The 449,395-nt window shown below is 42.6% G+C and overlaps 1 protein-coding gene, 1 long non-coding RNA gene and 1 pseudogene across 4 annotated transcripts; 2 read left to right on the forward strand and 1 right to left on the reverse strand.

Annotated features, from left to right (window-relative positions):
• Positions 1–56,293: 56,293 nt before the first annotated feature.
• On the forward strand, positions 56,294–158,361 carry LOC123781404 (uncharacterized). Of its 2 annotated transcripts, none has more exons than XR_006776725.2 (5): positions 56,294–56,375; positions 120,148–120,243; positions 126,046–126,298; positions 141,013–141,502; positions 157,804–158,361. It is a non-coding gene; the product is annotated as an uncharacterized LOC123781404 (long non-coding RNA). The 2 variants fall into 2 exon arrangements; XR_006776724.2 differs by lacking the exon at positions 56,294–56,375 and adding an exon at positions 56,788–57,004.
• FRMD3 (FERM domain containing 3) lies at positions 119,455–406,696 on the reverse strand. 2 transcript variants are annotated; one of them, XM_045780850.2, is made up of 15 exons: positions 406,388–406,691; positions 264,525–264,629; positions 248,570–248,612; positions 226,396–226,474; positions 221,314–221,411; positions 215,642–215,765; positions 201,192–201,279; positions 199,567–199,655; positions 196,226–196,289; positions 194,130–194,218; positions 183,721–183,795; positions 183,345–183,413; positions 175,829–175,953; positions 124,591–125,049; positions 119,455–119,679 (listed from the first exon to the last, which is right to left on the reverse strand). In XM_045780850.2, the coding sequence occupies exons 1-15, from the start codon at positions 406,532–406,534 to the stop codon at positions 119,666–119,668; spliced, it is 1,668 nt and encodes a 555-aa protein (XP_045636806.1). In that variant the 5' UTR covers positions 406,535–406,691; the 3' UTR covers positions 119,455–119,665. The 2 variants fall into 2 exon arrangements, with proteins under 2 accessions (XP_045636806.1, XP_045636805.1); XM_045780849.2 differs by lacking the exon at positions 119,455–119,679 and having other exon boundaries at positions 123,933–125,049; positions 406,388–406,696.
• On the forward strand, positions 229,649–236,209 carry LOC123781408 (vesicle transport protein SFT2A-like; annotated as a pseudogene).
• Positions 406,697–449,395: the final 42,699 nt, after the last annotated feature.

The following is a 449,395-nucleotide window of genomic DNA, read 5'->3' on the forward strand; positions in this document are numbered from 1 at the left end:
AGATCGTATGAGGGGTGACGTTGGAGTTAGAGAAGGCTTCCCCGGGAAGAGACATTTGCACTGATGTGGAAATCCACATGGCAGAGGGGGAAGGGAAGGAGTGTGGCACAGAGAAGGGAAAGGACTGGTGCGACTGGCAGTTACACAGTGGGGGCGTGGGGTGACCCAAGATGAGGTGGCAAGGAGTCACGTCACACCGTGTGCGACCTCGTAGCCTAGGATGAGGATTGGAACCCAGTGATTTTAAGCAAGGATCAGTCCTGAGTTTTAAAAAAGGATCTCTCTGGCCACCTTGTGATAGGTCATTGTTAACACTCCCTTTTCTCTTTAGGGCAAAATGATTGCCAACAATTATTATTTTCTGGAGCTGTTTAGATTTAGTGCAATACCTTTAAAAGTACTGTCATTTTAAAGACATTATCTAAAATCAGCAAATCACTTTGTGTATGAACAAAAAAGCACATATATCGAACTTCTGCTGTTGAAAATTTTAAACATATAAATTCTCTACGTGGTTACGCGGAATAATAGAATCAAAGTAACTCGAGTTCTCTTTATCTTTATAATCACTGTGCTATGATCGTGTAATAGGATCTGCTGTTTAAACGTTTGAATGTGAAGCTCCAGAAGACACAAACCACAACGAAAGTGAGCTCCTCTGATTCTGAATCATCATAAACTTAACTTTCAAAACATGTGGATTGACGAGGCCATGCGTGTCGGGGGCCCACTGTGTTACTGAGCGCTCTGGGATCCACTGACACGTAGAATACAATGTTTATTAAAGGACAAGTATTCAAATGGACTCATTTAAAGCTTGTATATTAATTATTAGAATTCCACAGCAACGGCACCAATTGTATAAAACTTAGATCATCAAAGGTTTTCTTTTCCAGCAATTACTACTTCATTGCTGAAACCATTTAGAATTGCCCACACATGGTGATAGTAAAAGAGCAGACTGTTAGGTTTTCTTATTGCTTTTAAACTCTTTACAGTCAAAGCACCTCCTTCCTAACTGCACCCAGGGCACATGTCCACCCTCCATCCCCAAGCCTTCTGGACACCACTGGTGTGGAGAAAGCATTGAAGGGGAGCAAGGGATTTGGAAGAGGACAGTAGGAGGGAAGCCAATGGCAGAGAAAATGGAGGCTTGCTACGAATTTGTGACTGATTGGACGTTCAGGCGGGGACACAGAATGAGGCCATGTTACCTCCCAGTGTTCTGCTGGGACACTAGGGGGATGGACTCGTTGGTATGTAGATGGGGACTGATGCCACAAGAACTGCCTGGGGAGAGAGGACTGCGCAACAGTTCTAAACCTTGATGAACTCTAACATGGGGAAGGGAGTATGTTGGCAAATACTATTTCCATTTTGTAACTGGAAAATCAAGGCCCTGAGTGATTACATCACTTTTCCAAAGGCAAGTTAGGAGAGATCCCAGGGTTGGTGTTTGGCCTCATCACATGCACCCAGTCACTTGGTCAAACTGTGTTTTAAGAAAGAACCATCTCTTGGAGATGCTGAAAAGAAACACAGGGTGTATCACTCTGCCATGCCAGGAAGAACTGCCTACAGATGTTATCAGTCTCTGGCACAGCTGGAACTTAGACCTTTACGTCTAAGGACATGGTATGAAGGGAACAATGCAGACTTTCTTTTCTCTGGAAATAGATTTGTTTTAAGTGAAACATGGTTTCAGGAAGTCCAAGAAGGCTTCCAGAGACGTAGAAGAAAGCTCACAGAGCATGACATCACCAAAACCAAGAGGAGAGGGCATTTCAAGGAGAAAGACCTCTTCTGATATCCCTGGAGCCTAAGCACAGGGTCTTCACATGAGGTAGGGGCTCAATACTAGCAAGATGGCAGGAAATCAGATAGACTAGAAGTCACACTAGGCTAGGATCAGTTCCCTGGATCTAGGTCCAGCTCTAGGAGAACTAAATGTGCAGCCTTAATAGAATAATTTAACTCATCTCAGATTGGACCACTTCTAGAATAATTAACATGTTGCTCTTCATTCATCAGATTGAATCACAAATTCAAAAAGCAGAGCTGGAAGGGGACTTAAAGACCATCTCCCTTCTTTGAGCCCTTCAATCTAAGGAAGCCCAGGCTAAGAAAGAGCCTACACTGCATCAGGATTCAGTCGCACATCCTCTCCCTCCCAGGTCACTGTTCCACCTTACAGGTCCACTGTCTTTATGTATGGAAGAAAATGAAGAGAGCCACTTGATTCTCTGAATGTGTATACACACACACACACACACACACACGCACACACTGAAAATTGTAACTGAGACCTAACTCAGAAACCCTACATATTTTTTCCCACCAATCTCTCCAACCTCTTGTAGAGTATTGATGGGGCCAGCTGTAACAAAGAGATAAATAAGACTTCAGGCACTGTTGACAAGACTAAGTCTTGCTAACCACATACACCCCTTCCATGGCAGTTGGTGACGTTGTGCTCAGAACAAAGTGAGCATACCACTGGAGAATTTGGAAGACCAATGTTTTCTACTCCAGCCTAATGAAATATCTGTGCTTCCTGATTTTGCCATAAAGAATACCTTCAGAAAATTGTTTTTGCAGACAGTTCTGTGTAACATAAAATACAGAGTTGACCCTTGAATAACACAGGTTTGAACTACACGGGTCCCCTTACATGCAGATTTTTCAAATAAATACCATATACACTACTAAATGTGTCTTCCCTTCCTTGTGGTTTTTTAATAACGTTTTTTTCTCTAGCTTACTTTACTGTAAGAATACCGTACATAAAACATATAAAATACAAACGTGTTAACTGTTTATGTTATCAGTAAGGCTCTTTGGTCAATAGTAGGCTACTAGGAGTTTGGGGGAGTCAAGATACACACAGATACTTTACTGCACGAGAGGTCAGCACTCCTCACCCCCACATCGGCCAAGGGTCAATTGTAGTAGAAATTAGAAATAAGTTTGATCTATTGCAACTCAACTGCTATGACTTTAGTGAAGACATAGGTTAGCAGGTCTCATCAATTCTCTTATTACTGCTTATAAGAAATTTGCTGTTCTCTGCACATTCGAGGGAACCCACTATTTACCTTAAATGTTCCGAGGCACTACAAAATCATCCGAGTTTAAAAAGACCATCTCTAATGCTATGGAAACTGCAGAGAAAGTTTATGTCAATTGCAAATCACAAGGGGGTCTTTTGTTTTGTTTCTCCATCATGGGGACCCTGAGCTGCCTTCTGTACTTTCCCCAGAGTGACAGGGGCCTCTCTTCTCCAACCTAGTAATTCAGCTACCTGTCTAAAGCTTTCAAATTCCACCCCATGCCATAGAGTTCTCATACCAGATCCATTGTATGAGGCTGTTTAATGATATTTTATTTTGATCTTATCTTCTAGTCCTTAGTACCAGAGGGGCTTAAGGGAAATAAAAAGATAAAACTTCAAAAGCAACACCTAAAACAAACAAACAAAAAAAACCACAAAAAACAAAAAACCACAGCACCTGACAATATAGTGAGGAATCTGTGGCATACACCCAGGCAGGTATGGTAGATCGAGGTGTGTCGCCCACGGTCATGGAATACCATTTCACTGAGGCTAGGGCCTCACCCTGACACCAGCTTAGTGCCCAGCAGTTGTCAAATAACCTTTCCATGGCTCCTTGGGGAGGCTGCATAGAATAGTGGAGAATGCATGGGATACAGAGTCAGAATGCCTGGATTAAAGTCCTGCTCTACTATTTACTGCTGTGTGACCTTTTAAGAGTCGCTTGGTCTCTCTGGGCTTCAGCAAATATGGACCCTTGGATGGCTTGGTGAATAAGAAGTAGGCAATATAACAGCCCATATCCTAGTCTACATTCTGCCCCTTGCCAGCTCTCAGTCAATATGGCCTCAAATGCCTTAGTTGTAAAACAAGGACAATAATCTCTTCCTTGTTTGCACAGTGTTGCTGTTATGAAGAAAGGAGAGATGGGACATCCAAAGCCCAGTGAACTACAGTCTTCAAAGATGGAGTGAACACCTTCCTTGGGCCTCCTTACCTTATCTATTTGCCGGTAAGATCTCATTTAAAAGTTCAAACCTTTCTAGAACCCCTTCTCCCCAGCACCGAAAGTACGACCCGCAGTCGTATATTCAGGAGTGTGATGTCAGATGGGCCAGGAACTCCAGAACACTGGGTTTCTGCTGCCTTACAGTCACAGTGAGAAAGCTCACAGCTGGACGGAAAGCTGATCTCCTCCCCCTTCCCTGCCCTCACTCCCTGGGTACACAGGATTGCCTTTGAAATACTAAAAAAATCAGGAAGTTTCAAAGCACAAACAGTTGGAGCGTGATTTCTGCGAGTTCTTGATCAAGGTTGGCCGTCCTTCTTTCTATCCCATGGCAACTGCCTTGCTCACGATCTGATTTCTTTTAAAGCCTGCCTTTTCCTTTCTCCACATCAGCATACACCTTCCTTCCTGCTTGTTGGTTTTTAAAAAGAAGCTTTACATTCACAGACTTAATAAAATATTCTACATACGTGAAATTAAAAATATTATATTTTAGGTTCTCAACTATCTAAGGAAGTAATGGCAGAATGCGTTTTTATCCCTGTTTTAGAATTAAAAAAATAAAAAGGGAAGAGTCAGAAAGGCTGGGTGATGTGCTCCAAGGCCACAAAGATAGTATGTGGCCAAGCCTGGCCCCACATGCCAGTCTGCTGACTCAAGGTCAACATTCTAACCATTACCCCTTGCGGGTTCCATAAGAAACACAAGAGGTACAGCCAAGAAGGAACATTCTAGCCACCTATAATAAACAGCCTGAATCCAGAAGTAAACCAGAAAGTTAAAAAAGGAAAAGGTCATTGACTCCAAGAATAACAGGCAACATTCTGGGGTCCTCCAGTCTCCCAGAGTCATGTTCAGAGGGCCAAAAACACACTTCAGGGCTCTTGGGGCTCCTGGATGCCTCTGTGCCTCTTCTTCCCTCTGTGGTGCCTGGATTCCATACATTTTCTGCCAGTGAAAACTACAAACAAATGCCTCCGTTTTCGTTTTAGAACTATGATGGGGTGGGGGTAGAAATATTTAAAAGTACCAATGAGGGGGCGCCTGGGTGGCTCAGTCGTTAAGCGTCTGCCTTCGGCTCAGAGCGTGATCCCAGCATTCTGGGATCGAGCCCCATGTCAGGCTCCTCTGTTATGAGCCTGCTTCTTCCTCTCCCACTCCCCCTGCTTGTGTTCCCTCTCTCACTGGCTGTCTCTCTCTCTGTCAAATAAATAAATAAATTCTTTAAAAAAAAAATTTAAAAAAGTACCAATGAGAATGTTCCGGAAGAAAAAATATATATAATTTTCTCCACTTTTTGCATTCACTTCAACAGACATACAGACAAAGCCAACTTGGTGCTTGGATTTGTCAGTCAGCTTCCAGCAAGGTTTGGTTTCAGAAATTTCAGGACAGCAGTGTGGTGCAGTGAAAAGAATCCCAACTCTGCAGCCAGCAGACTTGAGCTTCTTTCCTGGAATCTGCCACTGAATAGCTATATGACCCTGGGGTGCATTTATCCTGCCTGGAAAATGGGAGTATCTTTTGAAAAGTTATAGCAAGTATCACAAACTTATGACTCATGGGCTTTATTGGGTCCACAGACATAATTTCCTTGGCTCCCAAAATTGTGAAATGTACTTATAAATTCCTTGAGAGGAGGCCGGCATTCTCCTGTTTGGCACACTCTATTCTTCCCTCTGGTCTTATATTGACCTGCATTAGGGTTTGTGTGCTGTGCCTAGGCCCATGGACCTCTTCTTCAGGAGTCCTGTGAGGGTATAAAAGCTCCTAGCATATAGCAAACCCTGAGTGAATATTCTGGGTGCTCTTTGCAACCTGAGAAGTGACATTCTGCAATTTGAGTTTCAACTTCCAGTCTCTGTTGCTGCCTCCTCCACTTCTCCCTCTCCCATGATGGAGTGCCCAGGGCATAGTCCTTGGGCCTCTCCCCTTCCTTATGCTACTTATTCCCATTGGTGACCCCATCCAATCTTATGGCTTCAAATATGATCTACATACTGATAATTCCCAAATGTGTCGATTCCCCAATGTGTTCCAGGACAGACACCTCTCAGGAACCCCAGGCTCATTTATCTAACTGCATGCATGACTCTCCACTTGACTGTCTAATAATGGGGTGATCATATATTTGTTTCTCCAGAACCTTCCTGGTTTGCACAGGACAGTCCTGGATTATGCCTGTGGTCCCAGCAGCATCCCATCTGATCTAGCATTGTCCTGGATTTTTCATTTTTAATGAAATATTATCTTTATCATTTTAATTACAATGAGCCGGGATGAGTTTGTGAGGTCTCCACTTTGTATTTCCAGCTCCTGCCATGGTCTTCTCTAATAATGCATGGGCAGTAAACACAGTTTTCATGTTAACATGAGGTTACATTTTAAATAACCCAGCTCTCTTCTCCCAACCATTTTGAAATGAAACTTAACGCCTCCCTCTCAAATATAGCATTGAGGACACTTCCTGCTTTAAGGAAAGTCTGGAAAGAAGAGATGGCGAACTCAGGGGCACCTGGGTGGCTCAGTCATTTAAGCATCCAACTCTTGATTTCGGCTCAGCTCATGATCTCAGGGTTGAAAGATCGAGCCCCATATCCGGCTCTGTGCTGGGTGTGGAGCCCTCAATCAGTCAATCAAATCAGAGTTGGTTAACTCCTGGTATCAGGTGGTGAGAGGAAAAATATTGGAAGCTCCTGCTACAACCAGCCACTTGGTGCACTAGCCAATTTTGCTCTGGATGCTACCATGGTCTGCAAAACATATGAAGATACAGGCTGTCATTAGTGAGGTCAGGGGTCAGCACAGGAATTACAAGCCAGGTGGACATAAAAAAAATATGCAGGAAATAGAGTGAACACAGGCCTATGAGTAGATTAGTCTTTAGAGTTTAGTGAACCAGAGGCCTTGTCATTTACAGCATGGTCTTAATCTATAACTACCCATTTATTTTATTGTTTGAGAACAATTTTTGAGTTTTTATTTTTGCAATAAATCCTTTCAGCAGCATTGAGCTGAAAAAGAAATGAAAGTGAATGTGTAAAGAAAAATTAAGCAGATAAGTTAAACTGCTTAAAAAAACTTGATAATCAAAGTGTAATTTACAGAAAATGTTGACACTTGCCAGGCTGTGGTGACATCAGTGAGCACGTGAAAACCAGATACACCATCTACAGAAGAAGCTGCAGCACTTAATTTAAAACCGGCTCCATAGCGACTGCGAGAAAGCTGTGCCCAGAGGTGACTCAGCAGATGCAACTGCAAAAGGTACATTTAACTATTGTTCTGGGAAACATGAATTTTCACATCAATTAAATGACCCTCTTCAAAATTAATTTAATTTATTTTTGATTCCAAGTTTTCTTGTACATGTAGGAAAATTGAAGTGACAACAGTTAATGATGTCAGTTTTATCTCAATGTAGCCACATACTAAAAATAAGCAATCATTTAAGCAATTTTTTAAAGATTTTATTTATTTATTTGAGAGAGAGAGAGAGCATGAACAAGGGGAGGGACAGAGGGAGAAGCAGACTCCCCACTGAGCAGGGAGGTCGACTCAACCAATGTGGGGCTCCATCCCAGGACCCTGAGATCATGACCCGAGCAGAAGGCAAAGGCTTAACCAACTGAGCCACCCAGGCGTCACTAAGGTAATTTTAATAAGGGTTGGTTTTTTGGGTTTTTTTACCCAATTAAAGGAATCAAAATAAAGCTTTTGGAAAAGTAATCTGCCTAGAGTGAAACATCTAACATTTTGTGAATGTCATTGTAAATAAATTCAAAAAGTCAACATTGAAGATAAAATTATTTTTGCAGTGATAATGTAAATGCAAATTTTGGTAAAGCATAGTGTCATAGTAAAAAAAAAAAAAAAAAAAAAAACCACCAGCTTTTTACTAAACTAAGAATCTCATGAGGCAGAAATATACTAGGAAATGATTGTATGCACATGTTAGAAATAATCTGTGACATCTTCCAATCAAAATAGACTCTCCAGGGGAGCCTGGGTGGCTCAGAAGGTTAAGCGTCTGCCTTCGGCTTAGGTCATGATCTCAGGGTCCTGGGATCAAGTCCCACATCCGCTGAGTCAGCCTCCCTGCTCAGCCGGGAGTCTGCTTCTCTCTCCCCACTCCTGCTCTCTCTCTCACTCTCACACTCTCTCTCTCAAATAAATAAATAAAATCTTAAAAATAAAAAAAGACTCTCCAGTTGTCAAAACTTACAAATACTATATATATGATATTTTTAAATATTTATAAATAGTTACAAATATTAAATGGAAATTGTTCTAAATATTTACAAATATATCCAATATTTGTAAGTAATATTTGTGAGTTTTATATATATATGTGTATATGTATATATATATGAAAATTATAAAAGTGTGTGAAGCAGATGTTAAAATTTATATACAAGGCAAAAATATGCTTTCTCTCTTCAGCGCATACCCTCAAGCAAATTTTAGAAAAGTCTAAGCTTTTAAAAAGTGCTTTGTAAATTAACCTTAATGTTCTACACTCACATGGAACATTTTATAAATAAGGCCTCTAAATTGTTGGTACCCCTTGTTTGGTATCACTTGAAAGTTTTTAGTAAAATAATGAATGGAGTATCAAAAATTTCAGCTTTTGCAATTTGCTTTTAAAAGCTTGAGTGATAAAAACTAATGCTTAAAGGCAGACATTTACTGAAATATATTCTAAAAAGCAAGGAAGGGAGGAATTGAAAAAATTAAATAATCAGAATTCACATGGGAAACAATATTTAGCTTTGAGAGCCTCTAACTGTGCTTTTGGATATCCTGATGTATCGGGTCTCCTATTTTTAATTGGATAAATTTATATTCTACATTGAAATGAAATAGAATTGAGAAAATACACAGATTTTCACCATTTATATTTGGAAAAACATCGAAAATAATCATAAACCACTTATTTGATGAATTTTATCTTATAAAAATACTTGTCGAATAAACACAAAACTTACAAAAATATTATGGCTGCTATATTTACAAATTTCAATACAGAAAAATTAGAATTCAGACTACCATTCACTCCAGAGGATTTACTGTGGGTGCACTAGGTCTCCAGACAACTATAAAGAGCACCAATTTAAAATCTGATGGCCTACAGATGCAAATCAATTAAAAGTATCAGGAATTTCAAAATCGTAACCATAGAATGCAACCACTTTATCAAACACAAACTAAGGAAGGTTGTCACCAGAAGATGTGCCTTGACAGATATGTTAAAAGAAGTTCTTTAGAGAGAAGGAAAATTGTATAGATCAGAAACTCAGCAGATCTACATAAGGAAAAAAAGAGCGTCAGAGAAAGAATAAGTGAAGGTAAAATAAAACTGCTCTTTGTCTTATTTTTAATTGTTCTAACACATTACAATTTGTTCAAAACATTAAGAGCAACAATGTACTTGATTATGTAGGCATATGTATAAGAAATGAATGGCAGCAAGGATAAATGGGACAGGAAGGAAGAATTAGAATTCCTTTGTTATTATAATGTAATGTACTCACACTACCCTTGAAGCAGGACAGTGTTATTTGAATGTGGACTTGGATTAGTTGTAAATGTATATTGCAAACCCTAAGGCAACCACACACACACACAAAAGTATAACTTACATGCTAAGAAAGGAGAAAAATGAAATCATATAAAATACTCAACAAAAACCACAAAAGGCAGAAAAGAGAGTGGAAGCCAACAATAGGAACACAGAATTAGGACAACAGGGGCACCCGGGTGGCTCAGTCCTCAAGCGTCTGCCTTCGGCTCAGGGCATGACCCCAGGGTCCTGGGATCGAGCCCCACATCGGGCTCCATGCTCCGCTGGGAGCCTGCTTCTTCCCTCCCACTCTCCCTGCTTGTGTTCCCTCTCTCGTTGGCTCTCTCTCTCTCTCTCTCTCTCTCTGTTAAATAAATGAATAAAATCTTAAAAAAAAAAAAAGAATTAGGACAACAAATAGAAAACAATAACAAATGTGGTAAATATTAATCCAACTATATCACTTGCAACAGTGCAACTGTACCAGTTAAAAGACAGAGATTGTCATAATGGATCAAAACACAAGACCCACCTATATGCTGTCTACAAGAAACCCACTCTAAGTATAAAGACACATATAGGTTAAAAGTAAATGAATGGAGAAAGGTATACTATGATAACACTCATCTCAGGGGTAGTTATGCTAATTTCAGAAAGATAGACTTTAGAGAAAGGAACACTGTCAGGGATAAAGCGGGGTAGTACAGAATTATGAAAGGGTCAATTCTCCAAGAAGACCTAATAATGCTTAACACGTATGTGCCTAACAACGGAGCACCAAGCTTATAAGGCAAAAACTGATAGAACTGCAAGGAGAAATAGATGAATCCACTATTCTAGTTGGAGACTTCAACAACTCTCTCTCAGAAATGGACAGATCCAGCAGCCAGAAAATCACTAAAGACACAGTTGAACTCAATACCACCATCAATCAAATGTACCTAATGGACATCCATAGACTATGTCATCCAACAACAGAATACACATTCTTCTCAAGCTCACATGGAATATTAACCAACACAGACCACAGTCTGGGCCGGAAAGTACATCTTAAAAAATAAATTTAAAAGAATAGAAATCATACAATGTCTGTTCTCCTACCATAAGGAAATCAAACTAGAAATTAACAACAGAAAAATAGGTGGAAAATCTCCAAATGTTTGGACATTTAAAAATATACTTCTAAATATCATACCCCGAATAGCCAATATGATATTAAAAGAGAAGAACAAGGCTGGATGACTGATACTACCCAACTTCAAGACTCACTATAAATCTACAGTAATTAAGATAGTGTGTTATTGGTGAAAGAATAGACAAACAGATCATTGGAACAGAATAGAGAGCCCAGCAATAGACCTCCATAAATATAGTCAACTGATCTTTTTTAAAAAGCGACAAAGGCAATACAAAGAGAAGATAGTTTGTTCATAAAATGGTGCTGGAACAATTAGACAGCCACATAAAAACAGAAATGAATGTAGATATAGACTTTACACCATTCACAAAAATTAACACAGAATGGATCACGCACTGAAATGTAACATGCCAAAGTATAAAGCTTCTAGAAGATAACATAGAAAACCTGGATGACCTCGGGTGTGATTTTGCCTTTATAGATACAACACCAAAGATAGAATCCATGAGATACATAATTGATAAGTTGTATTTCATCAAAATTTAAAACTTCGGCTCTGCAAAAGACATATCAAAAGAATTAGAAGACAAGCCACAGACTGGGAGAAAGTATTTGCAAAAGATACATCTGATAGACGTCTGTTATCCAAAGCATACAAAGAACTCTTATAATTCAACAGTAAGAAAACAAACATCACCATTAAAAAATGGGTCAAAGACTTTCACAGGCATCTCACGTCAAAGAAGATATACAGATAACAAATAAGCATATGAAAAAAATGCTCTACACCGTAAGTCATCAGGGAAATGAAAATTAAAACAACAAGGAGATACCACTGCACAGCTATTTAAATGGCTGAAATATGGAGCTCTGACAACACCAAATGCTGACAAAGACGTGGAACAACAGGGACTCTCACTCACTGCTGGTGGAAATGCAAAATTGTACATCTATTTGGAAGACAGCTTGGCATTTTCTTACAGAAGTAAATACCTTCTTACCATACAATTCAGCAACTGAGTTCCTTGGTATCTACCCAAAGGAGTTAAAAACTTACGTCCACACAAAGCCTGCACACAGATGTTTATAGCAGCTCTGTTCATAATTGCCCAAACTCAGAAGCAACCAAAATGTCCTTCACTAGATGAATGGACCAATTGCAGTACAGCCAGACAATGGAATATTATTGAGCATTAAACATTAATGAGCTCTCCAGCCATGAAAACACATGGAGGAAACTTTAAATGCATATTACTAAGTGAAAAAAGCCCATCTGAAAAGACTACATACTGTATAGGACACTCTATGACAATCCAGAAAAGGCAACAAAACTATTGAGATAGTAAAAAGTAGTTTCCAGGGGTTAGGGACGAGGGATGAAAAGCAGAGCAGAGAGGATTTTTAGGGCAGTGAAACACCTCTGTATGTAATACCATAATAGTAGATACATGTCATTATGCATTGGTCCAAATCTATAAAATGTAGACTGAGAGTGAGCCCTAATGTCAACTAAGGACTTTGGGTAATGATGTGTTAATGTAGGTTCATCAGTAGTTAATAAAAATGCCGCTCTGGCCAGGGACGCTGACCATGGGAGGGACTATGCATGTGTGGGAGTAAAGGGTACATGGGAAATCTCTGTACCTTCCTCTCGATTTTGTTGTGACCCTCAAATTGCTCTAAACAGCAAAATCAATTAAAGAATCAATTTGTAGATATTACAAATATGTTCAGTTATGGGACTTTAATTTTTTTTTAGCATCATTTCACTCACAAATATTTCTCATTTTAAACGATAAATTATACGGTTCTCCCATCACTAGCATCACAAAATTAACACGTCAAAAACTGAAGCTCTGTTATTCCCTCCACCATAAATCTACACTCCTTCAGCTGCCCTCCTCTTAGGTCAAGGACATTCCCTCCTTCCCATTCCTCAAGGCTTGAAGTCATCCTAAACTTCTCTTTCTCTCCTCTCTCACGCCCTGTGCTAAATCCCATTGGATCTACCTCCAAAATACACCCACAGTGCAATCACTTCCCATCCATCCACTGCCAATACTTCACCTAAGCCATCATCGCTTTTGTCAACATTTTAAAAAGAAAAGTAAGCGATTCAGCCAGCAAAATCGAGTTTATTTGGGAACAGCAAAGGAATTACAATCTGGAACAAGCAAACTAGAGCAAACCACACACAACTGTGTAGAACAAAGGAGCAGAGGTCCTTTTATTGAGGGAAAACCAGAGCGGTTGTTTGGCACAGAGTTCATTGGAGGAAAATGAAAGTTCCAAATGGGTGGCAGCCTCTCATTGGCTGTACAGGATAGCTGTGGTGGCTTCTTATTGGCCGCAAGTAGGGGCAGCTTGCTGTTGCCTGGCTGAGAGGAAATCTTCCTCCTTCCTGCTGGACTACGCAAGCTGCTTCTAGCCACCTGGTAGAAGGTGAGAGCCTTCCCTTCAGAGCTTCCGCACTCCATTTGGAATTATATTTCCTTAACACGTTTTCACATTTCTCACTTGGATGATTAACTCTCCCCTCATCTGCCCCAAGCTATTCTCAAGCCAGAGTGAAATCTCTTTTTAAAAAATAGTAGAATTTAAATATTACCATTTTGCAATACGTAACGGATTAATAAACGTAAGCATTGACTATCAACAGCTGCTAACATCACACAAAAAAAGCGACAACTAGACCTTGTACTTCCTGATGGAAGAACACAATGCCATCCGAAAAGTTATCTGACAAAAATAAAACCTGAATCTGAGTAGACCTCTAACTAATCATGTACAGGAAATACTGGGTCAGAGAGACATGTTGGAGTGCACCAAAAGATACCATCAGCAAATCCAGAATGTGGAAACCTCCACAACTTCAGCAGCACCAATCTGGATTTTTCCACAAATAAACTAAAGAGTTAAAAAAATAAAATGAGGGGAGGGGGAAGGCCTTATAGATTAAAATAGACTAAAAGATGCATCAACCAGTTGCAATGTGTGTCCCTTATTTGGACCCTGCCTTTTTAAAAAAAGACTAAAATATGACGTTTATGGGAGAAATAGAAGGGTAAGTAGTGGTTGGGTATGTGATGATAGTAACATGTTATTATTAATTGTATGGGGCACAATGGGATTGCAATTATGTTTTTTAAATGTCTGCTCCACGAACTCCTATGCCTTCTCCTCTCCTTCAGAATTAAAAGCTGCAGCTCTTACACTGGCTGTATGATGAAACCTATACAGACAGGCCCTTTTCCCTGTCAGCTCATCTCTTACTGCTCTTGCCCTTAGCTAACAGGTAACTAAGAGCGAGAGAAGGTTCAGTGGGTGGTGGAGGCCGCAAAACGAACAGTAGCAACCAGAAAACAAGAAATGTCACTTAAAACTGAACAGTCCTAATATCCTACCAACATTTCTCAGCTACTCTTCAACTTCTAGTACAGAAGCATTTAAATCCTTTTTCCTAAAATAAAATCACAATTTAGATGTAAGTTGTATTCAAAATAAAGGAGTAAATAGGACATCGAGAGGAAGATACGCCCAGAGTATATTAAAGGGAGGATAAACTGCAGAGACTCCAGATTATAAAGACACTGAGGCTTGTCTCTGGAAGGATGCACGGTCATCATTCCCCCTCCCCGAGGCTACACACTGCCCCCCCACCCCGGAAGAAAGTGCACAGCGCTGATTTAACCACTATGTGAGCAACGTGCATGACAGCTCCCGGTGCAGGTCTTGCAGGCCTGCCCTCCGGGGTCAGCACCAGGAAACTGCATATGCCTCCACTCCAGCCCTAAAGCTGCCTGTTTAACTCTTTGAATGGCTCAACATAATTGTGAAACGAAGCAACTTGGCGTTTGTCCACAAAGCAAATACGAGAGTGACTGGGCCTCCCCCGAGGTGGCCAGGTACAGACACTCAGACACTGCTGGTGACGGCAGCCTGTGTGACCTGGTCGGAACTGTTAATTACGCTTGACACACAGAGTAGCAAATAGGGACGGGAAGTCACAAGGAAAGCACTGTTACACCGGTAAGCCTTCTCTAAACAACCAACCAGAAAGACAGGTCCAGGAACTGGCTGTGGATGCCCATTGACGCAGAACCCTGGGAGCCACGGTGTGGAGTGACACCCAACCCTGTGGCCACGTTAGCAGTAGGACACTGTGGGGAGGGAGGTGTTGCCCTCAGCACAATGCATGTGTGTGTGGGTATGTGTGCACAGTGAGCGTCTTCTCGCATCTCACAGCTCTTGCTCAGGATCCTTCTCTAGTGGTGGTGTGTTTCCGGGCGGTTTTCACAAGCCCGAGGACCCATACAAACTCTGCAGCTCCTCCTCCCCCACCCCCACTCCAGCCGGATCAGCTGACAGACGAAGGATTCCTACAGTTACTGCAAAGCAGGTGCTGCTCCCAGCTGAGCTCTGGGCCTGGAAGTCATCAATTCCCTGATGCCACTCACCTTGGGCTCTAATGTTGGGAACTCAAACCCGCCGACACCCTCAGGTAGAACCCCAGTGTCAGATCTCAGCACAACTACCCAGAGAGACCAGGCTCCCTTCATCTCTTCCTGCAGTTGAGGTTCAAGATGCCAGCATCCAAAGAAGAGAAGCTCCCTGCAGAGTACAGAGGTTCAAGAGCAACAGGGCCTAGCGCCAGACTCCCTGGGTTCGAATCCCAGCTTTGCCACTTCCCAACTGTATGGTCTGGGGAAGTTCATCCCTATGCTTCTATTTCCTGATTGGCAAATGGGGTCAAAGTAGCATGTTCTTCATAAGGTCATAATAAGGATTAATTAGTTAATATACTTGAAGGTCTTAGAACAGTGCCTGGCACAAAGTGAGACTTATCTATGATTCCCTAAATAAGGCAATTGAAGTAAATAAGTAAGGAGTAAGCAGATAACCTTGGGGGAAAACTCATGTAATGGAAATAACACTGGAATTGGCCTCAGGGGTGGGGGCTGGCATCTCCTTGTCCACCACAAACTAGCCAATATCCTAGGTAAATCGCTTAAAGTCCTTAGAGCTTATTTTCTGGCAATACCAATCTCTTTCCGGATAGCTATGGAAGCCCACGAGATGTTCGAGACAGTAACACTCTGTAAATAAGTATTCTACAAATGTTGGGGATATGCCTCTTGCATTTCCTTTCTCTTGCAACAGCTCTACTGACACATAATTCACATACCATACAACTCACCCATTTAAAGTTTGCAATTCAGAGACTTTTTGTATTTTCACAGTTTTGCAACCATCACTATAATCAATTGTAGAACATTTTTAACATCCCCCACAAGAAATCCCATCTGCTTTAGCAGTCACTGCCCTCCCCCCGAGCTAGTTAACCACTAATCTAGTTTCTGTCTATATAAATTTGCCTAGTATGGACATTTCATATAAGTTGAATAATATAATGTATGGTGTTTTGCGATAGGGTTCTTTGACTTGACATAACGTTTTCAAGGTTCATCCAGGTGGTACTACTACTTTCTTCCTTCATATGGCTGAATAATACTCTATTGTACAGATATATCATATATCATTATCCACTTGTCAGTGGATAGCATTTGGGTTGTTTCTATTTTGGGGCTACTATGAGTAATGCTTCTCTGAACATTCATGTACGAATTTTCGTGTGGACCTACATTTTCAGTTCTCCTGGGCATATATTTAAAAGTGTAATTGCTGGGCTTAATGGCTAATTGGATAGTTAACCTTTGAGGAACTGCCAAATGTTTTCCAAAGAGCCTGCTCCAGCAATCCTACCAGTTTCTGCACATCCGTGTCAATACTTGTTACTATGTCTTTTTTTTTTTTTTTAATAAAAAGCCATCCTAGTGGGTATGAAATGGTATCTCAGCATGGTTTTGACTTGCATTTTCCTGATGGCTAATGATGTTGAGCATCTTTTAATGTGCTTATTGGCCATCTGTGTATCTTCTATGGAGAAATGTCTATTCAGATCCTTTGCCCATTTTTAATTCGGTTATTGGTCTTCACATTATAGAGTGGTTGGAGTTCTTCATGTATTCTAGACACAAATCCCTTACTCCAACATTGCTTTACTCCCACCACTTCTTTGTGCTGTTATTGGCAAACATCCACAGTACAATTAAATACACATTGCTTTGTATGATCGCTTTTTAAATCCATTAATACAAGAAAGGAGAAGAAATGTGCATTCATCCTGTCTTTTATAATTACATAATAACCTTTACCAGCGTTCTTTGTTTTGGTGTGTGTGGATTTAAATTACTATCTAAATAGTCTGAAGAACTTCCGTTAGTCTTTCGTGTAAGGTGGGTTGGCTGGCAACAAATTCTTTATCTTTGTTTTTCCAGGAATATCTGTATATCACCTTCATTTTTGAAAGACGGTTTCGATAAATATAAGATTCTTGGTTGACAGGTTTTCTTGTTTGTGCGTTTACTTTCCGAATTTTGACTAGGACGTCTGACTGCCTTCTGGCCTCCATTGTTTCTGGTGAAAACTTTCAGGTGAGATGTTAATCTTACTGCAATTCCTTTGTATGTGATATGTCATTTTTCTTTTGGTGCTTTCAAGATTTTCTCTTTCTCTTTGGCTTTCAATATTTTTACCACGATGTGTCCTTGTGTGGATCACTTTGCATTTATCTACTTGGAGTTTGTTGAGCTTCTTGGATGTACGTTGTTTTCTCATCAGTTTTCTTTCTCTCTTCTCCTTCTGGTACTTTCATTACGTGTGTGTTGGTGTGCTTACTGGTTTTCTTCATTCTTCCCTTTTTCTCTCTGTTGGGTTGCATGCTCTCTATCTTCAAGCTTGTTAATTCATTCTTCTGCAGGTTCAAATCTACTATTGAGCCCCTGTAGTGACTATTTCCAGAAATTTTAAATGGTTGTTTTTAAATATTCCTTACAAGGCGTGGTTGTTGCATTGGGGAGTAAGTCTTCAGAGCTCCTCACGCTGTCATTCCAGAAGTGGAAGTCCCTCCTGCGTTCTTTATTGTTCACCTCCTCAGAGACATTAAATTTGAAAACATTTTTCTCTCTTTTAGCCCACTTTACTATTAAAAAACACCATATCAGGGTGCCTGGGTGGCTCAGTCAGTTAGCCATCTTGGTTTTAGCTCAGGTCCTGATCTCAGGATTGTGGGATTGAGCCCCTCGTCAGGCTCCACACTCAGCGGGGAGTCTGATTGGGATTCTCTCCCTCTCCCTCTGCCCCTCCCCTACTTTCTCTCTCTCAAATAAATAAATAAATCTTTTAAAAAACACCATATCTTCACTGAAGTACCACTCAAGCACCTGCTATTTGACAAGTCTTGTAGGCAGTTCTTGCCTCATCCTTCTGATACCATTATTCACTCCCTCCTGGAGATTTCCTTCTCCCCTGGTTTCACGACTCAGATCACTCCTAAGCATAAAGCTGCTAGGTCTCCTGCAGCAGGTGTCTTCCTTCTATCTACTTTTAGATGCTGGTGCAACATGGAGAGGGTGTTTACACTGTCTCTCTTCCCTTAGTACCTGGATGCCCTGGCAGCCTCATCCACACCATGGCTGACACTCTCGCTCATGTCTTCTAACCACCAGTTCATGTCTCCAGCCAAAACCTTCCCTTAAGCCCTGACACCCAACTGTCTACTGAACATTTCTGTTGCGACCCACAGACACTTCAAATTTAATAAACACAGCTAAGACTGGACTCCCCTTTTCTCCAAAGCTTGCTTCTCTTTTTTCTTATATTTCATTTTCTGATTAATTATATCCAACTGTCTAGTCACTTAAACCAGGAAGCTAGGAGCTTTCCTCAGTCCTCCTCTCTTCTCACATTATATTGTCCTGAGAGCTGGGCTTTTCCCACAAAGTCTCTGCCTTAACTCAAGTCTTCATTGTTTGTCAACCAGCCTAGCATAACCTTCCATCCCTCCCCACTGCCAGTCCATTCTCTACATGGCAACCAAAGTGATCTGTCTAAATCACAAATCTGATCATGTGATTCCTTGCCAAGACCTTTTCATTGCCACCACTATTGTCTACAACCACGTTCCCTAATTTCAGTGATTTGATTACTGCCTTCCCAATTTTGGCCATAACGATTATCATCATCATACACTTATTTGCATCGCATCTTTATCATTATTTGCTTTCCTAGGTTTATTTCATGAGGAAATTTGATCGTTGCATTCAAAAAATCAGTACCAATGGTCATAAGGAAGGGAACTAGAAAAATAAATCCCTAGCTATTAAAACAAAAAAATATTTGTCTAAGTACTATCTAAACCCTCTTGCTTCACAGGAGTAGTACATTTACCACTGAGAAACCCAGTCCTAAAGCAAAATCATTGTCATGATACAGAAAGAAAGTGCTTCCGAACTTTGGATAAGGGTAAGGCATAAGATGGCTTATATCAAGGGGTGAATCTTATTGTGTTTTTTGTTTCTTCAGTATCTATAGTGCCAAGCCAGTCCACTGAGCAAGGGTAACCAACATTAGATCAAGTTGCATCAAAGCAAGGACCATGTCTCTTTCATTTGCCACCTGTCATTCACAGCCTGTCAAACACAGTAGCTAGAGTGTGGTAGGTGCTTACCGACTATTTCCTGAAAAAATGTACCTAAAGAACACACTGTAATTGCAAAGAGATTTCTCTGACAAGTTCATATTTTATCAAAAAAACAAGTAACTTGATATGTTGCTAAATATAAACAAGGAAGGCATAGTGTGAATAATGTTACCATTTGCATCACACACACACACACACACACACACACACACACACACACACGAATGACCACAATGACTACCTGTTAAAAGACAGAGTTGGCTCTGACTAGAAAAACTGAAAAACAGAGAGTGAAAACTTTTTTCACTATATTCCACTTGATAGCACTTGAATTTTATGCTATATGTACATGTATTGCCTTAAGAAAATGTTTTTAAGCCAAGCACAAAATAGAGGAGTCCAAACCAAGAGGAAATTTTTTAAGGTCATACAATGTGTACCTGAATATTAGGATGGTTAAAAATTACACTAACCTGCATCCTGCAATCAAACAAAAAATGAAAAGCAAGCGTGATTAAAGAAGAAATTTCAACCTATGAGAAGGAGGCAGATAGTGAAGTGTAGCCAATGACTTTAAATGCAACCAGGTGTCTAGGTCTGAAAAATCACCTAATTTTACAGAAGTCGGTATCTTTGCCAAGTGTGAATAAGAAAATCAGGAATGGACCAATGGATAAATGTTACTCTTGCTTTCAAAACATAGCAAAAGGGAAACTTTTTGAAATATTTGATCAATAAGTATGACACAAATCACAGAACTTCCAGAACAGATTGATAAATGCATCCAATGCAATCATTAGATCTAAGGAGAAGAACTAGTATTTATTGTGTTGCTGTGTCAGGCACTGTTTGGGGAGGAGTGCATTACCCAATGTTCTTCTCAGTTTAAAATAATTGCTGTAGGAATGGTTAGGGGGAAATGTTGCTCTGATTGGCCAGATCTGGGTCACGTGTGCTCCTTAGAAATCATGATGAACCCCACTGAGGGAAGAATGCTTCCCCAGAGGGAAATTGGGATGCCATTACCAAAGTGGAAATAGAGACTAGAAATGCAAGAGGAATATTCACCTACAACAAAATGTAGCCTTTCGCTGCACTAATAGAAACAAAGCATCCAGATTTCAGGACGTGAAAATGTATGTATAGTTCTGTAGGTCAGAATTTATCTGCTTAGTTTTATAACACGTTTTAAGTGAGACTTTGGTAAGAAGACCATATGTCTTTGTTTTCCCTGGACAGTCCCTATTTACACTTTTTTTTTGTCTCCCTGTAAGTATTAGACACCCCTTTTATTCTCAGATGTGTCCCAATAATGGAGAAGTAAATTACAAGATGATGCTAGATCTTGGCAAATAAGAGAGCATCAGGAGGTGATGTATGTTCAAAATGGTGAAAGCTTGAACTTAAAAAAAAGAAAAAAAAAAAAAGAAAAAGAAAGTACTGGAGAAACCAGGGGTGTTTATCCAAGAGCAAGCTATTATGAGGAATGAGAGCTGTCTACAGATATTTCAAGAACACTCACTTGAAGAGAAGGGCTAGGATAGAATTGTTTTGTGTGATTCCAGAAGACAACCAGTACCATGGGCAGAGCTTCAGGGAGTAGGTTTTATCTTTATATAAGAAAGAAATTTCTGAGTACTGACTGGAGGAAAGAACCAGAATGGGAGACGGCTTCAGATTCCTGCGAAGGGTTTGTGCCCAAGCATCAGAGGATATAATGATGCGATTGCCATCAGACCACAGATCTTCAAGAGCAAAGATGGTCAGACCTAACACAGAATTTAGGATAAAGCAGTGGATGGAGAAGAGATGGGTTTTTGTGTAATTACAAGACCTGGAGGAGGCAGTAATGGTCCCTGTAGTGAAGCATGCTTCCCTGCTGAACCCGGTGATCCAGCCCGTGACTTGGGCATCATGGAAGGATGGGCAGTTAGAGCATTTCCTTGACGAGTTACTACTTCGGGTCTGACAGCAACGTGGTAATCAGTGGTCATTTTTTCGTGCAAGATAATTTCCCAAACACAGTTAATTTCCTGGTCAGAAGAGAGATGGGACCACAAGAACTAGGACAGGCCTCCAAACCCTTTCAGATTAGAGCAACATTATTTGCTGCCCAAACAGCACCAATTAAAAAGCTATTTGATCCAAGTCATGTGGGAAGACCGATGATCACACATCCCTCTCACTGTTTGACTAAATGTAAAACAAGCCAATATTCCTGCCAAATCTTCATCACTATCATATTATAAAACACAGTTAACAAACAAAGGCTTGTTGTTGACTAGAAATTAAACTTCAACTTTAAAATCCTTTTCTTTTGCTTAGACACAGTCTTTTTGTGATGTCGTGGTCTGGGGAATTTGTGCATAGGCAAATGAAGGACTCATATGTCCAGTAAGGTAGCCAGAAGCCACATGAGGCTATTTAAATAAATTAAAATTTTAAAAACTTAAAAGTGTGGTTCCTTAGTCACATTTCAGTGTTTTTGCTTATAGCCATATGTGGCTAGGGGCTACCAGATAGCACAGATATGGAGCATTTCCATGATTATAGAAAGTTTTATTAAACAGCACAGTTCTGTAGTCTATATTGAGTTTCTATATATGTCTTTTTCTCCCTTTTATATAAATGGAATCATTCAATATAAACACTTCCGTGTCTCAGTTCTTCTGGTCAACTTTATGTTTGTGAGTTCCATCTGTGTTTTTGTTTAAGCAATACTTCTTTCATTTCCATTTTCGTAAAGAATTGTGTCAACAGACAATTTATCCATTCTACTCTTGATGGACGTTTAGATTATATCTAGTTTTGACGATTACAAATAAATCTGCTCTGAAAATTCTTTCGATGCACATATGTGTGGGATTTTGTTGAATAGATACCTACTAGCGGAATTGCTCAACCGACTTTTTACCAAAATAGCAAATGAAACAGAGTGGAACTGAGTAGAATGGAATGGAATGAAACAGAAAATAATAAAATAAGGTAGAAATAAGAACACATCACATGAAGTAAGGGTAAGTATTGGGTTTTTTAAAGATTTTATTTATTTGAGAGAGAGAAAGAGAGAGCGAGCACACAAGCAGGCAGAGGGGCAGAGGGAAAGGGAGAGGGAGAAGGAGACTCCCCACTGAGCAGGGAGCCTGAAGGGGGGCTCGATCCCAGGACCCTGGGATCATGACCTGAGCCGAAGGCAGACGCATAACTGACTGAACCACCCAGGCGTCCCAACTATTATTTTTCATAAAACTTTCATTCAGTCATACATGTATGCCGAGAAATGATATGAAATGTATTTCTGTGGACCACAATCAATACAATTTTAAGCACTATGTAGATGATTTCTAACGTTTGTAGTTCTAGACCAAAGTGGCCATACACTAAACAGGGTGGTGGGAGTTTTTTCTTTGGGGAGAAGGGCAGAGAGAGTTAAAATGAGGGAAAAGGGAAGTCTGTGCTTGGTGGTACCTGTGAACACAGTGGCCCAAGGTGAGTATTTCCTACATGGGAGATGGGGGAAGGGCTCCCTTTCCAAAAATGAACTAGACACATGTGGACCATACAGTATACCAAATCTTTCACTGCATAATTCTAGAAAACCTTTAAATTGAATACCCCTGGGAGAAGTAGCACATTGATACATAATAGTACGGTGACAGGTAAGAGAGATTTTCCTGGGGATATTGAGAAGGCAAAAGAGGTAGAGGAAGGTAGAAGGATGTATCTGGCAAACGTGCTCTGCTTCCCAGTCTTGCCAGGACCCTACAGAATGGGACCCGTGGACACTGGGACTTCCATTGCTGGGCTGATGTAAACAACACATACCCGGCTTCACTCCCCAGCACCTGGGCCCGAGCACTTGGGCAGAATTCTGAGATCAGGGAATTCAAACACCCAGGCGTCTCTGTCTTAGTCCTTTGTTACTCAACCTAACTTGGGTCCACCCGGCGGTGGCATATACGCGGAGATAGCGTTCTCCTCATTGACAGCTGGGACTGCCAATGTATTACTTACACTTCTGTGCTCTAGGCTCATCCTGGTCCCTCTGCCTGGAAAGCCTCTCTCCTTCCTCCCGGGCTGCTAACCTTCTAGGCGTTGCTCTGGCCAGCTCAGTGAACCTGCCTTTTACAATTTCAAGCTGAATCTGCTCTCCTTTTCCTGTGTCTATTACTGCTGTTGTACTAGTGAAATTGTATCTTAAAACCTTCCTCTTTCAGTGCCTGTTTGCCCAACTAGCTTTTCCTCGTGGGTGATAAGTGGTGTTATCTTTGTATCTCTTAGCACCAAGCAATACTAGGCACATAAAAGGCACTTAATAAATAACTGATTAACATATACGGATTAGAGACAATGTCTGCGAAATTGGTTGATGGCTGTGTTCATCACATATAAGATGCAATTTATTTATAATACACAGAACCTAAACAGCATCAAGAAGAGTAACATGTGGGGCGCCTGGGTGGCACAGTGGTTAAGCCTCTGCCTTCGGCTCAGGGCGTCTTCCCGGCGTTATGGGATCGAGCCCCACATCAGGCTCCTCCGCTGGGAGCCTGCTTCTTCCTCTCCCACTCCCCCTGCTTGTGTTCCCTCTCTCGCTGGCTGTCTCTCTCTCTGTCGAATAAATAAATAAAATCTTTTAAAAAAAAAAAGAAGAAGAAGAGTAACATGTAACATCACTGCCTAAAAAAAAAAAAAAACCACAGAATTGTCTCTCCTAAGAATTGATTCCTGTGAAAAGCCTCTTCTCTGAGCAACTGGCTTGTTTTTCTTTTCTGAGCGATGAGAATGCTATGATTCATCATGCTCACCTCTTTCGAGGTCCAGGAAAATTGAGTCAATTGTGCAGTGACTTTCTAATTATGAAAGGATAAAAAGGCACCTAATTCTGTGTATTTATTTCCCCTTGCCTTTATTTTTTGATGTGACCCTTATTTTTGTTTTGCCTTGATATCATTGTTCCATAAAATGAAATTTATATTTTTTATTTATATACTTTTTTTCCTAAACACCTCATAAGTCTTTTAGGAGAAAGCAGGGAGTTCATAGGTAAATACTAACATAAGGAAAATGTTTTTAAGTATTTACAAAACTACTTTCTTACATAATTTGGTGAACAAAAATGAAAATCCCATTGGTAACATTGTACACACTTTTTTCTCTATACTTATCTACTCCTGGAAACAAAACAGCACGACTAGCTCAGATCACTCCCCAGAGTAAGTGTCCACTCTTATTCATGGCTAGATGGACTCTATTTCAGATGAAGGAATCTGGTGTGGCTCAAAGATGCCCGCGCGTTGCCCTTGGCCGCCCTCAAAACATTCGGCCTCATTTGCGGGATCCCAGCCTAGGAGTCCTGCTCACTCTAAACAGCAGGCCTGATGTCTAAAACACGGATGCTCTGTGTCTTAGATACAAGAGTCTGCTGCTTCTGGCCATTCAGTCTTGTTAACACTGCCAGTTCACATTAGCCTCAAGTTTTACCGGGAGAATGTCACAGAAGCCAAAATCTCTGACTAGTAGCAGGTGAAAAGCAGACCAATCAACAGACATTGGCACCTCCTCAAACGTATTTGCTTATAGCCTTAAAGCTCCCTTTGACTAGATCATGAAAAGTGGGGGTTTCCTACACATATACCATGACTGTCAATGGACAAGCAAAGATTCATGCCGCACATCAAAGCAAATCTGTGATTCAATTTTTAAAATTCTAATTTAAGTGTAATTCCTTTGAATCATCCTCAATAAGGCTATGTAATTCAAAAGCAATTGTCTAACAAAGAATTACATTATCAGGATTAGCGTAAACACTTAGGCAAATACACTCATATTTTGGTTTCCATTAATCAGTTACATTATCATTAGCATAATGGTCAGATAGACCACATAGAACAGAATATAAAAATCTAGGAAAAAAACAAAAACATGTAAGTAGTTGGGTGACTTACCATTTGAGGAAAAAAAAAAAAAAAAGGTTAGATTCCAAAACTTGCCAAATGCCAGATGGATGAAATGTTTAAATATAGGTGAGGAATTCATAAAAATAGCAGAAGAAAATTTAGACAAATATTTAAACAACCTCCAAAGTATAAATGTGTGTTTTTTTAAAAAGAAGACAAAGTTAGAAACCATTAAAAGATTTCATTATATTAAAATTTCACACTGGCAGAAAATCAAAAGGCAGGTGACAAACTGGGAAAACATTTTGTAAAATACATACGAGGACACTGAAACATTTCTACTTCAGCATCCAACGCAATATGTTCCAATTACCTGGATTCTAAATGTTGATAAAGGGAGTTTGTGAAAACCAATTTTGCAGCCCTTAGCCACTCTACTTCGACAGGATCAAAGGGTTTAAGCTGGAGAGGCTAGAAGCTGGAGTTGAGAGAATTTCTTTGGAAAGCGCTGTTGATGTACTCTGGGTAACAGCCACGAGCGGGGGTAGTAGCACTTGGTCCTTCTCTGAAGCCTCGAGACAGATCGTTTAAGACTTCTCAAGGAACTTGGTGTGCATGTCCTGAAGTGTGCGTTGCGGGATGAACGGGTATCTGACTCATTTCTGAGTTTAAAAAAAATGCCCACAGGTGGGAGGCAGGCTGAAGCAAGTGTGTGAGCAAATGGGAGAAATATGTTTGGGAAATCACAGCAGGTCAAGGTACACAATCTGGGGAACAGATGTGGCACCCACAGTGTGAATATCAATGGGGGGAGGGGGAGTCATTCTTAAAGGGATTAAGGAGGCAACATCAGGACATCTGTTTTGGGTCATTCGAACCAAATCTCCTACTGAAGACGACTGAAAAATCTACGTAAAAGTTATTTTTAAAGTCATCTTGAAAGTACTAAAAAGCTAAATGGTAAGGAACTACCCAGCTGAAAGCCTGGAAAAGCTATAACCCAGTACAGTCAGTCTAGAACCCCCCTTTCCCTAGGGCATGTGCCTCTCTAGCAAAGGCAGCAGAGAGACCAGACAGTTGGTTTTCACAGGCTCTTGGGGATACAGGGAATCAAAAGAAAGAATTCAGTCCCTGCAAGGACAAGGACCCAAGGCAGCCACCCCTGGGTTTGACCTGAACCCTAGGAGCAAAAGTGAAAGAAGACTAAACTAGTCCTGGGACCTGGACTCCTGTAGGGTGTCAAGAAAACCGCAAGCACTAAAATTGGATGAAGCTGATACCATGTTAGTAGTGCCCCCAGGGGCCAAGCAGAATCAAATGCTGGAGGAATATAAAACCATCTTAGGGCTCAAATTTTCCCACAAATAATTTTTCAAAAATAACATTCCATATACAATCAAGGAAAACAAGGCTCATAAGGACATAAGATAACATGAACAAAACCCAGCACATATAAGAAACAACAGAAAGGGACTCAGAGGGCTATAAATTACCAGACATGGGCTTTAAAACAAGTATGGTCACTATATTCCAGAAAATAATATCTTGAATGAATCTGCAAACTTTAAAGAGTAGTAAGTTTAATAAAGAAACAAATTGTAGAACTGAAAGATAAGAAGAAAAAAATTTAAGAACATGACAAGATAACATACCATGATATGCTTGAGTTTAATATTCAAAAGAAGGATTGGTTTAATATTCCAAAATCAATCAATGCAATTCATCATGTTAACAGAATAAAGGAGAAAAAGTGTATCATTTTACTAAATGAATTAAAAACGTGATCAAATGCAATAATCAATTCATGACAAAAGATCTCAGCAAACTAGGAGTAGAAAATTTCCACGATCTGATAAAAGTCATCTGTTTAAAACCAACAACCAACATTAATCTCAATGATGAAATATTAAACTATTTCCCCCTAAGACTGAGAAAAAGGCAGAAATGACTGCCCCATCATTTCTGTTCAACATCGATCCTGCAGGTCCCAACCACTGTATGAAGACCAGAAGACAAAAGGCAAAAATATTGGAAAGGAAGATGTGGAACTGTCTCTATTTCAGGTAACATTATTATTTATATCCTCGTAAATCTAGAAAAAATATTAAGTATAAGAAATGCACTTAGCAAGCTAAGGGGATACAATGCTGAGATACATATAGATACATATAATTTTTTAAAAGATTTTATTTACTTGAGAGAGAGAGAGCATAAGCGGAAGAGGATGGAGAGGGAGAGGAGAAGAGGACTGCCCAACGCCAGCCTCCTCCCGGGGCTTGATCTCAAGACCCCAAGATCAAGACCTGAGAGCCAAACAGATGCTTAACTGACTGAGCCACCCAGGTGCCCCACAATGTTGATATGTAAAAACAATTGCATATTTTATACTAAGGGCAAACAAACAAAAAAAAAACTTATAAGAATAAGTCCACTTACAGTAGCATCAAAAAGCAGAAAATACTTAGGAATAAACTTAATAAAGGATATGCAAACCTCTCCAATAAAATGCCTAAGACAAAGCTAATATTATTTTTATAAGTGAAATAAATGGAGATAGAGACCATGTTTATGGATTGGAAGACAGTATAGTATTAGCATAAGGATAAACACGGATCAATGGAACAGAATAGAGAGTATGAAAAAGACCCACATTTATATAGTCAGTTGAAGTTTTATAAAGATATTGAGGCTATTCAGTAGGGCAAGGATAACCTTGTCAACACACCGTACTAGAAGAATTGGATATCCATACGGGAAAAGAATAAACATCTCTCAAATATTAATTCAAAGTGATAAACAAAATGATAAACCTTAATCTTAAAAGCTAAAACTATAAAAATTCAATAAGGAAATACAGAAAATTTTTGTGACCTAGTGGTAGGCGACAATCTCTTAGGATATAAAAGGCATATACTACAGAAAGAAAGTTGTTAAAATGGACTTTATCAAAACGAACGAAGTTTGCTGCTTGAAAGACACCATTAAGACAATGAAAAGACAAGCCGCAGACTGGGAGAACGTACTTGCAAAAACATACATCTGATAAAGGACTTATATTCCACACATATAAAGACCTTTCACAATTTAAAAAGAAAAACAAATTAAAAAAAAAAAGGCAAGCTATTTGAACAGACACTTGGCAAAAGAAAATATACAAATGGCCAATAAGCCCATAAAAAGGGATATCAGTACCATTAGTCATCAGGGAAACGCAAATTCAATACACAACGAACTATCACTATACACACATCAGAGTGACCAAAAATAAGACTGAGGATACTGACTGTTGGTGAGGACGTAAGTCTTATACACTGATGGTGGAAACTTAAAATTGTACAACTGTTTTGGAAATTGGCATTTTGAAAAAAAAATGTTAACATTTTTACATGTAACATATGACCCAGCCATTTTTCACTAGGCATCTACCCAAGATAAATAAAAACACATGTCCACACAAAGACTTTCACGAATGTTCACTGCAGAATTATCTGTAATCGCCAAAAGCTCAAAATGTCCAAGTGAACAAACGAAATGTGCCACATCCATACTATGAAATCCTACCCAGCAATGAAAAGGAGTGGATTACTGATATATGCAACAGCATGAATAAATCTCAAAATCCTTGTGCTGAGTTCAAGAAGCCAGACGCAAAAAGAATACATCCTGTATGATTCTATTTATATAGAATGTTAATTAATCCATCATAACAAAAAGTTGCCTGAGGCCAGGGGCCAAGGATGGGATAGACTGCAAGGATACACAAGGAAAATCTGCAAGGTAATGGAAATGTTCCATATCTTGACTGTGGTGTTAATTTCATAAGTGTAACTGCCAAAACTTACCCAATTGTATACTTTAAGTGGGTGCAGTTTTACAACATGAATTGTACCTCAATAATGTTAAAAGAGAAAAAAACTAGTAAAAGGAACATCAGATCACTTTTTGATAGAGACTATACACAAATTTGTGTTTGCATGGAAAAAGCATTCTTATAAACTCTGTCTACATGGCCAAGCAGTCACAATTTCACCAGACAATAAGCAATATATTGCAAATCCTTGAACATTTAGCAGAACATTATCTAGCGGTGTTTCCAGATAGGATTCCTCATTATTTTTTCCATTCTTCCAATGAGAAAGAATATATTCTAGACACAGATTAAGCAAGGCATTAGAAGATTTTAGGTATGAATATAGTTTACTTTAAATGGACATGATTTTTTAAAAAATGAATTTAATCAGCAGGGGTTTTCTTCCTACTGTTAGATAGCTTGACTTCTGTTAAATGATTGTTATTATCCAATTTGTTACAGCACTCCAAAGCATTCATTATCTATGGTTGAATTATAACCATTTAAAAAAAGCAGTCAGGGCATTTGTACTACATAATAAAGTCGGTGAAATGTTAAACTTACGGAGAAAACATTCTCATTTTGTTTCGAAAGCAAACTGCTGAGGAAATTAAAACTGTTCATCTTAAAAGAAATGCAAAATCCCGATGCTTACCATGGACTGTTAGTAATTAGAGAGTGGGGACTTCATCCGGGAGGAAACAGCCCTCTGGGAGGGATTCGGGGCCACTTTCGAGTAATTAGCTTTCCTCATGGAGCAGCATTTTTCAGAATCACCTGGTGGGCTTGTGACAGCTCAGATTGCTGGACGCACCTCTAGAGCCTCCCACGCGGGTCTGCGGTGGGCTTGGACTATTTGCATTTCCAAGCCCCCAGGTAAGGGGGTCCACACTTTGAGAACAGGGGTCATCCCAGAGGAAGAGGAGGGAAACTACAATGGACAGACGATGAGCAAAATTTGGACGCAAGTAAATGGCGGAAGGAATGACAGATATCCTTATCAATTCAAGCTATTCGCTAATCACTAAAATTGAGTTTGGGGAGCAATCAGGGACATTTTGAGTCATGGGCGGCATCTGAGCTGTGCCATGAGGGACCGGTAGAGATAGGAGAAAAGGAGATGTTGAGTGAAGGAGATACCGGGGGAAACAGATCCGGAATGGCCTTGGAAAGTATAGAAAGTCCTCCAGGAACAGTGAGGAGAAAGCAGGGAGAGCGTGTTCTCTTCCACGGCCAAGCAAGGCACGCTGCTCTTCAGAGCCAGAGGTTATATGTTCAGCGTCATACAACCAGATATCTTTTCCAACGCTGGCCCATGCTGGGTGGGTCCTCTAAGGACAAGGTTCCCTCTCCCCCATCCTTTACGCCACCACTCAAACCCTATTCTCACGTCAAAGACCAGCTCAAGCTCTATTTCACCCCATGTTCCTTCCTAAAGGCAAAATTCCACCTTGAATTATCCCACCCCTGCTCTACACTTGGCTAGACCTCGCCCTTTTCTCCAATTTATATGTATTCCTCATCTCTGCAGCCAATCAGAAAAAGCCCTCAGGATAAAGACCAGTGTCCCACAATGCCTAGTATGGTGCTAGCTGCATAATAAGAATTAAAAACAGGGGCGCCTGGGTGGCACAGCGGTTAAGCGTCTGCCTTTGGCTCAGGGCGTGATCCCGGCGTTATGGGATCGAGCCCCACATCAGGCTCCTCCGCTGGGAGCCTGCTTCTTCCTCTCCCACTTCCCCCGCTTGTGTTCCCTCTCTCGCTGGCTGTCTCTATCTCTGTCGAATGAATTAATAAAATCTTTAAAAAAATATATACCTGTAAATCATAAAAATTAACTGTAAGTTATCCACTAATTCTAATGGGCCAATGGGCATCTATCTACACCCACAAACACAAAAGAAAAACACCTGTTCGTTGATGAGCTTGCCTTTCATATATGTGATACATCAGGTCTTTGAGGATTCAGGTTTATACTCTCAGCTTTTCATTTTACTTATGATTATGGATTTCACAGCCCTCAATATTTTTGTTCTGTGAATGCTGCACTTTTTATCTTGTGCTTAATGACAGCAACATTGTATATTAGAAGGAAAAAAAAAAAGATGCCTAAATAAGAGAACAGGAACACTTGGAAAAGGCATGGCTCTTGGCCAAGTTTCCTACCCGCATTAAATCCTTTGTTAATACACATAATCACCAACTATCCAATTTAAAGGTATTTTCACTCTAATTGCCATCACTGTGCTACAGCAATGATTGTTGGGAAAAGCCTGAAATCCTCACCATTATTCAGAGACTCATCAGCCTCTCCCACCTACCATGTTCCATTCCCATCTGATCACCAAATGACTTTCCTACTAGAGCAAGGCTTTTCCCATTTGGGGTTTTTCAAAATGAAGTAACAATGAGACTAGCAAGTTGATCATTCATGTAGTGCACGGGCTGGCTACCTCATTTTCCCTCTCCACATCTCAAAGCACAGTCTTACAAAAGAATTTTTCAACAGATCCTAGACGAAGAAGAGAAATTTAGCACATGAGACCCATTGGAGGAAACCACACAGTGACACGGCCCTCTAGTCAATGAGCAAAATCCCCTACAACCCCAAGGAGGCTGTAAGTGACCACACTCAACTCACAGAAAGGAAAGCCAGGCCCAGGATGTTGTGATGAATCTGTGGGTTTTGAACTTTCAATCACCAGGAAAACCAATCTGCTAACAAAGGCTCCAGAAAAGAGGAAGACCTTTCCCCTGACAGAAGACATCTTAGTTTGATTCTATTTTCCTATTACGGAGTGATGAACTGGCAGGCCCCAAATGTAATCCTTGCAGAAACAGCCCCTTTCACTTTACAGCTTCCCCTTTATTACTTCTTGACAGGCTAAGACTAAAAGACCATCAGGTGATGAAAACAGCACGGCCACCAGCTGGATTCACTCATTTCATCTGAACCATTTTCAGCCATCATTTTTTTTAACACTTGGAATCTATGGAAAAGAACCATGTGGTGAGTGATGACATCAGCTCCTCACATGCTATCACTGGAGCGTCCATTTGGAAGCCCACGATGCTGAAAAAACTTAAGTTTGATCATTCTTCCTCTTTGACAAATTACTGACTTCAAAGTATCAAACCTTTATCCGCCTCTTCCTACCCCCCTCCAATCAAAAAAATGTTTTCTTTGAAAATGACTTGGATTAAAATATTATCTAGGGAAAGGTGGATGAATGGGTGAATGGCATATGAGAAGTCTCTGTACTTTGCAACTTTTCTGGAAATATAAAATTATTCCAAAACATAAAGGGTTTTAAAAAGGAATTTGTTAGGGGGCACCTGGGTGGCTCAGTCGGTTGAGTGTCTGACTCTTCATCTCGGCTCAGGTCTTGATCCCAGGGTCCTGAGTTCAAGCCCTGCACTGGGCTCCATGCTGGGCATGTAGCCTACTTAAAATAAATAGTAAAATGAAAGGGAATGGGTTAGATAATGACAACAGTGGTAAACACTGGTGACTACATCCGGAGCAAGTAAAGCCAATTGTACCAGGTTAACTGAAGCAATGGAGTGCAAGTTTATCACCAAGAAAGAGAAAACAGTGACGTCATGCTGAAATGCAGACTGTTTCATTACTATTTCTTTTTTTATTTTTATTTTATTTATTTATTTGTCAGAGAGAGAGCACGAGCAGGGGGAGCAGCAGGCAGGGGGAGAGGCAGGCTCCCCACCGAGCAAGGAGCCAGATGTGGGACTCAATCCCAGGACCCTGGGATCATGACCTGAGCTGAAGGCAGATGCTTGACCGACTGAGCCACCCGGGCGCCCCTCATTCCTCTTCCTTATGTAAATGTCTTAATGTTGAAAACCTATAAGAAACTGCATTGGATAATGTGCCCAGGATTCTAGCAAGAGACGGGTTATAACGTCCAGCAGTTAAATGAACACATCCGTCCTTATGCAAGGCGTTTTTGAGGTTTAGAGTCAGAATACAGAATGTGTTTGTGTGCAGAGATGCTGGTATTCTTTGCTGCTGGAATCCAAATGCAGGAGAAGTAGCAGACCACAGTGCAAAGTGAGATAAAGAGGAACTGCCAAAATCCACGTGCGTGCCCATCAGATGGTGTGCCCACCTCCCAGGGGGCAGCCCTGGTGCCAGGTCCCTGCCCCACCTGCCCCGATGTGCCTTAGCCAGGATCCCACTCCACAGCCAGACCTACACGAAGGCAATACAGAAACCCAGCCCAGTGCTAAACGATGAGAGAGAATCAAGAGTGGGTTTATTCCCGTCTACAATATAACTACCCACAGGTACATAAGATCAGAGAAAATTCAAGTACTGTAGACACTCACTATAGAATATCTTTCCTTCACCCTCACTATGATGAACAGACTTCTACGTACAAAATCAGTATGCCAATAATTCTAAGAATTTCAATGAGCCCTAGACAGAAAATCCATTCTTGAGGTAGGCAGAACTCCAACCCCCTGCATTATTTTGCTTGAATGAAACCGCATCTAACACAGTGCTTGGTACACAGGAAGTATCTGATAAATGCTAATTTCCTCCCCCTAACTGGTCTCATACCTGTGGAATTATATATTAAAATCGAAATAGATATTTCTTTATGGTAGTGAATGGGATAAACGAGACAAGGAGAATCATACATATCTAAAATCAAAATAAAGACAGAGAATGTAAACTAGGCAGTACGTGGCTGAAGAGAAACTAGCAGGGTCTAAGGAATAGCGCGTTTGTATAAGCAGATGAAACAATGATCCTGACGCCTGATGACCTAAAAGGCACTTTATACTGGCCCCTTCAGTCACATCCAATGAAGCCCCTCCAAGCATCAAGGGCGGGGGGCGATCTGCCTATGAGGTTCTAGGCTGGGTCGCTTTTTAGAATAGTTTCAGATGTAAGGAAAAGCCACGAAGGCAATACAGAGAGTTCCTATATACCCCTTACTTTGTTTTGCCTATTAATGTCTTATATTACCATGGAATATTTGTGACTAGTAAGGAACCAACACTGGCAAATTACAATTAAATAAACTCCACACTTGACTGATTCTGAGTTTAATAGTTTTTCCACTAATGTCCTTTTCCATCCCAGGATCCCATCCAAGGCACCACGTTACATTCAGTCATCACGTCTCCTTAGGCTCTTCCCACCTGCGATAGTTGCTCAGACTTTCCTTGTTCATGACCTTGACAGTTCTAAGGAGTACTGGTCAGGTATTTTGTAGAACATTCATTGATTTGGGTTTATCTGATATATTCCTGAGTTAACTTGAGTTTCTGGGCTTTAGGAAGGAGACTACAGAGGTGTAGTGCTCTTTTTTTTTTTTTAAATAAGATTTATTTACTTATTTGGGAGCGGGGGAGGTACAGAGGGAGAGAATCTTCAAGCAGACTCCTGCTAAGCACAGAGCCCAACTCAGGGCTTGATTTCTTGACCCATGAGATCATGACCTGAGCTGAAACCAAGAGCCACCGACTGAACAACCCAGGCACCCCAGTGAAGTGCCCTTCTTATATGCCATGGGCCACCTGCTATCAACATGACTTATCACTGATAATGTTGACCTTGACCACCTGTTCAAGGGAGCGCTTACTAGGTTTCTCTAAGGTTACTTTTTCCCCCCTTTCCATACTCTGAAGTCACTAAATATAACCCAAACTTGAATCGGAGGAGGGGAGCTTAAGCTCCACCTCCATACTACATAAATTATTAATACCTAAATTATTTGGAATCCTTCTGTAAGGAAGATTTAATCTCTTCTCCTCCACTGATTCATTTATTCATTCATTTATATCAGCATGAACTCATGGATATTTTATACTTTCAGTTCTAACTCTAGGTTATTGATTTTCATGCTCAAATTGCTCTAGCTTTGGTCAGTTCTGGCAGGATGGCTCCTGCATTTCTGTAACGTGCCCACCCTTTTGTTTCTCGAACAATTCCTTACCTTCCGGTACAGCAGGATGTTCCTGACTTATCTTGTATATTCCCTTCTACGGCCCAGCCCTAGAAACAGTCATTTCTCCAAGGAGACCTGCTTCCTTATATCAGAGAATGGTATCAGACAGGAAGAGCCATGAGCTGGTGGGGCACTCGGAGACCACACTGCAACTGTCTATGATGGGCATGGCCTCCCCCAGAGGATGTACTTGGTCCACCAGCATCTTCTTATGGAATTATGGTCGTCACATGTCAGGGACTTCACACTTCTGTGTGGTGGGACTTCAGTTTGAGGCATCTTTCTGCCATGAACATGAGTAAGAGCCAAGGTGCGTGGGCTCACCTGGACACTGAACCATTCATTCCACCACTCAGAGGCAGAATGAATTATCTGGTGATTTTGAAAGAGGGAACTAAGTTTCCTCAACCCCTTCAGGGCTCTTTCTTTTCAACATGTCTGACAAAAGAGCAGGGGCGGCAGTCACTGATGCTGTCAGGAGGGTCTGGGGTTGGGACAGTTGGTCTCACTTAGGGTTGGAGGATGAGGAGGCCCCCTGTGGCCGTGCTGCTAGGTCATGTCAATCGTGCATCCATGCATTTGTTTGTTCCTTAGGTAACAAATACGTATTTACCTCATGTACAAGCTGTCCTGGGCACTGGTGATACAGCAGTGGAAAAACAATCACTCAAAAACCAGACTTCCTTCCCTCACGGAGCTAACAAATTTGCAGAGGAATAAAGATCACAAACAGAAACCAATATGTAAAGATCGGAGGGCTAGCAGTGCTAGAAAGACGCAGGGCAAGCTAGCTAGAGAGAGCCAGCAAGGAGGGAAGGAGGTCCAGGAGAGGACAACAGACTCTGAGTGAGAGGGAGCTCATCAGTGGGCTTTGAACAGAGGAATAGTTCCTCTCCTTTCTCTCTTTTTAGGGACCACTCTGACTGTCATGTCTAAAGTTGCCTGTTGATAGGAGTCTTGGGCAGTAGGAAGGTAAAGGGCAAAGCAGGAAGGCCAGCCAGGCGGCTCCTACAGTCACCTAGGCCAGGGATGATGATGGCCTGGGCTGGGGTGGTGGCAGAAGGAGTGGCACACAGAAGACAGAAGGACCCATGGGTTACTCCCAGGTGTTTGGTCTATGCCATTGGCACACAGAGTTGGACTTGACCAAGATGGAGGCGGCTGCAAGATCAGGTTGGGGTGGAGAGGATCAGCAGTTTGATCGGAGACATGATCGATCAGTAATGGCAAGAGCATATGAACGTCAGTGCCATAAAGGGCCACATTGACCTGGCCCCCCCCAGAACTACCTTAGAAACAGCAACTACGATAAATGGGAACACCTTTCCCACTCACGTGACTCTGCACCTGGATTGGAGTGTGAGGCTAGGCCTGCACAATTAGAATGATCTAAGTCATCCATAGGAAGTGGAGCTATCACTGGTGAAACAAAAGGAACAGCAGGGAGGTCGTTAGGAGAAGGAAGGGAAAGATGAAGGGGGAGTGAACAGAGGGGGAAATTAACAACAAGAGACTATGGACTCCAGGAAACAAACTGAGGGTTTCAGAGGGGAGGGGGGTGATGGGTAGTAAGGAGGGCACATATTGCATGGAGCGCTGGGTGTTATGCGCAAACAATGAATCATGGAACACTACATCAAAAACTAAGGATGTACTGTATGGTGACTAACATATCATAACAAGAAAAAAAAAGGAAGTGGAGCTATGACTGCTGCAGGTCCAGGCGAGCCCGCATGCCCCACTCTCCTTGGCGTCCGTGTCAGCCTTAGACAACTCGTGTGGGAGACAGGGCAGAAATGAGGGGTCCCTGGCTTGCTGCTGGCCTCTCAAGAACATGAAAAATCCTGTACCCTCCATTTCGTACCTTTCTGTAAAGCCCCCTACATGTGATAGGAGATTAAAACCTGAGTCTGAGGGGTGCCTGGGTGGCTCAGTCGTTAATCGTCTGCCTTTGGCTCAGGGCGTGATCCCGGCGTTATGGGATCGAGCCCCACATCAGGCTCCTCCGCTATGAGCCTGCTTCTTCCTCTCCCACTCCCCCTGCCTGTGCTCCCTCTCTCGCTGGCCGTCTCTCTCTCTCTGTCGAATAAATAAATAAAATCTTTAAAAAAAACAAAAAACAAAAACCTGAGTCTGAGACCAGCTTGTCCCCATAACCACAGCTGTGCTGCTACACAGTAAAGAGGGTGTTTTAATCTCTGTCTGACTCTTGTCCTCCCATCACTGGGAAGGGAAGCAAGCAGCGTTAATTATTGCCTCCCAGGATCTCTGACATCCCAGTGGGAGCTTCCTCGAGGTGGTGATATGAGCTAATCAGTCTTTATCGTAACTCAGACGGCAAAAAGCTAATGGCAGACCTGGAAGTCTAACCCTGTCACATCAATTAAATCTTCACCAATTCTTGGAATGACGAAAATTCTCCAGTGTAGCTCCTCAGAGGAAGAGTGGACAGCTCCCTAGACAGGAAGAGGTGAGCTGGTGTTCTGCGATGGCTGTCACTGAACACTGAGCAAAACGGCCCCACTCTGCCTCTGGGACAGCACAGTCACTGCTCACCGGAGTTGCTCTCCTCTTCACAAAGCATCTCTTGACACTGCTTACACGCAGTCCCCGGGAGCCACAGAAAGACCAACCTGGAGAGGGGCCTTTGCCACGGTTCTAAGGGGCACACGGAGCAGCTGGATTGAGCCTGTCACTTGTTCCCTCGAGTGGTGGCAAGAGGAAGAGAAATGACAGCACAGTATCAAAAGTGATGCAAGACTGAACGCCAGTTCAGTCGTGATTCTCTAATAAGGAACTTCTGAAGGCAAGTTTTGAAAATTATTTTTGAGACCACAGAGTCAATGAGAGCTTCTCTGAAAGCGATGCTAACATGCTAGCAATTGGAGAGTCATGCATCTAGGTTCCCTCTCTTCACCCCTGCCTATCAGCGCCCCTGGTTTTTCAATTTTAATTGGGTCTGGCACATGCAACTTCTCTCTTTATTTCTGTCTGACAGATTTGACCACTTGGCATATTCGCCACTTGGCCACCTACCAACAGCATGAGCACTGGGATGAGTCCCCGTGGAGATTCTCTCCTCTGCTTCAGCCCAGCTTGGTCTGGAAATGCGTTGAGATCTACGGCAATAAAAGCACAGGGAGACAATTCAGTTGCTTGATGGGGGCACTGCTTTGCTCTCGTGTGTCAGGGAGAACTGTAGTTCGCAAGTTCACGTGTATACATCCTCAACGTCCTCGCAGCCACGCCCACCTCACAAATCTCTCTCTGGCCTAAGAGATGCCCCCGGGACAAAATGACCTCTTGGACCAATTTATTTATTTATGATGAAGTGATCACAGTTCATCATTCCTTTCATATGTGATATTAGGACTCCCCAAATAACATATTCTTTGCTAAATTGCTCAGACGTATAATTTGGAAATAAGGAGCCACCTGGAATCGATGACTACATGACACTTCCCGTTCAAAGCAAACAGACAACCTAATACACAATTTAGGAAAAGACAACGCAACGGACTTCACCCCTTCCTCTCTACTGCCTAAAAAATGCAATGCCAGCAGTTCGGTCCCTTTTATTGTGCACAGGGAAACCGCTTTCCTTATGCAAATCTGGAAGGTTTTAAGTTCCACTCCCTGCATGTTTTTACAGGGGACAGACCCCCGTGCCTGCCGCCCCGCTGGCAGACCCCAGCCCCATTTCATGAACCCCCCTGGACCAGTGAACGTGGCATCACACAGAGATAAGGAGGCCAACTGCTGGAGCTCAGGCTCGTCCCAGCTCCTAGCACCCACCATTCACCTGAGTCCGATGTCTCAGACAGAGTAAGACTGCTCACCGGGCCTGGGAACTAAAGCCGAGTCTCCCTAGTGTACCATTCACTGAGCACACTTTAGTTACGTGTGTTTGGGGCGCTGCAGCTCCTGCGAGGGCAGGGACGGAGAAAACAAAGCCCGAAAGGATGAGAAAAGGCAGAAGGAGCAGCTTTCTAGTCTAGCGCGATTTAAAAACCTACAGATAGGCAGGGGAAAGGGATAAACAGAGAGAAAGCACTTTACCATAGAAATGAACACCTAAAGTACTTAGATAATGAAAGAAGCAAAGAGGAGGGTGCAAACGCCACCTCTGCACACACAGAATTAATCACAAAGTTACAAACATCACAAACAACTGTTCTAAGACCTGGGATGCTTTCATCGCAAACTACTCTGCTTGCTGACTGCCCAGCTATTTCCAAGACCTCTGCAAGAGGAAAAAAGATCCAACCCTCTTGCAAAGTTTGGTAGGATTTGAGGTCAGGAAACAAAACTAGGTTACACTTTTGCAAGTTGGGGGCTGAGAAGTTATCATCCGCCCCCCACCCCTGCCCCATACATTTTGGAGGCACCCGGATGGACCAAACCAAACCAAACAAAAACAGAACCCAAAACAAAACAACAGCACTTGACCTCTGAAAACATATTAAGACAAAGTCAGTTTTATTTTCCTGTTAGAGATCTGCTATAGAGAGTTAAATACTGGGATGCCTGGGTGGCTCAGTCAGGTAAGAGTCTGCCTTCAGCTCAGATCATGGGATCGAGCCCTGCATCGGGCTCCTTGCTCAGAGGGGAGTGTGCTTTTCCCTCTGCCTGCTGCTCCCCTTGCTTGTGCTCTCTCTGACAAACAAACAAAATCTTAAAAAAGAGAGAGAGAGAGTCACGCACTTTTAGCAAAAGCATGCGTGTGTGCGGCTACTGACTTGCTGGCACTGGGGCAGAGCAGGGATTGCTCACCGACAGGGCCAGCCTGCATGTTGAAACAGCATCATCCACTAGAGGCCAGAATGAGACTGTCGTGTTCAGTGCTGCTGAGGCCTGTTGTGACTCCGGGCGAGTACAGACTGAGGGAGAAATGCAGCACAAGGCGTCAGTGAGTGACACCACAACCATCGGTGACAGGACAGCACAGTGCATTTCTGAATCCTCTTACAAAGAGTTTCCTTCCACATCTAAATCAGGGAGCAAAGGAGGCATTGACAGGACAACACCTGTCACAAGAGCTGACACGGTATTGAGGACTCAGAAAGTAGCGTGAAGGTGGACAGATCTTTCCTGAACTGAAGGCCAGAGGAAGAGCAGGTAGGACCCCAGAGCTGGCAAGAGAGCAGCCAAGATACAGCCACATGGCCGGTGCGGGTGGCAGTAAAGGAGAACAGAGAAATGGGCGGAGAAAATGCCTCTCTAGTTCTCAGACCCAGAGGTGGACTGGGAACCAGCCCCAGCCTAGTACATTCACGGGGAACTGGTTAACTACACATAACACACGCGAGAAGGACGTGGAACTCGGTGCAGCCACCAGAGACCGAGCCGCACCTGTCTGTTGGTATGGAAAGACCTCTAAGACAGGCTTCAGTAAGAAAATAGCAGACGGTATGCTCTTTCATGATGGCATTTGTGTACACGTGTTAAGGACGCACACGTACGGACCCACACGGGTGCATGAAAGTCTTCCAGAAAGATTCATGCACACCCAACAAAAAGAAGGTTCCCCGTCAAGGCCTTTGTGCTTGTGGTTGGCCCCATTCAGGGCCTCCTTTCAGTTCTTCAGTCAATCACCATCTCAGTAGGATACCCCTGGCCGCCATATTTAAAATCCCAATCCCTCCAGCACTCTCTAACCCCCTTTGCTGCTCTATTTTCCTCCAAAACACCTATTGGTGGCTGCCACACTTCGTGGCTTACTTATTTGTGTTACTTTTGTCTCACTCCCTAGATAGCACTCTTCACAAGGGGAGGGATGTTCTTGTCTGTTTTGTTCACTGCTGTGTCCCCAGTGCCTGAGGTGGTCTCTTCTCATAACAGGGACTCAGTAAATTTCTTACGTGAATTAGTTAAGACAAGATGTTCCCTTTACTGATGTTCCCTGAAGTATGAAGAGCTAGAAGGTACTTAAGGTTACCAAGGCAGTGAGACGGGGAGGAAGCTGTCTTGGACATGATCTCTAGCTGACTTCATGCTAGAAGTGGGTCCACGAAAGTTGGGACTTTGTCCTTCAAGGCTTTCACCCTCTGGAATATGTTTGAGGCCAACTTCTAACAGGGGAATGTGGCTACTTATAGACTTTTGATGGAAGGATGGCCCTCCTTTTCCTAGAAAGGTCACTGACTTCAGTCAATGACACAGGTTTGGGAGAATCCTGGAGAAGCTGGGGAAGAAAGACACCTGCCTGGTAAGTCGAACCAGCCGACTGTACCCTGGCTTTGATGGGACGGCCAACTGCCCTCATGTCTGTCTGGAACAAGGGTCTTCTCCACCCAGCCTACTTCCTTCAGCCTCAAACTGCACCAAAAAGATGCAGCAGAATGCCAAACAACAGCCCATCCAAGATTCCCAGCAGGGAGGAACGTATCTTCCTAGCATCATATGTTGCTGAAATAATTTGGAATCATCACAGCTTGGGTATTCTCTTTGCAGAGGTCTTGCTAACAGAGACACCTCCAAATACTAATCGGATTGACGGGGGGGTGGGGGATGGAGAAGGATTCTGTAAGCAACCTAGCCCCATTTCACAATTTTTAAAAAATAGAATTGTGAGAGACATTTTTGCAATAAAACGTGTGTTGTCATGTGGGCCAATATACAGCAGTTGGGCTGACTGTAAATATTAATAGGATGTTTTTCTACTTCCTCATTCCTAACTACAAAGTAGTTACCTCCTGAAGATCTAGCTCTACTTAGCATGGAGACAGGGAAAATTACTTGGTGCAATTTCATGCTTGGTTTGTGTTCTCTTCAGTTCTATTTATCAGGTGCTTTGCATTCTATTTTAAATGCTTTAGCTCCTAAATGCATGAATAAATATGGTAATATCGCTCTTCCCAGATTATCAGACCTGGGACTATTTCGAGCATCCAAAAGCCAGCCCAGGTCATAAATGAAGGAAGCCAAAGTAACTCTGCGTCATAGAACCAGGCACTTTGCTCCTTAGGCTTTCGTTCACAGCCTTATTAACTCTTATTTAACATACAAGCGTAACAGGTATGTTAGTTAATTTCTAGATCTAAAGCAGTTTGGAAGGAAAATAAGGCTAGGAAAAAGAAGTAATAGTAAGGCAGCTCAAATGACTCAGGGATGAGAAAGATGATAATAATAAAAGGGCCAACAGAACCATAGGTAATGAATATTCATAATGAAGATCAATTGTCAAGACAATATTTAAGTATAACCAGCATACACTGAAATGGCAGAGAGCTTTCTATGTATTTTAGAAAAATTTTAAACAGACATAGCTTTAAGAGAAAGCAGTGTTTAAAAGAGAAAGATATTCTTATCTGGATTATTTCTTCAAAGGACCCAACTCTCAATTCTTTAAGCTAGCAAAATGGAAATGATTATATATAGAGACCATATAATATTCATGTGTATATATTATACATATAATATATATTAGAGATGATAGATCACAGCAATCCACTAAAAATGAGGATAGCTTTCCATAAAATTTACATTTATTTACTCATTTATTCGATAAATAAATACTGAGCTCTTTTTTTAAATTGTAAGTTTTTAAGTAGGCTCCACATGGAACCCAACACAGAGCTTGAACCCACGACCCTGAGATCAAGACCTGAGCCCAGGTCAAGAGTCAGAGGCTTAAGTGACTAAGCCACCCGGCGCCCCTTGACCTCTTACGAAGTGCTAAGCACAGCACTAATTCCAAGCGAGCTGGACAGACTTGCCCTTGCCCTTGTAGACTCTTTCATTACGTTCTCTTTCATTATATTTTAGGTAAGTTCCTAGAAAGAAGAAAACAGGGTGCCTTGAGAGCAAAGAGACGAACAGACCTGATCTAGTGTGAGGGTGGTGGGGTGGGGAGCTCTCCTAGGGCTTTAAGCTCAGCTCTGGAATGGTCATCGCTTAAGTAGGTAAGTTGCTGGTGGTGGGGAGGCAAGTGCGAGGGCTTGGGGGTGGGAGAGCATGCCGTGGCCGAGAACTGAGGAAGGCCCTGAGGCTGCAGTGAAGACGGCAAGAGGCAGAGGTGCAGCCATCCTGAGCCCAGGGGGTGTGTTAGCGCAGATCATCGTCACTCTAAGGACAATGGCAGTCCACTGCAGAGTGACCTTTTAAGATGTTTGAAAAAGATCACTTTGATGGCAGTATGAGGGACAGATCAGAGTGAGAGTCAGAGTATTCATGGGGAACAAGGTGGGAGGATACTATAGTCCTCCAGGGAGAGCGGAGGGTAAAAGTATGAGCGTGAAGAGGAATAGCTGGAATCAACAATATTCAGGAGGCAAAAACTCGCAGGATTTGGGATGGACCAAAATGGAAAGTAAGGAAGACGGCGGAGCCAGGACCGCCTCCGGGTTCTGACCTGGGCAATTGGGTGTACAGGGTGCCAGCCACTAATGGAAGACACTACAGAGGAGCAGGGGTATTATGGGATGGGCAACAGGGACCCATGGATGTAGTTTTAGACTTGCCTAATACGGAGCTCCGGTGAAACATTCAGATGGCGGTGTCAGTCAGGAGGGTGTATGCTTGTGTCTGGAGTCTGGAGACCAGGTCAGGGTGTAAGATACAACGTTCGAGCCCTGTGCTTCCACTGGATATGGGACATAGGAACTTAGGGAGACAACAGGTTTTATTGCCGAAGTAGCTACTAAGAAAGAACCGAAACTTCCCAGGGGAAAACTTTTGAATGCCTTTGATACATTTGATTTCAGGAATTAAACCACTCTCACTTTCCGAGGACATCGGACAAAGCAAGAAAAATGGATTCCATGTCAGAAAGCTCAAAGAAACCACGTGAACATATAATCTAATAGTGCAGAGCGGCTGTAATTTAGCATAAGGATACAGCAACATGGCACAACACACAGATGCCTTCGTAGCGAACTATATTCAACCCAAAGTTCGCAGTCACATGCTAGGGGTGGCACTCAACTGGAAACCAGAAGAGATTACTGCAGATGCCTTCATACAGGAGTCTAAAGCTGTGGTGGCAGGGCATACACATGAACCGGTTAAGAAATGCGGTGTGAATGACCTACAAGACGATAGAAAATCAGTCTGCCGAGAAAGTAGAGTGGAGGGGTTCCAAGCAAGTGTTCCCAGATGGGGCTGGACACTGGCTCGGCCACTTACTAACCAGGTGACCCTGGACGAGATCCTCACTTCTCTCATCTCAGTGAATTCTTCTGTAAAATGGACTGCTAGAAGGAATAAATGAAACACTGCATGAAACATACTTAGCACATACAAAGTAAGTACTTTATAAACATTCACTGTTTTGAGGAGAAGGAGGAAGAGGAGAAGGACTATGAAGATAGTCACGGGACTATTTTATAAAAGGGATATAAGCAAATACCAAAAAGATCAGGCAGTTCCAGGAGAAGTTGGGATTTATCAAATAGACATACTATTAATATTATTTTTCCTAATCATATCTTACATGTACTCAGCACTTTATAATGTTCAAAGTACTTCCATATACTTCATTCAAGTAACTTTTATAATAATCTTTCAAGTAGGTAGGATAAATATCATACCCATTTTACAGGTGGTGAAACTGACGCTCAGAGAGTTTTAGTAACCCAACCAAAGCCATTCAGTCAACAAATGGCAGGGCCATAATTCATACTCAAGCCTTTGACTTCAACTTCTGTATTCCGGCACTGGTTAAAGGTCACGAAACCAGTGAGGAACTCTTTGGAGAAGTCTACTTTAGGAGACCGCTCTACGAAATTTTGCCCTGTAGCCAAATGTAATAGGAAAGATGGATGAGGGTTTTGCCATCTTGGAAGCAAAGCCAAGAAATGGAAAGAGGTTGAATGCTGATGTCATTGTGTTGAATTGCTAGATGAAACCATAACAAATCCTCAAATAAGCAAACCAATCATTTTTTGTTACCCCACTAGTTTGAACAGTATCTCCATTATTTGCAACCAAAATAATCCTAATATATCCAATGCATTAGAAAATTCACAGCTCTTTCAAAAAAAAAAACAATCCAAGTATCTTACCTCTTTGACTGTACTCATGCTATTTCCACTAACTAGTATTCCTTTTCCTTCCTTTCTCTCTTTCTTTCTCTCTCTCTCTCTTTCTTTAGAGAGGGAGAGTAATAGGGGGGAGGGGCAGAGGGAGCAAGAGAATCTTAAGCAGGCACTGTGCTGGGGATGCAAGGTTCGATCTCACAACTCTGAGATCGTGACCTGAGAGCCAAAATCAAGAGTCAGACACTCAACTGACTAAGCCACCCAGCACCCCTGGTATTCCTTTTCTTACCGTTGAACTCCTATCCATCCTTCAAAGCCTCTCCTCCCATCAACTAAATGAAGCCTTTTCTGATTCCACCAGCATAATAACTTCTCCTTTTGCTCTCCAAGCATTGTATTTGCACTTCTCTTAGAGAACATCATATCCTAGAGTAACCGTCTCTTCTTCCGTTCTGTGTACATTTTAGCACCCCGTATCTTGCCCTGGCAGACCGTCAATACCTAATTGATTTTACCACATTCTATAAACTAGAATATTAACTAATTTCTCAAAAGATTGCCAATACTGATCCTTACTTATTTAAAATGTTAATGTTTTGTGACAGAAGAGAAGTCAAACCTTGGCTTCACATCTCCACGTTTATAAGATGAATATGCAGTCTTAGATATTTCCTGATCTCTCCCTCAGCTGGTCACTCTGGATGTCATTTCAGGGGAAGCAGAACACACCTCCCGAAAAATACAAAATAAAAAGTTACAAACCCATCACATTTCATATTAGGCACATAGATTGCATTTTACCGACGTAGTCTATAATCTGTACCGACATGAGTCATGACGCTCAGCTTCCCAGAGCTTTTAAGAATATTATAAGCATACTTTACTATGTATCTTCCACCATGTCAGCTGTGTCTCAAAATAGCTTTCAAGCGTTCTATTTTACTATCGTTTATAACCAATGGTATAACCTCGTTCCAAAAAAACAACCGAAAAGAAAATGAATTCTAATAAGAATTTTTTTTTGCATAAAGATCTAGCAAGGTGTTGAGAATTCCTAATCTGAGTTTATTCTATAAAATGAAAATGCATTAATCATTTTCTATCTGCACAGCCCTCAAATTGGAGAGGCAGATTCTATTTTCTAATGCTTGGTTATTAAAATGTATTTTACATGAAAGGCATAAAATGCTTATTTCCACACTAACGACTGGATAGCAAAATGAATAGAATCATCCTGCTCATGAAAAGTGCAGGCACCTGAGAGATCTCTTCAGCCAAAAGAATGCTGTAGCTTTGCTCTTTCCAAAGAACTATTTTCTGAGATTATTTTTAATTAGCCAATGGCTTTGGTCGGCCAAAATAAAGCTAATATTTGCATGGTATCTTCACAGCTTATACTTTGATAGTTACCCCTGGTATGGACTGAATGCTTGTGTCCCCCCAAAATTCATATGTTGAGCCCCACCAGCCATGTGATGATATCAGGAAGTGGGCCTTTGAGAGGTTATTAGGGTTACATGAGGTCCTGGGGGTCATTAGGGTTAGATGAGGTCATGGGGGGGTCATGATGGGATTAGCACCCTCCTAGGAGTCATAAGAGAGCTTGCTTCCCCTTTCTGCTTCTGCAATGTTGAGGACATAGCAAGGAGATAGGAGAAAGCCCTCATCAGACACTGGATCTGCCAGCACCTTGATCTTGGACTTCCCAGTCTCCAGAACTGTGAGAGATAAATGTTTGTTGTTTAAACCCCCCAGTCTATGGAATTTTTGTTACAGCAGAGCAGCCCAGGCCAGCAGCCCAGTCCAGCACACACACAGGCGTTCACAGATTCTCTTTAAGCCCCCCAAGTAACTGGTCAGAAGTGGACTTGTCTTCAGTATTTCCAAGACCCTTCTTGAGAAAGGGTTTTCCTGGCCGTCAGTCTCGTGAGTGGCAAGAGACTACAGTCAGGAATGAAGGGGAGGGAAGAGCTGCCGAGTGCGCTCCTGACAGTCTTCAGCAGAAGGTTCTGCTCAACAGAAGTATTCCGGAACAGAAAATAGTCGTATTCAGACCCCCAGGGAGGAGGAGACATTTGCTGAGAGGCCGCATCTCAGCCACACCTCTGAAGGAAGTAAGGTTTTGGAGGAAACCAGACAGAGCTCACCCAGAAATAGTTACTTCTGGACTCCACTGACTGATGGCTCAGAGGAGGAATGTTTGGATGAAGTTGGAGAAAGTAAAGGGACAGGACCACCCTTCCTGCAAGAGCTCCATGGGAACCAGAACATTTTGAAGGGGCTCTTGAGGCTTTAAAAAAATCACTTTTTAAAGAAATTACCAAGGACTATGTGAGGTAGACATCTCTGAATTTCTCACCATCTGCAGGCCTCTCAGTCCAAAGGTTTGATTTTTCTGAGGGATTCACTCTGATGTCTTGGGAAGCTGTCCTCACTGGTTGGCTGCCATTTCTGGAAGCACCACCCTTGATAATCCCAATGTTTTCACAGTAAGCCACATGCTTGGCTCGTAAGTGCTTTAGGTCACAGGTTCGAGGAGGGACCTCTCCTCTCATTCCACGGAGAATGTCCAGTCAGTGTAGGGGGTACTGGGTCCATCTGCAAATAAAAAGACAGAGACAATTCAAAAAATAAAAGAAAACTCATTGATGATTCTTCCATCCAATGTGGTCCTACTGTATTCACTAACATCCCACAACCCAACTAACATTTTTATAAGAAATTGAGGGCAGTTTTGTAACTATAAGAGCAAGGCAACTAATGTATTAAGACAAAGTAAGAAAAATTTCGCCACTAGTATTTGATCATATTCAGTCATGCTACGGGTCTTAGTCCCTGAATGAGAAAGGTAAGTTTTGTCTTTTGAGGGGATATATGCTAATTAAGTGAATATAAAATGGAAGATGATTTTTAAATAAAAGTAGCCTGGTAGATTTCACTGTTTTTCTGCTGCTTAAGTTTTATTTTTACCAAGTATATAAGTTATTTTGATTTGTATACGTAGCATAGGAATTCAAAAAGAAAAGAAAAAAAGTCCAAAAAGGGGAGGAAGGAGGAAGAAGATAAGACAGATAAAGAACATTTATTGAGACCCACTTGATACAACCAGCTCATACCAACTTATCCTTCTTACGTACCTGGCCAACCCAGGCGGGGACAGGGAGACACAGGAGGATGAAGATGGACAGAAAAGCTCCAGATCAAGCAAAAAAACCATCAAGTCACCTCAAGGTCACCTATCAATCAAATACGCTATCACCAAAACTGCACTCTGTCAAGTCCACACTTAAGAGCAAATGAAACCACTGAAGCCCTGTATTCCTAATGTAAGGCAAATTTTGTCAAAGAAAACTTCTCCTTCTTCCTCTCTTCTCTGCCTCCTTTGCCAGTCTCCCCTGAGGCAGCTCCAGCAATCTGAAAATTACGGATATAAAAACAATACTCTTCCAAAAAATACTATGCATAGAGTTCTTCAGCATCTTTGTCACACGTGGTCGGCACCGGGAAACTTCTGAATGAATGGATGAAGTAATGAATGCAAGCATGGCGGACACTAATAACTTAGACATGGAACAGCCTGAATGCATGGCCGCACATTACATGGTCCCTCCTTTGATGTTCACAGTGATCCTGAGAGCGCTTCAGGTGTGGTAAGTGAGGTTCAAGGGTGTCCGTCTAGACGCAGACTCCTGCCTGCCAAGCGAAGACCAGAAGGCACATCTTCTGGTCCCATCCAAGGTGCTCAGTGGTTAAGGACTCCCCACTCTGAGGACAGGACCACCCTTCCCGCAAGAGCTCCATGAGAACCAGAACATTTTGAAGGGGCGCCTGATGCTTAAAAAAAAAAAAAAAAAAATCACTCTTTAAAGAAATTACCAAGGACTATGTGAAGTAGACATCTCTGAATTTCTCACTATCCTTGTTCCCAGGCTGGACAGGACTCTGAATTGAGGAAAGAGGGTCTGTCCCAGACATGATTTGATTTTTTTCCTAGTGCCTCGTCAAAATGGTCCCAATTTCAAAATGTTACTTCAAATATTTGGTACCTACTCCATGCTCTGATCTAGAACGAAGGTTTTAATTCTGCTGACTTTTACTGGGGATCTGCTACCTGGTATGCATGGGAGGAACAATGCACGGAGCTTACATACTTAGAGTCTAGAGAGATGAGCAAACAAATAGCTGATGTATGGCTGTTCCCTTGAACATCCTGGGGATTCTATTTTGGCCCCATGCCAATCAATATACTGAACTTGCCCCCTCCCTTTCTTTTCTATAAAAAAAAAATCTAAGCACCTCAAGTACTCGTAAGTTTGTATTAGCCTTTCTGATTTCCCAGAAGTGAAGGGTTACAGAGGTACAACTTCATAAACCCCTATTCAACGTGATGCATCTCTGAGTCCCAATCAGTAGGGGTTTCTCCTTACCTCTCCACCATTCCCCCTGCAGGACATCATCCCAGCTAATCACAGGAGTTCAGGATGCTGGGGTGCCATTGGAGAGGCATACCAAGGGACTTCCAGAGAGGTAATATCTCAGCTGAGACCTGAAGGCTGTACCAAGTTAGCCCAGCCAAGAGAAGGGAGGGAAGAATGTTCCACACAGACAGAACAGCATGTGGGGAGGTTTCCAGATAAGAGAAAATTTAGCCAGAAGACTCTTGGCCCAAGCAGAAGGCTGCAGAACCCTGGAAGTGGGGTAAGTTACAGTTACTACAAGTAGTTGAAGAATCTTTATGTGAGCATGGCCTGGGTAATAAACAAATAACCCTGGAATTCATAAAATACATATTCACATGAAAACAACTTCTGAGCTCAGAGAAGTATTTTTGCCATTGTGAATTTTCTTAATCTTTATCCTAAAAGTGTAATGACGGTCATGTTGTTTTTGGAGAAAAAAAATTCAGATTGGAACCAGGACCTTATATTCAAAAAGTCATGTTCCATTGACCTAGACTTCACCTCTACCCTCCCCTTCTCCAAACCCGTCACATATCTGCAGGCTGATCTGACTCTCTGCCCAACAGGAAATCAATCTCATAAATAAATCCATTCCTAGGTGTTACTAAATGATGAATTATAGTGTCATACAAATAGTGCTGATACTACACTGTACTAAATAACACTTTCTCTTAAACATGCATTTATGCACTTCAACAAATAATTCCTGAAGATATGATGTCTGTCCCAGAAGTAACAGATAGTTACACATGGAATTTTCTAGGGGAAAGGGACCCAGCTATCTTGGGAGGCAAGGGAACCTCCATACTGTTTTCCATAGTGGCTGCACAAATTTACACTCCCACCAGCAGTGCACAAAGGTTCTCTTTTCTTCACACCTTCCCCATCTTTTGAATTTTAATAATAACCATCTGAACAGGTGTGAGACGATAGCTCCTTGTGGTTTTGATTCGCGTTTCCCTGATGGTGAGTGGTGTTGAGCATCTTTTCATATATTGGCCATTGTGTGTCTTCTTTGAAGACATATCTGTTCAGATCTTCTGCCCATTTTTAAGCAGGTTATTTTTATTTTTTTGCTATTGACTTGTATGAATTCCTTACATATTTTGGATATTAACTTCAATCAGATACATGATCTGCAAATATTTTCTCCCACTCCATAGGTTGCCTTTTCTTTTCTTTCTTTCTTTCTTTCTTTTTGTGTGTGTGTGTGTGTGTGTGTGTGTGTTTCCTCTCAAAAAAATAAAACTAGAAGTACTGGTAGGTTCAATCAAGCCCACTTCTGGGTCTATATCCAAAGGAAATGAAATCATATCTTGAAAAAATATCTGTGTTCTCATGTTCATTGCAGTATTGTTCACAATAGCCAGGATATGGAAACAGCCTAGGTGTTGATGGATAAATGGATAAGAAAATATGATAGATAGATAGATAGATAGATAATTATTCAGCCATAAAAAGAAGGTAATCCTGCCATTTGCAACGTGGAGGAACCTGGAGGACATGGTGTTGAGTGAAATAAGCCAGACACAGAAAGACAAATACCATATGAGATCACTTACGCATGGAATCTAAAAAAGTCAAATTCACAGAAACAAGAGAGTAGTGGTGATTGCCAAGGGCTGGGAGGTGGGAAAACAGAGAGATGTCAGTCAAGGGGTAGAAACTTCCAGTTATAAGATGAATAAGTTCTAGAGATCTAATGTGTAGTTCGGTGACTAGAGTTAATAATACTGAATTGTAGACTTGAAATTTGCTAAGAAAGTAGATCTTAAGTATTCTTAACACACACACACACAAAATAGTAACGATGTGAAGTGAAAAAAAGAGGATGATCATAAATAACTAGGGGATATTTACCTGCCCAGTGCCTGACACTCTGCATTTCACTGAGCTCCAGGGTCGCAGGGAAGATCAGAGTGCAAGGTAGCGGTCCTGGGTGAGGCCAACAGTTTGGCAGGACTGCACCCCCTTTATACACCTCAACTAGAGCAGTTCCATTGCCTCTAAAATAGTAAGACTGCCTTTGTGGAAAGGGTTCGGCTGATGAGGTTGTTGGAAATCCACACTCTGCGACATTCTTATTTTACAGAGGAGGACGCTGAAGGATGGAATTACTAAGTGACGTGCTCACGGTCAGCTGAATGGAGGCCGCAGGGTGCAGGCTCCCCTGCCCACAATGGCAAGTGGGGGGCACCATGAGGAGCTCACAGACCGCAGCACTCCTGCCGGCCCTCCCTGCGTGCCCTCACCCACCCCGGTGGGTCCAGCTTACCGTGATCACTTCTGCCCACTGCACCACTTCCTGTCTGTCTTATTGCTTGGAAATGAATCATGTACTGCTTCTTTAACCATGCTTGTATGGGTCGCCTGAATTATTATTACTTGAATTATTTTGCTTTTTACCAAAACATTTATTTTGAAACTGAAACTTACAGAACAGCTGCTGACCCAGTAAAAACAGCGTGACCAGTCATCCCTGGGGACAGAGATGTTTCCCAAACACAGGACTGTCAATGCCAAAACTGGGACTGTCCCAAGCACACCAGAGTGGTGGTTACTCAAGTTCAAAGACATTCTTCCCCGACAGTAAGCAGCCAACATGATGAATAGTATAGATTTTCTACGAGCAAGAACATTTTCCTTCATAACTTACAACCATCAAAAGCAGGAAAGTAACATTGATACGTTAGCACTCTCTTATTCCCAGATCCCATCCATGTGTAGCAACTGTCCCAGCAATGTCCTTTCTAACAAAGAGATTTGTTTCTGATTCACGCTTTGCATTTAGTTCTCATGTTTCTCTGGTCTCCTTCAATCTGGAACAGTTCCTCAGTCTCTCCTTGGCTTCAGTGAGGTTTTAAGGTAGCCACAGCTGGTCTCTCTGATTAGCTAGGGTTCAAGCTCCTTTGGGACACATGTTGTATGTTATGATAGTGTATAGCACCAAGAACATGTTTATCTTTGAGGACGTTGCCCCATAAGTAACTGGTCAACCAGCAGGAGCTAGCAGGTAAAGGCAGCCATGATTCTACTGGGGTATTGAACTAGTTGTTCTCAGCAACAACTAAAACTCCCCAAGAGCCTGGTGGTCCCACTCTAGCAGAGCCGAAGAATGGAAAGACTCTCTCTCTCTCTCTTCCTCAGTCCCTCACCCGTCTCCCTTCCCTTTAGAAGTCAAGAACATGTTCATTCTAGGCAGGCCCCACAAGCCCAGGCAGCACTGGACTAACCCATCAAGGAGTGAGATACTGGGACTATGGAAATGAGTCAGAAGGACATTTACAGTCTCAACTTTTCACCCATTTCTAATTACATTGCTTATTGCCTTGAATTGACCTTATTTTTGTCATGATGCCGATTAGAGCATCATTAGGGCCACAGTGGGGTAAAGAGGGCTTGGCTCTTGCCTGAGACAATGGTACCCACCACCTGTTAAAGACGGACACTCAGATCTGGAGAGAGTAGAACCACAGCTATGCCCACAGGCAGTAGTGGCCAAGTTTCAAGGGAACTTGTGGATTCTGGAAGCCCAGTGCTCTTTCCACAGGTTTTTGACCGTAAACAATGATGTCACGAAGGCCACTGTCAGGAAGTTATATGCTGGGGCGCCTGGGTGGCGCAGTCGTTAGGCGTCTGCCTTTAGCTCAGGGCGTGATCCCAGCGATCTGGGATCAAGCCCCACATTAGGCTCCTCCACTGGGAGCCTGCTTCTTCCTCTCCCACTCCCCCCGCTTGTGTTCCCTCTCTCGCTGGCTGTCTCTCTGTCAAATAAATAAATAAAATCTTAAAAAAATAAAAAAATAAAAAATTAAAAAAAAAGGAAGTTAGATGCCAATTATATCAGAAATCCAGAAACCAGTAACTTAAATGGAACAACAACCCTTGGGTGTCTGTGATATCTATCTTTGTATCTATATCATGGTCGGTCCAGGGTATCTACGGACAACCGTGTAATCACAATAATTGCTAACACATGGCACTTAATGCTTTGAAAATAGAGGCACAGAGAGTCTAAGGAACTTGCCCAAGGTCACAAAGCTCATTGGTGGGAGGACCAGAGTTCTTGCTCTTAACTCTTGGATTGTACCTACCTTCCACTTAATTATTTAGTTGGCATTGAAATAACCAATGAATAGCCCAAATTGACAGTGGATTAATTCAATTACAAACAGATTGGCCTGTGCATGGAAAAGAAAACATCCGAGGCTAAACAGAAAAAAAACAAAAATGTTTTAAAATCATGGCTGGCAATGACTTCAGGGCATGATGCAGAACTTACAGCGGCAGTCTGGGCAGATAACAGATGTCTAGTTCATCAGTCTGTTTCTCATTCCTTGGTAAACGCCAAGCTTTCTTCCTAGACCTCAGTGCTCCATTGTTTCAATACTGTTTCTTGCAATCCACTGAAATCTTCAAGAATTCAGCCCTACCGCCCTTCCCCTCCACGGACCGCAGTCTGCACGTGCCCCCTACAGGCATAAGAGGATGCTGGTTTTCTCCAAGGCAGCCAACAGGACGGCTTAACTGACTGCCATCCGTAAAGCCCCAGGAGCCAGAGGCAAAGGCAGGGAGGGGACGGTTAGCGCAAAAACTAGCACCATTAAGAGAGCCAGCAGAGGGGAATAAAGGAAATGGCAACCAAATGGGAGAGAAGAAAACAAATGTTAACCGCATTAAATTAACAGCTGGGAAAAGTAGGAAAGTGTATCAGTTACAAACTGGAAACAGCGCTCAGCTTTCACCCCAAGCCAAATCACATGCACCCTGATAAATGATTAGAACTCACAACAGCATCTCCTAAAAAGATAAACCTGGAAACAACACAAACTTGAAAGACACTGTATACGCCCCAGCAAACCTCCCCACAATCTATCTGCTCCCACCTCACCATTGTGGTGCTTCCACAACACCTTCTTAGTTTAAAATAAAACCAATAATCTGCAATTCCATCTCAGGCCAGCCTAGGATGGAAGAAGCTAATAGAGAAAACGCTTCTATTCCCAGCCCCTATTTTCATGTGGAAGTTGCAGGATTCTCAAGGGAAACAACAGTGAAGGAGGGGCTCTCTCCTGGCCGCAGCTACTTTGGGATTACTTACAAGCTTTCTCTCTCTCAGCGTGCATGTGCCTATTGACTGGCTAAGAATATCACAACCACTGTCAAATTTTCACTTTCCAGTTTTCACTTAGAAAAAAAATTCTACCTTCCCCTTGGCCACTCCATCATTCTGGATGTTCCAGCAGGCAGTGCGGCATGTGGGAAAATTGAGGATTTGGGATTCTGGCAAACTATCCAGAGTTTAAATCCTAGCTCCATAAGTGATCAGTGTCTCTTAGTCCTAGTTTCTTCATTCGTAAAAAAAAAAAAAAAAAAGGCAGAAAAACAGTTACCTCCCTATCTCATGGTGCGAAATAAATGGCAATATTTACCCCAGGTGCCTGGCCCAGAAGAGGTAATTACAAAGCTCAGTTATGTTTCCTCTCCTCTTAATTTATACAACAAATGCAAGAACTCTGAAGCACTCGTTCTCGTTCTTTGTCCGTTTGTCAAACTTTCCTGGGCCCCTGCTGTAGGACAGATACAGCACTTTCTCAAATGGACCTGGGTGTCTCTGTCCCCTTGGAGCTACAGTGAAGGGGGTGGGGGCAGCAAGGAAACAGCTCACTGTCAAGCGAGGGGATGAGTTTGCTTAAATTAAGGAGGGGGTGAGGCTTGAATAAAGCTCCATCAGGGCCGAAGAAAATGAACTTAAATTTAGAGTACAGAGCGTGAGCCTCTAAGCCAGATCCCGGAGTGGGTTTAATCTGGACTCCACCACTGGGGAAGTTTCTGAAATTCTCTGTGCCTCCCTTTTGTTGCAAGGTTCTCGTCTCACGGAGTCGAAGAATGAATCTCTTGGACAAAAGGGTGAAGTGGACTGACAATTTACTACGTGAAGGTGAAAACAGAAAGGAAAGGAAAGGCAAGGAAACGAGCTCTCTAGAGTGAGAGGAGTCCCAAATGGGCTGCCCCTGAGGGTTTTTATGGTCTTTTATAGAAAATTGACCAGGGAACTTGGTAAATATCTTGTCTATAACATTAACAGCAAACAAGGTGGATTTGTTATGTTCCCTTCTTTCTGGTTAATAGCTTGTCTGTAACATTTCTCCACATCTGGGATTTCCGTGTTACTGGCCCCCACCATGAGCCTGGTCACGTAGCCTCCTACCCTGTCTCTTCCTACCTAGCCCCCCCGTCCCTTACTCTCATCTTTGCTAAACTGGAGATAATTCCCCACTGAGTTACTGAGAAAAGTAAAAGCAGCACCCCTCCCCAGAGTTCCCCCACTTCTCTGTGCACTCACTCTGCAACTCTACTGGCTTCTTGAGATGCCTAGATTTCCATTTAGCCTCGGTGCATCTTGAACTGCCCCAAAGCAGCATTTCAGAGGTGGTCCAGCGGTCATTATCAATAACCAAAATTAAAAGCTCACACCCAACACCCCAGCCGCAGGGTAGGACAAGACTAGCTGAAACGTGGGGACTGGCTAGCTATCTGTGGCAGCTTTTAAGGGTTTAGCTCAGGCCTAAGGTTTGAAAACAGAAAACCCAGCACTCCTTGAGTCTATGGCCCTCTCCTAAGGGAAGCTGACTGGAATGAGCTGGGGCTCACTGATTACAATTACCAGCTTCGACCCAGATGGATCTGATTTCACAGTTTTCATTCCCACCTTGCCGCCCCTGAGAACCTGACCTGCTCCATCTGGTTCAGCTGAGGCAGCAGCCCTTGAAAAGAGAGGCAGGATCGAAAGGGATAGGCAGTCCAAGGTCCGGGCACCTCCTCCGTGTGGCCGGTTACTGGCACAAATGCCTAAGCCACACGCCTGAGTGTCTCCGCGGAACACAGGAGGACCGTGCAAAGGTAAATCGCTAAGCAAGTAGAAATCACGGATTCTCACGGGGGGAGGGGGCAATCTGTCCCAAGCGTTTAAATTGAAGGTGAAATGTTACATAAAGGTACGGGGAAAGCATTTCCCCCAACAAAAGCAAAAAACTCTTAAAGCTTTATTTTACTTAAGAATGGGCACAAAAATACTCAAATCAATAATAATAGTAATAATAATAAGTTACTTCTTAGCCTGACTGTCCTGGACCAGAATCTCCTTCTCCGTGGGGTGGTGGGCGCTGGGGCAGGGCAGACAGGTGGAACCTGACGCGGTCCTAACTAAGCAGCTCCCTGCTCGCGGCCTGGGTTGCCATGGAAACTTCGGGCGGGGGCGGAGTGAATCCGCGGCAGGTGGGAGGGTCGGGCAGTGGCTGCCGGGAGCCGCAAAGGGAAGATTTAAGTTCCTGACTTCTGGGTTCCCTTGACCCTGAGGAGCTGGGCCTCTTTCCGGACCCGGAAACAGAAAGTTGCTTCCTAACTCAGAATGTCTAAATTCGTGAGATGGTCAGAATCACACTGGTTAGAAACCCAGACCCCGGGTATCCACTCCTGGCCTGCTAAATCAAAATCTCCGCAGCGAGGACCCGGAATCCGGATTTAACCAGGTGCTAAATAGGGTAGGGAGGTTGGGAGACGCTGGGTTTGCCTGTTCTTTTTTCTCAATACCGCCCCCCCCCCCCGCCGCCACACACACACACCACCTCGTAGTGGTCAAAGAATCTGCACCCAATTATTTCCTCACCAGCGGGCTCTCAAGCTGCGGGGAGCCCTTGGAGCTGGAAATGCAGAGCCCATTCAGTTCCTTGAACTGAAGTGTAAGCTGATTGGAAGCGTCGCTGCTCTTTGTGGGTTTCCCACTTGGGGGCAGCCTCGTCCTTTGCTTCTGTTCGTTCTGCAAAACCGGGGCCCACGTGTTTATTCCAGTTTATTTCTGCTGCAGTCTCGTTAATATAAGCTGTTCTAGAAAGCGGAGTTTGGATGTAGAGAGAAATGTCTCCTTCGGAGGAATGGGTCGGTAGGAGAGCCTAGGGCTCTGAATGTATGAAGCTTCAATTGCTGGTTTACATGTCGGGTTCAGAACAATCTACGCTTATAAAAGAATGTTCTCGTTGAAAATAATGATTTCTCAACTCCTTGAGCCCTGTCTTTTATTGGACAATCGAGTGGGACCTCAGGATTGATGCAGACACCCAGCCCTGGGCCTGGACTCTGGAGAACCATGGGCCAAACCTGCCCACTTCCAGGAAGCAGCATGGTGATGAAATGGGAGAAGGGCTCACTTTTGCACTAACGGGGACTAATGGGGATCGGCATAGTATAATCCTCCCTGACTGCAAACAAGGGACCTGTAATATTCACAGAGGTCTGGGGAGGCTCAGCTCAAGAGAGTGGGATAATCTATGGGTCTCTAGTACCCTCTGCATTTTCCATGCCTTGTTATGATAACCTGTTTACAGATCCGACTTCCGTGTTGCATGCATGGCATAAAGGCAGATTGGACTATAGTACCTTAGAATGTACTTTCTGCGGTTCAAACTTCCAAATCAAAACCATTGCTCAATGAGTGCGAGGGGGCAGGAATGATGAAGGCCAACTGGGAAGACCACAATACCTCCCTCGGGATAATAAAAGCCCTCTTACACAAGAAAGGGGCTTTCCTGAGCTAGTGTGCATTGTGATTTCTCAAGATAAGCTACAATAATGCAGCATTTCTTACTTCCCATGGCACCTTTTTTCTAAGAGTGACTTGCAGAGCATTTATGCTTGCAGAACACGTCTTGGGAAACATTTTACTAGAGGGACAGGGTGACCTCCCCACAAAGTTTGTGTAAGGTAGGATGGTACAGAGCTGTTGGACACTCTGGTTTTTCCGCATGGCGATGGCAAAATCGATTAGGACTGCCTTCAGGAGAGGGAGGGGGGCGGTCATTTGAAAGAGAGGGGATGAAGAAATTGCTAGGGGACATGCTAATGGATATGTTTCAGGTGCTTGATAGTTTTTATTCCTTGAGATCTTGGTGTATCCCCATTTTAGAGACAAGCTGACACTCACAAGTTACTCCAAAACCGTATCCAACCTTAAAGAGGCAGGAAGTGACAGGGCTGATACGCGGAGTCGGATCTTCCTTAGTACGTGGCTGAACCCAGGCCTGGCCCCACAGGAGCCAGCAGGACTTGGGGAGAACTTCAGATTTTATGTCCATGCTCAGCTGAGTAATTGTGAAAAGTAGGAGCAGAGAGCAGTCAGCTCTCAATTAGTGAGCCCCCAATGTCAGCTTTTGATGGTGGGCAGGAGGTAATTCTTTAAAATATATATGGTTAGGAAAAATTAGAAAATTTGCAGGAATAGCATCAAAGCAGTGACTTCATGGCTAACAGTTTTCATAGAGTCAGAGTAGAGAGTCAGCTTTGACTTTGAATTTCCTTGTTTCATTGGGCAAAGGTAATGCCGTTAAGCTTAGCAATGGAAGAACCAGGATTTTTTCTAAATTTTTGTTTTGTTTTGCTTTTTCAAAATTTATTTTTAGGGAGGGAGGGTGAGAGGGGGAGATAGAGAATGCGCAGGGGTGGGGAGGGGCAGAGGGAAAGAAGAGAGAGAATCCCAAGCTAACCCCCCCCCCCCAGCCCCAGCCTGACTTGGGCTTGATCTCAGGACCCATGAGTGGAAATCAAGAGTCTGATGCTTAGCTGACTGAGCCACCCAGGTGCCCCTTGTTTTCCTTTTTCAATGTTTTGGTGGAAAGAGAATGACTTAGCCTCTGCTAGAATGAACCCAAACCCAAAGAACCTGTAGGATATTTAGGCGGACCAAACACAGGTGTGAAATTGGATCCTGATTCTGGATTATACTAATTTGGCTCCCAGGTGCTGCTGAAATTATTCGCATGGTAGTATCAGCTGCAGAGAAAATGTTTGGGGGAGTAAAGAGGACAGACATTTTTCAGGAAACTTGAGGAAAGCGAGATTGTGAAGGTGACAGAGATGGGCCTTTGAACTTTTCATCAGTTTCCAGTCTTTTTTGCCATGCTTTACACAGACACAAAACAAAAGCTATTTTATCTGCAAACCAGAGAATCTAAATGGCAGAAATACAGAGGGATTTCTTCATGCGAAGACTCAGTTTCTGGAAAGCATTATGACCTTTTAGAAGCCTAAGAAATTTGTCTCGCTTATGTTTCAGGTTCACAAAGAAAGGCTGAATCCCTGAAGTGAATGAATCAAAAGTTAAAAATAACATAAAAGTCTGTCCGTTGAGCCTGCTCTTATGTTTGCCATCATGGGTACCTGCGGGGCTCCCACCTAAGGCCCATTTGAGCACATCAGAGATGCTTTCTGGAGCTGGGGGGGGCAGGGGGAGTGCTGCCAGGTCAGCTTATGGAATTCCTGCTGGAGGGCTCCTCCTATCCTCAGGCTCGTCCAGAATGTCTTTCAGTCCGCAGAGTTAGACTCAAAGCACACATGTCCGGGGAGAGAGAGCGAGTTAGCCAGCAGTCAGTCCATGGCACTGTGTGAAACCGAGTAAGAAGTACGACTGAAACGTGAGGATCAAAGATTAGGAGCTGGCCAAGGCTCCCACACTCCGCTGGCTGAAAGAAAGGGCCTGGGGCTTGTGGCTTTCATGTGTGCTTATGACGGTTAACTAGCAGGTATCAGAAAAGAACTGTCTGCTCTTAGGCTTCAATAACTCCTTGATAACAGGCAGGACCCCCGTGTTCAAAAAAAGTTTATTCCCAAAGTCCTTTGTATGTCAGTTGTTTGAACCTGAAAATGCTTGATTCTCAGGACGGATCCTCTAAATTCTTTACCCTTGTAGGCATTCATTCATTCTGTGATCCCCAGCGGATATTTAATAAGCTCCTACTGTGTGCCCAGTGGAGTGTGAACCCTATAGCAGCGAACAAGCAGACAAAAATTCTAGCTATTGTGGAGCTTATATTCTAATGGGAGGGGACAGACGATAAATGATAAGAAAAGCATGTTGTAGATGAAATAGTGACCAATACAAAAGAGAAAAGGCAAGCAGGGGTGGGGTGAGAAGTGTTGGGGCATACGGCCTCGTTGAAAAGGGGACCTTCAGGCAGGGACCTCAGCAACTGGAGAAGTTAATTGTGCAGTATGGGGACGATTGGCATCCAGGGCTGAGGGGAAAGGAAGTACAAAGGCCCTGTGGTGGGGGCGTGATGGCCTGTTTGAAGAGCAGGAAGGAGGCAGTGTGGCTGGAGCTAACTGAGCAGGTGAGAGAGTGCTAGGACGTGAGGGCAGAGAAGCAGTAGGGAGCCTGGCTTTACAGAGCCTTGTATTCCTTGGACTCTTTCTCTGAGATATGAGGCTGTTGGAGGGTTTTGAGAAGAAGAATGGTATGATCTGACTTCTTAAAATATTGAGAGATAATTCACATACCATTAAATTCATCCATTCAAAGTATACAGTTCAGTGGTTTTGGTCTATTCAGACTTGTGCAACCCTCAGCACTATATAATTCCAAAACCTTTTCATCCTCCCCAAAACAGCCCTGTACCTATTAGCAGTCAGTCCCCCTCCGCCCCTCCCCCAAGTCCCTGGAAAAGACTTACCTGTTTTCATCTCTGGGAATTTGCCAATTCGGGACATTTCACGAAATTAAATCATACAACGTATGGACTCTTGTGTCTGGCTTATCTCTCACCTGGCATCTTTTCAGGATTCATTCATGTCGTACCGTGCATCAGCACCTTGGTCTGTCTCATGTCGGAATGATGTTACCTTCTACGCTCTACCACAGCCGCTTCTCCATTCCTCAGTTGATGAACGTTTGAGTACTTGCACTTGAGAGCTGTTACAAAGAATACTATCGTAAATACTTATGTGCGGATGTACAGATTTTCGTGTGTGTGAACATCTTTTTAATTCTTGGGTATGGGCCTAGGCGTGCAGTTGCTGGGTTATATGGTAACTGTGTGTTTCACTTTTTGAGGAACTTGCCAAACTTTTTTTTTTTTTTCCAATTTTTATTTATTTAGTCAGAGCACAAGCAGAGGGAGCAGCAGGCAGAAGGAGAAGCAGGCTCCCCGCTGAGCAGGGAGCCCGATGCAGGACTCGATCCCAGGACTCTGGGATCATGACCTGAGCCGAAGGCAGACGCTTAACCTACTGAGCCACCCAGGCGTCCTGGAACTTGTCAACCTTTTTCAGAGCAGTGTACCTCAGCAGTGCATGAGGGTTCCAATTTCTCCATATCCTCGCCCTCTGGTTTTTTGGGTTTTTGTAATAGCCATCCTAGTTGGTACGAGGTGGTATTTCATTGTGGTTTTGATTTGCATTTCCGAAAGACTAATGACGCTGAGTGTCTTTTCATGTGTTTATTAGATATCTGTACATCTTCTTTGGAAAAATATTCATATCTGTCATCTTAAATTTGGCTTGTGTTTTTTATCATTGAGGTGAAACGCTTCTTCATATATTTTAGATACTAGATTCTCATCACTTGGGTGATTTGAAAATATTTTCTCCCATTCTGTGGATTGTCTCTTTTACTTTCTTGATAGTGTCCTTTGAAGCATGAAAGTGTTTAATTTTGATGAGTTCCAGTTTATCCATTTTTTATGTTGTTGGTAATGCATTTAGTGTTACATTTAAAAACCAATGCCTAATTCAAGTTCACTAAGATTTATGCCTATGTTTTCTTTTAAGAGTTTTATGGTTTGGGCTCTTACATCTAGGTCTTTGATCTATTTTGAGTATTATTTTTTTACATGCTGTGAGGAATGGGTCCAGCTTCATTGTTTTGTAAATGGATATCCAGTGGTCCTAGTACCATTTTTCAAAGACCGTTCTTTCCCCCTTTGAATTGTCTGGGTACCCTCTTTGAAAATCTGTTGTCCATAAATATATGGGTTTACCTCTGGAGCCTCGATTATATTCTGTGGATCAATCGGTCCATATGCCAGTGAGCACTGTCTTGATTGGTGTAGCTTTTTGTATTAAGTTTTGAAATCTGGAAATGTGAGAATCCAACTTTGTTCTTTGTTTTGAAGATCGTTTTGGCCATTCTGAGTCACCTGCATTTTCATATGAAATTTTAGGATTGCCTGCCAATTTCTGCAAAACAACAGCTGAGATTTTGATAGAGATTGTCTTGAGTCCAGAAATCAGTTCGGGGGGTATTGCCATCTTAATACTAAATCTTCTAATCCAAGATCACGCGATGTCTTTCCATTTAGGTCTTATTTAACTTCTTTCAATGACATTTTCCTATTTACAGCATACGAGACTTAGGCTTATTTTGTTCGATCTATTACTGGGTACTTTACTCTTGTGTATTGTAAGTAGGACTGTTCTCTTGATTTCGTTTTTGGATTGTTCATCACTAGTATGTAGAAATACAATAAATTTTGTGTATATTGATCCTGTATCCTATAACCTTGTTGAACTCAGTTATTCTAATAGTTTTTTGTGTATTTGGTAGGATTTTCTATATACAAGATCATATCATATGAAAATGGAGATAGTTTTAATTCTTTCTTTCCAGTTTATATGCCTCTTACTTTATTTCTTTGCTCAATTGCCCTGGCTGGCACTTCCAGTACAATGTTGAATAGAGACGGCAAGGGAGAAGACGTTCTTTCAGTTTTTGCTGATTCAGTATGAAATTAACTGTAGGTTTTTCTTAGATGCTCTTGACAAAGCTAAATTTTTTTTTTCCTATTGGTTGTTTTTGTCATCAAAAGATGTTGCATTTTGTCAGATACTTTTTAAAAATGATCACATGAGTTTTTTTGTCCTGTATTTTATTAATATGTTGTATTACATTGATTTTTCATATGTTAAATCAACATTGCATTCCTGGGGTAAATCCTATATGGTCATAGTGTATAACCCTGTGTTGCTGGAGTCAGTTTATTTATATCTTATTGAGGATTTGTGCATCTGTATTCCTAAGCGATATTGATCTATAGTTTTCTTGTGATATCTTTACCTATTTTTATATCAGAGTAATGAGTTGGGAAGTGTGCCTCCCTCAGACATTTGTTTGCAAGAGTTTTAAGGATTGCTGTTAATTCTTTTATGCTGTTTGAAAGAATTCACCAGTGAAACCGCCTGGGCCTGGACTTTTCTTTGTGGGAAGTTTTTGATTGCTAATTCAATCTCTTTGTCATAGGTATATTCACATATTCTATTTCTTCTTGATTCAGTTTTAGCGCTTTGGGTCTTTCTAGAAATTTATACATTTCATCTACATTATCTAATCTGATGGCACATAATTGTTCATAGTATTCCCTTCTAGTCCTTTTTATGTTTTTAAGGTTAGAAGTAGTTAACTTTCATACCTGAGTTTAGTAATTTCACTTTTTCTGTTTTTTTTATGTATGCCTACCTAAAAACATCACTTTTATTTTTGTTACTTTTCTCTATTATCTATCCATCTATTTCTGCTCTAATATTTATTATGTCCTCAATTCTGCCTGTTTTGGGTTTAGTTCTGCTTTTTCTAGTTTAAGGTGAAAGGTTAGGTTATTGATTTCTTTTTTAATATAGGCATTTATAACTCTAAATTTCCCTCTGAGCACTGATTTTGTTGCATCCATAAGCTTTGATGTTTATTTATATTCATCCCAATGTTTTTTCTCATTTTCCAATCCCCCCTTTAATATAATAGAACCATTGCTAGCATGTTTAGAGTTTAATATTAGTTGGTTTCATCTATATATATATATTTTTCCAGAGTTTAAATATTAGTATACATATCTATTATTATGGATCTAATTTTTCCAACTATTTGGAATAATTTAAAGAAGAGAAATGCCTAGCCCTCTTTCCACCTTACTATAGTAATGGCAAGCTGTGTGTTCACCTGCTCATTCTCTAGGTATCCTATGACAGCATTCCTACCAGAATGCAGTTCTGCCAGAGTCTTGATGAAGCCATGGGGAAAAAAATGAATTGGTTTAGGCAATAATCTCATCCTTGACATCCACTGAAAGTGACTTCACTAACAAGATCACAATTTTAAGTAATCTCATCATTTGTTAGCAAACCAAAGAGGAGAGGAAATTGCTGAAATGCCCACCATTTTCTGAATATGGGATGGCATGTGTTTCATAGTCCATTGTTAAGCTAACAGAACCTTGACCTTACTCCCTGAACATGGTGTCCCCTGGGTAATTTGCACTGTTGCTTATTTATCATAGCAGAAGAACTACAATAAGAAATCATGTAAGAAATAATACTTAACGTAGGTCACAAGCAGCTGGCCAAAAATCATGTTTTGTTTTTATGAGCACTCTTTACTAGTAATCTGTTCAGGTTTTCTATTTCTTCATGAATCAATTGTGGTAGGTGGTAGACTTCTAGGAATTTATCTATTTCTTTTAGGTTGGTGTGTAATTGTTCACATGGATCTTTTTTGGTTCTTCCCTATTTGGAAGTCTCTAGGATTCCTGGGTCTGGATGTTTGTTTCCTTCTCCAGCTTAAGAAAGTTTCCGCCATTATTTCTTCAAATAAGTTTCCTGCCCCTTTTATTCTTTTTATTCCCCGCTTCCGCTGGGAGCCCTATAAATGCAAATATTTGTCTGTTTAATGTCCTAGAAATTCCTTAGCCTGCCTTCTCTCTTTTTCATTCTTTTTATGAATTCCACTGCTGCCTGCTGGAGTTTGTGGAATTTTTCTTCTGCTTCATCTCCTCTGCTGTTGAACCCCTCTGTTATATTTTTCAGTTGAGTTATTATATTCTTTCTGTGTAACTGCTCTTCGGTGCTTTCTTACATATCTCTTTGTTGAACTTCTCACTTAGTTTACCCATTCTTCTCCTGAGCTTGGTGAGAATCTCCATGGCCGTTATTTTGAATTGTTTATAGGCAAATCACTTATCTTCATTTCATGAAGATCTTTTTATAAGATTGTCTTTTTCATTTGGGACATATTCCTCTGTTCTTCATTTTCCTTGATGCTCTGTGTTGGTTTCTATGCATTATATAAAATAGCCACCTTTCCAGTCTTGAGGGAATGGCCTTGTGTTGGAGATGAACCTTATCGTTCAACCCTTCCCTAGCTCTTGGTTGTCTCGCAAAACTTTTTGATTGTCAAGCAGCCTACTTTATTCTTAGCGGCTCCTAGTAGTTGGTGTGCCAAGATTTGTCAGTGACCCAGAAGGGAGTATCTCAGTCAGCACCTGTATTCCAGCTGCTTGGAAGCCAGACCCTCAGGCAGAAGCTTTTAAAGTATGCAAATATGCTTCTTTCAGGAGAAGAATGGGAAATGCGTGTTTCTGTGTGCTCCCTCTGCACTGAGCCCTGGGGCAATAGCTGGTTAAGAACAGTTTCTTCCTACTGTCCAGTTGACGCTGTGAACACAAGCCCTGCTGTGTGCCCAGAGCCAGGCAGTCAGAGGGTGCCCCCTGGGTGGCAGCAGACATGTGCACAAGCTTTGTTCTGGGAGATACCAGCAACCTGGAGCGAGGCAAAGGGAGAGCCTGAAGGCAGCACCCACTCTCCCTCAGGCAACAGCTATGCTGATAAACTAATAGGCCTCTTTCACAGAAAGACTTGGGTGGCTCAGTTTGCGGCCCCTCTGCTGTGCTCTGGGGTGTTGCTGGTTAAGAACTCTTTCTCCATTTGTTATAGTCCTGATGGGACCCGTGACTATATGCCCACTGGCTCCATGGCCATGACCAGCAGCTGCAAAAGCCTGTGTGATTTCTTTTTTGAAATTATAAGCACCTTTTGATTTCTTCTTTGACCCACTGGTTATTTAAAAGTATGTGTTGCATTTCCACATAATTGTAATTTTTCTTATTTCCTTCAATAATCGATTTCTAATTGTGATTGAAGAACAAATTTTGTATAAATTTTGTCGTCTTAAATTTATTGAGACTTGTCTTATGGACTAATATATCTATCCTGAAGGATGATCCACATGTGTTTTTTTTGGGGAAAATATATTCTGTCATTGGATGGATATAGGCTTCTTTAAATGCTTTACGGTCTCGTTAGTCGATAGTGGTATTCCCGTATTAATTTCCTTATTGATCTTCTGTTCCTGGTTTAGCCATTATTAAAGGTAGGAATATTGAGGTCCCCAATTACTATCTTTGAATTGTCTATTTCTCTTTCAGATCTGACTGCTTCCTGTGTCTGGGGGCTTTATTGATAAATATGTGCGTGTTTGTAAATGCCGTATCTTCTGCTGGATTGAGTCTCTTATGCTTCTAAAATGTTCTTTGTCTCTATTAACAATTAGTGTAGCCACTAATATTAGACAGAATAGACTAGACAAAAGTTGTTAGTAGAGGCTGCCAGCGGGAGAAGGAACCGTGTGCACATGGAGAACAGAGAAATAGGCCATGACACCAAGGAGCTCACATGAGGGAGACTAATCCCCATGTGTGGCTCTAAATACCAGAGGGGCGCCTGGGTGGCTCAGTCGGTTGGGCGTCTGCCTTTGGCTCAGGTCATGATCCCAGGATCCTGGGATAGTGTCCCCCCCCCCCCCCCCAGCTGAGCAGGGAGCCCACTTCTCCCTCTGCTGCTTGTGCTCTCTCACTCTGTCAAATAAATAAAATCTTTAAAAAAATACATACATACATACATACATACATACATACATACCAGAGGGGCAGAATTCCATGAGTTTGTATAACCAGTGGGACGTGGAACTTGGAGCTTTAAAAGTTGGAAAAGTGACTCAGACCCAACAGCAGAGTGTAAGCAACGCATGGGTAGGTTCTGGTGAATAGGGGACACTGCACCTACTTTGTTGAGGGTTTTTATCGTGAATGAATGTTTGACTTTGTCAAATGCTTTTTCTGCAACCATTGAGAGGATCATATGGTTCTTTTCCTCTCTTTTATTAATGTGCTGTGTCATTTTGATTGATTTGTGAATATTGAACCACCCTTGCAGCCCAGGAATAAATCCCACTTGATCGTGGTGAACGATTCTTTTAATATACTCTTGGATTCAGTTTGCTAGTATTTTATTGAGAATGTTCATATTCATCAGGGACATTGGCCTGTAGTTTTCTTTTTAGTGGAATTTTATCTGGTTTTGGTATCAGAGTAATGCTGGCCTCATAGAATGAATTTGGAAGTTTTCCTTCCTTTTCTATTTTTTGGAATGGTTTGAGAAGAACAGGTATTAACTCTTCTTTAAATGTTTGGTAAAACTTGCCTGTGAAGCCATCTGGCCATGGACTTCTGTTTGTTGGAAGGTTTGGGTTTTTTTATTGTTTTTTTGTTGTTGTTTTATTCAGTTTCTTTGCTAGATATATGTCTGTTCAAGTATTCTATTTCTTCCTTTTTTCAGTTTTGGTAGTTTATAGGTTTCTAGGAATTTACCCATTTCTTCTAGGTTGTCCAATTTGTTGACATACAGTTTTTCATAATATTCTCATAATTACCTGTATTTCTGTGGGGTTGGTTATTATTTTTCCTCTCTCATTTCTGATTTTATTTGTTTCCTTTCTGTTTTCTTTTTGATCCATCTGGCTAGGGGTTTATAAATTTTATTCTTTCAAAGAACTGGCTCCTGGTTTCACTGATGTGTTCTATCGGTTTTTTTAGTTTCTATATGCTTTATTTCTACTGTAATCTTTATTTCCATCCCTCTGCTGACTTTAGACTTCATTTGTTCGTTTTCTAGCTCCTTTAGGTGTAAGATTATTAATCTGTCTTCGATTTATTAAAGTGTAGGGGGCATATAATATTAGTTTTAGTTGTACAACAGGATTCAGTAGTTAAATACATTATGAAGTGATCACCATGATTAATCAAGCTACTTTCTATCATCATACAAAATAGTTACACATTATTAACTATATTCCCTATACTGCACATTTTTTCTCATGTTTTATTTATTCCGTAACCGGAAGTTTGTACGTTTTAATCCCCTTCATCTGTGTTACCCATTGCCCCACCACATTTCCTTATGGCAGCCACTGGGTTGTTCTGTGTATCTATGAGTCTATTTCCCTTTTGTTTGTTTTTTCATTTGTTTTTTAGTTTACACATATAAGTGAAATCATGGTATTTGTCTTTTTCTGTCTGACTTATTTCACGTAGCATAATACTGTGTCTCTGTTTTTGCAAATGGCAAAATTTCATTCTTTTTTATGGATGAGTAATATTCTGGTGTGTGTGGGGGGGGCATCTTCTTCATTCATCTAATGATGGACACTTAGGTTGCTTCTATATGTTGGCTACTGTAAATAATGCTGCAATGTACATAGTAGTGCATATGTCTTCTTAACTTAGTGTTTTTGTTTTGCTCCGATAAATACCCAGAGAAGGAATCGTGGAATCATATGGTAATTCTGATTTTTTTAAAAGATTTTATTTGAGAGAAAGAGAGCACGTGCCAGCAAGGGGAGAAGCCAACTCCACTTGAGCGCAGAGCCTGATGCTGGGCTCAATCTTAGATCCTAAGATCATGACCTGAGCAGAAATCAACAGTCAGACACTTAACTGACTGAACCACCCAGGTGTCCATCCCATGGTAATTCTGTTTTTAATTTTTTGAGGAGCCTCCATACTGTTTTCCATAATGGCTGTACCATTTTGCATTCCTACCTACAATGCATGAGGACTCCCTTTTCTCCACATCCTTACCAACATTTGTTATTTATTGTCTTTTTGGTACTAGCTCTTCTGACTGCTGTGAGGTGATATCTCACTGTGGTTTCGATTTGAATTTCCCTAATGATTAGTGATATTGTGCGTCTTCATATGTTTCTGTTGGCTCTCTGTATGTCGTCTTTGGAGGATATCTGTTCAAGCACTCTGCCCATTTTCTAATTGGACTTATTTTTATATTAAGTTGCGTGAGTTCTTTATTTTGGACATTAAGCCCATATCAGAGCCTTTGCAAATATGTTCTCCAATTCCATACGTTGTCTTTTCCTTTCGTGAATGGTTTTCTTCACTGTGAAAAAGCTTTTTAGTTTGATGTAGTCCTGTTTATTTCCCTTTAGTTGCCCTTGCCTGAAGAGACAGATTCAAAAAAATATTGCTAAGACTGATGTCCAAGAGCTCACTATCTATGTTTTCTTTGAGGACTTTTATGGTTTCCAGTCTTACATTTAAGTCTTTAACACATTTTAAGTTTATTTTTGTGTATGGTGTAAGAAAGTGATCCGGTTTCATTCTTTTGCATGTAGTTGTCCAGTTTTCCCAACACCGATTTGTTGAAAAAAGACTGTCTTTTCCCCATTGTATGTTCCTGCCTCCCTGTTGAAAGTTAACTAACCATATGAGAATGGTTTTATTTCTGGAATCTGTTCTGTTCCGTTGGTCTGTTTATTTTTTTGCCAATATCCTACTCTTTTGATTACTATACCTTTAAGTATAGTTTGAAACCAAGGAGATAGATACCTCAAGCTGAATGTTCTTCTTTCTCAAGATTACTTTGGCTACTTTGTTTTTTTCGTGGTTCTCTACACATTTTAGATTTTTTTTGTTTTGGTTCTGTGAAAAATGACATTGGTGTTTTGATAGGGATTAAATTGAATCTGTAAATTGCTTTGGGTAGTATGGGCATTTTAACAGTATTGATACTTCCAATCCATGAGCACAGTATATCTTCACATTATTTGCATCCTCTCTAATTTCTTTCATCAGTGTTGTGTACTTTTCAAAGTACCGGTCTTTCATCTCCTTAGTCAAATTTATTCCTAGGTATTTTACTTTTTGATAGAGTTGTAATAATTACTATATTAATCCATTATTAATGTATAGACGCAACAGATTTTTATGTGTTAAATTTGTGTCCTACATCTTTACCGAATTCTGTTAGTTCTAATAGTTTTTTTGGTGGCATCTTTAGGGTTTCCTAATATAGTATGTCATCTGAAAATAGTCACATTTAACTTTTCCAGTTTGGATGCTTTCTCTTTTCTTTTTTCTCCTCTTTTTTCTTTCTTTTTTTTTGGGGGGGGGGGGCATCTGATTGCTGTGCTCTGACTTCCAGTACTATGTAAATAAAAGTGGCAAGAAGGGGCCTTGTCTTGTTCCTGGTCTTACAAAAGCTTTGAGCTTTTCACCATTGAGTATGATGTTAGCTGTGGGTTTGTCATTATGGCTTTTATTATGTTGAAGTATGTTCCCTCTCTACCCCATGTTGAGTTGGGGTATTATTTATCATAAATCGATATCAAATTTTATATGATCTTTCTGCATCTATTGAGATGATTATATTAATTTCATCCTTTTGTTGTTGTTGTTAGCATAGTGTATCACCTTGATTTGTGGATATTGTACTCTCCTGCGTCCCTGGAATAAATCCCACTTGGTCATAATGTGTGATCCTTTTAATGTATTGCCGAATTAGGTTTGCTACTATTTTGAATTTTGTATCCGTGTTCATCAGGACTATTTTTCTGTAATATTCATTTTTAGTGGTGTCTGTGTCTATTTTTGGCATCAGGGTAATGCTGGCCTCAAAGAATGAATTTGGAAGCATTCCTGGCTCTTCAATTTCTGGAACAGTTTCAGAAGGATAGTTATTAATTCATCTTTAAATGTTTGGTAGAATTTATCTGTGAAGCCATCTGCTTCTGGGCTCTTATTTGTTGAGAATTTTTGATTACTGGCTCATTTTCATGACTGGCAATTTGTTCAATTTTCTATTTCTTTTTGATTCAGTCCTGGAAGATTGTATGTTTCCAGTAATTTGCCCATTTCCTCTAGGTGGTCCTATTTCTTGGCATATACTTGCTTCGTAGTAGTCTCATGGTCTTTTGTATTTCTGGGTTGTCAGTTGTAACTTCTCATCTTTCATTTCTGATTTTATTTTATGTTTTATTTTTTTAATGAGCCTGTATAAAGGTTTATTATTGTAGCTTTTCCAAGTACCAGCTGTTAGTTTCATTGATTTTTCCCCCCATTGTTATTTAGACTTTATTTCATTTATTTCCACTCGCATGTTTATGATTTCCTTCTTTCTACTAATGTTGGGCTTGATTTGGTCTTTTTTTCTAGTTCCTTTAAGTGTAAATGAAGACATTTTTAAAATTTTTGTTTGTTTCTTGAGGTGGACCTGTATCATCATAAACTTCTTAAACTGCTTTTGTTGCATACATTACATATTGGACTATTTGTTTTTCCTTAAGTTTGTCTCAAGGTATTTTTTCTTTTTTTATTTCCCATGTTTTCATCATTGACTCATTGGTGGTTTCGTGGCATGTTGCTTAGCCTCCTAGTGTTTGTGCTTGTTTTTCTTATAATTGAATTTCAGTGTTATATTGTGGTCAGAAAAGATGCATATTAGGATTCCAGTCTTTCTAAATTTATTGAGACTGGTTTTGTGGCCTAACATGGTATCTAACCTGGGGAACGTTCCATGTGCACTTAAGAAGAATGCGTATTCTGTTGTTTGGATCGAGTGTTCTGTATATATCTATGTTGTCTAACGTTGTTCAAATATACCGTTTCCTTACTGGTTTCTTTTTTCTGGCTGGATCTATCCATTGACGTGTATGGGATATTAAAGTTCCTGACTATTATATTACTGTCCATTTTATCTTTGTGCTTGTTAATATTTGTTTTATGTATTTAAGTGCTCCAATGTTACATGAATAGTTATTTACACTTGTTATATCTTCTTGTTTGATCCCTTTTACCATTCTGTAACCCCTTGTCTTCTGTTAAAATCTTTGCCTTAAAGTCTCTTTTGTCTGATGTAAGTACCATTACCTCAGCTTTTTCCCCCACTTCTATTAGCATGGAGTATCTTTTTCCATCTTTTCACTTTCAGGCTGTATGTATGTGTCTTTACGTCTGAATTGAGTCTCTTGTAGGCAGCATTCAGATGGGTCCTGTTTTGTTTGTTTTTTATTCATTTTATCATCCCGTGTCTTTTGGTTAGAGCATTTACACTATTTACATTTAAAGTAATTATTTTTTTAATTTCTTTTTTTTAATATTTTTTAATTATATTATGTTAGTCACCATACAGTACATCCCTGGTTTTTGATGTAAAGTTCCATGATTCATTAGTTGCGTATAACACCCAGTGCATCATGCAATACGTGCCCTCCTTACTACCCATCACCAGCCTATCCCATTCCCCCACCCCCTCCCCTCGGAAGCCCTCAGTTTGTTTCTCATAGTCCATAGTCTCTCATGTTTCATTCCCCCTTCTGATTACCCCCCTTTCTTTATCCCTTTCTTCTCCTACTGATCTTCCTAGTTCTTATGTTCCATAAATGAGAGAAACCATACGATAATTGTCTTTCTTTGCTTGACTTATTTCACTTAGCATTATCTCCTCCAGTGCCGTCCATGTTGCAGCAAATGTTGAGAACTCGTTCTTTCTGATAGCTGAGTAATATTCCATTGTATATATGGACCACAACTTCTTAATCCAGTCATCTGTTGAAGGGCATCTCGGCTCCTTCCATGATTTAGCTATTGTGGACAATGCTGCTATGAACATTGGGGTGCATATGGCCCTTCTCTTCACTACGTCTGTCTCTTTGGGGTAAATAGCCAGTAGTGCAATGGCTGGATCATAGGGTAGCTCCATTTTTAACTTTTTAAGGGACCTCCACACTGTTTTCCAGAGTGGCTTGTACCAACTTGCATTCCCACCAACAATGTAGGAGGGATCCCCTTTCTCCACATCCTCTCCAACAATTGTTGTTTCTTGCCTTGTCAATTTTTGCCATTCTAACTGGCGTAAGGTGGTATCTCAGTGTGGTTTTGATTTGAATTTCCCTGATTGATTGGTATGTACTTACTGCCATTTTGTTATTTTGGGGGTTTTTGTCATTCTTTTCGGTTCCTTTTTTCTCCTTTTGCTCTTTTTCCTAGTGAATGATGATTTTTTCACTAGTGTTCAGATTATCTTTCCCTTTATTTATCTTGTGTCTATTACAAGTTCTTAGTTTATGGTTACATGAGAATCCTAGACTGCCAGGAATGGCCAGCAATCCCTGTACCAATGGATGAAAGATTACTCCAAACTTTGCTGTGAAAGAGAGGAGAAAGCAAGGGGGTCGATGCTCAGAGACAAAGACCCTTTGCTCTTCTTTGCTCCTGCTTTTATTGGTCCTTCAGGCTAATCACAAATCCTTATCACTGTTTCTCAAGCACATGACGTGTGACAGGGGTCTTACTGGAACTAGGAGGATCTGTTTACCAGAAAGATATGATAAGCTGATCTATGTGTTGGATATGCTAATCTGCGTGGTCTATGAGTTCTGCTAAACATAGCCTAAGGGACAATGCATACACTTCTTAGATCGCAGGTTGGCTGTTTGGGCTAAGAAAGCTTCGGGAAGACAACTCCCCTCAGCATTCCAACAGCAGGGTGGTCACACAGGCCTTGGCATTCCAAAAGCCTACGCCCTTCTCTGAAAACTTCCCTGCCCTCAGCGACTTCCATGTTCCTTTTTTTTTTTCTTTAATTATGTTAAGTCACCATACAGTACATCATTAGTTTTTGATGTAGTGTTCCATGATTCATTGTGAATAACACCCGGTGCTCCATGCAATACATGCCCTCCTTAATACTCATCACCAGGCTAACCTATTCCCCCACCCCCTTCCCCTCTGAAACCTTCAGTTTGTTTCCTGGAGTCCATAGTCTCTCACAGTTTGTCTCCCCCTCTGATTTCCCCCCTTCATTTTTTCCCTTCCTTCTCCTAATGTCCTCCATGTTATTCCTTATGTTCCGCATATAAGTAAAACCATATGATATTTGTCTTTCTCTATTTGACTAATTTCACTTAGCATAATCTCCTCCAGTTCCATCCATGTCGATGCAAATGGTGGGTATTCATCCTGATGGCTGAGTAATATTCCATTGTGTATATGAACCACGTCTTCTTTATCCATTCATCTGTTGAAAGGCATCTCAGTTCCTCCACAGTTTGGCTATTTTGGACATTGCTGCTATGAACATTGGGGTGCATGTGGCCCTTCTTTTCACTACATCCATATCTTTGGGGTAAATATCCAGTAGTGCAATTGCTGGGTCATAGGGCAGCTCTATTTTGAACTTCCTGACAAACCTCCATACTGTTTTCCAGAGTGGCTATATTAGTTTGCATTCCCACCAACAGTGTAAGAGGGATCCCCTTTTTCCACATCCTCTCCAACATTTGTTGTTTCTTGCCTTGTCAATTTTTGCCATTCTAACTGGTGTAAGGTGGTATCTCAATGTGGTTTTGATTTGAATTTCCCTGATGGCTAGTGATGTTGAACATTTTTTCATGTGTCTGTTAGCCATTTGTACGTCGTCTTTGGAGAAGTGTCTGTTCGTGTCTTCTGCCCATTTTTTGACTGAGTTATTAGTTTTTTTGAGTGTTGAGTTTGAGAAATTCTTCATAGACTTTGGATATCAGCCCTTTATCTGTACTGTCCTTTGCAATTCTTTTCTCCCATTCCGTGGGCTGCCTCTTAGTTTTGTTGACTGCTTCCTTTGCTGTGCAGAAGCTTTTTATCTTGATGAAGTCCCAAAAGTTCATTTTTGCTTTTGTTTCACTTCAAGCCTCCCTCAAAAAATTAGAAAAATCCCAAATGCACGTGCTAACCCTACACCTAAAGGAGCTGGAGTGAGAACAGCAAATAAGGCCTAAACCCAGCAAGAGAAGAGAAATAATAAAGATTAGAGCCGAGATCAATGAAATAGAAACCAGACAAACAGTAGAACAGATCAACAAAACTAGAAGCTGGTTCTTTGAAAGAATTAATAAGATCAATAAACCACTGGCCAAACTTATTCAAAAGAAAAGAGAAAGGACCCAAATTAATAAAATCATGAACGAAAGGGGAGAGATCATGAACAACACCAAGGAAATAGAAACAATTATTAGAAATTATTACCAGCAACTATATGCCAACAAATTAAGCAACCTGGAAGATATGGATGCCTTCCTGGAAACTTACAAACTATCAAGACTGAAACAGGAAGAAATAGACAATCTGAATAGACCAATTACCAGTAATGCAATTGAAGCAGTAATAAAAACCTCCCCAAAATCAAAAGTCCAGGGCCAGATGGCTTCCCAGGGGAATTCTACCAAACATTTAAAGAAGAAATAATACCTATTCTACTGAAGCTGTTCCAAAAAATGGAAACAGAAGGAAAACTTCCAAACGCCTCTATGAGGCCAGCATTACCCTGATTCCAAATCCAGGCAAAGACCCCGTCAAAAAGGAGAATTACAGACCAATATCCATGAGGAACATGGATGCCAAAATACTCAACTGGATCCTAGCTAATAGGCTCCATGTTACATTTTAGCAAGCCAGGTATTATGGCTGACTTCATGCTCTACGTTAACCCCAAGAATAGACAACGTTCTTCTTCTTTTTTTTTTTTTTTTTTTTTTTTAAAGATTTTATTTATTTATTTTGACAGAGACAGCCAGTGAGAGAGGGAACACAAGCAGGGGTAGTGGGAGAGGAAGAAGCAGGCTCATAGCGGAGGAGCCTGATGTGGGGCTCGATCCCAGGACTCTGGGATCACGCCCTGAGCCGAAGGCAGACGCTTAATGACTGAGCCACCCAGGCCCCCAATAGACAACATTCTAAATACATAGTAGAGTATAAGTTGATGGCCACTTAAGTTTGAACACATTCTAAGATATTTATTTGTACTTCCCCCTTGCCCCTGCATATTCTATGTATATGTTGTCATATTTTACATCTTTTGTGAGTCCCCTTCACTAATTTTTTTGGGTGTATTTTACTACTTTTGATGTTTAACCTTCATACTAGCTTTATAAGTGTTTGATCTACTTCTGTATGTTTGCTTTTACTCATGAAATTTTTCTTTCATGGTTTTGTCCTAATTACAACCATTTCTTTTCCACTTAAAGAAGTCCCTTTCACGTTCCTTAAGGCCAGTGTAGTGGTGATGAACTCCTTTAATGTTTGTTTGGAAAATGGTTTCTCTGCTCAATTCCAAATGACAAACTTGTTGGATAGAGTATTCTTGGTCGTAGATTTTTTTTTTTTTTTCCTTTCAGCACTTTGTGTATATCCTACCTTTCCCTTGTGGCCTGCCAGGTGTCTGCCAAAAAAATCAGCTGATAGCTTTATGGGGTTTCCCTTGTTTATAACTAGACACTTTTCTTGTTGCTTTCTAAAATTTGGTCTTCATCTTTCATCTTTGACATTTTAATTTGTATGTGTCAGGGTGTTCACCTCCTTGGGTTGATCTTGTTTGGAACTCTGTGTTTTCTGAACTTGGATGTCTGTGTCCTTCCCTATTAGGGGAGTTTTCAGCTATTATTTCTTCAGATACATTTTTTTTGCCCCTTTCTCTCTTCTCTTTCTGGGACCTGGAAATATGATGGTTTGTTCACTTGATGTTGTCCAAGAAGTCCCTTAAACCTATCATTTTTTTAAAAATTCTTTTCTTTTTTGCTGCTCAACTTAAGTGCTTTCTGTTACCTTATCTTCCAGATCACTGATCTGTCCTTCTGCATCGTCTAATTTACTGTTGATTTCCTCTGGTGTATTTTTCATTTCAGTTATTCTTCAACTTTCTTTTTTTCTATTTTCTCCTTAAGTTCTCACTCAGTTGATGCACATGTCCCTCCATTTGAGTGAGCATCTCTCCGGCCATTACTTTGAGCTCTTCATCAGCAGACTGTTTATATTTGTCTTATTTAGTTCTGTTTGTGAGTTTTTGTCTCATTCTTTGTTTGGAGCATATTCCTTTGTCTCCTCACTTTGCGTGACTTTCTGTGTTTGTTTCTATGTATTAGGCAGAACAACTAATTCTCCTAAACTTGAAAGGATGGTCCTGTGGATGGCCATTGTCTGTGTAAATTCTGTGTGCCTGATGACTTTGGCTGGCTGGCTGGAGTTTTGGCTGTTGTGTGCTGGTCTTTCCTTGGCACGTCAGGCTGGATCCATCTTGGTGGATGGTTAGAGTTGAAATGGGCACAACCTGGGGCAACCCCAGACCTTGCTGTGCAGAGGGTGCCCTGGCAGGGCGGCTGAAGCAAAAGCGAGCGTGGCCTAGAGTGGGGCTGTCGTTCTCTATTCTGAAAGTACTGTGGCAGGATAGCTGAAGCCTTCTTGTGTACAACATGGGCAGCCCCAGGGATCTCTGTGCAAAGGGCATCCTGGCAGGATGACCGAAGCTGAAGTAGATGCAAACTGGAGTGTCCCAGGGAGCTCCACATTTGGGCACGCCGTCAGGTCAGCTGGAGCAGAGGCTGGCGTGGACCAGGTGGTTCTGGAGCAGTTTGCACAGGGCATGCTCCTATAGGGCAGCAAGAGCCAAAGTAGAGCCCAGTGCAGTGGTTTGGGGTGCTCTGCACAGGGGTGCCCTCATGAGGTGGCTGGAGCAAGGGCAGGTACAGTCCAGGGCGTTCTGGGACACTCTGCACGGTGGACGCCCTGGCAGTCCATCCTTTGTTTGAATGTCTATTTTGTCTCATGTAAGTATTGCTACTTCAGCTTTCTTTTCATTTCCATTTGCATGGAATATCTTTTCCACCCTTTCCTTTCAGTGTGTATGTCTTTAGATTTGAAATGAGTCTCTTCTAGATAGCATTTGTATGAGTCTTATTTATTTTATCCATTCAGACACCTTATGTCTTTTGATTGGAGCATTTAGTCCATTTATATTTGAAGTAATTATTGATCTGTACTTATCGCCCTTGTGATTTGGTGATTCTCCTCAGTGTTATGTTTGTATCCCTTTCTTTTTTGTGTATCTATTATACGTATTTTGTGATACCATGAAGTTCATATATAATATCCTATGTACACAGCCATCTAGTTCATGTTGATGATTACTTAAGTTCAAGTGTGTCCTAAAAACACACCACTTTTACTCCCTGCCACTCCTTTATAAGTTTTTGACATCATACTTTTTGACATCATATTTCACAATTTATTATTTTGTGTATCCCTTTACTAATTATTTTAGGTCTAGAAGCTTTTTACTACTTTAGTCTTTTAACCTTTATACTGGCTATATAGGTGGTTTATCTACCCAGGTTTTTAAATTTTCTTACTTTTAGTAATGGCCTTTTCTTTTCCATTTAAAGATGTTCCTTTAACATTTCTTATAAGACCGGTTTGGTGTTGATGAACTCTTTTTAGCTTTTGCTTGTCTGGGAGACTCCTCCTCTCTCCTTGAGTTCTGAGTGATAACCTTGCCAATAGAGCATCTTTGGTTTTAAGTTCTTTCCTTTTAGCACTCTGAATATATTGTGCCACTGCCTCTGGCCTGTAAAGATTCTGCTGAAAAATCAGTTGGTAGTCTTATGTTTGTTTCCTTGTATGAAACTAGTTGTTTTTCTCTTGATGCTTTTTTGTCTCCTTATCTTTAGCTGTTAACACTTTGTTTATAATGTGTCTCAGTATGGGTCTCTTGCTTCATCTTATTGGAGACTCCCTGGGTGTTTCCTGGACTTGGATGACTGTTTCCTTTACCAGGTTAGGGAAGATTTCAGCCATTATTCCTTCAGATAGGTTTTCTGTCTCTTTATCTCTCTCTTTTCTTTCTGAAACTCCCATAACGTGAATGTTAGTACACTAGATATTGTCCCGGAGGCCTTTAAACTATCCTCATTTGTTCATTCTTTTTTTAAAAGATTTTATTTACTTGACAGAGATACAGCGAGAGAGGGAACACAAGCAGGGGAAGTGGGAGAGGGAGAAGCAGGCTTCCCGCTGAGCAGGGAGCCTGATGCGGGGCTTGATCCCAGGATCCTGGGATCATGATCTGAATGGAAGGCAGACACTTAATGACTGAGCCACCCAGACGCCCCCATTCTTTCTTCTTTTTGCTGTTGTGATTGGCTAATTTCTACCACCCTGGCTTCCAGATTGCTGATTTGTTCCCTGCATCACCTAATCTGCTGTTCATTCCCTCTAGTGTAGTTTTCATCTCAGTTATTGTATTCTTCGGTGCTAGAAATTCTCTTTTATAATTTGTCTCTTTGTTGAAGTTCTCACTGTGTTCCCCCATTCTTAGCCTAAGTTTGGCAAGCATTTTTATGACCATTACTTTGAACTCATTATTTGTAGGTTGCTTATCTCTGTTTTATTTCTGAGGTTTGTCTTGCTCTTTAGTTTGGAACATATTCTTCAGTTTCCTCATTTTTCATAAGTATCTCTTTGTAGATATTGGGTAGATCAGTTATGTGTCCTTGTCTTGAAGGAGTGGTTTTATGCAGAAGGTGTCCTCTGGGGCCCTATGCATCAAGCCTCCCTCCTCACTAGAGCCAGGGGCTCCAGGGATGATGCCTTTGTGAGCCGCATGGGCAGGGTCACAATTGGTGTGGAGTTGCTGGTGTGCAAGACTGCCTGCCTGTGTGGCTGTGTGTCAGGTTTGGCCACAACTGCTAAGGATGTGCTGGTGAGCAGTGCTTATCCCGTTTGTCCAGCTGTGAGGCCTGGCTGTGACAGCTTTGGGCATGTCAGTGGGTAGGGCAAAACTTAGGTGCAGCTTGCTGCAAAGTCTAGCTACAACTGTTATAGGTGGTCTGGTGTGCCAGGTTGTCCCCCCCCCCCGCCCCGGTGGGGGCAACTGGGAGAGACTTCCACCCTAGCCATGAGCACTTTCTGGGAGTGGCCAAGCAGGGAGTCATTTGGGACCATCTCTGTCTTGGTTGAGGGTACCCACTGAGGGCATCTACCAGGTGTGGCATTGCTGGAAGCCACTTATGAGGAGATCCAGCCAGGTGGACAGGTTGGATGAGGTGAGTCCCCAGGGGAATGCTGGGGCAGGGTGAGAAATAAGAGCATGGTAGATGGAGAGTGTCAGAAATGTTGCCCAACAGTGTGAGGCCACCTAAGTGGGAAAGGCAAGGGAAGGGGAAAAAAGTGAAGGGGAAAAAAAAGTGCCCACTAGTGCTTCCACCCCACGAAACCATTCCAACAGATCCCTATTCCTGTAGCATAAGCCCTAAAATTAGTCAGTGGATCTCCTTTACATGTAACCTAGGGTCTTGTCAAACTGCTGCTTTTGTGCTGGAATTCAGAGCAAATAAAGTAGTGCACACACCTTTTAAGAATGGAGTCTCAATTTCCTACTGCTTTCTGGCTCTCCCATACATAATCCCCTTTGGTTTTCAAAGCCAGAGGTATGGGGCTCACCTTCCTGGTGCAGGCCCCTCTGGCTGTGGGCCCAACATTGGGGTTCAGTACACTTGTTCATCAGGGAGGGCCTCTATAGTTGTGATGGGTCACTACTCCCGAGAGCGTGAGTCCTGACTAAACCATGTTTCTACCCCTTCTGCCCAACTGGATGTGGATTTCTCTTTATATCCTCAGTTGTGTATGATCTCTTCTGCTATCTGTCAGTTCATTCTCAGGGATAGTTTTTGTTTATGTAGTCGTAGATTTTGATATATCTGTGGGAAGAGGTGAGCCCAGGATATTCCTACTCTGCCAGCTTGATCCTCCCCCCCCCCCACTTTTATTAGAGTGTTTTAGTCCACTTACACTTAATATAATTACTGGTAACACTCTTGTCTGCTCTTTTTCTGTTTCTTTTCTATGTCTTCTATAATTTTTGTGTTTCTCTTGCTCCTTTATTGCCATATTTTATCCTGAATATATATTTTCTAGTGTACCATTTTAGTTGCCTTGTAATTTCTTTTCCTGTATACCTTTTGAGTTATTTTCTGAGTGGTGGCCCAGGGTGTGACAATTAACATCTTTGTTATAATAATCTGGTTCACATTAATAGATATGAATAAATAGTATATTCATATTTAATATTTACCTATTTGTGATTATCAGTTTTCTCATGTACATTGGAGTAACCATCTATGTATTTTCATTTCAATATGAAGGACTCCCTTTAATATTTCTTTCAGGGCCATTTTGTTGGTAAGAAATTCTCTGTTTTGGAATGACTTAATTTCTTCATTTTTGAAGGTAGTTTTGCTGCATATAGAATTCTTGGTTGATAGTATTTTTCTTTCAGTACTTTGAATATGTTGTCCTGCTGCATTCTGGCTTCCATGTGTTCTAATGAGTAATCAGCTATTAATCTTCTTAAGAATCCCTAAACCTCATGAGTCACTTCCTCTTGTTGCTTTTAAGACTCTCTTTTTGACTTTGTCTTTCATGCATGGTTTTGATTATGATATATCTAATGTGGATTTCTTTGAGATAATCCTCCTTGGGCTTGGTGGAACTTTTTGGATGATTAATGTTTTTCATCGAATTTAGGATGTTTTCAGTCATTTCTTCAAGCAGTCGTTCTGCCTTTTTTTCCTCTTCTTTCCTTCTGGGACTCCCATTATGTTTATGTTGATATGCCTGATGGTGTCTCACAGATCCTAGACTATGTTCATGATTCTTCATTCTTTTTCTCTTCCTCAGACTGGATAATCTCAGTCTATCTTCAAGTTCACTATTTCTTGTTGCTAGTTCAGATCTGTTGTTGAGCTCTTCTAGTGAATTTGTCATTTCAGTTATTGTACTTTTTGAATCCAAAGTTTCTATTTTTCCCCCCAATTTCTATCTCTCCTGGTATTATTTGATGAGACAACATTCCTGTACTCCTAGTTTTTCAGACATGACTTAGACATTTAAAATAGCTGCAAGTCCAGTATCTGGCTTCCCTCGGGGTCAGGTTGTATTCCTTTTCTCCCTTGTTTATGGGCCATATTTCTTTCTCTGCTCTCAGAATGTTTTGTTGAAAACTGTACATTTCAAATACTGTGGAATCTCTGGAGTTCAGAGTTTCTCCTCCCTTAGGGTTTGTTGTTGCTTTTTGTCGTTTATTTAGTGACTTTTCTGAATTAATTCTGTTCAGTTTGCATTCTTTGTCGTGTGTAGCTACTGAAATCTTTGCTTGCTTAGGTTAGTGCTCAGCTAATGATTGGGCAGAGATTTCTGTAAATACTGGGAACAGTAAGTTTCCCCATTTTTGCCAATGGGTAGGGTGTGTGTGCATGTGTGTATTGGGGCTTGTTGTAAACATTCAGCCAGGCAGTTGAAAACTCTGAATTAATTTTACTTCTTGCTTTCCAAGGGCCTAAAGTGGTCTTTTTAGGTCTTTTTGAAACATTGGCACAGCACAGCCCTGTATGTGTGTGTGGCTTTCTAGATTACTAGCAATTTATCAGAACTTTTTGAAGGCCTTTTGGCCATCTTATTCCCTAGACTCTCCTTTTAAGCTTTTTAATAAGGCTATTTCTTGCCGCAGTAGTTATCCACTGTTTTGGGCAGCCTTGAAGTTAAACAATTGAGTCGAAATGTGTTAGACAAGTGTTCCTGGAAAAGAGGCTTTTCTCACTTAAGGAAAACTCAGAGCGAGGGCAAATCAAAACAGCATTTCAAGTGGAGTCTTCCAGAGAACACCTAGATAGGTCACATAATGACAATTCTTTGAGAATAAGGCTTGGAAGCCGCTCTACCCATGTTCTGCCCTCCTATGGCTTCTAGGCTGCTGGTTTTCATCATAATGTAAAGCTGTTTCAAGGCTGCCATAGAACCAGAAAAAGAAGGATGGGAGTAGGGGTAGTTAAAATGCCACATACCTTCTTATTCTCACCTAAATTCAACTGTTTTTGTTGAATAAATTCTCCCCAAATTGCTGCAAATCTTTGGTTACTTTCCAGAGTTGGAAGAGTTGATTCTGACAGTTTTTGCCAATTTTTTTTGGTTGGTTTTATGGAGGAGAGAATTTTCCACCATTGCCACCTGACCATTTAGAAGTTTCTGTTTAGTTTTTCTTTGACGAATGGACAGCAAGTGGGCAACAGTGCAAGCATGGAGACCATTTAGGTTATTGCAATAATTCAGATTATGTGATGGTTTGGGTTACTGTGGTAGCAGTGCAGATGGTTAGTAATGATTGGACTCAAGACATATTTTAAGGTTGCAGGTTTTGCTGATGATTGAATATGGCATGTGAGAGGTCGACTCTGAGCAGAGTCTGAGCAACTGGAAGGATGGATGGCCAAGTAGGGAAGACTTGAGAAGAGTAGTATCTTCCTTAAGTTGTTGGCGTGTACTGTTAATTATAAAACTTGACAACTGGGCCCAACATTGCATTTTCAGGAAACAATATTTTGAATTTCCACTTTGAAGGCAAGGAGCTCACCTGTCTCGGGGGAAGTAGAACCAAGTTCTCCTTAAGCTCCAGTCTGTCCAAATCTGCCCTCCTGGGGTGAGGGACGGCTCAGATGGGATGTGGAGTTGTGGATGGAAGGGAATGGATGGATTCTCAGGGAGCTGCTCAGGTGAGTCATCCAAAGGAGATCACTAGAACAAAGGTAGAGCCGGGGCTGTAGTCCTTGATGGGGAATCAGGAGCCCAAACAAAGCAACGCACAGACCCCCACAGAAATAAGAGGGCTGGAGCTAGATTGTAAGTGGGTGAGAAACAAGGTTAAGTTTCTTGATGATTGCTTCTTTCATGGTTTTACCCCTGGATATGTGGATTGTAGGTATGTTGCCCGAGTGGTCCCGGGTTAGGAAGAGTACAAGCTACATGATGCCTTCTTCTTCTATAACACTTAACCACAGGATAGTGTCCTTACTACTTTCTTTATATATGTTCTTGAGCAGACAGTGGGATTTTGAGGGGAGACACTGTGCACTAGTCTTCTCTATGTGCCCAGGGCCTGGTAGAATGCCTGGAACATAGTAGGACTGATGTTTGTCAAATAATGGAATGGTGGCTGTCCTGTGTTGTGGAACAGAGGCTAAGGAGAGCATGAAAAACAGGCAGAAATCTGAGGGCCTGGGTGAGGGTTCAGGAGAAGGTCAGGGAAACAAGGACCTTTTGCTGAGGTCTCTTCCCTGAGTGCATTATAGGGGATCAGAATAACCAGAGCTTCATAGCTTTACTCTTCCTACCACTTTCCAAAAAGATACCAAATTTTGGGATTTTCTCAAAGTGCTACTTTTGGAAACCAACAGAAGTTGGTTTGGGGGTCCCCCCCTTTCCCTTTCCTTCTTTTTTTCTGCCTGGGTTCTATTTAGGCCATAGATGCTAATGAAGCATCTTTGTACATATGGCGGTGGCAGGAGCGGGGGAGGAGACACCTCAACTTTCTGAGAAAAATGGAGAGTCAGAATCTTCTGGGTTGGGTCTAGGAGAGAAACATGGAGTGAAGAGCAAAATGGAGCCAGGGCAGTGAGAGGAAGGAGATGGGTGGTATGTGGGAAGCTGCAGGAGCTGGATAGGTCTTCCAGTTACCAACTGAGGGACAGGTGGAGTGTGTGTGTAGAGGGGAAGGAACAGAGCAGTCGTGGGCCAGCCATTTTTTAGATCCATCCCCCGAGTCACAGCTATAGACCTTAACTTGCTTCTGGCCCTAGAACTGAGGAGCAGAGAACAGGTGAAGGGGTAGCAGAGCCATCTGAAGGAGGGGAGGAAGGCCCAAGCTGGGGCAACAGCATAGGGTGAGGACACTACAGTAACCCCCATTCCATTCCACTGTGCTGCTGAGAGTGTGGCCAGGAATTTTCCTGGAAGGCTAATGCTGGTCCCAGAGATTCGATCAATAATGGATCCTAGGAGACACATTGTATGTAGGTCCCTCTGCTTCCAGCAAGGAGCATGGTAAAAGATATTCTTGGGAAGAGGAAACTGCTTTGGGCATAAGGGACTATAGAGAAGCAGGGAATTTAGGGGGATTAAAAACTACGTAGTCAAATTTAGCTTCTGCATCTTGGTTGTGTGAGTTGGTTCCCATAAATTGGAGAAGTTACCTGGAAAATCTTAGGAAGTGTAGCCATTGCTACCTCTAAGTACTTCTTCCTTTAAGCACTTTTAGGAGGGTCCAGCTGGCCCCAAAACTTCCTTTCTTTTCCTTAGGGTAATTTCCTTGGGGTGTGCTAAATCTTCCTGAAGCAGAATGTTCTTCGCTTCCCTGTTTTTGATCTTTATGAAAAGGAAAGTCCAGGCATTTCTATCACTTGTTCTCTAAAGTTCACTTAATTTGGGTCTTGTATCACAAAAGACGTTCTACATTCTTTCCAATTAATATCATTGATTAGGAAGAGAATCCCAACCCATGACAGTAAACTTGAAAAAGTTAAAAAGAACAAAATCAAAATTACCCATATTATTACTCACAAATAACCCTACTACACAGGAATATCCAGTATTAACTTTAGGTTTTTATTTTTTCAGAATTAGAATAATGCTAAATCCTTCAATGTGGGGCAAAGGGACTGAGCAGAAGGTCTTTCAGAGTGTCCTACTTTATGGTTCCTCACAATAAAAATATACCCATCTGCCTTTATTCTAGGCTTTCTGCCTCCTTCATCTGCCTACCCCTACCCTTCCCCATGGCAGCACTAGCCTCTCATTTTGGGATATCCTTTCCCTGACTGCATGACTCCTCTCCCTTCTCTTCTTGCATACCACCTAGTTGGCTCCAAGCGTCCAGTTCTTCTGGTACACAGCTTTGCAGGCAGTCCTGAACCTGACCGACTGCTGGCCAGCCCAGAGGCCCTTTGGCATAGTCCTTTGCTTTGGCCCAACAACATTAAATGTCAGTCTTCTTTTCAACCACATCCATTTTTGGCCTCTCTAAACAGCGTGGCTCTTAGATCTCTGGCTCCAGCCCACAGGTCCTGCCAGAGGATTAAGTTTCCAGAAGTTTGGCCTGTAATATCCAGATCAAATTTAAGTTGGGTGCAAACTGCTCCCTTTGCTGGAGTCCTCATGGGCTGTCCCTGCTCGTCTCCCAAAAGTAGGTCTCTAACCTTGGTTTAATATTTTGCAGACAGGCTGACTCTAGCTTGAAGGAAACAGTCTCTGTCCTTCCAGGGGAGAGTTCCATTAATAGTACCATCATCTGCTCCAAGGATCAGAGGGAGGCACACGTTCGATACTCCTCTCAGACGTTCCTTTCCATATAAGCAGGACTGGGCTTCCTTTGATCTCTGCCTCTTCGCTTGATGAAGGTTTCCCTTTATTTGCAATTCAGGTCCTAGCGAATGAATTTCCCCGTTTTCCCTGACCATGTGTCTTTTGAAGAAGGATCACCTCCTGTCTGTCAAAAGCTGACACTACAGGCTTGCTTCTGTGATTTGGTGGCTGACGGCTCTCTACTCCCACTGTTCACCATTACTCAAGGGACCATAAAAATGAAACCTGTTGTTCTCCCCACCCCCTTGCTGGCTGCCCTGGTGCTGGGTGTGGGCCTGCCATGTACTAAGGATGATCTGGTTCCAAGCCCCAGAGCTTGGATGTGATATTTGAGTAATTCATGTGTATCCGTTTCTTTTGTTCATAACACAAAACAAAATTCCAGAAAGGACAGAGTTGCACAGAAAGAGAAACCCGGAGATCTGTAGAGGGTCCTTTTCTAATACGCAGCAGAGTTCATGATCAACACATGTATGTGAGGAAGCTACTTGGTAACCAAGAAAGGATTCCCCAAAATAATGAGAAGAAATAATGTCTGGCAATCACAGAGAGCAGGGAATCGTGCCTGTTCCCATCAGCAGCGATGAAAAGCTCATAGTTCTTGGGGGTTTCATTAGAATACACAGAAGATTCTTGCCTCAGAAATAGGGAATTATTAGCCCTACAATACATTCTGCTCTCCTCTTTCCTAACAAATCTTAAAAAACAAGACCCAGAGGCTCAAACTGTTTCTAAGAAACCTAGATGTACCTCAGAACAAGCAAAAAAAAAAAAAAAAAAAAAAAAAAATTATACGAAGACAGAAGTATCCAGCACCCAGTAAAGTAAAATTCACAGTGCTACCCAATGAAAGATTACCATTTTAAAAGTTACCATGCATATAGAGAAGCAGTAAAATATGACAATGAGGAGAAGAAGATAAAACCCAGAACTTGCAAAGGTGTTGTAATTAAAAGCTAGGAACATGGGGCGCCTGGGTGGCTCAGTCAGTTAAGCATCTGCCTTTGGCTCAGGTTATGATCCCAGGGTCCTGGGATGGAGCCCTGCATCCTGCTCAGCGGGGAGCCTGCTTCTCCCTCTGCCTGCCGCTCCCGTTGCTTGTGCTCTCTCTCTGTCAAATAAATCTTAAAAAAAAAAGCTAAGAATATTAAATGTGTTCTATGTGTTCAAAGGTTAAGTAGAAACATGAAAGATAAATCTTAAAAAATTTCTAGGGGCACCTGGTTGGCTCAATCAGTTAAGTGAGCTGACTCCTGATTTTCGCTCAGGTCGTGATCTCAGGATGATGGGATTGAGCCCTGCATCAGGCTCCGCACTCAGCAGGAGCCTGCTTGGTATTCTGTCTCTCTCTCTCCCTCTGCCGCTCCCTCCCACTTGTGTGCTCTTTCTCTCTCTCAAATAAATAAATCTTTAAAATAAAAAAATTTCTAGAGATGAAAACTACATTGCGTGAGATAAAAAATAGACCTACCCTTGATAGGACTAATAGCACATCATACGTCATAGAACACAAATTAGTGAATTTGAAGACCTAACACTAGAAACTCTCCACAAGGAAACACAAGAGCATGAGTGGCCTACTATACTTGCAACTGGAGTCTCCAAGAAGAGAAAAGAAGACAGGAAAAGTGGACCTCAGAGGTAGATGTAAAACCCAAAACTATAAAATATCGAAGAAAACACAGGAACAGGTCTTTCTGTCCTTCAGTTGGGTGAAGACCTCTTTGATATAACACCAAAAGTGTGAGCCATGAAAGAAAAAAATCAATAGAATGTGCTTCATCAAAATTTAAAACCTATTCTTCAAAAGGTACTGTTAAGAGAACAAAAAGACAAGCCACGGATGGGGAGAAAATATTTGCAAAGTGTGTATAAGTAATTCTACCTAGACTATATGAAGAACTCTCAAAATTCCATTGTAAGAAAACAGACAACCTAGTTAAAACTGGAAGAAAAAGCTGAATGCACAGTTCACCAGAGAAGATATGTGAATGGCAAGCAAACATATAAAACTATCCTCAACATCATTAATCATTAGGAAAATGAAAAATGAAGGGGCGCCTCAGTGGCTCGGTTGGTTGGGCATCCGGCTCTTGATTTCGGTTCCGGTCATGATCTCAGGGTCATGGGATCAAGCCCTGAGTTGGGGTCCCATTGAGCATGGAGGCTGCTTGGGATCTCGCTCTCCCTCTGCTCCCCGCCCCCCGCTCATGTGCATACTTCTCTCTCTCTCTAAACAACAAAAAATCATTTAAGAAAATGAAAAATGAAATCACTGTAAGCTACCACTGCCCACTGTTAGAATGGCTAAAACTGGAAGCCCTGACTTTACCAGCTGGCATCTAGGCTATTAAGGAATTGGAACTTTTACACGCTGCTATTTCTTTTTTTCTCTTCCCGCTCCCCCTTCCCTTTTTTATGAGCTGAGTTTATTTCTCTTCTGGTTATAAACAAATGAAGTGTATATATACACATCTATCCGAGACATTTTGCACAATGTGGATTTGACAGTAGGTCTCATGCACAAGATTAAACTAAGATCAAAAAGTGGAACTTTTGAAAGAGGGCCCATTAGGGAACTGAGGTCATGAAACCAACCACCACCCTGGAATATGGAGACCAAGGTGAATCCAGGGTCACAGCTAAAATCCGTGTACCAGAGCCATTAACTGGTAGGAATGGCGATTTTGACAAATTGCCAGAGGCTCAGTGTGGACACGGTGAGTGTGAGGAACTCCAGGTTTTGCTCAGGGAGCTCTCATGCTTTTGTGGGCTTTACCTCCAGGAATGCCATCAGGTCCTTATGATGAAGAACCTAGAAAGGTCTCTAGACCTTTGATGAGCGCAAAAGAGTCACCACTGTGAAATACATCAGAAGCCTTCTTTATAGCAAAGGCTTGCTCTAGAGGGAAAGAAATACTTTATCAGAGCCTTTTCCCAGGTGGTGAAAAGCATTCCTCCCACTTCAACCCCCTCTAGCCTTCCTATCTCCTCTAAGGAAGAAAAGAGCTAAGGGAGGTCACAGCTCAGGGACAGAGGCTCACAAAAAACAACTGAGATTTAACCATAATATTATAGAATGCTTCTCCCCTATCTCGTCCCGCAACACGAACAGGAGCCAGTATAAGAATAGTGAATTACAGCAGGAAGAGAGATGCGGTCTCTTTGAAGAGACGTACTTGATGAAACCCGCTATAAACGGGGGAGGTGGAACAAGGACAGTGGAGGAGGTGGAATCTTCCGGCACCGACAGCTACAGCAAACATCAAGTCCAGCCCAACTGTCAGGCAGATTACCATAAAAACTCACGCTAAAAGACCCACCTGCAACAGTTCTTGTTATCGGATATGTTCTATCGGACTTCCAACAAAAAAAATTAAAGCATGATAAAAATGCGGTAAAAAACATACAGGAGTCTAAAGTGTGGTCTAAAGCAGGCATTAAATCAGACTAAGATATACACACATGTTAGAATAATTGGACAGGGAATTTGCCTCATGGGATGGGGCTCCATGGTCAGCAGGGAGTCGGCTTGAGACCCTTTCCCTCTGTCCCTCCCCCCACTCATGCACGTGCTTGCGTTCTTGCTCTCTAGAATAAATAAATAAATTCTGTAGTGCAGACTAGTAGGAGCTAATATCATATAACCCAGAGAGAAAAAGTATAAATTTCTATTGTTTCGTTTCTGCGGATTTTCTGTTTGGCCATTCTGTTACATAGGCTTTAGTTTTTGCTTCCTTTCTTGCCACGTTTCTTTTGTAAAAATGTATTTTGCTTCTCTTTTATTTTTCTTTCTGGTTCATGGAGAATACTGCCTCAAGCCCCTCTGACTTCTCTCTCCACCTTCCGTGAGCTTCTCTACTCCCACCTCCAACTCCATCACCTTCCCCTTTATTGTGCAGGGCAGCTTAGACCTGACCCACTTTCCACCCCAAACTTCGGGCAAACGGAAACTAAGAGTTCGAGCAGCTGGACCGCCTCTTCCTTAGGACAGTGTACATGCCCATTTGTGACTTGACCTTCCATTTTATAATATACTCCTTGTCCCCAGACAACTTATCCAAGCATTTCTTCCTTCTGAATACAGTTTTCTTCTGGAAAGGAATTTTGATGTATTACTTTTTTCTCCATCTTGTACATTAATATTCCACAGGAATCTGTAATCTCGGAGAGTGTCCCGTATTCTTGACATATTCCATACCAAAATGGCAAGAGTACCATGCTTTTGGACCATGTGGCTGTGGACACATTCTTAGCACTTTAATTTTGAGAAGAATTAAAACTATTTGGGATGCATATGCACTTTACAGGTCACAGAATGGTTTATAGGTGAAGATAGAATAAAAAGAGCTGTTTATTTTTAAAAAGCAAATTCCGATTCTTGTTATATCTTTTTCTGAAAATTCCAAATCCAGTTTTGTTATTTTTGTTTCAAAGATGCTATTGCTTTGGTAGAACAGAACATTCTAGATAACTGACAGGTTTACCATGGGTCTGCAATGCCCTGGGGGTGCAGGACGGTACACCCCAACTGCTAACACGTCTAAAGCAGTTACTATGTGTCCAGCAGTCTTCTAAAGGATTTAGAAATAGGAACTCAACTTAAACCTCACAACAGCTCTGAGAGAAGTGCTATAAACCATGTCATTTTAAAGGTGAGGAAATCAAGACAGAAAGATGAAGCCACCTGCCCAAGGTCACGCCTTGAGCAGAAAAGCTGGGATTAGAGCCCAGGCCATTTGTCTCCGAGCCCAAGCTCTTCCTCATCCTACTACACTGGTTTCTTCCCCAGGTGCACCAGATGCTTTTATTACTGCCTTCTAGGGACCATTTTTATACTCCGGCCTTTTGTCATTATTACAAAAGCACCAAACTGTCACCACCATCATTACAATTATTTTTATTAAAAATGCAATATTTTGTTTTACTTCATATATTATTTTTTTAGGTATTTAAATTCCAGTTAACATACAGTGCAATATTAGTTTCAGGTGTACAATACAGTGATGTGACACTTCCATACATCACCCAGTGCTCCTCACAACGTGTCCCCTCCTTAATCCTCCATCCCGCCACCCGCCTCCCCTCTGGTAACCATCAGTTTGTTCTCTATAGTTAAGAGTCTGTTTCTTGGTTTGCCTCCTTCTCTTTTTTCCCCCTTTGCTTGTTTTGTTTCTTAAATTCCACATATGAGTGAAATCCTACCTTATTTGTCTTTCTCTGACTTATTTCATTTAGCATTATGCTAACTCCATGTCCTTGCAAATGGCAAGATTTCATTCTTTTTTATGGCTGAATAATATTCCATTTTGTGTCTGGGGGCACTTGGGCTGTTTCCATAATTTGGCTATTATAGATAATGCTGCTGTGGATATCAGGGTGCATGCAACCCTTTGAATCAGTATTTTTGTATTCTTTAGGTCAATACCTAGTAGTGCAATTGCTGGATCTTAGGGTAGTTCTATTTTTAACTTTTTGGGGAACCTCCGTACTGCTTTCCATAGTGGCTGCACCAGTTTGCATTCCCACCAACAGTGTAGAGAGTTTCTCTACTTCCTTGCCATCGTCTGTTGTTTCTTGCATGGTTGACTTTAGCCATTCTGACAATTATGAGGTGATACCTTCTTGTAGTTCTGATTTGCGTTCCCCTGATGATCAGTGATGTTGAGCATCTTTCCATGTTGGTCATCTGTATGTCTTCCTTGAAAAAAATGTCTATTCGTGTCTTCTTCCCATTTAATTGGATTATTCACATTTTGGGTGTTGAGTTTTATAGGTTCTTTATATGTTTTGCATACTAAGCTTTTATCAAATATGTCATTTGAAAATATCTTCTCCCATTCTGTAGGTTGCCTTTTAGTTTTGTTGATTGTTTCCTTCACTGTGCAGAAGCTTTTTATTTGTATCAAATAGTTTATTTTTGCTTTTGTTTCCCTTTCCTCAGGAGGCATATCTAGTAAATAGTTGTTACAGGCAATGTCAAAGAGGATACAACCTGTGTTCTCCTCTAGGATTTTTATGGTTTCACGTCTACATTTAGGTTTTTATTTATTTATTTGAGAGAGAGAGACAGAGCAGAGTGAGAGAGCATGAGCAGGGGGAAGGGGCAGAGGGAGAAACAGACTCCCCACCAAGCAGGGAGCCTGATGCGGGGCTCGATCCCAGGACTCTGAGATCATGACCTGAGGTGAAGGCAGACGCTTAACCGACTGAGCCACCCAGGTGCCCCTACATTTAGGTTTTTAAACCATTTTGAATTTATTTTTGTGTGTGGTGTAAGAAAGTGGTCCAGTTTCATTCTTTTGCCAGTCTTCCCAACACCATTCGTTGAAGAGACTGTCTTTTCCCCGTTGGATATTCTTTTCTGCTTTGTTGAAGAGTAGTTGACAATACAGTTGTGGGTCCGTTTCTGGGTTTTCTATTCTGTTCTGTGTGTCTATTTTTGTGTCAGTACCATATTGTCTTGATCACTACAGCTTTGTAATATAACTCGAAGTCCAGAATTGTGATGCCTCCAGCTCTGCTTTTCTTTTTCAAGGTTACTTTGGCTATTTGGGGTCTTTTGTGGTTCCATACATATTTTAGGATTATTTTTTCTAGCTCTGTGAAAAATGCTGTTGGTATTTTGATAGGGATTGCATTTAAATGTGTAGACTGCTTTGGGCAGTACAGACATTTTAACAGTATTTGTTCTTCCAACCCATGAGCATCGACTGTTTTTCCATTTCTTTGTGTCCTCTTCAATTTCTTTCATCAGTGTTTTATAGTTTTCAGAGCACACGTCTTTCACCGCTTTGGTTAGGTTTATTCCTAGGTATCTTATATTTTTGGTGCAGATGTAAATGGGATTGATTCCTTGATTTCTCTTTCTACTGCTTCAGTATTAGTGCACAGAAATGCAACAGATCTCCATACATTGATTTTGTATCCTCTGCCTTTACTGAATTCGTTTATCAGTTCTAGCAGTTTTTTGGTAGAGTCTTTCAGATTTTCTATATATCCTATCACGTCATCTGCAAATAGTGAAATTTCAACTTCCTCCTTGCTGATATGGATGCATTTTATTTCCATTTGTTGTCCGATTGCTGTGGCTAGGACTTCCAGTACTGTGTTAAGTAACAGTGGTGAGAGTGGACACTCCTGTCTTGTTCCTGACTGTAGTGAATAAGCTCTTAGTTTTTCCCCATTGAGGATGATATTAGCTGTGGGTTTTTCAAAGATGGCCTTTATTATGTTGAGGTATATTCCCTCTATCCCTACTTTGTTGAGGGTTTTTTATCATGAATTGATGTTGTACTTTGTCAAAGACTTTTTCTACATCTATTGAAATGATCGTGTTGTTCTTATCCTTTCTTTTACTAATATGGTGTATCACATTGATTGATTTGTGAATATTGAACCACCCTTGCAATCCAGGCATAAATCCCACTTGATTGCGGTGGGTGATTTTTTTTAACGTATTATTGGATTTGGTTTGTGAGTATTTTATTGAGAATTTTTGCATCCATGTTCATCAGGAATATACTAAGTAATTATTCAAATAGTTTAATAAAAAGACAAAATTTTATTAGACATTCATCTCTTAATGTTACAAGTGAGATTATTCTTTATTCTTTATCCATGGAGAAATACTATTGCTAAAGCACATCTGGGTTCAGTATCAACCTATTTCTCATTTTGATAGAATTAAGCGCTGAGAAAACTTGCAGACAAGTAGATGGAAATGGAAAGATGTGGTTACAGCAGAGCCAGTCAATTCATGAACCCTTTATAAAATGTTACAAAAATAACATAGGGAACTATAAACAAAAGTAATTTTTATAACCACTTTATTGAGATATAATTCACACACCATTAATCACCAATTTAAAGTGTATGATTCATTGGTTTTCAGTCTATTCACAGTTGTACAACTGTCCCCATCACCACTACATAATTCCAGAACATTTTCATCACCTAAAATCAGTACCTGTTTGCAGTCACTTCCCCTCCTCCCTGCCCCTAGCTCCTGGAGACCAGTAACCTACTTTCTGTCTCTCCAGATTTGCCTGTTCTAGACATTTCATATCAGTGGAATGATACATGTATAATATGCAGCCTTTACTTCTGATGTCTTTCACTTGGCTTAATGTTTGCAAAGTCCATTCATGTGGTACATGTATCAGTACTTCATTCATTTTATGGACAGATCACATTTTATCTAATTTATGAGTCGATGGATATTTGGGTTGTTTCCATCTTGTGCTACCATGAAAAATGCTGCTGTGAACACCTGTGTACCAAGTTTTGTGTGAATATGTGTTTTCTGTTCTTGTGGGCATATGCCTGGGAGACGAATTGCTGGCTCATTTGTTAACTTCATGCTTTTTGTAGAACCAACAAATAGTTTTCCAAGGTAGCTGTACAATTTTATGTTCCCACCAGCAATGTGTGAGGGTTCCAATTTCTCTACATCTTCACCAACACCTGTTATGGTCTGTTTTATTATAGCCATTCTCATGGGTGTAAAGTGTTATCTCACTGTGGTTTTGATTTGCATTTCTTTAATGTCTAACGTTGTTAAGCATGTTTTCATGTATTTGCCATTTGTATCACTTCTTTGGAGAAATGACAGTGTGATGTTTTGCCCATTTAAAAAATTGAGTTGTCTTTTTATTTTATTTATTTTTTTTTTGAGAGAGAGAGAGCACGCACCCGAGTGTGTGGTTGGCGGGGGGTGCAGGGGCAGAGAGAGAGAGAGAGAGAGAATCTTACACAGGCACCACACCCAGGGTGGAGCCCGATGCTGGCCTCAGTCTCACAACCCTGAGATCATGACCTGAGCTGAAATCAGAGTCAGACGCTTAACTGACTGAGCCACTCAGGCACCCTGGGTTGTCTTTTTATTATTGAGTTGTAAGTGTTCATTATGAATATAAAACCCTTACCACATACATGATTTGTAATTTTTTTTCCCATTCATTGGGTTTCTTCCCCCCCCCCCTTTTTTTTTGATGTTGAGTCAATTGAAGCACACAAGTTTTTAACCTATTACTATCCAGTGTATCTGGTCACTAGAACTTTTGCTGCCACATATAAGAAATCATTGCCTAATCAAAGGTCGCAAATATATACTTCCATGTTTCTTCTGAGAGTTTTCTAGTTTTAGCTCTTAGACTTAGGTCTTTGATATTTTGAATTAATTTTTATATGTGGTGTAAGGTTATGGGTCTAAATCATTATTTTGCATGCAGATAGTCAGCTGTTACAAAGATTGTCCTTTCCCCCATTGAATTGTCTTGGCACTCTTGTCAAAACTCAACTGTCCACTAATGTATAACTTTATTTCTGGACTCACAATTCTGTTCCTTGGATCTAACAACTTTATGCCAGTACCACACTCTCTTGATTCACATGGCTTTGTATTAAGTTTGGAAATCAGGAAATACACATCATCCAACTTTGTTGTTCTTTTTCAAGATTATTTTGGCTATTCTGAATCCCGTACATTTCCATATGAAATTTTAGGGTCAGTTTGTCAATTTCTGCAAAAGAGGCAGTGGGGATTTTGATAAGGATTGTCTTTTTTTTTTTTTTTTTTAAAGATTTTATTTATTTATGTGACAGAGAGACAGCCAGCGAGAGAGGGAACACAGCAGGGGAGTGGAAGAGGAAGAAGCAGGCTCATAGCAGGGGAGCCTGATGTGGGACTCGATCCCGGAATGCCAGGATCACGCCCTGAGCTGAAGGCAGACGCTTTAACGACTGCGCTACCCAGGCGCCCCGATAAGGATTGTCTTGAATCTGGAAATCAATTTAGGAAGTATTGCTATCTTAATAATAATAAATCTTCTAGGATTTCTTTTGATTTTTTTTAGGTCTTCTTTAATTTTTTCCCATAATGTTTTATTGTTTACAGTGTCTGAGACTTGTACTTATTTTTTAAAATTTATTGCCAATTATTTTATTCTTATAGTATTGCAAACTGAATTATTTTTTAATTTCATCTTTGGATTATTTATAATAGCATATATATGCAAGAGCATATGAAATATATGCAATAGCATATAAAATGTGATTGGTTTTTGTATATTGATCTTACATCTTATAACTTTAAATTTGTTAGGTTAATAGGGTTTTTGACTTCCTTAAGATCTTCTATATTATAACATCACTTTCCTTCCCATCACCACACTTGCCACAGCAGGGGGAGTGGGAGAGGAAGAAGCAGGCTCCTAGAGGAGGAGCCTAACGTGGGGCTGGATCCCAGAATGCCGGGATCACGCCCTGAGCCGAAGGCAGACGCTTAACGACTGTGCCACCCAGGCGCCCCTGGATGCTTTTTCTTTTTCTTGCCTAATTGTCCTGGCTAGAACTTAGAGTACGGTGTTGAATAGAGTTGATGAGTGAGAGCTTCTTATCTTGCTCTAGTCTTCGGGGAAATCAGGTGTTTTGTTTTGTTTTGTTTTGTTTTGTTTTGTTTTTTACATGCTCGTTGGACAGTAGCACAATCCCAAGAAAAGGATGGTTGAAATAATTCAGTTTTTTACTATTGAGTATGATGTGAGCTGTGGATTTTTTCATAGTCTTTATCAAGTTGGGCATTCTTTTCATTTCCTAGTTTATTGAGTATTTATGATTATGAAAGTGTGTTAAGTTTTTTTCAAATATCCTCTCTATTGAGGTGAATGTGCAGTTTCTATACTTTATTCTACTAATATCGTGTATTACATTTATTGGTTTTCATCTGCTAAACAACTTTGAGTTCTTGGGATAAATCCCACATGGTCATGGTGTATAATTCTTTCTATATGTTTGCTAGATTCAGTTTGCTTGTAATATTTTTTTAGGATATATCATTAAATCATAAGATACATTGGTCTGTTCTTTTCCTGCCTCAAAATGTCTTGTTTTGTCTAGTTTTGAAGTCAGGGTGAATTGGGAAGTGTTATATACCCCTCTGTTTTTTTTGAAAGTTTTTTTTTTTTTTTAAATATTGGTGTTTTTTCTTCTTTAAAACTTTGGCGGAGTTCATCAATATAGCTATCGAGTTCCGATAGCTTTTTATGTGGGAAAATGTCTTATTACTAATTCAGTATTTTGACTTCTACAGATCTATTGAGATTTTCCATTTTTAAAAAAGTTAGTTTGGGTAGTTTGTGTCTTGAAATTTGGCCATTTCATCTATGCTAGTTAAATTGTTGGCATACAGTTTTTCATACTATTCTTTTAAATTCCTTTTTATTTCCAGACATCCTCTACTGTGTTACTGATTTTAGTGATTTGAAGTTTCTTTTTATTTTGGTTGGTCTAACTAAAAGTTTTTCAATTTTGTTGACATTTTGGAAAGAACCAACTTTTGGTTCCATTGATTTTCTCCATTGCTTTTTCCTATTCTCTCTTACATTTATTTCTATTCTGATTTTGATTTTTCCCTTACCTCTCTTTTTTTTTAAATATTTTTTTATTATGTTAGTCACCATACAGTACATCCCTGGTTTTTGATGTAAAGTTTGATGATTCATTAGTTGCGTATAACACCCAGTGCACCACGCAATACGTGCCCTCCTTACTACCCATCACCGGCCTATCCCATTCCCCCACCCCCCTCCTCTCTGAAGCCCTCAGTTTGTTTCTCAGAGTCCATAGTCTCTCATGTTTCATTCCCCCTTCTGATTACCCCCCCTTTCTTTATCCCTTTCTTCTCCTACCGATCTTCCTAGTTCTTATGTTCCATAAATGAGAGAAACCATATAATTGTCTTTCTTTGCTTGACTTATTTCACTTAGCATTATTTCCTCCAGTGCCATGCATGTTGCAGCAAATGTTGAGAAATCGTTCTTTTTGATAGCTGAGTAACATTCCATTGTATATATGGACCACAGCTTCATAATCCAGTCATCTGTTGAAGGGCATCTCGGCTCCTTCCACAATTTAGCTATTGTGGACAATGCTGCTATGAACATTGGAGTGCATATGGCCCTTCTCTTCACTACGTCTGTACCTTTGCAGTAAATAGCCAGTAGTGCAATGGCTGGATCATAGGGTAGCTCCATTTTTAACTTTTTAAGGGACCTCCACACTGTTTTCCAGAGTGGCTGTACCAACTTGCATTCCCACCAACAATGTAGGAGGGATCCCCTTTCTCCACATCCTCTCCAACAATTGTTGTTTCTTGCCTTGTCAATTTTTGCCATTCTAACTGGCGTAAGGTGGTATCTCAGTGTGGTTTTGATTTGAATTTCCCTGATGGCTAATGATTTTGAACATTTTTTCATGTGTCTGTTAGCCATTTGTATGTCTTCATTAGAAAAGTGTCTCTTCATATCTTCTGCCCATTTTATGATTTATTTGTTTCTCGTGTATTGAGTTTGAGAAGTTCTTTGTAGATCTTGGATACCAGTCTTTTATCTGTAGTATCATTTGCAAATATATTCTCCCATTCCATGGGCTGCCTCTTAGTTTTTTTGACTGTTTCCTTGGCTGCGCATAAGCTTTTTATCTTGATGAAGTCCCACAAGTTCATTTTATCTTTTGTTTCTCTTGCCTTTGGACATATGTCGTGAAAAAAGTTGCTTTGACCAATGTCATAGAGGTTGCTGCCTATGCTTTCCTCTAGGATTTTGATGGATTCCTGTCTCACATCAAGGTCTTTCATCCATTTAGAGTTTATCTTTGTGTATGGTGTGAGAGAGTGGTCAAGTTTCATTCTTTTGCATGTAGCTGTCCAATTTTCCCAGCACCATTTATTGAAGAGACTGTCTTTTTTCCACTGGATGTTTTTTCCTGCTTTGTCAAAAATTAGTTGCCCAAAGAGCCGAGGGTCCATTTCTGGGTTCTCTATTCTGTTCCATTGTCCTATGTGTCTGTTTTTGTGCCCGTACCATGCTGTCTTTGTGATCACAGCTTTGTAGTACAGCTCGAAATCTGGCATTGTGATGCCCCCAGTTTTGTTTTTCCTTTTCAACAATTCCTTGGCGATATGGGCCCTTTTCTGGTTCCACACAAATTTAAGGGCTGTTTGTTCCAGTTCTTTGACAAATGTCATTGGTATTTTGATTGGGATAGCTTTGGGATACAAAATCAGTGCTCAGAAATCAGTTGCATTTCTATACACGAATAATGAGACTGAAGAAAGAGAAATTGGGGAATCCATCCCATTTACAATAGCACCAAAAATCATACGTTACCTTGGAATTAACTTAACCAGAGACGTGACGGGTCTATATTCTAGAAACTACAAATCACTCTTGAAAGACATTGAAGAAGACACAAAAAGATGGAAAAATATTCCATGCTCATGGATCGGAAGAATTAACATAGTTAAAATGTCCATGCTACCCAGAGCAATCCCTTTATTTGAAGTTTAGTTTACTCTTCTTTTTCATGGTTTCTTATGGAGGATGGTTATTGATTAGAGATCTTTTTTAATAAGGGCACTTAGAACCATCAATTTCCCCCTCAACTGTTTTAACTGCATGGTAAAGTTTTGGTATGTTGTATTTTCATTTCGCTTCGCTTCAGAATATCTTTTTACTTTTTCTCATGATTTTTTTTCTTTACGCATTGGTTATTTAGGGGTATGTTAATTTCTCCAGGTTTATTGAGGTATAATTGACAAATAAATTTGTAGGACATTTTAAGTGTACAACATGATTTTTTGGCTATATGTATACATTCGAAAGGATGCCCCCCCCATCATGTTAACACATCCATCACCTCACCCTTTTACTTGATTGGGGGGGGGAGGGTTGGTTTTTTTATTTTTGGTGAGAATATTTAAGTTCTACACTCTTAGCAAATTGCAATTATTACAGTACAGTGTTCTTAACTATAAGCAGCATATTGTACTTTAGATCTCAGAACTTAGTCATTATAGTTTGTACCTTCTTAGCAAACTCCCTATTTTCCACCCCCTAGATCATGGCAGTCATTTTCCTACTGTCTGTTTCTGTAAGTTTGACTTTTTTTTTTTTAACGTTTCACATATAAGTAAGTCATACCAGGCAGGCAGTATTTGTCTTTGTCTGGTTTATTTCACTTAACATAGTGCCTTCCATGTTCATCCATGTTGTTGCAGAAGATAGCATTTCATTCTTCAAAAAGACTGAAAAATATTCCATTGTGTAAATATGCTGCATTTCCTTGAGCTCTTTATCCATAGGTGGACGCTTACATTGTTTCCATACATTGCCTACTGTGAGTAATGCTGCAGGTAAGTTGGGAATACAGATATGTCTTAAAGAAAATGGTTTCCCTTAAAGAAATGGGATTTCTCAATCATATGGTGGTTCTACTTTTAATATCTTGGTGACCCTCCATGCTGTTTTGCATAGTGACTGTACAGTGTATATTGCCACCAACAGTGCACAAGTGTTCCCTTTCCTCCACATCCTCACCAGCGCGTGCTATCTCTTCTCTGTTTGGTAGTAGCCATCCTAACAGGTATGAGGTGAGATTTCATTTTGGTTTTGATTTGCATTTCCCTGATAATTAGTGATGTTGAGCATCTTTCCATGTACCCACTGGCAATTTCTTTTTTTTTCCCTCTGTTTTATTGAGATATAGTTGATATATAACTATATATATTGATATATATATAATATATAGCAAACAATGTATTTTTTATTTTTTTTAAATAATAATTGTTTATTATGTTATGTTAGTCACTGTACAGTACTGCTGGAATTTCTATGTCATTTTTGGAAAAAACATCTAGTCCTTTGCCCATGTTTAAATTGGATGATTTGGTTTTCTTGTTTATTTGCTTTTGAGTTCTAAAATTTCCTTTTATGTTTTGGATCTTATGCCTTTACTGAATATGTGGTTTGCAAATATTTTCTCCCATTCTATAGGTTGCCTTTTCATCTTCTTGATGGTTTCCTTTCTTAGGAGAAGCTTCTTAGCTTGGAGTAGTCCCATTTATTTTAGCTTTTGTTGCCTTTGCTTTTGTGTCAAATTCAAAAAATATCATTGTAAAGAGCCTTCCCCCTATGTTTTCTTATAGATGCTTTGCACTTTTAGGTATTCAGTTCAAGTTTTTAATCCACTTTGAGTTGATTTTTGTGTATGATGTAAGGTGCGGGTCCAGTTTCATTTGTTTGCATGTGGCTGTCCCATGTTCCCAACACCATTTATTGAAGAGACTATCCTTTCCCTGTTGTAAATTAATTAATCATAAATGCATGAGTTTATGTCTGGGCCCTATCCTGTTCCTGTTGATCTATTTGTCTGTTTTTATGCCTATAGTACACCATTTTCATTATTATGGTTTTGTAACATAGTTTGAAATTGGACACATGATGCCTGTAGCTTCGTTCTTCTTTCTCAATGGTGCTTGCCTATTTTGGTACCTTTTGTGATTCCATACCAATCTTAGAATTATTTTTTCTGTTTCTATGAAAAATACCATTGGAATTTATTTTTCAGCCAAGGAAATCAACTTCATTTATTTATTTTTTATAATAGTTTTTTATTATGTTATGTTAGTCACCATACAGTACATCCTTAGTTTTTGATGTAGTGTTCCATGATTCATTATTTGCATATAACACCCAGTGCTCCATGCAATACGTGCCCTCCTTAATACCCATCACTGGGCTAACCCATCCCCCCACCCCCTCCCCTCTGAAACCCTCGGTTTGTTTCCCAGAGTCCATAGTCTCTCATGGTTCATCCCCCCTTCTGTTTACCCCCCCCTTCATTCTTCCCTTCCTTCTCCTACCAATCTTCCTGCTATTCCTTATGTTCCACAGATGAGTGAAACCATATGATAATTGTCTTTCTCTGCTTGACTTATTTCACTTAGCATAACCTCTTCCAGTCCCGTCCATGTTGCTGCAAATGTTGTGTAATCGTTCTTTCTGATGGCTGAGTAATATTCCATTGTATATGTAGACCACATCTTCTTAATCCATTAGTCTGTTGAAGGGCATCTCGGCTCCTTCCACAGTTTGGCTATTGTGGACAATGCTGCTATGAACATTGGGGTGCATATGGCCCTTCTCTTCACTACGTCTGTATCTTTGGGGTAAATACCCAGTAGTGCAATTGCTGGGTCATAGAGTAGCTCTACTTTTAACTTTTTGAGGGGCCTCCACACTATTTTCCAGAGTGGCTGTCCAACTTGCATTCCCATCAACAGTGTAAGAGGGTTCCCCTTTCTCCACATTCTCTCCAACATTTGTTGTTTCTTGTCTTGTCAATTTTTGCCATTCTAACTGGCATAAGGTGGTATCTCAATGTGGTTTTGATTTGAATTTCCCTGATGGCTAATGATTTTGAACATTTTTTCATGTGTCTGTTAGCCATTTGTATGTCTTCATTGGAAAAGTGTCTGTTCATATCTTCTGCCCATTTTTTGATTAGATTATGTGTTTCTAGTGTATTGAGTTTGAGAAGTTCTTTGTAGATCTTGGATACCAGTCTTTTATCTGTAGTGTCATTTGCAAATTTCTTCTCCCATTCTGTGGGTTGCCTCTGTTTTGATGACTGTTTCCTTTGCTGTGCAGAAACCTTATCTTGATGAAGTCCCAAAAGTTCACTTTTTCTTTTGTTTCTCTTGCCTCTGGAGACGTGTCATGAAAGAAGTTAATGTGGCCGATGTCGAAGAGGTTACAGCCTATGTTCTCCTCTATGATTTTGATGGATTCCTGTCTCACATCGAGGTCTTTCATCCATTTGGAGTTTATCTTTGTGTATGGTGTGAAGAGCGGTCAAGTTTCATTCTTTTGCATGTAGCTGTCCAATTTTCCCAGCACCATTTATTGATTTCTCCACTGATCCTTTGGATTTTCCATAGCATGTTTCTTAGCCTCCATGTGTTCATGCTTTTTCCAGTTTTTTCTTGTAATCAATTTCTAGTTTCACACCATTGTGGTCAGAAATGATGCTTGATATGATTTCAGTCTTCTTACATTTGTTGAGACTTGTTTTGTGGCCTATATGTAATCTGTCCTGGACAATGTTCCATCTGAACTTGAAAAGAATGTGTATTCTTTTGTTTTGGGATGGAATGTTCTATTCAGTACATTTTAAAAATATATATTGTATTTATTTTAGAAAGAGAGGAATAGAGAGGGAGAGCACAGAGGGAGCGTGAGTGGGAGAAGCAGACTCCCGCTGAGCGGTGAGCCCAAAGTGGGGGCTCGATCCCAGGACCCCAAGATCATGACCCAAGCTGAAGGCAGATGCTTAACCTACTGAGCCACCCAGGCGCCCCTGTTCAGTACATTTGGTCTAATGTGTCATTCAAAGCTACTGTTTCCTTATTGATTTCCTGCCTGAATGATCCATCTATTGATAAAAATGGAGTGTTAAGTCTTCCTCTGACTATTGTATTACTCTCAGTTTCTCCCTTTGTTATTTTTTTCATGTACTTAGATGCTCCAATGTTGGATACATAGTTATTTACAATTGTTTTATCCTTTTGTTGGATTGAGCTCTTTATCATTATGTAATGCCCTTCTTTGTTTCTTGTTACAGTCTTTGTCTTAAAGTCTATTTTATCTGCTTAAGAATTGCTACCCTGTTTTGTTTTGTTTTTTGCTTCCATTTGCCTGGATATTTTCTATTCCTTCACTTTTAGTCCATATGTATCTTTAGGTCTGAAGTGAGTTTCTTGTGGGCAACATATAGATGAGTCTTGCTTTCTTTTTTTTTTTTAATCAAATAATTTATTTTAGAGAGAGTGGGGAGGAGGGGGCAGAGGGAGAAGGAGAAAGATTCTTCAGCAGACTCCACATTGAGTGTAGAGCCCAACGTGGGCCTCAGTCTCACGACCCTGAGATCACAACCTGAACTGAAACCAAGAGTTAGAGGCCTAACCAACTGCACCACCCAGGTGCCTCAGAATCTTTTTTAATCCATTCTGTCACCCTATGTCTTTTGATTGGAGCATTTAGACTGTTTCTACTTAAAATAATTATTGATAGGTATGTACTTATTGCCATTTTGTTAATTTTTTCCAGTTGTTTTTCTTTAAGTTTGTTTTGTTTTTACTGTTTGGTACATGTTTTTATTTTTACTTGTCAGTTTAACATATTTTTCTTTTTTTTAATCTTTTTTTATGTGATGTTAGTCACCGTACAGTACAACCTTAGTTTTTGATGTAGTGTTCCATGATTCACTGTTTATGTATAATAACCCAGTGCTCCATGCAATACATGCCCTCCTTACTACCCATCACTGGGCCTTTTTAAATAATCTCTATACCCAGTGTGAGGCCTGAACCCACAACCCTGAGATCAAGAGCTGTGTGCTCCACTGACTAAGCCAGCCAGGCGCCCCTCAAGTAGTTTTTATAGTTTTTCCTCTGTTCCTTTCTTCTCTTACTCTCTTCCCCTGTGATTGATGACTTTCTTTAGCAGTGTGGTTGTATTCCTTTCCTTTTATTTGTTGTGTATCTGTTACAGGTTTTTTATTTGTATTGTATTTGTTAGCATGAGGTTCATATATAACATTCTCAGTAAGTAGCAGCATGTATTAAATTGATGGTCACTTAAATTTGAACACAATCTAGAAGAACTTCATTTTTAACCCCCTCGTGTTTTACGCATGTGCTGTCATATTTTACGTCTTTTTATTGTTTGAGTCTCCATAACTAACTTTTAAGATACGATTGATTTTACTACTTTTGTCTTTCAACCTTCATCCTCGCTTTACAAGTGACCACTCCACTACCTTTACTGTGTGTGCGCTTTTACTTATGAAATGTTTTTCTTTCACAATTTGCTTCTAATTGTAGCCTTTCTTCCATTTAAAGAAGCCCATTTCACATTTCTTATAAGGCCAGTTTAGTGGTGATGGGCTCTTTTAACCTTTGCTTGTCTGGGAAACTCTCTACCTCTCCTTCAATTGTGAATGATAACCTTGCAGGGTACAGTATTCTTGGTTGTAGGTATTTTCCTTTCAGCGTTCAGCAGGCCAGAAGGGAGAGGAATTATATATTCGAAGTTTCTGCTGAGAAGTCTGCTGATAGACTAATGAGGTTTCCCTTGTATGTAACTAGTTCCTTCTCTCTTGTGGTTCTTAAAATTCTGATTTCGTCTTTCATCTTTGACATTTTAATTGTGTGTTTTGGTGTGGGCCTCCTTGAGTTCCTCTTGTTTGGAACTCTCTGTGTTTCCTGAACCTGGATATGTTTCCTTCCTCAGATTAGGGACGGTTTCAGCTATTATTTCTTCAGATAACATTTCTACCCCTTTTTCTCTCTCTCTACACCTTCCGGGCCCTCATAGTGTGAATGGCTTTTTGCTTGATGTTGTCCAAGAGATCTCTTCCCTATACTCATTATTTTTTTTTTCCTTTTTGCTGTTCAGCTGGGGTGCTTTCCAGTACCCTGTCTTCTAGATTGCCAGTCTGTTTTTCTGCATCCTCTGATCCGTTAATTCCTTCTAATGTATTTTTCATTTCAGTTACTGTATTCTTCAGTTCTGGTTCTTTTTAATATTTTTTATCTTTGTTGAAGTTCTCACAGACTTCATCTACTCTTCAATCCACTGGGCATCTTTATGAACATTACTTTCAACTCTTTTTTTTTTTTTTAAGATTTTATTTATTTATTCGACAGAGATAGAGACAGCCAGCGAGAGAGGGAACACAAGCAGGGGGAGTGGGAGAGGAAGAAGCAGGCTCATAGTGGAGGAGCCTGATGTGGGGCTCAGTCCCATAATGCCAGGATCACGCCCTGAGCCGAAGGCAGACGCTTAACCGCCGTGCCACCCAGGCGCCCCTACTTTCAACTCTTTATCAGGGAGTTCAGTTACCTCCATTGCATTGTGTATTGGGTTTGTTTGTTTGTTTGTTTGTTTTCTGAGATTTTTGTCTTGATATTTTATTTGGAGCATATTCCTGTGTCTCATTTTGTTTGATTTTCTGTGTTTCTCTGCATTAGGTGGAATAGCTATTTCTTCAAACTTGAAGGGATGGTTTTGTGTGTGGTTGTCCCCTGTGTAGATTGTGTGTGCCTGGTAACTTTGGCCAGCTGGGTCAGTCTGTGGCTAGTGTGGGCTCAGGGTCCCTGGGCACTCTGTGCTGGGGCTGCCCAGTGGGGTGGCCTGGGATGAAGTGGGCATTGCCAGGGGGCATTCCTTGGGTTCTCCACATAAAGGGTGCCCTGAAAGGACAGGTAAAGCTAAAGTGGGTGCCTACTGGTGGGCCCCAGGGTTCTTTGTACAGAAATTGTCTTGGCAATGCCACTGAAGTTGAAGTGGGCATGGACGGGGGTGGTCCCATGACTCTTCACCTTGAAGCTGCTCTGGCAGGATGGTGAAGCCGTGAAATGGGTGCATGCTGGGGGTGGGGGTGGGGGTCTCAGGGCTCTCCACACAAAAAGTGACCTAGCAGGACAACTGAAGCTGAAGTGGGTGCAAGCTGGGGTTCCCTGGCAAGTTGTCTGGAGCCGAGGCAGGTAGGGCTGGGATTCCCAGGGCACCCTATGCTGGGAGCACCCTGGCAAGTCACCTAAGAGCCAAAGCCAAAGCATGGAGTGTTCTGGGGTGCTTTGTGCTTGTGTCACCTTGGCGAAACAGAGCTATAGTGAGCACTGACTAGGTGTGTCCCAGTATACATTGTGCCAGGGATAGCTGGGGTGATGTGGGCCAGGGGCCTGGGACTTACTTGGCATGGCCGTAGGCCAGCTAGGGGACCCAGACCCTGCTCCCGTCTGTGCTATCAAGGTAGAGGGGGAAACTAAACTCGTGCTCACCAACCCCTCTGACCTGGGTGAAATTTTCAGCAACTCCCCTGCCATTTGGTGGAATTCTCTGGCTGTATCTTTATATTCTAGTTGCTCTTTTAAACCATGGCCTTTTTGTTAAGCTGCAGGTACCTAGGTCTAGTGTGGGCTAGGTGCCTGGGGCTTACTAAATTGGCAGGGGCTTACTAAATGGCATCTGGACCCTGCTCTTGTCTGCACTATTAAGGTGGAGGGGGAACGTAAAGAGCGGTGCTGGCCAACCCGTCTGACCCAGACAGAGTTCCAGCAGCTCTCCTGATGTTTGGCAGGATTGTAGGGCTGGTGTCTTTATATTTTAGTTGCCCTTTTAAACCATGGGGTTTTTTGGCGTTTTTTTGTTTTTTGTTTTCTGTGCCTCAGGGCAGACAAATCAGCTCATGGTCTTTCGGCACTGAGCGTCCCCACTGCAGTTGGCAGCGTCAGGGATGGGGTTCTCGTTACCATGTCTCCATGCCTCTTGCCGCCCTCCGTGTGGTCTTTTGTTGTATAGAAGCTGCTCGGTGAGCCCTCAGGTCTGCTTCAGGAGCAAAGGCTCCAGATAGGGTGGATGTGGTATGTCTGCGGAGGAGGTGAGTTCAGGGTTTTCCTACATCACCGGCTTGGACTGGAACTGTGTTTTTTCTTTCTCTTCCTGATAGTTCACTATTACATCAAAACAGCTTTTTTCTGAATGTTGACTTTGTAATCTGTAACTTCACTGAATTTGATGAATTCTAATAGTTTGTGGTGGGTTTTTTTGGGTTTTTTTGTGGGGGGTTTTGTGAAGTCTTTGTTTATAAAAAAATGTTTATATACACAGTCCCTGTGTACAGATATGGAATCGTAGCCATACTGTTCTGCAATTGCTTTTTTTAAAGGATTTTTAAAAAGTGTGGTAAAATACACAGAACAAAATGTATCGTCTTAATCACTTTTCAGTGTGCGTTCAGTGGCATTAAGTACATTCATATTGGCGTACAGCCATTGCCACTACCCATCTCCAGAACTTTCTCATCATCCAAAACTGAAACTCCAGGCGATTAAACAATGTTTCCTCATTTCTGGCAGTTATTATTTTTTTTCCACAAAGATAGAAGTGTTTTCTTTTTCTTTTTTTAATTTAAATTCAATTAGCCAACATATAGTACATCATTAGTTTCTGTTGTCGTGTTCAATAATTCATCAGTTGTGTATAACACCCAGTGGTAATGACCATCACTCAGTTACCCCATCCCCTCACCCACCTCCCTTTCCACAACCCTCAGTTTGTTTCCCAGAGTCAAGAGTCTCTCATGGTTTGGCTCCCTCTCTGATTTCTTCCCATTCAGTTTTTCCTCCCTTCCCCTCTATTTCTTATATTCCACCTGTGAGTGAAACCATACGGTAATTGTCTTTCTCTGATTGACTTATTCCACTTAGCATAATACCGTCTAGTTCCATCTATGTCAGTGTAAATGGTAGGTATCATCCTTTCTAATGGCTGAGTAATATTCCATTGTATGTATGAACCACATCTTCTTTATCCATTCATCTGTTGAAGGACATCTTGGCTCCTTCCACATTTTGGCTGTTGTGGACATTGCTGCTTTGAACATTGGGGTGCATGTGGCCCTTCTTTTCACTACATCTGTATCTTTGGGGTAAATACCGAGTAGTGCAATTGCTGGGTCATAGGGTAGCTCTACTTTTAACTTCCTGACAAACCTCCATACTGTTTTCCAGAGTGGCTGTATCAGTTTGCTTTCCTTCCAACAGTGTAAGAGGGTTCCCCTTTCTCCACATCCTCTCCAACATTTGTTGTTCCCTGTCTTGTTAATATTAGCCATTCTGACTGGTGTGAGGTGGTATCTCATTGTGGTTTTGATTTGTATTTCCCTGATGACTAGTGATGTGGGGCATTTTTTCATGTGTCTCAGCCGTTTGTATGTCTGCTTTGGAGAAGTGTCTGTTCATGTCTTCTGTCCATTTCTTGACTGGATTGTTTTTTGGGTGTTGAGTTTGAGAAGTTATTTGCAGATTTTGGATATCAGCCCTTTATCTGATATGTCCTTTGCAAATATCTTCTCCCATTCTGTAGGTTGCCTTTTAGTTCTGTTGACTGTTTTCCTTGCTGTGCAGAAGCTTTTTATCTTGATGAAGTCCCAGTAGTTCATTTTTGCTTTTGTTTCCCTTGCCTTTAGAGACATGTCTTGCAAGAAGTTGCTGCAGCCAAGATCAAAGAGGTGACTGCCTGTGTTCTTCTCTAGGATTTTGATGGATTTCTGTCTCCCATTTAGGTCTTTCATCCATTTTGAGTTTATCTTTGTGTGTAGTGTAAGAGAATGGTCCAGTCTCATTCTTCTGCACATGGATGTCCAATTTTCCCAGCACCATTTAATGAAGAGACTGTCTTTTTTTCCTTTGGATATTCTTTCCTGCTTTGTTGAAGATTAGTTGACCATAGAGCTGGGGTACATTTCTGGGGTCTCTACCCTGTTCCATTGATCTATGTGTCTGTTTTTGTGCCAGTACCATGCTGTCTTGATGATCACAGCTTTGTAATATAGCTTGAAGTCAGGCATTCTGATACCCCAGCTTTTGCGGAGTCTTGAGGATTTTCTATATATCATATCATCTGTAATGACTGTTTTACTTCTTTTGCAGTTTAGGTGTGTTCGTTTCTTTTTCTTGCCTGATTACTCTGGCTAGGACTTCCTATACTATGTTGAACAGGAGTGGTGAGAATAGGCACCCCTGTCTCATTTCTGATCTTAGATAAAAAGCTTTTAAACTTTCACCATTATGTTAGCTGTGGCTTGTTATATGTGTCCTTTATTATGTTAAGGTATGTTCCTTTTATACCCAATTTGTTGAGGGTTTATCATGAAAAATGTATTTTATCAAATGCTTGACGTCTGTTGACATATCATATGGTTTTTTATCTTTCTATTAATGTGCTGTATTGCATTTATTGATTTCCACATGTTGAACCATCCTTGCATCCCAGGGGTCAATCTAGCTTGATCATGATGTATGATCCTCTTAACATGTTGAATTTGGATTGCTCATCATATTACATTGAGAATTTTTACACCTTTATTCATCAATACAGATATTGGTCTGTATTTCTTTTTACCTTGTAGTGTCATTATCTGGTTTTGGTATCAGGATAATTCTGGTCTCATGAAAGGAGTTTGAGAGTGTTTGTCGTCTTCTGTTTTTTGGAAGAGTTTGAGAAAAATTGGCGTTCTTTAAATGTTTCATAGAATTCACAAGTGAGACCATTTGGTGCTTGGCTTGTCTGTGTTGGGAGATTTTTGGTTACTGATTCAGTCTTCCTGCTCATTATTGTTCTGTTCACATTTCTTCATGATTCAGTCTTGGTAACTTGTCTATTTCTAGGAATGTATCCATTTTTTTCTAGATTATCCAATTTTTCGGTATATACTTGTTCATAGTAGTCTCTTATGATCTTTGTATTTTTGTGGCACAGGTTGTAATGTCTCCTTTTCCATTTCTGTTTTTATTTATTTGAGTCTTGTCTTAGTCTAGCAAAAGCTTTGTCAGTTTTCTTTATCTTTTCCAAAAAAAGTAGCTTTTAGTTTTATTTATCTTTTCTGATCTTTTTCTGGTCTCCATTTCATTTATCTCCGCTTTGATCTTTGTTATTACCTTCCTTCTGTAAACTTTGGGTTTAGTTTCTTTTTTTAGTTTCTTAAGGTGTAAAGGTAGGTTATTTGAAATTTTTTTTCTTAATGTAGATGCTTATTTCTATAAACTTCCCTAAAACTGCTTTTGCAACCTCCCGGAAACTTTGGTATGTTGTTTTTTTCCCCCCTATTTCTCTCGATTTCTTCTTCAACCCATTGGCTGTTCTGGAATGCATTTAATTTCTACATGTTTGTAATTTTTCCTTATTTTCTCCCATTATTGATTTCTAGTTTCATACAATTGTGGTTAGAAAAGATACCTGGTATGATGTCAGTCTTCTTAAATTTGCAAAGCCGTGTTTGTGACCTGTTGTATGATCTTTTCTGGAAAATGTTCCATACGCACTTGAGAAGAATACGCTGCTGCTGTTGGGTGAGATACATTCTGTAGGTCTCTTAGGACCATTTCGTTTACAGTACGGTTATTTGTTGATTTTTCTCTCTGGATGGTTTATCATTGTTCAAAGTGGGGTATTGAAGTCCCCTATTGTTGCATTGTTTTTCTAGTTCTCTCTTCAGATCTCCATATTTGTTAATATTTTTAGGTGCTCTGATGTCTGCATATATACTTACAAGTGTTATTTCTTCTTGATGAACTGACCCATTTATCATTATATAATGACCTTCTTTGTCTCTTGATACCATTTTTGGCTAAAATTATATTTTGTCTGACATTTAGTATAGTGAGCCCTGCTTTCTTTTGGTTTTCATTGGCCAGGAGTATTTTTTTTCCCTTCCATTCACTTTATGCCTATGTGTTTCCTTAAAGCTGAAATGAGTCTGTTGTAGGCAGCATATAATTTGGTCAGCTCCTCCTCCTCCTCCGCCTCCATCTCCATCCAAGTGTCTCTTCTTCTGGAATTCCAAATATTCAAATTGGTCCCCTTGATGGTATCCCATAGATCACATAGGTTTTCTTCACCCTTCTCATTCTTTTTTCACTCTCTCTTCTGACTGGATACTTTCAAAACTCCTGTCTTCAATATCACATACTCTTACTTCTGCTTGATCAAATCTGCTACCGGTGTTTTCTGTTGCATTTTTTATGTCATTCATTGTATTCTTCAGCTCCAGAATTTATTTATATTTAAAAATGATTTTATCTCTTTGTTAAAGTTCTGGCACTGTTCATGTATCTTTTTCTGGTTTTGTTGAATTGTCTTTCTGTGTTTTCTTGTAGTTCATTGAGTTCCTTAAAAGACCTATTTTGGATTATTTATTTGGTAAATCCCAAATCTCCACATCTTTGGGTTCAGTCACCAGATTATCGTGACCCTTAATTGTGTCATGTTACTTTGATTGTTCATGTTCTTTGAAGCTTTGCATTACTGTCTTTGCATTTGAATTCGAAGTTTCATCTTCTAGTCTTAAGTTCCTATATTCAGGATACACCTTCTGTTAGCTCTGGTGGAGTTTCTGACACTATCTCAGATCTTCTGCAGCTATATCTGCCCCATGTTTCTTTCCCCCTCTTGGGGCAGAATTCTTAAGCTTGTATGCCTTCTTTGGATCCTAAATACACTAGGCCAACTACTGACAGCCTCCCTTTTCCCCTGCTGCAGTGGCACTAATGCTCGGGTTTGTAGTCTCTCCTTGGCCTGGAGTTTGGCTGACTTTTTGTGCACGCTTACTGGCCATCTGACAAAGCCCACTCACATTGCTATCTGGAGCACATAAAACTGGCCACAGTGTTGGTGGGGGGGGGCACATGGAGTACTGGCGTGCCCCTGGGCCAGTTATGGGATCTACAGGTAAATTGTTCCCTGTGGCTCATGTGCGGACTTCTTAACAGAATCTGGGAAACAGAGAGGATCAGCATCCCTTTAATGTCTTCTGATATCATTGTATCTGCCGCTGTCCCCACTGCCTCTTGTCCTCCAGCTCATGATTCAGTACTCCGGATAAGGTGAGACCGAACTCAGTTCCTTGGCAGTGTCCACCACAGGTGGGGAAGCCAACTGCTCACTTTCACAATCTCTCTTTCCCCTGTAGGATAAATCACAGGTCAAGGAAGATATTTCTTGGCCCTAAGCTGTGCCACCTTGAAGGAGGGGTGATGTAGGGAGGGTCAAATCGTTCTTACCCACTCCAGTGTATCCAAAATCATGGTTTTTCCTCCACCAGAGTGCTGGAAGTTCTTCTCTGTAATTCTGGACTTTCATAAAATCTCTCTTGTCTGTGAATGATTGCCTAAGTCAGTGTTCTGCAGGGGCTGACAAACTATGGCCTAGAGTGTCTGGAACTGACCCATGGGCCGCTGCAGGGTCCATAGACTGGACCAAGCTTTTGTCTGCCTATTACTTGACAAATGGGTAAGACCCTCCCAGATCTTTTGGCATTTGGTGCTGGATCTCACAGCTCCCTCAAAGGCACTCTGTGTCTATTCTATAGATGTGTTCTTTATGGTTACCATTGAAATTACATAAAACGTCTTAAAATTATCACAGTCTACTTAAAATCGATGCTACTTAATTTTAATCACATATAAAAACTCCTTGACACCTGTGTCTCACTCATTTTATGTTGTTTGACACAAATTACTGTTTTATATTGTATGTCCCTTAACATAGATTTATAATTGCTTTTTATGCTTCTTAAAAGCTGTGTGTTAGGTTTTTGTTGTTTTTTTTTTTTTTTTAAGATTTTATTTATTTATTTGACAGAGACAGTGAGAGAGGGAACACGAGCAGGGGGAGTGTGAAAGGGAGAAGCAGGCTTCCCACCAAGCAGGGAGCCCAATGTGGGGCTTGATCCCAGGACCCTGGGATCATGATCTGAGCTGAAGGCAGACACTTAATGGCTGAGCCACCCAGGTGCCCCTGTGTGCTAGGTTTTTAAATTATTAATATAACTACATTATGATACTTCAGGATTCTATACTTGCCTATATATTTCCCTTTACCAGGGATTTTTATATTTTTGTATGGTTTTATGTTGCTTTTTATCATCCTTTCACTTCAACTTAAGGGTCTCCCTTCAGTACTCCTCATAGGGCTGGCCTAGTGGTGATGAACTCCCTCAGCTTTTGTTTATCTAGAAAGTCTTCGTTTCTCCTTTGTTTTTGAAGAACAGTTTTTCAGATTTGGTATCTTTGGTTAATAGCTGTTTTTTTCCCCCAAGCATTTTGAATATATCATCCCACTCTCTTCTAACCTGTAAGTTTTCTGCTTACAAGTTGCTGATAACCTAGTAGGAGCTTTTTGTATGTGGTTAGTCACTTTTCTCTTTCTACTTTCATGATTCCTGTGAATTTTGACAGTTTGATTATTATATGGTTTAGTATCGATCTCTTTAGATTTCCCTAGAGGTCTTTGAGCTTCTTGAATTTGTATGCCTATTTCCATCCTCATGTTTGGCAATTTTTTATCCATTATTTTTCAAATAGACTCTGCCCCTTTTTCCCCTCTCCTCGGCCTCCCATAATGTGTATGTTTTTCTGCTTAATGATGTTCTATAAATCTCTTAGCCTATCTTTACTTTTCTTCATTCTTTTTATCTTGCTCCTGGCCTTGGTAATTTTGAGTGTTCTGTCTTTGAGTTCACAGATGCTTTCTCATGTCTGATCAAGTCTTCTGTTGAGACCCTCATGTGAATTTTTCAATTCAGTTATTCTTTAGTTCCAAAATTCCTTTTTGATTCTTTTTCATAGTTTCTATGTGAATATGTGAATATTTTGAATACTTTGTTTTGTAATTCATGTATCTCTGTTTCCCTAGCATTGGTGTCTGGAGATTGCATCTGTCTTTTGGGCCATATTTCCCTATTTCTTTATATGCCTTTTTATCGTTTTTTTTTTTTTTTTAAGATTTTATTTTTTAAAAAATTTTTTTCTTAATTTTTTTATTTTTTTAAGAATATTTTTTTATGTTAGTCACCATACAGTACATCCCTAGTTTTTGATGTAAAGTTCGATGATTCATTACTTGTGTATAACACCCAGTGCACCATGCAATATGTGCCCTCCTTAATACCATCACCAGCCTATCCCATTCCCCACCGCCGAAGCCCTCAGTTTGTTTCCCAGAGTCCATAGTCTCTCATGGTTCATTCCCCCTTCTGTTTACCCCCCTTTCTTCTTCCCTTTCTTCTCCTACCGATCTTTCTACTTCGTATGTTCCATAAATGAGTGAAACCATATGATAATTGTCTTTCTCTGCTTGACTTATTTCGCTTAGCATTATCTCCTCCAGTCCCGTCCATTTTGCAGCAAATGTTGAGAAATCATTCTTTTTGATGGCTGAGTAATATTCCATTGTATATATGGACCACATCTTCTTAATCCAGTCATCTGTTGAAGGGCATCTCAGCTCCTTCCACGATTTAGCTATTGTGGACAATGCTGCTATGAACATTGGGGTGCATATGGCCCTTCTCTTCACTAAGTCTGTATCTTTGGGGTAAATACCCAGTAGTGCAATTGTTGGATCATAGGGTAGCTCAATTTTTAACCCGGGTGACTGGAAAATGTCCTCCCTGTACAAAATCAAACTGCGAAGAGTGGAAAAGGTGGCAGATTTTATAAATCTGAAACTCAATATAAGATAAAAAGGCTCAATTTTTGATCTTACTAATACTCAGCAGGCTTTCCTTGAATATATCATCTTAGTTATTTGCAAGCCTTTGGCTAGTTTCCAGAGTTCTGGAAAAGTAGATTTTCACAATTTTTGCCAGTGTTCTCATTGCTATTATGGAGGAATGGATTTTCTGAAGGCTACTCCAGCACTCTAGGAGTATTTTTCCATAAAATATAGTTTTAATGACCTATCACTTAACTATTCAACTAGCTGTTCTTTTCACTTTGTGAAAGCAAAGGTTTGGTAATGACCTGATCTGCAAAGGGATGTGTCACCCCCATTAGGATCATTCACTTTCTCAGTTACACAGAATTATACCAGAAAGGCTTTACCAAGTCCTAGATGCTGACCTCAATTTCTATCCATCCTTTCACTTATAAGTACCTTATTTAACCCAATATAATCAGCAGAGTCTGAGAAAATCAAATTATTCACAAAAAGCTCCCTCACTTCTTGTTTTCATTAAAGGGAAATCTTTTCTATAATATAGACTCTTTATCATTATTTAGATGGTTTTAAATTCTTCAAAGAAGAAAAATTAGCCAAATGCATTTGGATTTTACACTCAAACCTTCAATTCTGATCATTAAAAAATTCCCTTCTAGTGAATTCCCACTCTCTATTTTTTTAACCCAGTCAGGGTCAGTGACAATTTGCATGGCCCACTGTAAAATGAAAATGTGGAGCTTTTTGTTCAAAATACAGTTGAAAAGTGCAGGTAAAGGTATAAAAGATTTTTCTTTTAAAAATATTTTATTACTTGTAAAATATATAGTGATACACGGTTAACAACATTTATGTTACAACATGTGATGTTACAAACTACAAAGAACAATATTTTAATCCCATAATTGTGTAAAACACAATAAATAACACGTCAATATGTCAATATATAACCATCTTGATCATAACATTTTTAGGGTTCATTTTTCTGCAAATTCATTTATTAGGCCATCCAAACTTATTAACAACTGCATTTTTCAATTAAAGTAATATTAATCACTCTTGATAAATATAAGATCACAAATAATTCTTGAAAATTTTTAGTTTCAAGAAGGGTCTGCTGATGCAACTGTTACTGGTGCTGTTAAGAATATCTCATAGACCTTAACAGCATTAGGATAAAGTTCTGATACATTATTTTGAAATACAAATTTTAGTGCACCCAGAGCTGGTTATTCTTGAAGAATAATTTTTCTAAAAAGATCTTCTTACAAATCCATTTTTTTTGTAAGTCTGAATTTAGGTTTAAATGTTACTCTACATAATGGCATTTTAATATTTCTTCTGGTCTTTCCTGTAACTTGGAGAGGTTGTACAAGAAGCCGAAAGTTGGTTTTGTGATTTATATATAATTTAAAATGCCTGCTTATGAATTCTAATGCTATATCTTCAATCACAAGGGAAAACTATTTTATAATTGTCTATTTGTTAATAATTGGCCCATGGAAGTTTCTATATGAAAATAGCAGGGGCGGGGGTAGTTTCTGTGGAATGTGAGGCTCTTTACCTTTAATTTCTATTTCTAGGCCTGTGGATATTTGTTTTGCAATATTGCAGTGGTTTTCAAACCAGAAATGCTAAGCTCTTTGAAGAAGTCTACTGACTCTCTGGTATAGTTTATTGTAATACCTATGTGCACACTTTGATGTTGTGATAAGTTACTATCAGAGTTTACTGCCTAAGTGGTGGCGGATACTGTCCCAGGGCTCAGGCCAGAGTTGATATCCATGCAAATGCTTCAGGATGGGTTCCAGGGATTGATGGGCAAGCTGGCCTCCCACCACGGGCTCTGGGGCCACCCGTAGTGGAATACCTCCTTTTTCCAGGGCTGGTTTCTACTGGCAGCTGCCTCTTCACCCTTCCTCTGGGCTCAGGTTCTGGTGCAGGAAGTCCCCTCAGGGACTCCTGGGACCTTAGATCGCCCCCTGTGTGTATGTGTGCGTTCTTGGTATCCAGGCCAACTGCACCAGTGGGCAGTGCCCACTGTTGCCTGACCGATCTTACATTTCATTGTCCCATTGGACAAACTTACAAAACACAACTTCAAAGATAAAATTATGTAGAATTTCAAGATGGTGATTGCGGAGCAGTAAACCAAACCTTTGAGAGCAGGGCCCTATACGAGTTCACAGGTCACATGCCCATGAAATGACTCCTGCACCCAGTAGCTCTCAACCAGGAGTGATTTTGCCTTTGGGGGGGGGGTAGCTACCTTGGGTCCTAATGGGCAATTCCAATTAGCTTCTGAAAGCAAGAGTGACAAGACACATTAGCACCAAAAGTAGGGCCCCGCCCAGATTTGGCGCTCCTAAGTACAGGAGGGCACCTCCTCCCCTCTGTAGAGTGGTTATGGGCAGTCCCTACACCTGCTTTCAGCTGTACTCTCCTCCACTGGGTGAGACAGCCAGCTTGAATCGGAGGAGGAGTGGTAGCAGCAAGAGATTTGGAAGTTGCCCAGTCGGGACTTTGTCGCTCAAGTGCTCCAAGAAGGGTTCGGTTTATGGTGAAGTGGGAGGTGCTCTGTGCTCAGTCATTCAGGCATCCAAGTTGTTGGCAGCTCTAATAACCTCAACTACTGGCCTCAAGGTCGCTGCAGGTGCTAACAGCCAGTGGCAAAAGGGAGGCCTACACCTTGGAAGTGTAGGGCTTGGAAGTGATACAGATCACTTCCTATCCAAATTCCACTGGCCAGAACTCAGGAATACAGCCTACCTAAGTTCACAAGGGCTGGGAAGTGTGGTCTGCGCACAAGATGAAGAGGAAATGGTTTTGGTGTTCAGCTGCCAGTCTCTGGCACAAGAAATTCACAGAATGGGAGACTTGCAGTAAAATGTGTACAAGGTGTCCCCAGGCCATCTAAGGTAGGCATGTGCGCGGGAACGCCTGGTCTGTTGAGGCGGACTGCCTTGAAAGGCCACTTTCCCGCTGTGATTCCTTGTGCCTATAATGTTCGGTTCACATTGCAGCTTATGTTCTGGGAAGAGCGCACATGGAACATTAGTGTCAAACAGGTGCCAAGCTGGCCGACATTTCTCAGTACAAATGATCAAGTTGGCTCGCGTGTACTTGGTGTGAGCAGTCGCTCACGGTTAAACTGATGATCAGTGTTCTGTATGTGCAGCTAGAAATGTCGAATTCAGGGCTGTGGAGGTAAAAGGAGCATTGAGATCATTCTAAGCCACCTGCCTCCCTTTAACAAGAAATTCCACGTTATACATGGTGAATAAGTCAAGTGTGTAGCATTAAATATTCAGTGCAAGCCTCGTTTAAAATGGTTTTCTGTGTAATTTATAGTCTTATACCAAATCACATGATAGGACAAACTTTGGTAAATTTCAATCTGATTTTTTATGGCAAGGAGGAGAATATGAGTATCAGGCAATAATCCTTCCCTATTTTACTTCATCGATATTTTAGAGAAAGAAGTTGGAGCAGTTGTTGGAAGAGGGCACCTGGCCGACTGAGCCAAGCCTTACAGGAAGAGTGTCTGGAGTAGTCCTAGCTCATACCTGGTGTTGTGACATAATCGTTAAAAACACCCCCTTTCACTCTCAGAGGAGTTCTGGTTTGGGCAGTAAATTACACAGGAACCCTGTGACCAGGAAGCAGCGTGTTTATGCGGCCACCATGTTCAAGGTGTGGTTTGCAACTTGGCAGAACCAGCAGGTCAGGGCTGTCAGGACACTTGGGCTGAGCCAGGATGGGAGGAAGCTGATTCTCACCAAGGGAATTACAGGAGATTGATGCTTAAACCAAAACACTGAATTTTTAACTTATTATGATAAGCCTGCCAAGCAAGAGTGGTCTCAGAAAGCCAATTTTCATGGTCATTATTCTTGTGGATGAGGAGTTTTACGGTGACCAGTGTTAGCTGGGGGAGCTGCTGTAATTCGCAAGACATGTTTCAGTACTTGGTACCCACAGAAGGTATAACCTTTGTCCTACGAAGAGTTTTCCTTTACAACCAGAGAAGTGGCCTTGGGTCTCTTTCCAAGGAGATATTTGGGGTAAGCATCAGCCATAGAGGAAGAATAGCGATGTGTGGTTCCAACTCACCCCTTGTTCTTCCCTAATATTAAGTCGCAAGTTCCCGCACCCACTTGCAAGGCCGATCAGGGCCAGTGGCGGTAGTAGACATCCCCTGATGCCTGAGGTTCAGCCAGAGGCAGTCTTCTTCTCCTCTCCTCCTTGCTGGCAACACTGGGGGTTGCAGAGATCCTAAATATTCTGGAGCGTACTTAGTGTGAATCTTGCCCCCGGCCACCACCTCAGTTCCCAGTAGACAATAGACACCAAGGGCCAGGAGAGGATTAAAATCAGTTTTATTAATGGATTAGAGAACACAGCTGGGATCTGAGACCCAAGTGAGAGCTTCTTCTGTCCTCTCTGAAGTGACGACAGCTGAGCCCACTGGGCGGGGCTCGCCAAACTTACCCACCCCGTCACAGACCGAGGCTGGAAGGTGGAGAGCCGAGTCCTGGCTGGGCCCACCACGGGCAGGTCCTGCTGGGTCTGTTTACTGCATGTAGACTGGAAGCCCAAAAGCAGGTCCAAGAGAAAGAGAGAGAGAGAAGAAGCAGGAGGACAAGTAAGCAGGGACCTTTAGTACATTATCTCCACCCAGTAGAGAAAGATGGCCCAAAGAGTCTCAAATTCATCAACCACAACCATCCCAAGGTCAGCCCAGAGGTGAAAGCTTCTCCCCAGTACTTTCCTGCCAGGCTGGGGTGTGGTTAGGAGAGCTCTTCCCTATTTGGCTAAGCAAAGGAATGGAGGAATGAGGAAAAGCGTTCTCCCAAGAGGTGAGGTTGGGGCTGGAGCCTGGACTGCTCAAGGAATAAGTAGTCAAGGGTCACTTGGTGAGAACCTTCCAGTCTGCAGACACTAAGCCAAACAAAGGCGCTAGCTACAGCTGCTGGAGCTGGGACCACGGGTCCCTAAGTCACCTCATGCCTGAGTAATGACCACAGAATTCTTTTCCTTGCCTGCACTCTACAGCCTGGACCTCTGACGGCCGCTGAGTAAGAACCTGACAGACCTCCCTCCGCCACTCCCTACCGCCGAGATGGGGCCATGGATGAAGGTGATGAAAAGGTACAAACTTCCGGTTATAAGTTTTGGCTGGAGATGTAATAGTACAACATGGGGGCTCTAGTTAACAATTCCGTATTGTACTGAAGGTCGCTAAGAAAGTAGGTCTTACAAGTTCTCATCACAAGAAAAAATTTTGTGATCCTCGAGGTGATGGATATTGACTAAACGTCCTGTGCGATCATTTCACAACATATACATATATCTAACCATGTTGTACACCTAAAACGAATACAATTTTATGTCAATTAAAGCTCAGTAAAACAGAGATTGACAGACTCAAGAGGCCACCACAGCTGCGGTGCAATTTGGCTCGACACCCATGGCATTCCCGCCGTACAGACAGCCCCTTTGGCTTCCTTCACAGTAACACCTTCTGAGTTAGCCGTCAGGGATGGAATGGTTAGCTTTGCGACAAACCAAAGCAGCGGGCCTTTCAGGCCATGCTGTTTGGAGGGAAGGGCAAGAGTAGAAGAAAAAGGTTCTACTAGGGTCCATGAACAGGTTGAGGTTTCATGGCAAGCGTGGAGAGTGGAGTCGGAGGGAGCTCTCTCTGGCACAGGAAAGCACCCTTTTCTGCCAGACCTGATGACCTACTAACCTGACATCCTGAAAGCCTTCCTCCTATCTATAATGAAGAACATGTCTCATCTATTTTTTCCCATGCTTTGCTATTTCTCTAGTTATCTTAATGCTATAGCTGTCTTTTATGTTTGGGTCCATTTTCAGAACACTCAATACTCCTGAGTTTAGTCTGAGTGATTTCTGCAAGGGCTTAACCCCATCCATTACCTGTGATTTTTTTTTTTTTTTTTTCATACTATCACCATTCAAGGGTGACCTCATTCACAGTCCTATATGGCACCTTTCTGTAGTTCCAGCAGGCTATTTATGCAACTTTACTTTGAATAAAACTAAATGATTGCAGAAACATTTTTCCCCAGAGTATTTTTATTAGGGATTCCTGCCACCATATTAACATATAAAACAATCTGGATGTTGACATAGAAATGCAGATTTTACTATACAAAGATAAGGCTCCAATCACAGGTAACATGGCCCCCATATCTCTAGTATTTCAGTGAAATCACCTTTTGAATTCTTCCCCGAGTTGTCTTTATAAATATTAGACAAACCACAAAATATATTCCAAATACATTAACATTTTACAGTATGTTCCAAGCACAGACAGAAATACACGATACTTTACCTACATTTTTTTTCATGATCCAACTTGCATTAGCACTAAAGACAAGATTGTGTGTGTATATGTATTTGCCATATATGTGTGTATATAAAACCACAAATGTACACACAGTTGTTTTCATGGAAAATTGAAACCTTTGAGACTGGGTTTTACCCCATGATATCTGAGAGGAAAAAGGAACAATAGCATGTCACAAACTCCTCAATTGCGGAAAAATAAACAGAACTCTGTATGAAGGGCATATCAGTTGTGTGTATGCAAATACACACATATATACAGATTCATATCTAAACACACCTATACCAAGAATATGGAATATACATATACTCACACACTTGCTTTGAATTCTGTATCTCACTATATTATATACTCTCCATCTTTGGAAGCACTTTTCTCATTTGATTCGGGCAGCTGGCGACTCTTAACAGAACTGAAGTGGATATTTCTAAGACGCTGATTCTATTCTGACAAAATGGCATTTCAGGATCCCAGTTTTAGGTTTGGTGGCTATTGCTTAAAATCAGCAGACCCTATTCTGTTAACTCCTTCGCTTAAAATCATTTCTATTCAGTAAGGACATTTTTGCCTAAAAGAGATGTTAGCTGGCAATGTTAAAATATATGGATGACTCCCTGATGTAAATCTGCATGGTTGGCTTCTGTGTGGTGTTTATCCTGTCAGTATTTCAGTATTTTATGATGGGCAATATATTACTTCCATAATTAAAATATTTAATATTACTTTAGAAGGGCAGGGGCTAGGTTCGTTATGGTTAGAACGTCAAAGGCAAAGCTATGAAGCGTGATTACAAGGGGGACTAAGTTTGTGCAGACTACACTGGGGTACCCTTTAGTCAGAAACTATGCCTTGGAAGTCATAACAAAGGGGTAAAACTCCTCAATTTCAAAGCTGGCCATTTGAAAACTTCCAAAATAAACTACAGAAAATATATTCTATGTTGGTATCAAATTTCAGGTATTAAATATTCTTCAATAAAAAGCAAAATAAATCACTGAAAGCACATGGGAGAGACACCTTACAAACTTCATAGCAAATGTGTATTATAGTTTGTGCAACTGAAGCCTTTTAAAGCTAACTTTTTTTTTTAAGATTTTATTTATTTATTCGACAGCGAGAGAGGGAACACAGGCAAGGGGAGTGGGAGAGGAAGAAGCAGGCTCCTAGCGGAGGAGCCTGATGCGGGGCTCGATCCCAGAACGCCGGGATCACGCCCTGAGCTGAAGGCAGATGCTGTGCCACCCAGACGCCCCTTAAAGCGAACTTTTAAAACTTATTTTCAAACTTGAATAGAGCACTCAGAGCTCCATGAATGGCCAATTTAGAAATGATGCTAATGCCAGAGTCGGAGCGTCTATTGCAGTTAGAGAATACGGGCACCCGATCTCTTTGTGAATGAAGGCAATAGAATATTCTCGATCCCTGGAGAAATCCGAATGCACTATGCCCTGAGCTCCATACTCTGTTCTTCCTCAATTATACCACAGCATTGGTAAGTACTCCGCCTGGGGAAGCATCAGAGCCTTTCTTTCTATTTTGGATCTTATGGTATGAAGGAAGGTACTAGAACATTTGTTCCCTCTGCTCTCTGGTTAGGAAGTCCTTTTACTATTTCACCCAAGCTGAAATGCTAGATCCTCTGATGAGTCCCTTCCACTTTCTTAATGGAAGCCCCAATTAGGAACGAGTGACGATCTTAAGGAAAAGAGGATAATGGCCACCACCAAGGAAGATCATTAGCATTTATCAAAAAGCCAACCGCCATTCTTTTCATATCCTCTCTTTCTCTCTCACACTTCTTTTGAAGTTTCTTCCACTGAGTCACAATGAATGGCATGAGGGACCCAAAAAATATGCCTTAAGGTTTCTCCACTTTTATTTAGACCCACTTAAACATATTCAACGCGGACAGCAAGTGCACATTCTTTACACCAGCCGATACCATGCATCACCACCACTTTCATAAAAGATGGTTTGCCTACCACTCCTGGGGTAGCAGCCTCCCCAGAACTGTTTTGCTACTTGCCCAATTCCCATCTGTTTCTACTCTTGGGTTAATGTACAATAATATGCAATTAACTAGCATCACTTTAAACTTTTTTCTTTTGAAGTTTCACCTTCTTTTAAAGACATTCTGCTTCCCCACCCAAAATACGTGGACAGAATGCAAATGAAGGTAATAAGTCATCTTGTCCAAATACTTTGAAAAAATGGACCACCCTGTGTCCACTTGAGTCTTCTCAGTTCCTCCATCCTCCAGTTCCATCATCCATTTCAAGAGCTTACTTACTACAGTGTCTTTCTACCTATTTTCTATCTATCTCATACGCAGGTAACAACAAATTATGCAATTGGTTCAGCCAAAAGTATTGTAAAAAACCACCCAGTGCCAAAACATTAGAAAATTCCTGACATACCCCTTGTGCATTAGTCTTATGATCTGTACACTTAAATAACTCCAGGAGGCTTCTTTTTTTTTTTTTGCTAAAAATTTACCAAAATATTTTGAACACATAAAAATATTTTTAAAAAAAACAGAAAACAAAAGCCCAGCATAAATTTAGTTGTATAGGCATTGGTTAGAGGACATTGTCTTCACTAAGGATTATATTCAAAAATGTTCTCTTGGGTTGTTCCTAAAATTCTGAACCTTATAATGGTGCTAACTATAAAAAAAGGGGAAATCTAATTCAGCTCAATGTATTATAATATAATAGATAAAGAGTATGTCTGTCATATAATAAAAAATAAACACATTTTTGGTTATTTAAAGGCCATCTTCCTGACCTGTAACTAAAATAACTGTATCTGACTTGAACTTAATTGCCGTGAATTACAGAAAGCTAACTTAAAGTTTTCAGTAGTCAGTAAGGAATACCTGTCCATGGCCCTGTGACCATTCAGAACCAGGCATTTGCTGAAAAAAACAAAAACAAAAAGCAAATCACTAGTATTGAATATAGCCCTTAGTCATATGCGATACGAACTTTATGAGCAACCCAGCATGTAGAGAATGAGGTTTACTTTGCCAGCCACCCACTCCTTTAGAGGACAGTAGTAGTCATAGTGAAACTGCTCAAACTCTGGCGTCTGGCGGATTTCACATAAGAAGGAGAGATCAATACCTGACTCCAAAAGGAGGAGGAGCAGGGGGAATACAAAGAGCAGCAGCCCCAGGCCCACCACCAGGAGCCTGGAAAAACTCTTGACCAGTGGGTTCACCCGAATATGGCCGCTCAGAATGTCATAGCTCCACGACAAAGCTTGGCGAGCCTCCTTCAGCTCTTCTTCTTCCGCCATCAAAAAGGCATGTTCATCTGCTTCCAGCTCCTCAAACGAATCTGTGTCTTCTCTTTCCAACTCCAGCCTCGATGGACAGTCAAAGAGCATGTCAATCTCATCGTCATCCACAGGGGTGGGGAGCAGGCTGGCACTTGGGTTGTATGCCAGTTCGGAGATGGTCAGGGGCTCTTCTTTGATTTTCTCTTCCTCTTCACTTGGGGGGTTTTCGTACTCCCGGGCTTCCTTCACTGGTGAGCTAGAGATCAGAGGGGCAGAAATGTCTTCTTTGGGTAATGGAACACCTGTAAAGAGACATTTTTTTCCCTTAATTTTATATTTCAGGTTGGTTCCCTCCCTCCCCCCCACAGAGATCTATAAATGGCAACTAACAAAAAAGAAAAAAAATGGAATTCAAGGAATCTATGAAATTATTTTGCAGAATCCTGACTTTTAACAAGGCCATTTTAGTAAAAGACCCGAAGGTTAGCATGCTAAACCCAAAATAAGCAATCCATCTCAAATAGTTGGCAATATTTACAGTATTTATGTGTATAATTAGGGTCTGCAAACCTCCAACTTTGGTTAGGTCTGCAAGAATAAGAGGACAATAAACCACTATTATAATTTTGAGTGGTGTCTTTTAGAAGTCAACATTTACTATAATATTTCATTAGATGACAAATTATAGAATCTACTATTCAATGATAGAATCTACTATTCAATGATAGTCTAATTTTTATGTATTCTAGTCTTCGTTCCAGGCACAAGTTAGTGGTTTCTAGTTTTATATAACTGCAATCATGTAAGTATAAACATGCACGAGCTCCCTTCATTTAACATTTAAACTTAGACATTCTCCATGTTGAAATGAACTCCCATAGTATTTACAATGGTTGCCAAATTCTCTACTAATCTAACAAGCTGCCTACTGGCAAACATTTAGGTGTTTTTTTTTTTGTTTTTTGTTTTTTTTTTTTTACAACTGCAAACAAAGATGCTAGGAGACATCTTTACATATAAAAGCTTTTTTACCCTCTTTTTGAGTTCATTTGCCACAAAAAGGTATCTGAAAGGAAAATTGCTTGGTCGGAGGGGGTTTTCTCAGCTCTACATGTTAACAGATGGCTAGTGGAGTTGTCTAAGGCCAGCTCTCCTCATTTGGAGTCTTGGGTTCTTAGTGGGAAATAAAGGTCTGGCTGTATCAAAGCCATGTTCCTCAGGGCGGATCTACAATGTGATAAAGTGGTAGCCAGGGGCATTAAGTAACGAAAAACCAGCTTTGTTCTACTACATTTCAGGATTCCTAAGACGTGCAAGAAGTGATATCACCAAGTTGCCAACACAGGCCATACTGGACTTAGCTGTTGTTCTTGTGAGGGGGAGCAAACAACTATTCCTGGACAAGACACCAAGAAGACAATCCCTGAACGTGGGAGTGAGGCTAAAACAGACCACACTACAAGGGAAGGGGCATGGCTACATGCTGCCCATAGTGCCTCTTCCCTGGCCCGTGACTGGCCCCATGCTGGGACGTCTTCTGAGAGCCTGAAGGTGAGATCCAGGATTGTGGGTTGCTTCAAGGGAGCTGGTTTTGCCCCAGAGAGATTACAGGGGAATCTGCGGGGCTCAAAAACTGGGAATATGATTGGGACAGAGAAGCAGGGAGGGGCCTTCCCACAAGCAACACTTGGATCTGGGCAGACCTAGTGCATACCTGCGGTGCCCAAGTAGTAATCCCACGCAGTGGCTCGGTTCATTTGCAGAACCGAGTCAGGGGTACAGTCCGATCCCTGGGACTGCAGCAGGGTTCAGGTATGATTTGGGTCCTCAGATGAGTTTTATCAGCCCTGAAGCCTGGTCTGCCCCATCTCCAGGCAGAAAAACTGGGTCATAACCCCACACTCAGTAGAGCCTGGCTCTTGGCCCCTCTCAACAAGAAAGCCTGATGGGGAAAATTAAAAGTTGCCTGAACGGGGCCCTCCCAGGCAAAAGGGTTGAGTCACAGCTCGAGGCTGTGGAGAGTAGTCCCCAGACCCACGTGACAGGAAGGCCTGGTGAGAACACCTGTAAACTACATAAGACTTGGCAACATTCAGGCTGAGGGGTAGGTGGGGAGAGCTGATTGCCCTCAGAGCAAAGCAAGGCGTCGTCTTCAGCCAGAAAAACTGTTGCATGAGTCAGCTCGGGTAAGGACAACAAAGAGCCTTACTGGCCTCTGACCTGCCTCTCCTGCTGTGTCCAGGCAAGAAAACTAATTCATAGCCCCACTCATTGCTGAAGAGCGCTCAGCCTCTCTGACCAAGGCACCTCACCAGAACGCATCAGAAATTGCATAGCCCATCCAACAGCCCTGCTCACAAAGAGCAAACCCTGTGGCTTTCCTTGTCTGCAGAGCAAAACTGGTAGCCTCACCTGCCCAGGATATCCAGTGCGTACTCTTGCTTCAGGTCCCCAGACAACAAACTATGCAGGCCCTGGGTCCTGTCTTGCTGCCCTGGCAGGGCAGGGAAGATAATTCATAGCCCCACTTTAACTGCTGAGTATAAGACCCAGTTGTGACCATCTAGTAAGAAAGACTACCCAGAGAATCCAGGCAACTTGGTGTCCATCTTACAGCCTTACTTAGGGAACCAAGCCAGCCATCCTACCCAGCTGTTCTCAGTCAGTGGCACACCCACCCACCCATGACCTCAGAGCTTAAACACTTGCCATGCCCCAAAATAGCCCCTAACAGTAGGCCCACCTGCCCCAGGATGTTACCAGTAGACACGTTCAGAAACCCAAACTGAGCTGTTGAAGAATTCTGTCTGTCAAAATGAAGAATTCTGTCTGTCAAAATGAAGAATTCTGTCTGTCAAAATGAACCTGTAAAGTCTGGGAGAGGAGATCACTTACCACTTGCAGATACCAAAGTAGCTAACTGGTGATCAGTCATCACAATAAGTCAGGTAAGTATGACCACACCAAGGCAAACTAATTAAGGCACTAATTACTAACCCTAAGGAAATAGAGATCTGTGAGCTGTCAAAGAACACATAGGTGGCTAAACAAAATTAGGAAAATGAAAATGAGAAGTTCAACAAAGAAACAGAAACCATCAAAAAAAAAAAAATCCTAGAGCTGGAAAATACAATAACTGAACTGAAGAATTCAAAAGCACACTCGACTACGCAGAAGAAAAAATCAAAAACCGTGATGATTGGACAAATTATCCAGTCAGAAAAAATGAAAAAGATGAGATCGCAACCTACAGAACCCAATGAAAGAAACTATCAGCATTATGGAAATTCAAGAAGGAAGAGAGAAAAGGATAAAAGTATACTTAAAGCAACAATGGCTGGGCTTCTGGTCTAAGACAGCAATAAAGGGAGACCCTGAACTTACTTCTCCCACATATACACCAAATCTACAGCTAGTTACAGAGCAGTTCCTCCTGAGGAACTGTGAGCTGAATGAGCAGCTTTTGCACAACATGACAGAGCACAGAAGGGCAAGAGAGGTGGAGACACTGTAATGAAGGAAACCCCTACCCCTCATGCTACAGACTGCATAGGGAAGGGGTAGTACTGAGGGACGATGCATAGATTCATTGCTCTGGAGCACAGAAAACAACCTGTGGTTAAAAGAGCAACTAGACTATAAAAGATTAAGCCCTAGAACTCTGCCAGATGGCAGCAGAACTGCTGGAACTCTCTTTGGGTCAGAAGGACTGGCAAGCGCCATGGTTTACATTCTCCCTCCACCTTGATAGCACTGGAGGGAGCAGGGTCTGGATAAAATAGCGAGCCTGCCACCCCAGTGAGCCCTGGGCACCTAGCCCAGACCAGTCCTGGATGCCCTGGGGCACACAAAAAGAGCTGTGGTTTAAAAGAACAGCAAGGATGTAAGGGATCCAGCCCTAGAAATCTGCCTAATGTCAGGAGAGCTGCTGGAACTCTCTTCAGGTCAGAGGAGCTGGTGACCACCATAGTTTACAATCTCCCTCCATCTTGATAGCATGGATAGGAGCAGGGGCTGGGAGCCCTAGCTTACTGCCTCAGTGAATCCTGGGACCCTAGCCTACACTACCCCCAACTGTCCAACCAAAGTGGCCCCAGCACAGCACACCCCGAGATGTGCCTAATCCGTGCTCACTGTAGCCCCAGCTGTCTCACCAAGGTATCACATACAGTACCCTGGAACACTTCAGGCCTATAACACGTCGGCTCCAGATGACTTGCTAGGGCACCCTGACTCACATCTGCTTCCCAGAACCACCCCCTACCCAGGGCACTCCCTGCACAAAGCACCCTGGGAACACCCAGCTAGTACCTGCCTCGGTTCCAGCCACCCACCAGGGAGCACCCCAGAACTTCAGCTTCAGCTATTCTTTCAAGGTGCCCTCAGCAGAGAGCACCCTGGAACCCCAGCCCACACCAGGCACAGCTTGAGCCAGCCAAAGGAACTAGGAACACACAGTTTACACAGGATGACCATACATGTCCATTCCTTTGCGTTTGGAAGAAGTAGTTGTTCCACCTAATTCATGGAAACAAACACAAAGTCAAAATAAGGAGACACAGGAATAGGCTCCAAATGGAATAAGACAAAAACCACAGAAAAAGAACTCCGTGAAATGGCGATAAGTAATCCACCCGATGAGTTTCAAGTAATGATCATAAAGACGCTCACTGGCCTGGAGAAAAAGAGTCAGCGAATGCAGAACTTACCCAAAGAAACGAAAAATATAAAAAAAGGACCAATCAGAGTTGAAGAATACAATAACCGAAAAGAAAAATACAACAAACTAGTAGATGCAGGAGAATGAACCCATCGGTGATCTGGAAGACAGAGGATTAGAAAGCACCTAACCTGAACAGTGAAAAGAAAAAATTTGTAGAAGTGAAGACAGGTGATGGGATCTTTTGGTCAACATCAAGCAAACATACATTAGCTTTATAAGGGTCCCAGTAAGAAAAGAGAGAAGAGGCAGAAAACTTATTTGAAAAAATAAGAGCTGAAAATGTCCCTAACCTGTGGAGGGAAACCGATATCCAGGTTCAGGAAGCAGAGAACGTTCCAAACAAGATGAACTCCAAGGAGGTCCGTACAAAAACACAAAATAATTAAAACGTCAAAGTTTAATGATAAAGGCAGAATTTTAAAACCCAAGAGAGAAACGACTAGTTACAACTAGTACAAGGGAAACCCCATAAGGCCATCAGCTGATTTTTCAGCAGAAACTCTGATGATATCATGCCACTCCCTCCTGGCCCGCAAAGTGCCAAAAGGAAAAAACTTACAACCAAGAATACTCTACCTGGCAAGGCTATCATTCAGAATTGAAGGAAAAATGTGGGGCATCTGGGTGGTGCAGTCAGTTAAGCAGCTGACTCTTGGTTTCAGCTCAGGTCATGAGCTCAGGGTTGTGGGATCGAGCCCGCATCAGGCTCCACACTCTGTCCCTCCCCTTACTCACTCTTTCTAAAATTAAAAAAACAAAAACAAAAACAAACAGAATCGAAGGAAAAATAAAAAGGTTCTCAGAAACAAAAGTTAAAGGAGGTCATCACCACTAAACTGGCCTTACAAGAAATGTTAAAGGGCTTTAATTGGAATTGAAAGAAAACAATTTTCTAACTAAAAGCAAAAATCCAGTAAAGGAAGTAGAACAAACACTTAAGAACCTTAAAAAAAAAAAAAGTTAAAAGACAGAAGATGTAAAATATCTTAAAAGGGGACTCGCAAAACTATGTAACATATGACAATGTATACATAAAAAGTAGAGAGGGTAGTAAAAAATGTAGTTCTTTTAGACTATGTTCAAACTTAAGCGACCATCAACATAATATAGACTGCTATATACATAGGATGTTTTATATGAGCCTAATGGTAACCACAAATAAAAAACCTGATATAGATACACAAAAAAATAAGAAAGTATCAAAAGAATAAAACTAAAGAAAGTCATCAATAGAGAACAGAGAAAAAAGGGAGAACTACAAAAACCAAAAAGCAACTAACAAAATGTCAATAGGTATATACTGTCAGTAATTACTTTAAATGTAAATGGTCAAAATGCTCCAATCAAAAGACATAGGGTGGTAGGATGGAAGAACAAAAGAAACCCAACCCATTTATATGCTGCCTACAAGAGACACACTTCAGACCTAAAGATACCTACAGACTGAAAGTGAAAGGATGTGGAAAAAAATTCCATGTAAATGGAAGTTAAAAAAAAAAAAAAAGGACCAGGGTAGCAATACTCTTATCAGACAAAGACTGTAATGAGACATAGAAGGACATTACAAATGATAAAGGGATCAATCCACCAAGAGGATATAGCAATTGTAAATATATGTACAACCAATGTTGGAACACCTAATATATAAAACAAAGATGAACAGACAAAAAGGGAGACACTGATAATAATAAAATGATAGTACAGAACTTCGATACCACATTTACACCAATGAATATATCATCCAAGCAGAATATCAAGAAGGAAACTATATCCTTGAACAGCATGTAAGTTAATCTGGTCTAAACAGATACATACAGAACAAATACACATTTCTTTCAAGAACACATGGGATATTATATAAAATAGATCACATGTTAAGCCACCAAACAAGTCTCAATAAATTTAAGAAGATTGAAATCATCATGCATTTTTTTTTCTAACCACAGAGGTATGAAACTAATCACAAGGAAAAAACTGGAAAAAAAAAAAAAACATGTGGAGGCTGATCAACATGCTACTAAACAAATGGGTCTGTGAAGAAATCAGAGGAAATTTAAAAACACGTGGAGACAAATTAAAATGAGAATAAAGGTCAAAACCTTTGGGACACAGCAAAAGCCACTGGAAGAGGGAAGTTTATAGCAATACAGGCCTACCTTAAGGAACAAGAAAAACCTCAAACAAACTAACCTCATTCCTAAAGGAATTAGGAAAAGAACAAATTCCAAAGTTAGTTGAAGGAATGAAATAATAAAGAGCACACATAAGTGAAATAAAGACAAAACAACAACAAACACAATGGAAAAAAAAGTCAAACCAAGAGCTGGTACTTCAAAAAGATAAAATTGATAAACTTTTAGCCAGACTCACTAAGAAAAAAGACAGGAACCAAATAAAACTCAGAAATGAAAGATGAGAAGTAACAACTGACACCACAGTAATACAATGGATTGTAAGACACAACCACAAAGATTATATGCCCACAAATTAGACAATATAGGAGAAATGGATAATTTCCTAGAAACATACAATCTTCCAAATATGAATCAGAAGTAGAAAATCTGAACAGACCAGTTACAAGTAATGAAATGGAATCGATCAAAAAACTCCTGACAAATGAAAGCCCAGGACCATATGGATTCACAAGTGAATTCTACCAAACATTTAAAGAAGAGTTTATATGCATTCCCCTCAAATTATTAAAAAAAAAAAAAGGGAGAGGAAGGAAAGCTTCCAAATACATTCTGCAAGGCCAGCATTATCCTGACACCAAAACCAGACAGACACTACAAAAAACAAAACAAAAACAACAGAACCACAGGCCAATTTCCCTGAAGAATACAGGTCCAAAAATCCTACACAAAATATTAGCAAGCTACATTCAACCATACATCGAAAACATCATTCACCACCATCAAGTGGGATTTATTCACAAATTAATGTGAAATACCACATTAAGAAAATGAAGGATAAAAATCATATCTCAATAGATGCAGAGAAAGTATCTGACAAAATACAACACCATTCATGATAAAAACTCTAGGGTTTGAGGGACCATACCTCAACACAATAAAAGCTATATATGAAAACCCACAGCTAACATTATACTTAGTGGCGAAAAACTGAAAACTTTTACTCTAAGATCAGGAACAGAGAAAGATGTCCACTCTCACCACTCTTATCCAATATAGTACTAGAAGTTCTAGCCACAGCAATCAGACAAGAAAAAGAAATAAAATGCAAGGAAGAAGTAAAACTTTCTCTATTTGCAGATGACATGACACTATCCACAGAAAACCCTAAAGCCTCCCCCCAAAACAGAAGTAATATATGAATTCAGTAAAGTTTCAGGATACAAAATAAATACACACATATTGGTTGTTGCTATTCACTAATAATGAAATAGCAGAAAGAACACAGTCCCATTTACTAAGTGTGCTAAATACCATTTCCAGTTGCACCAAAATAAATAAAATACCTATGAGTAAATTTAACCAAGGAGGTGAAAGATCTGTACTCTGAAAACTATAAAACACTGATACAACAAATTGAACACAACACAAACAAATGGAAAGATATTACATGCTCATGGATTGGAAGAATATCATTAAAATTTCCATACTGTCCAAAGCAATCTACAGATACAATGCCATCTCTATAAAAATACCAACAGTATTTTTCATAGAACTAGACCAAATAACCCTAAAATTTGTATGGAACCACAAAAGACCCCAAATAGCAAAAGCAATCTTAAGAAAGAACAACAAAGCTGGAAGTAACACAATTCCAGATTTCAAGATATACTTTAAAGCTGCAGTAATCAAAACAGCATGGTATGGGCACAAAAAGATGTACCGTGGAAGACAGTATGGAGATTCCTCAGAAAATGAAATAGAGAAATACCATATGATCCAGTAATTCCACTACTATTTCCCCAAAGAAAATGTGAACACTCATTTGCAAAGATACATGCATCCCCAATGTGTATTGCAGCATTATTTACAATAGCCAAGATACAGAAGCAACCCACGTGTCCCGACAGATGAGCATATAAAGAAGATATGGTCTTGCACATAAAAGAAGAATGAGGTCTTGCACAACATAGGTGGACTTAGAGGGTATTATGCTAAGTGAAATAAGTCAGAGGAAGACAAGTACAAGATGATTTTACTTATATGTGGAATATAAAGAACAAAACAAAAAGTAGAAACAGACCCATAAATCCTGAGAACAAACTGATGGCTTCAGAGGCGGGGTGTGCAAGTGAGAGACACAGAGAGAAAAGGTCCATACAGCACAGGGAATATAACTAATAGTGTTGTGATAAATGACAGCGACACTTGTGGTCACCATAGCATCATGTAAAGAGAGGTCAACTGTACACCTGTGACTAATGTCACACTGTGTGTCAACTATACTTCAATTTTTTAAAAAGCAACAATGGTGGAAAACTTCCTCAACCTGAAGAGAGCAATAGACATGCAGACCCAACAGACCCTGAGGACCCCCAAATAGGCTGACCCTGAATAGAGCCACACCCAGTCACATAACTAAATGGTCAGATGTGAAAGGCAACGAATTGTAACAGCAGCAAGAGACAAGAGAGAAGTTATATACAAGGGAAACCCAATGAGACTACTGGCAGATTTTCAACAGCTCCCTTTCAGGCCAGAAGGGAATGGGATGACATATTCAAGCTACTGAAAATAAACAAACCAACCAACCTGTTAAGCAAAAATGCTATAACCAATGAAACTGTCCTTCAGAAATGAAGACAGGATAAACATTTTCCTGAACAAACAAAAGCAGAGGAAATTCATCACCTCTAGACCTGCCTTACAAGAAATGCTATTGGGAGCTGTTTCGTGGAAACAAAAGCATACTAATTAACATGAAAATAAAAAAGGCAGTGTAAAACTCACTGGCAATGGTAAAATATAGTTCAAGTTGGATTGCGTAGTATGGTAAAGGTGGTATGTAATCCACTTACAACTTTAAAGTTAAAAAACAGTAAAAATAATCATCACTAAAATAATTTGTACATTATAACAATCTAAAAGGTGAGGCAGAGAAGAAGTCAAAATGTAAAGCTTAGGAATTCTATTAAAGTTGAGTTGTTATTATCTTCAAATAGGGTGTTATAATTGTACAATATTTTATGTAAGTGTGGCACCTGGGTGGCTCAGTCAGTTAAGCAGCCAACTTGATTTCAGGTTATGATCTTGGGGTTCTGGGATTCACCCCCATATCAAGCTCTGCACTCAGTGGGGAGTCTGCTTCCGGATTCTCTCTTTCACTCTCTAAAATAAATCAATCTTTTAAAAAAAAAAAAAAGGTATTTTAGGTAAGTTTCATGGTAACCGCAAGGGAAAAATCTGTAGTAATCACACAAAAGAACATGATAAAGAAGTCAAAGCCCACTGATAACCGCAAGACACCAAAACAGTAAAAAAAAAAAAAAAAATGCAGGATAAGAAACAAGGAACAACGAACAAAATGGCAACAGTAAGCCCTTACTTAGAATGGCTGAGTGGATTAAAAAATAAAACAACATCCAACAAGATGCTGACTATAGGAGGCTCACTTTAGCATTAAAGACGCACATAGAATGGGAGTGAAAGAATGGAAAAAGATATTTCAAGCAAATGGTAACAAAAAGAAAGCAGGGGTAACTATTCTGACATGAGACAGAATAGGCTCGTATGATCCTATGTATTTCTGTGGTATGAGTTGTAATGTTTCCTTTTAGAAGGCTGACATTACCCTGATAACAAAGCGAGAAAAGGATGTTATCAGGAAACTACAGACAATGTCCCTGATGAATATAGACACAAAAATTCTTGGTAAAATAATAGCAAACCAAATTCAGCAGTACATTAAAAGAATCATTCACCATGATCAAGTGGGAGTTACACATGGGATATGAGGATGGTTCAACCTGGGATGCAAATCAATCAGTGACATATTAATAGAATGAAAACAGAAATCAAATGATCATTTCAATAGCTGCAGAAAAGCATTTGACAAAATCCAACATCCACTTATGATACAACTCTGAACAAATTAGGTATTGAAGGAATGTTCCTCAACATAATAAAGATTATTTACGAAAAGCCCATAGCTAACATCATACTCAGTGATGAAGGGTTGAATGCTTTTCCTCTAAGTTCGGGAACAAGACAAAGGTGCCCACTCTCACCCCTCCTATACAACATAGTACTGGAAGTTCTCGCAAGAGCAGTCAGTCAAGAAAAATAAAAGGCATCAGAATTGTAAAGGAAGAAATAAACCTGTCTCTGTTTATAGATGATGTGACTTTATAAACAGAAAATCCTAAAGACTCAACTAGAAAACTCTTAGATTCACTCAATGAATTCAGTAAAGTTGCAGGATATAAAATTAACACACAAAAATCAGTAGTATTTCTATACACTGAGTTATCTGACAAAGAAATAAAATAATCCCATTTATAACATCATCAAAAACAATAAAATACTGGGGTGCCTGGGTGGCTCAGTCAGTTAAGTGTCTGCCTTCGGCTCAGGTCATGATCCCAGGGTCCTGGGATTGAGCCCTGCATCAGGCTCCCTGCTCAGTGGGGAGCCTGCTTCACCCTCTCCCCTCTGCCTGCTGCTCCCCCTGCTTGTGCTCTCTCTCTCTCTCTGTCAAATAAATAAATAAATAAATAAAATCTTTAAAAAAAAAAAAAAAGAAACATAAAATACTTAGGAATAAACCAGAGGTGAAAGGTCTCTACTCTGAAAACTATAAGACACTGATAAAAGAAATTGAGAGGACATAAATGGAAAGATAACCCATGTTCATGGATCAGAAGAAATAATAGTGTTAAAATGTCAATACTACCAAAAGCTATCTATAGATTCAGTGCAATACCTATCAAAATTCCAATGGCATTTTTTAAAAGATTTTATTTGAGAGGGAGAGAGAGGGAAAGCACAGAGGGAGACCAAGAGGGAGAGGCAAACTCCCCACTGAGCAGAGAGCCTGGTGCAGAGCTTGATCCCAGAACCCTGAGATCATGACCTGAGCCAAAGGCAGACGCTTAACTGACTGAGCCACCCAGGTGCCCCGCTAATGGCATTTTTTTTTATAGAAGTAGAGAAAACAATCCTAAAATGTATATAGAACCACAAAAGACGTCAAAGAGCCAAAACAATCCTGAGAAGAACAAAGCAGGAGGCATCATACTTCCTAATTTCAGTAACCTACAGTAATCAAAACAATATGGTACTGGCATAAAAACAGACAAAAATACCATGGAACACAATTGAGAGCCAAGAAATAAACCCATGCATATCTGGTCAAGTAATATTTGACAATGGAGCCAAGAATACTCAATGGAGAAAAGACAGTGTGTTCAATAAAACGGTGCTGGGAAAATTGGATATTCACATGTAAAAGAAAAAAGCTAGACCCTGTTCTTACACTACTCATAAAAATTAACTCAAAATGGATTAAAGACAAACATAAGACATGAAACCACAAAACTCCTAGAAGAAAACATGGGAAACAAGCTCCTTGATATGGGTCTTGGCAATGATTTTCTAGATTTGACACTTAAGTTATAAGCAACGACATAAAAGGTAAAGAAGAAGGACTATGTCACACTAAAAAGTTCTTCCCAGCAAAAGAAACAATCAACAAACTGAGAAGACAACCTACAGAATGGGAAAAAAAGTATTTGCAAATTGTGTATGTGATAAGGGGTTAATACATAAACATATAAAGAATTCCTACAACTAAATAGCAAAAACAAAAAACAAAAAAAACAAAACAAAAAAAAAACCCAGAAACAAATAATGCAATTATAAATGGACTAAAACCCTGAATAAGCATTTTCCAAGAAGATACACAAATGGCCAACAGGCATATGAAACAATGGTCACTTATATTCTCAGCAATTGAATTAAAAAAAGGAACATAGAAAAAGAAATCAGATTTGTGGTTAGCAAAGGCAGGGGGTGGGGGGAACTGGAGGAAGGGGATTAAAAGGTACAAACTGCAATATTTTGTTGATGGCAACTCCATTCTTCCAGTTGCTCACACCCAAAGCCCTGACTTTCCTCTGCTCACACCCACACTGCACCTGTCAAGCAGCTTCTCTGTCTCTACCTTCAGAACCTATCCAGAAGCAGACTACTACTTACTACCTCCACTGCCACCACTCTGGTCCAAGCTGCCATCCTTTCTCACCGATGTTACCACAACAGCATCTTACCTGGCCCCCCTGCTTCAGCCCATGCCCATGGGAGGGCCACTAGCAACAAGCAGCTGAAGTGATCCTCTGAAAACATGGGGCAGGTGGTGGCACTCGGTTCAACACTCTCCAGTGGCTTTCACCTTACTCAGTACAGGCCCAGTCCTTGCAGGGGTGTCTACGGCCCTACTCAGTGTGCTGCCTCCTTCCCTCCTCACCTCTCTGACCTTGGCCTCCTATGGCTCTCTGCCTTGGTCACTCCATTTCAGCCACGCAGATGCCCCACAGTCCCTCAGATATGTCAGCCATGCTCCCCCCAAAAGGGCCTTTGCACTTGCTGTTCTCTCTGCTTGGGACACTCGTCCTCCAGATTGGTTCACACTCTCTCGCTCTTTGCAGGTCTTTAAACAGATCTCACTTCCTCAGTGAGGCCCTTCCTAGCCACATCATGTAAAATTTTGATCCCTGTTCCCATCACTCCCTATTTCCCCTTCCCAAATTTATTTTTCTTCTCAGAAGTATAAGATCTAAGGAGGAAAAATCGAGCATAAGCAAAAGGTGAAGCCAGTAGGTAGCTTCTGGGGAAGACAGAATTACAGTAACTAATACAGGGTCACAAAGGCCAGTGTCTCCACAGGCCAGGCAGGTACTGAATATTAAGGAGTATGGGACAATACGGAGTGGTAGGGGCTGGGGAAAATTGACCATATTGAACTCCATCTGAAAGCTTTAAAACTCAAATTTTTTAAAAACACCCATACAGCTCACACAAAATGTGCCTGTGGGTCTTTTTAGGCATAACAGGCTGCCAGTCTATAAATACTGTTAGGATAAAATCAGCCACATCGCTGATGTTTCGAAGTCACCCAAGTGTTCTAGTACTTTGATCTCATTAACAGAAGTATTCACTTATTTTCCTAGAAAAGAGGAAGTAGGCAAGGAAATAAGTGCTTTCTTCCCTTTCCTAGTTTTTCTAGCCACTACTGTGAGATGTCTGGAGTTTCATAGTATTTTCCCCTCATTTCTATGCTCCAACTTTAAGTAAAGCAGCTGGGGTAGAGCGGTAAGGAGACCAGACAAAGGTTAGACAGCCCTGGGTTTAAAGCCAGTGCTGTCACTTACTTATAAGACTTTAGTTATTAAGTAACTTCACTTAAAAGTTAATATTCTTGGGATGCCTGGGAGCCACAGTTGGTTAAGGGTCCAACTCTTGGTTTTGGCTTGGGTTGTGGTCTCGGGGTCATGAGATTGGGCCCCACCCACATCAGGCTTCACGCTTGGTATGGAGTCTGCTTGGAGACTCTCCCTTTCCTTCTGCCTCTTCCTGCCATGCTCTCTCTCTCTCTTTTTAAATAAAATAAAAATTGTTTTAAAAAGCTAATATTCTTGAAACTTACGTTGCTTATCTAGAACACAGGACTAATACCTACCTCATAAGGCTAGCATGAGGGTTAAATGAAATTACGGATGCATAAATGTATGCAAAAAAGCTACAGAAACTAGATGTTACAATCTTACCAAAACACATTACGCTAATTTGATCTACTATCAAGCAATATCATTTTATCGACACATGGATCAGTTTTCTAACAAGTCCACTATTGTAGAGTACAAGGATAATTTCATTATAGTTGGTTATCTGCATTTTCTCCGTTTTCTTCATATGATAGATGCTTAAAATATCCCACACACCTTTTCTAGTGAATTCTAACAAGAATATCTAAAGAGACCAGAAATACTAAATTAGTAAGATTCACCAACACTGCTTCATTAAATGTATTTTTACTTCATCTGTATATGAGAAGACGCCTGAATATATATTCACAAAGTTCAATGGCTAACAAAATTTTTCAAAGTGAAATGACTGTCATACAGGAAAAGGAAATAACTTTCAAATTTATATAATTGTACAGCCCTAATTAAAATTGGATAATAGCTGTAAAGTTTCTAACACCTAGGAAACACTTCATAAATGTTAACTATTATAATTATGTATTAGTACAATAACATGTTTTAATGCCATTATTGTCATTATTCAATTTGAAGAAATACTCTATGAAGTGAAAGAGCAAGGATCACAAGATGCTGATGGAAAAGACCAGCCACTGATGACGGACAGGTAATGTGCCTGCCATGTACAGTCAGGCAGGTTGCACACTGCCTATTCCATCTAACGGGATTCACACAACCCCAGTGTGACGGCACTCCCTAAAGATAGGCTGTGCACCACAGAACAGTCTCCTCAGCAGGATTGACAGATGAAGAACATTTTCAGTGACAGCACACAGCAAAATTAGTGGCAGATAATGGAATAAGCATTACACACATGTACATTCAGAAATCAGCCCCTCTATTAACTGAACATATGATGGAATCCAAGCGCTACAGCCAAGTTACCAGAAGCTTGTGTGCGTGCAGAACAGCTAGAGACTGGCTAATGGGCTTTATTTGGTTTGCCTGGGTGTGGTGATGTTTGTGAGTGAAGCAATGCATTATCAGTTGTCACCAGACTAAACCTCTTTAAATGAAGACAACAGTCACCCCTAAGTAACTCATGAGTTTGCAGAAAGGCTCAAAAGTGTGTGGAAAAGAAAAATGTGAGAAAGCACGTCAGGGGCAATGTGGTGGTATCATAATGTAAGGGCTCATCCATCATTTGCCTTTATCTGCACCGACCTCATTGGCCAAGACTTTGGAGTTTGGATTACTTGGGGTAACTTTAAACCCACCTGGCAACAACTTTTCTGTTCAGAATCTGCCAATGCCTTTGCTGTCATTGGCCGAAGCCAAACTGCCTCACTTTGCAGGAGATACTCCCGTAGTCCCGCTCCTTGCTCCCCCTGCCGTTGGCCTCATGACACTCACCCTGCGAGCAACATGCCCTTCTTGGTGCGGGAAGCTTTGGCAAATGGCGCCATTGGGAACCACCATTCTGGTTCCCTGTGAGGCACCCCAAGTCCCCCTGGGCTGGTTCCCAACTACAGAATGCCCCAGAACTACGCAGAGCTGGGATACCCAGAAAGTGGTACTGCCACTTCTCAGGGAGGGGGGTATTCAGAAAATCCTAGAGGCTATTTTTGGCAGCCACAATGATTAGAGGGGCCAGCGTCATTTAGTGGGTGCGGGTCAGGGATGCCAGACACCCTGTGTGCAGGAAGGTCCCACAAAATGAATACTTACTTTGCCTCCCACGTAACTTTCCAAAGTCCTATCAAGTATTACCCATCTAGTAAAAACTTACTTAGAATGATCTGAAACTATAACCCGTCTCTACATTTAAACTTAAGGCATCTGGGTATGATAAACATATTTTGAATTTTTCAGGCATACAACCAATGGGGTAAATTGAAGGAAGATTTTTGCCAAGAGTTGTTTATCTGTTCAGAATATCACCGCCATCCAGGATGCCCACACAGTGGCACACGTTCTTGCATCTGTGACTGGTGCCTTCATGCCCATGACCTACCACTGCATTCACACAGGTACCAGCATCCCGTTCCATTCTGCCTCCCATTGGGTCATACTTCAGAAAAACCTTTGGAAAGACTATTTTATTATAAATTACTTCTAATGTTTCCTAGCATTACAGTGAAAGCATTCATTTGACTTTTAAAGTTACGTGTAAGTAGACTGTGTTTCCTCAGAGTTTCATCTCAGGATCGCAGAGAGAACATTACAGAAATCTTCGTGATTCAGTGGGAACGCTGGATCCGAGAGGGCTGACCACCACTGCTGACGCACACACGAGCTTGCCGGGTCCTTATGGAGGTGGTGGATTTGTTGCCTAATAACCAGAACCATCATCCTTCTGGAGGTGAGCTACCTTCGAATTAATCTACTTATGTTGATGACATAGCCATCCTGGCTCTGGCAGGCGTGCCTTATTTACTCTTAAATTGAGGGCAGGGACAAGAAGAGTGAAGGAAGAGTGGGAGAGGAGAAGGGAACAGGTCGTCACTCCACTTCTGGGAAGTAGGACACAATGGGAAGGACAATGGCCTGGAATTCTGGGGACCTGGATTCAGTTCCCAGCTGAGCCAGGACTCTGTGTGTCCTTAGACGTGTCACTTCAGTTCTCTGTGTCTTGGACTTTTCATCTGCAAAATGGACCAACTTGTTTCCAGTTCCAGTGTTGTGTGGCTCTTAGTCTCTGTCTGTCAATAAAATGTCCCACTGAAAACTATACATATACTTTCCCTAAGAGCACCAATTACCTGCATATAATAAGCAAAGCTATTTCTCCTTTAACTATTGAAACACGTGGGAGAGGGAGGAAAGACAAAAGCACTAAAAGTCTTAATTTTGACAGGGCTGGACATTCTAAGCACATGATCATGTGCCATGCAGAAGAGGAGGTGAGGAAACGGACTCAGAGAGGTTGAGTAACTTGTACGAGGTCAGGAGGCCAGGAAGCAACAGAGGAGGGGTTTGTACCTAAGCCTGTCTGACCCAAAACTTGTTCCAAGCTATGAGAAAAAGGGATCTGAGAGGCCCCAGAGGCCCCCACTTTGTAACTGAAGAAGAGTCTTCTCTGTTATTCGCCCAATTTCCTTTGCTAAAACCAGTGTCGTCATATGTTGGGTGATCATTTGTCCCCATTTGCCCAGAACAGTCCTACGGTATGCTGTTTTCCTAGTAGCAGTTTTTAAAAGATATATACATATATATTTATTTATTTGAGAGAGAGTGAGCAGGGGGAGGAGCAGATGGAGAGGGAGAGAATCTCAGGCAGACTCCACAATGAGTGCAGAGACTGACGTGGGGATCGATCTCATGACCCCGAGGTCATGACCTAAGCCAAAATCAAGAGGCGGACCCTTAACCAACTGAACCACACAGGCACCCCCTAGCAGCATTATTAAGAGTTCCCTTGCACTCTGAAAAGGTTTGCCTAATAAATTTTACAATCACCTAATTATATTTCAGGTCTGTGATTGTATCATGGCCACGATAGGAGCCCCCCCAAAAAAATCACTTGCTGTTGTGAGGATTAACAGTTTGGGTTAGAGATAGAATAAACTTTAAAATTTACTACATTCTGCATGTGCTATCAGTCTCTAAAATGTTTTCTAGCCACAGTAAGCAGCATGCAGCCTTCCAAAATGTGGTAACACAGTATACCACTGACCTCCTATGTGGCTCCTTTATCTTTCCTTTGTTGGGGATAAAGTTTAATCCTTCAAGTAAAGCTCATGTCCCATGGGTTTAAAGAAAAGATCCTAAGAATGACATTTACTTTTTCCGATGAGGGTTTTCACTCTCAGGCATAGACATTGCCAAATATCTTGTACTAGAAATGTACCTGATGCTTCTCAGTACCCTTGGGAGGCTGCCCGTTCATTCTATTTAAAACCCATGAAGAGTCATCCCAGTGACTCAGGAAAGTATAGATGACAAGAAACTTAGACACACACACACAATCCTAATGTTTTTCCCATCTATGCACCTCAATCCCACTTCTTATGGTCATTATCTACCACCCTCCTAGTCATGTCTCTTAGAGTAGCTGAACATTTTAACACTCTTAACTGTACCATCATTTTGGGCAACTTCAATACCTAAAATTCAAGAAGATGATGCACTCAATCCTTGTCCTTACATTGTAGCAGTCAGCTGTCCCTCCCAGACACTGAAATGGCTCTGACCATAATCACCAATGACAACCATATTGCTAAAGATAATGTATGTTCTTTTTTGCCCTCCTACTGACCACTTGTCTCTGAGACTCCACATTCTCTTGGTTTTTATCCAGTGAATCTGAGCTACCTCTGTCTTCTTCAAAATCTCATCTCTTAGTGGTAGCAAGAACCCTCCAGTTTTCTCATTCTGTACTCTCTCTCTTAGAGTCTCAACCATATGCATGGCTCCACTATGCTACTGCATTTCTACTCAACACAGCTCTCTGGGTCACTAGTGTCCCTTAAAGTGCTGCCAGTTGTTCTTTGAAAAGAGTGATCTATGGTCATATTAGTTTGAGAAACTGTGCACACAGTTTTAGATATTACCATCAAGGTTAAGAGTACAATCTCAAATGGTTATCATCCAAACTCAAAGATATGGTAATGAAAGTCATCCAAGCTGAACAGCAAAAAGAAAAAAGAGTTTTAAAAATGAGGATGGGGCACCTGGGTGGCTCAGTTGGTTAAGTGTCCAGCTCTTGATTTCAGCTCAGGTCATGATCTCAGGCTCGTGAGATCAAGCCCTGCATCAGGCTCCACATTGGGCATGAAGCCTGCTTAATATTCTCTCTCTCCCTGTCCTTCTGCCTCTCCCCACCCCCTGCTTGAAGCTCATGTGCTCTCTCTCTCTCTTGCTCTTAAAAAAAAATGAGGACAGATTAAGAGACCTCTGGGACAACATCAAGTATGCTATCATACACATTATAGGGGTCCAAGAAAGAGGAGAAAGGGAGAAGGGGGAAGAAAACTTATTTGAAGAAATACTAGTGGAAAATTCCCCTAACCTGGGGAAGGAATCAGACATTCAAGTCCAGGAAGCACAGAGATCCCCAAGTAAGATGAACCCAAAGAGGTCTACACCAAGACAATTAATAATTAAAATGTCAAAAATTAAAGATAAAGAGAGAACCTTAAAAGCAGCAAGAAAAAAGCAACTAGTTATTTACAAGGGACACCCCATAAAGCTATCTACTGATTTTTCAGCAGAAACTTTACAGGCCAGAAAAGAGTGGCAAGATGTATTCAAAGTGCTGAAAGGAAAAAAAACCTGTAACCAAGAATACCCTACCCAGCAAAGTTATCATTCAGAATTAAAGGAGAGAGAGAGTTTCCCAGACAAAAGTTAAAGAAGTTAACCACCACTAAACTAGCCTCACAAGAAACGTTAAAGGGACTTCTTTAAACAGAAAAGAAAAATCCATAACTAGAAGATAAAAATTAAGAAAGAAAAAAATTCACTTGATAAAAGCAAACATATGGTAAAGCTAGTATGGTTAAAAGACGAGTGGCTTTAAAACCAACTATATACAAACTTTAGTTAAGGGACCCACAAAATAAAAAGAGTAAAATAAGATATCATACACATAAAACATGGAAGGAGTAGAAATGTAGCGCTCTTATAATGTGTTCAAATTTTTTTTAAAGATTTTACTTTTTACTTGAGAGAGAGAGTGTGTGTGTGTGAGAGAGAGAGTGAGATCACGAGCAGGGTAAGGGGTAGAGGGAAAAGCAGACTCCCCACTGAGCAGGGAGCCCGACGCAGGACTCGATCCCAGGACCCCAGGATCGTGACCTGAGCCAAAGGCAGATGCTTAACCAACTAAGCCACCCAGGTGCCCCTAATGTGTTCAAACTTAAGTGACCATCAACTTAAAATAGACTGTTATATACACAGGGCATTATATATGAACCTCATGGTGACCAAAACCCTATAATAGGTACACAAAAAATTAAAAGGAAAAAAAAATACAAACATAACACTAAGTCACTGTTTTACAAGGGAAGAGAGCTAGTGAAAAAGAAAGGAATTAAAAAGAACTACAAAAACAGAAAGCAATTAGAATGGCCATAAGTATAGGGGTGCCTGGGTGGCTCAGTCAGTTGGGTGACTGACTCTTGGTTTTGGCTCCAGTAGTGATCTCAGGGTCATGGGATCCCCATGTTGGGCTCCATACTCTGGATGCAGTCTGCTTGTCCCTCTCCTTCCCCGTCTGCCCACGTGCTCTCTCTCTAAATTAAATAAATTAATTCAAAAACTTAAAAAATGGCAGTAAGTATATACCTATCAATAATTACTTTAAATGTAAATGGTCTAAACGCGCCAATCAAAAGACACAGGGTGATTGAATGGATAACAAAACAAAACCATCTATATGCTGCCCTCAAGAGACTCACATCTGACCTAAAGACACAATCAGACCAAAAGTGAGGGCTGCAAAAAGATATTTCATGCAAATGAAAACAAACAAATGCTAGGATTCTTTAACCCTAAGAGTATCATGTATAGTCAAGTGAACTAAAACATACACCTTCCTATTTTACTACTTTCTCCTCACCTACATAAACCTAGTTCAGCACTGGTCATTAAATAGGCAATTGAGGAAAAAAAAAAAAAAAAGCTTGGGTAGCAATACTTAGACAAAATAGTCTTTAAAAGAAAGACTGTAACAAGAGACAAAGAAGACTATTACATAATGATAAAGTGATCAGTCCAACAAGAGGATATAACAATAATAAATATCTAAGTACCAATATAGGAGCACCTAATAGGTAAAGCAAATATTAACAGACATAAAGAAACTGACAGTAATAGAGTAATAAGGGGGACTCTACTACCCCAGTTGGATCAATTGACAGGTCATCCAGATTGAAAATCAGAAAACAGTGGCTTTGAACAACACATTAGACCAGATGGACATAACAAATACAGAATATTCCATCTCAAAACAGAACACACATTCTTTTCAAGTACACATCAAACATTCTGTAGCATAGATCACAATAAATTTTAAAAGACTGATATCCTATCAAGCATCTTTTTGGACCACAAAGCATGAAACTAGAAAGCAATTACAAGAAAAAAAACTGGAAAAAACACAAATATGGGCAGGCTAAACAACATGCTAATAAACAACCAATGGGTCAATGAAGAAATCAAAGACGAAATAAAAAAATACATGGAGACAAATGAAAATGGAAACACAGTGTTCCAAAATCTCTAGGATGCAGCAAAAACAGTTCTAAGGAGGAAATTTATAGTGATACAGGCCTACCTCAAGAAACAAGAAAATCTCAAACAATCAAATCTTACACCTAAAGGAACTAGAAAAAGAAGAACAAAGCCCAAAGTTAGAAAGAAGGAAATAATAAATGTCAGAGCAGAAAAAAATGAAATAGAGACCCCAAAAACAATTAGAAAGCTCAATGAAACTAAGATCTGGGTCATTTAAAAAAGATAAGCAAAACTGATAAACGTTTAGCTGGACTCATCAAGAAAAAAGAGAGGATTCAAATTAATAAAATCAGAAATGAAAGAGAAATTACAACTGACACCACAAAAATACAAAGAATTCTAAAATACTACTAAAATTATATACCAACATATTGGACAACCTAGAAGAAACTGATAAATGCCTAGAAACATATAATCTTCCAAGACCAAATTAGGAAGAAAGAGAAAATCTGAACAGACTGATTACTAATAACAAAATGAAATCAGTAGTTCAAAAAACAAAACAAAACACCCTGACAAATGTCCAGGACCAGGATTCACAGGTGAATCCTACCAAGCATTTAAAGAAGAATTAATACATATTTTGCTCACACTATTCCAAAAAAACAAGAAGGAAAGCTTCCAAATATATTCTATGAGGCTAGCATTACCCTGATACCAAAACTAGAGACACTACAAACAAGAACAACAAAATTACAGGCCAAGGTCCCTGATGAACATAGATGCAAAAATCCTCAACAAAGTATTAGCAAACCAAATTCAATAATACATTAAAAGGATCATTCACCATGATAAAGTAGGATTTATTCCAAGAATGCAAGGATAGTTTAATATCCACAAATCAATGAGATACATCCCATTAACAAAATGAAGTATAAAAAATCATATGATCATCTCAATAGATGCAGAAAAATCATTTGACAAAATTCAACATCTGTTCATGATAAAAACTCAACAAAGTGAGTATGGAGGGAACATATCTCAACATAATAAAGGCCATATGTGAAAAGCCCACAGTTAAACATCATACTCAATGGTGAAAATCTGAAGGCTTTTCCTCTAAGGTCAGGAACAAGACAAGGGTGCCCACTCTTACTACTTTTATTCAATGCAATACTGGAAGTCCTATCTATAACAGTGAGACAAGGAAAGACATAAAAGGCATCCGAATTGGTAAGGAAGAAGTAAAACTGTCACAATCGGCAGATGACATATCATTTATAGAAAACCCTAAAGACTCCCAACAAAAAAAAATTTGAACTAATAAATTCAGTAAAATTGCAGGATGCAAAATTAATATATGGTAATTAATATATAGTATATCAGAAAGAGAATTATCAGAAAGAGAAATTACTGGGGCACCTGGGTAGCTCAGTCGGTTAAGCATCTGCCTTAGGCTCAGGTCATGATCTCGCGGTCCTGGGATTGAGCCCCATGTCTGGCTCCCAGCTCAGCAGGGAATCTGCTTCTCCCTCTCTGTCTGCCCCTCCCCCTGCTAGTGCTCTCTTGCTCTCTCTCTCTCAAATAAATAAAATCTTTAAAAAAGAGAGAAATTAAGAAAGCAATCCTATATACAACTGCATCAAAAATAATAAAATACCTAGGAATAAATTTAACCAAGGAGGTAAAGACCTGTACTCTGAAAACTATCACACATTGACAAAAGAAATTGAAGGTGACACAACAAATGTAAAGATATACCATGCTCATGACTTGGAAGAATATTGTTAAAATGTCTATACTACTCAAAGCAATCTACAGAGTCAATGCAATGCCTAAAATAATAAGAGCAGTTTTCAGAGAATGAGAAGAAACAATCCTAAAATTTGCATGGAACCACAAAAGACTCCAAATAACTAAAGCGATCTTGAGAAAGAAGAACAAAGCTGGAGTTATCACAACTCTAAATTTCAAATTACAGTGCACTTCTGGCCAAGTGACAAGAGCAGTGCAGAGAGATTAAATGAACTTGGGTTCTCAATCCAGGAATCCTCCCTGACTCTGGACTTCATGATAATAAATCACCTTATTATTTAAACCAGTGTTTGTTAGAGCTCTCTATCACTTGCTGCTAATGGCATCCTCACCGATGGCAGCTGTCGTACCATCTCTTTGGATCTGTCATCACAATCAATCATCGTGCCAAAGTCAAGAACGTGACAAAAAACTCTCACTACTCTTCAGTGTTATTCTGGTAGCCCTCAATAACGCAATGTGATAAAGATGAAAAATACTGCATTGTATTGTAAATATTGGAAAGGAAGCCACAAGACTGTCACTCTTTTCACATGATACCATTATCCACAAGAAAGGGCAAATGCTTCTAAAGAGAAGCTATGGGAATTAATGAGAATTGAGGGAGGTGTTCAAATGAAAGTATATCAAAGCAGGTGGCTTACAGCACACAAGCAAAGACAATACAAAAATATAATGGAAAATCTCATTCAGAATAACTAAAGTGCAAGTTAGAATAGCCATATAATATTCAGAAATATCAGTGAGAAATATAGAACACCTGGATGAGAATAGTAAAGAAAATCTGAAGAAAAAAAGAAACATTGAGTTCTTCTGTTCAGAAATACTATATTTTAAAGATCCATCTTTTCTCATTAAACTAAAATTCATGGCAATTTAAGTATAAATCTCAACACATTTTCATTAAGTGACAAATGGAAAATGTGCACATGAACAGTCAAGAAATTTTGGATGAAAACGATACCAATGAGGGGGAACTTGACCTGATACCGAAACTGTATTATAGAATTAGTAATGGAACAGGAATACTAAAATACCCAATGAGAAAACATAGCTTTGCAAATAATGAAAGTTACGAATAACTTTGAGGAAAATCGCTAACCAACTTGGGTGGGGAAAGGCTCTATCCCTACTCCACGGCGCACACACGTGACAGGCTGAAGAAGTTAACAGGTTGAATAAAAACAAATTTTCAATCAAACGACATGAAATCACCATTTTTGTAGGTCAAAAGCAGTTGAGTATTACAATTTCACAGAGTTCAAGCTTCTGCATTAATCACGAAGAAGAACACACTTTTATTAAGCTCCGAATGAGGAAAACTGACATTTAAAAAAAAAGAAAAAACACTTAAACCATAGAACACTGAAGCAGTCTACACTTGCAGAAGTCCTCTGTACATATGAACAGTGCCTGTGCCTGAAAGTCAGCATTAAAATAAGTTGAAAGCCAAGAAGAAATAGGGAGAAAAACTGAATATCTGTAAAAGGCCAAGGATTAATATGCAGATTACAAAAGAGTTCCTACAATCTATAAGGACAAAAACAAAACAGAAATGTGCAAAGTAAACAAGCCATTCCCAGGAGAAATACAAATGGAACTTAGCATTTGAAAAGATGCTCGCCCTCACTAATAAAAAGGGACATGTAAACCAAAGCAATAAAATCTAATTTTTCTTCCCAACTTCTAGCAAAAGAAACTGGTTACATCAGGATTAGCGGTTATGTGGGGGAGTAGACATTCTCATTACATACCCTGTTAGCAAACGTTAGTTTAAGAACATAATTTGCCCGTTTCCATCAAAATTTAAAACGTGTGTATCCTTCAACCCAACAATTACACTTTCACGAAACTATCATACCGAAATGCCTGTGTGTGCACATTCATTGCAGCATTTTTAATTAAGACCAATAAATAGGAAATACCCCTTTCCAACAATAATTTGGAGATTAATTATGCTTTGTCTACACTACATAATATTCATCAGCCATTTACAAAAGGATATAGATTAATATGTATTGATTTGGAAAGTCTCACATCATGACAAAGTGAAAAAACTGCTTTGTAATGTATTACAGAACAATTCCATTCATGTAAAAAAATAAAATATATATATCCTGTATCACGCATATCAAAGGCACTGATTGGCTACCGGGAGTATTAGGGCCAAGGAAAACATTCTGTATCATTGTACTTCAAAGACTTTTTTTTACGATAAGTACACATCACCTATGTCATTACACAAATTCAAATTCATTTCATTTCAATTCACCTAGAAGTCAGCTCCACATGTCTGTATGAGGCATGGCCAGTTCTAGACATTGCTCAGGATTTGTTTTAATTAATTGGTGAAAACCAAGATAGATATATCTTATTTCCTGCTGATTTAAGCTCTGATTCTGTAAATTCCTCTTTCCCCCAAGGAGCACAAAATAACACACAGGATATACTTTCAATGAGAAGGAAATTGACAGAACAGCTCCCAGTTCTTTAACTGATCTTGTATTTCAGTAACACTCTGCCTTGAAGATAAAGAGAGTTATGCCTCATCCAGGAAGGCACACGGGAAGATTTTTATCCTTTAAACAAGGAAAGGAGTGGGGAGCACGTTGGATCATCCAGTCTGCCTTCCCCGTAATCTTCCATGGTTCCTGAGCAATGTGGGTGGGACACACGGCCACTGCCTCTTCTCTGAGGCTGCCCATCCGGACTGTGATTTATTAGCCTTTATGACTTCATACCATTTTCATGTAACTAGAGTCAGGACCCCCACTGCAGGCCCTCCCATTTCCCTTTGCTCTCGCTTGCTCAGTCTGCTTCCAGTTTGTCTATCTGCTTTTCTCCCTCCCTTGCTGTCTCCCATCCTTATCACCAACCTCTAACACTAAGTCCACCCTTGGCTTCTCCCCCAGCTGCTAGTGGTGAGCAGGCAGCTGGAAGCCCACACCCTTCCCCAGGCACAGGATCACCGCCCAGGGCAGGGCACGTACCGGCATTTCTAGCTGTGATCTTGGAGCTGTGTCTCAGCAGACGGACGAACACGTTGCTGCTACAGTGGTTCACCATTTGCAAGCGGAGGCCCCTCCGAGTCTGGATCTTGACCAAGCATTTTGCCATAGTTGTTGTTCGGATTCCCTCCCTTCTCCTCTGCCTGTCAGGGCCCGGGGCAGCTACCACCAACCATAGTGGCTTTGACCTTTCGCTAACTCTCCATTCTGTTTTAAAGGACCGAGGCAGGGCCCACTGAATGAATCAAATGTCAGGTTCCCAATGCAGCCAACAGAAATAACTCAGGCGGGATCAGCATGGGGCCAGAGGAGGGAGGGGGTGCTATTTTTAAACTCTTCACTCACTCCTCTAACAAACAGTGAAATACTACGCATCATCCCTCCCCAGCCACTTCTAAACCATCCGATGAACCCAGCCCCCCACCCAATGCCTTATAGTGGCTTAAGAGTCAAATGCCCCCAGGGCATAAAACAATGAGGCAACTCCCCGAAGGAGAAACACAACTGCCTGGATTTCTGTTTCAAAAAACATTTTTTAATTAGGCTTTATTGTGTTCGAGAGCAGCGCTGCCCCATAAAAATATAATGCAAGCCACGTTTAAAAAGGAAAAAGACACAAACAGTAAAAATATATTAAAATTAATTACAATAACGTTTATCTGAAGCGAAGGGATCCAAAATAGGATCATTTCACTATATAATTATATAGAAATTAATAGAATAGTTCTGGTTCTTCTTTGGTACTGAATCTTTGAAACTGGTATGCATTTGCACACTCAGAGCACATCTCAGTTCAGACCAGCCCCATTTCAAGTGCTCAAGTGCTCTGTTACCACGTGGGGCTGCCTTACCCCCGAAGGAAGGATGCACGGCGATGGGTCTCGGAGTGCTGAGCTCCTCCCAGCATTTTCTGCAACCTTCCAACAACACTAATATTTTTTTCATTTTATGGAGAGGGAAACAAGGCCTTACACAGAAACTGATCTGACCAAATTCACAGGCAGTGACGAATCTCTGATTTGAACCTGGGCTCCCATTAACACCAGTTGACTACAAAAACAGTTCTCTGGCCTGAGAGCTATTAGCGGCCCCACCTCTTACCAAATGGGTTTTAAAGGCAGCACCCAAACGTTACAGTGTAACTCTTAGCACTTTGAAAGTCCTGCACTTGGACATCTGCTATATAAAACGTGCTTTCACCCCGGTATACCAGCTCAAGGAGCAACTGATTTTCAAGTACATGCTATGTTTGAACAAATCTCAACTGATCATAGTAACTGTGCCCCACATACTCTGTTTCCTTGCTGGTACGTTCTTCTCTCATTTTCAGAAAAAAAGATTTTTTTGTCCTCACATACCTACCATCTGATCATGTGTACATGCATTTTTCTACTTTAAATAGTGACTCTGGCCAAAAGATAGTTTCTAATAAAAATACTCTTTTTTTTCTTTCCTGACAAAACCAAGCATTATATTCAGGGCAGTCGGCTGAAATTCTGCATTGTTATACTTTACTGGGGGACTATAAATTGAGCATTTCTGGAAAGAAGTTTAGCAAAATATATTGAGTTTTATAGGTGGGATATTCTTTGACCCAGGAATGCCACTTCTAGGAATTTATTCTGAAGAAATAATTAAAAATGTTGACAAAAGGTTTTGGACAAAGATGTTCATCAGAGTATCATTTATTATAGCCACAAAAAACCCCCTAAATTTCCCATGGAAAAATGATTAAATACATGTGATGGGATATGGTATACCCATTAAAATTTATGTTTAGGCATTTAATGATAAGGGGAAAGCTTGCAACAGATCAGTAAGTGAAAAAAGTTTATGTAAGCAATATGACCTCAACTATGTAAAATTGTACATTATAGGCCCAACTATAAATCTTAAAAGGGGAGAAAGCCGGCTGTGCCCTGTGAGCTGAGGTCACCTCCAGAGGCCCCCCAGGCACAGTAGGGGGTTAGTCAATTTCAGGGGTAGTCAATTTCCAAACCTGGAACTTGAAAGGAAAACACCCCCTAAAATTTCACCCTTATGAATCTTTCAACCCTTTCCCCTGTTCTCAATAAATCAATGCTTTGATGAAGGGTACACAGATGAAGGGTTTCAAAAATTCATGCGGGTTCATTTGCATGGCAGCAGGCCAGACTCAAACAACAAGAAAAATCTCCCTTTGCCTCTTTGGAGGGAATACAGATAAATCCGTGCGGCCATCATTCCATTAATACAACATGTGACCTGATCCCATGGTAACACTCTAAACAGACCTTCCCCATGCACTCCCCCACCCACCCACCTGGGAAGCAAGTAAAAAACCTGAAACAAAACCACCACCATACTTTATTTCTGTTCTTTTCCACCAAGAGTTAACTCTCTACTAATTCTCAAACTCCAAATCTCACTTTAGTTTTAAAATGTCTCCTTTCATTAACTGCAAGTCATAATATTTTGCATTTCAGACATTTTTAATTTTTCCCTGTCTTGTATTTGTTCTCACTCTTGATGCTACTTTTCAGAGATCCTACGTAGATTCTTTAACCCTCTTTCTGCTGGAGAACTTCTGCTTTTATTTAGACAGAGAGAGAGAGAGAACCTAGCGAGACCAGCATTCCATGTTGTCCCAGCATTTCTCTGGGCCCTGGCCCGACTCTAGCCAAAGGCCCGACTGCATTTCAAGATGGAGCCGCAAAGGGGGGCAGGGATGCGGAGCCAGCTTGAAGATTCTGCTAGATACCGCACAGGGACGATCGTTCTTGGTCAAGGCACCGTGCTCAGAAGAACGGTATCAACAGTGCAACATTTGGACGCCCTTGAATACCCTTCCCTGGTCAGATTCATCTGTTTGAAGAATCCAGGAGTGCACGTCTGGGCAGTGACAAGAGCTAAAGAAAGCTGAGAATGTGTGAAGAGGGGAATCGATTTGCCGTAATAAGATGTCAGAAATACTGTAAGACCAAGCAGAAGCCAAAATCGAGGGAGAAAGGTTCAATGATAAGAGGTGTTCGCAGGCCTCAATTCCGTGTCTACTTCTGGGACAACCTTCTTGACACAGACTTGGCACAAGGCAGCACGCTCGCCTCTGCTTTGTGGGTGACTGGGAGCCCGGGTGCAAGCGTGAGATAGAGACCGTACTCCCTCATGGACGCTAGGACCACGAGCTCATGCACAGCGGCTGCCTAGTGTAGTGCCGGTTCCCGGCCCACGGACTAGAACTTTCGAAGCAGTTGTAGAAAGCAAGGCTTAAAGCACAGGCTCTGGGTTCTAATCCTGGCTGGCCTGTCTCTGATCTCTGAGCCTCAGTTTCCATGCCTGTAAAATGAGCAAAGGCAATGCCTCCCAGGGTGGTTGTGAGGATGAATGAGGTGAATGTGTGGCAAGCTGCGATCAGTGCCTGACACAGAACTATTCGGGAAGTGTTGGTGACTTTTCTTCCCAGTGGCGGCTCATTCCTTTCTCTTCCAAGGGGCAGACAGGATTTTCAACAGTCTGGATTCTCTTCCTTCTGTCAACCATCTGTCTCTAGCATTTCTGGTTATCTCTCCCCAAACAGTAGGGAAGCAGTATGGCTGGTTGTGAAGTGTCTACCTGACCATCCCTGTCCCTGTGGGAAAGTGACACAAGCTTATTGAAATACATTCGTTTTCAGTCTTATAAAACGGTAATGATATTGGCACTTACATAACTGGGTGCCTGATATGTAGTAGGCATTTAATAAATGCTTTCTACTCTAGCATCATCAATATCCCGTACCTTAGCGGTTTTGATAACAGATTTCACAGGTGTAGTGGATTTGGTTAAAAAAGTTGTGGAGAATCACTAAAATTTTTGCTCTTAACTCCGATTAAAAAGATAAAAAGTATTACGTACATGTAAATGTACTTTGTAATAAATTTAGACTTTAAATATCCATAATTAAGAGTCCTTGGGACTATCACATACCATAGAGGGCTTTTCTAATATTTTTATTGACATAATAACAATGATATAAAATATTTTAATAGTATATTTGCGAGATGACGAGTATATTCTTGGGTGTTCAGTGAGGAGAAATGGAGGCACTTCCCAACACCGAAACAGGGCCTTTTGGCTACATAGTCAATCATCTGTAGAATTCAGTTTCCTCATTTGTAAAGTGAGGCAACAATGTCTGTCCTGTCCATTGGAAAGAAAGAGTCATGAGTCTCAAACTATTATAACGGACATGAAAGAAACTCTAAACATGTATAAGATGCTTTGGCATATTGGATACTCATACACGTCTTAGTCCCCTTATCAGACGAAGCATTCCCTGAGTGTTTTCCTGCCTGTAAAATGAGAATACTGCTCTGTGGGGCCAGGCGTCAGCATGTAGTGGTGGGACAAAAGCCAAATAAAAACCCTCTGGAGAATATAGTTGCAAACAGAATAGAATCCAAACAGCGCAGCTGGGCTCTCCACAGCAGCACTGCAGGGAAAGCGAATACTCTTCGTAGGAACTCCATGGCTGCAGAGCACTCGAGCATAAGGGCTCCTCCATCTGTTTTCCTGGCCGTCACATACACGGAGAAGCGTGGCATCTCTAAATAGGCGGCTTATGCAAGCCGTGCACGGGGGAGAGGGAGAGAGGCGGGGAGGCAGAGCCCACTGTCTGCTGGGGCTGCCGGTGATGATTTCTAAATAAAGGCAGAGAAACCGAGACCAAGAGATCAGGGAAGAACCCATCAGATACTGCTCTGCTGACACTTCCTTTGTTCATCAATACGGAACACACTGCTACGTTCTGAGCAAGAGAAACGGGGTCCTGAAATGAAGCTGCGGCAGCAGGCTGAAGAGCTGGGGGCAAACCCTGGAGTTCCTTCCTCGGTGGAACGGACTCTGGTGACTCAGGGGGTGGGGGCACGAGGAGGGGTAACAGGGCAAAGCTGGCTTCCAGGTCTCTGGCTGGGCAACTGTGTAGGTGGTCATGTCACTAACCAATCAGCAGGAGCAGTTTTGAGACCAGGACTTGGGGAAGGAAGAGAACAAGAGCATAGTTGTAAATCCCTTAAGTGTGATGTGTTGGGTGTGAGGTGTGAGCTGTTGTGTGGCCCCCAGGCACAGGTGGCCAATAAGCAGCTGACCGTTCAGGATGGCAGTGCGGGGCTGAGTGCTCCGTATGGAGGCTAACGTAAGAGAAACAGAGAGGAGGTCAAGGTCACCCTGGTCAGCGAAAACCCTGCACCTGGAGTCCCAGTCTTGTTATTCTAAGTTCACGGGTCTCTCCACGTCGCTGCCTTGTCTCTCTCCAAACACTAGCGAGAGCAAGCTTTACTGTCTCTAATCAGGGTAAGATAATATTCTGAAATGTTATTTGATAGGTTTCTCCTTCCACGCAGAATTCCTGGAGGCCTTTTCTTGATCCTTAGCCCGGAGAGCACACCTAACCCACCCATCAATAAAACAATGACCACAAATACTTTGACCACTAATTTCACAAATCCATGACCACTAATGTCATAAATCCAAGACAGAAAGACCTTCCCCACCTGCAGACCACACAAAAGAATCCATACTCTGAATAGAGGAGAATCGAAGAGCGCATGAGTAGAGGAGAGGGTAACATAAAGGGACCCGAAATTCCGATCAGTACCAGCCGCTGACAGCACCAAGGAGCCTCATGGGAGTCACTACCCAGCAAGCCAACCATAGATTATGCAGCAGTGTAACTCTCCATCCCCTGTCTACCTTATTTGCTGTCCCAAGGTGTTCTTAGAACTCTGTGAATAGGGGCGCCAGGGTGGCTCAGTCAGTTAAGCATCCAACTCTTGATTTCAGCTCAGGTCATGATCTTGGGGTCTTGGGATTGGGCCCCACGTCAGGCTCCGTGCTGAGCATGGAAACTGCTTGAGATTCTCTCTCTCTCTCTCCCCCTCTCTTTCTGCCCCTCCCCCTGCTTGTGTGCTCTCTCTCACTCCCTATAAATAAATAAATAAAAGTTAGATTTAAAAACAACCAAAGAAAACCAAAACAAACAAACAAAAAAGCCCTATGAACAAAGACAGGGCCTGGATACTTAACAGTTCCCCCACTAGGGATGCTGGTAACTCAAAGGGGAACCTTCCAAAGCTGTCCATAGATGAAGCCAGCAGAAATCTCCCACAGAGGTTGGACAGGGACTAGAAATTTCACAACTTCACCACATTCTTCAGAAGCAGACATAAGGGTCTCCCTTGCAGAATTCAAGCCATCTTGCTGACCAAGGATTACCTATAATTTGGATTCTTCCTCATATAAACACAGTGTTCTCCTTCTATCCTGGTTGAACCCCGGGCTTAAGGTTCCCTGATGTTCCAGGACTTAGATCCAGAAAGACAATCTATGGATAGTACACTTTGTCAGATGCCAGGTCAGCCCCCCAGAGATTTCCCTGGAAGAAAGGGGTGACAACACTGGCCTTACAGGCTCCAAACAGAACAGCCTCCCTTGGTCTGTGTTAAGTACTTTCTACCAAGAATCTAGTGCCTTTGTCTCTGGACAGAATGAATTTGTTTTCTCACCACTTCTATTTTATTATTTCACTCCCTCCAGGCACAAGTCACCATTATAGATAAGCCATTTTTCTCAGAGTAAAGGAAATTAAACTCAGCTGCATTAATAAATGGAGCTCTAATTTTTTTTCTCCATTTTTCCTCAACAGCTTTGCAGATGGTATTCAGGAACAAAGCATCTGTATCTCCTCGTGCAGAGGGGAAAAAAAAAAAAAAAGACTCTTCTGGACCCATGGGCTCCCTGTGTAGGCGCTGTGTAATCAAAAAGCTGGAGGTAGCAGGACCCAACCCTTCTGCCCAACACACCTTGAGCCAAGGGCCTCTTTCATATGCATTCTAGTTACGTGCTCAAAAAGGGAAACACGATTGGTCAGTAATTGCAAGCCCAGCCACTCTAAGTTTTGCCTTTTACATTATCAAAGATTTTTTAAAAATTGTTATACTCAGTTTTATAAGGCTACGATAAGATACACTCATATGGAATTTGGTGGGAGGTGGGGGAGTAAGAGATATCTTTGTATATTTATGTGATAGAATGATGTATGTCCATTAAAATTAAAATTGTGGAAGAATACTTAACATCATAGGGAATGCTTCTGTGATATTAATGAAAAAGCAGATTACAAAATATCATCTCTTGTGTAATTCTATGTTTAAGAATATATGAATGGATTATACACATTAAACCACAGTTTGAACATAAAAGATGGCAGATACTTTTATACTTTTATTTGTGGTTTCTGTATTTTCCAAATTTTCTACCATGACTATGGTATGGCTTTTGATTTCAGATAAAACAAAACAAAACACACTTGGCTTCTAGTAAAACATAATCGCAGGAGAATATTCTCCTTATATGCCTTCTCTTATATAAAGAAAGGCTGTCTTGGTTGCAGTTAGAAATCATACATTCATTTGCTAATTTGCCAAGTATTAATTTAGCTCCTACTACATGTCAGAGCATCTCTAAGTGCTGGTGATAATGTGAGGGCAAGGCAGGCAAAGTCCACTCTTATGGAGCAGACATTTTAGTGAAGGGAGACAGTCCACAAATAAGACAAATAATTAACAAGTGTTCCGTAGTGCTAACCACCCAGGGTGATGGCATGAAAGAGAATAAATGGGTAGGCTGGGAAAACTAACAGAATTGGGTAGTTAGGGAAGACTTTCCAAGGAGCTGAAATCTGAGCTAAGACTTAAAAGAAACAGCCAGCCTTATGAAGACCAGAGGAAAAGCTCTTCTAGGTAGATGAAAAAGCTTGTGCAAATGTCCTGAGGTAACAACGAGTTCACTGTTCTCCTTGTATTCGAGGGGAACAGGAAGACCAGTATTATGGGAACACAGAGATTCAAGAGGAGAGCAGGAAATGGTCTAAGGATAGGCGGGGGGCAAAGTGTAGACCAGAGCAAGTAGCTTAGTTTTTATCATAACTAGATCTGAGTTCCATTTATAAAATATCACCTGCCTGCTGTGTGGGAAATATGGGTGGGGGGAGAGGGATTGGAGTAGAAGCAGAGATACTATTTATCCAAGAGTCAGAATGGCTGCAGCTGGGGTGGTACAGTGGCCAGGATTCTGGGATATATTTGAAAGGTTAAAGTGAATAGGATTTTGCAGATGGATTTGACAATTTAGTATCTTATGACCACTGGGTAGTGGGGGGGAGAGCAACCACAGGACATGGGCTTTTAAAATCAGACTCCTGGGGGCACCTGGGTGGCTCAGTCAAACATCTGTTAAGTGTCTGACTCTTGGTTTCAGCTCAGGTCATGGTCTCCTGGGTTGTGAGATGGAGCCTTGCGTCAGGCTCCGCACTCAGCGGGGAGTCTGCTTAAAGCTTCTCTCCCTCTGCCCTGTCCTCCACATGCTCTAAAATAAATAAATCTTTTTAAAAATTAAAATAAAACCAGACTCCTCTATTCAGGATGGGGCAAGTGCTAGGAAAGAGTCTGGTCCGGGAAGGAATGGAACATGTCCCTAATAGAAGACAGGAAGGGAGATCCATGCAGGTTGTTACTCCAAAGAACAGGGCAAGGCCTCCCCGACCACCAGGGTTGGGGCTGGGAGTGTGGCCTAGTCCCAGAGAGAGGGGCCATTAAGGTCCTAGGGGAATAGAGTACCAGGGCAGCACCAGGGCAGAGACTCAGGAAAAGGAGCAAGGCTGGCATGAGGACCAGAAGGAGAAGGGCAGAGCAACAGAGCAAGGCTTGGAGCCTGATCCAGAGCACGGTGCTTCAGCTTCTCAGTGCCCCCCCTCTGACCCCCACCAGGTCCGGGCTGTAGAGTCAGGGTGAGGCTGAGCCTGTATTCAGAGGCAAAATTGTGCAGAGGGGCTCAGGCAGGGACTGACAAGCCCACAGATCACAAGGGACACTCTAATTTTCGAATACGGATACTCCTTCCTTTAACCACAAAATCTAGTCTATGTTCAGATGATCAAGTGGGTCGTCCTGAATCCCTATTTATTTCCCTTTGAGCCAAAGCATCTGCCCATTTTCACATTTCCTATGCTGAAGTGGAGGTTTGGGGGTTTAAAAAGTTTCCAAATTGGACCTCTCTGCTAAAAGGAGGCGTTAAAGGATGTGAGGGCTCTTTCAAGTGGGGAAACATTCATTTTATATTCCCTTTTAAACTAGCTAGCTGCTATCAATTTTCAATTTTATGCCGGCAATTTGCAACTCACAGAAAGAAAGGGGAAAAACTGTAACCCTGCTTTTATAGATCATTGGGCCCCGTGCTTATTGTTTCATTAGCCACATTTAAGAACATGTTGCATCCTTTTTGTTTCCCAGAGCACTGACAGATGATTCAAAAGCACATTTTTAAGAACAGCAGCAATTTGGGGAGAGCGTTATGCAAGAACAGCCAGAGTGGTGAAGAAACACAGAAATCCTCTCATCTCGTTTTATGAGAGAGTGAGATCCAAGTCATATCAGTGTCCAGCACGTACCAGATACGATGTGCTTCTTGAATGAATGAAGGAACACACGAATGAATGAATGAAATGAACACAGTCCCTCTCTCTCTCTTTAGCCAATACTCCCCCCAGTACCAGAGAGCCCCCACTAAGGCTGTGTCCTGTGCACACTCAGAACGTGGATCTGGCCCCCTTGTAAGTCAGGGACGTGGGGCTACCACAGAGACTTTGGTGGGAGTGACACAGCACCTGCCACGTAGCTTGACAGAGGCTCAGCCTGTGCTTGGGTGACTCACCCTGCTTTGCCAGCGTGAAAGCCCAAAAGCATGTAGAATGGCGTGTCACCACCGTAACTAGAGCGCACAGATCTCACGTCTATTTTAGGAATCTGCGGTTTTGGCATGAACAGAGATTTCAGAGTTTCGAAAACATGCCCTGTTCTTCCTTGTAGACTCATCTGGAAGATCTACACCAGTTGTATCTGGACCTATTTGGAGGATGGGGTGGGTGGGAAATGCTGGTGCATACTTAGGAATAAATGCATATATGTTTGTAAATTAGATACATACACAGCTGTCTTCATGCAGTATGTCCATTAGAAAAGTTACATAATAGGAACTTCCTAGAAGGTGATAAAAGTAAAACACCAATAGAAGTCTGAATCGTTTCCTCCTCCACCCCAGCGGGCCATGCATGCCCCCCCACCTGGAAGCCATGGCTCTAGGACCCCCAACTCACCATTAGCCAAACGCCGCAAGAGGCTTACCCCCACCGTAGATGGCATTGGACATGCCCTCCAGTGGACACCCCCAACATCTAGCCTGTGCCAACTGACCAGAGCCTTTTCTCTTCTGTTTTTGTTACCTATTTTTTTACTGTGTCATAGAATCCAGAAACTTCTGAGATCAGAAAATCAACTTAGAACATGTTATCCTTACTATTCCATGAACATATTATAATTTCCTTATACGACTCTCTTCCTCTAACTGTGTCAACATATACCATTGCCGCAGACACTAAAAATTTTAATATGCTCAAACCGTTAAAAATGATTTAAAAATAAAACAACCAGAGCCTCTTTCCTGAACCCTGCCCATACTGCCCATATTGCCAGGGACCTACCATTACAGCTCTAGCTACAAGAGTAGATCTGGCCCAACGCCCTCTTCCACCTAATTCTGTGTCTTCAAAGAAAAGCAGGGAGGGAGGGAGATTCTGTGAGATCCTGCCTCAGTCTAAGCCTGGGTATCACAAAGAACTTTGATTTAACACGACCAAACCACTAGCAAAAACGCTGGAAAACAGAACCCAGTGCTGATCTGGAATGCATCTTCCGAATGACAATGGTTTAGTACCATTTTCACTTTTCCCCTCCTGCGGTTTCTTAGGGACGTGATGGGAGCACTTACTTGTCTACGTGCCAAGCAAAATGTCCCTCCACCGCAGACCACACTCTGGCTGTCACGACTACTCACACTTACGTTCTCCCCTGGCTCACATCCCAACCCTCAGAGACCATGACCGGATTACTTCATGGGACACTCGACTGACAGATTTTTTCCACCCCAGCTGAATCCTTTAAAGCAATTAATTACTACTCCTCAAATACAGCAGCCAAGCTCCAACCTGAGCAGGAGCGCGATTTGGGAAGTTCTGTACTGAACGGCTTTCACTAATGAATCAGAGATCCTTCACACGGAGTAATGAGCAAACGAGTAATTAGAACTTGGCCCAAAGTGAGCCATTCCTTATTTAACAAACTCAACTTTAAAATCAGAATGTGATTCCCAGAAGGCAACACGCTTCCTGCTCAAAGTCTGGGCTTTCCCCTCCAAGGACGTCTGCCTGGTGTGGCACCCACTCTGTCCCTGTTCCAAGGCGAGGTGGCGCTCTCCAGTGTGCTCGAGGTCTCCAAGGAGTCCCTAGGTCCTGGCACGCTGTGATCGAAAACCCAAGGCTCAAGCCCCGCCCCAACCTTACAGCAGCTCCTCTGAATCACAGACTCCCTGCACTTATAAAAGTCATCTCTTTTTTAATTATGTCAAATGAATTATGAAAATAAATGCAGTCCTTCAGTGACTGGTTCTGTTTTAGCCATTTGAGGTGTGTCTGATGTCATCTAAGGTATCCGGGCCAGGAATCTGACAACCAGGACCTGATTGCCACCCCGGGATTAGCCAGCTAGTGACTTTGGGCAAACTGTCTCCCCTCTCTGGGCTTTCTCGTGTGTAGAATACCAAGGGGGGGGAGCTAGATCAGGAACTGGCAAACTTCTCTTCTAAAGGCCCAGACAGCAAATTTGATGCTTTATCAGCCAAGAAGTAAAATCAAGGATATTATGTAGGTACTTATATAATCATTTAAAATGTAACCATTAGCTCTTGGGCCAGGAACAAAAAAGGGTGGGGGGCATTAGGCCAGCCACAGGCCATAGTTTGCTGATATCTGTGCTAGACCATCCTCTAGCCCCCAAAAGGGGTGAAAAACATTCCTGTCCCCAAGTTCCCATTCTCATTGTAAAAGGCCGAATGCCATAGTCTTGGAATTTGACGTTGATATTAAGCAAAAGAATCAAGTTTAGAGCTAGAAAGTAGTTGACAGGTATTCAAGCCCACTCTTCTTACCTTATCAGCCAAGAAAAATGAGGCTCTGAAAGATGGAGCATCTTGTCTATGGTCCCCTGACTGGTGCGAGGTGCCAAGACCAGACTGCATATGTCCTCACTTGTCCAAGGCATCAGTGCAGACACAGAGCCATTACCCAAAGCAAGGCTATGCTTACACTGAGGAATACGGTAATTCATAAAATGAACAGTTCATGGAATTAGCCAACAATAGAACTGAAATGAGGCACGCTGTTGGTGTCTTATGATGTAAAATATAAAATCCTTGCAAGATAAAATGCACTTAAATGGGGGCGCCTGGGTGGCACAGCGGTTAAGCGTCTGCCTTCGGCTCAGGGCGTGATCCTGGCATTCTGGGATCGAGCCCCACATCAGGCTCCTCCGCTATGAGCCTGCTTCTTCCTCTCCCACTCCCCCTGCTTGTGTTCCCTCTCTCGCTGGCTGTCTCTGTCTCTGTCGAATAAATAAATCTTTTAAAAAAAATGCACTTAAATGGCATTGGAACCAAGGCATTTAGCTTCCTTACAGCAGGGTAAATACTTCAAATTTCAAAGATCTCCTTCAAGTGAACAAACTTCTTAGGAGTCCTTGAGCGGCCAGTAAATACCAGAAACCAAAGTTCCAAAGATGGAAACCAACCCCAAAGAAAAGCACAGAAAGGGAAGGTGGAAACTTTTTGAGGAGCTCACAAATGTAAATTGGAGGAGCTCACTCAGGCCTTTATCTTGGCCCCTGCGTTGTGCTTGGCATCTCCTACCCTACCCCGCCCCAAACTGTGGTTCCTTCTTCCAGAATTCAATAGATGTGATAACAAGTTCTGCACTTTGACTTAGCCAATCTAATGCTGCAGTTATAAATAAACCCAGAGGCTTTCTTCTGCTCTGTGGAGGCTCCTGACTCCTACAGAACCAGGTTTGGCTGCTGTGTATCTACCAGCAGAGGGAAACTGGGGGTGCCATTAAATGAGGAAGTTCAGGAGAACCCAAACTTGGGCAATGCTAAAATGATGCTTGAAAGAGCCTTTTTAGGAGTGCCTTCTTATTCAGGATATTAATCCATTTATCTGCATTTGTGTTAAATGTGTTACCAATTCATTGTTTGACCTAAGGTTCAATTTATGGTGTATCTTCATGCGCTAATGTTTTCAACATTAAGCAAACAAAGCAGGAATTTCAAAAACCATACACAAGAGATGATTGCATGGCATTACAACAGAGAGGGAAGGAAACTGCTAACACATTTACATTGATTGCCTCTAAGAAGTGGGACAATCTGGGAGGTGATTTTTTTCTGTTTTAGTAGTTTCTCAATTTTCTAGATCATAATCAGTTTTATAATAAGAAAATAAAGACAAATAGTAAGCACAAACCCTGTGGCAGGTACAAGTGCAATTAGAGCTGGTGCTAATTGGTCTGCTGTCACCAGATAGCAGTAACCACAAGGGCAAATGTGGTTCCATAGGATTTATGAACAACTCCTACTGTTTGATAGAATACAACATAAAAGAAATCTCCAAAAAACCCAGCACATTATTCCTAATGCACATCCTGACCTACCCTAAGCCAAGGGAAGAAATTACTTAGCACAAGGGGGAAAATGGCAGGGAAGACACCAAAGCCATGAGAAGATGGTACATTTGTCTGAGCCATAGCTATGGAACTCCACAAAGAAGAAAAGAGGGAGAACTGTCACATCTGATCAGCAGGAAGAGGACTAGACTCAGTGGAGAGTGGAAAAAGGAATTCACAAGCAGCGTAACCATAGCAGCCTTGGGCTATTAGAGACTTCATCAGTGATGTGACTGGAGCAACTGTGTTAGTATATGACTGGCTCTGCCTTGTATGATGTTGAAAGACACACACACACAGAGTGGAATGGGAAAAAAAAAAAAAAAGATCCATCTGTATGTTGCCTACAAAGAGACTCACCTTGGATCTAATGACACATGCAGACTGAAAGTGAAGGGATGGAAAACATTTACTGTGCAAGTGGAAAAAAACCAAAAGCTGCAGTAGCAATACTTACATCAGACAAAATAGACTTTCAAACAAAGACTGTGTAAGAGACAAGGGCATTATATAATGTTAAAGGGATCAATCCAACAAAGGGATATAACAATTGTAAATACCTATGCACCCAATACTGGAACACCTAAATTTATAAAGCAAATATTAACAGACATAAAGAGAGAAATTTATGGTAATACAATAGGAGTAGGGGTCTTTTAATACCCGACTTACATCAATGGACAGAGCACCCAGGAAGAAAATCAGTAAGTGTCTTTGAATGACACGTTAGACCACATGGACATAACATATATACAGAACATTCTATCCAAAAACAAAAGAATACACATTCTTTCCAAGTGCACATGAAACATTTTGATGTTAGGCCACAAAACAAATCTCAATAAATTTAAGAATACTGAAATCATGCCACACATCTTTTCTGACCACAATGGTATAAAACTAGAAATCAATAAGAAGAAAAAAAAAACTGTAAAAAACACAACCATATGCAAGCTAAACAATATGATACTAAACCACCAGTGGGTCAACAAAGCAATCAAAGAAATTTTTAAAATATAAATAAAAATGAAAACACAACAGTCTATATTTTGGAAATGCAGCAAAAGCAATTCTAAAAGGGAAATACAGTGATACAAGCCCCCCTCGAGAAATAAGAAAATCCTCAAACAATCTAACCTTACTAAAGCAACTAGAAAAAGAAGAAAAAACAAGTGAAAAGTGAGTAGAAGGAAATAATAAAGATCAGAGAATGAAAGAGAGACTAAAAAACAATAGGAAAGGTCAATGAAACCAAAAGCTGGTTCTTTGAAAAGATCCACAAAATTGATGAACCTTTAGCCAGACCCGCCAAGGGAAAAAGAGAAAGGACCCAAATTAATAAAATTAGAAACAACAGAAAAGTAACAACTGACACCACAGAAATACAAAAGATTACAAGAGAATACTACAAAAAATTAAATGCCAACAAACTGGACAACCTAGAAAAAATGGATAAATTCCTATAAACAGTCTTCCAAAACTGAACCAGAAAGAAATAGAAAATCTGAACAGACTGATCGCTAATAGCAAAATTTAACTGGTAATCAAAAACCTACCAAAAAATAAAAGTCCAGGACCAGATGGATTCACAGGTGAATCCCATAAAACACTGAAAGAAGAGTTTATACCTATTTTCCTGAAATTATTCAAAAAGATAGAAGAGAAGGGAAAGCTTCCAAATGTATTCTATGAGGCCAGTATTACCCTGATACAAAAGCCAAAGATAATACATAAAAAGAAAACTATAGGCCAATATCTCTGATGAACATAGATTAAAAAAAATCCTCAACATAAATATTAGCAAACCACATTTAACACTACATTAAAAGAGTCATTTACCATGATCATGTGGGATTTATTCTGGGGATGCAAGGATGATAAAATAACTGCCAATCAATCAATGTGATACACCACGTTAAGAAAATAAAGGATAAAAATCATATGATCATCTCATAGATGCCCAAAAAAGCATTTGACAAAACTCAACATCGGTTCATGATAAGGACTCTCAACAAAGTGGGTTTAGAGGGAACATACCTCAACATAATAAAGGCCATAAATTACAAACCCACAGCTACTCAGTGGAGAAAAACTGAGAGCTGTTTCTCTAAGATCAGCAACAAGACAAGGACATCCACTCTCGCTACTTTTATTCAACATAGTACTGGAAGTCCTAGCCACAGCAATCAGACAAGAAATAAAATGCATCCATATTGGGGCACTTCGGTGACTCAGTCAGTTAAGCATCTGACTCTTGATTTAGGCTCAGGTCATGATCTCAGGGTCCTGGGATCAAGCCCCATGTTGGGCTCCTCATTAGTGGGAGTCTGCTTGAGAATTCTCTCTCTCTCTCTCTCTCTCTCTGTCTCCCTCTGCCTCTCTCCCTGTTCTCTCTAAAATAAAATATAAATAAATCTTTATAAAAATGCATCCGTATAGATGAACCATGAGAGACTATGAACTCCGGGAAACAAACTGAGGGTTTCAGAGGGGATGGGGGTGGGGGGATGGGTTAGCCTGGTGATGGGTATTAAGGAGGGCACGTATTGCAATGAGCACTGGGTGTTATATGCAAACAACGAATCATGGAACACTGCATCAAAAACTAATGAAGTACTTGTATGGTGACTAACATAATAAAAAAATTAAATTTAAAATTTTTAAAAATGCATCCATATTAGTAAAGAAGAAGTTAGACTGTCACTATTTGCAGATGATATGACGCTGTATATAGAAAACCCTAAAGACTCCACCAAAAAACTACTAAAAGTAATAAACGAATTCAGGAAAGTTGCAGGATACAAAATTAATACCCAGTTATTGGATTGGTATTAATCAGTACTAATAGGATACTAATAACAAAGTAGCAGAAGGAGAATTTAAGAAAACAATCACAGTTACAATTGTACCAAAAAGGATAAAAATACTTAGAAATAAACTTAACCAAAGAGGTGAAAGACCTGTAATCTGAAAACTATAAAACACTAATGAAAGAAACTGAAGACAACACAAGCAAATGGAAAGATATCCCATGTTCATGGATCAGAAGAATTACTATTGTTACAATGTCCATACTACCCAAAGTAATCTACAGATGCAATGCAATCCTTATCAAAATACCAACAGCACTTTCACAGAACTAGAACAAATAATAATAAATAATAATAAAGATTGCTGAAGCAATCTTGAGAAAGAAGAACAAAACTGGAGTTATCACAATCCCAGATTTTAAGATATACTATAAAGCTGCAGTAATCAAAACAGCATGGTACTGGCACAAAAAGTAGTCACATAGATCAACAGAATAGAGACCCCAGAAATAAACCCATGATTATAGGGTCAACTAATCTATGACAAAGGAGGCAAGAATACCCCACAGGAAAAAAGACAGTCTCTTCAACAAATGGTGTTGAAAACTGGACAGTGACATGCAGAAGAATGAAACTGGACCACTTTCTTATACCATACACAAAAACAAACTCAAAATGGATTAGAGACCTAAATGTGAGACTTGAAACCATAAAAATCCTTGAAGACAGCACAGGCAGTAATTTCTCTGACATTGGCAATAACATTTTTCTAGACATGTCCCTTAGGAGCAAGCAAAAGCAAAACAAACACGCACAAGCAGGGACACACACACACAAACAAAAGCAAAAATAACCTACTGGAATTACATCAAAATAAAAAGCTTCTGCACAGTGAAGGAAACTATCAACAAAAAGAAAAGGCAATCTGCTGAATGGGAGAAGATATTTGCAAATATATCTGGTAAAAGGTTCATATCTAAAATGTATAAAGAACTTACATAACTCAACAACAAAAACCCAAACAATTCAATTAAAAAATGGGCAGAGGACTTGAATAGACATTTTTCCGAAGAAGACATACAGAAGGCCAACAGGCATATGAAAAGATACTCGACATCACTAATCATCAGGAAAATGCAAATCAAAAACCACGATGAGATATCACCTCATACCTGTCAGAACGGCTAAAATCAAAAAGACAAGAAATAACAAGTGTTGGTGAGTATGTAGAGAAAAAGATGAGAACGTAAACTGGTGCAGCCACTATGGAAAACAACATGGAAGTTCCTCAAAAATTAAAAATAGAAATAGTATATGATTAAGTAGCTTCACTACTGGGTATTTACCCAGTAGAAACAAAAACACCAATTCAAGAAAATATATGCACCCCTAGGTTTCTTGCAGCATTATTTACAATATCCCAGATATGGAAGCAAGCTAAGTGTCCACCAGTGGATGAATGGATATGGAAGATGTGGTATAGACATATACTATGCGGCCATAAAAAAGGATGAAATTGTGCCATTTGTGACAACATGGATGGACCTAGAATTATGCTAAGTGAAATAAGTCAGACTGAGAAAAACAAATACCATATGATCTCATTCATACATGGAATCCCAAAAAATAAATGAACAAACAAACAAACATAAAGCAGAATCAGACCTATAAATACAGAGAACAAAATGATGGTTGCCAGAGGGTTGGGGGGAGGTCTGGGCCAAATAGATGGAGGGTGGGAGACACAGACTTCCAGTTATGAAATGAATAAATCAGGGAATATAATGCACAACATAAAGTCAACGATAATGTAATAGGGTTGTACGGTGACAGGTGGTAGCTACGCTTGTGGTGAGCAGAGCATAATGTATAAATTTGTCAAATCACTATGCTGTACACCTGAAATAATGTAACATTGTGTGTCAACTATACTCAGATAAAAATAAAAGGAAGACCCTAAGATGGGAAAATGCAGTAGGCCCACAGATCACCTGTTATGTGTTGGGCTGGAGAGGGTGGGGTCAAGGGTATGGCATGCTTGGTGATGAGGACAGCACTCCTTTCATATGCTCAAAATGTCTTCTTCACAGGTTCACATACAGCCTTTCTAGAATTTCAGTGACATCATCTTAAGCAATCTAGGTTTAGGGCTAAACACTGTAAACAACCCTTTATACGCACCCTCACCCCTCCACACACAGAGCCCCATCCGTGACACATGCATGCACTCAAACAACATGCACAAACACACATTTACAGGGACACACACACACACAGTTAAATGGCGGCATAGCAGAGCTAATTTTACTACTCTCCTTAATTTCCATCTATTCTACTCCATCGATTCCATCACCTCTTTCATTTTCCATCTACTCCACAGGCATAGACATGTTCTCAATCACATGCAAGCGCAGCTTCAAGCCACCCTCAATCCAACCACCTGGAAGACACTCCTTTATGAACATTCTGGTGTCTCCACTGTGCTTTCGCTTTGCTAGCAGGAAGGTGTCAAACACTTTTAACTCTTATTTAGTTTTTTCTACCAACGGGAAGAAAGCATGGTTTCCTGCCTATTTATTTATGCCAGCCGGCCCCGTTACTCTGGTAGACAAGAATGATGTTCACTGGGTGTCACTAATTGCCAGCCACGAAGTCCCACATGATTAATGTTATTCACTTTCTTTACCATAGTCCAGCATTTTTCTCGAACAAAAAATACACTCCACCACGCATTTTGCTGCCTACACTATGGAGACCCTACCTCCGTATGGCATGTGATTTTATTCAGATTAATGACTCCTTAAAATGCCACTTTTCCCCAGAACGATTCCCACTTTCAATTTTCTTCTTCTCCCGAAATTTTCATAAGCTCCACGTGACACTTTGCAAATGGTTTGCCCATTCTCACGGAAAGTTTGTCCTAGCACGAATCTACTTGGATCCCGTAACTGAGCAACTCCGGGGTAATGCTGAAAACTTTCCTGTTGCCTAGTGGTGCCTAGGAGCTGATTTCGTTTTTTCTCTACCCAGACGCCGCCAACTTCAGAGCTAATCCTCCAGCTGTCCTGTCATATGAATGAATGCGGTCACCCGTTCTCCCAGAGCGCCACTGGGAGAATCTGGGCAATAATGCTCTCCACAGCTGTCTTTGAGAGGCATGAAGCTCTAGGAAGAATAAAGAGAGCTTGTCAGACAAATGAGTGGTTATAACCCTGGAGAGTCATGATGGCAGCACAGATGTGAGACGAGGTGCCAGGATCTCCCCAGGACCTCACAGAGACTGTGCCTCCAAAGGTCAGGGTTAGGACCTTGTTTCTTCTCCCAACTTGATTTTTTTAAAAATTCCTAACCAGACAACTCATTAAACTCAGACTTCCAACCTTGACCTGTTCATGGATCCAGTTCCAAAATGTGTGATTTGAAACTCATCAAGAATTGGAACCACTCTACAGGGCTGGGGAATAGTGAGGTCCAAGTGTCCTCCACTCCATGTCTGAAGCTCAGCAAAGCAATGCAAAGTATGTAACTCTCTCAATGGCTCCAATGTCTAAATGAAATCATTTTTGCTATTGACTCCCTGTGTGATACTGACATGTCACTTAAGCCTTCCTGTGCCTCAACAGTCTCATCTATAGAGGCTGAACTCGGGGGTGGCTCAGTTGTTAAGCGTCTGCCTTCGGCTCATGATCCCAGGGTCCTGGGATTGAGCCCCACTTTGGTCTCCCTGCTCAGCGGGAAGCCTGCTTCTCCCTCTCCCACTCCCCCTGCTAATGTTCCCTCTCTCCCTGTGTCTCTCTGTCAAATAAATAAAATCTTTAAAAAATAATAAAAAATAAAGAAGCTGAACTCTTCACTCTCAGAGTCTCAGAGACAAGGGCAGAACCTGGACAGGAAGTCCACAAGCTGCTCACCTGAGGGGTAAGCAGTGACCCCGTCTCAACAACTCTACCACTTTACTAGCTTGGATGCACTGCCTCCTCCCTAGTTCCGCTCCCTCTGCCTCATTCAGCCCTTGTTTATCTATTTTCTGGTCTTATACAATGGTTCCTCTGTGATCTCTGTGCCTCCAACTTAGAGATTCTCAACCAGGGAGCAATTTTGTTCCCCAGGAGATACCTGACAATACCTGGAGACATTTTTGGTTATCAAGATAGATGGGGTACTACTGGCATCTACTGGGTAAAAGCCAAGGATGCTACTTTACATCCTGCAATGCTCGAGACAGTCACCAACCAACAAGAAATTATCCAGCTTAGAAGGTCAATGGTGCTGATGTTGAAAAACTCTGCTCCAGGCACAGCTGCCTCGAATCTGCCCTCTCTACACCACCAATGATATAAAACATAATTCCAATCAGGCCATTTCCATGTCTGAAATCCTCCAGTGCCTCCCAAGTGTCTTCAGGTTAAAGTCTAAACTCTCCTAGCAAGTCACAGAGACCCATCATGACCTGGTCCTTTCTTAACTTTGCCTTGCCTTTCACTTTTTCCCTGACCTTTCTTCCCCAAAGCCACACCAGCAACCAATGCAGGTAGACCAGACCACTCACAACTCCCTCTGCCTGCCAGTCTCACCCACCCATTCCTTGACCTACCAATTCTAGGTCAGACACTCTAATCAGACTAAAAGGGAACAAGATCCTCTCCAGGCAGCTTGAGGCACTGATATCTCATGAGGCACTCAGAAAAGTGAGCACGCTTTCCATCAGCAGAGGCAGAACCTACTCGGCACCTCTGTGATTTCACTTGTCTCCCCAACAGGCTGCGAGCCTTCAGGAAGACATTGTCTACATTATTATAAAGCCACAACAACCTGCACGTGCTAAGTGTGGTCAACCAGTTGTATCAGTTGTATTTGTCACAGATGTTGCATCAAGGAATGAAGGAATTAGCTTCTTTCAGTTTGGCTCTTGTTCCGGCAAAAAAAAGTACGAAAATATCAAAATACAAAGATGAAACTAAATTCATCACATTGTATGTGCCAGAAAAGACAGTCCAACCACAAAGGTGGAGATATCATTGTTTAAAGCGGTGGTCTCTGTCTCTCTTCTCTTTATATACCAGAGAAATACAAAACTATAAAATAAGTATTTAACCCTATGGATTGTCTAAGTTCCATTGCCTGATACTCAAAGACAAGACACTTGGAGCAGAATCAGACTCTAAAATAGTAACAGAGATACGATGGTATCAAGAACACAGCGCTAGGTTCACTGTGGGAATCATAACTCTGAATTTCATGGGACCTAAAATGATTTTGCTCTCTTTCCGTAGATCGAGAAGGTCATTCCATCTATTGGACACTTAACAATACTGTCGTTTTTACTTCTTTTCTAGTCGATTCTATATCCTGGAGATTGATAGGATTTTCTTGAGCTTCAAAACCCACAAGATGTTCCATAAGGGGACTGCCTAATAAAAAAAGTTTTATTAGACATTTATAGAGCCATTTTGGACTTTTAAGAGAGAAACCTATCAGTTTGACTTTATAGCTGGTGAAAAATTTAAGATTCTTCTTTAAAGTAACTGGAAAAATTGAAAAGGTGGCTTATGGATTCTTATCACATGTCATGAAAAAAATTTTTTATTGCAGTTAATTATAACGTATGTGTTTCTTGTCCACAGCATTCGTGTTCAAGTCGAGGTTAGGATTTAGCAACAGAACCTCTTTATAGAAAATGGAGCAAAATGGCTTTTAATTGAATGGGGTAAAGGTCCAGGGGAAAGCTTGCCCATCTCCCTGTTATACCCTGGAGGGTGACTCCTGGGGTCAGAGTGGCCTGACTTCCATATTCCCCATGGAATCTCTGTTCTTATCTAGGTTTCCATCTTTGTAAACAAGACACAGTCACAACTCCAGAGTTGGGTTGTTCCTTTTCCCTTCCTCTTCTCCATTCAACCTGGGGAGAATCATGACCCCCAGAAAAAGGGATTTCCATTAAACCAAATATTCCAGGTATAGGAGCGTGTAGGGGTCAAGGGCAACCCACCCAAAATGTATCACGGTGCATATTGATTTTTTTGAATTGAAGCTACTTGGTAAGCAACCAGTGCAAGGACCCTCCTCTGTCCCGCTGAGAGCGGGAAACAAATCTGCCTTATGAAAAACACCCTCCCCCTAATGAGAAGTAAGAAGATATCCTTGTCAGGATGCCTGGGTGGCTCACTCAGTTAAGCATCTGCCTTCAGCTCAGGTCATGCATCGGGCTACTTGCTCAGCAGGGAGCCTGCTTCTCCCTCCCTCTGCTTATGAGCTTGCGCTCTCTCTCTCTCTCTCTCTCTCTCTCTCTCTCTCTCTCGGACAAATAAATAAATAAATAAATAAATAAATAAATAAATAAAATCTTAAAAAAAGAAAAAAAAAGACATCCTTGTAACCAGAGATAGGGACTTCAAAGCCAAGAAAGCTGTAGAAACAAACCTTGTTATTTTTTTCTAATCTATTAGACCTTAGCCTAAAGTCTGCTTAGAATTCCCACTGGGTGTTATACGCAACTAATGAATCATCGAACTTTACATCAAAAAGCAGGATGTACTGTATGGTGACTAACATAATAAAAAAACATTAAAAAAAAAAAGAATTCCCTCATAATTAAAGTTCCCAAACACCTGTTGTCTTTGTCCTGTCAATTCCTCCTAAGTTTATTGTCTCTTCGTCTAAAATGTATACAAATTTCCTGCTTTAATCATTTCTTTAGGTCTCAATTTCACTTTGGGGCCTCCGTGTGCACATAATTAAACTTGAGGGGTTTTTCTCCTGTTAATTTGTCTTACATAAGTTAAATCTTGGTCCAGCTGAAAGACCTCAAAGAGGAAGAATTTTTCCTTCTCTACAAGAGGAAGCCCAGAAAAATCACTGGGGATCAGAAATGAAAGCCACTTTTAGCACAGTTGAAAAATATACAAAATCAGAGAGGGTGCTGGAAAACGGACACAAGCCACAGGGACCCAGAGACCCTTGGGCTAAGAAAACTAACTTAGCATGGAACTTACACAGCTAGTTGTTAAGGCCAAGAGTACAGGCCATGCGTATACCAAGACCATTCGTTGTCATTATCTTGTGGCTCAGCTGGGGATAAGGATGTCTCCTGAGGCCCCACCCTTTCTGCTTTGCAATGCTTTCCTTCCACCCATGGCATTTGGGGGCATCTAAGCTGTCCAGTTCTCCTCCTAACCATTAAACTTCCTTTCAGGGAAAGATTTACTAAAATTACATACAGTTCAGTGTGAAGGAGCTGCTGCTACCTCTCCCAAGGGTATTTGCCTCCCAAGCCATACTCGCATTACAGGCTTACATTACGCATTACAGAGTTTTCCCCTGTGGACAGAGCTCTTGAATTGAAGCTGCAGGTGAAGGAGATCTTTTGGGGACAGAGAGACCCGCCCTCTTGAAACTGCCCAGTATCCAAATTTTAGATGATGGAACCAAGGTCACTTAAGGAAAAGCATGTTATGTTTGTGTTCAGGGTTCCACTAACTTTATTTTGAGTGCATTTTAAAATATACTTGGAAATTCATGTGTGAGATTTGCCTCATGAGGTGTCTCCAAAAGCAATGTGGGGAGAGTCTTCCCTAAAGAAAGTCAAGTCCTCAAAAGCAAAAAAAGCCTAGATGCACATACAGTACAGTCCTTAAAAATACGACAACTTTTGGGTTGAGGTGGACTGTCTGTATTTTAGCTTGTATCAAAACTATCAGAGAAAGGCCTATGGAAAATGGAATGTAAGTATGAAGAAATATTCAGGCAGAACGGAATGACCAGTATAAGACACTTATGGGGAATTCTTTACAACCACTAATTTAATTATAATTAAAAACTTACCATTCAGTAGAACTTTCAACAGTGATGGAAATGTTCTTGGTCTGATCTTTCTATGATGGTAGCCATTAGCCACATGTGGCTGTTACTCCTTGGAAATGCAGCTAATGTGGCTAGAACTGAATTTTTAATTTTAACGAATTTCAACTTGGTTTTAAACAGCCACACATTGCCAGCGGCTACCCTGCTGGACAGCGATTACTGCTTTAACATAATTTTATAGGACTGCTTTGTACCCATGGACTTTCTCCAGGAGAAACTGATAGGACTCCCAAAATAATGCAGTCTTACACCTGCAAACAGCTTATTTACTAGAAACAATTTATGACTCATTCCATCCCCCACCCCAACCATTATCAAGGTACCCAGGATGGGTGCCTCACTCGTCCCCTCAGGGTAAGCCTGTGATGCCAGCTTCAGGAAGGAAGGGTACTTACCCTCACCCAATGGAAGTTCCTCTTCTTGCTCGCTGGGGCAAGGCAGCAGGGGCTGCAGGGGCTCCATGTTAATGATGAGCTGTTTGTTCAAGGAGTAGGAGCTGCGGCTCTGCGTCATGTTGGCTCTGAAAACAAACACAAACCAGAGGGAATTGGTTTCCATTGCGAATGCCAGCCCCTCTATCCTGATCCACTATCCAAGTTGGGAGCTGTCTCTAGACTCCCACAGTGGAGTCCCACATAACACTTAGGACATACAGCCCTTTTTAGGGTTCTGACAAAATGTCCATGTGTTCTAATATAACACAGTGAAAGAAAAGATATTTCCCCATATGTCACCAGACAGAGGCATACCAGGTGACAACACGGGCATCGAAAAAGACATGGGAGGCAGGTGTCACTGAACTAGATACACAGAAAAGTGAATGAAGGGCATGGCTCAAAGTAATTTAACAACCACCAAAAAAGCCAAAAACGAAAACATACCCCAGTCAGGCAGCTTCAAGCTACCTTGCCGTTGCTGGATGTCCAATATTTAATATCTATGGTTAATACTCCCATTCAAATGCACACCCCTCTCACCAGCCACAGAAGCTCTGCTTCTGAAGGCAGCATACATGTGGTCTTGGCTGCGAAGGACAGCAGATGGCAAGGAAAATGTACGAATGTCTCGTTGAGACTATGGCTGATAGCGGAAAGCCCGTCTATACTCCCTGCTGCAGGGAGACCAGCTGTCTGCCCTGAAGGATAGGGAGGTGGGGCATCTCTAGTGGGTGTTTCAGCATCCTTCCCCTCCTGTTTCCTGTCAAAACCCAAACCAATGCACCCCTTCAAAGATGGTGTCAAATGTCTCCTCCCTTTTGATGCCCTCCCTGGATGGCCCTCACAACACATTTTCATTCATTCATTCTCTCTCTCTCCCCTCACACTACCTCCCTTCTTTCCCATCTCATGGCATTTGGCACCTCTGTCTCTCTGTCATTACTGCTGTACTAATCAGCACCACCTTGACAAGCACCTTGAGGGCCGAGACTGATCTATCCCTTCTGGTGTGCCTTACAGCAACCCCAGAGGTATCTTATTAAAGGCTGTTCACATTTGAAATTGAAGCAAATTGAATGCAATCCTGGCTTGATATAAGTTGCCATTTCAGATTGGCTTTGGCGTTCCCCAGGTTGGTTATAGGACTGTCTTATAGCCCAGGCATTTCTGTTTGGCACGGGACAAGGGAAGGAGAAGAACCTGGTACCCTCCACAGCTGGCACTGGCTGGAAAAAAAAATTATGAAGACTTGCTTAACCATGGAGTCCTGGCCTTCATTATTTCCCCTCTACAACCTCTTTGCAGCTGGTATGTACACACTGGATGGTCTGCCTTGTTCCGGTGAGCCATGGTCGTTGCATGAAGTCACTCACTCTCTAGAACTATGATTTTCAGACTTTTTGATGGAGACCCGCACTAAGAAATGCATTTTATATCTCTTCTCTATATACACAAGTAAAGCAAATGTTTCATGCAACAACAGTAACTCTTGTTATGTGTGATTCATTTTTTCCCCCATTCTATTTCATTTTGTTTGAAGTGGTCTATTTTCATTTCATGAGCCATTAATGTGTTACTGCCACAGCTGGAAAGCACGTATCCCATGGAGGAGAGTGATGGCCAACGGTCCTCTGGGAACTCTAAGGAGGGGCACCTGACCCTGTTGTGGAGGAAGGGAGAGCCAGGAAGGACCTCTCAGGGGAGGTGATGCGTGTGGCACGTCCTGGCAAGCATGGCGGGGCTGACAAGGAATGAAATGGAGACAGTGTTTCCTTGCACAGGGGAGGGGAGGGGAGGGGAGGGGTAAGGAAGAGAGATTAAAATCTACCATGAACAGTTTCTTCCTTTACTGTGAATGGCCCTCAGTTTTTTGAGCTTTCATAGGATTTCCTTTGGACCTGCAGCCTTCATGACCATGATTCTAGCTCTGCAAACCACATGTCGCCATGTTTGTGTGGACCATGGAGCTTTCTGACCTCTGCCCATTTTCCATTGTTGCACGAACAATCTCTCTGCCCCACCTCTGGCCGCCCATGCCAGCTGACTGGCAGCAGGTCCATCCCCCAGAAATTACTGCACATCATCAAGGAGGGCCTGTAATGAGCCTTTATGGAGGATCTTTTGCTCCACAGCAGCCCCCCCCACCTGCAGATATAAAGCATCCTGCCACCTGCCCCCCTCCACTGCCAGCACTGCGACGTCTGCCCAATTGCCCAGTGCGGGGACAGGCTGAGCTCACCAAGTGGGACCTCACAGGTGTGAGCCTGCTGGGCACTGGCTGGTCAGGACGATGCCAGCTCAGCACCCATGCTCCCAGGCTCCTGCTGCCACAGTGTAGCAGAGGCCAATGGCCAGGGTCACGGGGGGTTAGGGTCTGCTTAGTGTTAGGCCAGATGAACCACACGGTCGATCACAACCCTGGAACTCTCCCGTTCTATGATTCAGAGGTGAACCCTGCCTCCAGATAAGTACAAGACTCAGATAAACCCAAAGGTGGACACGGCTAGCGTTTCCTTGGAGCACAAAGAAGCCGGGGCTCGAGACCTTGGTGCTGGGTACGGGTACAGCCAGAGGGTAAGAATAATCAAAATTAGAATCAAAATGCACGTCTCCCACCCTTTCTCTACCAACCTCTGTAGACCACACGTTACCTTTTCATACCTCTCTCCTTGCAACCTTTTTAAAGGTGCCTGCTGATCCTGGTTTCATTTAAAGCAAGAGCTCACCAGCAGTTTTACTACTAATAAATATAATGCCAGAATTTGATGGCTCCTTTTTGAGTTTACGTAGTGGTTTATATATTTGACTATGTTTGTTTTTTCTCAGGATACCTGTGAAACAGGCAAGAAAAATACCATATTCACAGATGAGGCCACTGAGACTCAGTGAAGTTACAGAACTTGACTGAAGATACTTCAGATAAGCAGACTCAGATCATCTGATTCTCAACCAGTGCTTTTGCTGTGCTTTCCACTGCCTTCCTGCACTTTCTGCAGGATTTATCCTGTAGTGTCCCAGAGAGGACTTTGTTCACTACTGCTAATATCTTGCTCTCTGGCCATATGAGTTTCCACTGTGTCGGGTGGTCTTCTGGAAGATGTGCCAACATCCCAGTCAGCCCCCCCCCCGCCCTTCCACCTGAGCTCCTGATGTAACAGCTTCTCTGGCTCAAGTCTCCCCAAGCCAGGTTAGGGTCTGTGCCGTGATTCCCATTCTCAAAATCCACCAGTCAACAGATACCGCAAAATGCCTGACCCACTTAGTACTCAGCACAGAACTGTTTTCTAATGAAACAGTCACTGAGAATTCTGTTGAGGTAAAAAGGTTTTCTTTGGAAACTGTAAGGACATTCGAAGATTGGCTTCAAAAACTGATGGCATAATATAGAGCAACTAATACAAGGCTCGTGAATTCCTGCACCAGTCCTTGCAGTGAAGCAAGTGCTGTTGGCCTGTCGTCAAAACTCCATCTGAAGCAGCTTTAATGAGAACATGTCTGTTAAATTCTAGCTTCCCATTTTTGGATCAGAGACAGGAATAATATCATCACCTCCCATTTGTATGGCACTTTCTCATTTTTAAAGCACTTTTTTTATGCCCGTAACAAAATCTAGAAGTTGGGCAAAGTAATATTCTGAATCTCATTTTATAGATGAGTAAATTGATGATCAGAGAAGTTAAGAGACTTACCCAAGACCACACAGCTTATAAGCAGCACAACCAAGATTAGACCACACAGCTTGTAAGCAACACAACCAAGTTTGTGACCCCTAGATCGGTGCTCGTTTCAGGTCCAAATGCTAGATGGCTCACACAGCCAGCCCTGGGCTCACCGAGCTGCAGCCTTTTGCCTCACTGGGCCCCTGGCATGAATGAGCGAGTCTCACCAAGCAACCAGCCCAGGAGGGCTTTGCTTGGGGATCTTGTCATCAGCAAAGATCAGTGAGCTAGCATGAGAGTTAGCTTTTTCTCCCTTTGGGAAAAAAAAAAAAAATCCCAAGACAGTGTTCTCGATCTGTGTCGTCTCTCTAAACCCACACACCTCAGCAAAAGTAGTAGTCCATGAACTTTCTGTTCTTTGAAGAGTACACTCTCAAGTGTGAGGGAAGACAGCCAACTGTAGCCTTACTGTCACCATTCTAAAGGAGAGCTCATCTCTGAACACAGCCGGAGAAAGAGGTCATTACTATACTCTCACTTTTGACAGTCACATCAAAGAAGCCAAAATAATTCAAAAACAAGTGCTTAAGAAAAAAAATGTCCTACCATGCAACTGGCCACTGGGAAGAAATGAGAAATTGCCACTGAAAGTGGTATGTCTCCATGGCTCTGATAGCACTATTGCCTCCTGAGAGTTCATGGTCCCCCAGGGCAGCACCTTGGACAGATCTCAGGTCTCGGAAAATTGCAGGCACGCCGCTGTCGCCCCACACTCCTGGTTCATATGTTCAATCAACAACTACGTACGGACTTCTACTATATGCCAAGTGCTGGGTTAGGTGTTGAGTGATACACAGATGACCAAACAGACACAAGCCTTTTCCTCCCACAGCTTGCTCTGCATTGTTACTTTTTGAGTTTTGAGAGATACTGCCAAAAAACTGAGGACCAGAGAGGTGTCCTGAACATGTGGACTCAACGGGCTTCATATACACATAAAAGGGGTCAGTGGAAGGGAAACAAATAGCATATGAACCAGTGTCTCAAGAGCCTATAGATCCTTGTTTGCAGTAACATCCCTGGGAGATTGTAGAAGATTCCAGAAAAGGGAAACTATAAATTGACTGATGCCTCATTTCCCATTCCCTCTGGTGGTTCGGTCCATTCTGGGAAAAGAGTCCACTATGGCCACTCTGCTCCCTTCACTCCCACAGCCTCGCTACTCAAAATGTGGTCCATGAACCAGCCACATGGCCACCACCTGGGAGCTCATTAGAAATGCCAGATTCATGAATCAGAATCTGATTTTAACAAGATCCATAGGTGATCCCTGTCTAAGTTAAAGTTTGAGAAGCCCTGATCTAGGAATCCTTGATTCCCATAAATTATGCGAATCTCAGTTGAAAAAAGAAATACTTTCTCAAATTATTTCTGATCTCATTAACCATTTATATATGATAACTACGGGATTCTTGGAAAGTCTTACGTATTGGGAATATGAGTCTCTGAAAGCATTATGTTAAAAACGGTTTCCTTCTTTGTGTTTGTGCTGTCAAGAGAACTCCCCAGGTCGTTAAGCGTCTGCCTTCGGCTCAGGGCGCGATCCCGGCGTTATGGGATCGAGCCCCACATCAGGCTCCTCCGCTGGGAGCCTGCTTCTTCCTCTCCCACTCCCCCTGCTTGCGTTCCCTCTCTCTCTGGCTGTCTCTGTCAAATAAAAAAATAAAATCTTAAAAAAAAAAAAAAAAGAACTCCCCAGCATTAAGCATTTCTATTTCTATTTCTATTTCTATTTCTATTTCTATTTCTATTTCTATTTCCATTTCTTCTTCTTCTATTTCTTCTTCTTCTCCTTCTCCTTCTTCTTCTTCTTTTTCAAGATCAAACATTCACACTTCAAGTTAGGAGAATAAAACCCAAGCAGAGCCCCTGGGGCGTTTCTGCCTCCCAGCTTCTAAGAGAATGCCAGAGGTTTTCTGGGTGGCAAATGTTACAAAGAAAAAAACACAGGCTTAGGTCTGCCACAAAAAAAAATTTATGACTTTAGATAAATCTTTTAACTTCTTCAAGACCCAAGTTCCCTTCTCTATAAAATAGAAGCATCAAATTAGGTGATCCTTAAGGTCATTTCTGGCCCAGAGTCTAGGAAAGTTCAAATGATACATTTTATCATTTCCTCTTTTTCATCTCTGCCACACTGAGGAACCACAATTTGTGGTAGAAGAGGGACTGTAAAGACTATTTTAAAAATAAATAAATACGGGGGCGCCTGGGTGGCACAGTCGTTAAGCGTCTGCCTTCGGCCCAGGGTGTGATCCCGGCGTTCTGGGATCGAGCCCCACATCAGGCTCCTCTGCTATGAGCCTGCTTCTTCCTCTCCCACTCCCGCTGCTTGTGTTCCCTCTCTCGCTGGCTGTCTCTATCTCTGTCGAATAAATAAAATCTTTAAAAAAAAATAAAAATAAATAAATACAAATAAAAGACTAGTGTTATCAAGGAGTAGGCTAGAAGACTTTCACGGTTCTGCCACAGTACTCCAGCTTCCCTAGCCCTCAGCCTTCTCCTGCTTCGAGAAGCAGGAAAGACCACTTCTGCAGACGTGCACATGACAGCTTCCCACTGGGTCACCCAAACCAGGAATGAATTATTCCCTGTACACGTCTGCATGGGAACCTATGCCAACTACAGTCCTGCTCCCCTGTGTGGGAGAGAGGTGCCGTCTGGATGCCGTGCCGGGTTGGCTCAGCCACACTTCCAAGAGACCCAGCAACCCAGGGAATAAGGTAAGAGGCACCCTGCTCACTGGGTCATGCTGTAAATAGAGGAGACTGGGCAAATAGGAGCACAAGGGAGACTCCTCCAAGTCCAAAGAAGGGCAAGGAAGGAACAGGTGCAACCAGTGTGTGGGAGCCTCCTAAAAAAACATAACTTAGGATGATCTTGCCTTCAAGAAGGGGAATGTCATGATGCGAACATACAGCTTTAGGTATTTAGCATGTTTGAGGTTTAGGGTGTGCAATGATCTATGTGTCGTGGTGATATAAAGTCCAACGTGACCAAGAGAATATTTAATTCCTCAGAACGGCACATAGCCACATTATGAAGATGCGGACTCTTGAACCACCAACGACGATGTTCCTCATTCCTCTGAGTGACCTTTGGTTTATTTGACAGAGACAGCCAGAGAGAGAGGGAACACAAGCAGCGGGAGTGGGAGAGGAAGAAGCAGGCTCCCAGCGGAGGAGCCTGATGTGGGGCTCGATCCCAGAACGCTGGGATCACGCCCTGAGCCGAAGGCAGATGCTTAACGACTGCGCCACCCCGGCACCCCTCTGAGTGACCTTTGGGAGTGAGGAGCCCCAGGAGTGACGAGCACCCCCTGCCTTCCTCGTGTGAAATAGTCTAAGAGAAGCTGGGCCAGTGGGTACTGGCCACGTCTGATGAACAGAGGCAGGAACAGAGAGCAGTTCTAAGAGGACAGGACGACAGACTCGGCCAAAAGATGACACTGCTGTGCGTCACACACACTGTTCATGTGACTCTCCAGGCCCAACCAAGCCAATGACTCCCCACAGAGCAAGCAACTCAAAACAGAGTCGGGCCACACTCACGCCATGGCCCTGTCAGGTCTGTCCCTGGGAGATTTCCAGGACAGCAAGAGGGACGTGCCTGGAAACAGACATGCCCACACTGACACAGGTAAAGGCAGCTGGGGCCCTTACGCCCCCTCCTGTTATAGATAATTTGGCAAAGCAAGCTTGAAATCCTTCTGTCCATCCCAGAAGCCTCCCAGAGCCCAGGACGACCCCGCTTACCTGTGTACCTCTGGAGGCTCCCTCTGGATTTTAGAGCTGGCCTCCACCACCTCTTTGGCAACTTTACCACTGTAAAAGAAAAACACAACATGTGTGCACGCACACTCAGAGCAGAAGGGGAGGGGTGTGCACGTGTATTTTTTTAACTTCACAATGGCCTGATCCCCTCTAGAAATCCATACCTTCTCTTCCTCCATCAGAGAAGTTACTATGGAATTTGAGGGGGACCCATGACTGTCAGACATGAGTGGAATGAAAAAGGAGGACCAAAACAGGCATACGAACCAAAGCACACTGATTTATAAGCAAAATATTCAAAAAGTAAATGGGTGCCCCCACCCCAACCCACCATCAAAATGGAACCACAGGTACCCACCTATATCGAAATCTACTTCCTTTAAAAAATATCTTGCTGCTTGACACGGTCTTGATCTGACTGGATTTTGCATACCTTAAGAAGAAGCAAAACAGAGGTGGTAGTGACATTGTCAAGCCCGAGTGAGACAGGCTATAAAATGTGGTGACTGGATATTTTTGACTATAAGAAATATATGCTATTAGAAGATTGCAAGCATGCCCACACACCTGAAAGAGAAGTTTCACCAAAAAATACTTTCTTTCACTATGTGTATTACATTCTGCTTTTTTTTTTTTTTTAAGTAGGCTCCATGCCCGACATGGGGCTTGAACTCAAGACCTTGAGATCGAGAGTCACGTGCTCTACCAACTGAGCCAGCCAGGTGCCCCTCTTTCTGTTCCTTCTAAATGCTGGGGAGGGCCCACACGTTTAGTTTCAGAATTGGTTATTGGGTCACGACCTGCAGAAAGGACCAGGCAACGGTGACAATCAAAAGGGATTCTTCCCCAATTTCCACTTGAAAGATATGGAGAAGATGGATTGTGCCGGGGTGGGGGGGGGGTGGTTCTCATCTGTGGTTGAACCAACACTGCAGGAGAAGACAGCTTCCCAGTGACATGGATCACTCACCATGTCACAGAGAAGCCACCTACCGTGTCCTGCCCGAAAGAGACCACAGGGCTCATGTCACCAGAGACACGGTCACTGGCTTAAGTATTCTCCAGTGAGGTCACCATGGCCCAGTGCCCTTTAAAGGAACCCAGGCTGGGAGACGACTAAGACACACGCGGAACAAGAAACCCAGCCAAGCACTGATTCAGCTGCTCTGAGCGCCCCCGTAACCACGATCAAAACCACAGCACTCTGGAAAACAATGGAAACGTGGGCTGCGTGCAGGCCCCACACAGGGCACTAAATGGCCGGGACTGCTGGGGATGCCTCTCGGCAATCACTTTAGACCTCGTGCAACTAAACCCAAGTTAGGAAGAATGGTCTCCAAGAGTTCGGGACCATTTAAAATATTGAGAGTCACAAAATCTTAATAGAAAAACCACACAGAATGATATGTTGTATAGAATTCTGAGCGAAGGGGCGCCTGGGTGGCACAGCGGTTAAGCGTCTGCCTTCGGCTCAGGGCGTGATCCGGCGTTATGGGATCGAGCCCCACATCGGGCTCCTCCGCTGGAAGCCTGCTTCTTCCTCTCCCACTCCCGCTGCTTGTGTTCCCTCTCTCGCTGGCTATCTCTATCTCTGTCAAATAAATAAATAAAATCTTTAAAAAAAAAAAAAAATTCTGAGCGAAGACGTGCACATAGCCAGGGCTCTGGTTAGAAGTTTCCATGTAGGCAGCGATCCCCAACACTGGGCATCTCGAAGCTTTAGTTCCTTTGTTCAGCAATTGTCCACCAAATGCCGAGCCTGCTCCACACCCCCCCCCCCCTGACTAAGTTCAGGGGCGACACATGGCCTCTGCATTCATGGAGTGTAAGGTCTAGAAGGGAAATGGATATTAATCTAAAAATCACATAGGTGAATAACTCTAAATTGCGGTGGGGGCCATGAAGGAAAAGATGCAATGAGAGCATGGGAGGGGGAGACTAATCCAGCCTGGGGGCCACGGGTCTGAGATCCGGGGATGGGCAGGTGGCAGGCAGGGTTCTGGGCGGAAGGCTCAGCGGGCACAGAGCCCAGAGAGCTCGAGCACTGGAGGAACTAAAAAGATCTGATGCCCACTTCCCTATGTTATTATTATTGTAATTACAAACCCACAAACATACATTTTCCCCCCTAATTTAGCATGGCCTGACCTTAAGCTGTCCTAGTTAAGGATTTTGGCCTCTGTCCTGGGAACCATGGCAATCCATAGGCACACTCTTTTGCAAAGAAGCCCCTTCTCCCCTTCCACTTCTGCAAATGGCCTGAGCCAACAGAGAAGGGCACTGGGGATAAATGAGGAGCAGGGAGACCGAGATGGTAGGAGAGGAGGTACAGGCCTTGGGGGAGGGGCACAGATTCCATTTCAAGGCAGGGCCTGAAGATGATGGCGTGGGAGCCCTTAAGGATGGGTGGGAGCATATGAGATCCACACCCGGGAGGCTCCAGGCACCCCAGACAAAATCCCCAGCCAGCCACGCTAACATGGGGCAGGAGTCCCACGTGCCCTCCTCTTCCAGCAAGGGCACGCCTGCTCCAGGCGCACCTGCCCCCGCCCCCCACACACACACCCAGGGAGCTGTGAGCCCGACATGTTATCTACAGGGGCCTGAGAAAAGGGCCGTCTTCATCTCCTCCCCATCTTCTTGGCAGGGTTGCTGCTCCCAAGCCTCAGAGGTGGGAGGCAGAGAAACCTTTAAAGAAGCTTCTGTCTTTAGGGGCACCTGGGTGAGCGTCTGCCTTCGGCTCAGGTCATGATCCCAGGGTCCTGGGATGGAGCCCCGCACTGGGCTCCTTGCCCAGTGGAGAGCCTGCCTCTCCCTCTCCCTCTGCCTGCTTCTCCCCCTGCTTGTGCATCCACGAGCTCTCTGTCAAATACATAAATAAAATCTAAAAAAAAAAAAAAAAAAAAAAAAAGGCTTCTCTTTAAAATGTTTGTTATTACTGTTCTAGGTTTTAAAGATCCTTGGGGCAAAGTAGTCTGCTAAGATCAAGAGCCCTAATTGCGGTTTTTAGCCCATGAAAGTAATGTAGCATGGTGCCAACTATACCTCAATAAAAACATTAATTAAAAAAGAAAAAGAGCCTTAATTGGAGTTTTCAAAGGCAACTCTGTGCCTAGGTTATATAGAAGATACCAGAAGCTCAAAGAGGTGTGGCAAGCCCAGCTGTTCTAGGGAGCCCCCTGTGGGGAGAGGAGGCGGCTGTGCTCTTCCCTGGGTGAGCCTCAGCTCCGCGCTTCCAGCTTTCAGAGAGAAGACACATTTCGCAGAGAAAGTGAACAGCCCGCCTGCTCAGGGTGTGAGGAGCGGAAACAGTGCTGGCTTCTTTGTGGCAGCTGATCGGCCTTGATGAACATCTGTGTCATGTCATTCGCTCAGAGACACTCGGCTGAGAGCGTGACCACCGATCCCCCACCCTTTCAAATGTGCAGACGGACGCCCCACCGTGTTTGGGTTGAGAGTTTAATGGAATTTTCACAGGGGAGCTGATTCGGAGAACTTGAGCAGCCCTGGGACATGGGAAGCACAGGAGGGATGGAGGAAGATGGTCAGGAGGAAAGGAAGGTCACCAGGTGATAGGACACACCTCCAGTTGTTCCCAAACCTGGCCATGTGGCAGCAGCATCTAGAACGAGGGTTAGAATGCCGGTGCCCAGGCTCCATCACTAGAGATTCTCATCCGGCAGGTCTGCCGTGGGTCCGGGAGTTTGTGTTTTTATCAAACACCCCGACTTCATTCCAAGGCAGCCCACTTGCCCCTGAGAACCTCTGAGTCCCCAAATTCTCCCTGAATGACCCAAGAGGTGGTGTTTTACCTGGAAGAGCAGAAGCCCAAAGCTCCTCCTACCTGCTCTTGGTCCTGCAACCTTGGTCAAGTCATGTAGCTTTTCCCAGCTCTCATTTCTCCATGAATTTTTTTAAGGGAGAGGGAGGGTATTACCATACTTAACTCATAGTGTTCTGAGGAGCGTTCAGTGAGCTCAAGTTATTTGAAAGCACCTGCTCATTATATGTTTCTCGCCCTCCCTAATATCACTCTCAAAACCTCTCCATTGACTTCTCATTCTTGAGCACCAAAGCCAGTCCTCTGGTTCATGGAGATTCTGGGGAACAATTTCACGCCTTGTGACAGCCAATGAGAGAACCTTTCTGCTCTAACTAGCTGACGGGCTCCGGTGCTCAGTTGACCAGGCTCTCACATCAACAATGAGCCCAGAGCAAACATCTACCCACTGCAGGCAACAAATGCACAACCTATCTGAACGGCAGTCCTCTCTCCTTCAGCCTTCTTCCCCGCCTGCCTTCTCCCCACCGCCACCTGCAACTCCCCATCAAAATCCCGGCACAGAAGCTACAGAAGACTCTTCTCAAACATCTGACCTACTATGGGCCTTGTACTATCCAAAGCATCTCAAACATATTCATTCATTTTATCTTCACAGCTCTCTCCTAAGAGGAAGCAATCCACCTTTTTATGTGAGGAAACTGAGGCACAGAGGGGTTAAGTCACATAACCATGGTAACACAATAGACCTGGGGGAACTGGGAGCACCTGGGTGGCTCAGTCAGTTAAGCATCTGCCTTCGGCTCAGGTCATGATCTCCCGGTCCTGGGATCGAGCCCCATGTCAGGCTCCTTGCTCAGCAGGGAGCCTGCTTCTCCCTCTCCCTCTGCTGCTCACCCTGCTTGTGCTCTCTCTCCTCTCAATCTCTCTCTTTCTGCTAACTAAATAAAATCTTAAAAAAAAAAAAAAAAAAAGAACTGGTGGAACGGGGCTGCAAGTCCAGGTCTGTCTGTATTTTTAAAATAATGCATTAGCCATGCAGGTTCTGGTCTCAAAAAGCATCAGATTCACCTGAGACAAGTCTCAAACACAAGTTTCTGCTTCAGTAAGTCTGGGGTGGAGCCCAAGAATCTGCATTTCTAGCAAGCTCCCAAGAGATGCTGATCGGAGGAACCTACTTAGAGAATCACTGGATTAGAGCATTTAAGCCTAGCCTGCACATGAGCACCACCTGGGAAAGATTTATTTCTACCAACATCTAGCTCCCTCACCCCAGATTCTTGTTTTTTTAAATGACAAATTTATTGAGACATAATCCACATACCATAAAGTTCACCCTTCTAGATTGCACACTTCAGTGGTCTTGACTATAATTCACAAAATTTTTTATGTTTATTTATTTTTAAAGATTTTATTTATTTATTTGACAGAGATAGTGACAGCCAGCAAGAGAGGGAACACAAGCAGGGGGAGTGGGAGGAAGAAGCAGGCTCCCAGCGGAGGAGCCTGATGTGGGGCTTGATCCCAGAACGCCGCGATCACTCCCTGAGCCGAAGGCAGACGCTTAACGACTGTGCCACCCAGGCGCCCCAATAATTCACAAAATTTTTTAAAAATGAGAAAACATTTTCATCACCCAGGAAGAACCAACCTCCCATTACTCCCCTCATCTCCTCCACTCCCAATCCTAGACAAGCAGGAATCTACTGTCTCTCGATTTCTCTATTCTGGACATTTCATACAAATTGAATCATACAATATGTGGCCTTTTGAGAAGGCTTTGGCTTCTTTTTACTTAGTGGAATGTCCACAGCTTGGTATGTTTTGAAAAGCTCCCCCGGGTGGTTCTCATGTGCAGTCAGCGCTGAGAACCACTAGTTTAGAACCTTGGGACTCAAAAGTGTAGACCAGGGGCCTGCAGCACAGCCTCACCAGCTTATTAGAAATATGGACTCTGGGGGTGCCAGGGTGGCTCAGTCAGTTAAGCATCAGGCTCTTGATGTCCGCTCAGGTCATGAGCTCGTGGGTCATGGAATTGAGCCCAACATCGCACTCCACACTCAGAAGGAGTCTGCTTGAGATGCTCTCCCTCTCCCTCTGCTCCTCCCCCTGCTTACACGCTCTCTCTCAAATTAAGAAAGGAAGGAAGGAAGGAAGGAAGGAAGGAAGGAAGGAAGGAAGGAAGGAAGGAAGAAAGAAAGAAAGAAAGAAAGAAAGAAAGAAAGAAAGAAAGAAAGAAAGAAAGAAAGAAAGAAAGAAAGAAAGAAAGAAAGAAATATGGACTCTGATGCCCCACCCCGATCTACTGAACCACACTCCACATTCTCGCGGGATCTCCGGGTCATTCACGTGCTCACTGAGGTGTGCGAGTCTCGCATGTAGGGAGCTCTCAGGGTCCTTTTCTACCGGATGTAATGCCGTTTCTCTGACACGATGTGCACCAGACTCTGGGTAAGAAATTTCTTAGGGACTGCCTTTATTCCCTCCAATAATTCCATACAAAGTTGAGGGTAAAGAGGGTCATTTGAGCCTCTACATTATCCCCAGTGCCCAGCACAGCACCTGGCATGAAACAGGTGTGACAGACTCATTGAACAGAAATTCTCCAAGCCACTGAAGCCTTCAGTGAATCTGTGTGCTTTCAGGGACCCCGCACTCTGGGGGTGGCAGCACCTAGAAACCACACGGCATAAAGGAAGCTCTGAAACGGTGACTGTCTGTGTCAGGGATCCCCTGGGATTTGGAGGAGGAGGCAAAATCAGAGTTTCTGCACTGGGCTCCATTCCCAGCCAGCAGATCTCAGAGCCAAGGCTTTCAAACCTGATCGTGGCCCCGGGCCCACTGACGACCAACCGCACATTTCATGTGGTAAAAGCCCACCAGGGAATTCCTAGGCATCAGCCACCGGGCCTCCCTGTTCCCATGGCAGGTAAAATAGACAAAGAAGGAGCAAACCGCCCCCAGCCCAGGAAACAAAATCAGGACCTTGCTCTGCCAGCCAAAACCATCACAATGCAGTGATGGGACAGAGCTAGAAACAGGCACGCGCCCCTGAGCTAAACAGAATCAGAACCCTTCAGAGTCCCAGCGACCAGGCTCTGTGACCAATGGGCACTCAAAAATCTTTAGTCATTAGTGGGGAGGGGGTTGTCATGGTCACTGCTGCACAGCTAAGCACTCCCCGGCAGGTGTTACCAATCACATTCCACGGATGAAAAACAAAGTTGGGGCTCAAAGTTCAAGTGCTTTGTTCCAGGCCACACTGCTAGGAAGTGACAGAGTCAAGACTCAAAGCCAAGCCTTTCACCTCCAAGGTCCTTGCTCGTGAACACGAGGCCACAGTGAGGCAAATGAATCACGCCTGAGTCCCTGTCCCCTCCATTCTATAAATGAGAAGGCTGAGGCCAGACTTGTCCGAGGTCACACAGCCTAGTCAGAACAGGCGGTATCTTTCTTTCTCCGTAAGGAACAGGGGTAGTTATGGAACAATGAAGGAACAAAAGGGTCCAAGAAAACTCAGATCAGTACAAATATCAGGGATTAGAGATCTTCATGAGAGAGGCGGGGTAGGCTGGCCTAACCAAAGCAGAGGTGCAAGGACTTTGGTCACCTCTGTACAGGAGGTCCCCAATGTATGATGGTTTGATTCATGGTATTTTTAACTTAAGATGAGTTTATCAGGGCATAGCTCCAACCTAAGTCAAGGAAGTCAAGGGAGATCTGTACAGTGCCACTCGTGACCACTAAACCCTCCAAGTCTCCAGAAGCATCCACAGAAGACTGGGAGGGAGTCCTCTGATATGCCTAGTTGGCCCATCAAATGATAGGATTATCACACTGACCTCTTTACTAGCTGCAAGCTAAGTTGTGTACCCTAAAATCTGCAAAACGAGTTCCCGGTTCACAGGTTTTTCTCCTTCTTCCCCCTCCTTTCAATTCTGTTTTTGTCTTTATTTGATGCTAGCAATCAATGGACTCCCTCACACGTGATAAAACAATGTGTGTGCAACAGAATGAATTAATGCCCTAAGTTATTCTTCGATGGAGATCTAGGAGTTCCCCTAAAGGATCTTCAAAGCCTTGCTAAAGTCCTCTCAAGTAGGGCTGACTCAGAAGCCTCCAAAGGTCTCCCCGCTGGGTGTTCTCCTCTCCTACTCCCGCCCCTTCCACCACCTGTGGTCAGCAACCATCAACCATACCCTTTACTCCTCTGCTGCCCCCTTCACGATGGCTGAGCCCTCTGTCCGGACCCAAGAGCTCCTGGCCCCTCATCTCCTCCCTGTCTACTTCATGTACCCTCCACTCCAGCCTTGCATGGCCGCTCACATTCCCCAACATCTTCCACTTTCCCGCCTTGGTCTGAAAGGGACTTCCACCTCCTGGCTCCCCTGGGAGCAAGACTCACCCCAACTCCAGGATACCCTTCAGGATTTTATTTGTACTTCCCTTTTGGTCTCTACCATGAAATACAATTCTCCCGAGGATAGGAACCATGCCTTATCAATTGCTCCAGGAAATATTTTTTGAATGCCTGGGGTCTCTGGCAAATACAATGATAAACAGACCCAGTTCCTTCCTTCAGAGAGATCTGATCTAGTATAGATATGTACATAAAAATCCAAAATAAAATAAGTCACGATCCATCTTGTTTTGCTTTGTTTCAAAACTCCGTCTACCAGCTCCCTCATTTGTGAGAAAACATTCATTCAAAATGACTCAATGTCTCTAAATGATCCCTTGACAAGAACCAGATGATTTCATTAAAGGAGGAACACAGACTTCCAAAAGCTCAGGCTCCAAAAACAGTTTGTCAGTGTATCAAAAAATTAAGTATAGAGTTACCCGATGATCTAAAAACTCCACTCCTAGGCATAAACCTAACAGAACTGTCCACAGAAAAACTTTTACATGAATATTCGTAGCAGCATTATTTATAATAGCTAAAAAGAGGGAACAATCCAAATGTCCGTCGACTGGTGAGCGGATAAAATGTGGTCTATCCAAACAATGGATTATTATTCAGTCATGGAAAGAAATACTGATGCCTGCTACCACATGGTAACCTTGAAAACATGACCTTAAGTGAAAGAAGCCAGGCACAAAAGGCCACATAGTTTATGATTCTGTTTAGATGAAATGTCCAGAATGGGTGAATCCATAAACACGGAAAGGAAACCAGTGGTTGCCAAGGTCTGGGGAGAGGCGGGGAATGGGGAGTGACTGTTAATGGGTGCAAGGTTTCTTTTTGAGGGGATAAGAATGTCCTGGAATTGGATAGCAGTGACGGAATTGGATAGCAGTGACGGTTGCATGACTTTGTGAATGATACTAAAAACCACTGGCTGTATACTTTAAAAGGGTGATTTTTATGGTATGTGATCTCATTTTTTCAAATAATTAAAAACAACAGCAAAATACACATAGGCTGCAACTGGAGACAGAGCATCAAACCCTCTGCCCCTCCCTCTCTCAGCTCTCGTGGGCAGTGACAGGCCTGGACATGGTTTCAGAGGCAATCAGGTGCCCTTATATACCAGTTCCCAAACACCCCACAGGACCCACTGATGCCTTGAGGTGAAGACGGTTGTGGGAAGGTCTTTTGACACATACCCTCACTCACTTTGGAGGTCATCTCAGCCAAGGGCTTTCAAACTATCCTCCTGATAGGATCTGGCCGGGACAAAGAGATCTCCCAGGACACAAGACTCTCAATGCTGAGCCTGGGGAAGGCCGGGCAAATGCAGACAACTGGTCACCCGAGCTCCTGAGATGCAGTGAGCAACAGGTGAAGGGTCTTCAGTCCCCGAGTCCTCACCAACAACCACAGCTCCTCTATTTTTATCCTTTCTTACCTACTAGGTTTTGCCTACACTTGTTTGAGGAAAAGAGTTCTGTGGATAAAAAAGGATTTGAAAAAGATTGTCCAAGACATCATTCTCCTGATCCTTGTCAGCCAAAGCCCAGGAGGTTCAGAGACTCAGCATTTTCAGAGACACAAGTCTAATGAGCACAGCAGAATTCAGTGTAGGGGTGAGAGCAAAGGCTGCCTGGATGAGCTCCAGGGGCCAGCTGATACCCTGGGCAGGGCTAGCCTGGGCTCCTGACTGTGTCCCTCACCACCACTCTCCCAATCAGCAGGTGTGTCTCAAAGAGAAGCTGGAACTCGGTGGGATGATCATAAATTTGAAGCTCTCTTGAAACCTGAGAGCTTTATGGATGATTTCTGAAGTCCTGTCCAGAACTGACTTTCCATGATGCGAGCCTCTGACCACATTCCACCCACAAGCCTTTGGCTCTCATCTCTGAATGCTGAAGGCTTCTTACTACAAACACCTGTGACTTTCTGCCAAAGCTTTCCTTCTCTGGTTGTGAGAACACATTCAGCCCACACTCAGAGTAAGCCAGAGAGCATTAACTCTGCCCTCTAAAGTGGCCTTCAACCAAAATGAGCGGGGAGTTGGTAGACAAACAGCCCGGGCCCTTTGCTGGTCAGTGGGAGAACTCTGAGGCAAGTTCTACAGCCTGACAGAGTTCCCCAGGAGAGCTGCGCACAGCTGCCCTCAGGAATGACCTGATGGACGACATGCCCTATGTTGCTGGCTGCCCCACCTCCCTTCCCCACCCCCACCCCCACCGGTGTATCCAGAAACCATATCCCAAAGAAACTACTTGCACTCAACTCTTCTCAAGGTCTGCTTCTGAGTGGGGCACCCAACCAAAATCAGATTCTGTGATATGTTGAATGGAAATAGCAATGCAAAAAAAAAAAAAAAAAAAAGCACCCATTGCAATTCTATGGGCATCACCCTGCGTGGAGCTCAGGCTTGGTTGGGAGTGACCCTGCACAATGCACCAAATTTACAATTCCCTTAAATATGATTTAAAAAAACTGAATTAAAAGAAATGAATATGCAGCTATTTGTAAAACATAAGTGGTTCCATGGATGCTGTTACAACCTATGATTAAATGAATAAAAGCTACGTACTTATAAAAGGCCTGGTTCTCCACCCCACACTTCCAAAGATGTTTGCAGGCAGCTGGTGTGGAAGTATGGAATGCCAACACGGCTTTTTTCTAATAAAAAAGACAAAACAAGAAAGGGCATGTGAAACAGAGTATTTACCAATTTGTACTCCCCCCACCTGCTGAACAGAGTAAAAGGAACTTAGGCATTGCTGTGGTCTTAAAAGGGCTGTTGAAATGGTGCCCCGCCTCCTTCACCCTTTGCAGATGCCCCAGATCTAGCTGGACCCTGTTTCTAACAAAAAACAGCCTCACAGTCAATCCTTCTCAACAACCCAGGAATCACCCGCCTCTCAATCACACTTGGGTTCCTTTAAAAACTTTGCCATGGCTGAGTAATCCATGCTTGATCTAAAGACTAGGCAAGAAAATCTGCAAACCTCCAGACCTAGCCCTGAGGTTCACAGTTTCCACGACGGCCTCCTCTCAAATGCCGTCCCTGATGAGCCCAAACTCCATCCGGCAGCTTCCTTGAGACTCCTGGGATGGATAGACTCTATTTATAAAACTCTCTCTTACACTGTTGGTGGGAATGCAAGTTGGTACGGCCACTTTGGAAAACAGTGTGGAGGTCCCTTAAAAAGTTAAAAATAGAGGTACCCTATGATCCAGCCATTGCACTACTGGGTATTTACCCCAAAGTTACAGACGTAGTGAAGAGAAGGGCCATATGCACCCCAATGTTCATAGCAGCATTGTCCACAATAGCTAAGTCGTGGAAGGAGCCGAGATGCCCTCCAACAGATGACTGGCTTAAGAAGCTGTGGTCCATATATACAATGGAATATTACTCAGCCATCAGCAAGAACAATTACCCAACATTTGCAGCAACATGGACGGGACTGGAGAAGATTATGCGAAGTGAAATAAGTCAAGCAGAGAAAGACAATTATCATATGGTTTCACTCATTTATGGAACATAAGAACTAGGAAGATCGGTAGGAGAAGGAAGGGAAGAATGAAGGGGGGTAAACAGAAGGGGGAATGAACCATGAGAGACTATGGACTCTGGGAAACAAACTGAGGGCTTCAGAGGGGAGGGGGGTGGGGGACTGGGATAGACCGGTGATGGGTAGTAAGGAGGGCACGTATTGCATGGTGCACTGGGTGTTATACGCAAACAATGAATCATGGAACTTTAAATCAAAAACTAGGGATGTACTCTATGGTGACTAACATAACATAATAAAAAATTGTTATTTAAAAAAAGCTGTTAATTCCAATAAATGTTGATGGAAATTTGAAAAAAAAACAAAACAAAACCAAAAAAACCCTCTTGCCAGCAGTGGTTGAATATCCAGCTTTGGAAGTATTCTTTGCTGGTTTCATAAATCTATATTTTGGCAGACTACAGAGGTAGGAGGAGGCTCCATTTTCCTTTTTTTTTTTTAAATTCAAATTCCAGTTAGTTAACATGCAGTATAATATGAGTTTCAGGAGCAGTTTCCACTTTCTATCCCAGTCTATTTTTTACACAGCAGTATATGGTCAAGCATTGCTCCCTGACTTTGTTCTTTTTTCTTAAATTTTTTATTTAAATTCAATTTGGTTAACATGTCGTGGACTATTAGTTTCAGGGGTAGAATTTAGTGATTCATCAGTTGCGTATAACACCCAGTGCTCATTACATCACGTGCTTCCTTAAGGCCCATCGCCCAGTTGCCCCATCCACCCCCTCCAGCAACCCTCAGTTTGTTCCCTGTAGTTAAGAGTCTCTTATGATTTGTCTCCCTATTTTCAACTTATTTTATTTTTCCTTCCCTTCCCCTATGTTCATCTGTTTTGTTTCCTAAATTCCACATACGAGTGAAATCATAAGGCATTTGTCTTTCTCTGCTGGACTCATTTCACTGACTTTGTTCTTAAATGTGCAAACCCCTATTTGTTTACCTCTAAAATGTTCAGCAAACAGCTCCCATTATCATTGTAAACTTCAAAGTGGTGCTGTCTGGGGTTACAACACTAAAGGCACGTTTTATGCTCACATCCCTCTCTCGTGCGCGCGCACACACACACACACACACACACAACTACAGGTTTAGAAAAGCAGTCACTGACCTCCTTCTGGGTGCCAATCACATAAAATGTCTTCCCTTCAAACTTCAATTTGTAGACATCTGGCCTAAGAAAAGAAAATCTCGTTGGGTGAGAAGGAAAAAAAGAAAGTGGCAGCTAACCCAGGTACCTGGGTTTCCCACAGGAATCTGGCTGCCTCGCAAATACCAAGCCGACTGCAATGAAACAAGATATTATCTTATCATCAGTGAAGGCCTAATGAGCAGTGAAAAGCCCCCAAGTGAATTATACAGCAATTTTCTTCCCAAGAGAGGATCCGGAGGCAGCTCGGAATTATTTCTTCCATTTTGTACAGTCAAGCTGCGTCTTTCTTCCAAGGAGCTCTGGAGCTTTTGTGAACGTTAACGACCAAAACAATATTAATTGGCCAGCCTCCTTTGCGAGGTAGGAAGGATATGATTATTTCCGGTCCGGGTAATGGAACGATATGGATTCACAGTGTCTGTCTCCCTCGCTCTTTCACATCCATCTTCGAGAAACGCACACACCAGGCTGCAAAATTTTCATTTCTGCTCTCCCTGCTCACGAGAGAATAGTTTTACTAAATATTGAGAGGTTGTGAGGACAGCTTGACACATGGTAGTCAAAAGAGGGACTTTGGGTTTTTATCTTAAGGAGCTGCTCAATTAAAATCAGCCTGAAATGGGGACCCTAGGTCACCTCCTTGGTGAGCAGCAATGTGTAAAGAGAGGAGACAATTCTATTTTTATTCCTTTGATCTGATTTCTAGGAGGGTGATTTGTGCCCCTGTGTTTTTTCCTGAGGGGAAAAGAACAGTGTGGCCACATTAAGCCGTTCGAACTTAGGAGAGGATTTGCAAGAGGGACACAGCTCAGTGGATGTTAAAAAACAAAAAACAAAACTAGGATTAATGTGGGAATAAAATCTGTTTTGGTAACATGTCCGCAGCTGTTCCAAATACACATGCCCAGGCAGAGGCTGGAAAGGGGCAGGGGTGACGTCAGCACCCCGCCAGGAGCGCCATGATGTAGAACCAGAAACGAATGGTCCGGGCATTGTCCACGTTGACTCTTCAGCAGACCCACGAAGAAACAGAAGCCCAAGGTGCAGAGACTTGCAATTTAATCTGCACTTGAGACATGTTAGGTTCTCCCCTAACTACTTCAGAGCTCAAGCCGTTCAGAAACCTGAGGACCTAATCTGCAGGTCTTCTGTGCTCCTAGGGTAGGATGGGAGAAGTCCCCAGATTATCTGTGCTTCCTGAAGTCAATAGGAATCCCTAGGGAGCTTATTCTGGAATGGCCTGAAGGGTGATGAATACTGCTCTTTCCAAGGTGCGGGAAACACAGGGAAGAAAACTGGCCACCCCACCATGCTACTCGTACACAAGATGTCAGAGTTCATGAATCCCACCACTCACAACACGGCTGCATTTGCTTCTCCCCCAACTCCTTCCCTCCCTGTAAGGCAACCAGATGTAATGGATTCCCATCTTATGATGGAGTATGCAGAGACTCAGAAAAGCGAAGTGAAGAAGAGTTTTGAGAATGCTCATTGTGGAGAAAGAACAAGTGGGAGCAGAAAGTATGAGCTGAACAGAAGGCAATGACAGAGAGGTCAAGGAAGAGACTGGTGAAACCTGGGATCGCAGAAACAGGAGTAGAGGGTGTAGGAGTGGAGTGGACATCAGCTGGCTGATGCTAACCCAATAGAGAACGTTTGAAAGGGAGGGGGGGGGTGCCAAGAGCACAGTGCACGAGTGGGGGTGTTGATAAAGGGGTGCCGGGAATCCTGAAGCTAACAAAACCAAGAAACTGAGCTTCAGGTAAATGCAAGAGCATTTCCAACCCACAACTGAAGGTGGATGCCCTCTGGCCCATCAAGAAGAACTTCAGGCCACAGGGGGAGCCCACCACCCAGTGAGACATGATGGCAGGGGTGATGTGACAAACCTGTCAGGGGCCATCAGGGAGGAAACTGAATCAAGCTGAAGGTATGAACAAGACTGAGCCTTTACAATATTCCACATATGTTCAGCCTTCTTGCTCTTTGCCCAAACCATCTTCTCCTTGATTGGACACCATGGGCCCTGCTGGTCACCTACCCTGCTCCATCCTCCCACCTCTGTATTGACATGACTCAGACTTTTTTCTTCCTCAAGGTGATGTGTTCATACAGATTATGTTCTTTCCATACAGATTATGTTCTTTCCAGCCGCAAGAGTTGGGTCTTGATTTGACCAACCCAGTCGTGGAGTTCCCATCCTTCTCTGAGGAATTGGTTTAAGTAAGTGATTGTGACCCAATCCTGCCCTACAAGATATACCGGAAGTTTCCTACAGGGCTTCTGTAAAACAAGTCCTCCATGTTTTAATAGGAGACACATGGAAGAGGATGTTCTCCTCCAGGCTCTAGGTGTTGCTGAATGAAGATGGGATGCACAGAGTTCCTTGCGTGGCCACCTTACAAGCATGAGCCTGGGGACAAAAGCCACCACCCTGGGATGACAGAGAAGGAAATGGAGACCCAGATCCTTCACGGTGTTGTCAGGCACTCAAGTTAAAGGATCATGGAAATGCCCGACCTCTGGAACTTTTACTGTGTAAAATAATCAGTCCTGGGGCGCCTGGGTAGCGCAGTCGTTAAAGCGTCTGCCTTCGGCTCAGGGCGTGATCCCGGCGTTCTGGGATCGAGCCCCACATCAGGCTCCTCCACTATGAGCCTGCTTCTTCCTCTCCCACTCCCCCTGCTGTGTTCCCTCTCTCGCTGGCTGTCTCTCTGTCACATAAATAAATAAAATCTTTAAAAAAAATAAAAATAAAAATAAAATAAAATAAAATAAAATAAAATAAAATAAAATAATCAGTCCTTTTATTTGTAAGCCACTGTGAGCAGATGTTCCTGTTACTTTGAGCCAAAAGCATTTTCACTGATAGACTGGGTAACACAGGAAGTGTCTGCAACAAGGACTCAACAGAGGAGAAGAGGAGAATGGAGAGGAGGGGGCAGGAGAAGAGGGTCCTGAGTTATTCAAAGGAACCTGCACTTTTACCCTGCCCTGCCCTGCCCTACCCCAGGTTACCCCTCGGGCCAGAGCAGCCACTGCTGGTGAGGAAACACTGGATACCTTCTCTTTGGAGCCAAAGCCCCTGAGCCCAAGACACACCTCAGGTCTCCTGAGGTCTAGGGCAACCTAGGTTGGCTTTTATTTACAGATGAATAATCCCTTCATGAAGAAGCTCCATAGCAAAGAAATGAATACTAGGCATTCTACCGGACATTTCCAAACAGACAGAATCAAAGGCTGGGGAAAAAAGCAAGATCAAGAAAAATGGTAAGCTAGTTTCCCAAAGAAGTCCTTACCACTTTATCAAATGGATTCGCTTATTTCCCTGGAATACCACAAAGCCTGCTGCAGTGAATCCTAAAAATGTTGTTGTGCCTGTTGAATCCTGGAAAAAAAAAGAGAAAAAAAACACATTTGGATGGAGAAATATAAAATAAATGATAAATGGCATTCTCATTCATCCTCTCCCTGGGTTAATTTCAGGTTAATTCCATTGATCATGGCAATAAACTGAGTTTCTGAGATGGGACTTCCAAGGATAGTACTTCTAAAATCTGGGGAAGGTCCAGGAATATGTAGCTTTTTTCTTGGAGGAAGAGACCACCTACCTGTCCAAGAACATCCTGGGAAAAGGTAGGTTAGTCTCAAACCACTATGTCTATTTCCAAGTGTGTCCTGGGGCCACCCACGGTCTCAGAGTTGCCCTGTAATGTGGGCAAACTGCACTCAGTCATCGTTAGCCCCAGAATCAAAGATGCTATGAAACCAAAGCCCTAATTTAACTTGATTAAATTCCACACAAAATTCCTGGCAGTTTTAATGTAAAGATACGTCCAGAAATGCCCACTTCGCTTCCAGCCTCAACCAGAAAAACTAAGCATAGATCAGTAAAAGCAAAGGAATAACAGGAACAAAAATCAAGTCCATCTCCAAGTAATAAATAAGACAAACAGGCTCAAAATTGTGGATAAAATCTAATTCAGTAAATGGAATACACTGATTTATACCCGGCAAATATGCTAAAATAATTGTGCCAATAAAAAAAAAATGCCAATGTGAACAAGTACTATCAGCTCCCTGCCTCAGCGGCATGTTGGAATCATCTGGAAAGCCTGGTCTGCTCCCCCACAGACACTGATGTCATTGGGTGGCAGGAGTATGACGCTCCCCAAGTATTTCTAACGAGCAACCTGCACTAAGAGCTATAGAACTAGTTCTTCACCAAATACGATTAGCTGATCCTATGTGGGTAAGGAAATGTCCCAGCAGGACCCAAGAACTTACCTTTAAGAGCTTGGCTGAGATAAATGCTTAGTATAGAATTCTAGTGAGTGTCTGGTTGACATGTAGTTTAAGGTATGGAAAGAAGAAAACCATTTTCGTAAAACATTTCTAGAAATGCGTGCATCATCTTGGGGGCTTGTTAAAAAAGCATATCCCCCAGCTGTACCCCCAGGAGCTCTGGGGTGGAGCCCAGGTGATTCTGATACATGCTTGAGAGAAATACTGTCAAATAATATGAGCAAAGGAAACAAACAAAAAATTCCTAACGTCAAAATATAATTTTAAGTCCTTTTTCTTCTTCTACTTTCCCAGTCTTTAAGGTTGCCTTCTTGCTGACAAGGGTCTTAAAAATAAATCTGTTGGGACCCTATAACTTCTCAGGGGTAGAACCAGGTATTTGATGGGTGAATGAATCATGTATGTTAGTTTAGGAAAGCGGGGCTACTACACAGCAATCAGCAAGCAATTGGAAGGCTTGTAATGGAGAAAATCAACCACCAGAACTTGTGACTACAGCCTACTGTTGTCCCTTCCAATTAGGGGCAATGGGTCAGCCTGTAGAAATATTCCACACACTAATTAACTCTCTGTGGACAAAACAATCGTTACAGGTCAGCCTGCTATGAGGGGCACTCACCTTGCATGGGTGGGGGTCCACCCCATAGGTTTCCAAAGTGTGAGCTTTCAGGAGTAAGTTAAATTCAGCAACGGCTGGGCTCTGGCCTCTAGAAACACACAAGAAAATTTTAGGGTATTAATACAGAAGATTACAGAACCTAGAGTCCCTTCATTCAATAAAATGGGATATTCTACACTAAAAAAAAAAAAAAAAAAGGAGAGAAATCCCTACATAAATAATAATCCGGTAACACCGATCACCATTCCTCACCACGAGGAGCTCTTTGCTAAGAAATTGGAGCTCATGTTCCCTGATTAATTGTTCCATAATAAACCTACGTGTAGTCTGAGGACTCCAGTGCCCCGTACAGTTAATCAAGGTTATCAAGTTACCAATAAGTAAAGCCTTGCAAATTCAATCTTAATATGAAATAGAACTCAGCATCTGTCCTTTCCTACTCACTTCAAAAGATTATCTACGGGAAAGAGCATTCCCTCTTGCTCAGGGTAGAATATGGGCAATCCTGTCAGGCTACCAGCAAGCCTGAACAAAGCCATCTGCATAGGAAGAACGGTCAACCCTTCCACTGGAAGGCTCTGGATTTTGAAAGGAAATCTCAGCCACTAATCCCAGCTGTGCCCTCCAGGGTGGTAAACAAGGTCGTGGCCTCAGCGAGGAGGAAAGGGGCTGCAATAGAGACGACTGTGAAGCTTCTGGGGCCTAACTTCAAAGCAGGATAGTGCAGCATTTCAAAGACTCCACTTTTGACTAAACCCCGAACATATCTTAGAGAATCCAAAGCATGCTCCAAGGATAAATAGGTAACACTAACAACCAAGAAGAGTTTGCCAAAGAAAACAACAGGAAATTTTTATTTCTAAAATGCAGAATTATATTGTAGTATTAAATCTATTTCCATCCAAGCATCTCCCCATAGATGGATTCCCTCCTTTACCCCTCAGAAGTCCTCATGCCTCTAAATCAAAACAGTATTCCATCTACCTTCTCCCTAAAGCCTTTTGAGATCTTCTCTTTACCCCCAGTGGCTGAAATTTCACTAGAATAGGTCTGAGGAGTGTCTTTATTTACATATCATGATCAGCACTGTGGGGACACTTCTAATCCAACGACTTGTATTCTTCCATGACTGTTTGATTCTTCTCTTCCTCACCCCCTTTCTCTCTCCTCTCCTTTGAGAGGCCCAAGAGAATGGATCTTGAAACCCCTAGGTCTCTCCTCCATGCCTTATAACCCTTGTTTCTTCTAAATGAGTCTTTTTGTAACACATTCTGAATTATTTTTTTTCAAGATTTTATTTATTTGTTGGGGGACGGGGTGAGGAGAGCACAAGCAGGGGGAGTGGCAGGCAGAGGGAGAAGCAGGCTCCCTGCTGAGCAAGGAACCCAAGACGGGACTCGATACCAGAACCCTGGGATCATGACCTGAGCCAAAGGCAGATGCTTAACTGACTGAACCACCCAGGCGTCCCTTTTCTGAATTATTTCTTAATTCAAACTTCCAGCTTGCTAATTTATTCTTCAGCTTCATACATCTGCTTTTCTTATTTATGAGTTTTTTTAAAAATACCAATTAAAAGTTTCATTTCCAACATAATACCTATTTGGTTCTTGAAATAGCTACTTGTTTCTATTTCATGCAATACATTCCTCTTATTCCTCTGAGGAAATTCCACTTTGTTTCCTTTAAAGTTCAATCCTGTTTGCTGTTAATGCTGCTTTCTTGGCAAGGGTCCTTTGGTTCGCTAAGTCAGAATCTCTCATTCATGGAGTTGATGTTTTCTTAAGTGTTGGGTGATTCACAGATGGACTTTTTTTTTTTTTTTTTTATCTGACGTTATCTGTTTAACGCAGTGGCCTCCAGAGGTTTGTAAGGAAGGAGTGAATGGTGGGGCATGCCATCTGGGAGGAGTGTGTGTTAGTAACTTGATTTTAAACTGAAGGTTGTAATTCTTCTGGGTGTTGCCCACACACGGGGTACCTCCAGCTCAAGCCTGCTGCTGCCCACGAGGAACCAGAGAAAGAGGTCAAAGCTACCCAACTGAGCCAAATGCAGTTGCCCACTCACCATGATGGCGGCCCTGTGTATCTATTGCCTGAAGCACCCAGAACCACTTCTACCCTACATATGTGTTTAACCTGGATTTGCTCCATCTGTTTCCCATCTTCCAGAGACACTGTCAGACTTCTGATCCAAAAATGGTATCCTTTCCTGGATCTGCTTTCTAGTACCTTTTCCATTAACTATAGGGCCTTGGAGAAGGAAGAAGAAGTAGCCATATGTGCTACCTTTTTCTTTCAAAAGAAGAGATAATTTTTAATCCACCCTTTACAGAACATTTCTGAGGGATTAACTCAAACACCTGCTTTAAGAAAATAATGTCTTTCTAAAGCCTTTTGGGCTTTCCTCTATAGCCTTAGTGTTCTAAAGTTTCCCTGTGAGATCACAAAGGTAACATCTTTATTTACTCATCCTGATCAGCACTGTATGGGCCCTTTCAATGCAATTCCTATCTTTCTTTCATTCTTTTTTCAAGTCACAGTCACTGTTATTATATCTCTTCTTGATACCATAACAACAAGTTCAAAAACGTCACCACTATATTGATGGGAAAGGGACAAGGGGTTTTTAAAAAGTTTTTTCAATACATACAAGGATTTCTCCATAGCTCTCTTAAGTTCTAAGAGTACTATTTTACCTTCCACTGAAAAATAAATTGCTAAATCCAAATATTAGATGCTATTTCCTCCCCGCCACATTCTCACTCACTCACCCGTACATTCATAGCTCCCCCTGACAAGGGACAAAGCACAGAGCTGAGCTGTCCAGCATGTTACTAAGCAGCACCCCCACTCTAGTGGCCCTCAATGCAGACTTCAGCCTAATGACCCAGACGGGGGGCCAAAGGGAACCAGGACCAGAGCCAAAGCAGCCCAAGCCATTAGCTCTGCTCCAGGCTAATCCTCCTGCTTGACATGAAAGGGCTCTACTCTGGAGACCTGGCCATGCTCCTGGTGGTTAAAATGTCAGCACCTTTGTATATAAGCTACACATTGTTTATTCTTAAAATCCCAGTTTGGTTTGAAAGCTCACCCCTCTTTTGTATTCAGTCTGGGAACAAGTTAATTGTGAAAGGTTGTAATTTGGAAGTTCATGTTGGAAAGTGAGTAAGTTCTGCTTCCTTAGGTGGTCTGACCCTGTTCCTGTCCTTTGTAAATCCGACAGATGGCAGCAGGTACAGTGCCACGCAGCTCCAGAGGGGGCGCCGTTAAACTCAAAGACCTCTGCTCATTGGGACATCTCATTCAGGGTGTGAAACGGTGAGCCCCAGCGCGGGGGGAAAAAGATTTCACTAACATGTATAATCAAGAAAAAGACCTCTATGTAGATTTTTTTAACTCCTTTATAAATCAATAAACAATACACTTTTTAAAATATATATATGTTTTTTATATATTTTAAAATATATATTTTATATACATATATTTGTATATATACACAAATATATTTTATATACATTTATATAAAATATATATATTTTATATACATATATAACATTTTATATATATATTTATATACATGTATAACAAATATATATACATATATATTTTATATACATACATATATATATTCTAAGAAATATATATATATATATATTTATATTCTAAGAAAAATCAGCACAAGACATACATAGGCACTTCATAAGATATCCAAATAGCCCACAACTAGTGAAAATGTGCTTAACCTCTTTATGATCAGGAAAATGCAAATTAAAACTATGAGAAATCATTTCTACAACCATCTAAATAGTTAAAATTTAAAAACCTAGTACCAAGCACTCATGAGGCTTTGCAGCAAAAGCAACCCTTAATACTGCCAGTGGAGCAGCAATGTGGTAGAACTTTCTGGGAAACTGGCATTATCTACAAAAGTTCAACATGTTTACCCTATAATATGACGATTCCATTAGTAGTTCCATATGCAACAAACTCGTGTGTGCCGCACCAAGAAATATATAGAATTATCGTAGTCGTGCCTTTGTAGTAGCAAAAAAAATAGGAAACTCAAATGTCTACCAACAGGAGAATGGATATACAATGGGATGCTATACAGCCATGAAATTAAATGAACGAATAAAGCTCCACACAAGATGGGTGACTATCACAAAAATAAAACTGAACAGAAAAGGGGCGCCTGGGTGGCACAGCGGTTAAGCGTCTGCCTTCAGCTCAGGGCGTGATCCCGGCGTTATGGGATCGAGCCCCACATCAGGCTCTTCCGCTGGGAGCCTGCTTCTTCCTCTCCCACTCCCCCTGCTTGTGTTCCCTCTCTCGCTGGCTGTCTCTATCTCTGTCAAATAAATGAATAAAATCTTTTTAAAAAAAGAAAAAAAACTGAACAGAAGAGGACAGATATAAACGAATACACACTGAATGAATTCAGTTTACACAGTTTTCAAAAATGAGTAAAACACAACTAATGTGTTAAAAGTCAGAGATGTGATCACCTTTGGGGAGGAGGGAGAAGGCAAATATTGAGAAGGGGCAGAAGAGAAGCTTCTGGGGTATTACCAATTCTCCCTGACTTGGGGGGTAGTTACCTACATGCTTGCTTGGTAATAACTCACCGAGCTTTATATTTACGCCTTGTACACTTTTCTGATTCTGTTATACTTCAATTTTTAAGAGCTTAACGGAAAAGAAAAAAGGTTATGAAGCACTGGGGACCCTCATGTACTGTGGGTGTGAATGTAAGTTGGGGCAATCCCATTAGCAACAAGCCATCACTTCCTAGAAAAGCTCACACTCTATGGCTCTCCAATTCCACTTAGGTTCATACCTAGGCTAAGAACTCCTTTACATACACTCCCATGAGAATTATTCAAGAAGCCTAGAAATAACCCAAATGTCCATGAGCAGAGTGGATACATAAAATGTGACATGGTCACATCATAGAATATTAGTTACATAGAAGGACAAATGAAGACCTAGGGCTACACGCATCCACGTGGAACAGCCTCAAGCACACTGCTGATGACCAAGTGAGACGCAAGACTAGAGTATGATTCCATTTTAGGGAAGTCAAAAACAAAGCAATGCAGGATTTAGTGATAACACGAAGTACATTTACAAAGGCAAAATGAGAGAATGAATAACCCCAAATTCAGAACAGTGCAGAGGAGGGAAGGGGGTGATCTGGGAGGGGTGCACAGGAGACTTCAGAGCATCTGGTGATATTCTAATTCATAAGCAGAGTCAGGGGGTCCTGGGCCTTTTTTCAACTATTCTTTAAACTACACATATGTCGTAAATACTCATATGTTATATATTTGCAATGATTAAAAGAGGAACAATTCCTGCCTTTTTAATAAAAGAATAAGTAGATAAAATAGTGTACAGTCCAAAAGCAACACTGAACTAAACAGAACTGGTCAGGAACATCATAGAAATGCATGCAGTGCTACTTTCTACTAAACTCTAATGTTCTGAGCAATATATGATCACTTATGTTGTCAAGCAATGTCTGTATTCTGTCGCTTAATAATCATAAAGGAGGACTGCTTATCCTCCTTTTGTAGATGAGGATTCTGACATTCAGGAGGAAAAATAACTTGCTCAAAGTCACTCGGCTGGTGAACGCAGAAGTGAGGTTCAAATCCAAGTCGGCTTGGTCCCAAAGCACTTCTCAGTGCCTGTGCCACCATCACTACCAACACGATATGGTCCAGAGCCATGTGCCTGCCCTCCTACGTGCCCTGGCAGAGCATATCAAAATGACAGTTTCCATCAGTTCTTAGAGAGAGCCTCTTTCAAATTCTAAACATTGCATCTTACCAGTGATGAGGCAATCCATTCCAGGTGCTTGATATTCAGACCTGATGGGAGAGCAGGGAGGTCTCAATTTTAATCTAGGTCAGAGATCCGCAAACTAAAGCCTGCAGGCTGAATCCTGACCACCACCAGGCTTTGTGCAGCCCTTGAGCCAAGATTGGTTTTCCCATTTTTAAATGGTTTAGAACAATCGAACAAAGAATAGTAATGTCATGACCATGAAAATTACATGACATTCACATTTCAGGACCAATTCTTACTGGAACACAGCCACACCCATCTGTTTGCATACTGCCTATGGATGCGGTCATGCTCCAAGGGCAAGATTGAGTAGTTGGAACAGAAATCCTATGATCTGCACCGCCTAACGTAGAAAAAGTTTGCTGAGCCCTGAGCTAGAAACTGCACACAGGAATAGAGAACCACTAATGCTAGAGCTCCTTGATTCCATGAAATGAAGATAAAAATAGTCCCTACCATGAAGATCTGGTGTACAAAGCAAACAGTTGACAGATGAAAAGCCATTAGACTAGTGCCTGGCACAGAGCATGGTCTCTCCTCACCCTCAGAATAGCCTTTGTTCCCCTGCTAGCCCTGTGCATGACTGAAATCAGAATTTTGATGTTGGGGGAAATGTCAGGAAGCATGTCAAGATATTCAGAGCAAAGCCAAGACCCCTCTTTAAAATAAAAGTCCTCAAATTGGTATCCTTTGCTTTGGGTTTGACTGCAGATCTCCAACAGCTAAGCACTGAAAAGACTTCATCTAAGAAGTTACCCACAGAGAAAGGCTAACTACAAATGTTCAGAGTAGGGAAAGTGTTCAAAACCAATGGAGGAAAGGTAGAGACACTAATATCACTAGAAACTAAGTCTCCCTGACTCACCAAGGAAGAAACCATTTAATGATCAGGTTTTCAGAAAGACACTAAGGCCAATTAACCAAATTTTTTGTTTGCCCCCTCAGATCTCTCACTGGACATTTGTTTCTGGCAAAAACTCTGTTTGGTAATGGAAAATAAGGATTTTCTATCCTTTAAATCTTGCATCAGGAGCTGTTCTACTAAGAGTAATAGTGTCTCTAATGTGACATTGTGATGTAAAGACCAGTGATTAGTTGAGTTCTTTAAGAGCTAACAATTCTCTAAAAATACGCTTTTCTAATAAATTCGGTGAGGTTGGGTAATCACGTCTCCCTTCTGCCTATCTGGTATTCTTTTTGCCAAAAGGAACACTCTCTTATTGATCCTCCCTTAGCATACCATACCAGATTACAGAAATGTACAGTAGTATCCTAAGAATGAGTGCAAATTACTAGTGTACGTTAATTGTGCATATTATTAGTGTACATTAATTAAATGAGGTGTGTGTCTTGCCAGCAAGGACCTGGATTGCTTGGAGTGTGGTTGGCAGGAAAGGGTAGATCTGGCTCCACCTAATCCATTTGGGTCTCTGCGTTGCAGAATTAAACTCAGCAAAGTAGAACTCCCAACCTTAGAGCAAAGGAGTCTTCTTACAGAGCACTGCAGCTTAGGTCCGGCTGCGTGTTGCCACAAAGGGAAAGGCCTAGTGTTACCAAACCACCCGGAGCAAGAAAAGCTGGGACTTTCTGGCAACTGATTCCATTTTAAAAAACGTATTTGGCCCAGAGAACATATATCTGGGTCACAGTGTAATTCAACAACCGTCACTTTATAAGCCCTGCTGTGGACTCCAAGAGTCCTGTAAGTGTAATAACCAGGTGTCAATTGTTTGGCTTTTGGCTAGTGACCTCTGGGTATTCAAAGGCTCTGGGTGGTAGTTGTAGCTGTGTATGCCTGATGAAAATTAGGAAGCAAATTAATTCTTACTTTATGAGTATTTTTTTGAGATAAAATCTTTTGAAAACATGAGGTCATAGGGGAGTATAGATGATGAAGGGGACCCCGGCTTGGTGGTAAAGCAGTTGAAGATCAGTGGGCTAGGTCACTCAATACTTCCACGGATCCTGACACAGAGTGGCCTTGTAATTCATACTTGTTACATGAAGAGATGAACAAATGGATGGATGGTTGAATCATGAATGGGTGCCTGGATGGGTGGACAGACAGATGCGTATGGATGAATCAGGGATGGGTTTGTGGATGGACAGAGAGGTGGATGGATGGATATACTGTTACAAGTTCACCTAAAATTCAAAAGGTTTTTGACGATGCATAATTTACATGTCCCATGTCAAGCATGATCAAAGAATGTATTAAGTCATGGCTGACTCAAGCTGTCAACACTACCCCTCTCTCGTCCTTCACAGCCATGTTGCACTTCGGTGACATTGCTCTTTCGCCTTTCAAGCCACTGTAGCCAGATTTTACCTGTATAAAAGCATTGGTGACTTGGGTGCACACACAATTTGCCCCTGGCCCAACCCTCCCCAGAAATGTCCCTGACTCCAGGCCACATAATACAAGGATTCAGTTTTTACAGGAGAAACATGTGATGCCATGTAATTCCCCCTTCCAATTCCTATGCCAAATAAGAACAGAAAATGGAAACGGATTTGATAACCCATCAGAGAGAGAGAGAGATTAAAATGAGAGACTTGATGGGGCACCTGGGTGGCTCAGTCAGTTAAGCGTCTGCCTTCAGCTCAGGTCATGATCCCAGGGTCCTGGGATCGAGTCCCCCATCAGGCTCCTTGTTCAGCAGGGAGCCTGCTTCTCCCTCTGTCTGCTGCTCCCCCCTGCTTATGCGCTCTCTGACAAATAAATAAAAGTCTTTAAAAAATAAAATGAGAGACTTGAGAAGGGGAAGGACACGTGAAGGGGGGAGTAGAAATGATGGGAAGCACATCTCAAAGAAGACTAGAAGTTGTAAAGTAATCTGATCTTTCCCATTTTCCTTTCACACAATAAACGCTCTTCCCAAAACTGCACAAAAGCATTTCCTGAGGGGGCTCTTATGATCTGTTCATCAGAAGCACGGGTAGAGGGTATTCATCATAGCGGGTCACTTATCTCTAGAAAGCTAGATATTTCTGTATCTATAAGTCCTTGCCAGGAGGCACACGATTTACAGGGAACGTGAATTTTGAGAAATAGAAAGAGATAATGAGTCTGTCTGAAATCCACTCAGTATCATTATTGCCTCCGGCACAAGCCTCACCGCATCAGATCATTATGATGGTAGCTAACTGGAAAATTTTTCTGCTCTTTAAGGACAAGGAATATACTTCATCAAAACCACTTCACCACCAAGTGAGAGTTTTGAATATTTAAAAGCTGATGCCCTGTGCCTGAAGCTAGTTCAAATGTCTTCGCCTCTAATGAGAAACCCGATAAACTGGTATTGAGAGAACTAGCTGAGTAGAAACTCTAGGAAAACCTCCAGAGAAGCCTCTCTGGGTTCCTGATAGTGAAATCAATCATATTCTTGATCTTCGACCCCCTCTGGGCACCCTCAGGACTAAGGGAATGGGTATTCCCTTCTAACCCACATGGTCGTGATTAAAGCTGTGTGGATAACAGTAACCAGGACAGTCAAGGATAAGAGAACGGTCCCTTCCCTAGGGGTTGTGGCAACAGCCTCTTCCAGCCACCAGAGGGCTCTGGAAGGAGCACTAACCCATCCCTAAGCAGTCCGCATGCTAGGACCTCATCTCTGCCTACCCAACTCAAACGAAATCTGTAAATTGTAAGATTCTTTCTTATACATAGTCTTAAAAACAAATACGGCTCTTTTGTCTTAAAATTATCTACAGAGGCAGGCAGTGAGGCAGAAATTAATTCCAGACCTGCTCTGCCATGTGTTTAGGAGTCTGCAAACTAGAACCCACGGCTCAAATCTGGCCCACCACCTGTTTGGTCAATCAAGTTTCGCTGAATCGTAGGCCACTAATTTAGGTATCATCTTTGTCTTTGTTTGCTCTACAAAAGCATAGCTAAGTGGCTGCAATAGAGACCATGTGGCCCAGAAAGCCTAGATAGATAGATAATATCTATCTATCTATTATCTGCTCTGATCTAGAAGAATCATTCAGTCCAGTGAGTTTCAGCACTAACATCTATTCAATAATATGAATCCTACATCCCCACGTCTTCTAGTTTACAGGATATTAGGAGGCCCAGCAGCATCTCTATTAAATCTTTCTGAATAAAGCACTGTTCACTGCACACCTATTTGAATGACCAAAATCAAGAACATTGAAAACACCAAAGGCTGGTGAGATGTCCAGGAACAACAGAAACTCTCATCCGTTGCTGGTGGGAACGCAGCCACTTCGGAAGATGGTTTGAGGATTTCCTTCAAAACTAAACATACTCTCACCATACAACCCGGCAACCATGCCCCTTGGTATTTACCAAAGGAGTGGAAAATGTATGTCCACACAAAAGGCTGGCATGTGAATGTTTATAGCAGCCGTATTCATAATTGCCAAAGCTTGGAAGCATCCAAGATGTCCTTCAGTAGGTGAGTGCATAAATCGTGAAACATACACAGGCCACAGAATATTTTTCAGCAAAAAATGAGCTGTGGATGAAAACACATAGAGGGACTTTAAGAGCCTATCGCTAAGCGAAAGAAGAGAACTTGCAAAAGCTGCATACTGTCGGATTCTAAGGACACGGTATTCTGGCAAAGGCAAAACTATGGAGACGGTTAAAAGATCAGTGTTTGCCAGTGGTTGTGGGGGAGGGAGAGAGGAACAGGCAGAGCACAGAGGATTTTTAGGGCAGTGAAACCACTCTGCAGGATACTATCATGGTGGATACATGTCATTATACTATTGTCCATCGAATGTACAACATCCAGAGAGAACCCTAAGGCAAACTATGGATTGGGGGGGATAAAGATGTGTCAGGGTCAGTTAATCAATGGCAACAAACGCATCACTCTGGTGGGGATGCTGATAACGAGAGAGGCTGTGCAGGGAGAATAGGGGAAATCTCTGTACCTTCCACTCAATTTTGCTGTGAATCTAAAAAATAAAGTTTTTTAATAAAAAAGCTTATTTAAAAAGCCTGTTTGTTAATGAGATTGTGAAGGCCGTTAAGAGCTGTTTGTCAGCTAGCTCCAGTTTGCACCCTCCTTGCCATTAGGAGAACCATGTGGTTAGTTGTGGACTAGTTATGGCCACAATGGTTACGTAGAAGTGACATGTGTCACTTCCAAGCTGAAGCAAGAACTTCCAGAACTCTCTTTTCCCTCTGGCTTCACAACTGGCAAATTGAAACCTGTGAGTGTCCTGGGTGACAGTGGTGAGCAGAGACTCTCAGCTGATATCTGGTAGACACGTAACAGAAGAAACAATAAGTCTTGCTTGTTCTAAACACTGATCTTTTGGAGTTGTTTCCTCAGCAAAATCTAGTTTATCATGACTAGTATAGAGATGATCGATAACTATGTTATTACATTTGCAAAACTGTCACTTCTCCCTACCCCCCCCTCCTGTTCAGACAGCACATTTAAGAAGCAAAGTTGGCCCAATCATAAATTCCAATCTTCATTCACAAATCTCTTAACATCTAAAGGAATCTAAGTTGATGGAAATTCTAACTACACTCTTGGTCTTCTATTTTCAAGCACCTCAAAATTCCAGGGAATCTCCCTTTCTTCCCCCTAAAGAACGCTTATTCATGGCTGTCTATCACGCCATCTTCGTTCCACCTTCAAGCCGCATGTAGCCTCCCAGAGAGAGAGGCTCTTCCTCCTCCCCGGTTACTTTTCTCCCCAAAATCACAGCTTTTGTACCTTCCTCAGAAAGCACAGAAGGAGAACAATTCCAATCAACTAAAAAGGCAGAAGAAGGTTGTGAACCCACACAGGGAAGTATGTTTATCTCACTGTAAATCATCCCTGCCATTTCTGCTATAGTTTGTGTCAAACCTGCCATCTCTTGGTTTCTTTTTCCGTTGGTTTAGAAACCAGGCAGAAAGTAGAAGGTTAAGTTTTGGGGCCCCTCAAACCCCAACAAAGGCCAGCTGAATCCTCTCAGGAAGTTTCTGTGACAATAGTTCAATGATCACACATTATCCCTTTGTTGCGTGGGAGGGTCATGGGTGCAGCGATGACCTTGGAGAGTAAGATGGCAACACCTTAGTACAGCCTCGTATGGTTCTCTTCCATCTACAACTCCTTCCTGACACCATTGGATTTGCAAAGCAATCCAACCAAAGGTCCAATTTCCCACACCGGAAAAGTCAACACTTTCACAACCTGCGTGCAAAGGGCCCGCTGAACCCCCAGAGTAACCTCAGTCTCTACGGCAGGTTTCCAACCAGCTCTACAAAGTCTCTCCCCCTCTGCACTGTCACCTTGTTCTGCTCTTCTTATCTTCCCATCCAAACCTATAATCTCTCTCTGCTGCACTGATGTAGAGGGAAATGCACAGCTACTTAAGGATGAACAAAAATTCATAGGAAAATACCCTCTGCACCTCTCCATGCGATGTCACATAACTTCTGGCTGTTTAGTCCTTCGACATACAACCCTGACTTCCTCACGGGAGCTTTCTGGATGTTACAAACGCATAGTGCCTCAGAACAGCAGTGTTGATCAAGCCACGGAATTTACTTCCAAGATCTATAAACCACGGCTGATTGATGACCACCTGTGCTCCCCCTGGTGAAGGATGACTACTTTCAGGGTTATCAACAAAGGCACAGGTGCTGGCACGAGATCCAATCTACAGTTTTCCGATTACGAAAAGCAAACTGGAATCTTTGATTCACTCATTTACTCATGAAATTTGGGGGCATCATCTGGACATAATGTTGCTCCAAACCCTCTTCTCTCTTTTTCAGGTCCTTGGCATCTCTTGTCTGGAGAGCAGAACTAACTAACTGGTCCTCCTCCTCACAGTCTCTACCCTCTGGCGCCACTGCCATGGTGATCGCTATGCGACACCAACATGACTGACTACCTGATTGCCTGACGGCTGCTCAGCGGAGCGGATCAGAGCATGAGTGTTGGTGTCAAGTAAGAGCAGGGTTCAAGTCCTGACTTTGCTGCTAAAGAGCAAGTCCTTAATCCACTCCCCATTGTGCTTTCTTCACCTTGGATTGGTACCAACAAGAGCACCTCCCTTGTAGAGTTGAGGAGGACTCAGTGAACACACGTAAGACTCTTAGCACAGTGTTTTGGCATCCAGTAATGCTCGAGAGAGGTCTACTAATATGATATGTCCTGAGCATTTGAGGTCCTGCAAATTCTGGTCACAGCAGGCCTCCTGATTCCCATTCCCACCAATCCACACAGTGGATAGCACTCCTGTGCCCAGAGGCTCTCGCTCTGTGCTGCCCAGACCCTGCTTGTCCACAACTCCGCAGCTAGAATGCTGGAACTTTATTTTTACCTCTACCATTCTCATCCCCAAAATGTAAAGGGTAGTCAGTGTCCTGTATTTTTGACAAAGCTTTTCATTAGGAGACAATGCTCTCAAATTACCCACAGAGACGGCATGTTGCTTTCTGAAATCAGTACAATTTTTTGATCCCTAATTATCTTTATCTGTTAAGACCAAAGGTCATCTTTTCCAAGGTGAACTATGCTGCCACCTTTAATGCCCACGTGTGTACTATGCTCAGACTCACCAGAAGGGGGAGTGCCTGCGTCAAGTAGGGAATTCAAGCACTCCCCGTCAAGGGGACAGTCCTTTGTTCCAGAATTCATAATCCGGTGACACTGTTTTTTTACATATACATACAATCACCAGAGATCCAGAAGATGGAGGCGTCTCAGTTCTTCCCGGTCTTCATCCATATTTGTCATAACATAACCCATGCTTATTACTACCAAAGTGAACTTTTCCGTGATTTGCACAGATCTAAATTCTAGTCACGGACTAGAGCACCTGAGTTACCTGATTCCAAGTTGTCAGTGATTCCTCCCCATGCTCCGCTGCATACCTAGTAGCCTATGCAGAGCAGAAGCATCACACGGATTAAGAACACAGACTCTGGAGCCAGGCTGTGTGGACTGAAATCCTGACTCTGCCACTTGCTAGCTTGGGTAAGATGCTTAATCTCTCTGTGCCTCAGTTCCCTCATCTGCAGAATGGAAACAGCCATGGCGCCTCTCTCCTGGTCATTGTGAAGATGAAATGAGTCACTAGCACCAGTACTTAGAATGGTGCCTGGTACACCGTGAATACCGTCTGCGATTTTGCCCCTTCTACTGTTACTACTCTGTATCTAGACACCATCATCCTGGAACAGCATAGACAAGGAATACAGCAGACACTGAATCTGTCACCTTGAAAGCAGCTCAGCAAAGGAAATCTCATCGATAGATTTCATCCTACTTGGAGTCAAAGCTTCTAGCAGGGGCCACAGGAAAGGAAGCGGCAACGCAAAATTCACAATAGAAAGGATTACTTACCTTAGATTTCGCTACGGAAACTCAGGGTGGTTAAAAGCCACAGGAAGATATATGGCTCTAATCATTCTGTGTGGTTCATAGACAGCCATCTAGGGGACCCTGCGCTATGGAAGATCTTGACAGAGCCCCGAAAGCTTGCTCTGCTGCCTGAAACAGTCCACTCACACATTACCAATACTCTTACTTCACAGCACGATTTCCACATTCCCTCCAGTAAGAATACTTCCGCACTCCCAACATTCTTCCAAATGTCTACCCCTATTACCTGAGTTCGTTTTTATGGATTTCCACTATTTTTCTTTCCAGCTTCTGTGACTGCTTGGGGAAAATCTCAAACTCACTGATGTAATTCTCAGGATGCTCGTCAGGATCATAATCGCCGAGCTCAGCTGTGACCAGTAAAAAATAAGAGAGGGATTAAGAACAAGAATAGGGTACTTATGCAATGGGTCCCGCCACCCGGATGAAGAGCTGGCAGTAGCTCACCCAACGAAATGTATTTGTAGCCATGGGAGGACCACAGCCTGAGGGTCTAGAAGCCCATATTCTAGCTCAGATGTGGCCGTGTGAGCTCGGGCACTCAACAACCTCTTCGAGTCTCGTTTTCTTCATCTATATAATAAAGGAGTTTAAATAGTTGTTTTTCAATGGGGCACTACCAGCATTTGGGGAGCTAAGTAATGATTGTTTCAGACAATCCAAGGCATGATAGGACATTTATCACCCTACCCATCAGGTACTGAGTGTTAGTGGCACACCTAGTCATTGTGACCAACAGAGATGCCCCCGTATTTCCAAATGTCCCCTAGGATGTTAGTGGAAAGTCACTGGATGTCCTCAAGGTTTCTTTCATAGCTAATTTTCTGAGTCTAGGAACTCTATGGCTGGAGCTGCCTGCTCTGAGATTTGCACAACTACGGTGCATCCAATTAAAAAAAAAAAATCACAACATGAAGGCACCCAAGAAGACTGTACTTAGAAATAAATGGAAAGCTCCTCAGATTACAGAGTGTAAATCTAAGCACGGGCAAGGGTACCAGATGAAGGTTGTTGCCAGGTTCTAATACAGAGCACCTCCAGAGGGTCTCTAAGGGCAAAAAGAAATGCTGGCACATCTCAGAGCTCCCAGAGGGCCTAGGAGAGGATGGACCTAGAATGTGCACCATCCACAGCCAGGAGCAGCAAAGGTGATGCTCTGGCCATGGGGATACTTTTTACTGATTGCACAAGCCTGCTAAGGAAAATGGGCCAAAAGGGGCAAGTGTCTCAGGCACAAATGGCCCGGGAAAGAAGATGAAATGAGGGTGGGAAAATTGTCTTAGAAGAACTTGATCACCAACATGACTTCGTAGTAGACAAAAATCAATATGCCTTGAGCACACCTGCAAAATCCCACCCGACTCTGTAATTTGTATCTACTGTCCTTTCATTGTTGGATCATCTAATGACTACAAAAGGACAAAACTGGGAGGAAAGCAAAGCTCTTTAAAGCTTCCTAATATATTTCAAATTACAGAGTCCTTAAAACTACCTAAAGTGTATATTCCACATGAGGAAAGACTTTTAAAATAAGACCCCAAATACCATCAACCATAGGAGGGAAATTAATCAAATCAAATTAAAACACTTCTGTTCATTAAAGGTAGTCACACAGTCAAAATAAGAGACAACAAATTGAAAGAATATATTTGTAAAGTGACAAGGGCTGATATCTAGAATAAAGAAGAAATCCCTACCAATCCATAAGAAAATAGGCAGGAAGACCAGGAGGAAGATGGCCAAAGGATAAAAAAAAAAAAAAAAATCAATACCCCGAGAGAGGTTCAAACTCATCAGTAGTCAGAGCTACGGAAACCAAAACAAGACATCACTTTACACCTATAAGATCAGCAAAACATTTAAGAAGTCGGATGATTCTACGTGTTGGCAGAGATATGAGGAAATGGAAATACTTGTACCCTTCCGGAGGATCCTTGATGCACACAGCTCTTCTAAAGAGCAAGCTGGGAATATTTAGTCAAATATTACAACCCAGCAATCCCACTTCTGGGCATGTATTCTAGGAAAACTAAGTACGAGAAAGGATATGAAGGCAACTTGGGTGTTCACTGTTGATGGAAACAATAAATAAAACATGAGCCATGTACCCTACTGGATGCTCCGTAGCAATTAAAAGGAATAGACGGAAACCCGAAAACCTGAACAGATCCCCAAAACAGTGTTTTGAGCATGAGAGGATTAAAATGAGTTTTATAGCCCCGTTTAATTTACAGAACTTAGAAGTGTATACACACAAAACAACGTCATCATTGATAAAGACGTATGCAAAGTCGGCGATCTATAAGGATGGAAATGGAGAATAATGAGAAGGCAAATCAACCAACCAATCAACTGATGGACCCAAAGGGACCAGTGAAGAGAATAAGCCATCGACTGATGATTAACCCAACCTGAGTTTCAAAAGATACACACCTAACACACCTACGCCCACACGCACACATACATATCACCTAGCGAGCTGGATACGGACCTGAAAATTTAGGAAATGGTACAACCCAAGGCTTCCATTGTCCATAGAGAATGGACCACAGATACAAAACTGGGTCACTTTCAATGCAAATGTCAGTTTGCATGGTGGTCGTTGAGGGAGCGCTTTGTTTGGCGCCGGTGATGGGGGGGGGGGTTCTCTTTCCAGGAAAAGTTGTGAGAGAAAATGAACTTGTACTGCTAAACACGGCAAACGAGTAGCTTGGAAAATGCCAGAAAACGAAGAGAAGAAATGCCATGGAACCGGCACTAGGTTGCTAACAAGGTAAATGTCAATGCCTCCCGCATCACGTGCGCTGCTTTCTTGTCCCTTAAAGCCGGTCTTTAACTGACTACACCTGAAGCAAAAGGCGGTTCATAAATGATTCAGGACTTGTAACTATTCAGACTATGAAGAGGAGGTGGGTAAGCGGGGGTGAAGTTATGACAAACGCAGAACGGACGGCTTGCAATCTGAAACAGGCCCTAGTGTGTTTCTAAGGGAATTTGACTGTCAGAAAAATCCAAAGAGCTGAAGCAAAAGGCTGAGTGCTATCGAGTGATGGTAAGTATAAAGGGCAAGCTTGGCAATGCTTTTCCCCTGGTTTGGAGAGGACTTGATCCAAAAGAACACGAGAGATGGGATGTTCCAGGGTTAACTCTGGCAGGAGCCTTCCCTGACCACCCTCGCTGAGTCAGGAGCCCCCCTGAGGTCATAGCAGGGACCTGGGTGTCGCTCTATTGAGCCATTCACACATCATCACATGCCTGTTTACTTGTCTGTCCCTCCCCCCTCCTCCCTCCCAGCCAGGGACTTCCTAACGCAGTGTGTGCACCTAGCAGCCGCTTGGTACGTGTTCAGAGAATGTGAACAAAGACATGCAGGAGGTAGGGAACCAGCCACTCTTTCCCAAGCAGAGAAATAAAGCAGACAGTAGTATGATTGAGGCAAATGCCCTGGTTCACTTAAAATCATTACTGGAGAACTTCCTGTACACCAGACACGGGGATACTATGGCGAAAAATGCCCCCCAAGTTCTACTTCCATGGAATTTAGAGCCTACCTTGAGGGGATGCATAAGAAGTCCCCAACAACTCAACAACATAATTTCAGATAGAAGTGCTTAAAAGACAAAAAATGGGTAGGAGACAGAATGAGGTGCAGGAGAAAGGCTACTTGAGTAAGTCCGGGAAGACTTCTCAGAGGAAGTGATCTCTGAACTGAGTTCAAATTCAGTTCTGAATATCTGGAACACACCAGGCAGAGGAGGTAAGAGTTGACAATCCCACCATGTTGCCATTCTGTCGCAGCAACAGGAAAGATATCATTTTTACCAAGAAAAGAAATAAACAGATCCCTAGGGTTTTGTGTCTCTGTGTCGCAATTTGTATTATGAAAAATGTATTCAGTACGTACAAGTGGCAACACTCCGGTACTGCCTGTGTTTTATATACTGAGAATATTCTGAAACTTCAAACACACTCCTTCAGAGCGTTAGCAAGAAGCCACTGAAAAGTCACATGACCTCCTGTTTTCTGGTCTTTTCCTCCACATTCCCTCTCTAAGCATAAACAGGTGCACCAAAGCGGATCTTTATCTGCATTTGTAATGATCTCTAGAGCTGCTGAAAGATCCCCCCAAACACCAGAGAACAGCATGAAGCCAGCTTTTACTGGATTTGTTACAAATGGCCCGTAGATGCTGCTGTATCCTAGAGCCGAAGGGTCCTTTCAAGGTCTGCCAGTCCCTTTCCAGCTCCGCCTTCTCCACACCATCTGTGCTCGAGGTCAGGGATAATAGTGCCAAGGGCCCTGATTGTCCAGAGGGAGAGTTGGTGGCTTTATTTCCAACATAAAGCAGGATAGCGAGTTTCCCGTTACAGATCCATAGTGAGCTTGCCCTTGGAGACTTGACCGTGATTTACTAATGCCTGAATGTGTTCTGAAATGCTCATGTGCTGGTCTGGTGCTTGGATTAGTATTGATCTGCTTTTCCCTTATGGAGGACAGCGCACCCTCACCAGGAATTTGCAGTCTCACGGGGAAGGAGGACGACTATGGGTTTTAACATCCCTTCCTTAGCTCTGCTGTAAGAGAGGTGGTCTTGGGAAGCACATACCCCACCTCGGGGCAGATGGAAGGACTACCTCCCATCACCATATCACTGTAGACTGACTTAAAGCTTAGGTATCTCCAAGGGTTTTAACACCTCTGCGGAAGTCTGCTGTGCCGCACTAGATGGATCCCGGGGGAGGGGGAAAGCGACAGGGACATGCTTTTTAGAATTCTCAGAAAGCACACACGCCCAGAAACAGGGCCCAAGGAACTATTCCACAGCACACAGCACCCCACAGGGACAGTGGTGGGAGACAGTGAAACCCCAGGAGAATGATGGGTGTCTCTCTTAAGCTGTGAATGAAGCTTGTAATTGTGAAGGCAGACAGTCGTCATGATCTGCTTATGACCCATCACAAGCTCCTATGTTATTCCAGACCCTTTATAAAGAAGACATGCTCATTTGAACACTGTCCTGCTCTCTCTCCCTCCCCCTCTACTCCCCTCTATCTCCCCCCCCCATGTCCATCTCCCCATCTCCCCATCTCCCCTCCCTTCTCCTCCCCTTCTCTCATAAACATATCATTAGCATCCACACCGCAAAAGGCTGGATCACTGGGGTACCTCCAAACAGGACTTGCCGCCAGCTGCCTCCCAACCGGCCCAGGGGAACAGAACACCTGAGTCATTCTTCACCTGACTCCCCCACACCCACCCGCCCCGCCCATAGCCATGCACTGCCTTGCGCCCAGGACACCACTTTCCAGGTGTTTTTTTCTTATAGGTAGAAACATCCAGAAGCCAACATCTGGGTCATATGTGCTTACTGTTTCCCACTGCCTCACCCTCTGGGGCTCATTCAGCCCTGAAAATAAGTCATGTGAAATCTTCACACAGCAGTGAAGGAGGTATGCCACCCCATTTAATATATGCTTAAAGAGCTGAGATAATTTGTCTATGCTGGAACAGCCAGTGGATGGGAAGTGAGACTCGACCTGAGTATGACAGAATGTGAGCCTGGCGCTCCCATGGCTAGAAAAACTGAAGAGTTCGATACACCGCAGGAGGACACATTTCTACACGAGGAATATATTATATATAATATATATTTTGTATATATTTTGTATACATTTATTTATATGTATAGTTTTAGAATTTATGTGTAAATATATTTTTAATTATTTTTAAAGTATTTTTAAAGAAGAAATAGAATTCATTTATATATAAACGCTTTGACATTTCATTTCAAACTGACACCCACCTCCCTGGACAGACTTTCGCCCTCAATATACCCAGCAGGCACCACGCCTGGCGGTCAGAGCTCACAGAGGGGTGGGCGGCTGCAGCCACACTTACCTTGAACGATACAGGCACCCAGGTAGGCAGCATCTGAAAAGGAGCACAGCAGTCGACCGTGGAAAATATCTCTTTTCATCTGCAGGTACAAAAGATACCTGCAACACAAAACAAGCGAGAGTCACCCTAAGTCTTGGCTGAGGCCTGGAAGCGGTGGAAGGATCGTTCTGCTCTACCCACCGGGGCCGCCAGAGCCCTACTCAGCTCCCCGGGGCAGCCGAGCCACACGCAGCCCCTCAGAGGGCAAGCCAAAGAAACGAGGGGCCCTCGGGATTCAGGGAACCTGACGTGACCCTGACCGAGGCGGCTGCCAAAGCTGGGCGGCTGGCCCTTCTTAAAGAGACACGAGGACAGAGGAAAGCCACAGGGCCCAGCAGCCACGGTTTCTGGAAGGAACTCCCGTGTGGTGACAACCACCCCCTCGCCCCTCGGGTACGGGTTGCCCACGCTCTGTGTGAAATCGAGAGTCCTCAAACGGACTCGATCGGAATCCAGAGAGGAGTCTCAGGGGCAGACAGACTCACATTAATCAATCTCAAAAGGACTTGGTTATGAGGCCAGAAAGCCAATTTATTCACAACTAGAGCTGTCCTCTGGTTAGTGCCCTGTCCCCCTCTCCAGGGACGGCAAACTCAGGTGCCCACGGAGCCAGGCAAACCTGATCATGAGCGAAATGGGCATGTCGAAGGGGGTCGGGGAGGGGGGAGGGCGGAATGGAGAGTGTGGGCTCCCGTGAAGGGTCAGCTGGCAACACAGCCCCATCCTGGTGCCGCAGCCCAGAGAAGCAGGCCAAGCGCACCCCGTTTCTCCGGAAAATCAGAGAGACTGGATTTAGGAGGAAAATCCTTTGAATTTTAAATGTTGCAACAAATTCTGTTTTTAAAAACACTGTAGTGCCAAATAAAAAAATACCCATAGGCTCATTTCAGCCAGGGGAAAGGGGCACAGACCCCTGGCTCAGGCCCACCGGGTCACCGCCCCTTTCGTTCTCCAGGCTGCCCAAGCCCTCTTCAGATTTACTCCTATTTCTCAGCCACGTTGATTCTTTCCTTCAAGGCTCACGCCTGGGGTCTACTGCTTCTGACTGAAGCGACTTTGCAGGTGTGTGCAGACTCTTCGTTTAGTTTCCTTTAACTCTCCGAGACAATCTTTTCTTTCTTCCAGGTTCTTGGAGCCAGGTGGGGGCAGCACTCAACTGGTCCCAGTTATCACTTCCAGTGCTCCAATGATCTGCTCTTGACTCAGTCTCCCAGGAGCCATGGGCACAGCCCCATTCAGAGAGTATGATTAACGTGCTGCGAGCACAGGTGCTGCCGGCCCGAGGGCACTGGAGCCCCCCAACTCTGGGCACTGGACCTTCGAAAGCACACTGGACACTCCAAAGTATTCAGAGGCTCACTGCTGTTTCCACTTGATGAATCCCTATCCCACACCTACTTTATGCTGTATACAGGACTCTGGGCACTGGGGACACTGCAGAGACTCAACGGACAGACACTCTTTGTCCCTGACTTTGTGCGGAATTGTTTGGAGGGCACAAAGGCAGGCCCTAAGAAATTTCTTACCCAGAGTCTGGTACACATTGCGTCAGAGGAACAGCATTACACATGGTAGGAAAGGACCCTGAGAGCTCCCTACAGGAGAGTCTCGCACACCTCAGTGAGCACGTGAATGACCCGGAGATTGTGCGAGAATGTGGAGTGTGATTCAGTGGATCGGGCTGAGGCATTAGAGTCCATATTTCCAAAAAGTATTTCTAATGGTGCTGCAGGCCCACAGTCCACACTTTGAGTACCCGGGCTCCAAACCAGTGGTTCTCAGCGCTGACTGCACATTAGAACCACCCCAGGAGAGTTTTCAAAAAAATACCAAGCTGCGGATCCTGCCCCCAAATCCAATTAAATTGGAATCTGGGTTCTCACAAAAACATGTACGCAAACGTTCATAGCAGGATTATTCATAATAGCTAAAAGGTAGAAGAATCCAAATGCCCATTGACTGATGAACAGATAAAAGGAAGCAGAATATCCATGCGATGGAATATTCTTCAGCCATAAAGAAGGATGACGTGTGGCTCTACACACAGCTGGATGAGCCTTACGCTACGTGGAAAGAAGCCAGACATAAAAGGCCACATACTGTGTGATTCTATTTGCATGAAATGTCCAGAATAGAGAAATCGAGAGAGACAGAGAGTAGCTTAATGGCTGCTGGGAGGTGGGAAGGACGGGAAAGCAGGGAACGACTGGATGGGTACTGGCTGATACAAATGTTCTGGGATTAGACTGCGGCGATGGTGGTACAATTTCGTGAATGCACGAAACCCACCGAGGTGTGCACTGCAGTATCTGCCGCAAGAAGCTAACACCTTTGAAAAATCAACTTTCTTAGAGTAGTTCTCAAATTCTGACCTGCTCTAAAATAACCTGGAGGGCTCATGAAAGTTCTGATTGCTGAGCCCTGTCCCAGGTCTGGAACAGGGGCCAGGTCCCCAGGTGCTGCTGCTGCGGGTCTGGAGCCCTCACTTTGTGGCCCTCAGCCGTAGACCAATCAGTCGACCGAGGTCACACAGATGGGATCAAATCTTTCCCTTTTTAAAGACTGTAAACTTCCAGGCCCAGTACCATGAAGTTTCTTGTCTACTTGTTCAATGTTACGCATCAAACAAGCAGCATTCCTTTCCATTTTTGATGAGTTTAGTAGTGAAAAATAGTTTCAAATAGCTATATACCGATGAACAAGAGGTTTGGATTCTCATCTCATTACTCTGAAATTAAGTTTGACAGAAGCTTCCAGAGAAAAAGAAAATCTGCTTTCACAACATCCGAGCTTGGGTCCCTGGATCAGTGATCTCTAGAGATAATCATAGATTACTGTGCATTCAACATAATCCACTGAGCCTTAGAAATAGCTTTGGTTCGGATACTCATGTTTTAATATAATAGCCGCCAAAAAATAATAATGCATCTCCTTTTAGCATCGCTCCTGGATGAAAAGATTAAGCAACAAAAGCACAAGAGGATCTCGGGCATACATTCCTGTGCCACCATTAACAATACTGCTTCCCTATCTAGCATGAACTTAAAGACGGTTATTAAAAAAAAAAAATTAAACCCAAAATACTACTTTGATTACATTCAGTTGTATCCAGCATTTACAAAAGCCCCAGAAATCTGAAGGATTGTAAGAGGGCTGTGTAAATGGAGAGATCAAGGAAGGATAAAAAGGGATCTCAAATATCCCTTTTTTATGAGTATTGGTGTTTTACTCTTCCCCCCTGCCTTTTCCCCAATGTTTCTTTACCCCTAAGCACTGTCATGAATGTGATCTTACGTTCTCGTGTAGCAAATTCTTCTTAAACTATAGATTAATCTTACAACAAAATAACAACTTACCAAAGTCTCTAGATTCATTCTGAATTCTAAGGATAGTACTAAGAAAAGCCCATTTCTACCCATGCAAGGACAGAACATTGTCTTAATTTCCTTTGAAGACATAAAAATGTTCACAACCTTCCTCTATTCATACCTCAGATACTCCGCTAAATGCAGGGAAATGCTAGAAAATCAATTGAGAAGAATTGGACTGGAGTTATTAACTAACACATGGTATTCTTCTCCTTTCAAATGGGACTTTTCTCAACAACAGAAGATCCATCCTTAACTTGTATCATGACACATATTCAATTTTTATCCTCCAGACTATAAAGAAAACAAATGACAAAAGGGGGCCATTTTGACATCTGACTAAATAATGCCCAGCATTAGTATTTGATTTAATCTTTCTAATTACATTATCGGCACCCAGAGGGCAGGACAAACTTTTTTTTTTTTTTTTTTGGTAGTTCATGCAGGCCCTGCCACATATCACATGATTCCACTTATACAAAACGTCCAGAATAGGCAAAATAAATGAGTAGATGAGTGGTTGCCAGGGGCCAGGGGAGAGGAGACTGAGTAGTGACTGCTAATGGGTACGGGGGTCCTTTTTGGTGATGAGAAAATGCTTGGAATGAGATACCGGTGATGGCTACCCAACAATGTGAATGTATTTAATGACACAATTAAATTGTACACTCGGAAATGGTGAAATTAGTTTATATTACGTGAATTCTACCTTAATATTTTTACGAAGCAGGTCAGATTGAAAAATGGCCACCACCACTTACAATGTCCATTATTCATGTGTCCCTCGTTTCCACCTGCCCCCATCCCCAAGCACAACCCTCACTACCGGCTGTGTGCAAATTAATCACAGAGAATGGCACCATCTGCTCCCTTACAAGGTCACGTCGGTGTCATGGTGGTCAAGCTTTACTGGATACTCGAGAATAAGGAGAAAGCAAAATATTCAACAACCCAAAGCATCACCTTGCCTGTCTGTTGCATTCAGACCTCTGCTGATTATTTCGAGAGATGATCGTACACAGTGATTTCTGTCACCTACTCAGAGTCTCGTCAAGAACTAAGCACTATCACCTTCCTGGGACCCTACTCAGCTGCATTGGCTGGGGCTGTTCTCAAAAGCAAAACCCCAGGAGGAGGACTGAATACGGCCCCAGCCCAGGAAGATCAGAAGGGAAGAGACCAGAGAATTGGAAAATTCCAAGTCAGCCTGAGAAGAGTCTACAAGTGGAGGGAAAACAGCCCCACGGTCGACCATTCAACAAGAGGAATGCAGGGTGACAAACAGTTCGTACTATCCAGCGATCTTTTCCCTTCCAGAACAGCTCAGATCCAAAGGATTGTCCAGGAGCTGCACTAGCTATGAATTTGCCCGTATCCTAAAGACCGTCATCTTCTCTTTATTTTTAGTGCCCCACTGTCAGATGTTTTCAGAGAATACCTCCCTCCTTATAACCACCACTTTTTTTGTGCAGTTAATTACACTCCCAATGACAACTGTTTGAAAAATCCCAAGACAATTAAGTGCAAGAGAAACATTCCAAGCCAAAATGCCAAACCCAGTGTCTGCTTCGTTGAGACGCTCTGCTCTAGACGGCAGGTACATTTAGCCTGGTAGGACTCGGAGGCCCTGGCTGGTTAAAGGTGCAGGTTAAACATACAAACAAACAAAAAATACCTTGTGAGCTCTTCTTTAATCTTCAAGGGTTCATGTGGGTAGAATTTCACTCTAAAGCACATGGTGTATGGTGGATGAGCTGAAACATCATAAAGAAAAGGCATGAGAAAAGCAGCAAAAGACCATGGACTCCAACACACACAGGAAAGTCAGCCGTGAAGTTACAGCCTAGCCTGGGGGGCGGGGCAGGGGAGAAAGTGATTTTTCTGGAAGAAGCAGATCTTATGCCCACGAAAACAAAGCCACAGTGACAATTAAACTCAAAGAAAATGCTTGACAGGACGCCCAAAGCAAATGCGGGACACGGGCAACCTAGTCAGTTAGCACAACTTTCCACATCACATTCTCGCCAGGTCATAGCTTCAAAAAACTTTTTTTTCCTTCCGATTCTTCCCACGCCCTAGTGACAGATAAATTGTCCACTCAGGTCTGGGCCCACTGAGATATTTTTCAGACAGTGAGGTGGAAAAATGTCACTGCACATGACTAGTTTTCCCAGAACGATGGTGCCTTTGAACTAAAATTGCGATTTTAAAAATGGAGTCAGCCATGCACAGATCCTACTTTGTATATTTTTAGTATTATTCCAGCATTATCTATGAGGCAGTCACTATGAAAACAAACACTTTTATAACTTCCTGATTTGTATGGATCAAGATAGCACTATGCAGATTGAAGTTCTGATTGAGGTTCATGATTCTAGAATGTTCTACGTGCATTAAATATCTGGACCTCAAGGACCAGCTAAGTGGATTCTACAGCATTTTTGATACCCTTAATTATAAAAACAGTGTTGACTTACAATAGTAATCTAATAAATACACACAAGTGTAGAAAGATGCATTCCAATTTCAATTAGCATGTGAAATGAACACCTTAAAGAAATACGATGGTTAGCATTATTATTTCTATGGATCTTACATACTCGCTCATGTTTTGCCTTTGTATCAGTACAGCTACTTGGGATCAATTCCGAGTCTACATCCAAATGCAAATATGAAACATCATCCTATTCTTGCCCAGATCCTCCTTCATAATAAGGAGGGGTTAACGCCCCAGCCATCTCTATAGCGCCTGGGGCTATTCTGTACGTAGACAAATTCTTTATGTAGAAAGAACTATCAGCATTAAATATGAATGCATAATGAGTATAATTTAATATGGAAAACAGTTCTTAAAAATAATTTGAAAGAAAGCATCCAAATCACAGGAAAACACAAGCATCTTTCTGGCCATCTCAGCAGAGAAAAACCAATTATACACACACGCCCACACACACAGATGTCAGAACTCTTTCCATTCAATGCCCTACTTCCCCACCAGGAACTAGCAAATTTTTTTTAACTGAGTTGGATGCTCCTAACCCGACCCCATGGTCTCTAGATTTAGGGAAACACTCTTCTGGCGCACTAGGAAAAAATAAACACCATCTATACAGCAAAGAACAAAGAAAAAATACCAATGATTCTCAAGTCATTCATCTTTCATGATATCTAGAATTTCAGTTTTGACTCAAAATATTTACTCTTTACACATTCCCCAGATTTCTTTTAGTTTGTTTAGGTCACCATGTTTAAAGGATTAAACCTAATTTTTTTTTTTTTATTGCAAAACCTCTGGATTGTCCTTAGGAGAGAGATTGAGACAGTTTTTATAAGAGAAGACAACAGGGCAAAAAATGGAAATAACATGAAAAAGGAATTTTTATTTCTTCTTTCTTTTATTAGTCTTCAAAATGAATATGTGTTTAAGCAGAACCAATGAAGATGATTGACAGATAATAGTAGACAGATGGAAAGATAGTGGGTGGATAGACGGATGGATAGGTGGATGGACAGATAACGGATGGACAGAGGGACAGATGGGTAGACAGACAGATGAATGGATAAACCATCCCCTTTCACTTTCCTTCACTTTGTCTCTATTCCTGTCCCTCGGGTCCCCACCCACCTTACCCCAAACTCTCCCACCACTGTCAACAACTTCATCTATATTCTTCCACCCTTTTTGCCAAACTCACACAAATATATGCCAATATGATTACATATGTGAGGGATTTTTTTTTTATAATTCATTCTCCCCAAATGAGATCACACTACATATGTTTCTCTTGCTTTTCTCACTTAACTCTATATTCTGCTCATCCCTCTGGGACAATAGTCAGAGATCTAACTCATTGTCTACACTAACTGCATCCTAATTCATATTATGGACATACCAGAATGTAGTCCACTATTTTATCATTCCGATCGTTCCCACATTTCTGCAATACAATTTTATTTATATAGAGCCTTGTGCACCGGTCATTAAATATTCATATTTTTATTTCTATAACACAAACTTCCAAAATTTGACTTTTGGGGTCAATGGGTATGGGCAAATGTTTAAAAGGGAGCTGAAAAATAAGGGAGAAGTTAGAATGGCAAAAATAGACAAGGCAAGAAACAACAATTGCTGGAGAGGATGTGGAGAAAGGGGATCCCTCCTACATTGTTGGTGGGAATGCAAGTTGGTACAGCCACTCTGGAAAACAGTGTGGAGGTCCCTTAAAAAGTTAAAAATTGAGCTACGCTATGACCCAGCCATTGCACTACTAGGTGTTTACCCCAAAGATACAGACGTAGTGAAGAGAAGGGCCATATGCACCCCAATGTTCATAGCAGCAATGTCCACAATAGCTAAATCGTGGAAGGAGCCGAGATGCCCTGCAACAGATGACTGGATTAAGAAGTTGTGGTCCATACATACAATGGAATATTACTCAGCTATCAGAAAGAACGAATTCTCAACATTTGCTGCAACATGGACGGCACTGGAGGATATAATGCTAAGTGAAATAAGTCAAGCAGAGAAAGACAATTATCATATGATTTCTCTCATCTATGGAACATAAGAACTAGGAAGATCGGTAGGGGAAGAAAGGGATAAAGAAAGGGGGGGTAATCAGAAGGGGGAATGAAGCATGAGAGATTATGGACTATGAGAAACAAACTGAGGGCCTCAGAGGGGAGGGGGGTGGGGGAATGGGATAGGCCGGTGATGGGTAGTAAGGAGGGCACATATTGCATGGTGCACTGGGTGTTATACGCAACTAATGAATCATCGAACTTTACATTGGAAACCAGGGATGTACTGTATGGTGACTAACATAATATAATAAAAAATCATTATAAAAAAAAAAAAGAAAAAAGAAAAATAAGGGAGAGTGCAGGGATGCCGTGAGCAGGGCCACCGGTGCGCGGGGAGCAGGACCATGGAGAAGCTGCGGAGGGTCCTGAGCAGCCAGGATGCCGAGGAGCAGGGGGGACAACGCAGGTCCTGGCTGCCTCCTCCCTCAATTTCAACACCAGGTGGACGTGGTTCGTCATCTGCTTCCCGTGTATTTTCTTCTCTATCCCTGGGACCCGACTGCTGGGGCTTCCAGGTGGCATGAAGTTTTTTGCAGTATTTTATATGCTTGGAAATCTCACTGCATTAGCCAGGACGGGCTTTTTAACGGGACCCAGGAAGCAACTGAAGAAAATGTTTGAAGAACAAGACTGCTTGCAACAATTATGATGCTTTTGTGTTTCATAGTTACCTTGTGTGCCGCTCTTTGGTGGCACAAGAAGGGACTGGCCTTATCCTTCTGCAGACTGCAGTTCTTGTCCATGACCTGGCGCAGCCTGTCTTACATCCCATATGCAAGGGATGCGGTAATTACATGTTGTTCTTCTTTCTGACGTCGAAAATCAGAAGCTCTTTGAAAAGAGCATTGGAAAGTCGACGTCCTGTTCTTGGTGAAGTTTGCTTTTCCTGACGTAATAATCGTTCCCCAAACAATGGCCTCGACAGGTTAAGATCATTTTGTGTACTGGTGGGAACTACGTGCTTGATTAAACTGTTAAATGCTTTGAAAAATAAAAAGGGAGCTGAAAAATAAAAGCCCACTGAAGACAAATTGGAGAAAGAAGGATCATAGAAGATGGTCCCAAACTAGAGCTGGCATCTTCTCTTCCTCCTGGTCAGCCTATCTGCATACTGTGCCCTGGGCTGGCTTCAATAGGTGTCTGAGCTCCTTGGCTACACATCGGGACTCCCATTCTGCCTAAGGAATCAGGCAGTAAGTCAGACAACTCCGCGGGCGGCCATCTTTGAACACCCCTTACTCACCTTCTACCCACACAACCTTGTTCTAAGCCCCAAGGCTCCAGAATGGTCTCATGCTTCTCCCACATGCAAAGCCCTTCCATCACTTGAAGGAACTCTTAAGCAGCACTTACCATCCTTCTGAGTCTTCTCTATAATAAACATCCTCCACCCTGTCAAATGCTCCTCGTATGAAACAGTTTTGAGTGCCCTCATCCTGGGTGTATTCTGGTCTCTGTTTCCTCAAGCCCAGGGCCCCAAGGGTTGCCACTCAGGTGAGAGGACCAACACCAGCCTCAGTTTGGACGTAATTATTGCCCCCCCTCAAGAGCCTCATCCCAATGTTGATTCACTCTGAGTTTATAATAGACCGATGCTCTTAATCCTTTTCATATATGCTGTTGCTAAGTTACACAGAAAGCCACGTCTGACATCTCTTTCCATTTTTCTAGGATGTGATCATGGGAGGAATTAATACAAGGTACTAGGGGTACACTCACCACTAGACCCATTATCAGAGAAGAGAGGAGAGCAGGCAGCAGAGAAAAACTTAGAGACACTGCAAGTCTGAAATTTTCTATCCATTTTCTTTCACCATCATATATACCCCTGCTGTGTCTTTCTCTCATATTGACCCAGCATCATTGACCCTGTGTCACCAATAAAAGAAGAGTTCCCCTATAAGTTCAAAGGGGCACGTGATTTTGACATAGTGAACCACGTGCAGCACCAGGGACCCGTGCTGACAAGAAGCTCAGCCTCATTGCCCAAGCCTGAAGAGGCCAGTGTTGGCAGTAGGCTCCTCCTTGAGAAACTCTCTTGAGGTTCTGGATGCAAAATTAGATTACAAAGCAAAGAGTAAAGTTAAGGAATGCTTCTTGACGGGGTTGGAACAGTCTGAAAAGATAAATAATTTCCCCAAAAAATGTTGATCTAGTTATGGATGACAAGAATTATGAGAGTATGGAGCCGTATTTCTCATTCAATGTTTTATCCCCAGAGCTAATTATTGATAAAAGATGGACTCGGTCTAGCTGAATGAATGATTAACCCCAAGCTTTGAGGCAGATGTCATAGAGAAAGGCCATGCCCTGCCATCACATTCATCCCATCAAAACACTTGTCTAGAAGGTCCACAGTCTGGATGATTATGGCAATTCCTATAATTTAGATTTTGAAAACCTCTGGTCCTGTATCTTCAGTTTCTGCCCTTCAACATCTGGAACAAATTCAGACTCTGGAGTTGATGAGAATTGCTATTTCTTTTTTTTTTTTTTTAAGATTTTATTTATTTATGTGACAGAGAGACAGCCAGCGAGAGAGGGAACACAGCAAGCGAGTGAGAGAGGAAGAAGCAGGCTCCCAGCAGAGGAGCCCGATGTGGGACTCGATCCCGGAACGCCGGGATCACGCCCTGAGTCGAAGGCAGACGCTTTAACGACTGCGCTACCCAGGCGCCCCGAGAATTGCTATTTCTAAAGGGAGTATTAATTAATTCAATCAACAAATACTTATTGAGTACCTAGGAGGTATTAGCTATAAGTTTAGATGTACAAATAACAGTAGCTATAAAGAGATAAAAATTATGTCTTCATGGGGGGCACCTGGGTGGCACAGCGGTTAAGCGTCTGCCTTCGGCTCAGGGCGTGATCCTGGCGTTCTGGGATCGAGCCCCACATCAGGTTCCTCCGCTATGAGCCTGCTTCTTCCTCTCCCACTCCCCCTGCTTGTGTTCCCTCTCTCGCTGGCTGTCTCTATCTCTGTCAAGTAAATAAATAAAATCTTTAGAAAAAATAAATAAAAAATAAAACTATGGGGAAAAAATAAAAATTAAAAAAAAATTATGTCTTCATGGAAGACATATTTTAGTGGAATAAACAGGTATAAAATCAATATTAATAAATGAAATATACAGGACATGAGAAGATCATAAATGCTACAGTCAAGAATAAAGCAGAAAAGATTTAAGGGGTGGGAAAAAAAACACACCCCCACCTCTCTTCCCTTTCTCCTCCCCACTATAACCAAATTCATGCATGTAAGGTGCAATTTTCTTTACTACCTTCTAGAAAACCAAATGAGGGGAAAATATAATTTAAAATTTAAAGTCACTAAACAAGAGGATAGGGAAAAAGTCACCCCCAAACGTGTTGACACTGGTTTGGGGTCAAAAGCCCACCTTTGGAGCACTGGCACGCACCCATACCAAGGGGTTAACTGCTGAACAAGTGAAACAGGTAACCAAAGGGTTAACGGGACTCATAAGTGCAACTGTAACTTTTTACCCAAATCTGCTTGTTCTTGGAACACAGCCTGCAGCCATGGTTCCACAGATGACATTCCTAGACACCATGATAACAAAACGTTGATTTAGTTGCTTTGCAGAGACTCAAAGCTTCACTGAGAAACTGGCCAGAACTGGTGAGGACCACTGGCCATCTCTTGGGGCATGTGCGTGAGTCCAATGGATGAACTTTTGACACCGAACTGCCTAAAACTCAACCCTTGGATCCTACTAAGGATGCCATGGACAAGGTAGGCACAAGAGCCACACAGGTGCAGAAAACAAGTACGACCCTCCCCTACTTATTATCTGATTCTGAAGTCAGGTAGCTCCTCTCCCCTGCTCAGATCCTTTTTCCTTTGCCTTTAAGTACCCCCGAGTCTCCAGCTTTGGGGAGGCAGATTCGCAGCTTGCCCTCCTGTCTCCTTGCTTGGCTGACTCTTGAATCAACCCTTTCCTTGCTGCATATTTGAGGTCTTAGTGACTGGCTTTGCCGTGCATTGGGCAAGCGAACTTGGATTTATATACAAAGGGAGACTTCCCAGGGTCAGCCTGGCAGCTGGCTGGGACATGTGGCAAATCCCCTTGTGGGGATGAGCCCATCCTCTTCCCCAAGAGACTACGGGTCTCTGCCATTCCAACTTCAGGTCGTCTCATTCTTAAGCTACCGGGAAAAAGGGATGAAGGATTTTACTTGTATCTGTGCCAACCATTTGGTGCATAATCAGTAGCTGGAAACATCTGATGAAGGACCTACCTGTGGAAAAGGAAGTGCCAGGCATGGAGCCCACGCCCTGCACTGGGACCCTCCGCCACAGTGTCATCGGGAACAGCCACTGTGTGTCTTTACTAGACCGGGCAGCACGGTCACCCCATGCGGGAAGACACTGTAGCCCATTTCTTCTGTAGTGCTAAGGCTTCGGCATCAATGACAGGGGCACGTGGGGTGGTGGCCACCCCAAATCCCCAGGGGATGAGTCCCCAGATTTGGAGGGGGACTTCCAACAATGACCTCAAATAAGCCACCTAAATTCTCTGTTTCCTGCTCTGGAAGAGGGGCCAGCGCCAGGGGCCGCATCTACCTTCCACAGGTGTTCGCTCGGGCTCTCGGCAAGTGCACAGGGCCCATGGCCTAAGTCCGAGTTTTTGTTTTGTTGGGATGTTTATCCTACTCCTGCTGGAACAAGAGAAGGAGATGGAGAAGACTGAATTGAACTCGGCTGAAAAACATGTACTCAGCCATGTAAGTGCTAAGAGCAGGAATACCAGTGAGGAGCAGAGGAGGGCAAAAAAGGCAAAAACCCACTTTAAAAATGCCTAGAGCATGTCACTGTGCTGAGAACAGCAGGGCCCCTCTCTTGCAGACGTCCATTACCTGCCACACGAGGGCTGGGGAGGCCAAGCGTCTCCGCAGGGCAGCTCAGTGGCCCCTTTTCTCATCAGCAGATCCTGGGGTATTATCATTTCAGTAGTTGGTTAGCACTGAGAACACGGGGGGAGGAACAGCCATTGACAAAGCAGAGACAGATTTTCCCATCTCCACTTTGAGATCTTGCCCAGAAATGGGGTTGGGGACATGCAATGATTTGCTGAGCAGGGTCCTGGGTGAAAACAAAGACGACGACTTTCTATTTTTTAACCAATGACCATCCTCAAATCTTTGTAAAAAAACAAAACAAAAAAAAAACCAAAAAACAGGGGTTTTTTTGGGGGGGAGGGAGGGTTTGAGAGAGAAACATCACTTAGCAGCCTTTCATAAAAGGCAGGAGTCTTCCTCTAGTCCTTGTATAGAGTTACATGGAAACAAAAACTGTAACTTCAGGAATATACATGTAAACACATGATCGTTGTCATATATACTCAGGCTGACAGCTATGAAAAATTCCCCCGAACTCCTTTATTTATTTTTTTAAAAGATTTTAGGGCACTGGCTGATTCGGTTGGTTAAGTGTTTGCCTTTGGCTCAGGTCATGATCCCAGGGTCCTGGGATCGAGCCCCTCTGTCATCTAGCTCCCTGTTCAGAGGGGAGCTTGCCTCTCCTTCTCCCTCTCCCTGCTGCTCCCCCCTGATTGCACTCTGTCAAACAAATAAATAAAATCTCGAAAAAAAAAAAAAAAAGATTTTGTTTATTTGACAATGAGAGAAAGCATGCATGTGAGCGGGGCTTGGAGGAGCAGAGAGAATATCTGAAGCTGTGAGCACAGAGCCCAATGCAGGGCGTGGGGCCTGATTCCATAACCAGAGATCATGACCTGAGCCTTAACCAAGACAGAGGTTTAACCCACTGAGCCACTCGGGGACCCCTCCCTAAATTCCTTTAAACTGCAGTTGAAGGTTAGAGTGGCTCCAGCAGATGCAAGGGCAATGCCTATACCCAGACTACGGACTACGGCTCTGCTGTGTCTCCCTCCTCTAGGAGTCCATGGGGGGGGGGGGGGCGTTGGAGGGGATGATCCATTGTCAGATTTTAAGACTCTGGAGAAACATGGCAAAGGGTTTGTTGTTGCCAGCAAGGCCTCTAGCACCCTGCAAATAGGAGGCTTGTTTTCCAAAGGGCCCCAAGCAGTCATCAGGGCTCCTGGCCTTTTTAGTACGAGTGATAACTTTCTTTATTCCTAACCCAGTGAACAGTGTCCCTCCCATGTCTTTCAGGGAGGGTGGGGGCTTCAGTGAGAACCGAAGGGCACACCCCACTCCGCTGTGCATGCAAGATGCATCGTGACACCGACGTTTTTCATCAGTGCTGCTTTTTCCAGGGCGAAACCGCTCCAGAGCGCAAACCCTCTGCACATGCGCAAAATGACACTTGAGTTCCAAAAGGGCAGCACATTACTCACTCATTCAATGAACTGTAACTCTCGGGATAGGTTTTAACGAGCCAGCCGGAGAACTGCTCTCTTAAGGACTGCTCTCTTCTCGTTGGAAACGGTTCTGATCGTTCCGCGACAACTGTTACTATCATCGTCATCGGGAGTGATAATCCCTCCGTCACTCTTCTACTGAAAGGACAACCAGCAGCCTCCAAGACGCTACAGGCACTGTGTTGCCTCTACTTCCAAAGCAGAGAGGGTTTTTTTTTTTTTTTCATTGTATTTAATTCATCTTCCTCCTGTTACAGTTCTCTTGGGTTGGAATCATACACATAGGCTTGCCCACACACATGCATGCACTGAGAACTTCGTAGGGGATCCTGGATCGCCCAGTCACTGCCTCCCAAACGCTTGTTCTCAGAATCCTCTGGCTGCCTGTGCTGTTCAGGAGAAGCTCTAATAAGGACTCTGAGGTCTGACATGTCTAATCTCAAGTTCGACACTGGACAAATTGCTATGGCCAAGCTGAAAACTCTCAGCTTCCGTTTCCTCCTCTGTGAAATGGGGATACTAATGGAACCAATCGCCTAGAGTAGAGATCAGCGAACTATCTCTGTAAGGGGCCAGAGAGTAAATATTGCAGACTTTGCAGGCCTCTGGGTCTCTGTCTCCGCTACTACACTTAGCTGGGGCAGTACCAAAGCAACCACAGACAAGACCTAGGCCAACGGGCACGGCCGGATTCCAATAGGACACTGAAATCTTATTTCATATCATCTGCACACCTCACGAAGCCTTGTCTTTAGCTTTTTTTCTTCCTCCTATCCATTGAAAACTAGGACACCTACTTCTAGCCTACAGCCATACAAAAACAGATGGCAGGCTGCTTTTGGCCCAGGGGCCATAGTTCACTGACCCCTGATAGCCCATGATGAGGATGAAATGAGTTAATGACATAAAGCATCCAGCAGACTGCCTGAGACCTAAGTACTCAACCCACAGGAGTCATTCCTACTCTACAGGGCAAAAGAGAAACTGATGGGGATGACGGAGAGCCCTTCGACCTGACCTAGCCCTGTAAAAGCAGACCTCAGAGATACTGTGGGTTCGGTTCTAGACCACCACAATAAAGCAACTATCTCGATAAAGCACGTCAAATGAATTTTTTGGTTTCCCGCTTTGCTCCCTAAACGTAGGGTACAATGATCTGTGAATTTTAGGGAAAAGGAAAAAAGGAAAAGGAAGGAAAAGAAAGTCAGCAAACGTACACGAAACTGAGGGCAGGAGATCCAGGTGCCTGCTTGCTGCAGATGTTATGTAACTAACTACACCGTCAGGAGCCATGTTGGTAGGTGTGACTCAACTAGTAATAATGATAATTATAACAGCCAAATTCAATTGCTTATGTAACTGCATCCTAAGACTTTATACTATAAAATTATATCCCAAAATGAGACATTATAAAGAGTTTCCAACCAAAGGGAAACATGAATAAAACTACCCACTTGACCCATGTTTGAATCACTTCCAGTGCCCATACACCAAGCATGGAATCTCTTGGTCCATCGGGGTTACCATTCAGACATTCAGACTACCAACACAACCTGGGTTTTGAATCATGTGGTCCATCATGAAACATGGGTGCTCCTGAAGGGAGCCCCTGGAAGTACACCCCCCATGATATATGGGAGATGCTCTTTTCCTTCTGCTTTATCCAATATCCCATCATACTCCTTACAACAAGAGTGTTGGGTCCTCCCTGGAGCCCAAGAACCCACCACTGTACCCAATCAAAATAACATCAGTGTTGTCACCAACCATAACAAAAGGGAGGGATAAAAACTATAAATCTGTGGCTTATCAAATGTGCATGCCATTTAGAATTGCACCCCGTAAAGTTAAGGGGTTTTTGTCATTACCTATTGTTACCATTATTTTTTTCCATATTGGGGGAAAAAGAAAAAAGAATGCAACATGGAAACCATTTATAGGCCTGAACTGCATGGACTTTCTGATACAAGCTTTAAACATGGAAATTTTCGATGAAACAGTTGTGTCTGGAAGAAAGAGATGCCTTGCCAACTTCCTGAGCTATTGCTACAGTAATAGAAGCTGGCTTCCAAAGCTGGAGAGAAGCAATGGAATGAAGAAAACTGGAAAGAAAGAAACCGGCCAAAACTAAACCACAACTGTCGGGGATCTACAGTTACTTGGTCTAGGCAATGGGCTCTGGTGAGGTATGTGTTTTGATTTGTTTTTAAAGAACGTGACAGCTAAACTTCTTTTACCTGCTCCCTAAAAGGAGCATTTTGATTCTAGTCCACAAGCATCGATTGGGAGCTGATTATATGTATAGCCCTGTCTTAAGCCATGGACAAGGGGTAGAAATCTTCCAAACTAAACACTGGAGATAGGCCTAGACAAGTATATGAATGAGGCCGATGAGATAAGCTACCCCAAGAGGTCAGAGGTGAGGTTACTATCACTATGGGTGCCTGGAGAAGTAGAATGTGTAAAGCTTTACTATCAGAAGCATATGATCAAGTGGAAAGAAAGAAAGGAAAGAAAGAAAACACATTCACAAAGTGAAGAAATGAGCCACAAAGCAAAAACATGACGGTAACCAAAAGAATAAACAGAAGTATTCAAAGATGTGGGAGATCTGAGTCAAGATCACTTGGTGCAGTGGGCTGGGTAGTGTTCCCTGGAAATTCCTGCCCCCCCCCAGAACATCAGAATGTAACCGTATTTGGAAATAAGGTCTTTGCAGACGTGATGAACATGAGGTCATACTGGGTTAGGGTGAGCGCTGAAGCCAATGACTAATACCTTTATACGAGAAAAAAGAGACTTGGACACAGACACAGAGAAACCCAGGGAGAAGGTGATGTGACGTTGACGACAAGGAGTGGAATGATACAGGTACAAGCCAAGGAAGGAATGCCAAGGACAGCCAGCGACTACCAAGAGCTGGAAGAGGCAAGGAAGGATTCTCCCCTCGAGCCTTCGGGGGGGGGGGGGGATCATGGCCCTGCTGATACCTTGATTTCAGACTTCTAGGCTCCACAACTGTGAGAGAAGAGATTTCTGTTGTTTAAGCCACCCAGCGTGGGTAGTTTTGCTACAGCATCCCTGGAGGAAACGAATTACTCGGCAAGAGGAGTCCTTGGAAGAACAAAAGTGGTGGAAGGCAGGCATCTAACTGGCCCCATGAATAGGTGTGGGACCCGTGGCTTTTCTCCTGTTCTTACACCTGGTATGCTCTCCGTATGCTACAGAGGAAGATAGGTTTTCCATTGATGGAATTATCCTGCAACAAGGGGATTATTCACTAGATTAGCCTCGAGTGCTGCTGGAAAGCTAAGGAATGCCACATAAACACGAAGTCTCACAAATAGCACCATCAGAGACAGAAATGACGTGCCAGCTCAGGCTTCCAGGCAGCGCTATCGGAACTGCAGGGAGGGAGCCCTACAGACACCAGCCAGCAACTTGACTCAACGGCGCTCTACGGCTGAGTTGCACCATGTTTTATTCAGACGCCGGAGGTCCTCTCCACCCTGATCTGTATGCAGAAGCCGTCCTCAAGCACCCCTGTCTCTTCAGGGCGCTTGGCAGGAGCAGTGCCTGACAAATAGAGCAAGAAGGTGATCTTAACTACCCTGCTGGGCTCATCAGGTACCAGCCAGGATTAAGCAGAGAACCTCTCTGGAAGTGGGTCTTCTTTCATCTCGGCTTGTATTTTTATAGTACATTCTTAATGCACAATGCACTTTGATTTCTCCCCTCCTCTCCCCTACTTTCCCTCTCCCTCTCTTTCTCATTTTTTACATAAAACTTGCTTTCCTTTTGTCTTCTCTTTATTACCAAGTGATCTAGGAAAATATTCTCATTGTGAAAGATCTGAGTAAAATATAACTACATAATAAAATATAACCATATAATATAATGTGTGTGTCCTCACCTCCCTCTACCCTACTCTCTTCCCCCGAGGTAACCAGTTAGTTACACATCTTTGCAACATTCCTCTGCCTTTACATGTTCATCTAAAATAACCTGCTTATTTTCATATCTATGGATCATCCGACATGTGGAATTTTTACTTGTTTTCTTAACTCAAGACATATCTTTTTTTTTTTTAATATTTTATTTATTTGACACAGAGAGACAGCCAGCAAGAGAGGGAACACAAGCAGGGGGAGTGGGAGAGGAAGAAGCAGGCTCCCAGCGGAGAAGCCTGATGCGGGGCTCAATCCCAGACCGCTGGGATCACGCCCTGAGCCAAAGGCAGACGCTTAACAACTGTGCCACCCAGGCGCCCCAACTCAATATATATCTAAAAAATCTTTCAGTGTCAATACTATGGGTCTGTCTTGTTCCTTTCAATGACTGTGTGTATTCCACAGAATTTATTTAGCCTTGCCAGAATTACAGGCTTTTTATTTCTTCCAATTCTCAGTGCTATAAGAAATGCCGCAATATCTACCTTGTATAATATATACCTGTGCTTGGATGCATTTCACTTTCAATAGATTCATAGAGATGAGCTTGTTGGAGCAAGAGACCTAGGCATTTTTTAAAAACACATCTACACTTTTACTTCTGATTTACACTTTAAGTATCCTAGACACTTTCTCTGCATTCACCACAATCTCATAAATTCTGATATTGAATATTATTAATCCTTCTAAACTAACCCATGAAGCATATCATTGCACAGTGCAAAATGAAAATTTGAGAATCTCCTATATAAATTAGGTTATCCTACATGGAGAAAAAGTTAAAACTAGTAAGAGGAGTCCAAAATGAGCGATGGCTGATAACTTTAGAGAGAATTTAAATTCAACAACAAAAATGTAATCAAGTCATCTAAAATATAGCTTTTATTTTTTTTTATTTTATTTTTTTTTAAAGATTTTGTTTATTTATTTGACAGAGATAGAGACAGCTAGCGAGAGAGGGAACACAAGCAGGGGGAGTGGGAGAGGAAGAAGCAGGCTCATAGCAGAAGAGCCTGATGTGGGGCTCGATCCCGTAACGCCGGGATCACGCCCTGAGCCGAAGGCAGACGCTTAACCGCTGTGCCACCCAGGCGCCCTTAAAATATAGCTTTTATATTACCTTCCAGCTGTTTTTTTTTAAAGATTTATTTATTTATTTGACAGAGAGAGAGAGAGAGACAGCCAGCGAGAGGGGGAACACAAGCAGGGGGAGTGGGAGAGGAAGAAGCAGGCTCCCAGCGGAGCAGAGAGTATAATGCGGGACTCGACCCCAGGACGCTGGGATCACGCCCTGAGCGGAAGGCAGTCGCTTAAAGACTGAGCCACCCAGGCGCCCCCACCTTCCAGCTACTTCTTGAGCACTTCAACAAAAATGCAAGAACTAAAAAGAATGCAAAGGGTAAATTACCATCCTCTTGTTACCGGTCTTCACTCACTATACCCAGCACAGATGGTCTGTCCTTAGCATGTGAAGGGACACAGGCATTTTTAATTTAGAATGATCTGGTCAAATTTCCCTCTGAAATGGATGGACTAGTTTAAGTGCCCCCACCAGAGGTGTTACACTCTCATCCTCATCAATTGCATATTATCAGTATTAACTATTTTCTCAATGTAACAAAACCGCCTTGATTTAATTTACATTTTCCTTGTTACTAATGATTTTGACGATCTAGGAGTTTACTGGCCATTTATTTTTATTCCTTCTATGGGTCTTGTCACATTTTTGTTGAGTGGTTTAGTTTTGGGTTTATGCCATCACACTTCATATAGTCTGCATATTTAGTACGTGTTACATATTTGGCAAATGTTCTTCGTTATTTACTTTGTGTTTTAACTTATTTATAATTTGTCTTATACTCATTCATTCAACAAATATTTACTGAAAATCTACTCTATGCAGTGAGCAAACCAAATATTCTGGTACGTAAGTTTAATTTTTGCACAAATTTGTCAGCATTTTGCTTCGTTACTTGTTTATATTTTCCTTAGGAAGCCCTGTTTGATTCCATCACTATAAAAAATAGTCCTAAATTTTTACCTAAAACTTCTATGGAGTATTAAATACATTGGGCTTTGAATTCGTCTGGAATGAACTGCATATATGCTGTGAAGTAGGTCTTTGGCTTTTTTTTTTTTTTTTCCAAGTGAAAAGGCATTCCAAAAAATCATGCCTTAGAATAATCTTTCTATCTCTGATATGAAATACAACCTTTATCATAACCCATATTCTCACAAATAAAGGGTCAATTTGAGATTGGGTGTTTTCTGCTCTGTTTCTTTTCCTATTCCTGTATCTATCTTAATTATTATATGTGTCTATCGCGAGGACTCAACTATTATAGCTCATATGTCTTAATTTGCTACCTAATAAAACAAGGACCCTACCTTATCATTGTTCTTTTCCATATATTTATCGGCTACTCTGGAGCATTTTCTTTTGCCAATGAGCCTTAGAATCAGTTTGTTAAATGCCATAAAGAATCTCACTGACATTTTGATTTGAAAGTTATTTGAATGTATATATTAATTTGCAAAGAATTGACTTTAACAATATTAAATGGAAACATAAGAAGTCTTCATTTATTGAACTCTTTTAATCTATAGTAACTCCACAGTAAAATTTCAATTTTTTTGCACATTTCTTGTAAAAAACAAGTTTCTCAAATATAACTTGTTATTGCTATGGTAGGTAATAGCCCTTTTTCCCATTACGTTAGAGAAATAGTTGCTGCTCGTGTATAAATATTGTTTTAGGATATTAATCTTGCATCCAAGGATATAAGCTATTATTAATTGTTGGCTAGGGGTGGGGAAGGAAGGCAAGTAGAGAGAAGAGACCCAGAGAGGACAAAACCACATTTAAAATGCTATCTGCAGCTATGAGAAGGCATCCAGCACCCCTCAACACCCTAGCTTGGCTGAACAGAGTGAGGCATACGAGCAAGACAAAGAAATCCTGGAGTAGTTTGGGGAAGTGTTCTGTTAGGACTTTGGAGAATACAGAAGAAATGGCCCCAAACTGTTTAAGCAGAGAAGGAGCCTTACTTAGGGTACATAAGTTTTTCCAAGGCTGAAGCAGGGCGCAGAAGAGGCTGAGCAGTGCCTGCCTGTCCCAGGGGTAAATACAGTAGTGCTGAGAGCCACCAAGTGAAAGGTACCTGGAGTGGGAACCACCAGGGGGCAAAGTCTGTAGACCTGCAGGGCAAGACCAGGACCAGAGGTCTCAGCAGTACGTGCCAGTGCACACTGAAAGGACAAGTGGGACCAGTGACACCAGAAAGGATACAGAGGGGAGAGACATCAGCAACCAAAAGCCAAATCGCCTAAGACAGGCCAGGGGAAGACTCAGAGGACCAGGCACGAGAGAGACGTCATCCTTGCTGCCATGATTGTTCATAAGCATCCCCTGCCTCATGAGGCCATTCTGGGAATGGAGGAGGAAGAGCTCTTGGTGTGGGAAAAATACCCCGATACAGAAGTATGCACTTTCAAGTGATTATGTTTAAATAATGAATTCACGGAGTAATTTTCTGCAGATCAGATTCTAAACTGGCAGATCTTGAGTTACCCTGAAGTGGCAAGTTTGAATTTTTTGCCCCCAGAGGAAAGAAGCAAACAGAAAACTGAATTCAGTCGTGGGGAAATAATGTCCCATTTAGGCACATCTGAGTCGTAATGTTTAAACTTCTTCACACTAAAAGAGTTTGTGTGGTTACATAGGTCCTGTAAGACATGAAATTTTTGTTCTTTTGATGTGTGCCACTACTTGTAGACACACTAAGCTACATTCCCCAGTTATGGGGACAAGGCTAAAAGCCGTAGATTATGAGTGAAGACACTCACTATTCCTACATGGAAACCAAAGACTCTGAAAATCAAATATCCAAAATATGCACTTCATTTAACATTTTGCAGACAACCTACTATCTGAAGACTCTGAAAAGGAAAAGATCTCAGTCCACATTTGTGCCTATAGACATACGATGATGGAATAGGGAAATGAGGAAGAGATTCCCAACACTGCTCAAATCATGTAGCCTACCTGCATTTTGACCTAGATGACAAGGAATGATAAAAAGTTTGATTTGAAGGTCCCAATACCAGGAAGTATTGCCTAATCGCACCCTACTCCACCTCTCCCACTGAATGCAGCCATAAAATCTGGACAGAATGTATGCAGCAGCTATTTAAGGACTCTGGAAAATAAATAATAGCAGGCAGAGTGGGAAAGGACAATAAGTCACAAGACCACTGAACTGGCATTGGGTTCTCCACGTTTTTCCCTGTGGTATCCCCTGGACAGAACTCAGATACTGGGAAGGCATCACCATGGATGGGGAAAGCTCCAGGAGAAGCTCCTAGTTAAAGCAAAGGGGGTTCTGTCAGCAACAGAGCAACAGCAAATGGGCTGGAGACTTTCTTATCTGGACGTTTAACCTATTTTCTTTGATAATCATAAAACTAGTCAAGTTATGTATTTCATATTGGGTGAGTTCTGATAATTCATGGTTTTTGAGAAATGAGCCCATTTCATCTAAGCTGTCAAACTTACAACCTAGACTTATTCTGTGGGGTCTGTAGTGATAGCCTCGAAAGAGGCTGATATGGATAACAGATATTGATAACTTGCGTCTTCTTTTTTATCAGTCTTGCTAGAGGTTCATCACTTTCTTGATATTTCAAAGACCGACTTTTATTATTTAATAATTTTCTGTACCCTGTATTGACAAACATAGCAGCTTGGCCGAATCTCAGAGTTATTAAGGCTGATTTGAAAAGTCAGTCTCCAAAGATTACATTCTATATCATTCCATTTATATGACGTTCTCAAAGGACACAAACTATACTGACAACAAATCAGGAGTTGCTGGTGCTTAAGGGTGGGGATACATGACTACAAAAGGGAACACAAGGGAGGTTTTCGGGGTGATGGATTTATTCTCTACCCTGATTGTACTGGAGGTTATACAAACCTACATGTTAAAATTTACAGAACTATACACCAAAATAAAGTCAATTTTACCATATGTTCATTTAAAAAATAAAATTTAACTTCAGAGGAGAAATAAGACTTTGGTTTAAGAAGTTTTTCAGCTTTAAAATGTATAATCAAGGGTGCCTGTGTGGCTCAGTCGGCTGAACATTTGACTCTTGATTTTGGCTCAGGTCATGAGCTCGAGGTCATTAGATCAAGCCCCCACACAGGGCTCTGTGCTCAGCATGGAGTCTGCTTGAGATGCTCTCTTTCCCTCTCCCTCTGCCTCTGCCCCTGTCCCTGTCCCCACTCACCTGCACTCTCTAAACAAACAAAATCTTTTCAAATATAAAACAGAATGTATACCCAATTAACTGTCCAATTAATTATTCTCTCAAATATTTCTCTTCCTTAATACATTTGAAGTCACCATAAAAATAAGTTTGATTCTACCTATTATCAACGAGATTTGGGGGAAAGGGTCTCACATAACATTATCGTGAGTAGATTACTATAAGGTCTTTAAATGATATTTATCACTAAGGAAGCATAAAATGTATACCTTTTGATCCAACAATTTCACTTCTAAAAGGAATTTCTAGGACAGATGTACTTGCAAACATGCAAGAAAGTACAAACAAGCATGTTTATCGCAGCATAATGCGTAATAGCAAATTACTAGAAAATATTTTGATGTCTGTTATATATTCATGTAATTATCAGAAAGCCATTTTTAAAATGAAGTCTATCAGGGCACCTGGGTGAATTAGTCGGTTGGGTGTCTGCCTTTGGCTCAGGTCGTGACCCCAGAGTTCCGGGATCAAGCACCGAGTTAGGCTCCCCACTCAGTGGGGAGTCGGTTTCTCTCTCTCCGTCTACTCCTCCCTGCCTCATGATCTCTCTCTTGCTCATTCTCTCTCTCAAATAAGTAAATAAAATCTTTTAAAAAATCATATAAATAAAATGAAGCCAATCATCAATCACTGATATTTAAAAAATCTCTAAAGCTATTAAAAAATAAGGTGAAGAATAATACATAGAAATCGATCTCATTCCTGTTTATAAAAGGTCATATATATATGATGGGGGAGCTTATATATACCTAAGGAATCCCAGAAGGATATATAAAATATTGTTCACAGCTATTTCTTTGGAGTGGGCTTGGAGATAGAAGGGGGAAGAGAAAGGAAATAGTTTGGGTTTTCATTTTAAATTCTTCTGAAATAAGAAAAATCATGGACATTATTTAAAACCTATTTAATACATGAGCTGTGAATGTCTATGTAAGGTAATGGATGTCAAGTAATCTTACTATGGCAATCATTTTGCAATACATACATATGTTAAATCATTATGTTACGTATCTTAAACTTATACGATGTTACATGCCAATTATATCTCATTTAAAAGAGAAAAATTTTAAATAACAAGTGAAATAAATAAAAATGATCTTTAAAAATCCTAATAAGAAATAATAATGTCTTTGTAGAGAGCTTGTTAATCAGGGCAGCTGACCTTCAGCCAACCCTGGAAAACACCTTTCCTGAGAACAACCATAGTTAAAGAGATCTTAATTAGGGTCAGGGCAAAGAACCTGAAAGTCTGCCATCAAACCAATCCTCCAAGAAATTTGCCCTCATTGGCTACTCAAAGACAATCAAAGGATAAAAGGCATACACATACCCAAGAAGAAAGTTGCCTGGAGTTTTGTAACCAGATCCTTTTGATAGATTCATGGATGAGTCCCAGGAGTTGAACCCAGTTTCTCTGGGTTAATAATACACAAGTCCTAGTTTTAAATTTTTTGAATTTATGGTAAAGTTAATTTTTCCAGGACATACGTTTAAGAACACAGAAATTCTTGATACGAAAAGATACCATCATAAACAACAAAACTAGATTTGTGATCTTGAGAAAATTACATGATTTCTTATTTAGTAATGTCCTCAAAAATACAACAGTAGACTGGGTGATAGATAAGACCTTTACCAGTTCCTAGAATTAGTGAGTCACCTGGTCTGGTTTAGAAATTGAATTTTACAGAGTTCTTCTTTCCTGATTCAGATTTCATTTGTTATTAGATTGACACTGGCCAGCAGTCAAATGTCAATCCTTAAAACATTTTTACCAAATATTATAAATTTTCAGTTGGTTGTTCAGATTTACTTAGCATGGAGACAAAGTTGTTAATCAGAAAATTCTTCACAAATTAAAAGTTGTTTCTTCTATTAAGTGTTGAAAGACATCTGACTTTGGAGATAAATTTATATTTTAAAAATGTGTGTAGTCTAAGGAAAATATTGCATGACATTTAAGTACCAAAGTCAAAGAACCGTTTACTATAAATAAGCTTACTGGAAAATTGTCTAAACATTTTAAAACACAAACAAAAATATCAAAACTTAGTAGCTAAGGGATAAAAGCTACGCATCAGCAATTTTTTAAAAGACTTTTTTCATTTATTTATCTTAGAGAGAGTATGTGTTGGGGGGTGCAAAGGAAGAGGGAAAGAGAATCTCAAACAGATTCTCCACTGAGTAAGGAGACCCACATCGGCTCAATCCCAGGACCTCAAGATCATGATCCAAGCAGAAATCAAGAGTCAGACATTTAATCGATTTAGCCACCCAGGTGCCCCAGTAATTTTTTTTCCAGACATGTTAATTCATTCTTATTATCCTTCATATCATTCTACATAAAGCTTCTTGATACCTCTGTCCGCTTATTTCTTGTTAGATGTTTGTTCCGATTCTATTCCAGCTGTATCCCAACAGGCTGACATCTCTGGACATCGCATGCCCACTGCTGCTCTTGTTTTCACCTCATACAACCTTCCTGTCAGCTCCTTGCAACAGCCATGGCTTCCAGCAACCATGGGCATCAGCCGTCCCCAGAACAACCTGGCTGTCTTTCCTGCACTGATCAGACAGTTTGCTCCAGAGAGATGGGGGAATGGAAAGAGGAGGAATGGGAAGAAACAAAGGGAAGGTGGGATGAGGGGGGAGGAAACGGGAGGGGAGAAAAAGGAGGGTTAAAGGAACAGGTTGCTAGTTTGCCATCCACGTTCAGTTCTTCCTTCTCCCACTTAAAAGCCCTGCCCAGAATAATTTCTTTGTATTTGAAAAAGGAAAGAATCCCTTGAATAATGATAAGTGACATAATATGCACTAAGCTGATTTCCGATGAGAAACTGATTTATCGCCTACATTTCAGAGCCCTGGGAAAGTTGACGTGGAGGGATAAATGGATTTCAGGGCAGGCAATGAATTTCTGAAGCGCATTTCAGAAGCCCTCCTCCAAATCATAAATAAAAGCAGGCTGACTACAGCCTAGCACAGATGACCAAGACAAAACGCCGTGCCATCCACGACCCAGGCAACACCCTCTTCATGATGCCCCAAGTGGATGACCAGATGTTCTAGAAAGATGTTTCCCAAGGCAACTTCCCTGAGTGTTCATCAATTAAAAAAAAAAAAAAAAGGCAGTTCAGAACATGACGGCTTGAAAATAATCACTCAGAGGGAAGAAACTATTGTAGGGAGTTTGAAGGGTAGAAAAGAATAATACAATCTTCAGTAAAGTTAGCAGCAAGAGTGTAGTTTCAAAATACACCTACTTTTCTCATCCCCGTGAGACTGCACCTTCCACCCGGAACCACTTAGTAACAACCCCCACAGTCCAAAGGGACCAGGCACCTGGTGGTCACGTTTAACAGATACTTAATCATCTAATTCCAATGCTCCTGTTCGAATATGAACTATGAAGGTAAGGTGATGGCAAGAGTGACTACAGGGAAGGTAAAGGCCAGCAAAGAAGAGAAGTCACACAGCACCCAATGGGAGCGAGAAGCCCCCCCCCCCCCCAGATCTTCAACTCCAGCCATTTCTTCCCCGGAAGGAGAAACTTTGTCGAGAAACAGAACCTATCTTTGGACATTTCATAGCAAAAGTGAAACCACAGATTGACACTTACATTTCATTTGCTTGGAGATGGACTTGTTAGGTTCAAGCCAGTGCTAGGGAGAAAAAAAAGCAGAGATTATAGGTCAAATGGCTGAACCGTAAGATGCATACTTAATAACTAAGAGAAATTTAATATAGCCTTTTTCCAAAGTACAGTCTTGGCTCCCATAGGTATTTCCTCAAGGTTACACCTTCTGAAGATCAACACAAACAATTCCATAATAAAAAGACAACAGGTTGGGGCGCCTGGGTGGCGCAGCGGTTAAGCGTCTGCCTTCGGTTCAGGGCGTGATCCCGGCGTTCTGGGATCGAGCCCCACATCAGGCTCCTCTGCTATGAGCCTGCTTCTTCCTCTCCCACTCCCCCTGCTTGTGTTCCCTCTCTCGCTGGCTGTCTCTATCTCTGTTGAATAAATAAACAAACTCTTAAAAAAAAAAAAGACAACAGGCAAGGGTATAAATGATAGAGAATTAATACTTTGAGTAGTATTTGAGTCCTACTAAGAGAGAAGAACTAGGGCGAGAACATGCACTTCAATGGGATATCCTCGTGGCTCTAGTGGATCCTGGGTGATGGAGCTCCATTGCTCTGGGCAAGCCCCAGACGGCTAAAGACTTGGACGTCCATGACCTCAAAGGGTCACAGTCCAAGACCACTTCAGCACCCCATTCCCCTGCCAGGCAGCCCCTGTCAGGTGAACAGTGGGCCAAGCCAGCGTTAGCCCCATCACACAGAGGCAATTCTTCTTTTACAGTAGGGAGGAACAAGGGATAAATATCTTACTTCAGAGGCCTGAGATCACCCAGAAGAAAAACCAGCTGTATCACAAAACAAAGCCCAAAGACCTGGGTAGCTCAGAAAGGTGCTACTGACAGGCATTCGCAGCAGGTGCACGTTGATCCCGGCAGCCAGCTCACTCCACACCATGTGTAGAGGTCACCCCAACATGTTGGGAGCCAAACAGCTTTTGATTTCTCTAAGCGTGATGTCCCTGAAGCCACTTAAGGCGTGTCAGGAAGCACTGCTCTATACACCTGCAGTTTATAAAGACAATAGGAGAGGCCCTGGTATCCATCGGGAGGTCGGAGAGTCCTCACTTACCGGGCACCCCCCACGCTCAACACTAGACAGGAAAGGAGGACGCTCACCATCCGCTGAGGCTTACACCCCATTTGTGTCATCCAGTTAAGCCCCAGAGTTCTGTAATGTTCCTACCACTCGATACAAACACGTAACCGTCAAGTCTAATAAGACCTGGCCGATGGTGAGGGCTTCCTAAGCGCCAGGTGCTACTCTGAGCATTTCCATGGGCCATCACTACCACCCCATTTACAGATGAGAAATCAGGAGGCTCGGGATATTAGACAATTAGCCTAAGGTCACCCAGAGATTAAATGGTGAAACCAGCGCACGGTGGGATTCCAGAGCACAGGCCCTTCACCCTGACCATGTGGCCTCCCCACAGATCAGTCTGCTCTAAAACATACTATTCTCGACAAACATTCCTTCTTTCCCCAGGAGCTGAAAAATTGAGTGGTCAAATCAAGAGTTCCCAATCCAGGGTGTCAGATCTCTGCAATCCTCCAAACTAAGAATAGGGCTCTTTAAACTATGTCAATATCATGAAGAGTTGGACCGAAACCCACACATTTACCTCTGACGTATTGCACAAACTGACATGGCAAGTTTCTTTGCTTCTGATCACAATTAGGTCTGTTCATTTTGAGAACCTGGCTTTTCTCCTTTTTTCATTTTTTTTTTAATTGTGGTGACATACACAACATCAAATTTGCCATCCTAACCATTTTTAAAGGTACAGTTCAGTGGTACTAAATGCATTTATAACGGTGCACAACCATCGCCATCACTGATCTCCAGAGCACGTTCACCTTGTAAAACTGAAACTCTAGCCCTAATCAAGAGTCATTCTGCAGCCCTCTGTCTCCTGGCCCTTGGAAACAATCATTCTACTCTTGGGGATCTCCTTCTATTCAGAAGCGATGCTTGGCATTTACACAGCTATCACTGAACAGTGGAAATGCGTATTGATTGGGTTACTTACTAGCTGTATAACCACATACAAAATGTTTAACCTTGCTCTCAATTTCCGCAACTATCATATGGGAAGAGCAACAGTACCTATTCTGCAGGGCTGTTGCAAGGATTTTAGAAGTTCATAAAAAGTTAATAAATAGGAGACACTTAAACCGTGGCTGGCATGTGAAACATATCAATGAACGGTTATTTGCTGATGCTGTTGTTACTTAATAAGTACAGTTTAATTAGTAGACCACATGCCACGGAGGAGAATAATAAAAGGGCCCTCTGATGATTACTTTTCTAGAAATAAATGGGATAATTTAGAACTAAGGCAAGAAAAATACCTACTGAGATCAATACCTACTGCTATTGTCTCAGAGAGGAGAGTCACTAGTCATTTGGCCAATAATGTCTGAAACTCATTTTCCAAATTCTCCTTGCTTGGCACCCTTTGAACTCCTTAGCCCTTCTCTGCCTAACTTCAATCTGCCTCTCCTCCTCCTCTCTGCCTCCAGGGATGACAGGTACGTTTCATTTTCTATGCCCACACCACTTAGTTGGTGGCAATCTCCCAGGGCTGTGAGGAAGGATCCAAGCCTCAGTGAGAATGAGTGCCATGATTGGTGGGCTATGTCTCCACAGAGGGGTAGGGGACACGTAAGGTATGCTTGCAAGGTATTTGCCATCTGTGCCCTAAATTATTTACTCTAAATGAATGGCCTCCTCACTGTCCTACGAAATACACCCCGCAGTTTCCGATGGGTTCTGACCTTCCTCCTCCTCTTGGCCTATTCACACCCTACCCTTGCCTCTCAAACATTGTGTATCTTAATTACCTACGTCTACAGTGTGACTACTCCATACTTTTCCACCAGGACAACTATTCTTCTGCAGTGGGACAGTCATGGGGTATAGAGCCCAAGAAAAATAAGCCAGCATTAGTCCTGTTTCAAGGGATTACAGGAAATCATTTCTTCAGCGAGAGTCAAGCTCTGTTTGTGAGCATTTATTAAGATTTAAAAATCTGACTGGCTATGGCCCAATAATTCCCTTATTCCCCAATTTGCCCACATGAACACAGAGGAACATAACAAGGATTCTCCCTGCAAGACTATATTAAATTATAAAACATTAGACTATTAATGGCCATCGTCAGAAAAATGGTAAATAACCTATCATCTGTTCATAGTCCAGATGATTCTTCAGTGTATTATACGAGGTAGATCTTGATGGGTAACCTGGTTAGATCTCTAAAAACACACTGTGTGATGAAAAAAGTGAACTGCAAAATTTATAACTATGGCCACTGCTCTCAAATCAGGCACTGAAGTGCCCCAGGGAAAAGGAGCCATTCTAGACATCTGTCAGATACCTACTGTGCAAACCAGAAGCTCAAGGAAGTTCCCAGCTCTAACATTAGATCATGCTGTATTCCTTTTGATGTCATACTTTTTACAACGCTGGGTTTTTAGCAGTTGCTGTGGTAAAAAGCAAGGACCATGTGAAAAGAGGTGTGCGAGGCAATGTGTGTGGCAGTATCGGGTCTGACCCCAGAGCCTGAGGAGCCAGGGGATGCCCAACAGGTGCACACATCCAGTTCCCAGGTGATTGTGGTTAAGAATGAACTGGAGATACTATTTTCACGTAGGTCATGTGTCAAATGGCCACTAGTTGTCAGGACAGAAATACTAACTCTTATTAATAGGGCACCATGAAATAATTACTAAGATACGAAGAGAGCCATAAATTAACAAAGTTTGGGAACCTCTAAGCTATGGTATCATATAATTAATGTTTTTTTTAAGTAAAAAAGTACAAAAGACTACTCTATGTTTTCAAAGAATACATCATAAGCATCTAAATGTATTTTTAAAGATCTGAAATGATACACAATAAACAGATAGCAGGGAGAAAACAGGAATTTAGGGGTGTTGTTCAAAGGAAACCATGCCTTCTGTTTTATCTGTGAAGTTTTAACTGATACTTTTTACATGTATTCATGCAATACATGAATAATTAAAAGTCAATTAAAAAAAAAAGAAAGCTAAGTTCTACTCAGAGGATAAAGGGGGATTTTTAGGTAGTTAAGACTCAAGATGGAGAATTTCATACGTAACAGGCAGATGCCAAGTCCAGCTAAGCCCCCAGCGTTGGCACTGCAGTCCAATGCAGGAGCCAGGAAGCCTGCGTTCAAATCCCAGTTCTGCCACTTACTGGCAACGTGACCTCCAGCGAGTTTCTTCTTGTTTCCCCACTTACAGCACCATCATAAGGTTTAAGTGGGTTAATGCATTAAGAAGTCCTTAGAACAGAGCTTAGAGCCTAGTTAAAGCTCAGTAAACACCAGCTGTTCCCATCTTCTTGGCGCTCACTCAGACACTCCCAAGTTGGTGCAACGGCCCCTCTTGGCGAGCCCACCTCTGTCACTCTCTTCCTCTCACACTCCCATTCCATCTGCCTTCTGCTCTACGTGAAAGGTAATTCTCCTCCCGTTTTTCCTTCTTCCTTTTCGAGTTGTGAGTTGGGCAACGAATTCAAGTCTGGACCACACCAACAACTCCTGCTGTTACTATACGTACAGATGGATTACACGTCTGCGAGAAAGAACCAGGATGTTGTGTGCTTGGTAATTCGATATGAGGCTCAGAACATTTACTGCATTGCTATTTTCCTTTCAATTGCTACTTGGAATATATACTAGTTTTGTTTTTAAGTCTGTGTCCTTACTGGAAACTGAAATTCCCTAAGAGAGGTAGAAAGAAAAGCCTGCCAACCAAATATCTGAATTTGCAGCTGGTTTACTATAGCTGAAACCTTCATTTCCTCAACTTTCATTTAGAATAAGAATTCCGAAGACTAAAGATGCTAAGGTCCAATGATTGATACTACCTAATGAGCTTAGGAAGTAAGACAAACCAGAGGGTGCATTCCCTCAGCACGATCTGAAGGTATCAGAAAGGGGTCTACAGAGATACTGCCAGCACTCTGCCCAGTTCCCCTCGGATGCCCTTTTCCCCTTAGTTATATAGCAGTTTAATCCTTTTGGGGAAGACTGCCTCAGGTTACTGGAACCCAATGCAGGATGGAGAATGAGTCTCTCCCACTCACCTCTTCACTGTCAGGTTAGGAAGTGACAAGATGTGGGAAGATAAATACCTCTGCTCTCTCGCCCCCTGGCCAGGACAACGCTAAGGCATGACCTACACTCTTCCAGAAATTTGCGGTGGCTTTCAGCCCAAGGTACCCTGTGTACAACTTGGCTCAACATCACACACTTGTGTGATCTCCCTCCCTTCCCTGTCCCAATCCCCCCAAGCTCCTCAAACTCTTTGTCCTGGGAACATTTTCTACTAAAACTGGAATTTTTATCTCCAAATCCACTTCTGGGTACCAGAGCCAAGACAGCCTCCCTAACTCCCCCACCAAAAACTACCCTCCCTCTGTTGAATTTAAAATCCTTCCCTTGGAGGTTTTATTCTTTTTGTTTTGGGCTTGAACCCCAGGAACCTGCATATCCCCCTCTGGGAGGTCCCAATTTAACAGGGTTTTCAGTCGGGACAATCCAGCCTGACCATTTCAAGCTGCTTCTTAGAACAAATGTATTTGTATTGATAGCAGCTTGAAGCAAAGAGAAGTTGAATGAAGCTTCACAAAGAGGGTGAAAAGCAGAGCACTGGCTAACCCCTCTATGCCCTGATTCCCTTCTCCATGGTCTTGGGGGTGGGGCAGATTCCAGGACCCCTAAGATTCCTTCGGCTCTCACATTCCACATTCTATGAACCTGAAGTATGAGAACATTACCAGCAATTGGTTCTTTTTAATTTTGCTAGGCCCACCTATACGTAGCCTTAAGAGATCATTTTTGTCTACCCCATCATAGAAAAGGTGCATTTCTTTTGTACTTTCCAATTTTGGCTTTTGTTTGGGGGGGCAGGAGGGGGTGGGAGGTGGTGATTTGTGAGTAGGTAGACTGATTTTAATTTGGCAGCTGGTGAGCCAGGGGGAGAAAACAAACAAACAAACAAAAAAAAACCTCCCCAAAGTAAACAATATAACATACTTCGTTATCTTCAAACGCTGGGCTTCTGTTGAAATTGATTCAGCCTATGATAACAGAATAAATTACACACCTCTCTGTTATCTTTCCCAAAACCCTCGGTGCCCGAAACCAGAAGAATCTATAGCCCAGAGAAATGTGTTAAATAACAAATGGGGCTTTAAACAATGAATATACCTCCCAACCAGGAGATGGTTTTTTCTGCCTCAGAAGTAACCAGATCCACAATCTGACCAATTCCCACCCTAGCCCTGAAAAGATGGCCTGATTCTCACATCTCGCCTGGACAAAGCCCCAGAGTACCTCTGTCTCCCTGCATTATCTAGCCAACTTATGCCATTTCTAGACTCTCTGGCCTTCGCAGGGGAAAGAAGAATGTCATCTGAATGAATGCAACCCAAGTGTTCTGGATTGTCCAGTTAGAGCTAGGCCCTAGCTAGTTAGATACCAGTAACCCGTGGTTTTCACTCCAGTTTCCATGAAATCTACAACACAACGACAACAACAGCAGAAGTATCTATAGGCCGGGCACACACAAGTTCCTGTCCTTCTGGCAGTCAGCCTGTGCAAGAAAAGCTTCACTGTTTCAGTGCAATGTTTTTATTTCTGCAACCATAACTGCTCCTGCATTCTGGGTTCTTGGGAATAAGCAAAACAGAAGTAACAGCTGGGAGAAGAAACACCTAAGAAACAGAGGCGGAAACAGGAAGCCTAAGAAAGCATAAGCACCATTTTTTCCCCCCGTAAAGGACCAGACAGTATAAATATTTTAGGTTTTGTGGCCCATATGGTCTGTCAGGACTACTCAACTCCGCCACTGGAACACGAAAGCAGCCAGGGATAACACAGAAATGAATAGAAATAGCTGTGTCCCCATAAAATGTTATTTACTAAACAAATGGGGGCCATCCTGACACCTGTGTGCCAACCCCTGCACCTACGTCCAAGAAATCCTTAATGTACGCTTCGGGATTAAAAACAGTAGTGGTCTGAAAATGCAATAGAGGTTGTAAAAACATGAAGTGCGATTTATTTTAGAGGACAGTAAGACACCAAAATGCAATTATAGAGGAAATGATGGGATTCCTTCAAGCCTGTTACAATGGGATTTACCACTATGTAACACTTGTTGTCAAGCCAAAGAAATTTCACATCGTCACCAAACTGTTCTAAGGTCAAAGATTGTCTAGCTACCAGAATCACGAATCTTTCAAACTCTTTAAAGCAGGTAGCAAAAGATCCATTACATGCTGAAAATATGGACTAATGCACTTAAATAACAACCCTATGGCATAGGTATTATTATCAGTGTCCCCATTCTACAGATAAAGTAATTGAGGGTAAGGAGGCTGCTCAAAGGCATACAACCAGCAAGAGGCAGGGCCAGGATTTAACCTGATCTTCCTGGCATCAAAGCTCTTAGTTCCTGAGCAGTAATGTCCTCCTCACCCCTTCCTTCTCGATGTTTGACACTGTAGCCCTTTCCCCTTATATTAAGTCTACAGCTACCCTTGCTTCTAGAAGGTCTCTCTTGCCTCATTTTCTTTATGCTCTGTATGTTCCTGGTTGGTATCCTATGCTGGTTTCTCCTTCTGGATACCCTTTTAAAAAATGGATGTTCTTTAGCTTTCAAAATCTCCTCTTATTCTATATTCTTTCCCTCAGCTCTGCAGTCCAGGCTCATCAGGGCTGTATGGTAGTGAAAACCTCATGGGCTCCAAATCTCCATCTGTGGCCTAAACCTCTTCATGAAGCTTCAGATCCATGTTCCCAACTAGAGACTGAAGAGCTCTACCTCAACATCTCATAGGTATCCCAAACTCAACATATGCAAAACTTACCACTTCTCCCCAAAACCCTCTTTGTACAGTGTATTTGGTAAATGGTTCCACCTGTACTTGGAACCCAAAGAGGCCCCATAAGAAGCCCAAATACCCAGCTGGACAGGCCATGTGGAGAGGTCCTGAAACCACATGCAGAGGGAGGGGCCCCCAAGACCCACCTTCCAGCCATCTCTATCAAGGTTCCAGGCCTATGAATGAAAACGTCTTAGACCCTCTGCCCCTCCCCCCCCCCCCCAGAACAGACCAGCCACCAGCTAAACACCATTGAGGGAGCCCAGTCAACACCATGTGGAACAGAAGAATTACCTCGCTGAGCCCTGCTTGAGTATCTGACCCCAAAAATCCTGGCATATGATAAATTGTGTTCATTTTAGCCTCCGAGTGTTTGAGGAGACCTGTTACACAGCAATAGATAACTAGAACTCTTACTCCTTATTATGAACTGAATGTTTGCCCCCAACCCCCACCAAATTCACATGTTGAAGTCCTGTTCCCCAATGTGATAGTATTTGGAAGTGGGAACTTTGAAGGTAATAAGGTTTAGAAGTCACGAGGGTGGAACCCCATGATGGGATTATAAGATGAGGAAGAGAGACCAGAGCGGGCTCTCCCCCCTCCCCACCCCATGTGTGGACACAGGGAAAAGGCAGCCCTCTGCAAGCCAGGAAGAGAGTTCTCACCAGGAACCAACTCTGTCAATATCTTGAACTTGAACTTCCCAGCCTCTAGAACTAAGTGAGAATTAAGTGTCCTGCATAAGCAAGTGTTTTCTTATAGCAGCCCAAGCCAATGAAGACACTCCTCGTTATTACTCTCCATGGATAGAACACAATTACAGGTGAACGTTCAAACGTTTGAACGTTTGCTTGAGCATTTGCTTGAATTTTCTTGACCATGCATGAAAAAGAAAGGTCTGCTCCACTGTCAATCCTTACCAACACTGCTTTTATGTCTCCAAGTTACACATCATCTTTACATTCTAGTCTTCTTAGCTTCACTTAAAAATCGTCTCTAGAGCTATTTGAAAGTTCCAAACCTGCTGGTCTCCCGTCAGCTGTGATATCCTTGTCTGCTGGAAGCCTCCAGTGAATGCTTCTCTGATGATGAAACTTCAGCCTTACCAACCTAATTAATTCCTGCCCTCCTCTGAACCAAGCCCAGGAGCTTCCCACCACCCAAGAGGAAGACTGCCTTACCCCGGATATCCTCCTGCTGTTTTCCTAACTCAAGTAAGGATAAAATGGCATTTTTCACCACACTTATTCCTATGTCTGCCTATTGGCCCAAACAAGATAACCCAGTTCATGTGCTTTCTCCTCCCTCCACTAAAATTAGGACATCCCAGTTCCCTAAGTGACTTACAGATTGCAACCTGTCATTATCAGGCATCCCCAACCCTTACTAGGAAAGGACATCAGGTGTCAAGAGAGTCAATTACAAACAATCATTTTAGTTAGACGCCACATTCTGCTTTCTGCTGAAGGAATATGACAATTCCCCCAAATCTGTCAGGTTAATACCTTGGGCCACAACTGAACCACAAAATATCCAATTTTCAAGCTGTTAGGATACTGCTGTGTTCCTTGTAATTTGAGTACTCTAAGTCCTTTCCCATAAAGCCAAGTTATTTGTCCATACCTCTTTCCAAACAGCCATCCAAGTAGTCTTGATTTTTAATACCCCTGAGACTTTAAAAACAAAGGTGGACTCATTAAGCAGACAAATTCATGACCAGTGACCTAAAGCAGCAGTACAATCCTTCTCTTCAGTGCAGGGCTGCCCTAAATCTTCGGTACCACTCTTGATCTTAGGGACAAGCATCTGTGAAGCAATTGTCCCCAAGAGCAGGAAGCAGCCTTTCAAAGGCAGGAGCAGCTGGTGGGACATAATGCTGTCTGGCTTCCTGGCACCAGCCCCAGAGTGAAGCCCAAAATCATTGTGATTTTTTTTTTTATTCCATTCCATGTCCTCCCCAAAGGTACCGCTAGACAAAGCAAACTGCTCTAACTTAGAAAAGGTCTTTTCCCATTATTAATGAAACTCACTGATAGGTTCACTAGTTCTTTCTGGCTACCAACATAAAAACTCCAGGGCTGTAATTCTATCTGGGGGAAGGAGGCATCAGGGTTCAGCATGTCCTTGCATTTGTGACTTTCTAGGCCATCCTATCAGAAAGTGGTCCAGTGGTCATGTGACATACAATGCCCAAACATGAGGGTGTCTGAGGAGATTACCCCAGAGGCATTGACTCCCAAAGTGAATTTGTCTTTCGGTAGGAGTCAGAATGGTCCTTAAGTTAGAAAAGTCAATGATACTGGTGTAGGGGGGTTAAACAGATGCTTAGAAACAGGGAAGTTAAAACCAAAAGCACTGTGTCCAATCTGCCTGCAGACCGTAAGCCAACATCAACCTAGTCCCAGTATAATTCCTCCTCTAACTGGGTTGGTTGGGTTTGGGAGTGGGGAGAGTATCTCCTCACTTTCTAAGGCACTGGGGGTGAATTCCCCATAGCTGGGTTTGGGAAAGGGGAAAAGACAGAAGAAGGGAAATCCAGGACAATGGACATCCTAAACCATAGCCATAGAAGACAGAATTAGGAGGGGTGCCTGGCTGGCTCAGTCAGAAGAGCATACGCCTCTTGATCTCAGAGTTGTAAGTTTGATCCCCACGCTGGGTAGAAATTACTAAAAAATAAACTTTAAAAAATAAAGAAAACAGAATTATGAAATCCAGCTCATTATTCCAAAACTTCATCTTCCCAAAGAGAAGGTACCCAAGTACCTGAGAAGCAGTGGAAAGAATATGTTACATTAAAGAAAAAAATACCTGGACTTAGGCCAAGTACTCCCTTTACCTTCTGGAATTATTCTTTCTAAGACTTCTAAACTTATAGTCCCAGCTTTCTCTTTCAGTAAAATAGAGGACTAGCACCCACCCTTTCCCTAATTTCAGGCACTAAGATTATAGGAGTTCTTCAGAAGAATATGGTAGAAACTTGAGGGGATTTTTACTGACCAGTGTTCCATCGGCCCCTCCCTACGTCATATGTCGAAACTAATGGAAATTCTGAGCCCTTGCCATTAAAATAGCAAAAGATAGTCATCATTCACTGACTCAGTCCTCATAACTCTCAGAGCATATGGGGCATGAGACATCTTGTCAAACATATGGTGTTCCAAATGTAACAGTGCTAAATATTTAATATTCCACAATGGTCTACTGTAAATCAAGTTGCGAAGAGTTGTAGGCAAACCACCAACTCCCACAGCAAAGGTAAGTTCCACTTCAGTTTTTCTAACTAACTTAATTTTTTCTGTTGGTTATCTTCCTATCCGAATAATTCATCGGTTTTATTTTCCACTGAGAAAAAGTATGCGACCTGGTAAAACCACCAAAGCTGGTCCGTTCATCTCTGCTTAAAACTCCCATATCAGCAGATCTTTGTGCCTCTGAGCCCCTTTTTCTAATTATCCAAGGCTCACACTTATCTCCCCAAAGAGCATAACAATGGCCATCCTGCCTTTAAAAGAAGTTTTGAACATTTCTAGATTTTAGATTTCCTAACCATGGTTGTATTTCTTCATACGATTGCCTCACCTCGACCAAGCCAATGCATAGTAATTATAAGACGCGCAATAAAAATAACGTATACCATGTACCCTGTATATACTAATTGTTAAACTTTATCTTGAATTCCCATATCAACCCTACGGGTGGCTACTGTTATCTGTTGTAACCATCAGGACGGGGACTCGGAAAGACTCAATCACACAGCTTACTGACCAGCAGGGGTGGGATTTAATGCACACCTTTCTGAGTACAAAGTCCACGTGGTTTTGTGTAGCAACTACTCTGCAGCCCAATGGAAGCGACACTCTCACTGAATCCTCAATCAAAAGTCTAGAAAAGGCTATGATGCAGGGTGGGAAACAATGATTCAACAACCCTGTATGCCATTTAGTGGACAGATCAGATAAGACAGTTTTGTTTTGAGTGAGGCCCACATTTTTTCCACTAATCTACTACCCACATCTGGACACTAAAATTTAAGCTCAACCAAGTCAAAATTTAAAGAACAAAGCACATCAACCTAAACACTTTTTAACTTAAAAAAAATTTTAGGCCTATGAAAAAGGTACAAATATAACCCCCCCGCAATATTAGCATCGTCCATAACCAGAGTACAGTTACTGAAATTAAGAAACTAATACTAACACGATGCTATTAACTACAGACTTAATCTGGAGTTCACCAGTTTTCCCACTGCCCGACTTTTCTCTGTTCTAGAATCCAATCCAGAATCCCACATGGCCTTAGTTGATGTGTCTCTCTAATCTATGAGAGTTGCACAGTCTTTCCTTGTCTTTCATGACCTCAATACTCTTGAAGAATATAGGTAAGTTGTTTTGGAGAACATCTCTCCCTTCAGGCTCTCCTATTTCCTCAAGATTTGAAAGAAGTTATGCCTTATTGGGAAGAATACTGCCAGGATGATGTGTCCTCCTCAATGCAGGATAATCAGGGGGTACGTGACGTTGGAATGTCTTCTCCCTGGTGATGCTAACCTTAACGGCTTGGTTAAAGTGATGCCTGCCAGGTTTCTCCACTATAAAGTTAGTCTTTCTCCCTTTTTAACCAAAAGATATCTGGGGCAGAGAGGAGTACTTGGAGACTATACAGATATCTTATTTCTCCTCAAACTTCTGCCCACTAATTTCAGCATTCATCAATGCATCTTGTACACAACAATCATTGCGATATTCCCTCATTCCTCTACACTTATTAACTGGAATTCATCTGTAAGGAGGAGCCATCTCTTCTCCCCCTTTTTATTTATTCAATTACTTATATTCATATGACTCGTGGATATTTTACTTTATGGATTATAATCCAATACTATTATTATTTCTTTTTTGTCACTCTAATTTTCCAGTTTTGGTCACTGGCAGCTCTTCCAGGTTGGCTCTGACACATCCAATGTATGTCATTCCAGGTTGGCTCAGTGACTTTTTCTCTTTTGAGCATTTCCTTGCTTTCTGGCACCACAACACGCCCCAGGCTCATCTTTTGATGTCCCTGACTCTGCCCTAGAATCAGACATGTTTTCAAGGAGCCCACATTCCTTTTATTAGAAAATGATATTTAGAGGGGCGCCTGGGTGGCACAGCGGTTAAGCATCTGCCTTCGGCTCAGGGCGTGATCCCGGTGTTATGGGATCGAGCCCCACATCAGGCTCCTCCGCTATGAGCCTGCTTCTTCCTCTCCCACTCCCCCTGCTTGTGTTCCCTCTCTCGCTGGCTGTCTCTATCTCTGTCGAATAAATAAATAAAATCTTTAAAAAAAAAAAAAAATGATATTTAGAAACCAAGATCTAGGGGGTAGGTGTGCTCATTGCTACTGTGGTGTCATTGCTTTTGGCCATCTCAGAAAACAGAACTTGGAACTATACACATATGCATACTAGCCCACATGCACACACGCACATCTATATTTCTGTGTCTATGGATACGTTTTTTGAAAAACCACAAGTCCATATCAACATCTGATTACAATTCTAAAGACTTCTCAAAATAGATTATCCAATATCTTCCCAATGAATCGAGAAATGAAAACAGCTTATGCATTTAAGTGGTTTCCAGATACAATCTAGGCTAAGGATCAGTAAACTATGGCTAATTGCCAATTTATAAAAGACTTTTATTGGGAAAAAAGTTTTATTAGAACACAGTTACATCCATTAATTTAGGTATTGTCTATGGCTGCTCTCCACTAGAATAAAATAATTTAAAAATGATGACAGATGTTGTATGGGTCAAAAGTGAAAATATTTTATATCTGGTCCTTTACAGAAAAGGTCTACAAATCCCTTGTCTAGGTTATGTTTCAAATTTTAACTTGGAAGATGGGTGGAAAGAATGTGGGTTCAAATACCATCCTTCCACCATGAATTACTAGCCATGTAGCCTTAGACAAGCCACTGACCCTCTGCACCTCAGTTTTCCTCTTCCTTACAGTGTTGTAGGGAAAACTAGAGACCATGACAGTAAAATTCCTGGCATATGACAGATGCTCAACTAATGGTAGCTAGAATTACTTCTGCAGGTTGCTTGTTTAGAATTTAGGATGGAACTCTGCGCAAAAAGAATCTATATTCAGTGGTGGTTAGATGACTAATATAGTCCACAGAGTCTGTTTGACCCACAGAGGTCTGAACCATAATCCTGGACTCAATACTCCCTCCAACACTTACTAGCTGTGGGACCTTGGGAGAGTAACATTAGTGAATCTGTTTCTCTCTCCATAAAAGGGTAATATCTCCATAAGCCATAAGAAAATATGTCTACGAATATCTTTATGCCATGGTCCCCAACACCAGTCTGAAGACCAAAACTGGGATGGCTGCATCAAAAGTAGAATCAGGATGTGCTAAAATACATGCTCCTGGTCCTAGCCCCAGGGATTCTGATTCAGGAGGTCCAGAAGAGGGTCCACAGTCAGCACTGTTAGTAAACACTTAAGTGATTTTGTTGGAGGGCCAGGTCTGGGAACCACTGTTAATAGCAGGAAATGCCACATGAATCCCCTCTGTGACCTCATGTCAGTCCTATATTCTCACTAGTATCCTGCTAGCTCCCTCTCACTCAGGTATATATTTGGCCCATTGGAGAGTTCCTGCAAGTGCTACAGGAAAGCAAAATCTCTTTCTGAGCCACTGCATTTATGTGTTTAAAGAAGATTAGGTCTTATTGGACTCTAAAAGCTAAGTATGATTTCCCAGATTTCAGAACAAAATCTAATCTATTCCTTAAACAGCCAGCTCCTTTGCAAGAATACACTCTGTAAGCCTCTCCTCATTGTATTGAGTCAGTCAATATGAAACTAAGAACCAAGTGGGACTGTAGAGAGGGAACAGGGGAGAGAAAGGTGACCAGGGACACCAACAGGAGGAGGGCAAATTAAAGAAGGCAGAGTGGACTTGTCCCCCCATCCCAGACCACTCACAGCTGACCCTTTCACACACACTGCCCTGCTTGTCAGTGGGGGAGGCTAAGAAGCAGAGATCAGAGCAAGTACAGGGCCTCCTAATCCATAGCTGGGACCCACAGCAGGGTTGCAGGAATGGGAAACCCCAGGTGGCAGGAGCTGGGATGGACCCAATTCCTGGGACCTTTTGGATGTGAGGGACATATATCACTGAATCCAACATATGTCATGAATGAATGAATATATATAATATATAATATATATTATATATATAAAATGTTGGTACAGTTTCCAAAAGGCAAGACTCCCCTGCTCACTCTTACAAAAATCAACAGATACCAACAAAGGCAGGTATACTCAAGAACAAGGATAATATAATGGGGGCTGTCAAATTTACTGGTGTGCAAAGAGCAGCTTTCAAACTATCTTAACCCTTCATCTGCCAAGAGCTTTTTTTAATTGAAATGAAAATCACATAACATAAAATTAACCATTTTAAAGTGTACAGTTGGTATTTAGGACATTCACAATGTCATATAAGCACCACCTATATCAAGTTCCAAACATTTTCATCACCCAAGAAGAACACTTTGTGCCCCTTAAGCGGTCTCTCCTGTTCCCCTTTCTACCACTAGCTTTTTATACTGAGAGGTATATTTTCTCCACAATGAGATTTTATGTAGTCAGTGTTTGAACAAAGCTCCTCAAAGACACAGGAACTGGGTGGGAGCAGATTTCTGAAAATGTCTAAGGTAAGTTTTCCTTTCTCCTGCCCTACCCAGTCCCATGGGAACAGTGCCAAACTCTTACACACACACACACACACACACACACACACACACACACACACACACACATATATATATATATATATATATATATATATATATATATATATATATATCCTGGGCCAGTCAGTTTCAGGTGGCCAATGACCACAAGAACAAGAATACATCATGATTGCTCTGAGAGGAACCTCTTTGGTCACCCACAGCATGAGTCACTCCCCGAAATGGGTCCAGACAGAGGTTGGCTCTTACCCGCTGCTTCTCTGGGTCCACATAACGAATGCCAAAATAGTCCTTCTCCAGCAGGCTGTAATAGTTGCAGATGTGGTCAATAAGAAACTGCCCTTTGGTCTCCCTCTGCAAAAGAAGCACATTTAAGTTTCAGCCAGAGCTCACCTTGTACATTCATGTCTAAAATGTGCCTCATTCACACCATAGGTCTGCACTTAGAGAATGGATTAGCTCACTTCAGTTCCTGGAGCAGGGACTTCTAAACTCTTAACTACAATCCACAGTGAGAAATACATTCTCACACTGTGAACTATTACATACACAGACACAGCCAAAGGAACACTAAAAAGAGAGCCAAGGAGACACCAAACAACACCCTGCATAGATGCAATGTACTCTAATATGTTCTCTTTTATTCTGTTATGAGCCATTTGATTTTTCTAAAGCTAGAAAAAACTCAGAACACTGATTTAACAACTCAGTATCTAGTGGAGACCCACTATTCACAAACCCACTCATAATTCCACATACAGTGCACTTGAATGTTTGCCGTAATTGCTCGGTAGGTACTCACTCATTCAGTCTTCATAACAATCCTATGAGGAAGGTCCCCATCTTACATTTAAAGAAACAGAAGCACCGAGAGGCTTGGTGGCCTGCCCAAAGTCACACAACCTGAATACGGCAAGGTAGCATTTGACCCAGGCCACCTGGCTATAGAATCTGGGCTCCTACCACACCATTTTGTCTCCCCGGAGACATGGTGAGTGCACTGCAACTCTGCTGGATGCTATGGGACCTCAGTGAATAGCTTAGACAGAACACCCTGCCCCCCACCAGGAAAGGTGGAAAACCTGCTGCTTTGGGCCTCAAAGCCAGTGCATTACATCCATAAGGGATGTGGGAGATGGTGGGGGTGGGGGGAGGGCAGACTGGGACAGGCCCAGGTGACCTTAGCCAAACTCTCCAGCTGTTTCACATGGGCAAAATGAGTCAGGTTATTTTTCCTTCTAAAATTCTGTGAGAGATTTGTCAGCCAAATCTGATTAAGATGAATACCGTTACCACAAAACCCTGTTAATAGCAAGGACTCTTCCAAGTCCTCATCAAGATATTTGATAAGATTAATTTCTGCTTCAATCGAAGTTGCTGACAGGACCATGGAATATTTTAGGGGTGGAATGTGACCTATAAAAATAAATGAAGAAATTAGAGATATTAAGTGAGCGACTCCTCCAATCCACTAAAAATAATTTTGGAAGAGTTTGATCTGTGTTACAGAGTTATCTTTTCATTAGAAACTACTAACATCAGCTCAGAAAGTTGATGAAAAAGCCACTCACTGGTCTGGGATCCACTGCACTGAATAAAAGACTTGGGCATATAAGCACATTTCGTGATACGAAGCCCCAGTTCTCCTGAAATCACATTGAGTTTAATTTTGAATAAACTTTGAGCCTTTACTTCCCTTCTAAAAGAAACCACCTAACGTAGCTCAAAAGGGACAAAGCATCAAAATGGAATTTGTTTTTAGATTTCTCATTGTTTTTAACCCTGGCTGCTCAAACGACGAGCTGTATCTGGTGACAGCTGAATCTAAGGCCCACGATATAATCAATGGATTTAGTTCCTTTTACAGATTTGCTCCGTAATGCATCCGTAGTTAAGAGGCTGCTGAGGAATCAAATCACGGAACATAACATGCGAGTCTGTCATTCTGCGAGTGGATTGCCAAGCTCTCTGCATCGGGATTTACAACAGTGGACTGCCCCCACCATACGCCAGACAGACAAGATATGTGGGTCAAAGCAATGCTTTGTAATGATGTGGGATGGAGCAGAACTTGACAGTGCCTGACAGGGAGCATTTTGCCCTGAAGATGTACTTAAAAGCACAACCAAGACTTTTTTAAATGATTAAACTCATCAACCAATACATACTCTCATACTACGGTAAGACCCTTGAGACAAGGAAAGGCCACTGTAAACATGGCGTCGAGTGGAATACAGCAGTGGGGCCTGAAACAGAAATCGGTATCTTCCACAAAAGCGGTTGAGGCCAGTTTCTACACTTCCAGGCCCCCAGGTCCCTGTGCCTGAAAGTGCCACCCACAGACCAGCAATACTACAGAGCAGCACCTCAGCATCACCCAGGAGGGAGCTCATTGCAAACAGTCTCGGGCACAGCTCCAGACCAACTGAACCCGAGGTACATTTCAGCAAGATCCCCTGGTTACCCCCATGTTCGTTCCTTTTGAGAAGCGTGGGTCTAGGGGAATTTCCCCCATGTGTGAGAAGTGCAAACATTCACCTGCCTGCGACATCACTAGGAAAAAAAAAAAATCCCATGTTCCCCATGGAGAATTGTCTATTCCTCAACTCACAAAAATGAAAGTGTTTTCCGATCTCAGCAACAGAAATTGCCCCTGCATCTCCAGGCTGCCAGCCAGCCTCGTCATCTTGAGATGCTCCGTGTGGCTGCTTCGTGCCAAGAAAGCCAGCTTACAGACCCACGTTCTGCTCTGCTCTGCCTGGAAATCTGGACCACGTTCTTCAGGCATTTAACTTCCTATTATGATCATTTCTGTGCATGAAGCCCAGTTCTTATGCTAAATGAAAGACCATCTGGGCCCAGCACCAAGGGTCAGAAGAGCTCACTCAGGGTCGGGTGTGTGAGGGGTCCAGCTGCCAGTTCCACACCTCATGGCAGGGGAGGGCCTTGGGGTGAACACTGGATCTGCTCCCAACTCCCACTCCTGGAACTCTGTTGAACTGACTCAGATCCTCCACTTGCTTCCTCCCGAGCTTCCTGAGAGTAGAAGCCACTGTTCACCACCCTGCCTGGCACCCTGGAAGTTATCAAATAAATGAGGCATTGGTTTTTCTCATGGAAAACCTGGGGTCTGGGAACAGATGGCGAGCCTTTGGAAGACACTAAAGTCCCGGTGCAGACAGAGATTCCACAAGCATAGTGGAATTAGCCAACTTTCACCCAAACCCTTCAAGGTCTATGTGGAGAAATAGTTATCAAAAATTTCAAGTATAAGGCCTTCAATTTTTAATGTCAAATTTTTGATTCTCCCACAAGACAGCAGTTGTCCTTTCAAGACTCACTGAATGGGGGAGGGGAATTCAAACAGCTAATATAAATTCTTTAGAACTATTACCTAAGTCGTGTTTTATCACAATAGTAGCACATAAGAAAAACATTAGGACATAAGTGTGTGATCTTTGCCTCAAGAAAGGGCCTTAAGTACAGACTGGATGCTGTCTCTAAATGAGGTCATCCAGTATGTCTCAGAAATGCACTGACAGCACTGAACAAAGAATATATTTATCACACATGTTTAAATTTCTGTCTCAAGACTACTGGTCCTCACCATCTAAAGCATACCGTGGATTGATTTACAAATACTGTATTAAAATATCGTGAATACAGTTTTTTTCAAGTGTAGTTTTTTTTAATGTGTTAAAAATCAAAACTAATGCTAGTCAAGATGTGGTCTGTAGACTGTGAGGCAATTACTGGTCGTCCATGAAATGTGGAAATTAAGAGTATTTTATTTTCATTGTGTGTGTTTTGGGAAGGGGGAGTGGTTTTGTTTTTTTAAACACCTATTGGGCCAAAACAGATTGAAGGAACAAAAATCTAGTACTGGTCTCTCCCCATCAAGAGTTTGAGATGCTCAGATCCAAACCGCCACCAGATTCTGGGTGCTTCTGGGATTTCTTTATTCCAGGAGCCTCAACAGGTAAAGGGGGCTGGGTCCTCTCTCCACCTTCTCTGCCAATTTTCTGATAATTCTTGGTGGGTGTGTGCATACCCCTGAATTTCTTACAATAATTCCCACATTCTCTCAGGGCCCTCTCCCATAGGTTGGAAAGGAACCTAATTTTTGTAATCACAAACTAGCCTACTTTTCAAAAAACTTAACTCTCCTCCCCACCCTCAAGTATGTACTGGAAAGAAAGAATAGGCCACTATGTTGGAGTTCTGTTTCCACCACTTATCAGTTGGCTGACCTTAAGCAAGTCATGAAATCTGAGACTTCATTTCTTCTAGTGTAAAAGAGAAATAATGGTAACTTCCAGAATAACCCATTGAGGTAGATTTGAGACTCATTCATGTAGTCGTTAAATATCTATTTTGCAAGACACTGGGACAGAGATTTGAGATAGTGAACCAAACGCAATGTATAATCTCATAGATCTTAAAACTCTAGTTTGTAAAATATGAAAGCATGTTGCAAACTGCAAAACACATACCACAGTAAGAGGTCATGACCAATAATATTAAGAATAATCTGAATCTCAAATCTTCGTACCCAACTTTATAGAACTTTTTAGATACAAAGAAGGTGAAAGGAACAGTGTTTACCTCCCCGCACTGGCCTCTGGGAAAGAAAAAGTGAACAAAGAGACAAAGTTCTCAATTCTGTTGCTTAACTCCTCTTACAACTAATTGCTGATGATGTATTTGCTTCAACTGCCTGGTTCCACTGAAGTAAAAACAACACAATATTTGTCCTTGAAGAAGAGCAAGAGAACTCAATTGGCTTAATCAGACGTGGCTTGTCCAGTGAAAAAGCATGGCAGATTTCAATCCCTAATTCCTAAACCTCTAAGCCAAGCCATTTTATTACCTTTCAGATACTGGTTAGGTGAGGAGGAGAAGACTACCAATCCAAAACTACTTAATGTATGGTTACAAATCAAGGTTTAGAATATGAATAGCTACCTTCAGGAATTAAAGTATAAATCTCGTGATAATTACTACTCATCGAACACTTATCATACACCAAGAACTGTGTTATATTCCTTGTATTTACAATCCTGACAGCCCACTGAAGTAGCTAGTATTCTCCCCATGCATTACAGATTTTTAAAGATCAATCCAGAAATGTTAAGTTTGTTGGTAAGGATGTCAAACCCCGGGCCACCACCTATGCCCAAGGTATTGTAGGAACTCAATTTGCCTCCCTGCCACCATTCTCAATGTGGACACAGAAGAAACAACATAAGAATTTGGGACAGCATCCAGTGCCCATTATTAGAATTTAGACACTGGCAGAAAGGGGCACTGGGTTATCTACTATAACACAAGGCCTGCAGAAAGTCAGTTTTAGAAAATATAAGCCTATTATAGATTTCATTGGTTAATTACCCAGCATCCATATACCCCTTTGTCTTTCCTAATAGAATCCAGATTTTGTTCAGGTAGGCACACACATGCACACACACACACACACGCACACACACACACATAACACACGCGCACATAACTACATGCAAAGTCCATGAGCCTCAGGGAGCCAGAACTCACCCCCACCTCCAGGTTGGCTGGTGTAAGGGGAATCCCACCCTTCTTGTCTCATTGGTTCATGAAAGGGCATATGACCCGGTTTAGGTCAATGGGACATGAGGAGCAACGGGGGTTTCTTGTCTCGTTCGCTTTCCTGAGAAAGCTTGAAAAGAGACTTTTTCTGCCCCTCTGGATGTTGTTATACAAATAAAGGTGTGAGGCCTGGAACTGCTGCAGCCATGTTAAAACCAGCCTGAGAATGAATCCAACACAGGGCAGAGCAAAAATATTCACAGGAAGATCAAGTGGGTGTTTCCACATTACCAAACATGACGCTCACTTTACGTGCAAACTTCCAGGACTGCCAACAAAATTCCTTGTTTCAACCAGTATGAATTGGGTTTTCTGCTCATTGCACCCAAAATTTTCACTCAAGAAAGAAGATGAATCAGTAGGCCCAGCAGGGAAACCCAAGCACGGAGATTATCAACTAATGAACCAAGGAGCTGAGTCCATCTACCAGGTTCTATTTGACCAACAAATTGGTTTTGTATCTTTAAATTGGGAGCCTGCTCAGAAAATCTGGATGCTGGTCACCCTTGAAAAGCTGGACGGTCTGGAAGCTGGACCACGAAGGTCCACTGAAGCGCAGTATCTGCTCCCCTTTCTGCGCAGAGTGAATCTTGAAGTCTTCCACATCTTCCATTTCCCATAGTTCCCTGACCCCGGGAAAATTTTAAGTTTACGACCCTGATCTGAGGCAAATTGGAGGCTTTCCAAGTGTTCGTGGAGTTTTCCTTGAAGGTGCTTGGGGGCATCCTCACAGCCAGAAAAAATCCTCAGTGGACAGAGCTTGAGCTGCTCCCTAAGGCTGTGTAGCCACTGAGGTCCTAGGACCCTTCGGCGGGGAAGAAAGGTCCAACACAGACCAGACACATGAGGGAGGATCACTGGGATGAGGGGAGTAGACAACAACTACAAGAATCAGAAACACAGGGCGCCTGAGTGGCTCAGTCAGTTGGGCATCTGCCTTTGACTCGGGTGGTGATCCCAGAGTCCTGCAATCAAATTCCCCCATTGGGCTCCCTGCTCCATGGGAGCCTGCTTCTTCCTCTGCCTCTGTCTCCCCCTCCCCCATCTCTCATGAATAAAGAAAAATCTTTAAAAAAAAAAAAAAGAATCAGAAACAGACCCAAGACACTGGGAATAGTTCATTCTGGGGCAGGCAATATACCCCCCAGGAATCCTCTATGACAAACAGAAGTGGGATTACCAGACCTTGTTTTCTGGTAATTGAGGCTTAGAGACTTTTGTTCAAAGAGCCCTGTTGCTCAGCATCCTACGTTCACGTGAGTTGCTCCTGACAGGGGCAGCCTGCACGGATACCCATTTGGGGAAGAACGGAATTGTCAGTCTCTGCTGGTTCTATAACAGGGAAGGAAGAATCCAATTCCCAGCTTGATACCTAGAAACTCCAAAGGGACTTCTAGACAATTATAAGGCCCTGGACAGCAAACCAAATGCTTGGTTTGCTGCCAGGAGTAGATCTTCTCCCTAGAAGTTGCATTTCTTTTGTGAATTAAGGTTCTCAATCCATGGATTTTCATTGGCAGATAAACAGAACAGTAACGAGAAACTGGTGAACTAAATAGTTTTGCTTCTATTATCAAGGACAAGCATTAATTAATTTAAGAAATATTGTGGCCTGGGGCACCTGGATGGCTCAGTCAGTTGGGTGTCTGACTCTTGGTTTCGGCTCAGGTCATGATCTTGGGGACATGCAATGGAATCCCACATTGGGCTCTGCACTCAGCACAGAGTCTGCTTGTCCCTTTCCCTCTGTTTCTCTCCCATTCACTCATGCTCTTTCTCTAAATAAAATCTTAAAAAAGATATTGTGGCTTGATTGAACGTTTTTATAAGCTCTTTATATCTCTGCTAAAAAACTTCAAGCATATATGCATAAATGTGTACGTTTTGGTATGGCAGTCACCACAGATTTAACCAAAACAGAGCATTTCTTAAGAGATTCACTTTTATAATTGGATTTTAAATACCAAGTATTACTTCGTTAATTGCTCCTTCTCATTGCAGACAGTAACTGGTATTTGATGTTTGGCTGGGACATTCATTCAGAAAATGGCATTATCCCAAGACAATGAGGAAAGAAGTAATATTAAAGCGGTTTAAATAGGGAGAGATGTAAAGAAAGACAAGAACAGAGGGACCCCTCATAGTTGAGACTATTAAAAGTTGTTTTGATTTGGTGGGGAAAGTGGTGCTGGGAAAACTGGACAGCTACATGCAAAAGAATGAAACAGGGCCACTTTCTTATACCATACACAAAATAAACTCAAAATCGATTGAAGACCTAAATATGAGACCTGAAACCACAAAACTCCCAGAAGAAAACATAGGCAGTAATCTCTCTGATATTGGCCATAGCAACATTTTTCTAGATAGGTCTCTTAAGGCAAGGGAAACAAAAACAAAAATGAACTATTGGGGCTACACCAAAATAAAAAGCTTTTACACAATGAGGGAAACCATCAACAAAAGGCAACTAACCAAACAGGAGAAGATATTTATTTGTACATGATATATCTAATAAGGGGTTAATATCCAAGCTATATGAAGAATGGCAACTCAACACCAAAAAACCCCAAATAATCATTTTAAAAATGAGTAGAGGAAGGGCTCCTGGGTGGCTCAGTTGGTTAAATGTCTGCTTTCAGCTCAGGTCATGATCCTGGGTCCTGGGACTGAGCCCCATGTTAGGCTCCCTGCTCAGTGGGGAGTCTGCTTCTTCCTCTCCCTCTGCCCCTCCCTGCTGCTTGTTCATTCTCATTCTCTCTCTCTCTCCTCCCCACAAATAAAATCTTTTTTAAAAAAGTGAACAGAGGACCTGAATAAACATTTTTTCAAAGACTTACAACAGACCGTGTTGCCAACAGATACGTGAAAAGCTGCTCGACATAACTCATTATCAGTAAAAATGCAAACCAAAACCACAATGAGATATCACCCCACACCCTTCAGAATGGCTAGAATCAAAAAGAAATGACAAGTGTTGGTGAGGATGTGGAGAAACTGGAACTCCGGTGCACTGTTGGTGCACTACTGTGGAAGGTCCTCAAAAAATTAAAAATAAAATACTACATGACCCAGTAATTCCACCACTGGGTATTTACCCAAAGAAAATGAAAACACTAATTCAAAAGGATTCATGCATCCCTCTGTTTACTGCAGCATTATTTACAGTAGCCAAAATATGGAAGAAATCCCAGTGTCTATCAACAGATGAATGGATATTCATCTACTGTGTGTTTTCGACATCACACACACACACCATAAAAAATGAGATCTTGCCATCTGCAACAACATGGATGGAGCTAGAGGGTATTATGCTAAGTGAAATACAGTGAAATACAGTGAAATAAGTCCGAAAACTATCATGATTTCACTTATATGTGGAATCTAAAAAACAAATAAACTATCATGATTTCACTTATATGTGGAATCTAAAAAACAAATAAAAAGCAGAAACAGACCCATAAATCAAATACAGAGAAACTGATGGTTCCCAGAGGAGAGGGGTGGATGGAAGGATGGGCAAATGGGTGAAGGGGAATGGAAGAAACTCATTTCATAGCTGAAAACCTGTAAGTCACGGTAATGAAAAGTACAGCATGGGGAATACGGTCAATGGTATTTTAAAGTAATGTTGTACAGTGACACATGGTAGCTACACTTGTGGTGAGCTGAGCATAATGTATAAACTTGTTGAATCACTACGGTGTACACTTGAAACTGTACTCTTGTGTGTCAACCATACTTCAATTTAAAAAAAGTTGATTTGTATTATTCAAATATTTTCAGATATATAAAAGGTAAAACCAAGGTTTTAGGAAGCTGAAGTACCTAATTCTGAATATACAACTGCTATAGAGTAATTGTAGATTATGGCTAAGATAAATGAAAATACAGGCTAGATTGATTAAAGGCATTTTTGTGCACAAGAAATAATCATAAGTTGGGGGAGGGGAGGGCATGGTTGGAACTGTAGCAGTGACCTGAAAACTAGAAAATAACAAAACCACTAAAGCCAGACACTCATGGCAGTGAGGCAGGCAGGGAATCAATAGCTTCCTGAAACTGAGTATCTGGCTGCAAAAATAAAAGGCAAAACACAAGTGGCCCACCTCGCCCAATGAGGCTCATTGGCAGAAAGTCAAAACCCAACTGCTGATCAAGGCCCTGGTGGTCCCCACACCTTCTGAAAACAAACAAACAAACAACAACAACAAAAAAAAAAACAGAAATATACTGCCATCCTCACATCTAGAGGCTTAATAGTATCGAGACTGGGGAAATTTTAAGAAGCCCTAAGGAAGAAAAAACAAACAAAAAATAGTTCATCCATGAAAAGAAGCAGCAGCCAGAACAGGCTGGCCGCTTTATTGTCTGGTTTCTGAATGTGTCTTCTGAAGGAGTGCCATAGTCAAATAAACAGGCAGGGTGCCCTGGACTTGGTAAGGTTTCCTTCTCTTTGCTTTTCTTGGGGGTTTTGGGTTTTGTTTGGTTGGTTTTTGCCTCTGTTACCTCCCCTGTTCCACAGCTTTCATTCTAAAGGATAGGCTGTGTGTCCACACTTAGTCATAGGGTCATTTATCTTCTGACTGACACACAGATCCATCCCAATGCTTGATAAATCATATTTGATGTTTTAGCTCTTAGACATTTCTGCCACTTCTCTGTGCTCAAAAGATTTTTCCTTCCCCCATTTTTTTCTTCTTCCCATTTTGGGGTTCAGTGTCCTCGACAGACCCAATTCCTGAAGGCAGTCACTTCAGAATAATTTTAGTCTTTCAAGTCCAATCCTTTCTTCAATGTCAATGAAGTCTTCCCCCACCCTTCATGGTACAGAAACCGAGGCTCAGAGAGCCTAATTAACTTATCCAAGATCAACACAGCTAGAAAATAGCATAGTCAATATTTAAACCAAGGTCTGCTTAATTCTCTTATTATACCCAAAATTTCAAATAGTTAAGAAATAACTGGATAACATCAACGTGGTACCATCTATAAAACCTTACATTTATCACAGTTAATGGAGAGAAACTAGATGCTTTCCTCCTAAGATCAAAAAACGGCAAGGATACTCCCTCTCACCATTTCTATTCAATATCATACTGGAAGTTCTAGCAAATGCATTAAGGGGCAGGGAGGCATACAGATTTGGAAGGAAGAAATAAATTTTTTTTTATTTGAAGATTACATGGTTGTTTATGTACAAAACCCAAAAGAATCAACAACAAATTTCCTGGAACTAATAAGTGATTATTGCAGGGCTGCAGGATACAAAGCTAATATACAAAAGTGAATAGTTTTCCCGTATTATCAGCAAGAACAACTAGGAGTTCAAATTAACAACACCATTTACATTAACAAAATGAAACCCTTAGGTACAAATAACAAGTATGTACAAAATCTATGTGAGAAAAATTATTAAATTGTGATGAATGAAATAAAGACTAAATAAATGGAGAGATGTCCCATGTTCATGAATAGGAAGACTCAATACTGTTAGGATGTCAGCGCTTCCCAACTTTAACTATAGGTTCAATGCAAGCCAATCAAAATCTCAGTAATTTATATAAACAATCTGATTTTAATGTTCATATGGAAAGGAAAATATCCAGAATAGCCAACACCGTGTTGATGAAGAACAAAATCAGAAGACTGACACTACTCAACGTTCAGACTTACTATAAAGTTACAGTGATTAAGACAGTGTGGTACTGGCAAAAGAATATACAAATAGAGCAACAGAACAGAACAAAGAGTCCCAAAATAGACCCACACAAATATAGTCACAACTGACTTTTGACAAAAAAGCAAAGGCACGTCAATGGCAAAAAAAAAAAAATTTTTTTCAACAAATGGCGCTGGAACAACTAGATAACCAAATGCCAAATCATCATCATCATCTAGACACAGACATTATACCCTTCACAAAAATGAACTCAAAATAGATCACAGACCGAAACGTAAACCACAAAACTGTAATACTTCTAGAAGATATCATAGGACAAAACCTGGGTGACCTGGGTTTGGCAATGACTCTTTGGATACAACAGCAAACCATGAGGAAAAAATTGGTAAGTTGAAGTTTATTAGAATTTAAAATCTCTGCTCTGCAAAGAAACCATTAAGAGAATTAAGAGACAAGCCACAGACTTGGAGAAAGTATTTGCAAAACACACATTTGACAATGGACTCAAAGAACTCTTAAGATGTGACAATAAGATACAAACAACCCAATTTAAAAGTGGGCAATTTTAACAGACACTTCACCAAAGAAGATATATAGATGGCAAATAAGCATATGAAAAAATGTTCCACATTGTAGGTCATTAGGGAATTGCAAATTGAAACAATGAGATACCCACCACATACCTATTGAGTGGCTAAAATCCAGAACACTGAAAACACCAAATGCTGACAAGGATGTGAAGCCACAGGAATTCTCATTCACTGCTGGTGGAAAGTAAAATGGTACAGCCACTTTGGAAGAAAGTTTGATAGTGTCTTGCAAAACTAAACACAGGCTCAATCCAGCAACTGTGCTCCTAAATATTTACCCAAATGAGTCAAAAACTTACGTCCACATGGAAACTTGCATACAAATGTTTACGGCAGTTTTATTCATAATTGCCAAAATTGGGAGTAACCAAGGTGTTCTTTAATAGATGAATGGATAAACAAAGTTGAACATTTATACATGGGTTATTATTCAGGGATAAAAGGAAATTAGCTATTGAGCCATGAAAAGAAATGAAGAATATTTAAATGCATATTGCTAAGTGAAAGAAGTTAGTGTGAAAACGTTACATAATATGGCATTCTGGAAAAGGCAATACTACAGAGATAGTTAAAAAAAATAAAAGATCAGTGGTTGCTGAGGTTGTGGGGGTAAGGGGGAGATGGATAGGTGAAGTACAAAGGATTTTTAGGGCAGTGAAACTATTCTGTAGGATACTTTAATGGTGGATATAGGACACATTTGTCAAGACTATACAACAAAGTAAAACCCTAATATAAACTATGAACTTCAGTTAATAATAATGTATTAATATTCATTCATCAGTTGTAACAAATGCACCACACTAACCCAAGATGTAAATAATGTGGGAGAGTGGGGGTTGGCAGGAAGGGAGTAGATGGGAACTGAACTTCTGTTTGGTTTTTCTGTAAACCTAAAATATTCAACACGTTACCTTAAAAATAAGGAAGAAAAAGGAAGAAGCCAAAAAAACACCTCAGAGGATATGAACATAAGAACTGCAACTCTTAGGGTGCCTGGGTGGCTCAGTTGGTTAAGCATCCAACTCTTGATTTCGGCTCAGGTCATGATCTCAGGGTTGTGAGATCAAGCCCCATGTCAGGCTCTGTGCTGGGAGTGGAGTCTGCTTAGGATTCCCGCTCCCTCCGCCCCCTCCCTACCCCGCCCCCAGTCTCTCACTCTTAAAAAAAAAAGTACATACATGTATATACATATGTACATACACATACATACACACATATACATACATACACATATATACACACATACATACATATATACATACACACATATATATATCAACTCAGGAGACAAAGAAAACTCAAGAAAATGTTGTAATTATCCAAAATAAAAGTGGACACAAAGATACTTTCTTCCATTATTTAGTAGTCAAAGGGGGAAAATACATTTAAGTGATCCCTCATTCTGGTAGCTGAGACGAGATTCTAAGCACACTACTTTCATAAGCAAATTGTCTACATTAATCAATACTTCCAAAATTTAAATACATCTTCATTTAATATCTGCTTTTTTTCCTTATTCTAGCCTATGACCTGCAACATTTATTTCTCTAGCAGGCACCGTGAAATAGATAGCCCAAGCCCTCTGGGCCCTGCAGTCTCCCTGAGCTCCATCAGGGAATAGGAGATGCTAATATCACCTCTTCTTCTCAGACTGGAATTGGCAGGCATTTGCTTAAAGCCTCCTTAGTTCCTGGCACTTTGGACCATGTTCTATTTTAAATTACCTCAACTATTCATCTGATTTAATCCACATGAACCTGAGGAGCTAGTTGCCTTTCCATTTTCTAGGAGAGGAATATAAAGCTTAGAATGGTTGAGCAACCTGCCCAAAGTCACATAGCAAGAAAATGGCAAACTTCAAGCTTGAACTCTAGCCTTTCAGAATCCAAAAAGAGAAGACTAGAATTATTAACAGTTAAGGAAAAGCACTAACTTTCATATTAAGGGCAGAATCACAGAATGTTGGCATTGGAAGATACTATGGGAAGAATCTGCTCCAAACCCCTCATTTCAGAAAGGAGAAAACGGAGACCCAGAGGGGTTGAAATACTTCTGGAATGTTAACAAATCCAAAATCCACAATTCAGTGCTGAAACTGAAATTTACAATCACGAGTTGGGAGTCAAGATGTATCAGTCAGGATAGGATTGGTTAAGCTGCAGTAACAAAGAACCCCAACATGTCAGTGGGTTAACAGCACTTAGGTTTATTTCTCACCTATAATACATAGCCAAAGCCAATTGGCAGGGGAGAGCCTTTCGCCTCCGAGCTTAGGGATTCAGAATGATGGAGGCTTCCTCTTGACAGCAGTTCCAGCTCTCACCACAGCAGTGGGAAGGGAAGGTGGTAAATCCCACACTATCTTTTAAACATATGTCACTTCAGCTCATTAGCCAATGCAAGTTAAAAATCTTGCCTGACTTTAAAGAGGATAAGGAAATGAAATTCTACCATGTGCCCATAAGGACGAGAAAAAGAAGGTTTGTGAAAATTCCTATACCTATCATACAAGGGCTGGTCCAACACTTGGCTTAATTAGCATAATATGCAAGATTTGCTCCTCTCATCCCCACCCCCACTGAGTATTTTTAAAATACTCACCTGAAACAATAGTAATGCCACCCACTTTACAATCCTCACCAATTTACCTGGGCAACTCTGTTACAACAATTCAGTGAGTTTGGAGTCCATGATCTAACTGCAATCACCTGCTGACCATAGTTTTAAAACCTGAACATACAGAGCTCCAAGAAAAGTACGGCAATAGTCGATTAGGAGTTTCCATTCATATACAGGGAGAACAAAGAGATCATTTCTCTTTATGAAATTTTTAATGTACCCAAGAACTTAATACGATAGAATTTCTCCTGAAACTGTATACAGATGTCTACACTGAGCTCAACAGTTAAAAACAACCAACCAACCAACCAACCAACCAACCTGGGTCCCATTAAACATAGAACTCCTTCATAGTCCCATCTGTCAAGAGCCTTGGGAAGAAGGATCCCCCAGTTTCTGAGCATAATCTGAGAGAGCAGCTCTTGGCCCATCAAAGACGGTGAGGTAAAGCAGCCAAACAAGAATTGTTAAATGGTTATGGAGAAATTCAAAACCGCTTGCACAGTTAGCTAAGCTTGCTCGGGGTGGGGGGAGGGGGAAGAATGCCTTCAACCTAGGCCAATAAGAAAAGCTAAGCAGGAAAGCAGATTCATTCAAGAGAAGATTGTTCACGTGTAGCCCCAATCCATCTACGGGAGCCCACACGCTCAGTTTGCACAGCTCAGACACATTCAGCAAGGAGCAGGTCAATAGCAAAAGTATGTAAGAACAATTCAATTCTTCATTATTAGTTTTCAAGGAACATTTCAAGAGCACTCAAGGGCGAACCCACAACATTTCTCTGAACACCTTCAGCCTCCCTAAATTTTTTTTGTACCTTCCAGGTGCTGTGAAAAACCTTACCCCCAAAAATTCCTCCCCAATGCCAAACCCACAAGACTTTACGTCCCACTTCCTGGTTCTTCCCTATTAAGATGTAGGTTAGTAGCCGTATTTGCAGCAAGAAATCCTCTTCTTCAGGAAAGAGGAAGGAAGGAGAAGCTCAGAAGGCCAAGGCAGACGGGTGGCTTGAACACTCATGCGTACAGAACTACAGAGGTAATGTGGTTTTGAAGGGGCGCTCTGCAATGGCCCAAAGCATGTCACTGTCCTATTTGGTCATGCTTGCCCAAGAAATTTTTTTTTTTTTGAAGATTTTATTTACTTGAGAGAGCACTTGCGCACACATGCACGCGTGAGGAATGACGAGCAGGGGGAGGGGCAGAAGGAGATGCAGATGCTCCCTGCAGAGCAGACAGCCCAGTGTGGGGCTGGATCCCAGGACCCCAGGATCATGACCTGAGCTGAAGGCAGATGCTTAACCGACTGAGCCACCAAGGCGCCCTGCCCAAGGAACATTCTGATAAAGTTAAGGCGGCCAGGCATCGAAAGAGGAGATCCCACAGGACAACAGGTTAGTCCCAGGAGGTCTTCTATGTTGGCATAGATGTCTGGACATGGCCACCCCACAGGAAATTATAATTCAGTGTGAGAAGTAGGATGGCAAGGTTGCAATCGTAACAGGCACAACAGCTACAAATTACTGAGTGCCAACTATAAGGGAGGGCTCCTGCTAAGCACTGCACAGAGATTATGCCATTCGCCCCTTCCAACAACCCCAGCACCAGCCTTATTTGGGTGGATGACCTTCCAGAAATGTAGGATTTCCACCCACCTCCATTCCTAATTCTTCCAAGCTGCATTTTTTCCCTCTGAAATTCTACTTCTTATTCTGGCAAAAGAGCAACCCGGCATGGCTCTATAATTTCTACTTTATGAAAGCCTGATGCCTCACTTCAATAGCATCATTCTCGAAGATTCTCCCATCAGTAGTCAGGCCATTAGCTAGTCTGTAGCCCACATAGCCTCTGAAACAACCCTCTGTGTGCTGCGGGGATTCCTGTGCATGCGTGCATGTGTGTGTATACACACACACACACACACACACACACACACACTCCAGAACCATTTATCACAAATATTTAGAGACTGGAAGGCATAGGCTGGGTTCCCCAACTATCACACTCCCCCTTTCTTCAAGTGATTAGTCACAAAGGAGCAAAAACATCTCGGTTATATTTACATCTCTTCTGACTGCACAGCAACCCGAGTCAGGGGTGCCTTGCTTTTTATGAAACTAAAAATACAGAGAACGCTTGATGTGAATTTTAACAACCACTGTCATCTATTACAAACCAGCTTTCATCTTTAACTCTCTTCTGCCTTTTTCCCCCTACTCTCTGCAGCAGACAGGGGCTTCCTGAAGGAAGGGAAAAAAATCAGATGCAATCTACCAGCACTTCATACTCAAAGAACATTTTGGTCCATTGTTTAGCAGTGCACAACACAGAGCCTGACGGCACCGTTCTCAACGCATAAGAATGTGCTCAAACACTTGCTCAAAATGGAGCAGAGAAGTGAGAAGCCCGCTTCAGGGATTCACTCTTAAGAAGGCATGTGAAGATATTCAAGACACAACATAAAAATGGGGGAGAGAATGATTTTAATAAAATTCCTATTTTTACATATGTGTGCATATTTATATACACATTTACATAAACAGACACAAAGAATAGAGACCAAAAGGCTAAATGTTGATGGTGATTATCTGTGGAAGAGGAGTTATTTTTAGTTTTTCTTTGTGCCTATTTGCATTTTCGTTTTTTTTTTTTTTTAAACAAATAACAACTATTAGGTTGGTTATCAGTGTCATGTATTTCTTTCTGATCGCTTTTAATCACTAAGGTTTAATCTCTGGTTTACTCTCTGAGGGTAACATACAGACTATCCTTCCACAGGCCAATGGTTACAAGTATCCTTAAGACTCACAAACCAGAATCCCAGTCATTATCATGTTCCAGAAGTCCCATCTCCTTTTGCCCGAGAAAGAAAGAAGAGGCTGGGTATAATGAAGACGCTTGTGATTTTTGAAGTCTGGTACAGGCCTTCCCTGTTTCTACGAACCAATGGCCCTGGGCCAATGTGCAACCTTTCTGGGCCTCTGGGTACCCAGGTGTGCAAAGGTGGGCTGGCCCAAATGATGGCGAGCGTCCATCCCAGACCTGAGCACGAGCATTTCTGGGTTTCCACACTGCCTTCTCTCAGAGGGCCACTCTGCCTTAGCTAGCGTTCATGACAATTCGTTTGCATCCAAACACAAATTCGGGGTGGGGGTGTGGCTGAAAGTGGGAGGAGATGAGGAAGCGGCAGCTCTGAGATAAGGAGAGAGGATGTGGAAAGTGTCCATCACCCCTCCAAGCCAATGCCTGCAATGAGGGTGGGACAAAGAGCTGATGGAGCCGTTTAGCTTGGCAAGTTTCTTGAAAGTGGGACAGGGCTGCAAGATTGGCTCTTACAGTCCTGATGAAAATTCTGCCAATTTTGCTCAGTCACAGATGAAATCAGACAGTAACTTATGTTTCATTTTACATGGCCGATTTCTTATCTTTTGCTGCAATTCTACCACATTCCATTCCACACCCCCACCCGCCACACACACACGTACACGCACACACATTGAGAAGCTGGCTGTAAGGCTTCTGCAAGGCATCCAGGGTTAGGAAGCAGAAAACCAGATGAAAAGCATAGCTTAGGAACTGCACACAGCATTAGCCTTCCTCGAACACAGAACACAGTCCTTCTCGGTTTCTTCTGCCTCCAGTCACTGAACAGTAACTTTCCCTGCTTCCCTCTACTTCCCTCCACCTGCCACCTCCTAGCTCTAAGAGGAGCCTCCTAAGCTTTCCTCACCATCTACATATCTAAAAGTTGGAAGAGGAGGACGAAAATCAGAGACCACCAGAGCCGGGGAATTTTTCATGATGAACAGAAGGGTCTTGGAAGATGAGTCTGGAAGCCTTACTCTGGGTCCAGGGCTCCACTGAAGAGTATATATACATATGCTTTGTGGAAGCGAGGATGACCAGTACCCCAAAGATTCTACCTAGGCCCCCTGGGAGGGAAGAAAGCCCCCACAGGGAACAATTGACTGTCAAGATCCAGAAAGGAAGAGGATGTAGCTTTACTCCTGCAAGCCAAGGAAAGATCCTGGTGAAAACCCTCCCAGATCAGAAGGCATCTTTCAACCCGTGAACACTGCTCCTCCAAGTTATAAGCTGCACCTACCAAAAGTTTCTTCCTTGGGCACTAGACTATGAACAGAATGGCAACGGGTATCTGTGTGATGGTCAGGAGATATTCGCCAATGTCAGTAAGGACATCCTTCACCCAAGAGAACAGGTGAATCCAGCAACATAAGTCATACATATCTGCTGCTCAAGCAGCTGAATTTTAGCTTATTTTCTATGTTTTCCTCCAGTTCGTTTTATCCCTCGAACACTCTGCAAAATACTCTACCACCATGCATTCACGCATGTCATTCCCCTGCACGAACAAAGCCCTCCCCTCTACGTACCCAAATCCTGTTACGGATCTGTTCCCCTGCCCGAGCCAGAGAATCTGCTGCCCTCCATCCCAGCCCTCACAGACTCCTCCCACCCTCAAGGACATCTCCGCCCTCCTCTGGGAACTGATGGAATGATGCCTGGTCCTCAGCGTGGTCATGTGGTAGTGTTCAACTCTACTTTTATCACTTTCCTCAAGCTTAACCTCTTCATCTTCAAATTCTTCCTTGGGCCTCACAGAATAACTTTCATCGATTAAATGACTCAAAATATTAAGTCATAATGAAATACTGTTTTTTACCTCCCAACTTCGTGAAGCCAAACGAAATTCAAAAAACAGCCGAGATCGCAACAATGGAATTATATCCTAATAGAAGTCAAAATGAGAGCGGGTATTAGTGAAAGTTTGGAGCTATTTAGGGAATTTTTTAATCCCTAATTTTCCTCCCCTTACCCAGACTTCTTTCCCCACCTCCCTCCCCTCCCCCCCATTAGGAGATAGCAGTCCCTACAATCCCTAAGCTCAGAGGGTATATGTGACAGAGTGGAAATTAACAGTTGACAAGACCTCCTGGATTCTGTTTTCACGTCTTTAGACCCACTGACCTGAACAGAATAGGAGTGTTCCAGTTATCTGTTGCTACATAACACGCCGTTCTAAAACCAGGATCTTAAAACAACGATTTTAATATTATTTCTCATGGTTCTGTGTATCGAGGAGCTCAGCTGGATGGGTCTTGCCAGGGTCCCTGATGCTGTGGCAGTCAGATGGTGGCCATGGCTGGAAGCATCTGAAAATTTCTTCGCTCACATGCCTGGTGCCTGGGCTGGCTAGAAAGATGGGGCTGGTGAAGTCCCTTTCTACCTCTCTCCTTCTGTGTCCTGCCGCCTCCCCTCTCCACCCCTCGCTCCCTCTCCTCCTCTCCTCTTTCTCTTTCTTCCACACAGCTACTCCACATGGCTGGCTTGGGCCTCCTCACAGCATGACCATCTCACAGAAGCCAGACTTCTTAATTGGTAGCTTGCTTCCTCCAGGATGAACGTTCCCGAAGGGCCCAGGCAGAAGTTGCCTTCATGCAAATGTCACTTTTGCTACATCCTGTTACAAGCAAGTCCTTAAGGCCAACCAGACTCAACAGGATAGCAATTAGCTTTTCCTTCTCAATGGGAGGAGTAGCAAAGAATTTATGTCTATCTTTAATCTATCACAGGGTAAAATGAGACTTTTTCCAGATTAAAAAGAAAGGGAAATGCTCTGTGGACCTGGGCTTGCTCCCTGCATATGATCTGTGTTGGCAGAAAGAGATCAGGAAGGAAAGGTATGGTGTATCTAAAAAAACACAATTATAAGCATACGGCTTTCTGGTCTCACCAGGTTGCCATGTCCTAAGAATATCTACCAAGCCCAAGGGACAAATGGATACAGACATTATAGCCAACAATGAACATTCCTCCCCAAGTGGGGGAAAGTTCAGGCAAGACCCATGAGGAACTTCCAACTACCCCAGCAGGTTGGGAGATTTCCATAAAGCAACCTAATTTTGATGCCGAACAGAGTTGCCATCTCTCTTGCAGCTTCAGTTTGGGGACGACACTTGGAATTAGACCCCCAATTTTCTTTCTCCCAACTTGACTCTTCAGTGAAGAGGCATTCTGTCCCTCAAAATTGAGCCCTCTGATTATCTCCTTTCATCATGATTACCTGAGCAGAGTTTAACTACCCACAGGCACCCTCGGGCACAATCCACACAGTAGCACAGCAATTCAAAGCTCAACCAATTCAAGTGCAGAGAAGACAATGAAGGATCCAGAGCTCAGTTTGGAGATGGATTTTCCATCTCCGAAGAGAAGGAAGAGGCAGACCCAGCTAGAACCAACACAACGCCCGATCCATTGTTCAGAAACTCCCCGGAGGCACTCCAAGAACTCTCTGATAAATTACATGCCCCACTCAGTAATCAGTCCTGTGTGGGTCAGCAGCACACATGGCAGTGCAAAGGCGATGGGTCTTCAGGCCTGAAGGTTGACTCCCTCTTTGCCAGGATCCCAGAAAGTGGCTCCCACAGAGGTGGAAAGCTGAGCCCAAAGGCCATCAAAGGACAGCGGAGGGTGCTTTGCACGCAACAGCCAATATGGGACGAGAAGCTGGGCACGTGGAACCGCATGCCCCCCCACCCCTGATTTTACATCAAACGTTACCAGTTTGAGAAGATCGGCTGCCCCTCTCTTGCTGCCGTCAGCTTGTACCTTCTTTTCTAGTATTTCATACCAATGGACACCCATTTAGTAAGTTGCTCTCTGACCGTGGCTTTCTGCCCTGTCACCCAACTCCTGCCCTCCTCGGGGGGCTGGGGGGGAGGGGAATCTCTCCATCAGCAAACCTCTACCTGCTTCTTCTCATGTTCACTCTTTGAAAAAGAACTTTTGTAAAAGAAAACTGGCCACAGTGTATACACTTCTATACAGTGTATACAGTGACAAACCATCTTGTTTCTCCGTAAGAGCACTTTTTTTTTTTTTTAAGATTTTATTTTACAGAAAGAGAGCGCACAAGCAGGGGGAGCAGCAGGCAGAGAGAGAGGAAGTCGTCTCCTCACTGAGCAATGAGCCTGATGTGCGACTCGATCCCAGGACTGCGGGATCATGACCTGAGCCAAAGGCAGACCCTTAATCAGCTGAGCCACCCAGGTGCCCCAAGAGCACACATTGTTAGTGGCACTGTGCTTAGCAATTTACATATGTAACTTATCCAATCCTCTCAATCACTCCTGTAGACAGCACTGCTTTCATCCAGTTTACAAATGGGAAAACAAAGGCTCAAACCCATACAAGTTGGACCCAAGGCAAACACCTTTCTGAGCCTCTCGAAAGCTTCTGCTCTTTCATATTGTTACAGGTCCTCGAACGGTGTGCACACTTTGAGAACATTTTTTCAATAAGCTCTTCTGTTACCCAACCAACCATTCTCTCTGTTTTCCTGAGTATTCACTGGCCTAAGTATAAAAGGGAGAGTGCAAAATTAAGGGGTAGGTATCTGACAGCCTCTCATCTCGTTCTACCACACCAGGGACACATTAGCCAGGGTCTTACCGGGATTTGGGGGGGGGGGGTTGTTTTTTGTTGTTGTTTTTGTTTGTTTGTTTTTTAACCAGGATCTTCCCTTTCACAAATAGAGAATTCAGGGTTTCCTGCTTCTTCCAACAGATTTGCTCCCCACCACAGGCCAGAATAATGAGGCCAGGGCAGCCCAGAAGGGCAAGTTGCTTAGTAACTGGAATCACATATCCCCGTGTCCCAGGGGCAAATGGTACCTTTTGATGACCCTCCAGGGATTTCTGGAACATGATTCTTAATGACACAGCTCCTTGCTGGGATGCCTCAGAAGATTTGGGGCAAGAGTGAAAAATCATCTTCTCACCTTCCTCTAGGGCTGTAACATCACCTGCCTGTTAGAGGCCTAGCTTATTAGAAGAGTCAATTCCCAGCTGGGCCTAAGGCTTCAGGCCATTTCCTCTTTTAACAAAGTCATTTTGGAGTAGGTAAGATGAGGCTAACCATAATTTCAGTTAATATATTACAGAATCAACTTTTCGGTGCTAGTGCATTTCCCCTGTGCAAATGCGTTCATTCTCTTCTGGAACTGACTTCCTGAAATCTCTTCCTACGTAGTCAGTCCCTACTGACGCAGGGAGGAAGTGGCTAGAGAGAAGGATCTGGAAGGTCTGTTATGGAGACCTGCTCTGTGCAAGCCCTGAGCTAGGTGCTTCACCTGCACGCCATCCCATCTAGCCACAACACTATGAGGTAACCTCCTGTAACACTTGAGGACACCGAAACCCAGGGAAATACTTGGGGAAACCCCCCCAAGTTCCAACAGCTAAATTTCAAGCTCCAGTTTGATTTAGTTCCAAGGTCTGTTTCTTCCATTCCAGCATGCCATCTTTTTACATGCATCCAAAAATTTCTCAGCAGTGCAGGGAGGGAGGAGGGGAGGCAGGCTACAGTTTTAAATAAGATGATCAGAGTAGGCCTTGTTGACTGGCTGACATTTGAGCAAAGACTTGAAGGACATAGAGGCATCAGGAGATGAAGGAGGGATATGCATCAGAGAACACACAGGGCAGAAGTGCTAAGGCTGGAGTGTCGGGATGGGTCGGAGGAACACTGGAGAGGCTGGATGGAAGCTGGAGCAGAGCTAACAAAGGTCAGGAGTAGAGAAGGTCAGAGAGGTGAACACGGCCGGGTCCTGCGAGACTGAAGAGAACGCAGGCCTTCGTCGGCACCAAGTGGTGCAACAACTCCCGACTCAAGCTAACGGTGACTTCGAGTAGTAACTGCCGATTCCTTAGGGAGGGAAGGGGGAGGAGAGGAAGTCCTCAGAAGTCCACACCACTCCTCTGCCACACAACCCTCTGGAAAACTAGGTGGCCTTTTTGTTAGGGGAGTGGAGATGTGCTAGGAGGGATGGCTGGGAGTTACAAACCCAGGTCTCGTAATTTCATATCTTAGGGGAGAAGCACGCAGTTTTAGACAAAACTTTTGCACTGAAACTCACCGTTCTACATTACTTCTCACCTGCATATCTGGTAGCTAGACATGTCGCATGGATCCTAGTTTAATAACCAATACAGCTAAAAGTTGAACTCCTGGAAGCGAAGAGCAGAACAGTGGTTGTCAGGGGCCGGGGGCAACGGGGAGATGTAGGTCAAAGGGCACAAACTTCTAGTTACAAGATGAAGAAGTTCTGCACACCTAATGTACTACTGTGTTGTGTACTAGAAATCTGCCTAGATCTTAAGTGTTCCTGTCACACACACACACACACACTCTGAAGTGATGGTTGCGTTAATACTTTATATGTGTATCAAAACATCACAGTGTACACTGTAAATATATGCAATTTTTGTTAATCGTACTTTAACAGAACCAAGAAAAACATTTTTAAATGACTGTGATCTGCCCTGGCCAAAAGTCTGCTTCAGACATGTGGTATTTACCAGAACGATGCGCCCGCCCACTCTCTAGCTTCTTTCGGTTCTCCCAGAGCATCCATTTAGACCATCAGAAATCCATAGGCATAAACATTACCGTAGCTTCTCTCAGAAGTGCCTGCACTAATCTCAACTGGGTGAGAGAGAATTCCTTGACTCTTAGGGAATGGCAAAAGAAATAACTATTCGAGATTTCTAGATCCCCTGCCAGAATGCAGCTAAAGAGTGTCCACTACCCAATGCCTTTCATAAGACGATATAAATAATTCTTCCTGAAGAGACAAATGTAGTCCTAGCAGGAACCAGGCAAGAGGACCATGCAAAGAACTGGGATTCCCTTTTTGCTCTGGCTTCCAGAAAACGGAGTTCAGGTTTGTGCTTAATAACTTCCCATCCCCCCCCCCTCTCTCACACACACACCCCCGAAGGCAAATCTATAAAGACAGAAAGTGGACTAGTGGTTGCCTGGGGTTGGACGTGGGAAGCAGGAGGACTGCAAATGGGCATGAGGTTTCGTTCCCGGGTGATGAAAATGTTCTAAAATTTGATTGTGGAGATGGCTGCACAACTTTAAACTTACAAAGTCACTGTACTCTTAAAATGAGTAAATTAAATGGCATGTAAATTATACCTCAATAAAGCCATTAAAAAAATCAATCCAAGATGGATCATAGACAAATGTGAAATGAACAATAAAGCTTAGAGAAGAAACTATAAGACACTATTGTCATGACCTCGGGTGTAGGCAGAGATTTCTTAAACAGTACGCTAGAAGCACTAAGCACCTAATGAAAACAATGATAAAATGGGCTTCATTAGAACTGAGAATGTCTGTGAGACCAAGGACATCAATAAAATAAAAAGGCAAGCCACAGGCTGAGGAGAGAGATCTGCAATATTTACATCTGACATAAGACCTGTGTCTAGAACGTATCTTTAAGACACTCCTCCAAGTACAGAAAACAAACAACCCAATTCTAGAAAAGCAACAGACTTGAACAGGTGTTTCCCAAAGAAGATATCTATTTGGCCAACACACATGAATAGGCATACAAATGTCACGGCTATCTCCATTCCTAGTTCTGGGTCCCTAGGACTTTGTTTGTTTAATGGTGTTTATCTCTATGTCTTGATATTCTTATTTGCCAAAATCCAAACAGGAAGCATATGGCACAATTTAAAATATTTCAGTAAGCTTTCCTTTCCAAAGAAATGGATTATAAGAGTGTGAGCTGGGGGGAGAGGCACGTGGGTGGGTCAATTGGTCAAGCATCTGCCTTTGGCTCAGGTCATGAACCCAGGGTCCTGAGATTGAGCCCCACATGGGCTCCCTGCTCAGTGGGGAGTCTGCTTCTCCCTCTGCCCCTCCCCCCCACTGTGAGCTCTCACTTGCTCTCTCAAATAAATTAATCTTAAAAAAAAAAAAAAAAGAAAAAAGAATGTGAGTTGATGTAAGGGCATCACCACAGGTAGTGTCGGAACCAGGTAAGGAGCAACAAAACGGTTATCCCCAACAGACACAGACGTGTGTGCACACACGGACACACACGTATAAAGGGATGAAGAGAAGTCCTGGGATCCAATAGACGGTGTCCTCCAGAAGAACGACCTCAGAAGAAGTAGCAACCATGGATCTAGGAACACCATGAGCCCGAGGCCACCTCATACCTTACTTCCTGGAAGGAGCCAGGGAAAAAACCAGTCCTCACTCTCTCATCCATGTGGCCTCCAATCTGGGGCCTCCACTAGTCAAACCTGACTGGAAGCCAAAAAGGACAAGGCAGCTCTTGTACCAGTGTCATTGATCAGGTCAGCTCTCTGGGGCCGAGGAGGCAGAGAATGGTCCTGCAAGGAAGAATGGAAGAGAGCTGGCACTCCAGCATAAGCTGCCTGGAAGCTCTTTTTTTTTTTTTTTTAATATTTTATTTATTTATTCGACAGAGATAGAGACAGCCAGCGAGAGAGGGAACACAAGCAGGGGGAGTGGGAGAGGAAGAAGCAGGCTCATAGCAGAGGAGCCTGATGTGGGGCTCGATCCCATAACGCCAGGATCACGCCCTGAGCCAAAGGCAGACGCTTAACCGCTGTGCCACCCAGGCGCCCCTGGAAGCTCTTTTAAAATAGGCAGGGAATAATGAACAAATAACACAATCAGTAAAACTACACTCCTGAAACGGAGGGGGGGGGGATTCTTTGGAGACCCATTTGTGAAGACGACGGAAGAGGGGGAAAAAGGGTAGTGGTTCATTATATGCCCAACCAAGATAATGCCTCGCATAATTTGTTTTCTATTGATTGGACACAGAGCTGACTCCTGTCTAAAAGTAGATTAGACATCCTTCAGAATAAGGGCTAGAACTTCTCCTCAATCTCATTTCCCAGCTAGCATCTGGGCACTTGGAGAAGGTGATTATCCCACAGAGATACAAAGTGAGTCTCTTCTTCTACAAGTGCCTCTTAGTTTGACAGCTTGTAAGGAACCTTCCAGCCTTTCCCTGGTCTCCCTACATCACAGCACACTTGCTGAGCTGCCCCATCGCACTGCGTAAAATCCATTCTCTTCTCTTCATCACTTACTCCAGCTCTGTTCTCAACCACAGTTTCCATTAGTGCAGGACCCAAGATGTTGTCTACATCGATTTTCTTAAAAGGCTTTAAAAATGTCCATCAAGAAGCACATTGATGGCATTTTTCAGTTTCATAAGCTTCAGCCTGCAAGGTGATCTGGGACATTGTTCAATTGCTTCCTATTCTCAACCTCTCTGTATTGCTGTGCAAAGCAAAAACCAAGCTGTTCCGTGCAGAAGGCTCCTCTGAACCTGAAATAATCTTGCATATTTATCGGTGTATAGATCTGTTGTCTCCTCCATTAGAATGAAGGTTCAGGTGAGCGGGGATCTTGTCTATCTAGTTCAGCTAGCATCCTCAAGGTCTCGCACAACATCTGGTACCTGATAGGCTAAATGACGGTAAATAAGTAACTGAATGTGGCAGCATTTCTTTGCATTCTCCTTTGGTAGTACTCGGCCTAAGTCTGCCACCCACTCTAATTACCCTTGTAATAAAAGTCCACTTGTGGGGCGCCTGGTGGCTCAGTTGGTTAAGCACCTGCCTTTAGCTCAGGTCATGATCTCAAGGTCCTGGAATGCAGCCCCGCATCAGGCTCCCTGCTCAGAGGGGAGTCTGCTTCTCCCCGCTTCCCCCACTCACATTCATGTTCATGCTCTCTCTCTCTCTCAAATAAATAGAAATCTTTGAGGAAAAAAAAAGTCTACTTGTGATAAGTTAAGGAAACTAATGGATGCCTCTAAGATCTCTCTTTGAAAAGCTGGTCAGCCATCTTGTTTCACATCACCAGCGTTCTAAGCCAATCAGCTCAATAGTGAATCCACATACAGCCATCTGACCACACCATTCATCCAGCCCAAAACACCTTCCTGATCACATTCACCAAATACCACTCCTTTCTCTCACTGCTGGGACCTCTCTAATGTTTAGAACACAAGTGGAAATAACAAGAGTTCTGCATAACACTTGGTCACTGGTTAAAAAACAACAACTACTGAGCATTAGAAGAAAAATACAATCATTTCGTAAGTTTTGAGTTGAAAGGGACATTAAAACTCATCTAGTCCAACAGCTTTCAAATTTTTTGACAACGCATAATGGGATATAGGCTTTACACCACAACAGAGTACACATTCATACACACACACACACACACACACACACACACACACAGTTGGTACGCATGCCAAGCACTGTTCTAGATGCTAGAAATAAACAAAACAGATAAGGAAAAAAAGACAGGGGTGCCTGGGTTGCTCAGTCATTAAGCATCTGCCTTCGGCTCTGATCGGGATCCCGAGGTCCTGGGATTGAGTCCCTCATCGGGCTCCCTGCTCAGCGGGAAGCCTGCTTCTCCCTCTTCCACTCCCCCTGCTTGTGTTCCTTCTATCACCATCTCTCTGTCAAGTAAATAAATAAAATCTTTAAAAATAATTAAAAACAAAAACAAAAAACCCCTGCCTGCTCTCACGCAATTACCGAATGTAAGCTAATGGAATGTAAACTTATCTGTGTGTAGATCATTTGTTTGCTTGCTTGCGGATTTCTGTGTTTTAATGCTGACTACAATCCTCTACATTATCTCCCAAACTCACGAACAGGCCACCACCCGTAGCTTGAAGACTACTCATCTGATCCTACATTTTTATTTTGTAGGTTTAGAGAGGGACAGTGAGTTTGCTTTGAACCCATTAGTGAAAGCACCTGCAGATACCCAAGTAAAGATACCTAGGAGACATTTAAGTATTCAGGTGTGAAGCTCAGATGTTTAGAATGGAGACACGGACTTGAGAGTCAGGCCGTTAAAACCATGGAATAAATAAAGCATTGCAAAAAAAGTATATACATTTTTGTTTGTTTGTTTTTTGTTTTTAAGAGTGTGCTGTAGGGTGTCCTGAAGAACATCAACATTTAAGGGGTGTGCAGAGGACGTCAAAGACGACAGTCAGAAATCAAGGAAAAGGGGGCGCCTGGGTGGCACAGCGGTTAAAGCGTCTGCCTTCGGCTCAGGGCGTGATCCCGGCGTTCTGGGATCGAGCCCCACATCAGGCTCCTCTGCTGGGAGCCTGCTTCTTCCTCTCCCACTCCCCCTGCTTGTGTTCCCTCTCTCGCTGGCTGTCTCTATCTCTGTCAAATAAATAAATAAAATCTTTAAAAAAAGAAATCAAGGAAAAGTAGCGTGAAGAAAGTTCCAAGAAGGGTTACAGTGTCCACATTGAAAGAGATAAAAGAAGGCAGAAGGCATGCGGTACAATCGGCATTTAAAGACATCTGGTGACCTTTTCTTCCTAGAGCAGTTTCGATAAGCCTTGGGCAGAAGGTAGGCTAAAGACAACGGAGACAAGAGTAGGGGACATTAAGTGAAGACTAGACTTTCAACAAGCTTGACAAGAGAAGGAAGGAGTGAGCAACAGCACAATAGCCGGAAAATGGGGAGAGATTTCTTCTTTAAAATAAGAAAGACAGGATATTCACAAGGCTGAGGGACAAGAGCCAACAGAGATGGAGAAGCCCAATATCAGAGACCAGAGCAATGGGATATCATTAGACAAGGTTGTTACAAAAGCACAGGTAGGGACAGAAGGAAACTCTTCGGCTGAATTAAGTGGGAAGAGGAAGAACTTAAAGGCAGATGCAGTGAACTGCAGTGATCATCTCCAGGTACATACAATTATCAAGCCATTATGTTGTACCCTTAAAAACTAACAGAATGATAGATGTCAACTATACTCAGTAGAATCTGTATTTTTCATCGTTGCACATCAAGAGAAGCTTCGAAGCTCCGGTAATACACAACAAATGGGACACACAAACAGCGGCCTGAACATACCCTTTGTTGCCTAGGTCTCAAGGAGGAAACTCCTTTCCTCCTAAAAGGAGCTCTATGCATCCCTCAGCTGGCTCCCCCATTAACAGATTCCCTCAAGGAAAAAAAACCAGATACCCTAAGGCAGAGATTCTCAGACTTAGTATTCATTACAGTTCCTTGGAGAGCTTGTCAGAACACAGATTCCTGGGCCCCCACCCCCCAGTTTCAGATACAGTAGATCTGGACTGCGGGTAGCCTAGAATTTTCACTTTTTTTCTTAAGCGGGCATTATCTTTACTGCCCTTCTTTTACGCACTAGGTGAGAGTCACTCAGGTTGTTGCCCGTGACTTTATTTCATTAACTGTTTCAAGAATATTGGTTTCTACACAAATTCAGTGTGGCGATTTATAACAACACAAGCTTATTACCTTCTAGTTCTGGAATTCAGAACTTTAAGTCCAAAATGCATCTCGCGGACGAAAGTCAAGGTTTCTGTAGGGCTACATTCCTTCCTGGAGGCTCTAGGGGAAAATCCATTTTCTTGCTTCCTCCAGCTTTAAGAAGCCACCTATATTCTTTGGCTCAGGGGCCCCAACTTTCGTCTTCAAGGCCAGCAATGTCAGGGCACATCTTTCCCACACAGTATCCCTGGAAGACTGACCGTTCTGTTTCCGTTCTCCGCATTTAAAGACCCTTGTGATTAAACTGGAACCCCCTGGATAACCCAAGACACTCGCCCTATCTCGAAGTCAGCTGCTAAGCAACCTAACATCACGTGCCACCTTAACTCCAATTTCACAAACTCACAGGTTCTAAGGATTAGGGAAGCTGTTATTCTGCTTACCACACCAGGTGATACTGAGGCTACCAGCCTGGGACCATACTGTGAGTGTGATGCTGGCTGTGATGGAATTTACTACCGCAGGATCCGGTAAGGACGGGGATGGAAGAGTGGATGAGGCTAAAACCCACGGAGGAGCAAGCTGCAGGGGGGACTCGAGACAAAAGAGATGGGGCCAGGGACGGTAGCAACACCACCAATGCAATCACCAGAGGGAGTCCCCAGATGTCACACAGAGAGGAAGGAGAGCAACCCTAGTGGTGGTGATTCAGAAAGAAACTCTTCCCCAGTGAGAACAACAGCGCCCATTGAAATTGTTCCTTTCACCAGTGCTGCTCTGCCAAGGGAAGTCACTGAACATTGACTAAAAACACCTCAGTCTAAATGTAAATATTTCCTAAGGGATCCATCAGTTCAATACACTTGGGGGTACAATAAGATTTCTGGTACTGGCAACATACATAAGCCAGTGCTCATTTTTATTCTGAAGTGGAAGTTTTCCATTTCTAGAGAACCTGACCTTTGAAATATGTGTTGCTTTTAAATAAAGTCTACAGCCGACTTTGCTTTAATTTCTTCTTTTTTATTTGGGAATGGAGAAGACTAGAAGAAAATATGTGATGAGTAGTTTTATCAGGCATTATGATGGGTCCCCAGATTCTCAAGCGTGTTATATGCAAAGGAAGTTGTCACAGGTTTCATGATCATAAGGGGCTGATTGTGTGTGTGTGCATGTGTGTGTGTGTGTGTGTGTGTGTGTGTGTGTGTGTGCTATGTGGGTACAGTGAGGAGCAGGACTGGAAAGATCCGGGAGGTATGGTTCATATTCTGTGTTCACCTTATTCTAAGTACTTGCATCAGCCAACTTAACTCTCTCATCTGAATTTGTTTTATGATTATTATTATTTTAAAGCAAAAGTTCATCCATCTTTAACACCAACTCTTAGAGACATCTTTCTTTCAGAAATGAGAGGAAGTGAGTTAAACTATGCTACAAAATAACCTAAGACAGACCATGGACTAGAAACTGTGTGTTCCCTTAATGTGAAGATTCATCTGGGGCCTAAAATAGAAATTCATATCCTTCTCCTATTTCTCCCTTTAAGACAGACCCATGCTTGCCAAAAGCACAATGTCTTAATGACTCTGTTCCCAAAATGATATGTCCAGCCAGCATTTAGCCTCCAATAAGATCATATGCTCGATTTTCCTGTAAACTCTACCACAGGAAATGGCATTCCAGAAGGCAGATGGGAGTACTTCATGGATGGTGATAGAAAGAGAGTAGAAAAGCTCGTAACGGAAAGAATAATCCACCACATCATTCTGAATTCCCTCAAAGGCTGACCAGTGGAAAGTGGACCACTTGGCTTCACAGATCAGACATTATAAGCAAAGACCATTATACTTCTGCCTCCTTCATTCTCTAAATTAACAAATACAAATATTCCACAATCATTCCCACAGCAGCTCGGTGGTAAGCTTTCCCAGGAATTCTGTTTCCTTAGCCACCCATCCCTCTACTTCTGAGAGTGATAAACCTAATGGTGTCTTTGGACCTAGAAAGACACAAGTCCTCCCTCAGGAGCTCTGAAATGGTCAGCAGACAGTAATGCGAATGGTTCTCGTCCGTGGAGGGTCTGCTCTGCGCTCCGTGCTCTATGTGTATCCTTGCGCTGAATCCTCTTCACAGCCCTGCAAAGCAGGGATTAATCCCTGTGTTTTTAATAAGAGGAAGCTGATGTGCAGAAGAAATTAATCATTTGTTCGGGGTCACACAGCCAGGAAGTGGCAGATCAGAGCCCCAAGCATAAGTGGTCAGGGTCCAAAATCTGCAAACCACTCAAAGAGCTAACTTCAAATAAGAGGACGGCCTGCCATCTCCTCGCCAATAAGATGACAGCTGACAGTTATCACGGTGATGGGTCTCGTCTGAATAGGCTAAATATGTTTGCCCTCTCCTCCTTGAAGCCAGTAGTCACCAATGGCAGAATGGTGTGTAAAGCTAACGTCTCCGCATATCATCATGATGTATTCCTTATCCTAAATCTGAGAAGCTGAAAGTCAAAGTAACCACCAAATCAGAAAAATTCAAAAGGACAAGGACAGCATAATGCAAGTAACACAACTTTTTGAGACTCTAATAAACGCTTTGGATTCTCTGTCCTAACACTGCACATATATAAAAAACTTTGCTACAATTTTAGGGATTCATGGACCCCCTGAAGCCCAGTGATAGACTTATAAGTCAAGAGACCCAAGTTTTCCTAAACTGGCTTTTCTGCCACTCCCAGGGAAGCCTGATGGAAGAACCTTCACTCCTCCACGCAATGAAATATTCACACCAATTCCTTCCCACTCTCAAGCTCTAAGTGTGTGTGCCTCCTAATCAGTGAGGCAATATTTAAGGACAGAAATTGATATAAGGAGATGACAAGCTCCCCTATGCCTGATGACAAAATATCCTGAGACGTGATCAAATGTCCATTTGTCAATATTTCCATTTTAGAATAAAAGTTCTTTGCTATCACATTGAGCTTCATTTCTATCCACCAAATGGCTCTTTGATTTTCTCACCTCCATAGAACCCTGGGGTCACATGGGAGGAGCTGAGGAGGTCAGATGGTCGCAGAGCTCCATTTGGTGAAATAGGAGGGCTCCTGCAGCCAGAACAGTGTTCACATCATTGCTTAACCATGTATCACCAGAGAACAGCTGGAAGTGTTTTGAATTGTCAAATCTGATATAAAGAATTTAAGTTCGGAACAATGATTAGAGATGATCAGCATGGAGGCAGAAAACAAAAGAAGTCTTAAAGATACAGGCAGCTTCCATTAATGCTTAAATCACCTGCTTAAATCGCCACAGTAAAACAGGTGAGGCTTATGCAGCAGATGTCCTCCCCTGAGCAGTGCTCGGGCCAGGAGGACAGAGAAGGTATGGCTTGAGCAAAGGTGTAGAAACACAGGAATCTCAAGACTCTTCAGGGGACCAGAACTAAAATAATTTGAAATAGAATTCCCTATAAAGGAACAGTAATATGAAAGGAGAAATAAAACCAAGAGCAAGCATCAATTTGTATTTTGTAAGCCAGATTCATTGTAGATGAAGCACAGTAGAGAAATATGCCTTCTGATCTTCAGGGATTTGTGAAATAATAGAAATAACTCAATTAGAAAAGGGTTGCTTTCAAAGTGTCGTGTTGCTTTAGCTCAGGTTTTTGGTTGTCAAGGTTTCCCCCCCACCCCATGCAGTTCTGAGACTGACCAGCTAACATTCTGAGCCTGTAGAGAAGAAAGGAAGCGTGTCAGCAATGCTGCGGCTCTTAGACTCTTTCCAGGGACTATGCACAGAACCACAGTCATGGACAAGGACCCCAGAATATTCAGTGCTACTCCTAGGCCGTGCAAGGACTCGCTCCTGGCAGTAATGGGAGCTGACATTACCATCATGAGGAATCCTTTAAGCAAAACCTGACAGAATCCCTGTTTGGTAGCTACAAAACACATGGGACTAATTAAGTCTAAATTACAGTTAATTAAAATAAGCTGCAATTTAAACCTTCGTTCCGTAGTTGCACTAGCCCTATTTCAAGTTCTCAGCCACATATGACTAGTGTCCACCATATTAGATAACACAAATACAGTACATCACCATAGAAAGTTCTGTTGGACTCTGGGCAACAAACTGAGGGCCTCAGAGGGGAGGCGGTGGGGGAATGGGATTGGCCGGTGATGGGTAGTAAGGAGGGCACGTATTGCATGGTGCACTGGGTGTTATACGCAACTAATGAATCACGGAACATTACATCAAAAACTAGGGATGTACTGTATGGTGACTAACATAACATAATAAAAAATTATTATAAAAAAAAAAGGAAAGAAAGTTCTATTGGACAGCGCCGGTCAAGAGCAAAGCTTTTTTAAAGTAATTTGAATCTCATGAAGATCTTATTAAAATGAACCTTCTGACTGAGTAGGTCTGGGAAGGGCCTGTGATTACATTTCTAACAAGCTCTGGGTGATGCTCATGGTCCCAGCGCATGGGGCACACTGAGAGGTTAGAGAAGATTCAAAGCAACTCTGTTAAACGCTGCCCTTGGGCTGAATGGTAAATGTTCTTCCAACTCTAATGCAGAGAGCACTTTTTATGTGTAAGATGCAGTTCTACAAAACAAGGAACATTAGACAACACAGAACTTACTAAATCCTTTTTCCTTGCCTATCTCTCTACCTCAGCGCTTCTTCGTTTTAAGAATTTCCTCCAAAGATACAGACGTAGTGAAGAGACAGGCCATATGCAACCCAATGTTCACAGCAGCAATGTCCACAATAGCTAAATCGTGGAAGGAACCGAGATGCCCTTCAACAGATGACTGGATTAAGAAGTCGTAGTCCATATATACAATGGAATATTACTCAGCTATCAGAAAGAACGAGTTCTCAACATTTGCTGCAACATGGACGGCACTGGAGGAGATAATGCTAAGTGAAATAAGTCAAGCAGAGAAAGACAAATATATGATTTCTCTCATCTATGGAATATAAGAACTAGGACGATCGGTAGGGGAAGAAAGGGATAAAGAAAGGGGGGTAATCAGAAGGGGGAGTGAAACATGAGAGACTATGGACTATGAGAAACAAACTGAGGGCCTCAGAGGGGAGGGGGGTGGGGGAATGGGATAGACCGGTGATGGGTAGTAAGGAGGGCACGTATTGCATGGTGCACTGGGTGTTATACGCAAGTAATGAATCATCGAACTCTACATCGGAAACCGGGGATGTACTGTATGGTGACGAACATAATATAATAAAAAATCATTAAAAAAAAAAAGAATTTCCAGCAAAAATTCACAGCAAAAATGTTCAGGAAACTGAATCTCTATCTTTGCTACATTTCCACTATCTCCAATGGAGATTTCCTTAAAAAAAAAAAACAAAACAACCATGGCCTGATATAATTGAAGCAGCTCTGTTTTCAGAAGATAAGAGCAGTCCTTTTACATCTCGGACACAGCGGTAACTCAAAGAGGAGCAGTCAGGCATGTGTGCAGGGATTCAGTATGGCTGCATTAGTAAAATATATTTAGAGTAATGGAAGGGAAGGAAGAAGCTCTCCCAAGTTAAAACCAGAACATTGCATCACAATAGAAAAACATAGTGCCACGAGTAAATACCAAATAATATATTTGTAGCACTTCCACTGTTTTCAAACAGAAATAACTCAGTTGGTTTAGTCTTTGAAAACAAGGAGAAAGTCTTACCTATGGTATGCATAACTCAACAATTTCACATTATCTCAATTAATCGTCATAACTACCCACACAAAGTAGGTCTTATTATTTTCATTTTTACAGGTGTGAATACTACCTCTCAGAGGAATTAAGAAACTGCCCGGGGCTCACCCAGGTCTCTCTGGCTTTGCAGCTGACACTCTATCCATTGTCCTGAGCTACTGCTCTTACTAGCACTGAAAAACAAGTTTATGAATAGATGAAAAAAGATTGATTATACCATTTAAGCAAAATAACTATTATAGACTGGCAACCTTCTCTAGCTACTCCTTACCCACAAGTGGAATGCCTCACCCATCAGTCCATTAAAAGATTAATTTGATCATTAAGAGATTTCTACTAAAAGTGCTGAGGGAAAATAGAAACCATTGTGTTCATTATTGGAGCCTGCTGGGTTTTAGAGAATGTATAGGAATTATATGTCGAAATAGACATATACTCTAATTTGCATAATAACTGTCCATAGTAAATGCAAGAGTGAACTGGTAACAAGGTCCCCTTTGTGAGAATTAGAAGCCAGAGCTTAAAGCCTGGAACCCGACAGACAAGTAGCCATGGGGAGAGGCCAGGGTCAGTAAGTAAAGGGTCCCAGGAGTAGGGCGGTCATCATTAACCCAAATAAATGCAACACCTTTGAGAATGAAAGAGGGCATTCAAGGACAACAAGAGTAAGTGTGGGCCATCCTGGACACCCTATTCATGAGCCATGATGGGAGATTTGGATTTTTTCAAGAAGGGAGAGGGAGGGGCACCTGGTAGCTCAGTCATTTAAGCATCTTCCTTCAGCTCAGGTCATGATCTCAGGGTCCTGGGATCAAGCCCTGCAGCAGGCTTCTCCCTCTCCCTCTGCTGCTCCCCCTGCTTGTGCTCTCTTGCTCGCTCTGTCAAATAAATAAATAAAATCTTAAAAACGAAGAAGGAGGAGGAAGAGGAGGAGGAGGGGGAGGGAGAGGGAGAGTGACATAACTCAAATTTGTATTTCAGAAAGCCCATCCTGGCACCTGTGTGAAGAATGGGGTTAGAAGAGGAAGAGGCTGTTAAATCTCAGAGACTTACTCCATAAGAGATGTGTACATGTGTGCTCACAAGCATGAGTTGAACCATCCAAAGGAAATACAAAATCCAGGCTAATTTTAAACCCACTAATCTTGACCTAAATTAGACACAAAAAAGTTAAATTCTTCCAATGCCAAAACTAGCCACCCACTCCTCTGCTCCTCCTTTGGGAAGGTCTGTTGCATTACAGAAAGTGCAGCCAAACCTTCAGGCCACAGGACACCATCTGGAAATGCAACGAGTCATTGGCCTCAATAGGGAAACAGCCACAAACAGCAAAATACAGACAAATATCTGTCTGGATTACTGGAATCATTAGTTTGCTTAACAGGTCTTTGTTAAGCATCTCCTATACGCTGGGCACTGCAAATGTAAATAAAAATAAACAGGGCATAACTGCCACCCCCAAGAAACTTACAGACAGACAAGGCAGTTATTATATTACAGTGTGAGAAGCATGGCAGAGATTGGCCCAGGTGCTAAGAGCACAAAGGAGGGGCAGTTACAACTCAGGAAGGAGCAGTTGATGCCTCAGCTGAGTTTTAGAGTCTTATGACTCAAAGTGTGGTCCCCAGACTTAGCAACATCCCGCAGCACCTGGGAGCTCGCTAGAAATGCAAAATCTCGGGCCCCACCCCAGACCAGCTAAATCAGAATCTGCGTTTTTGTAAGATCCCCAAGATTATTTGTGTGCACATTAGAGTCTGAGAAATATTGTCTTAAAGGATAAGGATCAGTTAGACAGAGGGAGAGAAGTGGGAGGGGAGAACTAAGACACAGGAAAAAGCAGAAGCAAAATAACTGGTGTCAGGGAGATGGTCCCACATTCCCAAACTGTAGAGATCAACATGCCTGAAGCACAGAAGAAATAACAGGCAAGAGATGGTAAAAGGAAGTGCTTCAGAGGAGGGACGAACCCACACCAGGCAGAGCTTTGTGACCCCAGGACCCAGCTAGGTCTTTGTTAAGAGGCCTAAGGGCCCTTGAAAGGCCTGACATGGGGAACATTTAAAACACTGGCCTGGCAGCAGTGCGGAAGAGGCGGGTTTGGGGACCATGGAGAAAATTATGAGACCCATCCATTGACCTGCCACTAGAGACACCAAGAAAGTCGGGTGGCCCAGGACCAGCTGTAGGTTGGACGGAGCTAAGAGTCATCTGGCACAAGCTTGAGCACTTGGAGAGGGGATCTTAGCTGGTTATGTGAAACCAAGAAAATTTCTTTCTAGAGCTACTTGTTTTTCCCTAATCACGTTGTTTCCCAGATGGATTTGTGCCAAAGAAGTAAAAGGAAAACACTCAAAGGGTCTTCCCCACTAGATCTCAGTTCCAGGAATGGGGTTTGAGCAGGATTTCCCCAAATCACCGAGAAATGGCAGTCACCTGGGGCATGTGTTCAGAATTCCAATTCCCAGCCCTCAGTTGCACACTATGGAATCTGAATCCCATGGGAATGGCCTGAGGACTATGGGGTTGGAGTAGCCAAGGTGATTCCACAAATCAGGAAGCCTGGGCCTCTTTGGGGACAGGGTGTGGAGAGCACCTGGCTTCTATCACACAGGGGCAGCACCTTCCTCTCAGTCACAATAACACAGGAGGTTGGAAGGTGCTGACTTCAGTTGAAGGAGCTATCTAGAGGGGCTGTTCAGGTCACACACTCCTTAGGCTTGTGTGATACCAATTTAGAAGAGTATCACCCTTGAAGTGCTTACCGTACCTCCGTAATGGCAGGCTAGTTTTTCTCCCCTTATTTGATTCATTCAATACTCATCATTCAGCACCTGTTGTTTTTCAGGTACCTATTAGATACAGGCAATAAACTTGATTTTTCTGCCAGATAAAATGAAAGCATTGATTAATGTTAGTATAAATTGAATCTTGAACTTTGGTGTGTATATATATATATATATATATATATATATATATATATATATATATATATATATATATATCCATCCTACTGAGTGCCTTTATGCCTTTTAAAAAGATGAGGGGAAAAAATGGGCGAAAACCATGAATAGGCATTTTACAGAAGAGAGAACTCAGAAGGCCAGCAAACATGTGAAAAGATGTTCAACTGATCAGTAATCAGAGAAATACCAATTAAAAAACAAGATACCATTTCTTAGCCATGGCAAAGGCAAACATTTAAAGTTTGACATTTCCAAGGGTTGGTGGAATTCAGAGCAACCAGAAACTCTCATACACTGCTGGCAGGGCTGTAAAGGAGCACAACCACTTTAGAAAATGATTTGGCATTACCTAGCAGAGGTGAAGGTGGGCACCATGAGAAAGCCTAGAGAGAGTCTAGCACATGTGCACAAGGAGATATGTATAAGAACGTTTACAGTAGCATAGTTTGTGATAGAACAAAACTGAAAACAATTCAAATATCCATCAAAAAGAGAATGGAAAAATAAGTTCATATATACATACAAACACACACATCACATGCTTACTACACGTGTATTATATTCTTATATTTGCCTAATATTTCTCATAAATAAAAATCTTCAGTCCTTAGTTCATTTAGCGACTTATTATTGTTTCCACTATTTGTTAAGACAAGTACTAGATGTTTTTCACATATTTCTAATTATTGTACAAACACTGTGCCTTACAGTTGAAAAAAATAAAATGTTTAGCCTAACATCATACCACTGGGAAAAGCTACAGCTCAGTTTGTTCCCCAAACTCCAAAACCGAAGTTTTCTCTCACCATATTTTTTCCAGAAAAATCTCAGTCACACCAGTGTGTTAAACCCATTACTTGATAATGATATAAGCACAATAACAAATTAATCCCTGCCATGTTGCCCTTGCTATGTAGCCCTATTCTTCACTGAAACTAAAAACAAAAAAACAAAAAACTCATGTGCCAACAACTAATAATAGTATGGTCTCCTTGAAGGAAAAAAAAATGAAACCTAATTAAAGTCATCTCTACTTAATCTAGGCTGCATTTATTCATGTTGAAATATCTATGATTCAGGAGAATTAACATAACTGATACACAGAAAATGTTCAGATAAAAAGAAAAGAAACAGGTAAGACTTCTCTTCAGAGTAATTCTTTTTTTTTTTTTTTAAAGATTTTATTTATTTATTCAACAGAGATAGAGACAGCCAGCGAGAGAGGGAACGCAGGCAGGAGGGGAGCAGGAGAGGAAGAATCAGGCTCATAGCAGAGGAGCCTGATGTGGGGCTCGATCCCACAACGCCGGGATCACGCCCTGAGCCGAAGGCAGACGCTCAACCGCTGTGCCACCCAGGCGCCCCCCTCTTCAGAGTAATTCTTAATTGGCCATCAGCTTCCAGAGCTCCTTTCAAATCTGTAGCTCTCCTTCTGGGATGTCCCACCACTGCTCAGGGCTGAGGCACTCTGTCCCTAAAAGAGCTTCCTCTCAGGTTCCTGTCACCCGGAAGATCTCTCTTGACCCCATCCATGCCCCTGCTTTTCAACTCAGCCCCATCAATTATTTATCCCAACTCCAGCTTTCGTCTTTAGTATTCCCCACTCCCTTTGATCCTTCCCCTCTGATGACAAACATGCTCCCCAAGACATCCTCAGATGTACCCTTTCTTTTGCTCTGATATGCACTCACCACTAAGCTCTCCCTCACTCCCTTCACCACCCACCTTATTGACTGAGCCCAGCCTGGGCCACAGTCCCACTTCCAGTCTCTAATTACTTCTCCCCATTTCCTCACCTACAACGCTGAACAACCACATCTCTTCCTGGGCCCTCATGAGGCTTCAGTGAAAACATGCGTACGATACCAGGTACCAAGTGGGAGCTCATCAGTCCTCCACTCTTGGATTCCACTGAGCTCCCCATGCTTTTCACTGGACCTGGGTCTTTGTCTCTTACCTCTATCTGTAAGTTGCTTAGGAAACTCACCAGTCCCCTAGATCCAACCATGACCTCCATGCAGAGAAGCAGATGAGGCTCAAGCTCCATATCCGAACTTGATGTCTCATCTGTAAATCAACAGATCCCAAGCCAAACTCACCACCCCTGATCTTCCAGAACCCCGCTACTTACCAACTGCTTCTCCTGGACACCATTTGCCAGTTTCTTAGACTTGAGACTTTGCAACCACCATGAACTCCTCTATTTTCCCATCCCTTACTAAATCCAGTCTTCTTCTACACAACCATAATGCTTTCATCAAGCTCTTCCTTATCACATTGAAGTTACTTGACCCCTACCCTTGGCCTCAACAGCTCTAGTTAAAATTTCAAGAGTGTCTTGCCTAACTAATCTCCCTGCTCCTCTACCTCATCCTTCCTCCTTATACTACAAACCTGTGCAAAGAGAGCTTGCTAAAGTATAGCCCTATTTCTGCCGCTATCCCCTCCTTCTGCAGCCCACTGCATCTGCCGAAGATCTGACTAATGCTCAGAGTTGAAGAGTAATTAGTAGACTGGCACACAGTCTCCTCACATATCTGTTCAAGTTGTTAAAATTACAAACATGACCATGATAAAAAAAAATTCTTTTTACTTTCACAGACTTGTTTGATTTTTTTTTAAAAATTCTATCTTTGCACACCAAGGAGTCAGGAAATATTTGTCTGCTATCTCCTTTAAAGTTTAAAGCCAGCAGCAATCACACCAAAAAAAGAAATAAAACACATGCAAACTGGTAAAGAAGTATGGCTGTCACTACTTGCAGATGATATAAAAATATATAGAGAAAACCCTAAAGATTTTGCTAAAAAAAAAAAACCATTAGGACTACTAAATGAATTCAGTAAAGTTGTGGACACAAAACTAATACACAGAAATCCATTGCATTTCTATACACTAATAATAAAGTCACAGAAAGAGAAATTAAACAATCCCAATTACAATTGCATTAATTAATTAATTAATTAATTAATTAATTAATTAAATCGCAATAACTTTACCAAGGAAGTGAAAGACTTGTACTCTGGAAACTGTAAAGCAGTGATGAAAAAAATTAAAGATGACACAAACAAATGGAAAGATATTCCCTACTCATGGATTGGAAGAACCAATATTGTTACAATGTCCATACTACCCAAAGCAATGTACAGATTCATTGCAATCCCTATCAAAATACCAATAGGATTTTTCACAGGACTAGAATAATACTAAAATTTGTATAGAACCACAAAAGAACTTTAATAGCCAAAGCATCTTGAAAAAGAAGAACAAAACTGGAGGTACCACAATCCTAGCTTTCAAGATACACTACAAAGCTGTAGTAATCAAAACAGTATGGTTACCTGCACAAAAACAGAGACATAGATCAATAGAACAGAACAGAGAGCCCAGAGATATACTCACATTTACATGGTCAATTAATCTTTGACAAAAAACACAAGAATATACAATGGGGAAAAGACAGTCTTTTTAATAAATAATGCTGGAAAAACTGGACAGCTACATGCAAAAGAATGAAACTAGACCACTTTTTTACACGATGTATAAAAATAAACTCAAAGAGATTAAAGACCTAAATGTGAGACCTGAAACCATAAAACTCCTAAAAGAAAACACAGGCAGTAATTCCTTTGACATTAGCCATAGCAACATTTTTCTAAATATATCTTCTCAGGCAAGGAAAACAAAAGCAAAAATAAACTACTATGACTTCACCAAAATAAAAAGCTTTTGCACAGCAAAGAAAACCATCAAAAAGGAAAAGGCAATCTATTGAATGAGAGAACATATTTGCAAATGATACACCCAATGAGGAGTTAATATCCAAAATATAACACACACACACACACACATACACACACACACCACCAACAACAACAATAACCAATCTGATTAAAAAATAGACATAGGACCTGAATAAACATTTTTCCAAAGAAGACATACAGATGGCCAACAGACACATGAAAAGATGCTCAACATCACTCAGCATCACAGAAATGCAGCTCAAAACCACAGTGAGATATCCCCTCACACCTATTACAATGGCTGGAATCAAACAGACAAGAAACAGCAGGTGCTGGCAAGAACATGGAAAGAGGAACCCTTGTGCACTGGTGTGCGAATGCAAACTGAGGCAGCCACTGTAGAAACATTATAGAGGTTCCTCAAAAAGTTAAAAATAGAAATACCATACGATCCAGTAATCCCTCTAGTAGGCATTTACCAAAGAAAACAAAAACACTGATTCAAAGAGATATATACACCCTTTGTTTATGGCAGCATGATGTATAGAAAGTGGAATATTACTTGCCATAAAAAAGAATGAGATTTTGCCATTTGCAACAACATGGATGGACCTAGAGGGTATAACGCTACGTGAAATATGTCAAAGAAAGACAAATATCATATGATTTCACTTATATGTGGAATCTAAAAAACAAAACAAAGAAACCAAAAAGTAGACCCATAAATATAGAGAACAAACCGGCAGTTGCCAGCGGGGAGGTGGGTGAGGAGACAGGTGAAACAGATAAAGAAAATCGAGAGGTACCAATTTCCAGTTAAAAAATAAATGAGTTACAGAGATGAAGAGCACAGCATAGGGAAGATAGTCAATAAAAAATAACACTGTATGGTGGCATAGAGTGACTATACTTACCACGGTGATCACTGAGTAATATATAGAATTGTTGAGTCAATATGTTGTACCCTTGAAACTCACATAACACTCTATGTTAATTATACTTCGATTTAAAAATTTTTTAAATAATAATAAAGCTTAAAGTCAGAGTTGGCACACTGGTGGCCCAGGAGCCACATCTTTGATGTCTAAAAGTTAATATTCAAGAATTCGAAGACTTCCCCTGAAATCTGAAAAGCTGGCCTCCCTTGAAAACTCGCTTGATCAGTAACACTCGCTCAGCACCGAGCTGATGACAAGAATGGCAATGAGCTGGAGGAGAATCAGACACGGCTGTCCCACTGGCCAGGGCACCCCCTCTACTCTCATGAGTTCATTGAGATCACAACCTAGGAATCTGAACAATGTGGTTTTATTGTCATTTATATAAAATGCCGTGGGAGCCCCTCCACCCCACAAAGTATGCCCAGCAAGTTCACGAGCAGCATGTCCTTGTAGATGGGATCCATGGGCTCCTCAGGAACCCACTGAAGAAGGATGTGTGCTTTTGTCACTTGTGGGGACCGTCCGGAGCAGGGTGTTCTATGTCATCAGCCACTTAGATGTTCTACTTCCCTCATCCAACAAGACTTCCAGCCATAAATGATTGTGACGTTGGCATAATATATTTCTTGTTTTGCAAAGTGAAACTCACACCATGTGTGCTTCCAAATGTTTATTATTCCCTTGTGAATAATTTATCTGAGTACATTTCCAGGATTATGAATTAGGATGCCTTGTTCTGCTCTCCAACTTCATCTTCGGTTTCTTAAAAATCCTAGAATGAACTTAATTAAATTCCAATGCTTGAATTTATCTTAATTTGTTTTTAATCCTTTTCTTCCTTATTCTATTCTGACTTTCTTTCTCTTCTATTTTTAACTTTTCACTTTGTATTTCACAGGTTATAATCTTCAACAGCTTTGTGGTTTAGTTGTGTGTGTGTGTGTGTGTGTGTGTGTGCGTGTGTGTGTTTAACACTGAGGTTAAACATTTGACATCCCTGCTATTTTAGTTCCAAGGAGTATCACCTTTTGCTGAACTTATAAAGGTGTCAAAACTGTCGCTTGCCTTAGCCTTCCCTTTTCTGTGATTTGTTGATTCTAAAGCCCATTTTTATTTCTGCCATCTCGCCACTCCCTTATTATTTTGGCTTTCCCAGTTTTGTGCCTGCAATTCATGTTATTTCTCCATAATCTCACCCCCTGACCTGGCCTGAGTTCTAATCGGAAGTTTCCATTTGCCTTTCAGGAATGAGCTCTTATCAAAAAAAATCACTGAGTCATAAACATGCTTGCTCGCCAGCTGCCAGCACAGCGTTCTGAAGGGAGAAGACACTTGGTTAATGTAGGGCTTTGCCTGATTCAGAGAAACCCTGCAACTCTTTAGAGAAAGCCTGTGGCAGCTCTAGACACAAACAATCCTCACTAGGCTCTGAACAACCCTCGTATTTACGCCTTTCCCCCAGCTCCCTGCCCCGAAGGCATTCCTAGGGCAGCTGGGTGGGGCGGTTCCCTATGCAGCAGGGCAGGAATCAAAACACTGCATTTCATGAATCTTCCCTGTGCTCCTACCCTCTGGGTGCCTGCCTCCTCCCAGGATGATGATCCTTTCAGAAGCACTGCTTCTACAGCTCTGGCCTCGCCGCTCAGCCAGGGGCAGTGTCTGCCGGCATCACTTGTGCTGCCCTGCCTCGAGGAATCCAGGAATCCACTCCCAGGAGAACAGCAGAGCGCCCTGCCAGATGGCAAGCAGCCACCACGCTTGCCCGATGGCCCCGGAGGAATGCGACCGTGCGCCCTGCGTGTGGCTGCCTCCCCCCACGGCGTGGCCAGCCCACGCTCCCCAACAGCCCACCCACATTCCAGGGTCTTTTGTATGAATCATGGTGAACACCACCATGGCACTGCAGAAAATGCCACTTGCAGCTCCAGGCCCTCTGGAACTTTCAGGGCTGTCCAAGCCCAACAGGTTAAACTTTTAAAACAAAGGCCATGGATCACAAACCCAAAACCTGCCTAAATACCTGGTTGCAAGTACAATATAAAAGGGATAGGAGTGCATGCAATAGAAGTTCAAGTGCGATAGGAGAGTGCTTTGAATCATTTTCGTTCTTAAAATGTTTCTTCATAGAAAAAAAAAATTGGGATAGTGAGAAGGTCAATGAGAGCTTGTCTGGTGTATTATATTAACAAAGGGCATGGGTGGAAGTGACCTTGAACCACATCATAAAATTGTTTGTTCAGCAATAATGGTGGAAGCAGGAGGTTAGGAGAGACCATAAGATAAGAAGAGGAATTAGGCCTTCTCCCAGAACTATGCCTTGTCCCTTTCCTGTCTTCTTTACGACAACACTCTTTAAAGGGCAGAATCAAAAGCCACCGTCTTGCTCAGCTCTGCAATTTCCCCTTTCCCGCCTCCTCTCCAGAGCGGCAGGGGGCACAGTTTGAGGCCCCTGGACTGAAGGGAGATGGAACATTCCATAAACTTCTTTCCCCCTGGCCACAGGCTTAGCAATTTGCTTTCACAAATATCAGATACCCCCCAAACTAAAAAAGGAACCCCACTCCTGGCTAGGGTGTGCCGTGCCTTGATTACCAGACTCGTGGCCACTGGAGTCTCAGGCGGAGTTTGTCACTTTTAGGAGGTTGCACAACTGGTTTCCAAAGACCAGAGAAAAAGGAATTTGACCTGCTGTCCCAGGCAGGGGTGTTAGACACAAAGGGACTTCAGTTCCCATCCTGGCCCTGGCCCTTCCTGGCTGTGTCACCTGGGACAAGCCCCTTGGCTCTCTGAGCCTCAGTTTCCTCAACTGTGCATGGAGGCAAATGTCCCCCATTAAATGAGATGGTGCTTGTGAAGCACTTGGCACCCACCCTGGTACAGGCAAGAGTCCAATAAACCGCACTCAACCCTCCTTTCATGCTTAACGGGCTGCGTAGCACTGGGGTTTCTGGATCATTAAGTCATTTTAACAAGCTTTTAAAAGCAAACTAGTTCATACCAGAGCAGACACAAGCCACGTTTATGAACAATTCTCTCCCAATGTCTTAGACTTAAAGCTCAGGGATTCGTATGGTTTCCAATGCAGAACAAGGCATGGGGTTGGGGGTACAGTGTCGCACCAGGATCAGTACTTTATGACCTTTCCTTTAAAAAGGAGACTATAATTAACCTAAGATGCTAAACATCTGAGGGGCGCCTGGGTGGCTCAGTTGGTTAAGTGTCTGCCTTCGGCTCAGGTCATGATCCCAGTGTCCTGGGATGAAGCCCCATGTCCAGCTCCCTGCTCAGCAGGGAGTCTGCCCCCCTCCCCGCCTCTCCCCCTACTTGTGTGTGCACATGCACTCCCTCTCTCTCTCTCAAATACATAAATAAAATCTTTAAAAAAAAAAAAAAGATGCTAACATCTGAATCCCTTATGCAGAGCTCCTCATTCAGTGCTTCAGCTCTGCGGATGCCCAGGTAGAAATCAGAATATCACACCAATTTTTTCTCTGTGTGTTGATGTATTTATAGACTATGACCATACTGTCACATACACTGTATATTATATACACATGTACATAAGTGCACGTACACACCCTCACACATGCAGAATGACAGAAGAGACTGGAATACATGGTCTTGGCTCTCAGGCCGTGACATGAGCATCACACAGATTGCCATTTTATTTCTGCTCAGTCAACATATGCCCAGGGGCCTACTGAACTCAAATATGCAGGCACATGCAGGAAATCCTCTTGTCCAGCCTCGTGTGGAAAAGAGAATTGCTTATGAAATCAAGTATCCCACTTAAGAGACAGTTGGTGCCTCTCAAAAGTGGGTCTAAAGCCCCAACAACCCAGGAGGCCAGTGGGGAATGCTCATGGCTCCAGATCAAAAAGCTCTCCCCGAATGCCACGCCTCACTGGTGAGTCACCCTGGATAACAAAACCCTTCCCTAAACCACAAACACCCTCTGGAAGACTGTCTTTTAGACACTTACTCCTTGGTATGAATGAGTTTAACTGAAATCTTTTGCCTTAACAAGAAGTCAAGATGACTTCAATGAAACAATGTTCCATTTGTTTTGTTTTTATTTGGGACAAGGGGTGAGGGGTGAGGCAGAAGTAATACAACATTTCAGCAGTTCTTAAATTATAAAAATTGCCTGGCAGGTGGGGGTTGTTTAAAATGGTGATTCCCTGACCCAACCCCAGACTCTGATTTAGTAAATTGGAGGTCTAAGCCAGGAATCTACATATTTTTAACAACCCCCTGCCCCAATGACCCTAGTGTGGTCCTCAGACCACAATATGGAGAAATTGGACCACACGGTACAACCCCAAAATCCTTAGAACTTAGAACCTAGCTCGAAATAAAAGTTAAATCCCCACAAACTAGTTATTAGGAAAAGACCACCCTGTACATGCACACGCCTGGGGATTCCCAGAGCATCAGCATATCCCTGGCAGCCCCACACCACACCAACTCCTTTTACTTGTAGTTCCATTTCTGAGAGAGGAGTATTGAAGTCTCCAACCATAATAGTGGATTCCTCTATTTCTCCTTGTGGTTTTTTTTCCTTAAGATTTTCTTTCTTTATTTTAAAGAGAAAAGTGTATATGAGCAGGGGGGAGGAATGGGGGGGGAGAGAGAGGGAATCTCCAGCAGACACCACACTGAGCAAAGAGCCCAATACGGGGCTGGATCTCATGACTCTGAGATCATGACCTGAGCCAAAATCAAAAGTCACACACTTAACCGACTAAGCCACCCAGGTGCCCCTCTCCTTGTGGTTTTATCAGTTTTGGCTCATGTAGTTTGATGCTCTAGTTGTTAGGTGCATACATGTTGAGGATTGTTAAATCTTAGAGTAAGTGACCTCTTTATCATGTAATGTCCCTGTCTATCTCTATCTCTATTTCTTTGCTCTGAAGTCAGCTCTGTCTATAATTAATATAGTACTCCCACTTTTTTTTTTTTTTAGTAGTATGGGTGTGGTTCATCCTTCTCCATTCATTTACTGTTAATCCAAATGTGTCTTTATATGTAAAGTATCTTGTGGACAATACAGAGTTGGGTCTTGTTTTCTGACTCATGGCTCCTAGCCTCAATCTGACTCCAGCTTACCCTGCCCATTCCCAGAAATTCTTTTTCTAAGGTTCGATCTTCGACTCTGACTTTGCAGCATCTTCCGCAAAATGCTCCTTTCAAAAGAAAGAAATGACCATGGAAATCCATTAAAACCGTTTGTTGTTCTATCACACTGGGGGTCAAATCATAGCTCCTGAAACATAATTAGATCAAGTAATTGACACATAAAACAGTCTGCACAGCAGGCATTACAAAGGACTCAAAGGGCTTCATGACATTTAGCTTTTTACTAAATAAGAATCTAGCATGTCTGAATTAATCACACATTTTTCTTTGATGAAGTCCAAATTAATAAGATTTATTGTATGTGTGTCTATGTGTTGTGTGCCTGTGCATGCCTAAGAGATAAACCCATTAGCAAAGAAAACCTTGCCTCCAGAGACAATAAAGAAATAATTTGAAAGTTTTCAATCCAAGGATTAAAAAAAAAAGTTACTTATAAACTTAAAGATATGGGTGCCTGGGTGGTTCAGTTGGTTAAGTGCCTGCCTTTGGCTCAGGTCATGATCCCTGGGTTCTGGGATAGTGAGTCCTGCATCAGGCCCCCTGCTTAATGGGGAGCCTGCTTCTCCCTCTCCTTCTACCCCTCTCCCTGCTCGTGCACTCTCTCTCACCCTAATAAAACATTTTTTAAAAAGTAAATAAACTTAAAGATATGTAGTAATTTCCTTTATTGAAATCAGTTACTTTATAAGATTTGTTTAACACTCTGTTGTAGACCTAGATAAAAATACAGTTTTGTTTCTAAATCATATCTTCCCCAAAATAATTGTGCCATTTAAAGACATACATTTTTACCCTATGACTGAAGTTTTCCAATCTGGACCAAGGGAGAAGAAAAAAAAAAAAAAACAAGAAAGCTGGACGGGAAAAAAAAAGAATATTGATCCAGATGGTTTTCCTAGGAGCCATCATCCTGAAATTAGTCACAATATACCACACTGGGAAGAAAGAGAAAACAGAGACAACATTCAGGCCATAGATACCCATGAAAAAGCTAACCATTTATAATACATATCAAACAAGAAATCAGAAGACTGTCCAATGGTCCCATAGTTACTGTCAAGAAAAATTACCTGAATTTTAAAAATAGGGCATGATGATGACCAGGTACCCTTTCCAGGTCACACAGAGCATTGTGTGACAAAGTCTCGTAAGAGGACCTGATGCTTTACAGAAGATACCTTGGCTTGACTTAATATTTACCTCTCCTTAGGGGCCAGACTCTGTAAAGTTAGATGTTAGCTTATGGAAGAGGGACAAACTGCAAACAATTTCTGACCCTTTTTTTTGTCCCAAGAGCCAAAGGTTGTGATTTTGTCCCCTTATATAACATTGCATATCTCAGTTGTGCCTCAACAGATCTTATTTCTGGATTTGGTTTAATTGACTACACACACTAAAGTGTCCATACTCTTCCTTGAGTCAGCTTTGCCATCCTGTTAGTTTCATTAATGAGTTAAATAAATTTGTGACCCATGCTCAGTGTATGTTTGTATAAGAGTCATAATGCCAATTTATTAAAAATTATACATCAAGACTTTCTTTACCATTTGGTCCACCCATCTTCCTGTCCTGGAAACAAATGTCTGCTCTATTCTTTCTCACTGAAGTCTGAGCTTAAAAATTATTTCCAAAATCTGAGGAAGCCTGGGAAGGCTCCATCTGGTTCACACAGTCATCTCTGGTCAATCACCACCAACTGAGGTCACAGTGACCCCTCCTCCAGTCAACACCAAATGGCTCTTTCCACGGACCTCACCATCCACTACCCAGGCTAACTAAGGTTCAGCATTTAACCAAGGTGTGCAGATCTGGGTCTTCCATGGAAGCAGAACAACGTGCCAGGAAGAGAGACAAGATACACTTGCGGCTATTTCTTTTTTGCTCCAGGGCACTTAACTTCTATCAGACTTACCATTTTGGAAGGAAGTGTATGTCATTGGAAGCGACAGACCAAGGCTACGTGAATGAAGCAGGGGGTATCCTCAAGGGCACAATAGGCAGTGTGGAATAAAAGGAAGCCAGAGAAGAAAGAATGAGGGCATGTGAGGGCACATGTGGGAAACACACTTCTTCTTGAAGTATCAGCCCCCACTCTCAGCCTTGCCTCCCACACACTGGCTGTTCTGGTGCTATAAGCGGACTCCCAGGGAGGCTGTAAGTGCCAGTGCAAGGCTAAAAATTTCTGCTAAATTACTATTACACATACCAGGAAAAGATCTGACTCAAGGAAACACCTTACTGGATTTCCAACCCCCCCCCAAAAAAAGAAAATGTATCTTCTAAGGCAAGCCACAAAGTATGGGGAAGCTAAGTACATAGAACATTACCCCCAAAGGGACAAAACCTAGGAGTTCCAGTTTTTAAACTACTGAAATAAACCCTTTCCAGCTATCTGGGGGAAATCATGATTGGTATTTACAGAAGGAGTCCTAAAATGGGTTCTTGAACATGGGTGCTTAGGAGGAGTCACAGAGTTTCCCTCTGTCCAGTGTATGTGTCTCAGAAAAGAGTTTTCTCCACACAGAGCCTGAATTAGGCCAAACCATCTCATCGAGGGCAAGATGTAGCAACAGCCTTCTTTGTCCTGTGCAAGTTCAGTTCAGAGGCCATCGGAAATCGCTGCCTCTAGGCCATGTGTTGGTGTAGCCTTCCTCCCCCACAAGGAATAGCTACAAAAGGCCACTGTCCAGAGGAAGAAAATGCTTCTGGATAAAGGGAGGAGATGCCTGCAAACTCCAACCCACATGTGTGAGCTGCATCTCAGACGCATGTGAACTTCCTTTAAAAGGCACCTGTGAATGAGTACTGCTTCTTTCTAGCCCCTGGCCTGGGTCAGGTCACAGAGAGCACTTCACACGTACTGTAATTCTGCAATCCAACACATGGCCAAGGAAATGTTTTGACCAAACTGTTGCTTCGATAAATAAAACACAAAGCTTGCCTTGTAAATGTAAACTAGATCACGTTGGTGTGACAGTCATGCAATGGTCCCTAGATCCCAGTGACCAAGGAGAGTATTTGTCCAGTTTCTGACTGCCCCCAAACACCCCCATTTCTTCTCTGGTGACCTCAGGACTCTTCACATCCCTGCAGACATGACGCGGTGGACCAGCTCTCAGCTGGACCGCTCTCACAGGGCCATCAGCAATTGTCACACCCAGCCTCCCAGGGCAATTTTCAATAATCATAGACCACATAAAAATGGATCACAGGAGGAGGATTAACTGGCAACATTATTATTCAGGGGAAATGTCCAGCTGGGGAAAAAGGAGAAAGTCTAAGCTATCAAAGGCAGTATAACATGGAAAGAAGTATATAAATTTTAGTATCAGACAGGATTTCAATCCCAACCCTATGTGCCCATGGGCAATTCACCTTACCTCTCTCTGATACTGTTTTCTCATCTATCAAATGGAAATAGGAACCTGTGACTTGCAGAATTATATACGATGATCTATGTGAGGCACCTGACACAGTCTGGTACCCAGGAGGTGTGGTGGTCATTAGGGCAGCGCCCACACATCCTGATAGTCCTCTCCTTCCAGGCACATGGCAGAATTGTACTTTTCAGCTCCATTTGAAGTCGGTCTTGGCCATGTGTCCTGTGTTGGTCAATGAAGCCTAAGGAGCCTATGAGGGATTCACTCCATTCATCATACTTCCCTCCCACTACTATGGTGGTCACAGAAGCATGCAAGATGAAACCTCCGTCTTTCTGGGTCACTATGTGATCGTGGTGGGCAGAAATCATCTACAGACCCATAGTGCATTATAGCATGAACAAGAAATGTCATATTAAGCCACTGAGATATGGGATAGCTTTTGTTACTGCAGCATGCCCTATCCCATCCTGACTAAGAGAATAAGTACTCAATGAATTCTAGCGGTTGTGATTCTGTTTTTATTGTTTCAAAATGCCACCTTTGAAAGGAAGGTGGGAATGCCTAAACAAATCAAAGATGTGGACTGAACTGAATAGACTGATCCCAAGGCAGTTCACCAGGCAAGGACCCGACACATTAGTTGTTTAGACTTAAAAAGAGAAAAAATAAATAATGCCAGTTCCCGTATCTGAACGATGCTTCCATGAATGAAGGATTTAAAAGGTCACTTTGAGCAGAGTAGGATAAATACACAAAAGAATTTCTGCAGATTAAAAGCTCTAGAGCACTGGGCCCCAGCCAGAGTAATCATAATCCAAGAATTGAGGTTAACAGCCCTGGAAAATAACTCTTAAGTATTTCCGGCCTTTAAAACTCTTCAATGGACCAGAAAACATCTGTTTCCTAATCTAGTGGAAAAAAAGCTTCATTGCTAAATAGTAATAAGCACCCCTAAGCATAAAATTCATTGCCATTTTCTAGGCAAAACAAACACACACATTATTAACCCTTCTCCCTTGTTACCTGCAGATGCCACCAGCTAGAGATGCCCTCACAGAAGGGGAGTTTCCACCCAAACAACGAACAGAATGTTTCACTTTCCCTGAAGTTGCCAGAAAAGGCCCATATGAACTCCCAAGCACTGGCACCCTACAAACGTTTAATGTGGAAGAAATGAAATATGTGGGACTACTGATTGAATAAATATAATCTTTCTTCTTAGCCATTGACCTGATGCCATATAAAGAATATGAGCTCCAAAGCCCCACAGACTGGAGTTCAAGTCCTGTCTTTACCACTTACCAACTGTGTAATCTTAGGCATATCACACTCTCTGAGACTCAGCTGACTCATATTTAGAATTACGGTACCGATAGAGTTACCCTTTGTGAGGGCCTGAGGGATGTAGGTGTAAGTGCCTCGAGTGCATTACGTCATTATACAATGACCATATGAAGGGTTTATATGGATCTCACAGGTGAGAAAAATGAGGCTCTAAACCAGCAGGAAGTAAAGTCAGATGCAAATTTGGATCCAACTGGCCCCTAAGCCTGAGCTCTTATCCCTGAGAACCCTGACTCTGTAAGCCTACCTCTCAGAGTAACAGGGACCATAGCATGTAAGGTAAATCCCCAGAACTATCCGTATCCCAAGTCAACACTCAGCCAGTATTCCTTTCCCCCTCTCTCTTTCCCCCTCTCTATACATCCATTTTATTCACCAGCAACTCTTCACCTTGCCATCTTTTTTCCCAATGGTGTATCTGGAATATCCCTTTGGAACCTTGAATCTTCAGTAGTTCATAGTAATCTTCTCATTAATCTATGAAGATATGCTATCAGCATAAAAATATCTATAGCTTTAGATGTATATATATATAAAGACATATAAATACAGGGAAAAATGGAAGGAAACAGATTATCTCTGAGTAGTGGAATCACAAATGACTTTTCATAACTCTAAGTTTTTTGTATTGTGTCTAATGAGAGTGCATTTCTTTGATAAGCAAGAAAAAATTATTTTTCAAAGTCATGGAAGGAGATTACTGGGCTCCTTTTAATTTTTTCAACATTCGCATTTATCGTTTCCAAAATAAACAAGGGTATTTCAGTCACTATAAATATATTTCTTTGTTTTTGCTTACGTAAAAAAAATGCTGCAATCAATGCAAAGGAAAAAATCTAGTCTGCACTTAGAGCTGATTAGCCTGACGTTCCTTCCACATTGTGAAGAGGATGTGGTGACCACAGTGGCCCCAGGACACCAAGATTTACCAGTGGGAGGTGCGGAGACACACTAGTATGGCCATGGCTGGGGTTTGACCTCCACCAGAGGGCCAGGATCTTCCAAGCTCCCCCTGACAAGCCAATGACTTTCCCCTGCCCTTGACCAAAGTGACCATCTTTATACATAAAATCAAGCCTAGGTCTGGTTTAGCCTCCATGTCACCAATACAATGACTGATGAGTCCCCCAGACACTCAGGGCTGCCAGACTGCCTTGGAACATTCAAGCCAAGAATAAGATACAGCCTGTCCTCTTCAAATTTCCCAGGCACAATAGGAAGCATTATGGACTATCTTTAGTATTTCCTTCAAAAATCATGTATCCTTCGGCCCTACGGAAGTGAAGTCAGTTCTCAGTGTCCCAAACCAAAGTCAATACAACCATAGAAAGCTGTATATTTAGGCTACATTGACCCAAAGTGGCAGGCTACCATTAACACCAGGTTCGGGAAATGCGTGCCAAGAAACAATAGGTAGAACCCTGCTTCCGATTTCACCGTAAGATGTTAAGGCCACTGTCTCCTATTGTCTATGTGGCCCCGGGATGGGAAATCTTTACCTTCCAGAGTAACCAATGAATTTTTTTTCTGCTAGAGTGCACTTCCTTATTCAAGCTGCCTTCCAGGAAGGTCCCAGTCAAGTGCACGCCCCCCCAACCCCCACAACTGTGTAAATCATACAGCCTACAAACTAGCATTTGGCTTCTTCCCATGATCTTGACCTTCCATTGGGTTTACGTTTATCCTGATTCTTACTTTGTATTCTTTCTTAACGTTTTAATACTTTATTCTAGTACCCCTTGTTAGCCAACTCAAATCCTATATAAAAAACAAGCAATATAAACTAACCAGACATGGCTGGCCAGCATTAGCCACGTCAAAGTGGTGCCATCCGAGGGTATGCCGCAAATAGCACCAGAAGGGGACTCTCCTCTCCATATCAAAGTCCCATCTCAAATGTAGGAGAGTTCACCATTTGAAATCCATTCACTTAGCAAAACTATTTTCCTCCATTCTTGGGAGAGAAAGCAAATATACTTGGAAACGATGCCTCACTGTTTACCCTTGCAGAGAAGTTTACGCTGACCCCGTCTCATCATACAGAGCTCGGCACAGGTGTGGATTGAGGAAAAGAGAAAACGTAAGGAGAAGAATAATTGAGTTTGATGAAAGATTTAGGAAGAGTTTGGAGATTAGGAATATTTTCCCAGCGGGGAAATTGCTTTTCTGGGACAAGCAAGCTGGGCTACCGGGCTTTTTGATAACCATAGAGGAGCTAAGACTCATTTACCTACTTCATAATTTGGTGCAAACATCCAAACTCAAGCCTAACAGCCTGTGGTGAAGGGCTTGATGCTTGTAGTAAAGAGCACTTCAGAGCATTTCAGAGTTCACAAGGAGCGCTTTACAGATATTACCCCATTTAACCTTCAAAACGACCCTATGCGTAACATGGCGAGTGGAGCGCACGAGCAGAACAGGACAGTCCAGAGCAGGACACTCCCGTGCGTGAGGTCTGATCCCACTGGGACTTCTGCAAGAGCCCGGCGAGCCACTCCACGTTCGTCTGCCTTTAGGTAACCCTAAACGCAGATCTCCCAGCAAGACGATAACCCACACTTGAAAATAAAACGCCCCGTCTACTGCGGCCACCATCCACACCCAAGACCACACCTGCCGATGAGGAAAGTCCTTTCCTTGTCCTTCAAGCCACCTGCTCTTCATTTGCCCCGGGTACAGCGAAGCATTTCTGGGGCACTCGAAGAGGAGGCGTTAAATGTACTGGATTCCAAATGTTCTCATTTATTTATAATCGAGAATATGTGAAAGGGAAGGAAAATGCAACCCGAAACAGTGAATGACACCTTCCCGGCTCACACACCCTGGCAACTGCCAAGCCCTCCTCACCGACGGTACATCACGGTTCCGATGAAATGAGAGCAGGACAGCTGCCCTCCTCTGCAGCCTGGGCCCTGGGACAGGGGCCTCCAGGCCCTGAAGTCATGGTTATGGTCTGTGGGCTGAGGTTCACGCTCACGCTTAGCGAACACCTAAACCAAACACACAGGGATCCAAACTCGAGGGGACCTGACAGGTGGTCAGACCTTCGGACCGAGCCAGCTAGATGACCACCAGCCACAGGCCCAAGGGCCTGGACCTTGGGAATCCAGAGAGTCATCCCACAGAACACAGGCTCCAGAAAGGGCAAAGAGCACCCACCAGCAATGGAGGAGTCCAGAGGGCAGCAGAGACCACAAACCCAGCAACCCATGATGCAGGGTAGGAGCTTCTAGACCTGAGACAGAAGTCAAATCTTAATGCCACCATGTTCTGGCTGTGTGACTCCAAACGACCTGTCCTCCCTGTGCCCAAGTTTCTTAATCTAAGAATTGGAGACCAGAGACCTACTTCACAGGATTGCTGTGAGCATTAAGTGAGATTATAGTTACAAAAATGCCAACGCATAATCTGGTACATAGTCGGTGCTCAATCAATGTTTCTTTTTCTTTTCAAACTCTGCTGGAAGTAGCAAATTCTGAATGCCCAAGCTAAATGCCTTCAAGTGTCAGTTTGGGTTTTACTGTTGTTGGGTTTTTTGTTTTTTTGTGGTTTTTTTTTTAGTTTGAATACCTAAAAGTTAGTTATTGAGTACGTATGAGTCCAATTTCAATGTTACTTCCCGTGCAGCCCTCACACCTTCCCAATCCTCCTAGAAGAATTCCAAAATACCCTTCTCTGAGAGACATGATATCACATACTTAAAAATCAGCATCTTTATCTAATGAGGGACATGCCCATCTCTGCCACAGTCTCCACTACTCCCTATCATCTTTCCCCACCTCAATTTGCCCATTTATGCTCCCTGCCTGTCCCAGTAAGGCATCCTTAAGCCAAGGATCAGAGTAAGTGGCAGACAGAGGCCAATGAGAGGTAAAGAGCAACAGCTCACACAGCCCAGCCTCAAACCCTACCACAGTCACGATTCCACAATGACTACCCTACCCCAGAGCAGCTATGTTCCCCGGCAACAGAGCCAAACCCGGTAGAGCATCAGGTCCTCAGGTGCCACCAAGCAAATGGTAGACCTGGCAAGGCGGGGAGGAAGAGGAGGTGCCTCAGGAACCCCTTGGGGACCGCCACCAAGGGAGCAGGTCAGCATCGACTGAGCCTCCAAAGCTGCATGAACCTCAGACTAGAAACCATCTCCCAGGTAAACTGAGGCACATGAGCAACTCTCCAATCCCCTCCCTAAGCCCACAGAGGGGAAAAGCATGCTTGAAATTGATTTGATTTCCAATATTCCACTCCACGTGGGCCCAGATGATGAGCCATCCAAACTCTGAAGCACCCGGTCTCCACAAATTCCCAATTACTGTGGTAGCAGTGGAGGGAGCCGGGACCAGCTGGCTCTTCTTGGCATCTCCTGTGGCTCTGTGGGGAGGGCTGGAAGAAGTGAAGGGACAGCACACACCAGATAGCAGATCCCCCCTTTGTTGGAGACTGCGGCTCTCCTGCAGCCTGGGGTCTTGCTCAGTTCCCAGCAGTGACGGAACCAAACGGGCCTTGGGGTCTTATTCACATGGAACATGACTGTGTTCGCCAGGCGAAGGTTTGCTGAGCTGCTGTGGGTAGCAGAGCTATCAGGGAGAAAAACGTTGAAGGAATGTACTACTAGGGGTCTCATCAGATCCTCTCAGGGGCTGGGGGGCCACATTCAAAATATTTAACAATAGTCACGGCATGGAAGCATTGCCAAATCTGAACGAAGGTCCCACCAGCCAACAAGCCCCGTGTCAAAAGTAGTATGATAATCCACATTTTACCCTTTTAAAAACCAAGTGCAAATATTTAAAAAAACAAGAAAAATTAAAACCCTAACACAAAACTAGTGAATGGCTCCATAAACTTCCATCCCGCCTGCTGAGAGGCCTGGCCACGGCCTCGGGGAAGACAGAAATAAGGCCTGCGAACAGCTGTAAACCGTCTCCTAGAAGAGAGACATCTGGTCTGGCTCCCGGATCACATCAGTTTCCTGGCTGAACTCTGGGGTGAAGGGGCTTATTGTTCCTCCATGAAAATGACCATAGTTCCACTGGACTCATAATGCCATCAAACTGTGGAGCAGGACCTCAGAAATCAAACCCAAACACAGCGCGGTTCCCCACTGGCTGGCAACAGAACTGGGTCCAGGACACAGGCATCTGGCTCGCACTCTAGAACTCTCCAGGCAACGAACTCTGCCCCCTGCTCCTGCCCTTCTGCCCTCCATGACCACGCACCACCTACCAACCTCAGCTCCATTCACAGTGAAAACAGGTGCAGACCTATCTCGGCCGTAGAGTCACTTTTTGTTGGTTGGAAATGATGACGGAGTGCCGGGCTTCGCCTCAGAAGCTTTCTAGGAAGATTCAGGGATTGGGGACCAGACTAGCCGTGTGATACACTGAGACTGGAAACTCAGTATATTTCTAAACTGATCACATCAAAGCCCTACCCCTCCCAAGTATGGAGATACTCGCGTCTTGACCCGAGCTACTGGCTTCAGAGAGCACACTTGAGGCATTTACTGCATGCATTTCATGCTGCGATAAAAAAATTTAAAAAAATAAAGCGAAGCCATGATATGTTTATTCTTTCCAGTGAATACCCCTCTAAAAAGCTTAAGTTGAAATTTAAAGACATTCACAGAGGCACTCATAAAGAAAAATAACCAAGCCTGATGCAACCCAACTGACAATTTTTTTTAAAGCAAAGCAAGTAAATTACATGGCAAAGCCCGAAATGCCTGCCTCGTCTCCAGGCGCAGGGACACACACGCACACACACGCGCGCGCGCACACACACACACACACACACACACGCACATGTGCAGTTTCAGCTCCTTAGACACAGCCAGCCAGCCGTATGCCCACAACCTCCTTCCCAGATATACTGTGACAGCCACTAAGCTAATGAGATCCCAACTGTCACCCTCGGTTTTTACAATTGTTTCTCACGTTTTCTTCCCAAGACCATTGACCAAAAGGCAGTTAGAGGCAGAATGCATATCATCAGCACTCTTCCTCCTCCTCTTCAGAGTAGCAGGGTCCCCACGTGGCAGCTTAGAACAAAGACTCTCAGCTCCCTAGGAAGGGGGAGGGTTGGGACTCCAGGGACGGGACCCAGCCAGGTCTCTGTGGCCACCAGGCTGCGCGTTAATCGGCCACGGCTGCTGCGGCTTTGCAGAAGCCGTCTGCCCCTCATCCAGGGCAGGAGAGACAAAATTAAGAAACTGCCTCTCCAGAAAAATACAGTGCTGGGAATCAAACGCCAGAGCCAGCAACACAGACATCTGAATGCTTACACTGGTGAGATCATTCAAAGTTGAAGCACTGGAAAAAGACGCTGTTTCAAATTGGAGGAGGGAGAGGGGAGATCTTCCCAAATGGAGAAGATGTAGGAAATGAGGCTCCAATGCATGCCTGTTTAGTAAGTACCTGAACATGAAACATGGTACACAGGGAAGCTCCCGGGACATGAGCAGTCCGTTGCAAAACCCATTGCTCAACCCAAGAGCACTGAGTACAGGTCCTCTGAGCTACGAGCAATTTTTTTTTGACAAAAACAAAACAAAATACCACTACACCTTATCCTTTCATGGGTTTTTTTTTTTTAGTAATTTTCATTTTTTATTTTATTTTTTTAATAGTATTTATTTTGTTATATTAGTCACCATACAGTACATCCTCAGTTCTTGATGCAATGTTCCATGGGTTTTTAAATAAAAGATTGTTTCATAAAGGAGGGCAGCAAGCTGCTTCAGGGACTATCTTGAGGTAGGGGGGTAGGAGAGGTTGTATTGCTCTTGGTGGGTTTCCATATTTTCCATAATACGTGTATATTTATCAAAAACTGTAGGTGTTGGCACACCTGGGTGGCTCAGTCTGTTAAGTGTCTGCCTTCGGCTCAGGTCATGATCTGAGGGTTCTGTGATCGAGTCCCATATCGGGCTCCTTGCTCAGCGGGGAGTCAGCTTCTCCCTCTCCCTCTGCCTCTCCCCTGCTTGCATTCTCTCTCTCTCTCTGACAAATAAATAAATAAAATCTTTTTTTAAAAAAACTGTTGTTGTTGAACTTTTTTTTTTGATGGATAAGCATGCTTTTCTTTCATTGAAGTATAGTTGACATACAATATTATGTAAGTTTCAGGGGTGCAACATAGTGATTGAACAATTATATACATTATAAGATGCATATAATTTTTAACCTCTTTTAAGAGCAGTACCAGGAGATATTCAACTGCCCCAATGTGCATGTGTGCACACATACACACACACACGCACATGGCATGCAAGTAAATACTGAGTACTCCCATCGTGTCTCTATTTTAATAGGGAACAATGATTTCCCACCCAGGGGACTGTCTTTGAGCAGGGTGACAGAGTCACAGTGGGGTATAGGCTGCTTCTTACAGGAAGTGCTCTGAAAATCAGGCTGAAGGTTTAACCAGGCAAGAGGGCGAAGGGGAAGTTGACAGGGATAACGCAGAAAGAGAGCCATTCCTCTCCTGCAAATGAGTCGTCTGCAGGAGTGACACTACAAAACAGCACTCAAATCAGATTTGGTCCCTTCCCTGCCCCTCACTTCGACAGATAACAATGCCTGTCAAGGTGTCTATACATTATTAACTAGCTCAGGGATCCCGATGAATTCCTGGCAGAGTATGAGTTTAAGAGGAAGAACTAATTCTATTTCCTATGAAAACCCCAAGTCCCCAGACTTCATTCCTCTTAACAAGGTAGCAACAGGAAAACAGGAGCACAGAAGACCTTTCTCTGGGCTCTTAGAACATTCCAGCAGCCATACTGATGGGGGAACAAAGAACTGTGGCCTTCCGCCAACAGTCCTCGTCTAGTTAACTGGAACTTCGACATGAGAGACTGCTCATATCTACATAAATATCCTCCTACATGACATGGGAGGTGTCAAGAATCTGGAATACAATCTATACTCAAAGTTAGTTTGGTGGGATGGGTGAAATAGGTGAAGGGGATTAAGAGTACACTTACCATCACAAGCACTGAGTAACGTATAAAATTGTTGAATCCCTATATTGTACACTTGAAACTAACAGAACACCGTATATTAACTATACTGGAATTAAAATTAGAAAATTAAAATATTTTAATTAAAAATTCTACTAGTATATGTTCAGGAATTAAATTAGCCATCTCCTTGTTAACCAATTTGAAATTCACTTAAACCATGCAATTAAATTTTCTTTTTCTTTTAAATATTTTATTTATTTATTTGATGGAGAGAGAGACAGCCAGCGAGAGAGGGAACGCAAGCAGGAGGGTGGGAGGAAGAAGCAGTCTCCCAGTGGAGGAGCCCAATGCGGGGCTCGATCCCAGAATGCCAGGATCATGCCCTGAGCCAAAGGCAGACGCTTAACGACTGAGCCACGCAGGCGCCCCTGCAATTATATTTTCTATATTTTTTGAAGTTCCATTCAATCATTCATGGGTGAACTCTTTCACGTTCAAATTTAATATCTTTTTTCCTCTAAAAACTGGAAAGTTAGATTTCGCTTCTTAAGGTTAGAGCTACTTGGATTTTTTTTTTTACCTGAGCTTAAATATACTTGTGAAAGAACGATCGTCCAGAGTTCTGTTCACCTTAAATCTCAAATGTCAAGTCTGAGTTCTCAGAATGAGGTTCACCAAAACAGTGGTGCAACCCTCACTCAGAAAGCTAGTTTAACCCAAAACAATATATACCTCTGCTTTATTCATTTATAATCTACTCCAGAGTAAGAATATGTCCAATTTTTATTATATACCCTCAAAAACGTATTGACAAACAGATTCTCGGAATCAGGAACAAAATCTGATGTAGAAGTTCCTGAATAAGGTCCAACTCTGCACTGTGTTGAGCACTTGAAATATGGCCAAGGAGACCGAGGAGCTAAATATTTAATTTTCATTAATTCTAATTTAAAAACCAATGCCCAATTCAGTTACTGAAAGATCTTTAAGGACGTACAGAACAACTTGGGTGTTTGAATCTACTTTTTCAACCGTACATTTCCTAACATCCAAATCCAGATGGGGTATTTCTGGTGAAAACTTAGCATCCAACTGGAAATGTAAAATACACATAGGATTTCTAAGACTTAGTACAAAGAAAAAGAATATAAAATCCCACGAGCAATTTTTACCATTAACTTTGTATTGAAATGAAAACATTTTTATATCGAATTCAACAAAAATATATAATTAAAATTAATTAAGGATTATTGATTATTCATCTGCTTTTTATTTTTTTAATGCGGCTCCTAGAAAATTGTAAATTACATGTGTGACTTACATGCTATTTTTATTTGACAGCACTGATGGGGCAAGCACCGACAATAGCCCATCACTCCTTTATTATCTTCTTACATTAACACATAGAGCTATTGTAGGATAGTCGTGTTTATTTTCCCACACTCTTTTCATCCTATCTCTAAACATTAAACAAATATGTGAACCAAATGACTGACTGCTCCCCAAAGAAGCAAAGGTTATTCTTCCACTGATAGTGGGCAGTAGTAAATGCCAGTCATTCTAGTCACTCCCATGCAATCTGGCTCTGGGGCAGGGCAAACATGCAAGACAGAGAGCACCAGCATTGCTTCGGGGAAACTCAAGAGTTACACCCACGTTAGCATTTTAACCCCGTCTCTACAGCTGACCCTTGTACAACACGGGAGTTAGAAGCACTAACATCCTGCACAGCCAAAAATCCATCGTAACTTTTTTGTTAAAGATTTTATTTATTTGAGAGACAGAGAGCACAAGCAGTGGGGAAGGGGAGGGTCAGAGAGAGAGGGAGACGCAGACTCCCCTCTAAACAGGGAGCCTAACTACACGGGGCTCCCTCCCAGGTCCCTGAGATCATGATCTGAGGCAAAGGCAGACGCTTAACCAGCTGAGCCACCCAGGCGCCCCCGTGTATAACTTTCAACTCCCCAGAAACTTAACTACTAATAGCCTCCTGTTCACCAAAAAGCTTCTTGATGACATAAACGGTGAATCAACATGTATTTTGTACGCTCTGTACAGTACGTACTGTATTCTTACAATAAAGTAAGCAGGAGACAAGACAATGTTAAGAAAATCATGAAGAGGGGTGCCTGGGTGGCTCAGTCGTTAGGCGTCTGCCTTCGGCTCAGGGCGTGATCCCGGCGTTCTGGGATCGAGCCCCACATCAGGCTCCTCCGCTGGGAGCCTGCTTCTTCCTCTCCCACTCCCCCAGCTTGTGTTCCCTCTCTCGCTGGCTGTCTCTCTCATTGTCACATAAATACATAAATAAATCTTTAAAAAAAAAAAAGAAAATCATGAAGAAGGGAAAATACACTTAGAGTACTGTACTGTATTTATTCACAAAATCCACATATAAGTGGACCTGTACCTTTTAAACCCGTGTTGTTCAAGGGTCAACTATATTTATAAAGAGGGTCACTGAATAGGACACATAAAGAAAACATCCAGTCTTACTGTGAAACATAAGAAAAGGTCTTTTTCAAGCTACGTGCCCTGGAGTAGGGGTAGCAAATACATTTTATTACAGACCCAATCAGCTTTTTATATATCATCATTATTTCCAGTTACTGAGAAAATTCCCAAGGGTTTTTTTTCTTGTTCCTACCCATCCGAAAAGGTGCAGATATCAACAGTTGGGTCCACTTCCTTTCCTGGGGTCCTGTTACACAAGATGATGCTCCAGAAAATTCTACACTACCCATCAAACTCCGTTTCAGCAGCTCAGAGAGCTTTTTGCCTATTTACTCATTTTTACAAATATTTTGCAAGAGGGGCACCTGGGTGGCTCAGTCGGTTAAGCATCCGACTCTTGATTTTCGCTCAGGTCATGATCTTGGGAACTTGAGATGGAGCCCCGTGTCAGGCTCTACACTCAGCAGGGGGTCTGCTTCTCTCTCTCCCCCCCCGCCCCTCCCCCCACTCATGCGATTTCTCTAAAATAAATAAATCTTTAAAAAGGTCATCGATTCCCACAGTTTCTGCATCTTCTTACAGTTTCGTGGAACTCTGACCATAATATTCTGGCAGTAAATTAGAAACCCATATTAACTTTTTAAATTATTCTGCAATGTTGGAAACACGCAAAAAGGCAAAAAGAAAAATGTGAAGCACAATCATGCACCCATCCCTCCGGAATTCCATCCCCATTTTCCCTCACCCCTGACCCCACTGAATCCGTGTTTAATATGTTCGTGCATTTCTCTATATTTTCAGTACATACTTACCTGTCCCTAAGCAATATGTGGTTTGAGATGTTTTTAAGTTGCATACACATAAATGTGGGGTTTTTTGGGGTGTTTTTTTAGATTTTATTTATTTATTTGACAGAGAGAGACAGCCAGCGAGAGAGGGAACTCAAGCAGGGGGAGTGGGAGAGGAAGAAGCAGACTCATAGCGGAGGAGCCTGATGTGGGGCTCGATCCCAGAGCAGCGGGATCACGCCCTGAGCCGAAGGCAGACGCTTAACGACTGTGCCACCCAGGCGCCCCCATAAATGTGTTTTAAACAGAGGTTTTTAAAAACTTTTGTAAAGTTGAGATAAGCAACTACCCTTTGACTACACTAGAAACCTCAACCATTTACCAAATTTGCAGATAGAAAAATAAGTTTTTCTTTTGACTCATCCCCCAAGCCACATATAAATGGATATAAATTTGAATATTACATATGATTATTTATGCACATATACATGGCACACCGAGTTCATTCGAAGAATAACAGGAGTTTAGTGTATTCCATAATCATTAAAAACTTTGGGCAAACTGGAAATCGCTTGCAAATGTGCTTTTTTTTCCCTAAAATAGACTTTAAATTGGGATTTTTAAACGGCACAAAATATACAAATAGTTTACCGTGAAAAGAAAGCCTCCCCCAGCCTTTGCCCCCAGCCACCCAGTAGCCCTCCTATAGGCAACCGTGTATTTCTTATGTAGATGACCAGAAATATGACACATACAAACAAGCAATCATGTATACGTTCTTCTCTTTTTAACACAAATGGAACCACTTTGTTGTTTTCCATTAATGGGATATCCTGGAGACTTTTTCGTATGGAGACATATCCATCAAGCCATGATAGATTTAGCCCCTCTCCCATTGACTGAGAGGTAGTTTCAAATCCTTTGACACAAACAGTGCTACTCGGAATACCCATATTCCATACAATTTCACAATGTGCAAAAATACCCACAACATAAAACTCTAGAAATCTAGAAATGGATTATTGAGTAAGTGGGTATTACACACGTACACACACATATATGTGTATATATGTGTGTGTGTGTGATTAAATATACACGCATATGTCATAGTTTGATGGATATTACAGAAGTATCCTCCATAGAGGTTATACGATTTAACTCCCACCAGATGTGTCGAAGAACATCTTTTTTCCCTGCCCTCTTGCCAACACAATGTATTATGCGTCCTGTTCACCAAGCTAAGTGATAAGTGGTATGTCCTTGAAATAGTACTTTATGAATGCTTTAAATACTTTAAAAATTCTCAATTTTAAAAACCATAAGTACAACTCATAACAAATAAGCTAAGGGATAGAAGAAACCTAATGAATGAAACACTGAGTTTGTTATGGAGACGGTCTATAAAATTCAAGGTGTGGCACTACTCTGTAAAGGAATATATTACCTTCACATCAGCAGTAAAGACAAATAGCTAATGACAAAATTGCCCAACCTCTTATAATAAACTAATTCAGAATGTTGACATGCGTACAAGCTTTATAAAGACTCAGGATGCTTTCCTACAGGAAGAACTATCCAACAGCTGTCTAAAGTTCAACTACTCAGAATTACGGTGGTGTCCTATTCATGAGAATCTGCTTTATGCTGTACGACTTTCCTGGACTTAACTAGTGAAAAAGATAATGAAGAACAGGGGCGCCTGCCTAGCTCAGTCAGTTGAGCATCTGACTTCGGCTCAGGTCATGATCTCAGGGTCGTGGGACTGAGCCCCACATCAGGCTCCTTGCTCAGCAGGGAGTTTGCTTGAGGATTCTCTTTCCCTCTCCCTCTGCCCCTCCCCCTGCTTGTGCGCTCTCTCTCTCTCAAATAAATAGGTGAATCTTTAAAAAAAAAAAAGTAGATGAAGGACAAATCAAGGGTAAAAGAAAGAGGTTCTTCCCAAAGCCACCTACACCCTCACTGACCCCAAGAATGTCCCACCCTGCAGATCAACAATGGATTTGTAGTTAGGTCACTTGGGTTCTGAACCGGGGCTGGGCTACTGGCTCATTGCATGAACCTCATCAAGTCACCTGATCCCTGTGGGTCAGCTCCTTGTCTATTAAAATGAGAGGACTTAGTGGAATTCTCCTTGAGATTCCCCCAGTTGAAAGATGCTCAACTGAATATGTCCAGAAGCCTTCACTTACCTTCACTCTAACATACAGTTTTTAGATTCATGGCTACAACTTAGGGGTGGTCAACAATCACTGAAACCAAAGAACAGAGATTTCTATGTGTATTAAGTAAGGGTATTGTAACCCAGGACCCATCCAAGGACTCAACAGGCAGGGGTATCTGTTCCATCACATTCCATGAATGAGAGAGATGAGCAAAAACATTCTGAAATCTGGAATCGATAAGCTCAATGAGTATTAAAATCAATGGGACGTGGAACTCACACAGCTCGAGACCCTTACAATGGGATGATGGATCCTGAGGATTCCCACCCGCTGTGCTATCCATGGAAATGAAAAGCAAGGGGATTAAGAAAACAAGGAGACCACATTTAATGAACTCAAAATCCAGAAAAGATGGAAATGCTAACAGGAAATATCCAAAATAAAAATTCAGTCACGGCCTTAAGGCATCACGCTAAGTGACGTAAGTCAGACAGAGAAAGACAAACACTGTATGATCTCAATTACACGTGGAATCTAAAAACATCAAGCTCATGGAAACAGAGAGTAGAATAGTGGTTTCCAGGAGCTGAGGGGTAAGGAAAATAGGGTGATGTTGGTCAAAAATGTACAAAAGTACAAGCTTTCAGGTATAAAATGAGTAAGTTCCAAAGACATAATGTACAACATGGCGATTGCCGCCGACAATACTGTGTTGTATACCTGAAAGTCCCTACGAAAGGAGAGCTTTAACATTCTCACCATACAACAACAACAAAATGGTAATTATGTGAGGTGAAGGAGGTGCTAAGTAACTTTATTGCGGTAAGCATTTTGCAATATATACATATATACATGTATGCGCCAAATGATCACTTTGTAAAATTTAAACTTCCACGATGTTACGTCAAGTGTACCTCAATAAAGCTGGGAAAATGTAATGGTCGTCTTTATGAAATACACAGATTCAAATACAGAAATTTGAATTTTTTTATCAAACATAGAAATATAGAATTCATAGGCCAAAAAACAGATGCTAAATGAAACAAGGGTCTTGGTGGGGAAAAAAAAAAAAAAGAATCTAAAGAAACAAAACTGATGACTTAAAATAGGAAGAAATATGGTCCGTTGGCCAAGCACCAATTTCCATTTATGAATTAATTATTCATTCATTCAAGAATGTTTGTTATTCTCAACATTTTGTTATACTCAGCTACCTTGCTGCCACCTGCCACTAAGTTATTTCACTCTTCATTAACTGCCTTCCCCCGCCCCCCGAAAGAGTAAATATAGGGAAAAGTTCAATGTCTGGCAGTTGGTCTCACCCAGGTAAGTAGCAATAGAAAAAGGTCGTGTAAATAATGCAAGGGACGAAGAGGAAAAACTGAACTTGAGTTCTGTGGAGAATCTACATTCCGTTTATTCATCATTTAAGAGCCCACGTGGCCATTAACTCACACACTCTTTGAAGCTCTGGCCACTGGACCCTGACCTTTGCCATCCCACCAATGAGTTCAGCCCGCCTGCATGTGCACTCCCTCTCTCCTAATCCTGAGCCTCCGGACCCCCAGCTTAGGGCATTTCCAGGTATCCATGAGCAGACAGCTCTGGTGCCCCCCACTCACATGCTCTCCACTTCACCCCTAATTTCTGCCCAGTTTCACGCAGCCTCCTGTCATGTCATGCTGACGGCACGTGGCACACACGCTGTGGATTCTCCCTTTAGCCCCCAGGGCTTCCCTGAGACCACAGAGGCCGTGGAGAGATGCCCAGGCCTGGGGAAATACTCCGTCCACCAGTGCGGGAGAGCTAACCCTCCCAGGGCCCACGCTCCACCAACGGGGCAGGAGCCAAAGGTAAATTCCTGCCGGCCTTCTGTTCTCTGGATGGAGAATTCTGAAGCCTCCTGGTCAGGAGATCTCAGCAGGAGTAAGACCCCACTGTCCACAGCAGCGATCTCCACAATGTGTCTGTAGCAGTCTGTTGGGGCCGCCCTAACAAAACACCACAGACAGGATGGCCTAAACCGTAGAAATGTATTTTCTCAGAGATCTAGAGCCTGGAAGTCCAAGATCAAGGTGCCATTAGTGTTGGTGTCTGGTGAGAGCTCTCCCCGTGCCTTGTAGATGACTGCCTTTCCTCGGCGCTTCCAAGAAGAGAGCATCTGGTGTCTCTTCTTATAAAGACAGTAGTCCTATCAGATCACAGCCTCACCCTTACGACTTCATTTAACCCTGATTACCTCCTTAGATGACCCATCTCCAAATACAGCCACACTGGGGGTTAGGGCTCCAACACAGGAATTGGGGGGACACGTTCAGCCCACAACAGCATCCTTATCTTGGCTCTTCTCCTTCTCTGCCTTAGTCTCCCTAACCCTTCATTCCAGCTCCCTGGCATCACCTCTCAAACAAATGAGAGTCCTTTCCTCGGGTTCTGCACCCAACACCCAGCTAAGACAGCCTGTCACCTGAAACCACGCTTTGATCCCAGCTGCCCAGATGTTCCCTGCCTGTCCTCTAGCTGGTCCCCCTCACAGGCCCATCTTCTGTTCTCACCTCCTCCCAGACCAACCCATCCCATCACCCAGGTTTTAAGTTGGCCACTGAGTTATTCATTCATTCATCAAATAATATGGGGTTACCATTATAGGATAGGTTCCTAATGCAACATGTCCACAGGTCTTGGGCAGTTATGCACACGTGTGATGGGAGCCAAGTGAGAGCAAAGAATCCCTTGTATCCTATGTCCAATGTTGCCAAGTTTTGTGCTTCTCATAAAAAAGGGACTCACAGTTATTATGCAAAGTCTCCCAATTTTTACATCTTGGTAACAAATTTAAATCTATTCATAACACTCCACTGACCACACCATCATCTTTAAGCTTCCAGTTTAAAGTGTCTGTACAAATTGCTGGGAAGACGACAGGAAATAAAGAGTCTGAGCTCTAGAAGTCTAAGAAGGAGACAGCCAAAGTGAGGGGCAATTGCCATACAGTGTGACCAGAGCGCTGAAGAAGTGTGACAGGGAGCATAATGGCCCCCCAGTGATGTCCACATCCTTACCCCCAGAACTCGTGGATACGTCAGGTTACATGGCGAAGGGGAATTAAGGTGGCTGGTGGAAGTAAGGTTGTTCACCAGACGACCATGAGATGGGGAGCTTAGCCTGGACTGTCCAGGCGGGCCCAGTGTAATCACAGGGTCCATGATGTGGAAGGAGGCAGAGGTATTCAGAGTCCGGAAGATATTTGAAGATGCTGGCTGTCAAGATGCGGAAAGGGACCACAAGGCGAGGAATGTGGGAGACCTCTAGAAACTGAAAAAGGCAAGGAAACAGTGCTCCCCTAGAACCTCAGGAAGAATGCAGCCCTACTGACACCTTGATTTTTAGCCCAGTAAGACCCATTTCCAACTTCCGAGCTCCAAACTATAAAATAATAAGTTTATTTCAAACAACTAAGTTTGTAGTAATTTGTTACAGCAGTAATAAGAAACTAACACATGGGGTAACCCCAGGATGCCAGGAGAGATACCTAACCCAGGCTTGGGAGGCAAGGGCTATCAGGGAAAGCTTCTCAGAGAAGATGACATTTGACTGAGTCCTAAAGGATGAATAAAGTTTGGGGGTGGGAGTACAAGGGGTAGAAGTAACATAAGCAAAGGCCCTGTGGTTTCTATTCAAGCAATTTCAAAGCATTTAAAATGACAAGATTACAGATTTTCTTAGCCAAATTCCCAATTTTTTCATTAATTTCTCAAATAATTCTCTTAGGAATTCTATAAGGGAATTCCCTTTATTGGACAGATCATGAATAAGAGAGCTAGAAAGGCTGAAAGACCTCAGAAAGTTACATAGCTCTGACTTTCACTGTCTTCATTTGTGAAATAAGGAAGTTACATTAGGTGAGCCATAAGCCTATTCATGACTACTTAGCAGATGAGCTCAGGTGTGAAGGAAATACAATATTTCTCTATTTTTGCCAAATACATCTGGCTCTGGTTCCCCGTACTCCTGAGCTAGAAGGAATTTCAACCTCAGCTCTTACTGGTACATATCCATGCCCTCTACTCTGACCAGGGCTATGCCAAGGTCCTGGGGTCTCTGAAACATCTAAGCATCAAGGAGGCCCCTATGTTCTTATCAGTCAGGTTGCTGGCCCACAGTGGTTATGGCTAAGATGCCCATTGTCCCAGCCAGCATCTCAGGTCCAGTGGCTTCAATGCTCTTTGGCAATGCTGGGAACCCAGGTCCCTAGGTCCACCCTCAAAGGGGTCACACGATGCCATCTCCTTTGTGATACTCCACCCCTTTAGAACCTTGGTCCCTAGAACCACTTCCCAGGCTTTAGGAATCTCCTTCCTCTCACTCCCTGATGGATCTCAAAGGCTCATCCCCTCACCTCCATTCATCAGGAACACAAAGTGATTTCTTTTTCCAGAGCTTCACCTTTTACAGAAGAAAGGAAGAGCTAGTCTTCTGGTACTTTTGACTTCCTCCCTAATTTGATCAGAGAGGAGAGTAAGTGATAGAGGGAGACCCCATGTTTACTAATTAATATCTCAATGAACTATCCTGGCCTATCTAGGTGGTGGTCGGCAACATCACATAAATATTCTCTACCTGGGAGATTGTGTGAAAAGGGTGTAAAAATGGCCCCACGCTGTCCTGCGGATTCTCTAACAGCAAAGGAAAGGAAAGCAAGTAAGGAAACCAGAAGAGGAATTCGAAGGCTGGTCAGCGAGCATCTTGCTCAGAGTACTTCTCTATTCTGCTCACGAAGTTGACCTTAAACACTGAAATATTTATTATTGGTAATGATAAGCAATAGGGTGACTTCTCCCTGTCTAAATAAAGAAATAACTTGTCATTTTGCTTTTGCCAAGGAAATTCATTTCAGCCTAGAAAGAAAATACTCTGCCCCTCCCCCCAGGAAAGACCCCCTCAGAATCAGTGTAACATTTACAAGAGAACTCACAACTGGTGGAATGCCCACCTGCCACCCACCTCACAGAGGAATCGGGCCCTTGCCCCGGGATGGCCAAGGGTCCATCTGAATTTTTGCTCTCTGCCAGGTAGGGCAAGGGGAAGACATGTCATCCAACAGGGCTACTGGGCCCCATGAGAACTTCAGCCTCCTTTCCCCATGTCTCGTCCACTGCAGCCCTCCTTGCCTCAGCATTCCTGAGCATCTTCCCTGACCCTCAGCACATCTGTCCAAGTGCTGCACCCGGACTGCACACACCCAACACGCGGCCGATCCTTATTCCCTGGCAACCAAGACCGTCACCTTTTCTCCCATCATGACACTTGCCAGGAGTGGCCAGCACCCTTTGAACTTCAGATTGGAGCATTCCTACTATTACCGCTGATAGCAATAATCATGAATTATTCAACAGCTTCTGTACCGGGGCTGGCACAGATCGGCTATTCTGATTGGAGGCTGCTGTGCGTCCAGCTATCACCTTCTGGATTCTCATCAGACCAGACAGTTGCCTCCAGAACGAAGCCCGAATCCTCCATCAGGCTGGCTGCTGTTTCAGGGGCCGGAGATGTCTCCCCAATGGGGCCAGCGGGGTTCTGGCTCTTGCCCTCTCACATGAGATGGTGGAGGGTAGACAATCTCACGGGTCGCTGTCACACCTGTCCACTCTGAGATGAAGTCCTCTCACTCGCCCACGGGCAGGACTGGCCAGCACTTTCTGGGGAAAGAAGGCTCTCAGAAAGTGGGCTCAAGCTTCCCAAACACACCAGGGTCTGAACTCACAAGCAGACCTGCGTCGGAGAAGCACTTAACGGACATCTCTTTCTGTCAGACGCTCTGATCCTGTGTCACGGGCTTGCACTCCCTTTGAAAAGCCCTCTCCCACTGGGACATTAAAATTGATCAAAGATTAACGAGATTCTTCAGAATAGGACCAGGGGATCCTAGGGACGCTCTTAAGATCAAGTGGCACTTCGTGCCTCATTTTTACACACTTTCCTTTCAGTAGCACAAGTCTGTGAGGTCGCTAGGAAGCCCCGACAGATGAGAAGCTGTAATGAATGTGCCCGGGAGTACACAGCAAGTCCCTGACCGCGGAGCGTCCCGACTCTTATTCCAGGCTTTTCCCAAAACTCCATTCTCCCTTCCTCCCTTCCTCTCTCCCTCCCTCCCTTAGTGTAGATGCCACACAACTCTTCCTCTGGGATTTTTTGCTTGATTTTCTTTTGTTTTTCATTTTTCCAGTGTTCTGCAGTTCTATGACCCTCTGTGTGCCTGAACTCCTTGGGATGGTACATATGCACATATGTCAAATAGGTAAAGGTGACATGAAGATAACAGAGGACCCAACAATGGGACCTGTCTACAAGCTCCGTCTTGGCAGCTGGCTACCTTGGCTAAACTGAAATTATACAATTTCAGCTTTAAAGTCAGCAGAAGGTGGGAAAGAATTCTTGTACTACAAACTATTGCTGATTTTCCATGGAACCAGCTGAAGCAGTGTTTGACTCATTTTTTTTTTAATTCAAAAAAGTCTTAATCATGGGCTGTAAACCAACCAACAACAAAACTGTCAGGCTCTTGAGATAAGTCATAAAATGCCTGAAAGGGCCCATCTGTTTAGACCATGCTGGGATTTTCTATAAGAAACGGTTACCACTTGGAAGTCCCTCCTCTCATTCACAGCTACCAACCACTATGACTCAGGCAGCAATCAGTTTCCTCAATATCCTGTCACACGAGGACTACAAGCATCTAGTCCTAGGAGCAAACAGAACAGAAGGAGACAAGCAGGGCTATCAAGACCCTGTTCATCTGTAAGACCCTGTAAGTACTGACGGACCTCTGCGGGAAGCAGAGCTCTTATCTATCAAATAAGCACAACCCGTAGAGGTGGGTTTGATTTTTCTGCATTTTATTCCTTTACAAATTTGCATTTTAGCTTGAGCCATATACCTCCAGAAGATAATATGCTCTTCTTCCGGCAACAAAATTCACCTATCAAGGTGTGTATTAGGTTGCCAGGGCTGCCATATCAAAATCCCACAGACTGGTGGCTTAAACCCCAGACATTTATGATCTCACAGTTCTGGAGGCTGGAAGCCCAAGATCAGGGTGTCGGCAAGGTTGGTTTCTTCACCTCTCTCCTTGGCTCGCAGATGGCCACCATCTTCCTATATCTTCACAAGGTCTTTCTACTGTATGCATCTGTGTCTTAATCTCCATTTTTTAAGGACACCAGCCATATTGGATTAAGGCCATCACATGACCTATTTTATTTTAATTACGTCTGGGAAGATTAGTCATTATAAAGTAGTAGGGTTAAGATTTCAACATCTGAATTTTAGGAGGACCTAAGTCAGTCCATAACAGGGTAGAAAAACTCATGTAAATTGTTGCTTAATGCAGAAAGGCTACGAAGCTGGGTTCTGCAATCCGCGGGGCCCAAAGTACTAGGACTCTGCTATAATGTTTGTTTGCTAAGCATTTCTGAGAAAGGAATCTCAGTGTGGTCACCAGGGGAAATAGCGGGTTTCCACATTGTGTGCCGAGCATTTACCTAAACACAGGTGCATCCTACCAGGCCACTCTGAGGGCCAACCTTTTTAGGTATCCCAGTTCACAGAAAGATTGCAAAGGAAATGCATACCAGTTGGTATGGGCAAATACTGAGAGCTTGAAACAGCATCTGGAGGTGTGTCATTTCAAACAGAGCTGTGTCATGTTGAATTACTACTGTGATTCCCTGTGAGCAATTGAGAATAATTCTAATGTCTCTCTACATACACAGCTGTGCATTTGTACAAGGCATATCTGGGCAATTAACTACAAAATGCCCAATCGTTCAGTAAATAACGCAGAGATGGTGAGTGTTCGTGAAAATGTTTAAAATGGAAGAATGTGGGCCACCCAAAAAAGATGCTGAAAATCCAGAAAAATCACATTCCAATTGCTGATAGACAAGGTTCCATCTAACTTTTCTCTGCCTGCAGAGGGTAACTGGTTCCCAAACCACAATCTGATAAAGAAACCCTAAGACCTGTATTTTAATATCCAGCAGGTTCTTAAACAACCAAAAGCATCTCAAATTTGTTAATCCCTTGGAAAGCCACCAAACTATTTACTGTGAAGATAGCAGAAAATAAAGCATTGGTGATACAAAGACTTCTTTCACAAATCATGGCTACAATGGCAGGTGTCACCCAAACCAAAAGACGTTGCTTGGTGAATTTTTAAGAATTCTATCTCAATCTTGACCTCAGCAGGAAGCCCAGTGATTGCGTGCCTGTTGTCTGTACGTGGTCAGGAAACAAACCTCCTTCACAACTATTCATACCATAGGAATTTGGAGAAATTCTACTCTGAGAGGAAACAATAATATAACACAAGAGTTCTGGCCTGGTTTCTCAAAAGATCATGAAGCAGAATCAGAAGATTCCTCCAAGATACCTGTGAAAAGGTCTCCAAAAGATCTTCCTGAATTTCACACCTCCTTCTGATTTGTTTCAGAAAAATAATGCACAGTAGTCAATGTCGTGCAGCAGGTTAAATAAAAGTATACCTGAGCTGATTACATTTTAACTGACGAATATGTACTTTTGAAAGCTGTCCAAGCAAACCTCCTTTTGCCTCGCCAAGCCTGCTGGATCTGTTCGACCACGATCCGCCAGCACTCCAGAGCGCGGCCAACCTGTCTCCAGTCTCTGGGAGCTCTAGGGCTCCACTCAATGTTCCCTTCAGTTTGACTGTTGCATTGCTTCCTCACAGAGAGATATGTCACCAAAATCCTAATTTCCTGATTTCTGTCACAGTAAACAGTTTGGGGGTTTTTGAAAGGATTAACAAACATGAGATGCTTTTAATCATGCAGGGACCTGCTGGATATTAATATTCAAGTCTCACCGTTGTGCTGTCAGACAGCATCAGATGGCTGTGGCGCATGCTCAGGTCTCAGTTCCAGCTACCATTACAAGAAAAATCTGGAAACTTCAGTGGGACTAAAGACATCAACCAAAACAAAACAAAACAAAACAAAACCAAAAAAAAACACAAAAAACCACACCTACTTCTGAGCCCACTGTCAGGAAGACATCCTGTTAGAAACCAGCTTAAAATGACATTGTCTAGCACTCAGGCCATTAGATTCAATGTAAGTTTGTGATCATATCTGTAAGAAATTGAAATGTAGGTTTCAGAACCCTTTCTAGAAGAAATTGAAAGACAGACCCAAGACAACCCCTTTGCAAACTTTATTTCCATAAGAAAAAAAGATGTGCCTTCTATGATTTCTAATTACATGTCTGTCCCAGGAATATCATTCAGCAAAACCATAACAACCCCCTGGAGCTGCTTTCTCAGATCGCATTCAACGAATGCTTACTAGAGAGAGAAACAACCAGACCAGGACTTTTGGGTGTGCAGAGTTCAGAACCAAAGCGTTCTGGGAGCACGTGCCCACAGGGTCGTAGAGTGAGGTAAATACAGCTGGGCCAAACTTGAGGCTCTGAAAAGATTCATTTCTTTTTATTAGCCATGAGGAATGACTCAGACTCAGGGCCCGAACAAGTCAAGTCTTGCTGGATTTAGTTCCCAGAGCTATGACCCACCCCACAAATCCCTACTGTCCCTGATTCCTCAGGAAATGTGAGGCTTGGTCAATTGCTCCCATCCTCGACAGCAGGGTCAGTAAACTTGTCTGTGGAAATCTTTGCGCAATGAACAGAAAGGAGAAACACAGCAAGTGCTCACCACACAGTCTGCTGACCTTTGCTCTAGCTCTGGAACAACAGGGACCTGGGAGGTAAGCCGAGAGGGACAGGGAAACTCCTCTTCAGGGCCAAGCCCATGATGGCAGCCAAACAGCTGAGTAGCAGCCATGGCTTTGACTTCTAACTACACCCAACAGCCCCAACAGCAGGCTGGCTGAATGAGTCCAACGTGACAAGATACAGATGAGACGAGGGATGAGGAATTACTCTGGCTGGAGACAATCCAACACCAAGCCAATAAAAGCCACCTAAGTCAGAGCCAGGCAGCTAAAAATTAAAACTCCGGCTTGCCCAAAGAGAGCCGGGTAGGGACGGAATCTCACCCCTACAGCTGGTAGACAGAAGTTCACTGCCAAGGGTTAACCATCATCCAGGACACTCTAAGAAGCTCAACTGTGGCAAACTGAATCCAGCAGAGACTTAGTCAAAACATTCCCCTGGTGGGGCCCCTGGGTGGCCCAGTTGGTTCGGTGTCCAACTCTTGATTTCGGCTCGGGTCATGATCGCAGGGCCATGAGATCCAGCCCTGCGTCGGGCTGAACGCTGAGCATGGAGCCTGCTTGAGATTCTCTCTCTCCCTCTCCCTCTGTCCCTCCCCTCTCTCTCTCTCTAAAAAAAGAAAGAAAGAAAGAAAGAAAGAAAGAAAGAAAGAAAGAAAGAAAGAAAGAAAGAAAGAAAGAAAGAAAGCCGCTGGTAAAGCCAGTACTAAGAAAGTCAGCATGCTTCTTGGAAAATCACGAGATAGTATATCTACAGGTCAAGAGACTTAAGGATTGAGAACTCGTTCTCAACATTTGCTGCAACATGGACGGCACTGGAGGAGATAATGCTAAGTGAAATAAGTCAAGCGGAGAAAGACAACTATCATATGATTTCTCTCATCTATGGAACATAAGAACTAAGATGATCAGTAGGGAAAGAAAGGGATAAAGAAGGGGGGGTAATCAGAAGGGGGAATGAAACATGAGAGACTATGGACTCTGAGAAACAAACTGAGGGCCTCAGAGGGGAGGGGGGTGGGGGAATGGGATAGACCGGTGATGGGTAGTAAGGAGGGCACGTATTGCATGGTGCACTGGGTGTTATACGCAACTAATGAATCATCGAGCCTTACATGGGAAACCAGGGATGTACTGTATGGTGACTAACATAATATAATAAAAAATCATTAAAAAAAAGAGAGACTTAAGGATTTCATATGCGCCATGGAGAATGTGAATTTCCACTGGGTAAGACAGCAAAGGCAAACTGGAGTAAAGGGAGGCAGGGAAGAGTCTGGTGAGAGAAAGGAGTCATATCTTATTCATGAGGCTATCACCGGTAGAGGAGAAACTTAAAACCACATAACTGCACCTTCTCAAAGTCATTGATAAAGACAAAAGTGCATAAGCCACCTCACCGAAAGCATGGAATTAAATAAGAGCAAGAGCATCCTTTTTTACAAAAAAAAAAAAAAGAGAGAGAGAGAGAAAGATAAGAAGAAGAGGAGGAGGAGAAGGAGGAAGATTAAATTGGAGAAGAGAGAGATGAGTGAATTCAAAGCCAAGATGGAAATTAGAAACCAACGGTTGTCAGGTAAAGGCTCCGTGGTCATACATAATTAAAACTCATATGGCCAGTAACTCCTCGCCCGTGGGATGTCTCAGAAAACTAAGATCAGGGTGGGAAGGGAGCCTGGATGAGCAGTAATGAGTTAGAAAGACCAGAATGAGTCATGGTAGGTCCTCCTGTTCTCAGACTCCGATGCACACTGGAATCCCCTGGAGCTTTGTAAAAGCAGACACTCCTAGGACAGGGACCTCTGGGGTTAGGACTGGGCAGCTGTACTTTTTTAAGTGCAGCTGGTCCAGGGTGTTGAAACCATTAAGGCTGGCTGAGAGGAGCTATGAGCTCATAGCCACTTTCAATTTTCCAGGAAAAATGATGCAGCAAGTTTAAAAGATTTTTTTTTTTAATGAAGGAGAGGTTCTACTACCCAGAGACCCCAATTCCAGCAGCCTCAAAGTTCCATTTGCCATTCACCTTCCACCAGACCAATCTAGAAAAGCCCAGAGAAGGTTCTGGAACCTGTCCTACTGCACTTCGTATCAGAGATGCCAGAGACAACCCAGCTCTCCAAGTCTGCGGGACACTAGCATATGCCTCATCCAGAGGAAAACACTGTTTTGACATCCCAGGAGGGTCTGGATTCATGGGCGGAACACACAATCTGGTAGGATTTGATACAATGATTCTTGGTGTTCAAGATCATGCATAGAGCCTTGAAGAGCAGATGAGTAATGAATGAATAGTGGAGGTCTGGGTGACCCCAAAAAGGCTCGAGGATAACCTGTGAATTGCATTTTAGGGTGATTCTCTTTTTCTCTTACCTTCAGTAAAAGTGACTGAAAGAGTCTTAAACAAGCTGGAACATTTCCCCCATCTGCTTAGTTTCTAAGTCTTTAAAACTAATTAATTGTTACTAACAGAACATAGAGGCAAACAGTAGTCGAGAGCAATTTAATGGTCCTGCCTAAATGCTGGAGGAAAACTGCTCACATCTGACTTCACCCTATAAAGCTCCAACTTTAGGGATAAAGGTACCATCCTCCTGCCTCTTTGACAGGTAAGAGGAACTTGAGAAGAAAGAATGAACAAGCACCCTTTCCATAAGGTCCTCTCAGAACAGACCCGCCAGCACACAGAGCCACGCTGGCCTTCTGCTCTCCTGCCCTAAGGGGACGTGTCCTGAACCATGAGAGACTATGGACTCTGGGAAACAAACTGAGGGCTTCAGAGGGGAGGGAGGTGGGGGACTGGGATAGGCCAGTGATGGGTATTAAGGAGGGCACATATTGCATGGAGCACTGCGTGTTATAGTAATGAATCATGGAGCTTTACATCAAAAACTAGGGATGTATTGTATGGTGACTAATATAACATAATAAAAAATTATTATAAAAAAAAAGAGGAAAAAAGAAATGGAAACATTCTGAGCAACTCGGAATTCCTAGGCTCATCAGAGAATCCTGCAACCCATCAAGCAGCTGGAGACACAGGTCATTATCTGCATACCCCCGTGCCATTTCCACACGTCCGTGTCGGGTCTTACGCGGTGATGCTCACGAGGTGACTTGCGTTCCTCTGTGGCCATTCGGAACTAGCATTCCCAGGGGAAGGGCAGCAACACAAGGCTGTGGGTCAGTGAGGATGGGCGGGGCACCGGCTCTGGGAAACCAGAAGAAGGGAAGTAAGGGCGGAAGGAGCAGGTCCACAAGGGTCCGCATGGCTTAGTGCAAAAGAAGGGAGGGGTCCTCTCCCATGGGGAAGGGTTAAAAGTCTCTCCCATTAGAGACTCACCCGGTTCAAAGCTTCTTTTCTGACCACAGAAAATGAAATCGATCACTTCTGAAAATACCCAGGATGTGTAATTTACCAGCAGAGGTATTTGTATTTGTCTAAGTGATGAAGCATGAAAACTTCATGATGGAACAGCTGCTGTTTTACTTACAGACCCTAAAATCTCACCAGACAGCTAGAAAAGAGGTCCTCGCTGGACTCCAGTTCTGGCCCTTCTTTCCAACTGTGGAACTTTAGACAAATGTCCCCACTCACGGAGCCTCGGGCTCCTTAGACCTGCACCAGAGGGCTGTCGTGAGGTTTGAGTGGGAGAATACACGTAAAGCCCTTGCCGAGTGTCAGCACAGAGTGGGGGCCTCGCAGACCTTCACTTGCTCATTCGCTGATGGGGCTACACTGCCATCAGGGGGGCCGCCAGGAAGAACTGCGTTTCCCACCCTGGATTTCTACACCCACAGGTTAGTAAGCATCATGCAAAAACAGTGTTCCATGGTCAAACGGTAGGGGAGACAATGGGCTCAACACCGTTAAACCATTTTGTTCACTTGCCCAACTTCTCAGAGCCATTAAATATGCTAATGTGCCCTGGGATCTCCACAGAATACTCAGGACAGCGAATCAGATATGCAGCATTTCTCAAACTTAATTCTGTAAGGTACACATTTTTCCGACATGCACACTGACATCCACGCTAACCCAGGAGAGCGTTTTTTTTTTTTTTAAGATTTTATTTATTATTCGACAGAGATAGAGACAGCCAGCGAGAGAGGGAACACAAGCAGGGGGAGTGGGAGAGGAAGAAGCAGGCTCATAGCGGAGGAGCCTGATGTGGGGGTCGATCCCATAACACCAGGATCACGCCCTGAGCCGAAGGCAGACGCTTAACCGCTGTGCCACCCAGGCGCCCCCAGGAGAGCGTTTCATGGTCCACGGTTCAGGAGATGTTCATCAGAGCAAAGATCAGTAATGCATATGAGACAGTGGCTCACCCGGCCACCCTGTGGGGTGGGATATTTGCTGACTGGCATTTACCCAGGCACCATCATGACGGAAGAGACATTCTGGAGTCATGAATGATGGTAATGCTACCAAAACAGGAGAGCACGGGCCAGAGGAACAGCACACCAGAGGACATGAGGCCATTAACATCAACCCATGAGAGGCCAGGCCCATCCCAGCTCCTCCTCATTAGAGGCTCAATACAATATCCATTAGGGGCCTGTTTTTTTTTTTTTTTCAGGAGAACATATCACTAAATTTATAATTCAATATTGATAGAAAAATCAGACACCCCTTATTGAAAAAAATCACTTTTTGTGTGAGTGGATCCATTCTGTAAAGTGTAGAAACCTGTACCATTAGAGTTGACTATTTGCCACGGTGAGAAGGAAGGGTTTAGGGTTATTTGAAAATTTTTCCCATAAAATCACCTTTGTTAATATTTTTATCTTGTACTACTTCAAATGCACATAATTTACATTTGCATAAATGTCAACAGTCTCTACTCCTAGCCAATCAGTCACCAGTCTTCTTTCAAAAACATTCGTCAATCTGCTACTTCATTTTCCTGTTCGTGTCACCAACCTTCACCACGCTCACTGGGATCATAGAGAAACTCCTACCTTCCACGCCTATGATATTTCCCCTTCCAACTCATTCTGCATGCTGCTAGCTCAATGGATATCCCATGAGCAAAGGGGGGGGCATCAGAGGTCTCTGAATGGGGGAGTGCAGTGATGATTGTTTTAGGAAGGTTGAGCTAGTCCCTAAAACAATCATCACTGCACTCCCCCATTCAGAGACCTCTGATGCCCCCCGTTTGCTCATGGGATGTCCAAACCCAAGCCCGCAACCGGCATTTGAGGCTCTCCACAATGGGGATTCAACCTCTCTGCCCAGGTCTTCCCAGTAATATGACACTTTCTGAGACCATAAGCTGCCTTGCTCTTCCCAATCCCAAGGCTTTGTGCCTCCAGTCTCCCTGGCAAACATGTCCACCCTGAGCCTTGCCAACTCTAAATCCTCAAGGACCTCCAATCCTCAAGTCCAGAAATGTTTCCACGTGCCTCTAGTCCAGTCCTCCACCTAATCACATTTCTATAGCAGAGTCTGTACTCTCCATTAAGTACTTCATCATTACCTTCTGTTGCTATTTAATTTTTCATAGAGAGAGAGACAGCCAGTGAGAGAGGGAACTACAAGCAGGGGGAATGGGAGAGGAAGAAGCACGCTCCCAGAGGAGCAGGGAGCCTGATGTGGGGCTCGATCCCAGAACGCCGAGATCACGCCCTGAGCCGAAGGCAGACACTTAACAACTGAGCCACCCAGGCGCCCCTCTATTGATATTTAATTTTTCATATATCTTTGACTTGGTTCCACACAACTAAATTCCAACTTTCTTAGGGACAGAAGGCCTATCACCTGCTTTCTTTGTAATCCCACTAAAAATAATAATAATGGGAGGAGGGAGAGGGGGAAGGAACAGGTTAGTAAGCTCGAGTGGGAAAATTCACCCCTCTGAAGGAAAGCATTCATGCCAACCTCCAAGCAACAAAGAACCGGGGCTCCTCCCTCCTAATTATCACAAGAAATTGCAGCTAGGCCTCCTTCAGGTTCTAGGTTCAACACAGGCAGAGAAGGAAACAGGAAAATAAAGAAATAGGGATAGACGTCGCTGTACCAAATAAGACAGCAAGGTGATGAAATCTCAGAGCCATAAACTCCTGCCAAGCTTGGCAACCCTTGGTTCACACTGGCTCACCTTTCCTAAGCATTGAGATGGGGCAGAACATATGTCTGCACTCAATGACTTTTTGAGAACAGGGGATACAAAAAAGGGCCAGGGGTACAGCGTATGTGTTCCTATGCACACGTGTTACCGAGATATCAACACAAATACAAGGAAATAGCATTGAAAACACTTCAAAACTTATTATCATACCTTTCAAAACTGCAAGCCTTCAAAGAACAGATTACAGTAAAAATATCAGCATGGTAGGGTGCCTGGGTGGCTCAGCCAGTTGAGTGTCTGACTCTTGGTATCGGCTCAGGTCAGATCTCGCAGTTGTGGGATCGAGTCCCACGTCAGACTCTGCACTCAGCACAGAGTCTGCTTCCAATTTTCTCTCTCTCCCTCTCAAATAAATAAATAAATAAATAAATAAATAAATAAAATCTCTTTTAAAAAAATATCAGCATGGTGAGGCCACTAGAAATCACTATAGTCTTTCCTTTCTCTGTGGAAAAATTACTGCTCTTTGTGACCACCCGGGACACCAAAATAGGTGGTGAATCTCCTGAGTTACCTTTGTCTTTATCATTCATTTCAACTTGTTCCCTGCTAAGTAAAACTTTAGATTCTACATCTGATCAAGCACATAATATTCAATTCACTCATTTTGGGGTTACCGCCTCAGAATACAAAGCAAAAGTTACAATATGGGGAAAAGCCAAAGGTTCTTATGGGACAAGCAGGTGGCAGACTTGCCTTCAGTTTAAGCAAGGATCTGTCACCTGCATATCTGAATGGCACCTGTTTTGAGAACAATCTAGTGAGTCAAAAACCAGCCCTATTTACTGAAATTCCAAAGCTTTAAAATAAAAAAATAAATAATAAATGTCACCTTCCAGCAGTGATAGACAAGCATATAGAAAAACTGGATAATATTAAAAAATAAAAATTTTTTTGAAGGCATCTAAAAGTAACCAAGACAACCAAAACCTGAAAGGCCAGTTCCCAGAGTAAGGAGGCATAGAAGTTGCCCAAAATTAGCTCCCCACCACCACCACTTAGGCATTTCCTGATTTGTAAATTTCCCGGGCAGAGAAGAGAGCAGCAGTGCAGAAAACAGCTCCTAGAGGGATGATAAACTAAGCAGAGCTGTCACCCCTAATCAGGAGATACAACTGGAGGTCAAGGCATAGCATAGTGGAGAAGTCCTGATATACACGCCAAGCTTTCAGTTGGGACCCCTGAAGAGTTACACCTTCTGGGTAAGGAAGATTGAATTAAGATGATATAATGCTAAGCAAAATAAGTCAAGCAGAGAAAGACAATTATCATATGGTTTCACTCATTTATGGAACGTAAGAAGTAGGAAGATCGGTAGGAGAAGAAAGGGAAGAAGAAAGGGGGGCGGTAAACAGAAGGGGGAACGAACCACAAGAGACTATGGACTCTGGGAAACAAACTGAGGGCTTCGGGTTGGGGGTGGGGGAATGGGATAGGCTGGTGATGGGTATTAAGGAGGGCACGTATTGCATGGTGCACTGGGTGTTATACGCAAGTAATGAATCATGGAACTTTACATCAAAAACTAGGGATGTACTGTATGGTGACTAACATAATAAAAAAATATTATTATTAAAAAAAAAAAAAAGATGATCTGCTCCTAACATAAAACTCTGCCTGCCTACCAGAAGCTAAAGAAAAAAAAATCCTCCATGTGAGAACATCTCACGAAGAGCCACCACAGTTTTTCATTTAAAATGTCCAAGATTCCAGGGCACCTGGGTGGCTCAGTTGGTTATGCATCTACCTTCCGCTCAGGTCATGGTCCCAGGGTCCTGGGATCCAGCCCTGCATTGGGCTCCATGCTCAGTGGGGAACCTGATTCTCCCTCCCCCACCCCACAGCTCATCCTCTCTCTCTCTCTCTCTCTCTCTCTCTCAAATAAATAAATAAATTCTTTAAAAATAAAATAAAATAAAATGCCCAAGATTCAGATAAAAGTTACCAGGCCTCCCAAGAGACAGGATCAAGAGGAAAAGAAAAACAGACAATTGAAATAATCTCACCGTGGTTCAGATATTGGGTTTAGTAGAATAAACTTTAAAATAACTGATGAACATATTTAAAAATATAGATGACAAGGTAAGACTTTCACCAAAGAACTGGGAGATAGACAGATAGATAGAGATCAGATGGAAATTCTAAAACTAAAAAGTACATTGTAACAGAAGAAACTAAGAAAGCTATAGATGGATTTACAGCAGACTAGACCCAGCTGAAGAGAGAATTAGTGATCTGGAAGATGACAGTTCAGTAGAAAATGTCCAGAACAGTGCATGGAAAGGAAAAAAGAAAAATCCAAAGAAAACCCAAAGGAAGAATATTTTAATCTGTGAAAAAGGGCAAATATTTACTGAATACATGCCACAAGCTACACACAGTTGTTTTCAAGTAACTAAGTCTGATTTCATAGGACACACTGATTTGTATTTTACAAATTTGAGGAAAAATATTCAGAATTGATATTTAAAAGAGTTTATTTTAAAAATATATTCATAATAATAAAAACATAGAGAATACTTTACTGTGAATGAAGTGTAAAAGTCCATGGTGGTCTCTGAAGTTGGAAAGAACTAGGTTCACATGCTGCTGTTATCTGTTATATGGACATACTGTGGGCCTCAATTTCTTTATCTATGAAAAGCAACAATACCTTCCTAAAAAGCTACTGGAAAAATGAAATACATTAAAGTACAGAAAATACATAGCAAAAACCCATAGACTAAATAAATGTTAGTTCCCTTCCCTCCTCCCCCAAGTCTCACTTATTTAAACAGCATTCAGTGAGTGTGTGATTTATTCCACTTAGGTCACCATATGAATCAAACACATGTAATATACACCCTTTTCAAATCTTATAGCAAAACCTTGGGCCAACAATAGTCAAATTCATATCAGCTAAAAGAAAACGCTGGGTTTCACCTAAAAAAAAACAGCAGTGGCCATGTCAGAAATGTTGAAAAACTGGTTTGGTGAAGAGGGTGAGGAGTTTGTCCTGGACTATGCTGGATTTTAGGGGCTAATGTGTCTCCTAACTGGAGATGTTCATCAATAGTTAGAAACCTGAACCCGGAGCTTAGAAGAGAGGCAGAAGTGGAGACTGACTGGATAAGGAAAGTCAAGGGATTGGCTGAAACCACCATGGGAAAAATGTACAGCAGGAAAAAAGGGTCAATATACTAAATATAGTCAGTGCTCTGGGAAGCTTCAGGAAGAAGTCAGTGAATTCCCACAGCCAGAATGCACATCAGAACACAACATGGGTCTCTTGGGGCTTACTTTACTTCATGAGTCACATTCATGTTCCACTAACTAGATCAAGGCTCCCCAGCACATGGTTTCATAACAGCCTGTGTTTTTCCTTTGGGGTCACAATCATAACTGTATTTAAGTAATTTTTGTAAATAGTTGGTATATTGCCTCTCCTCCTAGATTTTATAATCCTTGAGGGCAGGGGTTGTCTCTTTCTTGCTCACCGCCACATCCTCAGGACCTAACTGCGAAGTGTCTTGCAGATAGTACCTTTCAATAAATGTGATAAATAAAATCATGAGTAAAATCAGCTCAGTGGTTTTAAGCCTAAAATCCTGCTTCTCAAAGTGTGGTCCAGCAGCATTACCACCACCTAAGTGCTTCTTAGAAATGCAAATTCTTACTCACCCCAGACCGACAACCCCCAAGTGATTTGTACACACATAAAAGTTTGAAAATCACTGGCTCAGTGTAGACATTTTTGATAACCAGGCCAAGAAAACCTCCCCTTCAATGAGTGGAGGAAGAGGAGGGAAATAATTTTGACTCCGTAGCCTGTTTTCAACCCAAATTACTGAGGAACCAGGATTTTTCAAAGATAACTATGATGGGTGATGATTATCTGGCTGCTTGCCTTCAAGTCAGAGGTTCTCACTTTGGCTGCACATTAGCAGCAATGGGGAGTTTTAGAAAATACTGATGCCTGGGGGCACCTGGGTGGCACAGTTGGTTAAGTATCTGACTTGGTTTTAGCTCAGGCCATGATTTCAGGGTTGTGAGATGGAGCCCTGCCTCAGGCTCTGTGTTCAGCACGGAGTCTGCTTGAGATTCTTTCTCCCTGTCCCTCTGCTTCTTTACCCACCATGAGTGCTCGCTCTCTCTCTTCCGTTCTCAAATGATAAATAAAATCTAGAAGGAAGGAAGGAAGGAAGGAAGGAAGGAAGGAAGGAAGGAAGGAAGGAAGGAAAGAAAGAAAGAAAGAAAGAAAGAAAGAAAGAAAGAAAGAAAGAGAAAAAAAAGAAAAGGAAGGAAGAAATGGGGAGAGAAAGGGAGAGAGAAAGAGAGAAAGAAAAAGAAAATACAATGCCTGGATCTCACCTCCCCTTCCTAGACATTCTGATTTAATGAGTCTGGAGGTTGGCTGGGCCACGAGGATTTATAAAGATTCTCAGGTGACTCTGATGTACAGCCAAGGCTGAGAACCACTGCCCTAGATAACTTCAACTCCTACAACTAGAGCTCCATAACCAGGTGTGCCAAAGACTGTACCAAGCCTCTCTCTAGTTATGGGTTATGCTGAGCCCCAAAGAAGTGGATGACCAACTCAACTTTGAGTCAGCTGGCTGCTGTCTCACTCTGAACCCTATTGTATTCTGATCCACTTCCAAGGAACATGAAGGCTTTGTTGCCACGCTCTTCAATGACTGAACTTCTCCCAGTCAATTACCAAGACCTTCCCAATTCAAGGTTCTATTACTGATGAAGAAAAGTTTTGTCTCATACACCAGCACAATTTGATTGAACCTGCAGAGCAAAAAGCATTCTGCTATGCCCTGGTACTTCCAGATACCATCCACGACTCAGTTACTAGCTTCTTGGCTCTGTATCTTCAGTCTCCTTACCATTCCCATCTCTGCTTTCAGGCTTCCTTGATGCTATCCACCTGAACTCCAGTGGTCCACACTACTCCCACTCAATTTAGACCTTCCAAGCCTTGGACTTTGTTTGGATCTTTCCTTAAAAGAATTCACATATTGCTTGTCCTTTCCCACTGTGACTTGAGCTCCCAGTGTGAGAAAAGCCATCGGACTCTTACCTCCCCCCATGAGTTCATCACAAAATTCCAAATGTTTGCCCTGCTCTAATGTTTGGACAAATTTTCCTGTCTGGACCACAGCCTTACTCATTTTCTCAGAACTGGCTTTCCTTCTTTATCCTCTCTCTCTCACCCCAAAAACTACATCCTGAAGAATGATAGCTCCTGTGTCCAGAGATTTATATCTCAATTTATAACTATCAAATTCTCACACTTCTTAACAAAACTCAAAACCATGCAGTCCATTCTAAGCAATGGCTTAGAGAGAGCTACTAACCATAATATTAATCCTCCAATAGGGGTTTTTTTTTTTCTTTTTTTTAAAGGTGTATTTATTTTAGAGAAAGAGAGAGTAGGGGGAGGGGTAGAAGGAGAGGGAGAGAGAGAATCCTCAAGCCAACTCCCCACTGAGCGCAGAACCCAACACAGGGCTCGACCTCACAATCCTGAGACCATGACTTGACCTGAAATCGAGTCAGACCCTTAACTGACTGAGCCACCTAGGCGCCCCTCCTGTACTAAGCATTCTAAACCTGGGCCTGTAGCTTCCCCATATGGACATCAGGGGTCTGCAATGTCTTCCACTTTATTGTTAGCAAAATTTGTATGGTGAGCATATGTACACTTTTCTGTACAGAAAGTCCATAATTTTCATAAGACCTTCAAAAGAGTCCTGAAGCACATGAAATTAATCATTTAGAAAATGCAAATCAAAACCACAATGATATACGCTTTACACCCAGTAGGATAGTTATTATGGGGAAAAAAACAAAAGAAAACAAGTGTTGGTGAGGATGTGGAGAGATTGGAATCCTTGCACATTGCTGGTGGGAATGCTGTGGAAAATAGCACAGTGGTTCCACAAAAAATTAAGCATAGAATCACCATATGACCCGGCAATTCCACTTCCAGGTGTACACCCAAAAGAACTGAAAGCAAGGACTCAAGCAGATACTTGTATACCCATGTTTATAGCAGCATTCACAATAACCAAAAGGTAGAAATAACCCAAATGTCCATTGATAAATGAATGAATAAACCAAATGCGATATATTTACATAATGGAATATTATTCACCTTCAAAATGGAAGGAAATTCTGATACATGCTACAACATGAATGAACTTTGAAGTCATTATGCTACATGAAATAAGTCAGACGCAAAAGGAAAAATATTATATGATTCCACTTGTATGTCGTACCCAGAATGGGCAAATTCATAGAGACAAGAAGTAAAATGGAGAGTAGGGCCTAAAGGGAGGGGTATATTGGAATTTATTGTTTAATAGGTACAGAGTTTCAGTTTGGGATGATGAAATGGTCACACAACATTATGAATGCACTTAATGTCATGAATTGTACACTTCAAAAAAGTTAAGTTGGTAAGGTTTATGTTATGTATATTTTGCCATAATAAAAAGTGGCTTTAATGGTAAATGTTATGTCATATATATGTTACCACAATAAAAAAAGAGTCCTAAACCCAAAAAAATATATAAGCCTCCAACTTAAGAGAAGGAGAAGCTAAGCCTCAGACCCATTCACCTGTCACATATGTTTGAAAGGCTTGAAACATTTCCCCACTACTCCACTCTGCCTCATCTGTTTGGTAAATTATCCTTCAAGACTTGGCTCAAACATCACAGCCTGCAGGAAGCCTCCCCAGTTGCCTTCAAGCAGAGCAAGGTACCCCCTCCTCTGAACTCCCCAACGTCCCTTACATTATATTGTAGAATATGGCCAATCAGTAAGTGATAACTGAATGAATTATTGAATTAAAGAATGAACAAACTTACACATGTATTTGCTTCTATAATTCGCCTTGACAGGGAAAAGGAATAACAAAATTTCTAAGTTGGAAGAGCTCTTAGAAGTCATTTCCCTAATATATCCAGTGATTTCAAAGCAAAAAAGCATGTAATTCCTAACGAACATTTGTTTTCTCTCTCCTGTCCTCTCTTCCTTCTAGTTTTATTTCTCTCACCATAATCACTTCTAGTCAACAATGTCTTGGAAGTCCTCGCCACTGAAATTACACAACAACAACACAACAACGGCTACAGGACTTGGAAACAAGAAAATAAAACTGCCATTATTTGCAAATGATATTATTGTCTGCCCAGAACATTGAAAAGGATCTGCAGACAATACATTAAAAATAACAAAAAAGTTTGGCAAAGTTGCTGGATATAAAACTAATATACAAATATCAGTTGCATTTCTATTCAACAGGAACAAACAACCAGAAAAAGTAATTAAAAACAAAACATCGTTTACAGGAGCACAAGAGAATAGCAAGTCCCCAGGAATGAAGCTAATGAAAGATGGTACGATCTCTTTAGAGAAATTCATAAAGCTTTATTAGGAGATATTAACTTACCATTATAAATATGCCAATCTTCTTCCAAAATGATTTAATGATTCAATGCAATTCTAATCAAAATCCCAACAGGGTTTTTCATAAAGCCTAATGAGATGACTCCAAAATTTATATGGAACAGTAAAGGGCTGAGAATAGGCAGAACACAAATGATAAAGAAAAACAGAGAGAAGATACTTGCCTTATAGGTATCAAAACTTATTTCTTTAAGATTTTATTTATTTATTAGAGAGAGAGAGAGAGAGAATGAACAGGGAGAATGGCAGAGGGAGAGGGAGAAGGAGACTCCCTGCTGAGCAGGGACCTCGATGCAGGGCTCGATCCCAGGACGCTGGGATCATGACCTGAGCTGAAGGCAGATGCTTAACTGACTGAGCCCCCCAGGTGCCCCTAGGTATCAAAACTTATTATGAGCCACAGTAATGAAAATAATGAGTATTACCACAGAAGTGAACAAAGTGAGCCATGAAATAGAATGAAGAACCCAGAAAAAGACATTAACACATACGAAATTTTAATATATGATAGAAGTGGCTTGTCCTATCAGTAAAGACGAGAGTGATTTTTCACTTTATGGAGCTCAAAGAACTAGTTCCCCATAAGAAAAAGTATGAAATTGGATCGCTACCATACACCATATAAAAAATTAACTCCAGATAAGTCAAGGCTTTAAATGTTGCTATAAACTGAATGTTTGTGAATGTCATTAAAAAAAAAAGAAAGAAAGAAAAGAAAAAAAGCTAATCAAAATCAGTAGTGCTTAGGGACATGCAAATCAAGAGCACAACGAGATATCGTTTTAAATGATTCAACTGGCAGAGTTTTAAAGCCTGATACAACTAAGCGTTGGAGAGATGTGGACCCATGAGATCTTTTACACACTGCTGGCAAGGATATAAATAAAATAGTGCAACCCCTGGGGAAACTGTTGTATATAATCTCCTAACACAGTACATCTTCACCCCAGCAATGCCACACTTACACACATACTTCAAGAAATCATTGTTGAAGTACAACAGAAGACATGAACAACAAAAATGTGCATAGCAGGGGCGCCTGGGTGGCGCAGTCATTAAGCGTCTGCCTTCGGCTCAGGGCGTGATCCCGGCGTTCTGGAATCGAGCCCCACATCAGGCTCCTCTGCTGGGAGCCTGCTTCTTCCTCTCCCGCTTCCCCTGCTTGTGTTCCCTCTCTCGCTGGCTGTCTCTCTGTTAGATAGATAGATAGATAGATAGATAGATAGATAGATAGATAGATAGATAAAAATGTGCATAGCACCACTTTCCTAAGGGTAAAGACCCAGGAACAATCACAGTGTCAATCACCAGGACAGAAGATGAATAAATTGTGGTCTATTCAGACAACATAACGTTATTCAGCAGTCAAAACAAATAAATCCAAACAACAACAATATGACTGAACCACAGCAACACAACATTAAGTGAGAAGAGGTCAGTTCTCAGAACCACAGAGCAGAATATCACCATTTTATAATCTGAAAAGCAACTAAAAACTTTTTAAAACTTTATAGGAAAACATGTAAGAAAGAAAACTAAATTCAAGGAAACTAGATAAAAAGAAACGCAAAGGAATGATGGACTCAGAAGCCAGGAGGGTGGGACCCTTCGCAGAAGGAAGCAAGGAGATGGGAGTGAGGAGGGCACATATATGGGGCGCCTGGGTGGTGCGTCATTAAGCGTCTGCCTTCGGCTCAGGGCGTGATCCCGGCGTTCTGGGATCAAGCCGCACATCAGGCTCCTCTGCTGGGAGCCTGCTTCTTCCTCTCCCACTCCCCCTGCTTGTGCTCCCTCTCTCGCTGGCTGTCTCTCTGTCAAATAAATAAATAAAATATTTAAAAAAAAAAAAAAAGGAGGGCACATATAGTTAGATGTCCCTTATTGTTAAAGTTCCAGGTTCATGGATGCTTATTACATTTTCATAAACAAATTAACAAATAAAGAAGAGGGGGACATTGCATGTTCCAATCATATGAGTGTGTCATGAATGAGGGATTACAACTAATCCAATTCCGGGTACTAGAGGTATTTTAAGGAAAACAAAAAACCAAGGGGAGGGGGGAATGGCTTTTCTAGGGGTATGATAAAAAATGACAGTTCAATTATTAAGAAAAATTCTGCTTCCAGATTTTTTAAATGATCATTGTTTAGAAAGCTATCTATCCACAGACAAAACAAATACTACCATAACACCATGAAAGGAAAATCAATATATGATCATAAGAATTTATATTAAAAAACATGGAAGGAGGGACTAACCATGTTAAAAAGAAGCCTGCTACTAACTTTTTTCCAAGGTAAGTATCCTCCTTTATTAAAACCCAAATTCCATGTATAAAACTTGAGTTTGCCCAAACTTGCCACGGTATTCAACCTAAGAATAATTCTATGGAATGTTCAAAAGTAATCTGGAAAATGGGGGGGGTGGGGGAGGCAGTCTAAAAAAGAAGGGAAACTCTGAAGGTTAAATACAATTAAACCAGTGTCAGCTTTCTGCAGCACTTTGCATGCAGCGTGACCACCAAGAGGGGGACTCTAGTGTTTCCCAAAGGTATGTGACCACAGAACCCTTCTTACAGAGAGCCAATATCCTGCCTACAGAACACACTTGGGAAACACTGTTGTTGTGTTTTTTTGTTTTGGGGGGTTTTTTGGTTTTTTTATAAAGTAAGTTGATGAGGACAGTGAAGCAGGGAAACCTAACCAATGAGTTCCAGAGAGCAAAGCAAACGAACGTGAAGACAGCACATTGCTCGCACTTTGCCAGGACATTTTGTTTTGTGGGTCTTCGCGGTCTCCAGGGGCTGCTGGGGCTCAGCCATCGGGGACGAGGCTTGTGCAGGAGGACAGCATTCACTCACACGGAGTTCCAGCAGATACACTTTTGGAGGCAGCACCCCATCTGTTTGAAAACCTCAAAGTTTATTTGCTAGAGTCTCTGTGCTGTGATTTCAACAAAAACCGTGAAGCTTTTCACAACTGTGTATAACTCGCGAAATAGTAACAGACAAAGAGTTTTCTTTTTTAAAGACATCAATAGGTACTATAATCTGTCTGTGAGGAGTTTAACACCATCCATTAAGCCCTTAAACAGGGCCAGTGTGATGTTCCAGGAGAAGTCAGACTCCACGCTTCCAGTGATTATGGTTCTTTATCATCGACTAATACCTACAGGTCATTACTACAGATTCTACTAGGCTTAGTGGATGAAAACAGGTATAAAATGGGGACTTACAGGGGCGCCTGGGTGGCACAGCGGTTGAGCGTCTGCCTTCGGCTCAGGGCGTGATCCCGGCGTTATGGGATCGAGCCCCACATCAGGCTCCTCTGCTATGAGCCTGCTTCTTCCTCTCCCACTCCCCCTGCTTGTGTTCCCTCTCTCGCTGGCTGTCTCTATCTCTGTCAAATAAATAAATAAAATCTTTAAAAAAAAATGTGGACTTACAAGCTAGTCAGAAAGACAGGACATGTAAACTTATTTAATATTAGAACGTGACAATAATTGGGGCGCCTGGGTGGCTCAGTCATTAAGCGTCTGCCATCGGCCCGGGGCGTGTCCCAGGGTCCTGGGACCGAGCCCCGCATCGGGCTCCCTGCTCCACTGGGAGCCTGCTTCTCCCTCTCCCACTCCCCCTGCTTGTGTTCCCTCTCTCGCTGGCTGTCTCTCTCTCTGCGTCAAATAAATAAATAAAATATTTAAAAAAAAAGAACAAGACAATGATTGGTATATACAGTAAGTATTCCATTAGGATGACTGTGATCCAAAAGATAAAAGATACCAAGTGTTCGCGAGAATGTGGATAAAAGGGAACTTGGATACGCTGCCATTGGGAATGTACATTAGCATAGCCATTCTAGAAAACAGTATGGAGGCGCCTCAAAAAATTAAAAATGGGGTGGCTGGGTGGCTCAGTCAGTTAAGCGTCCGACTTGGCTCAGGTCGTGATCTCAGGGTCCTGGGATCCAGCCCTACATTGGGCTCCGAGCTCAGCAGGGAGTCTGCTTGAGGATTTCTCTCCTTCTCCCTCTTCCTTTGCCCCTCCCTCCACTCCTGCGTGCATGAATGCTCTCTCTCTCTCTTTCTCTCTCTCAAATAAATAAATAAATAAATATTTAAAAAAATAAAAATTGGGGTGCCTGGGTGGCTCAGTTGGTTAAGTGTCTGCAGCTCAGGTCACGATCCCAGGGTCCTGGGACCGAGCACCGTGCTCAGCAGGGAGCCTGCTTCTCCCTCTCCCTCTGCCCCTCTGCCTGCTTGTGCTCTCTCTCTCTCTCTCTCAAATAAATTAAATCTTTAAAATAAAAATAAATTAAATACTAAAATTAAATAATAAATTAAAACTGAAATTAAAAAGTTAAAAAGAGGACTACCATACAATCCAGAAATCCCACTTCTAGGTCTGCATCTGAAGGAAATGAAATCAGTATTTCAGACATACCTGCATTCCCATGTTCACTGCAGCATTATTCACAACAGCCCAGATATAAAAACAACCTAAGTGTCCATTAACTGGCGAACGGATAAATAAACTATGGTACAAATACACACACACACACACACACACACACACACACACAGAATAGTATTCCACATTTAAATAAACAAAGAAAATCTTGTCATTTGCAACAATAACTGAGGGACGTGAAGCCAAGTAAAATAAGCCAGACACAGAAAAATATGCACGATCTCACTTATATATGAAATCTTGAAAAGTCAAATTCATAGAAACAGAGTAGAATGGTGGTTAGCTGGGGCAAGGGGTGGGGGAAATGCTGATCAATGGGTACAAAGTTTCACCTATCGCAGGAATAATAAATTCCAGAGATCTAATGTACAGTGCAGTATGTATAGTTAATAATATGGTAATGTACACTAAAATGTGCTAAAGGAGTAATTCTTAAGGATTCTTACAACAACAAAAAAATGGTAGCTATGTGAGGTGATGATATGTTAATTAGCTTGACTATAGAAATCGTTTCACAATGCATACGTATATCAAAGCATCATGCTGTACAACTTAAGTATATACGATCTTTGTTTTTTATAGATGTTTTTTTAAAGATTTTATTTATTTATTCGACAGAGACAGAGACAGCCAGCGAGAGAGGGAACACAAGCAGGGGGAGTGGGAGAGGAAGAAGCAGGCTCATAGCGGAGGAGCCTGATGTGGGGCTCGATCCCATAACGCCAGGATCACGCCCTGAGCCGAAGGCAGACGCCCAACCGTGGTGCCACCCAGGCGCCCCCGATCTTTGTTTTTTAAAGGGAAGTTTTGTACGACATTAGGACATAGGAAAGTTCCCAAAGCCAGAAGCTGTTGAAGATGGACTCTTGAAAGAAGTAAGCCATCTCAGGCTATGCATCAAACGAAGGATGATGGTGATCAATCAGAAGGGAAGGTGCAAAGGTCCTGCGGTTAGGTGGAAGGGGGTGTGCAAACACACAGGCAGGAAGGAGCACAGATGCCCCCGGCAGACCAATTGGAGTCAGAGAATCCAAGCATGAACACTGAGCCCATGCCCACCCCTGAAAGCCACACGAGCTATATCTGTACGAGTTTACAGGGTGGCAGGGAAGGAACAGTTCTGGAGCGGGAGGTGTGGCCGGGGCATCCTAGCCTGAGCATGGCAGGAGCAGCAATGCCGTCAGCTGTCTGGTTCTGCTGCATGTTTTGGAGTCATTCCTGGGAGCTCAGCCCAGAATCTGTTTTCCACCCCGCCAATGAGCCTGGGAGCTACCTTCAGCACTTGATAAATCCTTTTGTGTTTAAAGGAACTGCTATGGATTCTAAATTTCAGAGCGTAAGAGTAAGTGCCTATTCCTGAAGGGAATATGTCTAAAGGCCTTCATCGTAATCAGTATAATACTTTCCTCCTCAATCCCTAACAACTCTCTTAACAATTTTACTGAGATCAAATGATCCTTATCTGTTTCCACGCGAGCTGTGGGAAGGGATGTTGTGGAAGTCTGGGGCACCCACCTGAGCACATTCCTAAATGACAGTCGTCACCAGTATATATACTGAAATTCCTGCGAGTCATAAAATTCCCCCAATCATGGAGAAACATGGCAAAGGACGAGGCAGTCGTGTGTGTGTGGGGACAAGGGTGTTTATTTCATGTGGCCAATTTTCAAAGGGGTATAAATTATCAATTCTTAGACAAGCAAACGTCTCAAATCTACCGAAAGGGAAATCATTCAGATTTGGGAAATATTATTCACAGAGTAAAATCAAAGCAGTTGTAAAAAGAAGGTATAGAAAAAGTTCTCTTGTAGCCTCGTAAGTCTAGGGACACAGAGAGTCTGAGAATTTTTTTTAGGTAAAATAAAGTCCACTGCTGTGGATACTAAATAAATATATGTCAATGACTTCGCTTCCATGTCTGCTGAAGGACTGCTGTAATTCTGTCCCTAGGGCCTTAGACAGAGAAACAAATATCGATGACTGGCTCTGTCTGGGAGTTCACTAATAAATCCTCATCGAGATACCAGACAGATGAACCCAAATCAGAATTCTACACCGAGGGCCTGGGGGAGATCGTACATAGACGGCAAACCTGAGTTACGCTGTTTGCTCCCTGGAGTATAGAATTACATGTATTTACCATTTATGTTTCTGATGTGAAAATGCCCTTCACAAATCCGATGTGGAAAATAAGCTGGTTTGCTTCCACACTAACATCCATCTCATTAGACCGCAAGGGAATTCATAAATAATTTAACAAGCACATGACTCATTTTCCAGTTCCTTTTTGATCTTTACAGTGCATCCTTCTTTACTGCTACAGAGCACTTAATTACATTAAGCAATTTCATTAAACCCAAGAAAAATAATTTATAAGTATTTAAGTCCTTCGTGTCATTAAATTCTGAGCAAGAGATACGTCGTGTCTCACATCTAGAGCTGGCTTTCCTGTCGAAGCCCTGGGGATGCAGTTCCTCCTACACTGAGCCCCCATTTCAGGGAAGTATGGAAACACCGTCTTGGATCACTGAGTTCGCTTTTGGGAGTCCCACTACCCAGATGTGACTCAGGTCAACCAGAGAAAGGCAAAGAAAGAACAAGTTACTGTGAAATAATGTAAAGCATGTAAGGCTAGATGTCGGACTTCTATTCCAGCCCCCATTCAGACACTAATGTACCATGTGACACACACACACACACACACACACACACAAATTGCTTATCTATAAAAATTAGATCAATTTAGCCAAGAGAGTTCAAAATTCTCTTACAGGCCAATGATTCTAAAACACCTTCAAAAAAATTTTAAGGCAAGAAAGAATTCTTTTATCAGATTCTAATATTGTATATGTTATATATAATATTATATACAGTGTAACATATAATGTGTGATACATAGGTTAGTAGAGTAATATATAGTCCTACAGCAAAGAATTACTACCCCCTTCCATGAGCATATATCCCTATGGACCAACAGTAAATAATATCTTATGCCCATTTCCACGAAATCCCACCCAAATTGAAATTTGAGACCAATGGAGCTAGAAAAACCTGCCTTGCCTACTCATGATTCTGAGAGCTCACTGAGGTGGACCATCACCAAGCATCTCTTCCTGGCCGTACTCTTTACAAAAGCCTAAGGACTTGGCCATCAGAGCCTCCATAGTCCCTCGGGAGTTACATTCCACGGCCCACAGGCAGCAGAGAAATGTCCTTTCCCAAATGATGGCACTCCAGAGTGCCTGCCATTCCAGTGGTCAACCCTTCCCCGGCCCATCTCCTCAGCTACGCATTCTTCCAGGTAGGCCCACCTGGTTCCACTGGCCTATGAATCTATTAAAACCTGAAACATACTGGGGGCTTATTCTGTGCCTTTGCTGAAAGGCACATTAGTTAATGTTACAATTTACACACATACACACATACCCCCACTAAGTCCTTTGGTAGCAATCACTGAATATTCAGCTCTATGCCTGAGTTTTAAAACATGAAAAATTGAAGTAAACTCTCGCATTAACAATGACATCTTGAATTGACATGATGCCATAAACTGATTATGAATCTTCTCCCGAGAGCCACTGTGAGCATGTTTTGTCTAAGCATTTGGTCAGCAGGGATCCTTGCAACACTGTTTGCATGGCAAATAGCACGATTTCCCATCTAACCCTGCCATTCACCTCATCTGACATGCTGTTCATTTTCAGCAGAGCAAGGAAGAGAATATGAATGATGTTACCCAAGCTACCATCACCAGGAAGCAAAATTCACACCAGTGGTCACAATCCTGTGGGGAAAATACCATTAGCAATAGATTATAGGCCAGGTCACTGAACAGCCACCTTCCAAAATGAATCAAGTGAGTTCTGTTGGAAGCATCTCTACATTTTCTCTTGTGCCTAAAAACCAAGAGCTTCACCACCTCCCTCCGACTCCCCACCCCCAAAGTCAATCTCAACAGATTACGAGAAAGCTCAAGACCATATGTGGTATGTTTCTCTCTACATGTAAGGAATTTAATTTTAATGTGAACCACCTTTTCCTCATCTCAGAAATCTGCTGAAAGACTTCTGAAGGCATCAGTGGGATATAAAAGCAGATCTCCAGCGTGCTGATGGAGTTGAACTTCAAACCGCACAGTAGTGGCTAGGCTCTCAACAAACACATTTAATGCAGCAAATATTTACTGAGCGCTATCTAGCTGGCAGCCTTCGTCTGCAGACTAAGGAATGCGGATGTACTGGGAGAGCCCTCAATTAGCTCAGCTGGGGAGAGAGACTTCACCAAAGGTTACTCTGTGAAAGGAACCGCAATGAAAATATAAACTAGCACAGAGGAGGAAACAACTAATTGCCTCAGGGGAGTATGAAGAGGCTTCCCAGGACCAACTACACATCAGAAAGGCTTTGGGTTGGAGTTTGAAGGGGAAGGATGCAGCACCCCCAAAATGATAAAAATTTCACCAAAATATCTTCACAAAAAGCTTGCTTGGGTTAACTGTTCATTGCAGTGATGTAAGGCTAGCTCGGAATAAATTAGTATTCAAGTTCCAGGGGCGCCTGGGTGGCTCAGTCATTAAGCATCTGCCTTCGGCTCAGGGCATGACCCAGCGTTCTGGGATCAAGCCCCACATCAGGCTTCTCCGCTAGGAGCCTGCTTCTTCCTCTCCCACCCCCCCTGCCTGTGTTTCCTCTCTCGCTGGCTGTCTCTCTCTGTCAAATAAATAAATAAAATCTTTTTTAAAAAAAATAGTACTCAAGTTCCAATCAAGAACCATGGACACCAAATTTTCACCAATTGCTGGTTACTGCCAGTATAGAAATAGACCCCAGGAGTGCCTTGGTGGCTCAGTTGTTAAGCGTCTGGCTTCGGCTCAGGTCACAATCAGGTCACAATCTCAGGGTCCTGGGATCAAGCCCCGTGTCTAGCTCCATGCTCGATGGGGAGTCTGCTTGTCCCTCTCCCTCTCCCTCTGCTTCTCCCCCCAACTCGTGCTTGCTTGCTCTCTCTCTCTAATAAATATTTAATATATATATATATATACACACACACACATAAGTATATATATATATAAAAATAGATCCCAAGCTATTAAGTCTAAAATTTTTCCCCATCAACATCACTAGTCATGAGACTATCCAGTTTATTGCAAAATATATACTGCTTTTACTGCTTTTTAAAAGAAGCACACTAGGGGCGCCTGGGTGGCACAGCGGTTAAGCGCCTGCCTTCGGCTCAGGGCGTGATCCTGGCGTTCTGGGATCGAGTCCCACATCAGGCTCCTCCGTTATGAGCCTGCTTCTTCCTCTCCCACTCCCCCTGCTTGTGTTCCCTCTCTCACTGGCTGTCTCTATCTCTGTTGAATAAATAAATGAAATCTTTAAAAAAAAATAAAATAAAATAAAAATAAAAGAAGCACACTAAAAAAAAAAAATGAATGAAGCACACTTAACCACGGAGGTGGTCCTAGCAGTCTATTACAGTTGCCTAATATACATACAACTAAATAATTGGCATTGAGGAGGCAGGCACATCTCGGTGATATGCCCCCCTTCGGCTCAGCTGTAGAAGAAACATGGCAATGCTCAAGAAGGAGAAACAGAACAAAACTATGTTGCTTGGAGCCCCTTTGAAACACCTCCCTCGGCATCAGTCCTGAGCTAACATTAATTTTGCACCGCTGTACTGACTTAGCCATCTTTAAAGGCAAACGTAGTCACGGATGCCCCTGAAACCCAAGTGGAAATTGATCAACAGTAACAGAACAGGCTCCCCTGCTTAAACCTAGGCATTAAGACACATGGGATTACAAAAGAAGATAAATGGTCACTGAAGCCATAACGGAATGTCTACGATTTAGAAAAGGGGAGCCCTGTTTAAAAAAAAAAAAAAAAAAAAGTTGGAAGCAATACTTCCACTTTCCGGATCTATTTGAGTCATCCTCTCCATTTCTTTCCCCACTCAAAATGCCGTGTTTCCATGAAGACCTCTCTGGCTAATCAAGGGTGAGGTTTTTAAGGGCAGGCATCTTTCTCATTGACAAGTCTCCTTCCCACTCCCCAAACCTGATACTGGACCATCCTCATCCCCCTCACTCAACGTTTGACCTGTTGGTTAAAGAACATGAACAGCGAATGACTTCAGACATTGTCCACGTTACATAAGGAAGAAAACCCTACAAGGAAAGTGGGGGAAAGACATTAAGTAGGCTACGAGAAACAGCAGATTTTCAAAACCATCAGGATGTCTTCCATCTCCCCCCTCAGCTGGAGCTCAATCACACAGACATATGTGTATTTTTTTAAACAACAGGAAGAAATGCTGCTCAGGTCTCAGGCCATTTTAACAATCCTCTCGAGTGGCCCTCCTGTGACCCATGGCAGAAAACTACAGCATCTCATATTAGGTAAGCAGAGATGGAAAGAAAGAAAAGTATTCCAATTGCTGTGCTATGGGGACTCGGCACTGTATTTTAGGACCACTTGAGAGAGAAGCATTTAGAATAATAAACTAATAGAAGCTCATGATGAAACTCAGCAAATGCACCTGGACAGTCCAGCTGCCCATATGATCAAAGAGGCCCTTTCTCTCCGTCACAGACATTTTGTCGTTGAACTTATAGACAGTCCTATTGAATTCACCACTTTTTAAGTTATTATTTGCGATTCAACCTCAAATAGCCATAGAAAAATGATATTTATAGCTGCTGTTAAAAATAATACTATTAAAAATGTTTAAATAAATGCTACTAAAAAGATAGCTGGGGGGCGCCTGGGGGGGCGCAGTCGTTAAGCGTCTGCCTTCGGCTCGGGGCGTGATCCCGGCGTTCTGGGATCGAGCCCCACATCAGGCTCCTCCGCCATGAGCCTGCTTCTTCCTCTCCCACTCCCCCTGCTTGTGTTCCCTCTCTCGCTGGCTGTCTCTCTCTGTCAAATAAATAAATAAAATCTTTAAAAAAAAAAAAGATAGCTGGGAGTTATCTATCCCGGTAGATGATTTGCTAATCAGAATCTCAATAAACATAACCAAGAACAATAAACACAGAGAAACAAGAGGGCTCATGTCTTACACCCCACCTCCTCAGACACTGGGATTTCAAAGATAAGAGGGTAGCCAGACTTTATCCCAATCCTAATAAATATGATTTATGTTTCCTGCCCTTTTGCTCTTCAATTCTCCCAACCCTAAAGGCTATAAACACCCAACCTTTTTTATATATATATTCTGTCACCTTGCTTTTTATCTGCTAATTGTGCCTTTCCCTTCAGTCATTACAGGAACTTCCCTGGGGTCTGCTCATCCCAGAAGCAGAAACAACTGCAAATCTGTCAAAAACACTAGACCATTAGCGGCTGAGTCCATCCGAAGACTGACGCTCCTGGGAAAGCTTGCAATGGAAAAACAAACAGACATTTCTCTAACTTCCTTTTGCAGTTCTACATTCTATAATGGAATTAGCATTTAATCTATTTGGCACAAAAGAGATTTGGAAAATGTAAGAGACACAAATACTAGGAAAACAAAATCCTTTTGGGAGGGAAAAAAAAAAGTGCCTTTAATGAGTTTTCTATAATTTGCAGACTTGAAAGCCTGATTAACCAGCTTGTGAAAAGATCCAGTTTGTCTATCTGTCTGTTTCTATCTCTTTCACACACACACACACACACACACACACACACACACACACTGTTCCTTGTTGTGCCAGTAGGCAGCCATTAGAAAGCAAGTATAACAAAGTGAAAAGTGCATGGAAAGTCAAACAGTCCAGTCCGACTGGTCCCAGTGAGTCCTGACCCCATTGTTTCATGAATGCTTCATTTTTTAAAATTCCAGGTCACATGACTTTGATAATCACCACGTGTATATTTCACTCCCCAAGAACCACAATAAGCATTAGCATATCTAAGGCTCTGTGAAGTCCTGCCATTTCTTAAAAAAAGGGGGGGGGGGTGGGAGGGGGGCAGGGGGAATTTATGTAAGCCTTATTTTCCCCATGAAATCCCTTTGTTAGTAGAAGGCCCAGAATATTTCAGGACGTATGATTGCACTCACTTTGCACTCTCCTAGCTACCTTGATTACATTTGAGTACAGAAACGAGATAAAAGAAACCTTACTGGGGCACCTGGGTGGCTCAGTCGGTTGAGCGTCTGCCTTCGGCTCAGGTCATGATCTCCAGGTCCTGGGATCAAGCCCCACGTCAGGCTTCCTGCTCAGCGGAGAGTCTGCTCTCCCTCTCCCTCTCCCTCTGCACCTCCCCCTGCTTGTGTTCTTTCTCTCTCTCTCTCTCTCTGTCAAATAACTAAATAAAATCTTAAAAAAAGAAGAAGAAGAAGAAGAAGAAGAAAGAAACCTTACTAGTTAGTTTACTGTTCCACCAGGGGCAAGAGGGGAAGGGATGTGATAAGAAACTGAGCCCGAGTCAAGAAAGCATCAGTGTGACTGGAGAGAACATAAAGATGATGCTTGCTGGGTCTCCTCACTCCCTGGACTTCTAACGTTCCCTGCAGGGGGCCGGGGCACACGTGTGCCAAGGAGCCTCCTCCAGTAAGCACTGGGGCCTCTGCCTAAGTGAGGAATCTCAGAACATGCCCGCCAGTGACACCCCTGCCCCCGCCCTGCACACGCAGCAGAGGGCACCAACCAGCATCTCCAGCCTGTGGGGAGCCGAGCCGGCAGGTGTCCTTGTCTGGAAGATTCTGCCACATCAGCAAAAGCTTCACTTTAGTGACCCTTGTCCTTCCATACAAATCCTTGCAGGGCCAGCACAATGGAAAAAGGGAAAGTCAGCCAAGAAAACCACCTTGGAGGCCTCCTGCCCCCGACCACTGGTAGGAAAGCGATTGTGTTACACTCAGTCAGGAAGTGGTATTTTGAGCTCTCGTCTACGTAACTGGGTATAGTTGCCTGGAAAAGTTATCCTCCTTGGAGAGAATTAGCATGCATCTCTAACACCAAATTCGGGATGGCAGGTGATGCTGGGGAGGGGCAAAAGGAGACAGGAAGGGACAGGCGTCTACAGGGGACTTGCATATTTGTTAATATTTTTTAACATATTTGTTCACGCGTTATTTCTCAAGCTGGATGGCGCTGCATGGTGTTATCATCCACTCTTGTATGTATTTGTGAAATACATAATTTCGTTTTTAATTTAAAAACATAGATGCAACACACTTTCGGGCCCCAAGGAAAAAAAAGTCCCATACACAACTATTGTAAGTCAAGACTTCTGTCATTCTTCTGGGTCACTCCAGGACAATCCAGCTGTAAGTTAATTACTGCCCTATATGAAAGATGATTTGATGAAATTCTTCGCACTGGAACCTAAAACAGATACCCTGAGAGAGTGAAACAGAAAGATGACAATGGAACTTGTCCTTCTCCCTCACGGAGGAGATAGAATTAAGGCCCTGCACCGATCCACGGGGAGATCTCATCTCACTGGGCTACAAACATGGCATGGGGTTGGGTTGGGATTTTTCCCCCAAAATTGGCGCTAAATGGGTTGCATCAAACTCTACTTTCCTACCAAGTTCCTTAAAGTTAGCCAAATTCCCGAACTTCTTAGTCACTCTCACATACTAGAACAGATCCGTGTGGGTAAGTAAGACACAGTCACAGGGCGCCTGGGTGGCTCAATCAGTTATGTGTGCAATTCTTGATCTCAGCTCAGGTCTTGATCTCAGGGTTGTGAGTTCAAGTCCCATGCTGGGCTCCATGCTGGGTGTGGAGCCTACTTAAAAAAAAAAAAAAAAAGGCACAGTTCCAGTGAGTCAACTCAAGCTCAAGTCAATACCCGTGACTCTAGCAGCATAGTGAAAGGGTTCTTTCCACACCTGACCCCCTTTCCACCCTGGCTCCTCCAGAGTAGGGGCAGCGAGGAGCCACAGGGGGTGCAGGAAAGTGCTTATGTCCCTCACCCTGACTGGCCCCTGAGGCCTCCAGGGATAGTATGAAAGCACTCTTTGAAGGGTTCTACTAGGATCAATGTCCCCTCCACTCAGTTCCAAGACACAGGAAAAACAGCTGTGTGCCCACCTTTCCCACTGCCACCATTAGCCGGAGTCCCTGGCCTCCTGAGGCAACCCTCCTGGTGGATGGCAGTTGTTCAACTCAAGCTCCATTACAACACCCAGTTGATTAATGGAAGACTCTCCAAGCTTGCCCTTACAGCAGCCCCCTCTATACTCTAATCCTCTTCTCTGTTAAGGGAGCACAGAGGTGGGACAGCAAGTTGGCTACAAAACCAGTCTCCCTTCTTGCAGATGCCCTCAACTGTACAGGTGACCCTTCTGGAGTCCCTCCCTTGACTTTGGGGAGGAAAACACCTGCTGCCTCTCTCTCTCTCTCTCCATGGACGCTGCCCTCCCCCAGACCTTTCAGCTCACCCCCTCCCCATATTCTTGTTGCAATCATCTCCTTACAGTCCTAGGAGAGTGCTCTGGGGGTGTGTTGGTGGTGGCAGGGTTACTTTTCTGAACGGGCACTTCTCAGCAAGCCTGTGGGGGGGGGGACTGGCCCCAACTGCTGAAACCTATCATCCCTACAGGATCCTTGCCATCCTCTGCTCTCCAGCTAACCTAGCACTTCCCAAAACCTGCTCCACAAACACTGGCTTAACAGATGTATATCTGATACATATGGAGAGTGCTCTGTGGCCAAATAGTTCTGGGAAATCCCGAGTTAAAAACATGTTCACCTTCTGGAGTTCTATGGAAATGGAGCCATGCAGTACGTACCCATCCGTGATTTTTCAGTAATTCCTTCAATTCCTAAACTGTACACTTCAAATATGCACAGTTTATCACATGTAATAGTGTTCCGATAAATTAATTACAATTTAAAAAAAAACATGGTCACATAGTTAATAAATAGGTTGGGTGTTTGTTGTTTTTTTTTAACTTCAGGATTTCTCAAAGCTTTTATATGCTAATGTGACTTGTGAATTTACAAGACAGGGATACAATGCACAGCGGTTCTCAAACCTACTGTTCATAGAACACCTAAGTACATCTCAAGGAACAGACTTTGGGAAATGTAGATCTTACCCAATCTCATCATGCTCAGTTCAAGCTCTGCCCGCCCTGAATCTTCAGGAACCCGCAGTTTCCCTCCTGAGGCACTTCCTATCATGCTGCTGTCATCACTGGTTAAGGCGGGTGTACCGCCATATAACTCATCTTTTGCACTAAGCTTATTTTCTGTCACTGAAAAGCCATTCCCAAGCCCCTTCTTCATCATCTTTCACTATAGAGGCTGGAAAAACTCAATAGTAACTTTCCTAGGCTCCCTTGTAGAAGAGTACATGTGACAACAGTGCTGACAGTGGAGGGGTTCTGGGAAAGGTCTGCAACCTACCCTTCTTCTTCCTGCCTTGAATACTGACGTGATGCCTGCAGCCTGAACAGCCACGTTGTGACCATGAAGAAGAAGTCAAGGGAATTTCAGAGAAACAGCAACACCCTGCCCTCCGTGAGCCCCTAGACAAACCTGCAGCCATCTACCTCCACATTCCTAGTTCTATGAGAAATTAAGACTGTATATGCCTACGCCACTAAAAATTGCCTATCACAGCTGATCTCCTTCCTAATACATTCACCGATTAAAATTACAGCTACACTGGGGTGAGAATTACACCATGTATTTCTTTGTGTCCTGCATGGTAAACAGGACAGCATGGTTCTTATTTCCATCTATTCGAGGAGTATACTGATTTAAAAAAAAAAAAAAAAAACCAACTAGATTCACTCCTCTCTTACTTGACTTGCATATGTTCATATATGATCATAATATCATTATTTTCATCGTCATTAGTATGTAAAAATGGGAAGATAGAGAAAATAAATTTATTTAATCATTCTCAGTTCTCTAGAGTGTGGGGGGAGTGGTATGTTTCAATTACTTGCATTAATAAAATGGAGCAAAATTTTTAAAATAAAGTTTCAGAAAATCACATTAAGTTTTTCCACATGTATTTTTCTTCTAACGTTAGAACACGAATGTGTGTGATATCCTTGGAATTCACGACAATATAAAACAAAAAGGCAACACCAAAAGATGTGATTCAGAAAAATCTGGAATGTTTCCCATGGGCCCCGTTGCCATACCATTCCCTGGAAATCAATCCATGGAAGCAGGTCTTCCTCAGATCTTTACAAGTTTGCTTTCTTTTTCAAAACTTCTTTTCTTTTTAAGATTTTATTTATTTATTTGTTACGGATCGAGAGAGAATGAGAGCGAGAGAGGGAGAGAGCGCAAGCACAAACGGGGGAGTGACAGGCAGAGGGAGAAGCAGGCTCCCTGATGAGCAAGGAGCCTGATGCGGGACTTGATCCCAGGACCCTGGGACTATGATCTGAGCCGAAGGCAGACACTTAACCGACTGAGCCACCCAGGCGTCCCCGAAAATTATTTTCTTTAGAATAGTAATACATATTCCTTTTGGAATTTTTAAAAAATAGTCAACATCTGTTAAAATTGTGGTATATTTATACCTGCCTTTTGTCTACACATAGACGTGCTACGTATGAGTGTACGTGTACGTGTATGTACGTGTGTACACGATCTTTTATAAAATTGCCTAATTCTATAAACACAGTTGTATATCCTACTTTTATTTAAAAGATCACCAACATTTCCAATATCATTCATTATTCTTTGAAAAAACTGTTTTACCAGTTACACAATATTCCATTACATGGACATTTCATGATTTATGTAACCATTCTATCACCTCCAATTGTTTGTTGATATAAATTATGCTGTAAAACATCCCTCTACCTTCATCTTTGTCAGTATCTGTCTTTATCTGAGTCCAATGTAAAGGGGGGGTAGAGAGGAGGAAGACCCAGCCAAGAGGACTGAGAGGTAGAGGCCCAGAGGCAGGAGGAAATCAAGGTGGGGGGGAAGGGAGTTTGCGAAGCCACGTGAGAACCAGTTTCCAGAAAGAGAGAGCAGCATCCGTCCCAACAACTGCCCGTCGGTCAAGGAAGATGAGAGCTGAGGTCTGACCTGAATTAAATAAAGTGGAAGTCGCTGTGCCCTTGATAAGAGGACAAAAGGCTGACCGAAGGAGTAAGAAAGGCTGGAGAGGGGAACTTTCCTTTCAAGGAATTTTGTTCTTACAGACAGGTGGTTACTGAGGGGGAAGCAGGGATAAGAGAAGGTGTTAGACTGGTAGTAAATACAAGAACATAGAAAGGATGTGGCTCTCCGTTAAGCTGGAATTATTAGCTAGGATTTCGAATTGCCGAAAATACCAACAATCCCCACATTTAACTTTATCTCACAGAACCGTCCCCAGAACATGGAAAATGTTCCGTGTCTGAACATAGACGTACAGGTGCTTACTTGGTGACGTGTACACCGAGCATCTTTTCTGAAATAAAAATCACGGTGAATGAACTTAGGATTTACTAAAACAGAAATAAAAATAAACCCGTCTATTTGGAAATGGCTTTTTTTTTTTTTTGTGGTCACCATAAATAGAGAGATGGGCATACCCAGCTAAAGACAGGGTCACACAAATGATTAAATTCACAAATGGCATTGTGATGTGACACTCATTATCAACTGGACATGTGTCGGCGTAAATGTTTTGCTTCGATTAAGGCTACTGATGGCTCCGATGAAATGTAAATGCTTGAATCTTCACGAGCACGCTTGTATGTCTCAAGCTTCCATAGCGTAACTCCGTCAACAAATTCATAAGCTGACACTATATAAGGAAGAGCCCTTCTCACGCTGGAACAATGAATTACTCTACACCACGTGCCCCACATACGGTGCATGCTTCGGAACGAGTCCTTGAAATCATCTGAGGCGGTACGCAAACATTTTTCTAGGGGTAACATTATGATTTCACAGGATACCATTTCCAATTTAAATAAGCTGGTTTATGTAATTGAAAGAAAAATGTAAATAGCTGTAAAAATGGTATGACACCATGCAGAAGTGGGAGAAATGGTGGAGCAAGGACTGAAGTTTGGGAAACTGAGGAACTCCAACTCAACGAGTCAGCTGCTTTTCGGCAAGGGCACGAACAGTTTGTCATCAACCTGACTTTCGTGACAATAACCAACCTCTCAATTCTACACCTGCTTGGCTGCCTGAAAATAAAGATAAAGCAGCGTTACCAAAATAACGCGAAGATCATCAAGAAGTATCGAATATACATTCTTAGACCTACCTCGGATCCACTGAACACAGGGCATTTTGCATTTTTGACAACTGCCTTGTGATTTCTATGATCAGGGAAATTTAGGATATAATGACAGAAAGCACATCTCTATAACTTCCCCATGACGGTAGAAAAATGATAAGTTGCAGAAACAGGAGATTTGGGAAAATGTTTGCCACTTTCAAGCTGGCTGTTGTGAATGAAGAATGCATTTCACCACGATCCATAGTACACTGAGTTTCACAAAACTAAAAATAAACAAAACAAATCACAGGGTGCTTTAAGAATGTCGGAGTAACGCCCAAATTCAGTACAAGCCTGAAGAAATTGCGTATGGTATTCACTCCATTTGTGTTTCAGATCACATCCCAAAAGATGTGAACTAAAATTGTTCAGCTAGATAGCAAAATCATTACCATAACTTTTTCATTTATGTGCACCTGTGCCCAAAGAATCTCAAAGTGAATTAGCATTGTAAAAGCAAATGTTAAAAATGTTTTTAAAAAAAAGTCAAATTTACTAAGAAATAAATAAGGTATCCAAGCAAATTCCAAAGAGGAACTAAAGCCCAGAGAGAAAATATTCTGTACAACCTCCCAAATTATATCTGATTGACTTAATGGAAATAGTTTAAAATTCCCAAATCATTCTAGAGTGTTGGAATTTGTTAAGTACAAAAGATTTGGTATGGAAAAGACATTTACTATTCACCAAATACGCATAGGCTCCCCCATATTCCCCAACCCTCTTGCACGGTCAGGACCATGGTCAAGTGCTGGCCAAGGGAGTATGAGCAGAAGAGACCGTGTCATTCTGGGTCTTAACTAACTTAAGAGCTGGGGTGGAACCCTCCTGTGCTCTGTTTCTCTACTGCATGGATCTTGGTGGCTCCAATGATAAAGGAGCAAGATGGAAACAGCCAGGATCACTGAGTGACCACATGGGGGACAAATGCCCAAATGCACTGCATTTGGGAGGAGCAAGAACTGAGACTTTGTGGCGTTAAAGCCCAGGGATTCCAGGGTAAACCTGGTGCCACAGCATAACCTAGCCAATCCTGACTAATATACTTGGCACTCACCTGACTTCTCTAGTTTCCAAATCAGAATTTTCCAGAGCAGAAGGAATGCATTCATGAAGTGGCCCTGCCCACATCCCATCCACCACGGAAGCTAAGTATCTTGAGAGTGTCCTCTCCATGGTTCTCATTATATGTGGGGAAACTGAAGCTCTTAGAACGTTCCAGGTCCTTGTCCTGGGTCACAGAGCACACGAACGTAAAGACTAAAACTCTGTGTTCCTCAAACCTCCGACTCATCATTCACAAACTTCTTGAGAACCATAAAGGCCCGACTTGATACAGAAAATCAAATCAAGAAGCGTTTTTAAGGAGTCACCTCAAACTCCATGATGGATTTTTTCCAGATTTAATTTCTTTCAGATTGAGTTTAGTTACATGTCCCGTAAAATCCCTGTAATTCCGCCGAAGGGAAGAGAGAGCCACTTGCCAGGCAGTTTACGCGCTCCCCCTACGTTCCTCAGCCGCTAGCCACAGGGGGCTCCTTACAGTTACATTCAAATTAATTAAAACTAAATAAAATGAAAAATATACTTCCTCGGTCATACTAGCTGCATTTCAAATGCTCGGTAAGCACATGTGGCTAGTGGTTCCCATCCTGGATGGTGCAGGACATTTCCATCGCCAGGCAAGTTTTATTGGGCAGTGCTGGCCTAGAACACTCTGACAGTATTGACCCTCAGAGCCATACCCAGTTGACCCCCAAACAACGGGTGTGAACTACATGGCTCTGCTTAGACACAGATTTCATCGGATAATTACTGTTCCATACTGTAAATGTATTTTTCTCTCCCTTAGGATTTTCTTCGTAACATTTCCTTTTCTCAAGCTTACGTTACTGTAAGAATACAGTGTATAATACATATAACATACAAAATATATGTTAATTGGCTGTTTAGGCTATCAGCAAGGCTTCTGGTCAACAGTAGGCCATTAGTAATTAAGTTTTGGGGGAGTCAAAAGTTACATGCAGATTTCCCACTCCATAGGGGCCGACGCCTCTAACTCTCCCCTTTCCCGTTGTTGGGTGGTCAACTCTACATATATTTGAAACAAATAGTGCACTTGCCATGTAAAAACAGCTCCAAGACAAGACTCCTGGCACCCTCTGCCAACTAATATTATCATTATTAATGGGGTAAAACTGAGAAGACATATCTGTGACATAAAGAAAGGGTTTACCATAAGATCTGCCATGTTAGGTCTTCAAACAGAGGTCAGCAATCAAGCATGATGGACAAGGCGTATGTGTTATGTCTAACGTGGCAATCTCCTTGTAGGCTTACTGGGTCTTTGGTTTTTACCACTACGATGCAAAAAATCTTACTGAAACAGGTAGAGTCGGTGAAGTTGATGAGCATGACTGTTGCCAACACCGACGGTCCTCAGGGCACCAACGCAAACTCAACTGAGCTAGCGCCATGGGACTGTCTATGTAAACAAAACTCTGGGTGAGGTACTGTCCAAAATGACAGCGGAAGACATCTTACAGCAAGATGTTTCTCCCCTGAGGCCAAATCAGCTGCAAACTCACTGCACTGACAGTAAGATAAAAACCCCAACAGGGCTGCCTCTTCAAAACTGAGGAAGTGTGAAGGATAAGCTGTAGAAGAAAAAACTCAGCTTGACCAGGGGCATTGATGAGGGGGCCTCAGAGAGCACTCACTGTGTCTGACACTTGACTGAAAACAGCTGCATTCATGAGCAAAAATGAGGAGGAGGAAAATTATTTGCTGAACCATGCAGGGCTCAGAATGCATCAGTATCTCACAGCTTTCTACCCCTGCCCATCCGTGCAGTGCACTTGTAAGGGTCACATGCCTTGTGTGCTTTGTCAAAATCACCCTACAAGGAGGTCCCGCCACACACCCATTAGCTAAAATCCAAAATGCCGACGGCGCCGGATGCTGGTGGGGATATGGAGCAACAGGAACTCCTTCACTGTTGGTAGAAATGTGAAATGGTAGTCACTCTGAAGGACAGTCTGGCAGTTTCTGCAAACCTAAATCTTACTACAATCCAGCAGTTGTGCTCCTTAGTAGTGACTCAAGTGAGCTGAAAACATATCCACATAAAAACCTGCACATGAACGCTTCTAGAAGTTTCATTCATAATTGCCAAAAGTTGGGAGCAACCAAGATATCCTTCAACAGGTGAACAGATAACCAGAGCACATCCAGACAATGAAATATTATTCAGTGATGAAGAAGAAATGAGCTATCGAGCCACAAAAAGACATGGAAGAACTTTAAATGCACATTGCTGAGGAAAAGAACATAGGTATGAATGAGCCCAACTATATGACAGCCTTGAAAAGGCAAAACTGTGGGAAGAAGAGTAAAAAGCTCAGTGGTTGCCAAGGGTCTGGGAAGAGGAAGGAAGGGATGAGTAGGCAGGAAACAGGATTTTAACACTATTCTTTATAATACAGTAATGGTGGATTTATGACATTATCCCTGATCAACACCAAGAGAACTACACAACAGGAAGAGTGAACCCGAACTGAACTATGGCTTCAGTGAACAATAGTGCATCCATATTGATTCATCAATTATAACAAATGTACTACACTAATGCAAAATTTTAATAATAGGGGAGAGCAGGGACAGGAAGGAAAGGGTAGAGCTGAACTCCGTACTTCCCGTACAATTTTTCCATATACATAAAACTGCCCTAAAAAATAAGCCTATTAATTTTATTGAAATCATTCTGAATGTCCGTTTACTACCCTACCCTAGGGCTGTCAGCATGTACACAGTGCACGCCCACGTGCACACACAATGTCCATATTGGGGTAAGAGCACACTTTGAGAACAACTGGTCTACAGACTCATTAAAGGTAAGGCTCCCCTCTACGAAATCACTATCTCAAAGAGGTATCTGCAGCCCCATGTTAACGGCAGCATTATTTGAAACAGACAAGACATGGAAACAACCTAACTGTCCATCAACGGATGAGTGGATAAAGACAATGGGATAGAAAGGGAGAGAGAATATTTTTTTTAAAGATTTTATGTATTTATTTGTCATAGAGAGAGACACAGAGAGAGCACAAGCAGTGGGAGAGGCAAGCTCCCCGCTGAGCAAGGAACCCGACATGGGACTCGATCCCAGGACCCTGGGATGATGACCTGAGCTGAACGCAGCCGCTCAACCAACTGAGCCACCCAGGCGCCCAGGGAGTGAGAACATTTTTTTTTTTAATTATTTATTTATTTGACAGAGATAGAGACAGCCAGCGAGAGAGGGAACACAAGCAGGGGGAGTGGGAGAGGAAGAAGCAGGCTCACAGCAGAAGAGCCTGATGTGGGGCTCGATCCCACAACGCCGGGATCACGCCCAGGGAGTGAGAACATTATTCAGCCATACAAAAGAAGGAAATCCTGCCACTTGTGCCAAAATGGAGAAAACTTGAGGGCGTGATACTAAGTAAAATAAGCCAGAGCAAGAAAATACTCTCTGATCTCACCCGTATGTGGAATCTGACAAAACCGAACTCAAAGAAACAGATTGGTGGTTGCGAAGGAGCTGGACTAGAAGACGTTGGTCAAAGGATTCAAACTTGCAGTTATAAGTGGAATATGCTCTGAGGATCCCACGTATAGCCTGGTGACTACAGTTAACAACACTGTATTTTATACCTCAAATTTGCTAAGAAAGTAGATCTTAAATGTTCTCCCCACAACAACAACAACGAATTTTTAAGGTAAGGCTGCTCTCTCTCTTACGGTGTGTTTCCTTCTCTCCATCTCTAGTGCTGTTATCTAAACAAAGGGAAGGCCCAGCGCACGTTTGCTGGATGTCAATTAATTCATCTACGCAGTTGGCTAAAAAGGTTACAGAATGAATATATTCTTTGGACTCTAGCAACGTGCAAAAATCTAGAGACAGCAAAATATGCATTTGGAAGACAGAAGAAGAGTGCAGAATAAAGGTTAGCTTCTCTCTAGCACTTTATAACTTACAGTTCAGTGCTCTGTAATTATCTGTCAGATAATTATTAGTCACACTTTGGGGAAAGATAACAAATAAAGAATTAAACAACCCAAATCCCCTCCTTAGCATGGTGAGCTCTATTTTAAAAACTGATTTGCATAATATGTGTGAAATATGCTATGTCCAGATAAAAGTCATCAAAAACAAACCAATCTAGTTTATTCTGATGTTTATCAAACATTAAGAGATAATAAACAACTTTTCTGTAATTGCTTTTTTGCAGATCTTCTAAGATACAACTAGAGATCTTCCATGAAAATCCTAAAAACTGCACTTCTTTACGTATCACAGGAATCAGTAAATATCTGTTGAAAGGGGGAAAGATAAGTGCTACGAGGATGAGGCAGGCCCTCTTATTTTACATACAAGGTATTGCATTAATTTTTCAGAGAGTAGAACTACACCCTGAAATTTTTATAAATGTGGAATGTTCTTTCATGGGAGCATTGTAATACATTCAGGTTTTACAGAGCTGAGCTCCTGAGCTAGTGGCTATAACCTGCAATCTCTTGCTGATAAAATTACCTACATTCTTCCTGTAGAAAAATGAGACCCATGTGTCAATAACTACATTATTCAAAACCACGCATTTTAAACCAAGCAGTAATGTTCGACTATTGCAGCAGATAACCACCATGAAGACCCAGATTTGCTGCCTCTAATAAGGTGATTGCCAGGTACCCAACAGCAAGGCAATCACATCTATTTTCCTTGGGAGGAATTTCTTACTGTTAGTGGGGGTTCGTTTCTAGCTCTGCAGCAAGTGCCCGCATCGAGAAATGCATCTGATTAAGTGACTCCCTGCACTTGAGAGACAGGAGAAGGAAAACCAATTCCAAGTTTAATATGATCCTTTTTCCTCTGTAATGGATTTACCTCCCTCTTCTCACACACTAAATGAGGGACGATTTAAATCAAGCACCGAAATTTGTTACTTATGAAAGCAACTTCCCTCAAGTGCCTGAATCGTTAACTGGTTTTATTTATCTATCTATGCGCCTTGTTCTGGAAAGGATTTAAGGCAGAAAGCATTAACTGTTTCTAGGTAGAGACCGGGGATGGCTCACAAGACTCAACAATGTCACCTGGGCAGACATCTCGGCTCCAAAGGAGAGACCATCCCATCAATAAATGTTTATTGGTACCCACTACGGATGATGCGGTGTGCTAGGAGCCAGGGATACAGAAGTGAGTACGACAGAGAAGCTTCCCACCCCTGACAGAGCTCGCATTCTGAAGGTGTAGCCAGCACCAGCAGCGAACATAATGTGCCAGGGCGCCTGTCAAAGCTGGAGTCTAGCTGGAGAAGAGATATTCCAAGACTTGATATCTGCCTCTACACGTACTGAATAACCATAATTTATAAGAGAAAAGAGGCATTTGGTGTGAATTTTTTAATCCAAAGACCAGTCCAAAAATGGAACACACTGCATTATAAGTAATGAGCTCGCAATCGTGGGAGGTTTCGGCCGAGTTGGTAAGTTATCAGAAAATTGGCTGTGATGGATAAAAGCAGGTTCACGGGAACTCATACTTTATGATTCAGAAGACTCTAAATCAAACCCCAAAAGTACCCTGACTATCTCAGGCCTCAAAATGTTAGCCTTAATGAGAACTTTAATGATCATATAATGATATAATAAGCCGGAATTTCCTGGGTGCCCTGCCATTCAGAGTTAGACAGAAACACTAGGCACTGATGTGTGATTGCTATGCCAGGTTCTGGGGCAGCGAGGGGCTTCAGAATGCCAACAGTCTCTCTAAAAAAGAAGGAACTCGGGTCCTGGAAATACAAGAGCACTGTAGTAATTGCCAAGGCATGCCTGTCATGCGGGCAAGACACATATGTGATACCATGATACTGGAAGCAAAAGCATCTGTCAAGATAGGCAGAATTTCTAAAATGGCCCCTAGTGAGGTCCTGCCCTAGTCCCCAGAGCTGTAACTACGAGGAGAGCTCACTGCCGTGTGCTACATGGCACAGCTGACCTCCAGATAGAGAGACTGTCCTTGGATTACCCAGGTGAGCCAAGCATAATCACATGAGCCCTGAAAAGCAGACGGCCTTCTCCAGCCGGTAGCAGGAGAGTCAGAGAGACTCGAAGCATGACAGGGATTTGGTGCACCATGGCTGGCCTGAAGATGGAGGGGGCCACCTGACAAGGAATGTGGGTGACCTCTAGAAGCTGAGAGTAGCTCCCAGCCAAGAGCCAAGAAAATGGGGACTTCAGTCCTACATCCACCAAGAAGTGGAGTCTACCGCCAACATGAGTGGCCTTGGAAACAGATCCTTCCTCTGAGCCTGGGGCTAAAAGCCCTGCTGAGCCCAGCCTTGAGTGAGGCTCTGTGATTCCCTGAGCACAGAATCCAGCTGAGCCCGCCAGACCTCCGGCCTCCAGAGCTGATTAACAGGTGTTGCTTTAAGGCGCTCAGGATGTAGTCATGCAGCAACAGAGAGGTAATACAGAATCCAAATGGTGAAATGAAGCGCCGTAAGCTAGACCTAAGGCTTGGAATGGCGGACACGCGAGAGCTACACGTCCCGCAGCGAAGTGAACCAGGTGAGTCCAGACCCAGAGAAGTCCGAGGAAAATGGCACCACCGTTGACTTCATCGAAGGCATGGACAGAAAAGGCCCAACTCCACCTCACACATGTAAGAATCATGAGAAGACAAGAGGTCACAAGTGTCAGTGAGGATGTGGAGAAAAGGGAACCCTTGTGCACTTTTGGTGGGAATGTAAATTGGTTCAATCACTATGGAAAACAGTATGGAGGCCGGTCCCTCAAAAAATTAAAAGAGAACTACCATAGGAGTCAGCTTCTGGGCATATAGACAAAGGAAGTGAAAACAAGATATCGAAAAATATCTGTACTCCCCTGTTTATTGCAGCATTATTCACAAGAGCTAAGGTATGGAAACAACCAAAGTGTCCATCAATGGACGAATGAATAAAGATGTGGTATATGTATATATATATGCTGTGGGATATTATTCAGCAATGAGAAAGGACGCTAGCCTGCCATTTGCAACAACACGGATGGACCTTGAGGGCACCATGCTATATGAAATAAGTCAGACACAGAAAGACATGATGTGATATCACTAACATGTGAAATCTAAAAAAGCTGAACTCATTAAAAAAGAGAGTAGAATGGGAGTTACCAAGGATGGGGGTTAGGGAATAGAGGGGGATGTTGTTTAAGGATACAAACTTATGACTAGAAGACGTATAAGTTCTGGAGAGGTAATGCAAAGCAGAGTGATTACAGCCAACGATATTGTCTATTATAGACTTCAAAATCGATAAGAGACTAGATCTTCAGTGTTCTCATCACAAAAAAAGAAAAGAAATGATAGCTAGGTGACATGACAGTTGTTAGCTAACTACTATGTGAATGGTGGTAATCATACTGCAATATAGAAATGTAACAAGTCAACTCAATATGTTGTACGCCTAAAAGCTACACAGTCTTATATGTAAATTATATCTCAATTAAAAAAGGAAGAAAGAAAAGGCCCAACTTATTTTGGCAAGAAGGGAAAGGAGGAACTCTGGCTTGTGGACGCTCTGTGTGATTACGCTGGGTGAAACTCTCCTGCCGCTTAGAGGAGGGGGCTGCCCTGCAGCTGGTGGCAGTGGGGGTGGGGGTGAAGGAGGAGGATATACTTGGGGTCCTACTGTAATTTTGGGTGTGCACCAAGGGCTGATGACACCCAGATGCTACACTGTTTTTCTGGGGTTTGCGCCCTGTAGTGCTCCGTGGTGATGGCCCTCGGACAAGAAGTGGGTAGGGGGCTGCAGCTCAGGGAAGCCTTTGCCAGCTCCCTCTGCAAAGCCAAGATGGTGTTCCCTCCTAGGCTTGAAATTCACACAAAAGTAGAATAGTGTATTCTGGACCACTGAACATTCTGGCAGCCTTGGGTGTTCAAAACTTCTCGCCACACAAGGGAACATCTCTCACCTGGAGTCGTGCACCGGCCTCCTCACTGGTCTTCCTACTCTTGCTCTGTTGCCCTAAGCCTACCCTCACACAGCAGCTGAGCTATCATCTCAAAAGACATAGGTCTGACCATGCCATCCTCTACCAAAACCTTCCAATGGCTTCTACAGTGCTTTGGTGGCCTGTAAGACTTTTCAGGGTTGACCTGCCACCACCTCTGTGGGCTCCTCTCCTGGCCTCTCCTCTTGATCACTGCACTCCCTCACGGTCCTCAAACATACCACACTCCCTTCAGTTTCAAGACCTTTCAAACTCTTTTCTTTTCCTGGACTGTTTTTCTCCCAGATATCCACTTGTCTCTATCCTCATTTCCTTCAGGCCCTGTTCAAATATCACCTTGTTTGACGAGAGAGACCTTCCCAGGCCACCCCCATAAAGAACACTACCTCCTCCTTACTCTACTTCATTCTCTAATCCCCCTTACCCACTTTATTTTTCCACATAGAATTCATCACCGTCTATCAAAAAAATTTGTGTATAAGTGATTGGTTATTGTCAGCCTCTCCCCTCTCACATATACGTGCAATGAGCTTATGTTATCTTGTTCGCTGCTGTTTCCCAAGATCCTCTCGTAGTGCCTTTCACAGTAAACATTTGATAAACAAATAAATAAGTGAATGAATGAATGACAGCAAGTCTAGATGTTGGGTGGTCCGACTGAGACAGTCAAAAGACAAGAATATTGGGTTCAGGAGACCCTAATATAGTGAATGTCAGAGTTACTACAAGACATGCAAAGACATACTCTCCTTACTCATTCTTTTAGCAAACAATTTCCACACATCTACTCTGTGCCAGGTATCTATTCCTGTCGCAAGAATTTCTCCCACATGGAAGAAGGAGAACACCCCTCCTACAATAATACACCGTGAAAGCAGTATTTTACAACAATTGTCATAGTAGCAATGGAACAGTCTTGAAATAGCCGTGTTATTGGGAAAATACAGCATACATCTATAAACAGGTGAGAACACTCAGAATTGCCAGCTTAGAAGGCTGCCTTCTCTCTTGCTTTCTCTGTCCTACTAATTTCCTCAGTCTACCTGCTTTGTCTTCTTGGGCTGCTCAGGTTAGAATGAGTCCACAGGGAGGAACGTCCCCTTCAGTTGAATCGAGAAGTGCTCAAGAAGGACACAGAGGCTGTGTAAGCCCCATTTGTGCTCAGGTGTGTTCCAAGATTAGCCAAGTGCTGAGGCCGCCAGATGGGCAGCTGGGGCCATGTTGTTTACTGAGAGGATGGCTCGCAGATGGGGGGCGGGAGCTCATGCTGGCTGAGCAGAGGGGTGACAGGACAGGTGGCCCAAAAGGGCACAGAGAGACGGGAGAGCCACCAACATCCTCCTAAAAAAGTGATCAGATTTCTGCCTCATGACTCCACAGCTGCAGAGTATACCCGGTCTGCCTTTGCAGCCGAAGGACCAAGCTTTCATAAAGGTCAACTTCAAAATCATCAAAAAGGGATCTGCTTGTGGTAGTGCTTGGGCACCTCACAAAGAACACTCGCGAACATCTTCCCTTCTCTGGGCAGATTGTACCTTGAGTTGTCTATGTCCTTACGTTCCTTCCTTGGATGTGGGAAGCGTGTGGCCTAAAAAAATACAGTTTTCCTGCATTGTGGGTTTACAGGTTTAAAGAACACAGGGTCTCCGTGACCCCATGGATCACGGCTGTGGAAGAGGACCCACCACTCTGGAACACAAAGACAAACATCTGCTAGAGGAATGTCAAAGGGAAAGGTAGAGCGTCCCAACGATGGCTTGAGGAAACCACACCAACCCGTGATGTATGTCCACTGCACAGCTCGTCCTGTGGGCAACTGCGTTGCTGGCCAGCTCTGCCCTCTTGAGCCAACAACCTTATCCCTGGACAAGTCAGGGAATAGTCAGGCCTGTCTTGTTCTCAAATGTTTGCAACTCTTTTCCAAACACTCCAAAATCCCCTAACTATTTGGCTGGCTTTGTGACACTTAGGAGTTTATTACTTATTTAAAAATTTAAAAAGTTAAAGCTAACAAAGCAGGTTGTAATGGCCCAAACTGGAAACAACCTAAATATCCAGCAATAGTAGAAAAAGTAATTGGGGCACCTGGGTGGTTCAATCAGTTAAGCATCCAACTCTTGATTTTGGCTCAGGTCATGATCTCAGGGTCATGGGATCAAGCTGAGCACGGAGTCTGCTTCAGATTCTCTCTCTCCTTCTCCCTCTACCCCTCCCCACTCTCTCTCTCTCTCTCTTTCTCTCTCTCTCTCTCTGAAATGAATAAATAAAATCTTTTTTTGTAAGTAACTAAATAATATCATATTCATACAACTGACTCCCATATGTCAATGACAATTAAAGAATTCTAACTATAAGCAGCAACAAGGATAAATCTCAAAAACATAACGCTAAGCATAAGGGAGGGACCAGATGCAAGAAGACAGCAGAGTGCATACCGCACAATGCTTTTTATGGAAAATTATATGAAATTCAACAATGAGCATGACTAACCCATAGTGTTAGAAGCCAGGCTGGTGGTCACCCTCTGGGAACAGTGCCTGAGAGGAGGCACAAGGAGGGCTTCTGAGATGCCAGCCATGCTGTGTTTCTGGATCTGGGTGATGTCACCCAAAACTGTTCACTTTATAAAAATGTGTCATGCTGTACACTTATAATTTTGCATACTTTTCTGTATGCATGACATGCTTCAATTGTTAAAAAAAAGTTCACTGATTAATTTTCTGAATATTCTTAATCAACACATATTAAGTTTACATTGGCCTACAATCCCCATAGGACAGATCTTAACGCCTCTTCCAACTCATCCACTCTTCCACTTGTTCAGTCAACTCTTACTGTTCTCTCAAGTCAGTTACAAACCTACCCCAGGGCCTTTGCACTGGCTGTTGCTTCTGCTTGGAATGTTCTCCCCACAGATAATCACAGAGCCTACCATATAATCCACTATCTCTAAAAGATACTCGTAACCCCATGCTATTACAGCATTATTCACAACAGCCATGACATGAAAACAACCTAGGTGTCCACTGACAGATAAATGAATAAAGGTGTGGTGTACACACACACATACACACACACACAGGAATATAATTCAGCCATGAGAAAGAGGGAAATCCTGCCATTTGCAACAACATGAATGGACCTTGAAGGTATTATACTAAGTGAAATAAATCAGACAGAAAATGACAAATACTGTATGATCTCACTTACATATGGAATCTTAAAAAAAAACACAAAACTTCACAGATAAAGAGAATGGACTGATGGTTATTAGAGGTAGGGGGCAGGGGGTGGGAGATGGGAGTGAAGGGGGTCAAAAGCTACAGACTTCCACTTATAAGATGATTGAGTCCTGAGGTTATAATGTACAGCACGATATTGTTCCAGAGAATACAGTACATATAATAATTATATTCCGGAGAATACAAGCTCCATGAGGGCAGGCATTTCCATGTGTTTGGTTCTCTAACTGTGTCCCTAGCACCTCAAGCAGTGCCTAACACAGAGTTATAACTTTATAAATATGCAGAGAATTAACGAGAGCATCAAACTCAAATGATACGCCAGGTATTACACCGACCAATTGTAGCATCTTTAGCTCACGTATACTCTTTGCCTCATTTCGAGGGTTTTTATGTCCCCTGTGTGGGTAGGTCTAAGTTAAAATGAGATCTTTGGCAGGTTTAATTGCCTTTGAAAGTCTGACGGATTAGCAGCCAAGGCCAGAAAGATTCAACAGCAGCAACCGACCCTTAAGAATGGGGCCGAGAAGAAGGGAGGGATGGTGTTATTAGGTTGGTCTCCTTTAAACTAAAATAAATCACAAAGCAGAATGGTCTCTGTCAGTAAACATCCCCTCCTCGGGAGCAGCTCGTCTGAAGGTTGGGTTATATGGTCCTGGGCCTGGGAAAAGCAGGAAACTGATGGCAGCAGAAATAGTTTGAATGCTTGGCACTCTTCCAGACTTATTTTCCAGTCCCTCAGTAAATCATCTTCTCCCACAGTTAAGCCGTTCCAAGGATGGGATCTCTCGGTATTACTTTTTACAACTGTGTGTGAACCTACGCCTCAAAATAAAGAATGTTAAAAAATTACATTGAAAAAAATAAAACTTACCCTAAAGGTTTGGCTCTGCTAACCTATTCATTTCTTGGAAAACACACCCCTTCTTCAGTGCTGTGGGCTCGATGTACAGGGTCTTCACCAAAACACCGCGACCTTAGAAACTTTCGTGACTTCAGCTGTAGGTATGACAGGACAACTTCTATAACTGACTTTAAAAAGCAAATTGCTTTAAATCTCCATTTTCTTGTAGACGATGTGATATGAAAAATGGCCATGAAACAGAAGGCCAGCTCTGAAAGTGGCTCACCGAGGGAAAGGGGGGGCAGTGGTCTAGTCACGGACCACCACCCAACAGCCCTACAGGTGGAGAGGCTCCAGGGTGACAGATGGCCCATGGACATGAAGCTGCCTGAGGAGAAAGGGGCTCCAGAAACAGCCAAGCTCTCCTCACCTGTTCAAGTGTTAACCCCAAACAGAATGTCCAGCAGCCTAGGAAAAACGTATTGTCCAGATGCTGGTTGACGCCATCAGGAAAAGCCAAACCCAAGCCAGACTGCAAATCCACTTCACCACCTCATACCCACTAGGATGACTATAATCAAAAAGGAGAAAAAAAAAAGTCAGATAGTAACAAGTGTTACTGGCAAGCACGTGAGTCATTGGAACCCTCATACGCTGCAGGGAGGAAATGCAAAATGGCGCAGCCACTGTGGTGAACTGTCTGCCAGTCCCTCCAAAAGGTAAACGCAGAGTCACCACATGACCCAGCGATTCTGCTCCGAGGTAAATGAAAACAAATGTCCACATAAAAACTTGTACACGATGTTCCTAGCAACATTATCCATAACAGCCAAAATATGGAAACGACCCAAATGTCCAGCAACCAACGAATGGGTAAACACACTATGGCACAGCCATACGATGGAATACGACTTGGCAAGAAAAAGAAATGAAGTATGGCTACACACTACAACATGAAGAAACTGGAGAACATTAAGCTAATTGAAAGACGCCAGACACAAATTGTATGAGAGAGACAGAAAGTCGATCGGCGCTTGCATAGGGATGGGAGAAATGCAGGGGTTGAGGGAGGGACAACTAAGAGGTCTGGGGTTTCTTTGGGGGGTGATGAAATGTTCTAAGTTTGACTGTGGTGATGGCTGCACAACTCTGATGTGTGCTGTCGCAGAATTACCTACAGAGTGTGTAATCACTTCAAATGGGTGAGCTGTAGGGCGCTTGGGGGGCTCAGTCCGTTGAGAGTCTGACTTCAGGTCAGATCATGATCTCAGGGCCCTGGAATCAAGTCCTGCATCAGGCTCCACACTCAGTGGCAAGTCTGCTTCTCCCTCTCCCTCTGCCCCTCCCCTGCTCATGCACACACTCTCTCTCTAATAAATAAATAAATAAAATCTTTCTAAAAACAAACAAATAATGTATCGTACGGTATGTGTATTATATCCCAATAAAGCTGTTTAAAAAAAAAAAATAGATGTGAGATGCTGAATAGCACCAAGCCTCATTAAGAGGGTTGCACTTGGTCCCTCATTAAGAAGGCTGCCCTGGCCGGGACTCACTCTCTAGGATAAGCAGGGGTGCTGGGCCTGGGTTCCTCTGAGTTCTCTTTCTTCCCTACTTAGTGACTTACTTGGAAAATGACCAGTAAAGTGAATATGAAGCATTTTACAAAATATAATGCACTGTATAGATTTATAACAAGAGGCTCGATTGATGCCCAAAGAGCCGAAGAGGCAGGGAAGCTAGTGAGGCCTGGAGACGGCGCAGCCACAGACGGAGTTTGCCATGACGAGGGGGCTCGTTAGGCTTCTGACTGCTCTCGCTTGGAGCTCTCGGGGTAGAAAAATGGATGGAACTGAGCTGTCCCTGGCCACTCGGAACGGTGACAATGGCTCTCAGGTATTTTGCAAAATATGATGCAACAAAAAGAAAAAGACTCACAAGCCCTGTGGGGCCCTTTGGAGAGCCGGGAAAGACTAAGAAACAGGTGAGCCATATGGCTGATTGCTGAAGGGTTGCTTTCTCTCCCCTCGTTCATTAACAGAAAAAGAATCGCTGAACCTCTTGACTTTAATTTCATGCACAGCTTTCGTTAGGATTCAATGCCAGAAAGTGTTTCTGCCTCAGCACCTAAATAATTCACGACAGCTCAGAATATCTACCTGGATATTTATCAACCCGCTCCACAGGACCGTGCTGGCGGTTGTGGGGGTGTCTCCATCTAAATTCCTGAAGAGCAGGTGTCTGGTCTGCTACCGAGTACCCGACACGCATCTTGAAGGCGGAAACTCCTGCTTTGGGCAGGTCCTCCTTCCTGAAGTTACTGCCCATGCTTGACATCTCTGGGGATTACACCTTAATTCACCGAAGTGGGTGGTCTTGAACCGGGTTCAAATCTCAGCCCGTCACTTGGGCTGTTGATGTGGGACCAGATGTATCACTGTGGCTCGTCTTCCTAACCTTTAAATAGGGATTAAATGAGATAAAGGGTGCTCGACAAGGGGCTTGGCCCACAGCCAGCGCTCAACAAAAGGCAGTGATCGCTGTCCTTACGATTTGGTAAAGACTATTCACTTATTTACTCTTCTAGCTAACCAATATTTGTCCTAAGCACCTCCAACATCCCAGGCAGCGGGCATGTTCCAGACACCGGGGTACAGCAGCCTCCATCCCCTCACAGAGCTGCCAGTATCGTGGGGAAGACAGACAGCACACAGGCTCCCAAAGCAATGAACAAGTTAATAATCAGCCATCGGGGCTACGAGGAATGTGACCAGAATCGTCGCTTTAGAGAGAAGACTTAGCCAGTGTGTGCGATGGGGCATGAAAATTTTGTTGCTTTGTTAAATGTTTCCTGGCTGATCAATGGATCCATTAAGAAATCTTTCTAAGCCCGCCAGCAAAAATGAGCACCGGTGTACCTGGGTCCTAGGGGCAACCAATACCCTCACGGCAAATCACATTCCCACACTACCTGAGAAAATCTCTTCCCTGTCCTCTCTTCTCCTCCTAGAGCCCAGGCCTCCTTTCTTCTTGCCCCTCAGGCTCCAGGGTCCTCTGGGATCTAAGTAAGTCACTGTTCTCTGGAAGGAACGTCACACGTCAGATGTCTTTCAACGTCTCTGACTGTTCTTCACACATCACTGAGGGAGTAGAATTTTAAACAGGACCCTCGGGAGGAAAGGTCCTCTTTGAAGACATCCTAAGTCTGCAAGACAGGGAGGCATGCAGCAAAAGGGGAAGAGCATTTATTCCAGTCACACTGCAAAGGACGGAACGAAAAGGACAGGATGGAAAAAGAGGCAAGGGCACCCCAACCCCCGATGTGACCATCTACCATCCAGCACACGCACACAAGCTCGCCAAAGAGAATAAAGGAGCTTAGAGAAACATAAAGTGGGCTCCAACATTTCTGGAAGCATTCAGAGCCTGAGGGAAAACAAAAAAGCAGAAAACTAACACGTCTTACCTCTAGTTCTAGAAGTGTAGCCAAGCTAGCCCTATAAAACAATTCTCCAAGTCATGTGGCCCATGCAAACTACACCCCAATGAGGTTGTCATTACTCCCTAATAAAAGGTGGTCAAGGGGCACCTGGGTGGCTCAGTTGGTTAAACGAGTCAGATCATGATCCTAGAGTCCCAGGATTGAGTCCTACATCAGGCTCCCTGCTCTGCAGGGAGTCTGCTTCTCCCTCTGACCCTACCCCCTCTTGTTCACTCTCTCTGTGTCTTACTCTCTCTCTCTTTTAAAAAAAAAAAAAAAAAAGGTGGTCAATATTGTTCTGAAAGGAAACAGAAAATTCTGGAAAGATGCACCAAAAAAAATATGTGGAAAGTGATGACCTCTGAGGAATATATCTGAGGTCAGATATAAAAGGATTTCTTTTTCATTGGGTAATCTTTTATATGATTTGAACTTTTACTCTGTGTTCTACAATGATTATTAAAGATAAAATATATTATCTCCAAAATAAATGATGGAGGGAAACTGCTGATTTGAGAAATGCTGTTCGTTTATCAATAATTAGAAGTTTTAGGAGTTAATTTCCTTTGTCTAAATCACTGCATGATCCAACAATGTATAAGAAGAATTACACACCACAACCAAGTGGGACTCATCCCAGGCACACAAAGCAGGTTTGACATTCGAAAATCGATTAGTGTAATCCATCACAACAAACTAAAAAGGAAAAATCACATGATCCTATCAATAAGTTCAGCAAAAGCATTTGACAACATCCAATACCGTTCATGATAAAAAACATAGTAAACTAGGAACAGAGGGGAATTTTCTCAACTTGATTAAAAAAAAAATCCACCAAAAAACTCTACAGCTAACATCATACTCAATGGTAAGAAACTCAAAGCTTTCCCACTAAGATTAGGGACGAGGCAAGGATGTCCCCTCTTGCAGCTCCCTTCCAGCACAGTACTGAAGTCCTTGCTAATGCAAAAAGGCTACAGAAGAAAAGGGAAGGAAGTAATAAAACTGTATTTGTTTGCAGAGGACATGATTGTCTACACAGAAAATCTGAAAGCGTCAACAAAAAAGCAGGATTCAGGGGCGCCTGGGTGGCGCAGTCGTTAAGCGTCTGCCTTCGGCTCAGGGCGTGATCCCAATGTTCCGGGATCGAGCCCCACATCAGGCTCCTCCGCTGGAAGCCTGCTTCTTCCTCTCCCACTCCCCCTGCTTGTGTTCCCTCTCGCTGGCTGTCTGTCTCTGTCAAATAAATAAATAAAATCTTCTAAAAAAAAAAGCAAGATTCATATACAAGAGTCAACTTCTTTCCTATTATATCAGCAATGAACAGTGGAATTTGAACTTAGGTGATATACAATGTGTACCACTTATTTCTAGGTACAGAGAAAAAAACAGCAAGATTGACCAAGCGCACCTGAACGAGGACTTATCACGAAGTCGAAAGAACGATGAAAATGGATGTCTGGATCCCTGGGCCCCAGCCCTCTCAGTCACTCACCAGGGTAAGTGAGTGCCTTCTCTTCTCTGGGCTTCCGGGGCTCCTGAGAAGGGTACAGGCCTTGGACTAAAAATTGAAACTGCTTTCCAATTTTCTAAGTCCTCTGGGAGAAGAAAGGCACACAGATCTTCCTCAAAAATGTCTTATGCTTTTAAAATTATGAAGCTAAAAAACACATGTTTACCAAAAATTCAAATGGTGCAGGAGTATATAGAGACAAGCAAGAAGGTTGACGGGGGCGGCTCCCCCCGCTTGACTCTCAATTACTCTCTCCTTCCAGAGTTAACCGCCGCAATGATGTTAACTCTATGCCATCCAATATGACAACCACAAGCACGTGTGGCTATTTAAATTTAGATTTTAATGAATTAAAATGCAATAACATTGGAGTTTAGTTCCTCGGGCACATATGTCACATTTTACGAGCTCAACAGCCACAGTCGGCTCATGGCTACCAAGTTGGACAGCATATTTATAAAACAGTTTCGGCATCACAAAAGCTCTATCATACAGTGCTTGTCTAAAGTGCATAAGGAGGCCTTTTTCAAATGATCTCATGTCTGTTCAACACTCACTTCCTGGAGCCCCCACAAAGATTCCCATCAGGCCCTCCCTGGCTGGGCTCAGGACTACCCTAACAAGTTAATGGGGTGAGTTGCCTTGGAAAGGTCTGTCAGTTTCCTGATCTCTAATTAAGAAAGACCTGTTTCATTACTGGGCTCACTGAAGGTCATGGAACCATCACCACCCCCAGTGACACATCAAAGTTTAAAACCTTCACTAAGAGCTCGAAAACTTCAGTGTTCCTCGGGGTGGTGCTTTTCAGGAAGCACTGAGGCATTCAAAGCCTGAGATAAAACACCCAGTGTGCCTTACCTCTAGCTCTAGAAGCAAAACTAAGCAGCAAAATAATTCTCCAGGTCATTCTGGCCCATGCAAACCACGCCTCAATGGGGTTATCTCAATTACTCCCCAGTACGCGGCAGCCATATTGTTTTCTCGACTCCACCTCTCCACTCTATTGTCTACACCGTCCGAGCAGGCGACTGCCAACTCTGCACTGCGTAGAACAGACCTCTCTGTGGATATATGGAATCATAATGCATTTCTGTTAGCTTCCCACAAATACTATGCCTTTGCCTATGCTCAGTCTTCTGTTAGAATGCCCTTCCTTCCCGAGCTGTATCCCTTCTGAACACACTCCCACAATTTACTGGCCAGACAACACCTACCTTTTCTTTAAAACTCATTTGAGACATCATCTCCAGAAAGCCTTCCCTGTCCTTCTCAGGCTAGATGAGGAGCCCCAGTGGCTACTCCGGAATTGCTATACAGGAGACACTTGACGGGTGAAAATCTGGTAGGAAGCAGCAAAGGGAGTTTGTGACTTCTCTTGAAATCACATTTTATAGCAAGGTACAATTTTAGCTGAGATATTTGCAAGAAGAGCAAAGTTCTTAAAGATGTTCTTATTCGCAAGTAAACGTGAGTAAGAAAATATCAGTGATCCCGTCCTCTTGAGGGGTAGTGACTTTGGAGGAGGGCGAGCAGAGATTAAAGGAAGGATACACCCTCCCCCAAGCTGCACTTCGGCTCCACTATTGGCTCCAACAATATTCCGTCTTTCCATCATAGCAGTACCAACTAGAATCTGTTTATGTGGGCATCTTCTCCACTAGACAGCAAAGGACCATATTTTTATTTATCTCTGTATCTCTAATACTCAGGCCAGTCCTTAACAGAGGTGTTCAATAAATGTTTGTTGGAAAAAAATAAATAAATGTTTGTTGGATAGATAGATGGGTGGATGGATGAATGGATGGGTAGGTTGATAGATGGATGGATGGATGGATGGATGGATGGATGGATGGATGGATGGATAGGTTGATGGATGGATGGATGGATGGATGGATGGATGGATGGATGGAAAGATGGGAGGAGACACTTTCTTAATATTCAATTTTACCTTCAGACCAAAGTCTTCTAGAGGATAAAGACCTTGAATCTCAAAATCAATATCTCTCCTGCAACTTCTCTCTCTCTCCCTCTCTCTCTGTCTCTCCCTGTCCCTCCTTGTCTCTCCCTATATCTCTCTCTCTCCATTTCCTGCAACACCAAAAAAAAAAATGTTTTATATTTAACAACCGCTCGATACAAAGGCTGGCATTCCCCACCCAGTGAGTGTACTAAAGAAAGACTGGGGAGAAAGAAGAAAGAAACCTTTAACAATAAATATTGGATAATAGCATTAAAAGCCTCCCTTTCTCTAATGGAGGTACAATTTGGAGATAACCCTAAACCACCTTCCTCTCGGGGGCATGTGATTAAAATCTGCTTTGTTCTTCTAATTTGCTGTTCTCAAATTACCACACTGCTGCTGGCGCTGCGAACTCAGACTTCACGGCTGCCCTTGAATCACTGTGCAACTTTTCCTCCTTTTTTTTTTTTTCCTTTTAATCAGCACTAAACCAAGAAGGTGTCACCTACACCTGGTGGAGAAACGACGTCTCCAAACCTGGAGACAAAGGTGCCATTCAAGGTGCCCCTTCCACCCCCATGCCATGATGCCCCTTGGCAAAAGTACATCTCCCTTGAGGTCTGGGAATACAAGAGGTGAAGTTGTCCTTGACGGGGCTCCGGGTGGTATGGAGTGTGTTTTTCCACCCCTGACTCTAGAGCTTTTATTCGGCTTCAGCTTTCAAAACAAAGAGAGCCTGACAAGGATGTGGCTAGTGCCTAACTAACAAACGCTGTGTTTCCATGCGTTTCCAGAAGTCCTCTAAATACCATGGTCTGGGATTGCTAAAATTTCAACTTCCAGCGTCAATCTCAAAACTACAGGGTAAATTACCATAAAGGACAGAAAGAAAATTCTATCGACATCATCCTTCCTCGTTTTTGGGGGGTTTTTTTACCTTTCAATTTTTAGGAGTTAATTTGAAATTTCAAACTACAAGCAATGTCTGTACCAAGCCAAACACGTAAAGAGAAAGGGAAGGTGGGCTCTGTGCTCAGGCGGAGTCTGCTTGAGATTCTCTCCCTTTCCCTCTGCTCCTCCCCTCACTTGCACGCACTCTCTCTCAAATAAATTAATAAAATCTTTAAAAAAAAGAAGAAGAAGTTGCCAATGAAAAAGAATCACATCATTTAGACTACCAAAGAAGATTCAAAAACAAAATAATCAGGGGCGCCTGGGTGGCACAGCGGTTGAGCATCTGCCTTCGGCTCAGGGCGTGATCCCGGCGATCCGGGGTCGAGCCCCACATCAGGCTCTTCCACTATGAGCCTGCTTCTTCCTCTCCCACTCCCCCTGCTTGTGTTCCCTCTCTCACTGTCTCTATCTCTGTCGAATAAATAAATAAAATCTTTTAAAAAAAATAATCGTATTTAGAATAAGTTTAGGAGCAAACTTAAAATTCAAGACGCCAGACCCCATCCTAATTTTGCTAAGTATGTGACCTTAGGCAAATCACATCACCTCCCTGGATCTCAATTTAATCAACTAGCTAATGCACATTATTAACATCCTACTCAAGGATATCAAGAGGCATATGAGGGAAAGGAAAGGCTGCTACTTAACAAAGAACAACAAATACCCAACACCAACAACCACAACATTGCAGGCAACACCTACCTACAGAAACTGATCAGATCACAAGGACGGGCCTTCTTTTCAGAACAATGAGCAACAATATGTACATAGACCAGCCTTAAAAAATAACATCAGCTACTAACATCAAGGAGGAATCAATAGCCAACTTCTTAAGTAGGTTTTTGTCCTCTCTTCTATTAATAAGTCTAATTAGTTACTGCTAGTTTAAGACTGCTTATTTTTATTACCAATCCATTAGTAAATGATACTGTGTTTGAATTTTCAGTTTGTGTGGCAAGACCCTGGTTCAGTCAATCCTTTCCAGACCAATGTTTACCAGCAAGCCCTCATGTCTTAAAGCAACAAATCACATCTCTAAGGGGAGAGATAATAACCCAAACCCTAATCTGTTAACATGCTAATTGCTTTCCCCTGCTACAGAATAATCATACTTCAGAGCTTAGCATGATACATAAATATATATTCAGACAAAAATGCTATTGGACACCTAAGATCCAGGTCATTACATTACTCAGTTATTTCCTGGGTGATTTTACAGAACTTGAATTCACTTTAATTAAAATTCACAATAATCCCCTGGGAACTAAGTAGAAAACAAAATTTGCTATAGGACCTATCTGAGATATAAATTAATATTGAATAAAAGATAAGTTATTACAGCATAACTTGCAAAGCTGCTCCTCATACAACATGTTTACTTTAATTTTGTATCAAGTCAAAAAGGTTTTAAAATGTATTATCTATTTAACATTCATGACACTGTCTCAAAGGGTGACTTCCCCAGAGTGCAAATCCTATGCTTTGTAACTCAGAACCTTCCAGCTGAGGGAGGACTTTTTTCATTTGAGAGTCCAAGCAAGGAAATGAGGATGAAGAACAGAAAGATGTTTTTCCACTGGTAATTCTGATTTGGCTGCCCCACTTGCAGAAAAAAATGGAGACGCTCCTACTTTGGTCAAAGTTGTCTTAAAAAAGGAAAAATGATGGAGTACTCCTGGGAAGAATTCCAGAGCTCAGAATCCTTTGGTTTGATCTATAAAGATGCCCCAAGCAGAAAGATAGACAAAAAAGACCCCTCCCAACAGTTTCATTCACACCCCCACATGGCTTCTACCACCATTTGCTTGAACTTCTACCTCCCCTTATCCGTGTCTCCATGCCAGACCTCTCCGCTGACTTTCTTTGCATATTTCCAGCTGTCTACTGGGAATTCTCCACTCAGAGACCCTACAGGCTCCTCAAAGTTAAGAGCCCAAAACGAAACTCATCATCTCCTCTCCCAACCTGCTTCTCCTTCATTCTATCTTCTCAGGGCCAGCTTCATGGGTGAATGGCCCATGCTTAGAAGGGCCCTGCACTTGGTTTAAAAGCCTACTGCTGCATTCTTAAAATTCTTAATTTTTTTTAAAGATTTTATTTATTTATGTGACAGAGAGACAGCCAGCGAGAGAGGGAACACAGCAGGGGCGTGGGAGAGGAAGAAGCAGGCTCCCAGAGGATGAGCCCGATGTGGGGCTCGATCCCAGAACGCCGGGATCACGCCCTGAGCCGAAGGCAGACGCTTAACGACTGCGCTACCCAGGCGCCCCTTAAAATTCTTAATTTTTGAACAAAGGGTTCCATATTTTCACTTTGCACTGGGTCCCCAAAATTATATGGCCAGTTCTGTCTCTCCTGGGGTGGCATGGCCATTACCTTTGTTATGGAAACCAACCTCTTGGGACTTAATCCCAGACCCTCCCTTCCCTCATTTCTGTATCTGATCACGCTGTTCCATACTCAGGATTTTATATCAAGCAAAGGCTCACATTACTTGAAAAGCCTAAATGCCTTTTTCTCCTCCTTCAAAGAATTGATTTCCACTTGTCCTTTAATTATTAATCAAGTTCATCGATACCAGAAATACTTATTGACGCCCCAGTCTGACATAGATGCCTGTTCCAGGTCCTCCACTTCCCCATACCTGTCTCTACAGCTGTCATTTTCTCCTCGTACCACTATCTTGTCCCTCTTCCCCCAAATGACTGGGAGCTTCTTGATGGCTGATTATTTTTTCTTTTTATATCTAATTCCCAGCTCTGTACTTGGGATATAGAAGATATTTTTGAAATGCTTACTGAATAAAATTAATGTTGTTTCAAAAACCATCACTAATTCACTTCTGGAAAAAATAACTGCTTGATCTATACAATTGTTCTTTCCTCTTAGAATAAACGTCCTTTTTTTTTTCCCCCTTAAGTTATCCTCTCCCTTCCCTCCTGAATCTTCAGGGAAAGCCACCAAAACAAACAGCTAAAGAGCTCATGTTACACCTCGGATGCATTTTCTGCTGTCCTCCAGGGTCACTGTCCCCTGGGGTCACTTCTGCAAGTGAGGACAGCTGGGTCCCCCATGCCTCCGGGGGGCTTCCAGGCACTACTGGCTTATGCACAGTGATTTGCTTATGCCAAGAAGTTGCCAGAGTTCCTCTGCAAGGCCACTAAGAGCCCAGGATACAGGAAAGCAAGAGTGGGAAGTGTGGCCCAGAGGGACTCAAAGTCTCTTATTAACCCCGGGCCCCATGTGCTCTCAGATGTTCAACACTTCATCAGGTTGTCCATCAAAGGAAATCCTGCTTGAAAAACAATCTCATGATTTGGCTGCAGCTGGGAATCAAAAGGAATCATGTCAGCCCCGGTATCAGTGTCTAATCAGTACTTCAGTCTCTCATGACACACGCACCTGGATGGATTCCTTTATTTATTCATTCATTCGCTTACTCGAACATTCACTGACCATCTACTGAGGGAAATGTGCCAGGTGAAAGGGTATCAAGGGAGATAAGGACCAAAAAGTCCCCACACTCAAGGAAATTAAGAATTTTATTATGAGACAGATAAATTCCCACCACACCTTGCTATTCCAAGTGTGTTCGCAACGGCAGCGGCATTGCGAATCTTGCTAGAACGCTGAATTCCAGGGCCTGCCTCAAAACCTCCTAGATCAGAATTTGTGTGTTAACAAGAGCACAGGAGGTCCACATGAATATCAGAGCCTGAAAAGCAGTTACACATCCCTCCCAAGAGCTGAACACCAACTCCTTTGAGTCTGAATTAAGTTCGACTCTCAGTTGCAAAGCCTGTCCTAATGATCCCTGACCATAATCCCACTTTCCCCATCTCTAGACTCCACGTCTGGCTCTCTTGTCTTAAGATTCTCTATGGGACACATTCTGATATTTCCATTTCTGCAATTTTTAAGTTTCCCCAAAATGCCTACTTAGAAAAAGAAGTAACAACTTAAGAATTCAAGTGACTAACAGACATTCAAGGAGTTTACATTTTAAACTCTTAATGCGTGGTTACTGCACATTTTCCACAATCAGAAGAGGGGTCTCGAGACTTGGCTTTATCTAATTGTTAGAGGGGAAAGATGAAGATTCAGCTGGAAAGCAAGTACAACTGGGAAATGCTTACTACAGGGGAGCCGGGCCTTGTCCTTCTCTCACATTGCCACACGCACGCACGTGCGCACACACACACATACATGGTTACTACTAAGAATTCCAAATATACATATACACATTTTCCACGTCCACGTTGGGTGTTTTTTTATTTAGTTGGTATCATTTCAAATACCTGTAACTCGTCAGGCATCTCTTTGGAGGCCCAAGATGCATTGGGAGTTCTATTTTGGTTTTTTGGTCTTTTTTTTTTAAGACATTCAATAAATTGAGAATCACCAAAACCTACAATTCTTAAGCTTACTGGCCTCTAAAACTCCCTTATACTACGGAGGATCTATAGAACTTTTATTTGGGTTGGATATATCAATTTCCTGAGAATGCTTTCAAATAGTCAATTTTTTGGTTCATGTAACGATAATAAAGCCACCGCACATTAACAAAAATTGCATATTTTATGAAAAATGCCCTGTCTTTACAAACTAATAACTGATTGAATGAGAAAAGTAGCCCCGTTTTACATTTTTGCAAGTATCTTTAAAGTCTGGCTCAGCATAAGTCAGGTGGAGCCTCACATCTACTTCTGCTTTTAATGCGTTTCTATTTCACATATCATACAGCCTCTGGAAAACTCCACGGCACACTTGTGAGAGAACAAGAGGGGAAAAGCAAACAACATCTCGAAAGGGATGACAAGACAATTCAACAGGGAAGAAAGTCACTTTTTCAAACAATGGTGCTGGGACAGCTGAATATTCACGTGCAAAAGAATAAAGTTGGGGGGCGCCTGGGTGGCACAGCGGTTAAGCATCTGCCTTCGGCTCAGGGCGTGATCCCGGTGTTATGGGATCGAGCCCCACATCAGGCTCCTCCGCTGTGAGCCTGCTTCTTCCTCTCCCACTCCCCCTGCTTGTGTTCCCTCTCTCGCTGGCTGTCTCTATCTCTGTCAAATAAATAAATAAAATCTTTAAAAAAAAAAAAAAAAGAATAAAGTTGGCCCCCCTACTTCACACCCTATACAAAAGTGAACTCAAATTGGATCAAAGATGAGGAGTAGCTGTGTGCTACTGTGAATTATAATAAGAAATACATATTTTGTCTTTGTCCTCCTTTTTTGGCACAGAGCTCCTCGTAAAACCCTTGCAATTTCTTAAGTGACGTGAGCAATAAATATCTTTTGTTATGTTAATGAGGTGACTTTTGGAAATCCCCTGTGGACTGGGGCTGGTTGCCAGGAGAACCCACCATGTGATTAGAGGGTTGGAACTTTCAGTCCCACTGCCCAACCTCCAGGGAGGGGAGAGGAGCTGGAAATTTGAGTTCAACCACCAATGGCCAACGATTTAATCAATTGTGCCTGTGTGATGAAACCTCCAGAAAAACCGGAAAGGACAGGATTTGGAGAGCTTCTCGGTTGAGAGCTCTGGTGAACACACAGAAGTGCTGGGAGATCAGTACTCCCCCAGAGAGCATGCAAGCTGCACCCCCTTTCCCCCCACCTTGCCCTATGCATCTCTACCATCTGCCTGTCCCCTGAGTTATATCCTTTTATAATAAACTGGTGATCTAGTCAGTAGAATGTTTTTCTGAGTTCTGGGAGCCCCTCCAGCAAATTGATCAAACTGCAGGAGGAGGTCGTGGGAACCTCCGATCTCCAGCCAGTCAGTCAGAAGCCTAGATGACAACCTGGCCTCATGACTGGCCTCTCAAGTGGGGGCAGTCTTGTGCGCCTGAGCCTGTGGGATGTGATGCCATCACCAGGTAGACAGCGTCAAAATGGAGTTGAATTGTAGGCGTAGGTGATGTCAGAGAACTGTCGGGTGTAGGAGGGGAAACTCCCTCTCCACACAGTGGAACTGAAACCAAACACTCTTGGGCTGTTAATGGGTACAGGTTTATTTGGGGGATGATGACAGTCTTCTGGAAATAGAGAGTAGTCATTGTGGTACAACCTTTTGAATATACTAAAATCCACCAAAGTGTACACCTTAAAATAGTAAATTTTGTGGTATATAAATGACTTAGTAATACAATAATGAATCAAAAACCTAGATGTAAAACTATAAAACTGTTAAAAGAAAACATAGGCATAAGTCTTCATGACCTTGGATTACGCCATAATTTCCGAGCTATGACATCAAAAACCCAAGCAACAAAAGAGAAAAGAAATTGAATTTCATCAAAATTTTAAAACTTCTGACATCATCAAGAAAGTAAAAAGACAGCCCACAGAATAGGAAAAATATTTACAGGTCATGTATTGTATAAGTATTCAGAATATATAAAGAACTCTTATAACTCAATAACAAAAAGACAATCCAATTTAAAGCAGGGCAAAGAATCCAAATAGACAGTTCTCCAAAAAAGATACACACATGGCCCACGGCACAAGACAAATGCTCAACATCACTGGGCACCGAGGAAATGCAAATCGAAACCACGATAAGATACCACTTCACACTCACCGGATGCTTGTAATCAAACACAGACAATAACAAGTGTTGGCAAGGATGTGCAGAAACCGAAACCTTTACACACTACCGAGGGGGATGTCACATGGGGCAGCCACTTTGGAAAACAGTCTGGCAGTCTTCCAAAGGTTAAACACAGATCCAGTAATTTCGCCCCCAGGTATGCACCCAAAGGAAATATGTGTCCACACAGAAATTTGTACAGGACTGTTCACTGCCACGTTATTCATAACAGCCAAAAAGGGGAAACCACCCAAATTGTCACCAACTGATTAACTGATAAAATGTGACCTATCCACACAATGGAATAGTATTCAACGATAAACAGGGAAGAAGTACTGATCCATGCTGATCTCAGGGACGGCCAGGGGGTCCCCAGAACACAATTTGAGAACCACTGACCCAGACAAAACACCTAGTGTGGTATTGTGGGTTATCTTCCTAGGAGCCATTTCCCCTCCATGTCCCCCACCCTCCCTCTCAAGAGACCCCCCTGATGTTTAGGCATCGACCCCTCCTCCATGCCGACCGCCCCCTGGTGGGAGGTTGATTCCATGCTGAGTCCCAGGGTCAGCTTCTGGTCACTTTGAACTAAAAGAGGCATTCCCTCCCACAGACCACAGTTCAGAGGTGGGCGTGTGACTTAGATCTGCTCCGAATGGCTGCAGGACCTTTGGTGGGAATGCTGAGTTGGAGGTAGTTTCTCTCTGCCTCTGGAGGGTGTCCCATGAAAATGTGAGGATTGAAACCACCATACCCATTTCACCGCCAGTCTGAGGAGAAAGGCCTACAGAAGGCAGGACAGCCCTTGAATGAAGCCCTTAACTCAAGACTTCAGCATACAGAAGCTGGTAAATGTCCTTAATGTTCGAGCCAGGCTGAATTAGAATTCGTTAGATGTAGTTACAAGCCCCCAGCTGATAGACTGTCCAAATGATGTGGCACCAACAGTATTACATTTGCTCCGCAGTCAATACGCTTCGCCTTTGCTTTGAGGACATCGAGAGATAAGATCTTAGCAGACCACTGAAATAACATCACTTTTTTTTTAACAATATCCTTAATACAAAGAGCTGGCCCATATAATCTAGGCCTAAAAACGTCAGAGCTGGGCCATGGTATTTAACAAAGTGTCTCTCTCTGCTATTCCTTTTGTGTCTGATTTTCAGTGGACTGAATGGCATTCTAGATGAGTTTGATAGAGGAAAGTGTTGGATCGTCCTTACTATCAGAAGCGGTGTGGCAGGGAGCGGGACCTTGCTTGGATTTCACCACCAGGATCATCATGGGGCCTGATATTCAGCACATATGAGTGTTCACATGTGATCATCCAGTTCCAGTTTCAATAGATAAGAAACTGATAAAGCAGTAAACCACTCCCTTTCTTTTCCCAGATAAATTAATTAAAATGGTGTTCTACATGTGGGTGATGTTTTTGACATTTACGACGTGCTCTCATATACATCCCCCCAACAACCCAGTGGAGGTTGGCGACTGAGGAATTACAGATGAACCATGGGGGGCCCAGTGACTTGCCCAAGGTCTTGCACCATCATAAAATGATGGCATTTAGACTTCAAGACATTCGATTCTAAGCCAAAGCCTCCCCGCTACTTAGAATTACCTCAAATATATCTTCACATAATAGAGAGATAACAGTCAATATTGTTTCAGCTCTTACTGTGGGCCAGGTATCAAGCATTACAACAAGCCCACGAGGTCTGGGCCATCATTATCCCCACTTTACAGATGAGCAAACTGAGACCCAAACCGGTAAAGTGACTTGCCCAAAGTTACCTGGCTAGTCGGTGGTGGAGCCAGGGTTCAAACTCAAGCGAGTAGCGCTTCAGAACTCGAGCTCTCAACCTCTTGGCCATATGGCCACTTCGACAAGAGTACAGCTCTACCAGCAGGACCTGTTCTTTATCAGATGACTCAGCGCTACCCAGAACCCACCAATCTAGTAAGGACGGAAGTGATTCTTAACAACACAAACAACAAAGGACGATCCGACAATGTTTATTGTTCTGGAATTTGATCACACAAAGATTGCCTATAATAAGCCAGGGCTTAGATAACATCTTATTAAACTTTCCTGACAATTTTATTGTAACAATAATCGTAACTCAATTTGACTTATTCTGAAAAACACTACTGCTTGTTTGCTGTCCCTGCCTCCCACACACACGGACACACACACACACACACACACTTCTCCGTTGCTTCCATATTGCCAAAGCCCACCTCCCACTATAGACAGTGAAGAGTGTAGATACCAGAAGCACACATTATCCTAGACTCTTTTGCAGCTAGGGCACAGGTATATGACCCAATCCCGCCCAAAGAGATCTGATAAGAAGACTGATAGAAGCCTCTAGGAAAGATCTTCCTCTGTGATAAAAAGAAATACGTGGGGAGGAACCACCTCTTATAGAGTGGATATGGTCGTGCCTGACTCACATCAGCGACCACTGCCGCCACTTTATAAGAATGACCACTCTAAGCGACATAGCCGATGTGCTGAGGATAACTGTGGGAAGACAGAAAGCGCCTGGGTCCGTGCAGAGCCGCCGAGCAACCCTGTGGCTTCCCTACCTCTGGACTTCTCATTAGGTAAGACAGTTAGTGTACTTATTATTTAATCCACTTTAACTTGGCTACTCTCTTACTTGCAGCCAAAAGCATCCTAACTCTCAAGTCTCAAGAGTCAGCTCCTGAGAGAAGGAACCCAGCTCCTGGGTTCTAATCTACCTACTTGCCAGGTGACCCAAATTGCTTAATCTCTCTAACCCTTATTTCCCACATCTATAAAACCGAGGTGACACTCAATACACCAACATCAATAAAATGGAGAGAGGAAAATCATGAGATAATGTGTATCCAGCCACTCTGTTAACAACAGTGTTTCACTCAAATGACTGGTCTACGTAGTAATTAAACCAGATGTATTAAATTGGAACTACCCATCTAACCCAACTCCCTTATTTTACAAAAGAGGAAAAGAAACATCAACTCCAAACGGCAAGTGACTTGCTCAGTGTCACAGAACTGGTTGGTAACATAATTAAACCATGCATCTCCTGATTCCCAATCCAATGGCATCATGCTACTCTCATGATGATAAGTTATGAGCTAGATTAGATACCGGGCACTCATTCGATCAGCAGGTGTTTGTCGAACAGGGTGATATCCCAGGTACTACTCTAGGTATTGGGGAATCCTCAATGAACAATCACCACCACCACAAGAAGCTCCTACACTATGGATTTAACAGTCTACAAAGGAAATTATTCAATCTACATTTATAAATATGTATTGAATGCCTAATATGTATTAAACACTAGTCCAGGATTTCTGTTCAAACACAAATCAAAATTCCCACCCAATGCCAATAATATCAACCATGTTTACGAAGCTTTGCTAAAGAATACATTTTACTCAATAAAAGTCAGTATTGAAAATGACAAGTTCATTAGAAGGAGCTGTGAATAACCATGCCAACATCTGAAAAAAGTGGATAGAATGGGGAAGATGGCTAGGACTCCACTCCACTCAAAGCAGGACTGAATAAAAGAGGTTAGAATTAATTCATGTCCTTCTACACTACCCAGACTTTAAGGGTTGGCTCAGTTGGAAAGGCCCAGTAGGCGGTATTCAGCTACTCCTTCCATTCTCCGGGCCTCCACCTGGTGCCCTACACTCTCTTTTTGCTCCCTGTTCATTTGGAATTCCTCTTCCAACATTCACACCCTACTGACCTGATGGGACAACATCCTAACCTCTGTGGAAAGAGAAGGAGCATGTGACTTTCAGTACCTCCTCTAGAAATGGATACCAGGCGGCTGAGACTGGGCCACTAGGATGTTTCTTTCAAAGTTTTCTGTCAGTTATAGAACTTGTAACAGAATAATTAAAAGCTGTTGTTTTGGGCGGGGGGAATTCCTTAAGTCACGTGCTGTGCAGGTTATGGAGGAAGGATGTGTGTGATACTGTAGGACAGTCCCTACACTTCTTTAGCTTTGGGATTCCCTGGAACAGAGGGAAAGGCAAGCAAGGAAAGAAGGAAGAACAGGTGGATCCCCAGGGCATGCGCGGGTGACTCCAAAATGTTCCTTTTTCAAAATACCGTTTTGTTCGAAGTTTAAACAAATGGAAGGTTTTTCGGGACCCTGTACCCAGAAGTTTAATTTCACTTCCTGGGTTTGAAAAAGTCTAGGAAGGTAAGGTCCAAAATTATCAATATAGGATCTTCTCATTCACCCTTATTGGTTAAATACTCATCACCATTTGGGGGCAGAAAGAGCAGAAAAAGATGTGCCAAAAAGGACACATTTGAGTTTCAAACAATTGCACAATCACCATCGTGGAATATAGCATTTTAACCTCTTTGGCATTAGGTGGGCTGTACGAACTCTAACTTGCCAAACTATTATTAGACTGGCTACAATGTATTGTTTCCCAGGACACCGGACAACAAATATGAGCCCTTCGGGGACTACTTACCTATTCTAAGGAAGCCTAAGTCCCGAAAGGCATAAAACTCAGTGGTGTCAACTCCAGTAGTGTCAACTCCAAGTGGGACAGGACTGGGCGCACGGAGGACTGAGAGAGCAGAGGAGAACTCAACGTCCCTGACTGTGCTGCTGGTCCCTCCAGTATTTACATATTCGATATGGGTTAAAGGATCTGTACATTCACTTTAGGTCCTAAGGCACAGTGCACCAACAATTATGTCTGGTTCACAAGACAGTACACGCCAAGCATTTCTGTGCAACCCCGTGGCAGGAGGAAAAACTGCCTAACCTGCTAATCTTTTTATTATTAAGTTTAGCAGCCCTGCTTCGCTCAGAATGAAATCCAAGATCCTCCAGAAAATTCACTGGGAGCCTACTCTCCTGGGAGATCGTGGGGCACCACATTCCTGCCTTGAGACTTGTCCAACCGACTGCTTACGAATTAGTTGCCACTGTCTCTGTGTCATAAACTTCCACAGGCAAACAAACAAACGGGAAAGACCTTTCCTTCATTCATTCATTTTGGGTTAATACAGCCCAAAGACCTATTCCTGCCGCTGAGAGACGCTGCCCCCATTCATCTCTCAAGGGAACTGGAGAGTGTGCTCTGTATTTGAAAAACAGCTAAGTCCTGGAGCCTCAAGACTGGGGTAGGCAGAAGAGGAAATCCCGGAGATAAGCAAATACATTTAAAAGTCAGAAGCTAATCGTGCGGAGCTCTGACACAACCTTTCCAGATTGTGCGCGCCTAGTGGGTCAAAGGAGAGGGCACACATCTGCCTACATATACGCGCACCGAAAGTGCACGCGCGCGCGTGCACACACACACACACAAACACACACACCCTTGCAGCTCACGCTACATCTCCTGCAAGCTTAAAAGCACTTACTACCCGAGGATGAGGCTGCCAGGAAAGCTACCTTCGCCCAAAGAACTCTTGCTTTCTCCAACTCGAGCAAGGGCAATGTCCACCAATATTCCAAGGGGCGCTTCTTCCCGGGACCCAGGTCCTGCAAGGCTCCCTCCCTGCTGGCCTCACGGCCCTTTTCCTTTCTCTGAAATACACCGACTTCATGATTCCTTTTGGGGTAGCTCCAGGTCCGCGCAGCGCGCGCCCCATCCCTCAAGGCTGGAGCCCAGGTCTGCCCAGCCTCTCTCACTCCCGGGAAACTTCCCCGCCGCCCCACGCGGAGTAAAGGCCAACGGAAGGAGGGCGGCAGGGATGACAGCGGGTCCCTGGGGCTGAGGGCACCTTCGGAGCCCGGGCGCCAAGAAAGGAATGAGTGAACCCGAGATGGTGCATGCCTTCTCCACGTGGAGGAAGGGAGAAAGGAAGAATGGGCAACACGCAGGTGTCCCTCTAGGCTCTCTGAGCTCCCATTTCCTGGCGGGGGAGGGGATCGAGGGGTTAGCCTCTCCCAGGAGGCAGCTGCCCCGCGCCCCCAGCCTAGGCGCAGTGAGACGTGCGCGCAGCTTGCAAGGCTGGGAAGGGGCCCCGGCGCTGATAACGCGCCCCAGCCCTGGGTAGGGCTCCCAGCCTCACAGGGCGGGGAAAGAGAAATCTGGCTTTCCAGCAGGCCCCCACACGGGTTCTCTCGCCCCTGCCCGCTCACGCCCACCTGCAGAGGCCCCCGCGCCCTCGCCCAGAGCAGCCCGTACCTGGATGTGGCAGGAGATCTCCGAGTCGTCCAGCAGCCGGATGGTGCATTTCATCTCCTGGCTGAGCGATTTGATACTGGAGCTCCGAAAGTGGATCATTTTCATGGTCCTCCTGCCTCTCGGCACACAGTGACAAGAGGCAAACATGCACCGCGGCCCGGGGAAGCGAGCGGGAGGCTCGGGGCCGGCGTGGCGCTCGCCCGCGCGGACCGACACACTCGCGCACTCACCGTCCCGGACACCGGGTGCGGCTCAGCCCCGGGACAGCAGCAGCGACGGGCGCCTGCGGCCACACATGCCCGGCAGCCGGGGCGCGGCGGGCGGGTCCCTCCCTCCCCTCCCTCCCCTCCCTCGCCTCCGCCTCGCCGGCTCCTTTCCCCGCCTCCGCCCCTCGCGCGCGCTCCTGCGCCTCCCTCCGCCCGGGCTAGCGTGCAGAGGGTGCCCCGGGCCCGTGACCCTGGGCGGGCGCGCGACGCACTCACTCCCACGCGCGGGGAGGCGCGGGAGGAGGAGGCGGAGGGACAGCTGGCGCCGGTGGCCGGGGTGCCCTGGCAGTGGCCTGCTTCGCCGTCGCCACCGCCGCTGCGTCAGGCTGGGCCCGGCCGCCTCCTCCCTCTCTGGCCGCGATCGCTCGAGCTCTTGGTCACGCTTGTCCCTGCCCCGGCTCCCCCACGCGCCCGACAGCACCCTGCTCTACTCGGCCCCAGGGACCTGGCTGCGGGTGGGGAGTGAAGGGCGAGCCCGACCTGCACCCGCAGGGAGGATTCCACCGCGGGAGAGGATTATTGGACCAAGGACGAACCCCCCTCCCCCCCGAAAGTGACATGAGGGCCTGGTACGGCTACCCCAGGAATATGGATAATAGTAACAATCTCTAGTACTCATGGGTATTTTTAAAGGCTTTATTTTATTTAATATTAACTGGAAATCCATCTCCTAAAAAAAAAAAAATTAGGGGTGCCTGGCTGCCTCAGTCAGTAAAGCATACTACACTTGATCTTGGAGTCGTGAGTTCGAGCCCCACCTTGGAGGAAGAGTTTACTTAAAAAAAAAAAAAAAATTTTTTTTTTATCAGAGCCTTTCTTAAGCAATTTCTCATTTATAACTCCCAACATCTCAGTATGATTTGTGGTAGCAGTACCTTAGACCACAGCAAGGGGGTCCCTATCCTACACCTCCCCCTTTAGGGACCTTCCTCCTGCTCCCGCCCCCATCCCCTTGCCCAGGAATAGAGATGTGGCCCGTCCTGTTTTAGACCAATCTCTGGGTCTTGGGGACCCCGGAATTCCTTGCCACCGCCAGGTTGGTGGGATCAAGGGGATCGGCTGCCCCTGTGTCTTCCCCAGGGTGGATCAAACCCCCCTGAGGTGTACCCACAGGCCCACGGGGTGGCCAGGGGAGGTCTGTGGAGGCGGATGTGCGGAGGATGGGTGTGGGGGCAGGCATGTCCAAGAGCAGGAAGAGAAGGGCCTCTCATCCTGCAGCCCTTTCTGAGCTGTTCTGCTTGTTCAAGGCAGTAGTAAGGAATATTTGTTAGAGGAAGGACTTTGCCCAGCTGTCACCTCCTGCCACAGTGCACAGATCCCCCTCATCCAAAAGCACCCTGTCCCGAGGGTGTGCAGGGAAGCCCAGCCATCTCATCTACCCCGGGTGCACTCTGATGGGCTGGGCATGCTCCAGGACACCCCCTGGGCTTGGCTGTGGCCTGGTGGCCCCTGCATCGTTCTTGGACTTCTCCCTCTGTCTGCTCTTGCTTCCTCCCCATGTTGCTCACTAATAAATACTCTACAGCCAAACTTGGCCTTAGTATCTGCTTCCGGAAACTCCAAATTAGGACAATTTGCCAAGATAAGAAGATATTTAACAGTCAATAGCTCGATTATTGCTTTTAAAAATGATAATAGTATGTGGCCTCCACGTGTACGCTTGCCCTGGGCTGGTGAATACTAGGGCAGGGGCTACCAGGGAGGTCAGCACGAAGGGTCTGGGAAGATGAGGATTTGATTCATGGGCCAGCTCCTGGCCAACCCTGGGGACCTTGGGAAAGTCTTTTCATTCCTTTTCTAAAATTCAAAGGTGAGCACATCTGCCCATCTCACAGGTGGCTGAGACGCTGGGATGAGGCAAGGCCAGTGGAGGGCAGGTTAGAGTCTGTAAAGCCCCATATGCATGTATGAAGTGGCTGTGATGGGCCCCAACTGCTACGAGGGTTGCCTCATCTCTCCTAAACCAAAGAACAGATCTAAGATAGCCTGGAGATCAAAGAAAACTCACCACCCAATACAGTCCAAGCTTTTCTTTTGAGGCTACCTACTCGTCCATCCTTATTATAATGACCTTTTGGCTTCAAAAGAGTCATGCTCAATACCCCAAAACTGTTATCTCGAATTTCAAGGAAGCAAAATGAGACCAGCAAGGACAGTAGCAAAGAGGACAGAAGAAAGATCACCCAAAGTGGGACTGCAAGCCACAGCATTTTGAGGAAATGGAAAAGAATCGAGAAGAATCTACGATTGGTTATCTGACCAGGTTTGAGATGAAGGCTGAGTTCAGCTCATATAAAGGATGGGCTCTGGAAGCCTTTGGCAGATGTGGAAACAACCAGGTAAGTTACCATAAATGTTCACGTGGATTGAAGTAAGCCACTGAAGACAAGGCTTTGGGAAACCAAGCAGCCACGTTCAAAAAATAATGTGAAGAAAAAATAATAATAATAATGTGAAGAGCAAGAGGAATTCAAAGAATAAGCTTAAGAGAGGAGTTTAAAACTAGACCATTCCAAAGGTCAGAACAGGGTCTTGATGCAACTCTAGACCTGGGGGTTGTAAGTTCGAGCCCCAGGTTGGGTGTAGAGATTACTTAAAAACAAAACAAAACAAAAAAAAACCCTGGACCACTTAAAGCAATGGTACACTTAGAGCCTAAACTCTCCACTCAAGACTTTTAGAAATCTGTTCTTTCTGCAGCAGAGCTAAACGAGTTTTTTTATTAATTGAACTGCAATTGAAAACCAAACTCAAAGTCAATTGAATTAATCAGCCTCACAGATTTCACGTGTGAGAGGTAATTATCATTGCGAAAAGAGTGGGAATCTGGGAATAGAAATCGGACCATGAAAGTGGATCTGGATAATTCCCAGTAACTCAAACTCCCAAAACCCAGATGGGAACAGAAGCAAAGCTTCTCTCCTTACATAATGAGGCTTTTCCTGCCCTGCATGAAGACCCTGTTCTGACCTCACCTGAGCCAGTTACCTTGGAAAGAGAAGCCAATCTCTTCCCCATCCCTGGCCCCCCACCTCTGAATACTCTCATTGTTAATACTTGAATCAGATCCAGGCACACCCTAGGAGGCCAATTACAAAGTCGCCCCCAGGAATAGAAAGAATTGCAAGGTGTTACTAATTTAAATTGAAAAGGCTGTGTGTGAATAAACCTAAATTCATCAATGTGAGTGTACTTCCTGGTGACTCTGGTTTCAGAGTACTATCTAAATTAATTGACTGACTGACTTGGACCCAGCTAAATGAAAATGAGGAGGAAATATCCTGACTGTTGTACAGGAAAGAATCCAAAGCCCCAAAGAGAAGGAACTATTGAAATGGATTTTCATATGTAGCCAGCTCACCTCTCCTGTCACCTTGTCCCCAGAGGGGGCCTCCACCAAGGCTTTCAAAGAATCACTGGTGAAGGAAGCAGCACCATCTTTGAAAACTACGATGGTGGCTATTCCCTGTGACCCGATGCTGTGAAAGACACCGCAGCTGAAAGGATTTTAATGGGGATGTTGGGAGCCTGGATTAGCAGAAGAAAAATAGTGGTACTTAACCTTCAGTGCCAAGACGGACACGAGGATAGTCACGAGCAGTGGAACCTAAGTAGACTTCAGAGTGATGTGACCCACGGGGATTTGGCTAATAGCTGAGCATCGAACTAAGATCCTATCTGGTCTGTAGGACAGACGAAATGTCTAGGTTTAGTGAACAGAAGTCTGATTATCCCCCACACACAGAGACAAAATTCCCCAATCTGAGCCTCGTCTCCTAGACAACCAGAAACACCTGAGTAAAAAAAGGTGAGTCTACCTGAAGAATAAGGACATTGGCCATAGCAGTGAAGAACTGGCAAGGGCTCATTCTTAACAAAGAAGTGGCAGCAGGAGAGATTGTGGCATCTTACGCTCAGTGGTGTTAGTTGCTGCTCCTTGTCAAAAGACGTCACAACCCATGGGTCACAGCACTTTGGTGAGCCACAGACAGAAAACAGGTGGTCTGCCACAAAAGATCCCTGGTTGTAAATATTGTGTATTGATAGAAAAAAAAATTTGTAAGCATTTTTACAGCCATCAAAAATTGATCATTGAGAAAAGAAACACCTAGGTATAACTCGAGCGAAATATGTACGAGGCCTATCTGGGAAAACCAAAACTGATGAGAGACCTCAAAGAACTAGATCAATGGAGGGAGATTCCATGTTTGCGGATGGAAGACTCCACATTGTTAAGATGTCAATTCTTCTCAACTTGATCTATGGACTCCGTGCAATTCAAATCAAATCCCAGCAATTCCTTTTGTGGATATTGACAAACTTTTTCTAAAGTTTAAACGGCAAGGCAAAAGACCCAAAATAGCCAACACAATAGTGAAGATAAACAAAGTTGGAGGACTGACACTACCTGACTTCAAGACAACATAAAGCTACAGTGATTAAGACAGTGCAGTATTGGGGGAAAAAAATTTTAAGGACAAATAAATCAATGGAACAGAATAGAGATCCCAGAAATACACACACACACACACACACACACACACACACACACACTAAACTGATCTTTAAGAAACAAAGCCAACCCAGTGGAGAAAGGATAGGGTTTTTTACTATTATCTTTTTATGTGCTAGAACAGCTGGGCATCCACATGCAAAAAAATTAATCTAAACACAGACCTTGGGGAGTCTGGGTGGCTCGGTCAGTTAAGCGTCTGCCTTCAGCTCAGGTCATGATCTCAGGGTCCTAGGATCCAGCCCTGTGTCAGGCTCCCTGCTCATGGGGAGTCTGCTTCTCCCTCTGCCCCATCCCCATTCACGCTCATTCTCTCTCACTCTCTCTCTCTCAAATAAATAAAATCCTCAAAAATAAATGAGCACAGACCTTAAGCTGTTTATAAAAATTAACTCAAAATGGGCCATAGACCTAAATGTAAAAGGTAAAACTATAAAACTGCTTGAAGATAATATAGGAGAAAATCCAGGTAACCTTGATTTTGGTGATCACTTTTCGTTTTCCTTTTTTTTTTTTTTGGATACAACATCAAAAGCACAAGAAGTTGGACTACATTAAAATTAAAAACTTCTACTTTGCAAGCAACACTGTTAAAAGAATGAGAAGACAAGCCACAAACTGGAAGAAAATATTTGCAAAACACAAATTAGACAAAGGGCTTGTACCCAAAATATACATACAACTCTTAAAACTCAAAACAACGAAAACAAATAATCCAGTTTCAACATAGGCAAAGATCTAAACAGACACTTCACCAAAGATATATGGGTGGCAAGTAAGCATATGAAAAGATTCTCAACAACACGTCATTAGAGGATTGCAAAATTAACAGTACTGAGACACTACTGCACACTTACTAAAGAGCTAAAATTCAGAAGAATTTTAGAAAAGCTAAGCCAGCCCCTAATCTGTTCACTGTCTCCCTGCATGTGGACGTTGAAATTATACCAGACACACAGCATTTGGGAGACCAACTTACAGCAGAGTAATCGAGATCAAAAACTGGAAGATATCACGGAGACATACATTTTTTGACAGTTCCTAGGAAAACCTGAATAATAATACTTCAGAGGTGCCAGATGGCGAGTTGTTGGGCTATTTCTATATTAATAAAAATACTCACAGTTTGTTTTATCAATAAAAATAAAAGACACTGTCTCTCATTTAAAAAAAATAGCTAGAATTCAAAACACTGATAACACCAAATGCTGGCAAGGATGTGGACCAACAGAAGGTCTCAAACATCACTGACAGGAATATAAAATGGTACAGCCACTTTGGAGGACAGTTGGATAGGATTTGTTTGTTTTTTGTGTGGTTTCTTGTTTTATTTATTTAGTTTAAGAAATTGAATTTAGTGATTCATCAGTTGCATATAACACCCAGTGCTCATTACATCAAGTGCCCTCCTTAATGCCCATCACCCAGTTATCTCTTCCCCCCCACCCCCCTCCCCTGTAGCAACCTCAGTTTGTTTCCTAGAGTTCAGCACCTCTTATGGTTTGCCTCCCTCTCTATTTTCATCTTATTTTTCCTTCCCTTCCCTATGTTCATCCGTTTTGTTTCTTAAATTCCACATATGAGTGGAACCATATGGTATTTGTCTTTCTCTGATTTATTTTGCTTAGCATAATACTCTCTAGCTCCATCCACATCATTGCAAATGGCAAGATTTCATTGTTTTTGATGGCTGAGTAATATTCCCTCTTATTTACCCACTCATCAGTTGACAGACACTTGGGCTCTTTCCATATTTTGGCTATTGTTGATAATGCTGCTATAAACTTTGGGGTACATGTACCTCTTTGAATCTGTATTTTTTAATCCTCTAGATAAATACCTAGTAGTGCAGTTGCTGGGTGGTAGGATAGTTCTATTTTTAACTTCTTGAGGAAACTCCATACTGTTTTCCAGAGTGGCTGCACCAGCTTGCATTCCCACCAACAGTGTAGGAGGGTTCCCCTTTCTCTACATCCTCACCAACATCTGTTGTTTCCTGTGTTGTTAATTTTAGCCATTCTAACTGGTGTGATATGGTATCTCACTGTGGTTTTGATTTGTGTTTCCCTGATGATGAGTGATGTTGAGCATCTTTTCATGTGTCTGTTGGCCATCTGCATGTCTTCTTTGGAAAAATGACTATTCATGTCTTCTGCCCATTTCTTAACTGGATTATTTGTTTTCTGAGTGCTGCGTTTGATGAGCTCTTTAGAGATTTTTGGATACTAACCCCCCCATTCTGTTGGCTGCCTTTTGGTTTTATTGATTGTTTCCTTCATTGTGCAGAAGTTTTTCATCTTGATGAAGTCCCAATAGCTCATTTTTGTTTTTGTTTCCCTTGTCTCCAGAGATGTATAATAAGAAGTGGCTCCAGCTGAGGCCAAAGAGGTTGCTGTCTGTGTTGTCTTCTAGGATTAGGATGGTTTCCTGTCTCACATTTAGATCTTTTATCCGTTTTGAATTTATTTTTGTGTATGGTATAAAAAGTGGCTAAGTTTCATTCTTCTATATGTTGCTGTCCAGTTTTCCCAATACCATTTGTTGAAGAGACTATCTTTTTCCAATTGGATATTCTTTCCTGCTTTGTCAAAGATTAACTGACCATAAAGTTGTGGGTCCATTTCTGGGATGTCCTTTTTCCATTGAATGGCATCTTTGTCAAAAATCATTTGACCACACATGTAAGTTTATTTCTGGGCTCTCAGGCACCCCTAGGCAAGGACTTTAATAACACAATGGTCTTAAAGGTGCTGAAAGAACTAAAGGAACATGTGGAGAAAGTCAAGAAAACCATATATGAACAAAATAGAAAAACCAATAAAGAGGTAGGAAACCAAGAAAGAAAGAAAGAAAGAAAGAAAGAAAGAAAGAAAGAAAGAAAGAAAGAAAGAAAGAAAGAAAGAAAGAAAGAAAAAAAGAAAGAGAGAGAGAGAGAAAGAAAGAAAGAAAGAAAGAAAGAAAGAAAGGAAGGAAGAAAGAAAGAAAAAAAGAAAGAGAGAGAGAGAGAAAGAAAGAAAGAAAGAAAGAAAGAAAGAAAGAAAGAAAGAAAGAAAGATAGATGAAATCCTGGAGGTGAAAAGTACAATTAAAAAAGAAAAAAAATCCACTAGAGAGATTCAAAGGCAGATTTGAGCAGGCAGAAGACAGAATCAGTGAATTTGAAGATAGGACAATGGTAATTACTGAATCTGATTGAACAAAAAGGGAACAGAGCCCAAGGGACCTGTAGGATACTATCAAGTGTCAATATATGCATTGTGGGAATCCTAGGAGAAGAGAGAGAAAGGGGAACAGAAAATATTTGAAGAAACAATGGCTAAAAAAAAAAAAATCACCAAATTTGATGAAAGACATGAATATAAACATCCTAGCAGCTCAAGTGAGATGAACTCAAAGAGGGGTACGTGGGTGGCTGAGTTGGTTAAGTGTCCAACTCTTGATTTTGGCTCAGGTCAGACTTGTGGTATTGAGCCCTGCATTGGGCTTTATGCTCCATGAAGTGATCCTGTGGTTTTTTCCTTTCGTTATGTTAACATGGTGTATCACATTGGTCAAGTTTCATGTTGAACCATCCTTGCATTCCAGAAATAAATTCCACTTGATCATTGTGCGTAATAGTTTAATATGCTGCTGAGTTCAGTTTTCTAATATTTTGTTGAGGATTTTTGCATCAATGTTTGTAAGAGATATTGGTTTGTAGTTTTCTTTTCATGTAATGTCTTTGTATGGTTTTAGTAGCAGGATAGTGTTGGCCTTATAGAATGAAGTGTTCCCTCCTCTCCAATTTTTTGGAATGGTTTGAGAAGGTTGGTATTAGTTCTTCAAGTATTTGGTAGAATTCACCAGTGAAGCCATCAAACCGACAGCTCTTTGTCAAAGGATTTTGGATAACTGATTCAATCTCCTTACCAGTTAAAGGTCTATTCAGATTTTCTATTTCTTTGTGATTTAGCCTTGGTAGGAATTTGTCAATTTCACCTAGGCTATCCAGTTTTTTGGCACATAATTGTTCATAGTACTATCTTATAATCCTTCTTACTGTAGAATTGGTAGTGATGTCTTCATTTTTGCTTCTGAATTTAGTAATTTGAGTCTCCTTTTTTTCTTAGTCCATCTAGATAAAGGTTCAACAATTTTGTTGATCTTTGCAAAGATTCAGCTTTGTTTCATTGATTTTCTCCAGTGTTTTTCTATTTTCTATTTCATTTCACTCTCCTGTAATCTTCACTATTTTCCTCCTACTACTAGTTTTGTGTTTAGCTTCTTTTTCTAGTTCCTTAATCTGCAAAATTAGTTTGCTCATTTTGTATCTTTCTCGTTTTTTAATGTAAGCATTTATAGCTGTGAATTTTTCCCCTTAGCACTGCTTTCACTGTGCCCCATAAGTATTGGTATGTTTTCATTTTCATTCATCTCTAAGTATTTTCTAATTTTCCTAGTGATTTCTCATGTGATCCACTAGTTGTTATATGTAAAAAACCTTTAAGATTCCACACAAAAAAAATAAATGCATTCCGCAAAGTGTCAGGATACAAAGTCAACATGCCAAAATTTTCTGCATCTCTATATACAAACAATGAACCATCTGAAATGGAAATTACAAAAACAATTCCATTTACAAAAGCATCAGAAAGTATAATGTAGTTAGAAATTAACTTATGCAAAGGGGCAAAAGATGTGTATAATGAAAACTACAATACATGCTGGAATAACAAAGATATAAATCAATGAAAACACATCCCAAGTTCATGGATTGGAAGATTTAATATTGTTAAGATGTCAGTGCTGCCCAGAGCAATTTATAGATCAATTTAATTGCTATCAAAATTCCAATGATGGGGGTGCCTGGGTAGCGCAGTCGTTAAGCGTCTGCCTTCGGCTCAGGGCGTGATCCCGACGGTCTGGGATCGAGCCCCACATCAGGCTCCTCTGCTGGGAGCCTGCTTCTTCCTCTCCCACTCCCCTTGCTTGTGCTCCCTCTCTTGCTGTCTCTGTCAAATAAATAAAATCTTTAAAAAAATAAAAATAAAAAATAAAGTCCTTGCCTAGTAGATCTGCGATCAGGTCTTTTTCAGGGATAATTTCTGTTGATTTCTTCCTTCTAATGGACCATACTTTCCAGTTTCTTTTACGCCTTGTGGGTTTTTGTTGTTGTTGTTGAACACTGAAATTTGAGTCTAATAATGTGGTAATTCTAGAAATAGACTCTGCCCTTTTCCTAGGAATGCTGAATTTTTGATAGTTTTTGTTTATTGTTTCTGCTTGGGTTTTTGCTTTTTGCTTTTGATAATTTTAGGCTATCTCTAAAGGACCAGATTGAGGCATAAACTTAAGGTCCTCCCAGGACTTTTCTGAGCTTGTGCCTTTCCCTGAGCATGCATGGTCACTTTCTGATTTTCCTTATATGGGCAATTGTTGGTTAATGTCCTAGTCTTTAATGAGGAGGGGGGAAAGGGGTGCTGCTCCTCTAAGTGTCCTGGAAGTCCCTTCAGCCTGAGAGGGAGGAGATTACAAGAATTAAGGGAGGTACAACAATGACCACCCTCTTTTTTCTGTACTTCTGTGATCAGAAACATCAATCAACAATTAGAGCACAGATCCCTGATATTTGGAGGACAGGGTCCTTACCACTATCCTAGCTCCTGAAAGCTCTGTGCTGGTAGCTCCAGCCACAGGTATAGGGCTTCTGCCATGGGGATGGTAGTTGTTACTACGCTAAGAGCTGAAATTGATCAAAATTAACCACAATCTACAATTTACTCTCCAAGGGTCCCTTGAAGGTTGCAAGCCTTCAATAGACTTCTGAATTCTAAAATAGTTACATCATAGGGCACCTGGGTGGCTCAGTCAGTGAAGCGTCTGCCTTTAGCTCAGGTCATGATCTCAGGGTCCTGGGATCGAGCCCGGTGTCAGGCTCCCTGCTCAGTGGGGAGTCTGCTTGTCCTTCTGCCTGCCCCCCCCCAGCTTGTATGCTCTCTCTCTCTCTCAAATAAACAAATAAAATCTTTAATAAAAAAATTAAAAATTAAAAATAAATAAAACAGTTACAGCAGATAGATTCTGCCAATGAAATTATTGTCTAGGCGGGGAGACAGATTCCTGGTGCTTCCTATTCCACCAACTTCCCAGAATCTTCCCCCCCATAATTTGTTTTAAAACATTCTAAAAATGATGACCTAGAAATATATTGACCAAAAGATTTTCTAAAGCCATAAAGGCCTCCAGTTCCATTGAGTGTTTTATATTTATTTATTTTTTACACATTTATGGAAAATTTTTAGTTAAATTTTAAGCTATTAGCTATATAAGAAAGACAGAGCAGTTAAAAAAGAAAAGGTTCCGAGCCACTAATTAGTAATCTCTAAGGAATGTCTCAAATTTGGATTTGCCCAACCAATCTTCTCATCCTCAGCTTAGAGGTCTTATTTGCAGTTAACAAATAGAGCAATGGCCCCATGCAAACTATACCACCACTTCAGCTCAGTTCCTATATTAATCAGAAAAAGATACAGTCATTTCCAAGCATCAAATACTCACAATGAAAAACAAAGTTCTTTTAGGATATTGGTAACAATATCAGGACACTGGCCATAAAATTAATACCTAAAGCTAAAATGCCTCACACAAATGCAGACTTGCTCCTTTTATTGGCCTGCATGGAAATTGTCCACAAATAAATTGGGACTGCCAAAAGTAAAAGAAACAGAAAAGAGCCCCCCACCAGGTGATATTATTAGCACACATACAGATGACATTATATATAATGGAGAAACCACACCAATGCATAAGTTATCAATCGATTGTAACTACAGGTATGAATAAGTGTGCTTGTTAGTAGAACTAATCAGAAGGCATAAACAGAAATGCTTGGAGGAACAGTATTTTTTCCACAAGCAAAGTGCCAAATCAAACCACTACAGATGAAATATTTGAGGTAATAAATATTTTTTAATAATGCATGATGGAAACATTGCAGGAGTTTGTGTGCTCATGATTTTGCTGCAATGTCAGGAAGACGTAAAGGCCCTATGTGGTGTGAATTTTATCTGAAATCTTGAGATTCAAGTAACACATGTTGCTTTCTTCAGAAAAGCTCTCATATGTAAATGTTTGTCTATAGCCCTAAATCGCATGTTGAATGATGAAACTGAATGGGGAAATCTAACAAAATGCCAGCTCCTAGGGTCCATCTGGTTTCAGCAATTAGTGAAGTGTGAGTTCAAAGCACCACTGTTTTTCATACCAAAGTGCGTTGGTATGTAAAGTAAGAGTTGTCAAGAATGGGTGAGTTTTCATTCTCTTTGGGTAAATACCCAGTAATGAAAGTATTAGATTGTACGATATTTCTATTTTTAATTTTTTAAGGAACCTCCATACTGTTTTCCATGGCTGCACCGATTTACATTCCCACCAGCAGTGCCCAAGGGTTCCCTTTTCTCCACATCCTTGCCAACACTTAAGTTGTCTTTATGATACTAGCCATTCTAACTGCTATGAGGTGAAACCTCATTGTGGTTTTGATTTGCATTTCCCTGATGATCAATGATGTTGAGCATCTTTTCATGCATTTTTGTCCACCTGTAGGTCTTCTTTGGGAAAATGTCTATTAAGTCCTCTGACCTTTTTAATTGGATTATTTGTTTTGATGCTAAAATTTAGGAGTTCTTTATATTTTTGGGGTATTAACGCCTTATTGACTATATCATTTATAAATATCTTCTCCATTTAAGTAGGTTGCCTTTTCATTTTGTTGGTTTCCTTCACTAAAGCAAAAGCTTTTTGGTTTGAAGTAGTTCCAGTAGTTTATTTTGCTTTTGTTTTCCTTGCCTGAGGAGATGTATCCAGAAAAATGTTCCTGAGGCTGATGTCCAAGATATTACTATGTTTTCTTTAAAGATTTATAGTTTCAGGTCTTACATTTAGGTCTTTAATCCATTTTGAGTTTGTTTTTGTGTATGCTACAAGAAAGTGGTCCAGTTTTCCCAACACCATTTATGGCAGCATTATTTACAGCAGCCAAGATATGGAAGCAACCCAAGTGTTCGTCAGTCGAGGAACGGACGAAGATGATGTGGTATACATGTACAGTGGAATATTTCTCAGCCATAAAAAAGAAATCCTGTCATTCTCAGGAACATGAATGAGCCTAAAGGTATCACACGAAGTGAAATGAGTCAGACAGAAAGACAAATACAATATGGTTTCACTTACATGTGGAATATTAAAAACAAAAGAAAAAACAATAACAAAAGAAACAGACTCATAAATACAAAGAACAGACTACTGATTGCTGGGAGGGAAGGGGAATTACATGAAGGGGAAGAGGTACAAATTTCCAGTTATAAAGTTACAGGGACAAAAGTATAGCATAGAGAATATAGTTGGTAATATTGTGATAACGTTATATGGTGACATATCGTAATGCATTTAGCATGGAGAGCATAGCATAATGTACAGAATTGTTGGGCCACTCTGTTATACAATGTTATATTAGTTTCAGGTGTACATCAACTATACTTTTTAGAAAACTGAGTTGAAATGACAATCTTTTACAAATGAATCTCAATTTGCAGATTTGTTGAAGGCTATTCCTAGCTTAAATAAAAAAGCTTACTACCATTTCTGTTTACCTGGTTAAATTGAAATCTGCAAGTTTTTAAAATTTAAAAATGTGTAAAATGTAGAGGTGCATGTGTAAAGTATTATGGATTCAAAACAGAATGCCAACCTTGGTGCAATGTAAGTTAAAATGGTTCACATGTGATACTTAGCCAATGTTATTAGTGAATTGCTAAGATTAGAATATTGGCATCAATATGTGCTGAAAGAAAGAGCTTTACCTTTATTTTGAAATACAATCAAACTTTGTGTAATAAAGTATTAGTGTGAACCATATGAAATTGCCATTTTTGCAGGTCAAGAATGACCTCATACTGACAATGTTGTATGATTCAATCTATTATTTGAGATCTATCACTATTATTACAAGAAATCTCCACAGAATTTGAAAGGAGTTTTCTCGGGATGCCTGGGTGGCTCAGTCAGTTAAGCATCTGCCTTCAGCTCAGGTCATGATCCTAGGGTCCTGGGATTGAGTCCTGCATCAGGCTCCTTGCTAAGGGGGAATCCTGCTTCTCCCCCTGCCTTCCACTCCCCCTGCTTGTGCTCGCTCACTCTCTCTCTCTCTCTGACAAATAAATAAATAAAATCTTTAAAAAAAAAAAAGGAAAGAAAGGAGTTTTCTTAGATACAAAATTTGATACCTAAAAGTCATGTATCACGTTGTCAAAAGTCATCAATTTGTACACTTTAAGTGGTATATTTTCAGACATAAATTATACCTCAATAAAATAGTTAGGTTCACAGAAACAAACTCAAGTTTCTCATATAAAATTGAAAATATTTTATTCAGGCATTTTATAGTTATTCAGTATTTAATATCTTCTCTGATACTTTGTATTGCATCTTATTATAAGTATATACTGAATTTTTTCACCAGGTCCCCAAAAAATGGCCCCAAACTCCTTCTAATTCATTCCAGTGGGCTATACTAATACTATGAATGCCAAAAAAGAAAAAGTTAGATTTGGCACAGATTTCTATCTATCCATCAAAATGCATTCTTCTCTTAATTCACAAAATATGGCTTGAATTATTGTTCTTGGCTATCCATGTGCTCCTTGTATTAGAATTACACACCCGCACCTCTGCTACAGGAGTTTGCAGTATCACCCAATAGAGTAGACAGAGTATTCCTTCCACCTGTTCATGTTGGGCTTGTTCCCGTGACTTGCTTTGACCAACGAAATGTGGGTGAAAGTGACAATGTGGCACTTCCGGGCAGAGTCTCCAGACTCAGCCACCAGGCATTTCTGTTCACTCCTGTGCACTTCTAGCATGAGAAGAACGTGCCCCAGAGAGACACTGACCTTTCAGGATGGGCCCCAGAACAAACATATGTGGAGCAGACCTAAACCCAACCCACAGCCTAGCACCATGCCCAGCCAACCTGGAACCTGGATCACAGTCTGAGCTTAGCTTAGGTCAGCTGAACAGCAGCCGACATGCAAATCTGTGAGGGTGAGAATAAATGCTTGTTTAAAAGCATTTGTGGTTTGTTACACGGCACTATTGCCATGATAGCTGACTAACAGACATACTAACAGTACTATTGCTTGGACACATGGCTATCTCACTAGACTACAGCACATGTCTATACTAACTATAAGGGACATAATTTCTTACCAATGAAATACAAACAGAAGTGTTAGATACCACTTTCAGATTTAGGCAAGACCGTGAATGTGCTTCTCCCTCTCTTCCCACTGCCTAGAACCTAGATATGGAAGCCACTCGGTTTTGATCATTCATACGCCAACAGTGCCCTAAGGCATCATGCAACAACAGCTGGCAAGCATTCTGGGTTGCCAGATGGCCACCAACCTAGACCGCTCACCTTGGAACTGTTACATGAAAGAGAAGTAAGCTCTACATAACTTAAAACCATTGTATTTTGAGTGTCTTTGTCACAGCCACTTATTTTTAGTCTTACTAGTGGAATTGAGAAACACTAACTTCTCAGAGAAGTTCTGTGGTGTTCTTCCTGGAAACTGAGCCCCAAGTCAGCTTCACTTTCCCACTGCCCCCACCCCAGTGATTTTGTGAGCTACCCGATACTCTCAATATCATTTCTTTTCCGGCTCATCAGCAGTCTCCCTCCAAAGCTTGCGTGTGACATGGCAAACAAAGGGAAGACATAAAGAGAAACAAAAGCGCTAGGAGCCTTTCCTGTCAAGTTCATGGCCAAGCTTCTGCTGAACTTCTTTACAAAAGGCCTTCTAGACCCCACCGAACTGCTCTTCCTGGCTCACATTCAAGCCCATCTCATCCCTTCAGTTCCTTTAGTCATTCAACAACTTTTACGGAGCAGTTACTGTGCACCAGACGCTGGGATACAAAGACAAAAGTGTATCGGTCAGAATTTACTAGGTTATGTGGCACTAACCAAGGACCCTGAAACCCCAATAGCTTTATACAATTTATTTCTCACTTAATCTCAATGACCATCCCACGTCAGCTCCACTTCAGGACCCACCCAGACTGACAGAACAACCCAGAATACTTGCTAGTCATCATGGCAAAGGGCAAAAAGAAAGAAGATGGCAGGCCACATTCTGGCTTTTAAAGCTTCTGACCCAAAACGATACACAGCATTGAATTGGCCAAAGCAAGTCCCATGGCCAAGCCCGACATTAATAGAGGGAAGTATGTTAACAATCGTAGGGAAGTATAATCTTTGCCACAGAGAAGAACAGTGTATATTTGCAAAGAACGACACAGTCTACCACGAAGAAAGAGCTCAGTCCCTCTTTTCTTGTGCTTCTGCTGTATCCCCTACTTCTCTAGCTGCACCTATCTGCTGTAGCACCGTTACTTGTATGTGTGTCTGTCCCTTCTCCAGTGTCATGAGTTCCACAGGACAGGGATCGTGTCTTAGGCACCATCCCAGCCTAGCGCATCGCCCAGTACCAGGTAACTATTATTTACTAGAGATTAAGGGAGTGAGTGGACTGAACTAAGTGCTCCTGGTCTAGAGAAGGTGTGAGATATGCAAGTGAACACCCCCAGAACCATCTGACTGGATATTTAGGAAGACTAATGGAAGGACAATGGCTTCTCCAATTCAATAGGCTTCTTCACCCGGAAGGCTGGAAGAATGCCTATAAACTGAGATGAGAGTAGGCATGTAATCAGCTTTTATGACCACTAGGTTCTTCGAGGAGTCATCCTTTACTATTTGAATTTGTTGTCGCTCTTTGAAGGGTGGTGGGGGACAGGGAAGGAGGAAAAAAGAGCGCCGACTCTGGCAAAGGCAGAGCGGCTGAGGACGAAGCAGGCCGCCGCCATGGCCTCCTTGAAGGAGGCCGCCCACAAGCAGCCAGGAGGCTCGCACTCAGGCAACGGCAAGCTGCGCTCCGGGGAAACCGCATCTCTGGGCAGACCACCACGGGGCATTCAAAAGCCATGCTCAAGGCGACATCAAGCAGAAGCAAATACAGGACCAGAACGCCCCACTGCCAAGCCACCTGGGCCGGGTTCTTTTCTGTCTTAGCTGCCTCTTCACAAGTGGCTCCAAATGGCCTTTAGCCATTTCCAAGGATTGAAAACAATCTCTCAGGGCAAGAATTTGCTGTCATTGAGCCACGGACTCTGTGAAAGAAGGGTTTGGGTTTTGTGTGTGTGTGTGTGTGTGTGTGTGTGTGTGTGTGTGTGTGTGTGTTTTGCACGGGAGGTGCAGGGGTGGAAGACTAGCTATCATGTGAAACTTGCTATAAGAATAGAACTACAGAATATCAGGGACTGCTGGGAACTCACAGACCAATCACTTATACCCCCTCCCTTTGGAGCTCCGGGCTGGAAATTTCTAGATGACAGAGCCATGTCTGTGTATATCCAGTGGCCAGTGCAGGATTTTGCCTATGAACGGTGCTTAACAAAGTTTATTGAATAAGAGAAGAGTATGTAAATACTTGTGAAATGAAAAATATTTTAATCAAAAAAAAAGTCTGAGAATGAATGAAGGCATACAATATGCAAACTGAGACCCAAAGAAAGGCAGCATTGCACCCAGGGTTGCATGGTAACCTAGAAGCAGGGTCGTGATCATAAGCCAGACGCCGTAGCACGCAGCCAGGGCCTTACATGCTGTAACAAGGCTGTGTCAACCAGCTCCCCTAGTGTCTCCCCGGCTCCCACCCTTATACTTCCCAGCACAGGTTTGGGGACTGTCCCTTCACCCCCTGGGTGTCTAGAGCCTTACCACCACTCCTGTTGGTGTTGGGAGGGAGTGCGGCTGAAGGGACCCGTCCTCACAATGCAACAATCCTGCCGTGTATCCTCTAATTAAAGTGCTGGGGGCTGTGGCAGTAAAGGCTTTACAGGCCCCCCGACAGAAAGCTGGGTTGGCCTCACCCCCAGCTCACATGGAGATCACACTCACTCAGCTGTGCGCTCACTGGGTTCCCAGCTGGCTCCCAGGTGCTCGAACCAAACCCACCCTGCTCCTCCTAGACTTCTAAGGGAAACCTCCCTCCAGCTTCACTGCCCCTCTGTTCTCTTGGCACCCTGACCCGACCCCAGCCAGTTTCCAGCAGCCACCTCTCCTGGGCTTGCCAACACACCAGCCATGTCCCAGGCCCCTCCAGCCAGAGAGGGCACGGGCTTTTGAAGTGCAAAGCCAGGAGGAAGCCTGTGTTTCTCTGCTTTCCGCTAAAGAGGGGGAAAAAGAACAAACAATGGGGCATGACGCTGGGGACAGGTCAATATCTCAAAAGTGACCCTGCACAAGTGCTTGAGAGTCTTCAGAGAACTTTCACTGGCATTATTTTATTAGAATAAAAACATATCCTCAGAAAGGGACTACTCGAAACAGTAACATGTTTCCTTGTATACATTCTGACATGTATATTTAAAATTGGTCTTCTGGTGCCTGGGTGGCTCAGTTGGTTAGCGTCTGCCTTCGGCACAGGTCATGATCCCAGGGTCCTGGGATCGAGCCCCACATCGGGCTCCCTGCTCAGCAGGAAGTCTGCTTCTCCCTCTCCCTCTGCCCCTCTCTCTGCTTGTACTCGCTTTCTCAAATATATAAATTGTTTTTAGGATTTTCTTTTTTTTTATTTAAATTCAATTAATTAACATAGTGTATTATTAGTTTCAGAGGCAGAGTTCAGTGATTCATCCGTTGTGTATAACACCCAGAGCTCATTACATCACGTGCCCTCCTTAATGCCCCTCCCCCAGTTACCCGATCCCCCACCCACCTCCCCTCCAGCAGCCCTGTTTGTTTCCTAGAGTTAAGAGTCTCTTATGGTTCATCCCCCTCTGTGATTTCATCTTATTTTTAAATAAAAAACCTTTTTAAAAAATTGGTCTCCTGACAGTATTCCTACCTCGCGGTGCCGGATCAGTGTGCCCACCTTGGACAGAACTTCCTCATCATGGGCCTTCCTTAGTCTTAACCAGTGTCAATTCATGGTCACGCTATTGAAAGGCTCTTTCTCTGGTTCTCAAGGCTGAGTTTCTGTCTGAGTCAGTCCGCAGGTACGGGAAGCACCGTAGCAACAGCTAAAGTGGAGATCATAATCAAAGGTTTGTTAACTGACTTACTGAGAACATTGCAATTCACCCAATTTTTAAAAAAATAATCGCCCATGCTGTACAGACCTCTAACTTTCTCTCCTTACTGCCTCAATATTCCTCTCCAACTTTACTCCACATAAGTATGAGGAAAGGGAAAGAGGGAAGGAGGAATTTCTAAATCCCTAGTAAATGCCAAGCTCCAAACAGTCCCAGGAAAGACAGCAGGGGCAGGCCAGCAGTCTGTCTCTCCTTATGTTTGCACATTTGCAACACGACGAAGTCTCTTACCACCATACTGCCTAAAACTTGACAACTTAATAAAGCCCAATGGAGAACAGTATGTGAATACAGGGGCTGGTTTTCCTAACAGCAGGAAACGGAGTCCTTTACGCCCGTGTTTCAGGAAAACACAGCTCTCGTCTGCCTCAGTTGCTCAAATATTCCTGTGGTCTGATCTGCGTTGAACGGGCCGATGTTGGACCATTTATAGAGAGAGAAACACACCCCCTGTCTGCGCTCAACAGCTAGCACTTCAGATACCAGACAGTTCTGACTGCTGGCACAAAACACACATATTTCTTTAGAAACTTCGCTTAGCTCACCAAAGGGGGAGCTGGGGGACTGAAGGGGGTGCAGCCCAGGAGCCATGCAGAGCGGATGATTTGCTTTTTAACACCAAGAGGCCATATAGTGGAGCAGGCTGGCCAACCTGGGGGCACAGAGCGAGCCAAAGTTGGAAGATCGTCACCCCAGAAGGCAGAGGCAGCCAATGCTGGAAATCTGTTCTATTTGAGGCTTTGAGGCTGCCCGGGCGGCACTGGCTGGTACTCAGGTCGGCACACCAAGCACGTGTAACTTCATTTTCTCCACGTAAACACTGTGTGAGCTCACTAATCCAGAGAGCCCATTTCCCGGGAATAATAATAATAATGAGATTTGATCAGGCACACAATCGTTCCAGTTGCCTTCCTTACTCCATTATTCTGCTGAAGTATTCCAGAGACCAAGGATGCTGTTTTTGAAATGGAAGCAATGGGCAGAGACCACTGCCCATCGCACAGGCAGCCCACTCCTGCTCCTTCAAGTACGCTCCGGGCCCCGCTGGACCCGGGCATGGCAGGTGGATATGAAAATGTTCTATTGATTCGGAGGCCACTTTGGATTACTGAAACACATGCAAGCATTTCGGAATACGACAATAAGGAAGAGCAAGAACGAGAGGAAGTTGTTTACCAAGAGGCAACCCCCAGATCAAGAGTCCTCTTCTTCCTCTGGGAGCCTCACTGCTGGACACAGGGCTCCCGAGCCTGAGACCTCTTCGCCCCTGCAGAGACACAGTCCGTGGCCCGATGACAAAACCTGACTGTCCCCAGTCCTACAGCTTTCACGTCTGGTGGGTGAATGGTGGGTACCCCCCCATAGCTGGCATCTGGGAACCAATGGGTGCTGATGTATGTGTTGTCCCTAACACAGTAACATGCATTTAACTGAACTTTAAGCCTTAACCTGTCTTTTGATAATAACAGGGATTGTAGGCAATACAGCAGGCTAATAGAGAAGTTTCTGGAAACAAGTTGGGGAAATGTTTCATTTCATGTCACATAAGCCACCAATTATTCACCATCCCCACCTGTGAGAGGAACAGAGGTGGGGTCCTACCGCACTATTTACAATAAATAGTCCAACTGAAAAAAATCATGTTGAAATATGCCAAAGCTCATTTTAAATGATACTCAGAAAAAAAAATCAAAATGGTATATATACTATCATTGTAACTCTTTTTAAAACACATCAATATGGATAATATTTGACTCAGTATCGGAAAATGTAAACAGCTGATCTGAGCAAGGGGTAGGATTACAGACCCATTTTGTTCTCTTGAAGTTGTCCAGGTAAACTTTTTTTTTTTTAACAAAGATAATAATCTTAGAAAAGGAAGGATATGGTCAAAAACATTCTACCCTGAATGTTCCAGAGGTTCTCTGAAGGTCGATCAAGGAGATAATCTGTGCTCAGGTATTGGACTGTGCTGATGAAACAAATGGATATTTAATGCCATTTTTTTAAAGACTCACACCAACTTTTTAATGAAGCACATTCACAGGAGATGTACTGCTGCAGCATCCCACCTAACACGAGAAGAGAGCTCTCTCCTCTTGAAGATGGAACTTTCTAGATAGATTCTCCTGCACACCAATCTGAAGAGCCCCCTCCACCCCTGTCTACAGGCATCCACCTGTCGTGGGGGCTGAGGTGAGAGCATGCTGCCCAGTGCCCAGCCCCTCCTCGGAAGCCTGCGGTGTTTCCTCCCTCTGTCATGCCATTAGCCTCAAATCGAGGAAGTGAGGAAAGTGGCCATTTGATTGTTTCCATTTCTAATTTTTTTTTCTTTCTTTTTTAAGCTGGCTCTACACCCAACATAGAGCCCAACGCGGCTCTCGAACTCATGACCCAGAGATCAAGACCTGAGCTGAGGTCAAGTTTCCAACACTTAACTGACTAAGCCACACAGGTGCCCCTCCATTTCTAATTTTCTAAATCTGGTTCCCAGATTTTCTCACCTGGTCATCTGAGAGTAAAATCTCTTGAGACTATTCCATGCAAGTTTTTCTCAATTGTTTAAGTCAAGAGCATTTCAACAAAGAAACTAAAGTTCCCTAGAATGCTGCTTTCTGGAAACTCCAAACTGTAAGGGTGGGTACAGAACTCCCGGGGTTGGTTGGTTGGCTTTTTAAGTTCCCACCCAGAATTTTCAGTGTGAGGTTTTTGTCCAACAAAGTGGTTTAATTCCCACTTCCTCCTCCTACCTCCATTCACTCATGTGACATTTCACAAACATTTACTGAATATCTGTTTGCCATGCATTCCTCCATGCACTGGGAATATACAACATGAACAAAACTCGTAAAGGTGTCTGGCGTACTTATAGTGAAAAATCACAAATAAACAGAAAAATAGTAAAATTGATGGTGATTACATTCTTTGTGGGAAAATAAGCAGGCAAAGGAAATTAGGGTTTTGAGAGCAGGGGTGGATGTTGCGAGTTACTAGGTAGAACTACAGGAAATGGCCATCTTGGAGGTCGACTATGATTAACTACCAGCAATTTCCTATCATTCAATTTGCATTGCTTTTCTGTTGTCGCAAATTGTCACACACTTAGTGTTCTTGGCAAAAAGTACAATGAGTGCAAAGATCCTGAGGCACCTGTGTGCCTGGATTACGGTCTGTGTAGCTGGAATGGAATGAGAGAGCAGGAGAAGAACAGGGCCACAAGTCAGGAGGCACTGTGGGGTAAGTCGATCATATAGAAACTTCCAGGTAATTGAAAGGATTTTGACTCTTACTCTGAGAGTCGGGAAATCAACAAAAGATTTCAAGCAGAGAGGGGACGTGATCTGACTTAAAAATTAATAGGTTCACTTGTGAACGTGTTGAGAACGGACTGAGGAAGTCAAGGGAAGAAGCAGGGAGGCCAGTTAGAAATCCGATTCTGTAATCTAGACAAGAGATAATGGTGACTGGAGCTCCGTGGTAGCAATGGAGGTGCTGAAGAGTCACTAGATTCTGGATATATTTTGAAGCAGAGCTGAATTTTTCTAATGAACTAAATGCGAGGTAGGAGAAAAAGAAAGAAGTCAAAGAGGATTCCAAAATTTTGACCTGAGCAACCAAAAGGAAGAAATTGCCATCATGATAATAAGGAAGACTGTAGAAAGAGCAGGTTGTGTGGGAGATATCAGGGGCTCAGTTTTGGTGAAGGTGCATTTCAACCGCCTGCTGACATCCAAATTGAGGTTTCATGTAGACACTGTATATAAAAGTCTGGGGTTAAAGAAGGGGTCTAGCTAAGATAGGAATGGGGTCTGCAGATAGCGCTTAAAGCCATGAAACTGGATGACATCACCAGGGAGTGATTTCTACATAGAAAAAGTCCAAAGATTGAACCCTGGGACATCCCAGTGTTTAGAGGTCAGAGAGATGAGAAAGTATTGGCAAAGGAGACGGAGGACAATTAGCCAGTGAGATAGAGAGAACCAGGGTCCATGGTGTCCTGGACGAAAACTTTTCTTTCTCTTTTTGTCTCTTTTTGTCTCTGTCTCTCTCTCTCTCTCTCTCTCTCTCTTTTTTAAGTATTTTGCTACCTTCTGGTCCTACAAGATGCTCCTGCTTCTCTTCTATTTTCCCCACCCCAGCCCCAAAATCAGCTGTTTCTTCAAGGGGCCCTGGCTCCTTTTATTGGAGAATGATAATAGAAATCAAATCGAGACCTTGACTGTGCTCATTGCTACTGGGGTACTCATGACCCCTCAGCCCTCTCAGCAGACAGGGCTAACGACATATGTATGTGTGGTCATCCATGAATACACACGTATCTACAATTGTTTCTGTACCTATCTATATCTGCATATGGTCATGTTAAGCCAAGCCTAAGTTCGTGCTGCTGTCTTTTTTTTCTTACGCATAGACTTTTATTTTTATTTTTTTATATTATGTTAGTCACCATACTGTACATCCCTGGTTTTTGATGTAAAGTTCGATGATTCATTAGTTGTGTATAACACCCAGTGCACCATGCAATACGTGCCCTCCTTACTACCCATCACCGGCCTATCCCATTCCCCCACCCCCTCCCCTCTGAAGCCCTCAGTTTGTTTCTCAGAGTCCATAGTCTCTCATGCTTCATTCCCCCTTCTGATTACCCCCCTTTCTTTATCCCTTTCTTCTCCTACCGATCTTCCTAGTTCTTATGTTCCATAGATGAGAGAAACCATATAATTGTCTTTCTCTGCTTGACTTATTTCACTTAGCATTATCTCCTCCAATGCCATCCATGTTGCAGCAAATGTTGAGAAATCGTTCTTTTTGATTGCTGAGTAATATTCCATTGTATATATGGACCACATCTTCTTAATCCAGTCATCTGTTGAAGGACATCTCGGCTCCTTCCACGATTTAGCTATTGTGGATGATGCTGCTGTCTCTTGACTCTACTCTAGGGCCACGGGGTTCACTGTAGCCTTCCTGTCTTCCTTCTCTAACTTTCCTCCCTGAAAATGAGAAACATGGCTCCTACCAATGGAAGTCATTCTTGATCTTTTCCCAGCAGTTTCTGTGGAATGCAGGGATCTAAAGCTTGCCTGGAATGGGTCTAAGAGAGGGTGAGAAGAGAGAAATTGGAGTCAGCTACTACATGTTAAACAGTGGTTCTCAACTCTTAGCCTGCACCAAAATTGCCTAGAAGATTTGTTAGAGCACAGATTGTTGGACCTCAGTGCCAGAATTTTTATTCATTACATCTGAGGTGGAGCCCAAGAATTTGCATTTCCAGCAAGCTCCCAGGTGAGGCTGATGTTGCATCTCAAAGTGTACTTCGGGAACAAATGGACTCAAAGATTTCTGCTTGCAAAGGAAGGTAAGAAATGGAGCAGTAGGTAGAGGGTGAAGTAGGTCAAGAGAAGTTTTTTGGGTGTAGACACGAGTGTGTGTGTGTGCACATGTGCTAAGGAAAGAAGTAATGAATGACCCATCTGTAGTCTAAGGAGAAGAGTCCAGTAAAGAAGAAAATAATAGTGGGGCTCCTGGGTGGCTCAGTCGGTTAGGCATCTGATTCTTGATTTCAGCTCAGGTCATGATCTCAGGGTTGTGAGTTCAGCCCGTGTCAGGCTCTGCACAGGCCATAGAGCCTGCTTAAGATTATCTCTCTCCTTCTCCCTCTGCCCTTTCCCATCTCTCTCGCTCTCTTTTCTTTTTTTATTTGGGAGAGAAAAAAACATTTTTTTAAAGAAGAAAATAATAGTGACGCAAGAGATGAAGGTGATAGGGATGGCAGGGAACTGCTGGCGCAAAATCCTTTAGCTGGGGGGAGAGGACAGAATCGATGCCAGGAACGAGCTCGCCATAAGAAGGAGCATGTTTGGTTCGTTCATAGTAACAGGAGGTGAGGCAGAAGACATTGGAACAAATGGAAGAAGATAAGGAGAGGTGGAGTCTTGTAAATTCTCTTCTGCTTGCCTCTCATTGTTCAGTAAAAGAAAATGCAAGGTCATCAGCTCAGAGAGAGGCTGGGGGAGACAATGTTAGAGGCTGGAGGGCCAAGAATGAAATAATCACCTAGGAGAACGGGAGCGTGAGTACATTCGGGAAACATGGAATGATTGCTGGGTAACATCGAGGGCCCTCCTGGGGGTAGTGATCAGGAAATGAACATGAGAGCAGACACTGAGACACATTCAGAAGCGCAAGGACAAGTCTGCTGTAAGAGAAAAATTGGTTTACAGCAGGATGTGGTTTTGCAAGAGAAGACAATGCAGCAGGAGAGGAGGAGATTTGCCTTGTTGGTGATGACAAAAGCACTTTCCACTTCTATTTGCCTTATGAAATATTCAGTATAAATACTTTCTAAATTTATCTTTTCCCATATTGAAGCAATAATAGCAATTTCGAAGGCCATGAACATTATGGAAAGATACGACATTGTCTTGGGAAAAAAGTAGAATACAAAAGTAGGTCTGTCCTAGGATTATACTTAAATAAATGAAAGAATGTGGACAAATAGGAGGTTAGTCTCTTTAACAGAATGTATTGGGTAATATTCTCCTGGTAGTAAGTAGCAGAAACTTACTAAGATTACCTAAAGTAAAAAGCCAGATCTGCACAGCATGGTACCTACAGGTAATACAGAATTGCTTATTTGAAAGTTGCAAAGGGATGCAACCCAATTTCAATAACATGAACAAAAAGCAGGGATTTAATCCTAATCAAACCTCCACCTCCCGTCAGCTTCACCAAGGTCTCTCACTGCAGAATGGTTTTCTCTCTTTCTCAGGCAATGAGATGGCAAATGTGGCTGCCAGGAGCTTCTAGGCTTACATGTTACTGGTTTACGTGACTAGAGGGAAAACAGCTCTTTCTCCTCGCTGCTCAGTTAGACCAATCAAGGACAGCTCATAGCCTGCATCACAGTGTATAAGCGTGACTAGGGAACTCTATAACGAGAGAATGGGAGTGGACAAGTTCCCAGTACTTGGTCAACAAATACATAAAACTGTATTCCAACAAATTTAGATAACTTTAGATGAAATAAATTCCTAGAAAGACACAAACTAACAAACTGACTCAAGAAGAAATTGAAAATCTGAATAAACATATAACAAGTAAAGAAATTGCATTAGTAATTTAAAAACTTCCCACAAAGAAAAGCCCAGGCCCAGATGGCTTCACTCATGAATTCTTCCAGTGTTTAAGGAAAAAAATTGCCAATTGTTCACATACTCTTCCAAAAATACAGAAGATAGGGGACATTTTCCAACCTAATCTACGTGGCCTGATTCTAAAGCCAGACAGAGATATTATAAGAAAATTACAAACCAATAGAATCTTACAAATATAGCCATAAAAATTCTGAACAAAATACTACCAAACCAAATCCAGCAACATAGAAAAAGGATTAGTCACTGTGACTAAATAGGATTTACCCCAGAATGCAAGATCGGTTTAACAGCCAAAAATCAATTAATGTACAATATCATATCAAAAGAATAAAGGACAAAACCAAATAATAATCTTAAGAAATGCAGAAAAAGCATTTGGCAAACTAACACCTTGTCTTAATAAAAATACTCCACAAAGTAGGAATAAAAAGGAACTTCCTCTACCCGAAAAAAGGTGTCTACGGAAAAGCCCCACAGTTAATGGCCAAAGACCGAATGCTCTCCCTGTAAGATCAAGAACAAGACCAGGATGTTCCTTCTTACCACTTCTGTTCAACATTGTATAGGAGATTGTAGCCAAGGTGATTAGGCAAGAAAAAGAAAGAAACCGCATCCAGATTGGAAAGGAGGAAATAAAACTATCTCTATTTTGAAATGATTTTATGTAGAGAAAATATGATGAATCCACAAAAAAGCTGTTAGAACTGATGAACAAGTTCAGCAAGGTTGCAGGACACAAGAACATTAAAAAAAAAAAATCAGCTGTAATTCCATATGCTAGCAAAGAACAATCTGAAATTTTTAAAAAACAACTCCATTTATAACACTACCAAATAAAATACATAGGAATAAATTTTTAGAAAGGAATAATCTCTGAAAAGTATAAAACATTGTTGAAAGAAATTCACCTAAGTGAATAGAAAGACCTCACAGCCCACGTTGATGACAGGAAGAACACAGTTAAGGTGGCAATAGTTCTCAAATTGACCTACACATTTACTGCAATCCCCGTCAAAATATCAACTTGCGCTTTTTTTTTTTCTGCAGAAATTGACAAACTTCTCCTTAAATTCATCATTCAGAATAGCCAAAAGCATCTTGAAGAGGAACAAAGGTAGAGGACTCACACCCTTTCCAATTTCAAAACTTACTACAGATCAACAGTAATAAAGACAGTGTGGTGGAGACAAAGAATGACATATAAGTCAATGGAATCAAAGCAGAGTCCACACACCAACCTTCACACTTCTGGTCAATTGATTTTCAACAAGGATGTCAATACAGTTCAATGAGGGCAAGAATGGTCTTTTCAACAAATGGTGCTGGGACAAAGGCTATCTACATACAAAAGTATGACAATGGACCCATTTCTCAAATCATACACAAAAACTCCAATGGGTGGTTCAGTCGGTTGGGCATCTGCCTTCAGCTCAGGTCATAACCCCAGAGTCCTGGGAGAGAGCCCTGCGTCGGGCTCCCTGCTCAGTGGGGAACCTGCTTCTCCCTCTCCTCCTTCTCCCTCTCCTCCCCACGTTCTCTCTCACTATCTCTGTCTCTCATATAAATAAAATCTTAAAAAAAAAAAACCTCCAAATGGGTCATTAGATCAGAGACACAAATGCAAAAGCTAAAACTTAGAACCCTTAGAAATAAAAATTGGGTAAATCTTTGTGAGCTTAGGTTAGGCAAAGCCTTCTTCAATAAGGAACCACAGGCACAAGCAGCAATGGAAAAAGTACATTAGACACCATCAAATTTTAAAATTTTATGCTTCGATGGAGGCCATCAAAAAAGTGAAGACAATCCATAGAACGGGAAAAAATATTTGCAAAGTATGTATCTGATAAGAGACTTGCATGAAGTATAAAGAACTCTTACGATAATAAAAAGATGACCCAATTTTAAAAATGGGCAAAGGATCTGAACAGACAGCTTTCTAAAGATGTACAATTGACCAATAAGCACATGAAGAGATGGTCGACATCACTAGTCACCAGGGAAATGTAAAGCAGAACCACAATGCTATACCCTTCACACCTACCAGGATGGCTACAATCAGACACAGTAAGTGTTGGCAAGGGTGGAGTCACTGCAACCCTCATACACTACTACCAGGAATGTAAAAGGATGCAGACACTTTGGAAAAGAACTTGTCAGTTCCTCCAAAGACTAAACATAAACCTTGTGTCAACAATACTCAAAATTTTTTTAATCTTTAAAAAAATATTCAATCTTTTTAAAACTATATTAAAGGAGCTCCTGGCAGAGTCATTCAAGTGTCTGGCTCTTGATTTCAGCTCAAGTCATGATCTCAGGGTCGTGAGATCAGCCCCATGCCAGGCTCCCCACTCAGAGCAAAGTCTGCTTCAGACTCCCCCTCTCTTGCCTCTTTCCCACCCCCACTTGTTTGTACGTACTCTCTCTCTCAAATAAATAAATTTTTAAATAAATATTAAAAATATGATTCAGCAGTTTCACTCCTAGGTGTATACCCAACAGAAGTAGGCCTGTGTCCCCATAAAAACTTACACACAAATGCTCATAGAAGCATCATTCAAAATAGCCAAAAAGTGGAAAAAATCCAAATGCACATCAGCTGATAAATTGCAGTATATTTATACAATGGAATATTACTTGGCAATAAAAATAATGAAGTGCTGATACATGCTATAACATGAATCTTGAAAATACTAAGTAAAGGAAACCAATCACAAAAGACCACATATTATATGAATCCATTTATATGAAATAACCAGAATGGGCTGCAGAGAAATGGAAAAGACTATTAAAGGGTACAGGGTTTCGTTTTGGGGTGATGAAAATGTTCTAAACTTGATTTTGGCAATGATTGCCCAAGTCCGTGAAAAACCACTGAACCATATGCTTTTGATAGTATGGTATGTGAATTACAGCTCTGTAAAGCCATTATAAAAAATAAAAAACAGTATCTTAATCAAGACTTGAGGTAAGACCCAGATCAGAAAAAGTTGAGACTGGAAACATTCCAGGTTTAGTGAAAGGATAGCCAGTGGATAGTCAAGGAAACTTACAATTCTTAAATTCAATTACAGTGATATTGCATAACTTATTTTCCTTTAAACTTGCTATATTAGGGAACTTAGCATTTGTTCAAGCTTGGATATTTTAACAAAGAGTCGTGTTTTTATTTTAAAATTTCAGGAGAGGAAAAGATATTAACTCCCCCTATACTCCCAAATCACCAATTTTCACATATGTGCTCTAACTATAAACTTGGAGGAGTTATAGAACTCTCTAGAATGGAACCAGTTAACCTAAACAAACAAAAACACAACAAAAGTTACTCACGTTATAGGTCATTGATAATAAACTTCAGGTGAGTTAAGTAGTTAAACGAAATGTTGGTGAGATGCTAGGTTTTAATCAAGGCCCTGGAATTGGAGAGCTTTGGAGAGCTTCCAAACTTGATTTTATAGTGCCAGCCACTTTCTCAAACTTAAGCTCCTTTTATGACTTACAGCTGACATTAGCTACAACTAGTAAAAAATTTCTCAAACACATCCAGAAAAATCAATCTCAAATTGTAAGAGAAATTCCACTTGAGAGAGAGAAGCCTGTAGTCTCTTTGCCCACAAAAGCTTTGAACGTGGAACTCATCCTTAGTCATAAGGAAGCAATGTGCTTTAAAAACTGAAATTGATCCACTAAACACTAAGTCCTTTTCAGGTGATACTTAGAATCCTCACTGGCCATGACTTAGAAGATTCATTTCCAGAGCCAAGAGTAATTATTTTGCATCCTAAATAATTCTGTGACTTTCAAATCTCCTCCATTTTTGAGAAGTCATTTTCGTGAAATTTTTCTTTCCTGTTTTTACTGCCTTTTCTGTCCTTGTAAAAATTTAGTTTGCTTATACTATTTGTCTCCAAAAAAGAATATGCTGGCTACGTTTCACTTTGGAAAACTTCAGTGTTAAGGACTTAACTTAATCACCCTGCTCACACTTGGTCCCCCTAAACATAGAACCAGCCATCCCTGATCCCTGCCACTAGAGGGAGAAGGACAGGTCCTCTCTAGCTATACTCTCAGCAATTTTATTAATTTTTTTTATTTTTTTACTGTCAGCAATTTTAAAATGCAAAAGCTTTTTCTTCTTCAAATTTTCCCATAGTCCTGAGCGTATTTCTATTACAGTGTTTCCAAAGGGAAAATACATTTTTATCTTTTTTCTCAAAGAATAATTTAAATTGCGTTACCAGATCCACGGGGCACGCTTTAGTCCACACTTTAGAAGGCTGGCAGCTCCCTTGAAAGCTTTCTCTTTTTCTCCCACCTCTCTGGCCACACCTCCTCGGTCTCCTTTGATAAAGACTCCTCTTCTGACTCTTGGGACTCCATAGGTTCTGTTCAAGATGGAGCTCTTGACCTTGCCCATGTTCACCTTCCTCCTCCACTCACCCGTGTCTCAGTAAATAGCATCTCCACCCACCTGATTTCTTAAAGCAGACACCGGGATCTCTTTCGATTACTGTCTCCATATCCAACCAGTCACCCAGTTCTATCAACCTACCACCTAAATGCATCTGAAATGCACCCATTCTCTCCCCCTCCCCTGCCACCACCCAGGTCAAAATCATCAGCATCCCCGGACGCCCCAGCCCTAATCCTCCCTCCTTCAGGCATCACATTCTCAGCGTCTTCAACTTGCAGTCCCCTAACTTTAGTTTACCTCTCTTTTACCCAATTTCTAATTATTTATTAATAAGTGTATAAATAGTTTCTGGTACCAATTCCAGTTGGGGGGGGTCCCCACACCAACAACAAGCAACTCTCGGACACCAGCAGGGTCTCGGAGAAGTCAACTCAATTCCGACCCACTCTGCCTGGAGACAGCTTCAGCTCCCACAGGTTAGCTCAGCTAAGGGCTCAGTCCTACACGACTGCCCGCTAAGCCCGACTTCACAAGCACGAGCTGTCACCTGTGTTCTGACCCACTCTAAACCGAAGGTTTCCATGCCCTCCTCCTCGGGTACGACGAATACACAAGAGCCGCTCACAGAACTCAAAGAAACACGTTACTTACCAAATCACTCAGGGACAGTCAGGAAGAGATGCGTAGGGCACGGTGCAGGGGAAGGGTGCAGAGTTTCCATGCCCCCTGAAGGCCCACCACCTCCCAGCGCCTCCATGTTTTCCCCAACCCCGTCCCTTGGGGGTTTTATGGAGGCTTCATTACACCGGCGTGATTGATTAAACCACTGGCAGTTGGTGATTGAACTCAGTCTCCAGCCCTTCACCCACAAGACTTCGGTGCTTTCCAAAAGTCACTCACTAACATAAGGAAAGACACTTTACCATTCTCGACACTTAGAAAATTCCATTGGCTTGGGGAGCTGTGAGTCGGAAACAGGGACGGAGTCCACATATATATTTGTAAAATAAATCACAATAAAACAAGGTGGGCTTTTTTTTTTTAATTTGATGATTGCTTTCTTCTCTATACCAGTGCTATCCAAGAGAAACAGAATGTGAGCCCCGTGTGCGAGTTAAAGTGCTTTAGTAGCCACAGGTGAAAGTAATTGTAATCCCTCTTCTTTCACTCTATTCAAAATACCATTTTATCTTGTCACCAATATGAAAATATTAACAGAATACCTTAACTCTATTTCTGTACTAAATCTTCAAAATCTGTTGTATATTTTGCGGGTATAGCACTTCCCAAAGTGGATAAGCCAAATATATAAGTATTCAAATAGTCACTTGTGGCTAGGGGACACAATTCTGGAAACTAGACTGTAGCCTCTCAAATGATAAGAGAAAAAATTAAAGGCCCAAGAGAGGAGGGAAGCCGTGTCTGATTTCTAAGTCAGCATGATTGTTCATAAACTTTGCTGAAGCCAAAAGCCTGATTTGCGACCCACCGTGCGTGCATTGTAGACGGGCTTTATGAACGAGTAGCCTAAAGGAAAACCATCTTGTCCTTAAGATACCATCAGTGCTCCTACTCCCTGCATTCCCTGGGGTGGAAACTTGTGACCCCTGCCTCTCTGCTGATCTATAATCTTTTGAGCTTTTAGAAGATGTAGAAAAGTATATAACCCTGGAAAAACTGTTCATTCTCCAGAGCACTTTCTTCCCTGTGAGGAGTGTTTCCCAGGCAGCTGTCCTAACTTGGGCTCCAATAAAATGCTTTCTTATTCTTAGAGACTCTAAAATGTTTGTTCATTTTGTGTCAACACCAAGAACAAAGACCATGTCCGCTTTGCTCCCCACAGAAGCGCCAGCACTTAGCAAGGGCCTGAATATGGTAAGTAGGCAATCAACATTTATTAAATGAATAAAATCTCCAAGCACTTCTCCACAGGATTGCTTTCAGTGGAATGCACGCTAATGTGACATCTTTGCCTTTCACCAGAATCCTTCCCAGAAAAAACTGTATTTAATCTCTCCTCTGTTAAACTGCTGTCAAAGATACTGTCTGTTATCACGTCAGTATTTCTTGCATGGGGAAAAACGTCTATTAAGCTTTTCTAAAACTTCCTTTTAACAATTGCTCTAATTCATCCTAATCGCAAGAACTCTATAACCTTTGCTCTACCTGAAACTTCAAGAAAAGGATGTCCAGTCACATCAAACGTATTAATTTGCCACTATATTTCATTCCCCGTTTTAATTACCTTGGTTTTTCTGATTTTTTTCCACCTTATTATTTCAATATGTTCTTTCTTGTAAGCCATCTCAAATTGAAGAGGAAAATTGAGCAGAACAGACACAAGTCAGGAGTCCCCGGAAGATGGAAAGTTACTAACAATAAGCTAGAGATAACCACAGGCCCTACTGAGAGCAAGCGATAACCAGCCTAACCAGCCGTTTCTGCTTCTGTAAACAGGCTTCCCGCTACAGGCTCCCTTCACTGCTGTCCCGGCCTAAAGCAGCCCCCACTCCCCCAGTTCAAACCCACCTACCGGCAGTCAGCACAGCCCTTAGAACCTGACTGCCTGCAGTCCCCTATAAAAGCCCTGTAACCCCGTTGCCCGGGGCCCAGAATTGGGAGCACGAGCTCATCTGGGGCCACCAGTGTAAAATAAATCCAAGCTCTCCTACTTCTCCAAGCATCTCTTGGTCTCTCTCCGGTCTGATTCTTATTTTTCCACAACAAAATCTCTTTTTAACAAGTATTTAGAGGGGCACCTGGGTGGCTCAGTTGGTTGAGCGTCTGCATTCGGCTCGGGTCATGATCTCAGCGTCCTCGGATCCAGTCCCGCGTTGGTCCCCCTGCTCAGTGGGAAGTACGCCTCTCCCTCTGCCCCTCCCCCAACATGTGAGCGCTCTTTCTCTCTCTCTCTCTCTCAAATAAACGAATAAAATCTTTAAAAAAATAAATAAATAAAAAGTATTTAGGTGGGGCGCCTGGATGGCTCAGTCGGTTGAATATCTGACTCTTGATTTCAGGTCGGGTCATGATCTCGGCCAGAGATTGAGCTCCATATCCAGCTCTGTGCTCAGTGCAGAGTCTGCTTGGAATTCTCTCTCTCCCCACCCCCAGCTCATGCACTCTCGCGCTCTCTCTTTTAAATAAACAAAATCTTTTGAAAAAGTGTTTCAATATAAATTTTTTAAGTAAACAATTATGACAATCAAGCCATATGCTAGGGTTGGATTGATTCGCTCATCATGCACCCTCCCCTCTTATGGTAAAAGCACCTGTTTCCTTTTGGGAACTAGTCTCTTTCTTAGGGGTTCGTTAGGGTACCTTGTACACCCTGAGCCAAAGGGAGGGCCCCTGGTCCAAGCCAGGCCAATCAGACCCCTTGTCCTTAGAATCAGACCCTTGAACAAAGGGACAAGCCCGACCGAGGAGGATTGGATCCATTTTCTCTTAAGTGCTGCCTGAATTTTCCAGTGGTTCCTGCCCCCAGAGCCTTCCCATTCCTCTCGGTTTCTCAGTCTGTTCTCCAGCTGCCTGTGGGTACTGTGGGCTTCCAGCCACCCTTCCAGATTTCCTTTGACATGAGTTCACAAAAAAACTCCAACTTAAATGCATGCCCTGCAGTATGAAAACCTGGAAGACAGAGCCCCGGAGATGGTGGGGGTGGGGGAGGGGGATAGCTCAGGCACAGGCTGCTTACCAATGCTCTTAGAAGCATTTCGATACTTCAGTAACTGCTGCAGCCCTAGAGCTGGGAACCAGCCAGGGACCAGCCCTGAATATGTGCTCAAAGACAGATCCAAAGGAAGTACCTTTAGACTAGCAGCCGGTGCCTTGGGAGAGGAGACTCACTGTATGCTCTGCGCCAGCTCCTACCGTTTGAATTTTTTACAATGACCATATTCTACTTTGTGTGATTTTTCTTTTAACCTAGCAAAAATGGCAAAGATTTGCTGCTCTCCATGACCTTCCGGAAGACCATCCCAGGATCGCAGTAAATTACTAACGCAGCATTGTTGTATGAAATATGAGATCCACGCTTTCATTGCTCCAGATCCCAGTGAGAGAGGACTTCAAGTACCTACCTTTGTTTTGACCTCAAGTCTGTACTTTCTAATCAAGTTCTTCTGTCCAGCTGATCTCTTCACTCAGGCAAATGACCCCATGGGCAAAGCATCCCCTGATGGGAACTGCAGTACCCCCTCAAGCAACAGGGACTGCCCTGATGCCAGCAAGATCCCACGTGATTGACCCCAAGACAATGATCCACCTGACCTTCAGTGTCCACCTGCACGTACCCACCGACCTCTGTCCCACATTCCGCTTAGATAAACCTGCAAGTATTGTCAGCGCCTTGGAGACAGTCTTTGAGACACTAGTCTGCCTCCTTCCCAGTGTTGGCCTCCCTGAAATAAACTCCTCTCTTGTTTTGCCACCAGTAGTCTCTTGGCCTTTGGTCTTTGTCAGTGGCAAGTGGCCAAACCCAGTCTTTTTGGGACCCCTGGAGCCAGGTGCTCTTGCTTCCCTGCGCCCCTGTTACAATAGTATTCATAATGAATCGACAAAGAGAAAGTTCTGGACCAGCTAAGTCAGCATGCAATTCCTATAACTTAAGCCAAGCGGCAAGATGTTGAAAAAGACACTTGAAATTGTCATTCCGGCACCTTTCCCTCCCTTCCCCTCGGACAGAGGAAGGAACAACGGTAAAGCAGAACATCCACAAAACTGGGCCGTGCTCCAGGTATCTCTTGGTCTCCCCAGAATGCCTCTATGGCTGGAGGCAACAGGGACAGCTGGCTCAACCCCTGGCCAGCCGCAGAACTCAGCCACGGCATCAGGAAGGGAGGGCAGCATCCTTCAGAGCAGCGCTGTCATGAGTGTGGCCCCTTGGCCAGCACAGCAGCATCCCGTGGAACTTGCCAGACTTGGGAATCAACAAGTCTGAGGGTGGGGCCCAGCAATCTGTGTTTTAACCAGCCCCCCTTACGCCACAGCACTCTGATCCTAGGCAAGTTTGAGAATCTCTGCCTTGGAGGCATCTGCTCTCTCTTAAGGGAATCCATTGCTGAAGGTCACTTGAACAGAGGAGCCCTCTGTGGGATGCAAGGAGCTCTTCACTCTTGAAGGGAAGGAAGGAATTCTTCTCTACCCTTAAGGTCTTCGAGCTGGACTAAGAATTAAACTTACATGAGACAGATTAACAGTAGAGAAAGTTTTAGTACATGTTCATGGAGGCCCAATAATGCGACTGAGACCAAAAGACACAACCATGGAGACAAGAAATCTGGGAGGAATCGACAGGACAAAGACAAGTTAACTTTGGGAGCGCCCATGAGTAAGGAATTCTACACAGAATCTGGGCTGGAGTAGCACATTAGTAAAAAGTAACAGGTGCTGTTTACCCAGCCTTCTGGGCTCTGAATCTCCCATCTCTGGTGATGAGAATGCCTCTTTACCTCCTGGTACAGGGACAGCACCTTCCACGGGGAGAGTTCTTGCCTGCTCGCAGGGGGAGAGCCTGAGTGTCTGCGTACCTCTTGAGTAACTTTTAAAATAATCAATATGCCAAAGTGGCACATTTTGGGGCAGCCTGTCCTTGGCCCCCACACTCTCTAAGAGGAAATGAGCTTCCTCCTTGAAACCTGGTTGAGAAAGGGTATATTCTGGCTGCTGTTGTTTGGGTATTCCATAACTTCTAACTCAGGGACTCCGAAGCCTTATCATTATGATATACAATAAAGAAAAATATAGTTTTTTTTTTAACCAGAGAAAAATGTGGCTAGAGAAGGACAAGTAAGAGGGAAAGTTAGATCTCAGATCGTAACCGGAGCCCAAGGATGCAAGAGCACCTGGCTCCAGGGGTCCCAAAAAGACCAGGTTTGGCCACTTGCCACTGACAAAGACCAAAGGTCAAGAGACTACTGGTGGCAAAACAAGAGAGGAGTTGATTTCAGGGAGGCCAACACTGGGAAGGCAGCAGACTAGTGTCTCAAAGACTGTCTCCAAGGCGCTGACAATACTTGCAGGTTTATCTAAGCGGAATGTGGGACAGAGGTCGGTGGGTACGTGCAGGTGGACACTCAAAGTCAGGTGGATCATCGTCTTGGGGTCAATCACGCGGGATCTTGCCGGCATCAGGGCAGTCCCTGTTGCTTGAGGGGGTACTGCAGTTCCCATCAGGGGATGCTTTGCCCATGGGGTCATTTGCCTGAGTGAAGAGATCAGCTGGACAGAACTTGTTTAGAAAGTACAGACCGAGGTCAAAATGGAAATCGTTTAAGTCCTCCTTCAGAATGATTTAAGGGACTTTCTGAAGAAACAACTCCTACCCGCAAGGGCTTCCTCCATGCCTACGATGCTATGACCAGATTGCCAGCCAGTGGGCGTGTCCACCTCAGAGATCGCCAGCCAATAGGCGTGTCCATCTCGGTGACTGCCAGCCAATGGGCGAGTCCGCTTTAGTGACTGTCAGCTAACAACACATCAGGGGTGATGAGAGCTTCTGCGCGCCCAGAGCAAGGTCCTCTGAGGAATAAGAGGGGGACGGCTGAGCTGTTGAAAGGGAAGGTGAGACCTGAGATGATAAGTGAAGTACCCCCTCGTTGTTCTTCCCCCTAACTCTAAACCCTCTAGAGGGGATGAAAGCGTAACACTAGGAAGGAAGCTAGAAACTTATGTTGCTTGAAACCCGTCTCTTGGGAGATTTCAAGCAAGTTTCACTTTGCTTTCAAAACTGTGCCCTTACTCTTCCAATTCTCCTCAAGAGGCAGTATGAAGGAGGACCAGTAATTCTCTCAGAACAGGAGCTCAGGAGTCTGCCACTTCTTGGCTGTGTGACCTTAGGAAGTTACTTAACTTCTCTGTGCATCGGTTGTCTGGTGTGTGAAATGGGGCAACAACAGTTCAAGTAAGCCAGCCAGCATGTAGGAAGTGTTAGCTGTTATCATTACATCAAGACTTCTGTTGTTGAATCAAATGAATCACTACTTCATAGCAAGCCACTGACAGGGGCAGCTTGGACCAAGAATAACACATTTCAATTCACCTCGTGTTTATGTCTCAGGTTTCTTAATCTAGAACCACATTAAAACCCTGAAAAGGTCTACTTTTCTCATTTGGAGCCTCTCAGGGGGACCGGCAACATCCCAAGTCCTCCTATGTTGTGGTTGTAAACTTTGTGGGGGAGGGGGGTGGTGGGTGGCTTGCCGATCCCCTCACTGGCAGCACCGTCACTGTCAGGTGAAGGAGACGCAAGTCGGGAAGGTCCACAGAGTAACCACAGGTCAGCCTCATTCTATACAAATTGCAGACCCCTCCCAACCACGAAGAATGAGGTGGGCCCTTTCATACAGCAAGACAAGTGGCCCAGGACAGAAAGCCTGAGGGCCAAAAGAACCCAACAAGAAAGGGATTAGTCTTGAAAGAAATACTAAATAAACATGGTAACAGAAACTGCTATATACACACCCATAAACAAAAATGACAGTTCCCAGGATCCTTTGAGGTTGGGTGTGGCTATGCATCCAAATTTTGACCAAAGGAATGTAAGCAGAAGTGACTTACACTCTTCTCTCTTCTTCTCTGCTGCCTGGAATGCAGACATGATGGCTGGAGCTCCAAGCAGCCATATTGGACCATGAGGTGATCTTACATCTCAAAGCCTCTGCTAACAGAGGCATGAGACTGAGTCCCTGACAATTGTGTGAAACTGCCTTCCTGTCCTAAACTGCCTACTTCCAGATTTCTTTTATATGAGAAAGAAATAAAATGGCAATTTAATTAATCCACTGTTATTTTTGGCTTTTCTGGTACAGGTGGACAAATGTAATTCCAACTCTACAGAAATTTGACACAAGTAAGTTATCTAATTAATATTTTTAAAGATTATGTGTGAACAACATAAATAGGGAACCTAGATATTGATGCTGGTTTCTGTGGGAAGGGATAGTTAATATCCCAAATGGAAATAAGGGATAAAGAGAGAACTTTCATAATAATAAAAGAATAACTTCATTAGGAAGATTTTTTTTTAAATCTTAAATGTGTATGTACTTCACAGCTTCAAATTAAATAAAACAAAACCTGACAACTACCAGGAGCGATACACAAATCCTCAATCAAAGTTGAAGATTTTAACAATTTCTCTTAGTAACTGATAGAACAAGCAAGCAAGCAAGCAAAAGTCAATAATAGAAAGTTTAAACATCCGGTTCCCTCCTGGGTTATCCCAAAGAAATGAGACCTTATGTGCTCCCAAAGACGTAGTCAAGAATATTCACAGCAGGGGCGCCTGGGTGGCACAGCAGTTAAGCGTCTGCCTTGGGCTCAGGGCATGATCCCGGCGTTATGGGATCGAGCCCCACATCAGGCTCCTCCGCTATGAGCCTGCTTCTTCCTCTCCCACTCCCCCTGCTTGTGTTCCCTCTCTCGCTGGCTGTCTCTATCTCTGTCGAATAAATAAATAAAATCTTAAAAAAAAAAAAAAAAGAATATTCACAGCAGCTTTAATTAGACTAGCCCGAAAACTGGAAAAACCTATATGGTTCTCAGCAGCAGAATGGATAAATGACTTGTGTTATGTTAATTAATAGAATATTACATAACAAGGAAAAGGCAATACAGTTCATTCATCAGTCACACAGATGTGATGTTGAATGAGAGAAATCAGTTAACAGAGGGCATATTCTATGATTCTGGGTACACGAAGTTCAAAAATAGGCAAAAATGACATATGATGCTACAGGTCAGAATGGCATTTAACCCTTGAGGGGTTAGAAGCAGAGCAGAAGGGAGTCTCTTGGGATGGCAGAATGTTCCATATCTCTATCTGAGAAGTGATTATATATGGATGTACATTTGTGTAAAAATCCATCATATTTATCCGTACACTATACTGGATATAAGTTATGCCTCAATAAATAAAAAAGAGACATTATTTGGAAGTTTAATGCAAATTAACTATTTCATATCCTCCCAAATGTCTAGCATTTTATTTTTTTGTTATAATTATATAAAGAAAAAGTAAATTATTTTCACCAAGCCCCATGCATACACCCTCAAATCCCTCTAGTTAAACACTTGGGTGCAATAAAAATGTTTAATTTTTTCTACACGTCTTGACATGGAAAGGCTTGAAACCTCTGCTCTGGGTCACAAGAAGCCAGTTAGGTTGTCTGGCAGAGCCTGGGGGTCGCAGGACCAGTGACGGAGTGTACTGGGGATTGGACTGGGGAAGGAGTAAGCCGAGGGAGGTGTGATGGTCAATTTCACGTGTCAGCTTGATCAGGCCACAGGATGCCCAGCTAGCTGCATAGACATTTTGTCCATGCCTGTCCATCAGGGGTGTTTCAGAAGCAATTAGCATTTGAATCAATGGACTTGGTAAAAACAGATGGGGCTCCCCAAGGGGGGTGGGCATCACTGAACTCATTAGGAGTCCGAACAGAACAAACAGGCAGAGGAAGTTTGAATTCTCTCCCTCTGCCTGACTGAATGAGCTGATCAGTCTTCTCCTGCCACTGCCTGTGATGGACGGATGTTGAAGAAAGAGCCATGTGAAAACTGCTATTGAACTGTCTGTGATGAAGGAACGGGGGATGTAGGCTGCAGCATCTCCCAGGGTCCCCTAGGTAAGGACCCACTGGGAAAACCTCTCTTGGGTGCAGCGACAGGAGAGACTGGGCTCTTTTGAGAAGCTGGTTTGGGTTTACTTATGGTAAATGATTTTTTCCCCACTTTGTCCCAGCTGCTAAGGAGCTTGCAGCCACAGCCACTAGAGAAGACTTAGAAATGCACCTGCACGCTCCCCCGATGCTAGCTTCACCTTCTTTTCCTCCTTTACTCCATTTCCTCAGCGATTTCATTTTGTCTTATACGTATCTTTGGAGGCTGCCACTACTCCTTTTAGGATATAGGTGGGGCACAAATAAATAAGAAAGGGGATGGATGAGGAAGAGGGAGGCAGTCCACGCAGATGGAGAAAGAGTGCACAAAATAAAGGCTGAAATTCATTACTCCAAAGATGATATGCAACTGCCAACAAGCCTATAAATGGAAGCTTAACGTCACAAATCATTTGGGAAATATGAACCAGAACCAAAATGAGACATTGCCTCATACCCATTACGATGGCTTCTATCAAAAAAGGAAGGAAGAAAAGAAGGGAGGGAGGGAGGGAGGGAGGGAGGGAGGATGGAAGGAAATAAGTGTTGGTGAGGATGTGGAGAAAAGGGACCTTCATGCACTGCTGGTGGGAATGCAAACTGGTGCCGCCATTTTGGAAAACAATATGGAGGTTCCTCAAAGATTAAAACTAGAACTACCATACAATCCAGGAATGCCACTTCTGGATATATATCAAAGGAAATGAAAGGTGGATTTTGAAGAGATTTTCATTTCCATGTTTATAGCAGCATTATTCACAAGAGCCAAGAGGTGGAAGCAACCTGAAGGTCCATCAACAGATGAACGGATAAACAATATAATATATCCATGCAATGGAATATTATTCAACATTGAAAAGGAAGGAAGTTCTGTCACAGGCTACGACATGGATGAACCCTGAGGACATTATGCCAAGTGAAATAAATAAGCCAGTTACAAAAAGACAAATAACTGTATGATTCCACTTACATGAGGGATCTAAAGGTATCAAATTCAGAGACAGAACGCAGAATGGTGGCTACCAGGGGAAACGGGGAGGACTGTTGTTGTTGAATGAGTCCAGAGTTTCAGCTTCACAAGATAGAAAGTTCTGGAGATTGGTTGCACAACCATGTGAATGTACCCACTGCACTTAGAAATGGTGACAATGGTCAATTTTATGTTGTGTGTCTTCTTTTTAATTATGTGTAATCTTTTTTAAAGTAAAGACAAGAAGGGCACTTGGGTGGCTCAGGTCATGATCTCAGGATCCTGGGATCAAGCCCCCCATTAGGCTCCCTGCTCAGTGGGGAGTCTGCTTCTCCCTCTGCCTCTGCCACTCTCCCTGCTTGGGCTCTCTCTCTCTGTCTCTCTCAAATAAATAAAATCTTTTAAAATAAATAAAGACAAGAAAAACTAGCTGAACTTTTCACAAATTTGCCCAGTGTACTTCCTGATCTCAAGTTGAAAGAAGCTGATGGTTTCATTTGGAATCTGTCCATCCCACCCCTGCTACTCAGGAGAGAGGAGGTGTTTGCATGCAGCCAGTGACAGTCAGAGGAAATTCATTCAATCACCTGGCTTGGATGTCAATAAATATTCAGGATTTGCATGATAATTCTTCTCAGGTTTCCTTTCTTCCTAAGTACGATCCCCAAACAGGGGCGCCTGGGTGGCACAGTGGTTAAGCATCTGCCTTTGGCTCAGGGTGTGATCCCAGAGTTCTGGGATCGAGCCCCACATCAGGCTCCTCCGCTGGGAGCCTGCTTCTTCCTCTCCCACTCCCCCTGCTTGTGTTCCCTCTCTCGCTGGCTGTCTCTATCTCTGTCGAATAAATAAATAAAATCTTTAAAAAAAAAAAAAGATTGCCAAACAATTTTAACTGCTCTCCTTGAATACATCATCAGAGCCACGTTTGTGAGACAGGATTTTTTCCCCCTTTCTCCTTCTCTTTCCACATCTACCCCTCTTGTTCTTATGTGCTTGTGACAGTGTTCCTCCCACACGCAATAAAGAAGCAGAGATTCTAAAGGAAGTGTTTTATAGCGAGGATCCACGTTATTTAACACGTAACCAAAGCGAGCTAACGGAGTAAGCAGAGGAGAATCTAGGTTAGTGAGTCAAGACTATTCGAGTTCATCTGAGGCCGAGCCGTGCTTTCAGATGATTCATGCTCCACTCACTTTCAGTCCCAGGTGCTTTACGCTTCCTTCCAACCTCCAGGCCCCGCTAGTAGCTGGTCCCCATGCCGGGGCTTTCTGCCGTTTTCTATAAGGTTAAAACTTGATAAGTGTGGCTCAGAGGTCTGGTTTGAATGTCATGTGATAAAAGCCAGAAATAAACAGACAAAACCAGGAAAGAACATATATAAAATACACTGAGTTTCCCGTAAATTAAAAAAGCAAAAAACGGGTTTGCTCCCCCTGACATACGTCGCTCCTCACCCAAGTACAGAACCGAGCTCAATTCGGATGGAAATCACACTTGCTCTGTGACCTTGGGAGCGTCCTTCACTTTCATCTAATTTCTTCCATCATAACATGATCATTAATAATATAGACATCTTTTTTTTTTTTTTTAAGATTTTCTTTTTAAGTAGTCTCTAACCTGGAGCTTAACCTCATGACTGTGAGATCAAGATCTCAGCCAATATCAAGAGTCAGACACTTCACCAGCTGAGCCACCCAGGCGTCCCTAATAACATATACTTCTAGCTCAAGACATCCAACTCTGTTTAAAAGACAGAGGCTGCACCGAGGTTACCAGATGCATTGAAATTGCTGTGCGATAGACTCGCGGGCTGGTAAGTCTTGTTAACCCAGGCTG

Source organism: Ursus americanus, chromosome 34, assembly GCF_024610735.1.
Source record: "Ursus americanus isolate L20-20 chromosome 34, mUrsAme1.1.p, whole genome shotgun sequence".
In the NCBI taxonomy this organism is placed as follows: Eukaryota; Metazoa; Chordata; class Mammalia; order Carnivora; family Ursidae; genus Ursus; species Ursus americanus.

Bases quoted from the DNA above. Each gene is read 5' to 3' on its own strand.
- FRMD3 (XM_045780849.2), bottom strand. From the start codon at position 406,534: ATGTTTGCCTCTTGTCACTGTGTGCCGAGAGGCAGGAGGACCATGAAA. The intron at 264,630-406,387 runs GTACGGGCTGCT...CTTCTTTTGCAG, and splicing joins AGATCTCCTGCCACATCCAG to AGGGAGACCAAAGGGCAGTT. The intron at 199,656-201,191 runs GTGAGTGCCCCT...TTTTTTTTCCAG, and splicing joins TGGACCCCCACCCATGCAAG to GATTCAACAGGCACAACAAC.